At 41.7% G+C, this 576,716-nt stretch overlaps 2 protein-coding genes, 3 long non-coding RNA genes and 1 pseudogene across 15 annotated transcripts in view; 4 read left to right on the forward strand and 2 right to left on the reverse strand.

Annotated features, from left to right (window-relative positions):
- Nucleotides 1-9,114: 9,114 nt before the first annotated feature.
- FAM3D (FAM3 metabolism regulating signaling molecule D) lies at nucleotides 9,115-30,495 on the reverse strand. Of its 7 annotated transcripts, none has more exons than XM_054729629.1 (10): nucleotides 30,478-30,495; nucleotides 28,301-28,350; nucleotides 26,394-26,501; nucleotides 22,192-22,215; nucleotides 20,307-20,424; nucleotides 19,084-19,142; nucleotides 15,933-15,983; nucleotides 13,588-13,672; nucleotides 12,718-12,844; nucleotides 9,115-9,589 (listed from the first exon to the last, which is right to left on the reverse strand). In XM_054729629.1, exons 2-10 carry the CDS (start codon nucleotides 28,311-28,313, stop codon nucleotides 9,500-9,502), a joined length of 675 nt encoding a protein of 224 aa, XP_054585604.1. In that variant the 5' UTR covers nucleotides 28,314-28,350; nucleotides 30,478-30,495; the 3' UTR covers nucleotides 9,115-9,499. The 7 variants fall into 7 exon arrangements, with proteins under 7 accessions (XP_054585604.1, XP_054585605.1, XP_054585603.1 ...); XM_054729630.1 differs by lacking the exon at nucleotides 30,478-30,495 and adding an exon at nucleotides 29,566-29,647 and having other exon boundaries at nucleotides 22,192-22,212; XM_054729628.1 differs by lacking the exon at nucleotides 30,478-30,495 and adding an exon at nucleotides 29,566-29,647.
- Nucleotides 30,496-83,369: 52,874 nt separating this feature from the next.
- CFAP20DC (CFAP20 domain containing) lies at nucleotides 83,370-316,422 on the reverse strand. Of its 5 annotated transcripts, none has more exons than XM_054729890.1 (17): nucleotides 316,008-316,422; nucleotides 313,413-313,502; nucleotides 310,360-310,453; nucleotides 300,319-300,391; nucleotides 228,222-228,336; nucleotides 214,325-214,481; nucleotides 198,442-198,606; nucleotides 176,307-176,443; nucleotides 175,478-175,640; nucleotides 173,803-173,919; nucleotides 172,498-172,617; nucleotides 169,840-170,159; nucleotides 156,785-157,162; nucleotides 140,262-140,465; nucleotides 128,706-128,767; nucleotides 95,875-95,969; nucleotides 83,370-83,758 (listed from the first exon to the last, which is right to left on the reverse strand). In XM_054729890.1, the coding sequence occupies exons 1-17, from the start codon at nucleotides 316,026-316,028 to the stop codon at nucleotides 83,646-83,648; spliced, it is 2,424 nt and encodes an 807-aa protein (XP_054585865.1). In that variant the 5' UTR covers nucleotides 316,029-316,422; the 3' UTR covers nucleotides 83,370-83,645. The 5 variants fall into 5 exon arrangements, with proteins under 5 accessions (XP_054585865.1, XP_054585870.1, XP_054585869.1 ...); XM_054729891.1 differs by lacking the exon at nucleotides 83,370-83,758 and adding an exon at nucleotides 89,062-89,185; XM_054729892.1 differs by lacking the exon at nucleotides 83,370-83,758 and adding an exon at nucleotides 90,378-90,418 and having other exon boundaries at nucleotides 316,008-316,421.
- On the forward strand, nucleotides 215,646-223,644 carry LOC114233306 (uncharacterized). The gene is made up of 3 exons (XR_008558910.1): nucleotides 215,646-215,728; nucleotides 217,165-217,244; nucleotides 223,321-223,644. It is a non-coding gene; the product is annotated as an uncharacterized LOC114233306 (long non-coding RNA).
- LOC129152171 (uncharacterized) lies at nucleotides 260,212-265,702 on the forward strand. The gene is made up of 2 exons (XR_008558909.1): nucleotides 260,212-260,399; nucleotides 265,458-265,702. It is a non-coding gene; the product is annotated as an uncharacterized LOC129152171 (long non-coding RNA).
- A 4,560-nt stretch (nucleotides 316,423-320,982) lies between the features above and the next one.
- LOC129147176 (FUN14 domain-containing protein 2-like) lies at nucleotides 320,983-324,914 on the forward strand (annotated as a pseudogene).
- A 248,364-nt stretch (nucleotides 324,915-573,278) lies between these two features.
- The window catches only part of LOC129147146 (uncharacterized), an 11,398-nt gene continuing 7,960 nt past the window's right edge, over nucleotides 573,279-576,716 (forward strand). The window contains exon 1 of the long non-coding RNA XR_008554497.1: nucleotides 573,279-573,384. This is a non-coding gene — a long non-coding RNA (uncharacterized LOC129147146). The remainder of the gene's footprint in view (nucleotides 573,385-576,716) is intronic.

The raw sequence follows: 576,716 nt of genomic DNA on the forward strand, positions 1-576,716 counted from the left end.
AATGGGGAGGGGATTGGACCATATCACCAAGGGTTTTCCAGAGCTTTTATTTGATGACTCTGATTAAGCTGTACTGTGGGAAGGGGTCTGAGGAGAGTAGAGTGAGCTTTATCGGACAAGCCGGCGGGAGAATAAGTGGTTGGGTGCTGGGCATTCTGTTCCACACAGCCAGGCCTGTCACAGACATCATACCCAGCTGCTGCCTCCAGAAATCCGGAGAGAGACGGGCGTGGTAGGGGTTGGGTGGGGTGGTCCACGGGTGGGGAGCCGAGGGGGCCTGGCCTGGGCTTGCTCACAGCTCTTCTCTGCGTTGGCTCCACCCCTGACCAGCTTTTCCATCTGCCATTGGGGTGATATTAATACCCTCACGGCCCAAAGGAGCCGTGGTGAGCTCAGCGGAGGATGCAGCTGGGAGAGGATCACATTCGGGGAAAGACAACATTCACTGGGCACCAGTTTTGTTTCAGGCATGATGTCATTTAGGTTTGACAACACGCTGATGAAGGTTATTATCTTTAGCTTATTGAGGCAGAAGCTGAGGTTCAGAGAGGTGCAGCAACCTGTCCAAGGTCACAGAGGATGTGGAGGAACTGAGTAGGGCCTGCCTGACTCTAAGCCCATGTTCTCAATCACAGTGCCCTGCTTCCCCCTGGGAGGGCTTCCCCCTGAATGCAGGGGGAGGGACGGGGCCAGGGTAGGCACGGCTCTCAACCTGGGGGCTAGTTCTGACTGACTGGGGGAGCCTTGGATGCTGTGTTGGGAAGGATTCTGAGGCTGTCTAGACTTAGTGGGAAAGGGTTCCGGGATTGATTTGTGATGTCTGCCATGGTGAGGGAAGTGGGAGAGGCAGTACAGGAGACACATTTTGCTATTCCTGGGTTAGACCTTCTTAGGGTCTTTTCTAGGCCCAGGAAGCTGGTCTCCAAGGTGACCTTCTCCCCACATTCACGTTCAGCAGAGCTAGGATCTGGAGACTGAGCTCATTCCCCCGGGGGAGAGGGGGAGCAGGAAGAGTGGATGGGTTGGGGCCAGGGCTGGGACTTGGCTGGGACTTGGCTCCGGGACTCCCGTGGGGCTGAGTGCCCCACACTGACCCCTGTAGGCAGGAGTGGGCATTGTGAGGCCGGGAGTGAGTCCCAGGACATTAAGCTTTTAGGAAAGTGACACTGGCGGCTGCTGAGGGAGCAGGAGCAGGGACAGCACTAGGAGGCCCCTGGCTGTTATCTGGCCACCACCCTCATTTTGCAAATGGGGAAACTGAGGTCCAGAGACCTTCCTCCATGGGGTCCTTGATGCGTTTTACTTTAAGTTTAAAAAAATGTGGGATGCGCTAGGTTGGCAGAAAGTTTGGACTCAAGAAGAACGGGGCCAAGAGCCTGTCTCCCCCCACTCCTCCCCTCCTGCTCCCCCCTCCCTCCACTGTTCCCCAACTTTAATGTACCAGGTCGTCATGGGTTGTTTGAAGAGAGAGCCCTGTTGACTGGGGCCCTTGGGGTGTCAGGCACCATCTCATGGAGTCTCCCAGGAGGTGGGACCAGCCCCTCTTACCCCCTGGAGCTGATCCGGAGGGTTCAGTTCCTCACCACAGCAGGTGGGTGGGGGAGCTGGGACCAGGGCAGCCTGCCCACACCACTGGGCCCCTGGGAGCCGTGAGCATGAATGGGAATCCCTGGAGAGCTGACCCCGGAGGTCTGGGTCAGCCCCTCCCACACGCATCTCCAGTGCTGGCCCGGGGCGTCCACGCCCCACGTTCTCAAACCACAGCCCTGGCTGTGCTTGCCACAGACGCCCCACGGAAAGCCCAGCTTTAAAGGCGCTGGGTAATGAGCTCAAGAGCATTCTAACAACGACAGAGCACAGTGTGCACTTAGCCCACTCCGTGCCAGGCACGGTTTCCCACACGTCACATATTTTAATTCATTTCATTCTCACCGCGAGCCTCTGAGATACTGACTCCTATTTCCCCATCGTACAGAGGAGGAAGTGAGTTACAGAAAGCTCCAATAACTTGCCCACGGCCCTATATCTGGTAACAACCGGTTAGCCAACTTGCCGATAACGATCCTATTTTTTTTATCTTGCCCGCATTCACCGGTACCAACAGGCCCTGGGACATAGCGGGTGGGGGTGGGGGGGAGGGGGGCGGCACCCGTGTGCAGGGAGGCAGAGCCGCGTGTGTAAGAGCGGGGTGCTGAGGGATCGGGCAGCCCCCAGGTCAGTCCCAGCGATGGGAAGGCCAGTTACCGGCCGTGCCCTGAGCCCCAGTTTCTAGATGCAAATCTTGGCTGTGAGCTCAGGGAGGGGGCGGGTGGGCAGTGCCTGGCTGGGGCTCCGAGGAGCTGGCAGGTGGGGTGTGAGGCTCCCACCTGGCAGACCTGGTCTCCCTTCCCGTGTCCAGGGCCCCAAAGGACCTGCAGGGCTCCTACCTTCTTCCCCTGGGTCGCTCCCATGGCACGAAGTGGGCACCAGGCCTGGGTGGGCCTCGGGGGCCAGGCTGGGGGTCCTCCTGCTGGTGCTGAGCTCAGGAGCTGGGGCCCGAGGGGTTCCCTGGGCCAGGGCCCCCCGGCCTCTCGCGGCTCATGCTCCTGGGGCACAAAGGCGCCTCACAGCTGCTCCAGGGCCTGCAGCTCCTCAGACGGGCTCAGGGCGATTGGCCTTGACAGAGGCCTGGTGTCCCCAGGCGCCCACACACCCTCCTGGGGGCTCTGTGGCTCGTCACACCAGACCCCTGCCTCTCTCTCAGGAAGGAAGCTGAGGCCGCCAGGGCTGGGGAGACGCAAGCAGTCCTCTCACGCTGCAGCCGGCAGCTCGGGGCAGCGGGTGGCATCTGGGCGGCCCGGCGGGCAGGACTTGGCCTTCTTGCAGGCTGGGCACCGCTCACCCAGACGGCGGAGGCTGCGTGGGGCGCCGGGGCACGGGCTGGGCGGCTTGCGTGGGGATGTAAGGCTCAGGCCAGACAGCCCGTTAATAATAGATGGAAATCACTTGTGGCCGGGCTGGCCCAGGCAGACGCTCTGCCGGCCGAGCGCTCCATTCAGGGCAGCGGCCGGCGGGGCGGGCTGGGGCGGCCGGCGGAGCTCAGGCAGGGAAATATCTGGAGGCCAGATTCCAGGCCAGGGGACAAGTTCTCAGAGTCCCCCCTGGAAGTCCCCTCCTCCGCACTCGCCAGCCCCTTCCTTCTCGCTCGCCAACACGGGGGCGAGATCACGGCTGGAAGCCCATTGGCCGCAGCTGTTCCTCTCTGCTGTGTGGGCCAGGGCACATGACTGAACTCCGGGAGCCTCGGTCTCTTCGCCCGCGTGTGGGTCAGATCATCACACCGCACAGCGTTGCTCTGGGGGCTGGGAGGGGAGGGCGTGTGTATCAGAAGCCATCGTTTTGTCAGAGCATAAATCAGATCATGTCACTCTCTGTTTTGTAACCTTCCTCTCGGCCAAAGAGGCCTAGGGGCGGCCCCACCCCTCGGGGCTGTGAGGATGAAATGAGGCAATTCGTGGAAACCTCGGCACAGAGCCTCTGGACACCAGCAGGTCCCCACAGGAGTCAGGTGCTGCGGAGAGGATGCGGTTAGGAACAGTGGCGGCAAACCCGCTGCCCAAGGCCAGTCCAAGGTAACCCGCCCATTAAGCACAGCACTTTTCCAAGAGCTGGGCCGGTGCAGGGAGACTTGTCCTGCTTCCCTTCCTTCTGGCCCAGAGCCTGGCCCGGGGAGGTCGTGAGGACTGCGGAATGGGCGTTGGTGGGAGAGGCAAGGGTCAGGCACGGATCCGGCTCTGCCCGTGCCCCCGGGGTCACCAGGTGTTCTTGGTGCACACAGGATCTGTCACGTCTCGCTCGCCCTGCGGCCTCATTCCCGCCACCTCTCTCCCTGATGGTTCCTGGGTCATACCACTTGGCCCCTCACCGCAGGCCCTTTGCACGTGCGGTTCTCTCGGCCGTCTCTCTCCCGGGACTCCATCTTTTGAAAACTGCATAATTCTTCCCTTTCTAAGCTTCAGGCTCGATGGTCACCTCCTCAGAGAAGCGTTCCCTGACCCCCAGTGCAAAGCAGCTCCCCAAGCTTTCTGTTTATTGTTTTTTGTTTTTTTTTATAGATTTATCAGCAACCGAAATGGTATCTTCTCTGTTTCCTGTTTGTCTCCCCACCTGCAATGGCAGCTCTGCAAAGACTGGGACCTGGTCTGACTTGTTCCTCAGGTTCCCCCGGGGTCTAGAATAGTGGCTGGCACATTGCCATCACTCCGCAAACCTGTGGAATGGGTGGAAAGTGACGGAGGGTTACATAAAACAGGCGAAGCAGGTAGAGTGCCTAGCACAGCCCCGCCTCATCGCCAGTGCTCCCTGCACAGCAGTGATGAGTACTGCTGTTGTTGTTGCTGTGTGTCCCTCCACACCCGTGTCCCCTCCAGCCAAGCAAAAGCGTGGCTCCTTCCTTCTGCCCCTCCTCCTGGGTCCCACCCCTGCTGCTGCTGTTCCTTTCCTTTCTGTCCCAATCATGGCTGGGGCCCAGGCTCTGATTTCCTGGAGTAAGAAGAGCATCCCCCAAGAGGTAAAGGGCAATGACTGAACGGGCAGTCAGCCAGAGCAGTAAAAATGCCACGAGTCAACCTGAAGACCAAGCTCCTTTGGCAGCCATCCCAAAAGTATCCACCAGCTTGGCTCTTGGTGGGGTGGGAGGAGACAAAAGGAATTTCATATTTATTAACACCACCCCCCTCCCCATCTGCTTGGGAGTCCTGCTGAAATGTGACTTATGAGCTGCACGGAAAGCCTGGTTGACTGGGGGCCTCCGTTGGCTCTTGGCGAGATGGGGTTCCGAAATGCAACACTGGGCCTGACGCCGTGGGCGGGGAAAATGGGGTGGTGGTCTCGGAGCCTAGTCCAGGGCCTGGCCCAGGGTTGGTGGTGAAGGGTCCAGGACCAGGTGTTCCAGGTCCAGCTCTCCCTGTCTCACTGTGTGGCCTAAGCACAGCTCTTAGCCTCTTTTTCCCCAACTGCTCCTTCTTGACCCAGAACTTTGTAGAAGGAAGCCAGCTTGGAAAATGTGGGAGGGGTTTGCAGAGGAGTTCCAAATTCTCAAAGACACTCCCTCCCCACCTCTCCCAAAGCAGTGATGGTGGGTGTTTTGATTCTGTCTTTTTAAAAAAAAATTTGGGGTGCCATTGGTCAACATGATCATATAGGTTTCAGGTGTGGGTTTCTATGTTACGAGATCTGTATACTGCACCGTGTGCACTGAGAATGTTGATTCAGAGGTTCTGAGCAATTCAAATGTCTTCAGCGGCATTCAGAAGGAAGAGGAGGAAGGCAGGGGGAGAGAAGGAGGTGGTGGCAGGGGTCAATGCTTACCTCAGAATAGTTTTAGGGGAAGGGTTTCTGAAAAGTCTGTTTCCTGTAGTGATGGAGATCGACTGGAATGCCAATCCTTATTCTGAGGCTCCTTGGCTGTGTGACTTTGGACAAGTCACTTGACCTCTCTGAGCCTCATTTTCCTCATGTATAAAGGGGATAACAATGGCCCCCAACCCCACGGGGCTGAGGATGAAATGAAGTAATTCATGTAAAACTCAGCATAGGGAATCTTTGGACAACAGCAATTCTCCATAGAAGTCAGGTGCTGCTGTTATGGTGCTGTTAATAACAGTGATGTAAACCCCCTGCCCATTGGCAAGTCCCAGGTAACGTATCCATTAAGCACAAAACCTTTCCTAAGAGCTGGTGGGCGGGGAAACCAGGCCGCCCTTCCCTTTCTATCTTGGGCTCCCACCTAGTGGCAAAGACTGGAACTACAGCCACTGGAAAGCGCTCGCTGTGTACTAACCCTCACTGCCCATCCTCACGCCCCTGGCAGACACCAAAGGCAAGTTGACCAGGAGGGCAGGGAAATTAGCCCCACATTCGGAGACCAGGAGTAGCTTGTAGAGATCCAGATGATGACATGTCCACCCTGATGATGAGAAAATCATTCCACACGTCTTGTCCATTTCACTTCCTGAATATCCCTAGGGCTGGTCCTTTTTGTCCATCCCCATGCCATCTCCTGGTCGCTGCCACCACCCACGCCCCCTGGATGAGGCCAGCCTCCTCATTGGCCTTCCTGCCTCTACTGCCTCTACCCACAGTAGCCAGGAGGGATTTTTAAAAAATGCAAGTCTGATCACGCCGTTCCCCAGCTTAAATCTCTCAGTATCCCTGTGGCCCCTGGACTAAGTCCAAGCCCTTTTCCCAGCCCACTAGGCCTTTCAGGCTCTCATTCCTGCCACTCAGCCTTTATCACCCGCCCTCTGCCCTTCCAGGCCTTGTTCATGCTGTTCCCTTGCCTGGCACACTCCTCCTCCCCTTTGCCGGGTGAACTCCTGGGCATTCCCGAAGCTCCCTCCAGGACGCCTTCCCTGATTCTGCAGTCCTTCTCCCAGTGTGGCCCTCACCAAGCCCTGCTGCTTCCTGGTCTGCTCTCCCCTCCCCAGACCACGAGCAGGGACTGTGCCCGGGTGTCTTCACTGCAGTGTCCCCAGTGCCACCTCGTTGCTGACACACAGCAGGTGAGGAACAATGCGGAGCGAGGAAACTGGCTCAGTGATACAGACAACTCTCTACAGCCATTGTCCTGGGCTCTGACCTGCCCCAATCCTGAGCGACGGGGGGGCCCTGTGGTGCTCTGGGAACGATGTTGAGTCTGGCAGACGTTGGCCACTTTGCGTGCCCACACCAGGGGGCCCAGGGCTGGTTCTAGCATGCTGCCTCCCCGGTGGGCTCTGGTGGTGCCGCTGACGGCCTGTTGGGCTCCTTTTCCGTAGCCCACCAGGAGGATGACCACGGAGCCCTGCCCCGGGCGGGGGGGCTGGGGGGAGGGGGCGGCGCATGGCCGGCAGCCTCGGCCTCGTGTTCCCAGTGAGCAGCAGCAGGTGCCTCTCCCACCAGCTCCCCAGCAGGTGCGGCTCCCTCACTCTGAGCCTTTTCCCTGGGAGAGCTGACTTTCAGTGGCAGTTCCTGCAGGCCCGTGGTCCCGGACCCTAGCCCCGGCCCAGGCCCAGGCTCAGACCCCGCCAGGGGCCATGCCCACTGCCTCTCAGGATGGGTCCCCAGAAGCCGGCTCTGGGAAGAGGATTCTTGGGAAGAGGATTCTATTAAGGCCTGGACCTGGGGGACATGGGTAAGGGAGTGGGCAGCAGGATGGGGAAGGGAAGCAGCAAGCAAAGGGGAGCTTTCAGGCAACGTCTCGGCTTCTGTCTGAGCCCAGGAGGAACGGTGCTGTGCATAGAAGTCGATTTCATGAGGCGTTCTTGCTTGTTGTAAAGAAAAGAATTCAAACATACAGAGGTGGTTTATGGCGACAAAGGGAACTTCCTGCCATCTCCATTCCAGAGTAGGTATCTGGTCAGAAGTTTTCTATTTATTTATTTCTATTTTTTTACCACATTTGGTGATGTGGCTATTTTGTCATATTTAATGCCCACGGACCCCTGAGAAACGGATAGAATCTCCCATTTACCAGAGGGGGAGCTGGCTCAGGGAGGAGACATGACCTGCTCACGCCAGCAGGCGGCAGAGCCAGCGCTCGGAGCCGGGCCAGCTGTGGTGGGTGACTGCAGATGAGAACAGGGGAGTCAGCTGAGAGGAAAGGAGGGGCTCGGTCAGGGGTCAGCTTTCCTCAGTGAGGCCTGGGGGCCGGGAAGGAAGGTGTTGGGGTTCAGTGGGAGCCCCTTGTCAGCACCTGGTGTCCGGTGTGGGCAGGGGGCCTGGCCGCTTGGGACCACCTGGGCGGAGTGGAGCACATTTGTTTGCTTACAAAGCTGCAAGCATCATATTGGATATTGACGTGGTGTCTGCGTGAGTGGTTGGCTGGGGCAACCGCTCCACCCCTTCTAGTCCCCGAGGGCGGGAGGAGGGGTCGATGGAGCTGCCCCGGCTCCTTCCTCAGCCAAGCCTGCTCAAGCCGCCCATCAGGCTTTTAACCTTGATCTTGACCCCACTGCGCCTGCAGCCCGTGTCCTGCCCGCCATGGCCCTGTCAAAGCCTCCCACACCTGTCCTTCTCCTCCCCAGTTCCCCTCAGCACAGGTCTGTCCCCAGGACTAGGGAGCTGTGAGCCCTGACCAAGGGGCCTGGGACCCAGCTCTGTCCCCAGGGCTGGGGAGCTGTGAGCCGACCAAGGGCTGTGTGGGACCCAGCTCTGTCCCCAGGGCTGGGGGGCTGTGAGACAGACCAAGGGCTGTGTGGGACCCAGCTCTGTCCCCAGGGCTGGGGAGCTGTGAGCCCTGACCAAGGGGCGTGGGACCCAGCTCTGTCCCCAGGGCTGGGGGGCTGTGAGCCCACCCCAACGGGCTCGGGACTTCAGCTTCTGTGGGGCCACTGCTCGGGCGTTTTCGCTTCGGGGTGGGCATCTCCCCCAGCCTTGCAGCCTTCCTGCCGCACCAGCCAGAGGCCCGAGTGCCAGTGCTTTCTGCTCCCAGGACTTGGTCTGGGCCCCTGGCCCTTCTCAGAGACCCCGGGGGGACAGCACCGTGGGTCTCATCACGGCAGTGGGCGCCAGTGGCTGGGGTGGACAGTTCTGGGCCAAGCGCTGTGTGAAGCTGAGATGACCGCGGGCACTAGCAGCCCCCCAATAATGACCGAGGGGCGGGGTGCATGAGGACCCCAGCTCGCAACACTCACGGAGAGGTCTCTGGAGTGTGCCCCTGGGGTTAGCTCCGCTCGCTCACATACAGCCTTTATGGGCTCCTTCTCTTCTGTTTTCTAGAACCACTTTCTAAATAAACCTCAGGGCTGCGCCTGGGTACTTGGCGAAGACAGCGGGGACGCTCTCCCTGAGGCCTGCCTTCCAGGCCCCAGCGAGGTCCACCCCCTTCCCTGTCCTCTCCAGCCCCGACTGCAACAGCAGGTGCATGTTCTCTGCGCCCCGCCCTCGCTCTGTTCTCGGGGGTCTCACACCCTGTGCTGGGGTCCACGGCATCGCTCATGCCTACACGGAAATCCCTCTGCCATCCACCTCCTTCCTGGCTGCAGACCAGGCCCCGGAAGCTGTCACCGACCTGTCTGAAGGTGGAGCCCAAGTCACCCCAGTCTAGACCATTTCCATCTCAGGGAGAAACGCTGCACACCGAGTGGCCAGGAAGGTCATTCAACACGAGCAAAACACAATTTAATTCTGCCCGGTGCGGGCAGTCCGCCCTCTCTCCCGAGGGAAAGCACCTGTTCTCTCCGCCGACAGCGGCTCCGGAAGGACCCTCCGAGGCTGGCCACCTCCGGGCGGGACAGCTGCCTCCGCCCATCGCCCATCGGGGCTTTCGTTCCCCGGGAGGGGAAGCTGCAGAGAGTGCGGGGATCCTCAGCCCCTTGATGCTGCTCGGCCGGCCTCCTCCTCGTCCGCTGCCCGCTGCCCGCTGCCCGCTGTCCGCTGCCCGCTGTCCGCTGCCCGCTGTCCGCTGCCCGCTGTCCGCTGTCCGCTGTCCTTCAGCTCCATCCAGTCCCGCTGGCGGCCGCCAGGAGGAGCCGCAGCCCTAAAACACCTTCCGGGGCACACAGCCCTCCAGCTCCAGCAGCTCGGGCCAGCCCTCGTATTTGTTCGTGTTGGGGGTGTTCTTTAAGTACTGGAGAGGCGAGAAGAGGGAGGAACAGCGATAATGGGGGAGGCTGCGCAGAACGCACACCTGCTTTTGCCTGGAGCTTTAAAACCGAAATGCTTTCACTTACTTCGTTCTCACCACTGCCCCCTGGTGGACAGCGCCGGGTATTACTAGTCCATTTCACAGACGGGCAAACTGAGCCCCGGAGGGGATGCAACTTGCCCAAGATTTCAGAGATGGGGATCAGAGCCGGATCACTGACTGTCATGGGGTGGTGATGGGGACACCGAGAGCGGGGGTGGGGCTGCAGAGTTTAGGCCCTCTCCCAAATTCTCTATCTGCCTCTCTGGAACATCCTAAATAATAACAATAATAACAAAGAAAGCTTCCTAGCAATTATTAAATGCTTGCTCTATGCCAGGCCCGAAGTGTCTTAGGTAGTTAATCCTCCCAGTAGCCCTAAGAAGTGCATACTATTAACATCCCGTGACACAGACGGGGACAGTGAGGCACATGGGGCCAAAGGAACTGCTTATGGCCACCCTGCTGGTACGTGGTGGAACCGCTGTGTAATATTAATTCATATAATTGATACATACCCAAGGGGATACGATCAGTTAAAGATTGTGTTTAAATGCCCAGGCTTAGTTTTTAGAAGAAAAACTGTAAATGGCAAAATCTACGGCTGGAATAGTCGTGGCTAACCCTTAGGAAGAAAGAATAGAATCTAGATGCCGCTCCTCTAAAACCCGGCTCCCAGGTGTGGGATCAAATGACACGATGGCTTTCATCCATCATGGTCTTCGGTTCACTGGTGGGTGATGGGTCTCAGTCAGCTGATCATAAATTTCAGGGGAAGGCTGGCGCTGACGCTTCCTCTTTGCTGTCTCGGCCCAGTCTGGATGGGTCTAGAAGCTGTGCTTTAAGGAAGAACAGCGCCTGCCCTGCATCTTCCTAGAAAGTCCCCCCTCCTCCTGCCCCTGTACCTCCCTCAGGGATGTTCTGGGGACCCTGGCCCCTGCCTCCAGTGTTCTCCACCCAGAGGGTATAACAGAGGCTCGTCTCCTTTTCACCTCCAGCTAGTTCGTATTATTTCTTATTTTTAAAAAGTAACTTCTAATTAGGATGCATTCTCTTAGAAGCAGATGCCTATGAACCAGGCCCACGATTTCCAGACAAGGCAAAAACCTGCAGCCCCATGGTGGCCCCCTCCCTGTCCCCTCCCTGGCTCCCTCCCTGGCCTCAGCACATGGCCTCTGACTCTGCCCCGGCTCTGCCTCCGCAGCCCCTGCCCCTCCAGGCTGCTGGCCCGTGTCTCCCCCCTGCCTTCTGAAGGTCCCGCCCACAGAGCTCTCCAGGCTCAGCCAGGGCGGCCCTTCTGAAAGCAGCCAGGACAGGACATCTTTGTGGAGGCAGCACACCTGGATGAGAAATCCATCTGGCTCACCGAGACCGAGCAACCGGCTAAAGCCTCTCCAAGGCTCTGGATCCTCCTCCGTGAGACGGGACGGTAATTGTACCCACCTCATGGTGGCTCCTAAATAGGACCCTGGGGGAACTTGCTCCGGTGCCTGCACAGAGCAAGTGCTTGCTGAATGCTAGGCGTTCTCATTATCAATCTGCTCTTGTCACTCTCCCTCTTAAGCTTCCCATGGCTCCCCGCCGCCCCCAGGACAGAGTCCCCTCAGTGGCCCTGCATGTCTGACTCATTGACCTTAGCTCCCTGTCTTGGAGCTGGGCAGAGCTGAGCGTTCTCATCACCGCCGGGGAAGGCCTGGCCAGTTCCCTCAGGTTTCAGAGTTGCTCTGGGCAGGGGATGCACAGGTGGGGACCGCCTTGGACAAGGGGAGATGAAGCATTTCCCTGGGGGCCCCCCACCCTCTGTTTATCCCCCCTTCACCTCAAACTCCACCTCTGGGGGCCTCCCTGACCTCCTCTCCTTGAGCCACCCCAGGAAGTGACCGTGGATCCTTTATGGGGGACCCCTCCTGACTCCTCCCACATATTCAGGTGGGCTCCCCCGAGTCCCCTAATAGGTGCAAGTTCACCCTGTCCACAGGGAACTCAGAAGGAGCCTCAGGCTCACCTGGTCCAACCCCTCTTCCCCTTTACAGATGGGGAGACTGAGGCCTGGGAGGAGGGGCTTGGCTAAGGTGGGACCAGAAGCCAGGCATCCTGACCCCTGTGCTGGGCTCCCCTCTCCCCACCATGCAGGCTTCATCTCTACAACTATTTCTCTTTCTTCCATGCCTCACTTGCCTGGTACCCTTCTTTTCTCCTCCCCCTCCTTGTTGGTACTCAGCCATGTGCCTATGCATTTATATAATACTAGAGGACCAGTGCACGAAATTCGTGCACAGGGGGGTGGTGGTCCCTCAGCCCAGCCTGCACCCTCTCCAATCTGGGACATCTCTCTCACAATCCAGGACTGCTGGCTCCCAACTGCTCAACTGCCTGCCTTCCTGATTGCCCCTAACCCCGTGGCTGGCAAACTGCGGCTCGCGAGCCACATGTGGCTCTTTGGCCCCTTGAGTGTGGCTCTTCCACAAAATATCACATGCGGGTTCACACATACAGTGCGATTGAAACTTCATGGCCCATGTGCAGAAGTCAGTTTTCGGCTCTCAAAAGAAATTTTAATCATTGTACTATTGATATTTGGCTCTGTTGACTAATGAGTTTGCCGACCACTGCCCTAACCGCTTCTGCCTGCCAGCCTGGTCACCCCCTAACCACTCCCCTGCCAGCCTGATTGATGCCTAACTGCTCCCCTGCCAGCCTGATTGCCCCTAACTGCCCTCCCCTGCAGGCTTGATTGCCCCCAACTGCCCTCCCCTGCTGGCCATCTTGTGGTGGCCATCTTGTGTCCACATGGGGGCAGCCATCTTTGTCCACATGGGGGCAGCCATCTTGTGTGTTGGAGTGATAGTCAATTTGCATATTACTCTTTTATTAGATAGGATCCTGGCAAAGTGGTCAACACCATGAACTTCTGGGGTGAGCCAATCAGGCCACCCTGACCTCTGGGGTGGATGACAGCCAAATGGCCCTCCCCACACTACCCTGTGTGTCCTTCCCAAGCCACCCCCATCCTGTCCATCCATCCAGGCCTTGCCCCTCACTCACTGGGACGGGAGTCACCAGGAACCCACCTGCTCAAAGGGGCTTTTGTTACTGATGTCTCTGGCCCCCAAGAAGATCCAGCTGTCCCGGAAGCCCAGCTGCCCCGCGTAGGAGCTGCCCAAGTTGGAGAAGAGCTTCCGGAGTTCATCGTTCATCCTGCAGAGGACAGAGAGGACGGTCAGCTCGGCCTGGAGAAGGGGGCGGGGGGGGGGGGGGCGCACAGGCTTTGAGTCGCCAGGAGGAGCAGGGGGCGGGGCCTGGCGGGACTCCTCTCTGAAGGCGAAGGGGGGATGGGGGTGTGCGAGCTGGGAGGTGTTAGAACAGTTCGCTTCTGTTTACAAATGCAATCGGTGTTCCTTCGGAAAATATGGAACATCACAAAGTAACCAAAATTACTTACAGCCTCACCCTCTTGACACCATCATTGTAAAATTTTAGTGTATTTCCTTCATGTCCTTTCCTTCATGTATTGGGTGAATTATACCAACTCTTTTGTAACCAGCTTTCCCCCTACTTAATACTAAGGGATGAACCCCTGAAACAGGACAAAATAGTGTTGAATGCAAACTGCAATAAAAAATGAAATAAAAAATACGAAAGGATGAGTGTACTTCCATGTCCTTAACTGTTTTCTACATCACCATTTTTGATGCAGTATATCCTCCTCGGGTATATAGAAACATGTCATATGTCACCACATGCCATGGTTTCTGTAACTATGTGTCCAGTTCGTCACGGTTGTAACCAAGGCTGCAATGAACTTCCTAGAACCTCTCTATGCGCTTGTCTGCAATTTCCTTAGGAGAAGTTGCCAGACGACGGGGCTGGTGGCGAGCGAGAAAGGGCAGGGAGGGTTTGGCTCCCTCCCCCCCCCCCAGCAGGTGGGGGTTCCCACTTACTTGGTCCCCGGGTCATCGAAGGAGGCCACTAGCACCAGCATGCCCTCTGGAATTGCTTTAAGGAATTTCACCAGGAGCGTAGGATCTGGGGGAGCAAGGAGAGCAAGGTGCGGGTCACTTAGGGAAAGACCGCTGGCCATTCTCATTCCCACCTACCGCCCTGGTGACCCAGGAGTGGCCGGGCAGCTCAGGGCCCAGCGGGAGGCGGCCTCCCGGGGTGGTGCTCCCGCACTGAGGGGCGAGGGCGCCCTCGCTCAGGTGGTCTGGGCCCCGGTTATGGAATTTGCAAGTTCCCAGGCGATTCGGACGTGCAGCTGGTGGAAGGGCCCTGGGGACTTCTACTGGGGGTCGGAGGTCAGTCGACTCTCAGGAGCTCGTGGCTCTTTGCACACCCCCGACACCCCCTTCTACAGTGGCTACGAGCCTCGCTGGTCTTGCTGACTTAATTTTTAAAAATAAGTATAGTTAACATATAATGTTATATTAGTTTCACATGTACAACACCGGGATTGGACATTTATCTACCTTATGAAGTGACACCACGGGAAGTCTACTAACCACCTGTCACCGTACAAAGTTACTGCAACATTGTTGACTGTATTCCCCGAGCTGCGCATTGCACCCCGGTGACTTACTTATTTCATAACTAGAAGTCATAAACTTACTCCCTGGCACCATCTTCAGCCATCCCATCCCTCCCTCCGCTGAAAACCATCAGCTTTTCTCCGTGTCGGTGAGTCTGTTCCTGTTTTTTGTTTGTTTGTTTTTAGATTCCATACATAAGTGAAATCATACGGGATTCTTCTCTGTCTGACTTATTTCATTTAGCGTAATATCCTGTAGGTCCATCCATGTTGTCACAAATGGTAAGATTTCATTCTTTTTTTATGGCTGAGTAATATTTCAGTGTAATAATCACATCTTCTTTATCTGTTTATCTATGGATGGACATCTGGGTTGCCTCTATGTCTTGGCTATTGTAAATAATGCTGCAATGAACCTAAGGGTGCAAATGTCTTTTTGAGTTAGTGATTTGGATTTCTTCGGAGGGCACATTCACTGGACTGCAGGTCACAGAGAGAGAGAATTTAGGCTCCTACAACTCGCCAGTTTATATTAAGGAGCAGGTCCCGTCCCATTTGCATCTTTCTCACCTCCCTGCACTGTGAAGGCGCTGCATCTGACCCAGAGCAGGCCTAGGCGCGGGCTGGGCGGGGGACGAGGCGGGCATCAGCTCCCTGCTTCCTTCAAGGACTCTGATTTGTTCCTGTTGTGCTTACTTTTATGACCAAAAAAGCAATAATGTCTTTCTACTCAGGACAATGATATAATTTCCTTTTAAGATATATTTATTTAGATTAAAAAGCGGCATGATTTAAGGGAAATTCTAATGATGCAGATGGCTCTCTGGATATGGAGCAACTTGCACAGGGGCCTGGCTTTGCTCAGGGCCAGGCGGACTGTGACTTCCTGAGGGGTGGCCTGTGCACAGAGACGCTCAGGAAGCATGTCTGCGCAGAGAGAGAAGACGCTGCAGAGACAGCTGGGCGCCTCGCAGCTGTCCTTCTGGGCCCAGGAGGCCTCACCCACTAAGGACCCCTGTGGCCTTAAAATAAACACCCTCGGTTTGGCTCAGTGGATAGAGCGTCGGCCTGCGGACTCAAGGGTCCCAGGTTCGATTCCGGTCAAGGGCATGTACCTTGGTTGGGGGCACATCCCCAGTAGGGGGTGTGCAGGAGGCAGCTGATTGATGTTTCTCATCAATGTTTCTAACTCTCTATCCCTCTCCCTTCCTCTCTGTAAAAAATCAATAAAATATATTTAAAATAAATAAACACCCTCTATCTAGCAGAGCAAACTGGGCCCTATACCTCGTTCTTAGCACGTCAGTTGCACACATGCCTGGCCTCCAACTCCAGCCCCAGCATGTCTTTGCCAGAAGGTCTTCTTTGGCCTCCATATTCTTTTTTGTACCCTGGGGCAGGCCAGAGTGTGGAAGTGCGACAGAATGGGGGGTGGGAGCCCCCCAGCTCCCTTGCCCCTCTGGGATATCTCTGAGGCGTGTGTTGGACTCTGGCCCCGAGTTCCAGTTGCCTGCCGCGTTCAGTCTCTTGATAACACACTGTACCGGCTGCTTTCCCTTCCCCATCTCACTTCTCCACTGACATTGTCTGAGATCACCACGTTTCAAAGGCCGCAGGACGGCGTGAACACCCACCACGCCTCCTTCTGGTTGTCCTCTGTGGAAACAAGAGCCAGGCCCCCCAGCACCCCGATAGCTCTTTCGCCACAGGAAGGAGCTCAGCCCACCCGTGACCTCATTGCCAACAGGGGTGCCCACCTACCTCCGGAGTACATGTCGAAACTGGCCTGTCTCACCACCTTCCCCGTGGTTCCTGAGGGGTGAGAGAGCAGAACTGTTATTTGCTGTGCTGTGTCGTTCTGCCTGTCATTTGGTGGAAAATGAGTACTTTTTAGTCTAAGGTCTAAAGATCCTATCTAATAAAGATGGAATATGCAGATTGACTATAACTCTGCGACAAAGATGGCAGCACCCACAGCCAATAAGGAGGGAATATGCAAATTGATGCAACAAGGCGAGAGGTGGAAGGCAGCTCCGGCTTGGAGCGAAGGTGGTGCTGGCAGCCAGAGGGGAAGGAAGGCCTATTCTTGCACGAATCCTCGTGCATCGGGCCTCTAGGAGAATAATAATGGAACAAAACCTGTAGAAAGCATGCAGGACTAAGTAACTTCTGGGCTGATGTGAGTGGCACAACGTAATGGAGGAAGGTCTCCGGGATGGAACAGAATTCCACTGATCTGGGTCTGTGTTCTGCCTTTCCACTTCCTAATGCACCACTGAGCATTTTGACCTCTTTTTTTTTTTTTTCATCTGAACAATGGGCTTTGGGAACTAAATAAGATGTATTTAAAGTAGATAGTCCGCATACGAGATACAGTTTAGCTACAAACTAGTCATGAAAATAACCACAATTGTCATCTTTATTCCCGCCTACATCGGAGCTCTGCAATTTGAGTCCTCTGACACTTGAAGGGAAAAGGATTTGCAGGGGGGTGAACCGAACTCGGTGTCCTGAGTTCAGTAATCTCAATTGCGTGTTGTGGGTTTTGCAAAGGGTCCAAGACCTACGGAGAACCGGGAGTTCTGGAGGAAAAGTGCAGTCTCGCTCTGTGCCACTAGATGGAGGTGTTGCAGAGGGGATGGCAGCGCTACAGTCTCACCGGGGGGTCCTCCCTCCTACCACCCAATAGTAGGTCCAGGATTCCTGAAGAGAGTGGGGCTGGGCCCAGGTAGTGGAGGGTCTCCCGCTGGGTGGAGGGGGGAGGGGTGGGGGAGGGAGCTCACATTGCAGCTCCTCCCAGATTCTTCCAGCCACTGTGGTCCAAGCCCCTGGGCACTTCACCTGGCCTCTTGGAAGGGGAACATGACCCTGTTAAACTGAGACCGTGTGCATCTGCAGAATTTTTTGGAATCGGAGGGAGGAGATATAGTTTGAACAGTTCCTCAAAGTAACTGCCCCCTGAAAGGTTGCAAAGCGCCGTCTTTGACAGTCCTTGTGTGGTTCTGGCTCCCTGTACAGAGGAGGCCCTGGCCTCGCGCAGAGCTGGCATACAGTAGGTGCTGCGTACATGCTTGGAGACATTTCTAGTCTAGGGAGGTGGTTCAGGTGAGTGATGCAGACCTGGAGCCAGCCAGATCCGGGTTAAAATCTAGATGATGCTCTTGGCTGTGCAACCTGGGGCAAGTCGCCTAACCTCTCTGAGCTTCCGTTTGTCCACCTGGCAGTGGGGACACTGAGCATCGTGCCATTCTAGCGTGGCGGTGAAATAGCGAGCCCATTGTAAATGCTCACTAAATGCTAGCTTTTGGTGTTGTTGATCATTGTTTTCATCTTCGGACTTTGTGAGGTGAGGAAGGAGGCTCTGTCATCAGAGACTTTTTGAGAGGTCTTCTCGGGCAGGGGCCCAGGTGGGGGGGAGAGAAAACCAGCAGGTTCAGCCTGGTCAGCGGTGGCCGGAGCATTTTCTGCAGCCTGAAGGGGCTCTGAGACCAGTCCCAGAGGCCTGCACGCCCTCCCTCCGGGAGGGGCCGCCATCGGAGGCAATCAGGCTGCTCTCTCCTCAAGACTTTGGAGGAGACCCACCTCTTGGCCTCCTCCTCTCCCCGCCCCCACCCTTCCTCAGCTTCCAGGAAGCTGTCAGGCCACCTGTGACCCCGCTCTGGCAAGGCTCCTGGGAAACGCACCTCCAGAAGTTCCAGTCTTACCCCGTCGCTTCCTGAGTGCGGGAGTGTGGTCACATGCCACACACACTTGACCTTTCCCCTCCTGAGTGCCCACTGTGCCCTTTCCCGCCTGCCTGCCCTTTGTCTGCGGAAGTGGCTCTTAGATCCAGGGAAATGGCCCATGTTCCCCATCTAGGAGCTGAAGGCAGAGAGGGGGTCTTGGCTGGGGCCAGGCCCCCTGGTCCTTACTCGAATCCCGTAAACAAACCCCCTCCTGAAATGCGTCCCCATTTCAGGCTTGGCCTGCAACTGGCCTCCCGTTCACCGCCTGCTGGAGAGGCAGGGTCAGTGGTACTGGGGCCTCCCCTGGGTCTCCCTGCCTCCAGCCCCCCTACTTCAAGTAGGAGAGAAGTTTCTGGAATGCAGGGCTGGGCCTCATGCTCTGCTCAAAGCCTTCCCGAGGTTCCTCACTGCCCTCTGCTTCAAGCCACACTTTTTAGTGGGACGCACAGCCCCTCACCCTCTGGCCCTGCCGGCCTCTGCAGCCTCGCCACCCACCACTGCCTGGCTCCGGGGTGCAGCCAGAGAGACCCCCAGCCTCTCTCCCTCTTCGCCTCCCTGCGCCCTGCACGGTGCGGCCCCTGCCTGGGAGGAGCCTCCCCACTTTCCTCCCGGCCATCCTGCCTCCTTCAGGCCTCAGCTGACCATCACCTCCCCTCCCCGACGGCCCTGCCCCAGCTCTGTGCTTCCGGCTCCTCGGACACTCCCACACTGCGGCTGTGTGTGAACTTCATGCACACCCGTGTGAAACCAGGGACGCCCCCCCCAGCCCCCGCCCCCGGCCCGCCCCCAGCGCTCTGGGCAGGGCCTGGCCCACCACAGCTACTGCTGACGTGGCTGAATAAACGAATGAAGGTGTGCACCCAGCCATGATCTCATGTTGTCATCGTTGTCTCTTAAGGTCTCATGGTGTTGGTTTAAACCCCAGGAAGAAGCATGTCTCCTGGGACAGGCATACACACACACACACACACACACACACACACACACACACACACACACACACGGCAGGGCCCGGCCAGGCCAGGGCTGCGGCAGGACCGGGCCTTTCATACCTTCTAGGCCCGCAGGCCTCCCTGCCTGACACCACGGATGACCCAGGGCATGTGGCAGGAATTGAATGAATGCACCCAGGGCCCCCCACGTCCCCCCACAGTGGGGGCTGTCTGAGGGGTGGACCAGCAACTCACCGTTCACCAGGGCGATGTTCAGGCCTCTGCCCACGTTGTCCTTCACAGGACTCATGATCCTGAAGAAGAAAAGGAAAACAAAATGGGACAGCGGGTCCCCAGTGTGGAATGAACACTGCTCCGCCGCTCGGGACTCGGAGAGGGCCCGCGTGGGGCGAGGCAGAGCGTCAGGAAGTGCCCGGCCAGGTTCAGGCCGTGTTTCCTCCTGGACCCGGCGGAGGGCGGGGTTCTCCGAGGAGTCACTCGGGCTTGTCCGGACCAGAGCAGTCTGCTCGGAGCAAAGGGCCCAGGGTCCCCCCTCCTGTCTGCTGGTGTCCTTGGGAACACTGGCCTCCATCTCAGGCCGGTAGTTCTAGGACCACCCTCCCTCCCAGGCTTCAGCAGCCATGCGCCCTGGGGACTCTCACGGGGCAATTCGGGTGGGAAGCTCTCGCCCCCATGGGGTGCTGGCTTGGGCCCACGTGCGGACCAGCTGTGGTCCCCCCTCTTTCCACACGCCGAGGCCTGTCCTCGGTGAGGAAAGCAGAGGTGAGGACCGTGCAAGAGGGAACCCTGATGACATGGTGTGAACCCCTGGATGCCGCTGGTCCTGAAGCCACGGCCTCTGGCCTTTTAGGTACGTGAGCCACTGAGGCCCTTGCTTTGCCTCAGCAAGTGGAGCAGGTTCGGATTCCCGGCGAAACCCCTGCCTCGGGCTCCTTCCGTAGGGTGAGCTTGCCATCCCAGGGCCTTAACCACCCGGCTCTTTCTCTTGCACCTGGAAGTCCCGGCACCTCCTGGATCCAGATGTCGACACCTGGATCCTGACCTTGAATCCTCCTCAGAGGCACCTCCCTTCGTGGGAAGCCCGGCCGTGTGGCTGTCAGACAGACCCGAGTCCCAGTCCTGCCTCCACCACCAGTTAGCCCAGGGACCCTGCCTGAGCCTGGGTTTCCTCATCGTTACAAAGGGGACAGCTGCAGCCTCCCGCTGGGAGTGTGGGGGGCTGGGTGAGACGGTGCGGTGAGCACTGAGCAGGGCGCTGGTGGACCTGGAAGCTGTTAGGGTTCTTGGGACTTGGGGCTCACCCACTGGGAGTAAAAGGAAGTGTGTGGGAGGTGTGGGCTGGCCTCAGGACCTGCACCCACAGCCTCTGGGGTAGCGAACGAATGAATGGATGGATGGATGGATGGATGGATGGATGCAATAAAGGAAACGAAGCACGGGAGCCCTCTGGTACTTACATGTGGCCTTCGAAGCACATGGAGGGGCCCACGACATTGGCGGCCCCGCTGAGGATTTTAAACGCAAAGAAGTTGTCTGGGCAGGGCTTGCTGAGGCCACACTTGATCTTCACGACCTCTGGGGAGGGAACAGACCAGTCTTGGTGGCAGCAGCTGTGTGTAGGACCACCCAGAGTTCGTTTCTGGGTTTCCCGTCACAGCCCCCGCCCCAGGCCCACACACAGTGCCTCACCCAGCGCAGGCCCCTGGTCAGTGCGTGTGGAGCAGTGAGAGTGGGCAATGCCAGAGGCACCGTGACGAAGAGATTCTCTTGAGAACCTTCCTCCGGGGCCACGGCAGCCTGTGGAGCCCCCTCTCCTCCAGAGAGCCCCCCGCTGACCTCCCGGGGCCCTGGCATGGTGGGTGGGAGCATCTCTCGCCAGTGGGTTCCCTTGGGCAAGTCTTCAACCTCCTTGCACCTCAACTTCCTGATCTGTGAAATGGGATAACGATGGTGGCTTCCCCACTGGGTCCTCATGGGGATCGGTGGGTGATGCCCACCGTGGGAGCGGGCAAGGTGGGCGGCACAGGTGTGCCTGCATTTGCCATCTTCCTAGCCGACGGCCTCTGAGTGCTCGCTCAGCACCGCGATGCTGTGACTCTGTGTCTACTTCAGAAGGTGGCCCCGGAGGCGTCAGGGAGCTGGAGCGGGGTGCAGGGTGAGTGTTTGTGTCCATCCTTACAGTCTTTGCTCGGTAACCCCACAGAGCACTGGACCTCAGGCCTGTCAATCAGGTCAAGTCCCACCCCTGGCGCCGCTTTCCTGCTCGGTCAGCACCACGTAGGGTGAGAGAGGAGGGACCGGGGACCTGGGGTGTTGCCTCTTGTAAGGAGGTGTTGAAAGCGTGGGCTTTGGACCAGATGGGGAGGTTGACTCCCACTCCACCATTTGCAGTTCACCTCTCTGAGCCTCAGTTTCCTCAGCTATGAAATGGGGATAATTACAGCACCTACACAGGATTGTGGTGAGGATTGCATGAGATGTCTGTAAAGTCCTGAATACAGTGTCTGGCACACATTAGCCCTCGATCAGCATTACCATTATCGTCATCGTAGCTGCCTCTCCCTCCACTTCTTCCCACCCAGGGGGCTGGGGTCCTCGCTGTTCAGACATCTGCGTGTCCAGCATTTGGGGTGTCAGCATTCCTGCCCTCCCAGTGCTCTCTCCACTCTACTCATGTCCTTGACTCTGCAGCCAAGGTCTCCACGGGAGCCCCAGCCTTCCTGCCTCTGAGCCTTTGCATAGGCTGTTCCCGCCTCCACAAGGCACAGCCGAAGGTCACCTCCTCCCTGACGCCATCCATCCCATGGGCAGGGGGTGGCCCTCCTGGAGCCCAGAACACTTTGCCCCATTGCTCTGGGCACAATTGGCACTCCCCCCCCAACAGATAATCAGCACCCCCTTCTGGGGCCCCTGTAGTGCCTGCCATGGTGCTGGTACGGTACCTTGAAGCAGGAACCGTGAGCCAAGCTTGTGGTCATTGCCACGGTGACAATAAGCACAGCCTCCTCCTTCAGGGCTCCCAGTGGGTGGGTGGGCGTGGGGGGAGTCAAGGGGAGGCAGCAGTGCGGGGCCAGGCGCTGGGACAGGGGAGGTGGGGACAGACACGTCCAGACTGCAGGGTGGGGGGCTGGGGAAGGGGGCAGCTCAGCCATTCCTATCAGCCTGAATGGCTGGGAAGGGGCTGGCCCTGCCACAGGGCTCAGGGGATCAGAGGGCACATTGAGCGATGGGAGGAGAGAGCCGGGCAGGTTCTGGAAAGGAGATTTTTCTTGGACCTGAAAGGCTGGGGCTAGAGGCCCTGAGCATCTCACTAAGGCCAAGGGGGTGCTGGGAGATACTTACCGATCTTCTTGGAGGGTGGACCTGCTGGAGAGAAGAAGAGTCTGCTTAGTGAGAAAGGGCTCAGGGCCCTCCCTGCAGGATGGAGGCTGGCTGGGCTGGGAGTGGGAGGAGGGGACTGAGAGTGGTGCTGGCCTGGCTGAGCAGAGTCCCCTCCCATGGCAGGTGTTGAAATGAGCTGAAAGTCCCATCTTCTCAGGTTGTCCTTCCTCACTTGCCACTGATACCCCTTCTCACACACACACACACACACACACACACACACAAAACATACACATACATGCACATGCAAGCATGTATACATACACACATGCAGATGCATTAACACAGGCACACGTGTATACTCATGGACACATGCACACACACATAAGCATACACACACATATAAGCGCACACAAACACACACACAAGCATACACATACACATGTGCACACATATAAGCATACACATGCAAACACACACAGGCACACAAATACATAAACACACAAAACATATACATACATGCACACAAAACCATGTATACATATATGCACACAGGCACATGCAGATGCACTGACACAGGCACACGTGTACACTCATGGACACATGAACACACACACACACACACACACACACACACACACACACCTCATGGTTGAAAAGCAGCCGGGCTCTGTTGTGAGACCCGCGGAGCTGGAGCCCTGCTCCTGGCTGTGTGCCGGGTGTGGGTTCCCCCTGACTTCACGTGGAGGCCGCCACACCCCCTCGCAGGCTGTGGAGACCATCCAGTGAGGTCAGGCTGGGGTCCCGCCCAGCGCCTGGGGCCCTGGCCTCAGTGACGGGGCCGGAGCAGTGGCTGGTGTTGGCCAGCCAGGTCAGAGTGCCCCTTTCCTGACCCCCCGCCCCGACTGTCTGCTCCGGGCGCAAGGCCGTGGTCACTTTCTAACGTCTCGTTCACACTGAATCCCGTTGTTTCAGGGGTTCCACGGTAGGTCTCCCCCCGATACTGGCAGTGAGTCCTAGAGGACAGGGCTCCTGCAGAAATCCTAGGGGTGGGAACTCTCCTTTTTGGGGGTCCCCCACGGAAACACTTTCCATTTGTCATCAGGGGGCTGTTCACCCTGGAGTGTCCCTTCCCTCTGCGTCCAAGACTCCAGGAGTAGGCTGGGACCCAGGCGGGAGCATCCTGATATTACATTCCTTGGGACAGCCCTTCCCGGGGGTGGGGGTGGGGTAATATCGCCCGAGGGAGAGGGAAGTGTCTCCGCTTAGCGGGAAGATGAGCCTCTGGAGAGCTGGTAGCCACCAGCCTGCCTGAGAGAGAAAGCTGCCAGGGAGGCGGTTAAGTAGCAACCAGCAGAGCAGGACACGGGGACTCTGGAGGCTTTGTGAGGGCCCCTAGGGCCAGCCACGCCTGAAGCCCGCTATCCATGGACCCCCAGTCACATGACACAGACATCCCGTTACGTTGCAACCAGTTAGAGCTGGGCTCGTCAGGCCCATCGGAAAGAGCCTGCCCAGTTTGCAGGTAGACCAGGAGTTCTTAGTCTCCTGATTTCGGTGCCATGGACCTGTGGTGGTTTGGGAAAGCCGATGAATACATTTATTCCCAATTCTCTTGAGGCACTTAGCACCTCCGACCGTAACAGACTGCAAGTTACCAAATCATGAAACAAAATAGATTGGATTAGAAAGAAAACCAACTGTATATCAATATATCACAACATATTAGAAGGTAAGTGTGTATCCTAGTAATACATGTGCTTCTATATTAATGCATTATCTATAAGGTAGGGTCTGTGCAGCCGGTTAAGGATCTCTGAAGTAAATGAACGCTACCTCTTCCTGCACCAAACACTAATGTGTTTTTGTTGTTAATCCTCACCTCAGGATATTTTTTCATTAATTTTTTAGACAGAGTGGAAGGGAGGGGGAGAGAGAGAGAGAAACATTGATGTGAGACAGACACATCGATTGGTTGCCTCCCACATACGCCCCAACCAGGGCCGAGGATTGAGCCTGCAACCGAGGTACGTGCCCTTGACGGGAATTGAACCCGGGATCCTTCAGCCTGCAGGCCAACACTCTACCCACTGAGCCAAACTGGCTAGGGCAACACTAACGGGTTTTGATGGTCACTTCTCCCACTGGTCTATTTCCTGCCACTGTGAGCATTTCTCAGGACTCGGGATCATGCACTCTTGTTTTTGTATATTCTGTAATTAAGTCTATTCGTCTCCCCAGCTCAAACTGTGAGTGGGGGTTGGGGGTTGGGGGGTGGGGGTGGAGGGGCATGGTCCTCACTTCAGGGTCTGGGACCTAACAGAATAGTCACTTGATAATTTTGGTTGGAGGTATTGATTTGTCAAACCCCAGGTGGTTGAGTTCTGGGGTCTCTCCCACCTCAGGCTGGGGCTCTCTCCTCCAGAGGACACCCCTGGTCTCAACTCCTGTCAGAGCCTCCATCACCGACCTGGGCCCATCTCCTCCAAGGCCATCAGTGCAGCCCAGGCAATCTCTAGTCAATAAAAGCAGTGCCCTGGGCTGGGGACATGGCGGCCAGCATGCATCTGTATAAATCATCCTGACGGGTATAAACTGTGGTTGACAAGTGGACGAGGTGAGGGACATCTGAGACTCCACGGTGGGGAGCTTGTGTTAAGACAGGGTGCCTGGCTTCCGGCTGCTGTGAAGCTATGGGCTGGCCTGGGCCGCTATACGTTATTATGTTTGACTATGCCATTGCAGGTGGCTCTTGGTCTTCGAGGAGGACAAATTCAGAGGTATCAATCACTTCCCTTTCTCTCCTTCCTTTGATAGGATTTGGATCTGGGAGGCTTGGGTTCCCATTTCTATTCTGACATCTACAAGGGGAATTTGGAAGCTTCTGTTTTCTCAGACCACACATAAACCCACAACATGAGGTTAAGCATGAGTGCACTCCACAGTCACAACATGGATCACCCTGGGGGCCTTTGTGCAGATTAAATGAAACTATGACTGTAAAGTCACTAGCAACTATCACCTCCCATCACCCCTCATCACCCATCACCAGTCATCCATCCCTCCACCCATCCATTCACCCATCACCATTCATCCATCCCTCTACCCATTACCCATCACCATTCATCCATCCCTCCACCCATCACCCACCTATCACCTATCACCACTCATCCATCCCTCCACCCATCACCCACCCATCACCATTTATCCATCCCTCCACCCATCACCCACCTATCACCCATCACCACTCATCCATCCCTCCACCCATCACCCACCCATCACCCATCACCATTCATCCATCCCTCCGCCCATCCATTCACCCATCACCCATCACCATTCATCCATCCCTCTACCCATTACCCATCACCATTAATCCATCCCTCCACCCATCCATTCACCCATCACCATCACCATTCATCCAACCCTCCACCCATCCATTCACCCATCACCCATCACCATTCATCCATCCCTCCACCCATCACCCACCTATCACCCATCACCACTCATCCATCCCTCCACCCATCACCCACCCATCACCATTCATCCACCCCTCCACCCATCCATTCATCACCCATGTATCCATCCATTTTTCTTTCACTTAGCGAATGTTTACTGAGCATCTGCTCTGTACCAGGTGCTAGAGAGATGGGTGTGCACAAGCTAAAATCCTTGCCTTCAGGAAGCTTACACTCCAGAGGGTGAAGACAGACAACAACCAAGTGAAAAACAAATAAATGACATTGACAACAAATGCAGCTGTAGCTGGGAGGTCAGGAAAGGCATCTGAAGAGGTAACATCTGAGCAAAGACCTGAAGGCTGAGAAGGAGCTGGCCACAGGGCGATCTGCGCGAAGAGGGTCCCCGGCGGAGGAACAGCCAGCGCAGGTGGAAGCCACTCGATGCACAGACAGTTTTCTTCCCCGTCCCCTCCCTGCTTTCCTCCTCTCTGCCTTCCTTCTCGGGTCTCATCTCCAAACTAGCCCTTGACGCAGTAGGCGCATGCTTTGGCCAGGGCCTTGGGACACTTCTCTGTTCCCCATGGGCTCCAGGCTTTGGACAGGCTGGGGTGTCCTCTCTCACCTCCCACCCCACAATGGCCGGGGTGCCAAAGGCAAGCCCACAGTCTGTCATGTCTCCGGGGGCCCCAGGGATGGAGGGAGGGCGAGATCCTCGGCCCTTAGCCCTGGTCCACAGGCCTTGCCCCAGCAGTGAGCTGCACTCACCCAGCCAGCGGGGCAGACGGATGGTTTTCATGCCGATGCTCATATAGCTGCGGATAAAGATCAATGAGGTGATCAGGACAAAGATGAAGGCCAGGAAACGAAACAGTCCTGCAGAGCAAGGAGACACGGACATGAGACCACAGCACCAGACGGCATCGCAAAGCCACGTGAAGAGACGGCATGCGAGTCCTTGCCAGGTCCACACAGTGCGGCCACGTCATGAGACCCCGCGTTGTAGGTCACACCGCATCCACACTGTGGGCCAGCCCCCCGGGCACCCGAGCTGAGAGCCGTGTGAACCACGTGATGATGAGAACGGTGAGATGGTGCTGCATGATGACGGGCCACGTCCCCCCAGTGGGGCCACGGGAGAGAAAGTTAGAAACACACCTTGCTGGAGCCCCCCAGAGAGAGAAGCTCCAGGGGCGAGGCCTGGGCACCTGCCGCAGGCGGGCAGGAGGCGGGCTCTGCTGCAGGCAGCCCGGAGGTGAGCCTGCACGGCCATCAGGAGGGCCCTGGCCAGTGCGGGCAGTCACCCACCGCTGTGCGGCCTCGGACGGAGCTTGGCCTCTCTGAGTCGGAGTCCCTCAGTCACAGAGTGAATATGGTGACACCCTTGCCACTGAGCCCATGCTTGTTGGGAGAAATGTGATTGTTGTCACCGTGAGGCAGCCTCCAGGGTGGCTTGGGGGGGGTGTTTGTCCCCACATTTTCCATCAACTCCCCCCCCGAGAGCAACCACAGAGAACCACACACAGTTCTCGACAGGAACACACGGACAGAGGCGGCTCCCCTGCCTCACAGACACATGCTAACTGACCCCATCCCATCGCTGGGGACCAACCCACACATGGGATGGACCACTCTGAGCCCCTGGCCCTGCTCTTTGCTCTTCCATGAGGGCGAGAAGCGGGTTCCAATCCACCTCCCGCCCAAGGACTCTGGTGGCTGCTGCTGCTTCCAGATCCAATCCAACCACCAGGCCAGAGCCCTGCTCCTTGCCTGACCACCCCGCCCCTCCTCCTCGGCGTCCCTGCTCCTTGCCTGACCACCCCGCCCCTCCTCCTCAGCCCTGAATTCAGCTCTGTGGCCTTGCGCTGGTCCCAGGCTCCTTGGGGTGAGCGAGAAGGCCCCCTGGATACTGTGGGGTGGAGCGCAGGGGTGTAGGGGACCCTCATCCTCAAGGACACAGTGTAGCTATTGGTGGGATTTTCTCTCGGGGATCACATTACACAGCACTCGTTTTGTGCCAGGCACCGGGCCAACAGCTTTTACATGCGTTATCTCAGCTCATCCTCACAGCAACCCTGTGCTGGATCTTACTGGTTATTCCTATTTTACAGATGAGGAAACTGAGGCTCAGGGAGGTGGTCACTTGGTGAGTAAGTGATGGGGGTGGGACTTGAAGCCAGGCTAGTAAATTAGCTTTGAAACTCAACTCCCTCACGGCTGTTTTGGGATGTCAGGGAACTGTGTTCATTTCCTAGTCAGTGCCTCAGTTTCTCTATCTGTCCAAATGAGGGCATAGACTAGAAGGCAAAGTTCTCTTCATGCCCAGCTCGATGGTATGAGGATTCTGGAAGAGCTTTCCTTGAAGCAAATATTTTGTCCCTAATTTCCAATCAGGGTCAGGGCTTTCCAAGCTGAGGACTCCCCATGATCCCGGCCGCATTGGGGTCCCTGCGCCAAAGGTTTCCTAGCCCTTCAGCCTGGAGGCAGAGTCGCCTCCTCCACTCCCCAGGCTCGCCCTGGATCGGTTTCCTCCTGGAATTCTGGCCTGACCCCTTGTCACAGATACAGCCAGATGACCTCTGAGTCCAGAACAGCAGACGCTGCTGACAGAAAAAGGATTCCAAACCAACCTCGGACCCAACCTCGAGCCCTAGAATCCCCGTTCCCGGTCCTACCTGATGGTCTCATCCTGTCCCGGGAGGGGTGGCTCGGGCTCAGCGGTAGCCTGTGAGAGAAGAAAATCGAATTCAAAACCAGAGCTTGGCTCTTCCACGAGGGTGAGAAGGGGTCTGAGAGTGACAGGACTGACGGTTAGGGACCGGCACCTCTAAGTGAGGCCGCCGTCCTTTCAGATCGGTGCCTCACCATCTGCCATGTGGACAGAGCAGCGGTGTTCTTTCTCCCTCTCTGCCTTCACCTCTCCTTCACTGGGATTTGATAGTCAACATGGCTTTTTCCCGAGTAGAGATTAGAAAATAGAGTAAGGTGCAGTCTGCCAGCCACCATCTCTTAGAGAATTGATTTATTTCCCCATCCATCCATCCATCCATCCATCCATCCATCCATCCATCCACTTGTCCATCCATCCATCCATCCATCCATCCATCCATCCATCCATCCATCCATCCACCTACCCACCCATCCTCTTGTTCATCCATCCATCCATCCATCCATCCATCCATCCATCCATCCACCCACTTGTCCATCCATCCATCCATCCACTTGTCCATCCATCCATCCATCCACCTACCCACCCATCCTCTTGTTCATCCATCCATCCATCCATCCATCCATCCATCCATCCATCCATCCACCCACCCACATGTCCATCCATCCATCCATCCATCCATCCACCCACCCACCCACTTGTCCATCCATCCATCCATCCATCCATCCATCCATCCATCCATCCACCCATCCTCTTGTTCATCCATCCATCCATCCATCCATCCACCCATCCATCCATCCATCCATCCATCCATCCATCCATCCATCCATCCATCGATCCATCCATCCATCCATCCATCCATCCATCCATCCATCCATCCATCCGAGAGACATGAGCTAGCGAGCCCCATGGAAACCATCAGGGATCTTTGCTGATGTAGCAAATGAAGAGCGATCAGGGCCTGCGAATTGCAGGTGCGTTTGCACTGTACGTGCCTCATCTGCTTTAATCCTCACAGTCGGCATTTTCGGGGAGTAGCTAAGACTCGCCAGGGCTAAGCTCAGGGTTGCTCAGCTTGCAAGGGTCAGAGTCGGAATTTGGATGTGGGTGTCTGGCCATCCCATCCCCACAGGGTCCTCCCTCCAGTGATTGATTTTTGTCTCAGAGGAGAGTTGAAATAGAAGTTTCCTCCCCTTTTGAGTCCTGGGCAAGGGGAGGGTCATGCTTGGGCCCACCTCGCCCCAGGCCGACCCCCAGACGCTGGGCAGTTACCAGCGATTCGGCAGCTTTGACCCCCAGCAGGACTCTGGAGATGCTGGGCTGGAGACACTGTCCCAGGTCTGGGCCTCCCCACAGCCAGCCCAGGGCCTCTGAGGGCCTCTGACAGCAGCGACCTGCTCCTACCGCTCTTCCTGTCTCCCAACCCCCCCAGAATCTTCTTCACCCTAAGAATCTATCTCAACAGACATGGGGTCCGAAGCCCAACCGCCAAGGATCCAGATACGAGCCGAGCCAGGGACCTGGCACTGAGGCGGGTGGGCTGGATCTGTCGCTGGTATTTAAACAACAGTGACAACAAAGGCAAATCCACGTCTCCTCTTGAGAATTATATAAAACCCACCGTCCTGCTCCACCCCTCCAGGGCCTTCTAGATGAGAAAGTGGAGTGGTGGCCTGGCCCCACCCACAGAGATTTTGTACAAGTTAACTTTCTGAAATTCAAGTGACCAACGCCCCCCCCCCCCCCCCACCCCTGCCGCCATATAAAAATGTATTATCTCTTGAATGTTCTTAGGAGTGACCTATATAGTCCGGGAGCTCAGGCACCTGGATGAGGCTCAGAGGACAGTGTGTGGGGTCCCCTGTGCATGGAGGAGTGAGGATAACTGGGGTGGACAGGAGGGAAGGACAGGGGCAGGGTCAGACAGAAGGGAGAGGGATAGACAGATGAATGGATAGACATGGATGTTCCACAGGGAACATGCACAGAGACAGACTAGAAAGACAAGGACAAGGACAAGGGGAGAGGAAGATGGACAGAGAGACAGAAGAGAGACCAGGACAAGGAGGAGAACAGAGATAAAGAAAAACTATCACCTGTGTACAGAACGAGAGAGAGAGAGAGAGAGAGAGAGAGAGAGAGAGAGAGAGAGAGAGAGAAAAGCGATAGGGGCTGGGCATATACCTGGGCAGGGAGCTAGCCTCTTGCTGTCATGCGCGGGCCAAGCAGGGACTCTGGCTTCAGCGCAGGGACAGGGACGGCCTGCTGTCCCTCCTGGATGAGCCCCCACTACCCTCTCAGCACTGCAGGGCTCTCTGCTCTCCTGAGTCCCCAATGGCTCGCCCTGCCAGCTGTGGCTGCTCTGGAGTTGAAGCCCAAGGCCTGGGCTGCTGGGGGTGGGAGGGAGCCCGGCACCAGGGACAGGATCGCAGGCTGGGTGGACAAGAATGCCCTCTGCAGCCACCCAAACCCCAAACAGTTCCTTTCTTCCTCGTTCCTGCTGAGATGTCACAACCTGTTATTCAGGTTAGGGTGTTCTGGGGCCAGGGGCCAGGGAGCGATGTCCTGTCCCCCCCGTGTGGCTGCTTGGTGGGCCCAGGGTGGTGTGTGATCACCAGGGAGGTAGATGGGGTGGGAGGGTGGAAAGTAGGGGATGGGGTGGAGGGTGGGGAGTGGGAAGTTGAGAACTGTCCCGCTTCTCCCTGACTGGAGAGCCCACCGTCGGCCTCACTGTCCTTGAGCCTCTCTCTATCCTGCCCCTCCCCCTGGGCCCCTTCTGATTTCTGGCTGCAGGTCTGGCCAAGTGTATCAGCCCTTTTTTGTCCCATGGCAGGCAGGCCTTGTCTCTGCACAAGTCGAGCACGGAGGAAGTGCTTGAGTAGATTCTTGCATCGTCTTAGAAGGTTAGGCTGATTAAGCTACCAGCTAGAGAAGGAAGCTGAAGTTCAGAGAGGGCAAGTGACGTGTCTAAGGCCACACAGCCAATTATGGATTTCATTCCCGAAGCATTCTCTGAGCGCTGGTGGGATGGCAGGCTGTGAGCGAGACACTCTCCGGAGCAGCCTGGGCCTCTGCATTGCTAGGCCCTCTGTCTGAGTACTGTCTTCCGCCTCTTTGCCTGGGACACTCCTCCTCGCCCTGCAGGTCTCAGCGTAGAAGTCGCTTCCTCTGGGTTAAACGCTCACCTGTGCTCCTGGATGGGGGGACTTTCACCACAGGGTCAGGGTGCCCTGACCCTGTCCGAAGGCGCTGGGCCAAGCAAAGCATTGAGTTTTCTTGTGATTGGATCAGGAAGGAGCATGTGACCCAAGCAAGGCCAATCAGAGCTTTTCCTTGGAGGCGTTTACGGGAACTGGGGAGGGAGGCGGTTTTCTCCCGATAATGCTAAGCTAGACATCAGTACGTCTGGGGCTGCTGGCGTCCCTTTCTGGGCCGTTACACACACCACCTCCTGCTGCAGACCAGTCGGCCAGCAGATGCGAATGCCAGGGCCGAGCAGTGGGCGATCCGTGTGGTTTCCGTCCTGAGAGAATCAGGCAGCGAAAGGCCTGCGACCTTGGGGAAGAGGGTGGGCTTTGTGAGCCGGCAGACCTGAGTTGCCACTTACTAGCTGTGTGTCCTGGGGCCTTGGCTCCCTCTTCTGTACAAGGAGGGTGATGCTGTCCACCTGGTGGGAAAGGGGCGTGGGGCAGGGAGGCCACCTGTCCGGAGGGGGTTTGCTGGCCTCCGCCCGGCTCCTCCCTGCTGGCGGCCCCGCCACCTGCTGCTTGCTGCGGGTGCACCCCATGGCAGGCTCCCAACGGACGTTTGTTGTTTGTGTGCAGCCAAAATGCCACCACGGCAGCTCTCTGCCTGGTCGCTGGTGACAGTTCTTAATGGCCCTGTGGGAGCCGGAACCTGGGCTTCCTGCTGTTTCCGGAGACCTCTGTACAAAGGGCCTTTCAGCTCCACCGTGGCCTCCCGGAACCCACTGGGCGGAGAGGGCACCGAGGCCCACAGTGGACGTGCGGCAGCTGTCGTTAGAGGGAGGAGAGTGGCTTTCTGCTTGAAAAGCAGAATCATGAGGAAACACAGACAGACAAACTGGGAGCTGCTGCTTCCATCTAAGTGGCTGCTTCCTCCCCCCAGACCCCCCATTTTCTCCGAAGCTGAGCTCCGTCCAGGGGACCTGCTCATCTCACGCGCCTCCTTGGGAGATGCCATCTCGGGCCATTTCCTCCTCATCCCTGGAAATGTGTGGATTAAGTGTCGCCAAAGGCAGGGGCACTCTCTGTTTCCCCTGGCGTCTTTCTGTTGGGCGGTGTGTGAGCAGGGAGTCATGGCGAGGGAGGCCCGCATGCCTGGGAGGGGGGTGGGGACCGCAGAAGGAACAACAGGGTCTGAGGGAGAGGGACCCGGGAGGAAAGACTGAGACCGAGGTCGACAGACGGGAACAGAGCAAAGAAGAAGGAGAGACACTGAGAGACCGACAGTGACAGCCCTGTGTGTCACACACACACACACACACACACACACACACACACCCCTACACGCGTGTCAGGGCCTAGAACCAGGCATGTGTGTGACCTGCCTGGACCCAGTTTCCTCTTGCCCTGAGTTTCCCGCCTTGGGGCCCAGGCCTGTGTGCGGTATTCAAGTAACCGGAGCTGCCTCCTCCTCTGAAGGGCCCTTCGTGCGAACTCCCGTGTCCACAGCAAGCGTGTCAGACTCGAGGCCGCAGGCCGCTTCCCTCGTTTATTAAAATTCCTGAAATACTCCCCAGACTGAGACACCAGGCACTGGGGTGAGGCCTGCCTTATTTCCACTAAGTTAATCCTACAGCAGCTCAGTGAGGAGTCTGGGGAAACTGAGGCACAGAGAGGTCAGGTCTCCCGGCTGGGAGGAGGCAGAGGAAGAAAGGATCTCAGAGACAAGCCCAGGCAGAGACGGACCTGGGTGTCGCATTCTCAGCTACTCGTTCTACTCCTCCAGGCCAGGCCCCAGAGCATCCTGGGAAGGCCCAGGGCGGAGAGCTTCGTGGCTTCGGGGGCCCCTGGTCTCAGTCACGAAAGTCACCTCTGCCATTGCCCAGGAAAGCAGCGCGGACAGTGTGGGCATGACTGCACGCGGCCATGTTCTCATCAAACTGTTTACCACAACAGGTGGTGGGCAGGGATTGGTTGTGGGCTGTAGTTTGTGGACCCCAATTCCAGGTGTGGCGCCCCCAGGTGGGCGTGAGCCCTGCTGCTCCCTTTGCTGGGCGGCAGCGCCTGGGTTTGGTGGGCTGGGCTGCAGCGGTGGTGGGATTAGAGTAACGGTGGGGAACCTTTTTCTGCCAAGGGCCGTCAGGGTGTTTATTACATCATTCAAGGGCCATACAGAATTATCAGCTTAACCATTAGCCTGCTATACTTGGTCAAACATTTAATGAACTCACCCCAGTGCCTTGGCCGGGCCAGACCAAATGATTTCCCGGGCCTTAGACGGCCCTCATGCGATGTCCCCCACCCCTGGGCTAGAGAGTCCCTCATCTTCTGCCCCCCTCACTCAGGGGGAGGCTCCGCCAGGCCCCTGCTCTGCAGGACTCAGCTTCCTGCTCTGTCCTCACGTGGGTTTCCAGGGAAACTGTCCTCCCAGTTCACTGACCAGATTATCACCCGAGGGTGCTTTGCTCAGTGCCAGCCCCCAGGGCCCCCCAGGGAGGGGCAGCCCGAGCCATATTTGCACCTTTGGGTTTGCAGAGGCCGCCTCTGGCTTGAGAACTGCGTCTGTATAACATGGCAGTTAAGAGTGGGGGCTTTGGACACAATCCTGTCTCAGCCTCAGTTTCCTCGTCTGTACACGGTCACCACAATCTTTAATGCGGTGAAGGTTAAATGAGAGATTGTGCCCAAAGAATACGGTACTGAGGAAGCGCTCCTGACCGCTAAGCAAGCAGGCCCCTTGCTCTGCCCCTTGGGGCTGTGCCCTCTGCCCTTCTCCGCCCTCCCAAGGAGGCAGAAACCCCTCCAGGATGAGAGAGAAGTGTGCCCAGAGGGGAATGGGCTTCTCCAGGCTCTGCCAGAGCAGCGGGAGGAAGGGGCAGGCTGTCTGGTCCATCATGCAGCCCCTTCCCCCTAGTGTTGGGGGGATGGAATGACTGAGGCTGCTGGGCATCTTCAGTTCGTGCCTCGTTGCTGAGAGCCTGGCTGTGAAGAGGACTGATGGGACCAGGGAGGGGCTGCCTGGAGCCTCTGGTTCGCCCCTGACCCAGCAGGCCAGCTGGTGGCCTGTCTGAATCACTCCAGCAGGTCGAGCATGAGGAAGCGCACTTCAGACCCGGTGGGTGGGTTTATTCCTACCCACAGAGGCAGCTGGGTGGTGGCTGCTTGGATTAACTAAGGCCAGGTCCGGGGGAGGCACTGGGAGAGAAATCTTCCCTGGGGAGCTGGGGGATCCAGAGATCTCGGGAGAAGACAGAATCTTACTAATAATCATGATAACGATCCTACTAAGTATTATTGTTGTTAGCCTGTCCATTTTGAACCCTGTGTCCTTTCATTTAATCTTCCCAACAGTCTTGTGAGGCAGGTTATTTTATTAACTGCCCTTTACCCAGGAAGAAATTGGGCTTAGAGAGATTAAGTGACGTGCCCAGTAGAAAGTGACTCATACAAGTAGAATGCCAGTAGGCATTGCTATTCATTACCTCAGTAACCGGTTAGGTGAAGTAGGGGTGGTTGGAGCCAGGGGTGGTGGCCCCCTGTTACTTTGGTCACCGGTCCAGCATCCGTTCTCCCTTCTTCTAATGCTCGCCCTCACACCATCAGCAGGTGGGTAGGGTGGCCCCATTTCTGGCTCCAGGGGGCCAGGAGGCCCAGGCCTATCTGATGAGGACGTTCCACCTCTTGCTCACAGGGGCCTCCAGCCCCCACCCAGGCTGGCCGCTGCCCACCAGGAGCTGTGCTGGGCCTGCCAAGGTTAGACAGGGGTTGGTCTCATCTGAGGAGGAGCTGCCCAGCCCAACATGTTGGCAAACCATGGCCTCAAGCGTCCGCCACCCCAGGAAGGACCCCTTGGCTCTGTAGACTCCTAACTTTCCCTTGGATCGGAGTTGCTGGGCCTGTGTGTGCACATGGAGTTGGGCTCAGAAGGAGGCGTGTACAGGACGGCCATAGGACAGACCCCAACGGCAGCTGCTCCTCCTCAGATGAGACCAGCCCGTCTAATACTGGCTGGCCTGGCCTGAGGTGGGCGGTGGACAGCCTGTGTGGGGGCTGGCAGATGCACTAGAGCGGACAGGCAGATGGACAGACTGGAGCAAACACTGGGCAAAGCCCAACTCCTCCCCATAGCCGTGCTCGGCCTGGGAGTGGCCACCCGGCTGCTACCCCACCTCCCACCACCAGCTCCTGCCTCCTCTGCAGAGCTCTCCTCCCTCTCCTCCCTCTCCTCCCTCTCCTCCCTTCCTCCCCTCTCCCCCTCCTCCTGGAGTCTGCTGTGCGCCAAGTGCCTACCCATCCTGCTCTCCTACCCCTGCTACCACTCCCCTGCAAATGTAATCGCAGGGAAGTCTGTCCTGATTCCCGGGCTGTCTCCTCTATGGCTCCTCTCAAACCTGATTTGAAATGGCCACCTGTACACGTTGTTTTACTTCCAGGCGAGGACCATCTCTGCTTTGCTCTCCTGTCTTTTAAATCACTGAATCCTTGTTTGTCTGACATGCAGGCTGAACTGCTCATCGAAGGGGTCGTCTGGGAAGATGCGCCTGCCGCAGCGCTCTCCCGGCCATGGAGGCGGCATCAGCTGGGTCAGAGGCAGCGCTGCGGCGCACAGAGCACGGCCCGGGGAGGGAAGCTGTTTCACCTCCCAGTGCCTTGCCTTCCCACCTGCAAAGTGGGGGTAGTAATGGTGCCTTCCTCAGAGAGGTGACATGAAGGTCAAGTGTGTTATTATAGAGAGAGCACTTAGCACAGAGCCTGGCTGTTATATGCGTTTTAGTGATTATTATCCTAGATGCCAGACAGTGAGAACTGCAGGGACTAATAGGGGCTATCCAGATGGTCACTCCCATTTTACAGCTGAGAAAATTGAGTCTTAATCAAAGGAAGGGGTTAGTCTGACATTACATGGCTAGAAAACCTCTCCAGACCACGAACCTTTGTTGTAACTTTTCAGACCATTATTTTTTGAGAAAAATGAGAGTTGGGGCCAAAGAACAGCATTCCTTCTTCAAATATTTGTGTGGCTCATAGTTGAAGGTTAAGTGTGTTTTTTTAATGACCAGATGAGTGAATGAATGAAGAAATACCCAAAGGTCTCTGTGGTTAAGGAAAAAAGCCTGCCATGTGGGTTATGAGATCCCTGGCTTGCAAGCCCCACCTCATTCTTGGGCCCTTAGCTAGGCAGATGTAGCTAATAAATCACGGCACACTTTGCTCCGAGTCTGAACCCAGGCTCAACGCCTCACATCCTCATCGCTGTCCTCCACTAACTGATCAGAACTGGCCCCTCAGATAAAACCCCCTTCCTCAGTCTGACCTCAGAAATCTCTTTCACTCTGTGGTTTCCCTCCTCTGCTTTCGGCTTCCTCTCCTTATCTGCTACCCGCCCCCCCTTCATTTTCCTTCCTCTCAATAATGTGACCCAGAGGCCTTGCCCTTTGCATTCTGATAGGAACATACCTGACGGCTCAAGCTCCCGCTTCCCCGCTTCGGTGGAGAAAGAAGGCAAGAGGGTCCAGCTGGGGTCGTGGGTCCCTGAGCCAGCGACCACCACCCTGTCGGAGCGTCTGGCTTCCGGGTCTCGGAGGGGCTGGGGCCTCCCAGGCGGGCCCTGTGGGTGCAGCAGGCCCGGAGGGAGGATGAAGTGCCTCATGGATCACCTTCCGTGGCCAGCTCCTCCTGGCCCTGCCCAGGCGCTGCCCTCCTTCCAAGAGGCCTGCCATAAACTCTCCCTGCCCTCTTAAACAGCCTCACCCGGAAGGAGGAAGTTAACCTAAGGGCTCCCTGGCAGGAAATGAGTCTCTAGTCTTGCCTGGCCGAGGAGCCCCTTGGAGTGAGCCCTGGCTCGGGCCCAGGCTGAGTGGCTGCTCCCCACAGAGTCCTGGCCTTGGCAGAGGAGGTTCGGCTGGGAATTTGAGCAACTTGGGAATGATATACCACAATGTCTGCCTGAAAACACAAAACAAAACACAACAAAACACCGGCCCGCCCCCACCAAAACGAATCCCATGCAGACCACCTCCCAGACCTGGGGATGAAGTGGGGTGAAGCTGCTGTCACCTGGCTGAGGCCCTGGGGCAGGGCGGGGCTGCTGGGGGAAGGGGGAGGTGAGCCTGGGGGGAGACCCATTCAGCCAGGTGTGTGGGATGGGGCAGCACAGGAGGGTGGGAGGGACGGTGGAGAGTGAGAGTGAGCCTGGATGATGAAAAGGGGCCCTCCTGATCGGGAGTGAGGAACAGAGAGAGAGAAGTGGTCTGGTCGTTTGGGGCACTGGAGCACGTGGAGTTAGAGGTTACTGGAGGGAGGAAGAACAGAGAGGCCAGAAGGGCTAGAATTTCAGTGCAGCAGTGAATGCAGGTTTAATGCCTCTCTCCCTAGGACTCCAGGTGCATTTAGAGGGGCTCAGTGTCCCCCACTCCAGAGTCAACAGCCCCTCCCCCCCACTTGTCACTTCTCATGATTGTTTTTCCTGGGGCCCTTCCCCCTCAGGACGAGTGCTCTCCCAGGAGGCACCGGTTCCCCGGCTCCCGAGGGCCTTCCTCACTTGTTTGAGGCTGGGATGCTTCTGTACTTGGTCATTTCTACCCTGACTGCTTCCAGAGAGGATGTGTGGCCTGAAATGAATATCCAGGGGCAGGAGGTCAAGGAGCTGCTCAGAAAATAAGGACGAGTAGCTAGGAGCTGGTGGGAGGATTAGGCTCTGGGGACTGAGGTGGCCCCAGGCCTGCCTTCTGGCTGCACAGCTGGTTCCTGGGGAGGGGAGGTGGGTCCCCTGGGGGCACATCGAGGACAGGCCACGCTTTCCTGATTCCTGACTGGTTTTGGGCCTGGTTTTATGTATGCTCCCACTGCTTCCTCTCCTCCCCTCTCCTCCCCTTCCCTGCCTTTGTCTTCCCTCCCCTCTCCTGAGCCTGGACAGTTCAGCTCAGGGCTGGTGCTTCTCAGTAATCAGATCTGACCTCCACTGTCACCTCCTCAGGGAAGCCCTCCACCCCTGCTGCTTAAAGTAAATAAGCAATTGAATCAATAAGTTAAAATTCTGATACGTTCTGTGAAGGAGCCTGTGACAGCAAGTAGCAGGGGAACTTCCTTCGTCCGGCCGCTGGTCAGGGAAACCTCTCGCAGGAGGCAGCTTTGGGGCTCTGCTAGTTTCCTGTTTGTGCTGTAGCAAATGGTGGCTTTAAACAGCACAAGGGCATAGCGCACACTTCTGTGGGCCAGAGGTCTGACAGGACTCACGGGGCTAAAATCCAGGTGTTGGCAAGCCTGCATTCATTCTGGAGGCTCCGGGGAGAATGCTTCCTGGCCCTTTTCCACTTCCCAAGGCCTCCCCCATGCCTTGGCTCAAGGCCCCTCTTCCATCTTCAAGGCCAGCTGTGTGGCATCTGTATGACCTTCTTCCATGGCCACATCCTCTACCTCTCTCTTCACAGCTCTTGAGGACCCTGTGAGTACAGTGGGCCCCCTGGCTGCTCCATTCCTCACGTTCAGGAGGAATGCTGGGTGTGAGGTTTTAATGGCCACACAGGACTGTCACAGAGCACCATCCCCATGTACCCTCCTCAGCTGCCGGTGTTTTTCCTGCGTGTGCGTGCGTGCGTGCGTGCGTGCGTGTGTATGTGTGTGAGTAAATACATGGCAATGAGTTTTTACAGGCACACCTTGTGTCCTTTGTGCACCTTTATTTCCTCCCTTTTAAAAAAATGGAACTAATAAATCCAGCCTTCCTTTCCCACAGGCTTTATGAGGCAAAGTGAGAAAATGGTATCAGATGCTTTCACAACCCAGGGAAAGAGCCGTCCAAACAGAAGGCCAGGTTCTGAGCACTGCCTCTGCAAGCACCACCTGTGTGTGTGTGTGTGTGTGTGTGTGTGTGTGTGTGTGTAAGTTATACTGTTTTAATTAACCTAGTCCTACCTAATAAAAGAGTAATATGCAAATTGACCCTAACTCAGCTACACCCACCAGCCACACCCATCAGCCAATCAGAGTGAGTATGCAAATTAACCCAACCAAGATGGCTACAGCCACAGAGAAAGTAGGAAGGAGGCTTGGGTTTCCCTGGTAACAAAAGAAGCCAAGCTTTCCCCTGCCCTGGCCGGCCTAAACCTCCACTCAAGGCTACAAAGTTTCAATTATGGAAGGTGAATTAACTCCAACAGAAATGGCTGCTGGCCACGGAGTGAGCAGGAGGCTTGGCTCTGCTCCAGGCTACAAAGTTTCAATTGTAGAAGGAAAATAAATTCCAGATACCAGGGCCTCCACTTGGGTCACCAGGGGGTGTGGCTGACCTGCAAACCACCACAGGCCCCTTGCTCAGGCTGCCCCACGCCCCAAGGGAACCCCCACCCTGATCCGGGACACCAGGGCAAACAAGCTGGCCCCCACCCATACACCAGGCCTCTATCCTATCTAATACAAGAGTAATATGCAGATTGACCATCACTCCAACACACAATATAGCTGCCCCCATGTGGTGAAAGATCCTTCCCCATGTGGACACAAGATGGCCAGCAGGGGAGGGCGGTTGGGAGGCACCAGGCCTGCAAGGGAGGGCATTTGGAGGCGATCAACCCTGCAGAGGAGGGCAGTTAGGGGTGACCAGGCTGGCAGAAGAGGGAAGTTGGGGCAAACAGGCTGGCAGGGGAGCAGTTAGACATCAATCAGGCTGGCATGGGAGTGGTTAGGGGGTGATCAGGCTGGCAGGCAGGCGAGCAGTTGGGAGCCAGCAGTCCTGGATTGTGAGAGGGATGTCCGAATGCCCGTTTAGGCCCGATCCTACAGGAACGGGCCTAAACGGGCAGTCGGACATCCCTCGAGGGGTCCCAGATTGGAGAGGGTGCAGGCTGGGCTGAGAGACATCCCCCCCACCCCGTGCACGAATTTCGTACACCGGGCCTCTAGTTATTAATAACAGGAAAGGAGCAAAGGGAAGGTCAAATATTATGGGCATGTCATGTGGGCAGCTTCACCAGGAAGCTAAAACTTCAGACTCCCCAGAGGTCCCGCAAAGAGAGATGCATGTCCAGTCAAGTTGGGGGGACTTGCGAAGGTGCTTGTTGTCAGTCACACCTGGGAACAGGGCATTGGCCAGAGTAGGCGTGGCCACTGCAGGTGGACCAAGAGGTGAGGTAGTTACACCCTGAACAAAGGCGCTCGCTCTCTCGGCGCTTGGCCCTCTTGCTGCTCTTGGTGCCCCGCGGGTCTCTTGCTGCAGCGGGTGCGCTCCTCAGCTCCCCTTCCCCCGCACACAATGGACTGACGGACTGCAGCCAGCCTGGTGCTGGCCTGGCCCCGGCTGCAATATGGAAACTTGGGCAGTGACTTCGCTCCCAGCTCTATGAAGCCCCAACTCCACTTCTTCCAGGGCCGGACTAAGGGAAACGGGACTTTGGACACCCAGGGAGGTAATCCCACTCAAATGAAAATCGCTCATCCTCCTGTGCCAGTCTCAGAAAATTCATTTCCTCAAAATATCATAAGGACACCACCCCCAGCGGATACCCCGCTTCCACTGGTAACATTAACAGGCGAGAGCTTAGATGAGTGGGGGACTAGGAATAACAGCAGCCGCAGCTTTTATGGAGCAGTTACTGTGTGCCTGGGTTTCCGTGGTAACAAAAGAAGCCAAGGTTTACCTGGCGCGCTGGTAAACCAGGCACATGCCTACCTGAATTCATCCTCAAAACAACCCTCCAAGGGGTAATGAAGTACCATTATTACCTACAATGAGGAGACCGAGGCACAGAGAGGTTAAGTAATTTGCCTGTGGTGACATAGCTAGCAAGCAGGAAGCTGAGGAAGGACACACACACACACACACACACACACACACACACACACACACACACCCTCTGAGAGCTGCAGTGGGCAAGGAGGGCTCCGGAATCGTGCAGACACACCTTTCTGGGGGCTTCGGGATACACAGGGGTCCCCAGCATTTCTTGAAATAAGGCGCTTTTAAAAAATCGAGCATGTTCCCGGCAGGTAGACAAAGGAATCGAATGAGTATTTCCCCAGAGCTGGGAGGTGCTGAATTAGAAGACTTCACTCAGAGGGAAGAGCGGAGAGGAACAGGCCGTCCCTGGCACCCTGGCACGTCTGAGACAGAAGGGCAGAGCAGCATCAGCGTGAGGGCATGTGTGTGCATCTAAGTGTGGGCTCCCCTCGTATGTGAGCCTGTGTGTGCACAGGGCTCACAGATGTGTGTGTGTGTGTGTGTGTGTAGGTTGTATTTGACCTTCTGGGTGCCCAAAGACGAAAGAATTGTTTACTACTGAAATAGATGTCTACCACATCGATTTTTCTAGTTCTAATCTTTGAGAAGAGACTGGACCAGGACCTATGCAGGGATTTCTCTGTACAACCTTCAGCATCAGATCAGCAGCATTTCTCACAGCAACCACGGGCCTTGAGCACAAAAGACGCAAGGTGTGCGCTGAAGGCGGGGAGAAAGGCAGAAAGCACCACTATGCCGAGCGCCACCACAATAAACTCCCGCAATTTACGGTTCTTCCCACCCTTGTTAATTGACCAAATCCAATGTGGCCACGTGTGCCTGGCGCCTTGGTCTGCCGTGTAATAAAATCAGTGCCTCGGCATGAGAGACACGGCCAACGACAGAATGCAAATAGAGTTAGACGTTTCTTTCCAAGCATTAATAATTCATTCCTCCATTCACGCCTCTCGGGGCTCCTGCTGTTCCGCTGAACCACAGCGACGGACAAACAGTGGGAGTGTCTCCCTCCGAGGCCAGGGCTGGAGTGGGCAGCCGGGCAGAGGCTCTCGGGCTCGGAGGCCTGGGTCGCCAGGAGCCCAGCCAACCGTCCACAGTGTGTGGGGACAGGGAAACGGTGGCTGAATCAGGCCAGAAGCCTGACATGGGCCTCCCTCAGCGAAACTCAAGGTGTCTCGGGGCTGCACCCCCTTCTGCAGGCTCCAGGGAAAAACTTGTTTCCTTTTCCAGTTTCCAGAGGCCACTCCCATGTCTTGGCTGGTGGCCCCTTCCTCCTTCGTCAAGGGCAGTGGGATTGCATCTTTATGACCCTCTTCTAGGGTCGTAAAGATGCACGTCTTCCTCTGAGCCTCTGCTTCCCTCCACTTTGAGGACCCTTGTGGTTTTGAGTCCTCGCGCCCCCCTCATCCCCCCAATACTCCAGGATCATCTCCCTGCCTGAGGGCCCACTGATGAGCAAGCTGAGTCCCATTGGAGCCTAATTCCCCTTTGCCATGGAACCTAACATACTTACAGTATTTGAAGTGGGAAAATCGCTTCAAATGTTCTAAGAATGATAAAATCAATGCTTGTTTATGATAAAATATTCAGAACAGTGCAGAGCCATATGAAATAACAATTTAAATGTCCACCTTTATCTGTTCTCCAAGATGGAACCACTGTTCACACTTTTTAAGTATCCTCCTAGAATTTCCTGTGCACATACAAGCACCTATATCTATCTCTCTGGTCTCTGTCTCTGTCCCTTTCTATGCCTCTGTTTCTCTCTCTCTCTTGCCTGCTATCCAAGCTGCCATCCGTCAATCTACCCATCCAATCCAGCTGGTATGAATTGTGCTCCACACCATGGGTATGAGAAATGCCACGTTTCTTTATTTCTCTAAATCAAGTTAAATCTCACTCCAAAACTCTACTTGTCAGGGTGCAGAGAATTTCAGTACCAACCATCATTCTGGAACTCCCTTCATCCTTCCTCCTTGTCAAAAAATGGGGGAGCGAGGAGCTTAGAGATGTGGAAATGGGATCTGGCCTCTCTCCCACTTTCCCACAGATTTCTAACAGTGTCTGTGAAGGATCCCAGTTAACACAACATAAGAAACAGGCAGGCACGTGGATGGAAGACGGCAACACAGCCAGTCCCAACAGCTTGTCTCTTGGAAGTGGGATTACAGCCATTTTAATTTCCTTCTTGACACAGCCCTTCTCCCCCTCACCCCTTACATGTTCTATGGTTAACAGATATCTCTATTTTTAAAAAATATATATTTTATTGATTTTTTACAGAGAGGAAGGGAGAGGGATAAACAGCTAGAAACATCGATGAGAGAGAAATATCGATCAGCTGCCTCCTGCACACCCCCCACTGGGAATGTGCCCGCAACCAAGGTACATGCCCTTGACTGGAATCGAACCCGGGACCCTTCAGTCTTCAGGCCGATGCTCTGTCCACTGAGCCAAACTGGTCATATAATCATTACCATAAAGTTCATTATCAGTTTCCTACGTCTCCTCCGGCCTCTCATTTCAGCTGAGTGCTGGCTCCCTTGGGCCACAGTGTGGCTGCGGGCACAGGTTTAACAACGCAGACAAACCCTGGGAATGTGAACCGAGGCCGCCTGCTTTCCTAGGCACGGGGTGGGGCGCGCAGGGGGAGCTGGGGTTCCATGGTCTGGAGAGAAGAGCCTGGTGTTTACGGTCACCTCAGAGCTTTTCAACTGGAGCTCACAGCTGTCGTCCTTTCCCTCCGAGGGAGGGCTCGCCCCTTCCGGCTTCCAGGCCGCCATGCTTAGGAAGAAGAGTCGGGGCTCTGCCTCCTGAAACTGAAGTCCTCTGCTTTGGGAGCACCCCTGCCACCAACTCAGGATACATTTTCCCAGAACAGAAAGCTCACGTGGTAAACCCATTCCTACGGCTTCATTTTGGTCTCTGTCCCAGCCCAGTCTTCAACCCTTGGCTGCCTCCCTAGACACACTTGGCCACTGGGACGGTGCTTGAAATTCATTGCAGAGGCCAACCTTGACCTAAATCCATAAAGAGAGCTGAGTAAATTCGCTGACTTGGGTCCCACTTAGACTCTCTATTGAAGGATAATAGCTTGTTAGTTTTGCTAAGCCTCCAGTCCTTTGATGAGAAGTGTTCAGAGAAAATATTGATCGAGGTTTTGTCCCTATGTGCATACAATTTGTCAACATTTACTTGTGAGTCTTGCTCTCTCAGGGACCAGCAAAGTGACTGAGATTTCAGCAGATGGGTAAGCAGGACCGCATTGAATGGGTGTGCCAGTTGTCTCTTTTTTGTTCAACGTTAGTCCTTCCATTTCTCTAGATTTCACCCATCTGTTAATATTTTGGTTTACTTTCCCCCCATTTGTGTGCATCTGACAAACATCTGGATCCAGCACTAGTCTGCTTTGGACTGTCATTTGCTAGAAGCCTTGGCCTTAGCCTCCATAATTCCCGTAGCTATTAATTGTTAAAAATAACAGCCATCCCTGATACCTGCTTATCACTTTATGGTTGACACATTAGTTGCTCCTGCATTGCTCAACTTGACCCTGTGAGGCAGGAAGTGGTGAGTCCAATAATTAGCAGCATCGGTTTTGGGGTCAGAGAGACATGAGACCAAATCCCAGTTTGACTATTGACTAGCAAGCTGCTTAACTTTCTCATCAGATCTGAGTATTCTGGGAATAAACTATAGCCTACTGCCTCGAGCATGGTTGATATTCAATATACAGGGACTTGCTAGGATCATTGTTCCCATTTTACTGATAAAAGCAAAGAGAAGCTAAAGAACTTGCCCAAAGTCATACACTCCCAGTCCTGGGTTCTCTCCTCCCCACGAGGCTTCCCAGCTTCCTCTAGGATGCCAGGCACCAGGTATCTGATGCTTGAAATCCTCTCAATACTCACCAATTCATCGGGAGGGTATTATTTAATTGCATGCTTCCCAATGGGATGGAATGCAATGTATGGTGATGTATAGACTTTGCCTCTCCCAGCACCCTACTCAGTGGTTGAGCTTATCCCCATCTCCTGCCCAGCTGATGAAGACCTGCCAGGACTTGGGGGGGGGGGGTCCCACCCCTTATGCCATGATTGGAAATGGGTCCTCTTGCCTCCTGTTCTGCTCCGCCTGTCTCTGCCCACACCCACAAAGAGTAAACATTCAAAACAAATGTTTGGAATAAAATGGGTAATTTGTATGTGAAAAAACAACAGATGTTTGGCTTCAATAAAGGGTATTGGGAAAACTGGACAGCCACATGCAAAAGAATAGAACTGGATCACTATCTTACTCCGTGCACAAGAATTGACTCAAAATGGATGAATGACTTGAATAGAAGACCTGAAACCACAAAATACATAGAAGAAGCATAGGTGCTAAGCTCCTGGACATCAGTTTTAGTGGTGTTTCTGCAGATTCAACTTCAACAGCAAGGGGAACAAAAGCAAAAATGAAAAATGGGACTATATTAAACTAAAAGCTTTTGCACAGCAAAGGAAACCATCAACAAAACAAAAAGGCAGCCTACGAAATGGTAAAAGATATTTGTAAACCATACATCCAATACGGGGTTAATATCCAAAATATAAAAAGAACTCATACATTTCAACAACAAGAAAACAAACAACCCAATCAAAAAGTGGGTGGAAGATCTGAATAGACATTTTCCCAAAGAAGACACACAGATGGCCAAACAGGCACATGAAAAGATAACCAACCTCACTGATTATGAAGGAAATGCAAATCAAAATCACAACGAGGCATCACCTCACATCTGTTAGAATGGCTACCACCAAAAAGACAAGAAACAACAAGTGCTGGAGAGGATCCGGAGAAAAGGGAACACTAGTGCACTGTGGGTGGGGATTAAATTGGTGCAGCCACTGTGCAAAACAGTATGGAGGTTCCTTAAAATAGTAAGAATAAAATGGTCATATAATTCAGAAAAGATATATGTACCCTTATGTTCATTGCAGCATTATTTACAATTACCAAGATATGAAAAAATCTAAATGTCCATCATCAGACAACTGGATAAAGAAGTTGTGGTACATACACACACACACACACACACACACACACACACACACACACAATGGAATAATACTCAGTCATAAAAAAGTGAAATTCTTCCATTTGTGCATGTGCCCTGACCGGGAATCAAACCGTGACCTCCCAGTTCATAGGTTAATGCTTAACCACTGAGCCACACCGGCCATGCTGTGACACATGGATGGACCTTGAGGGTATTATGTTAAGTGAAATGAAACAGATGGAAAAAGACAAATACTGTATGATTTCACTTGTAAGTGGACTATAAAAACAAAAGCAGCCTTCCATCAGGGCAAGATCTTCAAGTGAACATCTCTTGCCATCGCCTAGCTGCCTGCACCCATCCTTCAGGGAGATGCAGGTCATTAAAGGAAACCAAACATTGGAAAAAAAATACAAGCAAAAAAATGAACAAACAACAGCAACAACAACACAAACTCACAGAGGCAGACAACAGATCAGTAGTTACCAGAGGGGACGGGGTGGAGGGAGGGTCAAGCAGGCAAAGGAGGCCAAGTGTGTGGTGACAGATGGCAACTAGACTTCTGGTGGTGAGTACAGAAATTGGAGTATAATGTTGCCCACCTGAAACTCATATAATGTTATAAAGCAACGTTACTGTGATTAAAAACCTGAAAACAAAGACCAAATATTTTAGAGGCCACATTGATAGAGCTGGATGGCTTTAGGTTATAGAGAGCAATCATTACCAAGCACATTTCCGTCCTAATTTTCTGCTAACAAACACGCCTTTTATTGCTGGGTGTATTTTCTCCACACACAACCCACCTTTATCAGAACCAGAGGTTATCTGGGTTTTCACAAGGGCTTAGCTTTCCACCTGGCTGCCTACGTGCACCTTTGCTCATGGAGCTGGAGCAGAAGGAGGTGGGAAGGACCAGCGATGTTTGGAGAAGGGGAGGATTTCATGTGGCTCTTTATAGGCTGGACTTCTGAGAAATGGGAGGCCTTAAAGGCCAGGTGCTCTGGCTGAAATCGGAGGGGTAACTTCTGGGTATGTTTGCCACCTGGAGAGGAGAGTACAATGTAGTGGCTGCTCCTGTCACCTCCTTCCTTCCTTCCCTGTGCCCCTCACCACTCAGGGACCCCACTCTGGGTTCGAGGTGCTTGACTGCAAACTCATCTTACTGTACGTTCTGGGACCTGGGCATACAATGTGGATACCCAAGCAGCCCTATGATACTCAAACTGCAGATTCAATATTGGCATTTCATGCAACCTGCTGTTGCTTCCTGTGATAAGGAGGTTGGCGCATGCTGACGAATAGGGGGGATGCTGTATTCTTGGGCTCAATGGTGCCCCACCTTTGACAACTTTATTAAAGGGTCCTTTGGTGACTCAGCCTTGGTATATTAGTTATCTATTGCTGTACAACAATTACCCCCAAAGTGAGCAGCTTAAAAAGACCATATATATCTATCTCGATTGTGTGTCCACCACAGATGATGTATTACAGAATTGTACACTTGAAACTTATACCATTTTATTAACCAATGTCATCCCAATAAACTTAATGAAAAAAAAGGACAATAAGTATTGATTATCTTTGCCTGACTGGCTTGGCTCAGTGGTTGAGCATCAATCTATGAACCAGGCAGTCACGGTTCAATACCTGGTCAGGGCACATGCCGGGGTTGCGGGCTCCATCTCCAGTGTGGGGAGTGCAGGAAGCAGCCAATCAATGATTCTCTCTCATCATTGATGTTTCTATCTCTGTCTCCCTCTCCCTTCCTCTCTGAAATAAAAAAAATTAATATATATATGCATATATACATATGTACACACACATAGATAGATAGATAGATAGATAGATAGATAGATAGATAGATAGATAATCTTTCACATTTTTTGTGGGTCAGGAATTTAGGAGAAGTTTAGATGTCTAATTCTGGCTCCTAAGTGGTTTGCTATAAACTAAATGTTTGTTGCCCTACCCGCCCCCCCCCCCCATTCATATATTAAGTCCTAATCTTCAATTTGGAGGAGGGGCCTTTGAGAGGTGATTAGTTCATGAGGTGGAGCCCTCAATAATGGGATTAATGCCCTTATAAAAGAGGCCCCAGAGAGCTCCCCTGCCCTCCCTCCCCCTATGTGGGGACACAGTGACAGAATGGCCATCGAAGAACCAGGATTGGGCTCTTACCAGAAACTGAATCTGCCAGCCCCTTTATCTTGGACTTCCCAGCCTACAGAACTGTGAGAAATAAATTCCACTGTTTATGAGCCACACTTCTGGCATATTTGTTATAGCAGCCTGAATGGGTTATGACAAGGTCATAGTCAAAATGTTGGCCGAGGCTGCTGTCATTTGAAGCTTTGATTAGGGTTGGATAATTCGATTCCAAGCCAGCTCACTCACAGCCTGGCCAACGTGGCCTGGCTGCTGGCTGGAGGTCTCAGCTCTTTGCCTTCTGGGTCTCTGTATAGAGCGGCTTGAGACCCCCCAGTACATGGCAGCTGGCTCCTCCGGAGAGTCATCTAAGAGTGGGCAAGGCAAAGCCACGTGTCTTTTATGCCTCAGCCTCAGGGGTCACATCACTTTTGCAAGATCCTAATGGTGATCCCGCTCAGCCCTATTCAGTGTGGACAAGGGCACTGAGAGGCAAAGACCACTGGGGCCACCTTGGAGGTTGGCTGCCGAGTTTGCTGCACACATTGTAACAGCAGCCCTTTATCCTACCTGCTCACCGTTTCCCCGGGAGAGTCAGTGTGGGATGACCCCTGCCCAGAGACCTTCTCCGGGGGCCCCACGGTTAGGACCTGGGGGCACGGGGGCCTCTTCTGGCACCGTCCTGTTTATCTGTGTTTCACAAAAACATTTACAGGAAAATGCAGGCGAAAAAGAACCACATTTTACCCAGCACTTTTTACGTTCTAGGCATTGTGTCGAGCAGTTTACATGCTCATGTAAATGAGCATACACGAGGCAATGTTGTTATTAAACACTCTTTTTACAAAAGAGAAAATGGAGGCACAGAGCAGTGCCACAGCCCAAAGTCCCGCAGCTGGAAAGTGGTGGGTGGGGGTTGGGCCACAGGAGTCTGTGGAGGGCCCACCTGGTACCTCCTGACACGTTTCATCACAGCCAGAGGACACAGGGCTGAGAGAGCATTCGAGATAGCGGCGAGGCAGGCTTCCATCTTACCCCAAACACAGCCCAAGTCAGGGGGCTCTTCACAGGCCCGCTACAGACGGACTTACACTCTACAAATGGACTTCTGGAAATGATTTCCTTTAAACCAGAACTCATTTTAAGAAAAATAATTTTATATCTCTTTTTTCTCTCTCTATAAAACAAGCTATAACACTCATTTCCAAAAATTGGAATGCAAACACAGAGAGAATAATTAAAAGCCACATGGTTCTTCCCTCCGGAAAAGAAAACATTTTGAACATGTTGGGGTCCAAACCCCCTCATGTGGGCGTTATTCCATATACATGCTTGAAATAAAGATGGGCAAAGGTGAGAATCTTAACCAGCACACTGCGCAGCCACCCCCTGACACGTAACTGTGCCTGTGGGTTGATGCACCATTGAAAGTGACCTTCTTTGGGCTTTGGGGTTGGGCATCATGTATTTCTAAGCACTGCTGGATTCTTAATCTCTTAAACAAATGGATTCTTCTGCCTGACCCGACCCCTTTGGCAAGGCCAAGATCACAACCCGTGAGAAAGAGGAAGAGGGGAAGGCCCAGGGAGGAAGGAGGGTTGGAGGGGCACTTTGTGGCTCAACAGAGGGGCACCTGCCTCTCCTCTGCTACAGATAGAAGCCCTCCTTACTCCTCTTGCGCTGCGGTGCTCAGCTGGGGCCCCGAGAAGCTTGGGCAGCGTCTCCCTCCTGCCCGGAAGCTCCAGGGGTGAACACGTTAAATGTGCTCCAACAGCAAGGAAGCTGGGATACCCGTCCTGGGTGACTAGGGACAGTGCATTCAATTAATAACCACCGAAGAGGGTTTGGTGATGCCCTTGGGTGGTGCACACTAGATAGGAGCCCTCCCATTCGGTCTGACTAAGATCTGTAGCGGGAGGTTAATCAAAACATCAGTTCAAGTGGGGGACTAGCTGGAGGGAGCAGAGAGCACCTTCAAGCTGCTGAGGATGTTTGGAGTGGGGTGGGCAGTTGGCACGTGCACCTGAGGTGTGAGTGAATTGGGTGGGTGGGTGCGTGTAGTCAGCGACACCCTTAAGGCGACAACAAAAAACCAAAAAAGCAGAAATGAATCTTGACCTAAACCTGACACCTTGTAAAAAAATTAACACAAAATGGATCATAGATCTAAATGTAAAACTATAAAACTTTTGGGAGAAAATAGAGAAGAAAGTCTTTGTGACTAGACTAAGGCCAAGTGATCTTGACACCAAAAGCACAATCCATAAAAGAAAATAATTTGAAAAATTGGACTTCATCAAAATGAAAACCTTTGCTCCGTGAGAGTCTCTGGTCAGGGATGAAAAGACAAGCTAAAGAATCGGAAAAAATATTTTCAAGTTACATATCTGAGAAAGGACTTGTATCCAGAATCTTACCTAATAAAAGAGAAACATGCAAATTAACCATCACTCTGCTATACCCACAGCCAATCAGAGTGAGTATGCAAATTAACCCAACAAAGCTGGAGCTTAATTTGCATATGCAGGCACAGAGTGGTGTGAAGCCTGCTATGAGGGGAAGGGGGGCGGCGGAGGGAGCTACTGGAGTGGTGCTTCAGTAAGAAGCGAGGACTTTCCGGCTCCTGGTGGCCCGGGAGCGGGGTTGCGCAGGTTCCTGGGCAGCCGGGGAGCGGGGACTTGCCAGCTCCTGGGCGGCTGGGAGTGAAGCCAGGGGCCTATTCTTGCACAAATATCATGCAATGGACCTCTAGTATATAGATAACTCTCTAAATGCAATCTACAGAAACAGTAGGAAATGGTCCTACTAAAAATGGACAAAGACTTGAACAAACATTTCACCCCATGGGGATACAGATGACAAATAGGCACATGAATATTTGTTCAACATATTAGCCATTAGTCAAATGTAAATTAAAATCATGATGAGATACCATAACACACCTATTATATTGGCTAAGATAAAAAATACTGACAATACCAAATGCTGACATGAACTCAGAGAATGTGGATCACATGTACATTCCTGGTGAAAATAAAAGGTGGTACAGCTATTCTGGAAAACAGCCTGCCAGTTTCTTGTAAAGTTAAGTATATATTTACCATGCAACCTAGCAATTACACTGCTGGGTATTTATTCCAGGGAAATGAAAACATTATGTTCACACAAAAACCTATTTCCAAATGTTCATAGCAGCTTTATTTGTAATACCCCAAAACTGGAAGTTGGCCAAATATCCTTATCCTTCAACAGGTGAATGATTAAACAAATGGCATTAAATCTGTACAACAAAATACCATTCAGCAATACAAAGAAATGAGCTGTTGATACAGCCAACGACTTGGATGACAAAATTATAGTGATGGGTGCCAGCGGCTGGGAGTGGTAGAGGGTGTGACTATAAAGAGAGAACATGAAGGAGTTTCTTTGTGGTGATGGAACAGCTGTGCATCCTGGTTGTGGGGGCGGCTGCACAAATCTATCCATGTGATAAAATTTCATAAATCCATACACCACAAAAAGTACATGTAAAAACTGATGGAATCAAACAATAGTTCAGTTAATAGTGTGCCAATGTCATTTTTTGGGTAAAATGTTAGATGTTACCATTAAGCCGTGTGAAGTATAGATGGGAACTCTGTACTGTTTTTACAGTTTCTTGGGATTATCACATTTTTTTCCCCCAAAATAAAATATGATCAAATAGACAAAACTGCAAAACAAAGCACTCTGGGTCTTCTCACTCCACGTCTGAGCTCTGCCTACCTGGCAGTGACACCCCCATCTGATGCTTCATGATTTGCCTTTGCCAGGACATATGAAATGAAAAGAGAGTAAATCGACATTTTGGATAAAACAGTGTTTCCCAAAGGGTTCTGTTAAACACTAATTCCACAGGAATTCCTATTAGGCAAGAATAACTATTCTGTGTCCAGGCAAATTTGGGAAACTCTGGGTTAACTTCCTTGCTAAAAGATTGCTTCGTAGGACATGAACATATGTTGTGGATCTCCAAGAGGGGGCTACAGAATACAGCAATTCCCTAACATTTTGTCCACAGAATCTTTCCCCCCCTCCTCTGGTTGTCCCAAAAGACTAGAGGTTCATGTGCTTAAGAAACGTTGAGCTAAAGCATTCATCAGAGAAGAGAAGAGTGAGGCATAAGGAATAGTGTTTACTCTGGAGCCAGGCCTATGGTTTCAGGCAGGGGATCTGTTAGCTTTTGCCAAGTGGTGAGTATAGTGACATAGGAGGTACGTTGGAGAAAGAGAGTCAGTACTTATTATATGGAAAGGTCTGAGTTTTATCTTTTTGATTCTCCACGTTGAGTTGAGACTTTGGAGAAGATTGTTCCTCCCCTTCCTCTTAGGGGTGAAGGCCCTGACAGTGGAGTTGGATGGAGTAGAGAACAGCTAACAACTCACCCTGGAGGCTGAGCACGAGGAGCTGGCCTTTGGGAAAGTGTGTGTGTGTGTGTGTGTGTGTGTGTGGGGCGGGGCGGGCGGGCCATGAGGAAGCAGATCCATGGGTGGGGTATTTTCTGATGACTACAGGGTCGGTCATATGGAGTGAAACTTGGGGATGGAGGAGACTGAAGAAGTCACCCCAAATCTCTATCTTTCTGTGCACTTCTTATGGATTATAACATATCTCTAGTGCATTCACTCTCTCTCATTGCAGGACACATTACCCTCAAACTTAGCAGCAGTAACATTTAAAACAGAAATGACATTGACTAGCTCCCGCAGTGTCTGTGGGTAAGTGATTCAGGAGTGACTGAAGTGGTTCTGGGTCATGGTCCCTGAAGGTGCGGTGATCATCTGGAGGTTGGTTTGGGGCTGGAGGCTATGAATCCAGCATGGCTGGCCGGTTCATGCTGCCTGCTGGCAAGAAACCTCAGTTCCTCCAGGAGGACCGCTCCTAAGGCTGCTTGAGTGTTCTCACGACATGGCAGCTGGCTTCTTCCAGAGCAAGGGACCCCAGAGAGAGCAAGGTAGAAGCTGCAATTCTTTTATGATGTGGTCTTGGAGGCCACACTCCATCATTTCAGCAATATCCCATTGGTTACACACATCAGCCCTATTCAGCCCTATTCAGTGTGGCATGAATTCCGGCACGAGAGAATCGTTGAGGGCCATCCTAAAGGCTGGTTACAAAACCCTATAAAAAAAGAAATACCGAGTGAACCTTCTTCAATAGATGGTGGAAGTTCTTAAATGGCTAAGTGCATTTCCTACAGGCTGTACCATTTTGGGGTCCCAGTTTGGTCATTCCTTCAACAGTTATTTATTGAGCACCGACTATGCGCCATCCATTTGCTTTGGACATTTGCAGAGGGAGCCCTGCTAGAGAAGCAGGTCCCAGGAGCACAGCCAGGAGCCAGACAGACAGGCTCAGGAAGAAGCACCGCCTTGGCTGGTGACCAGACCTACATACCTTGCCAGCCACCCTCATCATTTGAAGCGGGGGCCTTGAGGTGCGTACCAGACTGAACAGCACTTCTTCCCTGTTTGTTGGACAACGACTTCATTTCGCGTGCTCTGCTTAAACCATCGCCTCCCTGCTCCCTCCTCTCTTTCTGGTCATAATTCTTCCTGTTCCCATTTTACTTGCAGAGAGATGCCCTCCAAACCACACTCCCCACATGTACTAGAGCTAAGTAGTTTCCTGCTGCCTTCTCCCATATTTCTAAAAGCAAGCTCCTCTATTCCTCACACAGAGAGCCTGCCCTGATGGGGAACTTGATTAAAGCACAATTTGCCTCTTCCCTCAGGCTATTTATGTCTCAGTCAAAAGTCTTGGTTGCCAACTCTGCCCATCTTCAGCATAAAGGAATTTCTTAGAAGACATCTGAGTTCTCAGAAGTGATAGATGTCTTGAAGGTCAAGCTTAGGAAATGGGTACAAACCCACCTGGCCGGCATCGCTCAGTGTTTAAGCATCGACTTATGAACCAGGAGGTCATGGTTAAATTTCCTGTCAGGGCACATGCCTGGGTTGTAGGCTCGATCCCCAGTGGGGAGTGTGTAGGAGGCAGTCGATCAATAATTCTCTCTCATCATTGATGTTTCTCTCTCTCTCTCCTTCTCCCTTTCTTTCTAAATCAATAGATATATTAAAAATAGATTTAAAATGTGACAAATGTAGAAAAAAAGAAATGGGTACAAATCCTGGACCTTCTGCAGGGCCAGGCAGCAGGGGCGATGTGGTCAGCGGGCCGCTGTGGCCACTGTGCCAATGTTCCTTCAACTGCTCCTCCTCCTCCTGTCCTTGCTTCACAGCCTTAGGATCCCAAATCCTGGAAAATCGCATCTTTGGTTTGGTTAAAGTCAATATTGGCCTCAGGCTCTAGGAAAAAATAAGACTTGACCCATTTTGTATAAAATAAAATGAAAATTAAAAAGCCAATGTTTTTACACGCTTACTAATTCTTTCAATGGCTCTCACCTATCTGTCACCATGCCATTCACGCCGAAGCTCTCCAGTGCTCAGTGAGTAGACAATTACTTCACCGTCCTTAGGATCCACCCAAGCCTTGCATTTTTCATAAATGAGCCCTCTAAATTGGCAAACACTCTCAAGAAGTGGTTTAATTGGATGTTCTGTTAATTTACCAATAATCATCTCCTAATGCCATTTATTACAGAAAATTAGATGAATGGAGAATGAGCAGAAAAATATTGATTGCCGCCCTCTGAATTTTTAATGAGTATTTGATTTATGAATTAATTCTTCATTTCATTAATTAGAGTAGCAAGGCAGTCTCCCAAACAAGGCCACGGTGCTGAGGATTATTGTGACTTTTCTCATCAGCAATTTTAGATAACGATTCATTAAAATGAATTTCTTTCCTGGTCCATTTTTTTTATCCTGCTCTAGCAGGAGCCTTATGCTTTATGATTTTTTATGTTACTTTACTCATCCTTTGTTTTTGATCTATTTGCCCATTTTGGACAACTTTTTTCATCTTCCATAGAGGGTGGCCTGGTTGACCTCTACCATGCCCCAGGGTACTGTAAGTTCATTCAGAAGAGCATTTGGTTCTAGTTGGCTCAAAGACCCAGGCCCCTAAATATGCAAATATCTGTCCCCAAAACTTAGCCGCAGCTTGGTATGTAGCAGGGGCACAATTAATTACTTGTGGAATGATTGAGAGAATCAGTGAACACACGCTTTCTGTTTTTCAAAGATCTCCCACAACGAGTATCCTGTTCCGTCTTTTAAATCACCTCTAGAAGTGGAGAAAAGATGGCCTGGTTGACCAGAAGCTCAGGTTCTGGAGTCAGACAGAATCCTGTCTTTGCTATATACGAACTATGTGATGAGGCAGGTAGATTTACCTCTCTGGTCCTCTGTTTCTTCATCAATGAAATGGGAAGAATTAGATTCTCTGTCTCATGGAGTTTACTTTGTGGTTGCCCTCTGCAACCCCAAATTGGTTCAGATTTGAGATGGATGATGTCACAGATGCACCAAAAGGTTATAAAATATTTATTGCGGCTTAAGACTTTCTGGGGGAGGACTGGGCAGGCACCTAAGTTGGTCTTACTATGGTTAGGGGTGAGGCTGGGGTGAGAGTTTGCACACATAAGCAGGGTTTGCATGGGTTGAATTTACCCGTGGGAGGAAGTATCCGGGCTTTTATCAGCTTGCCCAGGTGTGGGGCAAAGGAAAATGGGAATAGTGGGGGCTTGAAAGCTGTCAGCAGGCAAACATTAAAGATGGAGTCTGACCGTCATAAGAAAATAGTTGCTTAAAGTACATCATAGCCCAGTGTAGGGCTAAGTGTTTAATAAGTGGATTATCAGTGAAATGATTGGTTTAATCCTTCTAAGAAACTTCTGCATTTATTAAGTCATTCTCTCTGTATATCAGTGCAAGAAATTGAGAGACCTGCTCAGAAGTTGTTCTGGCAGAAAGAAAACAGTCGACAAATGGTAGCTGCTAACCTCACTCTCACCATTGCCATCATCATCACCAGCTTTATCATCACCATCACCATTATCATCATCACCATTGCTACTGCCGCAATCAGCAGCAGCAGCAGTACCAATACCAACACCATCCCATTGTCCCAGCAGTGCCCCTTCATTGCCACCAACACCAACACCCCTTCATCCCATCGTCCCCAGCAGTGCCGTCATCATTATCGCCACCACCACCATCATCACAGGATTTCTCTTATATTACGTAGATCTACTTTCTTAGTTTGGAGAACTATGTTGCAGACTAAATGACATAACAAAAAATAAAGGTCCATCTTGCTTAAGAATAAGGAATTTGGTCTCTCATGTAGCAAGAAGTCCAAGAAGAGTAGTTCCAGGAGCTCAAAGACATCTTTAAAAACCCAGGTTCTTTGTTCTGCTCTGCTATCCTCATCGCGCTATCTAGTCCTCCTCGGTTGGTTTACAAATGTGTGTTTTGGTAGAAAAGAAGGATGTTTTTTCCATGAGTTTCTTTTTCGTCATCAAGTAAAATATTTTACAGAATTGTCTCCCCAAAATCCCCCTCCCCCTAGCAGTTTCTCCCGATTGTCCCATTGGCTAGAATAATGTCACATGGTCATGCAGAAACCCATCACTGGCAAGGGGTGTGGTTTAGCCCAACCCTGGTGTACTCCCTGAGGCTGTGGAGTGGAACTCATTCCTCTGAAGTTTACAGGGGGTGCATGTCAATCCAGCAAGGAGGAAGGGAGGAGGGACTCCGGTGGGCAGTCAGTGGAAACTGCTGCAGGGTCTGTTGACTGAGCTCCTGTGCCAGAAAGACAGAACATGGCGGGACTTGCTCCTTTGGCCAAGGTAGACAGTGATCTGTCTTCACCAAGCATCATTAGGCTGTCAGACGGAGAAACTCACTCCAGTGAGCCAAAGGGAAAAGAAAACTTGTTGGGATGATATTGGGATATATCAGAGTCTTAGAGAATGCAGGCGTGAGGGCAGGTCTGGGAACTGCATTCTAATGCTCTGCCATCAGTGCGTCAACCATCAGACATCTGGACATGGAGGAGCTGCATCCTCCCAACTTCTCTCTGTGCATCTGTTTCACTCTCCTGTCTCTGCCAACTTGCGTTGTCAGCTGCGTTCTGCCCACACCATGCCAGCCCTGGCTTTATAATGCCTTCTGTTCATAATTCCAATGGAGCTGATTGCAGGTTCTGAGGAGAGAGAATTTGATTGGTGCATCTTGAACCGATGCGGTCCACCGGTGTTCACCCCTGCTCCAATGGGCAGAGGCTGGAGGTTGGGTCATGTTGCCACCTGGTCGCTTTGCTCATCCATCAGGGGCCACTTGAGAACGTCCTCTGAGAAGGGGTCAGGGAGTTTCTCTGGAGGTGTCCGGCAGGGAGGAAATGACTGCCCGGAGGAAATGTGGGCCCTTCTCTTGTTGTGAAAGCCTAAATAAATACCTTGGAGTCTGCTCACCACAGCAGTAGCCATGCCTCAGCTGAGGGACCTGTTGGCATAGTGGTGTCTCCCTCATATGTGTAATATGTAGATAGCAAAGACCCAAGAAAGGCACTGCGGCGAAAGGAACACAGTGCTTGCGTAAACTAGCTCCTTTATGAGTATTATTCTGAGCACTCTCACAATGACAGAGTTCTCACTGATATTCTTGAAATCTTATTTTATAACCCCCTGTCATCTACTTCCTCCCAGACAGCAGATTCTCTAAACCCATAGCCCTCCACAAACACAAAACCGAAAGCCTTCTTCAGATTTCACCCTTGCCTGCCTCTGGTTAAACTGCTTCACCCTCTTTTCCTCTCAATTTTCCCTTCCCCAAACCCATAGAACCCATCTGGCTGGGCCAGGACCTCCTTGGAGGGTGGAGTCAAGAAGTGGGCTACAGCCCTGACCAGTGTGGTTCAGTAGTTAGAGTGTCAACCTGTGCACGGAAGGGTCGTGGGTCAAGGGAATGTACCTGGGTTGCAGGTTCGATCCCTGGCCCTGGTCAGGGTGCATGCAGGAGGCAACCAATCAATGTGTCTCTCTCATATCGATGTTTCTCTCTCTCCTCTGTATCTCTTCCCCCTCTCCCTTCTCTCCACTGTCTTTTCAAAGTAATGGAAAAAATATCCTCAAGCAAGGATTAACAACAACAACAACAAAAAAAGAGAAGTGGGTTGCAAAGGTTAATTTTATGTGCAAACTTGGATGACCATGGTAAGCAGATATTTGCTGAAACATTATTCTGAATGTTCCCATGAAGGTGTTTTTTGAATGAGGTTAATGTTTAAATCTGTGGACTTCGAGTGAAGCAGATTGCCCTCCATAATGTGGGTGGGCCTCATCTAATCAGTTGAAGGCACTAATAGAACAAAGGAAAAGGTATTCTGACAGCACACTGACTTTGGACTTGAACTAAAACTCCCTTAAGTATCCAGCTTGCCAGTCTACCTAGCATATTTTGGACTTATCAAACCTCCATTATTACATGATCCAATTCCTTATAATAAATCTCTCCCACTCTGTATATGTACACACATCCTATTGGTTCTACTTCTCTGGCGAACCTTGACTAGTGCATTGGACCAAGCCTGAACTCTCTTGTGTGGGCAGGGGGTGAGGAAAGTCAAGGAATACATTTACAGTTAATATTGATGACATCACAGGTGGGACGATTCTGGAAACGGCATTTTGTTTTCTGCAGCTGCAGGTCAGATTTCCTGTCCTGAGCGGATTCCTTCCTGGGGCAACATTGAACACCCTGCCAGCTGCACAGAGACGCTGTGGCCTGTCTACTCCTTGTCTCCTGACCCCATCGATAACCTCCAAGGGCCTAACCTTGGCCTTGGATCAGTGGTTCTTAATGGAGTAAATTTGTCCCCTGGGGACATTTGGCAAAGTCTGGAGACATTTTTGGTTGTCACAACTGGGAAGCAGGTGGCATGGCTGGTATCTAGTGGGCAGAGGTCAGTGATGTGGCTAAATGTCCAACAATGCACAGCACAGCCCACAGCCACCCCAACAGAGAATTATCTGGCCCAAAATGTCAATAGTGCCAAGATGGAGGAACTTGGGTCTAGACAATTCACTAACATAAAACAGGCCTTCCTTTCAACCCAACTTCCAGGAGATATTTACCGTTCCTTTCTGTTGTGCTCTCTGTCTCTCTCTCTGTCACACACACACACACACACACACACACACACACACACACACACACAGTCTTTTGCTAGTGTCACTTCATCAGTTGAGAGACTATGACAGAGACGGAAGAGACAGCATTTTATTTCACTGTATCTCTTGACCTGTAACACCCCAGTGCTCACTGCCCAGGGACTCTGGTACCCCAGCATAAAGTCTGTGAGATTTAGACATACACTCTGGGGTGCCGTAGAGAACACACAGAATATGAGGTGGCGAGGTCCTTTCCCAAAGCCCTCCTCCCCACAGAATCGCCAGGTGGCAATCCGATCAGGGGTTTTGTCCTATTAACATGGGTGTGTGACGCCACCCAGGCCCAGACTGAAGTGGAGTGGGGCAGTCAGCGCTGTGCATTCCCTTCTCTAGGTAACGGGCTTTACCCAAAATGAGCATTAAAGAGGCACCAGTGTTTCTAATGATGGTTTTATTTGCCTTGGGAAATTTGAGACATTGCCACATAATGATAACAATCATTATCTTCAGGTTTATTCTGGGGTTGATGGATTATTAGAATGCTGTGGAAAATTATTTCCAATAGATATTAAATTCCGTGTTTTTCTGAGCCTCTCTCTCTTTGCTTCTGCATTAAAGATGTGTGAATCTCAGACAAACGGCTGACAAAGGCTGTTGTGTTTTCTTTACCATTTCTGACTCTTTTCAAAATATGTACCATGTTAACTATTAGGTGGCTTTGGGGGAAAGAAATGGGATTTGGTACCCTTTCTTAATAGGAGATGCTTGGTGAGCTTTGTGAAGCTTTTTTTTGTGAGGTTCTCAAACATTAAAAATGGGCCATTTTCACAAAATTCTCAAATTCAACCAGGTAGGTTGTAATAGTTTCTGTTGCAATTTTTTTTTCTTCCATTCATGGATTGTTTATCGCTGGGCAGGCAATACTGTGTGGAGCTGATGGAACTGCTTCAGAGGGTGTTCCCCCCGGGCCAGCTCTTTCTCTCACAGTGGCTGCAGCTTCTGGGTGGCGGCTTAACGTTTTCCAAGTGGGTGCGAGGAAATACACAGCATTCTGCAATGCCTCCTCCCCTTGACCTGCTTCCTCCTGCTGCTCTCCTCCCTGAGATGTACCCACTCAGTGCTTCTGCTGCAGCCAGGGGCCTGCAGGTTAATCCCTAGGATGGAACAATCAACACTCAGTCGGTGGGTGAATGTTAACGACCATCCCCTATGGTCAGATCCAGTGTGTGACACAGACACGACAAAGACCCTGACCCAGAGAAGGTCCCCGTCCATATTCTTAGAGTCTCTGCAGCTCAAACCCTCTTTAGCCCTAGGGTGCTGGCATAAACAAAGACTGGAATGCCACATCAAATGGCAAGAATGAGAGGTCTCACCCAGTACCCAGCTTTACTGACATTGTTAAAGACACAAGTGAGGCAGGGAGAGACCAGGACCCACCAGTGGAGTCCCCAGTGAGCGTGGAAGTAGATCCTCCCTCAGTCCAGCCTTAAGACGAGACTTAACCCTTTGCACTCGCTTGCTTTTTTCTCGATTCCTTTATTCTACTTGGGATTTAATTTTTTAAATACCCCAGATTTTACAAAGCGTGGCAGTAGAATAAAAAACTGGAGTTTCTTTTCATACAAACTTATTTATTTGGATTTTTTAATATTTCAAATTATTGATACATTCAAAGAGTAATTTTAATCTCGACATCCGAGTGCAAAAGGTTAAGATGAGACCTAAGATGAGACCGTCGTTCCAGCTGACAGCTTGGTTGCAGGCTTGTGGGAGGGCTTGGGATTCCTGATCACAGGGTGTGTTGTTTTCAGCTACCAAGTGTTGGGGTACTTTGTTACACAGCAATAGATAATTTATATGATCACAGCCAAACTTCAGGTGCAAAATGCCACACGAAAGTCCAGGAACCTCTGAAGTGTACACCTAGTGGACGGGGTGTCCTTAAGAAGCGAAAACAGCATGCGTCTTGGGACCCCAGGCTGGGGTCGCAGGTGACCGTAACCGCACAGGGGTCCCGTGCCATCCGGCCACTGCCAGCGGTAGGCCTCCCCTGGTTTCTGAGACCGCCTGGCTGTTCCTTCGTAGGCTCTGGCTCTGTTCTGTGGCCAGACCATAGGAAGAGCTAGCTGACGGGCTTTCATCCTTACAAACGATGACGTGGCCGTCAATTCATCTCCCTGAGCAGCTGCGCTGTGGCCACAGAGAAAAGGTGACCTTTGCTTACCCCATAGATGTGACATGTTACTGTGTTTGGCTTTCCAGCTGGCCTGTGGGAGTCATGTCCCAAGGAGCCAAGAGGCTGTAGCCTGAACAAATGGCTCTGGGCAAACCCGTGGCCGTGATGAAGGGCAGGTCATCCAGAGGGTGGCATGCCCGGCTGGGCAGCCATCAGAGCACACACCATGCAGAGGGAGACACGGAGTCAGCTACCATAAAGCACGGGGACTACCAGCAAGGCTCCCAGGGACTGTGGGCTCACCTGCTGATGACAGCACAGGTGGGCAAGGCCTCCATTCATTTCAAACCTTTCTGGCCCTGGGGGAGGGACTCCGCACTGACAAGAGGAAGCCAGTTCCAGCTTATCCGCTGGATGCTGTCCTGTGAGTGGTAGGCAGGCCCAACCTCTTTCACATGCTCTGCATGGGCCAGGGGAGGGTCCTGTCAGAGCAGGTGAAGTTTGAACAAACTAGACACATAAACTAAAAAGGGACCTTTCAAACCATAAGGAGCAGGAGGCGCTTATGGGGAAGATCAAATGAGTTACAGGAGACAAACAGCAGCGTTTCCTTCACCATCTGGGGCACCATCACCTGCCTCAGACACCTCCTTATGCTGGGGGCCTTGGCCCAGAGCAGAAAGCCCACCCAGCCTCTCTATGTTTCCCGTTGTCCCTCAGTCACCTGGGCCTGATGGTATGGGCCCTCCGCCTTCCTGCCACATGCCAGGTCTTCCTCTCCTGGCGGTGTGGGTGCACTCTGGTCTGTTCCACTGGCTGCTCTCGGTGTGTTAAGGAAAAGCGTGTTAGTTAGAAATAGGTTGGTCTCTTCTACCAGCAAAGCCAAGCCAGTAGGCTCTGATCAGTCTCAGCATTCGTAGGATCTGGGGAGCAGCATTTAGGTGTGTGTGTGTGTGTGTGTGTGTGTGTGTATGTCCATGCGTGCATTGGCCAGAAAAGGTAGGGGATTAAAACACATGGCTTTGCTATTTGTGGTAGATCATCACTATCACTTGAGGAAAGAAGAAAGGAAGAAATTGAGACCTGTGTGCCCACATGCTTGGCTGGGACAGAGGACTCAGAGGTGTGTGGTGGGGAGAAGGGCTAGGTGGATATTTCCTTTCCTTCAGAAAGCATTCTCAGATTCCAAGGCTAGGTTAGGGGCCCCATTTTTCTTCCCCAGAGCCCTTTTTTTTTTTGACTCACATCCCCTAGGTTTGTCTGTCTATCATGTCTCCACATCTAGATGTGAGTTCTAAGATGACAGAAGTGGGATTGTATTCGCACCCCAACACAGCACCTGGTGGATAGGACACACTCAATAACTACATAAATCTATCCCAACACCTGCTTATTAAACATCTTCTCTGGGCCAAGGAGTCCATAACTGTGTGTGTGTGTGTGTGTGTGTGTGTGTGTGTGTGTGTGTGGCTGGGGGGGTTACAGAGGTCATCAAAAATAGAATTACCGACCTCATTTACAGTCAAGATGAGAAGATTGACATTAAATATTAAGAAATTATAACCCTCGTAAGGAACGTAGTGCTATGAGTGTCTATTCTGGGAATGTGACCCAGTCAGGGGCTCAGGAAAGTTTTTCACAAAGAAGTGACGGGTGAGCTGAGGTCTGAAGGCCGCGTGGGCATGAAGAAGCCGAGGAGGGGAGGGAGCAAGCAGAGAGGCCCCGAGGCAGCGGGGCCCAGGAACAAGTGCAAGCAACCCAAGCGGGTCAGTGGCCGAAGAGTGAGGGGTCGTGTGATCCAGGTGAGTCTCCTGGGCGGGGGAGGACTCTCTCACGCAGGACCTTGATGGCGAGGACACACAGTAGCTGGTTTGTTGATGGAATAAAGAAATGTTCCGAAAGTCGCCTCTCCAGGGACCTGTGTTCCTTTCTCAACACCTTCAGGGAGCCAGGGCCAAATCCCAGGGGGAGACTGCGTGTCTGGCCACCTCGCGCTGCCTGGGATTTCCTAGGATTGCTGCAGCAGCAGCTGCCGCCCCTCCTGTTCCTCTGCAGCCCGGCCCTGCCACTGGCCCCTGGAGCCTGGCAGGCTGGGCTGCCACCAGAACCCAGTGTGACTCATGAGGCTCATCCAGAAGAGCTGGTGCGGCTCTGACCGGGTTCTGTGGAACACCTGCTTCCTGGTGTTCCCTCTTGGGGAGCCCCCACCATGTGGGGAGGGCACGTGTAGGTGCTCCAGTCAATAGCCCCAGTCCCAGCCTTTGCCACCCCAGTCCAGGCACCAGGCGTGTGCATGAAGAAGCCGCCAGATGATTCCAGCTGCCAGATGCCCGGTCACCTCCGCCCGTTTCAGTCTTTCCAGCTGAGGCCCAGGCACGGCGTAGCTGAGTTAAGCCGTCCAGCCACCGCCTCTGAATTTCTGACCCACAGAGTCTGTGTGCAGAGTAAACACCATGGTTGTGGTTTTACACCACGTAGGCGTGGGGTGGTTTGCTGGGCAGTCGTGAAAACAGAACACAGGTCAAAGGGGCCGAGATAGGCCGCTTTGCCAAGGGCAGCAGGAGGGAGCTAGTCCCGGGGCTCCGAGGTCAGCCTGGACCTCAGGGGGTCTCTCACAGGACCCTAATTCTGCTGGCTGATGGGGTGGACCACCTTCGGGAAACCATCTTCAACTCAGAAGCCCCTTTCAGGCAGCGTTGAGGCAGGAGAGGGTGTTGAGCCGATAGAGCACTCGCTTAATTCTTTTTTTTTTTTTACCATTCTCCAGGTGTGGAAGTCACACGCCCGCTGTGATTGTCTGCCCGAATCCTTATTTAATTGTTATTTTCGGATCAGTTGTTTCTGAAAGATCCCTCAGCTGATACACACTGCTGGTATTTTGCCAAGAGAGATAAGCAGTCCCAGCTTGTACTGCGATTGGATTCAGTGGGAGCAAAGTGCAGCAGCTGCCTCCGTCTGCCCTGGATCCGATTCAAACTCACCTCTCACATCCTTACCTTGCCAGCTTGGGTAACCCGGAGCTGCCACGGCCGTGGCCACGTGATCAGGTTCCTAAAACCTCCAGCAGCTGTAAACCCTGAAAGACATGCTGGTGAGCGACTCCTCCGATCACCGCCAGCACCGGCCACGATCCTCTCCAGCCAAAATAGGGAAACAAAACCCGATGGTAAGCAAACGACCACTTTTGTGGTCTTTCACACGTTACGCACTGAATTGAGAATATTCAGCACAACAATAACTTCTTCCCGAGTGTTGTTGTTCTGCACATCAGGTGGTAAGACTGTAACTGTGAATGAATTGCTTATAGTAAGTTTCCCCCTTCCATGCTGTCGCAGCAGATGGACTAATAAATAGGCAACACTTTGTACCCACATTTGCAATTTCAGAGGGAAAAAGGCTCCCCCTTCACACAAGCGAAATGCACAACCATCCAATGTTATACCTTTTAATGGAGAAACTTAACTCGTAATGTACATAGCGTCCCACTTGCAGCAATTTCCCTAGTTTAACGGCAGTTAGAATGCGGAAGAACACATGAGCTGCTCTTTATGTCCCCTCTTCGCAAGAACATTGTCTTTCCTTCTTGGAAACTTTTCTGACTTTGAATTTAGGGCATATTCTTGCACCTTTATTGGCAACTAAGGGAGCATCGATGAGTCACAGTTTCTCACGCAGCCCTCTGCGCCTAGTGCATGAGACGCCTGCGTGGTAGGCAGGAGCAGGCTGTGGTGACCGCAGGTCTCTGCCCGTCATCCGCTGGGTGACCTTGGCAGACCCCATTCTGTCTCTGGCCCTCTGTTTTCACACTTGCCACATGGGGTGTAAGTGGTACAGTCCCTGTAGGGCCAGTGTGAGGACTAAATAACGTGGGTCACAATGCAGCAATGCCTGGCCCAGGGTGGCACTCAATGACTGTTGGCTTTCATGATGATTAAGGCGGCTGAGTGGGATAGAGTTTAATAAAAAACTTTTTTTTTTTTTTTCTGAGAAAGGCCAACCACCATATAAAATATACTAGTGACTACTTATGGGAGAGACAAGTCCCTTAAGCACACATTTTGTTGCCCTGGTGTATCTACCATGGAAACGGGGCACACAGTCCCTCGCTGGGCTCAGAGAGGAAGCTTAGCCATGTCTGCATTGCAGGATGCGGTGGTTTAATCCCTCTGAAAGGCCCCCTCGCTGGGGAGAGGGGGGTTGTCAGGCTGGCCTATGGGCGTCAGGAGGCTCTCCCTCCTCCCTGTCGGGCCTGCTCAAGCCAGGAGTTCCCCCAACACCTCATCTCTGGCCCAAAGGTGGTGAGGATGACCTCTTTGGGGAATGACCCCGGGAGGAGGTGGTACCAGATAACTAAAACACTGGGAGCAGCGGCGATTGGGACCTGGGGCTCGGCTCCAGTGAGCAGCCAACTGAGCTGATTTGCGGAGCCTGTGAGCACGGCTGAGGGAGTCCCAGAAAGAGCGAGGTCGCATTTTGATGGTGGAGGGAGGAGCAGAGGGGTCTCTCATGATCATCCTGGAGGGGGCTGCTGAATCATTAAACATTGGAATTATGTGACTATTTTAAAAAAATATGTTTTTTGCTGATTTGATGAGTATGTATCTACATAACCAGAAAGTAGTTAGTGAGATTAAACTGTAAAATTAGTGACTTTTATTATTCTGGCAAGTACGATAAGACCAAAATAGCATGTTTATGAAACATAAAGCATGCCGGGACCTCTTGAAGGTCTGCACCGGGAAGTGCCTTTGGCTGTCCTACTGCAGAGGTCGTTGAAAGAAGGTTCAGTCCTCACGGCAGAGAAAAAGCTGGCAAGAAGGAAGGATTCTTAAACATCGGTTGTTCCAATAGGTTTATGCCACGGACTAAAGAAGTTTGGCAGTTTTGGTGTTATTCAAGCCACTTAGTTGGGTTATAAAAACGTTTTCACATGGATGTGGATAAAAATGCCTCCCAGATGTTATTTAGGTTAAGGAAGAAATTAGGCATGATTGGGATGAAATGAAAGGGAGGTACAGACTTTTGATTACTGTTGCATTAACACAGAGCTAAGTAACTTAGAGAAATGAACGAATGGCAGCGTTCCACTGATTTTAGGCTTCCGACGTCAGAGCTTTGATAAACCTATTGGCGCCGCACGTCATAATGGAAAGAACTGACATATGATAAAGATGTTTCTGTTCCTGTGGTCTTTGCTTTCCTGGTTGTCAGTGATTTCGGTTTGTCCCTTTGTACATAATTTTTGGGAGTAAATTTTGGAAAAATGGTAAAGGCTAATGTGAGGCTCCCGGTGGTGGTATCCTCCTACAAAGAGGATTGGTAGTCGCTTGCCGTGGGCAGTGAGGATGGGGGTAGGTAACTGATCCAGCCGGCGACTGCCAAGTGAGTTTCCGTGTTTGTGAGACCTAAGCTGTCACCAGGGCACTGTCTTCGGGTCTCCAGCACGCTGGTGGTGCCGAGCGGAGCTCCTTCTTGGTAGGTTCTCTGTCTCTCTAGGAGATACGACTTCAGAAACCTCTGCTCGCATTCCCAGGTTGTCGGCAAAGGAAAAAGCAGGAATGTGGGAATTGCCCATTCTTCCTATTGTTCTGTCTTCTTGTCCCCTGAGTACTACTGTCATGTAACTCTCTGATGCCTTCAAACAGGTTTCAGTTGGTTGCTGTGGACTGAATATTTGTGTCCCCTCAAGCCCTCATCCCCAGTGTGACAGTGTTGAAGGAGGGCCCTTTGGGAGGGGATTGGGTTTAGATGAGGTCATGGGGGTGGAGTCCCCAGATGGGACTGGTGACTTCAGAAGGGCATAGAGAGTCCAGAGTGCTTGCGCGCGCCCCCCTCCCTCCCCCTCCCCGCCCCCGAATTCCCTGCCATGTGAAGATACAAGCCAGGCTGAGGGCCCTCATTGACACTGAATCTGCCAGCACCTGGTCTTCAATTCCCCAGCCCCCAGAACTGTGAGAAATAAATGTTGTCTATGTCACACAGTCAATGGTATTCTGCTATAGCAGCCTGAGTGGACTAAGACAGATTTTTTGGGGGTGGGGGTAGACTTTCCAGTTGTTCCCAATGGGAGGTTTGGTGTACACCAAATTAGTCACCATTGTTGAAAGTTATTGAAATCCCTTGGGGCCTTTGCGCAGACGAGCGTTCTGATATGTTATGTTTTAAAGGGTCGCTCTGGCTGCCGTGCTGAAATAGACTGGGGTGGGGCCTCGTGGCGCTGGAGGGAGCAGGCAGAGCAGCTGCAGGCTGTGCAATAGACAGGAGAGGAGACAGTGGCGAGAATGGTCAGCTTAGTGAGGACGAGTCAGGTTGTGGATATATGGGGGCGCAGCCTGGAGGACTTCCTGACAGTCTGAAAGTGAGGTGAGAAAAAGGGGAGAATCAACGTTCCTTCCAAGTCTTCTGTCCTCAGCAACGAGAAGGATGGATTTGCCATCAGATGAGGTGGGGAGACCGGGGCTGGAGAAAGACTGTGAGTGGAGCTGGTTTGGTGAATTCTGAATGTTTGCATTTGACAAATTAACCCTTTCAATCTTCCCAAATGGTGAATGCCATGTAATTGGGTGCTCATAAAATAATTATAGAATTTATACTTAAAAAAGTAATCCATCATCCACTGCAGGTGAGGTGGTTCATTTTGAAGATGAAGGATGGCATTCTCTTTGCTGGGGGCTGTCGAGGGCCTGTGTGTGCCTCGCCCACGAGGTGATCAGGGGTGTGCCTTGTGGTCAAGAGGCCCGTTAATGGCTCTCCTGCCTGTGCCACGCCAGTGCCTGATTCTAGAGGTTATTTGGTTATCGAAATGACAAAAGCCTGTCATATCCTGTTCTGGAGACAGCAGAGTTAGAGGCTTTTCAGGGGAAAAAACCCCAAAACTCCGACTTTAGAAAAGATAGGTTTTCGAAACTTTCTTTTCTTGGACGTGACTGTATCCCTGGTCAGTTGCGGTCTCCATCGTGTAAGTGGCAGGAGAAGGGGACAGGGGTGAAGGGCGAAGGTTGACTCCCACGATCCCAGCACCCAGCTTGGTTCTTTTTATTAGTTGTGAAGCTGAAGGCTAAATCCGTCAACACCACGTTTCTTGATATTTTCACTCCCCTGAACATGAGAGTTTCAAGATGAGAAGTGCTTCAGGTCCTGTTAAACGTACACACTGTCTGTTGTGTTATGAAATGGAGGCACATTTCAGAACAAGTGGAGGACTGATTATAAACGATCTTTTAGTGCCAACGGAAAGGTGGAAGCTGAGGATGCCAGGTTACTATAGAAACACCAGGGGAGTGGGAAGAGCATAAAGGATGTTTTAAGGAGAAGAGATTCTTAAAATGATACCTGTAAACATCTTCCCTTTACAAAATGTGCAGATAATAGGAAGGAACACTCCTAATATGCAAACATAGCAATATCTTTAAAAATGTATTTAGGTGTATGTAGTAAATTTCTCAGGGACTTAAAACTAAATTTTTTTTTTGTGGACTCTTTTTTTTTTTTTCCAGTATAAGACACAACAGATAAATAGGGAAAGTATTTTTTCAAGCTGCAACCATGGAATTCACACGTAGTCAGGAAGCAAGGTGCCATAATGAACACTTTCCTCTGTTAACAAACCCACCAAGAAGGGGGGTTGTGGCCATCACAGAGCCATTGCTGGCCAGCAGCGCTGCCCACAGGCAAGTCGGGAGATGGGAAGTCGGCCTGACCTAACAGATCCTGCGTCGTCACTCGGGAGAGCTCCTGAACCTGCCTGTGCCTCAGTTTCCTGAGTTATAAAGGGGACTAATGACTATTTCAGAGCTGTTATGAGAATTAAGTGAGAAAATGTATCCATACAGTTCAGTGCGATACCTGGCAACACAGTGAGAGCTCCATACCTGGCTGCAGAGATGACAAGAAGGATGGGGGGGAGGGGGGGGACAATGGCCAAGTCATTTCCATGCAGAGTAAAGCTTTGAGCAGAGTCACAGTCCAAAGCTCACCCTAATGAGTCGTTCGGTTAAGTGAGCACAATGGACCATTTTCACTCTGACGTGTGATCTGATGGTATTTGTCAAGTTCAGGTGGGAGAGTGCTACAGGAGAACTGCAGGAGTGCATGCTATAAACCTCCGAGTCTCGCAGATAAGCCCGAAGCATTAGCTCTGAGGCGCATGATGCAGATGCTGTTTGTGGGAGGAGGACACAGGGCCTCGCGTGGTCTGGGACGCATCCAGAGGCCCTTTCAACGCTCTCAGCACTCCAGGAAGAAACAGAACTTTCAGAGAGCATCGTGGGACATTTACTGGACACGCTGTGTCAGCGGCCGTGTACAATTTCTGTTACAGCTTGGTACTGAGACGGAAATAAAGCCTGGATGGTGTTGGAATTAATGGAAGAGTGAAGGAAGGAAGAAGAAAAACTTCGTCTCACCCTAACAGGTTTATAACACCCAACAGGGCCTAAAAGCCATGGCAAAAACATCTACTGAGGGGAACCGTGAATTCCCTTCCTCTTCTCAGTGGTTGAAGGCAGCAAACACCACAGAAAGGGATGCAAAACTCCGAGTTGATATTTCCTTTGTGGACTGTTCTGTATTTACTAGAGGCCCGGTGCATGAGATTCATACACAGGGGCTGGGGGGTGTCCCTCGGCCCGACCTGCACCCTCTCCAATCCGGGACCCCTACACCTTTTTCTTATCTAGCTAACCTCTTCACATTTGAAAAAAATTAACTGAAATACCACCTACTCTAGGAAATCCTCTTTGAACAAATCTCTTTACAATCTGTATTAAGTATTTTCATAGTATACCATTCTTTTTCTTTAGCAGCAACTTAGAGTGGATGCAATCTGCTTCTCATTCTTGCCTCTGAATTCTTTCTTGTTGCTCTTGTAATAGCGAAGCTTATCCAATTTACATTTGCCCTTCAAGGGCTTATATTTGGTTCAGTTTCTAGTTGGCTCCCTGCTTTTTTTTTTAAGCAATAAATTTGGGTTGTGATAGTAAACCTCACTTGTAATCAAGCCTGTAGGTCTCCCTATCTGAATATTTCTATAATACCTATCACTTTAGCATACCAGAGATTGTGTTCACTTATAGAAAATAACAATAAATGTCACCTGATCATTTGATCTTCTAGTAATATTTTATAGCAAGATGCATTATTCTAGTAGTTTAACTATTACAAAACTGAGGCGTACAGAAATAAATCACATTGAACAATAAAGAATGTCTCAAATACCAAAGCATAGTACACTTAGGGCCTCCCTTGTTCTGTGCCTCAAATATCATAGCATAGTACACAGTTCACATGGAACTCAGCTTCCTTTAAAATAGGAAGGGATGCCATATTCATGAAGCAGCTACTTCCACACATATTTTTTTAATTTAATTCACAGCACATACTCTTTGTACTAATTGTTGGAAAATCACCCTAGCAATTGCCTCTGTTCCTCTCTGTATTGTTGCCTTACATTCTGATGTCATTACTGTGCTTTTATCATCCACTCGCTCTAATAAGATTGTGAATTATTTAAGGCAGGGATCATGACCTGAGCGTGTGTTTCTCTGTCATGGTGCCTAGATAAATACTCAAATGTCATCCAGTCCAAATGACTGTGGTGAGAGAGGCCCATGGTTGCGGGAGACCTCTGATTTTTATTTAAGGGCCTCACTTGTTCTGCGCCTTTACAGAGGGGTGAGTAGGGGCTGAGAGAATTTGGGGAAACCCAGACAGAATTCTCCTCCTAAAAGATTTTGCTAAGCTGGGGCCCGGACCGTGGGCGGCTTCTTCGCCCGGGGCCACCAGGCATTTGTCCAATTAAAACCCGGACACGCAGCAATAACAAAGGCACTGGTCTCCTACGACTAACGCGTAGGGTCAAACCCCAGCCTGCGGGAACTCACCCCCGCGGTCAGGGCCAGGCCGATGGGTGGACCTGGGCTGGTGCTCCTGACTCTGGGGAGGGAGACTTCCCGTGACCCGGGAAACTGCTACCAACCAGAAAGTCAGAGAAGCTCAGAGGATGATTCAGAAACATGAAGGATAACGCTGGCGATTCCTTCAATCTCGGGGGTAAAAACAAACCAAAACAAACCCCTGAACTTGTACACTCATGCGCGGGGAAACGTTGCTCAAGGGAAAAGCGACTCAGACCCAGCCGGAGGGCTGCGGGCTAGAGGCCCCGGATGCCACACGTGTGAAGGAGGAGGGCTCTGCGCCAGGCCCACGCTGAGCACCGGGAGCCGGGCTGCTGGCGCTGGGGCCGCACACAGAGGTCGCAGGGGCCGGCGCCTCGAGCTGAGCCCTTCCTTCCTACGCAGCGAACATGGCGGAGCGCTCCAGGGCTCCGGGGCTGCAGTGCGCACGCTGGGGCCGGGCTGAGGCGAGCACGCTTGCCCGCCCTCTCCTCCCGCCGACCGCCTCAGGCGCCAAGGCCTCCAGGCCGCCACCAGCCCCCCGCCTGTCCCCTTCTCCTCCCTGGCACGGCGGCCCCTCACTTACCCACAGCCGGTGGGCGCTCAGGTCCATGGCAGAGGCTGGTTGGTGGAGCGGCTTTGCCCGGGACCACCGGCGGCTTCTCCTGGGCCGGCCGCAGCCGGAAGGCTGTCCAAAAGGTTGTCTGGAAGACATCCAGTCTAATTAGCATATTACCTTTTTATTAGTATAGTAAGGTGACCAGATTTTAACATTGGTAAAGCGGACACCATTGACGGGGCTGTGGGGGGGGGGGGGGGTGTTTTTAAAAAAATATATATTTTATTGATTTTTTACAGAGAGGAAGAGAGAGGGACAGAGAGTTAGAAACATCGATGAGAGAGAAACATCTATCAGCTGACTCTTGCACACCCCCTACTGGGGATGTGCCTGCAACCAAGGTACATGCCTTTGACCAGAATCGAATCTGGGACCCTTGAGTCCGCAGGCCAATGCTCTATCCACTGAGCCAAACCGGTTTCGGCCGGAGGGGCTGGGGGGCGGGGCGGGGGGGGGCGGGGGGGTTCTTGATTAAAAATTTGGTCTATATTGTAATCACTTTTGGTTTTTTTAAAAAAAGGAAATTCACTTCTTAGATCATCGTTGAATTTGCATTCTCTTTTCTTACTCATTATGTTAAAAATCTAAAAAAAATAATTTAAAATTATATAAATTATTATATACATATTGCTTAAAAACACAGTAAGTAGGTACATAATTACATGAACATATTTTATTGTTAGTTTATAAATTAAATTAATTTGATTGTTATAAAGTAACTATATTTTAAAAATTATTTTAATCCTATATTTCTTTCTAAATAATAACAATACTAACTTGTATTATTTTTCCTCTGAATTTGCTGTAACGTAAGTCGTGTCACTTTCAAGGCCGGCACTAGACTTTTTGCCGCCACTATAAAATATAAATAATACGAGTACTGTCTGCTAAATTCAAGAAAATTTATGTATTTATGAAATAAATAAATAAATTACTTACCTAAATTATCTGAACAGCTGATTTGTAATGACATCACTTGTTTAGCTTACTAGCACGCAGTACGATGTGTATCGTCTGAGAGACAGTTACAAAATGTTTTCGTCGTTGCCAATCCCCAAAAATGCCATTGTTCATTAAGTCCAAACAATGGTGGTCGAATTCTAACAACTGATCAACAATGCGAACTTTGATAAGCAGTTCTCGATAATCAGTTCTCAACAATTATTTGTTATTATTAAAGTTTAACATTATAAAATTAACAAAAATAATATAAAACTCATATCCTGGCTAAATAGCCACATGGCCGCCAAAAACCGTATATTCCCTTCCCGTTCTCCCGCCGTTCCCTAGCTTGTCGTGCATTCTTTCCAAAAATCGGGATTTTTTTAAAACGCCGCGGGATGCGGGACAAATTGTTAAAAATCGGGACTGTCCCGCCAAAAGCGGGACGTCTGGTCGGTCACCTTATAGTATAGATAACTTGTGATTATGTTCTAGGTAGAAATTTGGGAAGAAACATTTGTAGAGGATGGCTTATCTTCCTAATAGCAAATAAAGGCAAAGCTGAACATGATTATTTCCATAATTTTTAACCCAATCTTAGCCAATTATTACAAAAATTCCATTAATTTAGTCTATGGAGAAGAGAGCCAGATTACAGACAGTGTTTAAACATATAGTTTAAATACTTTTCATATGCCCCAGGATAAAATATGTATTAACAGATAAAATGAGATGAGTTAGAAAGACTGCTTGCAATAATCCGACACCACCATGAAGAGTAAAAGTTGAAACCCTGCCGGGCTGGTGTGGCTCAGTGGTTGAGCGTATACCCAGAAACCAAGAGGTGACTGGTTCAATTCCCGTCAGGGCACATGCCAGGGCTGTGGGCTTGATCCCTAGGAGAGCGTGTGCAGGAGGCAGCCAACCAATGTTTCTCTCTTATCATTGATGTTCCTATCTCTCTCTCCCTTTCCCTTCCTCTCTAAAATCAATAAAAACATTAAAGAGAAATAAAAGTAGAAACCTTCTTTAACATACACTAGCTGCTTGGCTCGGCATTGACCATTTCTGAAATCCTTGTTTTGAGGAGTTGCTGTTGATTTGGTCTTTACTCTGGAGTAAGACTCTGAAAATTCACAGTGGAGTCAATGATTTCAACCATACAGGTTAGACCTGGGTTGTTACAAATAACGAATAAATACAGCTTGAAAGAATTTCTGGAGTGTTCGTTTTCCAACTACATGGCCCTACATGTTAAATCTGTAATCAGTGTTGGCCGTATTTCCCTCAATTTTTAGGAAACTGTTAAGTTTTCTTGGCTGCTTATTGCATGAAACTGATGTTCCTATCTTACAGAGTATGGATAAAACATTTTTTAAAACTTAGTTTTATAGCAAAATCTGAAATCCTAACTTACTATAGAAACACCATTAAAACTATATTGTTTTAATCTCATCTCATGATTTACTATGTACCGCTCACACTCCGAGGAGCAATGCCATAGCCATTGTGCATCACCAGAGGCCTACCAGGCCCGGGCATAGATAGCAACCACAGCAGGAAGCATTTGCAGAGTGCTCACTGTGTGTTAGGGGCTTTTCATCGGCAGGTCACTTATCTGCATCTCGGATGTCTCTAAATCCTCGATTGTCCTTTCAAATTTAGAAAAAGAACTAACCTGGGTCTCACTCCACAAGTAGTTGTCACCCCATTTGCATTCTACACAGATCCTTGCGCGGGGCCCATGCTCCTCCCAGTCCCTCTGACTTGGTCACTGCCTTGTTGGCTTTTGATCTCTCTCCCTACATTCCCTCCTACTCTTCCCCTCTCTTTTCTGCACAGTGTCCCTCACTAGAGAGCAATTGTCTTAACTCCTTCACAGCCCCAAAGCACCTCCCATTCAAGACTGTGAACAAAACAGACTCTACAAAAGGTTTATGACTCTGAAGAGAGTGCTTTAAGCAAGGTTTTTAATTCTCAGTGGGTCTATTTAGAAATATGCTATAGATACTGAAAAACTGAAAGCCACTGCTCTATACCTTCACTCAGATGGGGAAAAATGGCATTTTTATGTGGAAGAAAAATAGGTCTGACCCACTAAGAGCTACTACCAGTATAAGTGAAGTGACTCCAATTCCGAACAGTATTTAATTTAATGATGGTAAGTCGTAAACCGTTTTGTGAACTGATGAATTCTAGTTACAGAATACATACTCAGACATGTGCACACACTCCTCTCATAGCCTAAGACAGTGGCTCCCATGATTTTCACTCATCACTTGATAAGCCATCTCCCCTTTAATAATTTAGAGTGGGACCTAGATATGTTCATTAACAAAATATAGTCTGAAACCCAGGAAGGAGCATGAGTAGTTTCGCTTGAATTGTATAAAATGCAGAATCGGGAAAGCTAAACAAAATAAAACAAGTCATGTTTTCCATTCTAGTAATCACCAACCGCATGGCTAAAGCACGTTGGGAGAACATTGCAGGGTTACCAACAGGTGAAAGCCATCAAGTGACAGTTTGTGGACTGAAACTGTCCAAGGTCCCTGCCACCTTGTGCACTCGGGAATCTGGCCCCACAGGAAGGAAGAGCAGCGGTAACACAGAAAGTGAGAATGGCTGGGGGCAGAGGTCTCAGCCTTGGCTGCTCTTAAATGTTGTGAAGCCAGAGGAGGTAGAAATCCTCAGGGCAGGACCCTGTCAGCAGCATTATGGAGTCCCAAGATGATGCAATCTGCGGCAAGCTTGAGTTTTCAGATTAGACTGAAAGTAACAATTGGCGAAACATAGGAAGGGAATCTCAAAAATTCTGAGAGAGATGCAAACAGTGATATCCCTTATGAATTAAGGTTACAGGCATTACCAGGCTGGGGATAGTGCATGTTCTGATTAGAGAAAATTAGGACAGAAATCTCTGGAATTAATTCCTTTTCTGTTTGTCTGGACTCTGAAGCACCTCATAGATTCTTATGTTTAGCTAAATGGAGCCATCACTTTTTGATAATGGCAGGTATTCTTGTGAAGTACCTGACCTGAGAGGATCACAATCTTCTGAAATAAGTGAACTTGGAGATATAAGTATATTGTCCTGACCTAGACACCTAGGTGAATTTTAGATACATTTAAATATCAAAAGTAAAAGAAAACACAAGTATTAGGGGAAAAAAAGAGATTCTGATATTAGAATTAGTCCACAATAAGATGCTATCAATTTCTTAAAAGGTTTTATTTTTATTTATTTATTTATTTATTTATTTATTTATTTATTTATTTATATTGGTTTCAGAGAGGAAGGGAGAGGGAGAAAGATAGAAACATCAATGATAAGAGAGAATCATTGATCGGCTGCTTCCTGCACGCCCCCTACTGGGAATCGAGCCTGGAATTGAACCTGGAACCCTTCAGTCCGCAGGCCGACGCTCTATCCACTGAGCCAAACAAGCCAGGGCCAGCCAGAAGCTTTTAAAAGGATTGAGGTGGCGAAAAGTTTGTCAGTTTTGAGGGTTTGAAATGTCTAAGTCACGTTTGCATATAAAAGGAAAAATGAAGGGTGAAATTTAGATTTCTTTAATTAGGATAATTTTGAGTTTAGGAAGCCATAAAGCAAAACCGGGGCTTGTTTTAATCTCATCTCATGATTTAATTACAGATTATTGAAACTCCATCATTAGTAAAAATTGTATTCAAAACGGCATATTATCAGAAATAAAGAGTAATTTCCCCTCCTGGACTTCCGGAGCCAAACACGCCTAGGTGATTGCACTTATCTCAGTTATTCAGCCCCAGGCACACCCGCCTGCCCCGTGCCTGTGGAAGCATCCTTTGCAGAAAATCAGAGGTACAGCAACCCCCCTTCACCCGCAGCTTCACTTCCTTTTACACTTCCGGTTACCTGTGGTCAACCACAGTCCAAAAATATTAAGTGGAAAATTCCAGAAGAAAATAATTCAATAAACAACTCATAAGTTTTAAATCGTGGACTGTTCTTAGTGTTGCAGTGAAATCTGGCATCATCCTGCCCGGGACTCGAACCATCCCTGCGCCCAGCGTCTCTGCACCGCGGATGCTCTCTGCGGGTTAGTCACTCAGTGTCATCTCGGGTATCAAAGCAGCCATCGTGGAATCGCAGTGCTTGTGTTCAAAGAACCCCCATTTTACTTAATAATGTCACATTCTCCTTTTATTACAGTATACTAGAGGCCCGGTGCACGAAATTCGTGCATGGAGGGGGGTTCTCCCTCAGCCCAGCCTGTACCCTCTCCAATATGAGACCCCTTGAGGGATGTCCGACTGCCCGTTTCGGGCAGTCGGACATCCCTCTCACAATCCAGGACTGCTGGCTCCCAACTGCTTGCCTGCCTGCCTTCCTGATTGGCCCTAACCGCTTCTGCCTGACAGCCTGATCACCCCCTAACCACTCCGCTGCCAGCCTGATTGATGCCTAACAGCTCCCCTGCCAGCCTGTTTGCCCCCAACTTCCCTCCTCTGCCGGCCTGGTCACTCCTAACTGCCCTCTCCTGGAGGGTTGATCACCTCCAACTGCCCTTTCTTGCAGGCCTGGTCCCTCTCAAATGCCCTCCCTTGCAGGGATGATCCCTCACAACTGCCCTCCCTTGCAGACCGGGTGCCTCCCAACTGCCCTCTCCTGCTGGCCATCTTGTGGTGGCCATCTTGTGTCCACATGGGGGCAGGATCTTTGACCACATGGGGGCAGCTATATTGTGTGTTGCAGTGATGATCAATCTGCATATTATTCTTTTATTAGATAGGATAGAGGCCTGGTACAGGGGTGGGGGCCAGCTGGTTTGCCCTGAAGGGCGTCCCGGATCAGGTGGGGTTTCCCTTGGGGTGTGGGGTGACCTGAGTGAGGGGCCTGTGGTGGTTTGCAGGCCGGCCACGCCCCCTGGTAACCCAAGGGGAGGCCCTGGTATCTGGAATTTATTTTCCTTCTACAATTGAAACTTTGTAGCCTGGAGCGGAGCCAAGCCAAGCCTGGGGCTCCCTCCGAGGCTGGCAGCCATTTCTGTTGGGATTATAATTGAAACTATGTTGCCTTAAGCAGGTGAGCCTGGCCAGAGTGTGTGGAAAGCTTTGCTTCCCCTGTTGTCGCCGGCAACCCTGGCCTGCTCTCTCAAGCTCCATTCTGCCGCCATTTGTTTGAATTTGTTTACCTTCTATAATTGAAACTTTGTAGCTTGAGTGGAGGCTTAGGCCTGGAAATGGCAGGCGGAAAGCTTGGCCTCCTCTGTTACCTAGGAAACCTTGCTCTCTGTGGCTGTAGCCATCTTGGTTTGGGTTAATTTGCATACTCTCGCTGATTGGATGGTGGGCGTGGCTTGTGGGCGTGTCGGAGGTATGGTCAATTTGCATATTTGTCTATTATTATATTAGATTGTTATAGCTGTTCTATTTTACTGTTATTGTTGTTAATCCCTTACTGTGCCTAGTGTACAAATTAAACTTTATCATAGGTACGTATGTTGAGGAAAGAAACATGGGACACACAGGGTTCAGTATTATCTGTGGTTCTAGGCACCTACTGGGGGTCTGGGCACATGTCTCCCTTGGACAAGGGGAACTGTTATAATTCCTCCTGATCCACAGGTTAAAAGATTGGCAGTACTCATTACTATTAGCAGCAAGTTTATGTGCTTAAATCTTGCCAGGTTCAGCATAAACACTGACAATGATAAGTTGAGCTGATGAAAACCAATCAATACCATTTCCCACACTTCACTTCGGTAATGTTTCGTAGGATTACAGGAGATTAACTACAGAAGAATATGTCAGCAGTGAAAATTAGTGTTATCTGTGGGCCATGTTTATTGGTTATTTAATTCTTATAAGTCAAATTAGTTTGACTTAATGTGATTTTAAATTATATTAAAACCACCCAACCCAAAGCAAAATATTCATTAAGATGTAAAGCTCCAATATTCATGAGAAATGAACTTGAACTTAGATTTATCCTTTGTCGTAAGTTAACTGTATTGCCTACAGTTATAAGTTTGTATAATTTAAAATAGGAGAAAGGACATTCTTCATCTTAGGTGACCAAGGCTTCTGACTTAAGAAGTGTTCAGCTCCAGCATACCTTGTTTTAGAGAAAAGAGGCTGAAGAGGCCTGTGAAATATCTGGGCAAAACCAAAAACAAAAGCAAAAAGCACCACCATCAAATAGCAATGGCGTACACACCGACACACGGGCACACACACACACACACACACACACACAACCAGCCTGGGAGACACGTTTTTGGGAGTTCTGGTGGAGTCAGGGTTCACCTACCCACGGCAGCATTTCTCAGAGAGAGAGTTCTGTGGGTGGACAAGCCCCTGAGAGCTCTCCCTAGAGAGGGCTCTGAGGACGAAGAAATTGGACAAGTGCTGCATCCGCCACCTCTCCTCAGAGTTCCCCTGCGTATTGGTCTATTAAAGCCACGGAGAACTTCTCCAGGGAAGACAAATGACTATTTCGGCTTCTCCAGTATTTTCCAACATGTTTGATTATGGGCTTCTTGCCCACTCCCATTAAATTGATTGACCTCGAATGGAATTTCTGTTTCTTGGAACACACTTTGGGAAATGCTGATCCTTGATGTGAAAAGCTGACAACGAAGGGAAGAAAGGATCTGCACAGAGCAAAAGGGAAGGGAATGCTGGGAACCTGAGAATGCAAATTCCGGCACGGTGTTTGGTGCCCACTGTACAGTGTCTGTGATGTCACCTTGAGTTGACATGAGGAACCATAGATTCCACTCTCCCCTCTGCAACCGGTAGACAATTCACGTCCCCATCTGAATCCCACTTTTCTCAATTGTAAGATCAGAGTTAAAGAAATGATCTTGATTGGCCGTTCTAGGCCCAATTAGATGATTCTATCTCAGCTATCATAATGGAAGAAGAGAAAATAGGATTTGCTTGACAAAAATTCTCTTTATAACTAACTTTTTTGGAATGCAAAATAAATGGTGTTTGAAGTAGAAATCCTATGATACAACCACATGTGGACAGGTGATTCTTAACGCTCATTATTCTGGTCATTTTGATTGAAAACTCAGTCACAGGGTGCAGCCTGGAATACTCTTTAGTGTTAGTGCTTGCTCTCATTAAACACTTAAAAAAACAACAGCCCAGAAACGTTCAGCAGCTAGCTCTTTGATTAAAGCCAAGGGCCAACTTTAAAATTAGTTCTTTTAATTACTTGTCCTTCAGGTTGTACGATCTACACTATTCTTGGTTATTAATCACAGTTTGCACTTCAAAAAAAAATCAAGATGTGGTTGAAATAACTGACTTAATGAAGCTAATATAAAATATGGAGAAATACAAGAGGGCAAATTATCTTGCAAAAGTGTCTATACTTTGCAAATGTCATTGTTTTCCTTTAACAGACAATTAATTAGAGAGAGGAGGTATAATTGCTAGGGAAGCTCAATCATTGATCTGATGTCACCTATGAGCTGACAGTTTCCCCCATAACTTTCATTACCTGGGCTCTGTAATTAAATATGTTGGAGATTGAAGACTTAAAGTCACCTGCAAGTTGCATCCCAAATTATATGAAACAGGAAACTAAATCAGTCCCCAAATGAACTTAAGATGTATTTCCATATTGAATCAAACTACTTTTTCAGGATCCATTTGTAATAGTCACTTTCAGACACACATTTGATTAGGAAAGTAGAAGTCTTGATAATGGAAACGGATAGCATTACAGACTCCTCCCCATGGAGACCTGTACCATCAGGCACCACTCCTGCTCTCATCATGTTGGATCTGGTCCACCTTGTGGTTCTCAACTGGGACTGCACAGTAGATTCACCAGGAGAGGTTTTTATTTATTTGTTTATTGTTATTTTAAAATATATTTTTATTGATTTCAGAGAGGAAGGGAGAGGGAGAGAGAGATGATGAGAATCATTGGTTGGCTGCTTCCTGCATGCACCCTACTGGGGATTGAGACCACAACCTGGGCATGTGCCCTAACCGGGAATCAAACCATGACCTCGTGGTTCATACGTTGATGCTCAACCACTGATCCACATGGCCGAGTCAGGGGAGGTTTTTAAATTTTCCATTGCTCAGGTTGCACCTGAGACGAATCAAATCAGACTCTCTAGGGTGGAACCGAGGCATCAGTATCCTTATAAATTTTCCAGAAGATTCTAATATGATGCAAAATGTGATAATCAGTGAAGCAGAATAGCCCAGTCAATAAATTTTCAAGTAAACTTGATGTATCATTTGGTTTGAAATTGGCAGTGTGAAGCACGCCTGCTTCTTTTCAACTCTTCTGTAGAAATCTCAACAGAAATGAACAGTCGAAGGTTCTTGTGGACATCGAACCAGACTGGGCCACTTGGAATCCCGTCTGGATTTTTGAACAGAAACTGAGAGCTAATGTTTCTGTGTGGTGGGAGGTGTGGGCTGTGGAATGGCTGAGTGTTCTGGCAGGTGGACTGAGGAGCTGAGAAATAGAGTAATTTCAGGGAGGAGGGGAGAGAGACAGAGAGAGAGAGAGAAATGGAAAGAAAGAGGAGAGAAGAGGTGGGCAAGATGAATCAGAGGTAATAATGTGTCTAGATCGCCAGGCAGACAGCTGTCATTTCTGCCTGCTTGGCACCCCTCTCCACTTTAACAGTGTCTTTTTCTCGGTCAGGGACCATACCACTCCCGTTCCATACAGGCTGGGGATAACAGACCAGTGAAGCCCACTAGCCTCTTGCTCCCTGAGCAGAGGCTCCAGGCAGAAAAAGGTGGTGCTGTCATTTTGGTGACTATCATCAGGAGAAAATGTTGGTTCCCGCTGCAGGATCCCCGGAGCTGCCCTGACTCCTGCACCTCCTGCATCTGATCATTCAACAAATCCTTGAATTCTGGGATCAAGGGTGTATGTTGCTTGCAATTCAGTTTCCTATAGTTTTCTTGTTCTAGCTCGAGTCCATTTGGAGGCTTTGTAGCATTCTTTTTTGGGGTTCATGAGACAGACTTGTATCCTTAAGATTTTTTTTTTTAGCTTAGATGTTTTTTTATATTTGTAACTACACATCTTAACTAGTACAGACTTGACTTCCCCATGTATGTGGATGTTTTGAGACTGACTAAAGCAGGAACAAGGCCTTCTAAGCCCCACTCCAGCCTTCAAGGTCATAACCAAGATAACCCAACTATTTTATCATTCTGCATGCTTTCTGAAGTCCCAGCGATGGATTTGCATTTTGTAAGTATAAAAATCTTGGAGAGAAATTCATAACAAAGCTATACTTTGTGAACAATAAGATTAAAAGCTTATCATACACAAACATGGTCCTACATAATGTATGATCCTTTGCATAGGAGCCCAAATCTACTTCTGAAGAAAGAAGCTCTTATTTCCTCTATCAAACAACATTAAATAAAATTACAGCACTGCCATCAAACCCAACTGTACACCCGTACTTCTTCATCCCCAATGGCACTCTTCTCTATTAAAAAATCTTTATTAAATAACAACATGTGCCAGCTAATATAAGAAGTACTTCCTTGAGCTCAACATCAATATGCTTGGCACGCACTTCAAGGCCACCCACTCAAACTCAGGAAGCACACAAGTTCTCCCTGCTGCATCGCAAGGTTACAGTGACGTAACCTTGACGACCAAAGAAAGCCTCCCCGATTTCTCTGGGCCCAAGCACGGAAGTGGTGAGGCGTCTGGGGTGCTCAAACGGCTGACTTCTTGTAAAATCTGGATCCGTGGAGCTAGGTTTGGATCATATTGTTAAAATTCAGAGGTAATTGGTGAAAAAAAAAAAAAAAAGCAGCAAAGCAAAGCACAGTGCTAAGCAGCTTAAGTGATTAACAATGTTGTGATCTCGGCAAACTCTGGATGAACTATAATGAAATGGAAATAGTGGGGCCAGTGCCAATAAAATGTGATCATAAAGTCTGACCAGTGCACATTTCCTTTTTTAAGCGTCTAAGAAAAGGTAAATATTACTTAGGAATATTCTGGTAAAGAAAGTGGGATACATAAAAAGGAGCAGTTTAAAAGGTAGTCTTCTGATCATCATATTTTATTTTTAATACAAATAGGTAATAAAATAAAAGGTACTCAAGTATCATTTAAAGAAGAATACATTTTCTATACACCCAGCCATCATTTACAGCTTAACACTGCAAAGTATTTGAATTAATAACTCTTAATTTTTACATAAAATTATATGAAAAAAAAATTATATGTAAGACGAGAACCAAAAATAAGAACCAATTCAACCCTAAAATCTTGCCTGTGTATTAATTCCTTCACAGTTCCAAAAAGGCACACACGTCTACAAAAAGGATGTAGTTATTCTTAACATCGAACATTATTTACAAAAGAAATTCACTTCTCTCAGTTACTTCTGATTCTGCGGGCCTGCCCGACACGCACACTGTGGTGTCCACAGAGTCAGAACTGCTGTCCTGCGCGGCCTGGGGGTGGCCATTCTTTGCCCTGGAAGGAGGGGTTACACCAACTCGTAGTATTTCCCAGTCTGGGGATCAAAGTAACAGTTCAGACATGGGTCATACAGAAGAGTCAGCACTTCCTCGTCCTCTTCCACACTCAGGTCTTCTTCACCTGTGGGAAGGGGAACCACAGACATGTTAGCTACTGGCCTCACCCCAAATTCCTAAACTGCAACATCAGAAGGGCGAGGAAACAGGAATCGCCATCTCTCCCTGGGGACTTTCTTTCCGTGGGTAGATGTTGGTGCTGATGGAGTATGAGAAGATGCAGTGCAAGGCAGGGGAGAGTTAGCAGTCACAGGCCCGCTTTGGTGGGAAGAAGGAAAACCGAGTGTGGAGAACTGGCAGGGAGAGGGCCAAAGGGCTGAGGGTTATGTCAATCAGGGTTAGGGAAACCAGTAGGATTCAAAGCAGCCGTCATAGTTGTATGCTTCTTCCGGGGCCAGAGCTGTGCAAATGCAAAAGTGTGAATTGAATGACATAATAAGAAACTCAATCCCCATTCATACAGCCTGAAAAGACTACCAAATAAGCATGAATTAGGATAAAATGTTTAGAACACACAATACAATATACAAGATGATGTATTATAGAATTGTTCATCTGAAACATACTTTTATTAACAGATCAAATTCAATAAAATTAAAAAATATTTAGAAACATAAATAGGATATATAAAGCACAGAAGGCACATGGAAAACACAATGCCAGGTGACCTGTCATTTTATTAGTGGTGGGAAGTATGTGAACTTTGCTGGGAATAGTGAGCATGACGAGGTTTTTTGTTGTTGCTGTTGTGACAGCCATTTGGATGGTTTGCATGAAGAGAATTACTACTGCCCAAGTTATTAGCAAGGTTTGCTTGATTTCCTATAAATGGCATGGAATGAGAAACCTGTTTTACTAGATGATTCCCGTGCACCTTTTTAAAAAATTTTCTTTATTGATTAAGGTATCACATATTTATCCTCATTCCCCCACTCCCATCCCAAACCCCTCCCCACTTATGCCCCCACCCCCCTGTTGTCCGTGACCACTGGTTAGGCTTATATGCGTGCATACAAGTCCTTTGGTTGATCTCTCCCCCTTCCCCCCACCCTCCCCTACCTTCCCCCTGAGGTTTGACAGTCTGATCGATGGTTCCCTGTCTCGGGGTCTGTTCCGTGCACCTTTTCTGTGCCCAATGTGTGCTATGTACTTGGGTACCTGACACCATCATCAGCAAGTGCCTTCTGGGTACTTCTGAAAATCCACGTAGCAGAAATTCAGAGGCTGGGAGGCAAGATCTTCCTGAGCTGGAGAAAACCAGAGCAGGCTCAGGTAGGAAGGACGATTAAGACAATACTCTTCTGTCTTCCTTGTCATAGGCTACTAAGAACCAAACTTTTGGGTCATGGGCTTACCAGGGGCAGTTTTGGAAGGTGGTGGGCATAGGCAGGGCTGGCATGCAATAGAGGCTCAATAAATACTGAATGTTCTTTGAAAGGGTGAATAAATAATTGTGAAACAAAGCCCATGAGCTTAAGTGTCATTGCCCAGAGCTGTGGTCGGCAAACTGCGGCTCGTGAGCCACATGCGGCTCTTTGGCCCCTTGAGTGTGGCTCTTCCACAAAATACCACGGCCTGGGCGAGTCTATTTTGAAGAAGTGGCGTTAGAAGAAGTTTAAGTTTAAAAAATTTGGCTCTCAAAAGAAATTTCAATCGTTGTACTGTTGATATTTGGCTCTGTTGACTAATGAGTTTGCCGACCACTGGCCCAGAGTCAGGGAAGGTGGTGATAACGGTGGGGCTTCATTTTACCCCCAACCCCAAAATCAGATCAAGCTGGTGCGTGGACCTCGTTGGGACAGTGACGGGGTGGACTTAAGCACCAGGAAGTGGAGCCAAGATGGTGAAGTGCGGGCCTGGAATGGCACCACAGCCATTCCTCTGCCCATCCTCCTGCTAACCATCCCAAACACTCAAGGTGATTTTTCCCTGCACCAGGCTCCGAGCTAGGTGTTGGGGACTGGGGACGTGGTGATAGGAGAACCAGGCCGTCAGGAGTGTGAAGTGACCCGGGGGTGGGTGGGGGAACACAATCAGCAGACCCTCTAGGCCCTAGAGTCTAGGGCATGTAGTCTGGCAGTCCTTCGGGTGGAGTCTAACAGAGGAATGATTGCGTCTGCCCTCTCACTAACCTCTGGCAGGGCCCTCACTGGTGTAGAAAGCAACTTCTCATGCAGGAGCTCATTTGACCCTCACTGTCCTGTGAAATAGACAGGACTTTTCATGCCCAATTTACAGATGAGGAACCAGGGTCCGCCAAGTTAAATAGCTCATCTGGGGTCACGTGGTTGGTTAGAGGCAGATTCAGGGATGAACCTGGGTTTCCAGACTCTCAGGTATTCTTTCGACCGTATTAGCTTGCTGTTTTATTAAGAAGGTGGTGTAACTCAACTCAATTGGGAGCTATTTTATTATAGGAATTTAAACATGAAAAAGAGTAAAATTGTGAAGGTGTCCTAAATTTTAAAAAATCAGGTTTGGAAACAAAAGAAATTTGATTTGTCATATTTCAAACACCACTGACAAAGATGAGAGCGTCCATGTGGGAGGCAGAGGCGAACAGCTCAGTGAGCCCCAGGGAATGTGACTTACTTACTACACCCAGAAAAGACACAGCTCAATGGAGGTGACAGCGGCTTCTGGCTTCAAGTATATAAAGGTGGCAAATGAGCGAGAAAGGAAGGTTCTGTGTGGTTCCAGGAGAAAGCAATAGGGTGGCCAGGTGAAGGTTACAAGGGGATAGATTTTGGCTCAGCAGGAGGAAGAATTTTCTAAACATCTGAGCGACCAGGGAATGGAACGTGGACCCTGGGGCAGGTGAAAGGCTCCAGTGATACCTGAGAGGCCTCTGATGAGTGTCTGTGACTCTCGGCTGCAGTGGCGTATGTCTGAGAACTGCGACAGGCTTTAGCGAACAGCCACATCACAGTGGCAGCCGACCTGAGCGCCCTGCAGTTTCTTACTGAGAACAGGAGCGCGGAGAAGCAGGCTGCTGTCCTTCACTTTCTGTTGTCACCTTAAGAGTGGTGCCCAGGGCCCTGCGTCCACCTGCTTCCGCCACGTAGCAGAGGTTGGGAATGCTTTTCAAGTGGCTGTTTTATATCGAAAAGGACCCCCGTTAGGTCACTTCTGTACATCAAAGGAGAGTGTGCACTTCGTTTACTTTCACATACTCAACCCGTCACCTCTTCCTTATTGGGGCGTCTGCAGAGAACAGAACCAAGCCAGTTTATCAATAGGAACTACTGTGTGCCCGCGACGTGTCTGAGCAGTCCAGCTGTAGATGTGACACACACACCAAACAAAAGCAGCCACTACAGGTAGACAAGGAGCTGGACTGGGAGGCACAACGGCAGAGAGGTGAAGAGCACCGCGGGGCTGCAGAAGCCACAAACCTGGGAGGGGTGGGAGCCCGCTGCCTCGGGCCCGGATCACCTTAGGCTGCTTCGGTCATTCCACCTCACCAGCCCTTTGTTTGCTCACTTGTGAAACGGGAAGAACGGTGCCTCTCTCACAGGGCGCGGTGGCAGACACTGGACACCGGGTACCAGGCATCGCACAGTGCACTCAGTAGCTGTTCAATGAGGATCATTACCGCTACTATCGCACAGTGCACTCAGTAGCTGTTCAATGAGGATCATTACCGCTACTATTAAGGATCATAACAATAAAATAAATCACGAACTAGAGGCTGTGACGTTGTTAGTAACACAAAACAGGGGCGCCGGTAAAGCTTCAAGGATGAGAAAAGGGCTCGTGGACACAGGCAGGGTGACATTTAGCCAAGGGAGTGGGACAGACCTGGTCCAAATCCCATTTCTACCACTTCCCGGCTGTGGGACATTGGGAAAGTCACTACCCTGAGCCTCACATGCGCTGTAAGGATAGTAACAGTGCCTGTGCTAGTACACGTGAGAACTAAATAAGGTAACACTCAGCACACTCAGTAAGCATTCAATAAATACTGTTAGAGTCGTCACCATGGGAAACTTAAGATATTGGAGTTAGACACGAGTGGAATATGTTCATTTATACCTTATTCCCCACCCCAAACTTTATCTTTCTGATTTTTCAAAAGGAAAAAACAGTTGGTTTGAATGAAAAATGAAGACCACAACTAGAAAATAAAAACAGTTTTTACACCAACAATCACATATTTTTCAAAAAGTAAAACTAACTTTTCCGTCAGGTGTAATGCTAAAACCACGTATCACGGATTATGAGTTAAACTAGCTCAGAGAGCTACATCGGACGGCTTTTCTTGTGTCATCAACACATCGGGGAGATTCCGACACAAAAGAGTTACAGGCTGTTTAGTTATTTAGTGCATCTGTGCCTGCACTTTCCCAAAAGATAAAGTTTTAAGCTGATGCTATTTTACTTAGAAAACAATTCTTTTTATAACCAGTCAGGAGTTTTTCAAGATGTCAGTAAGGGTTGTAATGAGCCCTGGGTCTTAGCGCCCACTTGCCAAGGGATGGAGTGGGCCCAACCCTCAGGAGGGGCCCTGCTACGCAGCGCAGACAGACGGGAGCGGTAACTGCTGCAGAAACGCGCTCGTCCCGTACACATCTCTACAGAACGCGGACCTCATGCATGATAACCATGGGATTACGGCAGGTTTTGTGGGGTTCAGTACTAAAGCCTTAAATGGATGAATTTTAAACTCTACCAACACTGGCATTCATACAAAAATTGGGTGACCTTATGTATAATTTTACATTGAAATAAGTGCTTTAAACTTACATAAAGGGTTCTGTTTTCATTACAACTTAATTTTCAAAGCCTCCAACTTACATCATTTTGCCATTGTAATCCCTACATAATGAAATTATAATATCATTAAGCAATTGCCACTGTGATATTCAGCAATGGGAAACGTTTTGAAAGGTAATTATTGTGCTTGGGTATGGGGTAATTTTCAATTATATTCTTGGATAGTGCAGAGTTTGTTTTTCCCCCAAATGTGAAATTGCTCTATTTAAAGACTGGCTGCAGAAACTCTAAAAGGACAAATTAACAAATAAAGCCATTCTCTCCTACCAGACTAAGAGCATCTGGTCAGGGATCCAAATTACATTTTTACACTTCTGCACACAATAAAGCCATTTCTAGTGAAATAAAATTGCCTTTCAGATAATAATCTATTTATAAACTTTCAGCTTCATCCACGTTGAAATTGGTTAACAGCAATAACTGGAGAAAGACCAATGGAGCCAGACGAACGCAGCATCATTACCCGGCCTCCCCTCAGAGGCCCTCCCCTCAGAGCTGAACGGGCGAGCAATCCCTCCAGGTCACCCTTTGAAAGTCAATTAATACAAGTGCTTAATTACCTATATTTAATGCGTTGTAACTGAAATAATAGAAAACCTATATGCACAAGCTAAGTCTTCAAGCTTAAAAATAAATGATGTGGCACCACTTTATCAGATTTAAAATCTCTGAATCAAGACACTGTACTTGATTTTCGATTTTCTGATGCTGCCATCTAGAATTTAAAAAAAAAAAGTTAATGCATTTTCTCTCCTATAGATCTTGAGAACAGATTGACTGTATTTTCATGTGCATACTAATACACTATTATTTAAACAATTCAATGGGGAGGGATCACCACAGGGAACAGTCAGCCTTAGGAGCAATAAAGATGACATTTTAGATAAGATTCTCCCAGAAGCAGGTACTTGCAAACTCTCCCACCAGCATATCTCACAGGAGGGCAAAATTAACTTGCACTAAAGCCTGAGGAAGTCCACTGAGAACTGCTGAAGTTTGGTTTTCAGCAGATACGTACTCTCAACGGGGAAGATTAATGATCAACAATGGAATGAGAAGAGTGAAAAGATACTTCTTCTTTTAGAAAGCTATATTGTTTTTCGGAAGGCAAATAACATGCTATGATCACAGTTCAGGTTCCATTTGGGAAATAAGTGCATCGCCCCTTTTGTAAACACCGGTGGCAGTATTTTACTTGTAAAGTGCCATTTAAAGTGACACGTTGAGGATTTAGATGATTAATTAGGAGTTAAATGCAATTTCATTCTTTCTGGGTAGTTTCCACTTGTAAATGCGCACAGTATATCAAAACATCATGTTGCGCACCTTGAACTTACACAGTGTCATCTGTCCATTCTGTCTCCACAAAGCTGGAAAACCCCCACAAAACAATCGTGTGGCTTTCGACTCTGAATGCCTTTTTGTCTCACATGAAGGAAGGTCCCTGCCTGACTATTGGGCTGGGAAGCCTCAGAGCCCATCACCTCTCAGGGGTCTGGTTTCAGGAAGGTGCTGCACTGCAGCTGGTGGAAATGCACCCAGTCCCAGCGAGGGGCGCTGGGCCACTTCCTGGGCCCCACCCTCTGGGCCCCTGTGAGGGATAAGTGGTGGGGTGTGGTTCTGGAATACGGGAGAGCGCCTCAGACACCAGCAATGTGTTCACCTCTCTGCTGGAGGGTCCCCTCCAGTGCTGGGGGTGGGGGAAGGCATCTCTTTATCTTAATGATACTGTTGATTCCCCCCCTCCCCCGCCCTTCCAGTCACTTCTACGCAGAGGAGACACCCTGGGGCCCTGCGTAGCTGCACAAGAGAAAACATCTCCGTGCTCCAAGGTTAGTCAGGGAACAAAGGGGGATACTTACCTCATAGGGGAGGGGCAGAGATTCTGGATTCAAGAATGTCATAAATACTAATGAAGCATGTCACAAGCTGAGTTGAGGTGGGGGCTCTATGGATAAGGAGAATACTAAAGAAAATACTTTTTTTTTTTTAAAAAAAAACAAAACCCAGAAAGCTTCAAGAAAAAGAACTTCCTAAATTAAAAGAAATTGCAGTGGACATTTCAGCCGTCCAGTTCTCATTGACCCAATGGGAATTCTGTGGTCCTGTCACAGCGCAGGGCTCAGGGTGTGGAGCGGCCTGGTCAGCGTCTTGCTCCACATTCTGTGGGTCGGTTGACCCAGGCTGTGACCTTAACCTCACCTGTAAGGTGGGGACACGACAGAGCCCCATAACTGGGAGTGCTGGGACTAGTGGTTGTGAGGAAATACACAGGAAAACTCCACCCCGTGCCAGCACATGGTGGGTGCTTTATTAAGGCTGACTTCTATTATTACTTTAAAAAAATAAATATACTTTTATTGATTTCAGAGAGAGAGGGAAAGAGAGAAACATCAATGATGAGAGAGAATCATTGATTGATTGCCTCCTGTATGCCCCCTACTGGGGATCCAGCCTGCAACCCGGACATGTGCTCTTACCAGGAATCGAACTGTGACCTCCTGGTTCAAAGGTCGATGCTCAACCACTGAGCCATGCTGGCCAAGCTGTTATTACTATTAATCATCAGTACTGATTTTTCTGGGAGAAGGTCTCCTTTACATCTTAAATAAATCTTCAAGATATAAGGATGATCCAGAGTAGACCAAATCCTCCTCCTGTTTCCAGGGAAGAAGACTCACTGGTCCACTCATTAAGTATTTATGGGGTGTTTACTGTATTCTAGGTGCCACTGAGGATGTACAGTTGTTTGATGAAACAGAATGCCTGGTGAGGTAACGAATACAGCGGATTTTAGGAGACTGTTGTAGACTCAGTGCCAGGTAAGTGTGAAATAATCGTATGGCACAACATGGGACTCAACACCAGGTAAGTGTGAAGGTAGTCCTCCATCAGAGCCCGAGGGGGCGACCAGATTCCCTCTCTGCTGGCTGCGAGGAGCCATGAGATTTCTCTAAGTTCCTTATTAGGAATTTAGATACTACATCTATAAAATAAGCATCTGTTGCCTGTTTATGTCTCATGTGAAATTAATAAACATTCATAAAGGAATATCCTATGTGGTTTTGCTAAGCAAAAGGTACAAGAGTGTTATTTTTATGAGACTGGCAACTCCAAGAGTCCTTCTGAATGCCTTTCTTGGTCAAGATCTGTGTCAACTGCAAGAGAGGCTGCAAGCCTGAAGACAGAGGTCATTTTTATTCTACTTTGGAGCTGGTAAGTGTGAATAATTTAAGGGTCACATCTGTAAAGAAACAAATGTCAAATACAAATTGACAACTATATTTCAAGCAAAGTCCGTTCACTTTCAAAAGGTCAGTTTGGTAGTTTTCTTGAGTGAGTTCTGAAATCTTACCCTCCCATTGTTACATTTCAGAGGAGCCTCAGGAAAAGACCTTTTTAGTAAGTGTCAGGGCTCCGTGCCCATGGCAACTGATATTCGCAAGCACACTGTGGCCCAGGAGGCGCTGGGAAGAGCCGTCCACTCCTCCATCCGAATGGCCCGAGCGCAGGCTGTTCCAGCTGGCTGGCCGGCTCGGCTGGAAGCTGGGCTGTTCACCTTAAGGTGGCTTTTATACCTTGAGACATTCTGGTCCAGAAAGACTGTGGCTTGACAAAAATGCAGTAGGGACTCAAAGGCCAGGGAAGGAGTGCCCTCACTGTTGTGGAGCCTGGGGCAAGTTTTCCAGAGTTCTGTCTTGGTCATGCCAACTTCCCCTGCTGTTAAATGCAGTTATGCCTCCCGCTGCACGGGTGCATCTCAGCCTCTTCATCTCGGATCCCTTCCTTGCTCTAAGTCCCAGTGTCCGTGTGTATGGGCCAATAATAGTATGCACCTACACCTCGTAGGCTATCCTGCGGATTAAAGTGCACACGGGGGCCTGAGTCACAGGCAGATGAAATAAACCTTAGTTATTAGTGTTGTTACCCTAGAAGTCAGAAGACGGGAGACCCCTGTTCCCTGTGAACCAGCCTTCGGAACGACTTCACTTCCCAGTGCAATGGTTCTGCTGAAAGGCACTGATGTGGAGGAAGCCTGGATCCTAATCCTCGCTTGTGTTCTAACGTTTGACCTTAGGCAAAGTCAAATTGAGGGGATGGGTTACATCAGTGTTTTGTTTTGTTTTTAAATATATATTTTTTTATTGATTTCAGAGAGGAAGGGAGAGGGAGAGACAGAAACATCAATGATGAGAGAGAATCTTCTGCACGTCCCCTACTGGGGATTGAGCCCGCAACCCGGGCATGTGCCCTAGACCGGAATCAAACCTGGGACCCTACAGTCCGCTGGCTGATGCTCTATCCACTGAGCCAAATGGGCTAGGGATACATTAGTGTTTTCAACTGGTTCATCAGAGCCCCAGGGCAGGTTTCTGAGACCCTAACTTCCCCTTTAGCCAAAGCAGTTCTGCTTTTCTCTCTTATATATTGGGATTCCACATGAAATTTCATTTGAAAGAAAGGTTTTTCACTGCTTATAAATGAAGTTTAAGAGCCGTTACATAATGTTGCCTATAACTGCTTTAATGGCTCTAAATTTAATGCTCTCATTGTTGAATTTTAGAAATATACCTAATATACTAAAAAATTAGAATTAGGGAGAAAATGGAAAGTCAGATTTCAATGAATTAGTCTACTTGGTTTTTCAAGGCTATGATAAGAAATGACCAGTTGAACATTTCTCTCCCTCTTTCCCTTCCTTTCTCCCTTCCTATATTCCTTCTAGTGAAAATTCAGAATATCTGATATACACCAGAAACAGCATAGGGTGCTCGGATCGAGGAGTGAGCAAAACTGACAAAGTCTCTGCTCTTGAAAATTCAGAGGCTACTTAGGGAAAAAAGACAACAAACAGTAAACAAGTTACAAATTGTAAAAAGGCTGTGAAGAAAGTGTACACAGCAAAGTGAGAGCGACGGATTGCCTCAGAAAGGATGGTCCAGAAAGGCCCTTAGGAAGGTGGGCTGCCAGCAAACAGCAGGCCTGGCGGTCCAAGTCCAGTGGTCTTGTCCTCCATTCACCCCCTCAGCCCCTTGGCCTTGCCCTAGAAATGGTCAGCAGTCACCTCACCCCTCAGCCACTCCCATGGAGGCAGTGTGGCCACCTGTCATTTCTGACAAGCCTGGGGGGAGATGCAGGTCCAGGGCTGAAACAGGTGACCAGAAGTCTGTTGGTTTTTTCCTTAAAGAACTAAGCTACTGAGCCCTTGAGATACTTTAATTTGCTTTTCCTATTGATTAGGAATTCTCAATAGAAGAACAATCTTTTACTTCCTGGTTTTGTGCACATTTTACAGTAAGTAATCTATTTACTTGGTTCGAAACTAAAAAACAAACAAACAAACAAAAGAATAAAAACAATGATTGGGCTCTGGGACCAAGCTGCTTGGATTCACATCCCAGCTCCGCTAATGACTGTGACCTGGGGCAGGTTATTCAGAAACTGTGCCTCGGTGTCCTTAGCTGTGAAAAACAACTACACACACACACACACACACACACACACACACACACACACACACACACACACAGTACCTTCCTCATGGTGTTGCTGTGAGGGCTAAATGTAACAACTTAGCACGTGTCTGGCACATAGTAAGTGCTAAATTAATGGTATCACGGAACAGAAACGCAGAAAGAGTCCCAGGCTGCCCACAGCCGTGCCTCCTTTCTCCTTCTGATGATGTAAACTGGATAACTGACTCCATTATTTTTCCTTGACAAGCACATACTTTATAAGAGCAGATAAAAATACTATCTCGATATATTGGTAAGTATGAACTGTTCTATGTTGTTTAAAAATAAGCCAATAGCATGTAAAGATAAAGCAAATAAGAGACACTGGTTTTTGATGGTTTTAATTAGCTACAAACCCCCCGAACATATCAGAAAAGGAGAAAGGGACCGCTGACAAAAATCTAGGGTGACAGGCAGAAGGGGTGGCAGATCTGGTTAACTTTAACCAGAACATTTTTATAAGCCTCTGAGTTTAATTTGTTCATTTGTCCTCGATGAAAGTTCTGTTTACCTTTAACGTAATTGAGCTCCTGCTGTCAAAACCTCCCTTTGCGACGGGGACTTGACAGCATCCTTTCACCTGCTTCTCATAACACACCTTGTGGGTGTCTTTGCTCAAGGACCGTGGTCTCTGTTCCTGTGTCTTATTTAGGACACTTAACATAACACATTAGTTGTTCCCTCACAGCAAGGTCTCCTCTGACAGCCAAGATTCTAGTTTTCTGTCGTAAGTAATTATAAATGTACGCCTCTAAAAAGATTCCCAATTTGAGGGGCATAATCTATTTCAGATAGTAAATCACAGAGACATCTCTATCCCTGGGGCGACCCAAATGTACAACTCAGATGTATGAGCTTTCACTCCGAATTATCCATGTCTGAAGAAAAACGGATGTTCCACTTTCTCCCTGGGACAACTAAGAACCCCACTCTCCCCTCCCCCAAACTGGCGTCTTTGTTGGAGCAATTTATATTGGTTAAAAAATTTTTTTTAACCTGATACAGAGCTTCAGTCGTCAAAATCCAACTCAGAAAACCGTCTCAGGGAGTCCTGCTCTGAGGCTGTCACTCCAGTTACGAACTTGAGATCCCCCGAGCCCCCCACCTCAAGCCCTGTTTCCACCAAACGTGCTTTTGTGTTCCTCCTCTCTACACTGCTGACAACCGTGTTCCCTACTCACAGCCAGAAACTAATGGTTCATCTTTACAGCTCTCTCCAACGAAGGGAACCCCAGGCAAAATTTCACTCCTGCTTCCTTCCAATTTCTCCATTACTAACGCTACTTGTCTTGGCTCTGTGCCAACATTTGCTTTATGTCAATATAATTGGCAATTTTTTTTAAATTAAAAAAACACACCAACAACCCCAAAATAACCTCCAAACCCCACTGTATCTTAACAACAAAAAGCACGAATCTCAGTGATACTGGAATGAGTCTGTTTCACAATAATAGGATGTGGCGGACTGTTCTAAGTGCTCATGTGCAGTCTACCTCATTGGATCTTCGTGAAAAACTTTCAGGTAAGCACTGTTATTAGTCTGACTTTACAAGTGCAGTAACCAAAATCGTGACGGTCACAGCAGGAATTGGTAGAGCTGGAATTCAAATGAAGGTCAGTTTGACACCAAAGTCATGCTCTTCCTCCTTAAACCATATTTTGTCCTGGAGTAACCTTTAGAAGAACAAGGACAATTTCTCTCTTGGTTCTTTTTAGTTGTAAAGAACCCATCACTGTATGAAACGAGGCACAGGTAACTGCTTTTGGGCGTGGGAGTCTAGGCGTTCAGGATTTAATAAAAAAAGTGGCATCTCAAAGTGACCAGTTTTCTCTATTTATAGTTAATTATTTTTATTTTTTTTATGCATAGCACTTTTCATATTCCCACCTTGAGCAGGCAAACTTCCAGAAGAATCCTGATGCTGCTCTGCTGGCTGCCGACTGGGAGGAACGATGGGTGGGCTCAGCATGTTTAACCAGTCCCTAAAAAGAAACAAAGAGCCAATGAACACACACGCCTGTAATTCCATATGCAGTTTTTACCTTTCTCTGGATTTTCAACTCCCTGGGTCTTCCTCTTTTATATTTCAGAAAGACAAGATGTTCAAAAGTTAATATTTATTTTATAAACTGGTTAATGTAGAGTCAATCACTTAACTAACTACAGAGCTCCTTGACTTACCAGGGAGTTACCTCCTGATAAACCATCATAAGGTAAAAATACTGTAAGTTGAAAATGCATTTGAACTGATGAACAAGAACAGTACCAGAAACAAGGAGGCATCGATCAGACTATCGGGCCTCAGAGGGAGGATAGGGGAGGGTGGGGGGAGGGGGGAGAGATCAACCAAAGGACTTGTGTGCATGCATATGAGCCTATCCAACGGTTAAGTTCAACAGGGGGTTGGGGCATCCGTGGGGAGGGGTGTGGGATGGGAATGGGGGGATGAGGACAAATATGTGACACCTTAATCAATAAAGAAATTAAAAAAAAATGCATTTGATACACCTAACCTACCGCATATCATAGCTTAGCCCAGCCTACCTTAAACATGCTCAGAACACTTACATTAGCCTACACTAGGGCAAAATCACCTAACACAAAGCCTGTTTTACAGTAAGGTGTTGAGTATCTCAGGTAATTTATTACGTTATTGCTTTCATATCACTGTAAAGCCAGAAAATTAAGTCGAACCATCATGAATTAGGTATTGTCTGCAGTTGTTCAATAAATACATCAACTACATAAAGAGGGCATTCTTCTCAAAAGTTTGTTATTAAACTGTAGCACAGTTTCTCTCACATAAGAACATTATTTCAATAACTCAGAAAAAGTGCAGCAGAGACAAAGCTCCTTATAACCTCAGGGTAAGAAAGCCTGACAAAGACACATGTCACATGCCACGAATGGCAACACTCTACCTGGTGACTCAAAGCAGAAGTTAGTCTTGGAGTGATCGTGCACCAGCCACAGTGGTGGGAGTCAGTCTGCATTAATTCGGGGCTCTACAGCAGCAGGGGGTGAAGGAAGGGAGAGTGAGGGAGCCGGGCCCTAGAGTGACTCACTACTTCAGTTCTCCCATTAGGCCTGGGGACAAAACCACTCCAGAGCACCTCCTACATCCCCTCTCCCTCTGCCTCCAATCTCCTTTCCCACTGGCTTGATTTTCCTTCTTCCGCCATTCTTTTCCAGTCCCCTGCTCCCTCTAGTAGACACCTGGGAGGGTGTGATGCGAGGGGTGATATGCAGAAGATGTGAGTCCCTGTGCACTCTACTTCACCCCTTCTTAGCTCGAAACTTGCTCTTGTGCTTCTTTAGAGAAGGAGCAAGCAGGGGAATGTGAAGGATTTTACATGAATTCTATTTCTTGCATTGATATAGTACCCTGTGGTTTACCTTATTCTTCTCAACAAGAGCATGTCATCCTGACTAAACAATTTTTTTCCTGTACTTCCTTTAGCCTTTATCTGTAATGGGAGATAGTCCCAACCATAACTAAGAGTAGTGGTTCTCCAGGCCAATCCTGGCTTCACCTTTCCTAATGTAAGAACTTGGCCAGATCACTTAACATTGTAAGCCTCATCTATAAAAAGGAGATAACAATACCTCAGCGTTTTGTTGTTAGGATTGAATAAAAAAATGGATGAGAAACATTTGGCATGGCTCTGGGTACAGAGTTGCACTCTATAAATTTCAGCTATTATCACCACCATCTTCATTATCAAGGAAGATCATAGTGTGACTTTACCTACAATGATAAACCAAGGTAAGAATTGGATTCTGTTGACATTAAACCAATAAAGGATGGTAGAATGATTACAAGTCTATACAGTAGAGATTTTCCTTGCAAGCCATTTACTCTTTTTGTATAAAAAGCACCTTAATGTAAAAATTATCCATTTCCTATTTGGAATATTTTAAGATACTTTAAGTAACTGCACACCTCAGCTATTACTAGATTATGGCTAGTGAAATAAGCAAGGTGAGCATGCTGTGTAATTGAATTTCATAATAACACATTAAGGACCTCAAAAAGGATTTGTCACAGACTTCCAAGCTAACGGGGCATTTTCTGATAAGCACTTTTTATTTACTAGTAGTCCATTTAATTATAGTAGACCAAAAATTCCTACATTACAGAAAATTACAAGGTCGCACACAAATTATCAGCCCAATGACCTCATTACTCAGTAAGAATGATGGAGAGCAAGGATGAACAGGAGAAAAATAATGTCCTATGATGATACCCCCAGAGACAAATTAGAAACTCCACCCAATGGCAGCAGAAGCACCTACTCACGGTCCATGGACATGGGAAAAAATGTCGGTGGGTTTGTTGTGTGACTGTTATAAAAAGCAAGGCATTCACTCCTTAGGCAAATGATTTGATTAATGTTTTTCCTTCTTAGCAGTAGCCATGAAAAGTATAGGGATCTTTAAAATAATATTTTCAAAATTATCAAAAAGTTGTAAGAGGACAAAGAATTCCTCAGTCCTTCACCCAGGTTCCCCCACTAAACATTTGCTTGTGATCTATCTGTCTATCTACCTAATTATCACCTACCACTACTTCTTTGTCTAGATGGGTTGGTACAGGATGGCCCTTGGGCAGAGCCTGTCTAGCCCACGGCCTGGTCTGTCCAATCTGAATGCCAAGAATGGCTTCTACAGCTTTACATTTTATTTTCTATTAGTTCTTCACTGTTGAAAGATTACATATGTCTCCTTTCCTCCCCATTGACCTCTCCCAGCCTGCTCCTGCCTCCCAGCACAGGCCCTCAGCCCCTGTTGTGTCCACTGGTTATGCTTATATGCATGCATACAAGTCTTTTGGTTGATCTCTAACCCCGCTTCCCTCCCCTGCCTTCCCTCTGAGGTTTGATGGTCTGTTCTGTGCTTCTATGTCTCTGGATCTATTTTTGTTCATTACGTTGTTCAGACGTTTTTACATTTTAAATGGTTGAAAAATTTTAAAATAATAATGTTTCATGACATATGATAATTACATAAAATTAAAATGTCAGTGCCCATAAATAAACTTTTATTGGAATGCAAAAATGTTCACTTGCTTATGTATCATCTGCTTCTGTGCTACAGGGACAGAGGGAAGTATTCACGATGGTCCCTGGCCTGTCACATGGCTCATGCTGATTTCTCCAATTCTAATACAACCATGTCTCATCTCTCCTCCTTCCTTATTTGCAACTCCCCTCTGACTGTGGAGACCTGGCTCCCATTATTTGCACTATTTTTACTATTTTCTGAACTATAGAACATGCCAAAAGTCACTGCAGAATTGTTAAGCAAACAAAACAAACTACCAACAGAAAACCTCTAACCTACTCTCTAGGGTTCTCTGTTGATGGTTCTTCTTCTTTTTTTTTTTTAAAAAACATATTTTATTGATTTTTTACAGAAAGGAAGAGAGAGGGATAGAGAGAAACATCGATCAGCTGCCTCCTGCACACCCCCCACTGGGGATGCGCCCACAACCAAGGTACATGCCCTTTGACCGGAATCGAACCTGGGACCTTTCAGTCCGCAGGCCGACGCTCTATCCACTGAGCCAAACCGGTTTCGGCTGGTTCTTCTTATTCTTTAGTCAAAATACTAGGTCCTAATTTACTTGGGCTAGTTATTCCCCCTGCTCCCCTTCAGTGTGGTTACACAGATGGTCCTTGATTTACGACGGGTTAGTTTACAATTTTGACTTTACAATGGCATGAAAGCAATAAGCATTCAGTAGAAATTGCACTCTGAATTTTGATCTTTTCTCGGGCTAGCAATATGCGGTATTATTTTCTCTTGTGATGCTGGGCAGTGGCAGTGAGCCGCAGCTCCCAGTCAGCCATGCGATCACAACTGATACTCTACCATGTGTACATATGTTAGATGATTTTGCCCAACTGTAGGCTATCATAAGTGTTTTGGGCACGTTTAAGGTAAGCTGGCTATGATGTTGGGTAGGTTAGGTGTATGAAATGCATTTTTGACTTAGGATCTTTTCAACTTCAGATATAACCCCATCGTAAGTCGAGGAGCATCTGCATTATTCATTTGAAATATAGAGTCATCACCTTTTGTTTGTATCACATTTTAGGTTTTTTTCTCCATCATTAATGATTTTTATTACTTGTGTTGTTGTTGAGAATGTTACACATTAACAGTTCAAAAGTCAAAACCACACAGAAAGACATATTCAGGTAAGACTTACATTTCACCCATCCTTCCAGTCTGTTCCCACCCCTCATCGCTTCCATGCCATCACACCTATTGCTCCATAGGTAATCAATTTCATTAGTTCTGGAATTTCCTTTCTATGTTTCTTTTTGCAAAAAATAGCAGACACATGTCTATTTTTTATTCATCATCCTTCCTAAATAAAAGGTGGCATACTATAATTAATTTTTTGCATTTTTATAACTTAAAACATATCCTGGAAATCACTTACACTAGTTCATAGCTTCCTCATTCTTATGGCTGCATAGTACTACACTGTGTGGGTGTGCTACCTCTTATGTCACCACTTTCCTATGTTTGGGCATGTTTTCAATATTTTACATTATTGCAAATTAACTGAAAGAATATTGCAATTAATGCTGCAATGAATAATCATGGGCATATCTATTTTTGTATATACACTGAGTGGCCAGATTATTATGATCTCTGAACGCATAATAATCTGGCAACTCAGTGTATATCCTATATAATAAAAGGCTAATAAGCAAATTGTCCCCTCGACCAGGAGTTCGACCAGCAAGCAGGCCAGCCAACTGCCCATGTCCCCTCCCCCTGGCCAGGCTGGCCGGACCCCACCCATGCACAAATTCATGCACTGGGCCTCTAATATCTATATCTATATCTATATCTATATCTATATCTATATCTATATCTATATCTATGTCATCTATATCTATATCTATACACACACACACACACACATATATACTGAGTGGCCAGATTATTATGCTGTTCAGAGATCATAATAATCTGGCCACTCAGTGTATATCTGGAGATATATCTTTAAGGTGAATTTCTAGAAGTGGGATTCCTGGAAAAAAGGTAAACATATACTTGGTTTTGTTAGACAAATTCCCTCCATCAGGATTGTTCACATCTGTGTTCCCACCAGTAATGCATGGAAGTGCTTGTTTCTTTACAGCCATGTCACAAGAACATGTCACCAAGTTTTTAATGCTTTCTAATATGAGAGACGAGAGCTGGTATCTTAAAGTAGTTTTCATTTGCACTTGTTTTTATTATGAACATCATGAGTGGGGGTGACTGTACTTTATATTACTACTTATGTATATGCATGTGGTATTTTATATCTCTGTCTATGTAAATATTTTGTCAGTTCATATCTTTTGCCTCTTTTATCATTTTTTTAAAAAAATATATTTTATTGATTTTTCACAGAGAGGAAGTGAGAGGAATAGAGAGTTAGAAACATCGATGAGAGAGAAACATCGATCAGCCGCCTCCTGCACACCCCCTATCGGGGATGTGCCCGCAACCAAGGTACATGCCCTTGACCGGAATCGAACCTGGGACCCTTCAGTCCGCAGACCGACGCTCTATCCACTGAGCCAAACCGGTCTTCGGCTTATCATTTTTTTATCTCTTTCTTTTACCTTGTAATTTGTGTTCATTTACTTTGTTCTTGTTATGCTAAAGTTAATTCCCCCCACCCTGTAGTAAGATGTATGAATCTTGTGTTTTATTGCCTCAGTATTTTGAGTCATACTATATGGTGTGTGCTTCTTCTGGTGTAAGGTGCCTCTGATATTATCTTGTAAAAATGATTGAATAATACTCTTGATAAGTGATATTTTAACTTATTATTTAGAAGATTTTATGCCATTCAAAAATTTTGATCAAAGCAACTCATTTGTTTGGCTTTTTAACTAAGAAAGCACTTACAAAGTATATTTTGAAGAAAAAAAGGTTTCCATGTTAGCTATAAAATATGAAAACTATCAGCTACACAAAGTCAACCAGGACTTTTTCTTGCAGGACTTTTGAGAGCCTTTAAGACACTGACTCTCCTGAGGGAGGACAGGGTATACAGCGCCACCCACGTGTGTGCATCTGGAACTGTTACATCTCTTGGTATCAGGAGACCACACCTTGAGAGATGCTGCATCAGGTTAGACCATTTTCTCCTGGTGACATTGTTTTTATTTTACTTTATGTATGTTTAATAATTTTTCTTTTTCAAGAGCATCCCTTTTTGGTGACTTATTAAAAAGCAGAAATGTATAGCCTAGTACCTGTATCTTACATGTTTACATTTTAATGTGATACTTAATGCTGATCCATTGCCTTGACTCCCAATTGGCTCCTTCAAACCTCCATGCCTTCCCCACAGCAAGCAGCGAACATCTAATGCGGGGGAGTTCCATCTCGGGCTCACTCATACACGCTGGTCTTGGTCGTAATTCTGAGCCATTTCCTGGGCCTGTTTCTTACCCTGACTATCCATGTCCAGAATCTGTTCTAGCTCTTTGTCCCACCATTTCCATACTTGCCTTGTCTTTGTACTTGATACTAGTACTCTGTTTCAGTTGCTTTCCTCAACCCCAACTAAAATCTCTTACCCAAGGACAGACTCCATTTACCTGGTGTGAAAGCCTCTAGCTCAAGCATGTCAAACATGCATGCGGCCCACAATGAATATTTTTGTGGCCCAGCCAATATAACGGTATGCAAGAAACGTTTTAATAAAAATTTCGTAACTTAATTTTTATAATATCCTGTTATACATAATTCTATATAATAAAAGGCTAATATGCAAATAGACTGGCTGAAAGACTGGTTGCTATGACCCACACTGACCACCAGGGGGCAGACGCTCAACGCAGGAGCTGCCCCTGGTGATTAGTGTGCTCCTATAGGGGACGCACCGCTCAGGCTCAGCCAGAAGCCTCTCCCACCTCTGTGGCAGCGCTAAGGATGTCTGATTGCTGGCTTAGGCCCACTCCCCACAAGGAATGGGCCTAAGTCGTCAGTTGGACATCCCTCGAGGGCTCCTGGACTGCGAGACTGCGAGAGGGCACAGGCTGGGCTGAAGGACCCTCCCCCACCCCTGTCGAGTGCATGAATTTCGTGCACTGGGCCTCTAGTTATTAATAATGAACTACAATGTTTGCTAATGACTGATTACTATAACCGTGTTGCATTCATTTCCCTTATGCACCTTATGTGCGCAAGTGCACCATTTCTCTTCACTAATACTAGCAGTGAATATTTTAGCAGCCTATTGCCACGTTATTAGTCTTGGACTGACTTGTTTGGTGTGCCCAAAAGGAAATATTTCACTTTCAGAGAACAAGAAAAATATGTTTATTTTCATTACTCTTACTTTCTTAAAATATATTTTTATTGATTTCAGAGAGGAAGGGAGAGGGATAGAGAAATAGAAACATCAATGATGAGAGAGAATTATTGATTGGCTGCCTCCTGCATGCCCCCTACTGGGGATGGAGTCGCAACTCAGGCATGTGCCCTTGACCAGAATCGAACCCAGAACCTTTCAGTCTGCAGGCTGACACTCTATCCACTGAGCAAAACCGGCTAGGGCTGCATTACACTTATTAATTTGTGCAGTTATTCAGTGTCTGGTAAGTTAATGTTCAAGAAAAAATATTAATTTTTATCAAAATGTCCTATTACTTTATGTTAACAATTACTCATTTATTTCAGCCCTTTGTATTCAGCATGTCTCTATTGAAATAAACCTATGTGTCTATGAAAATTGAAGCTTTATTTTTTGTGTGTGTGTCCCACATAAACTTAAACCTTGTTTATTTGGCCTGTGTTAGCCTTTGAGTTTGACACGCGTGCTCCTGCTCCTTTGGTGGATAAGCACCCTTTTCCATCAAGCTTGCTGTCTGAGCATGCTCAGTCCTTCCTCCTCCTCCTCCTTCCCTGGCCCCAGGCAGCGCTCTATCCTGCCTCTCCTCTTGAAACCTGGGGGGTGGGAGCGGGGGGGGGGGGGGGGAGGGGGAGGACTTCCTGGCGCACCTATACATGCTGAAGCCTGGCACCAGATGTGTTTTACACAAAAGTCAAGACACTGGATTCACATTAAATACCACATAGAAAAATACCATGCAGCTGAAAAAAATCATACCATCTTGTGAATTTTCACAATGGTCAGATTGACCTAATACAAAAATCTTGGCCAAAAAAAGAATCCCACACTGTTTTCATCCCACAGTAAGCATGAATTGAGTCAGAGCTGGGTCAGATATTTTATTTTTTAATAACTGGGATAATGTCTTCCATTAAGATGAACTATAGTTCCAGTTCCTTCATTTTAAAACAAAATTTTGTTTATAAGACAATTTTACTAATTATTTGACTAATGAATTTCCTATAAATACATTGTGTGTGTGTACACACATATACACATATACACAATAGATGATTTGAGCTTGACAGCTTAATCATCTCTCTACACATACGACAAATGTTCACTAAAGTCCTGTTTGTCAGGCCTGGGGATCAAAGAGCTCAGTCAGATGGAGAGAGCATCCTACCCATGGGAAAACAACACAATACGGCCATGCACAGGGCTGCTGTGGGCTGGTCAGACCATCCCTTTGTTCCCTTGGAGGAATTCCCCTGTAATAAAACTGTCTACAATATCGTATACATTTAAATATTTATTTGGGGCAGTAATTCATTGAGAAATCTAAACTATGACAATAATTACTAATATATAGCTCTCTTTACAACCCACTATCACAAGTCCTGGGTCAGAGGAGCCAGCCCAGTGCAATACTTAAATAGGAGGTCTTACATGAGGAATGTATCAATCTCTAGCAAAGACTTAATGATATTTATTTATTGTTTGGGATCAGTGCACATTTCTTATTCCCTGAAAGAAGTTTGGGTTTTAAACATACGTGGCCAGGAAACAGACAGGGGAGAATTCACAGATACTTTTAAAAAGCTGGTAAAACCTTTTCCCAGAAACATGTACATGAACCCAAATTTTACTTCCAACTCAGGAGGTCAGAGATCATCTGAAGCCCATTCATGGTCTTCTGGACGCCTGAATTAAGGACTTCTGCACCTTGGAGTAGCATGGAGGCAGTGTTTCTAGTAGAGTAAGATCCCTGCTTGGCAAAGTACTTCCGTAAAGAGCCAGACAGTAAATACATATGTTAGGCTTTCCAAGCCATAAGGTCTCTGTTGCAGCTACTCAACTCTGCTGTTGTAGTGTGAAAGCAACATAAAAAATAAGTAAGTAAATGAGCATGGCGGTGTTACAATACAATCTTACTTACAAAACATCCTGCAAAGGGTAGGATTTGGCCCCTGGCTGCAGCTGAGTGACCTCTGCCTCAGAGAAAGGAGCTGAAGAGGAAACTTGATGGCTGCTAGGAAACTTCCTGTCAATGTTCCTCTCAGCGCCTTTTGAAGCCACCTTTCTCATCATCTCTACTTCCACTTCCAAAGTCCAAGCAACTATCTTGCCTCATGTTATCTGTAGAAAAAGCTCTTAATTGATCCCCTTCTAGTCACTCATTCTGGCTTCACTTCTGTTCTCCATACTGTAGCCAAAATTCTAATCTAATTCAAATCAATCCTTTGTTTTAAACCCTCCAATATCATTTGGAAGCTATTGCACTTGGGAGAAAGACCAGAATCTGGCCTTTGAGGCTTTGCATAGAATAACCTCTCTGTATTTTTCCAACCACATCTTGCATTATTCTCCCTCTGACTCACTAGGCTCTAGTAACACTGGCCTTCTCTCAATTCCCGGGATGTGTCCTACTCCCTACCATCATGGGGCTGTTTGTCCAGGCTGTGTTCCCCTGTGTAGACCATGGTCTCCTCCCCTCTCCTCCCCTCCCGGGGCCTGGTGAAATCATACCCAACCTTCAGATTTTGGCTCAAGCATCTCTCTTGGGAAGTCTTCCCTGATGCTCCTTTGCCGTTCTAGCCAAGTTCCTTTATTACTCCTTTTAATAGAGCAACTGTGATCTTCTCTTTAGAGCTCTTGTCTCAGCTCACAGTTAATCCTCACTTGTTTGATCATCTGATGAATGCAGTCTTCCCCATTTGACTCTAACCTGCACCTAGCAGAGTGTCTGACACAAAGGAGACACTCCCTCATATTTACCAAATGCCTCTCTGTCAGTCCAGAATACTGAGTGCCACTCAGCGTTCCAAGTTTCCATAACAGTAACCACACAGCTGCTGTGACCTACTCTGTATTTGCCCTCCACCTTGCTTTCTCCACCTGCCAGGAGCATGGGATTGTTTCCTCTCATGTGTGTGGCACATACACACTTTGCGGAGAACCTGGGATACACGCCTTGTTTTCTTATAGCAAGACAGAAAAATTTAAGTTTCTGTTTCAGAAAACAGAATGCTTGTTCAAAATATATTTACTAGTATTAAAAACTAAGACAATTTATGTTTCTTTTTTAAAAAAGTTAAACATACAAAAAAGAGCTCTTAGTAGTTTTCTTTATAGGATTCATCATCCATTTGAAGTAGGAAGCGCAAACCGTAAGTTAGAAACACAAGCTATCAGCTGGGAACGCTTTTGCATATCCCTGAAGAAGGACGAGAATAGGTATTGAGATACCGATGTTTAATTGTAGTTTGTTTTCCACAGGGTGTCTCTCAGTGATGCAAGAATGATCCCCATCTAAGTGTTGGGGGCTGCTTTCTCCACATTCTCACCACGTGGTTATCTAATCTATTCTTGATAACCATCAGTAACTGTGTACTTACTACTTCCAAAGACCACATTTCATCTTCAAACAGCTCTGACTGTTAAAAGGTTTTTTCCTCATGTTGAGGCAAAATCTGTTTTCTTTTCACCTCCACCTGTTTGTCCTACTTTTACGTAACCTTGGCACTCTCAAGAAATAATTCTAATCTCTCTTCATGACACAGTAGGAGAGAGCTAAGGGACTGTCTCTCCACAACTGCTTTCTCCCCTTGTTCTTGGAACAGCTTCCTCAAACCACATGGCTTTCTGGGAGTTACCATGTTCCTACATGAGCCCACAGTGTCAGTTGATGGGTCCAGATGTGGTCATATGACCTAACCCACGCCAATCACTGTGCTTCCCTAAAACTTCTGAAACTGGATTTGAAAATCAGACAGTCCCCAATAAAGATGGAAGCCAACAGAAGTGAAACTCAGATGCCACTGGTTTCAGTATTTCCTATCACATTGAGGAAGCTAGTCTGGAGAAAGAACGAGGAAGCTTAAAGTCTAGATTCTGGGAATGAAACAATGTTGGTACCTCTGAATGAATTAGGAAATTGGGGAGAGGAAACCAGTTTGGGGTAATATGGGAATTTAGTTTAGTACATAAGGAATATGAGGTCTTGTAGTTTCTCTAAGGAAAGGTATGCTGGAAACATTTAGGGATCTATTACTGGGTCTCTTGAATATGCTGACATAGCTCCCTACCCATTGCCACCATCCTAGCCTGTACTTCCAGAATCTCTCCCTTGTTTATCCTGCAGCCAATCTGCCTTCCTCTAATCCAATCCAGAGTGAGCTTTTAGGGCAAAATCCAAAATCACTGCATTGGTTTAAAGCTTTGCAGAGTCTGGTCCTTACTATCTCTACTGAATAGTTTTGTGCCCTTCCTTCACTGTTTCTACCATACCAACCCCAGCTACAGAGGCAGACACAGCCACATCTTTAGTCCTGTTTTAAAAAAATCTCCATGTTAATACTTTGTTACTATTGCACAATAGATTTGAAGACATATGTATATACATACATATATATCCATGAGTAAAATCAATTTAACTGTTTAATTATGAAAAATTTCAAACATATGTCAAACTCTGAAATTTATACTACTCAGATTTAACAATGTTAACATTTTGCTCAAGATTCTTTTTTTTTTTAAAGATTCTTTTCTTGGTGCTAACTTTTTAATTCTTTCTTTATTTTTATTTTTTAAAATTTGTTTTACAGCCACAGTTTAGATTTAACACTACAAGTCCTCTGCTTTAACAGCTGAGCTATGAAGGGACCTTCGTTCCTTTTGTCATAATGGCCTAGTACTATAGATTTAATGTTAGTATCCTCCTCAAATTCATATGTTGAAACCTACTCCCCACTGTGATAGTGTTGGGAGGTGGGGCCCTTGGGAGGTGCTAAGGTTATAAGGGTGAAGTCCTCATATATGGATTAGTGCCCTTATAAAAGAGCCCCTAAAGAGCTTGCCCCTTCTGGCATGTGAGGTTATGGTGAGAATGCAGCTATCTAACTATGAACAACAAAGAGGAGCTCTGACCACACTATAAGCTCCATAAGGCAGACAGACAGTCTGTCTTCTTCACCTTGGGCTTGACACATATTAGATGCTCAACAAATGCTTGTTGAATGATAAATGAATTCCTATATGAAGCCACGGCTAGAAAAGAAGGACCTAGAGGTAAGAGTGAAAAGATTGGGAAGTGGATGAGTTCTCTGAGAAAGACCTGGCAGAGAGGAGGGTAGGAGAACATACTCTGAGTGCAGTGGGAGGGATAGTAGGGGCCCAAAAGGCATCTAGTGGAGAACTATATAAGAATTATTCTTCCCAGGCATTTCTTTTCTCCTCCTAAAAATGTTCCCAGAGGATGTTTGCATTCTGGTGACATCTGGAATAGGATCACATCTCTTCCACACAAATGTTGAAAAATCTATTGCATAAACAAGTGCTATATTTTCATCTCTCATCAATCCCTGTGTATTTGAAGACATGCAACAAATACTCATACAAAAAGGAAATCATGCTCTTTCTTCTTCTGGCTTCTACAAAATCACCTTTCCTGCCCACGTCTTTGTCAGAAAATCCTTAAAAGAGAGGACCCAGGTCTCCCCAAGTGCTCAATGCTCCAAGAAATCACAGAAATGAGTAACTTCCCTTACTCTATTAAATATATTTTACATGTTCTCTGCAGAACTGAATATCTTTCCTGCTTGGCAGTATTTTCCCTCAGGTTAAGAAAATATTAATGACATAGCATCCTGGACCATTTTACAGACACCAACTCATTAGACATGGTAGATAATTCAATTCTGGAGGCACAAATCCAGGTATCAGCCATCAAATTCAACTACAACATGTGAACAGTAATATCCTATCTGCTTGAGACAATCTGGAAAAAGGCCAATCCCTTCTGTGCCTTCTCAGTGGTGGTATCAGCATTGCTGCTCTACAATTTTAGGTTGAATAGATGTTTCTTGAGCCCATGCTGTGTCACAGACTTTATGCTGGATATTGAGGAGTAAGATGTGGCTCTGCTCTGAGGAATTTAGTCTTCTGGAGGCAGACTATTAAACCAGCATTTAGAAGACAGTGAAGTAAGTATGTTAGATAGAGGGAAGCCTAGAGAACCCTCACAGTTAGGGGAAGGGTTCACAGAAGGCTTTCTAGCAAAAGTTGAAAAGGTTGTTCCTGAAAGGTGAGGATGAGGCAGCAAAATAGAGAATAAAATGGGAGGATATCATAGAAGGAAGAGCATGTACCACAGTAGAAAGGGGTGGAGGTTTGGGGGTACCCATTGTGAATTGATGGGCACTCTGAGTAATATGTATTGGATGATGTGACTATGGTCAATTGCTGAAGAAGGCAGGGGTCGTTGATGGCAAACAAAGGAGTTGCTACTTTATTCTGAAGGCCCTGGGGATCTATTCATGGATTTTGATTTGCCTAGAGGAATCTTTGATTTGCATTTTAGAAAGATCACAGAGGCAGCTATAGGGGGAATAGATTGGTGGTGAGAAGGGCTAGAACGATCAGGAGTTTGTTGTATAATCTAGGCAAGGAATAATGTTATTTTGGAAACTTAATACATATGCATATGAAAATACAGATAAGGAACACAGAACTTTCCCTTTGACAAACTTCATTTCCCATTGTATCAAAATAAGGTTGTGATGTACAGAAATCCCCAGAGGAGACATCTTGTTTTTACCATGCTGTGACAGTGAAGGTCTTTAGCGATGGCAGTTTGCCTTTAAAACCTTACACTCTAATAAGGACTATTTTAGAGTCTTTCTGTGTGGCCTATATACTATCTCAGTCAAATTCAAACAGTTATTGAGGGTACAAGTGCCCAACACTGTGTTCGATATATAAGAATATTGAATAAATATAAGACATAGTCCCAAATAAGTGGGCAAAGATATGAACAGGCAGGTGAGAAAAAAAGACATGTAAATGCCTCCCCATTCCCTTCATGGAAAGATGTTTGACCATATATATATATATTTATATAAATGCAAATCAAAATAATGAGCTACACTGACATATAGCAGCTCGGCAAATGTTCTAAAGTTTCATGAAGCTCAGTGTGAGCTGGTAAGAATGTAAATCAGTGAACAATTAGGTAATATCCAACAAAATTACCAAGTAATTTCACTGCTAGACATTTACTATAAACACATACTTGCCAAGGTCACAGAGATGCCCATGAGGATGTTTATCAGAGCACTGTTTACAATAACGAAAAGCTGGAAACCACCTAAATGTCCATCAGCAAATAACTGGCTGAGTAAATTACAGTAATATCCAGCAATTAATGAAGAAGGTGTTCAATTATATGTGCAAATTCAGAAAGATGTCCAAAATTTATTCTGTAAAAATCTAAAAAGCAAGTTGTATAACAGTATAGAGACTCATCCTACTGAGTTGAAAAAAAATATACCAATAAAACACTTTCTTGTATATTCACAGAGAGTTTCTGAAGGATGCCCACGAAACTTAACTGTCATCATACCTGGGAGTAAAAATGTGGAGTGGGGGGTGGGGTGGGAAGAGTAAGACCTATTTTTCACTTTCTATTTTTCTACTCTAGTCGAATTAAAAAAAATTATTATTTTTTTTACTACTTTCTTTTTAAAGGCGGATTCTCTCTCTTCAGGAGCTTGCAATTTGATGGCATCTATAAGAGGACTCCTCGGAGACACAGTGTCAAAACATCTTTTAAAAGTGTTTTAGGTGATGGCACTTACTGGGAACAGCAGTCCCACTGGTCCCTCAACCAATGTAGGAGAGAGGAAAAAGGGGAGCCTTCCTCAGGCCAACGCCATCTGAGCTGATCCTGGCAGCCTTCCCCATTGGAAATATGAACTTCAATGATAAAGGCAGGGCGTTTTGGGTCTTTATAAAAAATGTTGGTAATGTTCCTGAAATTGTCAAGTTTATTTGCATAAACAGCCACTTTATCTAATGCGATAGATACGACTTAAAAAACAGATGGTGGCTTATTATTTGTTCTTTACACATCATTCATGAGCCTAATTATTAAAGCAACATGGTTCCTGGGCTGACCTCTGCAATGTCAGGTCTGACAAGTCAATGACATAACCTGACAAAGAAGGATTACAATGGGAAAGCTGGAAGATGCTCTACAGTAGAGAGGAGGAGAGGCTAAAAGCCCCAAGGAAGCAAACATACTGACTTTTTTCATTCTAGGAGATGCATTCATGAGAGCATGTGAAAAGAAGTTTTAATATTATGTTGTGATCTGCTGTTCAAAGGATTTCTTTTTTTAGTCGCTGGGAGATAAAGGGTCTGAGCGTCATGGAAAACTAAGCAGTGACTCACTTATCCTTTACCTTTTACTGGAGGGGACTCATTTCGGGGTGAAAATTCTCAAGAAAGTCAGTTTATCTCCTCAAAACAGAAAAAACTAATCAAGCATTGTCTGATTAATTAGAGACACTTGAAAAAACTGCTATCAAGGCCCTACAGCTGTAATCAATTTAATCAACATGCACAGAGCGAATCTGGTTTTCTTGATTAACAAAGCTGAATGTTAAACAGAGAAGTTTGACATTGTAGTGCCATTAGCTAAAGCTGCAAATTGAACACTTTCCCTAAATGTTCAAAGTCAGGTCAGGACAAAGTGAAAACTCTTTTATGAGGACCATGGGCATGAACATTCCAATTCTTCCCTTGATATTTCCAAGCAGAAGAATGAGTTTAATCTAAGTAGCAGAAACTTCAGGATGTTTCAATGAAGACAAAAAAGTGATGTGAGATTTCTCTCAGCTTATTGTCATCCAAGTTGGTTATGGAATTCATGAGGAACAGACATGCCAGACACAAAGAGATGACATTTTCTTGTTACATTTTTAAGATGTGAATGTGAAATGCCCCTATATAGTTTCTGATGAGTAAATTGAAAAGTTCAATTTGGCTTATTTTATTTGCCTGAAGTTAATTTAAATGTCAAGATGTCTAATGTAATACTGGTTTAGTAACAGTTTGTTTCTGGCTCTTAAAAAGCACATTTATAACTATAAAGTTGTAATACCATTCCCATGTATTCTTGAAATGAAGGGGAAAGAGTGAACATGGCATATTGTAGTCATTCAATAAATACTTATGGAGTGAACCATTGCAGAGTTAAAGCTTACCCACTGGTAATATATTATGGTAGCTATGATTTTGGCGGGCCAATTCCTTTCCCTCTTCTGAGAAACTAACTCTTTTCTTCTATGGGTAACCCACTTCACATTGTTTTGGATGCTAAGCCTTTCTTCACTCCCAATATGGGGGCAGGCATTAGACCCAAAGCTAGGCCAGAGTCTATTCCTGGACTTTTGCTGGGTATATAAGAAAGGTTCTGACTCATGTCCACCACAGAGTGCACATGTAAATGACATCTATTGAGTATATTCTCCCAACAGAAAGAAAAGGCTGAGAAAAGCCATATGAAGCTGTGATATTTTTCCAAGAGGTCCTTTAGAATCTCTACATTTTTATGGGAGACTTAAATATTATTCCTTTATCCAGTGGAAGGATGCGCATAGGATGAGGATTTACATTCCAAATAAGTACAGCATTACTGAAGATGCAGGGGAAACAACTATCCCTACAAATATCTGGGGTAACAATATAGCATATAATTTAAGTTGCACAGTTTTTGATATGAGATTGCAACCTTTGGGTTAAACTCTGTGCTTCTGTTTCTTCACCTGGAATATGGGGGTAACAGAATTTACCACACTGGGTTGTAGCAGGGATTAAATGAAATAATATTGCATGTGGAAACTCTCCCTATCAATGCTTGCTACAGAGATGGAACCAATAAGTAATAGATGCAGTAAAAGTAATAATGTTAGTAGTTATTATTATTTGAAATTACAGAACAAGATTCACTCTTGAGCAACCTTTATAATACCCTTTAAAGAGTTATAGGACAGCTATGTGTTAAGTGCTTTGTAACTAAGTTATTAGCAAATCAAGAGCAGAAAACTTTGCAGCCTTTTCTAACTTTAACTAGAGAATAATTGCCTTAAAATTAGAATACAAAATAAAACCTCCTTAACTGTTCTGCAGAATGATGGGATTTAATGGTGCAGAAAGAGTAGGTGGGCTAACTTAATGCTCTAATTCAGCTCTCTGTCTTTTGTAAAGAATAACTGTGGGCATCATTTTCATCATTAAGTCAGATTACCAGATGCCACACTTATGTACTGATTTCCATTTTCCTTTCAAAGTTTGGTTATTCTTTTATTATGTTCAGTAGTCAAATGAAACAATGATATGCTAAAAAGATTGCTCTGTGAGGTGAATGACAATTTAATTTTCCCCCAGCGTTGGCTGGCTGCACAAGAAAATAAAGAACTGGAGAAAGTTGACAGGATCTTTAGCTGTCTAGATTTATTTCCTATCAGTTTCAGGGTGTGTTAATTGTAACATTTCTAGTTAATGAAAAATATTGTGATAGAACACTGATGTGGGTGATAAACGGACTTCTGAACAGATATGATGGTAATATGCTATTTTTAAAACATTGGGAGGAAGTAATCAGAATTCTTTTGTTGCGTGGACCATTCTAGTGAGTAAATTGGGCCTGCCAGGGAGGGCAATAATTCTTTCCCTTGCCAAACCACCATCATCATCATAATTATTTATGGTGTTACTGCAGCTGCTATTCAAACTAAATATGGACCTTGTTCTATAGAAAGCTGACATGCTAAATTGTAAACAAGGCAGAAAGATAGACACATAAAATACCAGAAAGAGCAAACTGACTATAATAGACTAAGAATTACACTACTGATAGATTCTTTTATTCAAGTGTAGCATACATAGAAAAGCACACTAATAAATGTATCAGCTCAATTAAAGATCTTATAGTGACCATAACCAAAACTTGGGCCAAGAACAGAACCTCACTAACTCCTGCTACCAATACCACACTCCGGTTAACAACAACATATAAGTTTCAGGTGTACAACAGTAGATGGTCACTTCTAACACTACCAATCAGTTGGCTTGCTTCTGAACTTTGTATGAATGGAATGATATAATATGTATTCCTTAGTTGTTTACCTTCTTTCCACAAATACTACATTTGTAAAATTCCTCCATGTTTTTGAGTGTATATTGTATAAATATATCACAATTTACTTTTGCTTCCTACTATTGAAGGAGGCCAGGTTATTTCCAACTTAGGGCTGTCATGGCTGTGTTTATATTGGAAAGCAAAACTTTTTCCTTTCCCACTTAGGTCCGGTGACTTTTAGAGTAGACTATATTAGCAAGGTGATAATTCCCAGGTTCAGGGAATGTCATGTAGGTCAGGAATAGAGTCCTTTCGCTAACCTAGCTGACGAAATGGAAATTCTAGCTCAAAGAAATTATAAATCATGTGCTAATTCCAAGTGGTTGGAGGCCTAAAAATTAACTGACAATAGCCAGATTAGTAGGAGAAAAGACAATTTATTTACATGTGTACCTGGGAGTTGCTCAGTAACAAGTAATTCACTAAATAGCCAGATATAAGAAGTTTATATGCCAACTTAACAAAGGGGGTGGGTTTAGGTCTTCGGAGGGAAAGTATGGAAGGTTCTATTGATTTTTTTGATGCTAATGGGAATGGGCAGTCTGTATTTTCAAGAGGCCTTGCTTCAGTCAGGTAATGGAAGTGCAGATAATATTTCTTTCTGCATCTTTTATAGCTCAAACATTTTCACTGTAAAATCATATTTATATCAATTCTTGGGGTCTGAGTGAGTCCCCACAATTTATATATGCTTTTGGTTGAACATACATACATTCCAATGGTCCTATATCTAAGAGAGTAACTGTTGGGTAAAAGGATATGGTATGTTCAGCTTATGTAGATGCTACCAGAACAGTTTTGCAAAGTAGTTGTGTTAATTTACACTCTCATCAGCAATGTGTGAGAGTTCTAGTTTCTTCATATTCTCAACAAACTTACTGATATTTTATGTATCAGCCACTGTAACGGGGCATAGTGCAATCACAGTGTGCTTCATCTTCCATTCTGGGGCATGCTTTTTTACCTTCTTAAGTAGTCTTCTTTAGTCAATTCCTAATTTTAATACAGTCCAATGTATCAATATTTTCCTTTATGAATCTGAGACTTGTTTAGGAAATATTTTCCTATCTCAAGGCCATAAAGCTGTTCTTTAAAGTTTCCTTCTAGAATTGTGTTGTTCAACATGGTAGTCACCAACTATCAGTAGCTACTGAGCACATGAAATGGAATTAGTCTGAGTCAGGCTATGAATATAAACACACTGCATTTCAAGGACTTAATACCAAAAACTGTAAAGTATCTCATTCATACAATATTTTTATTTATTGATTGATTTTAGATATAGAGAGGAAGGGATATATATATATATATATATATATATATATATATATATATATAGAGTCAGTAAGAGTGAGTATGTGAGAGAGAAACTTTGATTTGTTGTTTCACTTATTTATGCCTTCATTGGTTGATTCTTTTTTTTTAATCGTTATTTTACTTTATTTATTTATTTTTTTAAGTATATTTTATTGATTTTTTACAGAGAGGAAGGGAGACGGATAGAGAGCTAGAAACATCGATGAGAGAGAAACATCGACCAGCTGCCTCCTGCACACCCCGCACTGGGGATGTGCCCGCAACCAATGTACATGCCCCGACCGGAATCGAACCTGGGACCTTTCAGTCCGCAGGCCGACGCTCTATCCACTGAGCCAAACCGGTTTCAGCTGGTTGATTCTTGTATGTGCCCTGACTGGGGATTGAACCCGAAATCTCATATTTTCTCTGGCTTTTCTGATTGCCCTCAGAGGGAAGTTCAGAGTGAAACAAATAAGTATGCCATTGCCAGAGGCAGAACTTACATTAATTAATTAAAAAATACAAAATATTTTTGCCTATCATTTAATGCTGTAGGATTTTAATTATGGTTTATGTGGGGAACTGAGTCAGGGCTATGGAGAAGGAGCAGTCCCAATCTCACTTTAGTCAAGGAAGGTTTTACAGAAGAGGGGGTGACTTTTAGAGCAGATGATATTAGCAAGGTGATAATTCCCAGGTTCAGGGAATGTCATGTAGGTCAGGAATAGAGTCCTTTGTTAACCTAGCTGACTAAATAAATGAAAATTCTAGCTCAAAGAAATTATAAATCTCGTTCTAATTACAATTGGTAGCATTGCCTGGAGTACCTTATTGAGAAGGATTTTAAGTTTACAGTGATGCTCAAAGGGCAAGAAGATTGTGATCCACTAGCAATGTCTGCATTGGACAAAGGATAGGGCATAGCTGCACGTGTGTGTAAATCATAACATTCCAGAAATCCTATGCAATGATTGAATTATCATGCATCAAGAGTGTGTTAGAATTGGACTATTTGTAAATTAAAATAATTTAGAAACATCATGTAAGAGTACCAAACATGCCATCCCCAAATTATGCTGCTTTGACCTATTATTTTTGACTGAAGATACTTCAGAAACAGTAGACACAGGGAGGGCTCTCTGACCTCCTCCTTTCTACCTAAAAGCAAGACATGAAATTTCCCATGGGGAAGGTGCCCTTTATGGTACTGGGCACAACTCAATCACCAAAGATTCTAATTAGCCCAGAGACAGCACCGAGAGGAATCTAATAAAAAAAGCTTTACTGAAACAACCCTTATCTTCCATTAGTTTCCCCCATATATGTATCCTCCCACAGTCTGCCACCCCTAAAAGCCTAAACCCAATCCCCTTTGTTGTCACTTCTCTATAAATTTATTGTTATGTGTTAAGATGCTATATAAGCTCCAAGTTCTAACCACTCCGTTGAGTTACTCATCACTGATTTTCTCCCATATATATGAGCACTGCACACATAAATAACATCTGTATGCGTTTCTTTTGTTAATGTGTCTTTTGTCAGTTACACTTTCAGCTGCAGAACCTAGGAGGATAGAGGAAAAAAAGTTTTTCTTTTCTCCCCTACAATCACATCACTTCAATTTGGCTGTTGACCAATATTAATATGGTGGAAGACCTTTAATGGAGGCCCAAAGGACTTTCTATTCAGCTATGATCTATTAAGGTTGTAATAAATGCCCAGCAGAGATAGTGACTCTGCTTTTCAAATTTATGGAAGACACTGGGCTGAGAGAGAGAACAGGTTGGATGAGAGAACTGAGATTCAGAATGCTCTTGATAGTCAAGAGAATTGGTTCAGACACCAATATTTATTCCACCAGTATTTACCAAGTCCAACTTTGTGTCAGATCCTGGCATGAAATCCAATGATGAGCAAAAACAGATTTCCTGCCCTCTTCGAGCTTACAGTGCAGAGGGAGAGACCAATATTAATCAGATAATTACACACAAATGTGTGAGTGCTGTAGAGTTAAATAATGCTATGAAAACACATGGTCAGGAACTTGAGGGTTCCCTACAGGGAGTGAAGCTTGAGAGGAAATCTAATAAAGCCAGGTATTAACCAGGCAAGGTGGAAGATAAGGAAAAGGAAAAACATTCTAGGAAGAGGGAAAAATGGGCAAAGCCCTGAGGGAAGCCATTTTGACAAGGCTCTGAGGGAGGCAGTTTTGAAAGTGTAGCTAAAGTACAAATCTGGAGAGGAAAAATGGCACAAAAGAAGGCTGATTCAGTGGGCATGCGCCAAACCACTCAAGTCTTGCAGGCCATTGAACGATTTTGTCCTTATCCTATAAGCAATGGGAAGCCATTGAATGGTCTTGATATTGGGGGTATCACAGCCAGATCTGTGTTTAGAAAAGGTTACTCTGGCTGCTCTGTGGGGAACTGGTTGTGGTGAAAAGGCACATGTGGATGCAGGAGACCACAGGAGGCTATAGCAATGGTCCTGGAGAAAGACAGTGATAGTTTCAGGTGACCAAAAGCCGAAGATAAGCCATTAGTAGGATATGGGTACTAAAAAAACAGATGTGATTTAAGCTACACTAACAGACACAGTGTCCTGGTCAATGGTCTAATGTAGTCTGAAGTGTGAGATCACCTTGTTCAATTTAGGTAACATCAATTTGATAAACTCAAAAGTGTCCAAAGGAAGGCAAGTAGGACTATGCCAGAACCTGGAATGGCAAAGTGGACTTAATGCTGGAGAAATGAGATTGAAGGAAAAAATGGAACAACCAAAAATCTATATTCAAAAGTTTCAAGGGGGATTGTGTAAAGGAGTGATGATTCAAATTACTGTTCTAGAAAGACAGCTAGGAACAAAGGGAGGGGGTATAAGGAAACCTATGTAGACTCAGTATAAGTAAGGAATGCTCAGTAATGGACTGCCTGTCTCGTGCCACACTCAGCCTGCCTCCCTGGCCAAGGTGTGTACAGGAGACTTTTGAACAGATGCTGGGTTAAATCATTTCTATGATCTCTTTAAACTCTCTAAGATTTTCTGATTCGCTCAAAGTGTGATCTTATTTGGGAGGAACTTTATTTCTCATATTCCTATTAATATCCTACCACACTACCATCACTTTCTCCCATTTAATAAAAATATATATGTCAGGCCCTGTGAAAACTCTTTACATTCATATCCTCATGTAATCCTTATAACAGCACTGTAAAGTAGATAACTGAATACAACCCCTATTTTTTAGATAACTTAATTGAGGCTTAGAAAACTAATTTCACAAGGATCTGAATGTGGCATTTTGATTCCAGAGACTGTGCTTTTAATCAGTGCACTATGTTACTTCTTACACCCCTTATTCTACTACATATCAATGAATGGCATTCTAAGCTTAACAATTTTAACCAATTTCTAAACCTTATATATTAAAGTATGTAAAATGCCTTATTTACAGTGACAAAATATAGTCAATCTCATAGCTACTATGTAAGTCAGAATAAGGCTAGCTTATGCTGGGTAACAAACAGCTTGGTAACAAACAGCCCCCAAGTTCCAGTGTTTTAAAAACAATAGAAGTTTATTTCTTGCTCATGATAAATGCATATAACTGACGAGCAGGGAACTCTGTTTGTCATAGTCATTTAAGAGACCAGGCTTATGAAACCACCACCACCTTGAATGTTCATGGTTGGTGGCAGAGGAAAAGAGAACTCTGGTAGAGGGTTTTACACCTGCAATTTAATGCTCTTGCCAAGTAACAATGTAGGCAATTTTGCTCACAGTTCATTGATTAGAACTAGTTGGACTATTTGGCTCCACCCAAACCAGGTGGACTTAGAAAAGCAGTCCAACAATGTGCTTGGAACTGAGAGTTTAGAATATTTGGTAAATCATGTTAATAACTACTGCAGACAATAAATATGCAAGGAAGCCAGAAAACACAACATTTACTATACACATTTCAGAATTTCTACCAAAAAAATATGACTACTTCTTTACATTAGCTTGTTTACTTACCCCAAGTTGAGAGTGTTAATACATTAGGAGAGGGAAAATGTGCTGAATTCTGGTAAAAGTCCTCACTGTATACGTAAAACACAATTTGAACCATAATCATGTCTGTGATTCAAGCCCTGCGCATGCCATATTAGTGTACTTATTTGCACTTGGGTTACATGCAACTGTTTAGACAGAAAATGTACTATTTTACTCCCTTACAAGTTTCATTGTACCTAATTATGTAAAGCCATCACTGGTGAGCTAAAGAAAAGATAATGTGAAACAGCTCAAGCCATATATCAGGTTTTGAATATTAACATATAGAAAAAAACCATTTACATACATTATAGAAATTTTATTCTGAAAATTCTTGGCAATGCCACTCCATCATTGTGAAATTAACCAAAACTCTATTATTCAAATCCCGATTTTATTTATATAAAAATGTAAACCTCTTAAAACTTTTGCTTTCTAATAATGTTGGTAATAACAAAATAAAACAAGTAATTCACCTTATTTCTTGCTATGAGTCAGAGTACTCAATTCAAATTTGAACTATGTTTATCCACTATCTGTGGGAAAATATAGCTGTTATTCATTAAGTACTCCATGTCTCAACTACAAAACTAAAAACCTACAATGAAAATATGAAGACAAATCAATACTATCTATGAAGCGTTTCCCTGGAAATGGTTGTTAGAAGATAATGATTTCTTCTTGTAAGTGATTTAAATGCCCAAAGAAAAAGTAAGTGTGGTATTAGTGTGCTTAAAACACAGTTAAAGTTTGTATTACATATGCTATTTTAGGAAAAACTGATTTTAAAAGCCAGTGATATTTCCTATAAGATCATTGCTGTGATGTACTTTTTTATAATTTTAAAGCTACATATTTTAATAGAGAATGGTCCAAATGTTTTTAAGGTCAAACTGAAAATATGTTGATGATTTAAAAATGCAAGCAAAGTGCTTTATTATATTATACTACCAGAATGTTATTGTGGTTTAAAAATATCATTAAATCAGCACAAACCCACACTTATCATTTCCTGCACATTTTTCACACCAAGCTGCCTTCTGACTATGAGTAATCTGTTAATCTGCTCTTCGCCTCACAATTCGTCAAAATGACAGATTCATTCCTTCTCTAATACATAATATCTTCATTTACTGTACGCCTTGCTGCATCTTTCTTTTTTGCTAGCACTGAAATTTAGAAAATCACAAGTAAATTTAGAGAATGTCACATGGGTGGCTGTTCCTGCATGTTTCCCATTTCTTCCAGGATCCCAGCAGGAGAAACTAAAAGTTCTCTGGACTCTTAATGTGAGTTAATAGTATTTCTGACATGAAGGCAATTTCGGGTTTCAGTAAAAGTGCTGTTAAAGAGGTTGGAAAAGGGAAAATGGTAAAATACAAAGTAATTGTACCCTTTACCAAGTCAAAACACTGACCATAACAGAATTTTCTTCTAATGCTACTGGGCAGTAAATAGATTGTCACCCGCCACCTCTAACGACTAGGTGGAAAGAAAAAGATATCATTTTAAAAAGAGGAAGAAAGAAGGAAAAAGACAACATCCAGTAGTTTAGGGATGACTTTACCCACGCAAAAGACAGGGCTGCATTAGCATAAACCGCCGCTTAAGGGAAGTCACACTGTGGTTTTATTTAAGCTGAGACCTTCGTTTTTATCCTGATGCTGACTGCCCTCAGGTCAGGCCAGATCTCAGCCTTCTTATTCTTTGCTATTTTGATAATACAAATGATTTTGCTGTTTAAAAATTGTTTGCTATCAATTCAACAGACGGTATTTTACTCTCCCCTCATTTCTTGCTTTGATCCTGTTGCTTGTTAGTCTATAAACTCCACAAATAAAGAGAATGAAGAACTGAAAAATATGAGAGTATGTAATATTCTAGATAGCATTCTTTCATTTTAAGTAAGAGATAAAGCACATCATCTACAAATCACCATTTGGCTTCACTTGTTACTGATCCAGGAGTTCACACATCATAAAACCAAGGTCACAATTGTTAAGCTCAAAGGTCAAAAGCAAAGACATTGTTTACAGCAAAATGAGAAGCTGCCTTCTAACCAGTCTTGTTTCAGCACACACACATATATATTTCCCATGCACACACCCAACACCCAACAGCAATTTCTTATCCCAAGCACCAAATTGCGTCTGATTTGTCTTCATCAACAGCAAGGTAGTGGAAGGCTTTTAAGAATCAATGGACAAGAAAGAGTCAATAGAACAATAATGTTAGTGTTAATTCAATCAAATCAGCTAGAGGTTGTTTGCTTTTTCAAGTCATTTGAAACAGGCTGGATGTTTGACTTGTACGGTATTTATTATACTGAGTGGGTTTTTATGTGGCAGTGAACAGCGAAACACGGAGCTGTAAACATAATATATTGCTTGAGTGAAAAATTATGTTTTAACCTTAATCAATTTCAAAAGTACTGTTTTTCATTAATAAGAGAAACAAAAGAATTACGTACGAGGAAGAAGTAAAACTAACTGCTAACAAAAGCAGAGTGTGAGGGGCAGAGGTTTGGAAGGGCTGCACCGGGGCCCCCAGCACCTTTCCTGAGACAGTCACACGCTCACTGCCTTGATGACACACAGGGGGGACTGGTCTGCAATGGGAGGCTGGGAGCTCCCTGAAGGCACACTAAAGCCATCTCTCCACGATGCTCTGCACATAGTAGGTGCTTAAGAAACACTGACTGTTGCTGAAGGTATGAACCGAAACACTTTGAATCATTTTGTGCTGTAGAGGTTCCTTGTTTGAACAGGGAAGCTATTCAGCATTTACTAAATGAAGGATGAGGTGGCGAGTCCACGGATGCGACTGGCTGCGGCCACGTAACTCTCATGATGGTCCTCCTCTCCTCAGGTTCATGTCATGCCTGCGGTCCCCCATCGCATCCCCCTCAGGTGGAATGGAGGTGAATGTTATAAACTGAACTTAGTACTTCAACTTTTTAAAGGTGGTCGTTACTCTAGAAGGGGAAGCTGAATCTTTTAATTAAAAGCTGAAACTGTAAAATGTTAGAATGGTCAATAATAGCTTTGGTAATTACTCTTTCACCGGACCCCACGCCAGAGGTAATCTGAGTTCATCATCTGGATGGACAGCAGGGACTGGGGAGGCCGGGTAACTGCGGGAGCGGAGCACTAGTCAGAAATGCTGGGACTCTTCAGGAACCATCACTTCAGACATAGAAGCCTTGGGAAGGTGGGGGAGGATGCACTCTGTTGTTCTGGATCTCTCCTGGGAATGGGTTTCACGAGTTTGTAATTCTGGAAAACGTGATAATAACTAAAATATTGATGAGTATTTCCTCAGTCCTAATGGCTTAAGTCTCTCATGGAGCGCAACTGAAGGGGACTCAGAGTGAGGCCCGAGAGACCTGGTCAGAAAGCAGGCAGACATCGCACCGGAGACACTGAGAGGGGATGCCCAGGCAGGCAGGCAGGGCCAGGATGAACAAGCAGGAAGAGAAAAGGAAAAGAATGCTGGTCAGGTTGGCAGGGGTGGCACCTAGTCCTCCAGGGTGATGGCTCGTTGGGGCTTGGGTCAGGGTGATTGGGATAGGTATGCGATCTGAGCCAACTGGCTCTGGTAGAATAAATGCCCAGAATCAGGACAGAATCAGGCAGGCCAAGTGCCAAGAGCAGAGGCAGAGGAGAAGGGATGGGGCAGGGCACCACCAGCTGCTCAACTCTGTCGGTAAACCATTGGGTCTCAGGGAACCGCTGGGTCCTGGGGAACCCAATGGGAATGGTACCCTTAAGTAGTGCAGGGCATGGTCCTAGGTTCAGAGTGGTCAGAGGTGAGAAACAGGGTGATTCCTGAGGGATTTGGTTTGTGCCAGGGGTGCCTTTAGCTTGGGTTTTCTCTGGGGCAGGGCTAGAGAAGCCATCTGAGCCTGGCATTGGCTGTAAACTGGGGAAGAAAGGGGTCCAGCTGAGTCTCTTTGTACCTGGTATTTATAAAGCCTGTTGAAAAGGTTGGACCAATGGACTGCAGACCTCTGGGAGCAGGAGGGGCATAGAATCACTTGAGTTTAAGAGGCACCAGCTCCACAGACTCAGATTATCTAAAAATCTATCTATCTATCTATCTATCTATCTATCTATCTATCTATCTATCATCTATCACCTATCACAATCAGGAAATTATTCCTTGTGCTTTGGTCCGAAGGAGAAATATTTCTTAAATTTTTTTAAAGATGATCTAAATGTAACCATTTGAAGAGAAGCAGGACTTGCAATTTCTGTATTTCATTTCATTTATTTATACCTTTCTCTCATTTGTACTGGCGGGACAGAAACGTAAGCTGTAGAGGAGAAGCCCATCAGGCTGCATCCCGACAACTGGCGAGAAAAGAAAGATGAAATCACTGTGATCAGCCCAGAGCAGGCTGGTAGGTTACCACGACAGGCCAGCTCGCCTCCGTCGGGCCGGCTGAGCCAGTGGGAACTGAGGTCAGCAGCTATTAATCATTTGTCAAAGTCTGCAGGGCTTTATCAGATAATTATAGTTATAAGTATGTTTATATCACAAAACATGTGGCAAAGCCGCAAAGGATTCAAGCCCTAACACAATCTGCACTGATATTTAAAAATACAGAAGATGATAAATCATAAAGCAAACACTTGAGAAAACCATGCCCTTCATTACTGGGCATTCCAGAATTATCTTCTATATTGTTTATTTCCATAAACATTTAGAGCCTTACAAAGCCTTCCCCCTTCCCCTCTAATTTTCCAATGAGTTGTAAAAATAGCAAGTATAATCATCATTTGAAAGATTGGTTATCGACTCCATCCATATAAACAGACTACCAGAAAGTAATCACGGCTTATTTTATAAAACCCATTTCTGAGCAAAAATATCTTGAGCCATTCTGAAGAATCTACATAAACACATACATAGATGTGCCTAAGGGACAGCTCTAAACCCCACAAACCAAGAGAAGGCATTTGAAAATAAAAGACTTCAGGCTGCACACAGCATCCATTTTCTTCCATTTGGCAGCAGGTTTACATGCTAGAAAACACTTCTCAACATGAGTGAACTGTGAAATTGTTTCCTCCTACACAACACTCCTCTAAATTGTATTAGATTGTTAGCCACTTCTGCACCTTGTCATCGAGGCTGTCAGCGCCCCAAGAGGCAATGCAGGTGGACACTGGAGGCCAGGGCCCCAGCATTTGAGGAGCTGCCTAAATGTTAGTCAGTCTGTTAGGAAAATACAGTGGGAAATATCATGCCCATGCCTAACAACGCAAGGGGCTTTGTTGAAAATCTAGACAAGCAAGAGGTTATGGTGAGGTGAACCATGAGCAGTTCAATTCCTAGACTGAAAACATTCAGGAAACGATTACCTTATGTCTCACTCTATCCAGTGTCAAGCATTGCCCAATGAGTGCAAGTGAACTCTTTTACTCAGAGGAAAACAATATATGAATATATGCAGTGTTTAAGCTATTTTCATCCTAGTCAACACTTCAAAACCCAAATTTACCTGCTTTGTGGATTGCATACTACCTTTAACTTTAATAATAAACACAAAAAACTACAAAGGTAATTACGGTGCAGAAATAAAAGCCTTTTCAGAATAAAATGTAAAGAAAAGACTTTGGGCGTATTGCTTGTCTTGTTACGTTAGTGACACTAACCGAGAGTTGACTCCGTATGTCTGTATGTATGTGGGAGAGAGTTATATAAAACTCTTAGGTCTCTGGTGGTGCAGGTATTTCACTGAAGCTGGTGTGGCATTTCACCTCCGGAAGGGCACCGCCTGCTCTCCTCTCCATGGACCGGCCTGTGCACACGCCCCAGCACCGTCACCTTTGCATTGCTGTGATCACAGCCACATGGAATCCAGGAACTCAGGCACCCCTTGCTTTTCATCCTTATTCAAAGCCTCTGTAGGCTCACCTTTCAATCCGGATTCAGGGTGGTGCTTGTTTATCCAAGAGGGTAGACTTACAGACTTCTCTTTTCATTTTAAAATAGTTTTTTCTTATTTATTATCAGTATCTTTTAACTTTAACATTTTGCATTTTAGAGTCTAAAACATGGGATACTATTTGTAAGAAATATAATAAATACAAATCTTAAGAATCATAACTTTTAATTTTGTTAAATTATGTGTATTACATGATTCAATTTATCCCATTTTATATGAAGATCTATGCTACCCTCATAATTTTATCATCTTTCTTATTTATGGCCCAATAATGCCTTTCTGCCAGTTCTCCAAGCTGCTGAATTTATGAGCCAAGAGCCAAGCCATGTAATCTTCAGGTTTCCTGAACAGCTATATAATGACGTTCCAGAAAACTGGTGGATAACCTGCTGGCAAATGGGATTAATGACATTTTATTTTTTCCTTTAGAATTTGGTTTTTAATTTTATTATGTAAAAATCTAAATTAATTTTTCCTAGATGAATGGACATTTAATTGGTTAAATAAACATACTATCTGTTTAATTAGTGAATTTTCTTATATTCTATCTTTGAGAAATGAATTTTAAATGAGAAATTTAAAGTCACATACTACCACATCTAAACATTAATTAATTCATCCAAGATTATGAAGAATATTTTCTATATAGGGCTCTCTTCAATAGTGGGCCTGGTTTTCCTATGTAAAATCTATGAGTCTCATCAAAGTCCCAGAATCTCAAGCTGGGAAAGACTCTCGAGAGCATGTAACTCAAATCCTTTCTACAACACATGAGGGTGCTCATATAATTAGGTGCGGTCGGCATAGATTGAGAGGCTTGTCTAAGATCATTTACTGTGTTAGTGGCAGAATGAGGATGAGAATTAGGGTCCGTTTCCCCTTTTATTGAAACAAAAGTTTCCACTTTTAAAAAAAAAATATTTTATTGATTTTTACAGAGAGGAAGGGAGAGGGATAGAAGGTTAGAAACATCGATGAGAGAGGAATATCGATCAGCTGCCTCCTGCACCCGCTACTGGGAATGTGCCCGCAACCAAGGTACATGCGCTTGACCGGAATCGAACCTGGGACCCTTTCAGTCCGCAGGCCGACGCTCTATCCACTGAGCCAAACCAGTTAGGGCAAGTTTCCACTTTTAACATTTCTTATTATCACTATCATTTGTTCAGACTACAAATTCTGACTTTGTTATAATTTGGACCAAACCTTCAAAGTTTACTCATATATAGAAAAAAAGTTTGTTAGTCAAATCTAGATGAGCTACATGATTACAAGGAACATATTCACATATCAAGAGATAACCGATTCTAACGATGTTAAAACACCTTTTATATATACTAAAACTACAATCTCACTTTTGAAACTACTATTATATTTATTTATGATAGTGACAGATCAAGTGTATAGACCAGGAATATTTAGAAGAGGTCACCAATAAAGAACATTTACTCTACCCATGTCATAGATATTCTGGGCCCCATTAAAATTCTGTGAACTGTGTAGGTGGTCTCCTGGCTTTTACATGGCTTCGATTTGCTGTTCATTGCTGGTCAGACCAGAAGTGGTTACTTGGCCCAAGCTATGTCAATCACATTCTCCTTCCTGAAGTAGGAACTGGATTCAGGCATAGCTTGCCAGCCTCAGCATGTATGTGTAATATGTAAACTCCAGAGCCGTCAGCCAGCCATGTGACTGGAACCAGAGAAAGCTGGTGCATAGAGAGAAGAATGAAGCAGACCCTGGGAGCAAGTTTCAGGCCCTGCTAAGGCCTGGTTACCCTTGGTCCCAGGATATAGCCTATATTCTTATTTAACAAATCCCTCTTCTTATTTAACAAATCCATGCTATCTATCTGTCTGTCTGTCTCTTTTAATATTAGCTAAGTTGTTTTTGATACGTGTAACCGATGAGTCTAGTTCAGACACTGTAATAGAGATCACACTCCGGAGTCAGAGCTATGATGCTGTCACTGGTGTTTGGCTCATTCAATGGGACGGTCCACAGTACAGGTGAAAGAGCTTGATAATGAGGTGCATTAGGATAATGAGATGCATTATAATAACTAAGACCTTGTGTGTGCAGCTCGAGATAGACTGATTTTTAATAAATTCCTAGTATACAATAAATAGTAATAAAGCAATTCTGGTTTATACAGATAAACTACCTTATTTACTAGTAGCTATTTATTAGAAAGCCATATGATACTACATATATTTCAAAACTGAAATTCAGATTTCCTTGTCCCTAATGAGCCTGAAACAATGAGACTTCTTTATATTGATAAATGACTCATATGCCAATGACATTTTTAAAAATATATATATTTTATTGATTTTTCACAGAGAGGAAGGGAGAGGGATAGAGAGCTAGAAACATCGATGAGAGAGAGACATCGACCAGCTGCCTCCTGCACACCCCCCACCGGGGGATGTGCCCGCAACCAATGTACATGCCCTTGACCGGAATCGAACCTGGGACCTTCCAGTCCGCAGGCCGACGCTCTATCCACTGAGCCAAACCGGTTTCGGCGCCAATGACATTTTTAAAATTATGAAATAATTTTGATTATGAAAATTTGAAATAAAAAAAGAGAATAACTATTTATACTTGTATAAACTATTTTGATAAATTTAAAGGTACCAAAAACCATAAAAAAGATTTATGCTTAAAATGTACTAAATATCAAATACCTATTAAATTGAAGTATCTAAGCAAGTAGAGTAACAATGACTAAATTAATACTTAAAAGAGTTTGCCAGGAACTGTGCTAATAACTTTTCACATATTAATTCATTTGATCCTCCCCAAAACACTATGAGATGACGATGCCTGAATTTGAGTTTAATGACTTGCTCAGTGTCCCACAGCTAGTAAAAGGCCAGAGTGCTATTTAAACCTAGGTAGGTTGTTAGCCAATACACCATAGTCTAGACAACAAAAGTAGACTGAACGAAGACTTAAAAAAAAAAAAAAAAGGAACTTTGGAAAGTTCTTTGGTAGTTTTGAAAAACAATTTCATGAAACCAAGAAAAAAACGCATAATATAACTAATCTTTAAACAAGGAATTTAGATTAGTAATGATTCTTACCGGGGGTTAGAAGGAGAAGGTGGATTCATTTCTTTCTGATAGTGCCGACCCTGGTTGACAGGCTGTAAGAGACAAACCATTTGTGAGCAAAAACTAATCAGTATCATACTCTTGACATATACTTTCACGGACACTCTCATTACTGTAATTTTCCTCCCAGAAACAATCTGCAAGAAGGGGCTGGCTTATTTTAAAGAAGAGTTGAAGGTTGTTTGGGAGATCAAGCTAATAACAAGGTGATGCATATGAGGAAACAGGCCATTTTAATGGCCAGCCAGTGGGCTAGATAGCATCCATGGTGCAATCAAAGTTCATGGTGGATCCTCCTCCTTTCAGAATTTTGTGCTATTAACACTGGTTGAAATTTCCAGATACAGCGAAACCAAACAAGGTATCTTTTTGTATTAATGCTGCATCGCAAGTACAGGCAATAACCCAGAGCCTGGGGGATGTAGATTATATATATTTCTATCTCATTGTTAGTAAGTTTGCAAGGAGAACATCCGTTTCCATTAATGGAATTACACATGTGGATCTTGGGTTAAGGTTGTCATTTCCCCCAAGTGTGTAATAAAACCTCAGGCATTAATCAGAGAGCTGAAAAAATGTGATGCCAATACCCAACAAAAATGTAAACTCTCAAGTTTTCCCTTCACAAGAAACCTTTAAGTTACTATTTCAAAACACAGCTAAACCACCATATCCCATGCAAGCCTTAACTTGCCTCCATCGGAACCTGGTGTTTTCATTTGTTCTATATAAGGAAAAAATTCTATTAGACCTGACACAAATTCTGTTTTTCAACATTAGCTCCAAGTATTTTTCTATGTGACTAACCACAGCATGTAATTATAATATGAAAATCATTTTTAGTGTTCTCATTTCATGATGAGTTAGAATTTGGTATACATTTTTGAATTGCATTCAAAGGGCTCCAGTTAGTTCCTTACCCAATGGGGCTGGCGTTAATGTTTTCTCCCCCATAATGTGACTCCACAGCGCTGACACCAACCAAGAAAAAGTGTGGCCAGGGTGCCTGAACATGGAGAGCACATATTGCTTATTTTAATAGATCCTAAAATATTAATGACATGCGTGATGGGAATTCTTTAGAGTAAACTGTCTTCCTCTATAAATAATGTCTTGGAAGTGTTCCTTTAATTTAAATCGAACACCCTGTATGATGATCACACTCACTTAGCCTGCCTCTCTGTGATGTATCATGAATGTAAATGTACTCAGATACTTTGGTAATTGAACCAATATCAATGCATCACCATTTCAGTGATAAGAAACAACAGCTGGGAGACCAGTGGAAGGAAAAACATGTTATAAGACGTATTTGATCTCACTAGAGAAATAAGACTTTTAGCAATTTGCAAGTGAAATTTAGTTCTAATGATTTAGGCTTTATTATTTCACAGCAAAAAAGGATTAGCACACAAAGTGCCGAACAGGTTCTCTAGACCAACTCACACTGGTGCCAAAATACTCGCAATAAAGTCTTCATTGGTATTCCAGTACTTCAGCTGTATTAGGCCTCCCGTGAATGGAACTCTGCCTATGACTTTAAGAGTCATTTCCATAACTCTCTAAGCATCACAGTCCTGATACTCAGCCAAATTTCTATTTGCTTAATTTCATACCATTGATTCTATTTACACCTGTCCCCAACCCCGTATTTCAATGCCTTCTCCCTCCTCTGGGGAATAGAAATGGCTGCAGAATCTACCTTGTTTGTGACTCAGCCACCTCTTAGCCCACATAGACTTGCCCGCCCATGTTTGCTCATGTTTATATCAAACAGATCCAATGATACAAAGAATAAAAGGGAATACAATTAATAAAAGGTTCACACTTACAATGATTTTTAAGTGTCAGAAAACAAAAAAATAACCACTGGAAACTTTTCAAAGTAATAAGGATTACAGATATGAATAGATAAAAAGGTAAATAAAAATACTCACTTAAAATAATTGCAGGCATTGTTATTTGGTCTGAATACTGGATTCTTTAACTTAATTTGTACTATTGAAAGCTAATGACCAATTGTTACTAAAAAAATTTTATTCAATAAGGAACTTAAATTTAATAATAGCATTTAGACTTATGCATGTAGCTGCTATAAAGGGACTTATAAACCTCCCTGCTAATGACTCAGTGGGGGAAGGATGCGAGTGCCATACTAAATGGTGGCCCACTTCCCTTTCTCTGAACGTCTTCTAATTTTATAATCCAACTCAGGGACAGGAAGGGATTATGGGAATGATGCAGCTAAGGAGCTCCTTCAAGATATTTCGGTTCCCATGACTTTGCTTTGATACTTTGAAAGGGCAGAGCTTTCACTTGGGTGAGGTCTTTTAGCTTCTAGGCCCAAATCAGAATGCATGAGCTTTGTGTGCTAATCCTTTTTTGCTGTGAAATAATAAAACCTACATGGTTTCTAAAGCTCTCTGACCATGGGTGGGGGGGAGTGGGAGAATATAGTGGGTTGTATGAAACCAGATGTCCCTATCCACAGGTGGAAATAGACATGTTTCTATACATATGCAGCAGTAAACCTATTTCTACTATTTCTAGGTAGGTAACATCCTTTGAAAGCACCAGTTAAAAAACTAAAATTGATTTTTTGATTTTGGAATTCAGCCATATTTAGAGAATACTATAAGAAGAAGCCAAGGAATACCAACCGATACCTACCAATAACTGTGGCAATAATGCTAATGGTGGTAACTGATATTTATTGTGCACTTACTGTGTTCAATCCTTGACAGATATTATCTCATTGGATTCGCACAGTGATTCTATGAAATGGACAGGACAAACAACTCCATCTAACAGAAGAGGAAATCCAGCCACTGGGTGTTAACCAAGGTCATGCCGGCCAGGATATAGTGGAACCATAATTGGAAACCAGGCCGTCTGGTTTCAGTTTACCCTCTAACCGCTAGAGAGTATGTACTTAGTCCAGCTGGGGCTCACCTGGAGTGGTGAATACCTAAGTTTTTAAATAACAAATATGACAATCTCAGTTCAGTTTACGTCAGGAAAAAAAAAAAAAGGGGTACTGAAGTACATTTATTTGAAATATATAAGACTACCTCCTTACCATAAATTCATTTGATTTCATTCCTATGACATATTACTCTATATTTAACATTAAAGAAACTAAGTGTTGCTACATTGCTAAATTTGGGACAAATATAAGATGTAATAGACAATACTTTGAGAATGAGGAAGGCTAATTTCATGCAGCTCAGTACTGCACTGACTCTAACACCAGTTATATCACCCTATAGGGCCATGATGTCCACTCCTCTGAGTTATCTACAGCTTAGCTCAATCAACTATTTACCTTTTTAATTCAGGATTAAAAGAAAACTCATTACACCTAAAGACAGTGGAGAAGTTAATGAATCTGCAGGTCAGAACAAATTAAGACCTATTAGATCCTGAAATGCCAATATATTAGGTATTATATATTGGACACAGAGCAGCCAGCAATCATCAGGTAAAAACTGATAAGCTGATGAGCAAAGAAATGGAACAGATCCTAGAAACTCAGGACCTCGTCCTTTTGGTGGCGCTGTTGCTATGCTCTAGTGTCAGAAAACCACCGTCACATAAAATTAACTACCACTGAGCACAAAAGAAGCTCTGCTTTTCCACGATCAAGCTGCTAGAAATTTGGGGGTGAGGGAGAGAAGTAAAGGCTAATTAAAAGAACAGGAGATAAGATAATTCTGTCATGTTAAAAGGTAAAGACAATATTTTCATGTTGCATGTAAAATCTTATGAAAATGGCAATAAAGTTGCAAGGTTAATCAAGACCATAAATAACGTGCCACCATATGCTTGTAATTTTATTAAGTGCGATTTGCCTCGTGTTCCTCCAAATATGCTCTGCAATATGCCATTTGATGGACGCATGTGATGAGTTTCTTTTCTTTTCTTTTCTTTTTTTAAATGAGCTGAGGGACTAATGTACTTGGTTACAGGAATTCCTAACTTGAAGGAATGGTGGCTTTGAGGCCCTTGCTTGCTTACAGGCTAGCATGCATGTGAGGCATGCTTTTCCAGAATCTAGGTTATAGATGGGAGAGAGAAATAATGAAATAATGAAAGAATTGATTTTTATAGTTCTGAGGGAGTTGGTCTGGATTCTAATGGTTAAGCTCATATTACAAGAACAACAGAACTTCTGCCCACTCTTACAGCCCTCAGTGGTCATAAAAAAGGGAAATGTCCTAGAAATCTTTTCTGGTCACTCAGGTGGCCCTTGGAGGAGAACAGCTCTGGGGAGCAGCAGATTATAGTCAGCCTGAGCGTCCTCTGTTAGGCACAGGACACATGCACCCGAGGCTCTCATTCAATTTTCATCATGCCGGTACGAGGAAGGCTCTTCATTATTCCCATTCTATAGGCAACTGTGCCAATAAGTGAGCCAAGGTTGGCTGATGCAGTCTATATTTTGGTCATCACATGAACCTGTCTCCATTAATAACTATCATTTTTCTTAAAAAGAAACACACACACACACACACACACACACACACACACACAATATGGTTTTATGCATTGTCAATCAAAATCCCTCACCAAAATAAAATGCACTTAGAACTCCATTGTAACCAACTCCTAGCGCCCCTCCCAAGCTTGCCTGGGGCCCAGTTTATGACTAAATCTCATGAGGGCTACTTCTGACAAAAACTCTCCAAAATTAATTACCTGTAGCTTGGTTTCCACAGAAGTTGTAAAGTATTGTTTTTATTATTATTATTTTTTTTAATGAATCTTTATTGTTCAGATTACAATTGTTTCTCCTTTTTCCCCACATATCTCCCCACCACCCAGTTCCTACCCCCCCTCTTCCCTTACCTCCTCCCGCGCTGTCCTTATCCATAGGTGTATGATTTTTGTCCAGTCTCTTCCCATACTCCCCACACAGACACCCCTTTCCCCCTGAGAATTATCAATCCACTCCCATTCTATGCCTCTGATTCTATTAAGTTCACCAGTTTATTCTGTTCCTCAGATTTTTAATTCACTTGATTTTTAGATTCACTTGTTGATATATATGTATTTGTTGTTCATAATTTTTATCTTTCTTCTTCTTTTTCCTCTTTTTAAAGAATACCTTTCAGCATTTCATATAATGCTGGTTTGGTGGTGATGAACTCCTTTAGCTTTTTCTTATCTGTGAAGCTCTTTATCTGCCCTTCAATTCTGAATGATAACTTTGCTGGGTAGAGTAGTCTTGGTTGTAGGTTCTTGCTATTCATCACTTTGAATATTTCTTGCCACTCCCGTCTGGCCTGCATGGTTTCTGTTGAGAAATTAGCTGATAATCGTATGGGAGCTCCCTTGTAGGTAACTAACTGTTTTTCTCTTGCTGCTCGTAAGATTCTCTCTTTGTCTTTTGCTCTTGGCATTTTAATTATGATGTGTCTTGGTGTGGTCCTCTTTGGATCCCTTTTGTTTGGGGTTCTGTGCGCTTCCTGGACTCGTAAGTCTATTTCTTTCATCAGGTGGGGGAAGTTTTCGTTCATTATTTCTTCAAATAGGTTTTCAGCATCTTGCTCTCTCTCTTCTTCTGGTACCCCCATAATTCTGATGTTGGTTCGCTTGAAGTTGTCCCAGAGACTTCTTACACTATCTTCAACTTTCTGAATTCTCTTCTCTTCATGCTTCTCTGGAGGAGTGTCCTTGGCCTCTTTGTATTCCAAATCTTTGAGTTGATTCTTGCAATCCTCTAGTCTGCTTTTGGGTCTCTGTATAATATTTTTTATCTCAGTCAGTGTATGTTTAATTTCTAGTTGGTCCTTTTTCATATCCTCAAGGGTCTCATTGAATTTATCGGCCTTTTCCATGAAATTCTTGAAAAACCTTATAACCGTGGTTTTGAACTCTATGTCCAGTCGCTTATTCTCCTCCATTTCTTTGGTTTGTGATCTGTTTCCTTGCCTTCTCATATTCTCTGCTTCCTTGAGTTGGTAGGGTAGTTTTGTCTACTAGGTGTCCTATTGGTTCAACGGGTCAGCCTCCCAGTTACTTGAGGTGGACACTCTTGGTGTACCCTTGTGTACTGTGTGTTCCCCAGCAGGAGCTACAGCAAGGGCTAGTTTTCTCCTCCTTTGCTTGGGCGGTTTTGGAGCAGTCTGGAGCTGTAGTTGGTTAAGCTGCCACAGAACAGGCCATTTATATGCAAAAGCCGCTGTGTGGAGCCTGGGCGGGTTTGTAGAATGTGCGGGGCGGGGCCTCAGGGCGGGGCCTCAGGGCGGGGCGGGGTCTCAGGGCGTCACTAGGCTGGGGCGTGGCCAACGGCAATGGCTGCCGTCAGCCGTCTTTGCCTTTCCCGTTTCCAAGTCCCTGCGCCCCGCGCACCAGCGCAGTAAACAATGATTGCTGGGCGCACCTCTGCAAAAAAGTCACTCTCACTTTCCGACCCGATGGCCGAGAGTCCAGCTTCTCCCCGTAGGCGTCTGGGTCCCCCGAGTGTCCCCAGAAACTGGATTTCAGAGTGATCGGGAGCTTGTCTCCCTGCGGGTTGAAGAAAAGCCGCGCACCCAGCCGCCTGCCGCCGGCCCGATTCGCGTGCCTCCGTACCTCAGCTTTTCAGTGATTGTGCTCCTTTCTCTTCTCAGCTGTAAATCTTCCACTGAGCCAGCTTTCCCGTGGTTCTGGGTGGTAGACGTTTTTGTCTTTTAGTTGTGTTTTTGAAATTGTTGTGTGAGGCAGCAGATTAGTTGTTTAACTATGCCGCCATCTTGGTTCCTCCTCCAAAGTATTGTTTTAATTGAATTTGGTTCTAAGTTAGAAACTTTGAAAAATTTGTCTGTCAAAGGCTAGGGGATTCTCAGCAGGCTTGATTTATTTAGCGCGAGATGCCCACAAAAGCCAATCTGCTACGAGAAATATGGTTACATTTAAGTACACTTTTAAATGACTAATTTATAACATCTAAACACCATTTAAACAGTACATATTACTCTGAACTGTACAGATGCTGGGGGAAGCTGAGGAATCAAAGCTTGTAGTAAACACAATAGAATTTGCTAAAGACCTCATTCTGGTTCCAGACTGCAATGTGTGTCAAGTCCTGAGATAAAGATGCTAAACTGAATGTGACCTGCCTAAATCTCCTTTTAAAATTATTGGTCATTAGGCCCTGTCCAGAGGGAGATTTTTTCCTTTATGTGTATATATAATACCCATTTATCAAATCTGGGATGTAAACTATTACCTGCCTCTTTAAGAATTTATTTAAGCAAAGAAAAGCTCATTTACTTTAAAATTTTGATAAAAACTACTATTTTAGAGTAAAAAAAATATTTAAATATTATTGATTGATTATTCAACCAATGAGTAACAACCAGGCCAGACTGAGTGTGACCTCATGCCAGGCTCTCTGCTCAGCACAGTCCTGCCTTCAGGGAGCTTACAACCAGGTGTGGGGGATGCTGGCAACAAGGGTACCTGATGTGGTCAGTGCTATCGTTGAGCCTGAAGGCAACGGGAACCCAGAGAAGAGATAATTCTGTGCATGGTGGCTGAGGGTCAGAAGCGTTTCATGCAGCAGTGACACTTGAATTGGGCCACAAAGAGTGTTTAGGAGAAGAGGGATGGAGGGTCCCCAGGCAGAAGGAAGAGGCATGAGCAAAGGCATGATTGACATGATCTGGATGAAAGGCATGGCAAGCTGCACAGTGTAGCTAGAGCATGGAGTAGTTAGTTCCGTGTGTGTTGGGTGGGAGGTGGGTGGTGAGGCTGAGATAAGCGAAAACTCATTTCAAGTCTGGTTCAAGGAAATGAAGAAACCAAGGTACAGCCACGAAGTTATCTTGTTAGAGAGACTCCACCTGACTTCCATAGATTTACTGCTGTTCCTTTTCGAACTTGGAATTCCTTTCTCTTTCTTTCTACATGGTGAGTTTGCGTTCATTCTTTTTAAAACATTTTTTATTTATTTATGTATGTATGTATGTATGTATGTATTTATGTTAATCCTCACCTGAGGATATTTTTCCCATTGATTTTTCGAGAGAGTAGAAAGGAGGGAGAGAGAGAGAGAAACATTGATGTGTGAGAGACACATTGGCTGTCTCCCGCTTGTGCCCTGAATGGGGCCAGGGATCGAACCTACAATCCAGGTACATGCCCTGGATTGGGAATTGAACCCAAGAACCTTCAGTATACGGGCCCACACATTAACCGCTGAACAACACCGACCAGGGCTGCTCTGGTTCTTGAACTCTAGTTTAACGGCACTTTCTTCTGTGAAGCATGCCTGAAACCAACACGTAGAATGAATGCTACCTCTCACTTGTTCCCAGAACTCTCTTCTATCATCACTCACTACCCTGACAGGACTCTGATTCCCTGCAGTTTGGTGAACATCTCAAGGCAGGTAAAGCTTTATTTGTATCCCCAGCATAGATCACAGCATGTGGTACCACTCAAACAAAATGTGAAATGAATTGATGTGACACAGACAAACTAGGCTGAGGTGAGAGTCACCATGGAGATATTCCTGGCTCTAGTGGAGAAAGGAAGGTATGTCTCGCATAGTGAGGCCTGGAGAAGGGCTGCAGAAGACTCTGGAGCTAAGTCTTGTGGTATAAACAGGTATAAGGTACAAGGATACGTGCAGAGTGCATTTCGGGACTCACAACTGGGACTAAAGCTAGGAGTGAAAGGTGGGGAGTAGTGAGAGATGAGATGAGAGGGGGGCAGGTCTTAGATCATCGGGGCCCTGCAGGCCAAACTAAAGAGGCAATGGGGGGTTGTGAAAAGGTTTTATGCAGGGAAGAGATAAAACAGATCTGGGCTTTAGAAAGATCACCAATTTGAATAATAATAATAAAATTACCACTAACATTAATTTATTAAGTGCTTATTATGTCTCAGATACAGTGCCAAGTGCTTTTCCAAGGTCATAGCTTGAATGTGAACCTTGGCAATATGATTTCAGAGCAGATGCTCCTATCCCTCAGGCTATGCTGCTTGGACTGGCGATACAGAGGTATTAGGAGACTGTTGAAGGAATTTGCATAAAAAATAAAGTGCCAAGGTTATGGTATAAGTAGGGAGGGTTAGGAGGTAAAAGGAAGAGATGAGACTCAGGATTTGGAGACCAAGTAGATGTGGACCCCAAAGTAGGGGGAGGGGTTTTCCAAGTTTCTGGTCTGAGTGCCAGCCTGGATGGTAGCCATCACTGAGCTACAAGAAAAGCAGGATATTACTGTGATAAATAAAGTTATGAGTTCTTTTGTTCTTTTTCACGGCCCCTGTACAACTTCTAAAGAGAAAGGTATGAGCTCTCAGAAAGACCACAATAGTTCTTGTAAATTGCTATTTAAACTCTTTATGAGCAACAAGATGCAGGAGTTCATTAAGAAATGTAATTTTCCATTTGGCGATAGTTCTGATATTGAACTTGATGCAGTAATAAACACATCTTATGAATACCAAAGGCAGGCTTTTCAATTATTTTCTCTAGCTAAAATATTTCTATTTTTCATTTGGTCAAATAGAGGGGTTATTAAGTTCATTATCAATGATGTTGTTTTTGGCCAAATACTTTTAGAGAGGAGTAGTTGTCATGCATGAGGACTTCAGTCCTTGCCAGACAGGACAGTGATGAGAACACTGTATCCAGGGCAACCGAGAGCTCAGCCTTTTCAGTCCATAAATAAGCATTCCTCAGCTTGCCCTTTGTAATGCTGGCCTCCAAGCTGCTTCATGATGGAAGGAGCTTGTTCAGGAGGCCGCTGTTCCCTTTCTTTCTTTTGGTTTAAATACCTGCCGAGGAATGTTTTATAAGAAAGTCAATGTTTCAATTCCATTGTAAATAGCATTGGCAAAAATATGCAACTTACACTGATGCTTTTAGTGCTGGCTGCAAGGGTACTGTGAGTACCAACCAGCACACAGGGTATTTTTGCTGCATGGGTAGATACTCTTTATGCTTGGACATTCAATTAATGAAAGCACAACTAAGGCAAGAGAAACCTGGAAGGTGGGAAAGGTGAGGAAAAAGAACACTAATGAAAAATGAATAGCATTTCATTCTACCACACACACACACACACACACACACACACACACACACACACACCTCCTTAGAGCCAATTTGAATTCCTCCTCCATGGACTTGTAAGTTCCCTCCAGAGCAAGAATCTCACCTGCTGCTGGATATTGGTAGCACTCATTAGATGAGTGAGTCACATGGAGAAGTCACTGGCTCATGGTGATCAGGAGCTCAGACGCAGGAGTCATGCCACACTAGTTCTGAGTCACTTTACTCAGGGGCTCCATTTTCCCATCTGGAAATGGGCTTTCCCAGCCACAGGGGACAGCAGTGAAGAGGAAGTTAGGTTAACACCTGTCAGGCCTAGTGCCGGGGCCTCTGAGATTTCTAAGATCTACAAAGATGTTGGAAACTTGGAAAAGAGCTAGCTTTAAAATTCAAAAAGAAAATTGTAAAATTAATAAATATTTAATGAAATACTTAATACAGAAGTTATCCATTGCCAACTACAGTAGAACTCAATCTTTATATATTTTAATACATCATATAAATATGAATCAAAGTTACACAATTATATATTTCCTTTCAAAAATTGCTGTTGGGTAAAACGTTTACTGTTGGATTAAAGTGTATTTTAATACGTTTGATCTGATGTTGAATGTGGCCTTATATGTAAATGTCCCTTGGACCTAGCCAGGTCTTAAAATGTCTCTAGATGCTTAATAATTATGATTATTATAAAAATGATTTATTATTCTGCTTCACAATAGTTCTTGTGCTGTACAGACTGTTTGTTGAAGCTTCTGCTTTGTATTTCCAAGTAAGTCAGAAGGTCCTGTAGGACAGTATTGTGGAGAATGGACCCAGTCAGAACACTGGGCTCTGCTCTGGGGTCCAACACTGACAGGGGTGGAAGGTGGGCCAATTTTAGTTCCTTCACCTGAAAACCAGGAAGACTTGGAGCTGCTCCGAGTCCTCTGCCGTCCTAGTGTGGATGCTGGGCCGTGTTAAAGCGCTCCACCTGTGGGAGCAGATGGGCAAACAGGAGCCCCTGAAGCATCCGCAGGCCGACCGTGCCCTCAAGCGCAGGGAAGAGTCAGTAAACATCTGTGGTTTCTACAGAAGGTTCTTTTCTGACCTTGCATCCAAGCAATCCTTAGAATATTTATAGTCTCTTCCTATTTATTCATTCATTGAACAAATATCAACCCTCCTGTGTGCCAGGGCTTGTACAAGGAGCTGGGGATGCAATGGGACATCTAGAATCTACAGCTAAATTATTCTTGTTTCTTTCAATGTGTGGTTTTATATATCAACACACAATTAGCATGCATTATTTGAGGTTAACTAAGACAACTGAGAAAAGTCAATGCCCCCACACCTGACAGACTATTTCCGAATGGGCTCTGAGTGTTGCTCATAGTGAGGATGCTTGTTGGGCCCTGGTTTTCCCAGGCAAGGAGGCTTTGTAAGGAAGGAGCTTGCTCCTTGTTAGGGCAATCAACAGACCAAAGCCCAGGACTTACAGGTGGCAGGCAGGAGTTCCAGGTGGTGGTGTCGTCACTGCTGGTACTTATGCTGACGTTACAGTTGTCCACCTGGGAGGCACTCAGGCCATGGGAAGCCCCCGTGTCCTCCAGATCATCATTCTGCTGCTGCCGTAGGCTTGCCAGCATTTGCAACTCAGATTCACTCATCTGGCTGGGCTGGTAGTTTCTCCAGTCATATTCCTGACCAAGAAAGGAAAAAGGTGACAGAACAAAGGGTCACTTCGCCTTTCTTAATTTTATAGGCTATCATCAAGTGCTCCAGCCTTACCCCTGATATGGCTCCCCAGTGACAGAGGTCATGCCCAACATGCCTTTATTGATGCCTACCCTACCTGCCTGACCTTGTCTTTTTGCTCCTGACATGACAGCCACACTGTGCTTCACTAAGATTCTCTAAAGCACTAATGTCTGCATTAGTGCCTGTTCCCATGCCAGTTGCTGGGCCCCATCTGCTGTCTAACTCCGAGGTATTTTTTAGTCCCAAATTATGTTACTACCTTGAGGAGGCCTTTTCTGACAACCACAAACTGGGTCAGCTCCTCCACTTTATGGGCTCACACAGAAGCTTAAAGTATTCATTTTTAGCATCTATCATAACTGCAGTTAGTAACTGGTCTTGGCATTCACAGGTGGTCTATGAGCTCCACAAAGACTGTCTTACTCCCACTATACTGCCCATGTCTGATGCTCAACCACTATTTGAGGACTGACCAAATAAACAAAAATTCAAAGCAGTTAAAAAAAAAGAAAAATCGCTTCCCATAAAAATGTCCACTTTATAAGACATTGATGAATTTCATCCTTGTCATTATGACCAAATACATTCAATTTACAGTAAGATTGAGCATGACTAACGCTGTCAAAAGCCATCAAATAAAATATGAACTTAAGATGGGAACATGTAGGTCTGAAAGCCAGAAAGACCTCACAGCTACAATAAACACTTTTACTGATATGGACTTTACTATATTAGTACATGAAATCAGTCAGGCACAATCTCCCCCCTCCCCCCCCCACCAGAATAGTACTACAAATCTTTAGAGGCTAATGTAAATATTATTTTACTGTACAGGGAAGAAACTGGCATATGGAATTTTTAAAACCTTTCCTTTCTCTCTGGCCTAAACCAAATTTGATAACAAATGTTAATTTCAACATTGCTAAGTGTTAGCATCATATATGAATGAGCATTGTGATTTACACCCAGGCCATGCAATCTCTAGTAGGAGAGTTCATGAGCATTTGATAGCTTTGAGATTCTTGGGACAAAATAGACATCATGAGACGATGAACAAAATTTATATTCCAACGAAAAGCACTAAAAAGAAAAAAAGGGAAATATAAATAGTTTAAATTTAAAAGAAATAGTTGGGGGAGCAATAAACACAAGAAGAGATGCTCAACATCACTGTCATTAGTGAAATTCAAGTCAACACCACAATGGATACCATTCATACCCACTAGAATTGTTATAATACAAAAGACACACAGTAACCAGTGTTGGCGAGGACACGAAAAAACTGGAATCCCCATACACTGCTGGTGGCAATGTAAGATCGTGCAGCCACATTAGAAAACAGTTTGGTGGTTCCTCAAAATGTTAAACCTGGGCCCATGGCCCAGCAATTCACTGCTAGCTATATATCCAAGAGAAGTGAAAACATGTGCTCATATAAAAACTTGTAAATGAATGTTCATAGCAGCATTATTCATGGTAGCCAAAAAGTGAAAACCCCATCATGTCATCAACTGATGAAGGAATGCTTGTTTATCCATACAATGGAATATAATTTAGATATAAAAAAATAATGATGTACCGATAAACCATGAAAACATTATACTAAGTTAAAAGGTCCTAGAGTATATAAGTCCATTTACGTGAAATGTCCAGACTGAGGAAATCCATAGAGACAGAAAGCAGATTTGTGGCTTGGGAGAGGAGAGGGATTGGAGGGTGACAGCTAATGGGTATGGGGTTTCTTTTTGGGGTGATGCTAATGTTCTGAAATTACGTTGTGGTGATGGTTACAGAATTTTATGAATATATGAAAAATTCCTGAATTGTATACTTTAAAAGGGTGAAGTTTATGGCATAAAAGTTATATTTCAATAAAAGAGCAGTCAGTAATCAGATGTGAACACAAGACCAGTCACTTGACTTTGGGCTCAACAGTGATCAAGTGAGTTGCTGTTCTTCTGCAAGAAATGGAACTAAATGTTCTCATCTGTCAAACAGGTATTAATATGTGGTATGATTAACCCATCTATTCATTTATTTATTGACTCCACAACCTGTACTGTGCCTGAGGTATACCCCAGATGCTAGGATGGAAAAACAAGAGAGAATGGGGCAGTGGATAAGCCAGAAAGATCTATTCTGGGCCCTAGTTTCACCATTTACCAGTTGTACATGATGGGGCAAATTACCTAACCTCTCTGTGCCTAGTTTCTTCACCTGCAAAATGGAACCATAGTATATACCTCATGGAATGTTTGGTAAACGAAATGAAATACTGTATATCAAATGCTTAGCATAGTACCTGACAAACTAAGGGTCTTCAAACTTATGATTTGTACTTTTATCAGCAAGTGTTTGAATATGTACTTTCCAATATGTAGGTATATATAAATTAAACACATGTACAACTATATTAAAATAGTATGTATAGTATAAAACACACATAAAATTGAAATGAAAATGGTTAGGCTTAAAAAAAGAAATGGAAATAGTTAAAACATTTTCTTCCTGAAGCCCAATGGATTGTTCCTGGCACATCTTCTAGCATGAGTACAATTCTCTTAGGAGACCACTGAGTTGGCAATCAATACATATCCTCCTGTTATTATTATTCTTTCCTCCCATTTTCTCTGTCCCCCTTCGTCCACTCATTCATCCATTCTGTGCTATGCTGGGAGCTGGGAGTATAAAAAAAGTAAGACACACATCTGTCCTCATGGAGCTCAAGTCTAGAAAGGAGGCGTAACAGTTATTCTCAAATGTACTGTGATCAACACTACAACAGCGACATGTCTAAGATGCAGCACAGCCGGACTAAGTGCTCAGGAGATTCAGAGCCTCCCAGAAGTCCACAGTGGCATTTGATAGTAATTCAATTTATTGACCAACGGAATGGGCAGCCTTCAGAGGAAGTGAACTCTCTCTACCACCCGCAGAGATGAAGCAGAGGCTGGGGAAATAATAGCTGGCTGCAATATTGCAGTAATCTGGCATGGTGAAAATGGCTTGACATGTTAATCCATTAATTTATTCCACAAATACTTACTGAGACCCTGTTATGTGCCAGGAACTGTTGGTGCTAAGTTTGCTTAGAACTCTGTATTTCTATGACTTTATGTCATACAGTAATAATGTATTCTGACAACACCCTGGAAGGGGCAGCCAAAATTGAGCTGAGCCAAAGAAGTGACTTTCTCCAGGTTCATGAGTAGAGCAACTGGTGGCAGAGACAGGTAATTAACTTAGTCCCCTGATACATTCTTGATTTGCAATCTCTTAAACCATATCTAAATCACCAGAAAGGCTAAATTATTCACTTTTTAAAGAAAGGATTGCAATAAAGTCTTCACATTAAAGTGGACTTCAGCCACAAGATGTCATCTAACTAAATTATGCAACTGCTGAGAGGCAAAGTGCTTTATGTAATTCTATCTCTGAAAGTCTCAAAATGCTATGTATAATACAATTTCATCTCAAAATATCCTTGTAAGAAAGAGGGGAGACTTTATCAATCAGATGATTCAGGAACAAGGTAATAGGCACAGGGCTATATAATTCAGCTGTGTTCAGATTCCACGCAAGCCCTTCCATCATGAAGCCATTCAAGCCTTTTGTTTCTAAAGACATTATTAGGAGCCTAAGACAGTGAAGATGCAAACACAAGTAAGATATGGCCCCTGCTCTCACAGGCCTTCCAATCTAGTAGGACAAAGCTATCAAGAAATGAGCATAAAATAAGGACACATATCTGAAGTATAGTATTAATAATAAAACAGAACCCTGATAATGGTTAAAAGGAAAACTAACTCCAGCAAAATCATAAAATACAACAAACAAAAATAACCTTTCAACTAGAGGCCCTTTGATCTCTCTTCTCAAGATTTTAAGACAGACTAGCTTAATCAATCAAACATCGACCTACAGAGTTTTGTGAGCCTCAGATAGGAACTGTGGGAGACACAAGGCTAAGTTTCCAATGGTGGCATAGAGCCGAAATGAGACATGGCCATGGGTTAATAGATCAGATGAAGAACCTCATTCTATCCTACAAGGATGGGAGTGTAATAGAATTGGGAGAAAACTGGGTCGCTATTCTCATTCTGGAGCCTGTAAAATCTCATCCTCTCCTTCTAAATCAGGTTTGCACCGTGACAGTGCCTGACACCCACGCATAGGGAACATCATGTAACAACTCTTAGTAAAAGGTCTATAAGCAATCGCTGACTATGTGAATTCTTTTAAGTTATAGCAAGACTCTAAGGGATGGTGGCTGTTAGAGTAGAATACAAAAAGCAATGTGAGAAAAGGGAAATAGTTAGTCTGCCATTCAGAAAAGAGAGAGTTCACTTATAGAATCAGTGAAGGCTTCATGAAAGAGATTTAATAAAAAATCTTATAAGACCAAATGGCTTCCACTTTGCTGCCCAAGTCTTATGAAAAATCTAAGATACCAGTTCCCAAATGGAAACTGCAAATGCCATAAATAGTAGAATGGACAGTGTGAGAGTCCACACAGTAAAACACTGTAAGCAATGAAATGAGTGATATACTGAATCTCACAAACAAGATGCTAAGTGAGAGAAACCAGACACAAGAGAGTATACATTGTGAAACTACTCTTGGGAGTCAGGGGTAGGTTGTGAGGGGACAGTGACAGAAGCGGGTGAAGAGAGGGAGGGAGCTCGATTAGGCTTCTGGGGTGCCGGTATTGTTCTCTTTCCTGATCTGGGGGATGGTCACGAGGGCTTGTTCAATTTGTGAAACTTCATCAAAGTATGTGTTTACGTCTCCATGACCAACGAGAGCACGGAAGTCTAAGACTTTCCTGAAAAGTGATTAGTTGTTTATCATTGGCACTTACTTGGGGCTGTCTCAGTGAGAAAACATGTGGCTGGGGTGTCAGTACCATTGGTAGTTTAAATCTGTATTTATTATTAAGAATTTTGATGCTTGTAATTAGAAAATTTTGGAAGTTTTTCGAACTCCCAAATGACAGCAAGAAAAGTAGAAGTCCATTTTCCAAAGCTAATTTTAAACTTTAATTGGCATTTAATTTGAAGATTAATGTCCTCTCTATTGCTCTTTACAGACAGTGTTTAATTTCTATGCTGATGTTTTAAATAACGGCTGATAGTAAATTAGTGGTCCAGGGCATCTCTTTGCCAGCTAGCGCTCCATGAAGACTTGTTCTAAATTCCTGAGCTACATACCCCACACAAGCGTTTGTCCTGATTCATTGGGGACGCAGCCCACTGACAACAAGAATGAAGAGAAGACAGAAGCCACAACATGAGCTGTAAGTGACACATCCTTGAGGACATAGCTCATTCACAATGTATGGCAGCTTGCAGCATGTGTTTCAACAGGCAAAGCGGTAAATCAAAACTAAAGACCAAGCCACGGCACAACTTGAAAAACTTTGCTAAACTTAAGGGATGGAATTTACACAGTATAAATCAGGAGTCAGACTGTTAGAAAGAACCAACTTTATGTCAATGCATATACAGGGTAGGCTTACCCAGATCCACTGCCACCTCTGAAATGTGTCTCACAAACATTTCAGCTTGAGACCTGGAGACACTTCACAATCTCTGACTCAGCCTGTACTTCACTATCGACACACACTACTCTCTTAAGAATGTCTCAGGTAGAGAATTCTTAGGTAATTAAACCCAATGGTGGCAAAATTCCTTGCAAAGAGAGTTCTTTTTATCTCATATATGTGGATCTCTCTTCTTTTTTGGGGAGCAGGGGGAGAAGAATTTTTTAAAAAGATCTTTATATTGATTTATTATATTTATATAGACTATCCTTTTAATCTGTGACCTATAAATGAATAAATATACTTCCATACATTTTGCCTTGGTAGTCAGAGAGCTAATTTCAGGAGGGATTATCTGACAAATATAGCTGAACTCTTATTAACCTAAAAGAGTTGATAAACAATTAGTAATTTCTCAGCACCTATTTTCTGAGTTCAAGGCACTCTCTGATTTTCACAATAAGCTATAGAGTGGAAGGAAGCTAGTAAAATAAAAGGGAACCGGTTTTATATTATATCCAAGGATATGCCTTCTACAAGGCGAATGTAGCCTTGTGCATAGACAAGCATAGTAGCCATTCAATAAATGATAGATTAAACTATTATTTAAAGAACCTGGAGGAAAGCAATTTCTGAGACTTCTCATAGAAATGAAAATAGCAGAGGTAAGCCAACTGACGCTCTTGAGTGGGAAGGCGATAACAATTGGGTTTGAACTGTTTGCGAATGTAAAAGCCTGCTTGTGATACAGTGATGACAGACAGACTAACACCTGTGCATGGCTTCTGCACACTGAAATACTGAAGAGCTGCACGTGGCAAGAGAAGTGATGTTACATGAACACAGAATTTAATTCGGGGGTGGGTTGACACTGCTCAGTCACTTACTAGATGTGAACAAGCTAAGGCCTCTCTGCTTCCTCGTCTGTCAGACAGGAATAAGTAAGGCCTCGCGTGCCGGGTGGAAATAGAGACTGCAGACAAAGTGAGGGGCACTTTGTAGAGGGCCTAGCACATGGCAAGTACCCCAGATCTTTAACCACCACCAAGATTCTTAACCAAAGACTTTGATCTCGATGTATTTAGGAAATACTCAGTCTAGTGTCTATTACTTAAAATGGGAAAATGGTAAGTCTGACTTGCTGCTATTTAAAATTAGGAAAAGCAAGACACCAAAGACGATGGATTTCTTCAATAAACATTTGATTAGTAGGATGCATCAGAATACTGGAGAACTGACAGTGAAATGTTAGAGTGTGTTGGCTAAATAACCAATGCATTTTCATTGATCCCTACTTCTGATAGTCTCTTAAATTTTGTCAAGTCTCTCTATCTACAATTCCTGAAACTTTTGAGAACTTGAAATTGCTTGCATACCTAGCTGCTCAGAAACGAAGACATCAAAATGTCTGGATGACATCTGTAATTCTCTATCAGTGACCAAATTTTGGACCATAATTCCATCTTAGATTATTTTAACATACTTCTACTCTAGACCATTTTGCCTTGGTCAACAACTAAATTAGACACTAGGCACAAAGAAAGTGAAAGGAAAAAAACACACCACTCAATAGCATCAGTAGGAGTTTGGATTGAAAATATTCAAAAAGAAGGCAGAAGGCCAGGAGCAAGTTCCACCTGAGAAATTTCTATGCTTAATGCCAATTCTTAATTAGTAGCACAATTGTTACTTGATTACCAAATTCTATAGCTTCAGCAATATGCCCAGCAGTACACTGACAGATGAAACTGAGATAATTACCTTGTTTTTCAGAGAAAAAAAGTGCAGTTTTGAGAAAACTTCAAATATCAGACTCTTTTCCAAAGGCTATTAATTGGTAGGAGTGTCCAATTTAATAAACAAAACATTCCTACCATGGTTAATATGGTTTATGAAATGCTACTAGTCCTGCCCAAGTTCAATTCACTCTATCAATCCCAAAGCTACCCATCTGTGGGATCCCCTATCCACGTCCCGCGTGGTCCAGGGTTCCGGTTCAGGGTTCGAGTTCTAGAGAAGGGCCGCCCACAAATGAAAAGAGACTAGAAGAAATTTAATTTGGCGATATGAGGGGCCAGGCGGTAGTCCAACTCTAGCGGGAGAAACTACCCTCTGCTCTGGCCCTGCTATCCCTTTTATTGAGGCTATGGGGAAAACACCTTAGGCAGGAAATAACAGAAATATACACAAGATAAACAGAGGTGGAGGCTGCTTCAGCCAACAATGTTTAATCTAAAGGGTGAGTGGTTAGAGCAATTTAATGTTGTTGACAGCCTTCCTGGCTTCCTGTCCACATCTCTCTATTAGTGAAACAGTAATTGGTTTCCGGCACCCATCTACAGTTGAGCTCCGGGAACATGGTTGGCACACCGAGGGTGGTCTCTATGGAATGACTGAAGAGACATCATGTCCAGCTTCTGAATATTTTTCTCTCTTCAGGGTACCCCTGAGAAAATACCAATGTGTAATCTGGCAGAACTGACCCATTAATTCACTCTGACGTTAGCATTCAATTAATTTATAAACAGAGGAAGCACACATAGTCAGCACTTACTGAACAGTACCCAGAACCAGTTCATGGAATTTTACTAAATTTGAAAAGGTTTCATTTGTGTCAGCACACCAGGTATACTGATTACTTCTAACTACTCAAATAGATAGAAGAAAATATCCTGTTGGATTATGGGCTAAGTGTTCTACATGTACTATGTCATTTAATACAACAATCCTATGGAATAAGTATCATTTTCTCCAAGTCTATAGATAAGGTAACTGAGGCTTAAAGAGGTTAAGAAATATGTCCAAGGTCACTTAAGTACGAAGAAACAAACCAGGACTCTAATCCAGGTGTGTCTGATTTGAGCTGCTGCTCTAAACCAGGAAGTCCACTGCTCTTGACTTCTTGGTTTTAAAGAATGAAAATGTAGATACACTTGACATAGAATCCTATTTGGGGAAGGCCCTGAGGGGAAAGCTGCACACCAGGTGGCCCAGAGCAGCATGAGGCCAGTGAGCACCTGGGGTGGAAGCTGCTGAAGGAGGGACAGTCACCCCTAAGAAAACCTGCACCGTTGGGCCAGGGCAATGAGCATGTGAATAATACACAGGCCAACTGGACCCAAAGCAGGTGTTTTGCAACAATGCAGTATTGTTGTAGCTAAAGCAAGTCAGGGGTCAGAAAGACATTTATGAATTCTTCAAACAATGGAGTATTGTTGGAATGACAGCTGCAAAGGCATACTTGAGTGGCAAATTCAAAGGAAGACAGATGGCTTCCCTTTGAACAAAGAGTATTATATGCCCTATAAAACACAGAACTTTATATAAGTGGAACAATGCTTTAAAAATTCTGAAATAACTTACAAATTCACTTTTCTCTAACTTTGTAGAACACCAATTGCATAGAGGAGTAAACTTTTATTACTTTTTAAAAATATGATGATAAATATGTCCTGCTCCACTACTGGGCTCAAGTTCCTCAAGAAGGCAGTGAAACTCATCCTTCTTCATTATCCAAAGTAAATTGTTTGACCTGGAGAGTATTATGCTAAGCGAAATAAGCCAGTCCGAGAAAGATAAGTATCACATGATCTCACTCGTATGTGGAATCTAATGAACAAAATAAACTGATGAACAAAATACATCCAGAGACATAGAAGCATAGAACAGACTGTCCAATCTCAGACGGAAGGCAGGTGTGGGTGGGGAGAGAGGAACCAGGGAACTTAGATGCATATATGCATAGCCCATGGACACAGACAATAGTGTGGTGGAAGCCTGGGTGGGGTGGGTGCAGGGTGGAGGGGGCCAATGGGCAAAAAAACCAACAACACAGGGAACATCTGTAATACTTTCAACAATAAAGATAAATTAAAAAACAAACAAACCACAAAGTAAAGTGCTTGATGATTAAGGGGAAAACATTATTCCATGGCCTAAGATATCTTTAAAAGTGTCCTCCTATAGTTCAGTTTTGATTTTCAAAAATGGAAATGTGAAAATTAAAGTCAAAAGTTCTATATGAATCATTTTATAATTTTTTTCCTATAAAAAGTCAGATCTTTATTCCCCCCCCCTACAGAGAATAGCTGGATTTGTAATTGGTAGCTTATTTTTTCATTATGAAAATAACCATTTTTCCATAAGCTCAAACTTTTTCTGGAGCCATAAAGCCTGTATATACATCTTTTTTGTTTGTTTGTTTAAAGATGCACATAATGACATTTGTAGGTTTAAAATGATTCACTCAAAATTGTTTGAATGCAATTATATATGTGGAAAATTTGAATTACCAGCTATCTACAATGTTGCAGTATTACCCAGAGGGCTGCACTTCTTTCTTAATTAAAAATATCTGAACTTGCCCCAACTGGTTTGGCTCAGTAGATAGAGCTTTGGCCTGCGGACTGAAGGGTCCCAGGTTCGATTCTGGTCAAGGGCATGTACCTTGGTTGCAGGCACATCCCCAGTAGGGGGTGTGCAGGAGGCAGCTGATCGATGTTTCTAGCTATCCCTCTCCTTTCCTCTCTGTAAAAAATCAATAAAATATATTTAAAAATATATTTGAACTCTATTAAAATATGAATAAAACATTGTAAGGAAGAATTTACCAAGCAGTTAGCAAATCAATTTCAGTAAGCATTCTTTAAGAATTACTAGTATCCTCCATATCAGGGGATTAGAAAGACAGTTGTCCTGTACCTTCTTCTTCTTCTTTTTTTTTTGGTAAGAGCCTTTAATTTTCCTTTATCATAAAGTTGCTTCATGCTGGCACTTTGCCGGAGCTCAGGGATGTCCACTTATAATTCCTGATTGCAGCACCTTGATGGCTAAGTGGAGGCTCAGATCTGCCTGCAGTGATCTGCAGCCCAATAAATGACATGACCATCCACCCCTCTGGTTGCTCAAGTTCCGAACCTAATGTCATCTTCGATTCTTCCTGTTTCCTCTTCCTTAAATCCTGTCAGTCCTACCTCTCAAATATGCCAGTAATCTGCCACTTCTCTTCATCTCTACTCTGAACTATCAGAGTGATGCCTCAACTGCTCTCCTTGCTTCTGTTCGTGCTCTGAGGAGACTTTTTGAATGTAATGCCATTGCTTGCTTAAAACCTTTCAAAGACTCGGAATAAAGGCCACCCTCCTCACTTTATGTGCTCTGGGCTCTGTTTACCTCTGACCTCATCCTCTTGTATTTTCTCCATGCCCATATATCCCAGTTACCATGGACCCACTTTATTCCTCAAAAATGCCATTTCAGGAGCTTTCTACTTACTGTTCCTGATGTCTAAAGCACTGTTCCCAGGTTCTTTACAGAGCTGGCTTCTTCTTAAATTACATCTCAACCCAAATGTTACCTGAGACCTAAAGTACCACCATTCTGCCCAACTCTGCCACTCTATTACATCACCCTGGTTTTCCCCCCTACACCTTTACATAGTTTACAATCATTTTATGTATTTGGTTGTTACTGTCTGTAACTCCCAACAGAGATAAGTCCCCTGAGGAGACGGGCCTTATTGTCTTGGTCAGAATATCTCTAGCACCCGGGAGAATGTCTGCCTGATAGCTGTTAACGGAAGAGGAGATGTTCTTACTTATCCCAGGAGTGGAACCAGAATAGCTGTATCCCACCACCTGGAGGTCCTTTATTTTGCAGGCCCAGCTTAGGTGGCAGAAACTGCCATGAACCCGTCAGCGCTCTACATAAAGGGACTACCGCTAGTCAACCAAGATAACTTCACACCTGCATTAATATTATTAGATGGACTTCTAGTCCCAGGATAACTCTCAAAATTTTCTTTCTGCATTAGTACATTTCCTATGAGTCATACCAGTAGAATCCTTGTAGCATGTCTGAGCTGATCATGTCTGTGTTAGAATTTAATTCTTGAGCCACACTAGTCAAAGTATTAAGTCTTAAATATCTTGAAAGAAAGAAAAGTTTTCCATTCAAATTAAATCCATTTGTAGAGGCAATTAGGTAAAAGAAAAAAGATCCAGATGGGAAAGAAAGTAGAATTATATTTGCAACAACATGATTTTATATATAGAAACTCTTAAGGAATTCTCAAAAACATGGAGAGAACTAATGTTCAGCAAGGAAGCAAGATAGAAAATCAATAGAAAAAACAACTGTATTACTACAAGCTAGCAATGAACAAGTCAAAAATAAAATTAAGAAAACAATCCAATTTACAACAGCATCAAAAAGAATAAAATACTTAATAAATTTTACAAAACAAGTGCAAGACTTGTACACTGAAAACTACTAAACATTGCTGAAAGAAATGAAAGACCCAAATAAATAAACATCCCATGAATTGGAAGGCTTACTATTAAGATGGCAATATTCCCCAAATTCCAGCTGCCTTTTTTAAAAACAGAAATTGACAAGTTGATCCTCAAGTTCATATGGAAATGCAGGGGACCCAGCCAAACAAAATCAGGAAGAATAAGGTTGGAGGAGTAATACTTCCTGATTTCAAAGCCTACTGCAAAACTGTAGTAATTAAGGCAGTGTGGTACTGCATGAGGATAGTCATATCGATACATATATAAAAGCCTAAGTGACCGTTTGACCAGTAGCTATGATGTGCACTGACCACCAGGGAACAGATGCTCAATGCACAGGCATGGAAACATGGAACAGACTGATGAATCTCAGAGGGAAGGGGAGAGCGGGAGGAGCAGGAAGAGATAAACCAAAGATCTTATATGCATACTAGAGGCCCAGCGCATGGATTCATGTACTGGTGGGGTCCCTCGGCCTGGCCTGTGGGGATGGGGCTGAAATCAGCAGTCCGACATCCCCCGAGGGGTCCCACATTGCGAGAGGGTGCAGGCCAGGCCAAGGGGCCCCACCGATGCATGATTCCGTGCACCAGGTCTCTAGCAGATCAACAAAAGAGAATTGAGAGGTCAGAAGTAACTTTGGCATGCATAGTCAACTGATTTTCAAAAAGGGTGACAACTCAATAAAAAAAAAAGTCTTTCAACTAATGGTGCTGGCACAAATGGATACCCACATGCAAAACAATGTAGCTGAACTTTCAAAATAATTAACTAATAAAAATTAACTAAAAATGGATCATAAGACTAAATTTAAGAGCTAAAATTATAAAACTCTTAGACAATAACAGAAGAAAATGTTCATGACCCTGGATTAGGCAAGGATTTTTTACATATAACATCAAAAGCACAAACAACTGAAGGGAAAAAAATAGATAAATTGGACTTCATCAAAATTAAAAACTGTTGTGCTTCAAAGGACACCATCAAGAAATGAAAAGACAACTTACAGAATGGAAAATATTTGTTTATCATATAACTGACAAGGAACTTGTATCCAAACTCTTACAAGTGAACAATAAAAAGACAATAATCTAGTTTAAAAATAGGCAAAGGATCTGAATAGGCATTTCTCCAAAGGAGATATATAAATGGCTAATAGGCACATGAAAGATGCTCAACATCTTTAGCCATCAGGGAAATGCAAGCCCCAACCACAATGACACCACTCCACAGGAAGGCTTAAATAAAAAGACAGACAGTCGGAAGTATTGTCCAGGATATGGAGAAATTGGACCCCTCCATTGTTGATGGGAATATAACATGGCACAGCCATTTTGGAAAACAGTTTGGCAGTTTCTCAAAAGTTAAATGTAAAGTGCCTGATGGACCAGCAATTTTACCCTTAGGTATATACCAAGAGTACTAAACCGCATGCCTACACAAGAACTTGCACATGAATGTTCATAGCAGCATAATTCATAACATAGTTCCAAAGTGGAAACAACCAATGTCTACCAACTAATAAATGAATAATCTAATACGGCATATCTATATAATGAATTATTATTCAGGCATAAAAAGGAAAACCTGCCACCACATGGATGAACTTGAAAAACTTAAGCTAAGTGAAAGAAGTCAGACACAAAGGCCATGCTTCCACTTACATGAAATGTCCAGAATAGGCAAAATCATAGATACAAAAAGTAGACTGGCAGTTTCCAGGAGTTTAGGGGGACTGTTAATAAGTATGAAGTTTTTTTGGGGGTGATGACATGATTTAAAATTAGATAGTGGTGATGGTGGCACAACTGTGTGAATATACTAAGAAAAGACTAAATTCTATATTGTGAGAATTAAATCTTAGTAAAGCAGTCCATAAAAACCTATGGGTTTTTGGGATCTGGGACTGAAAATCCCTCTGTGGAACTAACACACATGACACTCTTTAGAGGACACTTGTTTCCACAGATTCTTACCTGCAAACATCAAGTGGAGAGAATGTTGCTCATTAGGACCCCTTCACTATGACCTCAAATTTCCTTTTAAATGGTGTCTCTGGAAGAGCACTACACTTTCCTTGTAAACTCACTCCGAAATGGGGCAGACCACCCTAGGCCTTCAATAATTCTATATCCTATTAAACTGAAATGATCACATTCACAAATTGAGCCATAGATTGTAGTGATTTTGTGGGTTGTTAGAGATCAAACTTTATTAGTCTGAATGTTGACACTGAGGTCAAAGCTCTCTGCACAAATGGGAAGCAATGCCTTTGTGCCTCTATCCCCTCATCAGAGACAAAGCTCCTCTCCCTCTCATTCTCTGAAGCCACTGCTGTTAGGGTTTGTGGCTGTAAAATGGACTAGTACCAACTCAGAGGGCTCTTGAGCAGAGCAGACACGGGTCAGGCTTATGCTGTGAAGTTTGCAGTGCGTGGCTGTAAGAAAGCGCTCCTGAAATAATGCAAATGACTTCTGGAAACTGTCTTATCCTAAAAGCTTCTTAAACGAAGAGAATGGGAGGGCAAGTTCCTGCTCTCTCTCCAAACTTCAGCCCCTTTGCTCCCTCCCTTATTCCCTGGTATTATCAGAAAGCACTATTTTTCAGGCAGTGGACTTGCTGAGTGTCCAGGTACTTAAAGTCCATTTGTGCCCAAGTCCCCAAGCTGATTGTGATGCTCTGATTTTATCTCTACAGGAAGATTTAAAAAAATGGAAATAAGCAACCTTTGGGATATATAGGATGACAGATTCTACCTAATGGAAGGTGGAGGCAAAGAAATTAGGGAGAAAATGGAGTGGAATGCTCCTCCAAGACTTGCTCTGGTTCTGTTTTTGGCAGCCCAACTTTGTAGAATAAATCTCTAAGGTTAGTTATTGGCTGCATTCCAATCATTAGCACAGCCAAAGAAAAAATGACAGAGAGAACAAGAACATTTGTTTTAGAAATATTTTCAAAAATAAAACATGCAAAAATATTACTGACTACTTTCATCTGAAATCACCATAAAAATCCATTTTTATTAGGTTAAGTAATTTACTTTTTTTTTTTTATATTTTATTGATTTTTTACAGAGAGGGAGGGAGAGGGATAGAGAGTTAGAAACATCGATGAGAGAGAAACATCGATCAGCTGCCTCCAGCACACCCCCTACTGGGGATGTGCCCGCAACCAAGGTACATGCCCTTGACTGGAATCGAACCTGGGACCCTTCAGTCCGCAGGCCGACGCTCTATCCACTGAGCCAAACCCGTTAGGGCAATTTACTATTTTTTTACACGCACACATACAAACATGCACACAAGCATAAGAAATAAAAAGGGGAAAGTTCATTTGTTTTATTTTTGGATGTTTCTTAAAGAGAGACGATTGCTTTTATGACTTAGTGCATGTTTATGCAGAATAGGATGGTGGCCACAGCCAGTAGTTCTAGACACAGAAAATTTAGCTTCAAGTTGTGACTCTCAAACCAACTGCTGTCCTTGAAAAAACTGTGTAACTATTCCAAACTGCAGCTTCCTCATCTGAAAAAAAGGGGATGATAACAGTCTCTCCCTCTCAGGGTCATCGTGAGGATTAAATGGAATGCTTCATGGAAAAGGCTTGGTACAATGACTCCCATGTGGTAAATGTTTAAGAAATACCAGCTATTTCTATTTTATAGCTGATGATGTATATGTGTCTTACCTATGCTAGGTAATAATTAATCCACTCTAAATTGCTTAGAATATAATTGAATCAAAGCTTTACATTTTAACATATTTGGAATACTTAGGACATGACAAAGAGAAACACTCTTTAATGTTTAGAAAATGGAATATAAGTGTCATCTGTCCTGCATAGTCTCTGGTTTCTAAGTGCAGCTACGGGGGAACTGAAGGTAGAAAAGGACAACACAGGAAGAAAAAAATCAATCTGATGGACATGAAGATGGCCACCAAACTAGCCTAGGGATTTATTCAATGACATTGCTTTACTGTTAACCTTCACTCATACCATTTATTATTTGGGGAACTGCTGCAAAGTGAATAGAATAATGATGTTTTTATGGCTCCTAATGTAGATTGTTATTGAAAATCTGTCAACTTTACTGGCAAGCCTTTGGCTCAAAAATAAGATCTTCATTTATAATTTGCAAGCAGTGATGACTAAAATAATGAGAAGTAACTGGGAAATAAAAAAATAACTATTATGATAATTATCTTACTCATTAAAAACATGAGGCATTCTATTATCATTGGGATGTGCAATACTCTTTAACAGCTGCTGTTAGTGAGCTAAAACACATCTGAATAGGAAAGCAACTACATTACTGATCACCCAAATGATGAAAAATAGATACTGCTGAGAATGTGTGCAGAGTGGAACGGAACAGAACACAGCAGGATGGGCGCCCACATATGTAAACCAGGGTGGAACCACTTACTGCTACTCCAGGAATCGGTCTCAGCTTCTCCTCTGAGATTTCCTTCAGGGAGGCTTTGTTCACTGAAGCTGGCACTTGATGGGCTGGTGGGTCCTTTGCTTTGATAATGGGATCTGGAGCATTCTGAGAGGGTTCACTGCTTCTTCCAGGGGGAGAAAGGCATGGCACAGGCACCAAACTCGGTTGAAAGTTGTTTCTGTCTGTCTGCTGCACCAAGAAATTCTGGCTTTCTGATGCTTCTGCTTCTGTGTAGGCACTTTTTAGATATTCTTTACTTGTCCACCTTGTAGCCGTTCCCAGCATGCTCTCTAATGTTAACTGAGTTAACCCTGAAGGACTAGCTGTTGGACTAGGAGAATCCTGGACACTGTAGTTACCCTATACAGGGGGAACAAAGTGAAAATCATTGTGAGCTGAAACATGTGGTGAATAAATTACTGAGTACAATTTCTTAATAAGTTAATATATTCTATGAATAAGTCAAAATATATACATACTAGAGGCCCAGTGCATGAAATTCATGCACGGGGGTGGGGGTTGGTGTGTCTCTTAGCCCAGCCTGCAACCTCTCCAATCTGGGACATCCCTCTCACAATCCAGGACTGCTGGCTCCCAATTGCTCGTCTGCCTGCCTTCCTGATTGCCCCTAACCACTTCTGATTGCTAGCCTGATCACCCCCTAACCACTCCCCTGCCAGCCTGATTGATGCCTAACTGCTCCCTGCCAGCCTGATTGCCCCTAACTGCCCTCCCCTGCAGGCCTGGTCACCCCTAACTGCCCTCCCCTGCAGGCCTGGTCACCCCCAACTGCCCTTCCCTGCAGGCCCGGTCACCCCCAACTTCCCTCCTCTGCCAGCCTGGTCACCTCTAAGTGCCCTCCCCTGCAGGCTTGATCGCCACCAACTGCCCTCCCGTGCAGGCCTGGTCCCTCCCAACTGCCCTCCCCTGCTGGCCATCTTGTGGCAGCCATCTTGTGTCCACATGGGGGCAGGATCTTTGACCACATAGGGGCAGCCATCTTGTGTGTTGGAGTGATAGTCAATTTGCATATTACTCATTTATTAGATAGGATAGAGGCCTGGTGCACGGGTGGGGGCCGGCTGGTTTGCCCTGAAGGGTGTCCCGGATCAGGGTGGGGGGTTCCCTTGGGACATGGGGTGGCCTGGGCGAGGGGCCTGTGGTGGTTTTCAGGCTGGCCACGCCCCCCGGTGACCCAAGAGGAGGCCCTGGGTCTGGGATTTATTTATCTTCTATAATTGAAACTTTGTAGCCTTCAGCGGAGCCCAGGGCCGGCCAGAGCAGGCAGAAAGCTTGGCTTCCTCCATCGCCGGGGGCAACCCAAGCCTCCTGCTTGCTCTGTGGCCAGCCGCCATCTTGGTTGGGCTAATTTGCATACTCGCTCCTGATTGGCTGGTGGGCATGGCTAGTGGAGTGATGGTTAATTTGCATGTTTCTCTTTTATTAGTGTAGATATTTTATTTTATTCTGCAATAAAAAATATGAGTTCCCAGACAAGAAAAAGCTAAAGGAGTTCATCACCACCAAACCACTATTGCAGGAAATATCAAAGATTCCTCTTTGAGAAGAAGAAAAAAGATGAATAGAATGTCAATAACTATATATCAACAGTTATTTTAGATGTAAGTTGATTAAATGATCCAGCCAAAAGACATAGGGTCGTTGAATGAATAACAAAACAAGACCCTTGCATATGCTGCTTATAAGAGACTCACATCAGATCAAAAGACACACAGAGACTGGAATTAAAAAAGATGGAAAAAGATATTTCATATAAATGGGAAAGGGGCATGGGGGAAGAAAGCTGGGGTAGCAATACTTATACCAGACAAAATAGACTTTAAAACAAAGGCTATAACAAGAGACAAAGAAGGACCCAGCAACTCCACTTCTGGGTATTTATTTGAATAAACCCAAAACACTAATTCAAGAAGACACATGCATCCATATGTTCATTGCAACATTATTTACAATAGCCAAGATGTGAATGTAAGTGTCCATCAATAGATGAAAGGAAAAGGAAGAAGTGGTGCATACATACAATGGAATATAACTCAGCCACAAGGAAGAATGAAATCTTGCCATCTGCAACAACATGGATGGACCTAGAAGATAATATGCTAAGGGAATTAAGTCAGACAGAGAAAGACAAATACCATATGATTTCACTTACATGTGGAATCTAAAAAGCAACACAAACAAACAAACAAAATGGAAACAAACTCATAGACACAGAGAACATTTTGATGATTGCCAGATGGGAGAGCGGTTGGAGCAATGGGTGAAAAAAGGGAAGAGATTAAGAAGTACAAATTGATAGTTGTAAAATAGTCATGGGGATGTAAAGTACGGCATAGGAATATAATCAATAGTATTGTAATTACTATGTATGGTGTCAGATCGGTACTAGATTTATCAGAGTGATCACTTTGTAAAGTTATAGAAATGTCTAATCACTGGATCATACACCTGAAACTAACATAATATTGTATGTCAAATGTAATTGAAAAAAATAAAAATAAATAAAAATTAGGTCTTTCTGGAAAAAAAAAGAGTAACTAAAAACAGCAATGTAAAAAGATACAAATTATTTGCTAAGATGCCCTGCTATGTCTACCTCTGATCTGAGTAAGGCATATTTTTTTTAAACCACTGAGTAACAAGAGAACATTTAAAAAATAGTCACTCAAATATATTAATTCATTCCAAAGAATGTCTAAAGAATAGAGGATTCATAGAAAGTTATCTAAAATATCTAAGAATTTTATATTTCATTTCCTGACAAACTAACACCACAGGAAGAGAAAGAACTAGAATTTATGGCAATTAGCATATTTAAGCAGGAAAATGCTACTCTAAAAAAAAAGTGGGCCTACTGAAGTATTTTTGCCTTATATTATTGTAGGACAGTTTTATTGTTCAAAAGAAGCAGATAATAGAACATGTTTGGTGAAACAGTTTTCTTACATGAAAATTTCAATTACAAAAAGTGTTTTCCCTCTACAAGATATAAACCTCATTAATATAATTATTAGGAAAACTGAAAGTGAAAGCTAGGATTTTACAAATATATAGTTCTGGGATTACCCCTAGAAAAGCAAAAATTTTAATTTTTAAAATTTTAGAAAAAAAGGATTAAACATAAAATCAATGTCCATAAGGTAAATAATGGAAACAAGAAATATAGTACTATTTTTGTTAGATTTTTTTTGCTATAAAGTAAAATTAAAGAAACTAACGAAATCATTGCTGATACTTGCCATGGTAGATTTTTCCCATTTGTAGTATCTATTTAAATATATAATAAATAAATGGATGTTAAAGTGATAAACTTAGAACAAAAAATATCAGTAAAAACAGAGTACATTTTAAAGATATTACTTGATATCTGAGAATGTGTATCTTCTTAACAGTCACAAAGAATCAAACACCCAGTAATTTCCACTGTTTGGCATTTGTAAACAAAATATTTGAGTGACTGATTAAATTGTTCAGTTTCTTCCTGAATGTTTGGCCACCATACACGCTCAACACACAGGTCACTATCTAAGGTAACATTTCCCTTTTGGTAGAAGTGAAGTATGTATGTGTAAAGAAAGATGAGAGAGCCTGCTAAAGGTTGGGCACAGGACAGGAGAGGAATTTATCAAACCTTTCCATTGGAAGTGATCTACCTATCTGTGTATCTATTTATCATTGTTCTTCCTCTCTTCCTTTCTTCCTCATCATGGGCTAAAATATTGCTCCAGGCACTGCAGACACTGGGAATATAATGGTAGACCACAACTTAATCCTGGCCATCCAAGGACTTTTTCCTGAAGGCAACCAAGAGTCATAGAGTGATTTGAGGCAGAGGAATGCCACATTGGCACAAAATAGAAGGCATGGGTATGATTTTTGTGTGAATATTTTTTGTGGGATGTCTAGAATATTCTATGGAGATAGTAGAAAGGGAGACCAATTAGGAGATGATTAAATTGTTATAACCAGAAACAATGAGGTGGCTGTTAAGGAATGGTGGTGACAATGGGGAGGTTGGCTGACTTGAGGGTTCTATAGAAGGCAGAGTGTTATTCTTTGTGACTTTGGAAAGCTTACATGGAGTCTGAGATCCCTAATCATGCCATGTTGTAATTCTTATAGGAAGTAGGTGAGATTAGCAGACAACAGGGCTTTTAAGAAAGATACACTCAGCTCTTAGAACCTTCCGTAAGGAATAGCTTGCCTCTCTGTAGTAAGGAATGAAAATTGTGAAATGTCTAAGGATTTTTTATGAATATTTATTTTTCTTTTAAAATATATTTTATTGATTTTTTACAGAGAGGAAGGGAGATGGATAGAGAGTTAGAAACATCTATGAGAGAGAAACATTGATCAGCTGCCTCCTGCATACTCCCTACTGGGTATGTGCCCGAAACTAAGGTACATGCCCTTGACTGGAATTGAACCTGGGACCCTTGAGTCCATAGGCCAATGCTTTATCCACTGAGCCAAACTGGTTAGGGCATGAATATTTCTTCTTGGTACTCATTCTGGGCCTACATTTTCCTTCTCTATGCTGGCTTGCTCTTCTGATACATATATGTATTTCTTCATAAATGATAGAGAAACAAATTTTCCAGAGTCCCAGATAGAGTAAAGAAAAGATGGTGGGTGGGTGTCACTCCATGGGCTTTTTCACTTAAGGAGGGGAGACTATTTCTGCACTTACAACAGTCCTGCAGGCGATGGGCAGCCCTCTCTGCTGTCCCTGGGTGAGCTGTCCTTTACCATCAATCACTCTGTGAACTCTGAGGATATTCACAGGGTTGAAGAACCCTGCCTTCAGGCAAAATCAAACAAAAAACAAAACAAAACAAACAAACACAGAGAGTGCCAGAAACCTAAACAATGCCTGTTGCCCCAAATTACTAGGGAATCGAGTGGCGACTCTTACAATTTTTGTTTCATATAGATAAAAAAAGAATAAAAGTTACTCTTGTTTGGAGAAGGGAAACAAAGAATATCAACATTGCTGAGTCTTAGTTCTGAGAAAGTATGGGTGGAACTCAGATTTGTTTTTCTTTTGTCTTTTTAAATTCAGTCTGCCTACTAGATAGTGCTCTGTCTCCTCCAACTTTTTAAAATTTCAATTTCCTATAATTATTACAAACAATTGGCAGTAAAATTTCTGTGACCAAAAGACCATCTACATATTCATTTCCATCATATTAAAAAAATTAAAAGCATATACTGTGGATTTAAAACATACTGGACCTAAAAAATAGGCTGGCAAGTGAAGAAGGTATAATGATGACTCTTTGGGCTCAAATCTTTGGGTCATCCTGGGATTCCATTGTGTATATGACATAGGCAGAAATTAAGACCTTTTGCAATAAACATTAGTTCAATAAATATTTATTTAGACTCCTGCTCTGTGTAAGGCATTTTCTAAGTACTATGTAAAAGTCACAAGGTTCGAAGGACATGGACACTGTCCTCAAGAGAAATAAAGTCTATAGAGAGATAGATACCTACAAAGGTATTGATTTCATAAGGAAGAAGTAGAAAATGTAATTTTAAAAGCTTCAGATGTACTGTGATGAGAATTTAGAGGAATGCATGAAAAACCAGATGTTTGCTACATCATTTAAAAAACACTTAAAAAATCAATCCATTTGATAGGAAGCCTATTTCTTCCATCTGTGGTAGGTCAGAGTACAGCCTCTCTTCCTTTCAGTAGTTTACTCAGTTGTAAAATACTTCTTTTTGCTTGGCATGAGCAGTGATTATATACAGACATATTCATGAGCGTGTATATGGACATTCATCTCACATTTTGCCTAATGTGATGGGCCAAGTAGTGGAGATGTGCCAGGAAGTGGACAGATTTAGCTGTGTTCCCTGGTGAGCAGTATCTTGGTTGTATTGCATTTCCACAGTAATATGTTTCCATGCTGTTTTAAATATATGGAAAAGACAAATAACTGGAGAATCTGGACAGGATACAAAAGGCTAGCTTATGTTGGCTGCCTCAGAACTACTAAATCTGGTTTATCCCAGATTCTGAAAGGAGAATTAAGATAAATGAGAAAGGCAAGATGATATATGAGACTGATATTTTGATTTAAGTTGGGTCAGCCTCTTCTTTAGAGAGGAAATAAACGGAGAATAAAAAATAGTGCAGTATTTACTAGAAGCAGTGCACTGGTAAACCCTATTCCTTTCTTTAGTAACTAGAGGCCTGGTGCAAGAAATTCATGCAAGGGAAGGGGATCCCTCAGCCCAGCCTGCTGTACCCTCTCCAATCTGGGACCCCTCAGGGGATGTCCGATGGCCGGGTTAGGCCCGATCCCAGGATCAGGCCTAAACCAGCAGACAGACATCTCTCTTGCAATCCAGGACCGCTGGCTTCTAACTGCTTGCCTGCCTGCCTGCCTGCCTAATTGCCCCTAACCCCTCTGCCTGCCTGCCTGCCAGCCTGATTGCCCCTAACTGGCCCCCTGCTGGCCTGATCACCCCTACCTTGCCCCCCCTGCCAGCCTGATCACCCTTACCTTGCCCCCCCTGCCAGCCTGATCACCCCTACCTTGCCCCCCTGCTGGCCTGATCGCCCCTAACCACCTGTGCCTTGGCCCCCAGCCAAAGCCACAGTCTGGCCTCCCTCTGGCAACCTAGCCGATCAGAGGAAGGCGCTGCCCCCAACACACAGCTGCTGCTGCCACTGGCGGCCGCAATGACTGCCTGAGCCTCGGGCTGGCCCTGGGCAGAGGCAGCCGCCATCTGTGGCTTGCCTGAGCCTCAGGCAGCTGCTGCGGCTTTGTCTGGAAGGACGTCCGGATGGTTGTCCAGAAGATGTCTGCCCTAATTAGCATATTACCCTTTCATTAGTATAGATGCTTTTGCCGCCTTACTAAAACAGATGATATAGGTATAGATGATGTTTATTGATCTCACATATGTAACTCATTTGGGCTCTCCCATGCTTTTGGATTAATTTTTTTTTATATAACATACATTTGTTATATGCAAAAGAAGTCAGCTTACTATGATCTGATTGAAAAACAACCACTTTTTTCCCTTTGGTTTATGATTTAGCTACTGAAACCTGTACAGCAATTGCATACAATTTGTCAGAGTAGTAAAGAAATTGTCAAGCCATTTTCACATTCCAATCATCTGTTCATTTGTTTTTCAGAAGAACAAATACAAAATGCTTTTGATTTAACTTGATATATTTTTTTTAAGTCCCAAATCTCTTGAACTGTTTGTCTTCTGGGCTAAGAAGCATTTGCTTGTTAAATATTCAATCCCGCCCCAGTGCCAGGGACATCAATGGAGTTTGCCTGATTAACTGTAGCACAGCATATGCAGGCTGAGGAGAGAATGATTTCCCCAAGGAGCCAGCACTTCCTCTGTTGAACTACTTTCTTAAAAGGACATGCAGATGGGCATTTGGATAAGTTCTGGATGCACAAAACCGATTGCTCTTGCTGAGCTGCAATTTCAAAAAGATAATTTTAATGACTCTTGAGGGCCATCTACTTGGAGCAGATGGGACCCAGGCTCTTTGTATCACAACTTTAATGTTGAGTGAGTCAGGATGGAACCCTGTTTTAGGCTTTGTAAAAGTGAATGATTGTATTTATTTATATTTCAATTGATGTTTTAATTCAGTCCACCATGAATAATGTCTCATATAATGTTCTTGAAAGTTCTGTAAAAAATACATCTGCAATATTCCAAACACACTTTGATGGCAGCTTTGAATGTGTAATTGAGATCGAGTCTGCAGGGGTTTTCACTTTTGTCCAATATTTTTTACTAAATGTGTGAACTGACAGCACCTTTTACTAGCAGACAATAGAGATGATACAGGTATATATTTCCAATGTCAATCAAAGAACACAGTTATTTGCATAAATATAGCTAAAGATATTAGTTATAACAGAAAAAAATAGTATCTTCTTTGATAATAGCAAGATTAACCATTCAAGTGTATCTTAAATGTCCTTACTAAAAATCATCCCCAAGAAGTATTTCTACTTCAACTTCTTGATTTTATAGGAACCATACAAGTAATACAGTTTTCTCTGGGTAGCAAAGATAATTGATAGTGGTGTCTTATAATGCATTTTACTTGCTTATAAACAAATAAAAAGTAAATGTGGCTTTCTAACAAGCAACTAACCTGCAGCATGCTTGATATTAAAAGGGGTTGAGCAAATTATTTTTGTAAATATCTTTACCTATAGCCAATGATGCTTCACACACAAATCATAGCAGAAACTATAGGGACTGTATGGGGCGGGCAAACATCATCATGTGAATATTTGGGGAAAATGATGAGACTTCCTCACTTGTTCAAGACAAAAACATCTTTTTTCTCTAAGCTAGATTTCATGTTCTTTTAACTAGTAACACTTTAAAGACTTTATCTGCAAATTCCTATCCACACTAAATATTTATCTGCGATGTTTATCTTTTAGCAGGAGCTGTAGAATGTTGTTCTCAATGAACAAGAGTTTTGTAACCTTCTTTACCTGTCTATAACAATGAAGAGCCAAGTCGCAGGAACCGAGGGGCCTGTGACTTTTCCAGAGGAGAAAAAACCTTCAAAGAATAATAAAGGTGTAGATGTGAACAGCTTAAAAGAACTACTCACACAGCATAATATTCAATTTGCATGGTAGGTTTAGATAGTATGTATGCTGTAATTCATAATATACAGAAATAAAAATGTCAGACAATATATTCATAATAGGGTCCTTCCATATTTTCCCCAATACATAAATTGACGGTTAGAAGTCTTTAAAGGCTATGCAGAAATACAAATAAATGAAACAGTGTTCCGTGCCAGCACAGCCAGGTTCGATAAGCCTGAGAAGGGGCGGTGAAGGATTAAGAAAAGGCAGACAAGAAAAGAAAGTTGGGTCTGGGTGGAACGCTGCCCTCTCTTATGGAGAGCTAGCGCCAGCGCCAGAGACTACTAGCCGAGTCTTTATTTTATAGCCAGTTTCCAGGCTCTTGACAACATTCTCATGGGTTTCGAACCTACTCCATTACATGCACCTGATCAAGCTTTGTTTACTTGCTGCACCTCCCGCAGCCTGTATCACTCAGCCACGTGGGAGCACAGGTTTGGACCATAGGTTCAAGCTTACAACTACAGCCTTTGGCTATAATTGTGCTGGGACTTGCACGTGGCTTTGTCAGGAGAGGATCGTGCCCTCTCAGTAGTCCCAGGCTTGAACCTGTCCAAATGCTATAGCCACTCTCCACAAAACAGCTTAACTACCAAGTGCTAAAAAAAAATCTTTAAAGCAACAATACCAGTAAAGCTGAGAGGAAGGACTAAAAGAGTTTCCTCAAAAACATTAAAAATGGAATTGCTGTGACACAGCAATCTCACTTCTGGGAATATATCCTAAGAAGCCAGAAATACAAATCAGAAAGAATGTATGCACCTCTATGTTCATAGCAGCATTATTTACAAACCTAAGATCTGGAAACAGCCTAAGGTGCCCATCAGTACATGAGTAAATAAAAAAAACAAAACTGTGGTACATTTACAAAATGGAATTCTATGCAGCTATAAAAAAGAAGGATTTCTTACCCTTTGCGATATCATGGAGGGACCTGGAGATTATTATGCTAAGTGAAATAAGCCAGACAGAGAAAGACAAATATCACATGATATCACTTATTTGTGGAATATAATGAACAAAATAAACCCATGAACAAAATAGGTCCATGGAGGCATGGAACAGATTGACAGACCTCAGAGGGAAAGGGGTGGGAGAGAAGAGACAATATTAACCAGAGAACATATATGCACATATGCATAGTTCATGGATACAGACTATAGTGTGGTGAAGACCTGGGGAGGGGAAGGGACTGGGTGAAGGGGGGAAAAGGGAGAGAAAATGGAGGGATCTGTAATACTGTCAACAGTAAAAAGAAAATGGTCCTTTTAATTTGATGTTTGTAGCTTTGTACTTTAGGCCTCCAAAAGTCAGACCGAGAGAAGATCTGAAAGCTTCCTAGCTAATCTGAACACTATAAGTAGTCAGGACACATAATTCAAATATGGGTAATTTTTAGCTCAAATGTTCCAATTTGGACTGTTATACAAGACAAATTACTTGTCCTTGCAAATATCTGCTTCAGTATGTGATACACAGCCAGAGTTTGGGAAATGACAGTATTTCTAAGTAAGAAATTAAATTAGGGGAGCAATAAATACTACTATAAAGCTAACTACTTCAAGTTGCAAACCAGATGTATATACTTAGAAGCCATATTGAGAATAATGGTAAGATACAAAACAGAGACAATAGCAGGAACTCGCTTCTTTCTTTTGGAAGCCACAATAGTGTGCAAGGCACTCTGTTTTGCTAGCTATCCTGAGATAATTCATTTTACATGGTAGTCTTGATTTTACAGCTCTCCACAAACTATATTTCCATACTTTGCTTTTCCAGTAAGATGTACAACTTCAAAATTAATTGAGTATCAGGGTTATCTGTATATATGACTGCGTAAAGAATAAGAACACATACAAAAAATTCATACTTTTGAGGCTTTCACAGTAATGAAGATCCGAGATGTGAATTAATTATTTTAGAAACTTAAATTACAAAGACAATGTATCACTTAAAGCTTATTTTAATTAGCCTTTACTATCAAATGTGCTTTTCCTCTATCATAATAACATGATTTAATTTTGCCTAATTTATATGCTACCGAATCCATCTACTTTCTCTTTAAAAATACTCAATTGTCTAACAGCAAATAAAGTCTTTTAACTACAAATTATAAACAGGTTATAATAAGTGATATAATTATTACTTATTCATCTATTATTATAACATAACATGCTTTTCTTAAGTATAATTATGTTACTCTAAGGATACAACATTCTAAAATAATGCAACTAATAGTAAGGGAGCCTAAAGCAACTAAACTGATTTTTCTTCGAAGACTATATGTAAATAAACATTTTAAATTTCGAATACAATTTCTCATTGACTTATATAATTAATAAATGGGAGAAGTAATCTTACAGAAAAAGAATTTACAAAAAGAAAAAAAGCCTCAAGTGAACCAATCTGATAAAGAAGGGATCATTACAAATTCTAGAACTTGTTTAAACATTGCCTGGCATTTTGTTGTTCATATTTTTTGTATTTTAGTTTTTACTTTGTTATTGCCTCTAACAGCAAACTTCAAAGCTTGCATAATATGGCGAGGCTTCTGCCTCTCTTTCTGGCTGTCCTACTTAACAGGCTCCAACTAAAAGTAGGCCAGGGCAGGTGTTAGCAATGACATGGCCCCACCACAGACTCGAGCCATCTGCTCCTGGTCAGGGCACAGAGGTACCACATAGCTATGCCAGTCAGAGCTTAGGTAATGCATGATCAATTTCTCTTCAATTTTATGTAGTTGGTAATAAATGTTGAAGGATGCCAGGAGTACAGTAGCTTATAGCAAAAGAAAGTCATAAAGTAATAACATTAAAATATTCACAACTAATATTTATTTTCCCATGAAGTTCTATTGCTTCTTCCCAAGGCTTATCCTTATGTGGTGTTATTTAAAGGGCAATTTCCCCATAAAAATATCTCAAAGTTTGCCAGAGAGCTACCCTTTCCTACCTGCCATCATAGTGACTTTTTTGGGTTAGGTAAGAACGATGGTGCTGTGGCTATAGGAAGAAAATGGGTCTATCTGATAATTAATGAAATGGTATGAATTAATTTATCAGATTAGCTAATTAATACTGTAGGAGAATAGACTGCTGCAATGGGGGCAATACTAGATGCTGAAGACAAATGTCCATTTTACAGTTTTATAGCTTAAGGTTATTCAGGGTGAAAGGAACAAAGATGTCCATAGCAACATTTAAAGTGCTGGCATCAAATGTACTATTTTATGCATAAAAGAGTTTGTAGTAGGTTAATGTTTGATATGACTGATAGTTTCATCACACTCAGAAGCAAGGGTATTATTAAAAAATGATCTCCCCATGCACTTTGCTACAGAAACTCATTAAAAGTTGCAAAAAACCATAATTACTGACTGAACAATCTCACTATATTCTCAACTGGCTCTGAAGGTAGGAGCTATGGATTTAATCTACATCCCACTGTCCAAAGGGGATTCTTGATCAGTTATAATTATTAAAACAAAGTTTTATAAGCACACACAAGTTTTCTAATTATTTCTATAATTTCTGCATAGAAATGATTTGTATGATTTTACTAAACCATAATTTGACTGTAATCTGCTTTTTAAATACTATTTTTTCTAGAAAATATTGTCTATTACTTAAGAATAAAACTAAAGAAATTTCACAAATAAATTCATTTTATATGGGGAAGAAGGAGTTATAATATTTACTTATTCATGTTTCAGAACTATATTCAGTTTGTTTTTTAATACATTAAAAAAAACTTTTTTATGAATTTACTAATTTATAAGATATATTTATATTCTAAATAATTGCAAACAAAAACCTCCTGTAAGGCAAGTCCCAGAACTAATCCATGATTCATTATCTAAACTTTAATTGGCACAACTTTTGAAATTCTAGGACCATATGGAAAATAATGAGTCCTAATAGGTCTAAGGTGATAGGATGGCAGGGGAGCAAGGAAGCCAGAAAACCATCAATTCAGAATGCCTAGCAACTGCAACACCATTTCCCCAGAGATCCAGAACAATGTGTTCTCAATGTTTTACTGGTTTTGCTATCATAAAACTAACCCGCATATTACTTCTCATTCTGTGTGAGACAACGATTAAAGTGAAAAGACAAAAACAAACCAAAAACTGGTTTCTATAATTAAAAACGAAACTGGCTGGCTGTTAATAAAAAAGGCAGCAATTTAGAGTTACCATAACAACCTGAGGCAACTGTTGACTGACACTGCAATCTGCTGCATTTTTATAAATAGCAGTTGATTTCCCCTCTTTTATTTTAACTAGTTTTAGTGCTTATTGGAGGTAATGGAACAACTGTGCTTTAACATGATTTCACTCATCAAGCAGTGTACCTCTTGGCTGCTGTCTTCACCATAAAAATCTTCCTCCAATTGGGTCACACTGGTATCCTCTGTTAGATCCAGAATAAATGGGCACCCCTCTGGGGACATGTTCTGAGTCTTTCCATGAGGTGCTGATCGCGGTCTTGACGAAAAGGTGAAAACATCCTTTGGGACAATACAGGTCTCCTCTGCCTGCTGGTCCTGCTCACTCTCCTTGCTGGTTTCCAGCCACAGCTGTGAGTTGTGGCAGGAGTCATCACCCAGAAGAGACTGTCTGCTGGACGCCAAGTGGGGAATGTGATCATCACTGTTGGGAAATACCCATTCATCTGACGTTTGGAAGAGATGACAAAAATTAGAGTAGTGTTCCATGAATGTTATTTTAGGCAAGTAGGTTAAAATTTCCTGTTATTGAAACAGATTTATTAAATAACACATAAGCCAAGGATGGCAATTTATCCACCATCATGTAATCTGCCAAACATTTAACCCATAGATCAGTGCCTACAGCTCTGGGCAACTCACATACACTTCCTCACCATCTGAGTTGAAACACTGGCCAAGACATTTATAAGTTTGAAATAATTATCACCTGTCTTGAAGCAAGTTCTTTATAGCACAGTTTCATTAATTTGACATTCCAGAAGGGGGAAATCTTCCAAAATTAAAGGGGCTGACTTACTAATGTCTTCTTTTAACTGAAGGGCAGGGTGCTTAACAAACCTCTTTAAACAAGTGTGTGGGCATTGTCTGGCTGGATTATAAATCATGGAGGAGAGGAAACCATGAAAAAGATAACAGCATTTCCTTTCCATTCTACCGAATGAAACAGGAAACTTCACAGACTAAGCTGATTAGACTTTTCAAGTGATAGTAAATTCACAGAAATATTTGCTAATGTGATTGGTGGATTCTGCTGGTGAAAAAGACCTTTATATTTAATTTTAGGAGAGAATGTTTTGATATGAATTTTTTTTTTGCACAGCATTATTTGTTTTCTTTAAAAATACTATATACTACCACTGAGATACATTTTTTAAAATCAAAACTTTAAAAAATTATAATCTTTTCTCAACGCTGAGGTAGATTTTATAATTATGATCTAGGCAAGCTGGAAATGACAAATCTATATAATGACATAATTAAAAGCATTCCTTTGTTTAGAATGACAGCAGAAGAGTTGAGCATTTTTTCTAACTTAGTTTATTTTTCATGAAACTTACTTTTTGCTGCATTATGTCACAATGTGGACATGTTTATTTTACCCCTGATTCTTGAATCCTATTATATTTACCATCACAATAAAAATATTGTAGAGATAGCTAAGATTTGCTAACTTGAAACTTTAAAGCTTTTACTACAAAAGCACAAGCAACAAACAAAAAGACCTTTAAAAAATAACATTGGTGACACAAATAAAATTGTGTTTATCACAATTGTATTAATCGGTTTCTTAATCTAAGACTATCTTTGTATAACAGAATTTGCCTATAAAAAGGGTGATAAATGCACATTTCTTAGAGAAACTCTATAGGGACAAGGCTTTCACATTTTCAGGGACAAAGTCTAGGGAAATGGCCAAAGGCAGGCTGTATGTACTTCACCTGAGCACCTCCATGGGGATGTGAAGGCCCCGAGTCAGTGTAGCTGTGGGCAGGTGGAATGAATACATCACTGGGCTGTCCTCTTTTGGACAGCAAACCCCTTTGTATGGTGCTAAGCACATAGCAGGTGCTTTATAAACAAAGTTGGTGCTTTAATAAAGGTTGAGAAAAATTAAAAAACTCCAATGTGTTGCATTATGTTCATGGATATGTAAAAAATAATGGAGGAAAAGATACAGGAATCTTCATTATGCAATTAAACAACTTGTATGACCTATTGCCAAACATATTACTAACTGTCAAAAAGTCAAGGTAAAAGGAGTGTTTACACCGAACAAACTCTAATTATCTCACTACCACATGCTTTTTTGGAATTTGTAGTTTTACCTCAAATATTTCCATATCAATGTAATGAATAATTTGGTGTGTTTTCTTAGGAAAGTATGTAAATGACTGTGTAATCACAATATTGCAGCAAACAAGATAAATGCAAGAATGATCACCTAAACATCTAATTAGTTTTTCTACACAGTCAGATTTATGCCGAAGACACTAATTACGCCTAACATTTTAATGAAGGTTTCAACATTGCATAAATAAGACTGACAAACTACAAACAATTATAATTTATTTTCCCTTCTCCCTTGCTCAACAACAATTTGAAAAAAAAAAAAAAAAAAGAACCCCTGAAACAATTTGCCTTTGTTAAAAGTACTACACACCTGCTAGGCAAGATATGTGGATGGGCTCAATGCTCTACAACCAGCCATCTCCATCATAGAGAGGACTGAAGAAATGCAACAATTATTTTTGGGCAGGGTGACAATGTCATGTGAAAACTTCAAAGTCTTAAACTTTCATTCTGAACAGGACAAACAGTGCATTAAAACTTGAAAATAAAAATACTCTTTCATCCACAAAAGTTTGACATAAAATTGGGGTTAAAATGATAGATTTTAGCAAATGACTGCATCATGGCTTTTCAAAATGACTGGGTTTGAAATATTTAACACATTCATATCTTATTAATTATTGACAATTATGGCATAAAAAAGATGCAAACCTGATTCATCAGGAGACTGGGGAGCTGGAGTGCTGGGGCTCACCGTCCCAGCTCCTTCTTGGGACTCAGTGATGAGGACAGCTGCTTTATCTCCATTCCTGCTATTTCCTGAAGAACTGCCTTTAGTAAATAAATAGTTTCCATCATATTACTTTTGTGATATTTATAAAAATTATTTTTTGAAGAATAGTATTAATTTGGCGTACTTTACTATATGATTATTGTAAAGCAAGCTAGAAGTGACACTGCAGGTTATATGCAATTTCTTTTCAGTAGAATGTATTAAGATGAACTCAGCGGCATTTTTGTAGAGGCTCATAATATAATCCCTGAATATTTGCATGGGGACATTTTAGATTTAAGTTTTACAATATGTGATAAAAGAAATTCTAAAACCCATGTAATTTTTAAAAGGTCTTATATTTTTTCCCATTGGTTCTACATAAAATGGAATGTTTTCTTTAAATTACAATTGTTACTGAACTCCCTCCACTCTTTTAAACCAAGCTCTTTCCTTCAGGATCTTAAGAAAATGGGTAAGGCATTAATTACTGAAGAATTAATTTTTCTATCTATTATTTTGTAAAAATAACATGAAACCTAGCAGGCTGAATTATGGCCTACCCAAGAACCCTACATTTTTGAGAAATTATGCTAACAGGTGTGCACATGATACATTCTGGGCTTGATTTAGGATAAACTAATGCAGGTGTAAAGAAATCTACACATACATGCTTCAAATCCATCATTTAAAAAAAGTAACTACAATAGCCACCTATATTTGTCTAATGCTTTACTGGTTGCAAAGAGTTGAAATTTTAACCTACATTGTAGTATCAGATGGCAAGGAGTTCAAAGGGAGAGGCAGAAAAAAAAAACACCCAACCAAACAACAACAACAACAACAAAAACAATGTGAAAAGAGCTCAATGTAAAAAGAAGAGCCATAAATAAAACATGAAAAATTATGAGTTAAGCCCAATTCAGTAAAGTCTATAGGCAGGAACTTCCTCTATCAAATGTGGGCTTTAAAAAAAATAATAACTTGAAACTTATTCAGCCTTTGAGAGTAGAATCAGAAAGTCCTTTATTTCTGTGGTACTGTCTAGTTAATCCAGCAAATCTCTGTTAGGACTCTAGAGCAATTCTTTTGTAGAAAATTTGATTTCCACAATCCCTATAGAACAGACATTTAGACTTTAAATGAATTGGTTCATATTTCTTTGAAACTTACAACCTGCAGAGAGAGATTGCATTGCTCTGAATAATATACAGATATAAGATAGCATTGAATTAGTGCCATACCGCTGGGTGTCTCTGTCCTTTCTCTGTTGGTGCTTTTTAACCGTAATCTTCTCCTGTTATTATTCTTATCTGCTGATGGTTCTTGAGGGGGATGTGGATGCATAATATGCAGATTGGCTGGTACATTTTCGTATCAAAGAACAAAAAGCCAGAACAGAAAGTACTATATGGTTTGAAATAACTCAGTAAATATAATTATAGCTATAATGAGAATGTTCATGTATCATTTTGACATTATGTAAAGCTGTATAAAAACTTATTCCTTCACAGAAAATAGGTGTTTATTCTTATTCTAACATTAGGATTGTATCAGGTTTTCAAAATTACCAATACATTTTATTCATGTGACATAACCTTATAGAGAGCTACAAGTAATCTGATTAATGTTAATCATGCAATATGCTATATTAAAAATATAAAAAATGAAATTGACAGCCAATACCGAAAAATTATTGCTTCCTTTAAAAGAGAAAGCATAGTTGCCTGGTTGTGGGTTGTGGGCTTGATCCCCAGTAGGGGGAGTTCATGAGGCAGCTGATCTATGTTCCGCTCTCACATGGATGTTTCTTTTTCTCTCTCTCTCCCCTTTCCTCTCTCTCTAGAACTCAATAAAAATATTAAAAAGTTAAAAAATAGAAGGAAGCATAGTTAAGTATGATGCAATGAGAACTTAGAGGGTTGTTTCCAGAAGAATGCTAGAAGACTGATATCAAACCTAAAGAATTCTTAAGTATAATTTAATTCTATAATAATATATTCATAGCAAGCAGCATTTAATGTTTACTGAATGCTTAATTTCTTGGCACAATATGACTGAGTTTTTCTCATTAAAACCTCACAATGACCCTTTGAAGCAGCTGTTATTGACCACTACTACTATGGCCAGTAGTAATTGTATCCCCATTTTACAGATGAGGAAACTGAGGCTTACAGAGTTTAAAAAACTTGACCAAGGTCTCACAGATAGTGGTAGGTCTCACAGACAGGTGGGACTGGGACTGAATATCTATGTTATTCATTTCCTTGCTCAGTTTAATACTCCATGGAAGATATAATTTATAATAGTGTTCATTAATTTCTAAATCAAATAAAAAGAACTCAAATGTCTCCGTTTCAACTCTCACAAAGTCAGACCAGTAAGAGTAGAAAAACTGACAGGAAGTGGGTTCCGGTCTCAATTCCTTCCAATGATTACAGACTGCAAATCGCTGTCTGTACCTCTCTGTTAACTTTGAACTCTCAATCTATAAAATGAGATGAAGTCTTTTCTTCATCAACAGGGTTGTTTTAGTATTAATAAGAGAAGAACACTTTACAAATGGAAAAGATTAATTAAAAGATAAAATTAAGTTAAAAAAACTTAAAATGCACATGACATTCCTAAAATGTAGTGTTAAAAGGATGTTATATTATTTTCTTAGCAGTCATCATAAAGTAAAAACACAGGGTACTACAGGAATTTGAAATAATGAAATAAATAGAATGATAGTTTTCAGAGGATTTATATATATATATATATATATATATATATATATATGAATTCTAAACATATTTCAATATCTATGTGGTAATTGTCTGGACTTAAGATCTAGTCATAAATATAATTTCAATTTTAACAAGGACATTTCTCACTATTTTCGGTAGCTACCAATCTTTATGCATGATTCATTCTTACCACGAACAGGTACAGTCAGCTTTATTTGGCGAATATTTTCTTTATCTCCTTGCTCCTCAGACTCAGAAATCAGCAAAGCTGACATTTCTGCACTGTTAACACACCTCTCTCCTGTGGATGGCTGGCATGATCGGTTATTTTTGGACCCAATGGATCTTATTGTCTATAAGGAAAAGAAATTAACTTGCACATTTTAAAATATAGGAACTGCACTTGTTTCTAGAACCTACGTGGAAGAAATAATATTTAGAGAAATGAAGAGTGAGGAAAAAAACTAGAGGAAACGAGAAGGTTCAAAGTTGTTAGAGAGGGAACTTAGGAAAGAAAATTAGAAACAAGGAGAGAAATAATGAGATAAAAAGACAAGTCTCCTAGACATGTAAATTAAAGTGTGCTTATTTGCTACACTCCATCTTTAGGAGGTAGGAGTTGAGGTGAAAATCACTGTGATTTTCAGAAATTCAGAGGAAATTAAAAATAAAAATATAACATTTGAGAATCTGTTCAGTGTAAGGTTTCTGGTGAGGATCCAACTCTCTCCTGAAGGGGACCACAAACTGTGCTCACATATATTTTTACCTTTAAGTTTTGTGAACACATTTAATGAGAAGAATACTCAAAATTGTTAAGTATGTTGACATGACAAAAAGAAAACAGTTTTAAGGTCTTTTAAAGTCCAGAGTTTCTGTTCAAAACTTACTCAAGCCTTCTGCTCTTGGCATGTAGTCTCTCAAACCCCCTCATTCTACCGCATCCAACCCTGCACTGGAAACAACCCTTCCCTCCCTTGCCACTCACTGGAGATAAGCTCCTCAACCCTTGCTCCTACCTCACTGGATAGCCTCAGGTTATTTCTTCTGCCAGAGAGTGGAGGTGGTCCAAGAACTCTGGATCCAAAGGCGATATGACAAACATCTTGATTTTTACTGTTCCGCACACCACCTGTCCCTCTGTTAAGGAACTGATCTGTTTTGTTAAAGGAAGGTAATAACAGTAAGTTAATGAGTGTAATGGCACTTATTAAAAAGGCAGAGATAGGGGCCCAATATCAGATTAGATCTGTAGAATTAGAATCTTGGGCCCAGGGGTGTGGAGGGTGGGCAGAAATCTATAATTTTAACAAGCTCACTATCATTTGAGAACTACTACCACAAATATTTTTCCTCAAAGAAAAAGAGAAAGAAAAAGAAAAGTGGAAAACTACTAAAAAATACATCTTATTTTTCTCTTTAAGGGAATAATTTAAATAAAACGATCCAGCTCAACTGAACAAATATTTGCTTGAGTACTCGCTCAGGTATTTCCTAGAGGTTGTCAATGACACAAAATAGATAAGACATATTGCTTGCCCTCAGGGAGTCTGAAGGGAGGTGATAGTACAAGTAAACGTAACTATAACATAAGGCGGACCAGTGGGAATGAAGCATAAGTGACCTCCTGAATGGACCTCGAATGACTGAAGAGTTCAAAAATAAGAGATGTAGGGTGCCCTAGGCCAGAGAAAGTGTCTGAATGAAGGCATGGAAGAGCAAAAGGGTAGGGCATGTTTGAGGAATAATGAATTTACCAGTTTAGTTGGAAGGGTGGACTAGGGTCACATTGCAAAGAGCCTTTACATGCTAAGAGCTTACTCTAAAGTTGGTAGGCAACAGGGAATCACTGAAGGTTTGGGGGAGAAAGAGACAACTGGTATCACCTCCATAATTAGGCAGGTATGCTCACCACACCCTGCTGCCTTTTCCTTCCGGGCACACAGATAAATTATATTTCTGAGCCTTCCCTGTAGTTCCATGAACCATGTGACGGAGTTCTGATTAATGGAACGCGAGAAGTGTAAACCACTTCCTAAAACCCCCTGCATAATCCTCTGTGCTCTCTCTTCCCTCATCACTTGACAAGATGCAAAAGATTCAGTGAAAGGCTTTTCCCAGAGAAGCCACTAACTAGATGGAAGGAGCCTGGGTCTCTGAATGACCCTATGGAAGGCTGCCTAAGGAACGCTTGATTAGACCAGAACTGTGTGGTTCCTTGTGACTGTAGTTAGCCTCCACTCACCAATAAAGCAGGTGAGGGTGATGGGCCTTGCCTCAAAATACTTCCCACAACCTAAAAAACCTTCTGGTGTGCCCACTTGCAAGACAGGACCAACTGGAATATGATGTTGGCTCTGAATGAGTCCACATTCGTTCTATAGTCCTGGACATTTAAGAGCTAGTGACAAAAAAAAAAAAAAAAAAAGTACCTAACGAAATAAAAAGGGCTTCCTCACATATACATAAAAATAGAACATTACAACTGCACAAACAATATTTCCAAACAAGCAACCATGATTAAATTTCCCTCATCAGTCCATTCAGTTCTCTGTAATTGTTCCTCTGGATCTTGGGTCAGTGAACTGCTTTCAAGAAGCCATCTGCTTTCAGACTAAAGAGTCCTAGAAATCCTGACTCAGTCCACTGGTGTGGTATGAAATTTGTCTAAGCTTTGCCAGCTTGGAAGTCTGGACCCAAGAAGCTTTTCTGAAGTATCTATCAGTAGTTCAAAATATTACCATTGTAATTAATTAGGTATTAATAACAGGAAAAAAAAGAACTAAGGGAAGGCCAGACATTATAAGCATGGCCATCTGGGCAGCTTCACGAGGAAGCTGCAACTTTACTCTCCCCAGGGAACCACTGATCCATTCCCTCTGCAGACCAATCACTGAGGGAAGGGACTGGACAAAGGGGAGCTGGGCACATGTGCAATAAAGTCTGGGTGACATAGGAAATGCACCTGTCAGTCTAAACTGGGACAGAAATCATTGGTCAGAGGGGGTGGGGGCCACTACAAGCCAGTGAAAATTTGGAAATACATAATTCCCAGATAAAGCAGTTCATACGCTTGGGACTCTTGGCTCTTGCTGCCCTCTTGCAGTTGCCTGTGTTCCTAGAAGCTGAATGGCCCATGGCTATGTGGACCCCATGTCCAATGAAATGATGGACTGTAGCGGGGACCACAAGCTAAACTAGCTGATGCTGGATTAGACCGTGGAACGAAACTCTGAGCAATGGCTTTAATCCCAGCTCTGCTGAAGGCAAAATGGACTTCTTCCTTGGCGGGACAGAGGGAAATGGGACCTGGGAAATTCAGGAGTTTAATTCCACAGAAATAAAATTTTCTACAATATCTCCTCCTCCTGTACAAGTCTCAGAAAATTCCTTTTCTCCTGACATCTCAAGAAGCCTATTCCCACCAGCAACCGGTGGGGACAAGGATAGCTCCCCAAGGATAACAAAACACCTGATCCTTTCTGAAAGTGTCCCTGAACACACAAACCGTGGCGTGTAGCTTACAGCACAGCCTTTTTGCTAGCATCAGAATAAAACAGATGATCAGAATCATCTAAGGTAAGATGATTACCTTAGATCAGGTTACTGTTAACAATACCATAGAATGAATGGCAAGAGAATAGAAAAAAAAAAAAAGAGTCACTGGCTTTCTGTCTGACCTATTTCCCTGAAACATTCCTACAGACAGCTAGCTCGTCTCATTAGCCTCTGCCGTAGAGCTGCAATTTTACGTGTGGGGGAATTAAAAACCACTTTTCCAGGCAATAGCATGAAAAAAGGAATAAAAGTTGTGAAAACATGCTGTACTTAGAAAGCTCCAAATATTTTGATCTGAGTGGGAGCAAAATGTGTGTGTTTAGGGTATTTTGGGTCTGTTTTAGTGTTTGTAATAATAAAGGAAGCCGAAGAGATGGGCAAGGGCTAGATTGCGGAATCCATCTGAGAGACTTCTTCTGGACAGAAGATCTGAGGTGGATGGCTAGGTGAGAAGATAAATGATTCCAGTTTTCTTCAAATTCCCAAAGCCCTAGTAGGTAAAAGATATATTCTATTTGTCCAAATGGCAGAATCAGAAGAAATGAGTACAATTTAGGCAGTGAGTTTTCTGTCACTTGGAAGGTATTCAAGCAGATGCCTGGAAAGCTATTCTGAATACTGTAAGGCAGATTCAGATATCAGGTAAACTCCCTAATTTCTATCTCTAGTCTGTGCTCTCTTTTGAGTTTCACTCCTGTATCCAGTACCTTCTTGACCAGGGCCTCTTGGATGTCTCAGAAACACATCAAACTGAAAACTTGGTCTAATGAGTGGTACCAAAATCCATCCAGGTTGAAAAGTCAGAATCTAGGTGTCATCCTTGGCAGCTCCCTCTAACCTCTCCATATCCAATCCATGTCTACTTCTCTCCATCTTCTCCACCAGCAATGCAATCCAAGCGACCATTATCCCTCTCCTGGATGATTTCAAAGCCTCTCAAGTGATCTACTGTATCTACTCTGGCTCCCTGTCCCGTGCCTTCTCCAAAATATAGCCAGAATGGTCTTACTCAAACATAAATCTGACTGGGTCATTCACTTTCCTTACTTAAAATGTTTCAATGGCTTCCCTGCTACTCATAGAATTAAGAAAAAAAACACACCTTAAAATCACCTGCAAAAATCTGCATGTTCTATCCTCATATCCCTCATTTTCTGCTCTCTCAGCAGACGGGCATCCTCAGTTCTTCCTGCCTAGCAGAACATTTGTAGATGCTGGTCTCCGTGGCTAGAAGAGTGCTTTCCCTCTTGGCTGTTAAGTTTCTGCTCATGTATCACTTCCTCAAAATAATCTTCCCTGACGTCTCTGACTAGGGTAAAGTCCCCAGTACAGGTACTTCCATAAACTTTCCTTTGCATAACTTGTCAGAATTGCACTTTTACACGCATTTATGGGTTTCTCTGATAATGTGTGCTTCCGTAGATATAAACTCAGTGGCCTGTTTTGTCACCCCTAAATTTCTAGCACCTAGACCTGTGCCTGACACAAAGTACACAATAAAACCTTGCTGAGTAAAATGAATGAATCATTAAACGTAATGGGTCAGAATAGAAGTTGGACTGAATGACTAAATATTTCTAACTATGATTAGAGTTTCATTTTAAGAATCCAATGGAAGGTTTTATGTGTAAAACTAGGAGGAAGACTGAACAGAACTGGACAACGGCCAGGAAGTGGGGGATGAGAGAGAAGGGTCAACAGTGAGCAAGACATTGGTATTTACATAAACGGTGTGTGGCTCTCAACAGCAGCAGTGCTATGGTCAGAGTCAGAGTCTCCTATTCAGGTTATAGGAGAAATTTTGTAGTGTTAACAAATAGACATAGCTATGTGTGAATCTGTATTCCCCTTCCCCCCGCCCCCCAGTCATTTACAAATATCCATTTAGTCAACAAAACACTGTTAGTCTCTCAGGATCAATAATGGAAAGAAATGACACACAAATTACAGATCTTTTGTGACCAGTAGAACAAATCCTAACCTATTGATTTTGTTCTCAAATGTGGATTTCCCAGAAAAATGTAGCCACTGAGGGTACTGAAGGGCTGTATGGAATATGGCATAGGCCTAGATGGGAATTTCTGGTACCATAATAAGAACCGCCCCTCCTTTTTTCCCCAGTGATGGAAACCATGAGGGTGTGGGTGTATCTTTCTGTTCAAACATCTTACAGTGGCAATTTCCTTGATGTTTTTTCATATTCTTTATCTATATGCAGGTTCTCCCATTAAGTAGTTAAGTTCGAGTAGAAAGACCACTGATTTGGTACTGTATGTACTCCCATCTACTGAACCAGCATAGCACGTGGTAGACAATGGATAAATCTCACCAAAATTGAGGATAGTATCTATGACTAAAAAGAGGATTTTGGGGACGGAGTATTGAAAAAATCACATTGAAAAAGGTACAGCTGTCTTGGGATGCAATGTGCATAGTTAATACTTTATGATATGTTTGAAAGTTGCTAAGAGAGTAGATCTTAAAAGTCCTCATCACAAGAAAAAACTTTTTTGTTACTATGTTAACTAGACTTATTGTGGTGATCATTTCATAATATATGAAAATATTACACCATTATGCTGCACACCTGAAAATAATATATAATGTTTATGTGAATTATACCTTAATAAATTAAAAAAAAATCATACTGACACAGTTCCAATTATAATTACAACAAAATAAACATATCAACTAGTTCAGAGTTATTTAAAATATTAAAATTCCTAAGTACTTTGAATTTCTCAGGAATTTCTTGCTTAGTGGTAGTTACCCATTGGATATTAAAGACATATTTAAACCTGATCCTCTCTAATAAAATGGTAATATGCAAATTAACCATCACTCTGCTACAAAAGCCACGCCCACCAGCCAAGCCATGCCCACCAGCCAATCAGGGCGAGTATGCAAATTAACCCCAATCCAAGATGGCTACAGCCACAGAGAGCAAGGTTTCCCAGGTAACAGTGCAAGCCAAGCTTTCCATAGCCATTGCAGGCCTAAGCCTCCACTCAAGCTACAAAATTTCAATTATAGAAGGTAAACAAATTCAAACAAATGGCAGCAGAATGGAGTTTGAGAGAGCAGGCCAGGGTTGCCGGCGGTAACAGGGGAAGCAAAGCTTTCCGCACACCCTGGCTGGGCTCACCCGCTTAAGGCTACAAAGTTTCAATTGTAGAAGGTGAATTAACTGCCACAGAAATGGCTGCTGCCCCGGAGGGAGCAGCAGGCTTGGCTCCACTCCAGGCTACAAAGTTTCAATTGTAGAAGGAAAATAAATTCCAGATACCAGGGCCTCAGCTTGGGTTGCCAGGGGGTGTGGCCGGCCTGCAAACCACCACAGGCCCCTCGCTCAGGCCGTCCCACGCCTCAAGGGAACCCCACCCTGATCAGGGATGCCCTTCAGGGCAAACCAGCTGGCCCCCACCTATGCACCAGGCCTCTATCCTATCTAATAAAAGAGTAATATACAGATTGATCATCACTGCAACACACAATATAGCTGCCCCCATGTGGTCAAAGATCCTGCCCCTTGTGGACACAAGATGGCCACTACAAGATGGCCAGCAGGAGAGGGCAGTTGGGAGGCACCCGGCCTGCAAGGGAGGGCAGTTGAGAGGGACCAGGCTTGCAAGGGAGGGCAGTTGGAGGTGATCAACCCTGCAGGAGAGGGCAGTTAGGGGTGATCAGGCCAGCAGAGGAGGGAAGTTGGGGGCAAACAGGCTGGCAGGGGAGCAGTTAAGCATCAACCAGGCTGGCAGCAGAGTGGTTAGGGGGTGATCAGGCTGGCAGGCAGAAGTGGTTAGGGGCAATCAGGAAGGCAGGCAGGCAAGCAGTTGGGAGCCAGCAGTCCTGGATTGTGAGAGGGATGTCCAACTGCCTGTTAGGGCAGTCGGACATCCCTCCAGGAGTCCCAGATTGGAGAGGGTACAGGCTGGGCTGAGGGACAACCCCTTGCCATGCACAAATTTCATGCACCGGGCTTCTAGTATGATATAATCCCCTAAATCGCAGAAAATTACATGATTCTATATTTTTATAAGAGCATCTACTATCAGATTTCTCTAAAGAATAATATAACACTGTGTATTTAAATTTACATTTATTTTTTAACTTTTACAAATTTTAATATATTTTCCCCTCACAAAGCAAAGTATACCAATACTCCACTACTTAGTTTCTCTTTTGTTGTTCCACTTATTTATGCATTTATTGGTTGACTCTCATGTGCCCTGAGAAGAGATCGAACCTGCAGCCTTGGCATATCATGATGAAGCTCTAACTAACAGGATATAAACATGTATCATACTATGTATTTACTATAATAGGGTCCTAATTAAAATCTACAAGGAAAAGTAATTTAGACCTTTGGTTTCTAAAGTAAAAAGTAGAAGGGACAAAGTTTCTATAATGATAAAAGTCTTAAAAGAAAACTAAAAGTTAGAAATGCATACCTATTGAATTCTAAAAGGAGCACTTTTAAGAGCTGACATCAAAATGCATAACATAAGGTTAAAATCAAGATTAGATTAAAGCCATGCTCTAGGCAGTTCATTTTTTTGAGTTTGTGGAAAATGAACTTGGTGTAGGTCAGAGATGTTACCATTAATTATTTTGCTATTTTACTGAGGAGTACATGCCTTTGTAGTTAGATTATAAAACCTGAGGGTCTACTCTCTAATTGTCCTTTAGAAAAATAAACATTAACATTCATTTTTGTCTCAAGATACAATGTTGTAATTATTATAGTCATTTCTTTTTTTTTTTTTTTTTTTTTTTAATTTCTTTATTGATTAAGGTGTCACATATTTGTCCTCATCCCCCCATTCCCATCCCACCCCTCTCCCCACGCATGCCCCAATCCACTGTTGAACTTAACCGTTGGATAGGCTTATATGCATGCATACAGGTCCTTTGGTTGAACTCTCCCCCTCCCCCCACCCTCCCCCTACCCTCCCCTATCCTCCCTCTGAGGCCCGATAGTCCGATCGATGCCTCCTTGCTTCTGGTTCTGTTCTTGTTCCTCAGTCTATGTTGTTCATCATTTCCTCTAGATGAATGAGATCAAATGTCACTAGATATATACTAATAAGAACTGAATGTGAGACGAGCAATAATATTTATGCTGACAGGCAAATGAATCAATCTGTAGCGAGCTTCCCCCTGGACCAACAGTTCTTTTGAGACCCAATTTCGATGTCCAGTAGTTCCTTATGTGTACATGTCAGCACTGACCCCTCAGCTCTGGATGGTGGACAAATGGTGGTAATGGAGGTCCGACTCCCTCTGGTTTGGTCTCGGCCGAACCCAGGGGCACGGCGTCACCTGGACTAAGGGGCACGTGGCCTCACCCATACCCAAGGGGCGCGTGGTCTCACCCGGGCCTGGGACCCAGCCTCACCCGGATGGATCCAGGGGCGCACGGCCTCACCCGGACCCAGGATCTGGCTTCACCCGTACCCAGGGACGCTTGGCCTCTCCCAGACCCAGGGGCACGTGGCCTCACCCGGGCTTAGTTGCACAAGGCCTCACCTGGATCCAGGGACACATGGTCTCACCCAGACCCAGGAACGTTTGGCCACTCCCAGACCCAGGGCCACTTGGGCTCACCCGGGCCTAGGTGCACGAGGCCTCATCCGGATCCAGGGACGCATGGTCTCACCCGGACCCAGGGACGCTTGGCCTCTCCCAGACCCAGGGCCACTTGGGCTCACCCGGGCCTAGGTGCACGAGGCCGCACCCGGATCCTGGGACACATTGTCTCACCCGGACCCAGGGATGCTTGGCCTCTCCCAGACCCAGGGCCACTTGGGCTCACCCGGGCCTACGTGCACGAGGCCTCACCCGGATCCAGGGACACATGGTCTCACCCGGACCCAGGGACGCTTGGCCTCTCCCAGACCCAGGGCCACTTGGGCTCACCCGGGCCTAGGTGCACGAGGCCTCACCCGGATCCAGTGACACATGGTCTCACCCGGACCCAGGGACGCTTGGCCTCTCCCCGACCCAGGGCCACTTGGGCTCACCCGGGCCTAGGTGCACGAGGCCTCACCCGGATCCAGGGACACATGGTCTCACCCGGACCCAGGGATGCTTGGCCTCTCCCAGACCCAGGGCCACTTGGGCTCACCCGGGCCTAGGTGCACGAGGCCTCACCCGGATCCAGGGACACATGGTCTCACCCGGACCCAGGGACGCTTGGCCTCTCCCAGAACCAGGGCCACTTGGGCTCACCCGGGCCTAGGTGCACGAGGCCTCACCCGGATCCAGGGACACATGGTCTCACCCGGACCCAGGGACGCTTGGCCTCTCCCAGACCCAGGGCCACTTGGGCTCACCCGGGCCTAGGTGCACGAGGCCTCACCCGGATCCAGGGACACATGGTCTCACCCGGACCCAGGGACGCTTGGCCTCTCCCAGACCCAGGGCCACTTGGGCTCACCCGGGCCTACGTGCACGAGGCCTCACCCGGATCCAGGGACACATGGTCTCACCCGGACCCAGGGACGCTTGGCCTCTCCCCGACCCAGGGCCACTTGGGCTCACCCGGGCCTAGGTGCACGAGGCCTCACCCGGATCCAGGGACACATGGTCTCACCCGGACCCAGGGACGCTTGGCCTCTCCCAGACCCAGGGCCACTTGGGCTCACCCGGGCCTAGGTGCACGAGGCCTCACCCGGATCCAGGGACACATGGTCTCACCCGGACCCAGGGACGCTTGGCCTCTCCCAGACCCAGGGCCACTTGGGCTCACCCGGGCCTAGGTGCACGAGGCCTCACCCGGATCCAGGGACACATGGTCTCACCCGGACCCAGGGACGCTTGGCCTCTCCCCGACCCAGGGCCACTTGGGCTCACCCGGGCCTAGGTGCACGAGGCCTCACCCGGATCCAGGGACACATGGTCTCACCCTGACCCAGGGATGCTTGGCCTCTCCCAGACCCAGGGCCACTTGGGCTCACCCGGGCCTAGGTGCACGAGGCCTCACCCGGATCCTGGGACACATGGTCTCACCCGGACCCAGGGATGTTGGCCTCTCCCAGACCCAGGGCCACTTGGGCTCACCCGGGCCTAGGTGCACGAGGCCTCACCCGGATCCAGGGACACATGGTCTCACCCGGACCCAGGGACGCTTGACCTCTCCCAGACCCAGGGCCACTTGGGCTCACCCGGGCCTAGGTGCACGAGGCCTCACCCGGATCCAGGGACACATGGTCTCACCCGGACCCAGGGACGCTTGGCCTCTCCCAGACCCAGGGCCACTTGGGCTCACCCGGGCCTAGGTGCACGAGGCCTCACCCGGATCCAGGGACACATGGTCTCACCCGGACCCAGGGACGTTTGGCCTCTCCCCGACCCAGGGCCACTTGGGCTCACCCGGGCCTAGGGGCACGAGGCCTCACCCGGATCCTGGGACACATGGTCTCACCCGGACCCAGGGACGCTTGGCCTCTCCCAGACCCAGGGCCACTTGGGCTCACCCGGGCCTAGGTGCACGAGGCCTCATCTGGATTCAGGGACGCATGGTCTCACCCGGACCCATGGACGCTTGGCCTCTCCCAGACCCAGGGCCACTTGGGCTCACCCGGACCTAGATGCACGAGGCCTCACCCGGATCCAGGGACACATGATATCACCCGGACCCAGGGACGCTTGGCCTCTCCCAGACCCAGGGCCACTTGGGCTCACCCGGGCCTAGGTGCACAAGGCCTCACCCGGATCCAGGGACACATGGTCTCACCCGGACCCAGGGACGCTTGGCCTCTCCCAGACCCAGGGCCACTTGGGCTCACCCGGGCCTAGGTGCACGAGGCCTCATCCGGATCCAGGGACGCATGGTCTCGCCCGGACCCAGGGACGCTTGGCCTCTCCCAGACCCAGGGGCACGTGGCCTCACCCGGGCCTAGGTGCCCGAGGCCTCACCCGGATCCAGGGACACATGGTCTCACCCGGACCCAGGGACGCTTGGCCTCTCCCAGACCCAGGGCCACTTGGGCTCACCCGGGCCTAGGTGCACGCGGCCTCACCCGGATCCAGGGACACATGGTCTCGCCTGGACCCAGGGGTGTGTGGGCTCTCCCAGACCCAGGGGCGCTTGGCCTCGCCCGGGCACGGGATCCAGCGTCATCCGGGTCCAGGGGCACTTGGCCTCACCCGGACCCGGAGTCCGGCCTCACCTGGACCCAGGGGCATGTGGCCTCACCTAGACCCAGGGACGTGAGGCCTCACTTATACCCAGAGGCGTGTGACCACACCCGAGCCCAGAGGCGCGCAACCCCGCCCGCACCCGGGTCTCAGCGGGGCCCTGTCTTCCCGATCCCAATTCCTGCCGGTCAACCCCCCTCAGCAATTCCCCTGACCATCCTTCCGGAGCTCCAGTATGGCTGCTGCAGAACTCCTCGGGCGGCGGCTCGGCGAAGCTCCAGTGCACCCGGTGCATGGCGGTGGGCCAGTCTGGCGTCGCTGTGTCGGCCCTTGGGTCTGCATCGGTGGCCGGTCGCCGAGCATGCGCACCTGGCCGCTTCCGGGGCGTTGAGATTCTTGACGGACTCAGAGGTCAGCAAGCGCGGAGTCTCCCACCCCATGTCTCATAGGGGCTCGTCTGTCTGTGCTTGGCTGCCAGTGGAGCCGTCCCCTCAGCCGGAGACCGCCGGGGGAACTGCGGCGAGCACGTTCCAGGCCGCTGTTGTATCGCCTGAGCCATAGTTCTTTTGTGTCGCCTGAGCTGTAGTTCTTAAAGTGTGGTCTTTGGGTCACCGGCATCAGCATCATCCCACATCCCCCTCTTTTATTCTAGTTGTAGAGCATCTACTCAGCCAGCCCTATGGTGGTCTTGGATGGTGTCTGCTCTGCTCTCTTGTCGTAGTCTCAAAGTTGTTGTGGTAGGCAACAATCAGGCTTCCGCCCTATGCCTCCATCTTGGTCCTCCTTTGTATAGTTAAGTCTTGATTGTTGTTGGTGTCACTGGGGGGGCTCTCTTTGTCTATAAAGGAAGAGTTGCTGTGCAGGAGACACGTTTATGGGCCGGGTCTTGGTGCAGCAAAGCTTTGGCGCTCACTGAATATTCCCGTTGAATGTGTCCCTTATGCACGTGGTTGAAATCTGGTGTCATCTATTATAGTCATTTCTGATTGCAGGGATTTCAAAGCTTAACCAGAAAATCCGACTGAATTTTCAACTCTAATCATTGAGGGGTCATGCTCAAGACTTACATCTATTATCTAATAATCAAATCAGAATTAAACTTCTACTAGAATCCAGACTTTGAATTAGATTAATTTTATTTTACTAGATGTGCATTGGTATAAATAATGTGAAAAATACAAAAGAAAGGCTTATCGAGTAGAGCAATATTATTTTAGACAAGGTACCCTTCCTAAACCTCACCTTCTTCAGTTATAAGACTGGGAAAATAATAGCACTTAAGTAATGTATTTTTTGTTATATTACATGAAACATGCTAAATACTATACTTGATAGGGAGTAAATGCTTATAAATATGTAATAAATATCTTCCCTCTTGAATAGCATTTAATAATTTGCAAAGTCCATTCACAATCCTTTATTCTCCCAGTAGTGACTGAGGCTCACAGAGATAAAGTAATTAGTGAGTAGTAGAGCTGGGATAAACAGGCAGTGTGGTTTCACCAATGCATTCTTAACTACTGCCCTCCATTATGATGCAACTAGAGGCCCAGTGCATGATTAAATCATGCACGTGTAGGCTGTCTGTCCGCTGGTCGGGACCAGGTGTGGCCGGCAGCTCCGAAGTCCCTGGGCCCCTAGGGTGAGGCGGGGCGGGGGCATGGTCCTCCGGTGGCCAGAGCCCAGGCCGGGGTCTTGCCTTTGCCTCCTGCCCAGGAAGGCTGGGGCTGCTGCTGCCTCCTCTACCTTCCGGCTCCCTCATGAGCCCTCCCTTGGCCGGCCCGGGCTGCGCGGAAACCCGCGTCCTCTGTGGACACCGCCGCGCACTCCTGCAGCCCAACCGCCGACAGACTCCTCCCCTGGGAGCCGCGCTGCCCGCCCGCCTGTGCCGCCTCGTCAGCTGGGGCCTCCAGACGCCCGGCTGGCTGCCCCAGAGGCCCCTTCTGTGCCGCAGCACAGCCATGATGCAGACGCTGAGCTCGCGCAGACACTGAGCTCGCGCCGCCGCTGGTGATGCGAGCTCAGTGTCCTGCCAGCCCAATCACCACCCCGGCCACCCTGAGTCTCACCCCCTGTGCCTCCCACTGGCCCAATCGTGGGCGTAGCGGAGTGATGGTAATTTACATATTACCCTTTTATTATGTAGGATTTCTATTACTTTTAAGAATTAGTTTCAGGGAAGCCTTCTTCTGTTATAGGAAACTTCTATTTCTAAGCCAAATGATGGAAGTTATATGTATATGTATATTTATATGAATATGAATATGTATATGTATATATATGTATATACATGTATATGTATATGTATATGTATATGTATATGTATATATATACTAGAGGCCCGATGAACAAAATTCGTGCATGGGTAGGGTCCCTAGGCCTGGCCAGCAATCAGGGCTGATCTGTGGGGTGACCAGCAGGGCAATCAGAGGCCCCTGCTGGCACCTGCCTTGGCTGGCCTGGGGCCTGCAGACTGGGGGCAGCTCCTGCATTGAGCATCTGTCCCCTGGTGGTCAGTGCACATAATAGCGACCGGTCATTCCACTGGTAGTTCTGCTGTTAGGTCGATTTGCATATTAGCCTTTTATTATATAGGATGTATATGTATATGTATATGTATATGTATATGTATACATCTGGAGAACATTGACTATATTACACTATGTAAAGGGTTTAGTGCTTGGAACACAGTAAAAACTAAAATAAAGTTAGCTTTAATGATGAAGACAATGATGATGATGATTTGTTGCTTAATATACTTACCTGCTCAAATTATTTGGCTAGCATTTCACATCACTTAATCAACCAACTTACTGAGCTCCTGACATGTAAAGCATTGAGCTAGGAGCAGGGATACTACAATAAAGAAGACTCTGAAGTTTTTAAGCTCAAATTCCAGAATGGGAGACAGCAATAAGCAAACAAGTAAACAAGAAAATATCAGGTAATGATAAGTGCTGTGATGGAAATAAAAATAGGGTGATGTTATAGAGTGTCTTGGGAGTTATTGGAAGTCATTGATGATTCTAGTCCCATGTTCACTATTAGTAAAAATGTATGTCAGCATAATTCATATTGATATAGCATGAATTATGATATAGTATATTTCATTATTAAATAATAAACAAATTTAATATTTATTTATATACTTAAAGATTTTATTTTGCCAATAATTCTGGATCCCCTTCCCATTATGTATTTAATTAATTAATTAATTAATTTTGCCAGGTTAGTGTTAACATTTATTTAAAAATACACAAAATAGAAAATTTTTACATCCAAGTGTGATAACCTCACTTATACACTGTTCCATACTCACCTGATTTTGTTTGCATCCTTATGCAAACATTCAGAATAGATACCATATTTTCTGGCGTATAAGACGACCTTTTAACCCAGGAAAATTTTCTCAAAAGTCGGGGGTCTTATACGCCGAAAAATAACGGTAACCCACCCATCATTTGGCAATAACTCACTTTAATTCTAAATTGTAAATACTAGATTTGATTCTGTTTTTTTGCTACGGTTCATGTAAACAGTTGAGACTGATACATAAAGTAGGTTGTCTTGGTTGACTCAAGAGTGTGGAGAAGGTCTGAGTAAACAGGAGGTGGATAAAGTGCTAAAGGACTCCTGTGTAAGCAGTGGTGGCATGTGGTACCTTAAAGGGACAGTACAATCTTGACAGTTGTCACAAACCACTACCCCAATGAATCTCAGCCCTAGGAAGGACAGCAGAGCCAGCAGAGGTGGAAGTAGAGTCTCAGTTGCTTCAGAAGACAACAGAGCAAGAGGGACTGACCATCTCAAGGCCTATGGCATTGCACTGTTCAGGGGACAGAGGGGATTGCATTCAGCCAGTGCTAGGGTTACCTTCAGTTGCATCGCTCCCAGAAGAGACCATCAGAACCTTCTTTGCAGTACAATTTGAAAATCCTGGTTTATTTTGGTTATTTGGTTTTATTCTCATAATAGAGTGTATTCTGATATGGGCAGGATGATGAAAATCATGGTTTAATATTCTACTTTTCAAACTTAATACCAACAAGGTCTAAGTTATGTTTACAAGATTAAAAAAAAAACCCTCAAGGTTTTTAATATTTAAAATGCCTAGAAGCCCAATATTTCATCTTTGATGATCTATCTATCTGCTAAGACTTCTGCTAATTTCATTAAACAAACCAAATTGAATTGTTTTACTGTTAGGTTTCTATGGCCACTTTACCTTGTAAAACAACCCATTATGTATTTTAAATGCAAATATTGATATAAATAGATAAATATATTTTAATTTAATAATAATTCTTTGGATTTTCAAAAGACAGAAAAGTGTACAGAAGAAATTAGAAATGCCTCATAATTGTAGCAATATACATCTGTTGACATAATCATGAATATATTTAGAAAATTAAAATTCTCTAATAAAGATATAATATGAGAAATAAAAGTCTTATCTTTCCTCCACTGCCTCTACTAGTCCCTGTCCTAAAGGTAATTAAGTTTCTGATGTTTCCTCAAAAATGTATACATATACCAGCATCCATAAGCATTATCACTGAGATCATATAGAAACAGCATTCTTTGTCTCCATTTTTTGCTGATTGGCATGGCTTAGAGACCTTGCTAGACCATCACAAGAAGATTGGTTCATCTATACACCTGCATACATAATATCTTATTGTGTGCATGTTTAATCAATTTCCTATTATGTAGAAATAGTTTGTCTCTAGGTTTTTGTTATTATAAGCAATGCTGTAATAGACATCTATGGGAAAAATATAAAGGTTGAAATAAGTCAATCCTGCAAAATTAGCACAATTATCAAACTGACTAAAGGTATTTTCGTATTTAATATTATGTCTTACATATAAAAGTTGTTTTGACATTTGGCAGAAATACCACAGAAAAATTAAAATTGACTCTATAAATGATTTGTGCTATTACAGACACTGGATCACTATCCATACTAACTTCCTTTCACATCTAAAAATTTTTAATGAAGGAATGTGATTAATTATGCCTCATTTTTACTAAAGACAGAGAAAGAAGATATACATTTCAAATGTAAGAGGTGGATGAGTTTACTCTGAATTAGGATCAAACATTGCAACTAGAAATTGTGGCATCTCTATAACCAATAATCCTAAAACAAGGTTTACCAAAGGTCTGAGTTTAGAAAAGAAGAAATAAAAATAAAAAGAGTGTCTTGTTTTTTCCTGAAGTCAGAATCTTACTCCTTTTTTTGTTTTTAGATTCTATTTTACAGTAGATTTTGTTACTTGACTCAAATTTTACTTTCATAATGTGGAATCCAAGAAGAAATTTTAATAAGAACCTCAGTAATGCCAACAACAGTTAGATGATTATTTCCTGGTTTTTCTAGATGCATTAATTCACCTATTTGCGGTTGTGCTAGGAGATAGGGATGCTTCTTATTTAAAAGGAGCAAAAGTCCAATGAGACTGCTGCTGTGGAAAGGAGGGCGCTTGAGAGAACTGCCTCCTAATTTTTAAGTAAATTATTAGTTTTGATTTGTGCTTAGTGGACTATCACGTCTTGTCATTAGTAGCTGAATGATCAACTTCAATAACCAGACATGATTCTCTGGTTCAATGAAACTGGGGTCCCATTAATGAAAATAAGATAATCAGGTCTCACAGTCATCTGCAGACTAACACTCACTAGCTAATGTGAACCAGAAATGGAATTGACAAGTGAACAGTACAAATGTGTGGTAACACTGGCTTTATGGAAATACAATTATTTTATTAATTTTGTTAAACCCTTTTGATCAAGTTATAAGATATTGAATAAAAAGTACTCTAAAACAGAAGTTTCAGTGTTTCTTTTAAAAAAAATATTTGTATTGATTTCAGAGAGGAAGCGGGGGGGAGAGAGAGAAAGAGAGAGAAACATCAATAATGAGAATCATTGATTGGCTGCTTCCTGCACACCCCCTACTGAGGGTAGAGCCCTGACCAGGAATCAAACTGTGAACTCCTGGTTCTGAGGATGATGCTCAACCACTGAGCCACAGTGGCCAGGCTGGGCTCAATGCTTCCTTTTTTCTTGGGTAAACATGCTGGGAAGCATCCATAGGAAACCCCTACTTCTTCCTGCAGCAGCTTCATAAGGGATCTCTCAATATGTGCATTTATAATAAAATATAATTTACACAAGTACTGCACAGTCAATGACAAAAAAACAAAAAACAAAAAAACCCCAGTCAGTTCTCATGCAATTCAAATCTCAGCAGGGGGAGTTAATTTTTTTAGAAAGACACAAAAATACCTAGTTCATATAAAGAAATATCTCCTGGCTTTTATGTGATTAAAAAGTCTGTCCTTAGGCACTATTCATAAGCTACATCTTTCAGATAAAATATCTTACACAGAGAACAAAATTATTATTATATTCATCTAATTTCAAAGCCCACACATGTCAAAATTAGCAACTGAAAATTATTTATAGGTTCATGGCCTCTATTTCCCTTTTTATGCTATTGTAATTTGCACTAAGTTCCTTAAGCATCTTTATAACCATTAAAAAAAATATTTGTAGAAAGAGAGCCACAAAGTTCAATATATGTTCACGTAATCTTAGCTGCCATACATGTGCAATAAGATTTACTTAAGAGAAATAATAATAATCTCTATGATTATAAATGAATATTAAGTATAATTGGGATTCACAGGGCAGAAGAAATATGCTATTAAATTATTATTAATTTTTGTATATATGACTCAAATTATGCATTGAGAGCCCATTTATGAAATTTTCAAAATATGAACTAACATCTTATTCTACAAGTTGGGATCAAATATGGCCTATAAAAAAGTTTCTGTTTAATTTTGATTTAATGATGCAATTAATATTTATTCAATTTCCTTTTTAATCTCAGGCATCATGTATCCTTGAACTTTAAATAAAAAAGACACTTAAAATATTTGGCTATAGACTTACATTCTCTTTTAAAGACATAATTAATTCTTAAAACATTGAGATACAGAGAAGACAAATAGCATTTACAATCTCATAGAGTTATCTGATAGGCTTTACAGCTTAATCATTTCTATTACTGAAAACTATCACAGCCTATTAGATACACATAGTGTGTTTGCTTATAGAAAATACTCTTACTCATTTCATTCTGTGGCAAATCTTCCATTAAGATTGAATTTTAACCCAACGTGTTTATGGTAGCTGTCTGGGTAATAGGATCTTTTTCATCGTTTTATATCTTTTCTAAATGTCATGTAATGAAAATGGATTGTATATATCTTTCTCCCCCCACCCATCTAAAGATAGTGCACATAATAAATATGCAAATTCTCACTACTTATGCCTTCATTGTTATAAAAAATTCTGCCCAAAGTTGGTAATTGTGGAAGCAGGTGATGGAGATATGGGGGTTCATTATATATTCTCTCTAGCGTTCTGTACGTCAGTAATAGTAAAGGGCTTAACAATGTAGTGCCTGTTTACACATGGTCTTCTGCCAGGGTTTACACTGAAAAAGTTATAACATCAATCCCAATTCTTTAGAAATATAACGTTTAGGACATGTAGTGCTGATGATACATTAGAAATTCACCAGACTAAATGAACATAGGATAAATACAGAGTAAAACTGAGTCCATTTTTGCAGCTCATTCATGTCATCCTGGGTATCTCCTTTTCCTACTTCTATGTTGACCTCTCAAACTTTGGCCACTCTCCCTTCCCCACCTGTTATCTGAGAATCACAAAGTCCTGCCAGCTTTTCCCTGCAGTTCCTCTCAGGGTCATTATGTCCCACTTTCACAGACACTTGCTGCAAAGACATTTTAGTTGTAATCCTTAATCTCTGGTCTCACTTGACTTACAAATTCACATTGAATCCTGACATCAACTTCAACTTCCTAAAAATAAGTTATCATTTCTCTACTTTAGGAACACGAGGCACACTCTTCTTGTTCCCAACACAGCCGTTTTGCCCACTCAGGCTATTCCTCCTAGCAATCCCTCAGGAAACTCCTCCATGAAGTGTGCTATACCATCTCTCACATCCATAAATCTTATATTTATTTATTCACTAGAGGCCCGGTGCACGAAATTCGTGCACGGAGGGGGGTTGTCCCTCAGCCCAGCCTGTACCCTCTCCAATCTGGGACCCCTCAAGGGATGTCTGACTGCCCGTTTAGGCCCGATCTCAGGGATCGGGCCTAAACGGGCAGTCAGACATCCCTCTCACAATCCAGGACTGCTGGCTCCCAACTGCTTGCCTGCCTGCCTTCCTGATTGCCCCTAACCGCTTCTGCCTGCCAGCCTATCACCCCCTAACCACTCCCCTGCCAGCCTGTTTGCCCCCAACATCCCTCCTCTGCCGGCCTGGTCACCCCTAACTGCCCTCTCCTGCAGGGTTGATCACCTCTAACTGCCCTTCCTTGCAAACATGGTCCTTCTCAACTGCCCTCCCTTGCAGGCCGGGTGCCTCCCAACTGCCCTCTCCTGCTGGCCATCTTGTGGTGGCCATCTTGTGTCCACATGGGGGCAGGATCTTTGACCACATGGGGACAGCTATATTGTGTGTTGCAGTGATGATCAATCTGCATAGTACTCTTTTATTAGATAGGATAGAGGCCTGGTACAGGGGTGGGGGCCAGCTGATTTGCCCTGAAGGGTGTCCCTGATCAGGGTGGGGTTCCCTTGGGGCGGGGGAGGCCTGAGTGAGGGGCCTGTGGTGGTTTGCAGGCAGGACACGCCCCCTGGCAACGCAAGCAGAGGCCCTGGTATCTGGAATTTATTTTCCTTCTACAACTGAAACTTTGTAGCCTGGAGCAGAGCCAAGCCTGGGGCTCCCTCCAAGGCCCCCAGCCATTTGTGTTGGGGTTATAATTGAAACTTTGTTGCCTTAAGCGGGTGGGCCCGGCCAGAGTGTGCGGAAAGCTTTGCTTCCCCTGTTGCCGGCAGCAACCCTGGCCTACTCTCTCAAGCTCCATTCTGCCGCCATTTGTTTGAATTTGTTTACCTTCTATAATTGAAACTTTGTAGCTTGAGTGGAGGCTTAGGCCTGCAATGGCTGGCAGAAAGCTTGGCTTCCTCTGTTACCTAGGAAACCTTGCTCTCTGTGGCTGTAGCCATCTTGGTTTGGGTTAATTTTCATGCTCGCTCTGATTGGGTGGTGGGCGTGGCTTGTGGGCGTGGCTTCTGGGCGTGTCGGAGGTATGGTCAATTTGCATATTTGTCTATTATTAGATTAGATTATAAACACCTATACAATAATTACTGAATACTTTCAAAATCTACTTCCACAAGTGCCCTATTAGGACCATTTCACCCCCTCTGAATCACTCCAGTGTTTATGAGTATCATCTAAACCATACGACCTTTGTGGGGATAAGTGACTCAGTGGTTCTCAACCCTGCACATCAGAATTGCTGGGGGAGCTTAAAAAAATTCATCCCAGGCCAATTAAATCAGAATCTCTTGGAATGAAGCATAGACATTATAATAAAAATTTTTTGTATCAGTTATTTTTAAAATATCTCAGGTGATTCTAAAATACAGGAGGTTGAGAACAACTCATCTAAATAATATTAGGCTTCTTGATTTGTAGAGCACTATTCATTCATTTGGTCAATAGCTATGGTGACTACTGCAGGGGCAGAGAACTGGCATGCACTGGCATGTTTTGTTAGGCTTACAAAAAAATTTAGACTGTTGATAATATTTTAAAATTGGGAGATTTCTCATAAACATCAGGATACCATTCTTGGGGGAAAAAAGGAAGAACTGTGAGACTGGGCCTGCATTCCAGCAAGGCAGCACTTGGCCAGAACTGAACTGCAGTTTCCCCTTCTCCAGTAACAATGAGCTTCTAGTTTGCTGCAGCCCTCACCATTCCCTACAGCTCCCTCAAAGGGGCTGAGTGTTATTCCCCACCAACTGTATCATTTGCATAGTAGTTAATTTACTGCTTTAATAGTAGAGAACCACGTCTTTGATGCACTATCTCAACCCTCTTTCCTAATCCCCCTCCACTATCAATAAGGCTCACTTTTGAAGTAGAAAATGTTTCTATGTGTCAAATATCCAGGCATCCAGGTCACTATTTATTTATGTTTTCTGACTGGCCTCTTTTGTAATTTGAGTCTGCAGCGCCTGGCCAGGGGTAATCAGCAAGCACTGTGTTAGAAGCTAGGGAAATAGAAGAATGAGGAAGTCATACTTTATTGGGAAATGCAGACATATAAAAAAGTACTGCAAAAAAAAGAAAGTAAGAAAAAGAAAAGGGGGAAATCATGGAAAGAGAACAATGCTTGTTAGAGTTAGGAAAGGCTGCATAGAAGAGGTGGCCTTTGAGTTGGGTCTAGAACAGTGGTTCCCAACGTGGGGCACATACCCCACAGAGGGGCAATTTGATTTTTAAGGAGTCAATTCGAGAATGAGTTATTAACAGTGAATGTTTTGCACTTTTTATGGCTCTAGGGGCCTCATATATAGTATATAAATATATATTGTGACATATTTATGCATTTCAGTTCTTTGTTATATGTTTTGAAACTTTATTTGCTATTTTTTTCATATCATTTCATATTATAATTTTTAAACAATTTCTTAGTGATTTCTTCCTCAGTATTTTAACTGTCCTTTCGTTCTTTTATTTTTCTCTTTCATGGATGCCATGTTCTTTGGAAGCTTGTTTAGACCAAGTTAATGGCCTTGTAGGCTCCCTCCACGTGAATAGGAGTTCACTTTTTGAATAATAAGAATTATATGTCACGGGGGGCATCAGGATTTTAGAGATGCTTAGGTGGGGCATGGCCAAAAAAAGGTTGGGAGCCACTGGTCTAGAAAGATAAATGGCGAGTTTTTCCAAGCAGAAAGGCAAGCTTTGAAGCCATTTTAGGCTAACGAAACAGCAATTCCCAAATATGAACATGTGAAAGCCCACAGGTGAGAGCCCTGAGTGCTGTAGGTTTGGGATAGGGGAGGCTGGCTTTGTGTGTGTTCCCAAGGTCTTTTCACGTTGCTTTCTAAGATAGTCGGAAAGGCATTTAATTTAAAAAGTCTTTAATTAGAGTGACAGGATCATATTTCTATTATCAGAAAGAGAGTTCTTACAGCAATGTGGAGATTAACTGGGAGGCTAAGATGAATGACACAGGACCAGAACAATGAATGAAAAACAAGACAGAATAGACAGATTTAAGAGATGTTTAGGAGGTATAAATGGCAGCATGTAGGAAAAGGAGAAGAATAATTGAGGATGTTTTGATTTATTATGTAAAAAAATCCGGGAAAATTTTAGTTGCTAAAAAGAAATTTAAAATAATATTTCACTGACATGAGTCAATGCTGAGGTGTAGTATTTAACTTCAAGCTATAAAGAGTAATTGCAAGGTTGTTTTTTCCCTTTTCTTTTGGTCTAACAAATAATTATGCTTGTAATTTAGGTGCCTAAGTGCATACCTGATTCTGCTGAGCTTAGAGGATGACCTCCGAGTTTTATTAGAGTTTGGCGGAGTTTGGTCATGTTTAGCAGCTGTGTGACTTGTGGAACATCTGTCGTTAGTTGGCAGCTCCGTGGAATAATGTCTGTAGGCTCATCTGTTGGAAAAGGTACACCATATCCAGCTGGAAATAAAGACAAACATTCAATCCCCAAATGTAAGCCATTTCTGCCAAATGGACAGATCTTATAAATGAAACCAATTAAAGTAAATCATTTTAGAATATGATTTTGGATGCATTGCTCAACCTTATATCCTTGGCTTTCTCATCTGTAAAATGAGCCTGATAATTTTACTGCTTATTTTCTAGGACTGTACAAGGATTAAATGAGAGAGTATATAACATATTGGAGTAGGTTCAGAGACTTGTGCAATAAGTAAGAGTATTCACTGGAAATAGCTTACATTTGTTTTTAATACTAGAATGTACCTTGAGAGAAGAGCTACTTAGGTATACTTCATTGAAGGTTTCTGGGATTTCACTGGCTCATTTATACAAGATCAGTAAGTACAATGATGTTACTGAATAAGCACTACAGCTATTTATGAACAAATTAAATTTTTTACTTTTTATTTTGAAATAATTTTAGATCTATAGAAAAGTTATCAAAATAGTACAGAGTCCCTCTATGCCCTTTACTCAGCTTCCCCTAATGTTAACATCTTATCTTTGAATATTTTCAAAGGAAAAGTTATTATAATAATATAGTATTTTTATTATAATTTGTATTCCTAATGAGATTTGATATTGTTCATATATACTTATACGAATATGTAAATTTTAGTTTTGGTAAATTTTCTGATTATATTTTTAATCTATTTTACTATTAGAACACTTTTCTCATTTATTTGTATGACCTTTTATATAGCAAAGATATCAAGCCTTGTCATATGTAGCAAGTAGGAATTAAATTGGCCTTATCATTCAAAAAAGCAATTTTACTACATGTATCAAAAGCCTTTAAAATGTACATGCCATTTTACTCAGTAATTTCACTTTATGAATCTATTCTAAAGTAAAAAAATAAAATAAAAGACTCAGACAAAGGTCTATGTCAATATATGTTTATAATTTCTCAAAAATAAACAGCTTGGATTTCCAGTCACAAGAAATTGTATTTATGAAGATGGCTTAGTGATATGGGCAAGACTCAAGATAAAAAGTTAAATGCCCTGGCTGGATGACTCAGTTGATTGGAGTGTTATCCTGAACACTAAAAGGTTGCAGGTTTGATTCTCTCTCTCTCTCTCTCCTTTCCCCTCTTCTCTCAAATCAATAAAAATATATCCTCAGGTGAAGATTAAAAAAAAGTTAAATGAAAATTATATATATATAAAACTCTCTCAACTGTAGAAAATCAGTAAAGTGTACAAATGGCAAAAAGACAAGGAAATACACCAAAAGGTAAAGTAAGTTTTGATGGTTAGCTTAAGTATAGTTTTTATTTTATTCTTTAAATAAATCTTAAAATATAGTGCAAAAATTTGTTTGTAAATATGTGAATGTGAGTAGTAAGAAAAATTCAACCAATCATCCCTCAAAAACCATCCTATGTAAGTGTAAACACTAACCACGTTAATACAGGCAATCTGAATCTTACAGGAACGTGGTTGACAGGCAAATCAGATTTCACATTAAAAGGCTCAAATTCCCTCTGTGTCTGTCACCTTCTCTTTCTATATATCTACTCTCTCTTTGTACCCAGAACTGTTTCACTACTTATTGGATTATTATTTGAGAAAAACTCTTGGCAGTATAAAACCTTCAATAAAAGGAGAGATAAAAAACTATTGGTTTATTAATCCTATCTAATAATAGACAAATATGCAAATTGACCATACCTCCGACACACCCACAAGCCACTCCCACCATCCAATCAGAGTGAGTATGCAAATTAACCCAAACCAAGATGGCTACAGCCACAGAGAGCAAGGTTTCCTAGGTAACAGAGGAAGCCAAGCTTTCTGCCAGCCGTTGCAGGCCTAAGCCTCCACTCAAGCTACAAAGTTTCAATTATAGAAGGTAAACAAATTCAAACAAATGGTGGCAGAATGGAGCTTGAGAGGGCAGGCCAGGGTTGCCGCCAGCAACAGGGGAAGCAAAGCTTTCTGCACACCCTGGCTGGGCCCACCCGCTTAAGGCAACAAAGTTTCAATTATAACCCCAACACAAATGGCTGAATAAATTCCAGATACCAGGGCCTCCGCTTGTGTTGCCAGGGGGTGTGGCCCGCCTGCAAACCACCACAGGCCTCTCGCTCAGGCCGCCCCACGCCCCAAGGGAACCCCACCCTGATCCGGGACACCCTTCAGGGCAAACCAGCTGGCCCCCACCCCTGTACCAGGCCTCTATCCTATCTAATAAAAGAGTACTATGCAGATTGATCATCACTGCAACACACAATATAGCTGCCCCCATGTGGTCAAAGATCCTGCCCCCATGTGGACACAAGATGGCCACCACAAGATGGCCAGCAGGAGAGGGCAGTTGGGAGGCACCCTGGCCTGCAAGGGAGGGCAGTTGAGAAGGACCAGGCCTGCAAGGGAGGGCAGTTGGAGGTGATCAACCCTGCAGGAGAGGGCAGTTAGGGGTAACCAGGCCGGCAGAGGAAGGAAGTTGGGGGCAAACAGGCTGGCAGCAGAGTGGTTAGGGGGTGATCAGGCTGGCAGGCAGAAGCGGTTAGGGGCAATCAGGAAGGCAGGCAGGCAAGCAGTTGGGAGCCTGCAGTCCTAGATTGTGAGAGGGATGTCCGACTGCCCGTTGATCGGGCCTAAACGGGCAGTCGGACATCCCTTGAGGGGTCCCAGATTGGAGAGGGTACAGGCTGGGCTGAGGGACAACCCCCCTCCGTGCACGAATTTCGTGCACCGGGCCTCTAGTTTAATATAAAGACTAATCATTAAGACCATTTAATTTAGCAACTACTAACTCTCAAACTTTCTTTGAGACTTTGTAGACAATACATGAAAAGGGGCTTTAGTTTCATTTTTGTGAAACCACGCTATGCCCTGCTGGTGGTTGGATGTTCTGATAAACCTAAGTGGATGTTAACTCATCTCCCCACCACCCACCTCACCACTAACCACCCCCACCATGTTCAATTCCTAGGTCATTTTATTTTATTTTATTTTTTAGCATTTATAGATTAATTTAAAAATAAGAATTCTGAAAAAGAGCATAGATAATGCAATAGAAAACAGTGCTATACTGTGAGTAAATAGAGGGCATGGTCTGTCTGCATCCATTCATTTACTCATTCAACAAACACTTATTGAGCCTCTATTCTGTGTCAATCACTCATGTAGTGGCTGGGAATCTAGTGGTGACTCAAGGGTGATTCTGTCCTGGCATTCTTGAAGCTTACACCTAGCAGAGAATAGGAAACTAATTATAGGTAAATAAATATTTAATTATAGTTCTGTTAAGTGCTCTGAAGGAAAAGTTCAAGGTGTTATGAAAGAGGTAATGGGAAATCTACCAGTATAGGGTATCACTGAAAATCTCTGATAAAGAGACATTTAACCTGAGTCAAAGGATAAATAGAAAATGGCCTGGTGAAATGGGGTGCGAGTGGGCCATTCAGATAAAGGGAACAGAGCCTTTGAAGACTGAAGGCAAAAGAACTCTGATGCATTCTAGGAACTGAAAGAAAGACAATTCTGTCAAAGTGCTGCCAGCATGGAAGAGAATGGAGGGATAATCCCACTGTATATTTAGTGCTGCATCTGGTTCAAAGAGGATGCTCAATAAGTGGTCATGGACAAAAGCCCTTAATAACAGCTGACCCAGATGAAACACAGCTGCCAAGCCCTCTTTGGTTGTTCTTTGTCCAGCTACATCCTGAGAAGCAGTACTCCATACACATTTTATTTGGCTATCACAACTTTCTCCCTACATAGCAAATAACAAATCAGGCCGGCAATCAGATACTATGGGGCCAGGGCCTGCCTGCATTGTTCCTCCAGACAAGTTCTATCTTCTGGAATAGATTTGGTTTCCAGACTGCTTGATTAATGTCTGAAAAATGACATAGTTGAATTTAAACTGCTTTTGTTAAAATACTTTAGATTTTAACAAATTTGAAAGAACATAATGTTGGCTGGAATGGTCAGCTCAGAATGACAAAATGGTACATGAAAGGGAAGGCTATGAGAAAGCTGCCAGATTAGCTCATGCAGTATCCAAACACAACCAGATGGTGTCTTTATTTTTATTTATTTTTTTATGTCTTTGCTCCCAGTATAAGTCAATGTATCATTAGGATGTTTGAGTGACCTTGTAACCCTGTTTGCCATAAAGTCACCAGAAAATGAACCATTCTGTAGGTGTTTAATAACTTTGACGAGTATCTTAACTAGCTTTAAAAATTAAGTCATCAATTTTAATACATATATAAAGTATTTTATACATTAAAAGTCATCTCCCTTGTAAAATAGGGAGATTTATAAATCTGTTTTGGTCATGGTTTCTCCTAATTCATATAGTTTAAGTAAGGACTAATTTTATAGTAGTTCACTGTCCCATACTCAATTATATTAATCTTATTAATATGGGGATAACCTGCAGTGGCTAACACAGTGCCTTATTTATATAAAATCTCACCTCTCTAAAACACCAGGGAGAGACAAGCAGAAAACACAAAAGTCTCTAACTGCCAAAATATTTGTGTTAGTTTGTTGGGTATGTTATATCAGAATATGGTAGGCTGAGTGGCTGATAAGCAATTAATTCCTCACAGAAATTAATTTCTCAACCTCCAGAGGCTGAGAAGTCCAAGATCAAGGCACCAGCAGATTGGTGTCTGGGGAGTGTCCTATTCCTGATTCAGAGATAACCATCTTCTTGCTATACCTTCACATGGCAGATGGGGTGAGGGAGCTCTGGGGCCTCATTTATAAGGGTACTAGTCCTATTCATGAGGGCTCCACCCTCATGAGCTAATCACTGACAAAAGGCCCTCCTCCAAATACTGTCACTTTGGGGATTAAGTGTCAACATATGAATTTTAGGGGTTATAAACACTTAGTCTATGATAATATTGATACAAAGTCAGTTTACTTTTTGTTTGTTCATTCATTCACTCGCCATATAACTGTTAGATTTTTCTCTAGGCCTGGCATGGATTCAAATCCCAGCCTTTATGAAGTTTACTGTATACTGAGAAAGATATTATTATGCAGTATACTATAGGAGTTAACAGTAACAGGAGCAAGGGGTCCTGGGTTCACATTCTAACTCCACCACTTATTAGCTGTGTGGCTTTGGCAGAGTAGTTTATCTTGTTGTGTCCTACTCTCCTTATCTCTAAAACATGGATATAAAAATACTCACCTTATATGGTTATTGTGATGATTAAATGTGTTAATGTATATAAGGGGCTAAGAATAGTCCCTGTTACATAAAAAGTGTCACATAAGTGTTTATTATTAACTAGAGGCCTGATGCACGAAATTCGTGCAAGGGGCTCAGCCCTCACAGCCCCTTGTAGTCTCGGCCGGCCCTCACAGCCTGGAAGGTTGTCTGGATGGTCGTTCTGCTGTTTGGTCTAATTAGCATATTACTCTTTATTATATAGGATAACAGACAAATACTTATGTAAAATTTTTCATTACAATGTTGACAAAAATCACCACAAGTATGTGCTTTTTATAATAAACTAGTGGCCTGATGCATGAAATTCGCGCATGAAGGGGGGGAGGTTCCTTCAGCCCAGCCTGCACCCTCTCCAATCGGACATCCCCCTCGAAATCTGGGACTGCTGGCTCCTAACTGCTCACCTGACTGCCTGCCTGATCGCCCCTAACTGCCTCTGCCTGCCTGCCTGATTGCCCCTAACTGCCCTCCCCTGCTGGCCTGATCTCGCCCCCAACTGCCTCTGCCTGCCTGATCTTGCCCCCAACTGCCCTCCCCTGCTGGCCTGATCTCCTCCCTAACAGCCCTCCCCTTGCTGGCCTGGTTGCCCCCAACTGCCCTCCCCTGCTGGCCTAATCTTGCCCCCAATGGCCCCTCTCCTGCCAGTCTGATCTTGCGCCCAACTGCCCTCCTCTGCCGGCCAATTTGGTTCTGATTGGTCTCCTCCTAGGCAGCCATTGGCTCCTCACACTTCACCCAGATTTGATTCTGATTGGTTGGTTTCTATGCCAGTCAGCGTCTCTGGGGCTATCAACGGGGCCTGTTCAGAAAGGTGGGGCTGATCAGCAGCCCCAGTGGAGGCCTGGAGAGAAATGGAGGCACGGCTGCTGGCCAGACTGGGAAAAAAAGAGAGAGGCAAGTGCTGATCAAAAGCTGCCACAGAGGCAACAGATCAGTCCCTGCTTCTCTCTTCAGGCCTCTCTCTGGCCCTGATGTGCAGCCCCCTCAGCAGTCAGTGCTGGGGCACCACGCCTGCAGTGGAAGCAGTCAGCGCCTGCAGTGGAAGCAGTCAGTGGAAGCAGGCAACCCAGCACTGACTGCAGGACTGACTTCCGGTTGGTTGAGCCTCGGTCATTACCAGTTGTTAAGACCCAGGGTTTTTATATATTAGGAAGGTCTTGATATTTATAGGGATAAATAAACCTGGATTATAACCAAAACTTAGCTATCCTGAATGAATCCCTTCGAGTTTTTAAAGAACTAATTTATTGAGGAGAAATTCACATTCACATAAAATTAAGCATTTTAAAGTGAATGATTCAGTGGCATTTAGCAAACTCACAACGGTGGGCAACCACCACCTCTATATACCTCCAAAACATTTCTATCATTCCAAAGTAAAATCCCATACCCATTAATCAGCTACTGCCATGCCCTCCAGCCCTCAGTCCCTGACAACCACAAATCTGAATTCTATCTCTACAGATTTATCTACTCTGGACATTTGGTGTCTGCATGTATACCACATACCACATTGTGTTCATCCAATCATCGCTTAATAAACATTTGGGCTGTTTCCACATTCTGGCTATTATGAATAATGCTGCTATTAACATACATGTACATGTATCTGTTTACCCTTCTTTTTAGTATATACTGCGGAGTGGAATTGCAGGGTCATATAGTAATCTATGCTTATGTTTTTTAGGAACTACAGCAACTGTTTTCACAGCAAGTGAACCATTATGTGTTCCCATTAGCAATGCGCAAGGGTTCCAGTTTCTCCACACCCTTGCCAACACTTACTTTCCATTAAAAATCATTATAATCATCCCAGTGAGTGTAAAGAGGTGTCTCATTGTGGTTTTAATTTACATTTCCTTAATGACTAATGATGTTAAGCATCTTTTCATGTGTTTGTCATCCATCTGTATATCTCCTTTGGAAAAATGTTTATTCAAGTCCTTTGACCATTTTTTAATTGGGTTGTGTGTCTTTTTGTTGAATTATAAGAGTCAGTTACATATTCCAGATACCAGATTACATCAGAATATACATTCCCTGTATGTAGAACCAGAATATATATCTTATCTTGCAAATATTTTTCCCCCACTTTGTAGGCTTTTCAATTTGATAGTCTCCTTTGATGTACTAAAGTTTAACTTTTATTAAAGTCCAATTTATCTATTTAAAAATGTTTGTTGCTGTGCTTTTGGTGTCAGTCATATTTAGGAATCCTTGGCCAAATTGAAGATACTGAAGATTTAGCTCTATTTTTTTCCTATTAGTTCTTATAGAGGGGGAGGGGAGGCAAAAGTAGATTTACAGTTGTGAGTACATGAAACACAGAGTTTATTCTTGTATTATTCTTGATTAGTATTGTATTATTTGAATTACAACTGTAGACCTACTTTTGCCCACTCTTGTACTTAGGTCACTGATCCATTTTGAGTTAATTTTTACATATGGTGTGAGGTAGGGGTCCAGCCTCATTCTTTTGCATGTGGTTGTTCAACTGTCCCAGAACCACTGTTGAAGAGACTATTTTCTCCCCATTGAATGTTCTTGGCATCCTTACCAAAATCAGATGAATGGGTTCATTTCTGGGCTCAATTCTATCCCATTGGTCTATATGTCTATCCTAATTGTGCTATACTGTTTTGATTACTGTAACTCTCAGGTAAATTTTGAAATTTGAAAGTGTGAATGCTCCAACTTTGCTATTCTTTTTCAAGATTATTTTTGGCAATTTGAGTCCCTTTGAAATTCCTTATGAATTTGAAGATCAGCTTTTCCATTTCGGCAAAAAAGGCCACTGAAATTTTGAGGGAGATTGTATTGAATCTTTAGATCCCTTTTGTAATACTGACATCTTCACAAAATTGTCTTGCAATCCATGAACATAGAATGTCTTTCCATTTATATGGATTATCTTGAATTTATTGTAGCAATGATTTATAGTTTTCAGTGAAGTTTTTCACCCCCTTGGTTAAATTTATTCCTCGATATTTAGTTATTTTGGATGCTGTTATAAATAGAACTGTTGTCCTTAGAGTTTTTGAGATGTGAAGTTCTATCATAAATATTTAATAATATTTAATTATAAAATTGATATTTTAATTGAATAATTGTGTCTGGATATACAGATATTCATGACCCATATTTGTGGGATCTATCATTGGCTGCTGGGCACCTCTGCAATGCTAAGATTTTATCCCCTTTCTTGTCCTACAGTAGTTTGTTAGGAAAGGACATTTTGAGTTCAGTTCCCAAATAGGAAGGAGTGGGAATGAAGCTTTAAACTGATGAGATTGGGTCTGATGTGCACTCACCTGACCTGGAGATAAAGAGAGAGGTAGGAAAATACTCAACAATGTTAATTATTAAAAACACTAAACCATTCTAGTTATTAAGAAAAGTAAACTGTGTACTGTGGGGAAGGAAGAGTTAGTCAGAGACTTGGCCTCGAGTTCCACCTCTGTGACCTCAACAACACAAGATGCCTCATAACTAATGGGCCTGGTTTTCCTCCCATGTATAATTAAGACATTGGATTAGATGACCTCTAAGGCTCTTCTCTGCTCATTGAGTCTGTTAATGCAAGACATCAGTGATTCTAGTTTTTTCTGTGGCCTTTGAAGAGATAATTTTCTTCACATTGCTTGACACTCAATAAAAGTTTATTGAATACAGACAGTAAATGAATAATCGAATGAACAAACAATTAGCCAACCCTACTTCATTAATTCATCAAACATTTATGACAGGTTACTGATGTCAGTTTATGTGGGAGAGATAAAAATATGGAGACCCAACCCATTCCTTCAAGGGTCTCTCAGAATGAAATCATACCTTTAATTATTCTCTTTTTGCATCTCTAAACACAGAACACACATTTCCCAGTACTGATACTTTAGAAAGAATACTGAATTGGGGAGTCAGGAGACCTGTAAAGTCATCATTGCATAGCATACATCTATGTTTAATGGACAATCACTTGCTCTTTCCTGTCTTCTCTTTTCTCTCCTCTTTCTCTTACTTATCTACACATATTCTGTTTTTTTTAAAATGCAGAACAATACATGTTAGTCATTAATTCAGTCATGCAATACCTAAAAATGCCACTCCATGCCCCCTCAGGAGCCATAAAAGTAATAAACTAAGTAAAATCAGCTGCTTTACTAGTTGTCCAGCATAAGTCATTCTTCTAGGAAAGTGAAAAATGAGTTAATTGCTATTTTAAGGTTTCAGTAATTCACTTTCTATTATATCCACTGTATAAACAGAACAACAAAGGATTAGGCAGCACTTTCTAGCATGAGTGAGTTTAAAATGATAGAAGTTTATGGGGGGAAAAATGGGACATATGTAATGCTTTCAACAATAAATATTTTTTTAAATGGTAGGTGTTTAAATAAGCCAAAGGACAACACAGTACTGAGCTCAAATAAGCACTTAACACAATATTTATTTATTGAGTCCCAAAATGGAATGTAAGAAACAGGTAAAAAAGCTCCCTGTTATAAAAGTCTCAACACTGACTAACCTGTCTCTGCAGAAGAAAAGGACCCTTCCTTCAGTAAGAAAGACAAAGAGATACCCATTATTAATTGTAATACAGACACCATAAACACAGCTGGTCACCAAATCCTGGCATTCTCATTTCATGACATCTCTTGTATGTTTCCTTTTTAGTTTTCCCCTCCCTTCCCCCTCCCATGAGAGGCAGTACACTGTAGTAATTAGGAGCATAAACTCGAGTTCTACTGCCAATGCTCAAATCCTGCTTCTATTACTTCTATAGCTGTGTGACCTTGGGGACATTGTTTGACTTCTCTGTGCCTCAGCTTCCCTATTTGTAAAATGAGGGTAATAGTAACAACCACCTCATAGGGTTGTTGTGAGCATTTAATTAAGTCCAAATATATTAAGTGCTTACAACAGCCACTGCTGTCACCACCACCACCACCACCATCATCATCATCAACACTGTTATCACTTCTGCTGCCAATCTCTTTGACCAGGGACACTCACTGTACCCCATACTATGTTATCCTTTGCCCTCTTTTATCTAATTGTCCTCAGAATGAACTTTTGTAGTGTTAACTTTTTTAGTGTCTATAATTCCACAGTGAACTCTGAGGGCAGGAACTTTGCTCTTCATCTTTGTCACCCAAAGTCTGTAGCCTAGTGATGCAACATTATGTTACATCATACCTCTCACCCCTGTCATGAACCATACTGAACTCCCTGTTCTTTTGACACATCAGATCCACTCATGATGTCATGTCATTAACACATGCCCTTTGCTCCCTTCCACCTGGCTCCCACCCCATCCCAGGCTATCTCTTCTAAATCTTCTGGCATTTACTTCTATATTTATAAGTAGTAGCCTCATACTAACATTTCTGCATTTAACAGTTTTAGATAATATCTCTGACTTCCTATTTGGGGGAAAAGAAAGATTTAGCATTGTTAAATCAGCACCCCACCTTCCTTCCTTCGCCACATCCTCCAAATATGATTTTTTCATAATTCTGGGATGTTATTAGTGTTTTACATTATTAAGATTACATAAAAAAGCTGTGCTAATACACACCTATTAGAATGAAAAAATCCAAAACACTGACAATACCAAATGCAGGCAAGGATATGGAGCAACAGGAATTCTCATTCAATGTTGGTGGGAATGCAAAATGGTACAGCCACTTTTGAAGACACTGGCAGTTTCTTATGGAACTAAACATACTCTTACCATACAAACCAGCAACTGTGTTATTTGGTAATTACCCAAATGAGTTGAAATTTTATGTCCACACAAAAATCTGCACAAGAATATTTATAGCAGCTTCATTCTTAATTGCCAAAACTTGGAAGCAACCAATATGTCCTACAGTAAATGACTGGATAAATAAACTGTGGTGCATACAGACAATGGGATGGATATTATTCAGTGCTAAAATAAAACAAGCTATAAAGCCAAAAGAAACCATGCAGGAATCTTAAATGCATATTACTAAGTGAAAGAAGTCATCCTGAAGGCTACATGATGCATGGTCCCAAATATGTGACATTCTGAAAAAGGCAGAACTATGGAGAGTGTGAAAAGATCCATGGTTGCCCGACAGAAACTGAGAGGAAGGGAGGGATGAACAGGAAGAACACAGAAGACTTTAAGGACAGTGAAACTATTCTGAATGATATGATAGGGATGCATACATGTAATCACTCTACTTAAAGTTCTAATGTAAACTACGGGCTTCAGGTGATAATGATGTGTTAATGTATGCTCAACAACTGTAACAAAGGCACCAGTCTGATATGGGCGGTCATAGTTTGGGTGATTGTGCATGTATGGGCAAAAGGAGCATATTGAAACTCTCTGCACTTTCCACTCAATTTTGCTGTGAATCTAGAACTTCTTAAAAAAAATAAAGTCTGTTAAAGAAAAAGTTGTGCACATCTGAGCCACACGATAGACTATGATTCCATTTCTTTCACTGTACAGCGTTTTGTTTTCCTCAGAGTTGATCACTGCTTTGTCATTGGGTTTCTACATTCTTAACAATAATTCTTCCCAGACCCCTCATTAGCACTGTAAAATCACAACTGATTTTATTTTCCATGTTCAAACACATCATAATCTATCAGATACATTCCTTTCCTAGAGACTTTTCTTGTAAAATCTCAATTTGAATTCCTTTAACCATAACTATAGAAATTCCCTTTGCTTTTCTCCTGCATGAAATCCTCTGTTTCTTGGGTCCCCTATATGCCCTTTTCTTGATGAACTTCTTAATTTTTCTGGAGAGTATCTTCCAGGTCTTTTCTGAGAAGGCATATAAATAAATAAATTTTTGAGACCTTGCATGTCTGCAAATATCTTTTTTCTGTACTCATTTAATTGATAAACTGAAGGGGTACAGAATTCTAAGCTGAATATTATTTTTCCTTAGACTGTTGAAGGTATAGTTTCAAGGTCTTCTATCATATAATGTTACTGTATGAAGTTAGATATCATACATCATTCTTATTCCTAATCCTTTGTATGTAACTTAAATTTTAAAACAATTCTAGAAGCTACAAAGATATTCTCTTTTTACCTCCTGATCTGAAATTACACAATGATAAGTCTCTTTTGTTTTAATGAGCTAAGTCAATTTGAAAACACCTCGTCTTCAATTTTGGGAAATCTTATATTTCATCTGTTCTGTTTTCTTTAGTCTCTCATCTTGGAATCTTATTGCTCTGATGGTGGACCTCTTGGACTAACTTCTAATATTTTAAACATTTCCATCTTACTTTTAGTCATTTGGGCTTCTTTTTTATTTTATACTAGAGGCCCAGTGCACGAAATTCGTGCACAGAGGGGGTTGTCCCTCAGCCCAGTCTGTACCCTCTCCACCAGGATCGGGCCTAAACGGGCAGTTGGACATCCCTCTCTCAATCCAGGACTGCTGGCTCCCAACTGCTTGCCTGCCTGCCTTCCTGATTGCCCCTAACCGCTTCTGCCTGCCAGCCTGATCACCCCCTAACCACTCTGCTGCCAGCCTGTTTGCCCCCAACTTCCCTCCTCTGCCGGCCTGGTTACCCCTAACTGCCCTCTCCTGCAGGGTTGATCACCTCCAACTGCCCTCCATTGCAGGCCTGGTCCTTCTCAACTGCCCTCCTTTGCAGGCCGGGTGCCTCCCAACTGCCCTCTCCTGCTGGCCATCTTGTGGTGGCCATCTTGTGTCCACATGGGGGCAGGATCTTTGACCACATGGGGGCAGCTATATTGTGTGTTGCAGTGATGATCAATCTGCAGATTACTCTTTTATTAGATAGGATAGAGGCCTGGTACAGGGATGGGGGCCAGCTGGTTTGCCCTGAAAGGCATCCTGGATCAGGTGGGGGTTCCCTTGAGGTGTGGGGCAGCCTGAGCGAGGGGCCTGTGGTGGTTTGCAGGCGGGCCATGCCCCCTGGCAACGCAAGCAGAGGCCCTGGTATCTGGAATTTATTTTCCTTCTACAATTGAAACTTTGTAGCCTGGAGTGGAGCCAAGCCTGGGGCTCTGTCCCAGGCCAGTAGCCATTTGTGTTGGGGTTATAGTTGAAACTTTGTTGCCTTAAGCGGGTGGGCCCGGCCAGGGTGTGCGGAAAGCTTTGCTTCCCCTGTTGCTGGCGGCAACCCTGGCCTGCTCTCTCAAGCTCCATTCTGCCGCCATTTGTTTGAATTTGTTTACCTTCTATAATTGAAACTTTGTAGCTTGAGTGGAGGCTTAGGCCTGGCAAGGGCAGGCGGAAAGCTTGGCTTCCTCTGTTACTAGGAAACCTTGCTCTCTGTGGCTGTAGCCATCTTGGTTTGAGTTAATTTGCATGTTTGCTCTGATTGGGTGGTGGGCATGGCTTGTGGGTGTGTCGGAGGTATGGTCAATTTGCATATTTGTCTATTATTAGATAGGACTTTTGGTTCTTTGTCTCTAGAGGAGGACAATACAGTAAGAGTCTCATAATATCTGTTTCTGTCCAGTATTTACTTAAAATTTACCAGATATACCAAGAGATAAGACCAAGAGAAAAACAGTCAACAAAAACAGATCTACAGGAAAGCCAGATATTGAAATTATGAACCATGACCTTTAAAATAATTTTGGTTAATATATTTAAAAAATTAGATGAGAACATAGAAAATTTCAGCTGAGGAATGGAAACTATAAAAATAATCTAATAACACTCTAGACTCAAAAAACATAACTAAAATTAATAATGCTGAAGTATGACCCTAGCCAGTGTGGCTTAGTTGGTTGGGCATTGTCCCATGTGCCAAGGGATTGCTAGTTTGATTCCAGGTCAGGGCACATGCCTGGATTGTGGGCTTGATGCCTGATAGGGGGTGGGCAAGAGGCAGCCAATTGAATTTTTGCTCTCACATAGATGTTTCTCTCTCTCCACCTCCCTTCCTCTCTCACTCTAAAAAAATAAAAAATCAATAAGAAAATATAGAATGCTGAAGTATGTATTTATTTAGCTCCTCAATAAATACCCAAAGAAACACATACACAGATCCTCCAAGAGAAATGATTCTAGCAGCATTATTTGAAATAGCCTAAAATAAATTAATTGTGCTATATTCCACAATAGCATACTATACAGTATTGAAAATCAGCAGCAACACAGATGAATCTCATGAACACAATGTTTTCAGAAAGGATGTATACATGAAAGAATATGTATTACATGATTCCATTTATATAAAGTTGAAATTAATCTGTGATGTGAGAAGTTATAATAGAGTTACCTCTGGGAGAAAAAGGAGGGTGATTATTGGGAGGGGAGAAAAGCAGGGCTTCTAGGATGCTTGTAGTGCTATATTTTTTAAATCTGAATGGTAGTTACAAAAATGTATTCACTTTGTAATTCCTCAAGCTGAACACTTGATTTGTGAATATTTCTACATGCATATAAAAGTTATAATATAAAATATTTATGGAAGTAAAACAGGGGCTGGGTGTGTACTTGGCTGTAGCTTCTAAACCTGACTTTCTGGATCTCCTTGAGATTCTATGAACTAGCTAATTTTCTTAAATACATTCTTTTTCTTTTTCAGCTACCTAGAGAGAATTCTGTTGCTTACAACTAAAATCCATGACTAATTCAGATGGTAGGTACAACCATAAACAAAAAAATATAACCACAAAAATAAAAAATATATCTTTGTAACATTTAGCTACAGTAAAAATAAACATGTGATCCAAAGTAAAGAATGCCATATGCTACAACATGGATGAACCATGAAAACTTATGCTAAGTGAAATAAACCAATTACAGAGAAACAGTTATTATATAATTCAACTTATATGAGATATCTAAAGTAGCCAAATTCATGGAATCAAAGAGTTGCCAGGGTTGGGAGGAGGGGTAAGTTGGGAGTTATTAATCAATTAGAGGCCCAGTGCATGAAAATTTGTGCACTTAAGGGAGTCCCTCAGCCTGACCTGCGCCCTCTCGCAGTCTGGAAGCCCTTGGGGGATGTCTGCCTGCTGCGGAGGCAGGAGAGGCTCCTGCCACCGCCACTATGCTTGCCAGATGTGAGCCTGGCTCAGGGCTTCTGGCTGAGCAGCACTTCCCCTGTGGGAGCACACTGACCACCAGGGGGCAGCTCCTGCATTGAGCGTCTGCCCTCTGGTGGTCAGTGTGCATCAGAGCGACCAGTCGTTTTGCCATTTGGTCGATTTGCATATTAGCCTTTTATTATATAGGATGGGCATAGAGTTTCAGGGGAGATGAATAAGCTCTACAGGTCTGCTGTACAACATTGTACCCATAGTCAACAATTATATACTGTATACTTAAAAATTTATTAAAAGGATAGATCTCATGTTAAGTATTCTTTCCACAATAAAATAAAATTTAAAAACCGCTACCAGGGGCTTATACTCTCCAAAGACATGTCTAATGTTAAAAGCGTATTGGAGAATTTAAAAATCTTGATAGCAATTTGAACATACCATCTTTATCAGCAGTGTCTTGAGGCTTGGATTTTAAAGTGAAGATCTTCCGCAGCTTACAGTTAGCTGAGACAATAATTCCATCCAATGACTGGAAAACTGCTCCCTTGAATATTTCACTGGTAAATGCCACCAAGTCAATGCATAGGTTGCACCACTAAAATAAAGGGGAAAAATAAGTACTTTTTATAATCACACAAATGAACAGGCCATTTTGGAAAAGTCTAGAGAGTTGAAGCAATTATCTGGATCAACCAGGCCCATACCAAATTTCCCCTTTAGGTAAATATATCTCTGTTTTGGCTTCCATTTTCTTAAGAACTGCCATGACTTCTCCAAAGAAATGAACATAATCTAAAGTATCCACTGGTCATCTGACTACAGATTGCCCATCGTGAGACAAGGCTTTGACAACTCTGGGAAAGAACTTTGGATCTGTAGGCAGGATGCCAGTGGGAAGCTAATTGCCGGTGCATAAGACCACTTAAATCTTGAAAATCAGGGATAAGTAGCCAATTGCTCCTTCAAGGGGACTAATTTGAGCCCAATTAGCCACTTACATTTGCTTGGAAAAAAAAATAAAAAGCATGGATAAAATTAAAAGCTGGGTTTAAATTGTGGCCAGTGCTGTCTACTAATAACTAATTAAGCTATTGTATAGAAATAGATTCTTCTAAAGAATTTGTAATTATGCCTGGTATATGCCAGTTTTAAAAGTGCTCTTGGCAAGGGCTAATTTCTGCCTATTAAACAATTAGACCCCTCAATACTTCATCAAATTAATTCTTTAAGTGATCTGACTGAGTTAAAGAAAAGGAGAAAACAATCATTTAGTAAGAAATTAAGACTGCAGAAGAAAAGCAGGAAAAATAATTTTTGAAATTAAAACAAAAGCAGTATTTATAATTGTGCTGCTTTTAAAATAGCAGCCTCTTCCATTATTTGTTCAGAAGCACAGTTTACATAGGTTCATTTTATTAATCCATAAAATCAAAAGCTATATTCATTGATAAAGAAAATAAAATGTTATTTCTTAAGGCAAATTCTATTTAGGAATAATTTTAATATGGAGAGGTTGTTTCCATAGCAGAAAAGTAGAAGAGATTGCAACAAATTATTGATTAAATAAATGAAAATGATTTTCTTTGTAGATATCTCAAAAGAAACATTATATTTTCAGGCCATGGGTATGCTCTGGTCGTTTTGGGAAAAGGGAGTCTGGAGTAATAAAAGACAGGAGGTAGGGCTGAGTGTGATGTAATAATGAGGATGGTGAGCTCTGGGGAGGTGTAATTAGTGGGATGGTGAACTCTGGGGAGGTGTGGGAAGTAATGTGGGATGGGCCAGTGAGGCCAGGTTCTGGAGGAGCTGGAAGATCAGGAAGAGAACCTTGGGCTCCAGAAGGTAAAGTGTTAGGACAAAAGCAGAATATGACAAAGCAGAATATTGGGAAGTTTTCACTAACGATGATGCAGAGCTGTTTTAGGGTGACACAGGGGTTATGGGGGAAGGCTGAGGTAGAGTTAAGACAGACAGAGGCACAGAAAGACTCGTTTCTGTCAGTCACTTAAGCATAAAGAGGAGGGTCTGCTTAGAAGGTTAGCATAGTAAGTGGAATGTAAGGGACAAATCTGTACGCATGCCACAGGTAAAAAACACCATGCCTTGGTAACATCCAGGTTATAGGAATGAAGGCCTTCAGGTTTCCAGATATGCAGTAATAATTATTAGCATTATTATTACATTAGCAATATTATCACTGTTTGTCCTTATTCCTAGAATTATGCCCCAATTCCAATCATTCATCTGGATTACTGTCCCAGTAATTGCATTCATCCACCCTTTCCCACAGGTGCTAAGCACTTATCAGGTGCTAGACACTGGGCTTGGCTCCAGGGATGCAGCAATGAATGAGACAGTCCTTCCAGTCTGGAAAGGGGGGCAGATATTTGGAATCTATTACATATAGTTAGTATATAGGGGGCTCAAGGTAGAAGGATGGAGCGGTTCAGAAAAGGCTTCTTTTAAAGAACATTTTAAAAATTATATCGTGCTAGTATATGCATATGTAAGCATGTATATATACTAGAGGCATGGTGCATGAAATTCATGCACAGGTAGGGTCCCTAGGCCTGGCCAGCGATCAGGGCTGATCGGGGCCTTCCAGCTGCCAGCTGGGGCCTTCCTTCATTCCACGCTGCCCCCTGGTGGTCAGCACACATCATAGCAAACTCGAGCTCCCAGTTGAACTTCCGAGGGGACACTTTGCATATTAGCCTTTTATATATATCTATAATGATAAAAGCGTAATATGCTAATTAGACTGGACAGCCAAACGAGTCCTTCTGGATGACCTTCTGGATGAAGCCAGGGCTGCGAGGGCCAAGGCAGAGGCAGCTGTGTGGCTGCGAGGGCCGAGCCCCTTGCACGAATTTCGTGCATCGGGCCTCTAGTAGATATATAATTTTATACTAAATGAAGTACAGGTCATCTCTCCATTTCTCTATTCATACTGTCAAGTCTTAATTTTCTTCTATTTTTATATAACACATCTTGCTTTATTGATTTTAGGTATTATCTACTGACTTCCTATTGTGGTAGATAAGACTTAGCTCACTTACACATACTACTTCCCCCACTTTATCCTCCCTAAATAAGTATCTCATGCTTTTTCTTCCCCCCTCAAAATCCATTTTCTGTGTTTTCCTTGTGACTATGTAAATATTGTGTACAAATGAGCCAAGTGATTCTCTATGATTACCTTTTCTTACTTATACACATTTTTATATTTCTAGAGTTAACAGTTGCTGTTTTAATTATTTGCTTTATTTTCTTTGAAGCGAACTCGTCCTACATCTGGGAAATGCTTGTAGATGACTTCTCAGTTTGGTGTGAACAGTGAGTTTCCAGACCCAGGGAGGTATGCAAACATGGTGGGCATTTCCTCTCAGGGCCCTGCCTGTCTTCCTTGCTAAGATAAACTCTCCAGTTGGCTGCACCTGAACACCCCATCAGACCCCACCAGCTCTAGTTAGAAATTGGTGTCCCCCTCCTCCTGAGTCTCAGAAAACCAGGCCCTTTACCAATACATAATTTTCTTATCCATCACAGTCAAGTTGGTTTTCCCTCTGCCTGGACTCATGGTTTGTGGAAAATACTCAACCAATAATGGTATGCATGTGTGTGTGTGTGTGTGTGTGTGTGTTATTTAATATATGAAGACATGCATGATTATATACATGCCTATCAAACTTTCAAACTTTCATTTTATAATCATTCAACAAACTCCATAATGAGTGGGAACTCATAATGTATTTAGTGAATCCATCTACTAGAAGTACAGATTGAGGTAGTTCCTGAAAAACATACAAATTATATTTTTGGTTTAGCTGATATTTATAAAGGTTCTAATTTTCATAAGCTTCAACAAATAACTCATTACTCATACAAATGCTGTGGTATATTTTCTGAAGTTTTGTAAAGAGCATAAACTTTCAACTAGTAACAGGTAGATTATATGAATTACAGTTGATCTTTATAAAATATTATTTTCATTATTCTTGGTGATATCAGACATTCTTAAAACACCCGCTTTTGACTTTTTCTTGGTCTGTTATCACTTTATTTTTATGTGCAACTCTAGTCCAGCAGGGAAGAGCTCTTGATCTAAATATTTATAATCATGGGTCCTTAAAAAGATTGCACCAGAAAGACAGCAATGTGATAGATAAAAGGCAGTGCTGTTTTTTATTTATTTTTATTTTTTATTAATAAGAGAAGTTATGTTACTTACTTCCAGAATGTAATTTTTCATGAAATAATTGACTGGCAAAGGGTAAAAGAATGATTCAAAGCATGAATTTCTGTTTTTTACTGACTCATATTTTGGCAATATGGCTTTATTATACCAATGAAAGGATGGCACACTGTGAACACACACAAACACACACACACACACATGCATGCATGTGTGCACTCATACACACATACACTCAAATGCATGCTCTTGGTTGTCCCAGCACTGCTTTGATTTCTCAAGCCATTACTATACAAAAGCTCTGAAAATAACTGAATTCATTCTGCTAGGGTAGAAAGAGCCTGAGTCATAATAGGGCACAGCTCTAGCCATCATTGCCTTTTAGGAAGCAACAAACAAGAAATCACAATTTCATAACCTAGCAATCTGTTTTCATGCTCCTAAAATGATAACAAAGAACAAAGTTTTAAGATGTTTATTATGCCTTTCAAAATAAATTTTCACATGTTAGTTTTAATTTCTCAAAAGAAAATCTGCTTATAATGACTTTATTAATCTCTATCACCATCATATTGTGTTTATTAAATGTGCAAGCAGAGACTGAAATAGTAATTTTATATCCACATGGAGAAGCCATTACCTATTACTATTGTATTAAAAACAATTTCCCCAGGAGGAGCCAATCATGACAAGTCCTATATGAAGAGAGGGGAGCTGAGGAGGGGAGGTTGGGACTGCCAGCGGCAGTTCTTGGCTGAACCAAGAAAAGGCAAATTCCTGGTGGAAATATTGTCATTATACCTGTTCAGCAATTAATTCCTAATTCCCATCCGCATCAAATAAGCTATCTCTTCCTGAAATAGCAGCCCATCTTTCTCTTGCTAATCCTCAACTCACCCTTTCACTGTGCCCTCTGAAATCCTTACTACTGAAAAGTACTTATGCTCTCTGTATTGTTCTAAGGGTCCTACACATCTTACCATAACTGACACCTGGCTTTTCTCTGAGACCTTACTTCCTCTTCAACACTAGAGCTAGTTTACTTAGGAAGTCACATGTGCTTCTCCAGCCCTCTGTTTTGAGGCTGTGGGGTTGAGTGGCATTGGGAGAAGGTATGCTCGATTGCTCTTTGGAGTTTGCAGCACACATTGGCAGGTTCTTCTATCCTTTTAGCTTCATTAATCTTCCAACTACTCTCCAGTTACTCCTACCCCTTCAGACGCACCCTAACCAGCCTATATACTCATTCCTGAAAAATGCTGGGACCAGTAGCTGGTGTTGAATCACAAGATTTTTGTTTGTTTTTTGGCTCTCTTGCACTTCTCTGGCTTTTCAGATCTCTGCAGGGAGGTGGAAAATGGTTGTGTTCCCTGGGAAGGTGGGCACCTCCTGTGTGATCCATTTGCCCTGGGCCTAGGAGAACACCCCGCAGGGGAATGTAGTGGGCAATGGGGCTCCAAATTGTGAAATCCCAGTGATGTCCCTCACAGCCATATGTCGCTAATGCAGCCTCAATGTGCTGGGGTGGGGTGAACTTGGGGAACCCAGCCACCTCCTTTGTAGCTTTGCCCTCCCAGCAACGGCGACCTCGGACCTCCATGGAGTCCGCGTCATGTGCCTCCACCTAACCTGGGATTAGTTGCAGAATGCTCCCTTTGCTCAGGGAAAAAGTGTTTCCACAGTACCAGTTCTTGGATTTGCAGATAATGTGCTCTGCAACAGGACAGAATGGTGAGGGGAGGCGACCAGGCTCTGTGGCTGTTTATCTGTCTGCAATGCTGATTGTCAGACAACCATGGCTGCACCTCGGTGCTTAGTTCCTGCCCAGGTCATTGGACTTAGCTGCAGCTGATACTGTCCACTCCTGCAGGAATGCTCACTGTATCTCTCTGCTCCTCCCTGCTGAAGGGAGCGCTAGCCACAACCTAATTCCTCCCCTATCCAGGCTGAGCCCTGCAGTGAGCTCCAGGTGGCAGGGCTACATCTGTGGCTCATTTCAGCTTTTCACCCTTCTTGCCTTCCCGGCCCACCTTTAGATGTTTCAATGCGCAGATCTCTCAGACATGTTTGTGCATTGAGCCAGGGAATGCTTTGTTGAGTTATAGCTGTTCATATTGTTGAAACTTCCAAGGGAAGTTTGAGTACACTAATTCAATTCCAAGGGGATCTATCATGATGCTATTCCTAATGTTAGTCAGGACTTTAAGAAATTCTTTTATTTATTGATTTTATAGAGGGAGGAAGAGGGGGGGGGAGAGGAATATTGATTTTTGTTGTTCCATTCATTTATGCATTCATTAATTGAGCCTAGACTGAGGATTGAACCTGAAACCTTGGTGTATGGGAATGGCACTTTAACCAACTTAACCAACTGAGTTACCCAGCCAGGCAGGATTTTTTAAATGTATACCTAAATGACATTGTATCTAAATTAATCTGGCTCCTCCATTACCTTTTCATTTAATAACACTGAAGAAATTAAATACTGTTTTAAAAAATGTCTAAATCACTGGCTCTATGGAAAAAAATGATGTTTGAGGGGAATTTTTAAAAACATTATACCACACTTTCAGTTTGTAATAAAAGATACAGGATATTCCATCAGAATTATAATTCAAGAAAGTGGAACTCCTAAAGAGCAGTTTTATCTATTTAAATGACAAACATGGGTATTTGAGTGGTAAAGGTTACTAAAAGATTTTGGCATTGTAATCTATCATACCATTGTTATATCTTCTATGAATGATTCATTCCCAATGATATATCATACCTGAACTTTCTATTCAAATGGAATTAAATTTACTGTACATGAATACTTACTTTGGTGGCAAGACATTGATGTTCATCAGATACTATCACTAACAAATTGAAATTATTTTAAAGAAGTAGTAAGATTGATTTCAGTGAGTCTTGACTAAGTGGCTACATCCATTGTTTAATCTGATGATCATTAATTTTTATAACTATTCTTCACATTGAAAACCAAAGCTAAAAGTATAAATTGTTGTAATTTAAATGGTAGAGTGAATCCTTCATAATTAAGAATAACATGAGAAAGAAAAATTTTTATTAGCAAGGTTGAACATTTAATAGTAACTGGAATAGTAAGTGGACTATAAATAAGTATTTATATTGGTGTGGCTATAAGAATATTAACTTTATTTGCGGCCTCTGGCTATGTAAAGACTTTAGCTAAAGAACCAAGTCAAAGTGGACCATTTGGCAATTATCCTCTAAATCAGGGTTGCAAACTATATGCCTAGAGAGCCCAGGCATATAAGTTAAACGAGTAAAGCAGGAAGGAGCTGATGTACCTGCATTTCTTAAAGCTCTGTTAAAAGTGTACAGTTGCCCTTCAGCTCCAGCTGACTGCTTGCTCTGCAGACTTAACATTGATAACTTCTGACTTATAAATGTTAGCTGAATTGCTTTAGAAATTCTGCATTACAAAGTTTACCACTAAAATATCTATAGTTCCTAAAAAGTAGGAAAAAGTGAAGGATGTTTTGGCAAAAAGCAGAGAACTGAGGCCAATACTACATCAACACCCAGGAGGACCTTAGGGATGGTATTTTGAATGGGTGAGTGCTCTCCATCACCTTGCAGCTCTCTATAGAAATTTCTCCTAAAACATGGCTTAGCTTTAATTCAGTAAAAGCTATTGGAAACAAACTGTATTAGCAGTGGAAAGGAGAAGACCCTCTGCTGTTATAGCATCTCTTGGATTGAGAGGAAACTGAGGGGAAATGAGAATAACTTTTAGAACTGAATTTCATAATATTTATTTGAGTACTCTAGATACTTCTGGATTTACCAAATATTTAAAGAGCTTACGTAATTTCTCCAGGATAAACTCATTATTTTATCTCCTATGTCAAGAGGCACATTAAGACTTATCAATTTGCTCAACAAGCATTTATTGAGACTTTCTATGTGTCACATACTTAAAGGGACTAGAGATAAAAACCAAGTAAGACATGCCTGTAAGTCTAAAGGGGGATATAGACAAGAAGACATATGGTTAAAATATAGGGAGAAGAAATGTTGTGAAAATTATTATTTGTGAGTGGCAATAATAAGCTATACTCAAAATACCCAATCCACAGAGGGGAAATAACAAAGTGCTTCCTGGAAGAAGTAGCACCTGAAGAGCAAATAGAAGCTATAATCCATACCTAGGGCTTGGTCCGTGTCCGGCTTTGTTCCAACTTTAGGACCTCATCACTCACATATATCATCCATCCGTCCATCCATCCATTATCCATCCATCCACTTACATTATTTATTGAGTGCCTAGGAGGAACCAGCTACTGGTACAGGCACTGGTGATACAAAAGTGACAAAATGAAACTAAAACCGCTGCTCTCATGGAGCTTACTTTCTTGTGACAGCTGCAGTGGTTTTAACTGGTCCTGCAGGTCTCCAGTTTTATCTTTCCCACCCGCCCTCCAAAGTGATGTTCTATCTAAAATGCAAATCTGACCATGTGAAGCCCTGCTGCAAGCCTTTCACTGGTTCCCTATCCCCTGTAAGATACAAGTCCAGGCTTCCGGCTAGAAATACAAGGCCAGAGGGTTGCCCCTGCTTACCTCTACAACCTTACAGCTTACGTATGATTCTGATCTGTCTTCAGCAACACCAAGTTATTGGGTTTGCCTACACATCTCATGCATCTACTCTTTTTTTTATAATTTAATTTTCAATTATAGTTGACATACAATATTATATTAGTTTCAGGTGTACGACATAGTGTGTGTATATGTGTGTGTGTGTGTGTATATGTGTGTGTATATATATGTGTGTATGTATGTATATGTATGTATGTATGTGTATGTATGTATATATGTGTGTATATGTGCATGCATGTATGTATACATAGTGTGTGTATATATGTGTGTATGTGTATGTATGTATATATATATGTGTATATATATGTGTGTATGAATGTATGTATACATAGTGTGTGTGTGTGTATATGTGTGTGTGTGTTTGTGTATGCATGTACACCTTACACCCGATAAACAAAACAGAAACAAACTTAGATACTGAGAACAAATTTAAATTTATGGTTGCCAGATGGGAAGGGAGTTGGGGGGGTAGGTGAAAAAGGTGGAAAGATTAAGAAGTACAAATTACCAGTTATAAAAATATTCACAGGGATGTAAAGTAAAGCAGAGGGAATATAGTCAATAATAACGTATAATCATGCAATTACTCTTAATGCTGCCTTCTTTTCTAGGAACCCTCCCCTCACTTAAACTGGTTAACTCCTATTCCTCCAAGGCCCAGCTCAGGCATCCTTCTACAGAGGCTCTTCTCCGACCAATCCCCTGTGATTCACGGTTAACTGGTTCCTGCTCTCACAGCATGTGCCACATGACAAGGAAGAGGTCTCCTTACAGCTCATTTGCTTATATGCTTCTGATGTTGCTTCATGTCCATTCCTCACTGCTACTGCCCTAGTCCTCATTAACCCAGATTTGGATTATTGCAAATGTTCTTCTCATCTCTACTTTCTACCCCTTTCAAATCACTCCAAATATCACTATCAGATTAGTTTTCTCAAAATAAAGACCTGTGTTTTCCTCTCCAAACCAAAGGTTTAAATGGCTTCCATTTCTCTACTACAGTGGCTCTCAAAGAGTGGAACATGCACCATTTGTGAAGTGATCTTAATTGGTACACAGGAGTGGCATTAAATGACTCTGAGGACAGGAAGTGGAGAGCAGAAGAGTTCCCATCACCAATAGGGTTGTCACCTCCCGCTGGTGTGGCACCTTAGAAACCAAATGGGCTGAAGAGTGAGGCTGTGTGGACAGAGATGGCAGGCACTTGGGCCTACCACCGGTGCAACCAAACCTGGGCATCTATTCTGAGCTTCAGAAGATTCCCATCACAGGGCTATCAGTGAGAGGGAGGGCGGAAGGGGAAGAGGAGGCTGTAAGGTAGAGAAGGAATTACAGCTGGAATTTGATCTTGCTTTCCCACTCACTAGCTCAGCAACCTTAAGCAAGTTGCCTAAATCAATTTGAGCTTCAGTTTTTTTAAAGAAAAATGGCAGTCATAACCATCTGCAGCTGATCTAAGGGTTAAATGAGTTACTATAAGTAAAAAAAAAATATTGTTTTGTTTTCAGTATGTTTATTTTGATGCTTACATTTTATTTTTGTAAATTTATATTGGTTTTCCATTTGTAAGACATATAAAGTTTTCCTTTTTACTTTTTTCCAGTTTTACTGAGCTATAACTGACATCTATCACTGTAAGTTTAAGGTGTACAGCATAATGGTTTGACTTAACATATATTTTGAAATGACTAGTGCAATAAGTTTAGTTAGCATCCATCATTTCATGCAGATAAATTAAAAGAGAAAGCAAAAAAAGAAAAAAAATTTCTTTGTGATGAGAACTCTTAGGATTTATTCTTTTAACAACTTTCCTATATATCACACAGCAGCATTTATTATAGTCATCATGCTATACATTACATCCATAATACTTTCTAATCTTGTAATTGGGAAGGTTGTACCTTTCTCCAATTCCTCTCCCTTAACTTTGGTAAGAACAAATTTGCTCTATTTTTTTCTATGAATCTTGTTGTTGTTATTGTTATTTTAGATTCCACATATAAGTCAAATCATATGGTATTGGTCTTTCTCTGTCTCACATATTTCACTTAGCATAATGCCTTCAAGGTCCATCCATATTGTTACAAATAGCAGGATTGCCTCGCTTTTAAAATATATATATTTTTATCAATTTCAGAGAGGAAAGGAGGAGAGAGAGATAGAAACATCAATGATGAGAGAGAATAATTGACTGGCTGCCTTCTGCACACCTCACACTGAGGATGGAGCCCAAAACCCGGGCATGTGCCCTGACCGGGAATTGAACCGTGACCTCCTGGTTCATAGGTCAACGTTCAACCATTGAGGCAGCCGGCTGGGCAGGATTCCCTCATTTTTAATAGCTGAATAATATTCCATGTATATATAACACACAATATCTTTATCCATTCAATGGATAAAGATGATAAAGTTTGTTTCCATGTCTTGGCTATTGTAAATAATTCTGCTATGAACATGGGAATGCAAGTATCTTTTAAGTTAATATTTTCATTTCCTTTATGTATATTCCCAGAAGTGACACTGCTGGATCATATGGTAGTACTATCTTCAATTTTCTTGAGGATTCTCCATAGTGGCTGTATCAGTTTACAATCCCACAAACAGTGTAACAGAGTTCCTTTTTTTTCTACATCCTCACTAGCATTTGCTCTCTTTTTGTCTTTTTGATGATGGCCATCCTAACAGGCTTGAGGTGATATCTCATTGTGGTTTTGAGTTACATTTCCCCAGTGACTAGTGATGTTGAGCACCTTTTCATATATCTGTTGGCTTTTCATATGTCTTCTTTGAAAAATATCTGTAAAGGTATTTTGGCCATTTTTACATTGGGTTATTTGTTTTACTACAGGTTTTTCTTTTGCGGTTACCATGAGGCTTACATAAAACATCTTAAAATTATAGCACCCTTTTTAAAACTAATAACTTCAGTAGAATCCCTAAGCTTTACACTTTTACTTCTCATCCCCCTTACATTTTAGGTTATTAATGTTATAATTTACATATTTTTATACTGTGTAACTAATAACAGATTATTGTAGTGATAGTTGTTCTTACTACATTTGTTTCTGAACTTTAAACTAGAGTTTTAAAGGAATTACACACCACCATTACCCTATACAGAATCCAACTCTGACTATGTATTTACCCTTACCAGTGAGTTTAATACTGCCTTCTTATCCTATATGATAGAAGCCTAATATGCTACGTGTCCAGTCATCCGTTCAACCAATCGAAGTGTAATGATAATGATATGCTAAGGCCACTCAACTGCTTGCTATGATGTGCACTGACCACCAAGGGACAGATAGTAGACTGGTCAACCAGTCGCTATGACGTGCACTGTTCACCAAGGGGCAGACAGTAGACTGGTCGACCAGTCGCTATGACATGCACTGGTCACCAGGGGGCAGACAGCTGACCAGTTGACTAGTTGCTATGATGTGCAGTGACCACCAGGGGGCAGATGCTCTGACCGGTAGGTTAGCTTGCTGCTGGGGTCTGGCCTGTCAGGACTGAGGAAGAGGGGCTGGACATGCCCTGGAGCCCTCCCGCAGTTCCTCCCCGCATGTCCCTCCCTGGCCCCGATCTTGCACCGGTGGGGTCCCTCGGTCTGGCTTGCACCCTCTCACAATATGGGACCCCTCGGGGGGTGTTGGAGAGCTAGTTTTGGCCTGATCCCTGCAGGCCAGGCTGAGGGACCCCACTGGTGCACAAATTTGTGCACCGGGCTTCTAGTGTTTTTATGATATTAATTGGTGTCTTTTATTTCCACTCAAAGAACTCCCTTTAGCATTTCTTGTAAGATGGGTCTCATAGTAATGAATTCCCTCAGCTTTTATTTGTTTAGAAAAGTCTTTATCCCTCTTTCATTTTTTGAAGGGCAGCTTTTCTGGGTAAAGTATTCTTGGTTGACAGTTTTCTTTTTCAATATTTTGAATATGTCATCACATTCTCTTCTGGCATTAAAAACTTCTGTTGAGAAAACTGTTGAGTCTTATGAGGGGGTCTCTGGAATGTAACTTCTCTATTTTTTCTTGCTGTTTTCAAAATTCTTTTGTTGACTTCTGACAATTTAATTATGATGTGTTTCTGTGAGGCTCTACTCAGGTTCAACCTATTTCGGATCCTTTGAGCCTCTTGGAACTGGATGTTTATTTCTCGCCCCAAATTTAGTAAGTTTTCAGACATTATTGCTTTAAATACATTGTCTCTGTCCTTTTATCTTTCTCTTCTCCTTCTGGAATTCCCATAATGCAAATATTCTTTCATTGAGTTCCATAACTCCTATAGGCTTTCTTGACTCTTTTTCATTCCTTTTACTCCTCAGACTGAATAATTTCAATTATCCTATCTCCCAGGTCACTGATTTTTTTCTTCTGTAAGGTTCAATCTGCTTTTGAAGCTCTCTATTGAATGCTTCAGTTTAGTTACTGTATTTTTCAGCTGCATGATTTCTGTTTGATGTTCTTTGAGGTTTCTATTTCTTTGTTGAACGTCTCGTTTTGTTCAAACATTACCTTCTTAATTTCATTTAGTTTTCTGTCTATGTATTCTTGAAATTCATTCACTAAATATCTTTAAGATGAATATTTTGAATTCTTTATCTGAGAGTTCACAGATCGTTTTTATTTAGGATCAGTTATTAAAGCTTTATTAGTTTCCTTTGTTGGTGTCATATTTACCCAATTATTCATGAGCCTCGATTACTTACATTTGTATCTATAGGTGCTTAAAGTTGTCTTTTAAAATAAATTTAAGCCTCCCCCTCCGCCTAAAGTGAGTAGATTTAAAGGAAAATATTAAGTACATATTAGAACAGGTAGTACACAAACATGGAAGTCATGAGAGAGGTATTAAAATGACTGAAGTTTGAGAGACTAGTCAGTCATAACAGGCCCAAGTCTCTTAATCTATAATCTATTGCTTATCTATGCATACATTACCAGTATATGCTGCTTTAGCTCTCAGAGGTTATATAACAGGCATAAAATCTTCAACCTATTCCAGGCTGTTATAAGACTTATTTTTCCTAAAAACTATTTTTTAAAAATATAGCAACAATGATCAATCATTCTCTGTTCTCCAAAATATGTACTACTTTCCAGCCCCAAATTGTTCCTTTGGCTTGGAATGACTGGCTTCCCATCTCTACCTGTTGAAATCCTACAATCCTTCAAAGTCCATGCTAAATGCAAGCATGCAATCTCTTTCAATGCAACCTTTCCTCATCCTGAAATCAGATGGATTTCTCTGCCTTTTACAGTACCAATAGCACCTTCCCTTTCGACTGTGCTTCCCATTACAGTTTTGGTGATATTTCTGATATTTAAATAATTATATTCGTCTACTAGTAGATTTTAAGCATTTTCATGTGAGAAAAATAGAGTATGAATTTTATTCACCTTTATACAACCATAGTACTTAACAAAGTGCCTTATACACGGACTAGGCACATAATTAATATTTGCTGAATTAAATTTAATATTTTAAGCAAAGTTCATGTGACACTTACAATTTTACGCTTGATCATGAAGAGTGGAATTTTTGCATGGAGAGGGGTTGAGGACAGTTCTTTATGGACCGTTGATAAGTACAATCTTCTTTTGATATTCCCTAAATCAGTAATTCTGAAAAAAGAAAGAGAAAAGGAGAGAGAAAGATTTCCATCAATATAGTAACCACGTCTTTGGATAATCATCAAAATGATATAATTTATCGTATAGGCTCTTTCCAACAGGGAGATCAAACACAGAATTTAAGAATTGCCTTTTTTTCTTTCAAGAAGTAATAAAATTCCTTCCTTAAATTCAAAATGCTCACAAGCTTGAATGTATAAATTCACTCAATATGCTAATTTATTTCAGTACTTTATACTAGATTTCCAGTCTGCCAGCCTATGAAAAGAATTCAATTTGTATGAACTGAGAAACTGCTAGCCTTTAATAACCATGCTTGTTCCAGACCCTTAAGTTTGTGTTATCTTGGGACATACTGTCACCTACTAAATAAGAAAACATTATGGGTTTCTTTCCCTAAAAATGCACCTGTCATTTTATATAGGCTGTTAGTCTGCTTAGAGACAGACACAAAACACTGACTGTCGGTTTCACTTCCTAAGCACATATCTTCAAACCAGAATTATACTACACAAGTTTATTGCTCACTATTCAGGTCAACCTGCAGTGATACCAAGGACACTGAATTTGAACATCTTTAATAGATTTAGAGAACAGCCATGATCACAAAGCTTAGGTTTTCTTCAAATTGATAGCAGCTCATTTTTATGTTCTGCTTCCTTTAGGTCTCAGAGATAACACTGCAGGCTTAAAACCTCCAAACCTGTCTCAGGCTGTTATATTATAGAATTGATGCTTCCTGAAAGGCTATCTTTTTGTTGGAGTATAGTTAATTTCCCCCCTATTTTTAGCAAGCTTGTCTACATGTACCAACTGCTAATTTTCTACAATTAGCAATTCCCAAAGGAGAAAATATTTAATTCAAATATTTGTAGTGTAATTAACTATTTTTTAGTCAACATAGCCTTCTTTTCTACTTTTAAGTCAGTTTATTGGGGTGACACTGGTTAACAAAATTACACAGGTTTCAGGTGCACAATTCCACAACACATCATCTGCACACTGTATTAGGTTCACCACACCAGGTCAAGTCTCCTTCTATCATCACTTAACTCCATATACTGGCCAACACCTTCCCCAACTCCTTTTCCCTACAGCAATTAACAAACTGTTGTCCATGTCTATGAGTATTTTATTTTTTGCTCAATCCCTCCACTTCCCCCCCCACCCCCCTGCAAGACCCCAGCCTTTGGACAGCTGTTAGCCTGCCTCTATCTATGAGTCTGTCTCTATTTTGCTTGTTAGTTTTCATTTTGTTCATTAGATTCCACATATGAGTGAAATCATATGATAGTTGTCTTTTTCTGACTAGCTTATTTCACTTAGCATAATGCCCTCCAGTTCCATCCATGCTATCACAAAGGATAAGATTTCCTTTTTTTTTTTTTTTACGGCCAAGTAGTACTCCATTGTGTAAATGTGCCATAGCTTCTTTATCCACTTGGCTGTGTCCAAATTTTGGCTATTGTAAATAACATTGCAATGAACATAGGGGTGCATATATTCTTTTGAATTAGTGTCTTGGGTTTCTTCAGATAAATTCTCAGAAGTGGAACAAGTATATCATAAGGCAGTTTCATTTTTAAATTTTTGAGGTAACTCCACACTCCTTTTCACAGTGGCTGCACCAATTTGCATTACCACTAACAGTGCATAAGGGTTCCCTTTACTCCACATCCTCATTAACACTTGTTTATTGATTGATGATAGCCATTATGACAGGTGTGTGATGACACCTCATAGTGGTCTTATTTTGCAGTTCTCTGATGACTAGTGATGTTGAGAACCTTTTCATATGTCTATTGGCCATCTATATGTCTTCTTTGGAGAAGTGTCCATGTTTAAAATTTTGTCCATGTTTAAAATTTTTTAGTGTTGAGTTTGATAAGTTCTTTACAAATTTTAGATATTAACCCTTATTAGATGCATCGGTAAATATATTCTCCCATTCAGTGGGTTATCTTTTCATTTTGTTAATAATTTCCTTTGCTGTACAAAAACTTTTTAGTTTGATCTAGTACCATTTATTAATTTTTATTTTGTTTCCCATACCCAAGGAGATATAGCAGAAAAAATATTGCTATGAGAAATGTCCGAGATTTTACTGCCTATTTTCTTCTTGGATTTTTATGGTTTTAAGTTTAACATTAAGTCTTTAATAAATTTTGAGTTTATTCTTGTATATGGTGTGAGTTGGTCTAGTTTCATTTTTTTTGCACAAATATGTACAATTTCCCCAACAACATTTATTGTATGTTTTTGACTCCTTGTCAAATAGTAATTAACTATAAAGGTACAGATTTATTTCTGGGCGCTCTATTCTGTTCCATTGATCTATATGTCTGTTTTTATGTCGGTAGCAAGCTGTTTTGAATATTATAGCCTTGTACTATAGCTTGATATCAGGTAGTGTGATTCTTCCAATTTTGTTCTTCTTTCTCAAGATGGCTTTGGCTATTTGGGGTCTTTTGTGGTTCCATATAAATTTTTGAAATATTTGTTCTAGTTCTGTGAAACACACCATTGGTACCTTGATTGGAATTGCACCGAATCTATAAATGCTTTGGGTAGTATGGACATTTTAATGATGTTAATTTTTCCTATCCATGAATACGGTACATGCTTCCACTTATTTGTTTCTTCTTCAATTTCTTTCTTTAGTGTCTTCTACTTTTTCAAATACAGGTCGCTTACATCCTTGGCTAAATTTATTCCTAAAGTATTTTATTCTTTTTGAAGCAGTTGTGAATGGGATTGTTTTCTGAGTTTCCTTTTCTAATAGTTCATTATTAGTGTGTAAAAATGCAACTGATTTCTGTATATTTATTTTGTATCCTTCAATTTTACTGAATTGTTTTATAACATCTAGTAGTTTTCTGGTGGAATCTTTAGGGATCTCTATATACATATCATGTCATCTACAAATAATAACAGTTTTATTTCTTCCTTTCCAATTTGAATGCCTTTTATATTTTCTTCTTGTCTGATTGCTGTGGCTAGGACTTCCAGTACTATATTGAATAAAAGTGGTGAAAGTGGACATCTGTGGCTTGTTATTGACCTTAAGGAAAATGCTTGTAGTTTTTACCCCTTGAGTATTATGTTGGCTGTGGGTTTGTTATATATGGCTGTTATTACATTAAGGTATGTTTCCTCTATTCCGACTCTGCTGAGTTTTTATCATAATGGGGTGCTGAATTTTATCAGAAGCTTTTTCTGCATCTATTAATATGATCATATGGTTTTTATCCTTCATTTTGTTTATGTGGTGTATCATGTTTGTTATTTGTGGATAATGTAGCTATCTTGCATCCCTGAAATAAATCCCACTTGATCATGATGTATTGCTGGATCTAGTTTGCTAATATTTTGTTTGTTTGTTTTTAAAATATATTTTATTGATTTTTTACAGAGAGGAAGAGAGAGGGATAGAGAGTTAGAAACATCGATGAGAGAGAAACATCAATCAGCTGCCTCTTGCACACCCCCTACTGGGGATGTGCCCGCAACCAAGGTACATGCCCTTGACCGGAATCGAACCTGGGACCCTTGAGTCCGCAGGCCGATGCTCTACCCACTGAGCCAAACCGGTTTCGGCAAGTTTGCTAATATTTTGTTGATAATTTTAGCATCTATGTTCATCAGGGAAACTGGCCTATAACAAAGCCTTTTCTGTAGCTCTTTCTTGCCTCCCCTGCCCATGTTTCTAATCACATTATTTCATTCCTCTACGATACTCTACATATTTTTCTGTAGAAAACTATTATTAAACAATGGTAAGAATAAGCACAGTAAAAATTAGATGAGATAATTTCAGATTATGGCCATAAAGCTAAAAATTCTAACCTACCTGCACTATACAATGCCATAAATTTTAAAAAGCAATACAATATTTCAATCCACAGAGATAAGGTTTAAAATGCAAAACTACTACATTGTTTTACACTTACATGTATATAAATAAATGTTGTATAATATCTGCCATAAAGCAATGTGCTCAAAGTGGGATGTGCTTATGGGGCCTAGGGGTGCTACACAACTATTCACTGCAATGCAGGAAGAAATTAATAAAACTATCTTTCATCCCACCCTTTTAAAATATTATTTCTGTGCACATTTCATTATATAAATACTAGAGGCTCAGTGCACGGACCTCGTGCACTGGTGGGTGTGTGTGTGTGTGTGTGTCCCTCAGCCCAGCCTGCACCCTCTTCAATCTGGGACCCCTCAGAGGATGTCCGACTGCCCGTTTGTCTGACTGCTGATTGCCCCTACTGCTTCTGTCTGCCAGCCTGATCACCCCCTAACCGGTCCCCTGCTGGCCTGATTAATACCTAACTGCTCCCCTGCCAGCCTGATCACCCCCAACTGTCCTCCCCTGCCAGCCTGATCTTGCGCCCAACTGCCCTCTTCTGCCAGCCAATTTGGTTCTGATTGGTCAGTTTCTATGCCAGTCAGTGTCAAAAGCTCTGCCTCCTAGGCAGCTATTGGCTCCTCACACCTCACCCAGATTTGGTTCTGATTGGTTGGTTTCTATGCCAGTCAGCGTCTCTGGGCCTATCAACGGGGCCTGTTCAGAAAGGCGGGGCTGATCAGCAGCCCCGGTGGAGGCCTGGAGAGAAATGGAGGCACGGCTGCTGGCCAGGCCCGTAGAGAGAGAGGCAAGTGCTGATCAACAGCTGCCACAGAGGCTACAGATCAGACCCTGCTTCTCTCTTCAGGCCTCTCTCTGGGCCTGATTTGCAGCCCCTTCAGCAGTCAGTGCTGGGTCACCACGCTTGCAGCCTAACAGTCAGTGCTGGGTTGCCACAGCAACCCAGCGCTGACTGCAGGACTGACTTCCGGTTGGTCGAGCCTCCGGTCATTGTGGATGTGATGGACCCAGGGTTTTTTATATATTAGGATATTACTGTCCTATATGTAGTACAGTAATATATTTATATAATTTGAAATAAATAAATGTACCTATGTGGTTAGTATGCTCAAACATTTTAACAATACAGGGTCAAATATATTTGGAAAGCATTGTCAGAAGTAATTTTATTAGCTCTCTTCTATAAGAAGCTCTGATTATGGAATAGAAGAAAAGACTATATAGAGGTTTTGGAAAGAAAAAGGGGGAAAAAGTTTGTTTGATGCATCAAACAAAAACTTTAGTTGCATCAACCAAAAACTCATTTGAGACAGTTTTATAAAAGGTTTACTTTACTTGCAGGAATAAAATTATATAATTTTTATTTGAATTAGGTAAGGATCAAACTCCAAACAGAGAAACATTTGGGTATATACCATTTTCTCAATATACAAAACAGTAAGAACATTCATTCATTCATTCCTTCATCCATTCACATGTTCAACAAATACCCATTGAACCAGGCAACAACCTGGGAATACACTGCAGAATAAAATAGTAAAAAGAAAGGCAAGGCCCCTACCCTCTTGGAGCTTCTATTCTAGTGGAAAAGGCAGGTGGAGAAGTATAAAGAGACAACATAAATGCAAGTATCGTAAGGGCAATGAAGAACACATATAAGAGACTAAGCTAGAAAAGATGAAGAAATGACCTACTTCAGACAGGAAAGCCAGCAGGGGTAGCACCTAGAAGGCAAGGGAGGGACATGAAGTAGAAAGGGTAGGCAGGAGCCGAGGCATGCAGGGTTGTTATGCCAAGGTAAGGGGTTTATAAATTTACTAGGGGCCCAGTGCACAAATGTGTGCACCTTGAAAGGAACTGTGGGCTGCAAAGCTGTGGTGGGCACAGGGGCAGGTCTTGGCCCATCCTCTGTGCCCCTGCTTGGCCTCTCCCACCACTGCCCCTGTTCCCATCTGCTGGCAGCCCTGCTCCTGCTGCCGCCGCTCCCACGTGCTGACAGCGCTGGTCCTGCTCACACCCACTGACGGCACAGAGCAATTGGGGTCGGCACCGTCAGTGGGTACACGTGGCAGCTGCCAGCCCTGATTGCCCCTCAGGAGCAGGGGGAGGTGGAGAAGCCCTCAGGGGCGATTGGTGCTGATGGCGCTGAGCAATTGGGACAGGCGCCGGGCACCGGGAGCAGGTGCAAGTGGTGGCTCCAGCGCTGGCTTCAGGTGTGAGCGGGGCTGGCGCCAGCAGTGGGTGCAAGCACTGGGCTAGACCATGGTGCACAGGAGTAAAGAATTTTCAGTAACCACCAGAGGCTCGCCCTGATGACAGCAACCAGTACCCTGCCTTGATCTGGCAGCCCAGCTCACCTGTTCCACCATCCTGCTGCAGCTGATGCCTGCCATGTTCTGCACTCTGCTGCCTGCTGCCGATGCCCACCAAGTCCGCATGCGCCCCCTGGTGGTCAGCGCATGTCATAATGACTGGTTGTTCGGCTGTTTCTCCCTTTGGTCTATTTGCATATTAGGGATATATACATACATGCGCGCGCGCGCGCGCACACACACACACACACACACACACACACACTCTAGAGGTCCGGTGCACAAAATTTGTGCATGGGGGGGGGTCCCTCAGCCCGGCCTGCACCCTCTCGCAATCCAGGATCCCTCTCACAATCCGGGACCACTGGCTCCTAAATGCTCACCTGCCTGCCTGCCTGATAGCCCCTAACCACTCTGCCTGCCTGCCTCATCACCCCTAACCACTCTGCCTGATTGCCTCTAACTGCTTGCCTGCCTGCCTGATCGCCCCTAACTGCCTCTGCCTTGGCCCCCGCCGTGGCAGCTTCGTCTGGAATGACGTCCAGAAGGTCGTTTGGCTGTCCAATCTAATTAGCACATTACACTTTTATTATTATAGATTGTTCACAATAGGAAGCTGTTAGAGTCAACATTCTACTCAGTATGATGAATGGATATGACAAAAATAATTATGTTCTCTTTTATTTCTTTACTAGAGGCCCAGTGCATGAAATTCGTGCACAGATAGGGTCCCTAGGCCTGGCCAGCAATCAGAACTGGCTGGGCCTCCCTCCCCAGCTGCTGGATGCTGGCCAGGGCCTTTCTTCATTCCATGATGCCTGCTGGTGGTCAGCGCATGTCAGAGTAAGCGATCGGTCTCCTGGTCAAACTCCCGCAGGGACAATTTGGATATTAGGCTTTTATATATATAGATTGGGATAAAATTTGTGTAATTGAAATGCATAGATTTCTGTGTAAAATCTTTAAAAAAAATTTTTTTATTTAGCTTCATTCTTGAGAGTATTATAGGATGTCCCCGATTTTTCCCCTTTGGCCCTCCCCTTCACCCCCGTCCCATTTCTTCCCCACCCCAGGCCTTCACCACACTAATATCTGTGTCCCATGGATTATGCATATATGCATATAAATTCTTTGTTTAATCTCCTGTATTTTGATAAATGTATGCACATATGTAATTACCACTCCAATCAAAATATAGAACATTTCCATCACCTTAGAAAGTTGCTTCCTGTCCCCTTGTTGTCAATCCTTACTCCTGATTTCTATCATCATGGGTAAGTTTTATCTGTCCTTCAACTTCTTATAAATGTAATAGTAGACTATATTATTTTGTGACTAGCTTCTTACACTTATCACATTATGTTTTTGAGATTCATCCATATTGTAGCATGTACCAATAGTTCTTTTTTTTTTTTTTTTAAATTGCTGAGTCTTGTCTGGCTGTGTAACAATTCATTTATCTATTTTCCTATTGATGGACATTTGTTTCCAATACTGGTTTCTTATGAAAACCTGTAAGAACATACTTGTAGAGTCTTCTTATGGATGTGTATTTTCATTCTCTTGATAAATAGGAATGGGCTTACTGGGTCATTGGGAAAGATACATGTATAACTTTATAGACACAGTTCTCCAAAGTGATTGTAGTGGTTACACATCCTCACCAACTCTTGTTGCCATCAGACTTTACTGTTAGCCAATTCTAGTGGGTATGAAATGAATATCATTGTGATTTTATTTTCATTTCTCTTATGAATAAAGACATTGAACACTTTTACATGTATTTACTGGTTCATCTTGTGAAGAATCTGTTAAGTTTTTTACTCAATTTTTATTGGGTTGTTTTCTTATTATAACTGTAAGAGTTTTTTATATATTTTGGATACATATCCTTTGTCATATACTAGTATATGTATTGTGAATATTTTATTGCCTATTATATTAATAGTATGTATTTTTAATATTTTATTTGGAAATGTCTGATTTAGGGAAAAGTATCAAGAATACTACAGAGAAACTCATGTATGATTTATCTAGTTTCGCTTATTGCTTAATGATGTCTTTTGATTAGCAGACATTTTTAATTTTCATGAAATCCAGTTTATCATTATTTATATAGTTGTGCCTCCTATGTCCCCAAAAATCCTTGCCTATCCAAAAGTTGCAAAAATACTTTCCTATTTCTTTCCAGATTTTTATAGTTTTAGTTTTTATAGTTAGTCTATGATCCATCTTTAATCAATTTGTGTACTATGTGAGGTAGTTTTGTGTGTGGGTCTATTTCTTTCTGTATGTTTAACCAGTCATCGCAGCACGATTGTTAGAGACTTCCCTTTCCTCATTGAAATGCATTGGTACTTTGTTAAAAATCAATTGACTATACATACATACTAGTATGTGTGGATCTATTTCTGGACTGTACTGATCCATTTGTTTTACTTATCCATTTGTTCATTCTTATACCAATGTCACATTGTGTTGATTACTATAGATTTATAGTAAGTCTTAAATTAAAACTAGTTAAAAAAAACTCAAGTTGTTTTTTTTTTTCCCCAAGGTTTGTTTGGCTCTCGCTTTTCCATATAGATTTTAGGACACTATCATTTTCTATTAAAAAAAAAAAAAAGGTGTTGAGAGTTTAACTCAGATCGTGCTGAACTTAGAGATCAATTTGGGAGGAACAATATTGAGTTTCCCAATCAATTTACATGATATATCTCTCCATTTATTTAGTCCTTGTTTAATTTCTTTCACAATGCTTTACAGTTTTCAATTTAGAAGTTTTGCACATCTTTTGTTAAATTTATTCCTAAGTATGTTGTTTTCTGACATGATGAAAAAGCATTTGAAAATACCAATTACCAGCCAAATGTTACTAATATATAGAAATACCATTGATTTTTATATACAGACCTCGTTTCATGTGACCTTGCTTAATTCACTCCTGAATACTAACAGTTGTTTTGCAGGTTCCTAAAGATTTTCTACATAAATAACCATGTCTTCAGTGAATAGACTTTTACGTCTGTTTTTCCCAATCTTTATACCTTTTCTTTCTTTTTCTCACATTACTGCGCTGGCTAGGATCTCCAACATATACTAAATAGAAGTGGTGAGAGTACAAAACCTTGCCTTGTTCCTGGTAATAGGGGGAAAGTGTTCAGTATGTTTCTATTAAATATTATGTTAGATGAAAGTTTCCTTTATCAAATTGAAGATGTTCTCTTCTATTTCTAGTTTTTTGTAAGTTTTTTTTTTTCTAAATCAGAAAAGGGTGTGATATTTTGTCAAATGATTTTTCTGCCCTAATTGAGATGATCCTATTGTTTTTCTCCTTTATTCTGTCCATATGATTTATTTTCATATGTGAAACCAGCCTTGTACTAGTATTCTTGACAGAAGTTTCAATTGTGCTAGCATTTTTTTTGAGGATGTTTATAGCAATGTTCATGGGGGACATTGGTCTGTAATTTTCTTGTGCTGTCTATGTCAGCCAACACCTGAGGGTGGCTGAAGGCCAGACCAGGGTGAGGGGATGCCTGGGTGGGAGTCTGCAGCCCCTGCTCTCCAGTCACTTGTTACCTCAGAGAAGTGCCATCCCATAGCTTCACCCAGCGGGTGTGCACCAGTTCCAGGAATCCAAACCTGAACACAGGAGGTAGAAGGGGGGACCTGGACATTTTGTATAATGGGTTCCCGGGACTTGGGGATTTCAGGATCATAGCAGGGTCTGCAGGGGGTCCGAGTTGGGTGCAGTCACCTTATCTGGGCCAGGGCTTCTTGGATGGGATTGGCCACAGCCACTTGCCCTCAGAACCTACATGTGCCCAGAGGAGGGCCCAGGGGAGAGTGACGTGCACCACTGATCATGGACTTTAGTGTTTTCTACCACCTGGAGCTGAGAAAAATAATTTTTTTCACACACCCCCAAAAGCTAGTTCCATAAAGTGATTTGGAAAGTGTTTATTGGAAAATTTGTTTACAATGGTGCTAGTTATTTTTTAAATGTTAACAGAATTCATTCAAGTCTAAAATTTTCTTTGGGGGAAGATTTTGGTTACACATTAAATTCTTTAATAGATTATAGGGCTATTCAAATTTCTAATTTTTCTTATTTCAGTTTTGGTAAATTGTGATTTTCATTAAAACTGTTGAGTTTATTGCCATAAAGTTATATTTTCCCCTTTATTATCTTTTTAACATCAATAGGATCTGTAGGGGCATCCTCTCTCTCTCATTCCTGACATTGATAATTTGTATCTTTTTAAAATAATCATTCCTGCTATGGTTTATAAAGTTGTTCTTTTTAAAGAAACAACTGCTGGCTTTGTAAAACTTCTCTATTGTTTTTTTTTTTTAAGATTTAAAAAATTGATTTTGGAGAGAGGGAGGCAGAAAGGGCGAGAGAAAGAGAGAAACAATGTGAGAGAGAAACATTAATCTGTTGCCTCCGCACATGCCCTGACTGAGAATTGAGCTCATAACCTTTTTTTTTTTTTCCTTTTGGTGTATGATACCCCAAACAACTGAGCCACCTGGGGCCAGAGCAAAATTTCTCTAGTCTTTGTTTTCAACTTTGTTGATTCTGATTTTATTTTTATTATTTATTTCCTTCTACTTATTTTGGTTTAATTCATTCCCCAACCTCTCCACCAGCTTCTTAGGATAAAAAGTTAGATCATTAATTTTAAACATTTCTCTTAAAAGTATAACACTTCTCTTAGCATTATGTTACCTGCATCCCACAAATTCTAATATGTTGCATGTTTTTCAGCTTGAAATATTTTCTAATTTCCCATATGATTTCTTTTTTGGATCTTGGAATACTTAGAAGTGTGCTGTTTAATTTCCAAAGAGTATAGTCTTTTCTATATATTGCATTGCTATTGATTTTTAATTTAATTCCATTGTGGTCAAAGAACATACTTTGTAAAGTTTCTTCTTTGAAAAACAATGTAACATGACACTGTATGACTCAGCATATGACTAGTGAGTGGCTTATATGCGCTTGAATTTCTTTGATGCTAATATTTTAAAACATTAAAATCTATTTTCCCTTAAATCTACTCAATACTGATTTTTCATCTATTGACCTTTAGTACAATCTATCATGTTTCTGGGCAATTTAGCACCTGTATCACAATTTCCTTTTATGACATCAGTCTGGATAATTTTAAATATCCACATGGAGAATAAAATTTAATCTAAATATAAACTCTTCCATGTATGAACAGTCTCACTTTGTAGCCCATCATTACTAAGAATTGCTCGACTTTATGGTCTCCTATTTAGCTTTTCCTCCTGATCCATTAATTCATTCAACCAACATTCAGTCAATGCCTTAGTAGTGCAATACAGAGATATGGAAGTAGCTAAGGCATGAAAATTATTACCCAGTATGATTTCCAGTAGAGGGAAAAATAACCATTCTTTAGCTGCTTTTAGCATATTCTATAGACATTATCTTAAGTCTCAGAACAATCCTTCTTTGCAGGTAGTATGCTTATTCTCTATTTTGCACATGGGGAAACTGCACTTTCGGGGCATGGGTCCCTTGAAAATGTCACACAAACTATAAATGTAACAGCTCCCTTTGGGTGAGTGATACTTCTCTTAGGTACTGCTCTCTTAGGTACAGGCATACCTCGGAGATAGTGCAGGTTCAGCTCTAGACCACCGTCGTAAAGTAAATATTTTGATAAAGTGAGTCACACAATTTTTATTTATTTTTTTGGTTTCCAAGTGCATATATAAGGTATGGTTACATAATACTGTAATCTAGTGAGCACAACAGCATTATGTCTAAAAAAAGTTCATATTTTACTTAAAAAGTACTTTTTTGCTGAAAAATGCTAACTATTATCTAAGCCTTCAGAGAGTTGTAATCTTTTTGCTGGTGGTGGGTCTTGCCTTCAACTTGTAAAAAAAAAAAAAAAAATGCAATATCTGTGAAGCCAAATGACCTGAAGTGCAATAAAACAAGGAATGCTTGCATTGCTCAGAGAAGTCATCTGTTAAATCTGGGCCAAAGTGTATTTAGAAAGTGCTGGAGAGCTGCAGTGGTAGTCCTGGATCTCTTTGTGCTCACGTGTGCTTCATTACTGGCTGAGATCTCTGATTCTTGTGAGTCTGTGTGACAATCCAACCCTTTGAGCTATTTCCTGTTCCTGGTTATGTTGTGCAGCCTCTTTAGGAAGCAAATCCTCAAAAGCAGAGTCTGAGAAAAGGACATAGGTATGAGGAGCTTGTTGGAGGAGGGGATTCTATGAAGCAGGAATGAGGTAGAAGGGAGAAGGAGACAACAAAAGAAGAAAAGCTAAGATTAAGGACACACTGTCGATGACACTACTGTAGGCCTCCATTCCACCAGGACGTCTGGAGACATGTGCAGACATCTCTCAGAATTGTCCACCTGAGGAGTGGGACGGGGGAGTATATTCCTACTGACTCCCAATGCCCAGTGGTTAAGGGCTGCCTCTGGGGGCCTTAACATCCCAGTATTCCTGGTGGCACTATGGGACGCTATCCAAGCAAGCTTACATCAAACTGTCCAATGAATCTACAACTGAAATCAGAGGACGACCCAGAGGATCTGACATGGAACAGTGGAATGAGCTACCACAATAACAATACCATCATGCTCACTGCTATTTAAACATATTCCATCCTTTTGTATTTTTTGTGCCTTTGCTTCGGCATTTCTCTTAGAGATCCCTTTCTGTCATTATGCCTACTGAAATTATATTCATCCATCACAGCTTGGGTTAAAATGCTACCTCCTCCTTGAAAACAACTCAGATTTACAAATTGAAAATAATCACATTCTGTTCTGACTTATTGCAGCATGTTTTTGACCTCTAATATTGATTTTTTTCATTTCCCCTTGGTGTTCTAGGTCAGTAACTGCAATAAACTTTATGGGTCATAATCTGATGCAAATATGCAAATCTTTTCCTTTGTTCTCATGGGTGAATAACATGCAGTTCCATAAAGTTCACTTTTACCACTTCCTAGTAACATTCTGATTGAGTTTAAAAGGGTTACTAGAATTTGGTATTTCAAAGTTCATTTTAGAGTTTAAAAGTTTCTCATTCTAAATTTCACAAAAAAGTCTGACTGTCCTGAAAGACTTACAATCTTGTAAAGTTCCTGGTTTGCACATGCACAGGTACAAGAGAGGTGACATTTCTGCAATTTAGGGGAAGAACTTATTACAAATTTATCATCAGTTTTGTCATGTTCAGTTGACTGTAGTTTTCAAGTACTGCTATTTGTTTGGTGTAAGGTTAAATTGTTGTTATGACATTATCAACACGTGTGGAAATATGCTATGATGATTAAGAGCAATACTTTTGAAGCCAGATTTTCTGGGTTCAAATTCTGGCTTCACCATTGCTTAGCTGTGTGACACTGGGCCTACTTAACCTTTTGTGTCTTAGTTTCTTCAGTAAACTGTGAAACATAATAGTACTCTAGGATTGTTGTGAGTACCACATAAGTGTATGCGGACTGTTTAGTGAACTGTGTGTTTTTGGCCTTTAATTTTCTAATAACTAAAATTTGAGTGGCTCATAAATGACTACATAATCCTCTATCAGTGCCCAACCTCCATACTGAAAAGTGTGAATGGGTGGGGTTGCAGGCTGACATCTTTCCTCCTGATGCAGTGAGTCTTGGTAAACATGAATGGGCATCACTGCAGGCTGTTGTCTGCAATCTGTCTCGTCTAGCTTGTAAGCTTCCTGAAAGCTGAGACCACATTCTGGTTATCACAAGACTCTCACACAGTTAGAGCTTTATAGTTAATTGGGAAATATCTGCTGACCTGCCCTTATTGAAGCCCTACTGGAGTGATACATTTGATCATCTATATATTGAACACCTACTTGATGCCAAACATGAGAGGAGATACTGGGATATCACAACGAATAAAGCAAATCCCTGCTCTCATTAAGCATGTAACGTGGGAAAATAGCAATAAGCAAGTTAAGTACACATGTGATATGTCAGCCCTCAATAATGCCTATGGAAAAACAACAATACAAAGTACAGTAAGTGATAGAGAGAGGTGGGGTGGAAAGTTTTTTTGTTTTTTTTTTTAAAGAAAATGTAGTTAGAAAAGCCCTCCAGAGAAGGTGACATTTGAGCAAAGAGTTGAATGAAGCGAAGGTTGGAACCAAGCAGATATCTGGAGGAAGAGGATTCCAGATAGAATACTCCTGGGGACTGTGTGAAAATTCAAAATAAAGATCTGTTCCTCTCTATAGTGGATCTTTTAATATAATTCAACCAATACTAAGAGAGGTGGGCCCCCTGAGCTGTAAGGCTCACAGTGAGTGTGTGGCATGTCTCTGCCCTCATGGAGGCCAGGTTTTGGTGTGCACAAAACAGTTCTCAGTTAATCTCACCATTATGGCTTTGATCACTCATCCAACTTAGGACAGAGGTATCAGGACTAAGCCACTCATATGGTGATGAGGATTTATTCTACTGTCTTTGCAAAAATAAATATGCAAACCTTCCCTTCCTCATAATTAGGAAGAGTTGGTTTTGGAGGGAAAATAAAATTGTATGCTAAGCTTAAATGGTTCTAAAAGCAAGCTGAATTGCTACTTTAAAAAAAATTAAAATTAGTCATTCATGAGAGAGAATATATAAATATATGCGTGACTACTTAAAAGCTTCATTATGCATATGTCTTTTTTGGGGACAATTTAGTTGCTGGAAGGAAGGCTGCTTGTAAAACAGCTCTTCACTTGTATTATAGGCTTGATTTTCACCATCTAAAATCTCCCGTGACCTAACAAAGCAGAAAAGACAAGCAACACTGGAATCGTTACTCCTGCACTTAAAGATACTTAAAAAACAACAACAACATATGAGTTCATACATTTTTATATCTCCAAGTGAGCATTTATAACTAGGGGTCAGCAATGTGATAGAAAAAGTAATAAGACCATATTGAGAAAAAATGGGGTAGTCAACAGGAAAATCAACCTCATTTATTATAATATTCTAGAGATCAGCAGGTGTATAATTCTCACAGCTATGGTCATTAACGACATTCATTCCAAACTTAATATCTACATTTGCAAACCATTTGAAAGTAAAATTACTTTTCAATTCAATTTTCAATTCACTTTTCTATCTTCATCTTTGATTGACAATTTTTCACAATGGCAACCTCAGTAAGTATTTGAGTAAATGGTGACAACCTCCCATGAGTACAGATAACCTCATCTGTTCAGATTACCCATTTACTTTTCTTCTGTATGTACAATCATTTACAAACACTTGTGAATGTTCATTTCAGGTTAGAATGAACTTGCAAAACTGATGTTAGACTTCTAATGGTTTAATTCATTAACTAGAATCATTTGTCCCTAAAGCCAAAATGGTATTTTTCTTATCATAACCTAAAAAAACCCCACAAATTTGAATGCACATTTTCAGCGATGCTACCAAATAACTGTCAGTATAATTACAAGGAAGAGTGAATTTACAAAGTAGTATATTTAAATACATGCAATGATGTTTAGGTGTATAGCTACTATGGCTGTGTACTGAAATTTAAAATCATATATGTAAAAGAGATTCCATGCATAAGGTCTCCCTTCCACATTCGTTCCTATGCTTCACAATCACCAAAGAAAATTTTATTCCTTTAGTTTTTCCTGGATCTCTTTGGCTGAAGTTTAAATCCATTTAATATTCTTTTATTCTTAATAAAGAGTATTAGTAATTCTGAACCTAAGATGCTTTCAGATACTTATTAAAACACAATGTAGCCCTTTAAAAATATTTAACATTCATTACAATGCATATTTCACAAATGCTTTTAAATTAATACCTGGTGCTTTGGAATCTTCCCTGAATACCGTCTGATTCCCTTTCTAAAAACAGCTTTAATGAGGTATAATTTACATTCCATAAATACCATTTTAGTGTACACTTGAATATTTAAGGAGTTATGCGAAAATCACCAAAATTCAGTTGGTGAACATTCCATTCCCATCACCCCCCCGCAAAAATCCCTTGTGGCTGTTTGCAATCAATCATACTCTTACCCCAACCCCAACCTATCACTAATCTGGTTTTAATCTCTAAATATTTTCTTTTTCTGGATATAAATGGAATAAAAATACAAAGTCTTTTGCATCTGACTTCTTGCACTTAGCATAATGTTTTTGGGGTTCATCCATATTGTAGCACATATTACTTTTTACTACGGAATAGTATCCCAATAGATGGATATGCGGCATTTTGTTTATCCATTTTACCATCTGAGCTGTAAACTGTCTCCAGGTTTGGCCAATCTAAATAATGGTACTAAGAACACTCATGCTCAGCTGTGTGTGTGGACATAATGTTTGCATGTTTCTTAGGTACATACCCAGGAAGACACGACATAGTGGTGAGTATGAGGTATTATCTCATTGTGGCTTCAATTTGCATTTTGCAAATGACAAATTATGTTGAGATTATCATTAAGCCATTTGTCCATCTTCTTTTATGATATGCTTATTCAAATCTTTTACCAAGATTTTAATTGTGTGATACATTTTCTTATTAATGAACAGGAAGAATTCATTTTATATTTTGGATACAAGAACTTTATCATACTAGTATATATTATTTGCAAATATTTTCACCAGGCTGTGACTTGCCTTCATTTACTTAATGGTGTGTTTTGACATGAAAAACCTTTAATTTTTATGAAGTCAAATTTATCCTTTTTGTTGTCTTATCTACAAGTGTGTTGCCTAATCCATCAGGGTCATAAAGATTTCCTTCTATTTTCTCAATTTCTTCACCTATAAATGGGGGACAATAACATCTATTCATTCATTGTGTTGAGAAAATGATCATGAAAATACTTTAGAAACTGTGAAGTGCTTTATAAATATAGGGTATTACTCTTCCAGATGTTTGCTTTTAATGGATTTGTTATCTCTAATTAATTGGGTTTTCTCTTTCTTCAAGATCATCTGTTTTCAAGCAACACTTGCCTCTCTCAGTTTGGGTATAAATTGCTTACTTTAAAAGATAACAAATCTCTAACATAGAATGGAGAATTCAAATTAAGGAACTCTCACAACTAACACACTCTCCTAACCCTCCCAAAATACACGTTCCCATAAATTGCCAGTGAATTCACCTGCCTTTTAGGAAATACTATACCAGGCACTGTGCTCTTTTGTTTATACACAGGGTTAGAGTATTGCTTTTTCCAGTTAATTGACTATTCTGTTCAACTGAATAACACCATCATAAATGATCACTTTCTGAGACCATAATGAATAAGATGTACCACAAAAAGTATATATTTTTAAAAATCAGTTAAAATGCTCAAGTATCAATATAAAATACTACTGATTATTGGAGTTTCCCAATTACTTAAAGTCTGAAAACTTTTTAAAAAATTTGCTGTAAGTTGTGTCAGTGAAAATTTGACAGTATCCAACACTGGGGAAATCCGTCAGATGTCCTTAAACACCTCCAACATGCACTCTTTAGATTTTCTCTCCCCCTCACCTCTGCTCACCTAAATGTATCACTATAGCTGTAGACAGTTCTGACTCCTTAAGTATTATTTTCTATTTTATTTTTACATGAAAATCTCACATATCTTTAAATGCAGGAGATTTCACAAGTACATAAAGATACACTTACATGGATATTCATTATAACATCAATAGAAAAACCAAGAAACAGGAAAACTGTGAGGTCCATCAGAAGGGTCTATCTAGAGATAAGTATCCTATGCTATAAACATGCAATGATACATATGGCAGCTATTCAAAAGAAGGAGGCATATTAATATGTAGTTATATGGAAAGATTCCCAAGATGGATAAAGTAGTAAGCCCCACTGTCACCACACCAAACAAATTTTCAAACAGTATGAATAGTATAATTCTATTTGTGGGAAAAAGGATTGTAATATCATATACACATACACACTCCTACACACACAATCTCTGTAGGGATTCACAAACTGTTAAAAGCAGTTACCTTTGGAGAATGACTCCAAATTTTCTTATTATGTGCATGGATTGCTTTTATTATGTAATATAATTTATAAATAGAAGGATTTAAGCCTATAAGTACAAAGGAGTGATTAGCGGTTAACTATTTGAAATAAAATATTCTACACAAACAACAATACACAGAAAAGAATGTTTAAAACATTATTTACTTCAGGGAACCTCAAAAAAGACATTATGCGACATTTTTCCAGTACCTCAAGGGAACTATAGCTAGGGTCATTCTGCTAGGCCGATAGTCATGTGGAGAATCAATAGACTATCCTTCGAGGTTAAGAGCACCACAATTTACTTATAGTGGCTTACTGAGTGCTAAGTTCAATGGAAGTGGACATTTTGTCAATAACATTCTAATGGATGCTACAGACGACAGTTCAATGCTGTAACACACAATCTGGAAGTCCATATGATAAAATCTTTAAGTCTCCGGAGCCAGAGGATGATCCTTTGTAGAGGACCGAAAGAACACCAAGAAATATATCATTGCAGGTCCTGATGATTGTTCTGAAGTAAACGGCAAATGGATTCGGTTATTATGGATTGCATTACTGGTAACAGATTGGTGCCATTTTCATACATTCTTTAATTTTTTTAATTCTGGTAAATGAAGGTGAAAGTAGAAAGCTTTCCTTCAATTGAATTAGGCTGGGAGCTTATCAATGTAAACACATTTCCCAATTAAGTTAGACAATATGCAGAATTCACCACCTGAATAATCCTGTTGGTTAGAAATAAGAGCTTGAGATGAGGAGGCAAATTAACTCATTTAGTTCTATAGTCAATTCACAGGTTTCCAGCACAAGGGTAAAGTGGCCACATGAGCTGTATTTGTGCCAACTGTCAAAGCAGAAAAAAGGCAGTGTTCCTAGAAGGCACAGAACTATTGCTCTTTAAAAATATATCAAGCTTATATTATGGGGAGAAGTATACTAATACTTAGCATTTTCACATTTGATTTCTGAAGCATTCATTATTTTCATTCTTCTCTCCTCTAAAGCTGGATTTATATATTATTAAAGCAATATTTTGGGAAGAATTAAAATGTGCCTTCTAATAGCTCCAAAGACTTTTTTCTACTATTTTTAAACAGTTTTCCACTGTTTTTAAACTGTTTTCCTGCCTTCTCTTTTCTACTGTTTTTAAACATTCTTTTCCTGGGGATTATTTGCACTCCCAACTCTGATTTTAAATGTTATCTTTATGTTGACAGTTCAATCTACTTACTTGAATCTTTTCCTGGATATAGTAGATATTTTCTATGAAACCCATCAAGGCAAGAGCCCTAAGTCCCAATCGTCACCATTTCCCAGTGGCTCAAACCAGAAATCTAAGAGTCACTCTTAATTCATATATCCTCTTTGCACTTTATGTTGAATTCACTCATTTATCCATGTCTATACTACCACGATGGCCCAAGCATCACCTTTTCTTACCTGCACAGCCTTCCAGCTGGTCTCACTGCTCCCATTCTTTACTCCTCCCTTCCCCCAGTCAATATTCTCAAGAGCAGCCTGAGTGAACATCTTAAATGGGGATCATATTTCAGTGACTTCAAGCTGTTCCAATAAGATAATCTAAATTCCTAGCTTACCAGGTCTCTAAATTACCCTGCCTCACTCACCAGGCTTTATAGTCAGGGATGTAAAAGGAAACAGAATTCAATCCACATGCTACAAATGTAAAGACTGTCATGAAATAACTCCTTATGGAGGTGTGGGGGTTGAGGAAAGGAACAAAGGAAATAATAACAAAAATTACAACACTGGGCAGCCATTACCATTCCTAGGTTTACAGCGGGGAGGACTGGAGCCAGAGCAACTAGATATTTACAGGAAGGACTATTGGCAGAAAGAAAGGGAATACACCGACTTCTCTCTTCCTGCCCTCTGATCTGCTGGCACTTCCCATTGGCTGGGAAGCTTTTAGGTCAAAGAAGTCTGAGAAGGCAGTGCATGGATCAGGAGTGGGGGAAGAGGGATTAATCAACACACACAGCACTCTCATTCATGTCACTGTACCTCTTCCTTACTGCTCTGTTCCACACTTGGTGTGTTCTTGTAACAGGAATTTGCACAGGCCTTTTCTTTCTGTGGGTGTCCTCTTCCTTTTACTCTTCAAATGGCTATTCATCCTCCTTAATTTAAATACCCTTATCACACTATCTAGGAGTATGTATCTCCTTGGTTAATCCTTTGTCTGTTTCCTTCAGAATACTCACCAAAAGTTTAAGTATTTTATTTACTTGTTTTTTTTTCTGCCCTCTCCTCCAGAATATGAGGACAGTGGCAATATGTCTAGCAGATTGCTGGCACACAGGAAGTGCTCAGTAAATATTAATTGAATGAATATTGGACAAATATATAGCAAAATCATGAAGACTGTGCCTAGACACAATATATTCACAGAAACATCTGCATAAATTCTGAACAGAATTAGCATTTAAGAAAACCCACTTAACCTTTATTTTTTTATATGGCATGTTTTAGGTTAAAATAAAGTCTTTATGTAAAGTAAAAATCCACATTGACAGATGTTCCATTCCTTGTTTACTTAAAAGGGGAATGTCTATTATTGCACCAATGGTCTAAAAGAGAATAATTGAATCATTTAAAAGCAAGGTTTATGCTCATTTCTCTTACTGCTGTTTCTATAGCAATAGCATAAATTCACCCATTTTTCTGTGATGTTCATAGTACTAAAATATTAATCATTTCAACATATTTTTTCTTTTAACTGAAGAAAAGGAACAAAGGAACATAGAGTAGCTTTGAATATAGGGACATCTGATTGTAGGTAAGATTTTTTATATGTGGTAAGATGACAACTGCGAAGTACAATCTAGAGTGGTGACGACACTTCCACACGATTGTAGATTTAAAAATCCAGGCACTTCTCTAGCCTCCTCTGAGAGGAGCATCAGCTGATCCCAGATTTCAGAGGATGGCAAGGACCCACACTTCTTTTGCAGAAACAGTCTGCAAAAAGCAGCCATTGACGTCACATATACACCATGCTATTTGTTAGAGGAACTGCATTTATCATGGGCAATCTCCACCTAAGATTCATTCAACAAGGTGCACCTCATCATCTAAGCAGTGAACAGAGATTAAAAGTAATTTTGAGTGTTGGCAGGAGAGGAGAAGCCAGGAAATACCCTAATTCTAGAAGGAGGTAAAAGTAGGAAAGGAAACAGAGCTCATCAAGAAAGAGCTGAGGGCTAAACAGTGGATGAGAAAGAATGTGGCCACGAGCAGACCCAATGGCAGCATCGCCCTGTGAGGGAGCAAGAACAGCAGCAGCAGAGAGCTGTCATGTGATTAGGATCATTAATTTAGTCACCAGAACAACTGGAGTGACCACAGGCCACGGGTGTGGCCGACTTGGCTTGAAATCCTGGTTCTAACACTTCTTGTCTGTGAAACCTGAGCAAGTAATTTGTGAGGACATTAGTTTCTTCATCGATAAAATGTGGCTAATGCCTAACCTGCAAGGCTCTTGTGAAAACAGAAGGCTAGCCTCTTTAATATTCCTATTCCCAACCAAACTCTTGCTGTCCTTTATTTGACACTTAAATTGGACCAAAATACCTAAACAATTCGTCTTAGTTAGAAACTCCCATGTGGGTGTATGAAGGCTGAGGATTGGAATTAAATGAGGTACAACAATTGAAGCAAATGTTTTCCATAAGAAACAGCAATCATTAAACACAGAGTAACTTCTGAAAGAAAATACCAGCCATCCTAGCGAACACTGGGGTAAGCCCCGACAGCAGCCAAGAAACCAGGGTGCTCATAGTTTGTATATTGGCCTTGTGGGTGTCCTGTGTCACCAACGGCACTTCCTGAAAACAAACACCCAGGGCTTACATGGTGATGTGGCAGGGCTTAGATATAAAAATTGTGGACACAGGTTAGTCCTTATAGCCTCTTGTCTGATATCTGGGTGGTAAAGGCAAAAAAGGGATGTGGGGTGAAAAGTGGCAGCAGATCTGAACACCAGCGAAGACAGTGTGAAACCAGCTCCACTTGGCAAGGAGGAGCTGCCCCGTGCTGTGCTTCACCTTGTTGTTTCTCTCCACTCCACCATGGAGCCAACGCCAGAAATCCGCATAAGAGCCTGAAAGAAGTGTGAGAAGGTGGATGCAAGGAGAGGAGAGTGACCTGTCACCAAAAGCAATTTTGCCCGGGGAAACCCCAGCCCCCTCTTCTAGGAACCGAGGGAGGAAAAGCATGGGTGCTCCTTTCCTAGAGTGAGTGGGATCCAAGAGGAGAGTCTGGAGATGTCTGCACAGCTAACTCTTTGTTCTGGGGTACATCAGGGAGATACCACCTCCACCCACAAAAAACCCACGCAGCAGCTTCATCAGCATCCTCACATTCACCCACTCCCCTGCATTCCAATATCCTCTTGCCCCTGACCTTCATACTTCCCATCTTCTTTCTAAGCTTCAGAAGCCATGGCTTTACCCTGTTTCTATTTTCTCAGGCTGCAAATCTCAATTAAAGCAATCTACTTGTCTCATAGTTGATAACTCTCCAAATGTACAAGTGTTAATTAAGAAAAGTCTTACTTTGTTAAAGCAATATAGGGGACTTGCTAGCACTTCTAATGCAGGTGGTCCAAAGACAACATTTTGAAAAACATGGCTAACTTCACTGGGAAATCACCCCTCTGGCTTTTAGTTCTCTTTAATTCCTTCCTCTTCTTGGCTAAGTTCAGAAATAGCCACTCTAATCCCAGGCTCTGGAGTATTCTTGGTATATTCTTCAAGCCCAACTTTAATGAGGGTTCTCTGTTATCTCAGTGGTTGTAGTTGAGGCTATGATTCACTAGAAACTTTAACTTCAGGGCTATGGTTCTAGAAGTTACCTTCAACTAGGTAGAGCATGACCAAAGGCCTTATTTCTTTGGAGCCAGAGACAGGACCCGATGATATGATCAGTCAAATAAGGAGAATTACAAAACCTGCAATTCGAGTGAAGGGGGAGCATTGTGGGAGTTAAGAGAGCAGGCTTTACAGTCAAACTGCCAGGACACATCATGGTTCTCCTATTTATTAGCTGTAGGTAGTACCCTGGGCAACTTAGGGCTCCCTCCTCTTAACCTAGGAATACAAGTAGGCTCCCTACATTGTAGAATTGCTATGAGGATTAAAGGTGATAATGTATGTAAAGTGCTTGGCATAGTCTAAATAGGCCATCTATGTGCTTTATGTTATTCACTAGAGTTTTTTCATATTCCAGGATTTTGAGGTTATAACAAGTATCCAAATGCTAGAGCAAATCAAAACTCCTGAGAAATAAGCCACCCTATTAATACCCTTTGCAGAAAAGACAAGATTGAAATTCAGATTCTGAACTTCCATAACAGAATGTCAACTCTACTTCCAGTCTGGTGTCTACAGTATATTGATCCCACCTTAAGCAGCAGAACTGAATTTCAGCACTTTAGGCACTTGTCAGAAAATTCAACTACGAACTGACTGAATCTAGCACTTGCCAAAGGCTTGTTGAGGTGTCTGGTATTCTGAACCATATTATATTTCCTCCCTAGAGAAATCATGAAGCTGAGATTTAATATTTTGTCCTCAGTTTTTTTTTCTTTCTTTATGGAGAATCAATTTAAGAAAAATCCATTTGAAGAAAAACTTTTGTCTTTCACAAAAGTCATATCCTGGATGGCAAATAGATTTCATCTTAAGTTCTGACAGCAAATGACTGGGAGTGATTGTCTGGAGTGTTCTATTAAGAAATATGATCCATTACCTTTGTCTGCCATGAACATCAGCAAGGACATTTTTAGGACTATAGGGCAATATAATCCTTAAGGGCCATTTGTAAGCTTCCCCCACACAGGAGGACAAAGACTAGGAAAAAGTTGCTGGACACGAGGAATCAGGCCATATAAGGAATTGAAACTATCCCAAAGACACCTGGTCGTGCACATCTGCATTCCATCCACATTCCAAGCCCACCAACTCAGCCCCCAGACCCACTGAGGACAAGAGCTTCCTGCTAGTGATTGCATAGAAGGATGAAACTCCATCACTGACCCAATGTCCCCTTGGCTTAGTGCTGTGCAGCCTTTCCCTTGGACTATACCATCTTCCATCCCCTCTACTTAAATAAATTCCAGTTTTCTTTATCCATTGTCTGAGATGGTTATTTAGCCTGCCCAAGTACCACCATGTTAATCTTTCAGACATGTGGTTCTTTTGTGATATACTTACCCATGCTACCATTACCATAGCTGAAAGCATGGGACATTATACAACAGGCTGTGCCTTACTTAAGGACCTGCTACATGTATACATCCCTTCTTAAATTCAATGCCACAGGACTCTCACCCATGAGCCTTTGTATCTACGGTTACTCCCTTGGTTAAGTTGCCCTCCTTCCACAATCAAGTAGCCCTCAGAACTTGAAGATAAGGTTATCCTAAAAGCTACTAAAATCGATTCACAAAAAATAAGATTAGAAGACAGGGTGTTTCTCAAAACAAGGCAAGGTAATCTAGTGGAAGCTAAATAATATGAATGAAACTTAAGCCCGATTAGTGGTATTAAGAATATGTAAATGAAAGAAGTTTCAAGCAGAAAAAGGAAAGCCAGAGGGAGGAAAATCGTTTGAAGAAAACTGTTCTGACCCTGGGCCATTAAGCTAATGAAGGTATTTCAGACAGCTCACAATGACAAGTCATTGCAGTTTGTTTAAAGAATTCTTTGCTAGAACCATTTTAGTGACATTAACTTGTTTAAGTAGCCATCTGTGGAACGGTGCAGCAACTGGGTGGGTTTATGGACCAGTCTGGTACTTCCATTAAAATAGCTACACCTGCCACATGGAAACTGTTCGCAACTTTCCTTCGCCAATCATAAATCTGGTTAATCCCACCTTGCTTGTCATTTTAATTTTCTATAGATTACTTGAACCAGAAGGAATGTGGGTGCACTAAACTATTTCCAATTTAACAAAGAATTTTTTTTTTAAAGTAAAACAGCTACATTCAATTTAGACAACAGTTTTAGAACTTATGGCTCAGTTTTAAATCTTTTCTATTTGAAAGATTTACACGACAAAACCAGAGCAAAACATCACAATGGGTAAGCAATACAGGAGATTGTCTATTATTATTCTACTCAAAAATTTGTTTACTGGAAATAAGTTTAATAACAATCACCATAACACACCAAAAGAGAAGTTATTGCTTATAAATATCAGGAGTGATAGTAACAAAAAATAAACACTTATATAGGGTTTACTCTGTTCCAGGCACTGTTCTAAGTTCTTTACATATATTGTTTCATCTTCAAACATTCCCATGAGATGTGTCTTATTATTCCCACTTTAAAGATGAAGAAACTGAGGCATGGAGACAGTAACTGGCCTAGGATTACATAGCTGGTGAGTGTCAGAACCAGGATTCAAATCCAGCCAGTCTGGCTCTAGCATCTGTCCTCTAAGGAAACCATTGGAGCAGCAGTCGCCAACCAGTGGTCCGCAGACCATTGGTGGTCTGTGAGGTCTGAAAGGTTGGCGACCGCTGCTCTAAACCACTAGACTATATACTCTCTTCACCTTTGACCCAGAAATTCTAATTTAGCCTATGTGTAAGGCATGCTTTCACGGGTAGGCTTGAGCTACTTCTGAACCTCACAATTGCCTCAGTGTTCCCATGGTTACTATCATTGGTGTTTAAGGAAAAAATGGAAAGAATGCTTATGAATTTGGTTGGGAAGGAAATGAAGAATCCAGGTGGCAGGAGAAGTTGGTGATAGTATTCCATCCTGCTTATTATAATCGGTTCTTCTTTACTTAAGCAAAACCTTTCTTTTGGAAAGCTCAGAAGAACTTCTGCAATAACCAAGCAATAACTGTTACTGGCTTCCTATTTCTTCAATTTATAGTGACACTATATTTGTCAGACATCCCTGAGTGATCACTGTGAATTAGCTTAGTGATGAGAGTACAGCTTCTGAATGAGTTTCTGATAAACTTCACCATAGAGTGTGGAAAAAATTATTACTCTTGCCGCCCAGCCCCACAAACCACATGTTGATGAACAGAAAGTGCAGGGGGGTGTGTGTGTGTGTGTGTGCAGAATCATCACACTAAAAAGATAGAAGTAGACACAGAGATGCCAAATCCTTTTTCAACTTTAGAGTGGCTGGCCTTGCAAGATTTAATTAGTTTACAGTTGAGAAGTAATTTGAAGCTTCAGATTATAGTTATTTAGAGACTCTTGAATTGCTCATCATTTCACTTTTTACAACATGAGGCAAAAAAATAATTAAAATAAAAAACATTCTCTACGGAGTGTAGGAAATGGGCTTGGGAGCCAGATAGCTCTGGGTTACAGCTCCATAGGTGTGACGCTGGGCTGTTCATAAACTTCTGAGCCTGTTTTCTCATCTATGAATCATCATTTAGCTTATGGAGTTGTGAGAATTAAAGCAAAAGGCCAGTATAGTGTCATTGCTCAATAAATCTTGGTATCTTTATCACCCTTCCTGTTCTCTGTTTATACTAACCCCCAGATTTTCTCTTAGCAGTCCCCACTGCTGAAACCCACTTCGTCCTCTTCACCTCTGTCCATCATCACTGGCTTGCCTGGCTGCAACAGCCTCCTATCTTGACTCCTAGTTTTCCTCTCAGCAACTTAACACATCTTTAAAAAGAGAGTCACCAATGTTATCTTCCTAATTTACAAAATGATGAATCCCTTGCCTATAGAATAAAGTCCAAAAATCTTTACCTATGTCTCCAGATTCATCTGCCACCACTTCTTCACTCACTCCGAATTCTCTAGCCCAGTGGTCGGCAAACTCATTAGTCAACATAGCCAAATATCAACAGTACAACGATTGAAATTTCTTTTGAGAGCCACATTTTTTAAACTTAAACTTCTTCTAACGCCACTTCTTCAAAACAGACTCACCCAGGCCATGGTATTTTGTGAAAGAGCCACACTCAAGGGGCCAAAGAGCCGTATGTGGCTCACGCGCCGAGGTTTGCCGACCACTGCTCTAGCCTCTAGCCAATAAATAATATTAGTAGTATATTAATAGTATGCTTTACAAATGTTTTGCTCTTGAATTAAAATGCCTTCTTTATCTATTGTGAGTTTTCACTTGTTCTTTAAGACTTTATAGAAACATCATCTACTCTATCAACACATCTCTAACACTAAAAATAAGAACTGCATTTTATTTAAAGGCTCCATAGCAATTGCATATACTTCTACCAGTATTTCTTGCATTGCATTCATTTGTTCCATTTCAGTCTCTTCAATAGACTATAACTCCTTAAAAAAGAAATTACATCTTATTCATATTTGTATCTCCAAATCTCTAGGACTGTTTCTGGAATCTTACATAGTGAATATTGAACAGATATTAAAGAAGAGAATGTTTCAGCAGCTTTTCCCAACCAGTTCATTCTCATCCCTGATTCAGCCTATCAGCTATAAGCCATTATTATTTCTACCTTTTAGTTAACCATTATTTTTCCTTTATTAGAAAGTAAGGAATTCCATCAATGTGGTGGATTGAGATAATGAGTATGCTCTGCCTGCTACAAACTACAGAGACAGTCTGAAAAATTTAAGAAAAATGAAGTTTAAATGATAAAACTGTATATTGATCAGTTGTCAGAATAAAGAGGGAATAAAAGCCACTACTGCTGAGCTATGTGTTGATGCCAAACTATGTATGTGTATGGGGGGAAAAATTTGACCTAAATATATACTTAAGGATCAGAGCCTAATATATGTATGTGCATGTGTTTGTGTGTGTGTGTGTGTGTGTGTGTGTGTGTGTGTGTGTGAATGCATGAATGAGCAGAACAACAAATAGATGTTTTTTTCTTTCTCTAGAAATCAATAAAAATTTTAAAAAAGAAAAAGGAACCAAATAGAATTCTTGAAATTAAAGACTTTTTTTTTTCATTAAAAAAACCACAACAACACCAGAGATAGGCAAAACACCATATAAGATACAGCTAAGGAATAAGTGATCTGAGGAAATTACCAAAAATGGAGAGATAAAGGAAGAAACAAGGAGATGAATGGGTACTACTGGAGTTACAGCTTTCTAAGATGCTTGTTTTCTAAGGGGATACACTCTTTATTTTCAACTTTGTTAAAGTAAATATGAATGTTATAAAAGGTAACCACTAAAAGAACAGGAATGGAACATATAACATCCAAGCAAGCCAAGGTTAATATCAAGTGCTATGTATAAAAATTTTATATGCATCTAAATGTATAGCCTTAAATTGTCTGTTTAAAAAGTAAGGTTAATCTTCTTGAGTTAAATATTTCACTCAAAACATTAAAAAATAACATACTCACAAAATTAGAAAGAAGTTAAAAATTAAGAGTATAATCAAAATAGAAACTTTAGAGTATCAACTAAAGCAAAAATATAATTCTTTGAAGAGACCAATGACATACAAAATTTCATGAAAGACTAATAAAGTATACGATATCAGAAATAAAAATATTAAATATTAAACAGATACAGTAGAGAACACAAAACTATTTATATCTCTATATATAATATCTACATAAGCTCATATTTATAACTATGGTATAAAATATGAAACAAAGTGTCACTTCTCTAGAATAATATAATTATTAAAAATGACTCCAGAAAAAAAATAAAACCTAAAAATACCTATAACCATTAAACAATTGGTATCAATCGTCAAAGTCAACCCACCAAAAAGCACCAGGTCTAGATGTCTTATAGTCAAATTTTATCAAACTCAGTATAGACTGAGATGACACAAAGAGTAAAAGCTTCCCAACTTAATTTATCAAATATAACTTGTTAATAAAATCATACAAGGCTGAAAATAAAAGTATATGTTAATCTAATTAACAAGCATATATCTAAAAGTCTTAAATAAAGACTAGAAAACTGAATTTAGCAATATGTAAAAGTATCATATATGATGATCAACAGTGGTTATCTCAAGAACTTAGGGACCCAGAATGATACATTCTTCCATAATCACCAGGGCACTGAGATGGGAATATGGTGACTGGTACACTAATTTCTAAAGCTTTCTCTTAAAGTGACAATGTCACTTCTGCTCATCTTTACTGGCTAAAGCAAGTCATATGGCCAACCTAAGGGATGGGAAAGTGAAATTGTACTATATGTCTGGAGGAAAACTGAAATATTTGGAAACAATCCCAATGACTCTCCTTGGTGTACTGTGAAATATCTATTTAGTCTTTGTTCTTGGTTCCTGACAGAGCTCCTAAACCCTTGGAATTTCCTGAGTAACAGAAGTGATAAGAGTATTTTTGCTGTTATTTATAACACACACCTTTCAATCTTACCTGATTTTATTCTAATAAGGTAACTCTTGGTGGACCTCTAGATACTTCAAGATGGAAACTGGTTGTCAGAGGAATCAACCAGGTGATGAAAAGGTTGGGATTTTCAGCCACCAATGGCCAATGATTTAATCAAATGTGCCCACTTAATGAAACTTTCGTAATAACTCCTAAACAACGAGGTTCAGAGAACTTCTGAGTTGGTGAACACATCAAGGTGTGCCTTCAGAGGGCTTGGAAGTTCTGCATCCCATTACTTCATACCTTGCCCTATGCATCTATTCCATTGGGCTATTCCTGAGTTGTATCCTTTATAATAAACCAGTAAGATCATAGCACTTTCCTGAGTTCTGTGATTCGTTTCAGCAATTACTGAATCTCAAGAGCGGTCATGGAAACCTCAAGTTTATAGCTGGTTGGTTAGAATTATGGCTAGCCTGGGCACACTAATGCAGTTAGTGTCAGAAGTTGGGACAGTCTTATAGGACTGAGCCTTTACCCTAACTCAGTGAGTTAGTAATAGAGCTAAATTCAGTTGTTGAGCAACCTGCTAATGTTGAGGAATCTGAGACTATCACATTTTTCACACACACAAACACAAATAAAAAGCTTGAAAGATTATTATTATACACTAGAGTTGAGAACCATTGTATTCCCTTATTTACTATTATATTCTGTATGTTCAGTTGGTCCTAAAAAAAATATAAATGTATAATATTGAGTCTTCATTACTTCTAAACTTTTTCTACCTCCAGTCTTTTCCTAATTCATTACTTGTTATTTTAAAAGTACTTTCCATTTTAGAAAGATATTATTTTACAAATAGCCTAAAGAAAAAATAATAATTTGCCAAGAGAACATCAATACCTATAGTTCTAAATTTTTATGACATCTTCTACCCTGAATTGTACTACACTTTTCAGACTATAATCATTCATAAAATATTTACATTCTGTGCTTTTTATAAAAACAACTGTTTCTAACTTAAATAACAAAAGATGAAATTAGTGTATTACATTTTAACAAGACTCAATATAAAATTAATGATAAAGTACACAAATAAAGGAAAATCATGGATAAAAGATCAGTGACCATTTTAGAGTTTTTCATCACCCAAATCAATCAAAAATTAAAATTTATATCATGTTTATTTTTTGTTTTTATAGATTTACTACTAATAAAGTTGAGATTAGTTTTAACAAATCTAGTTGATAATGTATAAGACACACAGAATCCAGTTCATTCTACCAAAATTGGCACTAGATCTGCAATATTAATAGTAGCACATCTTATGTAAAGAAAGGAAATATATAGAATTCAGATAGCAAAGAAGCCAAAGTACTGAGTAAGAACATGCTGTTTTCAGAATTTTTACTAATGATGATTACACTTTTAATTCTTCCTAGAATTTCACTAGATAAAGCATTACTTACTGTTAATCTAATTAACAAGCATATATCTAAAAGTATGCAAAGAGGACAACTGCAAGTAGCTCATGACCAAGTTTTCAAGATTCATTAATGAACTTTCCTAGATAGTTCTCACTGTAGTCAAGGAAGATAAAATTTTATAAGATAAATCTCTGTTCCATAACAAATCTATAAAAATTAACATAAATAAAGAAATGTTTGATTTGCATATACTACTTTCAATAAAATAAATCAAAATTTAGTGTACACCTCATAAGATTATCACTTTTCAATACTGGATGTAAATTCATATTCATAGCATATATGAAGTTTTCAAATAACAGTAGGCTTTTTAAACAAAATTTTTTAACATAAATACCATATATGGCTTCATTGGGGGGCAAGAATAAAAAAATGAGCCATTTTATTAATTCACTATTAGCAAAGCATAAGGCAAGGTGTGTGGGATATAACAGATGGAAATAATTATGACCTTTGAGAAAGGTGTTAGTCAAGAATTTCAAAATGATCTAATCCTGTGGGTAATATATTAAAAATTATAATAAATGAAAGTAATTTGTATCAAGAAAAACTCTCAATGGAATTAAATGCCTGAGTTGTGCCTGCAATGTACTGATGGATAGCAAGTAATAAAGTCAGGAGCTCATGGAATACACTTGTGCTCTGAAAATGCCTTGGGAACTCAAATGCAGCCCTGATCAGCTCTTGGAGAGGTCCTGGGAAAATGTGGTAGTTGATGAAGAAATTAACAATCCCAAAGAGGTAGAAATGGCATAGTAAATGAAAATAGAAATGGCTTTTTTTTTTTTTGGGGTGGGGGGAGGCAGTCATTTCTATATTCTTCCACTGCATGTTATAAACAGCTAGAGAAAAGACATAGTATCTACCACTACTGATGAGTTCTTTGATGTGCCTGGTAAGAGATACAGCACAGAGTAAACAACAGCCTCCCCACCTGCTGAAATGTTCCTTCCCGGCTCTTCTTGTCTTTTGGGTCTGAGTTCAAATGCTACTTCCATAGAGGTGCCTATTCCGACCACTTTTCCGTAAGTAGATTTTTCGGTGTACCTTCTTATTGCTCTATTTACTCCATAACACAACTTAATTTTTTATTCTTCCTTTAAACGTGCTTTTCTTTTTTTTTTTTTTTCTTCACTTTTTTTCTTTTTTTCTTTTTTTTTTTTTAATTTCTTTATTGATTAAGGTGTCACATATTTGTCCTCATCCCCCCATTCCCATCCCACCCCTCTCCCCACGCATGCCCCAATCCCCTGTTGAACTTAACCGTTGGATAGGCTTATATGCATGCATACAGGTCCTTTGGTTGAACTCTCCCCCTCCCCCCCCCCTCCCCCTACCCTCCCGTATCCTCCCTCTGAGGCCCGATAGTCCGATCGATGCCTCCTTGCTTCTGGTTCTGTTCTTGTTCCTCAGTCTATGTTGTTCATCATTTCCTCTAGATGAACGAGATCAAATGTCACTAGATATATACTAATAAGAACTGAATGTGAGACGAGCAATAATATTTATGCTGACAGGCAAATGAATCAATCTGTAGCGAGCTTCCCCCTGGACCAACAGTTCTTTTGAGACCCAATTTCGATGTCCAGTAGTTCCTTATGTGTACATGTCAGCACTGACCCCTCAGCTCTGGATGGTGGACAAATGGTGGTAATGGAGGTCTGACTCCCTCTGGTTTGGTCTCGGCCGATCCCAGGGGCACGGCGTCACCTGGACTAAGGGGCACGTGGCCTCACCCATATCCAAGGGGCGCGTGGTCTCACCCGGGCCTGGGACCCAGCCTCACCCGGATGGATCCAGGGGCGCACGGCCTCACCCGGACCCAGGATCTGGCTTCACCCGTACCCAAGGACACTTGGCCTCTCCCAGACCCAGGGGCACGTGGCCTCACCCGGGCTTAGTTGCACAAGGCCTCACCTGGATCCAGGGACACATGGTCTCTCCCGGACCCAGGGACGCTTGGCCTCTCCCAGACCCAGGGCCACTTGGGCTCACCCGGGCCTAGGTGCACGAGGCCTCATCCGGATCCAGGGACGCATGGTCTCACCCGGACCCAGGGACGCTTGGCCTCTCCCAGACCCAGGGGCACGTGGCCTCACCCGGGCCTAGGTTCACGAGGCCTCACTCGGATCCAGGGACACATGGTCACACCCAGACCCAGGAACGTTTGGCCACTCCCAGACCCAGGGCCACTTGGGCTCACCCGGGCCTAGGTGCACGAGGCCTCATCCGGATCCAGGGACACATGGTCTCACCCGGACCCAGGGACGCTTGGCCTCTCCCAGACCCAGGGCCTCTTGGGCTCACCCGGGCCTAGGTGCACGAGGCCTCACCCGGATCCAGGGACACATGGTCTCACCCGGACCCAGGGACGCTTGGCCTCTCCCAGACCCAGGGCCACTTGGGCTCACCCGGGCCTAGGTGCACGAGGCCTCACCCGGATCCAGGGACACATGGTCTCACCCGGACCCAGGGACGCTTGGCCTCTCCCAGACCCAGGGCCACTTGGGCTCACCCGGGCCTAGGTGCACGAGGCCTCACCCAGATCCAGGGACACATGGTCTCACCTGGACCCAGGGACGCTTGGCCTCTCCCAGACCCAGGGCCACTTGGGCTCACCCGGGCCTAGGTGCACGAGGCCTCACCCGGATCCAGGGACGCATGGTCTCGCCCGGACCCAGGGACGCTTGGCCTCTCCCAGACCCAGGGGCACGTGGCCTCACCCGGGCCTAGGTGCACGAGGCCTCACCCGGATCCAGGGACACATGGTCTCACCCGCACCCAGGGACGCTTGGCCTCTCCCAGACCCAGGGCCACTTGGGCTCACCCGGGCCTAGGTGCACGCAGCCTCACCCGGATCCAGGGACATATGGTCTCGCCTGGACCCAGGGGTGTGTGGGCTCTCCCAGACCCAGGGGCGCTTGGCCTCGCCCGGGCATGGGGTCTAGCGTCATCCGGGTCCAGGGGCACTTGGCCTCACCCGGACCCGGAGTCCGGCCTCACCTGGACCCAGGGGCATGTGGCCTCACCTAGACCCAGGGACGTGAGGCCTCACTTATACCCAGAGGCGTGTGACCACACCCGAGTCCAGAGGCGCGCAACCCCGCCCGCACCCGGGTCTCAGCGGGGCCCCGTCTTCCCGATCCCAATTCCTGCCGGTCAATCCCCCCTCAGCAATTCCCCTGGCCATCCTTCCAGAGCTCCAGTATGGCTGCTGCAGAACTCGTCGGGCGGCGGCTCGGCGAAGTTCCGGTGCACCCGGTGCATGGCGGTGGGCCAGTCTGGCGTCGCTGCGTCGGCCCTTGGGTCTGCATAGGTGGCCGGTCGCCGAGCATGCGCACCTGGCCGCTTCCGGGGCGTTGAGATTCTTGACGGACTCAGAGGTCAGCAAGCGCGGAGTCTCCCACCCCATGTCTCATAGGGGCTCGTCTGTCCGTGCTTGGCTGCCAGTGGAGCCGTCCCCTCAGCCTGAGACCGCCGGGGGAACTGCGCCGAGCACGTTCCAGGCCGCTGTTGTATCGCCTGAGCCATAGTTCTTTTGTGTCGCCTGAGCTGTAGTTCTTAAAGTGTGGTCTTTGGGTCACCGGCATCAGCATCATCCCACATACCCCTCTTTTATTCTAGTTGTAGAGCATCTACTCAGCCAGCCCTATGGTGGTCTTGGATGGTGTCTGCTCTGCTCTCTTGTCGTAGTCTCAAAGTTGTTGTGGTAGGCAATCAGGCTTCCGCCCTATGCCTCCATCTTGGTCCTCCTTTGTATAGTTAAGTCTTGATTGTTGTTGGTGTCACTGGGGGGGCTCTCTTTGTCTATAAAGGAAGAGTTGCTGTGCAGGAGACACGTTTATGGGCCGGGTCTTGGTGCAGCAAAGCTTTGGCGCTCACTGAATATTCCCGTTGAATGTGTCCCTTATGCACGTGGTTGAAATCTGGTGTCATCTCCCACAGACCACTAGATGCCCTCGTTTCTGGGTCTCCAATGGGGTGTAGATCAGCTACTGCCTTAGGCACTCAGCAAGGATTACAGCAAAAACTGTAGTTTCTTCCTCCTGTCTGAGTGGCCCTGGAGCAGTCCGACTAGAACAGCAGATCATCTGGTCCGCTGCCAGAGGGCAGGCCACCCACATGCATAAGCCGTTGCTTGGGGCGCAGGTGTGCCTGCAAGACTTGCGGGGCAGGTCTTCAAAACATACGGGGTGGGTCCCAGGGCAGGGCGGGGTCTCAGGGCGCCAACAGGCCATGGTGCGGCGAGCCTCGATGGCTGTGAGTCTGGTCCTTCTGCCTTCCATGTATCTAAGTCCCCTTGTTCCGCACTCCAGCGCAGCAAACACTGATTGCTGGGCGCACCTCTGCAAGAGTCCCGCCTCTCCCCGCAGGCATCTGGGTCTCCCGGGGTTCGCCAGAAGATGGGTTTCAGGGTGATGGAGAGCTAATCTCCCTTAGGTTTGGAACAAAAGCCCCTTTCCCCCGCCACCAGCCAGACCCATGCGCCTCCACACCTCATCCCCTCCGATTTCGCTGGGTGCGAGGCAACAGAACAGCCTTTAACCTCCGCCGCCATCTTTTTCAAACTTCTCAATTTGTACTTCTTAATCCCTTCATTTCAGTCAACTCTACTGAAGTCTAGCGCCGCCGGGAGGTGCACGGAAAGGGCGCCCGGGCCTCCGTCCGGTGCGCGGTGCGCGCGTCCCGCGGAACCAGGCGCGCGAGGGCTGCGCGGCTGGGACGGGCACTGGGCGGCCGCCGAGCTCCAGGCACCGCCATCACCGTGTTCCGGACGTCGCCGCCGCGGCGTGCCCCCAATTTATACTTTTTAATCCCTTGAATTCAGTCAACTCTACTGAAGTCTAGCGCCGCCGGGAGGTGCACGGAAAGGGCGCCCGGGCCTCCGTCCGGTGCGCGGTGCGCGCGTCCCGCGGAACCAGGCGCGCGAGGGCTGCGCGGCTGGGACGGGCGCTGGGCGGCCGCCGAGCTCCAGGCACCGCCATCACCGTGTTCCGGACGTCGCCGCCGCGGCGTCCCCCCAATTTATACTTTTTAATCCCTTGAATTCAGTCAACTCTACTGAAGTCTAGCGCCGCCGGGAGGTGCACGGAGAGGGCGCCCGGGCCTCCGTCCGGTGTGCGGGGCGCGCGGCCCGCGGGACCAGGCGCGCGGGGGCTGCGCGGCGGGGACGGGTGCTGGGAGGCCGCCGGGCTCCGGGCGCCGCCGCTGCGGCGGCGTCCCCAGCGTCCCGGGCCGGGCGGCCTGCGGGGGCGGCGGAGTTGCAAAAGTGAGTGAGTTTCCCAGGGTTTCGCCCGGAATGGGGTTCAGTGCAATCGGAGCCGGTGCTCAGCGCACTCCGGAGCCTTTATCTCCTTCCTGCCAGTGAACTCCGGCCAGGTCATCAGCCGCCCCCTCCTCTCCGGTTCCATCCTCCCCGCAGGCGCGTGTGCTCGTGTCTCCGCCCGTTTCTCCATACCTCAGGCTTTTACGGCTTCCCCGACTGTCCCCGTGGCCTTCTCCTTCCCCCCAGCTGTGGGCATTTCAGTCCGCCAGCTCTCCTGTGGTTCTGGACGATGTCCGTTCTGACCTCTAGTTGTATTTTTGAAATTGTTGTGCCCGGCTGCAGGTTAGGTGTTTAACCTATGCCGCCATCTTGGTTTCCCCTAAACGTGCTTTTCTTTCCTGCCTCCCTATAAACTTCTGCCTTGATCATTAAAAATATTCTCAGCACTTAGAACTGTACTTGGTACATAATGGGCACTAATAAATATTTATCAAATGAAAAATGAACAAAAACATTAAATATGTTTTCTAGGTACACAATCACAAACAAAAGATTGAATAAGTATCTTTTCACAGGAAGGCATTTATAATGTTTTCTATACCTTTTGTTCTACACTGTAAAAAGTCCAATTGTTCCCCACACATCTTCAACAATTTATAGTTATTTCCGTAAGAAATGAATACTCATCAGTTCTGCCAGAAGAAATATTAGTAGTTATTAACGAAGAGAACTCCCCATTGATGATAGCATATCACTAATGCAGAATTATTAATGATATTTCATTATGGATAACTCAAAGGACTCACATTTGTTTTAGTCTCTACAGCATCAAGCATGCAGACAAATGTTTTGCAGGCTAAGTAAAATAGTTCAAGCTAAGGAACCGACGATAACATCTTTGTAATCAAGAAAACAGATATATACATCTCCAGCCAGATTTCTTCAGCTGTGACTTCCAACAGAAGCTCAGTGACAAACTGCTTACCACCTAGGAACCGGATGATGCCCTCTAAAGGTTGAATATGAAAAGGCTTGTTCAATAAACATTCAATATTCAATATTCTTTAATGTTTGAGTCATTCCTTCATATTGAATGCATGAATCACACTCCCCCAGAATAATACCCTTGACTTAGATAGGCTATATTTGCTTAAAATATAAGCTTTATAAATAAATTAGCTTTCAAAACAAGTATTCTAGGTAAGTTGGCAAAATATTGAAGTTTCAGGTAGGTTCAACATTCAACTTGGCTGATTTAGTAACAATATGACTGCTGCTAAACATGAATTAAGCAAACTGTTAAGTTAGTAAGTTTTAAGGGACTAAGTATTTTGTTCACACAATGCTTATGGCAACCCTATGAGATGGGTTAGTATTGTTATCCCAAGAGGTTAAAAGATGTCCCTGGGGTTGGCTAAGCCAGTATTCAAACCCAGGCAGTCTGGTTCCTGGGTATGTGTGGCACTAATGTATCCAGTGCTACTTCAAGGTGCTAGCCTGAAAGCAGATTGTTATTGGTTCATGATCAAAATTACAAGTATTCAGAAACTTATATAGCAACTTGACATTGCTATGACATTCAAGTAAGTGATCACTGGACTCATCTCATTGGGCATAGACCAGTTTAGGGGTTGTCAAAGACACATAAATAGCCCTAAGTATGCAGCGGGACTATGTACAGTTAGTTGAACAACATATTGGTCTAAGACAAACAGAAGATTAAAATCAAAGAAACCAAAAAAACAAAACAAAACAAAACAAAAAAACAACATCTGATACTTCAGATAATTTAAGAAATTCTGATCTATACCAACATCATTAAATTCTAAAAGGATTTTCCCATCTCAGATGGGAAAAGAACATTGGAGGTGTTGTCACTTTTTGCCTGCCTCCATCAGACAATAAATATAAAAATAATTTTGGATTTGTTCAAGTTTGCTATTATAAATTTAGCACATATTTTAATGACAATCCTATGTAATAAAAGCCTAATATGCTAAGTGTCCGACATTCGTTTGACCATTCTACCAGTCACTATGATGCACACTGACCACCAGGGGGAAGACGGTCCAATAGGTAGGTTAGTTTGCTGCTGGGGTCCAGCTGATTGGGACTGGGTGATATGGGCCAGGCACACCCTGGAGCCCTCCCTCGGTCCCTTGTTGGCCCCGATCGTGCACCGATGGGGTCCCTTGTCTGGTCTGCGCCCTCTCGCAATCTGGGCCCCTCAAGGTATGTCAGAGAGCCGATTCCAGCCCAATCCCCGCAGGCCAGGCCAAATTTGTGCACTGGGCCTCTAGTGTTATATAAAAGCATTTCAATATGAAATATGTAAAAAATTTGTTACCCTTACTGCATGAAAATATAGTGCTTAGTCACTTAAAGTATGTAAAAAATATCTATATAAATATCCACCCAGAACTTTTATGTTTTTGGTTCTACCCCCAAAAAGAAAGCCTTTTTACAAGAGGCTAAATACAATAAAAAAAAACATTTAATTTACATTTTTATTTTGTAAGACACACACTTAATGCCCCTCAAAATCAATTTTCCAGAATCTAACTCCTTATATTTTGTCTTTAAAGTGATTTAAATCAGATTAGAAATTATAAGGAAGAAAATTTTGGGGAACAATTTTCCATTTGATTGAAGAAATCAAAATATATCTAAGTGGTATCACATGTGTCTACCAATATGGAAAAAAAATGAGACAGTCCATATATATTGATTTTCACCATAAATGATGCACATCCCTTTAAAGACATCTTTTTAATGGAACTCTTCCTAAAATGCAGCATAAACTTATTTGTAAAAGAGCATTCTAGACATGATTCAGAAAACTTCTGCTAAGATGTGTAAACCCTGAAGAGACCCAGCGCAGTGTGATTAACTGAAATACAGAAAGCTGTTTACTCCTAATTCTGGCTCAAGAATGCTGCTGGACTTCTGGGATCTCTCTGCAGTTAGCTTCATGGGGAATTTCTATCTTTCCATTAAAAAAAAAAAATCTGTTTTCCTAAATTACTACAAAGAGAGAAAACTTCAGAGAAGAAACACACATACACATATGTGCATACATACATGCACACATGCACCAGCTGACTTTGCACATTGAGTTTACTTTACACATAATTTTAAGTCAAAAGGCTTTGCCTTTTCTCAAAGCATCTAGTGCTATCCTGGCTCAGCCCTTTTCCCTGCCTGCTTCTAAGATTCATTACAGATGGCTAAGGCTAGAAGTATGAAGGCTGGATAAGTGGGGCATTACTTGATCTTCTATCATTCTGATAAGAATTCTATGAGGCAGAGAAAAGGCATATGCCATTATCCTCCTTTTTAAAATGGAGAAACTGAAGCGCACAAAGAAAGTTAAGCAACTTGCCCAAGGCACCGAGCAAATTAGTGTCAGAGAATTCAAGTCTTTAAACCCATACTCCCTCTTCTCATCAGATACTGCCTTCCTTCCCTCTTCTCCAATCTTTTTCATGCATATTTTATTCAGGTTGAATATTTATCTAAATTTTTTTATCTAAATATTTATCTAAATTGTGCTGTAAGTGTATGTATTTCCAGACACCTCAACCAAATCATTTATACTAATAATAGACACATATGTAAATTGACCGACCCTCAGTGACGCCCACAGCCAATCAGGAGTGAGTATGCAAATTAACCCAACAAAGCTGGCGGGCCTGAGGGCAGTGCGCAAGGGGGTGGGGCGCCTGTCGCATCGCTAGGGCGACGTGGCGGGCATCCCCAGGACCCCACCCACTCCGAGCCTGGGGCCAGCGTGCGTGCACGCTGGCGCCGAGTGGCCAGGGTCCTGGAGACACCACTGGAGTGTCCGGTCCTGTCAGCCTGGCCTGGGGGTGGCTGGAGTCCTCAGTCCTTTTGGTTTGTGCAGCCCCTGGACCGGAAGTGGAAACCAAACGTGCAGGGAGCACCAGGAATGCTGGAAATTGTAGTTCTGGTGGCAGACGTATTGCAGAATCTCCTAGACCAGTGGTTCTCAACCTTTCTAATGCCGTGACCCTTTAATATAGTTCCTCATGTTGTGGTGACCCCAAACCATAAAATTATTTTCATTGCTACTTCATAACTGTAATTTTGCTACTGTTAATGAATCATAATGTAAATATCTGTGTTTTCCGATGGTCTTAGGCTCTACAGCAGCGGTTCTCAACCTGTGGGTCGAGACCCACAGGTTGAGAACCGCTAGCAGGGTCACCTAAGACCATTGGAAAACACAGATATTTACATTATGATTCATTAACAGTAGCAAAATTACAGTTATGAAGTAGCAACAATAATAATTTTATGGTTGGGGGTCACCACAACACGAGGAACTGTATTAAAGGGTCACGGCATTAGAAAGGTTGAGAACCACTGTCCTAGACACTTGAGCAAAGTAAGCCTGGAGCAAGTTACTGTTGCGGGTGGAGGATGGAGGATGGAGGGAAAGCAAAGGTGAGAGACATAAGTAAAGTCACAGTGTCGAGGAAAAATTAAAAGGAAGATATCCTGCAACTTCTAGGAAATTTCCACCAATGGAGCAAAGAAAAAAAAAAAAGACCTCTATTATTCTGAGAGCACCAAACCAAACTGGGTTGGGGTCTCAGACAATTCACTCATTTGATTGCAAAGACAGACACAAACTCTCGGATTGGAGAGGGCTCATCTGAGGGCTCCCAGATTGGAGAGGGTGCAGGTCGGGCTGAGGGACCCACCCCCCATGCACGAATTTCATGCCCTGGGCCCCTAGTCCTATATAATAAAGAGCTAATATGCTAATTAGACAAAATAGCAGAATGACTGTCTGGATGACCTTCCGGGCGAAGCCATGGCTGCGAGGGCCAGTCGGGGCTGCGAGGGCCGAACCCCTTGCATGAATTTTGTGCATCGGGCCTCTAGTCAAATTATAATTTCCTATTATGTTTTCTTTGAAATGTCAGCTTTTACAATGATATCCATAAATCTTTCAAACATGAAATTGGTAAGAAGAGGAAAGAAAGAATGATTGGAAGCAAGAAATAAGAATAGTTTCAATGACTTTGCTGGGTGAAGAACCAAAAGAAAAAAAAAAATGAAAACAAAAAAATCCTGGGGTAGGGGAAGCCAGGTTCTTTTTAACCTACAGTGTTTTGCCTCTTTGCCTCTTCATGCAGTAGGTGGAGCTATGGTACTGTTCCTTAGGATTACAGGACCACTATCAGTGAAAAAATAATCCAATTCATTCCTAGGATATCCATTTTCTTTTGCATTTTCAAATGGTCCTTTTCTGTTTTTGAAACATTTTCCTCCATGCCCTGAGAACCTTCAGGCTGCACTACCTGCATCCCTTTTTGCTGGGATGACAGAGGGTTACCACCTTCATTGCACATCCTCAGGATGCCATTTAGAGAAGATACCAGGAGATACAGCTGCACAAAGCAACCTGTCTTCCTCTGACCCATCACTCAAAGGTTTCCTGTGCAATCTATACAATCTACTTTTTAGCTAGAAAACAGGATTCTCCTGCAACTGAAAAATTTCCAGAACAACCACTAGCATATGACTTTTAAGTTTTCAATTATAATGCAGCAGAAATTACTGTTAACCTTTCATAGAAATATACTACTTGTAGAAATTAAAAAGAGAATAAAATAAATTTTATTTAAAAATAAGGAATTAAAATCCCAAACTAGGCTAAGAAATTAATTTTGAGTATGAAAAAATCCATCCTCAAGGAATCAAAGAAGTTCACCTTTACATAGGAGGCACTGTGTCTAATAGTACTGTGATGGCTAATTTTATTGTTAACTTGACTGGGCCAAGGACTGTCCAGATATTTGGTTAAACATCATTCTGGGTGTGTCTATGAGGGTGTTTATGGATGAGATTAACATTTGAATCTGTAGACCCAGTAAAGCAGATTGCCCTCCCCAATTTGGGTGGACCTCCTCCAGTCTGTTGAAGGCCTGAAGAGAACAAAAGGCACAGGAAGGGAAAATTCATTCTCTCTGCCTGACGATCTTCAAGCTGGGACACCGGTCTTCTGCCTTTGGACTCGGACTCTGACTGCAACTCTGACTGGAGCCTACACCATCCCCTGGTTCTCAAGATTTGGGGCTCAGACTAGAATCACACCATGGGCTCTCCTGGCCTCCAGCTTGCTGACTGCATCTGGTGGGACTTCTCAGCCTCCCTGATGTATGAGCCAAGTCCTTATAATAAATCTCTTTTTATATATAACTAGAGGCCCGGTGCATGAAATTCATGCATGGATAGGGTCCCTAGGCCTGGCCAGCGATCAGGGCCAATCTGTCGGGTGACCAGCAGGGCGATCAGGAGGCTCCTGCTGGCACCCAGCGCCACCTGCTTGCTGGCCCCGCCCCAGCCACCACTGCTGGTCGCCTTCCTCTGCAGGGCAACTGGCGGGGTGATCTGGGGGCTCCTGCAGGCACCTGCCTTGGCTGGCCTGGGGCCCGCAGGCTGGGGGCAGCTCCTGCATTGAGTGTCTACCCCCTGGTGGTCAGTGTGTGTCATAGTGACCAGTCATTCCGCCATTTGGTCTATTTACATATTAGGCTTTTATTATATAGGATATAATATGTAATATATAAAATATTGTAATGCTATATAATATGTATTATTAGTTCCATTTTTCTGGAGAAACCAGACTAACAGAATGATGAATTTCATGTTAAATTGCTTTGGTATAAATGAAACTAAAAAAAAAGTATTTTTTGAGCGTGTATGTGTTGTTTTCCTTTTTATTGAATTTATTGGGGTGAAACTGGTTAACAAAATTATACAGGTTTCAGGTGCACAATTCCACCACACATCATCTGTACACTATATTGTGTGTTCACCACCCTAAGTCAAGTCTCCTTCCATCACCATTTATCCTTTATCCTCTTCTACCTTCTGCTCTCCCTCCTCCCCACACCCTAAATTCCTGCTGGTAATCACCGCACTATTGTCTGTGCCCATGAGTTTTTTTCTCAAAAAAAAAAAAAAAAAAAAAAGAAAGAAAGAAAAGTACTAACATAATATTAATTCCTTTCTAGGTAACAACACCATACTTGAATTTTTTGGTAAACAACAGGCACGGTTTCTAAACATATTTACATAAAAAAAATCTCGCCTGTATTAACTATGCTTAGTTTTATGTTTTATAAATAAATGCTAACATAATGAGAAAAAAAATGAGGCTATCATTCTGTCTTCCTGCTACCTGGAAAATCCCATTTTAGACTTCACACAATGGCCCATACGGCTGCCTTTATCTACGCACTACTGAAAAAATCGTCACAGTTTTTACCCCCACAAATGGCTGTGATTTACTCTATCCATAACTTTGAAGATACAGAAAGACTATAAATAAGTATAACATATATATAAGGTGTGATAAACAGGGGACTTCAAATCTATAAAATTCATTAAGTAAGAAATTTATTTACCTTAATAAGACACCTTAAGAAGAAAGATTTTTCAGGCAAAAATATGTAACAAATCTACTGACTATATATATAACCTAGGCTAGGGAAACAAAAGGTGTGGTCTGTGAACTGTTTGTTACTGTCTATAAAGAAGAGAAGCAGCCAGAGCCTGGATGTAAATCAGCTTTATCACCAAGCATACTTTTTTTTTTTCCCTAACAAGAGCTTTTCAAAGAAGTGAGTGTTGATTTACATCATGACATAAGTTCCTCATCTCACTGAAGATGGCCACTTCGAGTAGCATTGTTCTACTAGTGGTCGGCAAACTGCGGCTCACGAGCCACCGCAGTTTGCCGCTCTGTTGACTAATGAGTTTGCCGACCACTGTTCTAGGCAATTCTACGTGCTTTGATATGTGTTACTTGTTATTTATAATACCTAATATTTATGAAATTATTATGTGCCCACTTACACTAACATTTAATCCTCACAATAACCCTGTGAAATAAGTACTATTATTATCCCCACCCTACAGATGAGAGAGCTGAAGCTCAAAGTTTTCACAAACAGTAAGTAGTGAGGCAGGACATAAACCAGGCAATCTGGCTCTATCTAGAGCACACACTTACCACTTCACCCACTGTTCTCTCCCTAAATTGGAATCCTCCATTCAGTGATGCAGGCATAACATCCCTGTTTTAGAACAGAGGCAGTGCTCCTAGACAGGTGCTGCCCAAAGACAGGGACTGTTCCTAATTCATCTCTGGGTATTCTCTCTGGCAGCCTTAATGATGTCCCCAAGCTCACAGGCATTGCAGGGAAATGCAGAAGGGTCATGAAACATGCTCTCCACCTTCGTGAAGCTCATCTCACCATGGAAGAAATATGACCAATAAGTGAACCAAGTATGAGGTGGAAGGGCTGCCCTGCCCTGAGCCTGGAGGACTAAAATGAGGGCCAATAAGTTCTCTTAAAGATATACTCTAAACCCCTAGCCTTTAAGGTGAACAGGTCTAACCTCGTAGGATTACAAATGCCTTATTTCACCTTTTGCCCTTCCTTACACAGCAAGAACCAATAGGTAACTTTCTCAATAACAATGCCTGGTGGCCTATCTGTGGGGAGAGGGCATGGTGGCCTCAGCAAGGAATTAGACAAGTATGATCCCACAGAAAGCAAGGTCAAGGATGGTATATAAATTCAGCTCTCCTGTGGACTCCTCTAGTATTTTTATGGTTTCCCATCTTATGTTTAAGTCCTGTATCCATTTTGAGTTTATTTTTGTGTATGGCGTTAGTTGTTGATCTAGCTTCATTTTTTTTGCATGTATCTGTCCAATTTTCCCAACACCATTTATTGAAGAGACTGTCTTTATTCCATTGTATGTTCATGCCTCCTTTGTCAAATATTAATTGAGCATAGTGGTTTGGGTCAATATCTGGATTCTCTATTCTGTTCCATTGATCTATATGTCTGTTCTTGTGCCAGTACCAGGCTGTTTTGAGAATAGTGGCTTTGTAATACAGCTTGAAATCTGGTATTGAGATCCCTCCTACTTTATTCTTCTTTCTCAGGATTGCTGTGGCTATTCGGGTTTTTTTTTTATTCCAGATGAATTTTTGGAGAGTTCCTTCAAGGTCTGTGAAATATGCCGTTAGTATTTTAGTGGGGAGTGCATTGAATCTATAGATTGCTTTGGGTAGTATGGACATTTTAATGATGTTGATTCTACCAATCCATGAACATGGTATGTTCTTCCATCTGTTTACGTCTTCCTCAATCTCTTTTTTCAGTGTCCTGTAGTTTTCCGCATATAGGTCTTTTACCTCCTTAGTTAAGTTTATTCCTAGGTATCTTAATTTTTTTGGTGCGATGGTAAATGGGATTGCCTTTTTAGTCTCTCTTTCTGTAAGTTCACTATTGGTGTATAGAAAGGCCATAGATTTCTTGGCGTTGTAGAACATTATGCTAAGTGAAATAAGCCAGTCAATGAAAGAAAAATACCACATGATCTCACTCATTTATGGATAATAAAGAACATTATAAACTGATGAACAAAAAGATAGATACAGATACAGTAAAGCATCAAACAGACTGTCAAATTACAGGGGGAAGGTTAGGGAGAGGTGGGGGAGGTAAGAGATCAACTGAAGGACTTGTATGCATGCATATAAGCATAACCAATGGACACAAAATTCTGGGAGATGAGGGCATGTATGGGTGTGGGGTAGGGGGGACAATGATAAGATATGTACACATATAATACCTAAATAAAAAAAAGTAAAGAAAAAAAATTTTTTTTCAAAATAAATAAATAAATAAATAAATTCAGCTCTCCTCACATGATGACCCATACAGCTGGGGCAGAGTCCAGAAGGCACCAACTGAGTTGGAACTTCAATGAAATGTAATGTATGAAAAATACCATCATTTTGAACTAAAATTGAGGGCACTGACTAGAAACTCAGCTATAAAAGGACATCACCCATTAAGAAAGTTGTAAAGTTGATGACGAAAAAACAGAGAAATCTGGATTTAAATTAAAGAATGAAAAGAACTCACCTCGTTTCTTAATTCCAAGAGGCTTAAAAAATTAAATCTTAAAGAAATAAGAGTTAGAAAAAAAGAGTAAATTCAAAGGGCTGAAGCCTGCTGAGTAGAAACAGAAGAAAGGAAAGGAGACCCAGAAAACTTAAATCACTGTTAAAATAATTAACACAGCACGATAAATTATAATGGATGTACTGAATCTGGACACTTTCTACTCAAAGATTCTTTAATATTACTGTAAAAACACAGGGCCCAGAATATTGCCTCTACATGACCATCAGATGGACAGAAAGGCACACCACAAGAGAAAAAGGGTGTAACCTGGTGCTTTAAGGGTTTGGCCTTTGAAGGAGAAAGTCTTTTCTAATCTCTCAAGTGCAGAGAAGCAGCCAGGCAATATTTGAGACGAGGGGCCTCGGGAGGACGGGGAAGCACCTGACCTTACTATCTCCTCTCACAGGAGTCAGAGGTTCCCCAGGCTTCTGCCAATCAGTGTGGCTGGAGGGGAAGAAAGGATTCCAAAGCAGAGAACTGTCTAAATACAAAGTTAACTACTAAATAAGACTAACTTCTGGCATTAAAAAATACCCGCAGTGTACTGAAATGCCATGTGATTGGCCACCATCTTAACCATTTGTCTAGGAGGGAGAATAACGAAGTTAAGAGTGCATGGATTGTCAGAACCTGACAGAATTAAGCTGGAGTTCCAGTTCTGTTAACCTAATATTCAGAAGATATTCTTAGGACCTCAGTTTCTTCATCTACAAAGAGTATAAATACCTCCTTATTCCTGAGTGGCTGAGAATATGCTAAAATGAGCATCTCTCTCTCTCTATGCTAAAATGAGCATCTCTCTCTCTCTCTCTCTCTCTCTCTCTCTCTCTCTCTCTCTCACACACACACACACACACACACACACACACACACACACTCACACACACACGTTCTGAATAAAGATCAGCTTCCCACCCCAGAGGTCACATCTCCAATTTCCATACAAAAGTCACTGAGAAAAATTAATGTTTCCTAACAATGTACTTTACATATAACTAAAATGGCTTTAAGCAAGAAAAGCTGGTGGAAGTATTTTTGTTAAATGTGAAATAATTCACTCATTCATTCAATAAATTTTATTGAGCAACTATCATGTGTTAGGCATTGTTGACTGTTAATTAAACTCTCATTAAAAATGCTAAAAACATAATTAGTAATTTATGTATTAAGGTCATTGATGATCCTACAATTTTGATTATAAGAAATACTGATGTGTATCCTGGACACCACCATAAGGAAAAAAAGATGATACAGTTACTTACAAATTAATACCACAGAAAGAACTACTGAATTTTATATTCTATTATTCCTACTCTCAGCCACAAATCTGATATGCTTGGTGTGATCAGGTGTTGTGAAGGATGCCAAATCAATATTCTTGGGATTGTTATTAATTGGGATTGGTTCTATTTTTCTTTACCTTTCTCCCTTACCCAAGAGGCTGGGCTGTTCCTTAAAGTTTACATGAAAAAGAGTGCTTATGACCTTATTACAACAAGAACTAATATTTGTACAGCTTAAAAAGCATTTTCTTATCAAAATTAATACATTAAGTAGGCATTTTCTCCTTTTACACAAAAAGAAACTGGGGCTCTTAGAAAATAAAATCACTTGCACAAGGTCTTGGTTACTGACAAAGCTATAAGACATCCAGGATCACTGAAGGAAAATCCTGTGTTCTTTCTTGTGGTTATATGATGAATCAAAAGACCTATTTTATAAGCACTTCAAAAGTTACCAGAGTTCAGAGGGGGCAAAAAATGCACTGATCACTCACACTAAAAATGTAGTACAAAGAGAGGTTTAAGAATAATGAAATCTATAATAATAAAAGCGTAATATGCAAATCGACCGAACGACTGGACAGCAGAATGACTGTCCGGACGACCACGCTATGACACGCACTGGCGCCAGGCCAGCCAAGGCGATGGCGATGCGATTGGTGGGGGGTCCCACCATCACCACACCATTGCCCTGCAGAGGGAGGCCCAGGCCACCCACTGTGGGGCAATCGATGTGGGGAGGCTCCATGATCGATTGCCCCAAAGAGGGAGGTCCAAGTTACCAGGCTGGAGGTACTGCGGTGGGTGCGCGGGGCCTCCTTCTACGAAGCCATTGATTGCAGAGCCCCACGATTGATCGCCCCACAGAGGGAGGCCCAGGCCACCCGGCCAGCAGCCACAGAGGGAGGCCCAGGCCACCTGGCTGGCTGTGCTGTGGCAGGTGGGTGGGGCCTCCCTCTGTGGGGCAATCAATCTGGGGGTGCCGTGATCAATTGCCCCACAGAGGGAGGCCCTGGCCAGCCAAGCAGTCGCACTCCACGCCTCTCACCCACAGAGGGAGGTGACGGGTGGCGGGGGGCCGGGGGAGGGCAGTGCCACACAGATGGCAAGCAGTGGCAGCAGTGGGGGTAGGGCCAGCTGCCAGCAACCGGGGGAAGGAAAGCCCCCATAGGCCCTGATCGCCAGCCAGGCCTAGGGGTCCTACCTGAGGGGTCCCGGATTCCAAGAGGGCACAGGCCGGGCTGAGGGACACCTCCTCCCGTGCATGAATTTTATGCACCAGGCCTCTAGTACTATAGATAAGATTCTCATCACCTGAAAGTAAATATTCATTTATGAATTGTAACAACCCACTTTGCTTTCTCTCTCTCTCTCTCTCTCTCTCTCTCTCTCTCTCTTCTCTCTCTCTCTCTCTCTCTCTCTCTCTCCAGCAGAGAGAATGGGTAGACATGGGAAACCAGGTATCACCATTCTACAGAAGTTCTGAATAGGAGAGACGGAAGTGAAGATTTGCTGCATAGATCTATTAGTCAGAAACTTGTTGATATTTACAGGTATTAAGTAATCTAATCTATTTAAGAGATGAAGACATAGAATTAATACTTAGAAAGTTAGATATCTTTTAGAATAGCCAGCTATTGACTGCTTTTATAGTTGGGTTATATTTATAGAACTATTCTTTGCTTTCTTTTTTTTTTAAATTACTTTATTGATTAAGGTATCACATATTTGTCATCAACCCCCTCCCCCCGTTCCCTTCCCAAACCCCCCCACACGCATGCCCCCCTCCCCCTGTTGTCCGTGATCACTGGTTATGCCAAAACAATCCACAGGTATCCCCATAAAAGATCCAAGTTAAGAATATCAGAGACACAGTGTTTGTGATGGTAATGAGTCTAGGCACAGACAGATGAAACTCATTTTACTGGGCAAAGTCTGAAAACATCTGCTTCTATTTTGCAGACATGATATGAAAATGGAGCAATCAATGTATGTAAGTGAAAGGCTATGCCTGATGATGGTGAAATTGGTCAATCCTAATTTCACCACTGTACAGCATTTCAGGAAAGTTGTGAAACTAACCTCAGGATGAAAGCACAGGAGCCTATAATTAAAACAAAATATAGTTCAATGAAGGTTTTCTAATTTCCTTTTCATTGCCCCCAATGACTAAGGGCTCTTTTCAAACTTGCTTATATTTAAGCTAAAAGAGAAGGGGCTCTCTTAACAGACCCACTATGTTCTCTTAGTGAAATGTATCTACTGGGGAAGGCAGATTCATGTGTACAGTCTTTCAACCCTCTCTCAGCTGCATAAGAATTGGCCTTGGGCCTGGAACACTTCCTTACCAAGAAATAATGAGTCCTCACAGCCTGTGCTGAACTTGACACATTGTACAGGAATATCTTCCTGTTTTAGACTCAGTGTGTGCTCTTCTTCACTGGGCTTAAGTGTGTGTGTCATATGGTACTTGGCCAACCTCACTACTATATCTGTCTCCTGCTGGGAGAGGATAGCATCCTTCTGCTACAGTACAAAGGGATACGTCCAGGCCAACTGCCCAGAATGGTTTCAAGCACAGCTGCCCAGGCAAGCCCAGCCAAGATCAGCCGACTTCAACCCACCTCACAGATGCTCAAAAAACAATACATAATACTTTTAAGCCATAGAATCTTGGAGCAGTTTCTTTGGAAAAAAAAAAAAAGGCTCACCAATACAAAGGCATTTTACACAACACTATGGTCTGTGGTAAATACCACTCTCTTGAGAGACTATAACAAACTAAAATGTATCACGTATGAATTTTGCTCTCATAACGTTCAAATTTTGCTTTCATGTAATTTGTAAACGAATTAAACTTCAGGATGGTATTCAGTCACTTTACATCACTTTAGCCACTGTAGATAAACTCAACGGATATGAAATAATACTGATAAGACCATGTTTAACATACTACCACTCTTTTCTGTCATAGAACTATCTATCATTAGCTTTTATTTCAATGTACTAATGTAATTAAATGCTTTCATCATCTGATTCTTAATCTTCTTTGTGGTCTTTAGAGACTACATTATTTGTGAACAAATAAAATTTAAACATTGATTAGTCTCATTTCTAGATTTGATGAAGCCTGAAAAACAATATGAATTAGTAAATCCTCATTTGCAAAATAACATAGACACACTGAAATAGGTAAAACAAATGTGGTTCTCAGTAAAAAGAATCTCTTACTTCCTTAGGAAAGCTGAAACTTGTGACAGGTATAGGAAAATACCTTTTGGTAATTTGGGGATGTACAGAAAGGGAAATGATACCCAAGACACCATATTTTAAAATATCCCTACATTACACACACACACACACACACACACACACACACACACACACACACACCAGGAATGGATGGATGGATGGATGGATGGATGGATGGATGGATGGAAGGGAAGAGAGAGAGGAGGTTAGGATACAGAAAGTGGCAAAGTACTTTTACTCTCATCCCAACAACCCAAACAAACCTGATAAACTACAAAATCTTCGTTTTTAAAAACCTATTAGAGAGCTGCGGATGCAAAAAGACCTAAATGAACTAAATTCCAGAGTGAATGAGCCCTTCATAGCAAAGGGGAGACCCAGGGCTGTTCTTATTCTGCAGGGCAGAAGGAAGATAAAGAGTGGGCTATGGATGGGGTTAAGAAAACAGTCTGACTTTTCACAGCTGCATGTTGGCTGATCGAGGGCTCAGAGTTCTGAGAGGCCTCACCCAAAGCAAGCCTGTCCTCGCCACCTTTTCCCAGGAGTCTTCACCAGGTCCTAGGGGTGGTATACGGAATGCAGAGCGTGGGACTGGAAAGTAGAGAGAAATTCATCTAAGCACTCTGGGATTTCAGCTACCACAGGCTAGGGGTAACCAGGAGAGGGGAGAGACCTTTCCAAAAAATTCAAGGCATTTACAGACTGTCAGGCAGCAGCGGGAAAAAGATCTCCTAAAGCACAAAAGGCCACAGGCAAGACTGAGAACAGAGAACTCTCCAGTGGACTAAAGATCTGGCATCTAGGCTACAGCCAAGCCAGACCTCTCAGAATCAAAAGGTGTGTGTCCCTCCATGCATCATATTAATAGTTTAGGCAAAAAAACAAGTAAAGAACAAAGTGACAAATGACATAGGGATAAAGAAAAAGTTAGCTCTATTCCTTTTAAAAAGTCTGTTCCTTTTAAAAAGCTTTCCTAAGTGGTACTATCAAGAAAATCCCACTTGCATTTCATTGGCCAGAACTAGGACATATGACCATCTCCAGCTACAAGGGAGTCTAGGAAGGTGTGTCTCTTTAGCTGGGCTCAATGCTACTCTCACTAGAATTCTGCTAAAGGAAGAAGAGAAAAATGGATAAGCAATGAGCAGTGTTTGGCACAAAAAGAAACATAAAACATTGCCCAACTTTTCTGTTAGGTTGCACTCCAACTACTAAGAGACACATGCTACTAAATACCTTGCATGCCTATAAAGTGGACAATTTTCTCTTTGGTAAGCAGTTCATATGTGTTAGTAAAAATATAGGCTTCGATACATCTTCTACTTGAAAGGATGTTCCTGGCATAATATAATTTGGGGAGTAAACTTAAAACACAGATAGCAATTTTGGAACTTTACCTAAATCCATTACATACCAAATGGCTCCTAGGAGTCACTACAAATGGTTGGCATTTTATCTATTGCGTATATCGACACCAGTGAAAGCAGGCACACTTGTTACAAATCCAAGTAGCGGAAGAACAAACACCTGCACATGTTCAATATTCTAGATGCTTACCAGGAATGGTAGGATAAACCAGTTGCTACTTTCCTTCCTGCCCAAATATTTTCTAAATATTAAGCTATTTGTTATTGCAAAGAGGTAACAAAATTCACAGAACTAAGCATTTACAATTGGCTACTATATTTATGACAGATGGCTACATTTATAATTATTAACAGTCTTGCTACTGCTGAATATAAAACCCCAAAAAGCTACATAAATTACATGCTCAGTTGCCTTACTTCTAATTTCACTTAAGGGATCAAGAATTAATTTGATCTAACTATTTTAAATATTTGCCAACAGTATGAATTCAATGACGTATGAAAGGATAATACTAAATTCACTGTCTCCTACTTCTTGCCACTAAACAATATATCAGCTTGCTTTTCTACTGAAATAGCATAAAACAGATAGGACAGCTAATTTAAACAGTTGTTTGCACATTCAATATTTATAACCCGAATCTTGCATGACTGACTGGAAGCAGTGAGTTAGAAGGTTTAGCTCAGCTGCTGCCTGGAGTGATGGATGGCCTCGAAGAATTTCTTGTTCACTGACCAGATCAATCACATAACAGAATAATAAAAAAAATAAGATCAGCCTTAAACTAAATTCCCAACATTTCCATCTGTATGCAAAACTGTTGCAGGAAATGTATCATAAAATATAATGTGAAGCTACTTAAAAATAATAAAAATCCACCAGAGAGGCTGTAGAATGCAAATAAAAAAAGATAGGGTGACTGGATGATATTCTACATTTTAACTGAATATTAACTGAAACTTTATTATATCTATAATCCAAAAGTGTTGTCAATTTATAGTGATATTTTGATTGAGCTCAGACTCACATGTAAAAGGGTTTACAAATCATTGAAAGGGTTGCAATTTTTTTGACAGTATTTGCAGCTGAATTTTATTGAATCAAACTAAAAGGTAGTGTTGTAGCAATTATAAACTGCTGTTTTTAATTATCCCAATGTCTGTCCTAAAAAATGAGTCTGTTAAGAAGTGAACAAACATCTTGTGTTTCAAATTACAGTAATTCTCTCATTAGTGGTTAACCCCCAAACATCTGCACTAATGAGGGAAGGCAGTAGTACTGCATATGTACCACAGCTGGTGAGGCCTGCTTAATGTGTGATGAACAGGTTCGACTGGTTTGTGAGAGTCCACTGTGAGCATCTCTTCCCAGTTCCTCATTCAGTGATGTCAGGCCGGTAGCTTGAAAGTGGCCATTACACCACAGAAATTAGCAAATGCTAAAAATCAGGGCTCCTCAATATCTACCCTGCACCCCACAGCTAACTACACTACATTCACTAGCACAGGACAGTGGGAGATCATGCCTGGGGTTAGGGAGGGGATGAGCTGGGAGGCTGAGGGGACTGAGAGCTGAAGAGCATAAGGTCGAGGTCTTCCTCAAACCCTGGATAAAGTTAACATCCTTGGGTGTCTAAGGATGTGTGTGGGTAGCAGCCAGGACTATAGAAATGACATTTACCACTTCCTCAGGCCTTCTTCACCTTCTCATCTTGAGTAAGTTTATCCTTACCAGGAAAAGTGGGAGGAAAAAAGAGAGCAGCTGGTGGAGAATTACAAGAAATGAGAAGGAGAAGGAAGAAGGAAAAAGAAAGGAAGAAGTAGAAGACAAAGGGCAAGAATAAAGAAAGGGGAAGAGGAAAGAGAAGGCAAAGAGAAGCCAGGGAAAGAGGAGGTGGGAGAGGAAGATAGAGAAGAAACCAGGTGGAGGGAAAGGGGAGGAAAAAAGGACAAGTAAGAGAAGAAGAAAGTGGATGGAGGTGGGGAAGGAAGAGGGGACTTCTGCACATAGGCAGAAAAATGTCCAAGAAATGCTGGAGATAGGGTGGTCTCTTGGGGCTAAACTGGAGGCTCTGGAGCTGGGGATAGTAACCTTTCGGTTGTTGAAGTCTCTTCTACTCTTTAGAGGCCAGAGGTTAGGGGTCTTTTTTGAAGCACTGGGTGAGGCGACTTGGCCATGTCTCCACATTCGAGCAGTACCAATGTGTGCAGCTGAAACAAACGCCAGAAGCCCCCGGTTCTGGCCACCTGTGCGTTTTCAGGAATCCCCAAAGCAGTGGCTTTCAAACTTCAGTGCCAGTATCACACAGAGGACTAGTTAAAATGGGAGCTGATGGGCCCTGCCCCCACCTTCTCTTCCTGCACTTCAGGAGAGGGGCCCTGGAATTTCCAGTTCTAACAAATCCCCAGATTGTTGATGCTGCTGGTGTAAAACACCGCCTTAGTAAAATAAAAAACTTCCCGGAAATTATTACAACCCAAACCTTAAGATTGTATTAGTGAGCATCTTAGCAAGAATTCAATGACAGAAACAGGCTAACAATGAGGGGCAGGAGTCCTGGACAGAAGAAAGGCATCACAGGCCATTTTTTTCCTGATTGTGGCTGTGGCAAAACTGTTTCTCTAGTAACCAACGCTGGAGTCTGAATCACGCCCTGAAGTCCCTGAACCTTCAGGGCTAGCTCTTCTGAAACTACTTATATATGAATGAGCACAACTGAACTGAACAGGAATGTATGCCTGACCCTAACTCAAACATATTATCTCGCTAGGTACTTTGAAATTGCCTGGTGGAGCTGGAAATGAAGCAGAAGCAGAAAAAGCTGAGATGAAAGAGTGTGCACTTAAGGTTTTCTAGTGCTGGCTTCCACACCCAGCTGGGCTACTGTCCTTGGGCTTCCCATGACACCCAACATCCGTGCACCTGATGGCCACACTGTGTTTTCATTCACTTAGGTTGATTTGGTTAACTAAAATCAGTCCAAATCAGTAGCCCGACGCCACAACCTTAACAACTTTACTACTGAAAATGAGCTGGTGTGCGTTTGGGCACACGCGATATGTACTGCCAATTCTTTAACCTTCCTTAGTAGCCTCTGCCAAGCTGGTGAGAAAACAAAGGACCCTTATACTCATTTCTTCTTGTTGGGTGTTGAAAATGTTTTACACATACATCATTCTTAACATTTAAAACATATCGGATAAAAATAGTAATAGCTATTACTACTTATCTGTTACCAGGAATTTTAGTTTCTCAATGTCAAAAGTTAACAGAAAGCCCAACTCAAGCTAGCTCACTTAATACATGGAAACTATGGAAGTAGCATAGACTTCAGGGTCGAATAACTTAGCTCAAAACAGTCATCAATGACCCAATTCCTTTCTTCTATTTCTCCCCTTCTGCCAGCTGGGTCAGCTTTATCCTCAGGGTCACAGGACGGGCGCCATATGGATGCAAAAGCTTTAGTGCAGCATCCCAAACACTCTGATTGGGCCAGAGTAGCTCAGATTCCCACTCTTAAAAGAATAAATGTGGCTAAATGGCTTGTGCTGGTTGACCTATCAATCAAAGCCCACACCAGAAACTACGTTGTGATCAGTTTTACTAGAAGTACACAGGCACCATTAGGCAGGAGGAGGTAATTTTAGGAAGAGAAAAATGCCGTAAAATATGCTAGGCAGAGAACAAATGTCTACTACACTTGTTTCTTACATGTGTAATTAGTAAATAATTTTACAATCCACTCTATTTTGCAACCATTATAGTAAAAATTGGTTTAGGACAGAATTATCATGCTAAACTAGTAAATAAAAACTTGATGAAACCAAAATATTGACACAATCAAAGCATGTTCCCCAGAAATAACTTATTAATTTTAAAGAGAAAAATAGTAACTTAACCTGGCAGGTATCACCTCAACCAAGTGATCAAAGTTAACATCACCTATAAGAGAACATACTGACTTCATGTGCCTCCTGATAAAATGCAATGAGGACACAACATCTCTTTCATACTATTTCTGCCAAAAACATAGAACCTGAATCTAATAAGGAAAATATCAGACAAACTCAATCAAGGGGCATTCTATAAAACAATATGAAAGGCATAGAAAGGCCGAGAAACTATTCCAAATTAATAGAGACTAAAGACACATGAAAACTAAATGCAAAATGTAATCTTAGACCAAAAACTTAATTGCTACAAAGGATAGTAGATCTATACTATAGATAATAGTGTTGTTTCAATGTTGAATGTCCTGATTTTAAAAATTGTACCATGGCTATGTAACGGAGTGTTTTTGTTCTTAGTAGATACACACTAAAGTATTTAGTAAAGGGGTATGAAGTCTGCAACTTATTCTCATAGTTTGGGGGGTGGGGATGTATATGTACACACCCACATATGTATACATAGAGGAAAAAAAAGTAAAAGCAAATGTGCCAGAGTATTAACTACTGAATTTGGGTAAATGACAGTTCTTTGTGCTATTTTTGCAACTTTTAAGTTTGAAATTATTTCAAAATAAAAAGGTAAATCTATTTAAGAAGTAATTTTAGATCGCAGTTCCCAAAACATTTATCAAAGCACAAGACATCACTGTTTTGCACTGTGTGCCACGTTTCATCAGGGCAAAAAAAGCTAATAATAAATCATCAAGTTTTAACTTATTTATTAGAAACTTAGTTGATTATTCTTGTAGAAGATCATTTGTCTCGGTCAAATTCTGTTGTTTCCTTTTGAAAATAGAGCCAAATTACATTTCCCAGGCTCCAATGCTGTAATGGACAGTATATGAGTTCTGGCCAGAGGAATGTGATCTCAAATATCCTCCCATGTGGTTCTCAGGGCTTTCTGTTGTCTTGTTTGCTGAACAGATGCACAAATCCAGCACAGGCCTCCAAGGCTTAGATGGAAGATTGAAGGAGCATGGGTATCTACCACTGATTTGCAATGAATTGTGCTACGTATAAGAAATGAACATTTACTGTGTTAAGCCCCTGAGATTTGGGGATTATCTCTTACAGCAGGTTAGCCTGACTAAATAAAGTTACCTAACTTATAAAGTAGGTTAACAGAAAGTGACACTCTGGGAAAATGCACTCAGTGAGGATGCCATGTATTTGCTTCAGATATACTTTAGAATAGCAGTTCTCAAAGTGTGGTAAGGACCCTTAGTTTTCAAAGGGTGGTTTGGGACTCTAAAGGGTTTCCAAGACCCTTTAAAGGGCTCTGAGGTCAAAACAATTTTCAGAACAAAAGTAAGATATTATTTATCATTTTCACCCCATTCTCTCACAAGTATACAGTGGAATTTTCCAGAGGTGACATGATATATTATATCACAAGAGATTGGATATGAAGGCAGATACTAAAGAGATTTGCAACAATGTAAAAACAATGGCACTCTTTGCCATTTTTTTCTTTTGTTTTGGAAAATAAAGATATTTTATGCTATAGTTATTTAGAGTTATTATGCTAACATGTAATGGGATTACTATTTCAAAATAATAAATATCTTTTAAATTAGTTTTAATTTTTAATATGGTAACTACTGACAGATACAACCCACATACACTAAAGATCTTTGGGGCCTTCGATACATTTTAAGAGTATAAAAGGGTCCTGAGACCAAAAAATTTGAGAAATGCTTTTGTACAAGAAAGAAAGCATAAGCACACCCAGGAGTCACAACTTTTTATATAAAATAAGCCCATATTGTCGAAATACATGATAGGGTAGTGAGGGTATTAATTCAATAGTGTAGTGTCTAGGACATAGTAGGTGCTCAATACATAATTGTTAAATTAATAAATTATACAATGGTGATGATTTACACATTTAAGAGTGCTGTGATAACTGAGATAATGTGGATGTGTTGGTATATGTTACCAGTGTTCACAATCATTTACTACCCTCTTTTGTGTAGAAGGTTTATACATCCCTGTCCCATTGACTATAGGCTTAGTCATATGACTTGCATTGGCCAACGGATGTAAGTAGAGTGACATATACCACACATATCTGAGGAGAAACTTTAAATTCAATTGTGTGGTTCTGCTCACACTCTTATTCTGCCCTTGCCTGAAGAATAGCATGTCCCTGATAGGGCATGTATGTTCGATCCAGGTTCTGGAATGAGATGACACAGAACCGACATATAGTCTACCTATAGATAAAGCAGAGCTACAGTTCACCTTCAGCTCTCAAGTAATGTGAGACAAAAATATATGAAATTCGTGTAAGCCACTTTAGCAACCCTGGCAAATACAGTATAGAACGAGCCTAACATGTTGTAGATGTTCAATAAACGCAACTAGTCAGTTATTATTTAGCCAGAAAAGTACTGAAGAACTGTGGCTTAGTTCTTGAGTGACTGCACAAAGCAGAGCCTACCCTGATTAAAGACAGTTTATACAGTACCATTGAGAAAACCTTAGGATTTCAGGTAAATTAAATGTAAAAACTAGGACAAGAGTGGTATCAAAGTAAATCAGACTATAATAATAAATGTGGCTACTATGTACCCCTGAATGCCAGTAGAGGAGCTCAGAAATATCTGTAAAGGTCCTGGGCAGGTGACAAGTCTCCATACTCAAAGAGCAGTGCAGTGGGTTATCAGTCCCTCTGCCTGCCTTGCCTATACCCTCTTCTCTGGGAATCTGCCCCAGCTTACCTCTGAAACCGAAACCAAAGACAGCGATACTAAGCCAAGGACCAATCTTGATTACTCTTTCAATTTTTTTGAACTAGACTATATACACAATGAACCTAATCAGATAGTGATGGGTATTGGAGGTCTAAGACCATAGAGGAATGTGGCAGCCATATTTGCCCACATGCACAATGACAAGCAATCAAAGAAAGCCGATCTACAGGATCAAACAGAATAATGGAGCAGACTTGCAAACAGAATGAGAGGGAGTAGATGCCAGAGAGAGAAGCTGCTGTATCAACTTCTGCAGTTGGGTTCCATAAGATCTCACGTTCTTCCAATACATACCTTTTCACTTAGCATAATTTAAATAGATTTCAATCCCTAACAAACAAACAATCCTTAAAAGAAGAAGTAGCTTTGTTTTACTTAACTAATCCTGACCCCCAAATTTTAACTTATTTCTGGTAATTATTAGAGGGCAGGGGTAGTCGTGGAGAATAGAAATCTGGATTATGGGAATAGAATTAACTTTCTGCAACTGAAAGTCCAAAGCACTTACAGAAATAATTTCACTTTAAAAAGTGTCGGAAACCATGATTATAAAATCATACTGCATCTTGATCTTTTTTCAGCTCAAACAGTAAAAGCAGCAAAGATATCAAGAAAAGATGCTAAAGGTCACGAGCCCTGGATTTTGCCCCTAAGAATCAGTGTGTTCTGAAAAATGTCACATCCCTTTTCTGGGTCTTGGGTTTTTTTCTATAAAAAACAGGGAACTAGATAAGATTTGTCGATTCTCTATAATAACAGAGAGTTGAGTGGCTAAAACATTTTAAAAGTTTATGCTAATACATCAATTTCTAAAATATAGTGAATTTATACACTTATTACAAATCACTGTGTTTATGGCATATCAATATCATATATGATTTTAAATAATGCTAAGGTATATTTTCTTTTCCAATTTAAAAATCAATGGCATTTAACCTTAAAAAAGAGAATGGTAATACCTATGTACTAGGTGTACTGGTTAATAATGTGGATTTTGTAATCAAAGAAAACACGATAATTTCAAGAGAAACATCAAAAGTGCTTTATTCAAAGTAATGTCCATCGCTAGCTACACATTTCCCCCGTCTTTCAGGTAACTTGCCGATACTGTCCCAATAGAACTTTTCTTGTTTTGAGGCAAACCATTCAGAGAACCAATTTTCCACTTCTTCATATGTTTTGAAGTGCTGCTCAGATAGTGTGTGTGCCATCAATTGGAAGGAGCAAGGTCTGGTGAATACGGTGGGTGGGTTAATACTTCCCAGGCAAGATCTTTTAACGTGTCTTTAACTGGTTTTGAAGTGTGTGTTGGGGTATGTTACCAGTGTTCACAATCACTTACTACCCTCTTTTGTGTAGGAGGTTTAGACATCCCTGTCCCATTGACTATAGGCAAAACTACTTTGCTGTGTCTTCTGGCCCATTCTGGTCATTTCACGATCAAAGCGTGGTTCAAATTGATTATTTGTTGTCAGTAGTGATCAGTATTAATGGTTTCACCTGGTTTTATAAGCTCATAATACACCACACCTTCCTGATCCCACCAAATGCAGAGCACTGTCTTCTTTACGAAGAGATTTGGCCTTGCAGTATATGTTGATGGTTGACCTGGATCAACCTATGATTTTGTGCATTTGGAATTCTCAAAATAAATCCACTTTTCATTGCCAGTCACAATTCGATGCAAAAAAGACTTTCTTTCGTGCCGTTGAAGCAACATTTTACTGATGACTTTTCGTTTTTCCATTTGTCTTTCGTTCAGTTGATGTGGCACCCATTTTCCTTCCTTCGTTGTTTGGTGAGCAACGTTTAATCTTTCTGCAAGTTGTTTTTGAGTTGGACATGCATCTTCATCCAATAATACTTGTAATAGTTGGTCTTCAAACTTTTTGGTTGACCTGGATGTTCTTTGTCTTTCACATCAAAATCATCACTTTTAAAACGTTTAAACCAGGGTTCACAAGTATCTTGAGATGAACCATGTTCACCATAAGCTTCCCAAAGTATTCAGCAGCACTTTTCCTCAAAATAAAGTAATGAATTAAAACTTCCCACAAATGCTCTTTTTTTTTTTGGCACGAAATTAAGACATTTTTAAGCGTAAAAATATCTATGATGTTAACACCTTCAGAAAATTTGACAGGAAGTTTTGAAGCTTGTTGTCAATACAACAAAACAGCATACATATCAAATCGTATATATATATATCAACATATGTGTAACTCCATCTATTGAAAAAAATCCGATTAACTGGTACACCTAGTAACGGCTGTTCCTATTTACTACCAACAAATGCAACCAACATCCAACTAGACTGAGAATTTCAGATCACTGATATAGTTTCAAACAGTTTATTGTAATAGCTGTTAAGTATGAAAGAGATAAAATGTAAGATCACTAATAAGCTCCAAAAAAAGGGGCAGAGTACTTGGTTTTAATTAAAGTTCTTGGTGAGTTCTAGTATGGGCTTATAATCAGCTTTCATTTAAGAGCTGAGGGTGGTGTTTCTTAGCTTTAGTCCAGTCTTGAGAACATTCCCTTGCATATACCTTCCCATCACCATTGTGAGAAATTAACGAGACTTTATTTCTCCTCACCTAAGTTCTGCCTCTCCTTGTCCTCTGAAATAGATACCATCCTGCCATAAGGTGTGGCTAAGAGAAATGCACTTTATACTCAGCAGGGCAAATAAAAGGTTAACTTAGGGCTCAGACACTAGTTTTCCAGGAACTATGGATTGAGAAAAGAAAAGCTGGATACTGTCCTAATCCTGTTCACCTCCTCTTTGCTCATTCTTGTTTCTTGTCCTATCTTTTTCTAAACAAAGAACCACTCTGACAATATATCAACATATTTCAGTACAATACAAGTATTCTTGAGGACCCTCCATGCACACAGGATTCTTCTAAGTGCTGTGAGGATTACAATGATGAATAAGACATCCTTACTTTCAAAGTAATCATGTAAACAAGTATGGGAACACTGAGGAGAATCCTACAGCAACTAGAGGACATGGGGAGGATTAGTAAGCATATGCTTTTGAGTTTGACCTTAGGGAATGATTAGGATTTCAAAAGGTGGAAAGATGAGATTAGCCTGGATAAAAACTAAAGCCAAAGGCTTAAAAGCCTGCAAGCAGCCAGGGTATCTATGGCAAGGGGTTGGAGTGAAATAAGAAATGGAGGGAGAGGTGTCAGATCACATCCAGAAAAGCCTATGGTGCCCAGTGAACAACAACTTTGTGGGACATTTGGATGAAGAAGCTTGGGTTGCAGCAAATCTGATGTGTGTTTTTTTTCCTATGGACCTAGGCTGCCTAAGACTAAAACCTAAAACTGATGCTGATGATTTCAAAAGTGAAAAGGTGTTAAGAGTTCCTGGCAACAGAGAACTTAAATGCAGTTGAAGTCTGCAATGCCTGCTTTATTTCATTATGTATTATTACCCAGTTTTTAAAAGAAGGTTGAACCATATCAGAGAATTTCAACCTTTTGAGGGAGCAATAATATCCTCTGTTCATATAAAACACATAAAGGTGTTCATCCTCAAATGCATATAAGATCGAAAAAAGGGAGGAGGGGCTGTTCTGTTTAAAGTAACAGAAGTGACTCAGGACTGTATAAAAACCAATGGATTAGATAATCATAAACGTTCTTTCTAGCTAGCTTCAAAACTTCATTACTATGAATAGAAATTCTAAATGTGAATATCACCAAGTTACCAATTTTAAACCACCCATATCTTGACTTCTTCCTGCAAAAGAAGTACACTATACCACAAACTGAAACTAACTTCCAGGAGTCTTAACAATGCAAGGAATTAGAAACTGCTGAAAGAAGGAAATGAACATTTATAGATCGGGTGGTCTGTGCCAGCTGCTAGGTTGTGTCTCTGTAAACAACCTGAAGTCCAATTAACTCTGCTGCTGCATAGTGTAACATCTGGGTAATGTCTTTTAGCGTTTGGAGTTTAGAAATTCAAAAGTCAATGACAGCCTCATCAGGGTCCAAATGCACGGGCCTCTGAAGATCTCCTGGTCTAGTTAGTGTAAAGAGATGGTTGTGGAGATACATAAATAACAGACCACCCTATACAATAAAAGCCTAATATGCAAATCGACCCAACGGTGGGATGATTGGCGGAATGACCGGTCGCTGTGATGTGCACTGACCAGCAGGGGGCAGACGCTCAATGCAGGAGCTGCCCCTATCCCACAGGCCCCAGGCCAGCCAATGTGGGTGCCAGAAGGGGGCCCCCCGATCGCCCCACCAGTCGCCCCACAGATCGGCCCTGATCGCTGGCCAGGGCTAGGTACCTTACCCATGCATGAATTTCATGACCAGGCCTCTAGCTATGGATAAATGTCATTAACAGACTTATGTATAAATGTGACTATAAGATATATTTGTGATTTACTACATATATTTCATTCCACCAAAGTTATTCCTGTGTGTTCAAATAAAGGTTCTATATTTGTACATCCAAGTATGAAATTCCACAATTTATGAAAAAAATTACAAAAATCAGGAATGTTAGAGATACCAGTCCTTCCCATAGGAGCTTCTCCTTATATTTATGACTGGCCAATGTAATCAAAGCTAAATGACTGCACAAAGCTCCATGGTATATTGTAATAGCTAGCTAGCAATTCTTCCTCAATATTAAATAGTTCTATAATGTTCCATTAATGAAAATGTCCTAAATGATTATAAATTTTATAATGGGGATTATTTAGGTCCCATAACATACATATTGTAATCTATTTTGTAGATGTTAAAAATTATTCTTATTTTGTATACTTAAAATAATTAACTGCCAGAATAAAAATAACTTACAGTGAGAGGGGAGAAGAACCAAACCAGAGGAAACATTTCTCCTGACAATAAAAAGTGAGCTTGATATCAATGGCATCAAAGAAACATATCCTCCCAACTCTGCCATAGCAAAGAAGGGAGAGCATTTGGAAGATGGGATTGGCTGTGAGGTATCTTCAATCCCTGTTAGTGAAGAACATGGGCAATGGGAGACACACAGGCCTGTTTTTTGTGGTCTACTACACTGGAGGCCCGATGGACAAAATTCGTGCAAGAGTAGGCCTTCCTTCCTCCGGCTTCCCTCACAGCCCCAGCTTTGTCCTGAAGGTCATTCGGTCTAATTAGCATATTACATTTTTATTATTATAGTTCATTGGAAGTCTATCTGCTTTATCTATTTTGCCAGGTCCTGTTTCTTCACAGATGAACATTCCTCTCTATCTGAGGTTCCACCCTTGGCCTGGTCACCTATAACTCCCTTCATACCAGGACTATGAGGCCAGTAATTCCTATAGTTGTCTTTTAAATAAGTTGTTAGCATTCATACCCAAACAATGCACCTCCTTCCAGACAGAGACCCTGCAGGCTCCCAAGGAAAAGCTGTTTTACCATCTCTCTTCAGGGATGAGTACCATGAATATTTCACAGGGAAAGAGATATGCTTAAATTGTCTCAAAATGTTTCAGAAGCACAATTTAAAAATTAAATATCCCTGCATTCCTATCTATATTTAGGAATGTAAAAATTAATATTTACTAATATTTATTAATATTAATAATAGTAACTACTTGGCATTATCCCATTTAACCCTCGTAATTATTCAGTAATAAATAGGTATAAATACCATCCCTGTTACACAGAGGAACCTGTGACACACAGAAGGTTCATCAACTTGCCAGGGTCTTCAAGCTAACACATGGCAGAGCCAATTACTCCCAGGCTTACCGCCCAACCCATCACAGGACCCTGACTTGATAATGTATAAGGCAATCATTGAACTGCACAGTGATTAACAAATGCATGGCCTTTTTTTACAATTTTACAGAGTAAGAACACTTTCAAATATTTCTGTATGTGCAATTTTTCTTTTGCTAGCATTTTATTTTAGCTCTCAATATGTATTAAGGTTATTTAAAGAATTTTTAAAAAATAATTTAGAAAAGTAAAATAAACAAACTAAAAACAAGGAAGAAAAGATTTCTCAAAGAACATTTATTTAATAAAGAATATTGTATCTGGTTTATATATGACCACATGTGTTATCTAAAACTTCCACATAAAACCTATTTTAAGGCATGCAAATTTAATATATTATGAAAGTCAGTATGCAAAGCATATAAAGTGCTTTTTACTAATGCATGTAACAAAATATACTGATTATGCAAGAACATTAATTGGATATAATTAAAATACTGAGATTTAAATACTGATGATTTTAAAAAGAAAAAATAGAAGTTGGAATTAGCCATGAAATGCATTCAAAATGCTAATGAAACTTGCAGTGTCATTATCACTTTAGTATACAATATTTCTAGCTTAAAAAAGAGCAACCACTGGCCACTTTCGCTTAGCTCTATACACAGTTTAGAAATGTATTCACTCAGTGGCAAATGATTTCATTGGGTAATATAATGCATTGCACTTAAATAACACTTTTAAAAAAAATAAATAATTTAAGAGCTACATAACAACCACTATTTTCTTCAAAGGAAGGCATCAAAATGAAAAAGAAAGATAAATTTTCCACAGGAAGAGCTGTGCTTGGTTAAATGTACACAACCTCAAAAGCTCTCACCAAAGTCATTCTGACCTAAAGATATCAAATTGAGGTGTTCTCTCAACTCTGGTAGCTAGCTTAAAAGTGGCTGAAGGAGACTGGTGATATGTGAAAAGAATGGGTTGGCAGCTGTGAGGCCATATTCACTTTACTTGGTTTAAAGTTTCAAAGGAGTCTACTATCTCCAACATCACTGAAGAAAGGACAGTAGAAGCAGAATTCAATAGGATAGAAGAATCTGAAACTTCTATTAAGTTTCTCTCCTGACTTCTTTGTCTAACTCACTAGTATCAATACAGAAAAGGTGATGTAAGAGTAACTTTCATTAAATTACCTTAATACTAAAATTTACTTTTGTAAGATAGCTATGTTTCAATTTTCTATTTTATGGAAATGGGGAAAAAAAGCTCTGAGAAATCCACATAAATCTAAACCTCCTAAAATTTCTTAGACAGAACCTAATATCACCAATTAACTCTGGCAATTAAAATTTAAAAAACAAAAAAGGTCACATTACCATTTACTGAAGAGGCAACTGAGACAGAATTTAAGTATCTGCCCCAAAGGCATATTACTAGGGGACAGAGCATAAGGATGAAACAAAAACTGGAATAAGCATCATAAATCCTAGATTGAATTCTAGGTTAAAATCATTACACTCTACTCAGATGTACTTCAAATTCAAAATATTGCAATAAAGAGATCACAAAGAATCAGTTAAAATTTGTAAGGACTAGTGACCCTTTTAGGGGGTCTCTCTTTTTTTTAAAAGAATTTCCTTTATCAGATTGCAAATGCAAGTAGTACTCCAAACAGCTAAGGGTTCAACATATGAACCCTTTCGGTAAAAATATTCCCTAGGATCCACAGGCGAGGGCTCCCAACCTCTCCAAATAACACATGATGCCCACCACTGGCTTTCATAGTGTGTTCATCCCATATGTCAAAAAAGCACTGGTTGAGCTGAGTAAAAATGAGAAAAATAATGTCAATTCTCTTAGAGGCATTAACATTACAAATCTCATAATTCACCAAGATCAGGACAAAATAAGGATAGAAAAAAGGAATTAATGCAGATCAACAATATTCAGTAAAATGAATACAATTCCTGTCAAAAACTGTAATAGACCAAAGTCCCTTAGTATGATTGGCACTATCAAATTTAGCAAAATGGATTTCTATTTCAAGATGCAGTTGGTTCCTTTCCAAGAGCTCTGGTTCATGGAGCTCCTCCCATGCACCAGATGTCTGCCTCCAGGCTCTGTAACACCCATCAACCCACACAGGGGAGCTGCGGCTCCCACGGCCATGATGCTGCAGTACGGAAGGGACCACGAAATGGAAGAATTCTTAAAAAGTTGTTGTTTATTGAATCATTTAACTTCAGGTCAAACAGTGAGACACGGGTATACTAAAATACTTTGGAAATGAAAATTGCAACTAATACTAAGAAATAAGCAAATCAAAACATAGGTTTTATTTGTATAAAGCAGGGAGGGGATTTTCTTTTGTATGCTGACACCAAGAGAGAGAAGTCTGAGGGAATTCTGTTACTGCACTGCTACAGATATTAAGTGTTAGAACAGTGCTCCCTTTGCTCTACATGCACAATGTAATGGTTACTAAGCTCTGAAAGCACCTTACCCACAGGTGCAAGATTCTGAATACTACACTTTTTAGATGTTAAAGAAAAGAAAGATCTCGGTATGAACAAAAATAAAGAACCAACAGAGAAGAAGTAAAGTTGATTTTTAGCTTCCATTTAAAAAAGAAAGTGTAATATGAGTATTGCCACATCTGAGATGCAAAGTACTAAAACAAAAAAGATTTGGGTAAAATTCTTCCTTTAATTCTCAGGCACTTTTCTCTGAAAAGGGTAAAGACAGAAACAGGAACATCTCAGGATGAAAGACCTTTCCTTCCTGGAACTCTAGTGATAATACTATATTATGAGGAGGCCCTAAAAAAGATGCAGAAGGCTTAGCAATTTCATCTCATACCAAAACTCAAATAAACTATATTTACTAGATATGTACCTACGTATAGCGGTATAGAGCACAGGTTCTAGATTTAGACTACATTATCACTTTGTAGCCTTTTGGCTAAGTTAAAGTATTCTATAGATTTAGACTACAAGTTTGAATTCTGGCTCTAAGAGCTAGTGAGTAGGTCTATAATCTGTAGCAGATTCCTTAACATTTCTGGACTTCAGTTTCCTCAATGGTAAAACAGAGGCAATAATTAACATTACTATACAGGCTTGTTTTAAAGATTAATTGAAATAAACAATTAAAGTACTTAGAGCAAAGGCCAGTATCTAGTAAATGCTTAACAAATGTTAGCCACGGTTAAGGTGAGTTAAATAATTTGCCCCAAGTCCTACAGAGATAAAGAAGGATTTGACATTGGATCTGTCTAGTTTCAAGCCCATGCGCTTACTTCTACCCAATGCCGCACATGTTCCCCATAGGTCTTGCTCTTATGTCATCATAACATTTATCAAGATGTATTTAAATAGGCTTTCAACTGATCTTTCACCCTAAGAGTAAACTATACTGGGTCCTATTTATCTATTTCTGTCTATTAGTCCCCTCCAGCCCACTCATCCAAATTTGAGAGCTTCTGGGCGAGGCATTGTTAGGTGCTGAAATATCATGATAGGTAGACAGACAGGGTCCCAGTCCTCACGGAACTCAAAGTCTACTATAAAAGACAGATAATCAAGTAAAAACATAATTACAAACTGGTATTGTCATAATAAAGGAAAAGAGCAGGGTGTTAGAAAAGAGCATTAAGAGATGGAACTCATTTAGTTAAAGGAAATCAAGTAAGATCTCTCTCTGAAGAAGGGACACAAAGCTGTGATGAGAAGGCTGAATAAGAGTAGGCAAGGCAAAGAAATGGGGATTTTAAAAAAATCATCGTTGGAGAACATGCTTAGAGAAAGGAAGGGGGAGAGAGAGAGAGTGTGAGAAACATTGATCACATGTGCCCTGAACGGAGATGATCCCAAAACCCAGGTCCATGCCCTGACAATGCTCCAACCAACTGAGCCACTCCAGCTGGGCAAAGAAATGGGGATTTAAATCACTTGTGCATGGGACCTAAGAAGAGACCTCACCGGAAGGGTGTGAGAAAGGGAAAGCCAGTGTGGCTGGAAAGGAGCCAACATGGCTGCAAATGGTGACTGCAGGGCAGAGTGGTATGAGATAAGAAGGGAGAGGTGAGCTACCAGAGCTCATAGGAGTATCAAGGATTTGGGAGTTTATTTTCAGTACAATGGGATACAGCTGCTTTGGTGATTACAGAGGATCACTCTAGCTGCAATGTGGAGACTAGATTGGAAAAGGACAAGAGAAGAATCTGGGAAACTCACTGGGATTCTCTTACAGCAGATCAAGAGAGATGTGACGGTGGTGTAGGACCAGGAGAGTGGCAGTAAGGGAGGTGGAATATACAGATTCAAAGTAGATTGACTCCCCCATGTCTCACACATTGCCTGACAATAACAGGAACTCAATCATTTGTTGCCTGACTGATTCCTCAAGCAGAGCTATTGCTGGTTCTGAGGCATCTGCTAACCCACAGATGCATGACCTCACCCTGAGCAGTTTAGTCATCCAGTGCACATGAGACCCACAGGAAGATGTTGGAGAAATTATTATTGAGTTAATAAGCCAGCTGGCAAGACTCCACTTATGAAAACCTCTTGATGTGTGAATTTTTCTTTGTAAAACAAAATGCTTCCCCCACTCTGACAATGGAAAATTTTAGAAGCCAGCTATCTTTTTGCTGTGTGACTTTTTAAGCTTGTGGGAGGAATGTATTATTTAAAATAGCCTGGGGTATGCTGTCAGAAATACAGTAAAATACTAAAGGTGCTGCAAGTAAGTCCTTTCTTGTAAGAGGAAAAAAAGCTATAGTTAGACAAACTATACTCATTCTACGTCCTTCCTTGTAAAAACATGTTCTCTATGTCATTACTTCCTAAAACAGCAAAATATTTTTATTACCTATTAGCAACAAATGCAAATGCAAAGTTAATATATTTTCTTGTAATCTGATAAATTCACAATGTCAGAACAGAGAATGTCTTCCCTATGTTATTTAATAATTTTGACCTTGTATCTATATTTCTCCTTAATCCTTAATCCCAATACCTCTGAAAATGTTTGGCCATCTTTACACAAGCCAACAGCATTAATAACAGGGTAACAAAGGAGTAGTCAGGCTTACTTACAGCTGCTCTCTTGCTAGGACTAAGACAAACCTAAGATACTTATCAATTTCTTAGAAATTAAAGCTTTATTATTATTAAACTAGAAGCCCGATGCACGAAGATTCGTGCTAGAATGGGCCTTCCTTTCCCTGGCTGCTGGCACCGCCTTTCCACTCTGGCCCTGCCTTCCCATGCTGCCCAGAGGCCCTGAGAGACCGGAGTGGGGTGGAATGCCTGTGTTGTCGCCATGATAGCTCAGCACCTGTGTATGCAAATTAACCGCCATCTTTGGTGGGTTAATTTGCATACTCACTCTGATTGGCTGGTGGCGTAGCAGAGGTACGGTCAATTTACATGTTTGTCTATTATTAGGTAAGTTTAGTTAAAACAATATATTACTTAGGCTAGAGTGGTACATTCAAATGCTTGGGGACACAAATAAAGCTTAGTTTGTTATTAAAAAAAGAGTGCTCATCAGCAAAAACTTCAGCCAAATGTCTTGCATACCTTTTATCAAAAGGCCACCTACCCACCAGTGCCCCCGCCACTGCTTCTGAAGAATCTCAAAGTATAAGTGGTAGAGATCAGGAGAATAAGAGGGGTTGAACGGGACTGCCATGCAAGAAACTTAATAGGCTTAAAAATAGTCAGCGTGGGGGGTGGCTCAGTGGTTGAGCATTGACCTATGAACCAGGAGGTCTCGTTTCGATTCCCAGTCAGGGCACATGTCCGGGTTGCAGGCTCAATCCCCAGTGTAGGGTGTTCAGGAGATAGCTAATCAATGATTCTCATCATTGATGTTTCTATCTCTCTCTCCTTCTCCCTTCCTCTCTGAAATCAATAAAAATATATTAAAATATATATATTTATAATTCGCCTTCTTCCATTTGGTAGGAAGCCATTTCCCCTACACTAAAAATAAAGCTTTATATGGTACTCTCTTGTACAAGAAGTATGTGTTTAGAGTCTTAAAAATGTTCTTTCTACAGAACCAGAAAAGGATTCTTAAGAGCATCAAATAATGTTTTGGTCCTATCACTGTAAGAACTATTTTAAAGAATCTTAGTAACCAAGACAAACGATGATAGAAAACCTTAGAAATTCACTGAAGTTTAAAGTTGAACAAAACAAAGGTACAAATTGTTCCATCTATCCTTTACCACTCAAGAAAACAAGATTGTATATTACTAGCTAAAATTCACATTTTAGCAACATCTGTAAAAATTGTTAATATTCTAATTCACATAAAGAGAAAAGAATTACCTCAAATTTATCTTATTTTCATTTTATTAAAGAAGCTCCTCCCTTCTCTTAGTTTGTACCAGTGTTTCTAGTACAAAATTACCTTCATTATTAGGAAAGCCACTTATTCCAGCAACGAAAATAAAAGCCTAAGCTCAGACCTTGGACAGCTATTAATTACAAAAGAAAAAATTTAGAAAATAGCATACTTTAAATGCAATGCTATAATGAAAATATACAAATTTATGGGAAGTAGCAAAAGTAGATTTATAGCGGTGAGTACATGAAACAGAGTTTATTCTTATAGTATTAGTTATTATTATATTATTTTCCATATGAGCTGTAAACCTATTTGCCCCACCCTGTATTAATTAAATCTTACATAATATTCAACTCTATGTGAGTGTACAAATCAAATATCTTCATTCTCGAATTATCTCAGACAACAGATAGCATAACTGAGAAACAGTTGTATATTCTCATTTTTGCTAAATAATCTGTTTATTTATAGAAAGGTCATTTAAAATGAATACATCCCAAGCCATCTATAAACTGGTATAAACAGAAGGGACCAACATTTCTAAACTGAGCAACATTAAAACAAGGTATTTCAATCAATCAAATTTAAATCAAACATAGTTTTAAATAGGAGACAGCATAGAACATAACATCGCCATCCCCCATTTGAACCAAAATCTCAAAATTTTGGATTATTTATTTCTTCAAGTTATAGGTTGCTTATTACCAAATTCATAATCCTTTGATATTTTCTTAAAACAGATTAAATTTGCTTCCTTCCCCCAGGGAAATGCCAGACTACAGTGATATCTAAGAAATATGATTAGATTAGTTTAATTACTTCATGTCAACTTGATAAGTCACTGCTCTTTAATGCAAAAACTGCCACTTGTAATTAATGACTGTTCGTATTGCTTTAATTGATCAAATGTCTCATACATATAAAACATTGAAAGAAGTTCTGTATATCTTACAGCAATTCAGTGGAGAAGTCTTGTCCCAGGGGTATGTAAATCTGAAGTACTAGAAACCTCTGGATCAGTCCAACTAGAATGAGAGGGGGAAAAGATACATTCACATGTCCAAACCATTTATATGTGCATATAAACAAACAATCGAAGGCCACCAACAAGCTCAAGCTTTTATTATTTCAATAATATAAAGAACTGCAATAGCACTGCCCATGTGTTACAACCTCATTATTAAAGCAAAACACTGATGAAAATCAAATCAAACTCTAACAACAAATGTCTTTTAATGTCCCATCTATAGGCATGGTAAAATTTTTATGAAAATTTAAAAAATAATTTTTATTTACTATTTCTAATAGCTTAGGAGAGAATGTACACATATAACTGCATTCAATAGAGACATATAAAACTGAACTATAGATTCCCATCAAGGCATTCATAAAAACTTGGAGCAATTATTTTTATTCACTGACAGTTTTAAGTGTACTAAACAACTCAATAAAAAAAAAAATAGACCAAGAAAAGCAATTCTCACTGAAGGTTTGATGAGCCATATCTAGTTTATATAGTTTTAAACATGGTTTCTACATTGAGATGGATGGAGAAACATATTTTCATTTATAATACCTTTTGTAAATTTAACACAGTTTTAATTAATCTAATGCTCACAAATTAAGAACTGATAACTTTTATTCCCCACCACTGGTTTCATTTTTATTAACAAACTAGAGGCCCAGGTGCACAAAATTTGTGCATGGGGGGGGGGTGTCCCTCAGCCCAGCCTGCACCCTCTCCAATCTGGGACCCCTTGAGGGATGTCCAACAGCCCATTTAGGCTCGATCCTGGTGGAATCGGGACTACATGGGCAGTTGGACATCCCGCTCACAATCCAGGACTGCTGGTTCCCAACTGCTCGCCTGCCTGCCTGCTTGAATGCCCCTAACCACTTCTGCCTGCCAGCCTGATCACGCCCTAACCACTCTGCTGCCAGCCTGATTGATGCCTAATTGCTCCCCTGCCAGCCTGTTTGTCCCTAACTGCCCTCTCCTGCCAGCCTGTTTGCCCCTAACTGCCCTCCCCTGTTGGCCTGGTCCCCCCTAACTGTCCTCCCCTGCTGGCCCGGTCACCCGTAACTGCCCTCCCCTGCAGGCCTGTTCACCCCTAACTGCCCTCCCCTGCAGGCCTGGTACCTCCAACTGCCCTTTCCTGCAAGCCTGGTCCCCCCAACTGCCTTCCCCTGCAGACCTGGTTTCCCCCTAACTGCCCTCCCTTGCTGGCCTGGGTCCCCCCTAACTGCCCTCCCTTGCAGGCCTGGTCTCTCCCAACTGTCCTCCCCTGCTGGCCATGTTGTGGAGGCCATCTTGTGTCCACATGAGGGCAGCCATCTTTGACCACATGGGGGCAGCCATCTTGTGTGTTGGAGTGATGGTCAATTTGCATATTACTCTTTTATTAGATAGGATATTTGGAGAAATAACAATCACTTTTGGTAGGTGAAGTCTATAACTGCTTCAAAATCGATTAATTTCATATTACCTCTTCAGATTCATTCACTTAATTCCTTTCCTCTTAGGTTTTGAACTTCTGCTTAATCTCTCAATTATGATGCACTTAATGGATGTTTTAGTATCACTATTTCTCAAAACATAACTTTTAGAAACTTTTTTCCTGATGTGGTACTTTGGGTAGATATGGAAATGTTTTGATTTATCTGACCTTTCTTACAAATCTCACAGTACAGGCTTATGCATGGATAAAAGAAGGCAACTGGTGTAAAATGCATGTTATTTTCTATTTATTCTAACTTAGTAGGCTTAACAAATTTAAGTATTTTAAAGTAGTAATACATGTTTATATAGTCTATATAAAGACCTTCTGGGTTATAATGCCAGAGAAGCTGTTTAACAACATTTCAGAACAATCTGAAATTTAGTTTCTAAAAAATAAATGTGCCCAGTATTTTTAAATCAAACAAATAGGATAATTTTTGCTTAAAACACTAAGTGGCCAGGTGGCTCAGTTGGTTAGAGCATCGACCTGCACACCAAATGGTTGTGGGTTCGATTCCCAGTCAGGGCCCATACGGGAGGCAACTGATCAATGCTTCTCTCTCACATTGATCTTTCTCTTTCTCTCTCTCCCCTTCCTCTCTCTCTAAAAATCAATAAAAACATATCCTCAGGTGAGGATTAAAACAAACAAACAAACAAACAAACAAACAACAAAAACACTAAACATATAAACTGCACCAGAGACCTATTTGTAGAGTAAGCAATATAAAAAAAATAGGGAATTTCAGGCTCTGACCTTAGAAAATTCGTCAGGAACCAGATTCTACCATATTTATGGGAAAAACCAGTAAGGCAACCAGGGCCCTGGACTACAAAACCAAAATAAGATGCCAAAATGAGGCCAACTTAAATAAATCATTGTTAATCAATCTCTCTCTTGCATATTCCCCTGATTGGCCCTTGAGTATTTTTCCACTGGACAAGGTCTCTGTAAATAGAGCTGAGGGAGCACCAGGATTAACGAAATGCAATCTTTACAAAAGGTCCCTAATAATATGTCACAAATCTCACTGAGTCAGCACTGTTCTCTTCAAACACAAAGAGCTACACATATAGGGCATTTTTGTATGAACATTTTTAGAAGTGAAAGACACCTGCCCTCAAAAAAAGAAACTTTTATAATGCAACTTTCTCACATATAGAGAAGCCCTAGTTTCCAAAAGTCTCCACTTCTAAGATTAAAAGAAGTATGACACTACTATATGGTGATGATCTAACAAAGAAAAAAGTACTTTAATAACGTTTGACATACACTGATCCTGTGTGTTAGAAAAGCTATATAAATTCTATAGTAATATTTTTTTCTAGTGGCCTAGTAAATTCAAATGGACTCTTCATGTCTACATTATATTTAAAATCACTGTAAGTAATGCTGAATGTGGAACTGCTTTTTTGACTATGGCTGTCTATCAGTCCAAATATAGGGATTATGTGTGCTAAGAGCTGCCGAGTCAAAAAATGCCCGTTATGCACATAAAATTCATAAAAATGTAGTCCTTTTATTGAAATATGCAGTTTTCTACAGTTTTATAATCTACTAGAGGCCTGGGGTACAAAATTCGTGCATTCGGGGGGAAGGAGGGTCCCTCAGTCTGGCCTGTGCCCTCTTGTAGTCCAGGAGCCCTCAGGGGATGTCTGACTGATGGCTTAGGCCTCTCCCCCCCGGCCCCCGGGGAGAGGGCCTAAGCCGTCAGTCGGACATCCTAAGTGAGGCCATGGAGGTGGGAGAGGCTCCCACCACTGCTGCTGCACTCGTCAGCCATGAGCCCAACTTCAGGGGTCAGCTCCTGCGTTGAGCGTCTGCCCCCTGGTGGTCAGTGTGCATCAGAGCAACTGGTCATTCTGCTGTTCGGTCAATTTGCATATTAGCCTTTTATTATATAGGACTCGTGGCCCGGTGCACGAAATTTGTGCACGGGCGGGGGGGCGCTCCCTCAGCCCAGCCTGCACCCTCTCCAATTGGGGACCCCTCAGGGGATGTCTGACTGCTGGTTTAGGCCCAGTTGGACATCCTCTCTCACAATCTGGGACTGCTGGCTCCTAACTGCTCACTTGCCTGCCTGCCTGATTGCCCCTAACTGCCTCTGCCTGCCTGCCTGATTGCCCCTAACTGCTCTCCCCTGCCGGCCTGATCTCACCCCAAAGGCCCTCCCCTGCCGGCCTCATCTCGCCCCCAACTGCCTTCCCCTGCTGGCCTGATCTCACCCCCAACAGCTCTCCCCTGCCGGCCTGATTGCCCCTAAATACCTCTGCCTGCCTGATCGCCCCTAACTGCTCTCCCCTGCAGTCCTGCTCTCGCCCCCAACTGCCCTTCCCTGCCGGCCTGATCTCGCCCCCAACTGCCCTTCCCTGCTGGCCTGATCTCGCCCCCAATGGCCCTCCCCTGCCAGCCTGATATCACTCCCAACTGCCCTCTCTGCCTCGGCCCCCACCACCATGGCTTTGTCCGGAAGGAAGTTGGAAGTCTGAAAGATGGCTGGTTGACCCGGTCTAATTAGCATATCTCCCTTTTATTAGTACAGATAGATTATATAGGATAGGATTGCTTAAATTGGGGGGGGGGGGCCTTTTTCAGCAGGAGGATATGCTCTTAGCAGACATAATCCCTATATTTGGACTGATAGACAGCCATATGAACTGCTGCTGCCAAGTCATGGCAGCTCGGCAGCTCTTAGCAGACATAATCCCTATATTTGGACTGATAGACAGCCATATGCCAAACCGGTCATTAAAAAATTGAACCGCTTTCTTACACCTTACATCAAACAGCTGTTGCCCTTAAAACCCCTCCTCAGCCACTACCTTAGGTTCTGCCTTTGCAGTTCACTCAGATTAGGTTCTGATTGGTTGGTTTCTATGCCAGTCAGTGTCAAAAGCTCCACCTCCTAGGCAGCCATTGGCTCCTCACAGTTCACCCAGATTTGGCTCTGATTGGTCATTTTCTATGCCAGTCATCGTCTCTGCGCTATCTCCGGGCCTGATCAGAGAGGCAGAGCTGATCAGCAGCCCCTGCGGAGGCCCGGAGAGAAACAGAGGCGCAGTTGCTGGTGAAGCCCAGAAAGAAAGAGAGAGGCAATGGCTGATCAATAGCTGCCATGGAAGCTGCAGATCAGACTCTGCCTCTCTCTCCCTAGGCCTCTCTCCAAGCCTGATCCACAGCCCCCTCAGCAGTCAGTGCTGGGTCGCCACGCCCGCAGCAGCAGCAATCAGCAGCAATCAGACTGTAGAATTGACTTCCAGTCGGTTGAGCCTTTGGTTGTTTTGGACGTGCCTGGGTTTTTATGTATTAGGATTCTTGCCTGAGACAAACTACCTCTATTTTTAAGGGGTCAGGTCCTTTTTTCTTTTGAATATTTTAGAAACAAATTTAACTGGTAAAATATCATTAGATGTTTAAACACTGGTGTTCTAGTTGTTTCCTTATAGAAAACTAGAGGCCTGATGCATGAAATTCATGCAAGAGTAGGCCTTCCTTACCCTGGCTGCTGACACCAGCTTCCCTCTGGCACCTGGGACCCAGGTTTCCCTCTGGCCACTGGCAGGCACCTGGGACCTGGGCTTCCCTCGCAGCCCCGGCTTTGTCTGGGAGGTCGTCTGGAATTAGCATATTACGCTTTTATTATAGATGATAGCTGTACACTTCATATACAAGGAGTTGGGACTAGTCATACTTTAGGAGTAACCTGAAAAAAAATCATGCTGAAACTATTTACTGGTTCCAATCACAGCCTTGGCATAAACAGCACTGACTTGTACCTCTCCACTTCAATAAAGATGACAGGAAACACTTATGCCTTTATTGTGGGTTATTCCACATACCTTGGGCAAATGAAAAAACCTGTCTGGGCCCTTTTACTTTACATGTGTAAAACTGGGTCAATAATTTAGAATTATAAATTATAGGCTTATTTATATGGATTAAATTAATTCTACTCAATAAAGGTTTATTGAACATTTACTATGTGTGAGACAGTGCTGAAGTTTTTGTAGTGGGTAAGATAGACAAGGTATCTGACCCTTTAGAATTTATTGTCTAGTTCCATGAAGGAGGAGGTCAGGGTGCTGCGAAAGCATATAATCATGGGTCCTTAGAGGGAAAGGGACAATGAGCGAACATTTTCTTGAAGAAATGACATTGGAATTCAGCTAGGAACACATTTTACAGGGAGAGGGAATATTCTATCATATGATGAAAAAGGTGAATTTAAAGGCCTAACAGGCAGATAGGAAAGTCAGCAGGTGAAAAGTAGCAGGAGATAGCCTGGCAAATAGCTATGAACTCAATCATTCAGGGCCTTGAAGGCCATGTGAAAGGTATAGGTCATCCTAAAATCAATGGGAAGCCACTCGTATATTCACTAATTTATTCAACAAAGTTACTGGATGTCTACTGTGGTGCCAGGCACTGTTTTAGGTGAACAAAATAGACTAAATTTCTGTGCTGGTGGCAGTTACTTTCTGGTAATGGTGAGAAAAATAAATAAATAGCATGTTAAATGGTAGTAAGAGCTATTGGAAGAAGCAGAGTATGGTAAAAACGATCAAAAGTGCAGGAAGGATCTAAAGCACAGGTCAGGGTTAAGGCCTGAAGAAGGGGAATCTGGGAAAATGAAGCTCTAGACCAGAGAATCAGGAAGAAAACTAGTAGTGGGCATCCTGGAAGATGAATGAAGAAAATATATCAAGGAAGAGGGTGTCAACCTGGTCAAATTCTGCTGAGATGATAAGCAAAATGAGGGCTGAGAACTGGCCAATGGATTCAGGAATACAGAGATCACTAGTGACTCTGACAAGAGCACTATCAGTAGAGTGATAAGGTCAGTGCCATTGAAAGGTTTTAAACAGAGGAATTCATGAGATTTATTTTAAAAAGAATATCAAAGTAAGGGCAGGGGAAGGTTTGGGGAGCAGCTCATAAATATGACTTCACCCTCCAGAGCAGCTGATACTTGGGTTAACACAGGGCTTCAGGGATGCTGGTCCCATACATGCCACTGGGCTCAGACACCACAGGCAGAGAAAAAAATGGTTTCAAAGCTGAGCCTCACACAGAAAGTCCCAGTCCAATAGGGGCATCCTATATAATAAAATCCTAATATGCAAATCAACCGAATGATGGAATGACTGGTAGAACGACTGGTCGCTATGATGCGCACTGACTACCAGTGGGCAGATGCTCAACACAGGAGCTGCCCCCAGCCGACAGGCCTCAGGCCAGCCAAGGTGGGTGCCCCACCCGTTGCCCCGCAGAAGGAGGCGACCGGCAGTGGTGGTGGGGCCAAGGCAGGTGCCAGTGGGGGGGGGGGCCCTCCCTGATTGCCCCGCTGTTTGCCCCACAAATTGGCCTGATCACCAGCCAGGCCTAAGGACTCTATCCATGCACAAATTTTGTGCATCGGGCCCCTAGTCTATATAACAAGTACCAGGGTGAAGAGCAGGGTGGACTTACTTATTTATCTGGCTAATAATTTACTCAAGTCTCCTTATCAAGGGAAGCTGGTTACATTTAGAAATTATAACCTAAACTAGTGACCTGGTGCATGGATTCGTGCACATTGAAAGGAAATTAATTAGAAGGTGGCTGGTGGGACAGGACTGGGCAAGACAGGATGGACACGCCCTGTAGCCAACTTCCTGTGGTCCCTTCCTGGCTGGACACCCCACTCTGCGGAGTGAGCGGGGTCCCTCTGGCAGGTGGGGTCCTTCGGCCTGACTTGCAGGGATCAGGCTGAAACTGGCTCTCCAACATTCCCTGAGGGGTCCCTGAATGTGAGAGCTCCCTCCTCTCTGGTTCCAGGGGGCATCACCCGAGAGCTGCTGCTGCCAAGTCATGGCAGCTCGGCAGCTCCTGGGTTGAGTGTCTGCCCCCTGGTGGTCAGTGTTCATCATACCTACCCTCCAGTCAGATGGTCAGATGGTCGCTTAGCCTTTTATATATATAGATTGTTATAGTTTTTTTATGTGACAAATTTAACATACTTATTAAACACCAATTTTATACAATACACTAAATAGGGGTATAAAATAGATGATGCAAGATTCCTACACTGGAGAAGTGCACAATCTAATAATTGATATCACTTTATTTGATAAGTAAAAATAAAACAAAACAAAACCAAAAAAAACGTTGACATATTGAGAGATACTCAAGTGTAATTCAGAAATAGTACTATTTAAAATGAAAACTTAAACATACTTAATTTCATTATTAAACTTTCTTCAGAAGCACCTAATATAGTAGGAAACATATAATGGGGTATCTAATTTCAAATCTGTATAAATAAAGTGAATGTTTACTCTTAAAATAGAAATACATAATGGTAACTGAACTAAATTTAGAAATAGTAATTGAAAGCCAATTCTCTATTCAAGGCATGCCTTTTAATTTAAATTTAACTATAACAACTTCACACAGAAGGTCATTTTATACAAGCAAGAGTAAGTATAAAGTTGTTATAAAAAATTACAAATAATCTTAAAGGCATTAGTACAAAAATTAAAAATAATTAATCTTACGGACTGTATAAACTGTTTCATTTGTTACAGTGTTGCACATCCTATAGAAGAGCCAGATTAATTTTTAATTACAGGGCATTGTACAAAAAACACATTAAAAGATTCTTCCATTTCTTCCAATTAGAACTATCATCTTTCCATTTAAAAAGCAATTATAACAAGTTAAAAATTCCTAAAAAAATTTTTTTAGATAAAAGTAGGAAAAGAAAGGGGGTAGAGGGATTAAGAAAAAACTAAAAAAGAAAAAAAACGTAGGAAAGGGAACTTGTCTTTAGACACTGAACCTTTAGTAGAGGAGAAATTTTCAGAGCCAACTGAGAAAGGTTACAAGGAGTGGTTTGATTTTGTCAGTAATATGATTATGTACATTGATGCTGAGGGCATCACATGGAAGTATAGGCCAACAATAAGAAAAACAACAACAAAAGAACACTGGATCACATTAAGTCATGTTTCTGCAAATCAAATGTATCTCTCTCACAAAGACAATATCCTTAAAAAAGATGGAACATGTCTCATGTAAGAATAACTTACAGTTTCAGACACATTTCCCTGGCTCATCTTAGTTTATCTCATTTATATGTATAAACTTTTGTAAAAATGAAAAAAACTCTTATTTAAAAAAAAGGAACCGTGAGGAAATCATGATTTATAAAATTATAGTAAATTAATAAAATTTATTTTAACAATGATTATTCCTTCTCTTCGAGGTTCTGCTTTTTATTTTATTTTAGGAAGAAACACTGGCAAACCATTTTAAAGTTAATCATCTTCCATCTATAATCTATGGCTTGGCTTATATCTCAGAAATCTAAAATATGCATGTAGTAGCTTGAAATGGTAGATAAAGCACAGAGTCTATGAAAATAAATTATGAATATAAAAAATAACTGGCTACTTATATTTACTAAATTACCTAAAATCTATGGTTAAAACATAGGACAAAGTTGATGAGAATTTGATTAATCATTTTGAAAAATTCTGTTTCTTAAATCACATCAGTTTACTAAAAAAGCAGAGCCTCAGATTTTAACCCATTTTGCCATTAACTGGGCTTCTGATCCTAAATGTAGGTGATCTCTCAGGGTTTCTTCTGCTTTAGAATGCTGACTCTAATTTCCAAAGTAAGAAAGAATTGAAATCTACTCCTTGAGCTTTTGTTAAAGCACATGTTAATATCTATATTTATTAGATATTAATATTTTTAAAGTATATAAGTTGATATGTCACTAAATAGTGCCTTCTATTATATTTTACATAATTGTTTTCTAACAAATTAATTTCCTATAATTTAGAAACTCCTGAGTTTATTTCAAAGCTTAGTCTTAACTACCTGATTTCTTGATAAGGAACCAACCTCAGTGTGCTTATCTATAGAAGAGCTACAGTGAGGATTAAAAGAGTTAAATGTGAAATGCTTAGGAAGTCATAGGCACATAATAAATGCTCAATAAATACCATTACTATTACAACTAATGGTTATTAAGTAATTTTTAAATCTTAAAAATACTGGTAGCCCTGGCCGGTTTGGCTCAGTGGATAGAGCGTCGGCCTGTGGACTGAAAGGCCCCAGGTTCGATTCCGGTCAAGGGCATGTACCTTGGTTGCGGGCACATCCCCAGTAGGAGGTGTGCAGGAGGCAGCTGATTGATGTTTCTCTCCCATCGATGTTTCTAACTCTCTATTCCTTTCCCTTTCTCTCTGTAAAAAAATCAATAAAATATATTTAAAAAAAATACTGGTAGATTTCTAGTAAACAGTGAAGCAGAATATTAAAACAACAACAACAAATAAACACACACACCTGGCATAAGGTTACTTTCTAAATTAAAAAAAAAATCCTATCACTTCATGTCAACAGATGCCAGTAAGAGTCAAATTAATGTATGTGTACGACATTTAAAGGCATAATTTCAAGCATCAAATGTTAAGTTTCAAGATTAAAAACTTACTTACGGATTTGCTTATTCTCCTTTGGTAACTGAATTTTGTTTGTCTGGCTGCTGCCTTCCAGGACAAACACAAAACTTTTCACTTCTTTATCAAACTCCTATAGAACAAAAATGAAAACAATGGTAATTGAAAAGTATTTTGTTTGGTTTCTATTATAAAATTGGAGCTGAAAACTCACAGGAAACAAGTCCCAGATTCAAATGACTTAAAAGTAGACTTAGGCCTTGATACTCTCACCCTAAGACTTGCTGCGAACTGGAATACAGAAGCCACACTAAGCCACTTGGCAAATTCTCTATTAGATCAAGTAGGCACTCTTCCTTCAAATGATAAAAAGTTCTCCAAGTTTAAGGATTCTCAAGTAACTAATTTTGAGTTTCCGGAGTCTATTTCTCTTCCTCTCCTTCAATCTGTGTGTTTCTGTCTAGCAGCACAAGCTGATATCATGTCCTGTTCCAGTATAATAAATCATCTAACCTATGTTGCATCCAGTCTGAAAGCTCCTTGCATGGCTCATACAGAATTAATCATTGCCTTTAAAAAAAACAAAACAAACTAGTGCTCCAACTTGAAGTTCCATATCATTTACTTAAAATCAGTACAAATACTAGTGCTACAGTTAATGAAAGTGACCTAAAAAACTAAGTTTGGAGAAACAGAAAAACAAACAAACACAAAAACATGAATCAAAGTGGTAATGTAAATGGTTATATTTTTATGGACCAAATTCCCAATCTTTGAGTATAAAAGATCTTTTTCACATTAAAATATTTCACAGGTCCTCCCACTCTCCCATTTTGTATTAAGAAATGCATTGTATCTAATAGCTACTAAGAATTAAGTAACATTTTAATAAATTTATATTATACCCATCACAATAGCATCTCCTACGTATTTGTAGGGGTTTTTAAATCTTTATTTTTTAAATAAATCTTTATGTTGAAAGTATTACATATGTTCTCCCTTTGCCCCTCATTGACCCCTTCTAGCCCACCCCAGCCCCTCACCCCAGGCCTTCACCACCCTATTGTCTGTGTCCACGGGTTATATATCTACTAATATGCATACAAGTTCTTTATTTGATCTCTTCCCACCCACCCACCTCCGCCTTCCCTCTGAGATTCATTAGTCTGTTCCATGCTTCTATGTCTCTGGATCTATTTTGTTCATTAGTTTATTTTGTTCATTAGATTCCACATATGAATGAGATCATGTGATACTTGTCTTTCTCCTATATATTTGAAATGAATTTACATACATCTAGTGTATTATTTATTCCACAAGTTGAACATATACGTAAAGCCTTTCATCAGTTCACCAAAATCTTCAACGTGGTCCATAAGTCCTTGCGTAGTCTGATCTCTGCCCAGTTTCTCCAACCCCATCTCCTACCTTGCACTCTCTCCTGTCTGCATCCTAGCCTTAGTAGCCTTCTTGCAGTTTCTTAAAAATCTAAGCTCTCTTCTGACACAGGACTTTGTGCATGCTTTTCCCTTTGCCTGAAATACTCTGCTTTCCACCAGTCCCACCCAGTGTCTAGTTAGCTCTTAGAGATCAAATGTCATTTCCTTGGGAAGGCTTTCTTAATTTCCCTGCTATATACCCTCACAGCATCATTTATCTCATTCCTAGTAAGAGCTGTATAATTGTAAGCAAGTTGCTTACCCTCTCCATGCCTCAGTCTATAAAAGGGGCATAAATGTAACTATCTCACAAGGCTAGTGTACAGATTACATATGTAATGTACTTGATGCTATGCTTGGTGAACATGTTGTAAGCACTCAATTAATAATAGTTTTAAAAAGATACCCATAGAACTGAGTCCTTATAAAGGCATTTCTCTCTCCAGTATATAGGAGAGAAGAGAAAAAGAAGATAGGGATGGATATAGGTTTTTACATCTAGTGGCAGCAAGCTGAGGTAGTTTCTACCTGATGGCATTGGTTTTTCCAGTGAAATGGGGTGTGGTCTGGTGAGTGAGTGAGGAGGACCTACCTGGGTGTGGACTGGGGATGGGGATAGGGAGTTGGTGGCTGGCAACCTGAAGAAAATTGAGAAAATTATTTTAAAGACTAAGAGAATTTGCTGGGATATTCAGGATAAATTTATAGCATCATCAATCTAAGAGGCTGTAGATATTTTCTCCAAAGGTACCGAGAAGCCGGATGCAGACAGATAACTGGGAATTCAGAAAGGGTCAGCGTCTGCTAGGCAGGCATGATGAAAGGACAAGAAGCAAGGGCATTCAAGGTCTTGACCAGGCTGTGATTGAAATCATGGACTATAGATTCTGGGCTAGAGAGAAAAGGAAGTGAAGACAGAGAAAATATAGAAATAAAACTAAACACTGGGGAAAGTAGAATGTCCTAAAAGTCTCAATTAGGTTGAAGAACAAATATAGTGGGAATAACGGGGCAAGCAGCCTTAAGAACTGAAATTGGGGCCAGAAGGCATGTCGTGATATCCCACTTAGTAAGTTTCAGAGTCCCTGCAGTTTATGGTGATGAGGTACAGGGCATGGCAGAGGGCATGCACACCAAAGTAGAGTGGGATAGGTAATTAGAAATGAAGAATTCAAGAAAATGAGTCCCTTGCCAGGAAGCTCAGTGGGTTAGTGTGTCATCCCCATATATCAAGGTTACAGGTTTGATCCCCAGTCAGAGCACATACAAGAATCAATCAATTGAATGCAAAAATAAGTGGATCAACAAACTGATGTTTCTTTTTCTCTCTCTCTAAAAAGCAACCAATAAGTAAAAACTTAAAATAATAAGAAACTGAGAAGCTAAGGGTTTGGAGAGATTTTCCTCACAGATACTGAAGTCACCTGAAACGGCAGGACTTGGTGTTCAGAGAAGGGCTGTGAGCTGCATGCCTAAATCTTAACCAAGTGGGGAGTACTGTCTGGGAGGACTGCAGCCCACAATGTCATGAAAAGATTTTGGAGTGAATGAACAGTAAAAACAGTTCTAAAATCTGATTGAGCCCTTTTTGTTATAAACAGTCACTCTCAATTTCTTTCCAAGTTTTAGGTGGCTCTAATTTCTCACACTTACTTTCCAAATCACAGATGGACTTCCAAGGATCTTCCACTTTGCTCCAGGATTTTTTCCCTGAGCACTAAAGATTTCAACAAATGCACCTCCCTAGAAAACAAAAATGAAGTATTTACATTAAAGTGAAAGACAATGCTAAGGAGAAGATACCATCCATCACATAGCCTACAACCACTGTTCAGTCTTCTGTCAGGTAAGTAGATCTGGGAGAAAACATGATCCTACTCTATACCTAGATTGTATCTAGCAACAGCAGTTCTGATTTGAGTCACCTCTGATCAATAGAAATTTTAAGAAATTTTTTAAAGCAGGATAAACATTAAATGAATTGTGCCATACAACCTTATGATATCTTAGTGTAAGGTTCATTTATTTGACATGTATAGATCGTGCTTACAAAACATGCTATTCAACCCAGACTAATAAATTCTGATAATTATCTTTTTAGTCATACTGGCCTGAGCTCCAATATCAGCTTTGCCATTTATTAACTACCTGACCTTGGAGTTATTTAACTTCTTGATTCTTCACCTGTAAAATGGATTGTTGGATTACACAGGATAGTAAATATAAACCATCAAGCACAATACCTTGCACATAGCAAAGCTCAATAGTGCCAGCAATAACTGTTCAAAAAAGGGCATGTTAATAATTTAGTCTCGTCGATAAAAAAGTTTGGGAGGGAGTGAGGAAAAGAATGATTCTTATTTTGAGCATTCCTCTAACTCTTTTCATACAGGGTGGGCAAAAGTAGGTTTATAGTTGTTCATATGGAAAATAATACAAAATTAATATAATACAAAAGTAAATGATTTTGTATACTCACAACTATAAACCTACTTTTGCCCTACCCCATATATTTAATACAAATTAATTTAGAGATTTATAAAATCTGTACAAGCCCCTGGCCAGGAGCTCAGTTGGTTAATGTTGTCCAGATATGCCAAGGTTGTGGGTTTGATTCTTCGTCAGGGCACACACAAGAATCAACCAATGAAAGCATGAATGGGTTGAGCAACGAGTCAATGTTTCTCTCACTCTCTCCCCTTCTCTCTATAAAAAAAAAATCAATAAAAAATTTTTTCTTAATCTGTACAAGGAAAATAGAGAACCTTATCTGTAGATATGCTGTGTTCCCTACAGTATACCTGAAAACATGGAAGGACATGCTTATGTAAAAACACCACACACATTACTGAATTTCCATGTCCTTTAATTATGAAGGAGAGGAATTAAACAAGATGATTATCTCTTAAGAAGAGTTTATTACAAGAAACTGAGAATCTGAAATAAAGACTAAATATGGTTTTCTTTTATTGACTCTGAATAATAAGCAGCATATGAGCAAATCTGATTTTTGTAAAGAATCTCCAACTTTTAATTTTTCTCAATACTATATTTTTGTTTTTGAGTTTTAACACATAATCACTTAAGACATTTAATTTCTCCTTCCTTAGGCATTTTATGTGCAAACTGTGTGTGGATAGAATTACTATAGCTTCTGGAGACAGGTCATATTTCACTATGAATTTTAAATGAGGCAGCTTTTACTTATTTATTTTAAGAAAAATCCTTATACCTTGGTGAGATAGAAAAAACTGCCACTCCCCGTTTCTTTTTCTCCTGTTTGCCAAGTTTCCCACAGGAGTATGCTTTTTTTTTTTTTTTTAACAATGTATTTTACCTATATTAAGTGAAACTCTCTAAAATCATTCTAATAATTGGAGTAAAAGAAAACGGCAAAATACTCTCGCGGCACTCATAAGAAGGCAGGTAGTGTTTGCTGAAAAGGCAGAAGCAACAAAGAGTTGGAGACCAGTGGAGGGCTGTGGAATGGAAAACATTGTAAATAGTGAGTGCGACCTCTGGTAGAGGTCGGGAGGGGAGGGCTGGAGATGAGGGAGAAGGAAAAGCAGGGAGGGAGAAGCCAGTGAAGTGAGGAAAGCAGGTCAGGCATTGAGATACTCGAGGATCCTCAAGGTGACTGAGGAAGACCCAGAACCAGTTTCTCCTCTGTTATCTTTGGACCACTTGCATCGGCATGAACTGGGCGTGTGTGTGTGTGTGTGATCTGGGGTGAGGGTCAGGGACCCTGCAGTGTTTACAAGTTCTCCCTAAGTGATCCTTCTATGCCCCAGTGTTTAAGAGAAACTGAACCCATTTTGGAGAGAATAGCCTATGGCCAAAGCTTATTTTCTTTCTTGGTGTAAGCCATTCACGGGCGCATTCATTCATTCACTCTCTTCTACATAGCTCGCTACACAGTGTGCATCCGTAGTGAGTGCCCAAGGCGCATTTATGGGCCCGGATTCGGGAGTCTGGTTGGGGTTTAAGATCTGTATTTTAATTAGAATCTCTGGGGTTCCATACATCTTGAATAGCACTGCGCTGGAGACTTGAACAAAGTCAGATCCTGCGTCCAGACGTTAGTTGCTTTCTTTTTGCATCAAGACCACTCATCCATTAATTTCTTCTTACCCCGAAAAAAGACTGCATAATGGGAGGCTGGGGAAGCTCTGCCCTCATCCCAACCGGCGCTACCTCACCCAAGAGGAGAAAGCTGTATCGACAGGTTGGAGACAGTTTGGGGGTTACCTGATACTCATTTTTGAACATTCCCGCAGGGGGGCCAGGGCTTGGGGGACACGGAGTTCAGGGCTTCCAGCGAGCAGCGCGACCCAGACGGCTGAAAGTCGGCGGCAGGGAAGGGCTTCGCGGTTGGCCCCTGAGTCGGCCAGGGTCTCCCCGGCCGCAGGTCAGCTCCACCTCGGGCCCCCGACCCGCACCATCGCGGCCCCGCCTCCGGGGAGCCCGAGGTGGGAGGGCACAGCTGCCTGGGCGGACCCTGGGAGTGATTGTGTGCGTAACCTACGTGACGGGGCGCCTGCGAGCTACAGACAACCGCCCACTTGCCGGGAGAGGGAGGCGCGCTCCGCGGGCGCTCCGCCCGGTTGCCGCCGGGTCCGACCGGAAAAGGGCGCTGAGCGGCGCCAACACCCCGGCCGCGCCCATTGGCTCTCAGCAGGCGCCTGCGCGTTGCGCTGTATGGGCTTCTAGCCAACGGGCACGTGAGGCTACGTAGTGACGTAAGCGTTACCCAGGCAACTGAGGGAGTCTCTGAGACTTTGTGGACCGCCCTGTCTGTGACGTACGCCCTTCTTAGGTCGTGCCCTGTGTCTGCGAAAAAGCTTAAACTCAGCCGGGCCCTTCTGGAAGCCTGTCGAAACTTCGGCTCTGGCTCTCTTCCTTGTAAACACTGATAACTGGTAGGTTGCTGAAGGAAAAAGTCATGGAATCATGGAACCCCCCACGTGGCCTTTGGTTCGAAGGTTCCCAAACTTGGGATTCCGTGAGGCAATAATAGGATTTGGTAGCCCCTTCCATTGTTTTAGAAGGCCCACGGAAGTGGGAGTGTTTATTCAAGATGAGCACGTGTTAAAAAGACAAGGTGGTTTTTTTTGGTGTGTTTTTTGTTTTTTTTTCTCAAAAAAAAAAATTACATTATTAAGCCAGGCTTTCTAAGTTTAACTCTTTGGTTACTTCATTTAGTTTAGTTTCTGTGTCAGAACTGCTTTTACAAAGTAGACATTCTTGTCAGTTTTTGGCCAAGGAACTGTGCCTCAGAAAGGTAAGATAGCTTGTCCAAGGACACATGGCCAGGGAGTAATGGAGTTAGTGTGGAACTCATTTCTGATGCTGTAGGCAAGGTTGAGTTAGGTCAGTGGCGTAGGGTTAATAATAATCAGCTATCACTCATGGAGCCTCTACAGGCGTAGTTCACAGGTTCACAACCCTCTGAGGTAAAGGTTAGTTGAGAAGATTGAGGTTCTCAACCTTTCAGTTGAGAATATTGAGGTTCAGAGTTGATTCGGAATTTACTCGAGGATGCAATGTTGACTTTACGTTATGGCTTAGTCTGATATTCTGATTCATCCAAAAGTCTCAAATATGTGTTGTTCCTACAAGGTGCCAAGCACCGTGGGTCATGAACAGAGTGCAAAAATGCTATCTGGACTTGCTCCTTAGCAGGACTAAGAGAGCAGCCAAGGAACAAACTTACTTGAACACTTCCTCGAATACTAGATGCGGACAAGATAGAGGTACAATATCTAGAATCCAGACTTCCTGATTGCTAGAGCTCGAACCTACAGTTTTTGGCAAGGCTCTGTGCTGGGGGTTTTAGGAATTATGGTGAATACACATACTCTCTGTCTTATAAAACTTGTTATCTAATGGAGGGATATCTATTCATTTAACAGCTAATTCTTAGGAATGCAATATATTCTAGACACTATGCTAAGAGCTAGGGGCATAGAGAAGGCCCCCATCTTCTTGGAGCTTACATATTAATAGGGTAAGACACAATAACAAGTGAATAAACAAGTAATTACAACTTGGGATAATGCCATGAATCCAGTGATAGGAAATAACAGTGGAAGGGTGTTAGTTTCTTGTGATTGTTGTAACGAATTTCCACAAAGTGGGTGGCTTAAAACAACAGAAATTCACAGTTCTGGAAACCAGAAGTCCAAAATGAAGGTGTGAGCAGGGCGGCACTCCTTTTAGAGGCTTTAGAGGAGAATTTGCTCTTTGCCTCTTCCAGCATCTGGTAGCTGTTGGCCTTCCTCGACTTGTGGCTGCATCTCTCCAATCTCTGCCTCAGTGGTCACACTGCCTGTTTGTTTTCTGTGTATGTCTTCTCCTCTGTGTGTCTTTTATAAGGACAGTTGTGATGGCATTTAGGGTCCACTTGGGTAATTTAAGGCAATCTCCTTAGTGCAGGATCTTTAACTTAGTCACATCTGCAAAAACACTTTTTTTCAAAAAGGAAACATTCACATGTTCCAGGGAATAGATGTAGATATCATTGGGAGGGTTGTGGGAGGAGGATGTGTCATTTCTTGGCCTGACCCAAACGTTGACTTGCACTATAATAGAAATCAGCTTTTGATAAATGCTGTAAGAGGCAAACAATACAGTGAGAGTACAGGAGAATCTAGGAAACAACTTAAGGCTTTTAACAATCTACTTGGGTCCCTGAAATGATATTTTGACACCAGAGCTGAAGAGAAACCTACAACTTTATCCTATATTATTTTCTTTCTACCCCTTACCATTATCTGAATCTTATTTATCATCTGTCTTCAGCTATTAGAAGATAAATTCCATGAGGGTAAGGACTTCTTCTGTGTTCATCATTATATCTCATCTCCTACCCTAATGTGTGGTACATAGTAGGAATGTTATAACAAATTGGTTGATTGAATTAAAGACACCTTGTCCTTTCAAACTCACCATCCAAAACAAAACTTCTCCCAACCTGGGCCTTTTCCATTCTTCCCATTTTTATGAATACAATAGTGTCTCCTCTTCCTCACTCTGCATGGTAGGCAGTTTCTAAAACGGCCTCCAATGAGCTCCATCGTCTGGTATGCATGCCTCTGTGTAATCTCCCCTGTATGTGGACTGGACCTAGTGATACTTCTAATGAATACAAAATGGCAAGAGTCCTGAGATGTCACTTCTAAAACTGATTTTCTTGCTTGCCTTCTTTCACCCACTTTTTCTGATTTCCCTCCCCTTCTCTGTCCTCACTCAGAAGGAAGCAAGTTGATGTGTTGTGAGTAGCCCCCTAGAGAGGTTCATGTAGCAAGGAAGTAATGTTCCTTGAGGACTTGAGGCCTGTCAACAGCCACATTAGTAGGCTTGAAAGTATATCCTTTCCTAACCGTGCCTTGAAGTGACTGCATTCCTGGTCAACACCTTGACTATAGTCTTAGGATAATCAGTGCCTGAGTCAGAGGCACTCAACTAAATTGTACCCTGATTCCTGACCCACAGAAATTATATTCATTGTAAGCTGGTAAGGTGTTTTTTTCCCCCTGGATATTAAACACATTTTATTTATTTACATATTCATTCATTTATGTTTAATCACACCAGCAATACAAACTCATTAAAATGCAGATATTATGGATAATAAGCTGATAAGTTTTAAGGTATTTTTTTAACACAACAATAGGTAACTAATACACTTCCCGTACACAATTCATCACCCAAACCTATTCATTTTATCCAAATATTTCAAAAATCGATCTACCTTTTCTCCACTGTAGTTTATACAGGCATCACTTGGAGGTATTGTGGTTTTGGTTCCAGATCACCACAATAAAGTGATACTTGCTTATGGAGAGTCTTGCCTTCAATTTGTAAAAAATGCAATATTTGTGAAGTGTAATGAAAGCTATGCCTGTACTCTGATTTTCCTATGATTTCTCTTTCCTGAACTAATTTAATAGCCTCCTAATTCACACACCCACTTTGGCCCTCTTCAAATCTATTGCAGTCATAGTCATCTTTATAGAACACAAATTTAATCATATTAGTCTTTTGCTTCTAACCTTTTCATGATTATAGAGCCTGTCTTTCTCTCTAGTTTCTTTGTACATTATTCAGTCCCCTTCATTTCAGTCTCATTGAATTTTCTTTTAGTTCCTTGTGTCTAACATGTTCGCTTTCACTGTAGGGCCTTTGTGCTGTTCTGCATGGATTACTTTTGCTTCCTTCTTTTTTTGGTTAAGACCTACTTGTCCTATAGAGTTTAGATCAAGGGTCCCTTTCTCAAGGATGCCTTCTTTGATCTCTCTGACTTGACCAGACCCCCCCTACTTATAGGTTTTCATAGCATCTTAATACTTAGCATTATTGAAATAATAATGGAAATTTTATATGTATTTGTAATGTTGGCCATCTCTATTGTGCTTGGTATACTAGTTCAACCTTGTACCTGCTATAACAAAATAGTAACTGAGTGAATGATTGAGGGAGAAGATGAAGGATGAATAAAGTCTTAAAAGACAGCCATAGACTTTGGTGTTGAGAAAACAAGAAGAAAGCAATTGAAAATACATTAAGGTAAAAGGTGAATTAATCACTTTAATTTATTGATAGAAAAACTAGTTACAGAGTTGCAATGATTAATCACAGTATAGCAGTAAGTTTCATTACTCAGGTGTTTTTATTTTTAATCACCTGTTTATTCAATTAAAGGCTGAAATGATCCAGTAACATTTACTTTAAACTACTTATTTCTTTGAGAGAAAATAATTGTCTAAGGCCCAGTTGTCCAAGGGTTAGGTCGTTCCCTACCCTCATAACTCCTTACAAGTTTAGGACACATAGTTGGATTTTTATTCAAGAGTATGGGATAAGGGCCTATTTAGGCAATGGACAATTCTAAAGGCTGTCCAGTTCAGATCAAAATTGTTTTGTCTATGGTGAAAACTACCATTAACACTAACAGTGGTGGCTATACAGCAAAATAAGAAAGTGCACTATTTTAACAATATGAATTCAAAGCCAGAGATAGAAAGAGATCCAATGTTATTATATCAAACTAGAGGCCTGGTGCACAGATTCATGCACAGGTGGGGTCCCTCGGCATGGCCTGTGGGGACTGAGCCAAAACCAGCAGTCCAGCGCCACCTGGCGCTCCTGCCTGCCACTCCTGCTCATCCTGGCTCTGCTGCGCCTGCCATGGGCTCGCTCCTGCCATGGGCTCGCGCCTGCCATGGGCTCGCTCCCAGTCAGACGTGATGGAGAGAGGCTTGCGCTGCTGCAGCAGCACTCACCAGCCATAAGCCCTGCTTCTGGCGCCTGTCGTGAGGTGGGTGAGGGGAGCCAGGATGTGATTGGCCCTCCAGGCAGGCAGTGGGATGCCCTTGACTGCCTGGTATCCGCTTCTGTCCTGCTAATGTTCACGCAGGTTGTTGGAGTCACCTGGCAGCCGTTTTTATATTGTTTCTTCCTTGCGGAGCATCTAGGGAGGGGAAGCGGCCACAGTGCCCGAGGCTGACTTCCAGGAGACTGGCAGCGCTGTCAGGTTTGTGCCAGCGATGCCAGTCCGTTGGTGCCTGGCCCGTTCTCTGGAGATTGGACCTGTAGGACTACTGAGGGAGTGAGTGGCTGCTACCAGGCTGGTAAGCCACCAGGACGGCTGAGCAGCACTCGCGCTGTGGGAGCACACTGACCACCAGGGGGCAGCTCCTGCGTTGAGGGTCTGCCCCCTGGTGGTCAGTGCGCATCAGAGCGACTGGTCTTTTGGTAGTTCTGTCAGTTAGGCTTTTATATAGAGAGATGCTTTTGTTGATTTGGATGAATAAAAGTTATGACTTCAAGAATGGCTATTAGAATTCAGTACCCTATCCTCCCCCAAACAAAGACCAGCCCAAACAACTTTGCTTAAGCCAAGTTATTTATGTACATTATAAGTGGCAGTAAAACAGTTTCTCTAATTACTACAATATTTAAAGAAGTCAGTACATTTAGTAATTACATTAAATTGCTTAACTTAATTTGACAACATTAAGAATTAGTCACTTTACAAGCTTTAAAGTGCTTGTCTTTGTTCTACAAAGGAAGTAAATTGGTGATGTATTAATATTATAAAAGGATACTGGATGGTATTTAAAATGGAATAGACTAGAAACAATTTTTAAAAGATGGAGCCTTTGTATGCCAAGGTAGTCATTCAAGTAGATGATATTATAAATTTGACAAAGTAGTTTTCTTTTGAACTAGCAATGTACAGTGTTCACCACAATATAATTATAATTTATGTTTTGGCTGCAGATTATAATCTAATCATTTAGCATAATAGGAAGAAAAAAATGTTGGTTTGATCAAAATTTGTTTTGCTATACAATAATCAAAATGTTCAATACTTGGAGGATCATTTTATTATTTTTTTCACATGATGGAATAACTTTATAAATGGCAATAATGTCACCTTGATAGAATAATTGTAAAACTGTGCCTATTTAATAGTTTTAAGCAATTAAAGTTATTAATTATTTTAAATTGAGAAAAATTAATGATATCTGAGTCATCCATTTGACTTCTGATTTGAGAGTAGTGATGTCTTTTTTTTTTTAAAGAAGATCTGTTATAGGGAAAGTTTTTGATATTGTTTTTTGTATTTTCTTCTTGAATGCTTCATTTACTTTTTTCCTCTTGTCTATGAGATTCTACAGAGACTTATTCCTGCCTGTAATTTTAGATAACCAAATACTTCAAAATTTATTTATAAACTTGAAATTTCCAAAGTCAGCTATTACTTGAGGGTTTTCTCAACAGAAAAATGCTATTCCAGTATTTGAATATTGAGGTATGAATACTTTTGCAAATATAAGTTTTGTACTGCATCCACTTAGTTTTAGAAAAATGAACATCTTTGAAGAGATTTAGTGAAGTGAGTTGATATATTTTTTTAAAAAAATATATTTTATTGATTTTTCACAGAGAGGAAGGGAGAGGGATAGAGAGCTAGAAACATCGATGAGAGAGAGACATCGACCAGCTGCCTCCTGCACACCCCCCACCGGGGGATGTGCCCGCAACCAATGTACATGCCCTTGACCGGAATCGAACCTGGGACCTTTCAGTCCGCAGACCGACGCTCTATCCACTGAGCCAAACCGGTTTCGGCAAGTTGATATTTAATACCAATTTGTTTTTAAATGCTTTTCTTTTGTCAAAAAAGTTAATTATGATCTAAGCAAGTTTTCTTAACATAACTTTCTCTAACCTAAAGATTGTACTGATTTGTGATAAGAAAGCTATAGAAAACTGGGTATCCACATGCAAAAGAATAAAATTGGACCCTTAACTTACACTACATAAAAAGTTAACTCAAAATGGATCTAAGACCAAAACATAAACTTAAAACTATAAAACTTTATGATAAAAACATATAGGAAAAACTCATGACATTGGATTTGACAATGATTTCTTGGATATGACACAGAAAGTATAGGCAACAAAAGTAAAAGAAGAGAGAAATTAGACTAGATCAAAATTTATTAAAACTTCTGTGCATCAAAAGACTCAATCAACAGAGTAAAAAGGCAATATATGCAATGGGAAAAATATAGGGTGGGGCAAAAGTAGGTTTACAGTTGTTCATATGGAAAAAAATACAATAATTAGTAAGTAATTATTTAAATAATGAAAGAATAAACTCTTGTTTTATGTACTCACAATCTATAAACCTACTTTTGTCTCACCATGTATTTGCCAATCACATATCTTGATAACATATATTTAGAATATACAGAGAACTTTTACAACTCAACAACAGCAACAAAAACAATTACCCTTATTTTAAAAATGGGCAAAGGACTTGAATAGACATTTCTCCAAAGAAAATTACAAATGGCCAATAAGCACACAAAAAGTTGGACATCAGGAATATGCAAATCAAAATCTCAGTGAAGTATTATCTCGCACCCAATAAGATGGCTATTATCAAAAAGAGAAAATAACAAGTGTTGGTGAAGATGTGGATAAATTCAAACTTTTGTGCACTGTGGGTGGCAATGTAAAATGGTTTAGCAGTAATGAAAAACAGTACAGCAGTTGCACAAAAAAATTAATATACAATGACCACTTTGGGGTATACCAGTATATCCAAAGAGTTGAAAGGAGGGTCTCAAAGAGGTATTTGTACATCCATGTTCTTAACAGCATTATTTACAATAGCCAAAAGGTGGAAACAACCTAAGTGTCCATGGATGGATGAATGAGAAAACAAGGTGTGGCATATACAAACAATGAAGTAGTATTCATTTTTAAAAAGGAAGGAAATTCTGACACATTCTACAAAGTGGATGAAACGAGGGTGACCACAGACCATGGTGAGCCCAGCCCGCCCTTACCCTACGGAGTGGTCGGCAAACTCATTAGTCAACAGAGCCAAAAATCAGCAGTACAACGATTGAAATTTCTTTTTGAGAGCCAAATTTTTTAAACTTAAACTTCTTCTAACGCCACTTCTTCAAAATAGACTCGCCCAGGCCGTGGTATTTTGTGGAAGAGCCACACTCAAGGGGCCAAAGAGCCATATGTGGCTCAGGAGCCGCAGTTTGCCGACCATGGCCCTAGGGCCTTGGGAATGGAAATATCAGACCCACCTGCGGAAGCCACATTGCTAGGAGACAGCTCGCCACTCCCTGTTCTACAGTGCCTAGCCTCTGTGTGTGTCATCAAGAGAAAAGCTTGCTGAAGTGTCCGCATCCACTCTAGGACATTTTGAGTCACTGGACCTTGCAGAATTTGTTAAAAAGCAGCCATGGTGGCACAAGCTGTTTAGGCAGGAATAGGGACCCTCAGCTGAAAAGTAGAGCATGGCAACCCAGCTGTTATTGGAGGTGTCACTGGGTGGTGCATAGGTTTCATATTCCAGAAGGTTGGAAAGTTGGCTGCAACAGCTGTCGGAAGACTTTTTTTCTCCTTCAGCTTGCAGACCATACTGGGTACATCAAAGTTGACTGGCAACAAGTAGAGAAAGACATGAAGAAAGCCAAGGAACAGCTGAAGATCTGTAAGAGCAACCACCTATCTGCAGAGGTGAAACGCACAGCTGAGGAGATGCTGTCATTTGTGAAGAACAGTCTAGTGATAGATGGATTTTTCAGAGGCTTTCTGCTTGGCATGGCATCCTAAAAAAAGAAAAGGATGAACTATGAGGACATTGTGTTAAATTAAATAAGCCAAACACACACACACCACCACACACACACACACACACACAACATACTGTATGATTCCACATAGATGAGGTATCCAGAGCAGTCAAAACCATAGATTAAAAAAAATAGAAATGGCAGTGGACAGGGAATAGGTAGGAGAGGAAGAAATGGGAATTTGTTGTTTAATCGATATAGAGTTTCCGTTTCATAAGATGAAAAGGTTCTTCTGGCCGAAACCGGTTTGGCTCAGTGGATAGAGCGTCGGCCTGCGGACTCAAGGGTCCCAGGTTCGATTCCGGTCAAGGGCATGTACCTTGGTTGCGGGCACATCCCCAGTGGGGGGTGTGCAAGAGGCAGCTGATCGATGTTTCTAACTCTCTATCCCTCTCTCTTCCTCTCTGTAAAAAATCAATAAAATATATTTAAAACAAAAAAAGAAAAGGTTCTTCTGGAGATTGTGCAACAATGTAAATTTCTTAACACTACTGAACCATACACTTAAAAATGTTTAAGATGGCAAATTTTATGTGTTTTTTACCACAATTTTTTAAAGTTTTATGGGAGGTGGGTCTCTAATTAGTAAAAAAAAAAAAAAAAAGTCTAAAAAGGCTCCTTAGAAATAGTTTGAGAAACACTGGTATGCGGTAATACTGTATGTGTGTGTGTGTTTTAGTTGAACTATTTAAAGATAAGATGCAGGCATCATGACACTTTACTGCTAAATACATGGCATGATAGCATATATCTCCTAAGAACAAGGATAATTACCTACATACCATTATATACCATAACACTACATGTATACCATACCTTCCTATCATTACCACACTCAAGAAATTTAATATTGAACAAAAATGTATTCTGACACAGTCTATATTCAGTTATTTATAATTCTAATAATTTTATTTTTCTATACAGGATCAATCAAGGTTCATATTTCAAATTTCGTTGTAACACCTTTTACTCTCCTATAGTCTAAAATAATTGGTTGTTTATTTTTAACCTCACCCAAGGATGTGTATTGATTTTTAGAGAGGAAAGGAGAGAGAGAGAGAAACATTGATCAGTTTGTTGTCCATTCATGCCCAGACCAGGGATCAAACCCACAACCCATGTATGTGCCCCAACTGGGAATTGAACCCACAGCCTTCTGGTGTACAGGATGACACTCCAACTAATTGAGCCACCTGGCCAGAGCTTTTTATTTTTAAAGACATTGACATTTTGGAGAATTCAGGCCATTTGTTTTATAGAATACTCCTCAATATGGATTTGTCTGATTGTTTCCTCATGACCCAATTAAACATTTAGGGCAAAAATATCACGTAAGTGATGTAATGCATCTATTTTGGAGATACATAATATGAGTTTGCCCTATTATTTTGATGTTGAGATTAATTACTTGGTTAAAGTTGTGAGTAAAGTTTTATTAACATTTTAAATTTGTTTTTAAGGCATACATTTGTTTTTAATTTGCTTTTAACGCTTAGTTTAGAAAACTTGAAAAATGCAAAAGAAAATAAACTCACTATAATTTCACCATATAATAGTAGAAATAACCATTGTTAGTGTTTTTTGTATATATCCTTAAGCAATTTTCAATTATGGACCATCTAGTTAATCCAATTTTGCTATCTAAAAATTTTGCTATTGTAAATAACCTAGTAGTGAATGAACATCATTTCCCCCTCCAAATCTTTGCTCTATTTTTTAAATTATTTCTGTAGGATTTCTAAAAGTCAATTGTTTGAATAAAAGACTAAGTTTTCAATTATTGTTTCATATATCCTGATATTATGTTCTGTCTGAGATTTTATTTGGTTATATAGTACTCAAAAATTCCTTATCAAATATAAACACTGCTGTTTCAATAGAATAAGCAAATTACTTCAAGGACCCAGTAGAGACTGATTGGCTATCCCCTTTCCATGCAGGTAGTAGAAAAGGCTTTAATGGCTTGACTGAGGCTATGGTAAGGTTTTTTTGAAGTCAGGTATCCACAGGTAATCCAATCAGCTGAGGGTAGGGCAAAGAGGTGATAGTACAGAATTATAGGACCTGAACACAGCTGTCAGGGAATAGATTTTCTAAAGGTATGATATAGCGGGAAGAAATATTTGTCATTTCTAGTATATTTAACACTGCATTAAAAAAAAAACTCCGCTCTTCCTCAACGTGTTTGTTTTTATATTTGACATGTAACATTCATTAACGTGTCATTCCCCCAATGGTTTCTCCCTCAGTTCAGGTGAAAATAATTTCTGTGATTACCTCCACTCTACCCTCCATTATGGAGTTAGAGTAATCTTTCTGACATATTCTTGTTCTTGTCCCTTCACTGCCTAATGCCCTTCAGTGATGTCTTATTGCTGCTAAGACAAAGGCTTGGCTCACAAGCCCTATTTGGTGATTGGTTGGATGTGAGAGATAAGGGAAAGATCAAGTCACAGTTTATGGCTCAGGTAACTGGGTGAATGGTGGGGCTATTCATGAGGAAGAGCAGATTATGAGTTAAATTTAGATGGATTAAATTTGAGTTGCTTGTGGGACATGCAATTGGAGTTATTGAATAGGCAGCTGGGTGTATGGTTCTATAGCCAGGATGGAGATTTGGTTAGAGATATAGAATTGGGAGTTATCAAAATATGGGTGGTAATTAAGGACTGAGAATAGTGAGGAAGAGAAACTAGAGATATTGTAAAGTAAGAAGAAAAGGCTTGGGCAAATATGGCATGTAAGAGATGGGTAAAGGATCAAAAGGGAACACTCAAAAAAGTAAGAGAAAGAGCACATGTATTTAGTAATTTTTATACCAATGATGTAAAGAGTCTTTCAAGAAAAAGATAGGTCAGCAAATGTCTGTCTTTCTAAGATGTCAAGATAAAGCTTGAAAAGCAACTCAGAGATCAACAGTGTTCTCTGAAAGATTACTTTTGTAGAACTGGTCACAGAGAAGCCATATTCCAGTAGATTGAGGAATGATTGGCAAGTAAGAAAGCAGTGACAGCAAATGAAGACAACATTCAAGAAAATTGATAGTGAAAGGGAACAGGAAAACTCCAATAGCTGGAGTGTTCGGCAGTTTACAGAGAGTTTTTAATTATTATTTGATCCTAAGGGGAGACACTTGGATTTTAAAGATACATATAAGAGGAAGAATAATTACTGAAAGGGAAGAAGTGAATGAGATTTAGAACATGGATGGAAGGATTATGCTTAGACAGGAGGAGGAGTATATGATTCATTTTAATGAAAAACATTGTATAATTCATAGGTAAACTAGCCTGTGGACTCTTATTACATTTTCCTGTGGGATTATTTGAAATTTAATTAGATATTCTTGAATAAAATCTTAGTATGCAGGTTCTTTCAAAGGCTAAAATCATAATATACTTCCTCCCCCCCCCCCACACACAAATAGGAGCAAAAGCAAAATAAAATCTTTTGTATCAGAGCTTTAAATTAATGTGGTTTGAGTGAGAGGTCCCAGGTTCTATTCTGGTGAGAGGCACGTGCCCAGATTGTAGGCTCGATCTCCCGTGGGGGGCGTGTGAGGGGTGGCCGATCAGTGGTTCTCTTTCATCGTTGATGTTTCTGTCTCTCCCTCTACCTTTCTCTCTGAAATATATATATATATATATTTGTAAATGTGGATATGAGCATGTGAGGAGAGTATAGAGTAAAAGATAAGCCATTTATACATAATATACCAGTATTGAAACTTATTCACTCAAAGCAAAATAATATCCTTTTGGCTACTCTGTTATCCAATGGTTTTATTTTATAATAGAGGCTCAGCGCATGAAATTGTGCACAGGTAGGGTCCTTAGGCCTAGCCTGCAATCAGGGCCATCTTCCACCTGCTCTCCAGTCCCAAGTCCCGCTCCGCTCCACTGCCTCCACCCACCCAAGTTCCCCATTGGCCTGGCAATCGATCTGAGCCTCAGGCAGTGGGGAAGGACCAAGAGGTGGTCAGTGCACCTCATTGCAACTGGTCAATCGGTCGTTCTGATCATTATGCTGTTATGGTCACTGGCTTTTTATTATATAGGATATCTAAAATTACAAAGCAGGATTGTTTTTAAAATATAATTCAGATCCCTAGAAGTTTGAGTGATGCTATGATACATTTTCTGGGGTGCGTGGTTGGAAATACACAAGCATCAGTACTGTCCTCTAAGATCTTTGGTGTGTTCCCAGTCCTAGAATTTCTCTGTTGGCCTGACAAGTTGCTAAAGATATTTTTCAAATGGATAATCATGAATAATGCACTCTTCTAAATTAAAATTAATTATAGCAATATTTAGATAATGAAGTGGTTCTATTTAAAATAGAGCAAAAATTCAATCTCTGTGTAATATTGCATAGGGAATCGGCTACTTTCTAATTATGGGATTAAAATTAAGTTACTTAATACTTTTTTTAGCTTTTTAATTTTCTCTCTCCACTTCTTACCCCATTTGTTAATCTATTTGTTTAGCTTGTTAGGGCTTTTTTGAATCATTGTATACTTAACAATAATATTTCTTACTAATTCCTTCATGCTAAAATGTAGACATGGGCAAATCTGTAGCAGTAGGAAGTAAATTGGTGGTTGTCTAGGATTGGGAGTGGGGACAGGGAGTGACTGCGAATGGGAATAATGTTTCTTTTGGGAGTAACACAAATGTTCTAAAATTAGATTGTGGAGAATTTACAGTCAAGATGGCAGTGTAGGTGAATGTAGTACTCCCCTCCTCTCACAACCATGTCAAAATTACAACTAAACTGCAGAACAGTCATTCAGAACTACCAGAAATCTGGTTGACTGGAAGTCCTATAATTAGGAAATTAAAGAAGAAGCTACATTGAGACTGGTAGGAGGAATGGAGATTCAGAACAGGCTAGTCCAACACCCACGTGTAGTGGATAAAATTTGAGAGGAATATCTCAGCTGTGGAGGTCACCCCTGAGGAGCAAGGGGTCCCAGCCCCACACCAGGCTCCTGAGCCCAGGGTTCCAGTGCCAGAAGGAGAAGTCCTCATAACTTCTAGCTGTAAAAACCAGTGGGAATTGAGGCTGAGGAAAATAGAGATCTGCTGGAGTCCCAGGCAGTACCTTTTAAAGGGCCTGTGCATAGACTCACTCCCTCTGAGCTCCAGCACTGGGGCAGCAGCTTAAAAAGCAGCAGAGATATAGGAGGAGGAACTGAATTGTCCAGCATCAGGGCAAGAGGTGGGGTAGGGAGTGGGGAAGGCTGGGTGGCTTTTTCCCAGACCGAAGTGCTGACTGAGGTCATTGTTCCTTTGATGAGCCCTGCCCTCACAGAGCCAGCATATCTCTGGCACCATATCTCTGAGATCTATCAACCTGGCTAACTCTGTTCACCCTGCCCTGGTGATCCCCTGAGGCCCCACCCCATCCATCATTTGGGGGCACCCGAGCTGTTTCGAGTGGCTCTTCCATGTGAATGGCCAGTCTTGGCTCATGCTTCAGGTTCTCCTTAAGTCTTTCAAATAAGCAGCGTTTGGCCCCATAGATCTCACTAAGTGGCCCAGGCCCAGCACTAGCAGCAGCCAGCCTTGGTTTGCAGCTTGGCCTCACCTGGGCAACTCCAAGCCCAACACAAGGAGCAATCATCTGAAGATCACTTTGTAGTCATGCTGGGTGGCCCTGGACAGGACACAGATGGCAGCGGAACACAGAGTCAGCACACCCAGTGGACAGCTTCAGACCATGGCCAAAGCATCACCACCCACCTACCTCCATAAGCAACACACTCAAGGGGAAGATTCAGGGGGCACCAGAGCCCTGCTGAAGTAAGTCCTGCTCCCTGGGATGGGCCCCTGCACAACTGATCCTCCACAGTGGCCAGAGGTCCATGGTTGGTGGTCTCAGCCAGTCCTTACAGCTCATCAGCCTGGAGGTAAATCCCTATTATTGACATGCCAGCAGCAATCAGAGCTTAATTACAAGAAGAGGGTATACACAGCCTACATGGGGTGGGTGGGGGTGGCACACCTCAAGGGCCCAGCCAGGGTAACTGGGGAGGTTGCGCCACTGGCCTTATAGAATGCCTACTACATTAGCCCACTCTACCAAGCCTGAGAGATGTAGCAGCTCTACCTACTACATAGAAACAAAATGAGACAAAGAAACATGTCCCAAATGAAAGGACAGAACAAAACTCCAGAAAAAGAACTAAGCAAAATGGAGACAAGCAAACTACTAGATGCAGACTTCAGAACACTGGTTATAAGGATGCTGAATGAACTTAGAACCTTCACAGCATTAGAAAGAACCAGGGAAAAATGAAGGATACACTAACTAAAATGAATAATTTATAGGGAATCAACAGTAGAATAGATGAAGCTGAGAACCACATCAGAGGTTTGGAATATAAGGAAGCAAAAAACAACCAATTTGAACAGTAAAAAGAAAAAAGAATCCAAAAAAATGAGGATAATTATAAGGAGCCTCTGGGACAACTTCACACATACCAAAATTCTCATCATGGCAGTGCCAGAAAGAGAAGAGAGCAAGAAATTGAAAATCTGCTTGAAGAAATAACAGAAAACTTCCCTAACTTGGTGAAAGAAAAAGATATACAAGTTCAGGAAGTGCAGAGAGTTCCAAACAAGATGAACTCAAAGAGGCCCAAACCAAGATACATGATAATTAAAATGCAAAAGGTTAAAGACAAAGAGAAAATCTTAAAAGTAGCAAGAAAAAAGCAGTTTGTTATAGGGAGCTCTATATGACTATCAGCTGATTTCTCAACAGAAACTTTGCAGGCTAGAAAGGGTTGGCAAAAAATATTCAAAGTGATAAAAAGCAAGGACCTACAACCAAGATAACTCTATCCAGCAAAGCTATCATTTAGAATGAAAGGACAGATAAAGAACTTCACAGATAAGAAAAATCTAAAGGAGTTCATCACCATTAAGCCAGTATTATAAGAAACATTAAAGGGTCTTCTTTAAGAATTAAAAAAAGATAACAGTATGAACAATAAAATGGCAATAAATACATATCTATCAACAATTGAATCTAAACAAAATTAATGAACAAGCAGAACAGAAACAAATTTATAGATACAGAGTACATTTTGACATTTGCCAGATGGGAGGGGGTTTGGAGAATGGGTGACAAACTTGAAGGGATTAAGAAATACAAGTTGTCCCTAACCAGTTTGGCTCGGTGGATAGAGCGTCGGCCTGCGGACTGAAGGGTCCCAGGTTCGATTCCGGTCAAGGACATGTACCTTGGTTGTGGGCACATCCCCAGTAGGAGGTGTGCAGGAGGCAGCTGATCAATGTTTCTCTCTCATTGATGTTTTTATCTCTCTATCCCTCGCCCTTCCTCTCTGTAAAAAATAAATAAAATATATTTTTAAAAAAAGAAGTACAAATTGGTCATTACAGACTAGTCATGGGGATGTAAAGTACAACATAGGGAATATAGTCAATAATATTCTAATAACTACATATGGTGTCAGATGGGTGTGAAATTTATTGGGATGACCACTTAGTAAGTAATGTAATGTTTATTCACTGGGGTGTACACCTGAAACTAATAATGCATGTCAACTACAAGTGAAAAATAGTTAAAAATGATAAATGCTCTAATAAAAATATTTTAAAATGTAAATATGCAAAAGGACTTTAGCAGCTTTGTTTTCTGTTTATTAACTTGTTTAGGACATTGTTCTTTAGTTTGCCAGTAAACAATCTGTTTATAAACAACTAGAGGCCCAGTGCAAGAAATTTGTGCATGGGTAGGCCTGGCCAGCAATCAGGGCCAATCAGATTCCCCGTCTCCCCACCTCCCTTCCCCCTCCTTCCCTTGCTCCCTCAGCGCCCTGCCACTGCCGCTGGTCACCTGCCATATTCCGTGCCACCCCCTGGTGGTCAGCGCACATCATAGCAAGCGATCGAACTCCTGGTCTCCTGGTCAAAATCCTAAGGGGGCACTTTGCATATTAGCCTTTTACATATATAGATAGAACTCGTTTTGGAATTATGATTTTCTGTAAAACTAACATATAATCTTAGATAAACTTTTGAATTTATAGGAACATCAAGGTATTGTCATGAATAGTGTTAGTCTAATAAAATACAAAATTTACACATTTTAATTTCTTTTTCAGGTTAGAACATACCAACAAATATGCTGTTACTGTTCTAACAAACCACTTCTTTTTGTTGCCATATTCAACTAAAATGAAGATTGTTATAGGTAACCTGTCTCCTCATTTTGCTTCAAATAATGCTGAGAACTGAATGACTTTAATTTAGAAGATTCTTTGGTGTATAAAAAGTATTCAATTTATGATATTAAAAACCATTTCTATATAAGAAACCCCAAGGATACATTTTGGCCTTTTATCTATAACAAATTATTTTAATTTAGGAATATTTATGCAAATATGAATAAGTATAGTATACAGGGCTTGTGCATTATAATGTAAATTTTAAAGTTGTATTGGGAACTGCAAGTTCTCTAGTTAAATATTGGAATAATGGCATCATTTATTCAGATGGTAAAACATTATAAATATTTAAGTAGGAAAGATGATACCAATTTATATTGATTTAGATAGGCAGATAAAAGTTGCACCAGGCCTTGTCTTAAAAGAAGTCTTTTCCTAACTTTTTAGACTTCGGAATTAAATGTAATTAAGGAAACAGTGTTCCTTTGTATATTATGGCCTCTTTAGATGTATTTGAAGAATCAGAAGGGCAGAAACACTAGTAAAATACCGTAGTCATCTTTCTTGTCAGCTAAGGCCATCTGTGCTGCCATAACAAAACAGTCGCAAAATCACAGAAGCTTAAAACAACAAAAGTTTATTTCCTGGTCTTGTAGTATTTCTTTTGTTTGTTCGTTATTAAATTTATTGGGGTGAATTGGTTAATAAAATTATTTAGGTTTCAAATGTATGGTTCTATGATACATCATCTGTATATTGCATTGTGTGTCCATCTGAAGAGGACACTGGAGAATATGCCTTTCCTGGATGCTGTCCACCTTCCTCAGTGTGCCAATGAATCAGCTACCTCAGGTGGCTGCCCTATCTCTGGACTTCTTATATGAAGTAATAAATTTTATTTTTATTTAAGCCATTGAGACTTAGGTTTCTCTTACGTAGAGAAAATATCCTAATTTATAAAAATCTAGTATCAATTTCTTTGATAATATGAATAGAATAATGACAAAGAAGTTTCTTAGGCTGGACTACAACTGCATCAAGGTGAATATTAAGATAATCTAAAATGGAAACTGCTTCTGAAATTCTTTTCGATATTATAAATATGAAAAGATTATTTAAAGACTTAACCATAAAAAACAAATGGATATAGTATTACCATTGTAACATCATAACCTGGTATTTTATTATTTAAGACTCATGATATTATGATGGTGCAAAGATCACTCAATAGGAAAGAATAATCTTTTAAACAAATGGTGCTGGGACTACTGGATATCCACATGCAAAAGAATGAAGTTGCACCCTTATATCACACTATTTTTGTAGTACATTCAAAGATTAACTTACAATGGATCAAAGACCTAATTTTAATAGCTAAATCTACAAAATTTTAAGAAGAAATCGTATGTGTAAGTCATCATGACCTTGAATTAAACAGTGGTTAGTTAGCCCTATCACTAAAATCACATCCACAATGTAAAAAAGTACATAATTAGACCATCAAATCAAAAGAAAAAAAGTGCTTCAAAGGACATAACCAAGAAAAAGAAAAGACAAAAGAGTGGGGAAAAATATTTGCAAATCATTTATATGATAAGGTGCTTATGTCAAGAATATATATAATACTATTATGAATCAATAATAAAAGACAACCCAATTTGAAAGGGAGCAAAAGATCAGAATAGACATGTCTTCAGTCTTCAGGTTGACACTCTATCCACTGAGCCAAGCCGGAGAGGGCCAGAATAGACATGTCTTCAAATAAGATATACAAATGGCCAATATGCATATGAAAAGAAGTTCACCTTCATTAGCCATCAGAGAAAAATCAAACCTATAGTGATATACTATTTCACACGCACTGAGATGGCTATAATAAAAAAGATAAATGTTGGTGAGGACATGGAGAGATTGGAACGTTCACAATAGCTGGTGGAAATGTAAAATAATGTAGCAACTTTGAAAAATAGTTTGGAGTTCCTCTAGAGATTAAATATGACCACTCCTAGATATACTCCCAAGAGAAATGAAAGAGTATGTCTGCACAAAAACTTGTACATGAGTGTTCAAAGCAGTAGCATTCTTATAACCAAGAAGTGTAAATAAATCAAATGTCCAATAATTGGTTAAAGGATAAATATGATACATCTATATAATAGATTATTCAGTCATAAAAAGCAAAGAAGTGTTGACACATGCTACAACATGGATGAACCTCAAAAATATTATGCTATGTGAAAGAAGCCAGACACAAAAGACCACATATTATATGATATCTAAGGTATACAAATCTATAGAGACAAAATTTAGGTTATTGATTAGGGCCTGGGGATAAAGGGAAATGAGGAATGACTGCTAATGGGCACCTGGTTTCCTTTGGAAGATGATGAAAATATTCTGGAATTAGTGGGGATGGTTGCACAATTCTGTGAATATACTGAAAACCACAGGATTATATATTTTAAAAGGTAGATTTTGTGATATATGAATTGCATACCTATTAAAAAATGCAAAACTGTAAACAAGCTGAAAAAATTTAGTTGTATTTCTATGCATTGACAAATCAGAAAACAAAATATTTTTCTATTCAAAAAGCATCAAAATGGTTAAAATACTTTTGGAATAAGTTTAACAAAAGAAGTATAAAACACTGAATATTTAGAAACTTCGTTGATAGCAATTAAAGAGGATCTAAGTAAATGGAGGGGCATTCCATGTTTGTAGATTAGAAGATTCAATATTATTATGATGGAAATTCTCTACTAATTGAGCTATAGAGATTCAATGCAATACCTATCAAAATCCAGTGTGGTATTTTTTGCATAAATTGAAAAGCTAACCCTAAATTTATATGGAAATGCAAAACACCTACAATAGCCAAAACAATTTTGAAAAAGACAAGTTGGAGGACTTTCACTTTTCCATATCAGAACTTACTATACATATATAGTTATCAAGACTGTGTTATGGCATAAGGATAGACATGGATAAATGAAACACAATTGAAAGTCTGAAATAAACTTTTACATTTATAGTTGATTGGTATTTTATAAATATGCCAAGGAAATTCATTGTGAAAAGTATAATGTTTTCAACAAATGGTATTGGAACAATTACATACCCACATGCAAAAATATGAATTTTCTTATTTCATGCCATACATAAAAATCATAGTCTTAAATGTAAGCTAAGAAAATAAAACTCATCCTATATAATAAAGAGGTAATATGCAAATTAACCCTCACAAGATGGCTGCCTACGACCAGGCCAGCAGGGGTGGTTAGTGAGGGACAACCAAACAACTGAACAAGCAGGCTGTGTGGGGTGACCAGGCCGGCAGGAGGGTTAGTGGGGGACGACCAAACGACTGAACAAGCAGGCTGCATGGGGCAACCAGGTTGGCAGGGGTTAGTGGGGGACGACCAAATGACTGAACAAGCAGGCTACACGGGGCAACCAGACCAGCAGGGGGGGCAGTTGAAAGTGATTAGGCTGACGGGGGCGCAGTGAGGGGCAACTAGGCTGGCGGGGGGGGGGCAGTTGGGGGTGACCAGGCCAGCAGGGGGGGGCAGTTGGGGGCAACCAGGCTGGCAGAGGGGGCAGTTAGGGGTGACCAGGCCAGCAGAGGCGGGACAGTTGGGGGTGACCAGGCTGGCGGAGGGGGCAGTTAGGGGTGACCAGGCCGGCAGAGGGGGGGCAGTTGGGGGCGACCAGGCTGGCAGGGGGGGCAGTAAGAGGCAACCAGGCCGGCAGGGGGGGGGCAGTTAGGGGCAACCAGGCCAGCAGGGGGGGGCAGTTAGGGGTGATCAGGCTGGCATGCAGAGGCAGTGAGGGGCGATCAGGCCAGCAGCAGGGGGCAGTTATGGGCGACCAGGCAGGCAGGCAGGCGAGCGATTAGGAGCCAGTGGTCCAGGATTGTGTGAGGGATGTCCAACTGCCAGTTTAGGTGATCCCCAGGATCGGGCCTAAAATGGCAGTCGGACATCCCCCGAGGGGTCCTGGATTGGAGACGGTGCAGACTGGGATGAGGAGACACCCCCCCCTCCTGTGCACTAATTTCATGCACCGGGCCTCTAGTAGAATAAATAAAAGAGAACATCTTTGAGACATTGGGTTAGATAAAGGTTTTTTTAGCTATTAGCAACACCAAAAGCACAACCCATAAAAGAAAAAAATTGATAAATTGAACTTCAGCAAAAATTAAAACTTTTGCATTTCAAGGTCGCCATTAAGAAAATGAAAATATAAGCAATAGTCTAGGAGTAAACATATCTGATGAAGATCTTTCATTTAGAATTTACTAAGAACCCTTAAAACACAACAGTAATAGAAATAATCAAAATAAGCTATAGATATGAACAGACATTTCACTAAAGAATATATAGGAATGACTATTGAGGAAATGCAATAGCCATTAAGGAAATGCAAATTAAAACTGCATGAGATTTCATAGTTTTGTATCCGGTAGAATGGATATAATAAGTAAAATAATAACAAATATTTGTGAGGGTATAGAGAAATGGGGATGCTCACTTTATGTTGCTTGGGGGAACACAATATGCTGTAGTCCTTTAAAAAGTTTGAAAGTTGTTGTTTTTTTACAGTTAAACATGAAATTATCATATAAACCAGCAGATCCACTCCTCGGTATCTACTTAAGAGAAATGAAAACATAAATCCACACAAAAACTTGTATGTGAATGTTCATGGCAGCATTATTTATAATAGCCAAGAATTGGAAACAACTGTAACATTTTATTTAATAGACAAAATATGATATACCCATATAATTGAATATTGTTCAGCAATAAAAATAATATACTATGTATTTTCATGTTCTATATCATGGAAACCTCAAAAACATAATGCAAAGTTTAAAAAGCACATATTGTACGTTTGTGAATACATATTGTATGATTTTCTTTTTATAATATGTCCAGAAAATGCAAACTTATAGCGGTAGAAAATAGATTAGTGATTGTCTAGGTCTGAGAGGGGGAATCTGGATTAACTGTAAATAGGTATGAGAGATCTTATTAGGGAGCTCAAAATGTTCTAAAACTGATTTATGCTGGTTTGCACCACCTGTTAAATTTGATAAAAATCATTTAAATTCTACACCTAAAATGGGTGAATTTTATGATATAGTTTACATGTATCAATAAGGCTGATTTTTTAAAACATACATGATAATGTGTCAAAACACAGCAACAAGATGAAGACAACAATGGAAAGTAGTATCTTGGGTTTTGCTACCCATTTAGAAGGATCACAACAATCACAGCAATAAGATGAAACCAAACTGACTAAAAAGAATTTCTTGTTTGTTGTTTTATTTGTCTCTCTCTCTTTTTTTTTTTTTTTGGCCAGTCCTCATAGGATATTTTTCCCATTAATTTTTAGAGAGAGTGGAAGGGAGGAGGCGGGGAGAGAAATGTCAATGTGAGAAATACACATAGATTGGTTGCCTCCTGCACACACCCAGAACCTGTGATCCTTTGGTGTGTAGGCTGATGCTCTATATACTGAGCACACCATCCAGGGCTATTTCTGTCTTTTGTAGCCAGATTTCATGGTGACCAGAGCCTCTGTCATTTAGGAACCTAAATATGCACAGAGACTGATGTTGTCTAAATTTATTAAAAAATGAAAGTCACAGAAAAAAAAGGTACAAGGGAATCTTTTTATCTTCCAAGTTTCACCAACTGCTACCATTTCTGTCTCTTTAGGTCTTCATTTTGTGGATTCCTTTATAATGCACATAGTTTCATGTGGTTGCTGTTGACTCTAAATTGTCTCTAAGATCATTTTCCAAAACCCAGATACTGCCCCACAAGCTAGGATTTGTGTGTTCTCTGAAATGAAATATTTTTCTCTGAAGTAAGCTTATGCAGATAAATATTTTTTTAAACAAAGCATTGTAGTGCTAAGATTAATAATACTCTATTTTGTATTTGAAAGTTGCTAAGAGTAGGTCTTAAAAGTTCTCATCACAAAAGAAAACAACAGATTTTTTTTGTAACTATAAGCTGACAGATGTTAACTAAACTTTTTGTGGTTAAAAAAACTGATTTCAGAGAGAGGACGGGAGAGGGAAAGAGAGATAGAAATATCAGTGAGAGAGAAACATCAAACAGCTGCCTATTGCACGCCCCCTACTGGGGATCCATCTGGGAACCCCTGCATGTACCCTGACTGGGATTCTATCTGGTGACCACCTGGTGCATGGGATGAGGCTCAACCAACCAAGCCACACTGATGGGGCTTTGGTGATTATTAAAGTATACATATATTGAATTATTATGTTGTATACTTGAAACTAATATGCTTTCTGTCAATTACAACTTAGTTTTTAAAAATTCAAAATATGTGATAAATGACAAGAGGATAAAAACAGGGTTACAGGCAAATAAACTCAGACATTCACAGAAATCAAACTCAAATAAACTCAAAGACGTTCACAGAAATTAAAACAAACAAACAAATGAAAACAAGCATTGTGTTTCTCAAGAGAAAGTTAATTTGGATGGCTCATCAGATAGTTTATAATAGCTAATACTCCTATTAAGGTCTGCTTGGTCTCATTTACTTATTCATGGACCTAGGCATGCATTCAGCAAATATTTATTGAGCACATGTTCTTACCTAGAACTAAGCTAGATGCTAAAAATATATCAGTGAACTCCACATGAGAAAAGAATATAATAAACAGGGAAACAAACAGGGTAATTTCACAAGATTGGGGTGATATGAGTAAAAGTGGCTAAAGGATCTACTTACTATAGACAGGCGGGTCAGAGAAGCCTCTCTGGAGAGGTGACAGGTGAGCTAAGATTTGAAAGATGAGAAGAAAACAGCCATGTAAGACCTGTGGAAAGAGCATTTCAGGCCCAGAGAATATAAAAGACCTGTAGGAGGGATTGTGCCTGCAGTATTTCTGAGAATATAGAAGCCAGTGTGTTTGGAATGTGATGATGCATATTATATATTTTATAGGTCATAGTAAGAAGTATGCATTTTAGTCTAATTGTAGCAGAAAGACACTAAGGTTTTTAAGGAGGGTGGTAATATAATGTGATTTATATTCTATACAGATAAGTTTGGCTATTAAGTGGAAAATGCAATGGAGATGGAGATAGATGCATAGTTAAGGCAGAAAGACCAACTGAAAGGTTTTTGCAACAGTCAAGAAGAGCGATGGTGTGATATCTTGGATTGTGATAGTAGCAATAGAAATGGAAAAAGTGAGTAGATTTGAGTAGATTTTACCCCACCTTCGGTTGATCTCTTATCTCCCCCACCTCTCTCTAACATTCCCGCTGTAACTCTCTACTTTTTAAGAGTTAATAGTGCTTTTTAATGAGTTACAGGCATGGGATAGAGAAATAAGATAAAGCAGACTGTAAATATTTGATCTCAAGAACTAGAAGGATGGCTGTATCATTTACTGAGATGGAGAAGACTGGAGGAGAAACAAGTTTGTGGGGGGGAAATCAAAAGTTTTTCTGTTTTGAATGGGTCAAATTTATGATACTGTTCATCATCCTAGTAAGCAGTTGTATATTTAAATCTGGAGCTCAGAGGAAAGGTCACATGATTGGACACATATACCTGAGGGTTACTAGAATGTAGATGGCATTTAAATCCACAATTTTAATCCCTGGGTGAGATTACCTAGGGAAGAGGAAAGAGCTCAGCTTTGAATTCTGGGGCTTGCCAACCTTTAATAGATAGCAGAGGAAAGAAAGGAGGCCTAGTGAAGAGGGTTGAATGGAGGCTATCTCTGACCAAATACTCTGTTGTTACTGGGCACCACCTGTTTGTTGCAGGCACCACCATGCAAAGCCATGTTGGAGCCTGAGGCAAAAGGAAAAGTATGTATCTCCATGTATAAAAAAATAGCTTCTTATATTTTGAACTAAGTGGAAAAATTTATTAAAAGACCTATAGTATAAAACTTGACTATATATAAAGCCCCATGCTGCTTAGTTAGTTTGCATATATTAGTGATTGTCAACTTATAAATCTGCCTAGTGGGAAGATTTGATGGGCAAGTGACCCAGAACAGAGGAATGCTTGGATATGACTATTCCCATTGCACAATAACAGAGGGCTATAAAATAAACAAAAAACAGCCTGTCTTCATTTCACACTTGATTACTTTCTTCATCATGGATCTTTTAGCATTAACTTTGATTCTTTTTAAAGATTGCATTACAATATTATTTATCTTGATTACTGGGGTTTTTGGCACCCCTTGATATGTTGTGACTGCAGAGTACCTCCTTTGCCTCACCCCAACCCTCTTTTTAAAGAGAAGCTGGGAATCAAGATTTTTATGTGAATCTCACATTTTAAATACGTTGGCTAATTCAAAAAATTAAAAAATATAATATTGGCCAAACAAAGTATTAGGAGTTGTATCATAAAAGCATCCTAGTTTCATAGAGAGCTTGTGGAACTGGCCATCAGAAGACTTTGGTTCTAGTCTTAGTTTTGACCTAACCACATGACACTTTCTGTAATTTTCCTGGGCCTCATTTTTCACATTATTAAAAGTACAGGTGGATGACCCAGTGTCAGGCACAAAAATAAAAATTTTATGGAATACTAGTGTTGATTAAGTCAAACGGATCTGAAGTATGAATGTTAGATTGAATCATATGAAATTATTGATAATTGATTCTTTTGGATCTACAAAAACATTAATTTCATGTGGTTCAACTTATAGTTTTGTTGCACATTGAGCTTGAGAGTATGATGAACCAGACAGTGTTGTGCCAAACCTTATTAGACCTGAGTCAGAAGGGAAAAAGTATTCCCCTATGTTGTACTTCAAGATCAGGAATTGTTGATCAGAAACCTGTAGCCAGAGGACAAGGGCACCAATGAGGCAGGATAATGACTTGTTTTTTTTCTGCCTTAGCAGCAGCAAATTTTATCTGAGCTCTTGTGCTCAGGGCTTCTCACCTAGGTACTCATTCTCTGTACAGACCTCCAAGTGGCTCATATCTGAATCCATTTAATTTTCTAACTTGCACCTGAGTGATTTATATGTATGAAGACCTTAAGCCTTCGTTGTTTGCAAAATAATACAACTTTGAAATTAACAGCTCAAGTTCAAGGTGAAAAGAAATGAATGAGTCTCTATCAACACTTGTACATTCATTTTTACCCAGAACAGTTTTGCATTAATCAAGCAAGCATAAAATGTAGCAATGCACCAACCTTTTCCCATTTGAGTGCAACTACTCATGCATACCAAGTGTAGGGTACTTACAGCGATTATGCCATTAGTTTAAATTAGGCTTTGTAGTAATCCACATTGTAGTTTTTCCTACTCCCTTAGGCAATTAATTTTGAGCTACAGCTAATGCATGCAGTTCAGATATACATTGATTTCAGGCTGGATTACTTGTTGTCAAATTCAATTCAGTTCTTTAGTTCATAAGGAATGTGAGAATCCTATAGCATTTGTATTAGTACAATATTTTGTGCTTAAACTGTAGCATATGTTTATAAAAAAGTAGAATCTCTTCATATACATAAGGATGCTAGAGGGTTTTTTAATTCAAGAAGCATAATACATGTTCAATATATATTTATTGAATGAATAAAATATACTGATTATTTACTATATGTTTGATGCGGTGATATCAAAATACAAATGACCCTGCTCTGGCAGGAAAGTATGGGCATATTGGGGTATCTGAGTGAGTTGTAGCGCAGCAAGCATCAGTGGTAATTTTTCATCTTGGCAGTTTTACAAAGTGGTTTAAGTCCTTTATCCTGGAATTAGTCTTAAACCTAGTCCTCCTAGTCCTAATCATTAGTCCTCTTAGCAATTCTATGAGCCTCCCAATATATCTTTAATGAACTGTTTCTTTTGATTAACTGGCTAAAGTTAGTTACTGTTGCTTGCAACTAAAAGCCCTGACTGACTGACTGACTGACTCAAAGAACTCCTAGTACAAGGAAGGTGCCCTTTTTGTAGATAGGATAGTTTTGCAGTGAACCTGAGGAGTGTATACCTAAGGAGTAATCAGGACAGAGAGTTTTGAAATAATTGGGGCACAAAAGGTTTTCCGGTGAGGCCTTCTAAAGGATATGAGTCCACTTCCATAGGCCACATATTGTGGCATTCAAGTCCATCAACCCTGTTGTCTGTGGAAACATTTAATGGGTTGGCAAACTAACTTTTATTTACTTCACTAACATCATTATATGGAATTTTAAAAATGATGTACCCGATTCATCAACAGCTCTTAAATTATGTTTATCTATTGGCTATGCTAGTGAAGTCTGTAACACCTTAGATAGATTTAGAGAGATTTTAGTGAGAAATGTTCCAAGATACATCTCCATGAATTGATTATAACAGCAGGTTATTTGTAAAATTTATTTACATGGTACAATTCATTCCTCAACCTTGCCAGATAAATCTGCTATTGCTGTAGTTGCTAGATACCTGATTCATTCATTTTGGTCTAAATTCAGTAGTAAATTTTTGCTAGTAGCCATATATAAACTTTTCATGGATGGTCAGTTCATCTAATAGAGAAGAAACGGATTCCTGACTTCATTGAGATAATTTACTTTCTTTACATGTAAAGATAAAAATGAATTAAGAAACATTTGACAAAAGTATTTGTAAAAATAACTATAATTTATTTGAATATTAATTTTTTATAGTATTTTCATATAGTATAGCTTCAAAATGCTTATATTTTAAGAATCCACTAAAACTGTTACTATCCAAACTAAATCTTTGGAGATGTCAAAATTCCAATATCTCCTGATTAATAAATATTAAGCATTGATAGGATATCAGATCTGGCCAACTTCTGGTCAAGAATGTTGTGGAAAAAAATCTCATCATTGGATAGCAGGTTCATTGGACTAAATGAGTGACTTTTAAGCTCCTTCAAATCTTGAAATTCTGTGAGCATCTATGATGTACAGTTAGAGTTACCAAATTAGAACTCATAATTTAACAAACATTTTTTATATTTGTGACTTTCATTCCATATCAAGTTTTTAAAACTCTATAAAATTTTAGTAATATAATTATTCCTTATAGAAATTGCCTTTATTAAAAGAATAGAGTCAGATGAACTGTAAGTTCCACCAAATTATCTAGTCCATTACAGATTCCTAGTTAAATATCAAACAAAAACAACTTTTCATAACCTAGTTAAATATCAAACACTGTATTTTTAAACAAAAACAACTTTTTCATAAAATACTTACAATTTTTTATTTCATTTAAATTATATATATTTACTAAAAGTTTGATGCTGTGATATCAGAATGCTTGCTCTGATATATATAGTGTCCCCCAAAAAAGTATACACACTTTAACAGCGGATAGCACAATTTTGAAAATGAAATGTATTTTAATAAACACTGCCTTTATAATTATTCAAAGTGTGTGTATACTTTTTTGGGGGACACCCTATATTTATGAATGTTCTAGCTCTAAAATATCTCTCAAATCCATCTGTTTTCTGCATCTTTCTTTTAATATCTCCTAATTCAAATACCTGTCCTGTCTCACCTGGGCTTCTGCTGTAATGTCTATTGCTCTCCTTGCTTCCACTTTTGCCCCTTCAAGCCATTCTCTAGACAGCAGCCAGAATGAGCTTTTAAAACTTTCAATCATATATCATCCCTTTCCTTAAACACTTTCTGTGACTTATTTCTGCCCTTAGTACAAAATCCTAGTTATATAATTTGGCCAACAAAGCCCTCCAAGTTTTCACATGTGCCTACATCTCCCAACTTCATCTCTATCCCTCATCTCTTTTTTCCTCTCTGCAATTTTTCTGGTTACAATATTGAGTTATAATTTACATCTCATACAATTCAGCCCTCTAAAGTATACAATTCAATGGGCTTTATTATATTCAGAGAATTATGCAACCTTCACTACAATCAATTTTAGAAAATTTTCATCGCTCCAAAAGGAAACTCTGTACCCTTTAGCGATCACCTTCAATTTTCCCCAACACTCTCAGCCCTAAGAAATCACTAATCAACTTTCTGTCTCCACAGATTTGCCTCTTCTGGATCTTTTATATAAGTGGAATTGAATGACACAATATATAATTTTTGTGACTGACTTCTCTCACTTAGCATAATGTTGCCAAGATTCATCCATATTATAGCATATTTCAGTACTTCATTCCTCTTTATTGCTGAATAAAATTCCATTGTGTAGATGTGTCACATGTTATGAATCCATTCACCAGTTGTTAGATATTTGAGTTGTCTCTACTTTTTGACTATTATGGATAATGCTGCTGAGAGTATTCATGTACAACTATTTGTGTGGACATATGTAGTATTTTCATTTCTCTTCTATGTATATCTAGGATTAGAATTACTGGATCCTATGGCAATTCTACAGTTAATCTTTCAAGGAATTGCCAAATTGTTTTCCAAAGCAGCTGCACCATTTTATATTCCAACCATCTGTGTATGGGTTCCAATTTCTCCACATCCTTGCCAACATTGTCACTACCTGTCTTTTTTATTATAGCCATTCTAGTGGGAAATGCTTTCTTATTGTGGGTTTAATTTGTATTTCTCTGATGGCTAATGTTGTTGAACATATTTTTATGTGCTTATTGGCCATTTGCATATCTTCTTAGGAGAAATGTCAATTAAGAACCTTTGCCCATTTAAAAAATTGGATTGTCTTTTTATTAATCTTAAAAGTTCTTTATATGTTCTAGATACAATTCATTACCAGATAAAATTTGCAAATATTTTCTCCCATTCTGTGGATTGTCTTTTTCCTTTCTTGAGGAAAGAATATTCATAATTTTGAATATCTATCTATCTATCTATCTATCTATCTATCTATTAATTGTGGCTTGTGCTTTTGGTGTCATATCTCAAAAATCATTATCCAATACAAGATTGTGAAGATTTAAGCCTATGTTTTCTTCTAAGAGTTTTATTCTTTAGCTCTTACATTTAGGTGTTTGATCCATTAAGAGTTAATATTTGCATATGTTATGAGGAAAGGGTTCAAATTCATTCTTTTGCATGTGGATATCCAGTTATCCCAGCACCATTTCCATTAATCTGTAAGTATATTCTTATGTCATTACTACATTATCTTGATTACTAGTCATTGTAGAATCTTTTTAAATTGGGAAGTGTTGGAGAGAAACCAAGATGTCGGCATAGGTAAACACCTAATCTGCAGCCTCGCACAACAATTTCAAAAATACAACTAAAAGTCAAAACGGACATCATCCAGAACCACAGGAAAGCTGGCTGACTGAAACGCCCACAACTAGAAGGAAAGAGAAAACCACAAGGAAAATCAGAGGAGCCGTAAAAGCCTGAGGTATGGAGACACAGGCGGAGACACGGGCGCGCGTGGGTGCGTGCGGGGAGGATGGAGCTGGAGAGGACGGGGTGGCTGAGTGCCTGGCCGGCGTTCTCTAGCGGGAAGGAGAGAAAAGCTCCAGATTGCGTTGAACCCCAGCTCCGACTGCACTGAACCCCAGTTCTGGGCGAGACCCTGGGGAGCCAGGCTCATACTGGGGGAATCTGGGCTGTAAGGCAGAAATTCAGGGGAGCGGCGAAAGGCAGTGGTCTGGAGGCGCGCACATGAATGCATGCAGAGGACCGACTGTTGACTGTGCTGCTGAATTGCCTTAGCGGGAAGGAGACAAAAGCTCCGGAATGCGCTGAGCCCCAGTTCCGACTGCACTGAAACCCAGTTCTGGGCGAGAATCTGGGAATCCAGATTCATTAGGAGAGAGACTAGACTGTTTGGCAGCGGGCGAAACTCCAGGGCGCCTTTCTCTCAAAGGTGCTTGCAGGGCGTACAGAGGGACACTGAGGGACACTGAGACCCAGGAACCTCATAGGGTGGGGCTGACGGGAAGCCAAGGCTATAGGCTCCACCCTAAAACTCTGCCCCATCCAAGCTGAGCACAGAGGCTTTTACAATTTTGCAAGTCTAGTTGAATAAGGCTATCTCCCGGTGTAGACACAGCTGATCCTCACAGCCAATTGGCCTGGAGATCAAATCCTCCCAGTGTACCAACAGCAATCAAGGCTTAACAACACCAAGACTTTGCACTCAGCCCACAAAGGGGGGTACCAAGAGCGACCACCTAGAGTGATTGGGGAAGCTGAGCTACCGGACCCTATAGGTCACTGACCACACAAAGCCACTCCATCAACACAGGGAGGCAGCCAAAATGTGGAGATACCGAAGCAGGTCACGAATAGAAGAGATGGAGGAAAGTAAACTAATGGACAACACAGTGTTCAGAACCACATTTATAAGGTTACTCAAGAATCTTCTAAAAACCTCTGATAAACTTGAAGAGACCTTCAAGGACCTTAATGAGAATACCAAAAAAATAGAAAAGGACCAGTCAGAAATTATGCATACACTGTCTGAAATAAAGAATATACAGAAACTCAACTGTAGATCACCGTACCCCAAGAGCCAAACCAAAGATCTGGAACATGAGGAAGCAAAAAACACCCAACGAGAGGCGGAAAGTAAGAAGAATCCAAAAGTGTGAGGATAGTGTAAGGAGCCTCTGGGACGGCTTTAAGTATACCAACATCCGAATTTTTGGGGTGCCAGAAGAAGAGAGAGAGCAAGATACTGAAAACCTATTTGAAGAAATAATGACAGAAAACTTCTCCCACCTGGTGAAAGAAATAGACTTACAAGTCCAGGAAGCACACAGAACCCCAAACAAGAGGAATCCAAAGAGGACCACACCAAGACACATCATAATTAAAATGCCAAGGGCAAAAGACAAAGAGAGAATCTTGAAAGCAGCAAGAGAAAAATAGTTAGTTACCTACAAGGGAGTACCCATACGACTGTCAGCTGATTTCTCAACAGAAACTATGCAGACCAGACAGGAGTGGCAAGAAATATTCAAAGTGATGAACAGCAAGAACCTATAACCAAGATTACTCTACCCAGCAAAGCTATCATTCAGAATTGAAGGTCAGACGAAGAGCTTCACAGACAAGAAAAAGCTAAAGGAGTTCATCACCACCAAACCAGGATTACATGAAATGCTGAAGGGTATTCTTTAAGAAGAGGAAGAAGAAAAAAAAAAGGTAAAGGTAAAAATTATGAACAACAAAAAGACATCAAATACATACCTACCAACAAGTGAATCTAAAAATCAAGTGAATAAAAAAATCTGAAGAACAGAATGGACTGGTGAATATAATAGAATCAGGGACATAGAAAGGGAGGCGACAGACAATTCTCAGGGGGAAGGGGAAGAGATTCTGAGGGGTGCAGGAAGAGATTGGACAAAAATCTTACACCTATGGATGAAGACAGTGGCGGGGGGGTAAGGGTATGGGGTGGGGTGGGGAATCAGGTGGAGGGGAGCTATGGGGGGGGGAAGAGGAACATCTGTAATAATCTAAACAATAAAGATTTATTATAAAAAAAAATTGGGAAGTGTTAGTCCTCCTACTTTGTTCTTCTTTTTCAAGATTGTGTGTTCTGGTTCCCTTGCATTTCCGTAAGAATTGTGAGATCAATTTGTCAATTTCTGCAAAAAATGGCAGCTAACATTTTAATAGAAATTGCCTTGTATCTGTTCATAAATTCTTAACAATACTAAGTCTTCCAATAATTCTTGTAACATGTGATATCTTCCCTTTTATTTATATGTTCTTTAATTTTTTCAGTAATGTTTTTTAGGCTTTAGTATACAGGTTTTGTACATTTTTGTTAAATTTATTCCTAAAGATTATTTCTTTTGATGCTTTAGAAATGAATATTTTAATTAATTTTATTTTCAGATTGCTTATTGAAAGTATATAGAAATATAATTGATTTTTGTATGTTGATTTTATATTCTGCAGCTTTCCTGTGCCCATTTATTAGCTCTAATGGTGTTTTTGGATGATTTTTTGTGGACACCTTAGGTTTTTCTATGTACAAGATTATGTCATCTTCATATAGAGATCACTTTACTTCTTCTTTTTCGATCTGGATGCCATTTAGTTTTTCTTGCCTAAAAATCTATGTTTGATGAAAGTGGTAAGAACCAATATCCTTGTCTTGCTCCAGGTTTTAAGGGGGAAGCTTTCAGGTTTTTACTTTACTGATTTATTTTGGTGGAAGTTACACTCAGTTTTATTACAGCACTTAACATACAGCACTGCATAGGTATCCTATCTAATAATAGAGTAACATGTAAATTACCATTACTCCGCTATGCCCATGATTGGGCGGCGGGAGGCTGGGGGACGGGACTCGGGGTGGCCTATCAGGCCATTGAGAGGCACGGATCCACTGCCACTGACGGGCTACCCTGCTGTTGAGAGGCGCAGGGGGCGGGACTCCCGCCCCCTGTGCCTCTCAACGGCCAGATCCGCGGCCGCTGAGGGGCCCTGCCGCGGACACCCAGCTGCGCCTCTCAACCGCAGGGTAGCCAGGTGTCCGCGGCAGCCCCCCTCAGTGGCAGCCCCCCTCAGTGGCAACCCCCCCTCTCAACAGCAGGGTAGCCACCCCCAGCAGCTGCGAACCATCAAAAGTGGGGGAGCTGGGTGCCTGTCTGCTCCGGCACCAGGCCTTTCAGCCAAGCCGGAGGCTTCTGAAAGCCACCAGCCGAGCCTGAGGCTTCTGAAAGGCCTGGTGCACCAGCGGACAGGCATCCAGCTCCACCACGAAAAGCGAAAGCGTGTAGGGGACCCTACACATGCATGATTCAATCATGCACTGGGCCTCTAGTATAGAATAATAATGTGACTAATATATTATAAAATGATCACTACAATAAGTTTAGTTAACATCCATCACCTCATATAGGTACAAAAAACAATATTTCAACATTAAGTGTGATGTTAGCTATGGATTTCAACCCCTAAATTTCTTATGCACCAACCACCCACAGTTTCCAGAACTTCCCAAACTTTTCCACCTCATGGCCTTTGTAAGCCTGGTTCTTCTTATGTTTGGCTTCTTCTCATTCTTTAAATTTCAAAAAAGCCTTTCCTAACTACCCCAGCTAAAATGGACTTTCTCCTCCATTAAGTTTTCCCTAGAAGAACATCCTATTTTTGTTGTAGTAATCCCAATCTGTGGTTATTTTGTATATTTATTTGCTTGTTTATTTTATGTCTCTTCATGTTTCTTGAAGACCATCTTGGTTGTATCTCTAGTTAGTGTCCAGAACAATAAGTACTCAATATATTATGTGGAATGAATGGTGTATAAATAAGTACTTACCATGTATTCATGTGTCTTTGAGGTCATGTGATAAATTTGAAAGACCTCTTTTAGCCATAGCAGCCATTTTAGAAACTACCCAGTTGTTTCATGATGGAACTATTTTTTAAAATGTTTCTAGAATTCTTCTTTTGGAATAGGCTTTATAGCCTGTGGCATTTTCTTTGCATCATATAAATTCTTAAAAAAAAATATGAGTTGTGTAAAATGAAATCTGAATCTGTACTATGATACATAAATACCTGATGATATGAAACAGCAGTGGATTGGCAGTTACATTTTAAATCTCCAAAGTCTACAGAGAGCCACCCGTAGCATGCTCACTAAGAGAGCAGTCATGTTATTTTTTTCACTAGCATTTTGGAAAACTCAGTGTATGCTTCTGGAGTTAAAACACTTAGGAATGTGAAAAAAAAGAAAACCTGCAGATAGTTCTTATCTAAGATTCACTTTGTAGTGTTGTATCATAAATCAGCGAATGAGATACAAGACGCCTTAATGAGCCAATTGATTAGGAGTCATTTATTGCGCCCGGCTCAGAGGGAGATGTCTTTTCCAAATCTATGAGCACCACATACAGGAAGTTTCCCATATTTATACTTTTCAAGCCTCTTTGTTTGCAGTTACTACAAAGAGCTCTGTGTGAGTTATTGTTACAGACAGTTGTAACCTTGAATACATAATGAGTTAGTATTTGGCATAAGAATATGGGCATTATTATCAGTATTGGTCTATTACATTGAATGGCTAGCTTGCAAGGTCAGACAGTTAAGTTTATCTTTTTCTATTATTTGAACTAAAAACAAAGTCATTTTATAGAATAAGAGACTGTCTTAAAGTGACAGAGTTTATTTACAATGACAGAGTTTACAGTGACAGAGTTTACAGGTCTAGGGACTATCTAACAATAGCAGAGAATTCAAACAGCAGTTTTATACAAGATGGAGGTTACTATGCTTCAGTAGATTGTTTTTTGTTAGCCTGTAAATATGCAAGAAGCAATCCCAGATGGCCTTTTAATTGAGACCTCTAGTTCTCTCCTGGCCGCAACAGCTACAGCTCTAGGACTCTGGTAGGTTATTTGATCTCCAAGCTTCAGCTTCTCTCTTGTAAAATCATTCACTTTTAGGGACTTTTAAGAATTAGATGAGATAATGCAACTGCAATGCAATGTGCTAGGTACATTGTACATAGTAGTCTGTCAATAAATGATGGTTGCTGTTATCAGTATACTGATAATCACCTCTTTAGCCCAACCTCCATCTTACAGCTGATGAAACGAAGAGACTCAGTGATTTGCCAAGAATAAGGACTGTTATTAAAAAGCTGAAATTCAAAACTGGATCTGTACATTTCTATTTCATCATGCAGAACAACTCTCAGTTTGCAAAGCCTAACACCTGGGAGGGACAGGCTCATTTCATGGCTATAAATAGACAGAAAAGAATGTGGCATGTATACTTTCCCAATGAAGAGTGAACAGAAGGACCTTTTTAGTCCTTTGGCTGCAAGTCAGAATCCTTTTGTGCAAATTGAATTTATTTTGTTATTGCTTCAGGATAAAATAGATTCCATTACCATTCTCCATCACTGTTTTTCCATTTTCCCTGCTCTGAGTATATTCCATCTCTTAGAATTAAACTGGGGGAACTTGAGTTGATCACAATAGCCATTGGGAAGTCATAGAAAGAAATAAAAATAACCTTCACTGATGCAAAAGAAGAAGTAAAAAAAACAACCTTGGGGTAGCATTAACATTTTAATTTGAAAAATTTTCATAAGATTAGACTAGAAAGTCTTTGTGACCATGTATAGTACAGTACATGTATGACCCTTTTAATGATTTATTTCACTGGCCTTCAGGAAAAATCTTATCGATAAGAAAGAATAGGTTGAAAAATACTTTGAGGGAAATTTGAATTTTTAACGTTTAAATATATTCTAGTAGGTGTTTTTTAAAACTATTGCTTAAATAATTTATTAGAATCTGTCCTTTGGGAAATGACTCCACAAAACAAATTAGCAAGAAGTTCTGATTTTTGCTTTTTTCATTATAATTATTCTGCATTTTCATAGACTGAGCCAGGGTTGTACCACTTAACACTTTCAACAGAGATGAGGATATGGGGGTGGAAACTTAACCCAGCCCCTTGCAACCTCCCCAAGTATTCCAGAGAATGGGGCACCTTTTATCTTTATACAATAGTTCCACCTTTTCACCAAGTCCTATGGCCAAGGAGCTACTTTCATCCTTGAAGGACACCTTCTCTAACTTGTCCAAAAAACCCTGTGTGGGCTAGTATGGCTCTGACATAGGCATTATAACCATACTAAAAAATGGCATGGTAATGCAATCAGAAATTAGCTTACATAGCAAAATCTTTTTTGCAAGAATAAGCAAACACTCCAAGTCTTGATCACACAAGTTCATAACAGAAAATTAACTCTGTGTGAAAACTTCCAAAGGTTCAATTACTAGTTAACTCACTTCATTCATGCATGCATCTATTCATTCAATACATATAATAAAAGAATAATGCCATCGTTGATCTAGTAGATAAGGAATTTCAGAGATCGTTCCATAAACAGTGAAAGAAACTTAACTCATTGCTATTATAAGCTATCACTGTTTGATTACATGCATATTATTGTGATCACTAATTAATTTATAACACTACACATTTAGCATGATTGTTAAAAAACGTTCCTGTTTTCTGAATAGGCCCTAAGAATAAACTAGCATTTTTCACAACCATATGATTAGCCTCTGGCCCCACTGTTTTCTGTTTACCCTTTGAAGAAAACCCCCGCTGAATGTTTGCCATTCTAGCCATTATTAAGTTCTCAGAATGTGTTCTTTTGGTTGGCTGCCTGAACTCATTAGGCTTCCATACCTAGCTCAGGAAGCATTAGCCAGTAGGTTTATTTTAATATAAACAATGTTACTGAATGTGTTCTGTTGTATTACTTTTTCTGGAGTCTTTATCTCTGTATGAGTTATCTTTTTATTTCCCCTATGCCCACAACGGAAGCCTTTCAGAGCTTTTTAATGAGCAGCCAAATCTTTTCAAGATCACAGCTCTGACTTCCATGGGCGCCCCCTTTGAAATCATAGGAGTTAGTGCTTTATGTATTAATCATGTCAGTACAGTTCTTCACAGATTAATTAATCTATCCAGTGAAAACATTCCAAACAAATCAAGCTTCCTTTTTCTTCCTTTTACTTAAAAGTGATTTTTGGGCACTGCTGAGAAAGATTCCCTACCTTTGTGATAATAGGGTGATACTGATATGGGGCTGGTCACCTTTTGTGGAAGTCTTTAAAGATTAACCAGGTTCTCTAACTCTCAGTGCTTAACAGGGTTACTAATGTAGGTTATTGAAATATTTTGGATTCACAATACTTATTTCCCCTTCTCCAGATAACTGTATCCCCATTTTTCTTTATGCTTATGAGGTAGTATTGTTTTGACACCCATCTAGGTTTGAGCAGTACCATAGACACCCATCTATGTCTGAGCCAATTAGTGTATCACATTTTCTGGTTGTAGTGACTTGTTCAGAAAAGGTCATGTGATCATTGGATCATTGGAGACAACAGGACACATGAATCCTTGGTTGGGTGGGAATGCTGGGACAAGAACTCTCACTCTTTTCTACTGGATATGAATGAGGAAAGCTATAGCCCTGTGACCTCCAGGCAGCTGTCTTGAGACTACCATGAGAGAATCTCTGAGATTGGTGACTATGCTACATTGAACACTACCCAGATTTTATTTGGCCCAGTTAGTTTTGCTTTTTAACAGATTAGTTTACTTATTCATGATGCTGATTCAAACTTAATTCTCTGGGAATGGAACTGACATTAGATATAAAGCACTTTAAGCTTTTCAAAAGTCAAGCACTAAAAAAAATTATAATGCTGTTTTATTGTAGTTGTTCTTCAGTTGTTTATTTAAGCACTCAAATATTGCCAGTCTTAGAAGAAGGTTTTTTTTTTCTTTCATTTTTTTAACATAATATTATTCACTCAAGTTTCAGATTTGGTTCCTAGAACACATTTATCATCATTTTATTATCTATCTGTCTGTTTTTCTATCTAATCTACTATCTGTTTTTCACTTATCTATCATCAAACATTTTAATTTTAATTGTATTTGTCAGACTGATGAATCCAGTGAGACACTTGTAAAGTTAAAGTTTCTTTTTTTAAAAACTTTGCGATGAATATTACTAGTAATGCAGAGTTGAGTTGTTTTCCTGGTTGTGATGAATGGTGTCTACTCTGTGTGCCTTTGCCATTCTCCTTTGTTGCATGGCTCTCTGTTTGCAGTTGTGATTCATTCTGCCATGGTTGTGAGCTGGCACTTAACCACAATAAATAAAGCATGGATTGAATTAGACGATATTTAAAGCTATTATATAAGAGTCCACTTGTCAGTACTTTAAAAAATTTTCCATCCCATTTTTGACCCTCGTTTTTCCTAATATTAAATTTAGAGTGGTAAACATCATTATTTTTTTCAAATTATCATAGTGACTATTTTCTAAATGATCTGATTGAGATAATTTATGTAAAAACACCTATTGCTAGTTTGAACACTTTACACCCACTCAACAAACTTGTGTCTTTTGTTTTTAAATTTCCTTTTCCTTCTTAACTGCCCACCCCTACCGTTTTGACCTAATGTTTAGAGTACTTTGTAGAAAAACTTCACTCTGGGTAGGGGGTGGGAAAAATTGGAAAGATGAGCAGAGAGCTTGATCATTCACTAGGTTCCAAACATGTCAGTCATTTCTATTGTGCAAAGCAGCTTAGCACTTGTAGCTTTCCTAAGACCATTTATAAACCTGTTTGTGGGAGCTGCAAACTCTGAAGTGGGAAATAGCCTAGATCTGACATGGATAATGGAATGGAGCTGATGATACTGCTGACAGATTTCAAGGATGATGGCTTTTCTAATCAGGATCAGTGGTCCACAGAATAGTTGGATCAGATAATTACCAAATGCAGTGAACACTTTTTAATTCTTATTTGACCTTCAGACAGGATCAAGTCAAATAAATGTTAGGTTCTAAGGCAGAGATGATAACCTGGTACCTGCCCTTACTCTACAATGTTGTGCCAAATGACTTCTTCACCTTTCTATAAAACTTCCTTCTCTGTTGATCCTCATGCGGTCCAGCTCTGACTCTCATTACTCCTGCTATCTTTAAATAACATACTAGTCTCATAGCTACTCATTCTTACTCATTCAAGCTTTTCTCTTAAATTTTTTATTTTGAAAGCATTCATAATTATAAACTATTGTAATCAAGTATATAGAGTTCCCATATACCCTTCAGCCAGCTCTGCTGACGTTTACCTCTTATCTAACTAACCTTGGCACATTTATCCAAACTGGAAAATTAGCATTGGTACAACACAATTAACTAAACAACAGATTTTATTTGGACTTTGCCAGTTTTTCCACTAATGTTTTTTTTCCCCTCTAAGATCCAATCCAGTCCTACATTGCATTTAGTTGTCATGTCCCCTTAGTCTCCTCCAATCTATTTTTCCTTGTTTCAGTCTTTCTTGTTTCTCATGACTTTGACACTTTTGAAGATTACTGGTTGGATGTTTTGTAGAAGGTCCCTCAATTTGTGTTTGTGTGATGTTTCTCATGATTAAACTGCAGATATGGATTTGAGGGAGATTACCATAGAAGTGAAGAGCCCCTCCCATTGTGGTAAGCAGTTAGAGAGACATGAGCAGAGGAAGGATGAAGGGACAGGTACAGAAGGTCAGCAGGGCGGAAAGCCCTGATGCCCATTAAAAGACAGTTGTAGGGGGGACTTCATCCCCAGGGTGACCTTTCCTTCCCTAGCATATCCCTGGTCAGGTTGTTTGGATCCCCTGACCTTTCTTCCTTAGAGATAATATCTAGGCCTCAGTTGTATTTCAGCTCCAGGCCCAGAAAAGCAGCAAAACCAGACGACAAGTGACACCACTGCTGACCTCAGGACCAGATGCATTATATAATATTATCCCCTTGTCTGGGTGTTGACCAATCAGTGGAGACCTAGACCCTGAAAGGACACATCTAGAAAGCTCGTGAATATTCTGTTAAGTTCTTCCCCTGGGACCTCCCCTAAAATCTCCACCTTTAAAACCCTTAGGACAGAGAACCCCAATGTGCTCTACTTCCCAGGAGCACGCCCGCCCCTTCCTCTTCCCACTGCCCTTTTCCCCAGGCACATCAACTTCACCTTCCTCACTTCTAAGCTCCAAGGGCCCTTTCTTTGCCACTATATATTTTTTCTTTAGCCCATTTCTTCCATGAATTACTTCTACCTCTGTGATTTTTTAAGTAAATGCTCTGTTATAGTTTGAGTTTTGGCTCTGAATTCTTTCCTAGCCAGAACTCAAGTACCGAGGTTGCTGAACCTAGGTTGGGTCTAACCCCACTGGCCTAACACCTGTTACCTGTTCCTTCTGCCCCAACACCATCACGTCACATAAGGGGATACATGATGGCATCACGACTTCATGCTGACAATGTACATCTTTATCACTTGGTTAAGGTGGTACTTGATGGATTTCTCTACTGTAAACTTACTATTTTTCCCCCCTTTCATACTCTTTTGATTAAAGTTGAGTCACTAAATCTAGTCAACACTTAAGGGAAGAATTAAGCTCCACCTCCTGGAAGGAGGAATACTGAAAAAATTTTGGACATACATTAAAATCACCACAGTAATAAATAAATATGTTGGGGAATATAATTTGAGGCCCTGTAGGTATTGTGTTTCTCCTTAATGTGATCACTGTGATGATTTTCTGTTTTCCACATTTCTTCTACATTTATTATTGAAAATTATTCTATATGGAATATTTGTCCCTTCTTCCCTATTTATTTAATCACTCATTTATATCTGTGTAAACTCATGCTTATTTATCTTATTTTTGTGCTGTAATCTAATACTATTTTTGTTTCTCTTGTTCAAAAAGCTTTGGCCATTGGAAAATTTTCAGGTTGGTTTTTATGTCCTTATGACATCCCTCTTCTCTGTCTTTTCTTTTTAAACCCTTCACTTTGGGATTCATCAGAAATTTTCTGCTCACTTCGGTGACCTATCAACTCCCATGATCCTTGTTACCATCAACTTCAGCCACCTACTCCAGTGGTCAAGCCCTGAATCATACCATCATCTGGAATTACTCTACTTTAAATATTAAGTTTGTGTCATTATTTCAGGTCTCATTATTTTTTTCTCAATAAGTATTCTTTCATCTCATAAGAGCTTCCAATCTCTTCACTTTTTTTGTTTTCTCCCAGTCCATAAATCTTAGAGTTTAGCCAGCACTTCATCCAGTTGATGGTGAAACCACACAACTTTATTAGGCTCTTGGCAGTGTTTTTGGCAAGTGTTTTTTTTTTTTTTTTTGTGTGTGTAGAATCAGCCCTCTCTCCTACACTCCTACTCTCAAAGGAATCACTCTACACCATTTTTACTCCCACCTCTCCTCAGCTGATGAGCTTATTTGTTGCTGCACAGAGACAATAGAAAAAATCAGAAAGAACACCCTCAACTTCAGCCAACAAAATTATCCTACTCTTCCTTTTTTTTTTTTCTTTTTTGATCCTCTAATGAAAGATGCAGTCCTCCTTTCACTTTGGGCTCTGAATCCCATCCTTTCCATCTTTTATAACTTCCTTGGCTTCTTTTTAAAAAAATATATATTTTTATTGATTCAGAGAGTAAGGGAGAAGGAGAAAGAGATAGAAACATCAATGATGAGACAGAATCATTGATCAGCTGCCTCATGCATGCCCCCTACTGGGGATGGAGCCCACAACCTTGGCATGTGCCCTTGACCAGAATCAACCCAGGACCCTTCAATCTGCAGGCCAATGCTCTATCCACCGAACGAACCAGCTAGGGCTTCCTTGGCTTCTTAATTATCCCTCTTTCTCTTGTATGTATCTCCAGATTCTTTCCTTCTCTTGCTGGCTCCTTTACTTGACTATGTAAATAAAGTAAAATGAAGCCCTCCTTCATTCAGTGCATGTTACTCCCAGTACTTTTTGTTGTTGTTGTTGTTCTTAATCCTCATCTGAGGATATTTTTCCATTGATTTTTATTTTATTTTATTTTTTAATATATTTTATTGATTTTTTACAGAGAGGAAGGGAGAGGGATAGAGAGTTAGAAACATCGATGAGAGAGAAACATTGATCAGCTGCCTCCTGCACACCTCCTACTGGGGATGTGCCCACAACCAAGGTACATGCCCTTGACCAGAATCGAACCTGGGACCTTTCAGTCCGCAGGCCGATGCTCTATCCACTGAGCCAAACCGGTTAGGGCTTTCCATTGATTTAAAAAAATTTTTTTTATTGATTTCAGAGAGGAAGGGAGAGGGAGAGAGAGATAGAAACATCCATGATGAGAGGGAATCATGGATCAGCTGCCTCCTGCACGCCTCACACTGGGGATCGAGCCCACAACCCAGGCATGTGCCCTGACTGGGAATTGAACTGTGACCTCCTGGTTCATAGGTCAATGCTCAACCACTGAGCCATACTGGCTGAGCTCCATTGATTTTTAGAGAGAGTGGAGGAGACACACAGAGAGAAACATTGATGTGAGAGAGACACATCTATTGGTTGCCTCGGCATGTGCCCTGACCAGAGCTGGAGATCAAGCTTGCATCTCCTGTGTGTGGGAGGGGGTGGAGGGTTTTGTTTTCTGCAAAACCTATAGTTATCTCCACGACTTAAAAATCTGTATCTCCAGCCTACAAGTCTCTCTTGAGCCTCAACTCCAGATATAGATCTTATCCTGAGATCCGACCACTTGTGTGTTCCTTAGGTATTTCAGACTTACACATCTAAAACTAAATTCACATCTTCATCCCTAAGCTGGACCTCCTCTTTGTTTCCTCTCTTGATGAATGGTACTACTGTGCCCCTGCAGCTAAAACCGGAATCCTGCGAGTCTTTTTTGACTCTATTATTTCTCTTGTTTCCAGAAGTATTATTTTGTTTTTTATTTTTGCCTAGAATAATTTTGTCTGTGTTTTACCTTTTTTCAATTTGCTGAACTAATTCCTCACACCTCTTAACCACCTCTCTATCCTCATTTAGTTTAGTGCTCCAGGTCACCCTGCATTTAGTAAAAGCATTTAGCACTCCATATACTTTGTTTACTTGCCTGTATCTCCATTAAGGAGGGGTGATTGAATGAATTCCTTTGATTTTTTAAAATTAGCCATAACTACTCTTTTACTGCTCTTAATTTTAATATTTTTCTAGGCAAAAAGTGATATAGAACAGGTTTCATTTCAGAAAATTATTTCAGATACATTCCCCATGGAAACATTATTACAAAGGTTGTTGGGTTCTCAGATAACTCAGTATCTTAACTAATTCATAATATGGCTCAAATCAGCTTATAATTCTTATAATTCCCCTAGCAATTTTCCTTTGTCTGACCATTGCTCGATGGAATCCCGTTTTTTCTACCTGCCCCTTCCCTATTTACCTTCCATTTTCTTCTTCCATAGTATCTCAGCCAAACAATGGTTTAAATAGGCTTCTATGAGTTTGTATGGGACCTCTTTGCAACATTGATTGTCAGGGAAATGGCAAATTACAGTTCTTAGCAAGAAGAAAATCTGTTGGCACAAATAATGTTCATGCCCCTAGTTCAGTGATGGGCAACCTTTTGAGCTTGGTGTGTCAAACTTCGCCAAAAAACTGAGTATAACTCGGGTAGTGTGTCACTTTGAGGAAAAAACATTATTTCGCGAATGTTTCATCCTCTGGAGCAGCAAATGTTTCATCCTTGGCATGTGGCCACCTTAGCGGCCGCGTGTCATCAGAAATGGCTACGCGTGTCAGTGCTGACATGCGTGTCATAGGTTCGCCATCCCTGCCTAGTTGAATCTACGTTAATAGATTATTCCTTTCTTTTTTTTGAACAGTTAATTATTTTTATTTTTAATATTTTTTGTTTTTTTTTTCCATTTTTTAATTAAGGTATTCTATGTGTACGTATCTTACCATGGCCCCCCCACCCAACTCCCATACATGCCCTCACCCCCCAGAGTTTTGCATCCATTGGTCATGCTAATATGCATGCATACAAGTCCTTCGGTTGATCTCTTATCTCCCCTACCTCTCCCTAACATTCCCGCTGTAATTTGACAGTCTGTTTGATGCTTTACTGTCTCTGTATCTGTCTTTTTGTTCATCAGTTTATAATGTTCTTTATTATCCATAAATGAGTGAGATCATGTGGTATTTTTTTTTCATTGGCTGGCTTATTTCACTTAGCATAATGTTCTCCAGTTCCATCCAGGTTGCTGCAAATGATAAGAATTCCTTCTTTTTTTATGGCAGCATAGTATTCCATTGTGTAGATGTACCACAATTTTCTGATCCAGTCAATCTGCTGATGGGCACCTAGGCTGTTTCCAAATCTTAGCTATTGTAAATTGTGCTGCTATGAACATAGGGGTGCATATATCCTTTCTGATTGGTGTTTCTAGTTTCTTAAGATATATTCCTAGGAGTGGGATTACTGGGTCAAATGGGAGTTCCATTTTCAGTTTTTTGAGGAAACTCCATACTGTTCTCCACAGTGGCTGCACCAGTCTGCATTCCCACCAGCAGTGCAGGAGGGTTCTTTTTTCTCCACATCCTTGCCAACACTTGTCGTTTGTTGATAATAGCCATTCTGAGAGGTGTGAGATGGTACCGCATTGTCGTTTTGATTTGCATTTCTCTGATAATTAGTGACTTTGAGCATGTTTTCATGTGTCTCTTGGCCTTCCTTCTGTCTTTTTTTGAAAAGATTCTATTTAGGTCCGTTGCCCATTTTTTTATTGGATCATTTATCTTCCTATTATTAAATTGAATAAGTTGCCGGTAGATGTTGGAGATTAAACCTTTATCAGTGATAACATTTGCAAATGTTCTCCCATACAGTGGGCTTTCTTGTTGTTTTGTTGATGGTTTCTTTTGCTGTGAAAAAGCTTTTTATTTTGATGTAGTCTCATGTGTTTATTTTCTCTTTAGCTTCACTGATACTGCCCTCGGAGCAGTATCAGTGAAGTTCTTTTGGCATATGTCTGAGATTTTGCTGCCTGTGGATTCCTCCAGTATTTTTATGGTTTCCCATCTTATGTTTAAGCCCTGTATTCATTTTGAGTTTATTTTTGTGTATGGTGTATGTTGGTGATCTAGTTTCATTTTTTTGCATGTATCTGTCCAATTTTCCCAACACCATTTATTGAAGAGACTATCTTGGCTCCATTGTATGTTCATGCCTCCTTTGTCACATATTAATTGAGCATAGTGGTTTGGGTCGATATCTGTATTCTCTATTCTATTCTAATGGTCTATATGTCTGTTCTTGTGCCAGTACCAGGCTGTTTTGAGAACAGTGGCTTTGTAATACAGCTTGAAATCTGGTATTGAGATCCCTCCTACTTTATTTTTCTTTCTCAGGATTGCTGTGGCTATTCGGGGTCTTTTTTTATTCCAGATGAATTTTTGGAGACTTCTTTCTAGGTCTGTGAAATATGCAGTTGGTATTTTAATGGGGAGTGCATTGAATCTGTAGATTGCTTTGGGTAGTATGGACATTTAATGATGTTGATGCTACCAATCCATGAACATGGTATGTTCTTCCATCCGTTTATGTCTTCCTCTATCTCTTTTTTCAGTGTCCTGTAGTTTTCCGCATATAGGTCTTTTACCTCCTTGGTTAAGTTTATTCCTAGGTATCTTAATTTTTTTGGTGCGATGGTAAATGGGATTGCTTTTTTAGTCTCTCTTTCTGTAAGTTCACTATTGGTGTATAGCAGTGATGGGCAACCTTTTGAGCTTGGTGTGTCAAACTTCGCCAAAAAACTGAGCATAACTTGGGTAGTGTGTCACTTTGGGGAAAAAACATTATTTTGTGATATTTATAGTTTAAATAACATAAATGTATAATTGTTATATATAATTGTATTTAATAAACAAAAAACTAAATATTTAACTTACCTGCTTAGTGACTTCTTTGTTCATCAGTCAGTCGGTTTCTTTTGTTGGTCTTGATATTATTTAGCTTGTGTGGGGTGCCGTGAACTAAGATAAGTGAGGGGGAGGGGGAATTCTTTAACTAACCTGCCTATTAGTGACTGTTTTGTTGCTGAATTTCATTGGCTAAATCTTTAATTGAAGGTTGGTATTTTGTACATTTCAGGCCCAAGCAAGCGCTACTAACTTCATCTGTCAATCTGTTTCTTTTGTTGGTTTTGATATTATTTAACACTGAGAATAAGGCCTCACAAAAGTATGTAGAGGGAAAAATTGTGAGTAAAGCTATTGCTATATTTTTCAGGGTGCTAAAAGTGTCTGGTATGCTTAAAGCATAGCCCTAGGCATTATAGGGAGATATAAGACTCTAAATTTGATTTAGCCATGCCAAACACATACTCACAAAATAATCCTAAAGGAATACCGGGGCAATGGTTTATTAACTATAAGCCCATAAATTGAATATGTAGTAAGTGTTGAGGTTAGAATCTAGGAGTGGTTAGAATGAGGAAAAGTTCATTTGTTCAACAAATTCTAGAAAAGACTTATTGAGTTGCCTGCTTTGTGCCAGGCACTGGTGCTGAGTTAGATGGTAAGGATACCAAAGTAAATCTATACATCACTTTCCTTGAGATCTTAAGAGGAAGACAGCATGTAAAAATAACATGGGCAAACTGCTGTGGGAATACAAAGAAAACTCCCAGGAGAGGTGAAGCTTTCAGAGGTGTGAAAAGAAACCCTGTGCCTACCTTTCTAAACAAAGCTGCTGCTTGCAGTGTTTGCTTCCTGGTTACCTTGTATAGAAATGACTCGTCATGCCAAACTGTCCCAATCAGTCACTCCTTCAACAAACTGACCATTTAGAATTCAGCAAAGTAACAAAGCTGAACTTTGCAAACTTTATGTCAGTTTTTAGGATACTGATTAAATAATAGCATGAAGAGGTGCTTTGAAATTCAGTTTGTATAGATTGTTTGAGCAAATGGGGTGATATATTGAACAAATATTTGGATGTGTGGTGAAGTAGCACAGGCACAGCTAAGTGGGGCTGGGTGGAAGTGGGAAGAAGAAGCACATTACTAACAAAAGATTCTTCATGACTTCTTACAGTAGACAAATCTGTTAACAGCTTTTCTCACTCCATCATGCCTATCTTCAGGCATCATCATCCTGAAATATGATACACCATCATGGCTTTAATAGAAATATAATGTAAGCTACAATATTGTAAATTTCCTAGTAGTCACATTTAAAAAAAGATAAAAAGAATATTAAGTTTAGCGATAATTTGATTTTATTTACTAACCCAATATAACCAAAATATTATTTCAACATGTAATCCTATCTAATTAAAGAGTAATATGCAAATCGACCATCACACCAAGACACAAGATGGCCACCCCCATGTGGTCAAAGATGGCTGCCCCCATGTGGACACAAGATGGCTGCCACAAGATGGCCACCACAAGATAGCCTGCTGGGGAGGCCAGTTGTGGGAAGTTAGGGGTGACCAGGCCAGCAAGGGAGGGCAGTTGCGGGGGACCCAGGCCTGCAGGGGAGGACAGTTGGGGGAGACCCAGGCCTGCAGGGGAGGGCAGTTGGGGGGGACCAGGCCTGCAGGGGAGGGCAGTTGTGGGCAATGAGGCCAGCAGGGAGGGCGGTTAGGGGTGACCGGGCCAGCAGAGGAGGGCAGTTGGGAAGGACCAGGCCTGCAGGGGAGGGCAGTTGCAGGGGACCAGGCCTGCAGGGGAGGGCTGTTGGGAGCCAGCAGTCCTGGATTGTGAGAGGGATGTCTGGCTGCCCATTTAGGCCCAATCCCAGAGGGGTTCCAGATTGGAGAAGGTGCAGGCTGGGCTGAGGGACACCCCCCTGCCATGCACGAATTTTGTGTACCGGGCCTCTAGTCAATATAGAAATTATTATTGAGATATTTTACTTTTTTGCCAGTATTCTAAAATCTGTTGTGCATTTAACACTTAGCATCTCAGCCAGGACTAGTCACATTGCAAGAACTCAATAGCCACATGGGGCTAGTGGCAAACATATTGGGCATTGCAGCTCTCTCTCTTTCCTACTCACTTGCTCTTTCATTTTCTTATATTAATATTTTAAGAGTCTTCACAGAAGATGATTCTTCAATATACTGTGGGGACCTCATCTATTCCCATGTTCTATGGTGCTCAGAAATGCTCTTAAATGTACCAGTAGCCAAAATTACCTAAGTCAACATTTGACCATTCTCATCTTACACTGTTGTGGATGAAAAAGGTTCTATTTAGAGTAACCTCAGAGGGTGATCATAAATTCCTAACTGGGCAGGTCATGGAGGATAGTCACACCCCAGGCATGTAACTTTTTTTGTAAAAGGCTTATCTTTGCCTGAAACAAGCCCTGTCCATTGTTTCTGAGCATCTAGGTTAACACACTTTTGAAATGACCCGTTTCACACACCCCTTTCTAAAGTGTGACCACACTAAAAAGAGCAAATAATCCTAACCATCCTGTAATCTGATCCCTGCCTTGCTTTCTCCCACCTGCATGTAACCCCTCCCTAATCTCAAATGCAAAGAAGAAACTGCAAATTGTTATTCTTTGAAGCATTTATTTTAGACTGTTGAAATCTTTAAAAAAAAAATCTCTCTCTCTCTCTCTCTCTCTCTCTCTCTCTCTATTATATATCTATATATATATATATCTATATATAATTATTTAATATTTCTGGAAACACTGTTATATCCCAACACCTATGTACTAGGTAGGGCTGAAAGGACTGGGGGACTCCGGCGGGGCTGAGGGAACTGGGCGCCGCCATCTTTGTGACAGTGTGATGGTCAATTTGCATATTCTATCTTTATTATATAGAATATATGTATTTATATAGGATGTGTGACTTTATTTTTTTATTGTCTAAAGTTTTACACATGTCTCCTTTTTTCCCACTTGACGCCTCTCCCTCCCCCCACCAGCCATTCCCACCCTGGATAAGCCCCCACTGCCCCAGTGTCTGTCTCCATTGGTTATGCTAATATGCATGCATACAAGTCCTTTGGTTCCTCTCTAACCCTCCCCTCCCCTGCCATTTGTCTCTGGATCTATTCTTGTTTATCAAATTATGTTGATCATTATATCCCACACATGAGATCATGTGATATTTATCTTTCTCTGATTGGCTTCTTTTGCTTAGCATAATGCTCTCCAATTCCATCCATGCTGTTGCAAATGGTAAAAGTTCCTTCTTTTTTATAGGTGTAGATGTATCAATATAGTTTATTGATTTTTTACAGAGAGGAAGGGGGAGGAATAGAGAGTTAGAAACATCGATGAGAGAGAAACATAGATCAGCTGCCTCCTGCATGCCCCCTACTGGGGATGTGCCCACAACCAAGGTACATGCCCTTGACCAGAATTGAACCTGGGACCCTTCAATCCACAGGCCGATGCTCTATCCACTGAGCCAAACCGGTTAGGGCAGTCAGTTGAGATCTTGCTTCCAGGCATATTCTCTGTTTGGCCTAAATAAATTTTTGTAAAAGTTGTGTACAGGTTTGGATGTTTCTAACATCAATGCTGTTATTATGCAATAGTTACTGAATTTCTTATGTAGTAGGTGTTATGTTAAGTTTTGGGATATAATAGTGGTTCCAGAAATATTAAATAAGTAAATTAAATACATAATTATAGCACATGTTAGGATGGAGAAGTGCAGAGAGAGCTTTGAGGATTTGTAACAGGAGAAGCTCTCTTAGTCTGGTGGACTGGGAGACTTCCCACAAGAAATTGACCATTGATCTGAAATCAGAGTGATGCCTATGAGGGAGCTCTGAGGCAAAAAAAGACTTGTGGACTTTCAAGGAACTAACAAGAGGATGGTGGGGTTCACATGGAAAGAACAAAGACAAGAGTGGTTTAAGCTAAGGTTGGGGAGGTAGGCAGAGGCCAGAAAACAGAAGGCCTTTAGGTGACATTAGGGTCCAGAATTCTCCAGGAACAAAGAGAAGCCACTGTATGTTTTTAATTAACAGAGGGACGTTATTGGATTTGGTATTAGAATATCACTCTGCTGTAGATTGGAGAGTAGAGTTGAAGGAAAAAGGGTAAATGTGGGCAGAAATCTCAGGAGGCGGTTTTGTAACCCAAGTAAGAGGATTAAGGCAGTGGCTACCTTAGGCCCTAAACTGATGACTTTGAGACATATTTAGTTGATAAATCTGCTCGGATGTGGGCACCAATTGCATGCTGAGGGAGAGTGGCAAGAGCATGCGCAGAAGAGTCCAGGCTGACTCCCAGCTTTTCTGACTTGCCTAATTAAGTGGATGTGCATCCTTATAAGCATTCTTTAAGTTCTCCTCCGGCATGCTGAAAATCTCAGAGTGAAGTATCCATCATCTAAAGTAGAATTTACAGTGTTCATTTGCCCACCATGTTCTCTTTTTCTTTTTGCTAGAATAAGAAATTTGTAATTATTTGGTGCTAATGATTGGATAACATAAAGAAAAAAATAAACTGTGAACTTCTGTTCTTATTTCTTAAGCTTTACTTACTGAATAATCAGGGTAGTCACTGAACGATTTTACTGCTTTGAGCATCATTATCTTTTTTTTCTTATAAATTATACAATCATTGCACTGACACAGTATTATTGCCATAATACTGTCATGAGTAGAGGTTGATGACAGACTTTGCAGAGGAATGCTAAGGAAAAACAATAAAGGAAATAACTTGTCTGACCCTGAACTTTCCTAAAAACCAATTAAGAAACCACAACAATAAAACTTGTATTTGTTTTACAATTGGTTTACACAGATTTGTAATCATTCTTAGCTAATCATTAAAAGACTACACTTTTAATTGCTATCCTTTTTAAAATTAGTTATTAAACAGTTCATTTATTTCCTATTCTAAATCCAGGTGACATAAAAAATTCAAACTGTTAGATAATTCAAAATAGTTGGATATTGGCAATCATGTTCACTCATTCATGGGGTAATTATTAAGCTCCTAGATGCTTAACAAAATAGATAACACTTGAGAAGTTTAAAATAAAGTGGTGGAGGCATAAATTAATAAACACATAAATAAATATATAATTAATACCAGTAGTGATAAATGCTGTTTAGAAAAAGGAAAGTTATAGATAAACTGCTATAGAGCAACAGTGGAGGCTATGTAGATATTAGGAAAGACTGTAAGGGAAGGTGTAAACAATGTCCTGAAGGGAGGAGTGAGTTGGGCAAATATCTGGGGGAAGACTCTTCCAGGCACAGAGAAGTAAGCACAAATATTCTGAGGGGGTTGTGTGCATCTTGGAGGAACAATAAGGAAGCCAATGATGCTGAACTCCTGTGAGGAGGGAACAATAGAGGAAATGCGGTCAAAGAGGGAATGAAGGGCCACGTTATGAAGAGTCTTAAGGTCAAATAAAGATTTTGGATTTTATTCTAAAGATAATGGGGAAGCCGAAACCGGTTTGGCTTAGTGGATAGAGTGTCAGCCTGCAGATTGAAAGGTCCCAGGTTCGATTCCGGTCAAGGGCATTTACCTCGGTTGCGGGCACATCCCCAGTAGGGGGTGTGCAGGAGGCAGCTGATCGATGTTTCTCTCTCATTGATGTTTCTAACTTTCTATCCCTCTCCCTTCCTCTCTGTGAAAAATCAATAAAATGTATTTTAAAAAAAAGATAATGGGGAGCCATTGGATCATTTTGAAGAAGGGACAGATTTGAATTTAAGTGTAGGGTGTATGAGAAAGAGGAAAATCAGGCATGATTCCTAGGTATTTGGCCTAAGCTGTTGGATGCCTGGTGATGCCATTTATTAAACTGGGGGAAACTAGAGAGGAATGAATTTAGAGGACAAATAAAAATAGTTCAGGTTAGGACATGTTAAATTTGAAATGCCTATTAGAAATTCAAGTGGAGATGTTGAATAGACATATATAGAAATTTAAAGGCTGCAGATATACATTTGAAATGAACACCCAGAATTTAAAGTAGCTGTTGAAATTCCGGTTTATGGATCCCAGTAGGTTTTTTCTGTAGCCACTGCCCCCATTATATTTGTCTCCCCCCTTACCCTATTTTACACCAACTTTGACCTGTGGAGGGGCAGAGAACATGCTTCTTTTAGGAGGAGAGTAGTCTTTAGATGATGATGCGCAGAAAATGGGAACAGTTTACTCATCTATAGGCATTTGTTGAAAAATTACTGTGTGCAAAACCATAGCATAGTGAGCAAAAGCAAACTGAGTTCTTGCCCTCACTGAATTTGCACTCTGGTGCACAATAGAGCATAGGGGCTTAAATCAGATATTAATCAACTAATCATGGAAACTTAACATTGTAATGGCAGCATGCAATGGAACAGAGATGCATGTTGCCATAGTACTTATAATAGGGAAGTTGTCTTGGTATGGAGGTGAAGGAAGGCTTCCTGGTGGTATGATTATGAGTTGTTACGTGAAGGGTGAGTGGGAGTTAACTAGGCAAAGAGTAATCCATTGAGGGGGAACAGCATAAACAATGGCCCTGTGGGAGGAGGGAGGATGTAAAAAAGACTAGTGTGGCAGAAGCTCAAAGTGTGAGGGATAGCATTGTGTATGATGAAGGCTGAGAACATGTAGCAAACAGATAATGGCTTATAGACCACAAGGTTTGAGAAAAATCATTGTGTTTAGGGTGTGGAGAGTGGATTGAGGTTGGGAGTGGGGATAGAGGGAAAGAACATGCAGGAGGATTAGGAAGACCTGAAGCTCCCCAGATAGGAGGCTATTGCAGCAGTCTAGGTGAGAGATGAGGGTGGTTTGGACATAGTGGTACAGAACTGGAGTAAGTTCGGCTGCCCGGGGGGAGCTGAGTAGGTGTGGGAGCCTCAAAGACAGGCTCAAAGACAGACACCGACACCAAGAAGCAGTACAGTTGGGTCGTTAAGACTTCAGGCTTTGGAATCAGACATAATAGATTGGAAACACAGCTCTTCTACCTACAGCTCTGACTTTAGACAAGTTTCTGTAAATTGGGGATAATAGTACCTACATCACAGATTACTATAGGGATTAAATTAGATATGTTTGACAAAATGCTGAGTCAACATTCAATCATTACAGTATTGTCACTCTGGAATTTAGCAATCACCTCCAAAAAACGGTGTCGGGGGGGCGGGGGGGGGGAAACAGTTTCTATTTTGGTTGGAATTCTTTAGAGAAAACAATCCATAAATACACAAATTTACTGAGCATACACTTTCTGCAATCACTTGCAAGAACAATATATGTTGATTATTGATTGTAGTTTTGATTTTGAGCTATGCTTTCACAGAAAATAGGCCCTATGTAAAGATATTGACATGTATATGAAATTTGTGATCATAACATCTGTGAGCAACGTGTTTAAAATTTTTTTCTTTATTTTATATAAAAATCAAGGCATAAACACAAAGACAAACTGTGGAAAGATTCCTTTTAAACACAATTACTTGCTATGATTTTCTAAACTTCATTAGTTACTTACTATTAAAGTTTATCCGAGTTAATTAATGTCCTGTGATTCACAAATCAATTATTTTACAATGAAGCATAAAATTAGTTTAAGAGAGTCATATATAGGCAGGACATGGTGTATTGGCTTCTCTTCAGACGTGTGGATCAAATGAGAATGTGTGACAAGAAAAAAATACAGATGACATGTTAGGTAGTGGGTAACTAATTGTGCTTTTAGCATAAGAGCAAAAAATGCCTGGCTGGAATTTTAAAAAGCATGCATTAGCATTTTTGCTTTAAACTTCCAGTGATTCCTTAAACATAAAGTTATTCTTCAAATGTGATTCAATGCAAGGACATTCTTATTTTAAACAATTAAATGAAATAATATATGTTTTGTGCCCAGCCCAGTGGCTGGCATCTAGTATTGGTAGAATAAATAGTCTTCCTTTCTCTTCCTGTCAGGTGCCTTCTGCAACACATGACCTTATTTAAGTTACTTAATTATAGGTTTTGCCAAAGGAACACTTCTTTTATTATTATTATTCCCTTTTTGAGCCATATGTATAATTCATTGCAGATAACTTGGAAAACACAGAAAACCTCAGAAAGGTCTCCCCCAGAGAAAATTACTTTTAATATTTAGGTATATGTCCTTTTAACACTCTTTTTTCTAGATTATTCAATTTGGAATTAATAACTGTGGGTTTCAGATAGCCTATTTCATATACCGCACAATAAGGAGACTTAGCCAGCTAGGGTCTTTTAATTGCCAAATTGCCTATCTGTCCATATATTTTTCATTTGTCCATATATTTTTTAAAATATATTTTATTGATTTTTTACAGAGAGGAAGGGAGAGGGAGAGAGAGTTAGAAACATCAATGAGAGAGAAACATCAATCAGCTGCCTCCTGCACACCCCCTACTGGGGATGTGCCGGCAACCAAGGTACATGCCCTTGACCGGAATCGAACCTGGGACCCTTGCGTCCGCAGACTGATGCTCTATCCACTGAGCAAAACTGGTTAGGGCGTCCAAATATTTTTTAAGAAACCTTATTTTTCAAAATAGTTTTAGATTTGCAGAAACATGACAAAGATAATACAGAGAATTTCCATGTACCATGTGTCCTGTTCCTCTATTATTAATATCTTACATAAGTATGGTATGTTTATTACAGTTAAGAGACTAATATTGACATATTATTAATAATGAAATCTCATACTTTACTCAGATTTTCTTATCTTTTACCTGTTCCAGAGTCCCATCCAGGATACTGCATTATATTTAGTTGTCATCTACAACATTAGGTCATTCCAAATTAGGTTTATTTATTCCATGACACACTGAACCTGTATCCAAGGGAGAGTTATTTCTAAATAAGCCAGAAAAACTAAGAATAACAACTTGGTACATTAGTTTTTATATAAAAGTCTAGTTTAGCCAGTCTTTCCTATTTATTTATTATTTTATCATTTTTGACATTAATAATTTGTGTCCTCTTTTTTTTTCTTAGTCTGTTTCGAGGTTTATCAATTAATCTTTTCAAAGAACCAGGTTTTGGTTTGATTGATTCTATTGATTTCCCATTTTCAATTTCATTAATTTCTGCTCTAATTCTTATTATTTCTTTTCTTCAGCTTACTTTGGATTTAATTTACTCTTCTTTTTCTAGTTTCCTTATGTGGAAGTTTAGATTATTAATTTTAGACCGTCCCTTTTTCTAATATGTGCCGTCAATGCTATAAATTTCTCTCTAAGCATTGCTTTTGCTGCATCTCATAAATTTTTATGAGTTGCAGTTTCATTTTCAATTAGATAAAAATATCTTAAAATTTCTCTTGAGATTTCTTCTTTACCCATGTGTTACCAAGAAGTGTGTTGTTTGAAAGGAAAAGAAGTGTGTTGTTTAATCTCCACATATTTTGGAATTTTCCATTTATTTCTGTTATTGTTCATATAAACTTTAAAATTAGTTCATCAGTTTCTTTTAAAAGTCTACTGGGATTTTGATGTGATTGAGCTCAATCTATAGATAAGTTTGGGGAGAATTGACACCTATTAATATTGAGTCAATCCATGAGCATAGCACATATCTCTATTAACTTTTGTTATTTTCTACAGCATTATTTGTAGTTTTCAAAGTGCAAATCTTGCAGATATTTTATTAATTTTACCCCTATTTTTTAATGCTTTTTTGATGCTTTGGTTATTAGTACTGTTTCTTAAATTTTACTTTCCAATTGTGTATTACTATCCTGACCCACTCTTTTCACTGAGTGAAGGAAAACTTATTTCACCCAAAAATGAGTACCAAAAAAGGATTTCAGTTAGTACAAGATAAAAAAAAAAAAAACCACTATAGTGAGCAGGATAACATTCTCATACATAAGAAGGCAATATTTGGGATGTATTTACACTATAAAATGAATTATTATTTATCTGAAATTTAATTGAGCATCTCGTATTTTATCTGGCAACCCTTACGACACTATTCTTTTACATTTTGTTGATATACTAACCAATGTATTTAGACAAATAAAACAATTAGAAGCATAAGAATTTGGAAAAAAGTATCTTTATTTTTAGATGGTATTATTTTATATCCAGAGAGCCCAAGCAAGAATCGGTGGAAAAACTAATACAAGTCATAAGAGAACTTAATAAAATAGTAGATTATAAATCAGCAATAGTCTTATTCTATAGAGAAAGAAACTGTTTAGAAGATGCAGTGGAAGAGAGGACTTTTTAAATTATAGCCAAAATAACTAGGCACAAAGTTAAGGAGAAATATCTAAAACATATATTAAGGAAAACTATAAAACAGTCCCAAAAGACACAAAAATAAACCTGAATACATGGAAAAATGTACCCATGTACTTGATAGAATCAGGAAACATAAGAAAGATGTCAGTTTTTCCCTAAATTAATTTGTAAATTTAACAGAATCCTCATAAAACTATTGGGTTTTTATTCTAGAGATAGAAAAGTTGATTATAAAGTTTATTTAAGTAAATAAATAACCATTATAGAAAGTCACTGTCAAAAAGAGCAATGGGGGTGAGATAGACCTACTATGTATTAAAACATAATTATAACAGTGTAATCATGGTGCCTGAATATACAGACACACTAACAAAACAGAAAGCAAACCCCACAAGTAAACCTAATTGCATTTGGGAACACTATATGTTTGTCATATACATTATAAAGTAAACATCCAAATCAGTGGGAAATTATGAATTTTTAATATTGGGATAAAGTGAATAGTCATATGGAAATATATAAAATTGAATATTTTCCTCATATTGAATTTCAAGATAAATTTCAAGTAGATTAAAGATTTAAATGTTTAAAAAAAGAAATCATATGAGTAGTAGGAGAAATTCTCATGAAATTCAGAAGGGAAAAGAGTCTTTAAAGTGATAAAATGAACTTTGGCATAGGAAAAACAAAATAAATATTTTTACCATATATAAAAAAACAAAGGCCTCCCCCCCAGTCAAGCTAAATAAAATGGTGTCAGACTTTGTAACAGTCAAAAGGGCAGCCCTGGCCGGTGGCTCGGTTGGAGTTTTGTTCCATGGTCGGGGCACAACTGATGGATGTTTCTCTGTTTCTCTGTCTGTGTGTCTTTTTCTGTCTCTCTCTCTCTTCCCCCACCCCCTTCCTCTCTCAAAAAATCAGTAAAAAAGCATATCCTTGGGTGAAGATTTAAAAAAAGGGCACATTTAAATCACTGTTCTTTCCTTTTATCCTATGTCCCCCAGTCATTTGAAGCTCTTCATTTAGAAATTGTGTTTCTGCTTAAGTGTGGTATGGAATCGTGAATCTCAGAATTGTTAGTGGTACTGGATTGTGGCTGAGTTCTGCCTGCAGTGAAGCTCTGGCTCTGTTCAAATGGTCCTGGAAAGTTACAGCTCCCCAACCCCGCCCCCGTCCCCCCCCCCCCGGGGGGGGCTTTCTAAGAGGGAATGTGGATTTTCCTGCCTCACCATGACTTCCAAGCAGAAAGTTTTCTTGGAAGCTGGGTGTCTCTTTCTTATCAATGGCGTGCTGGATGGCTGGATTAGATTTCTGTTTCTGTTCATTGAACTTGCTGCTCAGCTCTCGGAGGAGGCAAAGATGAGAAGAGATCTGTTGAGGGAGGCTTTCAGCAGATGTATAAGAGCCAGCATTTCTCTTCTCTGGAGCGTGTTGTGTTTAAAGGCTACTCTTTCTTTGGGGGCGTCTTTCAGGTTCTGGCTTTTTCAGGCAAAGCAAGAGACCCTACTTGTTTCACTTTCAATCAGTTCTGAAGCCTCAAAGACCAAAATTGTCTCTTCAGATCCACGCACACATCAAAGAGAGGTGTGGAAAAGAAATTGCTGCACATCTGCCAGGGGCTGTGGAACTCTAAGCCATCTCTTGCTTTCGTATTTCTGTGTCTTAGGAATTGTTGCTAACATTCAAATAAGTAAAAATAAAATGTTTTGGCATATACCTTGGAGAATACAGTTGATTTTTCACTGTAATAGCTCTAACAGTCACTGTGGCGGGCTGTACTACTATAAATTGACTAGTTCACTTCTCCTATATAAGGGAGAATTATGCTCTCTCCACTCCTAAAGTCACATGCGGCCATGGGAGTTGACTTTGGCCAGTGAAGTGTGGTGAATGTATTTAATTTCCAGGCTTCAATTGCTACCTCTCTCTTCTTTAGACTATTGAAAACCATGTCTTTTTTTTATAAATAGTTTTTAAAAAAATATATTTTATTGATTTTTTTCTTTTATAGAGAGGAAGGGAGAGGGATAGAGAGTTAGAAACATCAATGAGGGAGAAACATAGATCAGCTGCCTCCTGCGCGCCCCCCACTGGGGATGTGCCAGCAACCAAAGTACATGCCCTTGATCAGATTCCAAGCTGGGACCCTTCAGTCCGCAGGCCGATGCTCTATCTACTGAGCCAAACCGGTTAGGGCGAAAACTATGTCTTCTTGAAACATTTAAAGATAAAGCACCCAAGTTGTCAGTATGATTACTTGTTCCTTTTATTAACTTGACCTGAATTTATTATCCATTTATATATGTACCTCAATTTATTTAATAAAGTTTTTTTGAAAAGAAAACAGGTATAAGCAATTGCTTCATATACCCAAAGGAAGTGTAAGGGAATTCTTTTTTGTATATCAAATATATCACTATGCGTATTTCCACATTTTTATAAATTGACTGCAAAACAGCACAGCAGATCTTCTTTTCTTAGCTATTACTAGCTTTGTTTTCTAGTTGTTGGCGATTTAACTCATCAAAAAATGCTATTGAGCACCTGTCACATTCAAGGTACTACACCAAGACCTGGGTGCATATGTGTAGCATAGCTGTAGCTGTAGCTGTATTTTTTGTGTTAGTTTGCTGCTCTGGATTGAATGTATCCCCCCAAAATCAGTATGTTGGAGCACTAACCTCCAATGTCACAATATGTGGAGGTAGAGCTTTTAGGTGGTAAAGTTAAAAGTCGTCAAAAGGGTGGGGTTATAACCTTATAGGACTGGTGGCTTTATAAAAAGAGAAAGTACCTCTTCTCCACCTCTCCACATGCTTACACTGAAGAGAAGTCATGTGTGCATACAGTGAGAAGGAAGCAAGCTGGGAAGTCTGCAGGCTCGGAGAGGGTGCTCACTGCAACCCCACCATACTTGCACCTTGAGCTCCAGTTGCCAGCCTCCAGAACTGTGAGGAAATAAATTTCTGGTGTTTAAGCCATGTAGTCTATGATGTTTTGTTATGAGCTGACCAAAACATTTGCCAAATCCAGGAATTTTATAACTAGAATATCTGTGAACCTTGTAAGAAGTGAATCAAGGGCAATAAGTTAACAGAACTAAACTTTAGATGGCTGACTATAAACTTGTGAAATTTGTCATATTAAAGAAAAAATGTCTAAAGAGATACATTTACAAATGTCAGATTCATGATGACATATTAAGGGAAACCAGAATTCCAACCTTTTAAAGATAAAATGGGGAAGAATAACAAAACCACCAATGTGATCAGCTCCTTTTTGAGTGTCCTTAGACAATTTATCTCACAGTATGTTCCAAAACTACCTGTCAGACCATGTGGGTGTGCCGGTTAGATATCCAGACCCCAGGACTGTATTGCAGTTACAGTCAACCTCTCTGAGGTGAAGTCTTGGGATCTTCATTTTAAGTATGGTCTCTAAGTGATCTTTCGCACACCAAGTCTGAGATCGTCTAGTTTGGGCATCGTGGGGGCTATATAATGAATATTAGTCTTTGTCCCACAATGAGATTCCTACTGATATATGAAATAAAGGCAAACCAAGATATAATGTGCTCAAGTGTATGATGTAGAGTAAAAGTACAATTTTTTTAAGAGACCAACAAAGAATAGAAAGTAACTACTAGAGATCTGTTCCCAGCACTCTGAGAACTTAGAGCAGTGGTTCTCAACCTTTCTAATGCCACGACCCTTTAATACAGTTCCGATGGTCTTAGGCGACCCTGCTAGCGGTTCTCAACCTGTGGGTCAATCGGAAAACACAGATATTTACATTATGATTCATTAACAGTAGCAAAATTACAGTTATGAAGTAGCAACGAAAATAATTTTATGGTTTGGGGTCACCACAACATGAGGAACTGTATTAAAGGGTCGTGGCATTAGAAAGGTTGAGAACCACTGATAGAGGGAGGAATAGAACAGTGGACCAGAGGAATCTGGAGTAGAGAAAACTCAGAAAGGAACATGAGCATCACTTAAAGAGTGAAGATGCTCTCTCCCTTCAGAAATTTTAGAAAAAGACAACAAAGGAATAAAACAGAGATTTTATTTCACAAGGACAGAGTGCACAGAGAGGGGAATAGGAATGGATGAACAATTTGGGGAAGACTAAACAGATGAGGAGATAGGATTGGTTAGACTAGAAATATGTTGATTCACCCTGGATACCCTCTGAAGGCTCAGCTCTTGGAAGCACCAAGAGTTACAGAAGATGGGGGTGAAATACATGTAGGGATAAAAAGGAAAGGCACCTAAGTGGTTGGACACTGCTCTCCTGCCTTTAAAGAGCAATAGGTTGGTTCTCTCGAGGATTTGAACTGGAGGCGGCTTGCAGTCAGTGGCATTAAGCAGAGCAGGGAATCACCAAGGCAAGGACTGGAACAGGGGTAAGTCAATTTACTGAGCAATGGGAGGCTCAGTACTCTCTCCCGCCTCCCCACATCTCAGCAGTCTGGCAGCCAGATCTATTCCTTCAGGCCCTCTGCCTCCAACCTGGTGTCTAAGTAGCACTGACTTATCAAATCCAAGAATTGATGCTAAAAAACATTGGAGCAATGCTTTCAAAATTGTAAGAGTATGTGTTTAGCTTCTTAATCTATTAAGAGCTTAATCATGTAGGATAAATGGTAGAACAAAGATATTTTTAGATATGCAAGTACCCAAAACATTCACCTTCTTAGGAAGCAACTAGAGTATGTACTTAGGAAGCAACTAGAGTATGTACTTTAACCAAAATAGGGGAGGAAAACAAGAATAGAAAGAAACTGAGTCCAGGAAAGAGTTTTGAATACAGAGGAATTGCAAAAGGAAAGTCAGCATGGGATTACACAACCAGGACATAATTAGGCCTACAGTGCTGCTGACACAGACTGAAACACAGGAACTAAGGGACGGGGAGTGAAGAGAGAACCATCTGAACTCAGATCTTATGAGGTTTTGAAATATGTGTGCATTCAGTAACCTTCAAAGAGTCTGTTACCGGAGCTTCGTTCTTCCATTTTCTTTTTACTTTGCTTGGCCCTCTATAAAATAAATGTTTTTATACTTACATTTTCATCTGTTTATAGTTTTCATTTTCAGTATAAGAAGATATCTTTCTTTTTGGAATGATGTAATCAAACATTATCAGTAATTGAGGTAATTAGCACATAGTTTTGTTATTATCATTTGAGTCATTTCTCATGTGACCTAACTGAAGTGTAATGAAAGCTAACATTTATATGCAGAAATCTAAGTGATTTTGTTAGCTTTTTAAAATTAGATACTTCAGAAGCTTATTACATTATTCTCAAGATTATTCACTAACTTAGTAAATTGCAAGGACTGATTTCCCATTTTTATGTGGAAAAAACCAGTAACCACATTTACAGAGAAGAATTTGTACTAGGCAATGCCTTAAAATAATGCCTTGAAATGTATTTATTTACATCTCAAATATGACTTCTTTTAAAATGTTCAAAGTCTCATTTCCACAGCTGCAAGTAAGTGACTTTTTAGGGTAATGTTTCATTTGGCTGTATTATGTTAATAATCAGCTAGATGATGTATATCTTTTTCATCTCTGTGTATCCATGAATTATTCAGAAGTGTTCTCTTACAAATGCAGAGTAGAGGAATTCAGTTCCTTTTCCCCAAAAGGGTCAGACATGCTTAATTTTGAAGAGAGAGAAAAGTAGATTCTTTCCTTTCTTTTTTAATCCTTTTACATTTATCAAAGTGAACGGTTAAAAATTATCCAAATAACCAATAATAAAAATATGCACAAGTAAACCATAATGTACCTATTTGACATTTGACAAATGATGCAGCCATAAAAAAAACTAGTGGTTGGGAAGACAACACAGCTATATGGAAAACTTTATATATATAAAAGGCTAAGTGTTTGTCTTTCCCTCCAACCGGTAGCTATGATGTGCAATGACCACCAGGGGGCAGATGCTCAAAGCAGGAGCTGCCATGACACATACTGGCCATTTAAAAATAAATGGCACTACGGACCTGGCGCTGACAAACCAACACTCGGCTTCCTCCATATGGGACACAGGCCCCACCACCACCCCTGAGTGACACCCCACTAAATCACAGCCAATGCTGCCAAGACCCTATAGCGCAAAATGTGTCCCACAGCCCAGCCCAGCCTGGAAACGGTCACTGTGGGTGCCGGGTAATGACGTCATGTAGCAATGCCTGGCTTCCTCTCCTTTGTGACTAGCCTCCTTGCAGTTTCTTCAGCCCAGGAAGCTGACTTGCTTTATAGCCAGGTGCAAACATTTTACAGTTCAACCAAATGTTTGTGAAGCATTTTTCTGTGTCTCATCTCATTTGATCCTCACAGAAGTCCTGGAGTAGGTAGATAGGAGACTCAGTAGAATCCTATTTTCTTTTCATTAGCAAGACAACAGAGATTTAGAATGTTTAGAAACTTGACCTGACTGAAAAGAAGTAAGAAATGGTGGAACTTGAAAATTACTTCAGATTTTCTCACTGCGCAGAATATAGTCAAACACTGCTGCAGTTAAATATTTTACCCTTTGTTCTCCTTGCGTGATCTACAATAATAATCTGCTTTGTGTTGATATTTACTGCTGTGTTGCTGACAATTACCTAAAAGAGAAGTTGGGATGCTTCACTGGACTGGAAAAAATTTAGCTAAGTCAGAAAGCAGGTCTAATTAAGCAAGTTTATTTATATATAAAAAAAGCTAACTTGACTCGTGCATGTGCGATACATATAAAGCTCTTGGTGCCAATTGCATGTGTGTGTTTCAATCTGTCATTGTCAATCGTGAATTTGATTGACACTTCTATTATAGAGAAAGGGCAAATAGTGATATTAAAATATTTCTTCTAATTAATTTCCTTTCAATGTGAACAAATCCATGCACCATGACACTAGTGTTTATATAAAAAAATAACTGAGAAAAACTTGATATGAAAATGTGAGCACATCATAATTGCAATTAAAAATGTCATAAGAAAATTTTCCAGAAGAAAATACAATAAAATAGAAATGACAGTCATGTTAATATAGTAGGATTATAGGTAATTTGTTTCTTCTCCATATTTTGCAATTAAAAAATATTTTTATAATGAGAGAAAGCAAAACAAGCACACCTTTTTTGAAAGACTGATGTTTGCTAGAAATTGGGCTGTATGTTAAGGGTATAAAGATGAAAAGATATGCTTCGTGAATATAAGATATCTCAAGTTTTCCCTGGTGTTACTAAAATGTATAGCATTAATATAAATTTCATTGAGATCTTAGTAAGGAAAATGTCATTAATTAAATACCTAGTAAGTGCTTTTCATGTGTACCTGGCCCAATCCATTTAACAATCATATTAGGAAGATGATTCTCTTTTTGCAGACAGGAAACTAAGTCTCAGAGAGGCTATGCTTAATAAGAGATTGAGATTGATTAGAAGTTCATTCATAGTCATGTAACAATTTATTAAGCACCAACTTTGTACCAAGAATTGTTCTAGAATAGGGATACCGGAATGAGTAAAACAAAGACCTTACCCTCATGGAGCTTATATTATTGTGTGAGGAGATAAAAACAAATGACAAATGATGTATTGGAAATGGAAAACTGCTTTAGAAAAAAAAATTAACTAGAAAAAGGGCCTGGCTAACAATGCAGAGTATTGCAATTTTGAATAGGATGATCAGGGAAGGCCCGGCTGCGAAAGCAATGTTTGAACAGAGACCTGAAGGAATTGAGGGAATTGTTCACATTCCAGGCAGAGAGAACAGTAAGTCTATAAGCTTTGAGAGGAAAGCATGCCTAGAAGAACAGCAAGGAGACCAGCCTGGCTGGAGCTCCTGCAGCAATGGGGAGAGTGGAGCAACAGGAGATAAAGACAGCAGGGAGCCAGAGACTTTGGGTTTGTAGGACATTGTCAAGACAGGAAACCAATGGAGGGTTTTAAGCAGAGATGCTGTTCATCTGACTTAGTTTTCAATGGATTGTTTATTCTGGCTGCCCATTGCAGGAAAGCCTGTAGGAGAACCAGGGTGGAGGCAGGAGACCTGATAGGAGGTTACTGCAATGAGAGATAAGCAGGATAGGAGTGGAGGACTATGAAGAACTTTGAGGCCTGATGTTTTATCCTATTACCTACTTGCAAGTTATCAAATTAGCTATTTATTGCATGCTGGCAGAAAATCTGAGACTTATGGATCAGAGACAAAAGACTTTCTTTCTCATACCATAGTAGTCAGTATGAGCTTCGTGTTTGACTTATCCCCCTTGTTCCTCAAGTCTCATAGGGTAATGCCGAGTGGCTCAAGTGGACCCTGTGTACACAGTGAGTTTGTGTCACAGCCAAGGGACCCCCAACTTAGGAAACTCCTATCTTTTATAATCCTACTAGGGGCCCAGTGTACGAATTCATGAACCTTTAAAGGAGATGTGGCCCTAGCCAGTTTGGCTCAGTGGATAGTGTCGGCCTGCAGACTGAAGGGTCCCAGGTTTGATTCTGGCCAAAAGCACATGCCCAGGTTGTGGGCTCGATACCCAGTAGGGGGCGTGCAGGAGGCAGCCTATCAATGATTCTCTCTCATCATTGATGTTTCTCTCTCTCACTCTCTTTCTCTGAAATCAATAAGGAAATGTTTTTTGTTTTTTTAAATTAATAGAAAGGAGCTGTGGGCCACGAGGCCACAGTGAGCACAGGGGCTGGTCTCGGCCCATCTTCCACGCCCCTGCCTAGCTCCTTCCGCCTTGGCCCCAAGTTTTCTGTCTGCTGGCAGCCCCACACCCGCTGCCCCTGCTCCCACACATTGAAGGCACCAGCCCCGCTCACACCTGCTGACAGCGATTGGGGCGGGTGCCAGCAGCAGGTGGGAGCCACAGCTGCTGCCCCGATTGCCCCTCAGAAACAGGGGGAGGTAGAGAAGCCCTCAGGGACTGCCGATAGGGGCTGGCAGCTGCTCGATTGGGACCAGCGCCTGGCGCCAGTAGTGGGTGCGAGTGGCAGCTCCATTGCTGGTTGAGGGTGCGAGCAGGGCTGCCACCAGCAGTGTGTGCGAGCAGTGGCTCCGGTGCCAGCAGCAGGTACAAGTGGGGCCAGTGTCGGCAGTGGGTGCGAGAGGTGGCTGCGGCACCGATTGCCCCTCAGGAGCAGGGGGAGGTGAAGAAGCCCTCAGGGTTGTTCGGGACCAGCAGCCACCGCTCACACCCACTGACGGTGCTGAGCAATCAGGGCCCGTGCTGGGCACAGGCAGCGAATTCGAGCGGCAGCTTCAGTACCAGCAGCAGGTGCAAGCAGGGCCGGTGCTGGCAGCAGGTGCGAGTTTTGGGCAGGACTGTGGCACACGGGAGCAAAGAATTTTTAGTAATCACCAGAGGCTTACCCTGATGACAGTGACTGGTGCCCCACCTTGGTCTGATGTCCACGCTCACCTGCTCCACCATCCCACCACAGCTGATGCCCACCATGTTCCGCACTCTGCTGCCTGTTGCTGATGCCTGCCATGTTCTGCGCCCACCCCCTGGTGGTCAGCGCACATCATAGCAACTGGTTGTTTGGTTGTTCCGCCGTTCGGTCTATTTGCATATAAGCCTTTTATTACATACTAGAGGCCCATTGCACAAAGATTCCTGCAATAGATCTTCCTTCCCCTGGCTGCAGGCACCAGTTTTCCTTCGGCACCCGGGCCCCGGGCCGCAGAGGAGCCAAGCCTTCAGCCTTCAGCAGAGCCAAGCCTTCAGCCTTCAGTCTTCAGTCTTCACTCAGGCAGAGCCTTCAGTCTTCACTCCATGCCTGCGTATGCAAATTAACCCACAATTTTGTTGGGTTAATTTGCTTACTCACTCCTGATTGGCTGGTGGGTGTCGCAGAGGTATGGTCAATTTGTATCTTTCTCTTTTATTAGTGTAGAGGATATAATAAAAGGCTAATATGCTGAGTGTTTGACCATTAGTTTGACAGTTCAACCAGTTGCTATGACATGCACTGACCACCAGGGGGCAGATGCTCCGACTGGTAGGTTAGTTTGCTGCTGGGGTCCCATGTTCAGGACTGGGCAAGATGAGCTGGACACGCCCTGGAGCCCTCCCGTAGTCCCTCCCTGGCCCCGATTGTGCACCGGTGGGGTCCCTCGGCCTGGCCTATGCCTTCTCACAATCTGGGATCCCTTGGGGGATGTTAGAGAGCCAGTTTTGGCCCGATCCTCGCAGGCCAGGCTGAGCACCGGGCCTCTAGTGGACTATAAGCAAATGCCTAACTTTTACTCTTTTGCACAGTGACACTATTTTTACTATATTGGGTGATAAACAAACCTGCCTCTTACTTTAGAGGGGACTCTATCACTATCTTCTAAGTCTGTTTGCTACAAAAACCTCCTTGAGAAGATAGTGCAAAACAAAAACTTTTTGTGTTTTCCCTTATGAAATGGGCAGAAATTTAAAAGACCTATGGAAGACTGCCTCCCAATAAGGATAGTTCTTTCCATAGGATTAAACCAGTTAAAATAATTAGAATTCAGGAGAACCCACCCTCTCCTGATTTATGAATCATGCTGTAACCACAGCTAGCACAGCATAACACACAATACAGCCATCATGCAGTCTTCACAAGAGCAGTCTCAGGTCATAAATGCTTCGTAAAGAGTCTCTGTCTATACACAATATCTCCTACAGTTCACAAAAATGAAAATCAATATCGTATAGCTGGCTTCATTTGGCTTTCTAACTTTGATTACTATTCTGTCATTTAAACTATTTTTAATAAAGGGATACTGGGGTCCCAGTCTCCTTTAGAGGGAAGAAAGGTTTGAAGTCATCTTGATGTTACTGATAATTTAAATAATCCTAAACAGTCCACATTGTAATGAAGCAAGAATACTGCCATGTGTAAAATAGATTTTATTTTCTGAACACTGAGCAGTTTATTCCACATTCTTCATGTAACCCTGTGTACTGTTACACTGTGTACTGGAGAGGAGGGCATGTATACAGCCCACTGCTAGAAACAAGTGCAATCTATGAGTAGCTGACTGCAAACATCTCAGAGTACAGAGCATGATGCTAAACATTTTCAACTGTTCTCATTGTGCTCTTTTAGCTTATCAGTCAGCTTTAGGCCTATCTCCCCTAGTCATTGTCATGTCCTCTCTTCTTTTATGACTCCTCCCCCTCCCCATGTTGGTCAAAAACTGTGGAAACCACTGTCCCTGGGTCCATTCTGGAAGGCGAGAAGGAATCTAAGATGGAATCTCACAGCCCTCCATGGAATTTGGCTTAAACTTTTTAGATTCTTTGGAGTGGATCTGGTGTATAAAACCAGACTCTCTGGTATTAATAGCACAACCTCATAGCACAACTTTGATATAACTATGTAAAAAAAGACATCCCCACCCCCAAAGAGGGTGCCTGAGGAAGAAACAGTAGGTGCAGGGGGCAGAGAAGCTGCCTGTGTCACATGTGACCTGCCAGAGTTCTTTGCAGTATTTATTCCAAGGTGAACCTTTCATAGCCGTTTACCTCACTAGAAACATGTCTGTACCAAAAAATGCCTTCTAGGTTCTCACAAGGTAATCACCATTCCAGCCTCACAAAGATATTTGATGGGCAATGATAATCAAGCTATCTGTACAGTCAATAAAAATGGCTCATGCACTTGTCTTTTCCAAGTTTCTTCGTAATGTGTGTAAAATAAATTAGTAATCCATAGTGCTACTCAATAGATGGTAAGAAAACTTATTTATTCTTAGGAGCAGCTATTTGTGGTTGGAAAGGCTTGTTTAGAATTGTAGTTGCACTGAAGCATCATTGTTAACTTGACAGCAGAAGTAACTGTCAAGTAAGCTTCCCTCCCTCTGCCCAGCTCTCCAGGAGCCCCTCTCTGCACTTGAGTGGGGTTCTGAGTGGCTCCTTCTCATCTCATGTAAGAGATAAACCACACACTAAGCCGGATTCAAGGCTTCATTCTCTCAGGTTTGATCCATCAATACATTGTAAAATGTATTGGTGATGCTGTTTAAGCCTTAGCATCTTGCTGCATTTAAACTAACTTTTGTAAAATAAAAGTTGTGTGTCTAAATTGTCTAAATATGTATTTGTGAATGTTTTGGATTTTCCAGATTTTTTCCTGAAAATGGCATTTTAAAGTTATAGCATGGCTAAGAATTTGTACCCATTTCTCTTGTAATTATCTTAATTACACTAGATATAATTGTTGCTTTTCAAAGAGAGCCAACTAGGTTTTATATCAAGCTTTTACTCTAGGAACTAAAGAACTTCTCCCTTTGTAAACTATATAAAAGGATGCTATATATTAGGTACTAAGAAAAATCGTTGTTTTTCCCCCCAAAGTGCCAAAGAGTTTCTTTTACCTCCTGGCATCCTCTTAAGCTCATTACTGCTTCAACATTTGAACTTGTCAGACCTCTCAAAACTCATCTAGCTACATTTCATCATTTTTGGACACATCTTAAGGTTTTCTAAAGCTCCTTTGAATTTTCTATAAAAACCCATTCTTTGAGACCCAGAAAGCTTCTTTAAATCTAATTTTCTCAGCAGATTTTTATTAAGCAATCAATAAAAGGATGACCACACTTTAAATAGAATATCGGTTTGTATTGCAATTTTATTAAAATTTTTATTTATTGCCAACTTTGTTTCTGTTAGAACTTCTTTTTCCTGTCCTAAGTCTATGGGGGATGCTAACCTTCCTCAGTATCTCATTAGAAACAACGAGCCGAAGGCCTGGGGGAGCCAGCATTCCATCAGTGCCGGATGCTACTGAGACATCGAGTTAGATTTATTCAAATGATTGAATGGGCCACTCCTCTACTGCCTTCTTTTATTTTCTCTTCTTTGCCCACCTTTGGAGACTTCCTCCCCTTGGAACTTTTTTTTCATGTAACTTTTAGATTTTCTGAGTACAATCCTGTGACTTACTGGTACTGTCCTTGTACACGGAAGATGAAGGAAAGGTTGTTTGTTTTTTTAATGTTTATTGATTTTAGGAAGGGATAAGGACAAAGAGGTAAAAACATCAATGATGAGAAACGTCAGTGACATCGATTGGTTGCCCCCTGATTGTCCCTACTGGGGATCAAGCCCACAACCCCAAGCATGTGCCCTGACCGGGAATCAAACCAGTGACCTCTTGTTTCATGGGTTAATGCTCAACCACTGAGCCACACCGACTGGCAAGATTGGTTTGAAATGTGCTTGTTCAAGTGTCTCCAAACTGAACCTTCATCCTGAGGACTCCAGGCCGACTAGGCCCAATAATCATTGTTAGAACAGAATCCAACATATTCTGTACAGCCTACAGACAACATTTCGTGTTCAAAGGACCATTGCTGGGTTCCTGCCTTTCTGTGGAGACGCCAGAGCTTTTCATGTTGCACATTTCCCGTGGCCTAGATCTTGGCTATTGTAAAGAAGGCTGCTTTGAACATAGGGGTGCATATATTCTTTCTGATTAGTGTTTCAGGGTACTTAAGACATATTCCCAGAAGTGGGGTCACTGGGAAAAACAGCAGTTCCATTTTTAATATTTTGAGGAAAACCCATACTGTTTTCCACAGTGATCACACCTAAGTATTGAGGTCTTTAACAACCTCTCACCCCTCTGAATCATTCCACCAGAGTCTCATATACCCCATGGCTCCTGGATCCTTAGGCTAGTTTCAGACGCTATAGTGTACTCTTTTCTTTGACATTATGGGGATGGTTTCAGTGGAATGTGAATGCCTCACTTTGATGGTTTAGATTGCAGTCCAAGGGCAAGTTGAAGTAATTGTATAATCAGCTAGAGCACTGCTAATAAGACATGACTCTGAAAGTATGGATGTTGCTGCACACCTTGCTGACGTTTTTGTTATCAATATTGCTTTCAGGGTTTATATTGATAATATTGTTTTTAAAAATTCCCTTCGTTTCTCAATTACAAATATAATAAGACTTATGGTTAAGCTAGCAAATGATACACAGCTATGTGTGCACATGTGTGTGTATGTGTGTGTGTTGTCCAAGGTATAAGCATAGATGCATTTTTGTTGTTGTTATTTAAATAGAATAATTCTGCATGCTATTTGCTCTTTTTGGTTAATATCATGGATTTTTTTGCAAGTCACTAGTTATAGTATTAATATTATCTTTCTCATTTTTATACATTTATCAACACAAATATTTTAATTTTATATAAGTGAGATCATAACACTTCCTGTAGGAGATTACCTTTTCATTTTATTTTAACTTATATTATCATCATCATCATTAATTTTAATTTTTATAATGCTTTATAGATTACAAACTCTTCTCACATACACCATCTCATTTATTCTTAAAAACTCTGTGACATGTTACTATGAACTCTATTGTAGTTGATCAGGATGCTTAGAGAAGTTGATGCTTTCCTTCCATTGTAAAGCTAATAAAGGAAGAGTCTTACTCATGCCTTAGAGAGCACTTAATCTGATAATGTTGAAAATGTTTAAGGGGAGTTAGGAAAGTCACACTGAAAGTCGTTTGGCATTCCCTTAACCATATAAAAAATTGTGAATATAATTTTTTTAAAATTTCATCTATATGTCTCTTAACAGCATAGCCATCACCTTATCTACCATATCAGCTTGTTTTGCTCTGACTGTTGTATAGACTAGTAAATTCTATGAGAATTTCTCTCCCTTAATTCTTAAAACAGTTTCTTAACTATTCAACTGAAGCATTGTTCCATTTAAAATGTATTTCCACATCCTATTATTTGCTCCTTAACTCATTGTATCTACATTTTCTCTGGCTGAGGTTAATTTGCTGTACATTAGTCCCAAAGCCTGAATGATTCATCTGAATCCAAGTACATTACCTCTCATTGTGTCTTGCTTTTCACAATTTAATGTGACCTGTAAACTTGCTTTCTATGCATCCTCCAAATTAATAGTAGGAAAAAGTAAATAAACTTTTAAAGATGAAAACAAAGCTTGCCCTTGGCCTCTTGGGAATATAAATATTGGTCTGAGAAATGTCTTGGCTATTGCCTGATATATCTCAAGAGGCACTTTCCTTTTCCTATTTTATTTGTGAACAGTAATATAAAAAGGATTAATTATAATGCTTAGTTTAAGCATCAACCATGGAACTCCAGCCGAATGAAAATAGGAACTTTTGGGCAAAGATGTTGGTAATTAATAAAAAAGCAGATGCTTACAGAGTGTTGGTAATATAGTAGAAATACAGTGGGTTGTGTTGACTGAGAGATTTAGGTTGGAATGCCTGCTTTGATAGTGACTAGCTCTTTGACCTTGGAGAGGCTGATTAATTTCTCTCAGCCTATGTTTCTTCAATTGTAAAATAAGGATGATGCTCATAGATTTGTTGGGAGCATTAAATGATACAATGTGCCAATTACCACTAGGTGTTTGGCATTTAAGAAATCTTCAGTGCATGGTAAGTTGAACCACATGTAATTAATTATTCATTTCAACTGCCTTTTTACCTACAAAATAGCTATTGTATACCTACTATCCTTAAAACCTAATATACCTGTTTTATCTAATATAACTAAATAGCTAAAAGTTAACAACCTTTAAAATCAGGTTCTAATATAAGTATTTCAGTTTGTTATTTTCTATTTTGTCACTTTTCCTGACAATAAACTCATTTTTCCCATTTTTTAAAGATACTTCAATTCTTTCTGTTAAATATCTAATAGGTTAATAACTATTAAACTATATCATCATAGTACTTTATGAAAGTTAAAATATCTCTCTCCCATGACCTTATTCAAGCATGTATTCAGACTTTGATAATATGATCTATGGTTTAACTGCACAGTTTATTATGGACTTAAATTAAGATTTTATGGCATTCAGTTAGCAAATTAGGGTCAGATAGTTTCAAGAATTTTTTTGAGTCTTTCACTTTCTTAGACACTTTGAAGCTGGACCTAAGGACTTAGTGTTTTTAATTTTTTGTTTTAATCCTCATCCAAGGACATTTTTCATTGATTTTTAGGGAGAAGGGAGGAAGGAACAGAGCAAGGGGGCGGGGGAGAGAGAGACATTGACATCAATCGGTTGCCTCCTTCATGTGCCTCGGCTGGGGATTGAACCCACAACCTAGGTAAGTGCCCTGACTGGGAATTGAACTGAGACCTATCACTGTATGAGACAATACTCCTCTCAACTGAACCACACCAATCAGGAGGGCGGGAGATAGTGTTTTTTAAAATATTTCTGAGCTTTAAACTGGATTTGAGTGATTAGTTTCACTTGTTCATATTTGAGGATAGTGCTGGAATCCTTTGAGAATTAATAACTTTTGGTTGCTTACTATAACCAAAGCATTTCTGATAGAATACTATTCTTGTTGTCCAGGAGTATACAATCATTTTCTATAATGGACCAGGTGCCGTTTTAAGCACAGGCAATAGAGGTAAACAAGACTGATGTCTTGGCCTTGATGAACTAAGATTCTAGTTGGAAAGAAACAGAAGTCAACATATAAGTAAATACGTAAACAAGAATTTCACACACTGTAACTGCCACACGAAGATAATACAAGGTAAGGTGGCATGAAAGGAAGGACTCTCTCATTGAAACCTGAGTAAGATGAAACTGGCATGTGCTGATCAGGAGCGAGTGTTCCAAAGCATTAGAAAAACTATCCAATGCATGAGGAAAAAACAAGAATGCTTGGGCATGGGGATAAGATGAGTGTACAAATGACTCTCACCAAAGACAAACATAGGAGCAAGAACTGTACATTTGGAAGCTACTTGCTACAAGTGAAAAGTGAGGAACTGAGAAAATACATTTGGATAGTGTCTCTTAAGGTACCACGTACTCCAGGTTAATGAATTCTTGTTCAACATTATACAAGTGCACTGAAAGAGAAAGAGGTTGTGTTTCCCTAAAGGGGAAGACTGATACACTTATTGATGTGAAAATAGTTTCTATACAATATATACCTCTCATTTAAATTCATTTCAACTGGAAATGAAAGGCCTGAGTTTCAGGATTGACTCTTCAGGATTTAGGTCTATCATGTCAGTCAAGCTGCGTTTTGTCTTGCTGCTGCTAAGCAGGAAACGGCATGCCTGGAAGTAAAGGGCCTATGGAAAAGTCCTTGAAATTGTCAGAACTCTCTATTTTCTTCTAAATTGGTGTATTATAAGATCTTCAAATTTTGGTACCAGCATTTCTGAAAATGAAGCCAGTACTTTAAGCACTTTTTTTTTTTCATTCTTGCTCTTCCACTAATAAAAGACATGTGTTTTAACTAGGTTAATATTTTTCCTGGATCTCCAGTTATAGTACATCTTCGTTTTAGACTTGAATAGCTTACATTTTCATTTCCTGAATTATCTGAGCCGGGGGAAAAAAGCAGAGTTATGCAGTTCATCCAGATTCTCAAGTCTTTTTAAAGAAACTTTTCCCCTAACAGAGGAAAGAAAGCAGGATTTGGAGTCTGTACAAACATCGTCAGCAAACTTTATAATGTGTCAAGTTTGGAATATAATGAACTTATCACAGTAGTAATTATCTCTCTAGATTCTTTGAGCAGAGAGAAGTTTTAACACCAAAACTGAATACAAACTAAAAGCACCCTCACCATTATTCCATCTTCTACTCACCTAGGAGAAACAAATACTCTGAAAAAAAATGAATAGCCTTCCTACTGTAATGCATCAAAGCATTATTATCTTGTTTTCTATTCTAGATTTTTTATTCTCAACATTAGAATTTCTCAGCAAGGTAGCAGAATAATTGGCGTTAGTAAGGATTGAAAATATTAGATGCTGCAGTCAACGATTGTTTGTCTCCACCGAAGCTATCTTGGCTAGGTAGGTCATTTGGTATTCCCAAAGAAATCCAGTTAGCCAAACATATTTTCCTTAGAACTCATAAAAAACAAAGAAAGGGCATACCCAAAATCAACATATCTATGACTTAGTGATGACTGTGGTTACGACATAGAGCAGACTTTTATCAGAAAGTTGGAAGTCTGATGCAAACAGGCAAATTACGTTTTGTTTCCTGGTGCTGACTAGGAAGTACAGGAGGTCACAGAAAATGAAGGCATGGGTATGGACCCGAACCTATAAAAGCAATTTATTATCAGGAACATGAGAAATGATTGAGAATTATGCAAAATATCTAGGCCTGGTGGATAGAGTTTGGAAGAGAAGTTATTTATTGTGAAACTGATTTAATTTTATTTTTAAATCAATCAAAATAATAAAAAGAGGTGTAGTAGAAAGTCTCATTTCTACCTTCCATAAATTTTAAATGTCTGATGTTTCTTGGCCATGATTTGGTTATGTTCTAATTGGGTTTGAAAAGTTAAACTAATATATTCTAAAGTAAAGAAGAATTATAGTCATCCAAAGACCATAAAGAAATTAGAGTTCAACACAAAATGATCCAGAGAGAAAAGGTAATGACATTAGGGCTCGGAAAAATAATGGCATTAAAAGACATGAATATAGATAAAAATCCCAAAAGGTTGTATTTGTTTTTAGTCTCCTTTTTATTGTTATTGACTACTAATAATTTGGGAGTTCATTTAAGCATCAAGATGTAAGAATCTAAGTGTTTTCTATCTTTAAAATATTGAGGACCCAAAACTTTTAAAAACTAATAGGTATTTTTTAGTTTTAAATATATAGAAAAACTGAGCAGAAAATGCAGATAATTTTTATATATATCCTTTCTCCACAAGCCCCCCTTTCCACATACAATGTTTTCTATTGTTATTATCTTGCATTAGTGTGGTACATTTGTCACAATTGATGAGCCAATATTGATACATTATTATTAATTAACTCCATAGTCTACATTAGAATTTGTGTTGTATGTTCTATGGGTTTTGATAAATGTATAATGACATGTTTACCACTTATTCAATATTACTTAAAAATGGTAGTTCATTAATGTACTTTTTCCTTGCTTGAGTTATAATTTTTCTTTGTTTACTAGCTTTTTTTTTTTAATCCTCACTCGAGGATATGTATATTGATTTTAGAGAGAGAAGAAGGGAAAGAGAGAGAAACATCAATGTAAAAAACACTGATTGGTTGCCTCCCATATGTGCCCCAACTGGGGATCGAACCCGCAACCTAGGTATGTACCCTGACCAGGAACCAGACCTGCAGCCTTTTGGTGTCTGGGATGATGCTCCAACCAACTGAGTCACCCAGCCAGGGTCTTTGTTTACTAGCTTTGATTTTCCATTATAAATATTGCCTTTACATATATTGTATTATAAATATTCCAATATCAATAACTTACCAAACTGTGTATTAAAATTTCTATATTACTCCCAAATTTATAGTTTAATGTTCTTTCTTTCTGACTGTTGGCTCCAACATCCCAGGAATTTAGTGTGAAGGTCTCAGTTGTCCCCTATGTCAAGAGTTACTGGAGCACCCAACTGAACAGGAAATAAGGCCAACTTTTTTTCAAGTGTGGTCCTAAAGAAATAAAGTTCTGGGCTCAAAGGCAAGCTATAGAGACAATAAAAAGATCAGTGGTTGCCAGTGTGGAGTGATAAGTAGGTGGAGCATAGGGGATATTTAGGGCTGTGAAACCATTCTGAATGATACTGTAATGGTTGCCTCTGAAAATGGTGAATGAGATAAAAGGAAAGAAACAAATGAGAAGTGCCTTGCTTGGACTAACAAAAAATGTATTCTTCAACAAGCCTGACTGCTAATGAATAGAAATCACTGGAATAAATTTACTGATAGCACACCATCCTCAGTAACCCAGTGGTCTCATGTCTTAGACTCGTTTCTACCCAGGGCATACTTAGCTCATGCTTCCTCCTTCAGATCCCAGGTACCCATCAGGAAATCTACCACACATCCTCCTAATTGATTCTAGGGTTTTAAACTTGTTCCCTCCCAATACAGTCTCTACAAATAAGCCACATAATTTTTTTTTCTTTAAACGTAAGTCTATCATGTTTCATCCAGTTGGTTATAATTAAAGTAAAATCTATAGTCATCTTGGCAAATGTGGTTCTTTGTTACCTGCAGGACCTTTCCTCTCCTATTTTGCTTACCTCCACCTTTCTTCCAGAGTCATGCTCCCCTTTGCTCACCGTTCACGAATTGGAGCCTCTTTTCTGTTTCCATAAAAGATGAAGTTTTTTCCCCGTCTCAGAGCTTGCCCCTGTCTTGTTCCCTGTGACTGGGGTGCTCTCTTCAGTCTCTTCACATCGTCAGCACCTTCTTGTTCTTTATATATCCCTTAAATGTAGCTTTCTCGGGTTGGTGTTTCCTGATCATTTTATTCAAGGACTTTCTTCTCTTAATTAAGATCCATTATACATCACCTCTTCCCATGTTTATGCTCTGTATTAGTTTCCTTTGCTGTTACAACAAATTACCACAAACTAGATGGCTCAAAACAACATAAATTTATTCTCTTACAATTCTGAAGGCTGTAAGTCCAAAATCAAGGTGTTGGCCAAGCCACACTCCTTCTGGAGGCTTCAGGGAGGAATCTGCTCTTTGCCTCTTCCAGTTTCTGGTTGCTCTCTGCATTCCTCGGCCACATCACTGCAACCTCTTTCTCTATGGTCACATTGCCCCTTCTCTGCTGTCTCTATTTTCTCCTTCTCCATTCTTTTTTAAAGAGACTTGTGATGACATTTAACACTCACCCTGGGAATCCAGGGTAATCTCCTTAACTCAATATATTTTTAAATCACATCTGTAAAGATCTTTTCCTCAAATAATATAACACTTATAGGTTCTAGGCATTAGGACTTGATATACTAGCATTTGGCCGTTGTTCAATCTACTGCATACTCTATAATGGCTTCCTGATTATCAGATTCAAAAGACTTTCATTATATGAAGTAAATTGTATATATTTTTTCATAACCTGCTTATTGTCAGTTTCCTTTAGATCAGCATTATCCAATAATGAGACCCATTAAAATTTTCTAGTACCCATAGTAAAAAAATGAAAAGAAACGTGAAATTGACATATACTTTATTTAACTCAGTATACACAAAGCATTATCATTTCAACATCAATTGATATAAAATTATTACTAAACATATATTCAGGATAAATCCAAAATTATTACTAAATATATATTATATATATAAAATATATATTTATTTATGGAATGAATATGTTATTATATGAGTAAAAGGAGACCAGCAAAATGTCATGCCAAGTTATATCACAATTCCCTTAACATCAAAATCCTATATAATAAAAGGGTAACATGCAAATTGACCCTAATGGCTGAATGACTGGTCGCTATGATGCGCACTGACCACCAGGGGGCAGACACTCAATGCACGAGCTGCTCCCTGGTGGTCAGTGCACTCCCACAGCGGGAGCTTCACTCAGCCACAAGCCGGGCTGATGGCTGCCAGTGCAGTGGAGGTGGCGGGAACCTCTCCCGCCTCCTCGGCAGCACTAAGGATGTCAAACTATGGCTGAGGGCTCCAGGGTTGTCAGATATCCCCTGAGGGCTCCTGGGCTGCCAGGGGGGAGTGGGCCTAAACCAGCAGGTGGACACCCCTGAGGGGTCCAGGACTGTGAGAGGGCGCAGGCCGGGCTAAAGGACCTCCCCTCCCCCCACCGCCAAGTGTATGAGGTTTTTGTGCACTGGGCCTCTAGTAGATACATACTTAGAGTCACATCTATCTGAACTTAACTGTGAGGAGAAAGTTAAATATTAGTTATTATGCAACTTCTCTAAGTAGCTCTAAACCAACTCACATTTTTCCTTGCACTATTTCTCTGGATGACAAATTTTACAAACTTGTATTCCATAAGAATATTTTATTTAAATTTTAGAGTGTTAGTGAATGTTTAATATTCAGGGATTTGGCAAATGGATCTTAATACATATTTATTGTAATAGTTTTCTTAGTTATGGTGAATTCTATTAACCAAAATTGCTGAGGAATTCATCCTCTTAAATATTTATTGTCACATAATATTTTAGATTAGAGCACTGGGGAAATAACACAGCAGCTCATAGAGAAATTAGAACACTAATGAAATTCAATCTATCATAGTTTATACATCATTTTGAACTAACTCACATTAGACAAAGCATACATATTCTCTTAAAATATTAAAAGTTATTGAGGGCAAAATTTTGTTTAATATTAAAATATAAGACCTCTTTAATAACTGGAAAGAATCCTCAGAAGCGGAAGGAAAATTCTATGTCAATCTAAACATTTCAGGACAACCAATTTTATTAATTTAAAACAACTTTCAGAGCTAAGGATCCAAGCAAATGAGCCATTTTCTTTAAAAATTCTGACTCATCTTGGGAGCATTAAAATTAATAGAACTTATGATCTTGAGTTCTACTCATTTGTGAATATGTTTTTAGTAAGTACACATAATTGGAGTTGGGATCTGACAGTCCCTCATATATATAACCATCATGAATACACATAGAGTTTTACATCATCAATATTTCAATGGGTTTGATTTATAATTTTATAAAATGAACACACCCGTGAGATGAACTAATGGAGAAAACATATCTTATTGCAGACAATCGGGATGTACTATTCTCATAAAACATTAGGATTAAACAGTAGAATTAAACATATTAAGACAATGTTTTAGCCCTAAGGCTGAATCTTTCCTATAGAACTCAGGGGCAAGGAAGGTGACAGCAGGGTGCAGTGGAGGAAAGGAGAGTTGGGTCAGGCAAGTCTTATCATTGCAATTTGCAAGGATCTCATGGGTGAGTGGGTCAGTACTTCATTTCTGAGAGGCAAATTTTTAATATTAATTATCAACAAATCTTTCTCTAGGTATGCTTATTTTGCTTTCTCTCAAAGTTTACTTTTCCCAGTTTGTCTACTATAGTTTCTGATACCCTTTTTCCTGGAGGCTCAGATTCTGAGCCAGTTCTGATGAAGTTAGGAGGGATATTCCACACCTGAACCCTCTGGTTAATTTATTTGAATTTGGTTGTGTTCCCACAGAATTGTTTATCATTGCACCTAAGGTGGAGCTCAGAATGTTAGACAAGGTCATACAACTTGGCACTTACCTTCGTAGCCCTGCCAAGTTCTCTGGTCCCCACTGGAACTCTGATACTCTCTTTGACAGACCCCTATTCCTGGAGGTGCATATTATCTTTTAATTAAGACAAAAGACAGACAGCAACAACAAAAACCAAGATTTAACTGTGCTGGTTTTTTGTTTGTAACAGTGGTTTCTATTAAGATAATATTACTAGAATGAGCCTTTAATAATTTATAAGAGCCATATCTAATAACTTAAAAATGTTGACATCAAAGGGTGAGAAATAGGTAGTGACTGCTTTAAAAATTATATAAATTTCTGAATAGTAAGCTTAAAATGTAATATCATATATTTTGAAGTTAAGACAATATCTAAGCATGCTTTTAAGAATTAAGTGTTTTATGAAAATTTTTTACTAAAAGAATTTTAGGTATTTTTAGTGTTTACTTATGTAATCAAAGATTTAAAAGCTATAAGAACTATATAATGTTTAACCCTGAAAACTTCTGAGAAAATGTAAAAAAAAAAAAAAAAGGCCAACCAAATATTAAAGGAAAGATCAGATACACGAAGACTCAAAAAATAATAATACTGAAGAGAAACATCTATGAAGAAAGGATGACTGGGAACAAGAAAACTCCATGGGAGTAAAATAGAAAAACACATATAAACCATCATAAGCCTAGGACCGGCCCGAGGCACAGGCAAGCCAGCAGGGGGGGGGGGGGGGGGGGGGGGCAATTGGGGGCAATCAGGCCAGCAAGGCAGGGCAATTGGCGATCAGGCCAGCAGGGGGAGCAGGTGGGGGTGAGCAGGCCAGCAGGGGGGAAGTTGGAGGTGAGCAAGGCCATTGGGGGGGCCGTTGGGGGCAAGCAGACTGGCAGGGGGGCAATTGAGGGTGATCAGGCCAGCAGGGAGGGCAATTGGGGGCAAGGAGGCCAGCTGGGGGGTGCAGTTGGGGGTGAGCAGGCCAGCAGGCCAAGTGGTTAGTGGTGATCAGGCAGGCAGGCAGGTGAGCAGTTAGGAGCCAGCAGTCCCAGATTGCGAGAGGGATGTCCGACTACCAGTTTAGGCCTGATCCCTAAACTGGCAGTCAGACATCCGCCAAAGGGTCCCAAATTGGAGAGGGTGCAGGCCGGGCTGAGGGACACCCTCCTCCCCTTGCATGAATTTCATGTACCGGGCCACTAGTATAGGATAATAAAAGCCTAATATGCTAAGTGTCCGGCTGTCTGGTCATTCGCTCAAAGCATAACATGCTAATGATATGCTAAGACTGCTCAACCGCTTGCTATGATGTGCACTGTCCACCAGGGGGCAGACAGTTGACTAGTCAACCAGTCGCTATGACGTGCACTAACCATCAGAGGGCAGACACTCTGACTGGTAGGTTAGCTTCCTGCTAGGTTTGGCTGATCAGGACTGAGCGAGATGGGCCAGACACGCCCTGGAGCCCTCCCATGGTCCCTCCCTGGCTGGCCAACCTCCCACATCCCTTCCTAGTCCTGATCGTGCACTGGTGGTGTCCCTTGGCTTGGTCTGCGCTCTCTTGCAATCTAGGCTGAGGGACCCCCTCTCCCCCAAGTGCATGAATTTCGTGCACCAGGTCTCTAGTATAGGATAATATGACATACTAGTGGCCCAGCCCACGACATTGCGCAGTAGGCTGCCCGCCGCTTCTGTAGGAGCCAGCGGGAGCTGCGCCGCTTCCTTGGGAGGGAGGCGGGGGGGAGCCGCGCTGCTAACGTGGAGGCGGGAGCGAGCCGCCGGTGCCCACAGGAGCTGGGTGGAGAGGGACAGAGAGGTGCTCCATGCATCTCCTGGTGACAGGTTGTGCACACAGCCCCACCCACCGCACATGTCTCGTCGTGCATGCAGCCCTACCCACCCGCGCACACGCCTGCTGTGCATGCAGCCTCCTGCTGGTCATTCTTTATCCGTGAGGGCATGACAACAATTTGCATATTTGCCTTTTATTATATAGGATTATGAAATTTACTTTATTATAATAAATATGTGAGCCCTGAAATAAACTTAGATTATTGTTGCATATTATATTTACCTGAATACAAAAATACCTTCATATTTAAAAGTACATGCCAAAACCGGTTTGGCTCAGTGGATAGAGCGTCAGCCTGTGGACTGAAAGGTCCTGGGTTCGATTCCGGTCAAGGGCATGTACCTTGGTTGTGGGCACATCCCCAGTAGGGGGTGTGCAGGAGGCAGCTGATCGATGTTTCTCTGTCATTGATGTTTCTAACTCTCTATCTCTCCCCCTCCCCCTTCCTCTCTGTAAAACATCAATAAAATATATTTTAAAAAATAAATAGATAAAAGTACATAGTTTCTCATATCTTTAGCTGTTTCAGTGTTATTCAGGTTGGTATAGGACCATTTATGTCTCTGGGACAAACTTTGGACTTTGTTTATAACTTTAAAAACACTTGAGTGTGGACAATTGAAAAGTTTGATTATTGGACTCAGATGCTGGAAGAATTACCTTGGCCACTGGCTTGGTTGGTTGGAGTGTTGTCCATGTACCAAAAGGTTCTGGGTTCAATGCCTGGTCGGGGCTCATATGGGAGGCAACTGATCTCTTACATCAAAGTTTCTCTCTCTCTCTCTCTTCCTTCCCCTCTCTCTAATAATCAAATAAAACATGTCCTAAGGTGAGGATTTTTTAAAAAAGATACTGGAAGAATTAGGTATTTAATTATTCTAGCAATAAACTTTATGAATATGTAACTAAATTCACATTTTATTAATTATTAGAATCTGCAAGAATAATAAATATGTAAGGTTGGCTTAATTTTCATAAATTCCATCTCACCTTTGATTGCAAGATATGAATGTTTTATAATTATGAAACTCATAGAAGCCAGTTGAATTTGTGTATCACGTCTTTTTCCATACCTTTATCTAAGCTACCTCACAAAGTTAGACCTCCTTAAAAGATGACATCTGCAGAAAGTAGGTTCAAATTGAGCAGACTTCTTTTGACACTGTTCATTGGGCTGTTGACTTTTAGACTTGGACTAGGGGCTTAATCACAAGGAACCTGTAATTATTGGAATCGAGAGTCTAGGTCAGTGGTTGGCAAACTCATTAGTCAACAGAGCGGCAAACCGCGGCTCGCGAGCCGAGCCGCAGTTTGCCGACCACTGGACTAACCCTACAACAATTGGATCTGTTTTATTAGCTCTCTGATTCCTTCACATTTCCTGATCAGCTCATTTCGCTCCCCTCTACCCTATATCAATAAGGCAATGGCTAAGACAAAGAGTAATACTTGTGTTCTTATAGATTCATCTGTTATAACTAAATGAATTCCCAAGCTAACAATTTAGAATCAGTGTGCAGAGTGCAAAATTTGTAAGACTCTCAAATACACTTAACTTTTATTTATTTTAAAATTGTATGGAACAGACTTATTTTAAGAGGAGTAAAAAGGATTCTGTAAAATCAAATATGTAACAATGGGATTTTAGGGTTCCCAAAAGCCTGGAGCTCATGAGTATTGGCAATTTAAGCAGCAAATCTATCCAATAGCACAGTGTTTAAGATCTCTTCATTTCCTGGTTCATAGGTCGATGTTCAACCACTGAGCCATGCTGACAGGGCTCAATTGTTTTAATATGTGTCTTAAATAATTATCAAAGATAGACTGTCAGTTGCAATATAAAATTTAACCAAAAAGAAGTTTAAATGACATGTGTATTCTGTTTTTCAGAATTCATCAGAACCCTCCAAAGGAAAATGCTTCAGAATATGTTCAATTTATGGTTGTAATCTGAGTGATGCATACTTGAAAGGGGTGGGAAGGACTGATGTTAAATACCTAATCATAAAATATGAATGACTGGTTGAGAAAATAGGTAGAACACAATCTATTTTCTTCAGCTCTCAAGCTAAGTTAAAAAGAAATTTGAATTCATCTCCCACATCTGATTTTATAAGCCTTATGAAACCATTTCTCAATTTGGCACTGTTAGCAGCCTGATTAAAGGCCACAGTGTTTGCCCAACCAGATCCAATGAATTGAAAATCAGAGTGAATGAGTGTTAAGATAGCAACATATGGGCAGAGCTGCATTACAGAAATCACACCAGCAAATAACAGAGTTGCTATACTAAAAAATACTTGGAATGATACAGATTTATTCATTACAATGATGGGGGTTGGTTTTATCTAGATTAGTTGATAAAAGGCAGATTTAAGGAAGTAGTAAAATTTTAATTCAATGAAATAGAATGGCAAAACTTATTGAACTGAATCTTTTTCATAATAGATGCAACGTTAGGTTTACTAGTAAATAATACAATGCGTGCTATTCATGAATGGATACCTTATTGATAGCTTCTATAATTCTACAGGGTGCTAAAACATTACACAATTGTACAATACAAATGGGTATTGATTAGAGAATAACTTCAATCAAATTTATGCCACTCTATGAGAATATAGAAAGCATGCATTTTTCAAGAATGACTTGAAGACCAAGAATTATTTGAAAGGCTGTGGCACCAACCATTGCAACAATTAATTTTCTGTCTGCTCATTAGTTATTTTCAGCTGAATCTTTGACCAAATAGAAGATGATCTTTTTCTTTTATGCAGAAGACTTAAAGAAGAAAGTCAAATAAGAATACATATGTGAAACCAGCTCTCCGACATCCCCCAAGGTGTCCTGGATTGCAAGAGGGCGGTTCTCTGGTAATGCACCCCAGAATCAGGCTCCCTCCTCTCTAGTTCCTGGTGCATCACCTGAGAACCACAGCTGCCAAGTCACCGAAGCTCAGCAGATCCTGCGTTGAGCATCTGCCCCATGGTGGTCAGTGCACATCATAGCTACCAGTTAGAACGTCTGCCCCCTGGTGGTCATTGCACGTCATAACTACTGTTCGGACAGTCGAACAGTCAGACGGTCACTTACGCTTTTATACACACACACACACACACACACACACACACACACACACACTATTTACTATAATATACATCCCTATGACTGTTTTTTATAAATGGCAGTTAGTACTCTTAATCCCTTCCCCCTTTTCACCCATCCTCCAACACCCCTCCCATTTGGAAACCATCAATTTGTTTCTATATCTATGAGTTTGTTTCTGTTTTATTTGCTTGTTTTAGATTCCATGGATAAGTGAAATCATGTGGTATTTGTCTTTCTCTGTCTGACTTATTTGACTTAGCATAATACCCTCTAAGTTCATCTATGTTGTCGCAAATGGCATGATTTCATTCTTTTTATGGCTAAGTAATATTCCATTGTATATACTAGTATGTACTGCCTCTTCTTTATCCATTTGTCTATTGATTATCACTTAAGTTGCTTCCATATTTTGGCTATTGTAAATAAGGCTGTGATAAATACAGGTGTTCATATATCTTTTCATACTGTTTTGGATTTCTTTGGATAAATACCCAGAAATGAAATTACTGGGTCATATGGCAGTTCTATCTTTTAATTTTTTTCAGAACCTCTATGCTGTTTTCCATAGTGAGTGTACCAATTTATAGTCTCACAAACAGTACATAAAGGTTCCGTTTTCACCACAGCCTCATCAATACTTGTTTGTTGATTTATTGATGATAGTCATTTTGACAGATGTGAGGTGATATCTTATTGTGGTTTTATTTTTTATTTCCCTGATGATTGGTGATGCTGAGCATCTTTTCATATGTCTGTTGTCCATCTGTATGTCCTTTCCATTTGTATATCCTAATGAATTGTCTATTCAAATACCTTGCCAATATAAAAATTTTTATTGATGATTTTCTTATTTAGTTTTAAGAGTTTTTAAGTACTATGTATACAACTTCTTTATCAGATATATGATTTGGGTCTTGTCTTTCATTCTCTTAGTGCTTTTTTAAGATAGGTTTTTAATATTTACGAGGTTTAATTTATCGATTTTTTTCTTTTATATAATGTCTACTTCAAGGTCATGAAGATTTACTTCTATGTTTTTTGTAGAAATTGACTTGTTTTCTGTTTTACATTTAGGTCTATTATCCATTTTGAGTTAAATTTTATATATGGTGTGAAGTATGGGACAGAGTTCTCCTTTCTTCCCTTTGATATCCAATTTGATAGCACCATGTGTTGAAAATTATTATTTTTGTAAAGAGAGTGGAAGGAAGGGAGGAGGGGGAAGGAAAGAGAGAGAAACATCAACGTGAGAGAGACACACCCACTGGTTGCCTTCCGCATGCACCCCTACAAGAGCTGGGGAACCTGCAACAGGATTATATGCCCTTGACATGAAATTGAACCTGTGACCCTTCAGTCCATGGGCCAATACTCTAATGACTGAGAAAACTGGCCAGGGATGAAAAGACCTATATTCTGGAAACTGTAAAACATTGATGAAAGAAACTGAACTGGAAGAATGTATCATGCTCATAGGTTGGAAGAATTAAATTAGTTAAAACATCCAGACTACCTAAATCAATCTACAGATTCAATGAAATCCCTATTAATATATCAATGGTATTTACTAGAGAACTATAATAAATAATCTTAATATTTACATGAAACTGCAAAAGACCCCAAGTAGCTCAGAAAATCTTGAGAAAGAAGAAAATACTGAAGGTGCTGCATGCCCTAATTTCCAACTATACCACAAAGCTATAGTAATCAAAATAGTATGGTACTGGCACATAAACAGACACATAGATAAAAGGAACAGGATAGAAAGCCCAGAAATATAGTCACACTTATAATCTATGAATATACAATGGGTAAATGATGTTGATAAAACTGGACAAATAAATGCAAAAAAAAAAATTGGACCAGTTTCTTACACAATATACAAAAATAAACTCAAAATGGACTAAAGACTTAAATGTAAGGGTTGAATCTATAAAATTCCCAGAAGAAAAAAATAAGCAGTAAACTTTTTGACATCAGTCTTAACAATATTATTTTTTCACTATTTCTCCTCAGGTAATGACAACAAAAGCAAAAATAAACAAATGGGATTATATCAAACTAAAAAGCTTTTGCACAGGAGAGGAAACCATCAAAAAAGCAAAAAGACAGCCTACTGAATGAGAGAAGGTATTTGCAAATGATATATTCAATAAAGGATCAATATCCAAAATATATCAAGAACTCATTTAATATCAAAAACTAAAAAATTCAATTAAAAAAATGGGATCAGGCCTAAGCCGTCCGTCAGACATCCCCTGAGGGCTCCCGGACTGCGAGAGGATGCAGGCCGGACTGAGGGACTCCTCCTCCCCCCACCAAGTGCATGAATTTCATGCACCAAGCCTCTAGTTTGTAGATAATTCTTAAGGCTATGAACCAGAGCAAGCCCTCCTCTCTTGTTAAAGTGAAAACTTTGTCAGTTGCCTTTCAGCAACAGGGTTTTAATATTTCTCCTAGTTTGAGTCCTATCCCAGAAACTGCAGAAAATTACATGAGTGAAATCCCATGTACTCCAATTCAAAACACATAACCTTATGTAACCAAAAAGAAACCAGAAGAGGAGAAAAAAAGCTGCCTAGTACTGTGCCAGCCAGCACATGTGGCATTCCATTCCATGTACAAAGCCTCACTCACCTCTCACCTGAAACTTCAAACCTCAGAGTTTCTACTGTTTAGATACCCAGTTTATCGGGTATTTTTTACTAGAAATATCCATGCATTTATTTGTACATAAAAAACACTCTTCTTCAAAGACTTCATTTTTACTTAGCAATGTATCTTGTAGATTTTTCTTCTTTAAGGCTCCATGCATTGCAGTTGGAAGCAAATTTGTACCCTGGGGGCTGATTTCCAGCCAGTGCAGCACTGTCATGGGCTGTGAGAGCTGGGGGAAAGGACATCTTTGTCTAATTGTTTTACACAGGAAGTGGAGGAAGTCTGCCTTTTGGCAATAGGTCCATCACCAGACACTGCTCCTAACTCACAGGAGGACACTCTGGTGGCAGTAGCTTGTTTTGCATGTTCCAAAATACACTCAATGGGCCTTGTGTTGATAGACACTTTTTTTGGTCAGGTGAACAGCCTTGTGATATTTTATTTATTTTTAATTCCTTATTGTTTAAAGTATTACATATGTCTCCTTTTCCCCCAATTAACCTCTCCCGGCAGTTCCCACCCCTAGCACCTGCCCTCACCCCCCTATTGTCTGTGTCCATGGGTTATGCTTATATGCATACATACAAGTCCTTTGGTGGCTCTCTTATCTCCCTCCCCTTCCTGCCTTGTGATATGTTTAATGCTGAGTGACATAGATTAACATGTGTTGCCTTTGCCAACATGGCCTAAGTTAATTTCCTGGTTTTAGCAGGCTACAGTTTGGTCACATGGTGTTTCTTCTTTAGTATTTCAGATTTCCTCTGGCCTCTTACTCAGTTTACAGGTCTAAGATCAATTCCCTTCACTTCAGAGCTGCCCTTACATTTGGCAGTGGCACAGGAAACTGTGCCCGCACCAACACATGTTTCTCCATATGCCTCAAACAGAAAAATTAATAAAAGGAGATGGGAGCGGAGAAAGCATGACATGTGCAACAGGGATGCTTTTGAAAGGAAGCTGCATTTATTGGCAAGGTGATGGAGACAAGGAAAAAAGAAGTGCTGCCATCTGTATCTGCTTTCTGAAGTGAAGCTGGAAAGAACTCACAAACTCCACTGGACAGAACAGTCAAGGCAATGGAATCCGTCTGTTCTCCCCGAAGGAAGAACACATCAAATGCTTGGGAAATTGCAGCTAAATTAAATGTCAAAATACTTTCAACCAAATTGCCTGGCTGCTCTGCTTTAACTGGTGTCATCCGCATTTTCATCCTTTCTTCATGACTGCTGTTCCCTACATCAGACGAAAGAGCACAGAACTCCCAGAGGCAGATCCTTGTTGCTGACTTCACTGTGCATTTCTTGTAGCATGTCCAACTGTTTTTCAATGTGGCTACTCAATTTTATATTCCCATCAGCAATGCACAAAGGTTTCTATTTCCTCACATCCTTGTGTGGCACACACAACTTTCGACACCACTGAAAAAATGGTTCTTTCCCATTCCTTTGCTTTAATTACTAGTATATGATACTTAGATCCCCTAACCAATTGTTCTATGGAACTGTCTAGTTTCCCCTCAAAGTCCTTTATTCAGAAATAGATAATGTACATACAGTGTCTATCAAAGAGATTAATAAATAAATATTCAAAATGTCATTTTCCTTCCCCATCTTTAGTTTCTTTCTTTTTCCTTCCCTCTTTCTTGACATCATTACCATCTCTCTTGTAGTGAGCATCCATGCCCATATGACAGTGATTATGAAATAGTTAAATTAAAACTCCTGGGCTACTGCAATAAATGACATGGATTTCTTCTTTTGTGGCTAATGAAGGACATGTTTCAACTTAGATTCCACTTGGCAGTTACTCTTTGTAAAGAAGTAAGTGAGCAAACGTCACATTATCACAAGTCAAGGAACAAAGGTGCAAAACCCACATGCTGATGGGAGTGGCAAGGGACTTACAGCCAGGACAGGGGAGGGGGAGAGAGAGGACCTGCCCTGGCTCATAAATAGAAGGTGATGACAGAGGATGATGACTCCAACTAGTACTTGGCAGGCTACGTTGGAATAAAGCCACACTTACTGAAATCCACCAATTGACACATCTTCTGCACCTAAGAGATTGAGTCATTTCTGCAAGAGGAATAAATTCCCTGGCAATGGAAAGCAGAGTGGGTCAGAGCAGCCTGTGACATGGGAGAGAAGCAGCAGGACTTAAGCACAACAATCAACAACAATGAAGGCAATTCTGAGATTTGGAGTTTCAGGTGACAGACTTTGTACATGGAATGGAATGCGACGTGTTGCCTGGGACACTTTTAGGAAGATTTTTTTTCCTCCTCCTCCCCTTCCCCCTTTTTTCTTTTTGGTTATTTGAGGTTTGCATGTTTTGAACTGAAGTACATGAAATCTCCATTGGTGTAATTTCCCCCGGTTTCTGGGCTAGGACTCAAACCAGGAGAAATGTTAAAAACCCTCAAGAAGGAATCTGGCTATTTTCTGCTAAAGGGCAATGGACAAGAAGTTTCAAATGTAATTAACAAGAACTGAAGGCTTGTTGTAGTAATCACATTAAAAAAGTTTTAAAACAACATGTTTTAATAATATTTTTAATTTAACACAGTATCTATAATATTATTTCAATGTGTAGTCAATATAAAATTATTAATGAGATAGTTTATTACTTCTTAAGTTGTTTAAAAAATACTTACTTTTCAAAATCTGGTGTGTGCTTTACACTGCATCTCAGCTTGGACTAGCCACATTTGAAGTGGTCCCGAGGCACCTGTGGTGCTTGGCTGCTGTATTGGACACTGCAGGTCTAAGTTAAGAAGAGGCTAGAAAAAGCATGAGATGAATTGCTTTGCATTCAAATGTGTATAAGACTTTAAAGTATCCTGGAAGGTGATGGTGGTGGTGGTTTGGAAAAGGGAGAACTGGTAAGGGGAGTGTGGAAAGTGGATCTGAAGAGAAGAGGTGCAGTAGAATGAGCCTGCAGAGGAAAGTCCTGGAGTGTGTGTAGACATCGTTTTAATTTGTTTAATGTGATGTACTGAAGCATTTCCCCCTCTAAAGCTCTCCTCCATTGTTACTTTGAACATTAGTAAGATTGCTATACACATTGTCTATTATAAGTCGTATTTGGGGGAAATCCAAGAAAACTGGCTGTTTCACCGTGGGTACGATGGAGTCATAGTAGCACAGGCTGAGGCAGAACTCAGTCCGAAAGCACCAGGTTCTGAAGATGAGAGTGGGAAGAGGCGCTGGGTGTTAATCATACCTGCAGTGGGGGCTTGGACCATTTAAATGTAAGGTTAAAGAACAGGGTCAACTCCTACCCCACACTCCAATTTCTATCCTCAAAGCTAAAAGATTTAAAAGTTCCCAGCAGCCCAGTTATATTCAGAGAGAAGAGTCTTTAAGTAGGAGAAGTATCACAACTTCAACACAATTAAATATTTGCTCTTTCTCTACTGTATTACCAGATACTTTGCCAGGTGCTAGCATGAATAAGAGGAATATAAATATGACCCAAATCCACAATATATCCTATCTAATAAAAGAGTAATATGCAAATTGACTGTCACTCCAACACACAAGATGGCCGCCCCCATGTGGTCAAAGATCGCTGCCCCATGTGGACACAAGATGGCCGCCACAAGATGGACGACAGGGGAGGGCAGTTGAGGGCGATCAGGCCAGCAAGGGAGGGCAGTTGGGGGGGACCAGGCCTGCAAGGGAGAGTAGTTGGGGGCAATCAGGCCTGCAGGGGAGGGCAGTTAGGGGTGACTGGGATGGCAGAGGAGGGCAGTTAGGGGCAACCAGGCCTGCAGGGGAGGGCAGTTGGGGGGGACCAGGCCTGCAGAGGAGGGCAGTTGGGGGCAACCAGGCCTGCAGGGGAGGACAGTTAGGGGCAACCAGGTCGGCAGGGGAGGGCAGTTAGGGGTGACTAGGCTGGCAGGGAAGGGCAATTAGGGGCAATCAGGCCGGCAGGAGAGCAGTTAGGCGTCGATCAGGCTGGCAGGGGAGTGGTTAGGGGGTGATCAGGTTGGCAGGCAGAAGCAGTTAGTGGCAATCAGGCAGGCAGGCAGGCGAGCGGTTGGGAGCCAGCAGTCCTGGATTGTGAGAGGGATGTCCTGATGGGATCGGGCCTAAACAGGCAGTCGGACATCCCTCAAGGGGTCCCAGGTTGGAGAGGGTGCAGGCTGGGCTGAGCGACATCCCCCACCCCTCCCATGCACGAATTTCGTGCACCAGGCCTCTAGTAATATTATAAGAGAAAGATATACTAAGTGCAATATAAATTATCCTGAAACTGCAATAAGTTTGATAATCAAGTGTAATTTTAATAACTTTTATTAAACTGTAAATAAAAGCCTGTATTCATGTGCTTTTAAGACTATTTAAGTGCATTGTATTTTAATTTAAAAGCTAATTCTAGTGTACCCATTGTTTCATTTTACAATGAGAGGCTTGGTCAGACTCTGCTCTTTTGAGTGTTCTCTGAATTAGGATCCTTTGAAATATCTTTTCTTATCCCGGTCATTTATTTTTCCTTCAAACTTTTGATCATGTTTTATTTGAGAATGTTTCTTTTTATTTTTCCTTGTGGACTTAACCTTTACATTTACATTTGCTTCTGGAAAGTACATAGAGGTGTTTTAGTGGAATTGGAATCTGGATTAGAAAAAATAAATGCCATATTAGGAAATGAAAGATGTCAGGGCATTGAGTTGGGTAATTGGGTGACTCTTTGCTTTTCTGTGGTGCCTGATCAGTGTGGGTTAGGTTGTCCCTAACAAGAAAAACCAAAGTGGAAATAAAAAGGAAGGAAATACATGCACACACACACACACACACACACACACACGATCTCAATGAAAGGAAAATGTGCAAAGAGAAATTATTTCCCAAAGAAATCAAGCTAAAAGCTCAATTTATTTTACTGGTAACATTGTTCTTTGATAAGATATCTCTACCAGAGAAAGGATGTTAATAAATAGCATTAGCTATTCTGATTTGAAGTTTGTATTAAATATTTGCTCATTTATAAGTAAAATTTTGTGTGGTTTCATTTGCCAGATTCTGGTATGGTGAATCAAAGTGCTTACAGACTTTTCTTCTCTCTGGATAGTTTAGAGCCTTGAAAATTACTTGTATTAGAGAGAGGGAACGGAGGGGGAGAGAAAGAAATAGAATGAACCTTGCTGATTGGCAAACTGGTCGACAAGCAGAATGGGAAGATAAGTCTTCAGTCTCTTTGGTCTATTCTGTACATCCACAGCTGGCTTTGGGGGATAAATTCTCTGAGGTGGAATAGGTCGCCCTGTTGTTCTTTCTGCTTAAATTCTTTCTTCTAACTGAGAGATTATGAGAAAAAGTCAGCCTTATCTTTTCTGCTGGTCTGTTCAGATGGTCCCTTCAGTGAATTGTAGCTAGATTTTTAAAAGCCTGTTTTCATGTGAGTTTTTTATACCTTTTCTGTACTAAGGCAGCCATCTGCAATGACCCAGACTGAGCCAGCAAGAAAGGGTGCAAATGCTTGAGGCTAGGTCACTTCCCTAAGGCCATATATGTTATCTTTTTTGGGTACTTCTTGAGAACTCTGTAAGAAGAAGGAATGAAGGAAGGTCTGTTCACCTTTTATCTTAATAAAGTATCAAACCAGAAAAAAAGAAAGCTCCAGAGAGAAACAGAAAGATCACAGTGCTTTGTTTCGAATAACAAAACCCATGCTCAAAAAAAAAGAATAAAAATATTTCTGGAGGCATATTGTGCCCACCAGGCATTTCATTATAATTATGGAAAAGTCATACCAGGCCACTGGAATGACTAGAACTACAGGTATATTGGCTTTCCTTATTGATGAATTTTATTTTTTTGAAATAGGTTTGGTATGTACGTGTGTGTGATATAATAAATAGTGATCTGACAATGAACTGTTTATGCAAATTATTGGAGTTGAAGAGATAGCAAATTTGCCTCAAAAGATAAAAGCTAAATAAATAAAACTCATTAAAAGAACAAATGAGATATTATTTCTTAGACTATCAACTTGTATGAGGTAGGAATATGTTTGTTAAGAATAGGCAAAAGGACTTTTCAAGCTTCATTTGTAGCACAAAGCGGGGGCAGACCTGCTTGAGACAGTTAATATACAGTTTAACAAGTAAAAGAGAAAAGACAGTGTCTCCCACCTTTGCTTTTGCTTCCCTTTCTCTCTCTCTCCTCTCTCTCTCTCTCTCTCTCTCTCTCTCTCTCTCCCCCCCCCTTTCTCTCTCTCTTCATGAAGAAGAATGTTCTAACACAAAGGACTATAGTAGAAGGCAGTAAAAAATAATTAAAGTCCAAGAGAGATTTGTAGTAGGGCACTTGGGCCTTATAAGAGCTTACATCGAAAGTCCTATTTCATGACCCTGATCAAAGAACTGTAGTTGTAGTTGGTAATCTTTGAGAAATCATGGAGTGTGGGAGAGCTTCCAGAATCCTGAAGAGGGGCTAGTATTTCAGTTTTCAAAAGGAGAGGATAAAAAAATAACAGTTTGGTAATCAGCTTGACCTGGATCTGAAGTAATTCAAAATGCCATTTGTCAATAATTGGGGTGGGGAAGGGGGGGGGGTGATAACTCATTCTTAACATAAATTGTTCAATTCAGCCAAATTAGTATTTTTTTCTTTTGCTTATTCATTAGACTAGTTGATTAAAGAAATTCCATAGACAGAGAGCCTCATCATTTGGGGCTTCATGTGATGGTCAACTTTTCAGAAACGCAATTCCTAAACTCCTGGCCTAAAGCAGCTACCCAGGTAATAGCCATCAAATGTCACCTTTTTGTTGTCAAGACAATGGTTGATATATAAAATTATAATGCAATGATTTTGTTTATTGTCTGACTCCTTTCCCACTAGAATGCAAATTCTTCGAGGTTGAGAATCATGTGTCTTGACCTTCATTGCCTTCCTAACATCTTAAACATGCTCTAGCAGTAAGTACTCAGTAAATGCTCATTGAATCAATGAGCATTGCTTAAATACATTTTTTGGGGGGTGAAAATTCTTTCCAAAATATTAACATGTGGTATGGTGATTATTTTGGCAAGGCATTTGACCAAGTTGTCCATTATTTCCTTGATGATGAAAGGGAGAAATTTATTGGATGGTTTTATAGCTGCCAATCATTACAGGCACTTTAGGCCAAGTAGAGTTAGTGAGAATTTGCAAGGCAGACCAGGGACAGAGTCTGGCTTCTGATTCTATTCATATCTTCCTTTGGATTCTATCTGTGACCACATGAAGCATATCTAACTGACATTACAAGTTAAGTGCATAGGCTGGTCCCAGAAGAACCCTTCATCCTCTCCAATTAAATTTCACTTTATTATGCTTGTGTGTCATGCTAATCCTACCTTTATGTAACATTTATTTCATTCTGCATTGTTTCATTATTATTTATTTTAATATAGTTTATCATTTTGAATAGACTTAGAATTCAGAAGGTAAGATATACAGTGAAAAGCCTTCCTTCCACTGCCATTGTCCACCAGCCACCCATTTCCACAGACCTTAAGAAACCAGTGTTCTTAGTTTCTTTGTATCCTTCTAGAGATATTTTAGTATGTATACGAACACACACATATGTGTTAATACATATCATCTATCCATCTATCATCCTCTCCTTTTTACATAAATTTAGCAAACTACATATACAGTTCTGTACCTTTATCTTTCATTAAATATTTTAGAGACCCCTTCATATTTGTACTTCAAGGAGGCTTCATTTCTCTTTTAGGGATGCATAGTATTCCATTCTTGGGCAGTATCACAATTTCTTTCACCTGTCTTGTAATGATGGACTCGGGCTTTCTATCTGCCGCAACCTTTTGCAGCAAGGATTCAGAATCTGGAGAAGGGGCCATGTGCAAATGGACATACTAGATAAGAAATATAAATTTGGAAGGCATTGGGGGAACCAGGTGGAGGCCCTTCTCTATAAGAATGGCTCCCTGAATCTCTGGACCCATAGCTTTTTATTTACTAGAATACACATTTGCCCTTTAGCAAAGCAAACAGACATTTCAATGGTAAGGTTTGGTAAACAATAAAGGATTATCAGGTTAGGGGATTGTCTTCAGCCATTCAGCCAGCAGCATGTAATAATACATATTTTCAGCCCTTGCTGAATGTCAAAGTCCATCAGCCTTCTGACAGACCTCTCGCATTTATATGTTAACTTCTTTTTGGTCTTTGCCTCCAGCATCTATCTTTTACTATTACAAACAATACTTTTGTGGATAACCTTGTATGTTTTGTCATTTCACTTATGAGCAAGTGTGTATTTATCTTCAGGGGGAAAATTACTAGAGGTGGAATTCCTGAGTCAATGAGAAACGCAATTGTAATTTTGATTGATGTTCTGAATTTCTCATCAAAGAGGTGGTGCCAATTCATCATACTCACTGTCCCCTCACTTCCTGCCAACAGAGTCACTGTAGTTTCAAATGACATCTCTCCTATTATGAAGAAGGTTGATCATCTTTTCTGTGTTTAAGAGACTCTTGTATTCCTTTGCTTGTCTATTTATATGCTTTGTTCATTTTCTGTTGGCTTATTAGTATTAACTTATTTTTCAGAGTTCTTAATAGCTTCAGGAAATTAGCTTTTGAGGAGTGATATGGAATGCATTTTTGTCTTCATACAGTTTGTCCATTTCATTTTTGAAATTCTTTATTCTTCATGTTTCATCTTTCTGTCATTATTGTAAAAGGGGTTATAATTAGATTTTATATACGTGAGTTGCTTACTATACTACTAGTATATAAGCCAGAGGTTTTCAAATTATAGCTCTCAGACCAAATACTGTCTGCCTCCTGTTTTGTAAGTGAAGTTTTATTGGAAAACAGTCATACCTCTTTGTTTATATGTTGCTATGACTGCTTTTGTGCTCCAGTAGCAAAGTTGAGTATTTGCAGTGGAGACCACCATGGCCCACAAAACCTAAAACATTTACTGTCTGGACCATTACAGAAAAAATTTGCTAACCCCAGCTGTAAGGTCCTTATTTGAGGGCTTATTCAGTTCTTTAACTACACAACTCTTTGTAAATAGCACATAACCAGTGCTATTTAGAATAGTACATAGTCAGTTTCTTGAATTAAATAATCAAGCCAAAAGAACTTACTGGCCATTTGATGAAACATGACCTCCTGAGAATGGCGTTCATTTTACAAATATTTATTGGTATCTACTATCCGTCTGGGTGCTTTGGATATAGTGATTAACAAACTACATAAAAATTCCTATCTTTAAAAAGGTGCTGGACATTGCTAAACAATTCTGGTTTCAATTCGAAACAAGAATTACAGTTCAACCTAGTACTGTTGTCTAAATAATCACTGTTAATCAACTCTGCCATGTCCAATTTGAAATTACCACCCAGACACAGCCTGGCAACAAGACCTCACTTCCTCAGCTTCTCCACAGTGTTGCTTCTTTACACTTTTATTTATTTATTCCTATTTGGTAAGCATTTGCCACAAAGGAGAAAAACCAAGTCTGCAAGGAAAGAATTACACCTATTTCAGTTTCAATTACAAGAGTTAGCACAGAGAAAGATCAAAAGTGGGTATTAACAAAGTAATTGATTCTTTCCTCTCACTGTGGGGAATGGCTACCACTGGTGAATCATTAAGATAGTTTCGGCCCTGTTTAGTTTCTGCCAGAAGCAAAATCCACATTCACCATGTTAACAAAAAAAAGTCCATGTGGTCTTTACCAAAATGTCTTCAACAGAGTTCTGTCCCTGGGCCATATAGCTACTGGGTTCATGTTGGGGAAATGTGTGCTAGAAGTCCCGAGCTGAAATTCTGTTGACCTGGAAGTGTGAGATTGATGTCTTTTGAGGAGAGATTCTCATACTCTGAAATGGGTTGAATGACAGAAAGCTCATTCGAGGCTTATGACACTATGGCTCCCCACCTAGCTATCTCCTGGATGCCTTTATAACAAGGGCCTCCGAATATAATAAATGGTAACATTTGTCACAAAAGTAACTCCTACCTCAAATGCATTCTGGAATTTATCATTTCCCAGTATGTAGGTCTTGTGAGCGGTATACTCTTTTATCAAAACTATGACTTATCAACTGCTAATTCTGTACCATTCATCACTGGACATCTCTCTGCACCACCACCCAAATGGGCAAGCCCATTTGCAGCTATATATGTTGAAAATGAATCATTTTCATAAGTTTGTGTTGGCGGCACATGAACATATTTTTAGTGAGTGTGTATCCAGGGAGGAACTGCTGGGTCATTGGGTATGCCAACCACACAGTCTATGTGAGTTCCAGCTGTTTTATATCCTTACCAACACTTTGCCATTGGCTTATGATGGGATCTCATTGTGGTTTTAACTTAACTGATATTTTCCTTGTAACTAATGATGTTTACCTTCTTTTAAAAAGTTCACTGGCCAGTAGGATATCCTTTTTTGTGAAGAATCTTTAGTTCTTACTACATTTGCAAATGTGAAGTGATGGTTTTAGGTGCTTCTTTATTTAGAATTGCCATATTTTCCTGGTGCATTTTCCCTTTTATCATTACAAGAATTCCTTCCCATTTCTAGTAATGTTATTTTACCTTAAAGTTGGTTCTGTCTGTTATCAGTAAGGCTAAGCCAATTTGTTTTAATTAGCCTTTATATGATTTTGTATGGTGCATCCTTTTCTGTCTTTGTACTTTCCAGGCTTTCTGGGTCTTTATAGTTAAGATGTGTCTCGTGTAAGCTGATATAATTAAGGTGTTTTAAATCAATCTGAAAATATTTGTTTTTGTTTTAATCCTCACCCAAGGATATTTTTCCATTGATTTTCTTAGAGAGTGGAAGAGAGAGGGAAAGACAGAAACAGCGACGTGCGAGAGACACATCGATTGGTTGCCTCCTGCACATGCCCAGAGCCAGACCGTGGCCCGGGCTGTGGAGGAGCCTACAACCAATGTACTGTATGTGCCTTTGACCAGAATGGAACCTGGGACCCCTCGGTCCACAGCAACACTCAATCTATTGAGCCAAACTGGCTAGGGCAAATATTTGTCTTTTATTTGGAATATACGTATAGCTGTTTACAATTGATGAAATTACTGATACATTTTAATTTAAATCTACCATCTCACTATTTGTTTTCGCTTTGTCCCACTCATTTTCTCCTTTGTTTTCCTTTCTTGTTTTCATTTGTATTACTTTTTTCTTTTGTGTTATTTTTTATGTTCACTTTCTCCACTATTAGCTCTTTCTTATTGTTTTTGTAGTAGTTATCCTAGAAATTGAAATATGCATATTTGACATTTAAATTTAATATAATTTAGTATATTTGTAACTTCCTGGACAATGCTGTAACTTTATTTATTTATTTATTTTGTAACTTTAGATGTCTTAATATCATTTATCCCCTCCTGCCTTTTTAAAATATTATTGCTAATATATAGGGCTGGGCAAAAGTAGGTTTACAGTTGTTCATATGAAAATAATACAATAAATAATAATATAAAAATAAACTTTCACATACTCACTACTGTAAACCTAGTTTTGCCCACCCCATATTTGACTCTTGCTAATGTATTAATTCTGGACATATATAAGTCCTATAGGTATGTTTTTTTTTTTCTATAGGATTTTTTGTTATCATTTTATACAGATACTATTAATTTAGATGTATCTATATACTACTTTCCAATCTTAATTTCTTCCTTTATCTTCTTGCTTCAAAATGTGATTTCCTTCTGCTAATGCCTTTATTTATTTATTTTAAATATATGTTTTATTGATTTCAGAGAGGAAGGGAGAGGGAGAGAGAGATAGAAACATCAATGATGAGAATCATTGATTGGCTGCCTCCTACATGCCCCCTACTGGGCATCAAGTCCGAAACCCAGGCATGTGTACTTGACTGGAATCGAACCCTGGACCCTTCAGTCCACTGGCCAGTTCTCTATCCACTGAGCCAAACCAGCTAGAGCTGATAATGCCTTTTAGAGCACATCTGCTCCTAACAAATTCTCTCAGCTTTTTTTTTTTTTTTTTTGTCTATAAATTTAATACTTTATTTCACTTCATTTTTAAAAAACAATTTGACTGGGATTAGAATTTTAAGTGTGATAAATTTTTCCCCCTGGCATTTTGAAGATATAATTCCATTATCTTTGGTTCCTATTTTAGTCTTACTGTTGATCCTCCAGAAGTAACGTGACTTTTTCCTCATTGTTTTTAAGTTTTTCTCTGTCACTGACTTTTAGCAGTTTTACCATATTGTATCCAGGTATAATTTTCTCTGTATTTATCCTGCTTCAGGTTTGTAGCACTTTTGAGTCCAGGGCTTATTATTTTCTCCCATTTTTAAAAAGACTTCTCAGACATTATCTTTTCAAAGATTGCTTTTGCTTTATTCTGTCTCTCTTCTTCTTTGGGACTCTCATTATACATATTCAACTTTATCCCCATATGGCATTCTTTTTCATATTTTGCCCTCTCGGTGTTCTTTTGTTGTATATTTTTTCTAGGGATTTATCTTTTAGTTGATTTGTTATCTTTTTGAGCTGGGTTTATTTTGCTTTTAACCTACTCATTGTTTTACGTATTGATTTTGTTGTTGTTTGTTTTTAGTTTTATAATTTGACTTTTTATTTACAGTTTTTAGATCTTTGCTGAAAATTCTCCATTTTCCATTTATTATTTTAAAGACATACTTAGTTGTCTTAAAACCCCTATATTAAAATTCTAATATTTGTATCTTTTGTGGGTCTATTTATACTGTCTTTTATAATTTTGATCTTTAGCTAATTTTTGTCATGCTTTGATAAAAATTAAACTTATAGTTGAAATAACTTGAGTTTCTGGTTCATAGTTTGTTTCAGAGAGGACTTTTGTTTGTTTCTAGCATGAAGGTAGCCTAGGAGCATGTCAATTTAATCCTTTCATGGGTGGAACAGATTCATAGCTGGGCTTCAGTTTCTGTGAAAGCTCTTCTATTTAAAATTTACACTCTTTTTAAATATTTTAAAAATATTTTATTAAATGTATCAGGTGACATTGGTTAATAAAATTATAGAGATTTTAAATGTACAATTCTATAATAAATCATTTGTATATTACATTGTGGGTTCACCACCCCAAGTCATGTCTCCTTTCGTTATGTATTTGACGAAATTTACTCTCTTCTTTCTCCCCCCTTTCCCTCTGGTAACCATCATACTATTGTCTGTGTCTCTTAGTTTTTGTTTATCTTGTTTGTTTGTTTGTTAATTTCAGTTTCATATCCCTCATATGAGTAAAATCATATGGTTCTTGAATTTTTCTGTCTGACATATTTCATTTAGCATAATATTCTCAAGACCCATCCATGTTTTCACAAATGGCAATATTTCTTCTTTCTTATTGTTGAATGGTATTTCATTGTATGTATGTAGCACATCTTCTTTATTCAGTCATATAATGAAGGACACTTTGGTTGTTTCCATGTCTTTGGGTAATGCTACAATGAGCATAGTGGTACATATACCTTTATGAATAAATGTTTTCAAAATTTGGGGGTCGATACCCAAAAGAGGGGTTGCTGGGTCATATGGTAAATCTAGTCTTAATTTTTTGAGGAATCTGTTTTCCATTTACAGAGCCTTTCATCCTAGAACACCAGATATATATTCTTCTCTAGGGCACATGAAACATTCTTAACGATAAAACATATACTGGGACACAAAACTAGCCTCAATAAATTTAAGCAGATTGAAATCATACCAAGCATATTCTCCGACCATAATGTTTTGAAATTGGAAGTCAGTGGCGACAAGAAACAGGAAAAAAACACAAATATGTACAGATTAAACAATGTGCTCCTAAAGAATGACTGGGTCAAAGAAGAAATAACAGGAGAGATCAAAAGATACATAGAGAAAATGACAATGACAATGCGATATATCAAAACTTTTGGGATGCTACAAAAGTGGTAATAAAGGAAGTTTATATCATTACATGCCTATGTCAATAAATAAGAAAAATCCTAAACTAACAGCTTAACATTACATCTTAAAAAACTAGAAAAAGAACAAATGAAGCTGTGAGTCAGCAGAAGGAATGAAATAAAAATTAGAGCAGAATTCAATGAAATAGAGCACAAAAAGACAATAGAAAAACTTAATTAAAAAAAGAGCTTGTTCTTTGAAGTGATTAATAAAATTAACAAGCCTCTGGCTAGACTCAGTAAAGAAAAAAAGAGAAAAGACTCAAATAAATAAAATCAGGAATGAAATGGAAGTTATAGTGGACTAGAGGTCCATTGCACGAAATTCGTGCACTCGAGGGGTCCCTCAGCCTGGCCTGAGACCTCCTGCAGTCTGGAAGCCCTGGGAGTGGGCCTAAACCATCAATCGGACATCCTTAGTGCTGCCCTGAGGCAGGAGAGGCTCCCACCATTGCCACTGTGCTCGCCAGCCTTGAGCCGGGCTTCTGGCTGAGCGGTGCTCCCCCTGTGGGAGCACACTGACCACCAGGGGGCAGCTTCTGCATTGAGTGTCTGCCCCCTGGTGGTCAGTGTGCATCATAGTGACCGGTTGTTCCACTGTTTGGTCAATTTGCATATTAGCCTTTTATTATATAGGATACCACAGAAATACAAAGGATCATACAAAAATACAATGAAAGTCTATATGCCACCAAATTCAATGACCTAGAAGAAACGGACAAGTTCTTAGAAATATATAACCTTCCTAAACTGAATCATGAAGAACTGAAAAATCTAAGCAGTAAGGAAATTGAAGCAATTATTAAAAACCTCCCAAACAGTAAAATTCCAGACTCAGATGGCTTCACTAGTGAATTCCACCAAACATTCAAAAAAGATCTAATGCCTCTCCTCAAAATCTTCCAAAAAATTGAAGAAATATCAATGCTTCCTAATACATTTTTTGAGGCTAATATTAATACCCTGATACCAAAACACACAAACACTCTCACACACATCTCACACACACACAACTACAGACCAATATTGCTGATAAATACAGATGTAAAACTCCTAAACAAGTTATTAGCAAATTGAATACAACTCTACATTAAAAAGATAATAAATACATCATGATCAAATGGAATTTGTTCTAGGGGCTCAAGGATGATTCAACACACACAAATCAATGTAATACACCACATTAACAAAATAAAGGAAAAGTCATGTGATCATATCAATAGATGCAGAAAAGGAATTTGACAAGATACAACATCCATTTTTTTATGATTGAAACAACTCAATAAAATTGTTATAAAAGTAAAGTATCTCAATATAATAAAGGCCACATATGATAAACCCTCAGATAATATCATACTCAGTGGTGAAAAACTGAAAGATTTCCCTCCAAGATCAGGAACAAGATAAGGATGTCCACCCTTAGCCCTGCTATTAAACATGTACTAGAAGTTCTAATCATAGCAACTGGCAGGATAAATAAATAAATAAAAGGCATCCAAATTGGAAATGAGGAAGTAAAAGTGTCACTTTTTGCAGATAACATGATTTTTATAGAAAAAACCTTAAGAACTCCACCAAAAACTATTAGAAACAATATGTAAATACAGTAAAATTGTAGGATACAAAAACAATGTACAAAAATTCATTGTGTTCCTAAATACTAACAATGAAATTTCAGAAAAATAAAAAAAAAATACATTTTGCATTTGCAACAAAATGAACAAAATGCCTAGGAATTATCTTAACAAAGGATTGTAGAATTCATTCTCTTAAATTATAGCACTTCAGGATACCAGCTCAAAGCCTAGAATGTTTACCTGGGCCTCTCCTCCTGGGTGAACTCTGAACCTCAAATTTCCCCCCAGCCTTGTGAGGCTGTGGTAAATTCCTTTCAGCTCCACAGCCTGTCGCATGCTATTTTCTGTTCAATTTTTCTGTCTCTCATTTGTTTCTTGAGAATTCACAAATGCCTCAATGGGAAAGGTGGTGCCCAATGCCAGCTCACCTCTCTGGATTTCTTTTCTTTTTATGATCTTGGCCCTTCAAATCCTCACTGTCTTGGTAGCTCTCTGATGCCTTCAAATAGATGTTTGTTCGTTTTGATTTTCTCTATCTTTTAAAAAATATTTTTCTATTGATTTCAGAGAGGAAGCAAGAGGGAGAGAAAGATAGAAACATCAATGATGAGACAGAATCATTGATCGGTTGCCTCCTACATGCCCCCCACTGGGGATGGAGCCCACAATCCAGACATGTGCCCTGACCAGGAATTGAACCTCAACCTCCTGGTTCTTAGGCTGATACTTAACCACAGAGCAACACTGACCAGGCAATTTTCTCTATCTTTTATAGTGGTTCATGGCAGTAAGATTCATTTCAAATAAATTAGTTTTTGGAAGGGAAAAATCAGTACCACTTGGATTTATATGTTTTTTCACTTCTGTTATTTTCCTATATTTTTATCTCTCTTTGATACTGATACTGTTGTAATTAGCTAGTTATTAATAACTAGAGGCCCCGTGCATGGATTTGTGCACCAGTGGGGCCCCTTGGCCAGGCCTGTGGGGATCGGGCTGAAACCAGCTCTCCGACATCTCCTGAGGGGGCCTGGATTGCGAGAGGGCACAGGCCAGGTCGAGGGACAACATGGGTGCATGATAGGGGACGGGGACTGGAATTGAACTTGGGACCCTTGGGTCTGCAGGCCAATGTTCTAGCCACTGAGCAAAACTGGCTAGGGTGAAAATAATATTCTTTTGATATTGCATATTTTGCTTAGAAGAAGCATTCTTTTCTATCTATAGATATTTAAATCCGGTTTGTGGTGAGAGGTGTCTTAGCTTTTATTGGGGCTTGAAAATTTCTAATATGTAATCCACGCGTGTTGGGTACTTGTGGATCAGGCACAGTGCCAAGGCTTTCATGTGCATCAATTCATTCTGTCCTCCCAGCAACCCGCTGAGGTCAGACTTATTATCACCTTAATTTTGAGACAGGAAAGATTCATTTCAGAGAGGTTCATTAATTTGCCGAACTCACACTATTAGTAGGTGACGGAACAAGTACTTGGGCCTGTGTGATGTAGTGGGTTGTACAGTGACTGTGTATGGAATCAGAAAGACCAGGCTTAACCTTCTGGGGTTATCACTGATTAAGGTTCTGTGAGTCACCGCATTCCCACTTAGTGATGATGACACTCAAGTAACAATGTGTAGAGAAAATCAAATAATGTATGTTGAATGCACGTGGTAAACAGTAGGCACTAAGTGAATTCGAGCCCTTTCTTGCTTTCTGCATGACAATAAACGTTTGAAAAGGACTTTCAAGTTTACAAAACACTTTCAAGAATAGGTTATTTAACAATTCTGAAAGATGGTCTGGGCCCGTGGTTGGCAAACTGCGGCTTGCGAGCCACATGTGGCTCTCTGGCCCCTTGAGTGTGGCTCTTCCACAAAATACCACGGCCTGGGCGAGTCTATTTTGAAGAAGTAGCGTTAGAGGAAGTTTAAGTTTAAAAAATTCGGCTCTCAAAAGAAATTTCAATCGTTGTACTGTTGATATTTGGCTCTGTTGACTAATGAGTTTGCCGACCACTGGTCTGGGCAAGTAGAAATGTGGAAACCACATATCAGAGAAGTGAAGTAACTTGCCTCTAATTACAAAATTAATATGTAGAATAGTTAAGCTTTGCTGATTGCACTGTACCTAGATTAACGCCAGAAATATTCCTGAAAATTGAGTTCTTATAAATTAGTTACTATTTCAAATGCACCAGAGGAATTTGCCTTTTAAAGGATCCCTGCAGTGAATACTTTTGTGAAGTCAAGAATAATTCTGGAAATTAAATTCTATTCCACTAATTTATCTATGTTATAAATTTGGCTTTTAATGTTTCTTAAACTTGGTTGTGTCTGATGTTGACTTTTCCAACCTTAAAATGTCTTCCTGTTGATAAGATATTGTTACTTCACTTCTAGAATCTAATTAATGTTGATAGTACTCTAAAAGGGAGAGCAAATGTCAAAATCCAGTAGGGTTAATTCTTTGAATGTCTTTTAAAAGTAAAGAAAAAATATAAACTCAGTGAAACTATGGTAGCAGAATTAAATTATCTTGAGACCGTTTTCTTCAAATGTCTGATTCATTTGAACATTGTACTGTTTTGTTCAAGAGATACATTCGGGTTATAGCTATGTCCTCAACAGGCGCTACAATGATCGGATGCACTAGCTCAGCTGGCCTCGGCGCATAGGTAAAGTGGTCTTCTGGTCAGGCAAGTGTTCTGGGAGGTTTCTTGAATTTCATAAGAAGATGCGAACTCTCACCTCCTGCATCCAGTTGACTGGAGGACTTATCTTACAGGCTTCTGGCAAAGGACATACACTCAAATCCCCTTTGTCCTATCCTTATCAAGTTCAGCTTCTTAACTATATTTATTTACACTTAAGAGTGTCTTAAAGGATCTTTGCTCCATCCATTTATCAAGATCTGTAGCTTCCAGTTTTTCTCCTCAGACACGAGCCGAGGAAAGGATTCATGGTGCAACACACCTGTGTTGCTGAGGGTGCTCAGTGTGCGTGTCCATGGCACAGCTCTGAGGTACCCGTCCTGCAGTGCTGGCTGGAACTCCACTCCTTTCTCTGCCACTCACTGCAGCCATCCAGTGTATTGCAGACACCGGCATTAAAATCATTGCACCTAAACTTACAATTTTATACTTCGATAATTCTGGTCCTGCAGGCCTACGTTGATTTGACTTTTCATCAAGTCACTCTCACTGAATTACTCTTTGGAATTGGACTATATGCCTGTGTTGAGAAATGTTAAAGCAAAAATCATGGGAAATTCACTATGTAGTTAAGGGATGTTCAGCCGTTATTAACAATTACATTGCAAAAAGATACAATAAAATGAATTACATTAAAATGACCAGTAAAATATTTAAAACTCATTGCTTTGTAATTATTTGACATTTTATAATTTATATATGCTCTTGAGGCTAGACCTCTGTTAAATCTGTATGAAGGAACAACTATGGTAGATGTGCTGTTATTGTCTATCACTTCTCAACTCCAAGTTCAGAGACTATATCAGATGTAGTAGCTTGAATTTGGCCATGGTTGAAGTATTTACACCGTAGTGCCTCAAAGCAGCGCCCCCTTCCTCAAGCCAGTTTTGTGAAACATCTAACAGCTGACTCCCAGTGCTATTAAAGATACAGCATTACAGGTCCTGTGAGAATCTGTGGGAGAGGGTCCTCTTAGTCTTAGAACAAGTAAGAATATCCTCTTCAGGCACATATTTATTTTTAAAAATCCTCATCCGAGAATATGTTTTTATTGACTTTTAGGGAGATAGGAAGGGAGAAAGAGAGAGAAAAACATTGATTGTTTGCCTCCCCTACATACGCCAACTGGGGATCTAACCTAAAACCTAGGTATGTGCCCTGACCAGGAACCGAACCCACAACCTTTTGGTGTATGGAATGACACTCCAACCAACTGGGCCACCTGGCCAGGGTCAAGCACATGCTTATTTTTATTTTTAGAATTCTGTGGTTATTGTTAGCAATATGTTCCTTCTTTGCTTTGCTTAGGTAACTTGGAGCCAAATGTTCTGCACCTTTCTAAAAAAGAAAAATGTGTACCAGCATTCATTTTGTTTTCCTACTGTTGTTTTGACTTAGTCTTCCTCCATTCTTCTTTCTTTCTCTTCCTTCCTTCCCTCCCTCCCTCCCTCCCTCCCTCCCTCCCTCCCTCCCTCCCTCCCTCCCTCTCTCTCTCTCTCTCTCTCTCTCTCTCTCTCTCTCTCTCTTTTTCTTTCTTTCTTTCTTTCTTTCTTTCTTTCTTTCTTTCTTTCTTTCTTTCTTCTTTATTTCTTTCCTTTTTTCCTTCCTCCTTGCTCCCTTCCTTTTCTCCTTTCTCCCTCTCTCTTTATTTTTCTCTCTTTTCCCTCTCTTTCTTTTGTTCTATATTGTATATTCTTTTGTTCTATATTGTATATTCTTTTGTTCTACATTCTTTTGTCCATTGCATATATGGACTTATATTAGCTATTTATAAACATTTTAAAAATGATGTGGGGTTATAAAATAAATAGCATACTTCTCTGCATGCACATATTCTTAGGTATACTTGATTACTAATTAAACCTACCTTATTAGTAGGTTTTAGCTTGGTGTAATATTTTAAAATCTTTTTCTATGTTAATATGAAAAAAATAATGAAGTTGAAATATAATTTAGATCAGCATATAAGTTTTATTTACTAAGGGACCATGAGAAATATCTTAGGGAAGAGAAGAATTCACTTATTATTCAGTTATTATAATAAATGTCTCCCCTCTTCTAGAATATACAGTAAGTTCCAAGAGGTCAAAATGTATCTCAAGTGTTTAGTACTGCACCTGACATATAACAGGCATTAGTATTTTTCAATGAATTGTAATAAAAATGCATAATTAATAAAATTTCTAATGCTCAATTGTTATGAATATATTTGACTTTTACTGATGATATTATACACACATATATACACAGGTTTAAGAACTTGCATTTTGCACTTAGCACTTTCATTGGGATCTGTTTCTGTAGATTGTAATTTTTCAATTGAGTATTCATTGCTAATGGCATTTTTCTTTAGTTCTCTATAGAAATATGGTCACAGGCCATAAAAAGAAGCAATATGGCATCTTCTACCCACATGGAAAGAGCAATTATCCTGAACTAAGCCTAATGTTTAATACCTCTGCACCTCTCTGATGGTTCTCCTGAATCGTTCACTATAATTTGGTTGCGTTATTTTTTTTGTATTGAGAATGAAGAGGGAGTAACATTTATTGAGCATCTACTCTGTGATAAGTGCTTACTATGTATTTAATTCCTTTTAAGCCATTACTCCCGAAACAATCCAGTGAAGAAGGTACTGTTAGTATCTCCATTTTAATAGCCCAGGTAACCGGAGCTCAAAGAGACGACACAACTTTTCCGTTATTGTAGCTCTCAGTGATGGGGACTGGCTCTGAAGCCAAAGCAGCCTCTCTGCCACACTGAACTCAACTGCAGGTCATGCTCACGGCCTCCCATCCATCAGCCCGTTGCCTCCGCCTTGCCCTCATCTTTCTCCCTTGCACACTGCTGTACACCCATTCCTTTATTCAGCTCTTTGACAGGGGTGCCTAGCTAAGCAGTTTGGTATTCATGAAGCGGTTTTTGCCACTGAGGTTTTTGAGGAGGGGGCGGGTTATCAGGGGACAGAGAAAAAGATGCATTATCGACACAGGGGGCTAGACATATGAGAGTAGGCAGGTGATAGGAGCCTGCTTGGCAAACCAAGCGCCCCTTGAATATCTATGTCCTAAGCCCTGGGACCTGTGCATATGTTACCTTAGAAAGGGCAAAGGGCCTTTCTAGATGTGATTAGTGTTAAGAACCTTAACCACAGAGAGAATATCCGGGTTTATCCAGTTAGGCCCAAATTAATCACTTGAATCCTCCAAAGCAGACAACTTCCATGGCTGTGGTCAGAGGGCCATGTGACTGCAGAAGAATGACCAGAGATGCAATGTTGCTGGCTTTAAAGCTCAAGGGGGGAAGGGGGCAGGTGCCAAAGGAGACGGGCAGCCTCTGAAAGGCAAGGAGCGGGATTCTTCTCCAGCGTCTCCAGAAAGGATGGCAGCCTCTGACATCTTTGATTTTAGTCCAGTGGAGTCATGTCTGGCCAAATTATAAGATACTACATTTGTATTGTTTTAATTCACTAAGCTTGTGGTAATTTGTTACAGCAGCTGAAGAAAACTAATACAAGGAGACGTTTAGAACATAGAGAGCAATGGAAATTTCCCCTTCTGGTCCTTTCCAACACACCGGATTTCAGCTTTCTTGCCCAGTTCTCCAGGTTCTGGGTGGCCTGCCCCTGTTGCATTTCTCAGTGCTGTCCCCTCCTAACTCAGCTCTGGTAGGACCATTCCCCTCTCTGCTCCATGAACCCGCTATGCTGTTTCCGATCTGCACACGAGGTTCCCTTCCCAGGAAGTTACCTCATTCTTCCACTGCTCATCTTGATGACCTCTGCCCTCTTCAATCCCCGTCTTTTCTTTTTTTTTTTTTTTTTTTGAGGTTTAACTGATTTTATTTTATTTTTTAATTTCTTTATTGATTAAGATGTTACATATGTGTCCTTATTCCCCCATTACCCCCTCATCCCCCTCACTCATGCCCTCACCCCCCTGTTGTCTGTGTCCATTGGTTAGGCTTATATGCATGCATACAAGTCCTTTGGTTGATCTCTCCCCCTTACCCCCACCCTCCCCTACCTTCCCTCTGAGGTTTGACAGTCTGATCGACGTTTCTCTGTCTCTGGATCTGTTTTTGTTCATCAGTTTATGTTGTTCATTATATTCCATAAATGAGTGAGATCATGTGATATTTATCTTTCTCTGACTGGCTTATTTCACTTAGCATAATGCTCTCCAGTTCCATCCATGCTGTTGCAAATGGTAAGAACTCCTTCTTTTTTACCGCAGCGTAGTATTCAATTGTGTAGATGTACCACAGTTTTTTAATCCACTCTTCTGCTGATGGGCACTTAGGCTGTTTCCAAATCTTAGCTATGGTGAATTGTGCTGCTATGAACATAGGGGTGCATATGTCTTTTCTAATTGGTGTTTCTAGTTTCTTGGGATATATTCCTAGAAGTGGGATCACTGGGTCAAATGGGAGTTCCATTTTTAGTTTTTTGAGGAAACTCCATACTGTTCTTCACAGTGGCTGCACCAGTCTGCATTCCCACCAGCAGTGCACGAGGGTTCCTTTTTCTCCTCATCCTCACCAGCACTTGTCGTTTGTTGATTTGTTGATGATAGCCATTCTGACAGGTGTGAGATGGTATCTCATTGTCGTTTTGATTTGCATCTCTCGGATGATTAGTGACTTTGAGCATGTTTTCATATGCCTCTTGGCCTTCTTTCTGTCTTCTTTTGAAAAGTATCTATTTAGGTCCGTTGCCCATTTTTTGATTGGGTTGTTTATCTTCCTTTTGTTAAGTTGTGTGAGTTCCCTGTAAATGTTGGAGATTAAACCCTTATCGGTGATAACATTGGCAAATATGTTCTCCCATGCAGTGGGCTTTCTTGTTGTTTTGTTGATGGTTTCTTTTGCTGTGAAAAAGCTTTTTATTTTGTTGTAGTCCCATTTGTTTATTTTCTCTTTAGTTTCCATTGCCCTAGGAGCGGTATTGGTGAAGAAATTGCTTCGGCATATGTCTGAGATTTTGCTGCCTGTGGATTCCTCTAGTATTTTTATGGCTTCCCGTCTTATGTTTAAGTCTTGTATCCATTTAGAGTTTATTTTTGTGTATGGTGTAAGTTGGTGGTCTAGTTTCATTTTTTTTGCATGTATCTGTCCAATTTTCCCAACGCCATTTATTGAAGAGACTGTCTTGACTCCATTGTATATTCTTACCTCCTTTGTCGAATATTAATTGAGCATAGTGGCTTGGGTCGATTTCTGAGTTCTCTAGTCTATTCCATTGATCTATATGTCTGTTCTTGTGCCAGTACCAGGCTGTTTTGAGAACAGTGGCTTTGTAATACAGCTTAGTATCTGGTATCACGATCCCACCTACTTTGTTCTTCTTTCTCAGGATTGCTGCAGCTATTCGGGGTCGTTTTTTATTCCAGATGAATTTTTGGAAAGTTCGTTCTACGTCTGTGAAATATGCCATTGGTATTTTAATGGCAATCCCTGTCTTTTCTATCAGCTCCAGCATTGATGCAGGAGATACGATTAATACTCCCTCATATTTGTACACATATCTGTGCTACACTTGACCACATTTTCTTAGTTTTAACATATCATATACTATTTTGTATTGGTTGCTACTTTTAAAAAATGCCACACATTATTCTACAATCTATTACAAAATATTGTTTAGTGAAAAGACCATGTGCTTAGATTTCTGACTTAGTAAGTTTCTAGCTGTGCATCCTTGGCAAGATATTTAACCTCTCTGAACCTCAGTTTCCTTATCTGTAAAATAGAGGTGATAATATCTACCCCAAAGAATTTTTGTAAGGATTACAGCATTTTAGGGCTGTTAGTTCCTATGCTCCTGGAGGGCAAAGACAGTACCTTGTCATCCTTTCTCATGCTATCATCACCCACCACAGTGAACTCAGTGTGTTGTCAAACGTTTTCATCTTGTTACAGATTTTGCCATTATTTCTGTACTTACACATCTTGCCACTAAGTTTTCATGCAGTGCTATATAATGGCTGTCTTAAAAGTCTTAGCTTATTGTATCGTCTGTTTAACTTCTGACAAGCCTCTAGGTTAATTTTACAAAATATTTACTGAGCCAGACCTCCTCCAGATAAATCCCCTCCACCTGTCCATGACTACTTCTCGTGGATTCTCCTCAAGTACCACATTTGATATCATTTCCTGATCACAACTCTATAACTCCATAAAGCTGACCTGCTCTTTCCTGATGCTCTCTTTCAGCTTTCATTTGACATGGACACTGTTTTGAGTTTATTGTCCATGCATCCAGGTGTTTCTGTGATAAGCAGGGTGTGTTATAAAAATGAGTACTTTCACTGCCTGCATTCTCAAGATTTGGGGATGCAGGTTATCTCTCCCAGAAACCTGCTTTGCTTTTTATGGTTCTTAGTTCCATCTCTGTTTCAAGAAACATTAATCCTTGGTTGCTATCTTTTGCTACATTTCTCAGTTTAAAAAATGTTTTTATTGATTTCAGAGAGAGGGAGAGACAGAAACTTGAATGAGAGAGACTCATTGATCAGCTGCCTCTCGCTCTGACAGGAAATCAAACTGTGACCTCCTGGTTCATGGGTTAATGCTCAACCACTGAGCCACACCAGCCGGGCTACATTTTTCACTTTTAAATGTTTCTTCTGTTGCCATGACAATTCCAGTGAGCACAGGCTTTCATTTCTTCAGGAAGTCTCTGCTCTTCCCTCTTTTCTGATTACATCCTGCTGCTATTCCTATAAAGTCTGGATCTTTTGTTGGTGAACTTTGCTTCTTACCATTGTACTGTGATAAATTTTTTATGCTAGCATTACAGTGTCAGATATCGGCTTGGCTTTAAGTTGCTGGAAGAAATCGTTATAGGCAATATAATCTATTGCTAAAAATTGAATCTCAAAGGTGTCTTAGGAAACCTTTGTGTGTGTGTGTGTGTGTGTGTGTGTGTGTGTGTGTGTGTGTGTGTGTGTAGATTTTAGGAGAAATGTGTTTTCCTGCTTTCATTGATTTCCTGTGGCTGGGGTGATTTTTGCAGAGTTTCAGACTAACACCTATTTTTGGAAAACAGTATTCATGAATCTTTGAGATTATTTTTAACTGTAGAATGTCTAATGACTCTTTCTCTCTCTATAAGGTCAATGTAGTGATTTTTAACTGGTGTGTCTGGGAAGTAGTGTATAACAGGCTCCTTATGTCTGGGAAGTAGTGAATAACAGGCTCCTTATAGGAATGTTCCCAAACTTGGGTCAATGTGTAAAATTTATTTTTGCTAACACTGAGTCATTCTGTGATGCTTTTCAGATGTTGTCTGACAGATGAATCATTTCCTAAGCAGATTATGTAATGCACTATATATTGGGATATGGCTTGTGGCAAATATGTATTTAGAAATACAGCATAATGTCAACCTGATGCTCCAGAAAGAGTTTCTACCACCTGAGACATTAGTTCTTAGCCTTCTAAATTCTAAGAGGTTGTGGTTGAGGCAGAAAACAGTTCTTAAAGACGTCAGAGTGCTGCACAAGGTGACCAAGGGGAGTAAGGTAACCATGGATACCTTTATAAAGGAGCAAAACATGGTTATATTGGGATAAATGCTTTGTGTATATTACTGACTTTATATGATATTTTGAGTCTCTTGATACTTTCAAATATATAAACAAAAGGGCTAATATGTGAAGACATACTCTGAACGTACCAAGTTTTAATATGAGCATATCTAAGGGAAGTAAGGCTTACATGGTATATTTTTATTTGGGTTTGGGAGATAGTAGACTTTGGCTTTGTCAATTACTCTCCAGGAACTTGTGTCCTGAAACCCTTTAACTTTTTGAAAAGAGGTTGCAACATGCCTATAGTTATTTTAAAAAACGGGATTAAGACTTTCTGAAACACTTTCCTTTTTCTTAGGAGATGCTCAGTGGCTTCCCTTGGTGCCCTCACTGATTGTAGAAGTGGACAGGTGGCTGGAAGCAGCCTTTCTTATACAAAGCTGCTTATGAACTACCTTTCACTCAATGCTCCATCAGAGCAAGTGTGCAAAGTTTTTAAACAGTACTTTCCGATGGCCTTCACTTGATAACAACTGGTTCTTCACAGATCAAATTCCATTGATCATAAACTCCATGAGGATGTTAATGAAACTGTACAACTTTGTAACAAGAAAGGATAAGCATTTTCATACTTGCTTTTCCACACTTTGGGCTTCCTTCATTGAAGCTCCCAGAGCTATTGCACTTGTGACAAAATACAATTGGTGTTTGAATGTTGCTGAAGGACAGAGTTTCAGAAATTTGCTTGATAAGTTTATTCAACAACTCTTTAGTAAGCATTATCACATTCCAGGTCTCACTGGAAAGCTTCAAGAATGTCAGGGGATGAGCAACAGATACCCATCTAGATAATAAGTAAATGCAGCACTGGAGGTCTTTACAATTTTCTTTGCCACCATATTTACTTAATTCAGACTGGCAAAACTTCCTTTACAGAAATTAGTTTTGTGTCTGAAAACCTCTTGCACTTGTCACTTTTAAAAAGTCTGCAAGTGAAGTCATTGCTGTAAATCCTCTCACCAGATGAGGAAACCAGGAACTCTTTTTGAGATTATACCCAAAGAACTAGAGGAGGCGGTGACTAGACTTTGATCTGAATGGTAGTTTTATATTTTGACCAGAAGGGTGCACTGTTGTATCTTATTTATTTCTTGAGGGAGGAAAAACACACCAGTGTTCTTTCCAACCAACTTAATTTATATATCCTTGTAACTTGCTTTTTCTTTTGAATTTCATTAGCATTCTAGTTATAATTCTTGACTTTCCAGGTTTTTTTTTTAGCCCTTTCTTGGTTCCAGTGAGTGAATAGGAAGTTCACAGAGAAGAAGGGTACTAGCATGCTTAACACCCACAAGGCAATATTTTCCCTCTCCTGGTTTTCTCTCTTCTGAGAGAGGAATGTATCACCTTTGTTACAGATGGGCCAGGTTTGGCGTAGACATCTCCAGATGCAGAGATCTGGAATGTTCCCAACCTTAACATCTGGGGTTCAGCTGGCTCATATCCAACTTTCTTGCCTTCTTTCCTGGCCTAAGGTTATTTATTATTGGGGGGTTAATTACTCCCTGGTTCTGAGGAGAAAGACATAGTCATCCTCTAGATGTCATTTAGGTTCCCCAAATTGGTACTGTTGAGATACTAGACTTTGATAGGAAAACATGTGGATGTGTTATCCTTCCTAACCAGTGGTTTTAAAAAACACAACACAACACAATGTCAATAAAAAGAATCCTTTATTCTGAGAGCTTATTGCTAATGATGTTAATGAATTAATTTAGGTAGATCATGCAAAATATAGCAAGACATACATGAAAAGTTTTTTCTGAAACTTCTTTTACGATAAATTTTTGCTCATATTTGCATAGATAAGGAAATACACATTTGATGTCAAATTTCTCAAGCACAGTAGACTGCTGGTAGTATATTTCTAGTCCTTTGTTAACATCTCATAGTTCTTCCAAGAATTTTTCAAGTACACACTGTCATTATTATTAACTAATAACATCTGAGCATATGAAGATATTACCTTTTAAATAAGCACAAAGGAAAGGTAGTATCAAGCCACAGAGGTAATGTATGAATGGGCCCATAATCTTACCCATGTTTAAAATGTAAAGAAACAGATTAGAAGAAAATATATCTCAATGAACATTGTAGTTGCCTTTGGGTGGTAGAGTTATGGGAGGTTTCTTCCTAGTTTTGATGCTTCTGTAGTGTTCAAGTTATCTCTCTGAGAATATGTTACATTTATAGTTAAAAAAGAGGGGAAAAAGTTACTGTCCTGAACAAACTGAAATAGTCAAAGCAATTTAGTAGGAATCGTCTCAACATCATCTTGTTACAAATACCAGATTTTAACACTCAAAGGCAAAAGTTTTAAAATGTAAGTGGTCGTAAGTATTTATGGATTTGACATTTAAAAATCAGCTTAAACCCAACAATATCTAATTTCTAGGGGGTAGTTTGCTATGCACATGTGAATATTGATTTGATACCTAGAGTTATCATTTTCATAGTAGCCTCCATCTGTATTCAGTATTCTGTAACCATAGCTAAAGGGCTGGCACCATCTGACTATAATTCAATAGAATAGCTGTCATTCTTTATTTTTCATCTGAGGATTGGCCAGCTCCTGGACTAAATAACCCAATCAACTGATGACCTTGCATCCTGTAAACACAACTCAAGTAACTGAAAATATTTGAATCTATTAATGATCCACCAGAGTGTCTTTAACACTCTTGCTTCAGTTTCAGTTTCTGATACTTAGTTTTGTAGGGTGAGTGTAGATTTGAGCCTCTGCAGCTAGACTGCGGTCACCCCTATAATTGGGATGGTTGTTACCAGGTGGGTGGTAGAAGTTTTTTCACCCATGTGGATCCACTAACTAAGCTGCTCTCAGTTGGGATTAGGGTGAGGTGAGTAAGGCATTTGTCTCATTCTAGTCCCCACTTTAGGATAAAACTGGGAATAATTCATCTGTAAGTGTTTTTCTTTCCCATGAAATTATTCTAGTTAATAAATTGTGCTTTTATTTAAATACCAGGCTAACTTGTAAAAACAACTCATCTAACCTGGAAGCTGACTTTTACAACATTTGGCAATTGAGCACACAGACAGTTACACATGGTGTTACAGTCCCAAAGGTTTCCAAGGGTCACTTAATTACCTGTGACCTCAGTTATATTTTGCTCTATAGATAAGGTGACCAGATCGTCCCACTTTTGGCGGGACAAAACCGATTTTTAACAATTTTTCCCGCGTCCCACGGCGTTTTAAAAAAGTCCCTTTCCAAAAATAGGGACTTTTTAAAAATGCCTTGGGACGCGGGGCAAATTGTTAAAAATCGGTTTTGTCCCGCCAAAAGTGGGACGATCTGGTCACCTTACTATAGAAGTAACTCTTCATGCTCTATTTAGGTTATTTGGCACATGGACTTATATACATAACTTGAATATTTTTAAGACTTTTATATGCATCAGTGAGCCAGGGACTGGTATTTGTGTTCTGTTGAAATATAGCCATGGAATTTGAGTCAAAGGAGTAAAAATTCAAAATGATGGAATGTGCGTTAAAGGCATCATAGTCTTTACTATATTACCACATTATATTTCCTATAAAACTCCAATATGTCATGAATATATGTATAAGTAACTGGAAAGTAATTATTCACTTTTTAGCTCTAACATATGAGGAATGTGAAACTCTCCCGTCCTTGGCAGTATTTCTCTCCATCTCTTTGTGGGAGGTGGGGGTGGAATGGGCATACAGACTCTCCAGTGGACTGTGTTTGGGTTAAAAAAAAGCATGCACTTGTTGAACCCCCGTTGAAACCCTTGCTGTTGAGTATTAAGCTGCCTCATCTATAATAAATACTTTTTATAAGTTGTCTGTACTTAGCTTATCCTTAGTAGATAGCAAGCAAAGAAACTGTACTTGCTTATTTCCTGCTTCACAAAGACTATGAGATGGTTATCTTAGTCATCTTTCTAGCCTTATAGCATTAGCACCAAACCTTGTACATAATTGATGCTCACTGAGCATTTTATCTAATTTATTTAGTTTTTAAATCCTCACCTGATGAAGCAGCCAACTAGGACTTAGTCCTTTTTAAAATAAAATACTGTTTTCACAATTCTCCCCCTGATATAAGACTCTAATAAGGACAGCCTAAAAATAAAATAAATTAGACTCAAGTGACTTATGTTGTATGTGCATTGTTCTGTGATTTCAGTCACACAAAAAAAGTTTCTGGGCACAAATGTTTCCTTTTTCCTGGAGTATGAATTTAAGCTTCTGAAAGGTTGTAAAATTCTTAAATAATTTGTATCTATTTTTATCCTCTGAACATTTTGAAAAATTCATCTAAGCATAAAAAGAACCAAATAATTTTAAGATAGTTTAAAAATTGTCTTCCATAAAAAAACTAGTGAATTATTTCTCTCACACATTCTCTTTCTGTCACACACAAATACACCACACACACTGCGAATGCATAAATGGGATCACATGCTATATTTTAAGAATACAGTATTTTATGGTTGGCTTTTAAAATTATATATATTGTTTGACTTCCTTTTCCTCACTCTCCAACTCCCTTGTCATACACCACCATTCTTTATTAACAACCTGGTATATATCCTCTTACGTTATCCTCAGTAGTCATGTCGTCATGAACAAAAATGATTTCTAGGTCACTATTTGATAATAATGGGATTATCCTACCTAATAATAGACAAATATGCAAATTGACCATACCTCCGACACACCCACAAGCCATGCCCACAAGCCACGCCCACCATCCAATCAGAGCGAGCATGCAAATTAACCCAAACCAATATGGCTACAGCCACAGAGAGCAAGGTTTCCTAGGTAACAGAGGAAGCCAAGCTTTCCACCTGCCCTTGCCAGGCCTAAGCCTCCACTCAAGCTACAAAGTTTCAATTATAGAAGGTAAACAAATTCAAACAAATGGCGGCAGAATGGAGCTTGAGAGAGCAGGCCAGGGTTGCCACCGGCAACAGGGGAAGCAAAGCTTTCTGCACACCCTGGCCAGGCCCACCCGCTTAAGGCAACAAAGTTTCAATTATAACCCCAACAGAAATGGCTGCCGGCCTCGGAGGGAGCCCCAGGCGTGGCTCCGCTCCAGGCTACAAAGTTTCAATTGTAGAAGGAAAATAAATTCCAGATACCAGGGCCTCCGCTTGCATTGCCAGGGGGCGTGGCTGGCCTGCAAACCACCACAGGCCCCTTGCTCGGGCCGCCCCATGCCCCAAGGGAACCCCCACCTGATCCGGGACACCCTTCAGGGCAAACCAGCTAGCCCCCACCCCTGTACCAGGCCTCTATCCTATCTAATAAAAGAGTAATGTGCAGATTGATTATCACTGCAACACACAATATAGCTGCCCCCATGTGGTCAAAGATCCTGCCCCCATGTGGACACAAGATGACCACCACAAGATGGCCAGCAGGAGAGGGCAGTTGGGAGGCACCCGGCCTGCAAGGGAGGGCAGTTGAGAAGGACCAGGCCTGCAAGCGAGGGAAGTTGGAGGTGATCAACCCTGCAGGAGAGGGCAGTTAGGGGTGACCAGGCCGGCAGAGGAGGGAATTTGGGGGCAAACAGGCTGGCAGCAGAGTGGTTAGGGGGTGATCACGCTGGCAGGCAGAAGCGGTTAGGGGCAATCAGGAAGGCAGGCAGGCAAGCAGTTGGGAGCCAGTAGTCCTGGATTGTGAGAGGGATGTCCGACTGCCCGTTTAGGCCTGATCCCAGTGGGATCGGGCCTAAACGGGCAGTCGGACATCCCTTGAGGGGTCCCATATTGGTGAGGGTACAGGCTGGGCTGAGGGACAACCCCCCTCCATGCACAAATTTCGTGCACCGGGCCTCTAGTATTATATGATACTTTCTGTATCTTTTAAAAATTAGTTTAACAGTACTTGTGGATATTTCTCTAAGTGTATTGGTTCAGCTTGAATTTATTCTTTTGAATACAGACATAATAGTTCCTAGTGTAACCTGCCCAGAGTTTAACTTCTTATTATTGAAGGGCACACTTCCCTTATAGTATTTTACTACGTCAAATAGTGATATTATAAACATTCCTGTGAATACTTTTTTGTGTATCAGTGCTTTTATTAGGTGAGATTCTAAGGTAAAGGATTGCTAGGGAAAAGGTTATAGGTATTTTAGTTTTAATAAATGTCTGACTGTTTCCAAAAAGGCTATGCCAATTTATATTTTTACCAGAAGTGTAGAAATACATTCATTTTTCTCTTATCCCCACAAGGAATAAGTGTTATTATTCTTTAACTTTTGCTTTCTATTAGTTAGAAAATACTATTTTACTGATTATTGTTTTTTCCTTACTTTAAAAAAAAAATATATATATATATATAATTTTATATAATTTTTACAGAGAGGAAGGGAGAAGGATAGAGAGTTAGAAACATCGATGAGAGAGAAACATCGATCAGCTGCCTCCTGCACACACTCTACTGGGGATGTGCCCGCAACCAAGGTACATGACCTTGACTGGAATTGAACCTGGGACCCTTCAGTCCACAGGCCGACGCTCTATCCACTGAGCCAAACCAGTCTGGGCAAGTTGAGCATCTTTCTATATGGTTGTGGCCATTTAGATTTGCTTATAAATTATCCTCCCATATTTCTTGCCCATTTTTCTATTGGGAAATTTAACATTGCCTGTTAATTTAAAAAAGATATTTATTTATTATAGATATTAACCCTCCATCTCTCATTTCTATTGTAAATATATTCTTAAATATATCTATCTTTTGTGGCTTTTATTTAAGGTATCTTTTTCCATACAAATGTTTAACAGTTATCTATAGTGTGAATTCATCTATTCTTTTATTATCTCTGGGTCTTTGTTATAAAGGTATTCCACACCCTCTAGATTATACATGTGGTCTCCTAGATTTATTGTTTTACTTTTTATATTTTAGTTTTTATCTAAGATTTATTTTTGTTTAAGTTGCAAGAGAAAGAGGCCACTTATATTGTCTTTCAGATGAATAGCCAATTTGGTCTGCACTATTTAAACCATCTATCATTTCTTAGCTGAATTGAAATAAAAATTTTGATATATATTTAATCCTCATTTTTAGAGAAATCTGGTTGTAGATTCTCTATTTATTACACTGATCTCCAAGTGAATATTTCAATGTTGTTATGATATTATTTTGATTACAGTAGAATTAAAGTAAGTTCTAATATCTGGTAAGACCTATCATCTCTTCTTCTTCATGTTTTTCTTAGATCTTTTAGAGCTTTTTTTCTTCATGTATTTGCTTTATATTACTCTTAATTCCTTTTGGTTTGTTTTTCCATCCTAAACTTATCTTAAAATAGAATCTATTTAATACATTTAATTCTTATAAGCCCCTCACCTCAGTTTTAATTGCATTAAATTTTATATTAATTTTTGTAGTCTTTTGGTAATTTTTAAGTCTTCCCAATCCAGAACATCACATTTCTTTCCATTTATTCACAAGTGTGACTTTTTATATTTATACAGTATCTATATTTTCGCTATATTCTTTTATTAATTTTAGTAATAGCTTACTAGCATCTCATGGGTTTACATGGCATATAATCATACTAAAGGCCCAGTGCAGGAATTCGTGCATGGGTGGGGTCCAGCCAACCTGCGCCGATAGGGGTTGGGGGGGTTAATTGGGGGGAGGCCGGTGGGGGGGGGCTGGCAGATAGGAGGAACCATGGGCAGTTGGCCGGCTGGCCCCGCCCCCTGGATGAACTCCTGGTCAAGGGGACAATTTGCATATTAGTCTTTTATTATATAGGATAACCAGTGAAACCGATATTATTTCTCTTTTCCAATATTTATACCTACTATTTTAATTTCTTGTGGTATTGTACTTGTATTTTCTCATGCTTCCAAGTTACTATTAAATACTAAAGATTATCTCTTTCAGCCTGAAATGTTTCTGTTAAGAAATCAGCTGACAATTTTATGAGAGCTGCCTTGTAGGTAACTAACTGTCTTTCTCTTGATGCTTTTAAGATTCATTCTTTTTTAAAATAGCTATTCTTTTTGTAAATCAAGTGTTTTTTATTATCTTTAAGGTTTTTATATATTTTTTATTGGTTTCAGAGAGGAAGGGAAAGGATAGAGAGAGATAGAACCATCAATGATGAGAGAGAATCATTGATCGGCTGCCTCCTACATGTCCCCCCCTCCCCCCACCACACACACACTAGAGACCAAGCCCACAACCAGGGCATGTGCCCTTGACCAGAATCAAACCCAGGACCCTTCAGTCTGCAGGCTCTATCCACTGAGCCAAACGGGCTAGGGCAGTGGTCGGCAAACCATGGCACGCAAGACACATGCGGCTCTTTGGCCCCTTGAGTGTGGCTCTTCCACAAAATAACCAAAGTGCTGGCCTGGGTGAGTCTATTTTGAAGAAGTGGCGTTAGAAGTTTAAGTTTAAAAAATTTGGCTCTCAAAAGAAATTTCAGTCGTTGTACTGTTGATATTTGGCTCTGTTGACTAATGAGTTTGCCGACCACTGGGCTAGGGCAAGATTCATTCTTTGTCTTTAATCTTTGCCATTTCAATTATGATATGTTTTGGTATGAACCTCTTTTGTTTCACCTATTTGGTAGTTTCTATGCTTCCTGGACTTGTGTGTTTTGTTTTTTTTGTTCACCAGGTTAGAGAAATTTTCAGTCATTATTTCTTCAAATAGGTCTTTTTTGTTGTTGCTTTTATCCTCACTCTAGGACATGTTTTTATTTATTTGAAAGAGAGAGGAAAGAAAGGGAGAGAGAAAAATAGAGGGGGAGAGAGAGAGAGGGGGGGAGAGAGAGAGAGAGAGAGAGAGAGAGAGAGAGAGAGAGAGAGAGAGAGAGAGGAGATAGAAACATTGATCAGTTGGTTTCTGTACACATCTCGACCAGGGATCAAACCCACAACCTGGGTATGTGCCCTGACCGGGAATTGAACCTGCAACCTTTTTGTGTCTGGGACAACATTCCAACCAACTAAACCACACCGTCTAGGGCTCAAATAGGTTCTTGATCCATTTATTGCTCTCTTATCCTTCTGGTAGCTATGATGTGGATGTTGTTATGCTTCATGTTGTCCCAAAGGCCCCTTAATCTATCCTTATTTTTTTTTTAACCCCCACCCCTTTTCTTCTCTGATTGGTTGATTTCTTCTCCTTTGTCTTCAATATCACTAATTCAGTTTTCTGCTTCATCCAACCTACTGTTTATTCCTTCTAATGTATTCTTAATTTCAGATATTGTATTCTTTATTTCCGAATGGTTCTTTTTCATGGCTTCTATGTCCCTCATGCTGTTGTAGTTCCTTGGGCATCCTTATAATCATTGTTTTTTACCCATTGTTTTTCACTCTAGCTGTTAAATTGCTTGCCTCCATTTCATTTAGCTTCCCTCCCCCTGGAGATTTCTCCTATTTGTTTTTTTTCATTTAGGGCATGTTTCTTCATCTCCCTATTTTGGCTGCCTCTTTTTGTTTGTTTCTATGTATTAAGTAGATTTGCTATGTCTCTTAGTCTTGGTAGGGTAGCCTTTTGTAGTAGGTATCCTGTGGAAGTCAGTGGTGCAATCTACTTGATCATTTGAGCTGGGTCTTCTAGGAATGTCCCTTGTGTGGGTTATGTGAGCCCTCCTGTTGTAATTGAATTTTGATTGCTATTGGCATATTTGCGCATAAGGTCAACTCTCAGGCTAGATGACTGTAGGATCAACTTTGACCACAGTGTACAAGCTGCTGTGTAAGTGCTGACCACACTAAGGGGAATTTGCCTCATCAGGGTCTGGTACCTCCCATGATTCCCCTTTGGATATGCTGCTTATAAAGCTAATTGACTTCTGTTCTGATGTCTAAAGCTGGCACTGGATGTGTTGGTTCTGGGGCCTCTTGAAAGATACTCTGGTTCAGTTCAATATCAGACACTACCTGTAACTTGGGCAATCTGTTTTGGAGCTACAAAGCGATCCACAGTTTGCCACTGCCCCTGCTGTGCCTGGGTGTGGTGGGAAGATCCAAGCTCTGCACAAATGCCACTTCCATTTGCGGGCAGGTCAGCAAAAGGCCCAAACCACCCCTAGATCCAACTCTGCCTGCCTCTACTTGTCAGCTTCCTATTGGGCTCAGTCACTGAAGGAGCCTCTGGCTGTACTCCTCAGCAGGGCGTAAGTTTCACAGGGTGGGGGGAGGAGTTCAGAGGATGGGGCAATTGCTTTTTCCCAGGCTGATGTTTCATGAAGGTGAGTGCTCCACCCAAAAATTATGGCATCAATCTTGATGTGGATTCTTCTGTAAATCCTTGGTTATAAGACTTCTCTTCAGCTAGTCTTCAGTTGGCTATTCAAGATTATAGTTCTATTATTTAGTTGTAAATCCAGTTTGGTCCTGGGAGGAGGTGAGTGTAGCTTCCACCTACTCCTCTGCAATCTTGGATATTGTGACAGGATTTTTTTTTAATTATAAGAATTTAGCTCTGTCATATTTAGTATTATGACTATATAGTTGATGTTATATCTTTCATGCATTTATTTGTTTATTCAGGAAACATGTTAAGTGCCAGCTATGTGACATTGTGCTAGGGATTTAACAATAAGCAGAACAGATGAAATCAGAAACTCATGACATTTACATTGTAGTTAGGGTTAAAGATAGTAAATATAATAAATCATTAAAATATTGAGTATACTGTATTAGAAGATAATAAAAGGTATGCAGAGAAATAGAGGAAGGTTATGAGCTATATTAGGGAGGTTATAATTTTAAATAAGGTGGACAGAGTGGGTTACACTTAAAAAGAGATGTATGAGGAAAGAATTGAAGGAGATAAGGAAGTTAGCCAAGTGGATTTCTGAAAGGATGGTTTGCTAGGCAGAAGAAATGACCATTGCATAAGATTTTAGTGTGTCTCACATGTTCAAGTTACACATCAAGAAAGCTAGCATGATGAATTTGATATAGAAAGAGGTAAAAGAAAGACAATAAATCAGAGATAAGTTTGATAATAATTTAAAAGACGTACTCTAAGTGAACTGGAAAGCCATTGGTGATTTTTACAAGAATTTTATTTAATCACATTTGTAGATATATACATTTATAAACAATGAAATGTACATTGATGAGTTTTAACCCATTTATATATCTGTATAAATGATGCCATTATCATGATAAAGAAATTGTTTTTTACCTAGAAAGTTTCCTGTGCTTTCTTAGTCAATAACCAGCTCTCATCTTTGGCCACCACAGTAATTAGATTATTTTTGTCTTTTTTAGATTTTCACTTAAATGAAATCAATCATACAGTTTGGTGTCTGGCTTCTTTTTTGCTCAGCATAATGTTTTGGAGATTCACCCATATTATTGTGTTCATCAGTAGTTTGTTCCTTTTCTGTTGCTGAATAATATTCTATAGTATGAGTATACCTCAATGATGAATGTTTGACTTTTTTCTGTTTTTTGACTCTTATAAATAAAGCTTTCACAAAGATCCATATGCAAGTCTTTATGTGGGCATCTGTTTTCATTTTTCTTTGATAAATATATAGTAGTAGAATGTCTGGGTCATACAGTAAGGGAAATTTAAACTTTATAAGAAAGTGCCAAATTATTTTCCAAAGAGGCTGAATTATTTTGCATTCTTACCAGCAATGTTGAGGAGTTCCCTTTGCTTCATATCTTCATCAACACATGATACCGTCAGGCTTTTATATTTTAGTCATTCTAATGCAGGCGTCCTCAAACTATGGCCCGCGGGCCACATGTGGGTGTTTTTGCCGTTTTGTTTTTTTACTTCAAAATAAGATATGTGCAGTGTGCATAGGAATTTGTTCATAGTTTTTTTTAAACTATAGTCCAGCCCTCCAACGGTCTGAGTGACAGTGAACTGGCCCCCTGTTTAAAAAGTTTGAGGACCCCTGTTCTAATAGATGTGGAGTAGTATCCCATAATAATTTGCATTGCCTTGATAACTCCTAATGTTGAGCTCCTCCTCATGTGCTTATTACCTATCAGTATATCTTCTCTTGTGGAGGTTCTGTTCAAATTTTTTTAAAAATCATTTTACTGGTTTATTTGGCTTCCTTTTATTGAATTGTAAGAATCCTTCATTTATAATGTACTGTACAAAAAATCTGGATACAAGTTCTTTTTTGGGATGAGTATGCATGTCTATATATACATATGCTAATGTATAGTCAACTATAGTCAATGTCAACAAATAAAATAATATGTAATCTTAATATGTCAAGTTTTTAAAATGCTAACACCTGTTTGGAGTTAGTATTTTTTTTTTAATTAATAATTTCTGGTTCAAGACTATAGCTTTTATGAGGCACAACACTATGATGCTTAAATTGCAAATAGAGAATTACTATAAAACATTTATGTCTATATATTTTATAACTCACTGTGCAGAAGCATTATTGAAAATTCTTTAATTTCAAATTATATCATTAACTAGAGGCCTGGTGCATAAAATTCATGCATGGGGATGAGGGCATGACCTGCACCCTCAGCCTAGCCTGCACCCTCTCCAATCCAGGACCCCATGGGGGTTGTCCGACAGCCGGTTTAGGGCCGATCCCTAAACCGGCAGTTGGACATCCCTCTCGCAATCCAGCACCACTAGCTCCTAACTGCTTGCCTGTCTGTCTGCCTGATTGCCCCTAACCACCTCTGCCTGCCAGCCTCCCCTGCCAGCCTGATCACCCCTAACCGCTGCCGTCCTGCTGTGAGGGTCCTGGGTGCGGGTATCTGGCTCCCTCTTCCCTCCTGTCAGAGTCTGGGGCACGCCATGGGACCCAGAGTCAAGTCCCTGCCCACCGCATGTGCCTCAAAATCGTGCAAGACCCAGACCCGGCCAGCCCTACCCCCATTGGGCGAGACTCAGACCTGGCCGACCCCACCCCAGTCAAGCCCTGCGGGCGCATCACATCCCTGACTAGTGTCAGGCAGGGTAGCAGCCTCCTGCTGATACGTCGTTAGGGCGTGAGGGCATGATGACCATTGCATATTAGACTTTTATTATTATAGATTCTCCACTGAGTACAAACTGAAAAGTTTAGTTTTACTTGGCACATATCTTTCCATTCCCTATTTACAGGCTGAAAACACATAGTATGATGAACACATTACACTTGTAGTTATTACATATCACATCACAGTTCAGATTGGGTGTTAACAGTTCCTCTCTCAGTTCTTCAGCTCAGTTGATCTAGAATTGCCCTGATGATCTACCTAGTAAAGATCTTCTGAATTTTCACCAAGATGAAGCTATATGTCAGAGGATTAAAAAGATGCATTTACCATTTTAGCTTCTTGGGGGCAATAGAAAGCTCTATTTTTCCAACAGTTATTTAATTTCATCATAATATCTCCTTTACCTGTAGGAAGAACAACAGTGCATTTCTATGTGCTCAGCTCAGCCTGCCAGCTGAGCCCTCCTGTGTTCTTCCTCCTCCACTCCCCTCTGCCTGTGCTGCTTAGAACACAAATACCAGAAAGCAACCTTTTGATCTTCTGTGAATTAGTAAATATTTTAATAGCCAGGATATTGTTGAAAATTAAAAGTGTAGTGAAGTTTTAAATATAAATCGGATGCATCCCTAGGATTTAACTGCAGACCTTCTAAGAAATTATATTTTTACTCCCAGCAAATTACCTAGGAGGGAAAAATGACAAGAGTAATCTATTTTTTTCACAGCTGGTCGGTTGGCCAGAGTTTCTCATCAAGGAGTACATGCTGTTTGCTCCCCAGATGGACAGCCTGGATGAGCTACAAATCCACAGAGCCTGGGACACAAGGTGGAAATTATACTGCCAGTGCTTTTAATCTTGCACAGCTCTGCACACTTGAAATTGAAAGTGGCCCATTTCCAAGTGAACATCTATTGGGACAATATCCTATATCTTGTCAGAATGAGTTCATTAAATCCTCAGCTGGAATTAGACCAAAAACTTATAATAATTACCAGAAACTTATTAAAAAGTTGAAGTCCTAGACTGTGACAGTGAAAACACTTAGGCAACATTAACAGTAATTGAAATATCTGAGGTTTTTTTTTTTTTTCTTCAATCAGTTCTTGTTGATGGCTAAGCAGAGAACACCCAAATGAGAAGGTGTGAAACCGAAACACCCAGCCACTAAGGGGTAATTGTCTTTTGTTTTATTACAAAAATGTAGTGTTAGAGCAATGGTGGACTGCCCACTCAGGAGCCAAGGTACCTGCCAAACTGCTGCCCATGGCTCCCATGATAAGCTGGGATCTCACCACTGTGTTCACCATCAGAGCAGCAGCTGGCTCTGCCTCTCCTGATATCGTGGGTCCCCTTCCTCTCGCGTCTACATTCCACTTTCAAAATTCACCGCTTTCCCTAGTAAGTTCTGAGCAATAAGAACAAGAGTATTAACCAGTTTTGAAACTTGGCCTAGCAAATATTTTACTAGTTAAAGTAGGGCTTCATTTTGAAAGTAGAGACTAAGTAAATAATATTTTTTTTGTGCTACAATCCCAGGGATAACTCTACTTTCAATTTTTCCCCAGATAGGGATGTTCATAAAAGGAACTTGGTCAAGTTAGGAGACTTCCCTAGCCTGTTTTTCCAGTTTCTTTTTTCAGTAGTTTTTGCATTGAGCAAGCAGTACACCTGATCATGTTCGGCTTTTTATTTCTGTATTCCTGCGGATCATTCTTAGGCAGCCTCAGTTTTGTTTTTTAATTTAACTTTATTGTTGAAAGTATTACATGTCCCCTTTGTATTTTTTGGCATCCACCCCCTCCACCTGTACCCACCCCTCCCAGGCCTTTACCACACTATTGTCTGTGTCCATGGGCTATGCATATATGCATATAAATTCCCAGGTTAATCTCTCCCCAACCACCTCCTCTATCCCCGTTTTACCTCTGAAATTCGTCAGTCTGTTCCATGCTTCTATGTCTCTGGATCTATTTTGTTCATCAGTTTATTTTGTTCATTAGATTCCACATATGTGTGAGATCATGTGATACTTATATTTCTCTGACTGGCTTATTTCACTTAGCATAATTCTCTCGAGGTCCATCCATGCTGTTGCAAATGGCGAGTTCCTTCTTTATTACCACCACGTAGTAAATGTATCACAGCTTTTTTATCCACTCATGTGCTGATGGGCACTTGGGCTGTTTCCAGATCTTAGTTATTGTGACTTGCGCTGCTATGATTATAGGGTTGCATATATTCTTTCTGATTGGTGTTTTGGGTTTCTTAGGATATACTCCTTAAAGTGGGATCACTGGGTCAAATGGCAGTTCCATTTTTTGAGGAAACTCCACACTGTTTTCCACAGATGCTGCACTAGTCTGTATTCCCACTAGCAGTGTGCTGGAGTTCCCTTTTCTCTACCTCCTCGCCAACATTTGTCATTTGTTGATTTGCTGATGATAGCTACTCTGACAAGTGTGAGGTAATACCTCATTGTCGCTTTAATTTTCATCTCTTGGATAATTAGCGACTTTGAGCATTTTTTCATATGTGTCTTGGCCTTCTGTATGTCCACTTTGGAGAAGTGTCTATTTAGGTCCTTTGCCCATTTGAAAAAAATATATTTTTTTATTGATTTCACATAGGAAATAGAGAGAAACATCAGTTATGAGAGAGAATCATTGATTGGCTGTCTCCTGCATGCCCCATACTGGGGATCAAGCCGGCAACCCGGGCATGTGCTCTGACCAGGAATCAAACCATAACCTCCTGGTTCATAGGTCGACACTCAACCAATGAGCCATGCCAGCCAGGCTGCCCATTTTTTAATTGGATTGTTTGTTTTCCTTTTGTTAAGTTGTATGAGTTCCTTATATATTTTGGAAATTAACCCCTTATCAGATGTATCATTGGCAAATAGTATGTTCTCCCATGCAGTGGGCTTTCTTTTCATTTTGTTAATGGTTTCTTTTGCTGTGCAGAAGCTTTTTATTTTGATATAGTCCCATTTGCTTATCCTCAGTTTCCTTTGCCCTAGAGATGTATCGGTAAACATATCTGAGTTTTGTTTTGTTTTGACTTTTATCACTCAGGACTACTTGAAAAGACAATTTGGACTCTTGAGGAACAGTAGAGAAAGAAAATCTCAAATGTTGGATTCATTGGAGGGCAGACCATTCTCAATGACAAGTCTGATTTACAGAACATATCTAATGAATGTAACTATATCCTTTTTTACAGAAATTCCGATGCTCAACCAAGTGATGCAAGAAGAAGAACAAACCTCTGCTGGAATACCGGGTTGGGTTGTGAATAACAGATGACAAGAGAATAAGTAAGAAATGTAGTGACCTAGATTTCAAGGATGGTAAGAGGTTCAAAACCATACTGCCTGCACAAGGGTCAAAAGAGATAACTTGGGGGAGTCCTCACAAGGGGGACATTATTGTGCATGCTGCTGAGGGCAGAGGTGTGACCCATGGGTGAAAGGAAGGGACACTAAGGGAGACTGTTGTCTCAGAACGAGGAAAAATGAGCTGTCAGAGATTGTAGTGCATCCATTTCTGTGGAGGTGTCCAGGGAAGGTCTGGGCCATCAGTTGAATTACTGTGGAGGAGACTTACTCATGTCTGAATGACTGAAGCAGGTAACTCTAGGTCCCTTCCAATTTGAATGTTCTATGCTTTTATATGAGTAGATTTATTTCTTTAAGAGGTCAGACATTTGTAATTAACATCATTCAAACAAATGCCAACACTCTGAAGGAAAAATCCTTTTTTTCCTAAATATTTTACAGACTACTATTATGATCTTCTTCACAACCTTTTACCTCTTAGATATTATGATGTAAATACTATGATACTCTAGTTGAATTTAAATTTATAATGAATTCTAAGGTAAGTAAATACAAGGAATTTGCTTTTGAAATGAGAAAATAAATCATGGCAAAGTTGATAGTAATTATCAACCACTTTAAATAATTTCTGAAGAATAGGATCATATTTTAAAGGGTAGGAAGCATATTTAGAATGGATTCAGGATTCCCTATGCAATATTTGTATTCTAAATAGTCTATGTTGTGAGAAAATAGTTATAGTGTCACTAGATTTTCCATTACTTAAATTGGCTCCTGATATGAGCTGACTTTAAGCTCTAGAACAGAATTGGAATCTTTACCCTTTAGGTAATAAATCATTCTTAGATTATTAAGTGATAGCCCTAGTAAAAGGGTACTACAGGGCCCTCTAATGGGTTCTTGTTCAGATACCAATGTGATACGCAATGAGAGAGCATTGAGTGACAACACAGGACATCGTTGACTCTCTTTTCATTCAAACCAATAGCTGTGATGCACTTCCCTGCACAGTAAACTAGTGTGCCCTGGCCTGGCTGTGCTTGGGAAGAGATTAAACCTAAGAGAATTAGAGACTGAAAATGGAAAACATCTTAATCCTGCCTCCCAGAGTAGGGGGCCTCCAGAAGGGAGGAGGCCCATGAAGCAGAGAAAATGACAGCAATGTGGACAAGAGAATTCAGGGATAGCAAGATAAGCCATGCTTACTAGTCACCATTTCATTTATACTCTGCTGCTGTTGTCCTCCTGTCAGCCACTGTGACATCTTGTTTGGTTTTTGCTTGTATCGTTTAAGACCCCTAGGTAATAACTGCTTCTCCTTGTTCCTTAAGTGATGAAATAACAAAATAATGGCATTTGGTATTCAGTTCTATTGCTTTCTGCATAATTATTCCAGGCTGTGTTTGGCCCTTGACCCAATTTCCTTCCCCAAGCTCTCAGACAGGACCAGGAATAGAAGGGCTTCCTCTCTGCCTCCATGCCAGGGGCCCTGCCTCATGGCCTGGGTCAGTAGGGGTGAACTTCGACTTGCCTTGACTCAAGTGCTGTTGGAATTTGTTTTATTTCCTAGAGCAGGTCTTTGGGGAGCCTCACTTCCCCTGAAAACAAGTGCTGGGAAAATAGTCTGAGAGCAGATTTAAAGATTCAGAGGCTGGCAAGGGTCAGGCCTAAGCTAACCTGCAAAGGTGGGCATGCAGTCAGTCTCCAGTACTGCCCTCCCTGTGCAGTCCCCTTCTCCTGTGGCTGACTCTATGGCTCCTAACTTTCTCTCCTTCCCTGCCAATCCCCACTCACTAATGAAAACCATTTTCCATTCCCAACGAAGGGCCTTCGGGGGCGGAGTGGGGGCGCACCCACTTGGCTTTATCTGCACTTCCACATTTCCCTCCTCTTTCCTCCTTTGAAATCTGACTTTGCTTTGCTCATAATTTGAGTGCCTATTTGGGGATCACAAAGGACAGTGAATCTTCTTCCTGGAAAACACAGTGGCCTCCATTGATCTTAAGATCATTCTATACAAATGGATTAAGTAGTGTATTAGTTTCCTATGCTGCTGTAACAAATTACCACAAACTTAATGGTCTGAAACAATACAGATCTATTCTCAGAGTTCTGGAGGTCAGAAATCCCAAATCAAGGTGTTGGCAGGGCTGAGATCCTTCTGGGGGCTTCAGGAGAGAATTTGTTTCCTTCCCTTTTAGCTTCTAGAAACCACCTGCATTGCTTGATTTGGGACCCCTTCCTTGTGGAATTACAATCTCTTCTTTCTGTCCTCACATCTCCTATTGTCCACTCTGATCTGCTATCTCCTCTTCAAGGAACTTAATCTATACTAGTATATATATAAAACCCTAATACACAATAGACCGAACAGTGGAACAACTGAGCAACCGGTCACTATGAGGTCACTATGATGTGTGCTGACCACCAGGGGGCACGTGTGGAACATGGCAGGTGTTGGTTGCGGCATGGTGGAACAGGTGAACAGAGGCACCAGACCAAGGCGGGGCACTGGTTGCTGTCATCGGGGTGTGCCTCTGGTGGTTACTGAGAATTCTTTGTTCCCCGCACCACGGTCCCGCCCAGGGCTCACACCCACTGCCGGCTCCAGAGCTACCGCTCACACCCACAGCCGGCGTCCAGCATCGGTCCCAATCCCTTGGCACCGTCAGTGGGTGTGAGCAGCAACTGCCAGCCCTGATTGCCCCTGAGGGCTTCTCCAACTCCCTCTGTTACTGAGGGGTGATCTGGGCAGCAGCTGCCACTCGCACCTGCCACTGGTGCAGGCCCCAATCGCTCCATGCTGTCAGCACGTGGGAGTGGCAGCGACAGGAGCAGGGCTGCTGGCAGACAGGAGACAGGGGGACTGTGGTGGGAGGGACTGGGTGGGGGCACGGAGGATTGGACAAGACTTGCCCCTGTGCCCACTGTAGCCTTGCAGCCCACAGTTCCTTTCAAGGTGCATCAATTTGTGCACTGCGCCCTTAGTAATTGTATAAGTCCCACCTGGGTAATCCAGGATAATATCCATAAGTTAATCATACCCTTTTGCTGTTGTTCACATATTCACTGGTTCCAGGGTTGGGATGAGAACATCTTTGGGTGGCCTTATTTACCCTGCTACTAGTAATATTCAGTGTAGATGCTTCTTTAGCTCAGTGTTTTTCAAAACAGCAATATTATAGACCCCTTTTGAAAGGATTAAAATTTTATAGACTACCTCTGTGTTGACATATGTTTATTAAAATTTTGCATAAATATGTATAAACATTAAACTGCTTATAAATGCCTCATATTTATACAAATTTATAAATTAAATAAAAACAATCTAAAGAGAATAACATTCAAATTAAGTACATTAATTTAATGTGGCAGATGATGCGATTTCACTGAAAATGGAATTTCTGAGAAAATTTGAGTAAAGTGTGACTCTTGGGGTTAAATTCCTTCTGAGTTTAACAGGCTTGTACTATCTGTTGTGTGATGACTCAATCCTTCCTTCTTTTCCGTTTCAAACTCTGTTTATAGAGGCTTTTGCCTATCTTGAATACTTGCTAATTTTGCTTCTATTCCTTTTCCATTTGCCTTAGACAATGAAAATATTACTACTGGGTCCCAGTAAAAATTCTGGCTCTGAATTTGCACAGCAGTACTTGACTAGACAATGGTCTTCCAGGAGATCCAGAATATGCTTTTTTTTTAAAAAAGAAAACTATTTTCTTTCTTTTTAAAAATGTTATTATTGACTTTAATATGTTTTTATTGATTTTAGAGAGAGAGGAAGGGAGAGGGAGAGATAGAAACATCAATGATGAGAGGTAATCATCTATTGGCTGCCTCCCTGCATGCCCCCTACTGGGGATTGAGACAGCAACCTGGACACGTATCCTGACAGGGAATCGAACTGGTGACCTGATTCATGGGTCGATGCTCATCCACTGAGCCACACCGGCCGGGTGAAAACTATTTTTGAATTGAAAAACCAATTATAATTTCTTAGAGAGAATTCATGTGAGTGACTTTGTCTTGAATCTGACTGTAATGGTGGAAAATCAGGTAGTGTAGGAAGTGTTTCTCATTAAGAATATTCTTCTGAGTTATTTATATACTACTTAGGTTTTAACCTTTTCATCTTTGTGAAATACACTAAATCTTTTTAGAGGGGTACTTTACAAGACTGTCCTTTCAGTAGTCTGTGACTATATACTTGATAGGAAAAACAATTGTTTAGGAAGGAGAGAGCAAGAGGCAGATAAAGTGAGAGTGATGGGGAGGGTGATGAGTGAATGAGAGACTATAAATATGTACTAGTCTATGAAAACCTGATTTAAATTACACTAAGGAGTTTGGCTATTGGGTTACATAATTATCCTGGGAAAGATAAAATTTAAGTGTATTCATAGTCTGGAGAAGGCATAGACTCCCACTCCTAGCTGTAGCTTTCTCTGTAGTCTGACCCTCAAATCTATTATTTCCTTGATTTCTCCTCTGTTACCAAAGGTTGTAGGATGTTATTTCAGAAAATCCTCTTGTTGGCTGAGCTCCATGCTGTTCTGAAAACATCAGTCACCACCTTGTGTGCTTACTTCTGTGAAAATTCGGTTCTGCAGAGGGGTCAGTGAAGGCGATTAAAATTCTGGGGATGGTGAGATATTCCCATTCCCATTCAAGTCCTGCTGAGATTCACAGGCTTCTAATTTTTGTTTTGAAAAAAAAAAAAAAGACAAATTTAACATTTCTACATTTTTACTGATCAGTTTTTCTTCTTCCTTTGATTATCCATAAAGGCCACAGCTGTCATTCACACTAGAAATAATTTTTATGTTTTCTTTGTGAAACAAAGCAATTACTTTGATAATGAAAGAAAGAAATCCTGGAAAAAATAGTCAGCAAGGTATAGACAACTTTTTCCCTTTTGCATTTGGAGTTAGCAGCTAATACATACTCTAAATTACTACCTATGTAAGAGTTATCGAAAGTCATAGCACTTCAAAATCTGGTATGCTATGCAGAATTGCCTGAATTCACTTTCAACTCTTGATAGACTGTAGCATTTGTTGTTTAGAACTTGTTTGTCTTAATCATTACCATGCAACAACTGGAATATCTTGCTTGAGTACAATGGGTACAAAATTAATATTTAGTCAATGAATGAATAAGTGAATAATGCTAACAAGCTGTTTTTTAAACCTAAATTTAGTGGAGATTGCTTTGATGCCATCATATGATTTTGTTATAAGTAAATTCTAGGAGAAACCAAGGGAGGATTGGAAAGAGATGGAATGGATGAGAGTTTGGTGGAGGAGGAGTTGGTATGCCTCTTTGGTCTATGTTTGGTGACTTTTTTTTTGAAAGCACAGAAAATAATAACATGACAAACATTGTATTCACCACCAGAAATCATTACTTTGAACATTTTCTTTTATTTTAAAATATATGTTATTGATTTTTTACAGAGAGGAAGGGAGAGGGATAGAGAGTTAGAAACATCGATGAGAAACATTGATCAGCTGCCTCCTGCACACACCCTACTGGGGATGTGCCTGCAACCAAGGTACATGCCCTTGACCGGAATCGAACCTGGGACCCTTCAGTCCACAGTCTGACACTCTATCCACTGAGCCAAACCGGCTAGGCCAGGGCTGAACATTTTCTTTTCATATTTGAAAGAAAGTGTGTGTGTATGGGGGGGGCGGTATCCTCATCCTTACTGGTTGCTTATGAGAGTGGAATTCTTGCAATATCCTGAGAAAAAGAGTTTTCTGAGACTTGCACAGAGTATTAAATATAGGAGAAAGCTTTATTTCCATGGAATTAAATCTCTGAGTTTCCAAGATTCCATTTCTCTTTGTCCTACCATAGAAGAAGTGTAGTTTTGGCTTCAGCAGAGCTAGAATCAGTCAGTGTCCAAAGTTTCCTTTCCATATTGGAGCCAAGTCCAGTCCAGCATCAGGCTAGCTTAGCCTGTGTTTTCCCAGTTGTAGCTCATTAGTCCATTGAGTGTGGGGTCCACATAGCTGTGGGCCATACAAGCCAATGCAAGGAGTCCAAGAGCAAGCCACAAGCCGAGTCACAAGAACAACCAGAGCAACAAGTGAGAACCTGTTTGTTTAGGGGATTATGTATTCCCAAATTTCCATGGGCTTGCATTGGTTCCACCTATTCTGGCCAATCCATAGTTCCCCAGGCTTGATTGACAGGCAAGTACCTTCCCTAGTTACCTGAACTTAACTTCGCATGTATCTATCTCCCCTTTGTTGGACCCCTTCCCCCAGTGATTCTGCAGGGAATGGGCTGGTAGTTCCCTGGGGAGTCTGAAATCACAGCTTTCCCATGAAGCTGCCCAAATGACATCCTATAAAGTTTGGCTTCCTTTGCTCATTTCCTATTATTAATAACTAGCTAATTACAATGGTATCAGTTTAATTCAGTCCAGCATCAGTCTAGCTTAACTTGTGTTCTCAGCTGCAGTCCATTGTATGTGGGGTCCACATGGCCATGGGCCATGCAGCTGCTTAAGGCCACATGGCAGGTGAGCACACAGGGCAAGTGCAGGTCCTAGAGCAAGAGAGTATAAGAGCAAACACGCATAAGAGAGAGGGAACTCTTTGGGGATTTTACTCTTCCAAAATTTCACATGCTTCTGATGGGTCCACCTCCTAGCCAATGATCTTTTATCCAGGCAAGACTGATAGGCAACCACCTTCACTATGTCACCCTAACTTCAATTCGTATATGCCCACCTCCCTCTTTGTTCAATCCCTTCTCCCTGTGATCTTCAGGGAATGAACCTGAAGATCACAGGGAGATCTTCAGGTTCCTTGGGGAGTATAGCTTCCTGGTGAAGCTGCTCAGATGACCATGCTTATAATATCTGGTTTCCCCTTTGCTTTCTTCCTGTTATTAATGTTAATAACTAGCTCATCATGATGATAATAATAGGATGGTCTGAAATGAAAACTTCCTAACTAAAAGTGAGTCACGGTGGGTAGTCATGTTCTAGGCCAATGTGATATCTTCCCTGACTAAGGTTATATCTTACCTTAACTGAGCCTGTCTGTTGTCTTTTTGCATCTACGATAACATACCTTTGGAATGTCAGAGTAATCCCTTTTTTCCCAGGTCCCTCAAGGCACAGTCTCTCACCAGAATAGGAGACCACAGAACCTGTCATTGTTATCTTGTTTTCCTGCATACCATCTTCAATAAATATTGTAAATATTAACTATCCTGTGCCCATCAATGTAAAAGAAGTATTGTCTAATCATTTAACTTTTTATCCAATCTCAGAGATTTCTCTGCTTTGCTTTTTCCTGCCTCCCTAATCTACCACCAATGAATTTCATGTACCCCCTTATGCCTCCTCTTTTGATTCTGATATATAAAAGAATGTGCAAAACTGCCATTCTCTGGAGCATTTTCTCTCAATCCATTGAGATTTTGCTTCCCAGCAATAATTCTTTACCAGGTTTGGACGTTTCTTACGTTGACAGATACATAAATCCTTCCAGTATACTTTTTATGCTACACACACACACACACACACACACACACACACACACACACGATATAAAGATATAATGTTATTTTTTAGTATATATTTTCAACTTACATAAATGTTAGCATAGGTTTGATTCACAGAGGGCCTATGATTCCTCCTTTTGTTTTTCCTATTTTTAGTTCTGAGCTAGTTTTCTGTGTTTTTTTTTGTTTGTTTGTTTGTTTGTGTATCTATGTATCTTACCTCCTATAAGACAGGACATCATATTTCTTAGGACCTAGTACTATCTTAAAATATTTTCTTTTTCTACTTATAAATATAATGCAGAATCATTCAGAAAACTTAGAAAATATAAACAATGCACAAACTGTGGGGTGAGGGGAGTGTACTAGTATTTCAAACTCATTGCTAGCTAAAACCAGTCATTATTAACATTTTGATTTACATCACTTGCTCAAGCCCACATCTCATACCACCTCATTTTTACCTAGAAAGTCTACTCAAGATTTGTCTACACTCCATCCCCAGTCCTCTTCTCCCTTCCTCTCTTCAATCCTCTTCAGCCAGGGTTTCTTCTCTACCAGTCCAACCTGGGTCCTCACATCCAATGATCAGTCTTTCTCCTTCCTACCTGCCTGATCAGGAGCATGTGACTCCCCAAACCTGGGAGACCTCCTTGACAAGTCTCTCTCCCACTCCACATCCTTCATCAAACCATGTCAATTCCATCTGCAAATATGCCCAAAATCTGACCCTTCTCAGCCCCCGTACCCCCACCAAGCACGATAATCGCTGACCAGACTTATTGCAATAACTCCTAACTGTTCTGCTTTTACTCCCTTTCCAGCACATTTTCAACAAGCAGCCAGAGTGACTCTTTTCATCTAAAAACAGATCATATCACACATTTATTCAAAACCCTCCCATGGCTTCCCATCTCACTTCAGGAAAACCTTAAATGATCATATATGGCATATACGTATATGCCACATAGCCTGCCATGATCTGGCAACTTGCAAGGTCCCTCACTGGAACCTCAGCTGTCACTTCCTCTTGCTTACTTTGTTCTTTCACTCTTTGCTGTCCCTTGAATATACTGAGTACTCTCCTACCCATCAAAGCCTTTGACACTCTGGTCATGTGAATATACATACGTCTGTTTCTCACGCTCTCTCTCTTCCATTCTATAGAATAACACTGCAAGTAGAGCAGGCAAGTTGGCAGGCCTAGAGTTCCCCTGCTGGCACTTAAGCTTCTGATAGCATCTCTGGACCTTTGCTTCCCTCATTTTATAAACTTCACACGGCCACCTAAATGTTGGTAGTTATTGTCTGGATTTCACGTTGTGCATTTGAGTCAAACAGGTCATAAGCCTCTTGTTTCTTTTCTTATTCCAAACCATCATCCAGTATTATTGAGTATTGGATTTTAATACTTCTAATGGGACAAGCATCATGGCCTGAATCTATCTGTGACTTTCCCCCCTTAGGAGATTTTGTCTGATCATTTAGGAATATAGCTTATTTTGTTTTGCTAATTTTATGCAGACCCCTAACTATCACTTAATCTTCAGCACCTCTCAAGTCAATTGATCAGAGGTAATTTAGATAAAGCATCTGTTTTCTCTTCCTGCCCAGTGATCAATAAGTGACTGTTCAGGAATAATTAAGTGTCCTCACTTTCTAGTCTGCACTAAGTATGGGGTGTCTCATTTATTGGAGCACAAATTTGGGAAATGTTTTCCTTAGGAGGATAAGCTCCTTAAAGCGTGAGCCTGAGGATAAAGGAGTGACTCATCAACTTCAGGCAGTGTCCCTTTCCATCTTCCAGAGAAAGAGCCTTTGTATTTTCTTATCACTAACAGTGTAAGGAGATACAAGTTCTTTTGATTTATTCATCCATATTGGCTATTTGAGACTCAAAATGCAAAAACTCTCACGGAATTAAATGTGTTACAGATTACATTTATCTGTAAAACATACTCTATTTAACTAGCATATATGATAGACATATGGAAATGCTTTCTCTTCCTAGTGTTTTTCATAGCCTGTAAAGGTCTGCACACTCTGTCATTTCACCCTTGCAGCCTGAGCATTTCATTGGAGAGGAAGCTATTAGAAAGGTCAGTGTTTTGTCCATTGTCACACAGTTAGTGTGAAGCCAGAATTCAAATCTCAAACCACTGACTCAATTCTTATTACAAAGTCTGGATGCGTGGCATTGTGTGGTGTTCTTTGCCCTCCTGCATATTAGAATCACCTGGGAGCTTATTAAAAATACAGGTTCCTGGGCTCACCCCTCCCAGGGATTCTGTCATTGGGTCTGCTGCAGGGCCAGGAATCATTATTTTCCAAAAGTTCCCCAGGTGATTGTAATGTGCAGTCAGAGAGCTTGCCCCTGCAGTCTCCCTCCCGGGCAGAGATGAAACAATAGGCAATTAGCCTCTAATCAAGAAAAGAAGCAATTAAGCTCAAAAAATAGAAAAGAATGATGACTTTATTTTGCTGTCCCTCCATGTCTGTTAGAGAAAATCAGGGGAGTTTAAAAGTCATTGCAGAGGGATTAAGCTTTTTATTCAGAATTATTGGATGGCAGAAGCTCATAGCTATGGTATGACCCCGTCAGGGAAGAAAGTTGCCCCTTCCTAACAGGAGATGAGTCCTTTAACAGCATTGTGCGAATCTATTACCTTATGGTTACCTTATCTTGATCTGCCACCTTTTGATGATGCAGAAGAATGTTAATCAAGGTTGGCTCCTTTTTCTTTTTTGATTCATCAAAAAGAGTTGACCCCAGAAGTCAAGCTCCACATTTTGTTTTAAAGTTTTGAATTTGGCTATTCTGTATGTCCTTTATGTCTTGTCTGGAATGGGCTCGGCACACCTCCAAGCCTCCACCTGTTTGGCTGCTTTTCATGTTCTGCTCTCAGAAGAGCGATGGAATTCTCTGTTGGATGCACATCAGCATTGTTGAATCTTGAGAGGGCTTCTCTGGACTCACTTGTGCCTATTCAGGGGGTCTGCTTCATGGGTATTTTTTACCCAGTGCAAACATTTGACGACTTATGTCTTGCTTCTGCTGCACAATTCTAGCCCTATGTTGTTGGTCTCTATTCATGTGTGCTACTCTTGTGTAACTGCCTATATTTTAAACTAGAGGCCCGATGCACGAAATTCAAGCAAGAATAGGCCTTCTTTCCCCCAGCTGCTGGCACCAGCTTCTCTCTGGCACCCGAGACCTGGGCTTTCCTCGCAGCCCCGGCTTCATCCGGGAGGTCATCTGGAAGGACATCCAGTCTAATTAGCATATTCCACTTTTATTATTATAGATAATTGGCTTTGAGCAGGTGAGAGGCACCCGGGCAAAACTAAATCCCCCCTGCCTTGTTGGAGTCACAGGGCTTCTGCTCATGAGCTGCACAGTTTGAGCCAAGATACTTAATCTCCCTGAGCCTCAGTTTCCTCATTGGTTGGAGGTTTAAATAAATTTATGTTAAGTGCCTGGCACATCATGGGTACTCAATCTGTGTTAGTCTGTTTTCCTAGATTTGCTATTCTATTTTTCAAAATCTATTAATTGCATAGCTAAATCTCTCTGTGTTACCTTCTCCCTCAATAAGTAGGTATGGCTACTCAATAATGCCTTTTACTTGGCTCTGTATATTCAGTCCAAAGGCGTCCAGAGTGTGGAAAGTACTTAAACGTGCAAGTTACCTGGGAAGGGAAGTAGTATTTATTCATGTCAATGCCCTTAGCCCCCAAAATAAATAAAAACATAATACACACACGTGCATACACACTTACAAAGTGCTCAGGGCACTGTGCTGCAGGGGCTTGTCTCACAAAACCTTCGCCAGGTAGTGTTAATATTCTAACCTCACAGATTTGGATTTCAGACTCAGACTTGTGTTGTCCATGTGGACACACAGCTGGTAATTAGTAAAGCTGAATCCCAACCCTGATTGGTCTGATCCAAAGTCTGTTGCTCTTTGGTAAGCATCTTCTGGCATTTAGATAGGGCATCTATTTGGAAGATGGTAAAAAGATTCTTAAACAACAATGCCCAAGTCATTACCTGCTTTTCACAAGCCCCAACCTTCGCATTTGGCTAGGGGGGAGGGACATTTGTGGGTGCTGGTGATTCTGTTGTGTATCTGTGGCTGTCTTGGTGTGTCTGCAGAATGAATGTGGCTATAATAATCAGTTCACAAAACTCCTCACAATATCTAAGTGGTAAAACCCAACATGTTGGGAAGCTCTAGATAGTTTTTAAATAAAATGCTTCTCATAGGAGTTGAATATCAACAAAACATCTGTGTGCCTAATCAAGGAGGGATAAGGCCATACTTAGTCAACAGGAAGATTCCCTGTAGAAAGACAGTCACTAAAAGAAGTGCCGTGTGATTTATTTGCTATCACTCAATTTCCATCTGTCTCATAAAATGGATTGTGTACACATTGCACTCCAGGCACCCAGCCAGGGCAGAAACACACCACAGAGCACAAAACTTTCCCCTCTCCTGGGCTGTTGAGGACATGCTCTGCAAAGAGCCAGGCATGGCCAGGGTGGTCTTTGAGGAAATGCCTTGGTTCACCCCACTGACACCTCCAACTTTGGGGAGTTGGCTGAATCCAGGGCCTTTAAACAAGGCTCCATAGCAATAATGGGAGCCAGGTGGGTTTTGAACATTCTGTTTTTCCCAGAGATTCCTTAATTCATATTTGTAGACACTAGATGATAATTTTGCCAGTTCAGGCAAGATGCTGTTCATAGTTGCTTATATTTCCTTTTAAATGGAGAATGGGTTGGACACAGGCTCTCTTGCTGTCATATGTCAGAGAGAATCAGGTGAAACTGGAACTCTGTCATTCTGTAAACAGAGTGTAGGAACTGCTTATGGCCAAGTAAAAACCAATGTGATCCTATAAAACCAAACCAGCTGAGTAAGAACCAGAGAACTTTTAGAGCCTTCTGAAAATTAAGAGCTATTTTGGGCTGAATGCTGCCTTCTTTTTACTTTTCCCAGGTAGCAGAAATCTCACCTATTTTGTTTCTAAAGCTTTCTTTGTTTAGATTACTGTAACATCATCAATAGGTTTTAAGAAACTATTTCTGTAGTTCCCTCCTTTTGCACTTCTTTTTTTGTTTTTGTTAGGCAAACCTAAAGGGCCATCTCCATAGCACGTTTGTTGTGGTGAAGAGGAAAGAGAAGTCAGCCCAAGGGCATCCTCGGATGGGCCCCAGCTTCTCTCACCAGAGCCAACAATCCTGTGAGCAAGCCATGCTCTGCTCTGTGTGGCTTCACTGCTACTTAACTACTTGAGACTCAATTCCCTCACCCATGAAATGGAGGTAATATACGTATCTTTCGGATTTCTCTTGAGGAATGGCATAAAAATACATAAAATCATGTTCTTAATTAACTCCCATATGCTGAGTAGACAGGGTTTAATAAATATTACATCTGGATCTGAATGTCAAAGCCTGTTGCTGGAATTGGAGAGGAGGAAAGCTCTTTGCAGTTGAATATGTGCTGGGAGAGGAGACCTCTCCTCTGAGATGAATTACTTAGATCTCTCTTGGAGCCCATTCTTCAAGAGCGGAGATCCAGGCTGGGTGCTGGGTGCTGGGGAAGGCGATGAACAAAAGAACCCCAGCCTCCACAGTGCTTATGGTCTAGTTGGGGAGAGGGACATTCAAATAAATACATCACAACCCAGGTGTGAAGGGCAGCAACTGAATTGCATACAAGGTAGAGAGATAGCATAGAACAAGGTAAGTAAGGATCATGGATTGAGTCAGACTGCTCCCTGTTTTCATAGATGAAGTCTATTGGGACACTTCTATGCTCAGTGACCTTAAAATGGCAGGGATAAGTATAGTCAGTTCTGCTTTAATATGGTACGTGCTCCTAAAAATCACCATGCTATGTAAGACTGTGCAATAAAGTCCACAGGGCATAAACGAAAAATGGCATGGGGGACAACACTCAAAAAATGGGTCAGTGAGCCCTAACCGGTGGATAGAGCGTTGGCCTGCGGACCGAAAGGTCCCAGGTTCGATTTTAGTCAAGGGTATGTACATTGGTTGTGGGCACATCCCCAGTAGGAGGTATGCAGGAGGCAGCTGATTGATGTTTCTCATTGATGTTTCTAACTCTATATCCCTCTCCCTTCTTCTCTGTAAAAAATCAATAAAAATATATTTTAAAAAAATAAAATAAATGGGTCAGTGACACATAAAAAATGGGTAGAAACCTGATATAGATGACAATCCAATTTTACACATGTTAAATGGTGAAGAAACATATAATGCTGCAATAAATATGGCAGTTTGCCCTGGAAAAGACCTAATGTTTGCCAGAAGGGCTTCAGCTTATGAGCTATTGTGAAGTGGAGAAGAAGACTTAGCTGAAATCTGGTGGGAAGCAATGGCCCTGGGTGGATGGTGTGGTCACAGCACCTGTGTGACTTGAGATAGATGGTGGATGCTTGAGCTGTGTACGTGTGTGCATTTTGTGTATTCGTTTGCATTTTGTTTCGGCTGCAGGGAGTTTTCTGCCTCCAGCTAGTGTTTCTGATAGAGAAAATAGCACATAAACAAAAGTGAAACTCGGGTTATGCTCATACTGCTCTTTAATATGTTAATCACATTGAAAAAAATTCACATTTTTGAAATCAGTGTTATAGACTAACTGATTGTTGTTGCGATAGAGACCATATGGCCCACAAATCCTAAAAGATATACCATCTGGACAATGTCAGCTGACCACCGGTACAGAAGAAGGAGGGTTAACTGAGGGGTCAGGAAGGCTCCCAGGGGGTATCATGTCTGTGCTTAGGAGGACTAAGAGGGGGAGTTTGACCAGGAGACACAAGGAACAGGAACATTGTGCCATTTTTATGATTATTCCCTCTCTCATTCTATATCTACATTCCCTCATCCCCAACTCCTTTCCCAAGAGCACATCTTGAACCAAGATACAGTATATCAAATCGGTCATCTGATTTAGGAGCACTTAAAGTCACATTTGCCCCCAAAACACTTCTCCCAGCAGCCTGCATCTGGAAAAGGCTTGGGCCCTGAGCAATCCCTTGTGGAAGAAACAGATGGATAACCACAGTGGCCCAGCAGTGTCATTATCATGATGTTACAAAGTCTTCCCCTTTACCGCCCACCATGTGAGGTCCAGCTCCTTTCCTGGGGTCTGGCCTCATCAGATCTTTATAGTCCCACTTCCCAGAACCACTTTGAACTGCTCTCTATTTCCCACTGAGAGTTACAAGCCTGAGTGAAGATCCACAAATACTTTCAAAGTGATGGGCTGGTTCCCAGATTAGCTAGATTATCATGGTGTAATTGAAATGATTGACTTAGGAATAAAAACAAAGACAGGTCAATCAGAAAGAGGTGGGTTAGTGGCTATGAAGAAAAGAAAAAGGAGAGAGGGCATTTTGGTCCTCTGTATTTACCAGAGGAAATATCAGTGCATCTGACACCTTAGACTCATGTCAGGAACCAATCACATTAGATAACTCTCCTTGGTCTGCTTTTATGTTCAGTCATCAACTTCTTTTATTATTATTTGCTTTCAGGGAAACTATATAGTTGCCATTCTGCTGTGATTACTCTAATTCAAGTTACTGTTCATATGAAACAATATATTGACCACCTGTTGTTACACATCAGGCTAAGTGCAGTTAATATGAGTCTTTCCTGAGTGTCAACTCCACTCTCAGACTTTTGAATAAATCGTTTTTCTGGGTCTGCAAAATGGAAGACTAGATTGGGCTCCAGCAAATATATCAATCATGTTCATTCGCTATGAGCCTCTCCATTGCTTACGATGCCTTCCCATCATGTTTGCGTTTTGAGTCAAGACTAATAAATGTGACTTTTATGATTGCCTTTCCCCCCACTCCCAGCCATGCTGCCTCTCTGGCCTATGAAGCTCCATAGCACGTTATCTATACAAACCAGTCTGAGAAGCTCATAACATTTTATCTCATATTATAGTTACTTGCCCATGGGTCTTCTTCTTGCCTAAGAGGAGAAAGATTCTTATTTTGTGTGTATGCCCCATTGCACCTACCACAGTGAAGTGCTTAATGAACTAGAAGTCTCATGAGAACATTGATAAGCATAGCAATTATGAAATTGTGTGTGTGTGTGTGTGTGTGTGTGTGTGTGTGTGTGTGTGGTGAGAGGTTGCATCTGGAGCAAAGGGATTTTGCTGAGGGAGGTTAGATCCAGTCATAATGTCATAGGGGAAGGAGGAAAAGCTGGATAGAATGAGAGCCTGGGTCCCTGGAGTAAGAGCTACTATTGTAGACACTGTTCTGAGCACTTTGGACACACTATCTCCCTTTCCCTATTTAAAAAAAATAAATTTATTGGGCTCCAGTGGTTAATAAAATTATACTGGTTTCAAGTATACAATTCTATGATATGTCATCTGTATATTGCACTGTGCTTTTACCATCCAAAGTCAAATCTACTTCTGTTAAAATATATTTGACCCCCTTTACCCTTTATTATCCCCAATACCACCCTTTCCCTCTGGTGACCACCACTATTATCTGTATCTATGAATTTTTGTTTGTTTGTCTCTGTTCATTTGTTGCTTTTAGTTTTATATCCCACGTATGAGTAAAATCATATTGTTCTTTACTCTTGCTATCTGGCTTATTTCACTTAGCATAATATTCTCAAGATTCATCCAAAATGGATCAAAGACCTAAATATAAGACTCAAAACAATAATTACGTAGAAGAGAACATAAGTACTAAACTTGTGGATCTTGGTTTTAGAGAGGATTTTATGAATTTGACCTCAAAGGCAAAGGAAGCAAAAGCAAAAATAAATGAATGGGACTATATCAAACTAAAAGTCTCCTGCAAAGCAAAAGAAACAAAACAAAAAGGCAACCAATGGACTGGGGGAAGATATTTGCAAACACCTTCGACAAGGGGTTAATATTCAAAATACATTAAAAAATAAAAAAACTCATACAACTCAACACTAAACAAACAATCCAATTTTTAAAAATGGCCAGGAGACCTGAACAGACACTTCTCCCAAGACATACAAATGGACAACCGACATATGAAAAGATACTCAATTTCACTAACTATTAGGAAAGTGTACATCAATGTGATACAACCTCACACCTGTTAGAATGGCTATTATCAATAAGACAAGTAATAACAAGGGTTGGAGAGGTTGTGGAGAAAAAGAAACTCATTCACTGCTGGTGGGACTGTAAACTGGTACAGTCACAATGGAAAACAGTATGGAGGTTCTTCAAAAATTAAGAGTAGAGTTACCATATAACCCAACAACCCCTCTTCTGGATATCTACCCGAAAATTTTGAAAACATTTATTTGCAAAGACACACATCCCTTGCCTTCTCAATGATTCTTTGATGCAGGTGAGGTTACTCTCCCACTTTTACAGCTGAGGAAACTGAGGTTCAGAGAGATTAAAGAATTTTCTTAACATCAAATAACGAGTAGATAAGCTGGCTCTGTGCTCTTTTCTCTTGACCCATCACATGAGAGCTTCCTGACACTCTTGGCCTTGGACCAGCTCCATATAAAAGGAGGGTGGTTTAACTAATACCAGTCAATGAATCAGTGGCAGAAGAATAGAAAGGAAAAGGCCCCTGGGCTTTGGACTCCATGCTTAGGGCATTATTAATGGGTCACTGTCCTACAGAATGACCTTTGATGCTGAGCTGCACCTGCATGCCATTCTTCTCCAGCCCTTACTTCTGTGGAAAAGACAACCTTTGTGCAGGCCCCAGGACTGGTGGGGCTGTCTTTGGAAATAGATCCTGGACAGTAATGTCTATGAGTGGGTTAACTTTCAAAGTAATGAGCTCCTTGTCCATAGAAATATCCATTCATGGTGACCAAGCCCAGGTGACAGGAATGCTTGGCAGGAAGAGCTTGTGGGTGGGAGAGGGTAAACAATATGATCTCTTTTTCAAATGATTTGAAAAATCTAAGAGCCTTTGATTTGTCTGCAGGCAAGCTGGTCCTATTTAGCTGCTACTGGTTCTCTAGGTGATTGCGGAGCGGGGGGAGGGAAGCCACTAATCAGCTATCCTTTCTCCTTCAGTGTTCTTATTTGCAACCACGGATAAACTACTTGTCTTATTTTTTAAAAATATATTTTTGTTGATTTCACAGAGGAAGGTAGAAGGGAGAGAGATAGAAACATAAATGATGAGAGGGAATCATTGATCAGCTGCCTCCTGCATGCCCCACACTGGGGATCGAGCACACAACCCGGGCATGTGCCCTGAATCGAACCGTGACCTCCTGGTTCATAGATCAATGCTCAACCACTGAGCCACACTTGCCTGGCCAAACTGCTTTTCTTATTTGACAAGACAACTTTAGAGGAGAAAATCAGATTATAGGTGTGACTGTGTTTTGAAAAAAAATTGGTTACAAGGCAACATGGCATATTCTGCTTCCTTATAGAGAGGGCCACCCCTACAGCATGACTTGAAGGTCATTCAATATCAAAACGGTGTAGGGTTCCAGTGGACATACCATTCACATTATTTAGAACCCCCCCTTTTAAAAATGATTATGGTAGATCAAATAATGCCCCCGAAGATGTCTACATCCTAATTCCTGACACCTTTGAATATGTTACCTCACATGGCAATAGAGATTTTACAGATGTGATTAAGTTAATAATCTTGAGAGGGGGAGGTGATTTTGGATTATATGGGTGGCCCAGTGTATTCACAAGGCATCTCATAAGAGGGAGATGGGACAAAGGAAGCTGAGATTGGAGTGATGCGCTGAAGGTGGAGGAAAGGGCCATGAGCCAAGGAGCGCAGGTGGCTGCTGGAAGCTGGAAAACACAAGGAAACAGATTCTCCCCTGAAGCCTCCAGCAGAAGCACAATGCTGCCAACACTTTGCTTTAGGTTTCTGACCTCCAGATCTGTAAAAGAATAGATCTGTGTTGTTCAACCTCTATGTGTGTGGTCATTTGTTACAGCAGCAATAGGAAACTGATATAATGTCCCTCCCCTCCTCCTTTCTCCTTGTCCTTCCATCCTTCCTTCCTTTACACCTTCTCTCTGTTCCTCTCTTCTTTTTCTCTCTTTTTCTTTCTTCTCTTCTCCCCTTTCTCTCTTTCTCAGCCCCTTCCTGCCATCCTTTTCTCCCTTCTCTTCCCACTCCCTCCCCTTTACCCTTCCTTTTTTAGAGTAAACAAACCAGTGGTAGTTAGAAAAAGACCTAATGATTTAATAGTGATGGGTTTTTGGTTTATGGGACTTTTAAGTTTTCAGCTGATTATTATGAGCTTTGGTGAAGAGATTAATCCAGTTACAGTGATTTGTTTCCTTGTCTTGACTTCATAAAATCACAGGGATACAATAATATAGTTATACATCCCCTGGGCCTGGAAATGCCCAGCAATTACAAGTGATTCACGAGAACAGCTTAACTTATAAGGGATTGTATTGTGCTCCATAGTAAGCAGTCATTTATTAAGTTTTAAAAATGCCTTTAGAAAGGATATAATGGGCTCATCAATTAGAAGTATGTTTGTAAAAAAACTCAGGGGCTGTCAGTGCTAATTCTTCTTCTGCCAGACTCTCCTTTTCAAAGCTGCCCACTTGTGTGTGACTGAAATGCGTGCCCTCCTTCCCTCATGTTTGCTGGTGATGGCGTTGCCACCTGAGCAGAGCTGTGTAGGCCTCACTCCGTGCCAAGTGCGGTTCAGATGGCCAGGCCTCACGGGGCCGAGGGACCGTGGTTCTCCTTCGCAGGCTGGCCATCCATCATCTGATTAGAGTGAGGTTACTGCACTGACGTGTCCTGGCGAATGCGCCTGAAGCCAGTGGAGATGAGCTGGGTCTCCTCAGGCAGTTGGGTTGCTGTCCACGTTACTGATGCTCAGCCCCAACACTAACAGATGGCCGAGCGTGACCTTCCAGGGGAACTCAGCACTTCTGTGGCCACTGGTGCTTCCAACACACAACTTCTAAAAGTTCTTTTCCTTTGCGGTGGCCTTCGCCTTCATAGCGAGAGTAGGAGAGGTTGTTTTCCCCTCTTCTCTTTGCAGGACAAAGCAAGAAGCGTACGCCCCAAGCTTACTTCCTTGGAACACGCAACCCCTTCTTTCCTTTCCCCGAAGTCCTTGCTTCTTACTTCCCGGGACAGACAAGGGCTGTCCACCGCCCGCCCCATTGTGTGCCTCTTGCCACCCATTTGCTCCTGCCTCCTCTTTTCTTTCCTTGTATGCTTCAGGGAGGCAAGTCTGCCTCTCCTCGGATAGTCTGTCAGCCTTCTGCACCCTGTGGTTTCCGAGGGACCTCGGTCCCTGTCTGCTGCCTGGCCAGATAGCTCTTTCCAGTCTTTTCCAGTAAAAAGACTCAGTAATTACTGGTTGATTTCTGTCTCTCCATTCATATGCAAATGTGTTCATTTCCCTACCCTATTTCTTCTTAAGTTCTTGTAGTCTGGCACCTATCCCCCTTATTCCATTGAAAACTATAGGCAGTCCCTCTCTAACTTCATGGACAAATTCTCTGCTCTTTCCTGAGCTATTCTTCTTGGTTCACACTATATTGGACTGTTGATTACCCCCACAATACACACACACACACACACACACACACACACACACACCGTTTAAAACTCATTTTCACCTAGTTTCTAGGCTCTCTGTCTTCAAAATCCTCCATACACTCAACTCTGTTTCTTTTTCCCCTCTAAATGGTTATAATTTATCTTGTATTATCAATGACTACTACAATTGATTTTATGCTAGCCACCCCATTCTACCTCACCAGGCACCAATACATACACCCCATGTAACTCATCCTGGTTCCTGCAGGCAGGGTGCTTATTTTTATCTTTCTGACTTTGCTTTTATATTTATAGTAGGGGCCCAGTGCATGAATTCGTGCACCTTGAAAGGAACTGTGGCCCCCGAGGCTGCAGTGGGCACAGGGGCAGGTCTCAGCCCATCCTCTGTGCCCCCATCTGGCCCCTCCCGCCGTGACCCCATCCCCTGTCTGCAGGCAGCCCCGCTCTTGCCACTGCCACTCCCATGCACTGATGGGGCCAGCCCTGCTCGCACCCGTTGACAGTGCGGAGCAATTGGAGCTGGTGCCAGCAGCAGGTGCAAGCAGCAGCTGCTGTCCCAATCACCCCTCAGGAGCAGGGGGAGGTGGAGAAGGCCTCAGGGGCGATCAGGGCCAGCAGCCGCCTCCCGCACCTGCTGACAGCGCTGAGCAATGGGGACTGACCCCGGGTGCTGGCAGCAAGTACGAGCACCCAGCAGGACCACGGCGTGCAGGAGCAAAGAATTTTCAGTAACCACCAGAGGCTCACCCTGATGACAGCGACCAGTGCCCCGCCTTGGTCTGGCGCCCCTGCTCACCTGCTCCATCATCCCGCCCTGGCCGATGCCCACCATGTTCCACCCTCTGCTGCCTGCTGCCGATGCCTGCCATGTTCTGCGCGCATCCCCTGGTGGTCAGCACATGTCATAGCGATGGGTTGTTTGGTTGTTCCGCCGTTCGGTCTATTTGCATATTAAGGTTTTATATAGAGAGATATTCATTCAGAAATAGTCTCTGAGCACCAGCTATGTGTACTGGACACTGTACTAGTTGGGGTACAATGGTAAGTAAAGCAGATGGATTACTGCCATCATGGTGTTTAGAGTCTGGTGTGGAAAACCAGTATTAAACAAATAACCACACAAATAAGGGTCAAATATATGACCATGGTAAGGGGTTTGTAGGATAGGAACATGAATTCCAAGAGAATAACATGGGCAGGGCAGGGAAGGTGGAGCAAATAATTAAACTAATAGGGAGGTCAGAGGAAGGGAAACAAGTTGAAATCTGAAATTTTGTTCAATGTTAATTACACTTGGGGTGAGTGAAGAGTTTCCTGAGCAGCAGAAACAGCATGTACAAAGGCCCTGTCGTGCAAGAGATCAAGCAACTTGGTATAAGAAAAGGCTAGAGGAGAGCAGACCTGAGCATGCAGGGTTTGCAGCACATAATGAGAGGTTTTAAAGGGAGTAAGGTGGGGGGCCATGGTCAGACTTGTCTTTTGAAAAGACCCTCTTCATTTAGTCTGCGTTCACAGAGCCAATTCTCTTTCACTAAGCACACATTTTTGAGAACTGCCAGGGAAGAGCATCGGCTGGACCAGTTATCGTGAATTCCAAGTCTGTGGAGAGTTTTCCGATGAAGATGCATAAGGCCCCAGGGAACCGGTTTAACAGATGCTGTCAGCAAGGCAAGAGAGGGGAGAAGAGCTTCAGTTTAGCCAGATTCCTCTGGGGACCTCTGTTAGACTTGGCTTCTCTGGCTGAGTTACAGCACCCTGATCTGATTTTCAGGAACAGCTGGGACCCAGAGGAAGAGATGGTGCTAGCGGTGTGCAGGTTGTTGTGGGTAATTTGAGGTAAAAAAGGAAAAGTGGCTCACCTAATTGCATTCTAAATTGCAGCCAGGGCTCGATCCCTTTCTTAGAAGCACTTGGTACACTCAAGAAGAAAAGTCTTTTCTGGAGTGGGGAACAGTGGGGGGCAGGAAGGGTGGATGCACATACACTCACATCCCCTTACTCAGGGAATTATGTGGAATTATATTTGCAAGCGCAGATTTGAGTAGCTTGCTCAATTATTTTCACTGTGTGTATGCTAATGGTAATAAACTTGGAAAACTGAAACACATGAGTCTACAGTAATTGTTTTTTAGATAGTGTAATAATTCACGATAATTGCTTGCAAAGCATTTTCCCCCTCCTTGTCTACAGGGGTAAATACATTAAAGCCGAGTTGTTGTATACTATTTTACAATCTATTAGCATAATAACCCATTGTAAAATAAACCCTGGGGCTGAGGAAAAGTGTGTGATGTTGGTCCATTAGACACCTTTGTCTTATATACAAGCAGCTAATGACACTGTTTATGGGCATCATCTTAGCTTGGTATATGCTTGTTACCAGCTAATAGATCCAGAGCATGAGATGCTGTTTGATAAAAGTTATCCAACACTAACAATCCACCATGGCTCTAGCCTCTTGCTTGAAAATTGCTTTTAGCCCCATGTGAATGGGAAAGTCATCGTGATAAATTGAGCTGCAAGCCAAGTTATAACCAGTGTTCACAGAATGTAATCAAATTAGATCTAAAGCCTTTAACTTCATCATTAGCATGTATTATTTCTTCCTCAAACCTTGTATCTAAATAGCATATTAGGAATAGGTAATTTTTTCCCTTTTATACATTTATTAGGTATCTGGGGTTAAATTTAGAGCTCTGTTATGATACACATCTGCTTATTCTTAAATTATAATGGCTTTAATGATACCTGAAGAATTAGAAAAGTAATTGGTTAAAAGTAAAAGTTAATTAGGTTATTCCTAAACTAAGGGAATTCATGGCAAATAAGATATCATTATGTTTATCCAAGCACTGTTGTAGCCTGAGAGTTGTATAATTAGCTAAATTATACAGAGGGAAATTAGACACTCATTATTTACTTTTCTTGGACATTTTGTGGGATTGTACAAAAAATTTCAGTTCACACATGAGATTAATTCTTCTCGAGGTTTGCATCTGGTTTATCACAAGTCAAGAATTTCTGAATAAATGCTCTTTTCTTATTCCCAGTTTGCAATAAGAAATCCATGGCTTTGCAACTAGAAATTAGTGATTGTTGTGGAGAACAGAGGGCACATGGGCGGTACAGAGGCAGAGCAGAGGATTCTATTACTGCTGGGGGTACAGACAGCCCCTGGTTCTATGGCCAGATGGACTGGTCTGAGTCTCAGGGCAGGGTCTGGTCTAGAGGCTCCTTCCCCTTTTAGTCCTTCTTCTTTCCATCTCAAACAGGATCTGCTGCTGGGATTGGCTAATCCAGTTCCCAAGAAGCTGGTAGCTCAGTGGTTCTCAACCCTGGCTGCCCATCAGAATCACACAAAAGCATATCTGCAATTAAAAATTATAGATGCTTTTCCCCCACTACCCTCCCCACCATTCCAATTTAATGTGTGACCAGAGTTGCACTCACTGTAGGAGCTCTAACACGGGTGGAAGATAAGAGCATCAGGGGCCTGCTGTCCCACTCTAGGCTGCAGAGCCAAGCAGCATGCTTTCATTGGGCATAGATTCACCTTCTGGAAGCTGCTGGTGCTGAACAAACTTGACACACTACATGAAGCAATGATGTCATTCTTGGTGCAAGGTGTTACTTTATAGGAACCATGGGTAGAGAATTTTCTCATTCCTTTGACAAATAGTTAATGGACCCTTACTTGCTGGGTGCCAGGCACTCTTGTAGAGTATAGGCATGTAATGGTAAATAAAACAGGCAATTTGGGGGAATCGAGTAGGGGAAATGAAAAAAAAAGAGAAATGAAGGGAAATCATACAAGATAGCAAGTTGTTTCCCAAGAAGGAAACGCATGAAACCAAGATAAAGAATGGCCATTTCAAGTCTCACAGAGACTGGCTTGCAGCGTCGGAGCCTGGCTGTTGGGAGAGGCTCTGGTAGACGCCAAGGCAGTCCAAGGCACTCGTTCTCGATAGCCAGGGCAGGATCCTATTTCTCTCCTCTTGCCATTTCATTTGTTATAGTTAAATGCTTATCCTGTCTATGACTCAAGGACATTGGTATAATGTGCTTCCTATGGAACTGACCCCGCGCCACACCCACCTGCTCTCCTCCTTAGCTATTGGTGGTCTGCATGCCTGAGGTTTCCCATGTCTCCATCTGCTCACTGGTAGATTGCCTTTCAATTCTGTCCACAGAGAGCAGCCACCTGAAAAAGACTCTGGAATTATAAAATTCCTTCTCCTTCTTGTTATTTCTCTGTGCTCAGCCACCATCAGAGCTGAGTCCCCTAGAATCAGCTTTCTTTTTTCCAAGGATCCCCTGGGGCACCGGCTATACCTGGAGGTAGAATAATGACATTCTCAATGACCTCCTTCCCCCTCCTGCAAGGAAAGCCCTCCCTGCCCGATTGTTGGCACTGCTTCATTCTCTGCCACACTGAATAAATATCTTTAGAATGGGAGTAGTTTGTGAGTCCTTGGCCTGGTTTATTGTGGAGAGCGGCTACAGTGTTTGGACAGGTTCAAGCCTCAGACTAATGAGAGGGCACAGTCCTCTCATTGCCACGTGCAAGTCCCAGCTTGGAGGGCAGAGCCCTCCCAGCATAATTATAGCCAACAGCTATAGTTGTAAGCTTGAACCTATGGTCTGAACATGTGTCCCCATGTGCCTGAGTGATGTGTCTTGATAAAGTTCAGGTGCATGTAACTGAGTAGGATCGAAACCCACAAGAATGTTGTAAACATCTTGACCACGCCCTTACTTTGCCTCACGGAAACTGGCTATAAAATAAAGACACGGCTTGTAGTGCGTGGCGCTGTCTCTCTCCATCAGAGAGGGCAGCATCCCACCAAGACCCAGCTTTCATTCTCTTCTCTGTCTTTTTTCAATCCTTCACTGCCCCCACTTGGGCTCACGGAACCTGGCTGAGCTGGCGCGGCGCATAAGATGCCCAGTGTGGGGCTGAGTATGCCATGGCCGTGCAAGCCCGCCACAGTTTATAATACATCTTCTATTCAGATATGCTGCTACTGTTTATCCCTTGACAAAATAAATATTAAAGTTGTGTTTGAACCTCACATTACATTTATATTTGTGTTATTACAATTTTATTTCTGTCAAGTGATAATTTACTTTTCAGACATAACGCAGAAATAAGAGCACATAGTCAAATAAAAGTAGTTGTTTTTCTCTTGATTGTCTCCCAAAGATGTTACTCTGGACTTACTCCTTTCTCACACACAATCTATGTAATAAATATTGAGGAGATGAATATGAAATTCTTGGTTCTCACAGTGTATCCAGGTGAGCTGTTTCTGTTAATGAAATTTTTCCATTTCTTGAGACCCAGACAGACTGGAGCAGTGGGTCCTTTGTCATCTGCCATTTGGGGGTGTCCAGTTAGTCCCAGAGACCCAAAATTGGTAAGAACATGACTTTGAGGTTATATTTACAGTTGTGGGAATGGTAATTGCAGCATCCATACATTTTTTTATTAGTTGCTCTTACATGGGGTGACTAAAGGTAGAGTACAGCCTTGGTCATGGAACAGTCTTGTGTCCAAAACTATGACCTAATCTGGCCATTACACTATTCTTTCATACTGTGCTACAGTTTATAATAGTAATAGTAATAATTGTGGTGACTATGCCTTATTAGTTTTGAAATCATGATTGTAGAAATGGTGAGGAGAAATATAATTAACAAATTGCAAGCAGGCTTCTATCCCTAAAAATGAACACTACTCTTTAACTTTGGGAGAATCTAGTGATATAACTTTGGAAATTGCAGTATTGTAATCCAAAATGTAGGTCTCGCTAAGAGTTGACTTTCAAGGTTTGTTTGTTTTTTCCTATTTAAATCAAGTGATTTAATCAGGATAATGCTAAAAGAAGTAATACTTCTTGACTTTAGTAAGCTATTTGGCAATCTTTCATGGATAATATTATTATCATTTTTTAAATCTTTATCGTTTAAAGTATTACATATGTCCCCCTTTTCCCCCCTATTAACCTCTTCTAGCCTGCCCCTGCCCCATGCCCCAGGCCTTCACCACCCTATCATCTGTGTCTATGGGTTATGCATACATGCATACAAGTTCTTTGGTTGATCTCTTCTCACCCACTCACTCTCCCTCACCTTCCCTCTGTGGTTCCATGCTTCTATGTCTCCTGATCTATGTTATCAGTTTATTTTGTTCAGTAGATTCCACATATGAGTGAGATCATGTGATACTTATCATTCTCTGACTGGCTTATTTCACTTAGCATAATACTCCCCAGGTCCATCATGGATAATATTATTAAGAATGAGAATTATTATAGTTACCATATAGTGGATGCAAAGGTACTCTAGTGAGCACTCCATGCACACTACTTTATTTCATCCTCATAGCAAGTCTATGGGGTAGGTACTATTATACCCATTTTACAGATGAGAAAACCAATGTTTAGAGAAAGTAAGTCACATGTTCAAAGTCATCTCCGTGACTCAGCAGTGGAACTGAGATTTAAAAGCAGATCTGTCTCAGACCCAAGCTGACATTTTTACTCATATATTTTATTCTCTACAAAGAAGACCTTTATAAATGTGGAAAGTAAAATTAATATGAATTTTCAGCTGTTTGATCAACTATACATGAATAATAGTGAGGTAGCAGGAGTCCTAGGTTTCAGTTTTGGTTTAATCACTTATTCTTTTGTGTCCCCAACTTCACAATTTTGGGTCTTAATAGCCTCATCTGAAAAAATAGGGCTATTAGGTGCCTCAAATGAGATGAGAGGAAAGCATTTTGTAATTTAAAGACTCTCTGTGTATGCCTCAAATTCTGTCCTTGGTTCTGTCTTACTCAACATTTTCATTATCTTGAAGACATGTAGGCCATAATTATAAAATTTGTATACATATTAAAACTAATTAGATTTGTGGATAACACAAGCCTAAGAAGGATCATTTGTTGGGTGAGGTAACCAGGACACAACATTGGTATCTGTAGACTGAACTCAGAGATCAAGTCATTAAGATGAAATTTAAATACTTGAGAAAGTTATATAAAGGACAATGGTATTTAGTTCATTCCAAACTAATGCCTAACATGGACTGAGCCAGGTGCTATTTTCAGCTCTTTACATATGTTATCATATAACTAGAGGCCAGATACACGAAGATTCGTGCAAGAATGGGCCTTCTTGCCCCTGGCTGCTGGCACTGCCTTCCCTCAGGCCAGAGTCACCTTTTCGTTCTGGCCTAGAGCCGCCTTTCCGCCTTCCCACACTGCCCAGGGGCCCGGAGCAGCTGGGGCGGTGCGAACGCCCCTGGCCGCCCAGCGCCTGGCCGCCCAGCACCATCTTTGTTTGGTTAATTTGCATACTCACTTCTGATAGGCTGATGGGTGTTGCGAAGGTACGGTCAATTTGCATCTTACTCTTTTATTAGTGTAGATAGTGTAGATTCCCATAGCAAACTGTTTAGAATAGGCACTATGTATAGTATCCCTTTACAGGTAAAGAAACCGAGTCACAAAGAGATATTTTCCTAAAGCCTAGTACATGGAGGAGACAGCATATGGGCCCAGGAAATCTAGGCTCTTGAACACTACATTACAGTACATTGTTAAAAAAGTTAACACAGCTTTTAGCCACGTCAATAGAAATACTGCATCTAGGTGAGAATTAGTAAGAGTCTTAGCCAACATCTTCTGGGATATTCCACAAATTTTATATGATTACTAGAGGCCCATTGCACGAAAATTCGTGCAATAGACCTTCCTTCACCTGGCTGCCAGCACCAGTTTTCCTGCCGGGACCAGTTTTCCTCTCAGCGATCACAATGGGAGCTGCCGCTGCCCTGCCCCGCCCCGCCGGCCGCCCGGGTCCCTCTCAGCGATGGCCCCTGCCCCGTGCTGCCGGTCACTCGGGTCCCTCTCAGCGATCGCCCCCGCCCTGCGCTGCCGGCCACCTGGGTCCCTCTCAGCGATCACCCCCGCCCTGCGCCGCCGGCCACCTGGGTCCTGCTCAGCGATCGCGATCGGAACGGCGGCAGCCCCCGCACCAGCCGCCGCCTAGGTCCCTCAGTGATGGGGGTTGGGGCAGCGCGTGGGGGCTGCCATCTTTGCTGGGTTAATTTGCATAACACCCTGATTGGCTGTGGTCGTAGCGAAGGTACAGTCAATTAGCATATTACTCTTTTATTAGGTAGGATATCCATACATGAAGGGGTCTTGACAAACCATACAGCATGCAGAAAAGGGCTAACAGGATAATGTCACGTAAAGGGATATTCAGGGGAACATGAAAATGAGCTTGAGAAGAGGAGATTTGATGGGGGCAGCCATCTTCCAGTGTTTGCCATATGGGAGCTAGAATTGAACTCTTCTGTGAACTCTAGAAAGCAGACCTGAGCATATGGATGGACATTAGTGGGAGGCAGTTTCTGTGTAGAAGTCAGTCCTGTCTGAAGATGAAATCTGCCCACTAGTAGAATGAGCCTCTGCTAAAAAGCGGGCATCCAGCCACAGAAAATTCAAGACAAGGACGCTTGAGTAGCCTTGCATCAGGAAAGCTAAGCTGTTAGGGGGTTTGTGCACCAGCCGCAGTACCCATAGGGTGATCTTTGTCCTTTCGGGCCTCAAGATTCTGCCGCTGGTGCGGAATTCATCAGGTATATACACTGAGTGGCCAGATTATTATGATCTCTGAACACATAATAATCTGGCCACTCAGTGTATATCCTATATAATAAAAGTCTAATATGCAAATTGTCCCCTCGACCAGGAGTTTGACCAGCAGGCAGGCCGGCGAACCGCCCATGTCCCCTCCCCCTGGCCAGGCTGGCCGGACCCCACCCATGCACGAATTCATGCACCGGGCCTCTAATATATATACATATATATACATACACACACACACACACACACACACACACACACACACACACACTGAGTGGCCAGATTATTATGCGTTCAGAGATCATAATAATCTGGCCACTCAGTGTATGTGCCTCATGCTTTATCCTTAAACATAGACTTTTTTCTTTGAAGTAATTCCAGGATTAATAATGAACTGGTCTTAAACTTTGTGAGTTTCCTTGATGATCAGCCCTATTGATTAGGGGAAGGGTGAACACCCGACTAAGCTGACTCAACCGGGTTCTCTCTTTTTGAATTTGGAACTGGTATTTCTTGAGCTGGATGGTCATTTCCATGCTGTTAGCAGGGAAACTGAAAACACTGATTGGCAAGGAAAAAAAATGAAGCAGATACACAATAGGATGCAGAAATAAGAATGCACATGATCTGAGAAAGGGAAAGAGAGAAATCGAGCAATGACCAGGTTGATTATTCCGGTTCCTACTGGCTTGCAAATGCTAGGTTCCAGTTCCCTAAGCCGGGGCTGAATTGCGGCATCTGGGCTCCTGGACACACCGTTCCATGCTCCCAGTTAGTTTCCATTATTTTGCTCAAACCAGTCTGACTAGGTTTCTGTAATTTGCCACCCAAAGTACTTTAACTTTAGATGATTCTTTTTAAGTAGGGTGATTCTTCTTTCTTTGAATCAAAAACTTACTTTCACTGTCTTAGATTGGCCAGTTAATAGTGGCAAGGTATTACAGTTACACATTTTCTCTCAAGATATAATGGTTATAATTAAGCGATTCAAAATTCCTTATTGCAGAAGGGCCAGGGCTATCCAAATGTCAGACTCAATTATAAAGTGAACAGAACTAAAATGCCACAGGATGTAACCATTCATAATTTATGAGGAGTGGGATCAGATCAGTCCATAAAATGAGCTGGAATGATTTTTTCATGGTTTTATATGTTTTTATTAAAAGATATATCTCAGTAACAGGGAAACACTGAATATTAATAACATCGCAAAAGAGTGAAGCATTCTTACCGTATCCCTGGGATCCCATGGTTTTGATTGTGTACCAGGGGGAATGTCATTAGTTGAGGCACTGCTTTACTAACCTTTGGGAATCTGAGCCATGAATATTTTAGGTGTGACGTTGGTTCTCAGGAGGCTCCTGTGCTGCTGTTTTGCCGTTGCAGAAATCTCCTGTGTTTTCTAGGAGAGACTCCCTCTGCGTGTGGACAGTAAGGGAAATCCTCATGGGCTTCTGGAACAGACTCCTGCCTGCCCAAAATAAATCCAAACTGGAGATTGTTTGCTCTGGGTCTATGTGACAGAAACATTTGCAATCATGTCACTGAAAATGTTTGTTTTGCTGGGTCTACATGGCAAATAGGATACAGATCAGTGAGCAAAGAAATGACTTGCTGAGTAGGCTGGACATCGTTGATGAAATGTGTGCTGGAAGCATGTACCACGAGTCTTGCTTCTGCACCCTATCTAGGGGTTGCCACGCTGGTTGACAGCATTTCCAGCCTCAGCATTTACGAGAAACAAGATGAAGTATTTGTCATCATTAAGGCGCTAGATTGTTTTCTAGGAGTGTTAAACCTTCTGACCATATTATAACTCATGGAGTTTGACCCACATCCCTCTTGAAGTTTGGATCAGAGGGCGGGCGGCCATCCTTTACTTTTATGGAATAGATATGTGCCAGGGAGCTGCTAGTGAAGTACATTGTGTGAAGTAAATCCCATTTCCCCATTGATTTATTGTATAAAATTAGAGATGGGTCCTCTGAAAAGAAATCCACTAAATGCTTGGCGAGGAGGCAATTGAGGGGGCCTCCACTGCAGTTTCATGTGAATTCCTGCAAACACCATCTTTCCGAATGCCTGCAGGAGATAGTAGTTCACCCTTAGTGCCTTTATTTTCTTCTATGCAATTTTGCCACGTCAGGGCTTCTCCCCGCCGACGTTGGAAATCTCTGTACTCCTTGTCCTACAGGATTTCCATCCACACTAGCACCTCATTATGCTATTTCCATGCTTCTATCTCCTCTTTCTACTTTAATTTGAGTATTTATATCATTTAGCCAAACTGGACCATGATATCAGACACCAGTTCAAATCTCCAAAACATCATAGTTGTAATGAGATGATGGATGTTGGGAATCTCAGTGGTAGGTATATGGGCCTAGAAGATATGGTTTTAAAATCAAGGAGCAATACAGGAGAATTATCCCTAAGAGACACCATTATAATTGACTAGAAACATTTCCCAGATCAGAGCTGTGCATATTCATAAGACAAATGAGTTAAATAACAGCACCTCCAAATTATAGAACACCATGTTTACTTTTCAGCACACTGGTTTGGGTATAGGTAAACATGAATTATTAATTACCCTGGATTAGTGAGTTTATCTTTCTTTTGTGGTTGGTTGGGGAGGGAGGGAGGGGGAACTTGGCCTGTGGACATCTATGCTTGAAGCCTCCATTGGTAAGTAGCAGCATGCACAGCATTCCTCTGCCTGGGAGGGAAAGTGGATATTTTGAGGTCAGGAAAAATAACTTCTGATGTTAACTAGATTCCTCAGAGCTATAACAATACCTACATTTGGTTTGTTTTTCTGAATTTTAATAAGTGGCATTGGGGTTTGTTCGATTTCGCTGTTTTCAAGTTGTATTATATGCATCCAGAGAGAATGATAAAATTTCAATAGTTACAGAAGCTTAGCATTTCACACATTTAATTCAACTCATTATAGTATACCTCCCTACTACATGGATCCAGTTCCACTGTGTATCATGTCATGTCCTATTTGGGCTTAATGAGGTACAGTGCACTCCTCTCCCGGCAGTGTAGAAAGCCTCTGCTACAGTTGTCATCTGTCCCACTGACATCCTGTGATAAAGAGGCCTGTGACACCAAATTGGGCTGACTTTAACAACAACCACTGCTTACAGTTATTCAGTACTCACCATGTGCCAGACACTGTGCCAAATGCTTTACTTGCATTACCCCCATCAGTTCTCTAGCAAACTTATCGCCCTGCCTCACATGGGGGAACAAAGCTCAACATGCAAGTTAACTTGCTCTAGCTCACACAGTGAGTGGTAAGTAGCTGAGCCAGAGCTTGAAACCAAATTAGTCCCTGCCAGGGCCCATACCTATAATCCCTTTTCTCAACTGCTTCTTTCTCCGGTTGCCATTTAATACCAAGGCTATCTAATCATGTCACATTGAAATGGGTACAATGCAAACTGTTTAAATAAACCATTTGATCAAGAAGTTTGTTTGATCCCTGGTGGGGGACGGGCAGGGGGCGGCCGGTTGGTGGTTCTCTGTCATCATTGATGTTTCTGTCTCTCTCTTCCTTTCTAAAATTAATAAAAATGTATTTTTTTAAAAGAAGTTTTCTGAAGGAGTGGTAATGGAGTACGGACCTTAGCCAGGGAGAAGTTTCTGTGCTTCAAGACTCAAAAACATGGGAGATTTTTTTTTTCATAATACACTTGTCATGTACCATTGACCTAAGAGAAGACAATAGCAACCCAGAAGGGCACTTTCATTTCTAAGGTATTCTAAAAATAACCGATATGATTAATAGCTGTGTCTGCGGCGAGCAGAAGTCCGCATTATGGCTGAGGACAGGGATGCAGCTCTCACCCTCACTTCCCAGGTGTTTCTCAAACTGGTCTACTTACTTGGATCGCCCACTTATTTTGACTTTTTCATTTAACCTTTATGCATCCCTGGGATTTAACTTATTCAGGGTGTATAACCTCAACTCATGAGATGTTTTTGCCCAAAGCAAGATGGAGACAACCATTTCTCTCAGAAATAAATCTTGGGGACCGCAGTATTGCAGGTTAGAGTACTTACAAGTCTTTGAGATAAACACTCAATCAGAATATGGCAATGAAGGTCAGCCCCAGGCCCAGGGGCCCTGTTCTATCATTACATCGCTCAGTGATCTGGTTCAGAGGATGGAGAGCCCTGAAGGTGGTGACCAGGGGCCTCCAAGAGATGTTTAGGCAGTATTAACTCAGGGCAGTTAAACTACCCATCAGTTCAAGGCAGGAAAAATGGAAACTGAATTAATTGATCTGTTCACTCAGAAGACTACTGCTGGTTCCTACAAGAAGTTTTTTCCTTAGAGAAAACAAACTCTATTCTCAATATTGAGACAAGAACTCATCTACCTGAGACATAATAACCATCTTTCTTAGAGGGTGACAAACAGAATTTGTTTACCCAAACTGTTTTGATTACAGTTGGTAAATATTGTCCAAGCATAACAGTTTTAAAAATGTGGGTAGAAGAGTTCAAGTATAGTATTGTAGACAATACCAACACTACTAATAATAGCCACAGATTCCTCCCACCCCCTACTAATGCACCTTTGCAAAGTTGACGATTGCTCCTCCTGTCAAGAGGTAGAGTCACTGTCTCTACCCACTTGAATCTGACTTGCCTTGTGGCTTTCTTAGACTTGTAGGATGTGGCAGAATTGATGCCATAAGAGTTCTAGTGTAGGCTCCAGGAGATCTTGAAGTTAATCTCACACTTTTGCTGTCCTGAGATATCCATGTGAAAAAGGCTAGTCTAGGCTCCTTGAGGATGAGAGACCATGTGGAGCAGAGACATTCCAGCGTTGGCTCCATAAAGCTACCAGCCTGCCCACAGCCTATTCAGGTGAGCAAGGTCACCTGGAATGTCCAGCTCCAGTTGACTCACCAGCTGCCTATAAAATCACTCAATTGGATCCACAGACTTATGAATAATAATAAAATTGTTTTTATTGAAAGTCTTTAATTTGGGTATGCTTTTATGCAGCAATAGATAATGGCTATACATAGTGTCATTCTAATACATACATACACACTTTAAAAAGGGAAATGTATCTCTTGGTGGTGAGATTATGATAATTTTATTTTTTATGTATTTATATATTTTCTTATAATCCTGTATTACTTTAATGATCAAACTAATAATAAATGATATTGAATATACTACTACTTTTCATAAGATGACCATTGCAAACAACTGATGGGCAACTCAATCACTTTCCTTAGGGAGTCCTTAGCAGTATTGTTCCATTTATCCATTGTTGTTTGACAAATTACCCCACAACTTAGTGGCAGAAAACAACTATTTTATTATGTTCAAGATTTTGTTGATCATGAATTTGGCCCGGGCATAGTGAAGGTGGCTTATCTCTGCCTCTTGATAGCTGGGTCTCAGCTGGGGTACTTACATGGCAGGAGGTGATTGAGATAGCTCAGCTGGGGTCATATGCCCAGGGCCTGTTTCTAGCTGAAGGCTGGCTTCCTTGATTCTTTTACATGATGTGTCTAGTGGAGCTGGAATGTTCAAGAGGGCTTCTTCAGTCACATATCTGGTGCCTGGGCGCTGGGCTGAGTAAGACAGCTAGGAGGTTGGACAGGCATATCTCTCTCTCTCTCTCTCTCTCTCTCTCTCTCTCTCTCTCTCTCTCTCTCTCTCTCTCTTCAAAAGCCCCTCAACTCTTTTCTATATTCAAACTTAAGCAATAAGGCAGTGTCAAAGTTGTCAGATTGCTTGTTTGATGGTTTCCTGTATCCAGGGTAAACATTCTAAGAGATGGAAGCTGCAAGGCTTCTTATAACTGAGTCTTGGAAGACCCAGAATACCACTTCTGAAGCATTTATTTGGTTGAGAAAGCCACTAACGCTCATGCAGATTCAAGGTTATGAAGATTACTACTCAATGGGGTAGCAGCAAAAAATGTATCTACTACAATTCACCTTATGGCCACAAATTATTTACATATTTTCCATATGAAAGATATGTATACTCACCCTTTTCCAAGGACTTCCCCTCTCAAATGACATCCTATTGCAGCATTGGCTGTCAAGGATCTCTTTATTGAAACCTGATCTGGGTGTGGATGAGTGTCCTTGGATATGAATCTTTGAGCTCAGCTCCTTGAGTACAAATTCTTCTTGATCTGAAGACCCACAAACTATAGAAACAAACTGTTTATACCTACACACACTTAACATACAATGGCGAGAAAGGCATAGTGTAGCCACAATAGACACTTCCATCCCAAAAGGAGAATGGGGGGCAGGTAGCGGTCAGTCATCCATAACAGCTTTGAAATCCAGACAGGCACATACCATCAATTCTCTTTCCTGGGAGCAGGGAATGTTGTGGAATAACTTTTTGTGTCCTTCAAAATTGATATGTTGAAGTACTAAACCCCAAAGTGGTGGCATTGGCAGGAGGTGACTAGGTCATGAGGGTAGATCCTTCAGGAATGGCATTAGTTTTCCTATAAAAGAGACCCCAGAGAGCTCCCTCACCCCTTCTACCACATGGGCACCTGTCAAGTAATCATCCCAGAGGAGTGCCCTGACTTCACCATGCTGGCACTCTGATCTCTGACTTTTAGCCTCCCAAATGGTAAGAAATAAATTTCTGTTGTTTATAAGCCACCCAATCTAGGGTAGTTTGATATAGCTGCCTGAACTGACTAAGACAGGGGATATTCCTTGAGTGGGATGCGGTGTTGTTTCCTAGGAATAATTCCTGCTCTAGGGATTCTTCCCATTGTATCAGCAGAATGGAAAGAATCAGGCCTCCCTGGGTATGAATCCCTACTCTGTATTTGCTAGCTTATGTGACTCTGTACAAATTATTGCATTTCTTGAACCTTAGGTTCATCACCTATAAGAAGCATATCTAATACAATAGTATTGTGGAGATTAAATGAGCTACTACCATATGTACTTAGCATTTAACAACTGTGAGTTTTCATCTCTCTGTGGTGTAATGTTAAACAGTGTCAAAATTATCACAGGCCTCTAGAAGACCACGAGTATTCCCCCAAACAGAGGCTATTATGAGGTAATCTACTCAGTTATTGAGCAGTGAATTGGGGCATGTCTCACTGAACTGTTGAATAATAGGCTTTTATTGCAGAATGGAAATTTCAAGAAAATCTCATTAGCTCAGTTAAAAAAAAAAAAGAATACTGAAGCCTTTTGTAATTATTATGCCTGAGGTTATTTGCTGAATGCTGTTCTTCCGCCTCTTAGTTTGTTTCATGGTCTACAGAGTTCAGTACAGGTTTATCCTCTCATCTACCATAAGGAAGCTGTTATGAACAGAATTCTAAGCACAGAGAATGGCACCACAATTTGACCTGACCTGGCTAACATGTTTGACCCTGCCATCTGGCTCAGAGTTGAGCAGTTGTTCAAAAGTTTTTATAGTCTCAAGTGGTTGGCTGAGATCTTAGAAGTTACCTACCACACGCAATGATGGGAGGACATAGTATTTAACTACAATTGAGTGGGGGGAAAGAAGCATACTAGTTAGTGTAGCTCCATGGCCTTGTAACACAGCTCTACTTAAAAAGGCAACAAGATGTTGTGGTCTCAAGAATAACGTTTGGATCAATCTATAGGTGATTTAAATAAATTCAATTGCACATATAAGTAAATGCTCATGGATAACAAGGGAAATCAAGAACTTGAAAAGCATATTCCAAGTTGATTGCTGACTTGTTTTACTGTAACATACCTTTCTGCTTCTTCTTCTGGAACTGTACTCAGTGAGACACAGGTAGTCAGCACGTGCAGCAGGCAATGCCTGTGTTCTGTCCATGGGTCCTTGCTCCATTACTGCATCATCCCTGGTCCTTGCACCATCTCATGTACTCTGGCTCCCCTCTGTTTTTACTTCCAACACCCAGCAGCAGCAGCTTTTTCTGGGCTTCCCATAGGCTGCTGCTGCCTACTTTGCTGCTGTGCTCCTAGAGTGAAAGTGCCTGGGAATGTACATCCCCTTGGGCACAGCCCCTCAGCAATGGCTGGTGCCCTAAGGACAATGCTGAGGACCAACCTCCACTATGTCAGACCCCCTGCAGGATTAGGCCAAACTCCTCTGTGGGAGTTTGCTTCATATCCCATCTCTGCTTGGCCTCCTTTTATTCACAGTCCGACTTCCTCTGCCCCTACTCATTTTTTTCTAGGGAGAACAATCTAATACATTGTTTTCACATAAATTATCATCTCAGGGTCTGCTTCTGAAGAACCAACACTACAGATCGCATGGAATATGTCAAAATTACCTTTGAAAATCCATAATATTTCCCATAAGTACAAACAACATGACCTATATACAACCTAAAAAGTAGGTTTTGCACACCAAACTTTGGAAACCACTAAAATATACTAATCAAGGAGTAAAATAAAACTCTATATGGAGATATCTGGATCCTTAAGATAGCTTGCAAATCTCAGATAGTAAATGGAGATGCATGGAGAATTTAGAGGTTCTGCTAAACTACATGGTTTATTTCATTACTAGAGGCCCAGTGCACAAAACTCCTGCACAGGTAGGGTCCCTAGCGGCTGCCAGCTGCCAGCCAGGGTCTCCCTTCCTGGCTGCCGGCTGCCTGCTGGGGCCTTCCTTCATTCCGCGCCGCCCCCTGGTGGTCAGTGCACATCATAGTGAGCGATCAAACTCCAATAGGTTGAACTCTCAAGAGGACACTTTGCATATTAGGCATATATATATATATATATATATATATATATATATATATGTTTTAATATTAAGCCTCTATAATTTGAATGCATTTTAACAGATTTTCTTGTTATTATTGCTGAGAAGATTAAACAAGATTTTAAGGGGAATTCAGGTTTTAAAATCAGCAGGGAATTTAAATGCATGTGCAATGATGAAATTAACCTATATCTTTTAAGATTCATTTATTCACCATATATATACTGAGCAAGTTCTATGTGTTGTGTATTATTAATATTATTCTAAAAGCTGGGAATATGGCAGTACATAAAAACCCAGATAAATCTCTGCCTTCATGAAGTTTACGTTCTAGTGGGAGGAGAGATAACAAAAAAAAGTTATTCTATAATATGTCTGATGGAGAGAAACTCTATGGAGAAAAATAAACCAGGTTAAGGTGGGTAGGGAGTGCTGCTTTATTTGGGGAGTCAGGGTAGGCCTCACTGATAAAGTGACCTTTGAACAGAGACCTAAACAAAGCGAGGAGACTAGTCATGCTGGAATCTGGTGAAGGATCACTCCAGGTAGATGGAGCAGCGTGGTGGCCACAGGTCTCTGCCAGAGGAACACAGGTGACTACAGCCCATCGGCCACTCTCTGGACTCACCACCACATTCACATGGATGCCACACTTCCCCTGAGCCTCTCCCAGCAAGTAGCTGAGCAAAGTGTGGTACTAATAGGTGTACCAGTTAATAATGTGGATTTTTTTCAATAGATGGAGTTACACATATATTGATATATATGTGATTTGATATGTATGCTATCTTGTTGTGTTGACAGCAAGCTTCAAAACTTCATATGTCAAATTTGCTGAAGGTGTTAACATCAGATATTTTTACGCTCTAAAATGTCGAATTTTGTGCCAAAAAAAGAGCATTTGTGGGAAGTTTTAATTCATTACTTTATTTTGAAGAAAAAGTTATTGTATCCTTCAGGAAACTTATGGTGAACATACTCCAACTCAAGATACTTGTGAATGCTGGTTTAAATGCTTTAAAAGTGATGATTTCGATGTAAAAGACAAAGAACGTCCAGGTCAACTGAAAAAGTTTGAAGACCAATAATTACAAACATTATTGGATGAAGATGCATGTCAGTCTCAAAAACAACTTGCAGAAACAATTTACGATCATTTACAAGCAATGGGAAAGATTTTAAAGGAAGGAAAATGGGTGCCACATCAACTGAACGAAAGACAAATGGAAAACCGAAAAGCCATAAGTAAAATGTTGCTTCAACGGCACTACACAAAGTCTCTTTTGCATCTAATTGTGACTGGCAATGAAAAGTGGATTTATTTTGAGAATCCCAAAGGCACAAAATCATGGGTTGATCCAGGTCAACCATCAACATCGACTGCAAGGCCAAATCGCTTCTGAAAGAAGACAGTGCTCTGCGTTTGGTGGAATCAGAAAGGTGTGGTGTGTTATGAGCTTCTAAAACCAGGTGAAACCATTAATACTGATCGCTACCAACAACAAATAATTAATTTGAACCACGTGTTGATTGTAAAACGACCAGAGTGTGCCAGAAGACATGGCAAAGTAATTTTGCTTCATGATAATGTACCATCACACACTTCAAAACCAGTTCAAGACACATTAAAAGATCTTGCCTGGGAAGTATTAACCCACTTACTGTATTCACCAGACCTTGCTCCTTCAGATTACCACTTGTTCCAATGGTTCCAGAAGGCAGGCACATGCACTTTCTGAGCAGCACTTCAAAACGTACAAAGAAGTGGAAAAATGGGTCTCTGAATGGTTTGCCTCAAAACAAGAACAGTTCTATTGGGACGGTATCCATAAATTACCTGAAAGGTGGGGGAAATGTGTAGGTAGTGATGAACATTACATTGAATAAAGCACTTTTGATGTTTCTCTTGAAATTATCCCATTTTCTTTGATTACAAAATCCACATTATTAACCGGTGCACCTGGTAATTCAGGACTATCCCATGCGATGGGGACACCTCTGCAGGCACCTGTGGCTCAAAAACAACCTCTTTGCCTGCTGGAAGCATCCTTAGGAGTGCACTGCAGTCTGAAAGTTTCCTGCCCCTCTTCCTCACAGGTGTCAGACCGGCATTGTGGCCCAAGGCCTTTCCATCTCCTCCTCCTCCATCCCATTAATCCTCCCCCACATTTCCCCTCAATATATCTCTTGCTCTTCTAATCCCTTGTCATCTGCTACTTAGATGGCCCAAACGAACACACACAGTGAATACAGAGGACCAAGGCAGGAACGGCTGGCGTGGCTGAGGAACATCAAGGTCAGCATGGCAGGAACTGAGTTGATTAGGGAGAGTGGGGGGGGGGGTGCGGAAAAAGGACCTGACAGGCATCTTAAGGATCCAGAGCTTTGCTCTGTGTGAGACAGGAGCACCTTTGGAGGATTTTGAGCAGTGGGGAACGCGAGCTAACATTTTAAAAGGACCCTGGTCATTGCTGCATTGAGAACAGATCATAGCAGGAAAGGGAAGAAGCAGGGAGAAGTGTGGAAGCCACTGCAGAATCTGGATGAGAGACGACAGTGTTTGAAGGAGGTGGTACTGGGGGAGACAGTGAGCAGTGGATTAATTCTGAGTATTTCTGAAGATAGAACTAACAGGATTTGCTGATGGTTTGGGCATGAGATGTGGGAAGAAGAGGAGCCAAAAACAACACCAAGATTTTTGGCCTGTGCAAATGGAATTCACATTTACTAGTAATGAGATAGGGGAGACTGGATATTTTGAAATATCATTTCATTTAAATGGGTTTCTCCTGCCTGTTCACTGCCAATGGTGTTTTGTTGATATTTCTATTTCATTACAAGTCATACTCTTCATACAGTGATTGCTACCGCTACTCTTGCTGCCTATCCATGAATGCCTACTCCCCAAACTATTATCCATATATATATAATAGAGGAATATGCAAATTGTCCATTACAGCATCATGTCATGACCGGATCAGCAGGCTGTGTCCCCCCTCTGCTCAGGCAGCTGCAAGGCTCGGGGTAGGTTAGGATATGATAGGAGGGCATTAGAAAGAAGAGGGAGAGGAAGGCAGGCCTGCATACAGACAGGTCAAGAGAAGAAACAGAAATACAGAAAGGGAACAAGAAAAAGACGCAGGAATGGAAAAGGGAAGGAAACGCGGAGCTGCATGCGGGAGGGGGTGGCGACCATGGGGGATGGGTGGGGAGAGCTGGTGTGCCCAGTGAGGGGCAGGGTGCAGACGACGCAGGAGGAGGTCGGTGGCAGCAGTTGGCGGGGAGGCGCCCATGGGTCCGGGATGGAGTGGAGGACAGTCCAAGGCCCTCTGGGTGGAGGCGCTCCTGCTTCGTGGCAGCAGCACCCAGGCCACACGGGCCTTGGCCACCCTTGCTGGGCCAGGCGTCCCAGGCAGGGAATGGGAGCAGGACAGCGGCAGGGAGGCCGGGGGAGGGGAGACGGCGAACACCTGTACAGGGCTGAGTCCTGGGCTTGGGGTTAACTCCCCCCTCCCCAATGGAAGCTTTAAGAAGGGAAGGAGGGAGGGAATAACTTTATAAAGGAGTCAGTGGAGAGCAGAGTTAAGGAAAGAGAATGTATGAGTGAACTGTAAGAGCTATAATGAAAATCAAGTATAGTCTGGGGACAGATTTTAAAAGTAGGAGTCAGAAAAGAAAAAAGATAAATGATAGTGAATAATTAGGCAGGTAGATAGATATTAAAACAGTGGAAGTAAGTAGAGAAGAATGTATGGGAAAGGTAGATGAGAGAGAAAGAGGGAGGGAAGAAAAGTTTAAAGGGGAGCCAGTAGAGCTTAAAAGGAGAATGGGAAAAAGGAAGAAATAGAGGGAGCAAAGCAGGTTTGAGGGAGGAAGTAAAGAAAAAAATTAAGGTGGGAAGGAAGGAAAAGGGGAGGGAGGGCAGGGGTGAAGATAAAGGAAAGAAGGAATGTGGGGAGAGAGGGAGGGTAGGAGAAAGATGGGAAGAAGAATGATGAACAGAAGTAGGAAATAAGGAGGAAAGAAAAGTCTATAAATGATGAGTCAATAGGAAAAAGTGTTACATAAAGGAGAGAGAAAAATTGTATGAGAGGGAGAAGCCAATAAGGAAGTCAAATACAATTGTGTGTGAAGGGGATAATTGAAAAAAAAAAAAAAGTTAATAGGAGCGACCAGGCCAGCAGGGGAGGGCAGTTAGGGGTGACCAGGCTGGCAGGGGAGGGCAGTTATGGGGATCAGGCCAGCAGGGCAGGGCAGTTAGGGGGATCAGGCAGGCAGGTGAGCAGTTAGGAGCCAGAGGTCCTGGATTGCGAGAGGGATGTCCAACTGCCAGCCTGCATCCTCTCCAATCTGAGACATCCGTCTCATAATCCAGGACTGCTGGTTCCCAACTGCTCACCTGCCTGCCTTCCTGATTGCCCCTAACTGCTTCTGCCTGCCAGCCTGATCACCCCCTAACCACTCCCCTGCCAACCTGATTGATGCCTAACTGCTCCCCTGCCAGCCCGATTGTCCCTAACTGCTCTCCCCTGCAGGCCAGGGTCCCCCCCAACTGCCCTTCCCTGCAGGCCCGGTTGCTCCCAACTTCCTTCCTCTGCCAGCCTGGTCACCCCTAACTGCCCTCCCCTGCAGTCCTGGTCACCCCCAACTTCCCTCCTCTGCCAGCCTGTTCACCCCTATCTGCCCTCTCCTGCAGGCATGGTAACCCCTAACTGCCCTTCCCTGCAGGCCTGGTTGCCCCAACTTCCCTCCTCTGCCAGCCTGGTCAACCCTAACTGCCCTCCCCTGCAGGCTTGTTTGCCCCCAACTGCCCTCCCTTGCAGGCCTGGTCCCCCCAGCAACTCTCCTCTGCAGGCCTGGGTCCCCCCCAACTGCCCTTCCCTGCAGGCCTGGTCACCCCCAACTTCCCTCTCCTGCAGGCCTGGTCCTCCCAGCTTCCCTCCCCTGCAGACCTGGTCCCCCGCAACTTCCCTTCCCTGCAGGCTCAGTTGCCCCCAACTTCCTTCTTCTGCAGGCCTGATCACCCCTAACTGCCCTCCCCTGCAGGCTTGATCGCCCCCAACTGCCCTCCCTTGCAGTCCTGGTTCCTCCCAACTGCCCTCCCCTGCTGGTCATCTTGTGGCAGCCATCTTGTGTCCATATGGGGCAGCCATCTTTGACCACATGGGGGCAGCCATCTTGTGTGTTGGAATGACAGTCAATTTGCATATTACTCTTTTATTAGATAAGATTACACTTTAATTGGTTAAATGGCCACCTGGATGACCAGACACTTAGCATATTCGGCTTTTATTATATAGGATATTCATTGGCCTGACACTATCCAATGCCTTCCTTGCTTGTCCTTTGCCTATGGTCCTTGGGTTCCACATCCCTGGTGTTTCTGGTGCTGCTGCCCCAGAAACTTCAATGAGAAGAACCTGTCTGAAACCTAGGATCCCATAACCTCATTTCTGATGTGAGTCATGATACTCATGTTCTGGTGTGAGAGAGATTTAGACACATTCAATTCTTCACTTATGTGTTCTCTTTCTAATATCTGATGGGCTCCCTTCCTGCCAACTGAGTTACTTGAGGACACTTAATGTTATTTGACATATATGAATTATATGAGCAGGTTGGGTTTCCACCACAAAAGAAAAGCCAGAAAAGCAAAAAATTGACTAAATGCTGAAACACATTTTCCTCTCCATTCACAATCTTTTATATAAATGTGAAAGTTAATTCCTAATTATTTGGCAACAACAAAGTGCATTAGCAAAGATTCACCTTCAAAATGGCCAGCACTTTTAGACGCTCTCCAGCGAATAACACTGGACTATGGGCATCTGATCAGAATAAATTGCAGCAGATGGGAGTCCTGCAAATGTTAAGATGTCTTTAGTTTTACAGACGAATAGATGCTAAGGTTCAGCAGCTCTGTGTTATTATTAGTAAGCTACTTGAATCTTGAGGGAGGCAGCCCAGCAAACCATTGCAACCTTTATAAATTAAATGAGAATTAGTGATTGTACTGAGAAGAAGGATGCAGAATAAAAATAACAAACAATTCTATATAATAAAAGCCTAATATGCTAAGTGTCCAGTCATCCAGGCGGCCATTCAACCAATCAAAGGGTAATATGCTAATTATATGCTAAGGCCGCTCAACTGCTTGCTATGATGTGCACTGTCCACTAGGGGGCAGACACTCTGACTGGTAGGTTAGCTTGCTGCTGGGATCTGGACAATTGGGACTGAGCAAGACAGGCCAAACATGCCCTGGAGCCCTCTTGCAGTTCCTCCCCAGCTGGCCAACCTCCCGTGTCCCTCCCCACCCCAATCATGCACCAGTGGGGTCCCTCAGCCTGGCCTGTGCCCTCTCACAATCTAGGACCCCTCAGGGGATGTTGGAGAGCCGGTCTGGGCCCAATCCTGCAGGCCAGGCCAAGGGACCCCACTGGTGCATGAATTTGTGCACCAGACCTCTAGTTAACATATAAAAACTTGCTTTGCCTGAGAAGTAAAATAATATATATCATATTTTCTCTATATAATAATCCATCAATGGACATTTATGTTGTTTCTATGTCTTCGCTATTATAAGTAATGCTGCAATGAACATATAAAACATAAGAATATTTATATATTTATAAATATATAAAAATATATTTTTTAAAATTAATGTTTTAATTTTCTTTGGATAAATAACCAGAAGTAGAATTGCTAAATAATATAGTAGTTTTATTTTAAATTTTTTTGGGTAACCTCCACACTGTTTTCCATAGTGGCTACACCAATGACAGTCCCATCAACAGTGCAAAAGCGTTCTCTTTTCTCCACATTCTTGCCAACTCTTGTTATTTTTTGTCTTTTTGATAATAGCAATGCTAACAGGTATGAACTGATATCTCATTATAGTTTTGATTTGCAAGAGAGAGAGAGAGAGAGAGAGAGAGAGAGAGAGATTTGAGGGAGAAATATCAATGTTGATCAGTTGCCTCCTGCTGGGATCGAACTCCAAACCTGGGTATGTGTTCTGACTGGAAATTGAACCGCCATATTTTGGTGTACAAGACAATAATCCAGTTAACTGAACTACACTGGCCAGGGCTGTTGACACCTTTTCATGTACTTTTTGGCCATCTAGCTATATGTCTTCTTTGGAAAAAAGTCTATTTCAAATCGTTTGCCCATTTTTTAAAAAATTGAATTGTTTGTGTTGTTTTGTTGTGTTTTTTTTGGTTTTGTTTTGTTTTTTGTTTTTGCTATTGAGTTTTATGTGGTTTCTTTTTTTAAAAAACTATATTTTATTGCTTTTTTACAGAGAGGAAGGAAGGGAGAGGAATGGAGAGTTAGAAACATTGATCAGCTGCCTCCTGCACACCCCCTACTGGGGATGTGCCCACAACCAAGGTACATGCCCTTGACCGGAATCGAACCTGGGACCTTTAAGTCCGCAGGCTGCCGCTCTATCCACTGAGCCAAACTGGTTAGGGCTGTGGTTTCTTTTTATATTTTGGATATTAATACTTTATCAAATAAATGATTTGCAAATATGTTTTCTTCTTCTGTAAGTTGCCTTTTGTTAATGGTTTCCTTTGCTGTGCAAAAGGTTTTAATTTGATGTAGTCCCACTTGTTTATTTTTTCTTGTGTTGTCTTTGCTTTTGGTATAAAATCCAAAATATCATCACCAAGACCAGTCAAAAAATTTACTGCCAATGTTTTCCTCTAGGAGTTTTATGGTGTTAGGTCTCACATTTAAGTATTTAATCTATTTTTAGTTATTTTTTGTGTATCATTTAAAATGGTGGTCTAGTTTCATTCTTTTGCATGTGGCTGCCCAATTTTTCTCAATACTGTTTATTGAAGAGATTTTCCTTTCCCCATTGCACATTCTTGGCTGCTTTGTCATAAATTAATTGATGATATATTCGAGGGTTTATTTCTACATTCTCTATTTTGTTCCATTGCTCTATGTGTCTGTTTTTAATGCCCAACCATACTCTTTTGATTACTATAACTTTGGGATATAGTTTGAAATCTGAGCATTGTGTCTCCCGATTTGTTTTTCTTTCTCAAGATTGCTTTGGCTATTCAGAGTCTTTTGTGGCTCTATACAAATTTTAAGATTATTTGTTCTATTTTTGTGAAAAATGGAATTCAATAAGGATTGCAGTGAATCTGTAGATTGCTTTGGGTGGTATGGACATTTAAATAACATTAATTCTTCCAATCCTTAAGCATGGAGTACGTTTCCATTTATTTGTGCCTTCTTTAATTTCTTTTATCATTGTCTTATAATTTTCAGTGTATAGATCTTTCACCTTGCTGGTTAAATTTATTCCTATATATTTTATTATTTTTTATGCAGTTATAGATGGGATTGTTTTCTTTATCTTTCTTATGGTTTGTTATTAGTGTATAGAATACAACAGATTTTTGTATATTGATTTTATATCCTATAACTGCTAAATTATTTTTTATTAGTTTTAACAGGTTTTCTTTGGGGGGGGGAGACTTATTAGGATTTCTATATATAATATGCCATCTGAAAATAGTGATAGTTTTACTTCTTCTTTTCTAATCTGGATTCCTTTTATTTATTTCTCTTACCTAATGGCTCTGGCTAGAACTTCCAATACTATGTTAAATAAAAGTGTCAAGAATAGTTATCCTTGTCCAGTGCTTGATCTTAGAGGAAAGGCTTTCAGCTTTTAACCATTGAATATGATGTTGGCTGTGGGATTGTTATATATGGGCTTTATTATGTTGAGGTATATTTCCCCTATACCAACTTTGTTGAGAGATTTTATCATGAATAGATGTTAAATTTTGTCAAATGCTTTTTCGGCAGCTATTAAGATGATCATACAATTTTATTCTTCATTTTGTTGATGTAGTATATCACACTGATTGATTTACAGATATTGAACTATCCTTGCATCCATCCCTGGAGTAAATTCACTTGATCATGATGTGTAATCCTTTCAAAGTATTGTTTAATTCAGTATGCTAATATATTGTCGAAGATTTTTGCTGGCATCATTTATTATGTGCCCTCCATGTATTAAGTATTAAGTTAGGATGCTAAGAAAAAGGTGGTAAGTCCTAGTACTAGTGCATCACTTGCTCATCATTCCCCTGGCAAACATGACTAATCAACCACAACATTAATTCCATTGCTCTGGTCATGGCCTCTGAGTCTTTTTCAGCACAGATATAGATTCTCACTATTGGCAGAGACTAAATAGAGGCTATTGCAGTAAAATAAGGTAACAAAGAGAACTAGAATGAAGTTGAAAGAGTGGGAATAGAAAAAATGAATTAATTTGAAAGATTAAAGAGGTAATCTTTAATTAGACATTATCAATAAATAAATGTTGGCTGGGTATAGAAGTTGCTTGGGGCAAAATTAAGAATGACAATGAGGTTTCTAGCTTGCTCATTCAAATGGATAATAACACTAGTTATTGAGGTTTAGAAGGAGAAAGAGCATTTGTAGGGATAAAAATAAGCTCAGTTTTTAATACTGTGAATTTTAGGTTCCTCTCAGCCATTCAAATAGAGATTAAGTTATTGCATATTTGGGTCTTTAATTCAGATGCATGGTCATTAGTTGGGGGTATTGGTATTCCATTATTGGGTTACAGCAGCATTCAGAGTATATGTTGGTGGATGCTGGGAATGGGGCAAGGCCAAAGGGCTATTGGTTGAGAGCACTGGCTGAGTTTGAATCCTGTTTTTACCACTCTGATGGTGTGGCCCTCAGAAGGTCGGTCACTCCTCTGTACTTCTGTTTCCTCATCTATAAAATGGGAAGGAGAATATTGACTCTCCTTCCTGTGAGGGCAGGAAACAAGTGCCTGGAGAAAAATATGTCTGTATTTAAAGCAAACTTGTAAGAAAAAACACACACCCCTTCACCTTTATGTACAACAGCATAGTTGAGAATCTAAGGTAACTTCTTGGCAATGAACTGAGCTTCCAGAGTGCTCAGGGAATTGACAGCTGTCCAGAGGATTTGAGTTATGGCTTGGATTATGGGAAACAGTGACGAGAGGGGCAGAGGGTTGGGATGTAGCAATAAGGGACAGTTGGACTACTCGGCCTTGGAATTTCAGATGGAAGTCTGAAGAGGGATGTTGGGCTGTAGCGTGTTTGCCAGGTGCCATTCTATAGAACTAGTAATGACCAGCGTGCTTGGGCTGTAGGGGCTTCTGAGTGGAGGTTTATTAAAGCAAACATTGGTGAGTGTTCTGAACAGCCAGAAGATGCCCTGGGGAACCAGCTCATTTGAGCATATATGGCAGATTCCAATGTTGAAACTGTTTGAAAACTCCCTCTGCTCTTGGAATTTGTTCTAAAACACTTGATTCTGCCTGTCTCTTAAACCTCATTTTATTTTACTTTGGGTTGGGGGTGCTCTCAAGAAATACACTGGTAAGGAGGCAAGGACATCAGGATGTAGCAGAGAAAGAAGCAGAGATGTGCAGGGAGGTTGCAGCTGAGGTTTCAGCCAGCCCTATGTGGACTCTAGAGCTGGCATGGCCCTTGGAGTGTTTCAGTGGAGGCCGGGAGCTGGGTCTTTGTATACCAGCATTAGCCAGTCATTGATTGCTGGCTGCTCCCTGGGAGTTGGCATAAACTTAGGTGAAGTAGTTTCCTAAGGCTGAGGGCCTATCGCAGTGAGAGATGCTGCTGGAAGCCTTCCTTAGCTGGCTTCCCCAGGAAATGAGAAATAGGGTGTTGGCCTTCGAGAGCAGCCCTAGGGCACCACAGTATCCACTGTACCCTCCTTCAAAGGTCTCCTCTTAGAACCATCCAGGTGGCCCTAGTTCCTTTAAAGCAGCGGTCGCCAACCTTTCGGACCTCACAGACCACCGGTTGGCAACCGCTGCTTTAGAGTGCAGTACTGTAGGGGCAGATAGGGGTGAAAAAGAGAAAGAGAACCAGACAGGGACCATAGGAGAAGGCTTTAGTCTTACTTTACATCCTTTACAGCTTTGCCCAGGGACACTCACAAGAGGTAAGGCCATAAACATCACAGGGAACTGAGGCTGGTATAACAAATGTGGAAATCACCTCACAGGCCATGGGGGAAGGGAAAGACCTTTGTGCATTCTATGCCATTCTCTCTATGGTCAACTGCACATCTACACATCATCTTTAATGCCTACAAGGTCATCATCCCATTTGGCAGCACTACTGTAGCACAAAGAAATTGATCTACATACCGCGTGGATGCTAATAACGAGGAGAATGAGCTTTTGGTAATTATCAAAGAATTAAGGGACTAATTATGACAAAACTGTCTCCTTTAGAGAAGTTACCCTTACAGAAGAGAGTGAATTCTTCCATTAGGAGTATTTTTTTTAAGATAAGAACTTGGTTACATAATAAATTAAAGGTAATATAGGAAAATTTAAAAGTCTGAGAGGCTAAAACAATGGCAGGTCTGTTCTAATATATGGAGTACTGGGATGCCTTATTAAAAAAGTACCATCTGTGCTGCACCAGGGGTTTAAAATTAACATCTACTCACCTGTTTGGAACGTGCTTTTGTGACTGATCATGTCTCCAGCAGGTTAGTTTACTTTTTCTTAGCACCAAAAATGTGCATCTTCCACCAGAGGGATCTAAAGATCTCCTTTTAGGGGCAATTATTTGAATTATTTCCCTAAGACCCCAGAGAATTGTTGATTCCATAGCCACCAGGAGGCAACTTTGATACTTTCAAAGCCAAAAGTAAGACTCATGGAAAACTACTCCTTCATTCATTGGGACATTTTCTAAATGATGACAATTCTCTTATTCCCTGGAAGAGAATAAAGGAATGTGGAAAATGTGTCAGAAAGAAATTTTAGATATATCCCTCTTCATTAAAGTGTGAATTTCACTCTAAATGTGCTCATTTCCTAAGTTGTAAATTATAGTCAGAAAAAAAAGAAATAGAACCTGGCCATTCCCAAGTTTATGAAATCACGTGGTCTTTCCTGATGAAAATTCCCTGCTCAACAGCCAATTTGCTGCTAATGATAATAAGGTCATCCAAGTGCACAGCTGTTGGGTTTCGGTGGAACACATAACGACTGATTAAAATTACCCAGCCACACCATGGAAGTGGGCTATTATGCTGGTTGGAGAACTGTGTATAGAATGAAGCCTTAGGCATTGATGGGAGGTGGTCAGTCAGCCTGCCACTAATTAGCAGGGGAAACCTCTCCTGTTTTGAATAATTTATATCTGCATCCAAAGTAGGTAATAGAAGGTGTATGATAATGAGGAAGCATTACTGCTCACCAGGAGGCCTTTCCAAAAACAATTTACTAGCACAAGAAGGTTGGGTTTGAACACAGTTTGCCCTATGACAGAGCTAAACTTAAATAACTGTCTTTTCTGATGACATTGTTTAATATGCAACTGAAACTAGTTAATCTACTAACCAAGGTATAAGGAGAATGTAGTGCTTTTGTGTCTTTGGTGGGCAAACAGTATCAGATTTTTGTTTTGTTTTGTTTATTCTATACTTTGAGAGAAAAAGATATATACCTTTGACTTAGGTCCTAGACCATTCTTCTTTGTGTATTTGGCTTAAATAGTTGAGAAAGCCATTCCAGTAAGTGCCATTTTATTAAATGGGGGAAATGTAGATTGATTCCATTCATATAAATAATACATTCTCAGAACATATAAAATATTTCTTCAGCTGCATTAATGCACATTTGCATTTCTCTTTAACATGAAACAGCTGTTGTATTTTTCATTTTATGGCGTTTTAAAGAGAAGGAAAGGATCGGGAACCAACATGAATCACATGTCCCCACCACGTTTCATTGAAGACATTATCACATTAATTCCCATTGCTCCCGGGTCTGATGGAGAACAGGAACTTACTTCATTTTTAAAACCCTGAAAGTTAACATAGAAACTTTAATGTAAGCATTTAAATTATCAACTTGGAATGAGAAAGTGAGTCGGCTCTGATATGCATCAGCTTAACGCACCAGTCTGGGCTCAGAGCTGGAAAGGTACAGAATTTACTTACATAAATCAAATCATCCCCACGAAAGGCAGCCGTGTAAATCCCCGTTTCCCACTTGGCATTCTCATTTGGATGGAAGAATTGATTCTCCTAGAAATGGGATAAGCTCCTTCTACTCCTTTTGCTAACATGGTTTCTTTACAGTTATGCAAACTAAATTTCAGTCATCTTCCTTATCATGGCCTTGGGAACTAAAAATCTGACTGGTTAAATATGGTGATGTTTTCCATTATAGTTTGATGACATGTATAACAATAACCAAGCCTAGGTTTCTTTTCTGACATGCCTGAGCTGAAATTCAGATTAATTTTTAGTTTCTCTAGTCTCGTGACTTCATATTTTCAGTAGGATTCTGAGCACACTCTAAGGAGACACTTTTGTCCTGCTGTCTGCCTCCTTTATTACATGATTCTGTACTTTGGCACTAGTGAAAAACAAAACAAACCAAGCCAAACAAAAAAAATTGCATTTTAGAGTTGAATATGTGTAGGGCAAAATATTGACTCTGCTTCTAGTCTGCTTTGTAGATTTTGGCAAGTTAAGTGAACACTCTGAGCTTTAGGATCTCTGTTAAGTGAGAATACTAATTGTTTTACCACCTAAGATTGTTAGGGGGGTAAAGAAGATAATATGAATAAAAATACCCACCAAGGGACCCAGAACTCTGTAGAGCTCACAGTGGGTGGTCTTCTCTTCCCCTTTCTCCTCCCCTTCCTTTCACTTTCTAGCTCAAAGGGACAGGGGCTGGGCAGTGGTCAGGACTCTTTCAGCTGCAGGCTTAGAGCATCTTCCACAGTTTGTAAAGTGTCACGAGAAAGCCTCCTGCAGAGGACACAGGTCCCTGCAACTGTGTCCCTGACAACAGCCCCAGACTCAGCATGACACATCATTTCTTGAAGGTAAATCTTAAAAGGCAACCTGGAGGCAGGGAGAATCCCAAAGTTCTCTAGTGATATTTGAGAGGAGGCACTGTCCCACCCTTGGGGTAGAATCTCTGAGTGCCACTCCTGGGACCTGGAAAGCTCTTTGACTGGAAGCTAAATAAGGCAGCAGGAATCTACCAGGCTAGGGTGTGGCCATGGTCAAACCAGAGTACTCATAGTTAATAGAATCAAGAATGTTTGCCAGGATTCAATGTCTGGAGGTGTAATGTCCTATCCTTATGAAGGACTCTGCACTGCAGGGAGAACTCCCTGTTTAATCACTTTGCTTTTTACCACTCTTACGCAGTGAGTATTACTAGTATTTGCCTAGTTTTAAAAATATGGAAAGAGGAGCTCATTGAGACAAAACCAGTACCCAAACCGCAGTCTTTCTGCACTGGGAGGTGTGGTACACAGTAACTGCGTGGGTGGGCTCTATAATCAGACGCCTCAGCTCAAATCCCAGCCCTGGCACTTTCTTGCTGAGTGTACTTATGCACGTTATTTAACTTGCCTGAATTTCAATTTCTTCATGTGAAAAATGGGAATAACTTTATAGAACTAATTAAATAAAATAATTAAATAAAATAATTAAAAGATTATTATAAAATAATGAGCTTAAATAAAATAATGAGCTAAGAATCTTTTCTCTCAAACTCCATTTCTCCTCCTTCTTGCCGAACTCATAAACCTTCTCTGCCAGCCTTTCTCATTTCAACAAAGGGTACCCCATCCACACCTAGGTTGTTCAGGGCAATACTTAGGTGTCCCCTTCATTCCTTCTTTTCCCCATTGTCCTCCCCACCCTCTAGTTCATCCCACTGTATCTGGGATCTGCCTCCAAAATACTTCATGGATCTGTCCACTTAGTCTCCATTTATGCTTTCAAACAATGTGGTCCCTAACTGGGCACTGCAACAGCCGTCCCCACATTACAGCTAACATTTTCAAAAATGGAAATTACAGCTATGATTTTCAGAAATGGAAATCATATCATGTGACTCTAGTGCTTAAGATCTTTCAATGGCACCCTAGCTGGTTTGGCTCAGTGGATAGAGCAGCAGCCTGTGGATTGAAGGGTCCTGGGTTCGATTCCGGTCAAGGGCACATGCTAGGTTGCTGGCTCGTTCCCCAGTAAGGGGCGTGCAGGAGGCAGCTGATCAATGATTCTCTCTCATCGTTGATGTTTCTATCTAGCTCTCCCTCTCCCTTCCTCTCTGAAATCACTAAAAATATATATTAAAAAAAAAAAAAAAAAAGATCTTCCAGCGTCTTCCTGAGTACATAGACTCAAATCCAAACAAACTCCTTGCATGGCTGAATGTATCTCATACTGCTTCTGCTCGTTTCCCCCACATCTATCTCACTGGCCATCTCTGAGCTTTTGACCATATTTTCTTCATCCTTTGGGTTTTAGAATCTAAACGCAAAGCTCAACATATGACCCACCTCAGGGAGGCCTTTGAGCTCCCTATCTAAAGTAGATCCCTGTCCCAGTCACTCTCTATCATATTATTGCTCTCTACCTTTTTTTTTAATTGATTTTTTTAGAAAGACAGAGAAACATTGATGTGAGAAGAAAAAAAAAACATCGATCAGTTGCCTCCTGTACGTGCCCCAACAGGAGATTGAACCACAACCTAGGTAGGTGCCCAATCAACCAGTGACACTTTCATGCACGGGGTGATGCTCAACCAACTGGCCAGGACACCCTCCACCTTTTAAAAAAAATTACTATCAAAAGAATTACTATATTGGAATGTCTAAAAAATATTTACTATATATTTATTTTACTAAACTTTTTATTTTAAACTACTGCACTTAACACTATCCTAAGTTATTTCTTTGTGTGCTTATTTGATGGTTTGTTTTTATTTGTGTCAGTCCACTAGAACATATTCCAGAGGGTCAGGGGCTTGCCTTCATCATCATTGAACAGTGCTGGGGAAGAGTAGGCACCAATAGATGTTTGTTGAATGAATGAATGCAAGAAAGTAAAGCAGCAGTAAATACTCAACAAATGCTATATTTTGTTTCCTCTACTGAAAGCAGAGGCTGAAAGTGGTCTTACAATCAAACAACAAATAATGTAGTGGCTAAATTTGGAGTGAGATTGGCTAGGGGTCAGCTTTTCCTCCATCAGCCTCAGTTACTTTGTTTGTTAAGTGGGAATAATGATAGTTCATGCCTCGTGGAGTTGTGAGAATGGAAAATAAAAGTTACAAAGTGCTTGATACCAAGATTGCTGTAGTAAACTCTAAATGGACATTTCTATTATCATTGAGACCTTGACAGTTTGGTTCAATGGGATTTTTATTGATTCACAAGTATTTTCTTGTTCTCTTCCTTGTTAGTTGAACTTGATCAACCTGAGAATCAGGCTCGGATTGGTTAAGGACTTCAGGGTAGGGACAACTGCAAGACAAGGGAACAACTAGTTAATAGTTCTTAGTTTTCTTTCATAACTTTTTGGTGATGCACATCATTTATGGTTTGTTCATCTTTCACAAATAAATCTCAGCTGAATCAGATTGGTTGAACTTCAATCATATAAGATAATAAAAGTATAGTATGCAAATTGTCCCCTCAACTGGGAGTTGCCCGGGAGTTCGACCAGGGGCTGGGGCCAGCTGGGGGAAGGGAAGGAGGCCCTTGGCTGGCAGTGGCAGCAGGCAGCTGAGGGAAGGGAGGGAGTACCTGGTCAGCAGCCCCTAGGGACCCTACCAGTGCACAATTTGGTGTACTGGGCCTCTAGTATAAGATACTGATCATTGTGGGTGGAAATGATTTGACTGAAAAATATGGCTGATTCAAGCCTGGCTGGGTGGCTCAGTTGATTGGAGTGTCGTCCCATATACCAAAAAGGTTGCAGGTTCAATTCCTTGTCAGGGTACATACCTAGATTGTGGGTTCAATCCCCTGTCAGGGTGTATATGGGAGAAAATGGATGGATGTTACTCTCTCACATCAATGTTTCTCTCTCTCCTCCTTCCTCTTTCTCTAAAATCAATAAAAACATGTCCTCATATGAGGATTAAAAACGTACATATGTTTGCTTCTATGTTTAGGTATAAAAAAGATTTGAAGTATGGCGAGTTTGTGTGATTTGTTCCAGGTTATCCTGTACGTGTATGGTAGTAAATGGTTGTGAACCCATGGACCCATGGAGTTGTCGTAGATCAGAAGGCAAATGTCCTTAATATTCCCTACCTCAGTCCTGAAGTCTCTTATTCCTGGACTGATGGTTATGGTTCTTGTTCTTTGTTTTTGCTCTATTTGATGCTGATTAGTGAAACTTTGAGTAGTTATCTTGAAAGTTATGTCCTTTATGTGTTAGCCAAATTTATGGCAGTCCCCTATTGTTAGAAAGAAGGAACTAAAGACCTCAAAGATAAAAGCTCTAACTCGTATTACATGAATTCTTTTGAAAAATAATGTTTCTTTTAGGATTGTGCTATTCCAAACATTCCAGATGAATATACGCTCAACTTTTTCTGACTGTTCACAGAGCCTTCTTTGTTCCTTTATGGAACTTGTTACTTTCTACCTTGATTGGCTGTATCAGAGTGATTGTTTTCAAATGCTGATATGTAGAGCTCAAGGGGTCCCTAGGCATGACTCAAGGTCCCACAGTGCTGGAGCAGGAGTCACTAAATCAGCTGCAATCCATATATTTGGTCTTCTACTTCAACCAGAAGAGCTACATTTTTGTTTGTTTTACCTGGTGGAGTTCTGTGTGAGATTACTTTTGCTAAAAATTTGAAAATCACTGCTCTCTTTACTCCTGTTATATTTTCTTCTCAGACCCCTTGCGGTCAGGATTTATTTGTGATTCATTTTTTCATCTTCACACTACCTGGCCCAGTGTGTTGCTATAGTAGACACTCAAATATTTCTAGTTGGTGCAATGAAAGAGTTAAGCCTCAGGGACTATGGCCTAGTGCAGTTCCATTCCATAGACTCTACAGTATAATTACTGAAACTTGTTTGCAATTAGATCCCTGGCCAATCAGGGATTGGATGGTTTTCCCAACCTTGTCACTGTCAGTATTAGCACACATGTAGTTTAGGGCATTTTCTGCTCCATAAATTACTTTCTCTTTTCGCTCTCTAACAATTATTTGGGTTTTGATTTACAGTTTGGTTTACCTTTTCTGATCTGCTTACACCTCTTAACAACCTTCCATTCATCTAGTTCTCCCTTCAGGGAATTAACTAGATTGGCCAATTAGCACTTCCTTTTTAAATAAACAGATAAATATTCTGCTCAAGTATGGAGGACACCTTGCAGTGATGAGATAAATCAGAACTTCCCTATGGATTTTTTTTTTTAACCTAGAAAGAGTGCATCACTTGAAGCATTACATCAATAATAATAATAACGCAAACACATATACATATTTCTTGGTTTCTCTCCACTGGGAGCTTTGATTTCTCCTTGGAGTCAAGGACAGTGGGATCACATGAGATTTCTCAGTTTGCTTGGAGGTTAGATGGGCTGTATTGTTTAATAATTGTAACATATGATGGATGTTAGTGCAAAATGGGTTCATCCAAAATATATACTATTTGATATCTTTACCCACACCTTCCCCATATGATCACTAGAATTATCGTACATTCTAAAAGAGACTTTATCATCTTTTCACATCCCAGGTGGTTCTGACCTCTTTGCTAATTAGCTATTCAAATAAAATTGGGTGGTAATTCTAAGAATGCTTGATTGATATATTTGTGTTAATTTATTCTACAGAATGAGTATCACATTTTACTCCTTAGCTCTTTTATTTATAGAGTTGCTCACTGTCTCTTAATGAATTATTGGTTTTGCTGAAACCTTAAATTGTCTTTGTTTAACTGAGGGACAATAATCAAGTTGGCTTTTGATGCACTGGTAATTTATAGCTGTGCAGGTGATGGTTCCAGCATCAATCTGTAATGTGCTTTTTCAAGACTATTTCCAAAGTAATATTTCAATTTATTTTTCACTAAGGCATTCAATTTGCATTTAAAAAGCAGTCAATATAGGTTAATAAAATGATGTCAACTGAACACTAATGAGCTCTTTCGCTTGTATAACACTGCCCTTATCACTATGAATTGTCTTAGACTGACATCCCACCATCCTAGGTGCTAGCCAAAAGGACATGTGAATGCCTACCAATGCCATATACCCAGAGATGCTAAATATGGGTGCATTGAATGGCTGTTGGTCTATTTATTCTGTCTATGCCAATCTAACTGGGTATGTGGGAGACAAAACTGAATAGCACATAATATACAAGGTGTCCCCCCAAATGTAGACAATAGCTGTTAAATGAAAATAAAATGTATTTTAATAAACAGTGCCTTTATAATTATATTCAAAGTGTGTGTACATATTTTGAGATACCCTGTAATTCAGGACCAAGTGCTTACCTTCATGCTCCCATTTAATCCACAGGACAATCTACAGGGGTGTCATATCCCAACTATATGGCTGAGAATACCAAGCCTCAGAGATGTTATCTGAAATAGACCAACCACAATCCAGAACAGTTGACTTCCAAACATAGCCTCCCATTTCACTCCAAGAAATGACATAGTTAGATGCTATTCCTGTTGAACCCAACATGTTGACTAAAAGTCTCGTAGATGATAAGCGGAAATCAAGCTACATTTATTCAAGATATGAGGAAATCTTTATAGTGCTGAGGGACTATGGTCTTCTGAGAAGCCTGGAAAACAATAAACTAGCCTAAAAATACAAAAAGCTGGTAGAGCAATGACTCCAAATTCAGACTGTTTCAAGGTGGTGCAGGGTCTAAGAGGGTAGGAAGCAGCAGGCATGAGAGGAAAGGATGGGGTCCCCTCCATGATGTGATTTCAGTCTTGCCAACAAACACCTGCTAAAATGATCTCCCCTATCACCTTCATCTGATAGTCCTCATTTAGAGATTTACCACTTGGTCTAAGAAATGCTATTTTACTATCATCAATGGCCATCAATTTCTTTCACCTCAACTTTAAAAATATACAGGATGTTCCCCAAAAATGTATACACCTAATGCCTGTAGATTTCATTACATTTGAAAATGAAATGTATTTTAATAAACACTACCTTTATAGTTATCCCAAGTTTGTACACAGTTTGGGGGGGACACCCTGTATTAATATATTAATGACAAATGAATATCAGTTCTCAATCCTTCCTCAAAATGATTGTAGCCCCAGGGTCTTATTGGCTACCCCAATGTAATTAATACATGAAATACTTAAAATGTGGACAAATAGAAACATAGTGATAATTGAGACCCCAATGATAGAACACCTCTTCCCTTTGTCACCCAACTGGTCCCTCCCTTCTCCTGCTATCCTCCCTCATTAGATGGGTATGTCTGCCTCTGTGCTGGGTAAGCATGAGCACACTCAGTGCCAGGGCTCCTCTGACAGCCGAGGAAGTCCCTGCTGCAGCCTGTGGTGCTCCCTCCTCTATAGCACTTGTCTTACTTTTCTTTCAGGAACTCGTCATGTCCTGTCTTGTGACACCTATTCTTGTGTTATTAACTTTTCAAGTGTTTATACCTTATCTCTGAAACTAATTTATGAGCTTCTAGCCACTTATTGAAACACAGTTTCTAGCCACTTATTCAAACACAGTTTTGAGCACCTAATAGGTGTTAAGCACTGGAGAAGTAGAGGGGTCAGGATAAACAAGGTCCCAGTCCCCAGTTGGCAGACGGGTGTGGAAGATGGACAGATAATCAACAATGATCAGTGTGGCATGTTACTACAGGGGACAGGAAGGGGACGACAGGAGCTCAGGCATCTTTATGCAGTCCATAGTGCCTTGGATTTAGTAGGTGCTCTGTAAATATTAATTATAATGTTTATAATTTTACCCTTGGAAACTTGGCACAGTTGAAAAGGCAGTGGATGGTGTCTCTCGACTTGAGGTCAGGCTTCATCAGAGATTAGATCATGGAGACTGATGGACATCTCCCTGCTCCTCATTCAGCGTCCACAGCACTGCCCTCACCAGGCCTATCCCAGGTGCGACTACCCTAATAACAGCTTAACCCAAGGACTCAAAGCTTAATATACTTGAGAATCTGTTCATGTACTGAGAGACCCTGTTTACTTTGCTGCCCACTTCTCTTTGTTTACTTTGCTGCCCACTTCTCTTTGTTGTCTTCTTTGCTAGTGTTGATTTTAAGGCGGTAGGCCTTAATTGCTCATGCTTAAATGTATTTCAGGAACCAGAGAAACAAAGGCAAACTATTTTTTCTGTTTCTTCTCGATTGCACTGATATTCTGATTATCTTGTGAAGGATTGAGGGGGAGGTCGTGGTACCCTCACAGGACCTACAGATGGGCAAGTTTTCAGGCCATGATACTCAGGATAGCAAGTCTTTTATTTACGGTGCTTATTACATATGCATGCAGTTCTCAGAGACGTCCCTTAGTACCCTGGCTCCTTCCCCTTCAAGTCCCAGAACATTTTCTGCATACAGCCAAGGACAGTATGCCTTCTAACTCCCCTCAAACCACAAAGCTTTCTCCAGGAGCTGCTGACGAGGGTGCAGGAGAGGAGAGTTATGTTACTCTGATCTTTTGCTCCTGACAGCCTTCCTTATGTATGATGAAATAAAAATAGCATAAACCATGATTCGCTATTAAGCCTGGAAGAGGAAGGACACCAAGATTCATAAATTAATGTTAAATATATTTTCCAGAGGGATGGCAGGATTAGGGAGAGCTCACTCAAATGATCACTGAAGAATCACATTATTCAATTTTCAGTGACAATATTAGAAAAAAGATTAAAAATACTTTATAGAATCATGAATGTAGCATTTGTTAAAGTAACTTTTTCCCCAATGCCTTTTTTAAAAAATCACATGGTCTCATAATCACCTGAACTTCTTGACATACTAATTAACTCTGATTTAAGACAGCCATTATTTTTAGAGTTAAGCTTAGTGAACATTGTCTAATATTATTATGTGACCATTAATATGACTAGGGAAAAATGAGATAAGAAGAAGAAGAACGCAGTAATTAAGATGAGTAATTTGGTAACAACGTTGAACTAAAGCAGGTTGGTGAGTCTTCAGCCTGTGGTAATGTACATTATTGGGTGAACTTATTTTTCAGACTAAATACTCTACTTATCCCCAAGCTCCTCTGTTAGATTTTTGTTTTTATAGCTATTGGCAAGTGGAGTGGCAGACTTTAGAATGAGCCCTGGGAAGTTATCACTCTGCAAATTCAGGACCTTTGACCTCTGAGTGTTTTATGAAACTATATCTAGGGGCTTTACTAATAAGTAACAAAGAGGAAGATTCAGAATGCGTTCAATGGGGGAGGAAAATTTTGCAAAATACAATAGAATACACGGTAAAATGTCCTTTTTTTGTTCTTGAAAGAGTGAGCTACCATCAGAGCCAGGTCCACATTACCAGAGGTCAGCGAAATCATGAACATTTGTTATGACTGAAATCAACATTTCTCTTTCACTCAATGAGGAGTGCATTTCTTGTGATGAAGACATCCTATGCAAAAGAAGAAATGAAATAAATAATCTGGATATTTTACCTAAGTGGTTCTGCCATGTGGATATAAAATCATACATTCAATAAATGTGTTTATGCATTCTATAAGAGCTTATTATGACTTAGGCACCATTCTATATGCTGGAGATTCACCGAAGAATTAGACAGACAAAATCTTTGCTCTATAGGAGCCTACATTCTAATGAGAGAGATCCCAGAAAATAAGTCAATTAACATATGAATAAACAATAAAATATCAGATTGCAATAAGTGCTATGAAGCAAAAAGACGATGTCATAGAGAGCATCTAAAACAGTGGGGACTGTTTTAGATAGAGATGTCAGGGAAAGCAGGTCTGAGGAGGTGAGTGAGCAGGCTATAGCGGAAAGGCCAGAGAGTTGAAGCCCAGTGTGTGAGGGGTAGTGGCATAAGCTAAGATCTCAGGCAGCAGGAGCAGATACTGTAGGGCCGTGGTCGGCAAACTGCGGCTTGCGAGCTACATGCGGCTCTTTGGCCCCTTGAGTGTGGCTCTTCCACAAAATACCACGGCCTGAGCGAGTCTATTTTGAAGAAGTGGCATTAGAAGAAGTTTAAGTTTAAAAAATTTAGCTCTCAAAAGAAATTTCAATCGTTGTACTGTTGATATTTGGCTCTGTTGACTAATGAGTTTGCCAACCACTGTGTAGGACATTCTTGGCCATTTTTAAGGAGTTAGCTCAAGTATAATAAATGGGAGGTTGTTAGTGGGGCTTGATCAGAGGATGGCATGATCTGACATGAATATTTAAAGACTGTTTGCTAGGGAAGAACTAGTTAAGAGGCTATCGTTACAGCCTGGACTGAAGTAGTGGGTGGGAATGGCGACACAGTGGGTGGATTCAGAACATACTTGAGTTTTAAAAATGTTTATTTTTAAATTTATCAATTACAGGTTACATTTAATATTATTCTGTACTAGAGGCCCGGTGCATGAAATTCATGCACAGGGGGAGGGGGTCCCCTCAGCCCAGTCTGCACCCTCTCCAATCCGGGACTGCTGGCTCCTAACTGCTCACCTGCCTGCCTGCCTGCCTGATTACCCCTAACTGCCCCCCCGCCAGCCTGATCACCCCTAATCGCCTCTGCCTGCTAGCCTGATTGCTTCTAACTGCTCCCCCGCTGGCCTGGTCACCTCAAACTGCCCCCCCTGCCGGCCTGGTCGCCCCTAACTGCCCCTGCCTGCCGGCCTGGTTGCCCCTCACTGCCCGCCTCTGCCAGCCTTGTTGTCCCTCACTGCCCCCCTGCCAGCCTGGTCACCCCCAACTGCCCCCACCCCGCCTGCCTGGTCAACCCAAACTGTCCCCACCCCGCCTGCCTGGTCGCCCCCAAATTCCCCCCCTGCTGGCCTGGTTGCCCCTCACTGCCCCCCTCTGCTGGCCTGGTCACCCCTCACTGTCCCCCTCTGCTGGTTTGGTCGTCCCTCGCTAACCCCCCTGCTAGCCTTGTCACCCCACGCAGCCTGCTGTTCACTTGTTACTGTGAGGGCGTCGTGACCAATTTGCATATTACCCTTTTATTAGTATACATTAGCTTTAGACATACAATATAGTGGTTAGATAATCATTTACTTTCCAGAGTGATCCCCACCTGGCCCCATATATAGTTATTATGATATTATTGACTATAGTCCCTATGCTATAATTTACATTTTGGTGATTGTTCTGTAGCTACCAATTTGCATGTCTTAATCCCTTCAGCTTTTTCACCCAGTTCCCAAACCCCCTCCCTCAGTCAACTGTCAGTCTGTTCTCTGTATCTAGAGTCTGTTTTTATTTTGTTTATTTGTTATTTAGATCCCACATATAAGTGAAGTCATATCATATTTGTCTTTCCATGTCTGATTTATTTCACTTAGATCAATACACTCTAGGTTCACCCATGCTGTTGCAAAAGGTAAGATTTCATTCTTTTTTATGGCAGAATATTATTCCATTGTGTATATGTACCAAAGCTTTTTTACCCACTTGTCTATTAATGGTTATCTGGGTTGTTTCCATATCTTGGTTATCCTCTCTAATAAAGTGGTAACATGCAAATTAACCATCACTCTGCTACATAAGCCATGCCCACCAGCCAAGCCACGCCCACCGGCCAATCAGTGCGAGTATGCAAATTAACCCCAATCCAAGATGGCTACAGCCAGAGAGAGCAAGGTTTCCCAGGTAACAGAGTAAGCCAAGCTTTCCATAGCCATTGCAGGCCTAAGCCTCCACTCAAGCTACAAAGTTTCAATTATAGAAGGTAAACAAATTCAAACAAATGGCGGCAGAATGGAGCTTGAGAGAGCAGGCCAGGGTTGCCGGCGGCAACGGGGGAAGCAAAGCTTTCCACACACCCTGGCTGGGCTCACCCACTTAAGGCTACAAAGTTTCAATTGTAGAAGGTGAATTAACTGCCACAGAAATGGCTGCCGCTCCGGAGGGAGCAGCAGGCTTGGCTCCGCTCCAGGCTACAAAGTTTCAATTGTAGAAGGAAAATAAATTCCAGATACCAGGGCCTCCCCTTGGGTTGCCAGGGTGTGTGGCCGGCCTGCAAACCACCACAGGCCCCTCGCTCAGGCCGCCCCACACCCCAAGGGAACCCCCACCCTTATCTGTGACACCCTTCAGGGCAAACCAGCTGGCCCCCACCTGTGCACCAGGCCTCTATCCTATCTAATAAAAGAGTAATATACAGATTGATCATCACTGCAACACACAATATAGCTGCCCCCATGTGGTCAAAGATCCTGCCCCCATGTGGACACAAGATGGCCACCACAAGATGGCCAGCAGGGGAGGGCAGTTGGGAGGCACCCGGCCTGCAAGGGAGGGCAGTTGTGAGGGACCAGGCCTGCAAGGGAGGGCAGTTGAGAGGGACCAGGCTTGCAAGGGAGGGCAGTTGGAGGTGATCAACCCTGCAGGAGAGGGCAGTTAGGGGTGACCAGGCTGGCAGAGGAGGGAAGTTGGGGGCAAACAGGCTGGCAGGGGAGCAGTTAAGCATCAACCAGGCTGGCAGCGGAGTGGTTAGGGGGTGATCAGATTGGCAGGCAGAAGCGGTTAGGGGCAATCAGGAAGGCAGGCAGGCAAGCAGTTGGGAGCCAGCAGTCCTGGATTGTGAGAGGGATGTCCGACTAAACGGGCAGTTGGACATCCCTCCAGGAGTCCCATATTGGAGAGGGTACAGGCTGGGCTGAGGGACAACCCCCCGCCGTGCACGAATTTCGTGCACCGGGCTTCTAGTTATAAATAATGCTGTAGTGAACATAGGGGTGCCTATATTCTTTGAGTTGTGTTTTGGGTTTCTTTGGATATATTCAAACAAGTGGAGTTGCTGGGTCACAAGGCAGTTTATTTTTAATTTTTTGAGGAAAGTCCATACTGTTTTCCATAGTGGCTGCACCAATCTACATTCCCACCAACAGTGTACTAAGGTTCCCTTTTCTCTACATCCTGGCCAACACTTGTTTGTGAATTTATTGATGATAATCATTCTGACATGTGTGAAGTGGTATCTCATTGTGGTTTTGATTTGCATTTCTTTGATGCTTAGTGACATTGAACATCTTTTCATATGTTTATTGGCCATCTGTATGTCATCTTTAGAGAAGTATCTATTCAGGTCTTCTGTCCACTTTTTAATTGAGTTGGTTGTTTTTCTGATGTTAGGTTGTCTAAGTTCTTTATAAGAGAACATACTTTAGGTACTAGTATAAAGTTAATAACTCCTGTTGATGAAGTAGATGTCAGGTGAGAGAAGTTAAGGGTAACTCTTGAGCAACAGGGTAAAGGGTGTGTTGCCTGTTACTGAGATGAAGGAAGGCAAGAGGGAGGGTTCTAGGGGAGAGGATAGCAGGTGGGAATCACGTATTCTATGTTAAACATGTTAAATTGAAAACACTTATTAGACATCTAGTCCCTTGTGCAGTTTTTTTAAAATACCGGTTCTCAGACCTACCTTTGTCACTTAGAAATATATTTGGTTTCGGGTAAGAAAATAACCCAGTAGAAGTGGCTGAAGAAAATAGGGGCTGACTTTCTTCACATAAAGCCTGTACAGAGACTTGTGCCACAGAGAAGATGCTCAGCTGTGTCATCAAAGCCCCAAGTTCTTCATGGTTCTCTAGTATGCTATCCTTAAGGCTATAAGATAGTGGCTTGGCTCCAGACTTCAATGTCCACATTTAAATAATTTTGTAAGAAGAAGTGAGAAGATTGGTGGCAGAAACTTTATTTTTAATCAAGAATGCAAAAGTTTTCTTAGGAGCTCTCACCAGAGACTTACACTTATTTTCATTGTCCAGAAATGTGTCAGCTGGCCACCCTTAGCTGCAAGGGAACTTGGAAAATAGAATATTTAGCTAGGCACATTAGCACTGCACAAAATTGGGTTAGGTTAGCAAGAGAGAAGGGGCACTTGGCATTCTATTTATAAATGTACTAGAGGCCCGGTGCACGAAATTCGTGCACGGAGGGGGGTTCTCCCTCAGCCCAGCCTGTACCCTCTCCAATATGAGACCCAGTGGGATCGGGCCTAAACGGGCAGTCGGACATCCCTCTCACAATCCAGGACTGCTGGCTCCCAACTGCTTGCCTGCCTGCCTTCCTGATTGGCCCTAACCGCTTCTGCCTGCCAGCCTGATCACCCCCTAACCACTCGGCTGCCAGCCTGATTGATGCCTAACAGCTCCCCTGCCAGCCTGTTTGCCCCCAACTTCCCTCCTCTGCCGGCCTGGTCACTCCTAACTGCCCTCTCCTGGAGGGTTGATCACCTCCAACTGCCCTTTCTTGCAGGCCTGGTCCCTCTCAAATGCCCTCCCTTGCAGGGATGATCCCTCACAACAGCCCTCCCTTGCAGACCGGGTGCCTCCCAACTGCCCTCTCCTGCTGGCCATCTTGTGGTGGCCATCTTGTGTCCACATGGGGGCAGGATCTTTGACCACATGGGGGCAGCTATATTGTGTGTTGCAGTGATGATCAATCTGCATATTATTCTTTTATTAGATAGGATAGAGGCCTGGTACAGGGGTGGGGGCCAGCTGGTTTGCCCTGAAGGGTGTCCCGGATCAGGTGGGGTTTCCCTTGGGGTGTGGGGTGGCCTGAGTGAGGGGCCTGTGGTGGTTTGCAGGCCGGCCACGCCCCCTGGCAACCCAAGGGGAGGCCCTGGTATCTGGAATTTATTTTCCTTCTACAATTGAAACTTTGTAGCCTGGAGCGGAGCCAAGCCAAGCCTGGGGCTCCCTCCGAGGCTGCAGCCATTGTGTTGGGATTATAATTGAAACTATGTTGCCTTAAGCAGGTGAGCCTGGCCAGAGTGTGTGGAAAGCTTTGCTTCCCCTGTTGCCGGCGGCAACCCTGGCCTGCTCTCTCAAGCTCCATTCTGCCGCCATTTGTTTGAATTTGTTTACCTTCTATAATTGAAACTTTGTAGCTTGAGTGGAGGCTTAGGCCTGGAAATGGCAGGCGGAAAGCTTGGCCTCCTCTGTTACCTAGGAAACCTTGCTCTCTGTGGCTGTAGCCATCTTGGTTTGGGTTAATTTGCATACTCTCTCTGATTGGATGGTGTGCGTGGCTTGTGGGCGTGGCTTGTGGGTGTGTCGGAGGTATGGTCAATTTGCATATTTGTCTATTATTAGATTAGATATCAATGTCTGTCACTCCAAGATATTTCCATTGAGAAGGTGTGGGGAAGGAGAAAGCAGGGAGGCTGATGGTGCCCCTCATTCTAATGAAAGCTAGGATTGTAGGACAGCTGGTCTGTAGACAACAAGGAATGGGCTGTGTAGGGCTTCCTGTTCCTCCTCAATGCTTAAAAGAATGCCTCTATGTCACCATTTACCTCATGACCAATTAACGGGACAGCAGGTGCAGACCACTGTCTTCTGAGGGTGTCCTTCAGGCACCTCTCTACGGAATAAATTAGCTTCTTATTTCAGAAGCTACTTGGTTAATTGTAAACACTTCATTTTCTAAAATATCACAATTTCTCTTATTTGGGGGATCCCATGGATTCCTGGAATCAGGATGGTTTTTGTGGCTTTCTTCAGCTGTCGGGTGAAATCATTGTTTCTGTGTCCCGCCCCTCCAATTCTATTCCACATCAGGCTCACTCTGCCATGCTCATCACATAGGTCAGAACAAGAGTGGACGGCAGGTCCAGTCATCTTGAGTTTGGGTATAATGCAATGTCACTACCATTATGGAAATTATCATTAATTATTAACAGGAACATCTTTGACATGATGCATTGTCTACATTATTACTGCCAAGAATGGAAAGATGATTAATGGATGCCCCTTGGATGGAGTACAGCAAAGCACAATGTAGTAAAGGAAGCTCAGAAATTTAGAAAAGAAGCACAGAGTATTCAATACCGTGCTCTCTCTCTTTTTCTTTTTAAATATACATATATACACATGCTCTAAAAGGTGAAAAGTCAGTTATTTACCATGTTGGGAAACAAATATAATACTTTCTTAAATTCTGGGCAACAAAACATTTTAGATTTCTTCATTGATTTCAGCTACTAATTCTTTGAGCCTTGGCTATAGGGTCTGCTCAGGACAAAGTTAATTTTTGGAGCTATCCACTTCCATTTTGTGCTTTCCTACATTCTTTTAGGGAAATCTTTCCTATGTGCCTACGTCTTCTCTAGGAGCATGCTATGCCCTTGAACTTTCCCAACTAGCATTCCCAGCCATCAGAAAAAGAACTCTAGAAGTATGCAGTGTAGAGTTGGTGCAGAGGCTTAATCCTGTATCAAAGCTATCTTCCTTCTAGATTCTGCTTCATCCTCCTTAGCTTATTGGCTGCTGCTTCATGGTGATAATATAGTTGCTATAGCTCCAAGCATCCCATGCACATTCAAAATGGAAAATGAGGGAAAGGGTGGTGCCAGCAGCATCTGTTTTCTTTTTATTAGTGAAGACTTCCCCGTAAATCCCGAAACTATAAGGAAAGCTGGAAAATAAAGTATTTGCTTTAGCAAAGCAAGAGTTCTGGAAGCTAGCACAAAGGAGGGAATAGACTGATGTCTCCATTTACAGCTGGGTGATGGCTGCATCGATGACCATGAGTTATAGGTGACAAAAGCTTCCACCACTTGGATAGCAAGTGAGCCTCCATGCACGATGGTGGGAACACTAGGCCTGAAGGCAGGTGGTAAGGGATGTGGGTCCTTTCAAGCCAGACTGTAACTTCTGCTGTCTGTAAGACTGGGGCTGCCTCCATGACTTCACTTTCTGTGATCTTCAGAAATAAATAGCAGCTCTGGTTCGGGTTCTTGGGAGTATCTATCACCCTGAGAAAGCCAGGGGAGACATCTCATCCCAGAGTCCATCTCTTTTCAGGGTGAAATATTTGTTCTTAGCTGGAGGCCATGCAATTAACAATATTTCATCATAAAATGTCAAAAGGATGTTAATATAAGCATCTGGGTTAAGATAAAAATAAAAATTGCCTCTACATTCAGAACAACCCCAGCATTCTTTCCTCATAGGCTAATGGCTATTTATTTCTATCCTTTCACCTCCTCACACTGATTTTTAAAACTGGTGTTATCTGTGCGAAGCTGTATCTGATTATTAAAATCATCATAGATTTTCTAGCTGCTTTTCCCTGTTTAAAAAAACTGTGGCATAATTTATAGACAGTGAAGTCCTTGGATCTGAAGTATATCGTTCAATCAGTTTTAATGAATGTATATCAAGGCATAGAACATTTATGCCACCCCAGAAACTTCCCTCATGACCTTTCCCCTTTCTTCTTCCTTCCCTCCCTCAGCAGAAATCACCATTAATCTATTTTTTTTCGCTAAAAGTTCGTTTTGCCTATTTTAGAATTTCTTACAAATGAAATCATTCAAAATGTCCTTTTGTTTGTTTGGTTTCTTTCACTCAGCATAATATTTTTGAGATTGATCCATGTAGTTACATGGGTCTGTAGATTATTCATTTTTATTGCTTAATAAAATTGTCTGATTATATCACAATTTATGTACCCAATATCCTGATAATGCACATTTGGTTGTGTCCAGTTTTGGGCTATTATGAATAAAGCTGCTATAAATATTTGTGTACAAGGCTTATTGTGGACAAATATTTTAATTTCTCTTGGATAAAATTCTAAAAATGGAATTGCTGTGTTATAGGGTATTGTATATCTAAATTTTGGAAGGGGGTAAGGGAGGGAATGTAAGATGTCTGTAATACTATCAACAATAAAAATATTTTAAAAATAGAAATTGACAGTTTTCCAAAGTTGTATATTTTATACTCTTCCAGTTGCTCCATATCCATTTTAATATTTGATATTATTAGTCTTTTTATTTTATGGTGGGTGGATTTTGGTATCTTATGGCTTTAATTTGTATTGCACTGATGATCAATAATGTTAAGTATATTTTCACCTGCCTATTGACTATTTGTATATCTTTTATAAAGTGTACAAATATTTTTGCTTGACTTTTATTAGGTTGTCTTTTTATTATTGAGTTGCGAGAGTTATTTATATATTCTGGATACAAATCTTTTGTCAGATACATGCATTTGAATATTTTTTCTTAGCCTGTGGTTTGTCTGTTCATTTCCTTTACAGTGCTTTTGATAAGCAGAGACTTTTAATTTGAATTAAATCCAAGTTATCAAGCTTTTCTTTTATGGTTTTTGCTTTCTGTTTCTTCTCTAAGAAATGTTGCTCACCTCAAGGTCACAGAGATATTCCCTTACTTCTTCTAATAACTCTGGTTTTAAGTCTATATATATTATTTATCTTGAATTGATTTTTCTGTCTTTGTTGTAAGGTAAGGGTCCAGCTGTCTTTTCTTTACTCAGATATGCAATATGGTAATACTTGAAAAATTTGGTAAGCTTTCAAAACCAGACATAGTCTTGATTTCCAGCCCACTCTGCTGTGGCTAGTGGGATGGAGAATGCATATAGACAATGCATGTAGTGACTAAGAGCATGGTTTGAAACTACAAATCTTCCTGTTACTAACTATGTCATATTTACAAGTTAATTATCTCTCTTTGTTTTTTCATTTATAAAATAGAAATAGTATTGGGTCACCAGATTAATGTGAATTTTTTATATGTAAAAACTAATATTATGGAGTGAATATGAAGATGAAAAGAATTTGTATATGTAAAGTGCTTGAAAGAGTATCTTAAAAAGACATAATATTAGCTACAATATGTAACAATGATATAACCTAACTCAGTTTCCTTCCTTGATTCTTCTTACCCCAGACTGTTCATTCATTGAGTGCTTACTATGGGAAGACCCTGTGTCAGGCATTGGGGACAGCACAGTGAACAGATGTGGTCCCTGCTCTCCTGCAGCTCTCATGCAGTAGAGTAGGGGAGAAAGACATTAATCAAATATCATGAATGGATTAAAGGAAGTGCATAGAGTGTTGGATGTTCTAAAAGTCAAAGGCCCCATCCTCTTCTAGGAGCCAGGGAAAGCCTTTTTTCAGGTAGGCCGGTATGGGAAGTCTAGCTGATGACAAGCTCATTAAGGGTACAATCTACGTATACATATTTCCGCCAACCCCCTCCCCCCGCCCCCCGCACCTAACATCAATCTGAGAGATCATTGAAAATCTAAAAATCATTTAAGGGGAAAAGATAGAAAGCAGTGCCTACCAAATGAATGTTTCCTAAAATAAATGATTGAATGAAGTAATGAAAAAAACATATATTTGGTGTACCTAAAACACACCTAAATGCCTTGGCACCATACTTAGGCAGCATCAAGGTAGGGTGGCTCTCTCAGATGTCAATCCTGAGTTTCCCGTTCGTTCAATATATATATTGAGAAACTATTGTGTGCCTAAGATGCTGCTGAATCCCCTCTCCTCTTACAGGAGTCAGGAGGGCTGCCCTGGTCAGAGATTCATGAAGCTAGAGTGGGCATGGGGAGGTAAAGGTAGAGGAAGGGTCTCATATCTGAGGTGAACCCTTCTGAAATCAGGAGGATGGGGAGGGATGCAAGCCAGAGGAGGGCACCCAGATAGTTCTCTACATCGAAGAGGAGAATTGGAGCAAAGGAGCCAACAGCAGGCATGTTGAGTCATTGCAAGTTCATCCTATTCCCCTCTCTTCATTGTGGTGTGAGATATTTATCTGGAAGGACCACTTGTGTCTGCAGGTCATCATCCAGTGTTGGAGAAAATGCAGAATAAATGTGGGAGCACTGTGAAAAGCCACTTAGTAGATTGTTCTCTAACATTGCCTAGAGAAGGTGGCACTCGAGCTGAATCTTAAAGTGTCCTAGGAGTTGCCTGGGTGAAAATAGGTGCAAAGAATAGAGGGAATGCTTGGCAGAAATGTGAAAGAACATGGCCTATTGCCTCTCTAGTTACTTGTACTGAACTGGACATCTACGAATGCCAGCATCTCTGAATTTAGCTGAGCTACTTTGCATTTTTGGTCTGCACCACCTCTTGGGATAATGGATTTCGATAAAGTTTCCATTCATTATGAAAGACATACTTCCTTTTATTTGTTTTAAATGTCTTTAAGTGTTTCCTAGTTTAATATTCCCTTCCTGTTGCTACTTTTCCTTCTTTAACCTAAATTGAGACCCAAGCTTCCTGAAGAAGTATCTAAAATGTATTATTGTACACACTGACGAATCTGTATATATTTATTGGAATACATTTATTGAAGCAGAGAATGAAAATATCAGCTTTCTTAAGGAGGAAGTAGTAAATAGTTTTTTGGTTTTTAAAAAAAATATATTTTATTGATTTTTTTACAGAGAGGAAGAGAGAGGGAGAGAGAGTTAGAAACATCGATGAGAGAGAAACATCGATCAGCTGCCTCTTGCACACCCCCTACTGGGGATGTGCCCGCAACCAAGGTACATGCCCTTGACCGGAATCGAACCTGGGACCCTTGAGTCCACAGGGCGACGCTCTATCCACTGAACCAAACCGGTTTCGGCCAGTAGTAAATAGTTTTACTTGAATTACATTTACGTTGTAAAGTTTTATCCAAATTTTTTATAAATTTCAAACCTACAAAAACAACAGTCAATTGTATATTTTTCTTGGAAAATAATCAGTCATCAAAGGATTAAGACAAGAGAAAGGATCTGCTTTATATTTAAATATTAAAATAGATCTGTTTCAAACTTTGTCATTCCAGAAATAATGGTGAAAATCAAAATTACCATGAAGCTTACATGGGATTTTGAGTTAACCAGGCAAACTAATTAAGCAAAATTATCCTAATTTGTTTATTATGTTAATGATCTGAATTAATTTATAGTAATTTAGCATGTATTACTAAAGATTTATTATGTTTCCTACTAAATGACTTAAGAGCTATAAATCCCATGGTTAAATGTAATTAGTGGAGACATATTTATCGAAAGGGATAATTACATCTGATAAAAGTTCTTCAGTTAGGCTTAATTAAAACAGATTATTCCCCCATAAATGAAAAGTAAATATGGTAATTACTGGGTAGATTTTCATAGCAAAAATGAGTAGCTCAGCATTTAAAAATTCTAAAAGGGGTGGGAAAACAAACTATGTAACTGATTACTTCCCAATAAAGTATGATTAATAATCCCTGGGAAACAGGCATTTTCCAGGAGTAAACATTTTGCTACTAAATTACTAAAAGGGGAATTCTGCTCAGGAAAATCTATCATTAACTCAGTTCTAAAGTGGACCGTGGCTATTTTTGAACATAATGAATAGTTTTTAAGGAAATTTATTTATTTTTCCCTGAGAAGATGATCTCTAGCTCAGTTAAATATCAGTGTTAGGGAGAAAAATGACTGTTAATCACTCTGAAAATAAAATTTTCCATAATAGCCTGGGCTGGGCATGGTTATACCTGCACAGAATGTACAAGACCTGGAGCTCAGAACATGTTCAGGACATATGAGTGCATATGGAGAGACTACATTATAAACTTATATTTCAGTTATATGTGTGCATGTGTATTAATGTGCAAAGTTATATATGGGACATATTTTAGATTAGTTTTTTATGTTTAATCAGTATTTTTTCAATAGCAGCATTAATACTGAAAAATTCCACTTTACCTTTTTAAAGTACTTTTAGTGCATTATTAGTTCATTAGATCATTTTATACCCCAGAAAGGCAGATGAAGCAGAGGTTATTGGCCGTAGAGAGGCCAGGTTCAAGGTCATACAGTTAATTAGTGGATGAGTTAGGACCTGAATTGATATTTTGACCCTTAGTGCAACATTCTTTCTCCAACCTCATTAACGTATAGAAGAGTTCATGACCAAGGCAAGAAGATGGAGTTGGCTACATGCTACTGTAAGTACAAACCGGTACATAGAAATCCATCTCTATGGTTTTAGTGTTAAAACAAATGGTAAAACAAACAAGCTTTTTAGAGAAGATTAGCCGGATGACCATCTATAAGCCAAATGCATGCATGGGTCTGCATGTGGTCAGTTTTCAGAAACATGAATACAGATAGGCCACCATCTCCCATTACCTGCCACTTGGGAGAGCTGAAACTAGACCCTGGCCATTCTGATATTCTACTACTAGGCTCTTTCCATATTTAAATATGTGCCTTTCTCTGGAGACCTCAAAGTTTTATCACAGACAGTATTGCATTTCTCCTTACAATATCCTTTGCATTCCACAGAGCCCAGGTGATTTATCAAAGTCAGTAGCTATGGCACATATGCGCTCTGTTCTCCCAGAATTACAGAGATGCCTGAGCACAGGAGCCGGGAGAGACCTGTGCAGCCAGAGCTTTTTAAGAAAGACCTCAAGCAGAGGCTCTGCTTTTGTGTGCACCTTCTTGAAAGGGCTTTTTGTTCTCCTCCCTCCTCCAGGAATAATTGAAATAATATTTTTAAAGGTATACTGAATGCCACACATTAGGCAGTTCCATTTTAATCAACACCCACATTAGTTTCAGAGGCCCACTTAATTTATATTGTTGAAAGTTGTTGAGTTGTATTGGTCAAATGCAACTGAAGGACATTTCAAACATTTTCCACTAAATATAGCTTACGTATCATTACAACAGACCCTAAAGGCTACCTAGATTCTTTGGACATATCGGGAATTGATTATTTCGTTTGTGGTGCCACTATATGAGCCACACTGTGACTTTCAGGTCGCTTTTTTTTTTTTTTTAAATATAGTGACATTGGCTATATTTGTTGAAATAATAATTGAATCCTTAAGATTTTTAATTATGTGCATAAAAGTGCTATCAAATCAGTCTCTAAGTTTCAGGTGCAAATTCAGTGCATGTGAGTGAGATAAACATCTTTATGGCCAAAATTTTCTTTTGGAAAATTGAAAATTCAATGAAAATACTTTAACTAATGGTGAATATTTGAGAGCAGTGCTCTGCAGGGGGAAGGCCCACTAAGTGCTTTGGTGGGCATACAGAACTTTTAGCTGAGCAGAGTGCTCCAACCCCCTTGCCTGGGCCTGTGCACCAGGGTTCCATGCTTCCCATAAAAATCTAACTTTATTCATGTAAAAAAGACAATTGTTAAACAACCACAAAATCTCCTTCTGGGTGGCGTAATTGCATCATGGTTAAGTGTATGAAGTATGGAGTCTGCCTGGGTGCAAATACGGCTTTGCCGGGTATCAGCTCTCTGTTCTTGACGAAAGTTCCTGAACTCTCTGTATCTTGTTTTCCCCTCTGCAAATTGGGGGTAATATTGGTGTCTACTCCACAGGTTGAGCAATTTTAGGTTTCATCATTACTAATCCAAGTAGATTCAGGATTGGATTTATTTGCATTTGACTGATGTTTGTATGCCCCCGCAAGATTTTGTGTTGAGAAGTACATGTATACTTTGTGGCTTTGAGTTCATATGATTTATGTTAAATGATGTGAAGAGGTTGATTCAGGAATTAGGCTAATTTTGGCTCCAGATTGAGCATCCAAATGGCATTCATTATCCTTTACATTATCCTGTTATCTGTGCTGCTTTCATTAATCTGTTACGTTATTCTGTTTTACTTGTGGCTTTCATTTTGTGGGTGGGTGGAGTAGGATGTGCCCGTGGTAATTTAGTGGTAGGAATGATTATTAACAGAAGAAATCTGTGTTCACCAAAAGCTGTCATGTGCTGGGTGCCCAAACCAGAGCCCCATTTTAAAAAATCAGTTTTGCTGTCCTGTTTCATATTCAGGGTTTGTTTTACTGTATTTTGATTCTGAATTCCAAACGATCAATGTCGATACCTCAAAATAAGTAAATAAATTGTCTACTCTACTTTTTCATAGAAGATAAATCAGTTTCTCAAGTCTTTTTCTTTGCATTTGCTCATTGACTTTGTCATCATTAGTTTTTGCTATTTCTAGAACATGGTTTTCAGCCTAATGGTACATCAACTTCTCAGCTGTTGTCTATAACATTTTAATATCATCTCCAGTTTGACTAAGTCAGTCACTGGTTAAAATTAGAAATTTCATGTGTGAGTTCTTGAGAGGCAGAAATCTACTTTCTTCTCCTTTAATCATTAACTCTTTCCCATAACTGTATTTACATTCCAAACACTAAGTAAACCCATCCTCCCAGGAAAAAAGAAACCCTACCTCTTCCAGGGAAAATGCCCAGTACATCTACAGGTTAAGAAACTGATTCACTATTCATGAATTTTAAAATGCATTATGCATTAATTTATTTATCTTCTTAAAGTTCAGCTTTTCTCTCTGGGATGCTTTCTCCCCAATCTAATTTCTTTAAAACAAAATCCAAATACATAGAGTGTGATTGAATGCCAGTTATTAGGAAAGTCTGACCTCTTGATGTTTTTATTTTTTTAGGGTGAATGTGAGGAGCATGTGTATATTTTTCCTCTATACTTTCCTCTAAACCAAATACTTCCACTTTAAATATGAAATTACAGCAGTAACTTTCTCTACTGTTAACAGTAGAGTACACGAAGGGAAAGAATGTGCAGTTTGTTAAAAGTACTTCCAACTGTTTTATTGCCTCCCAGTCCAAGATAATTGCATATAAAGAAATTCATTTGAATTATTGACATTAATTCACTAACTAGAACTTTAAATAATAATTTCATGAAAAGGAAAATTCAGTGAAGTCCTAGAAATAAACAAGATTTAACAACTTATTAGAACTGTTTCTACATTATTATAAATCAAAACCACATTTCTGTAATTTTGGCAGCAACAATTTTCTTTTTATAGAGTATGGAGTTAAAATATCATGTACAAGATGGGGCTTAGTAACTACATATTTTAGTTCTTATTAAAACAACTACATGGACACATTGCCCCCCCCCCCCAGCTTGTTTCTGTTCTTTATATGGTCTATTTCCAGAACTTGTAAACTGACTCCATATGAAACCTTATCATAACATTCATTCCAGAGGAGAGTCTGTGGTCATTTTGTGATTCATTTATTCAGCAAGTATTTATTCATGCGCCTGCTAGGCTAGGCACTGCTCCGTGCTGGGACACAGTGCTAGTGAGACCTGATTCCAGCCCTGTGGGGCACACTTGATAGGAGGGCAAGACAAATAAAAAACTATGCATAAAGCCAGCTTAGCTGGTGCTCAGCTCTGTGGAAAGTGAAGCAAGTAACTGAGAAAGGTGGGGTGGGGGGAGGCTGCGGAGGGTGTTCCCAGCCTTGAGGTGGGGGTCAGCTTGGTGTGTTTGAGGACTAGAGAGAAAGCGACTTCCTGTGGCTGCTGCACAGTGAGACAGGACAGTGGCAGGAGACATTGTAGGAAGATCCAGGCAGGGTGGGGAGTGCAGCTCAGGTAGGCCCTAGTCATGAATCTGGGTTTTATGGTGAGTTTTGAGCCTGTGATTGACTGGTGATCTGATGGGTCTTTTAAGATCATTCTGGCTTTCAGGTGAGAAACTGGCTCGATGGGGAGGAGAAATGAGAGCAGGGAGTATAAGATGGCCGCTGAACAGGGGCCTTTTTGCTGGGATTGTCGCAACTACTACCAAGAAGTTTCCTTTATAGACAGAGCAGGGCCTGTGGGGAGAGGTCTGGGAAGCTGAGTTCTAGACTAATTCTGCCTCATGTTCCCTCTGACCTTGGGCTTCAGAATATTGGGCCATTTGTTTGCTGCCAGTTCTAATAACTCAAAATGTCTATTCTCTGGACCTCAAGAAATTTTCCCAAGGATGCACTTCCTGCCCAGCTTTGGAACAGGAGGGATCTTCGCTCTGCTGGTGATTTTAGTAGGTCAGTTGTGATGCCTCAGAGTCAAGCGGGGGCAGCAGAGAGCCAGGGTGGGGAGCAGAAGAGGGCCACTGAGCAAGGCCAGAGAACATGCCCACTAGTTAGCCCCAGAGCCAGGTGGCAGAGAAGGTGGAGGAGTGGGGGGAACCCATGGACTTTAAGAGCTGGGCTATCCGGAGGAAAACCATGTCAGAGGAGATGCATAAATTGTCCCCTTTGTCAAGTCTAGGAATCTCAGAGGTGGAGACAGGCTCAGAGGAGTTGAGACTGAAGTAGGGTCACCCCAGTGGCCAAGAACAGGGAGCCAGTAAGAATCACAGTCCCTCCACAGAGTTTCATCTTCAGTGAGAGTGCTTTGGGCTCCTGGTCTGACTTCATTTCATAGTAAAGGCATTGTCCAAAAGAACTGGTAAATGTTTGGAATCTAGAACCTGAGCAAGGGCCACTTAGCCACTGAGTAAGCATTATCCTCACCCTAAGATGGGCAGGAGGTGGTGCTGAATCAGGCCTGTTTTACTGTTAGTCCTGCCTTGATGATGTGCCTCAGTTCTCAGAAAGGAGCCCTCTCCCCCACTTAGCCTAGTGACTTTCTCCCAGGCAGAAATGGTGTCTTGGTTCATTTCTCAACCTCAAAGCCTATGCGTGATTTCTGGCACATGACAGTGCTAATTGCACGAATGATTATGCTTAATGTAACTGAGTTCCAGTTTTTACTGCAGCTACTAAAGCAGGGGTGTGTTTCATTCACGTGTATCAGTCCTATCATGAAACTGTCTGGAACACTCTCTTCTTCAAGATCCAGTTCCTGCCCAGGTCTGAACCATCTTCCTGCCTAGGCCCCCTTCAGTAAGTGAATCTCAGTGACAGTTTCCTGGATATCTCTGACTGCCTGACATCCCTTCCCTTCCCTTCCCTTCCCTTCCCTTCCCTTCCCTTCCCTTCCCTTCCCTTCATCCCTCCTCAACCCCTCCCTGACCAGAAGACCTCTGTGACACTCTCCCTTCTGACTCCATCAGGAGCATTTCAAGTACCTGGAAGGCTCTATGAGTCTCTTTGTCCCCTATATCTGCAAAATTCTGACCTGACTAACAGTTAACCCAGTCCCTGTCCATCAAGTCCATTCTAATGGGACACAGTCTAAAATAGTCAATTCAGTAATGGAGTCACAACTTTTAAACTGACATTTTTATTCAGGCTCCCATAGTGAAGTGACCCTATAAATTAACAATTTTCTTCAGCCCACATCCACTACCCAAGATAGTTGAGTTGTATTTATTCTCAACATTAAGAGATTGCTTCAAATAGAGGCATAAGAATTCACAACTGGGCTCTATTCTATGACCTATAGTTATGGTGCAGAAAAGAATTTCATATAAAGAAGTTCCAAGGCCTATTTTCAGAACAGGTCAATGCATACAATTTCAAGACATTCGTTTTTGAGACTAGGAAGAGCATAGGAAATAAAGAACAAGGCAGAGAGAATTCCCACCGAAGGTGCTCTTTTGAACTGACCCGAGAAAATATTTAATGTGTTGAATTACAGTGGAAGGACCAGGCAGGAAAGCAATAAATTGCCAGTGCAATGGAAAACCAGGTAGCTGTCTGAGCATCCAGAAGAAGATCTAATTCAGTTTAGCAAGCTAATGGAATGGTTAAGAGCTTGAGCTCTGCAGACTGACTCTGAGTTCTTGTCCCTGCGAGGTGCTAGAAGTGTGACCATGGACAGCTCATTGAATCTCTTTGTGCTCAATTTCCTTGATAATATAATTGGGATGATATTAGTACCTCACTTACAGGATTGAAGATTAAATGAGTCAGCCAGTCAGTCATTGCAAATGCTTAAGCACAGAGAGTGGCACAGCAAATGGCAGCCTTGGTTACTGTTATCATTATAATAGTTACTCTCACCATCTTCAGTGCCACTCTAGACCATGCCACAATCATCTATCACCTGGAATACGGTATTTGTTGGATGTTAATACTACAATAGGCTCCTCATTGGTCACTCAGCATTTGCCTCTGCCTCAATGTAAATCCTTTCTTCTTAGCGTGGCCAGAGTGGCCTTTTATAAAAGTAGATCTGATCATGTCACTTGCAGTTGAAAACCCTTCTGTGGTTGCCCATAACTCTAGGATCAAGGTCACAGTCCTTCACCAAGTGACATTATTATTTAAAGGACTCGATCTATACTTGACTTCACAATCTCAATGAACTAATTGTGTGATCACTTCATGTTAATCTGTCTATGATCTCTGTAATGTAGTGGGGAGTTTTCTGTCCCATCTCTAGTGCCTCACACAGGGCCTGTCACTTGGTGGGGGCTCGGTAAATATTTGTTGAGATACTCATGAAGTATAAAGAAGATGTATTGAATAAATGAATGTCACTAAATATAAAGAGAGTGTAAGAGACAACTTTGATATGTTATAGAAATTTCCCTTATGGTTGTGTCTCACACAGTTTTGATGTAAACTCTTCTCTTAATTCTCTTTAAATGTCATAAGTGGGGTGGAATGTAGAGAAAAGACAGAAATCTATCAGAAGGAAAGAACAGTCACAGGATCAAATCAAACTATTGAAAAAAGCAGCAAGTAGTTCCATCTTAACATTTAAAGAATATGGTTTTGAGATCTAGTGTTAGAGGGTGTTTTCTTTTTTTTGCAAATTTTCTAATGTATTTTGAATTTCCAAGTCTTCCAGTGATGTTTTATGGTGAAGACATTTTCTTTTATTTCCTACATATTTTTAAAGCTTTATAGTCTACATAATTATACCCATAGTATAACTGCATGCCCAGCATAATAGGGGAAGCAGCTAAACCAAATTATCTTTCTTACCACATTAAGAACCAGCACCCTCTTCCTAGAGATTATATAAATTTCTCAATTTTGTCTTTTATTTATATGTTAAATTTTTGCCTAATAAATAAGTGGTATCCACTAATTCATTTGTTCAACAATAATTTACTAATTGCCTAATGGGTCAACTACTGGGTTAGGTTGGGCTATATTCACATTTAAGGTGCAAAGCAGATCTTAATGGGTGACCCATACTTGCTGGTGACTTTTTAAATAACTCTTTTTATTGCTGTAAATTCAAAATGTGCAAGAACTTCGAACCTCTCTGTTCTCTCTTAATATTTTAAAGCTTAAATGGAGCACAATAATCAGTGTGTGTGTGTGTTTGTGAGTGTGAGTGTGTGTTGGAATGGGGTTGGGAGAGATTTAAAAAAATGTCAGTTCCTTCTTTGAACTGGAAATATTTATTAGGCATGCTGCTTAGCAGTATCACTGGGGACCACACTGTCCAGAGCAGCATCAAGTACAGATGTTTCCTTTCCCCTTGAATAATTCCCTAAGAGAAAGAGCTGACTCAGTTTCTTCCAGCAATAATCCTTTGGACACAGATATGCTGAAATCCAAGATTTTGTAAGTTTGGAGAGAGTGGGCAAATGAATTGCTCTTACCTTCAGTTCTTTAGAAAACCCTCAAGGGCATAGTACAGACCTCTGGTCCAGAAGAAATGATGTTTAAGTCCATCCTGGTAGTGCCAAGCTGTCTCTGTACTACGCCCACAGCGTGGCTCATGGTGACCAAAGGTGGTGCTGAGCTGAGTTATCCTCCTGCTGGTGAGAGGGATTCCTGTTTTACACCTGGCAGAAGTTGTCAAATTTCCCTCTCCCCAAACCCCCTCATCTTATGCCTCCATACCACTTAAACAATGGTAGAATTTCGCTGAAACATTGTTTGACGAGCAGCCATAGATAAGGGCATCTTGTGGGGAGTACTGTGGCATGAGGAAGTCCAGGAAGCTATTTTTCAGCGAGTGAAGCTGTGGATGTGGATTAGTCCACCTGTGTTCCAACTCACCAACACACCAAGTGCTGGCAAAGGGCAGAGCTTGGTGGTTGAGTTTTTCACATCCCCAAGAATATCCTGTGGAACCTATTAATATCCTGATCATCAGGGGCATCATCCTTCCACCCTCTTCCCCAAGATACAGCTTTACCAGGTCAGGGCTGGGGACCAGGACTTTGGTGAGCAAGCATCTCAGGGAATAGTAATTAATCCTAGTATGGGGAGTGAGGTATTGCCTAAAAGTATTTTATTTTATTATACATGTTTTTATAGAATAATGTGTATATTGTATATGAAATACTTCCCTCTTTGCTTTGGCTGCCAGGAAGTTGATAAGACTAATGGGATACCACCTAGTCACTTTTTATTTTGATGCTGTCTCATTTAAGTTAATGTGAGACAGGATAGCAGAGTAGTTAATAATATGGACTCTAGAAACAGACCCCAGCATCAAATATTGGCATCACTGCTACATAGCCTCAGGCATGTCGTACTCCTTCTGTGCCTCAGTTTTCAAATTACTACAAGAGAACTACTAGTCTAAGATCATATAACCCGTGTCAAAATTAAATGCAGTATTACTATATGTAAAGTGGTTAGAATAGTGTCTGGCACATAGTTATCACCCATGTATTTATATTTATTCCACATGTATATTATAAGCCGTGGGATAGAAAAAAGGGAAGCCAGGAAGGGTTACCACATGCCTGAGTTCTCACTTCAAGTGAAGTTCCTGGAATTCAAACCCTGTCTGTCTGAATCTAAATCTTTTGACCATTTCAAAAGATCACAGTATTTCCTGTTCCGTCAAAGATAAAGCTGTAATATTTCTATTTCCACTCTCTCAGTAAGGTTTTTGATATCCCCTTTCCATTGTTTGTTTGTTCCATTATCTTATACATCTCTTATGCTAGGCTGCTTCAGATATTTTTAAAATAAGCAGGGAATAATGTTCAAATAAAATAAATACATCAAAGCAAATATTCAGCAAGTGTGTCAGTAAGTGGCCATGTAAGTGCAATATGATTGACAATAACAGTTGTATCATTGGGTTTGCGACCTGGTATTTTTGGAGAAGCTACTGTCTAAGGAGAACTAAGAATAGCAGTTGCTGAGTAAATCCACTATTGTCTGTTTCTATTGTACTGGATTTACCAGCAAAATTCCACAAATTATGACACCCCGATATAAATCCAAAGAATAAGAGGCTGTATTTTTCTTGAAGGTCTGCTGCAAAAATTGGAGGCAGAAACTCTGGTTTGGCAGACTAGATAATTGGTTAGAACTTGGATATTGATTGAGTCTAGTTCCTGCAGAGATTTTGCCCTCTTACAAAGTAAGAAAAGTAGGTCAAAGCAGATAGCTTTTCTGGAATGCATAACAAGCTGCTAAGAAGTTGGAGCTAAAATGATTTAGTGAAGACCATGCTAAGAACCAGCTTACCAATTCATGAGTGCATGGAATGTCTAGTTTTGTATCATCATCTCTGTTATCTTTAACCTGTTATCTTTAATCCTAAGGATAAAATAATCTCCAGCTCTTTTGGTCTTTGTCATGAAGCTCACAGTTTTCCCTTCCTTGCGGGGTCCTCACCTTTTCTTCTTTTCTGGACAGTAGCTGGTTGTTTCCTGCTGCTTCAAATCTCAGGGAGCACTTTTATGAGACGTCGGAGCTGAAGTGCACTTTCTGGGATTCTCTGAGCCTGCACCAGGGGAGTGTGGCTTCCATCAGGACCCTAGGAAATGTGGGTAACTAGAATCACCACAGAAAGTTGATGTGCAGCAAGCTGTGGCCGCAACCTTTAGCCCCAGCCTTTCAGCCTCTGCACTGCTGACCAACAGGGATCTGCAAACATTCTGGCAGCTGGTACAAGTATCTCATCCCAGGCAGGAGCTTTCCAATAGTCTGTAGAGCTGTCTTTTCTAATTTGGGGAACAGCTCCTTCTTCCATGGTTGCTACAAGCCAAGCCCTAGCAGAAGCTTCTTAGTCTAAAACAAATGCACATGATGTGGAACAAGTAGGGATTATTTTTGCGGTGCCACGTGGAGCACAGGTCTTCCCAAAACATCACTTTCAGACCTGAGGACCCCTGCCTTTGCCAGCCAACTGTTTAAAAAGAGCTGTTATATGGGATACACCAGAATCTTCCTGTTTGCTCCACGGAAAGACTCTTCCTTATTTCTCCTTGAAGCAGTTTCCTGGAAGTTCTTGAATGCTCTGGAAAAACCATCTTCCCTTTCAGTATGGCAGAAGGAGTGTTTCTAGGAGACCCTTAAAAAGTTGGAAACAACCTACACTATAAATAATGAGGAAATGATTTTATGTTACAGTTATATGTTAGGTAGTATAATATTATGTCAACAAAGCAGAGAAGAAAATAATAGAGCACACTCTTCATTTTCCAAGAAGCCTGGAAGAAATCAATAAAAACGTATATAGCACTTATGTGTGCTGGGTATATGATGCTCAGTCCTTTCCACACATTATCTCATTTAGTACTTGAAACAAAGCCTATACGAAAAGTGATATTATTAACTTTATTCTGCAGATTAGGAAACTGAGGCTTAAAGGGATTAGGCAATTTTCCTAGAATCACTGTGTTGGTTAGTTCCTGCTAATAAAATACATATAGCATATAAAAAGACATATTTATTGTTTGTCATAATCTTTTGGCTTGGCTGCAAGTCTTCTGGACCAGGACTATGTGGTTTGGACTGGATGGTCAGGATGGCTTCACTTCCATCTCTGGGCCTTCATGGGATGATAGCACAACTGGGCCTCTCTCCATGTGGTCACTCATCCTCCAGGGCTACCCCAGGCTTGCTCACATGGTACTGGAGGAGTTCCCAGTAGCAAGAGAGGCTATACCAAACAGCTAAGCACTTTTTCAAGCCTCTGCTGGTGTCAAGTTCCCTAATGTCCCAATGGTCAAAATAATCTAAGCCAGGCCAAATCCTATTGCAAGCGGTGGAGAAATAGATGTCCCTTTTGATTGGCAGAGTGGCATAGTAACATTGCAAGAGGACATGCATATAGAGATGGGAAGAATTTGTGGCCATTTGTAATCTAGCTACTCACAGCATCAATAGGTGGCCACGGTGGTATTAGAATCTAAGTAGTCTCATTGCCAAGCCATGTTATATTACTGAAACATGTTATAATCATCTTCATGCTTTGGGGTTTCAGTTTATATAATGAGCGTGAATTACTCTGATAATTAATGTAACTAAAAAATACTGTGAATGCATTTAGACACTCTAGGCACTTTAAATAAAGGCAGATACTGCCGCCACCCACTCTAACCTCCTGTCAGCACATCTGGTTTGCCAACCACAGAGTTGACTGCAGTTGCTATGATTTATGGCACGATACCCATGTAAATCCCCCAGAAATGGCAGAGAAGCAGCACTTTGATTCCCACCCAAGTTGCTACATGAGTCAAACCCATGCCATCTGAGCAGCTCTCTATTGTGTAATTGTCCTGTCACCACAGGGATGCCAAGAAATAGCCGATGAACCTGAAAGGTTGCAGCTAATTGCCTCCTGCATTCATTAAGCTTTATGTTTATACATTGCCTTATGTTGATTCTTCAAGTTAAAGTGCTCTGTAAATAGAAATGGTGAGTTCATATCTTTATTTATTCCTTCTTCAAATGTTTATTGATTGCCTGGAACTGGGCTAGGAACTTGGGAAGCACTAGTGAACAAAATATACCTAAGCCCTGACCTCACAGAGCCTCCATTCTAATGAGGAAAACAGACAAGTAACAAGTCAACAGATGATAGATAAGACAACTGCATAGACGTCAAGGGTGGGGAACATATAAGACCCATGAAATCATTTGGTCTGGTCCTGCCAAGGCATTAGGGGTGAGTTAGTTAAATGTTTGAACAAATATAGTAGGCTAACTTTTAAGTTGATAATTTTGTATGGCCCTGGAATGATGTGTTATGGTTATCCAGATGGCCCTTGGCACAAAAAAGGTTCCCCAACCCAGGAGCTGAATGTGATGAGGTGGAGGGTCCGCTATTATGGATTGAGCAGTCAGGGATGGCCTCTGTAAAGAGAAAATCAGAGCAAAAACCAGAAGGATGAGAATGATCTGGTCCCATGAAGAGTGGGGGACATTTTAGAGAGAGGATAAAGCAAATGCAAGGGCCCAGAAGCAGGTGAGGGCTTGCTTGCCATGTTGGAGACACAGAAAGGAGGCATTGTGCTTCTCTCCCTCTCCCTTCTCTGCCATTCCCTGCCTCAGTTGGTCCAATGGCTCTGTAAGAAAACAGAGGACCAAATCAAGCAAAGTTAATACAAATATGGCAGATGAAGTACCATGAGAAATGCAACATACCGTTCAAAATAGTATTTCTTCACATCTTTTATTATTTGTGCCATCAAAATCAGTATTGATGAGAAGGGTATCATTTCTTGATTAAAAATCTAATACCAAAGTGTGATTCTAATATAGTAGCATGTGCAGTGGGAGCCAATTTTGACTAAATGGTACTGAATATATGTGTATGTGACTGTTACTCAGCAATTGTCTACAGTAAAATGATGTGCTATGAATACTTAAATTTGGAAATGGAAACAAAGTATAAAAATTATAGCTTGATTTTTTTGTCTTACAAAGCATTAGGATGAATTGAAAGACAATTTCTTGATATAAAATTTTCCTCAAAGTCTATTTTTATTGCCTTCCTGCTTCTTCCAAAATTATTCTATACTTTGTCAGGGAAGGGATTGTTTGCTTGACCACACCTTTTAAACATTTGTGCTGTTTTACTTTACTTTAGGTTTATAAAATGCCATTGATACCACCATATTTAGTGAGTATTACTCCATGTCCAGCCCTGGGTAGGTGTCAGGAGTACAAGACAAATAGGACAAAATGTGTATCCTATTGGAAATGCCACTACGTGCCTCTGAGAGCAAGCTTTCCAGTGACAGACAACTTAAAATTTGCTAGCCCCTAAAATGATCCAACACTATAGGACTAGTTCCTACAGAAGTTTATCCCTCAGTTTACATGGTAAATGGAGAAATATGATTTACAACCTTCCCTCAGAGACACACACAAAAACAAATGCAAAAGTGATAGACCCTGACATGGATGGTGGTGGTCAATTAGCAAGAGATCCAGGGTTTGTTTCAGATAAATGGGAGGAGTTAAATGCCAGGGGCTCTGCCAACTTTTCATATACTAATCACTCTGTATATGTGTGTGTATGTGTGTGTGTGTGTTTCTCAATACAATTTCTACCTTTGCTAGGGATACTGCCAACAATAAAAAAGGTAGCTGGGAAAAAGTGCATGCTTGAATGCAAGTAGACTGAATAATACTTCTTTGTCTTAAAAATGTTGCTGCTATTCCTGTTTATATTTACTTGAGAAAATGTCTTGCTTTAGTGGGTTCAATATTAAGAGGCACTGTGAAAAATCCACAATATATTCACAAGGTCAGTCAGCAAAAGACAAAATAAACTAGCTTCAAAAGTGTTTTTTACTCAATAAAGTTTGGTCAAACTTTATTATTGCAGTCAAATGCTCAGTGGTTGCTAGGTGTGTAATTTCTATAATTTCACTTCTAAATGGGAAACCTCTAATTGTGGGAGAATCATAAAATCATGGTGAAGAAAAACTACAGATGTTGTACAGTGAGAGAGAGGATATTTCTTGATAAAAATACTGGTTATAAACTTCAAAATGTTGTGTTGAGTGAAAGAAGTACATATTATATGATAAATTATATGAAGTTCAGGAAGAGGCAAAATTTGTTACTGCAGATAGCAATTAAGGAATAACTGGAAAGCGACATGATGAAACTTTCTGGGATGATGGCAATGCTGTATACTTTGTTTTGGGTGGTGGGTACACTTTAGATCCATGTATTTTAATGTATGCAAATTAATCTTAATTAAAAATGAATAAGCCCTACCTGGTTTGGCTCAGTGGATACAGCGTCGGCCTGCGAACTGAAGGGTTCTGGGTTCAATTCCAGTCAAGGGCACATGCCTAGGTTTCGGGCTTGATCCCGAGTAGGGGGCATGCAGGAGGCAGCCAACCAATGATTCTCATCATTGATGTTTCTGACTCTCTCTCCCTTTCCTTTCCTCTCTGAAATCAATAAAAATATATATTTTTAAAAAATGAATAAAACTGAACACTCAGATTTGTGCACTTTAATGTATGTAAATTATATCTCAATTAAAAAAATGAATAAAATTGCATATACTCACAGATATCTGTTAAATATAGTTAGATTCAAACATTGTTATTTTTTCTGAATTGACTGTCGTGCAAATATATTGATCAATTCTGGTTTAAATATTTCTTTTTTTGACCTATTTGTCAAATGACAATTTGATTAAATAAGGAGGAAAACCTGCATATTCTCACAGACTTTCTCATTGTAACTGGTATTGGTAAACTGTGGTTTATATCCTAGGGCCTAATGACTGTATTTTGTTTAGGCAGGATAAATTTAAAACTCTCTAAGTCTTAGTTTTTTTCATCATTATGATAGAGATGGTTAAACTTTCCTGAACAAATGAAACAAGATACATTCCAATCCCGCTTTTCAAAGTGTCATCTGCAGACTGGTAGTTTCAGCATCACTCAGGAGTGTGTTAGAAATGCAAAAAACCCAGGCCCCACCCTGGACCTATTGAATCAGAAGCTGTGTTTTAATAAAATGCCCAGGTAATTTGTATGTATGCTAAATTTTTAGAAGCACTGTCTTAAAATACATTGTAAATTATAAAGTGAGATACAAAGATTAGAAACTGTCATTAATATAGTTACTGTCATGGAAACACATCCAGCATTTTGTGTATGTGTTTTCACGTTTTTGCCAGGCTGTTGGGCTCAAACCACTCTGCCACCATTGGGGGTGTCATCTGCGTGAAATGTGGCTGCTTTATTGCTGCTGGTGGAGGGGCCTCATGAGTGAGAATGGAATGCTCTCCTAGGACCAGCCAACAACCATATACAATTTCACGTGGAATGAGAGTGGCCTAAAGTCTATGTGAACGCAACACGTACTGTCAGAACACTGACATTTTCTGTGGATTCCAAAAGCAGTGAGAGATTTCTACCCTAGAAATTGATTTTCTCCCCTGCTACCCCCCAATCTGTTTCTAGCCAACCTCAGTAAAAGGAGCTTCCATTCACCCGGTTACTCAAGCCAGCAACCAGGTTATCATGATTCTCCTCTTTCCTGAGTCCCACCTCTACCCAATCCATCATTAAGTCCCATCAAGCACACCTCCAAATTCTATCTTCAGTCTTCCTGGCTCCTCCATTCTTCACTACCACCCGCCAGCCCTTACTTGGACTACTGCCCCCTAGTGGCTCCCAGCTTCCACTGTGCACCCTTTGATTATTCTCCACAGCACCCAGAAGACAGATCACATTACTCTTCTGATGAAAAGCTCCCACTTGTTCCCCTTAAACTGAGAATAAGTGCCAGACTCAACACACCTAGGACAATCCACAAGGTCTTGCCAAAACCGGTCCCTGAATATCTCAGCCCCTCTTCCCCAGCCACACTGGCCGTCAAGGCCTCAAGCATGCCTTGCAAATGCCGCTGTTTTGCCTAGACAGTTCTCCCCTTGGAATTCTTAGTCCTTCGAGTCTCAGTGAATCCCTCACCTCCTCAGAGGTGTCCTCCTGAGTGCTCTACCTGAAGTGGCTCCTCTGTCAGTCTCCATCTCAGCTCCCTGTTTCTTCCCCTGTTGGCACTCAGTTACAAGTTGCAGCCTTCTGCACATTTGTCTGTTTTTCTTTTCTCTGCCCCTTTAGAATAGTAGAGCTCATGTCTCTATTATTCACTGTTGTGTCCTCAGTGCCTAGCACAGGATAGGTACCTATCAGATACTGGTTATGACTGACTGATTACCTGAATGAATGAAGAAATGGGTTTATTACTTTGCATAGGTCAATTATGTGATGCTGTTTGGAACTGTGTGATGCTCTTTGGAATTGTGTGATGCTGTTTGGAATTATGTGATACTGTTTGGAATTTATCTTCGGCTGAAGTAAAAAGACCACCTCGTAATTCTAAGCTCATTACCCTCACACCAGATTGCTGAATGCATTGTTAAAATTCTTTAAAAAGCACTCTAGAAAAAGAAACAGAATTTGTTTCTGCAGAGTTTATTTTCTTTGTATCCCTGCTCCCATGACCAGGGTGGTTCCCTGGTAGTGGTTCCATCAGTCTCTGGTCCCTGGACTGCTGCTGTTGGAAACTGTAGGAAAAGCAAGCACCACATCACCTTTAATTAGCAGGAGAGGAGCCTGCCTGATATACACAGATAACGCCTTGGAAATAAGAAACAGAAAAATGGGAGGCAGGACCAGGCTCATGGGAAAGAACTAGGGAATGAAAAAGAGTAATTATCCTGTTTAACATAATGTTGTTAATCTGTATTGCCCATTATCATCTAGAGTGCCTTGTCTATTGAAGTATGCGGGCTGGAGAGCTGCTCTTTGCTCCAGCATTGTAGCTAAAGGAAGGGACTGGCTCCCCATCCATCATAATAATTAGTTTGTCATAATTTTCTGCCCTTCTTGGCTCTGCAGTAAAAAGATAGAAGAGGCATTTAAAGTTACTCAGGAATTGTTCCCCGAATTTCCTCTCTGTTCTTTATGGGAACAGATAGCTGTATTTCTGCCCTATTTACTTTATGGTTAGCCTGTGATAATGAAGTATATTTCATCTGGAAGTGTATAGCTTTAATTTTCATGTTCTACTTTCAAACATCTTGCTGTTTCATTTTGTTTCAGCTGTACAATCTATAAAGAGAGCCCAGCTTCTTTCTGAACTCACCCATCACCCACAAGCGTTCCTTCTAGCTTCAAGACCAACGTTGTGACTTCATGAGCTGACTAACTGGCACCCGTCCTATAGTCCTTTAGAGTCTGCAAAGTGCTGTCCTTGTTTTATCCCTTCTCACAAGAGCCCTGAGATGTAGAAAAAGCAGGGGTTACCCACCTGCTCCTTTTATAGAATGAGGAGCAGAAAGATCAACTGACTTGCCCAGGGCCATGCTGCTAGAGCAAGGAGGAGCTAGAACCTGACTCCAGGTGTTCTAATTGTTAATTCTGGCTATTCCCTATTACTATAGCAATATCTCCTTCTGGGGTTTACTTCTGTTGAAATGGAGATGGAGCAATTTTCAGTTATTCTTTCATTCCTTCAATATTGTGACTAGGATAAGTTTTCCTTCTTGTAGTGGAAAAGGAAAAGGGTGTTTGTACAAAAATGTGGTGTTTAAAAGGGATTTTTATGGCCTAGGGCAGAGATTCTCAAAAGTGTAGTCCCCAGACTAGCAGCAGCAGCATTAGCAACAGGAAGCTTGTTAGAAATGTAAATTACCAGGCCCTACTGATTAGAAACCCTGGGATGGCCCAGCAATCTATAATGCAATCTATAATGTAAGAAGCACCTGGGTAATTCCAATGTTTGAGAACCCTCAGGTCTAGGGAGAGGATGGGGAAATGTAGAGGATAATAGAGAAGCAAGAAATGGCATTGTGCCCTATGGGGAGGAACAAATATTTTTTCTGTCATCTTAGGTTCAGAATCTGGGGCTATGTACATTAATGCTTAAAACTTTACTTGATGTTAATATTTAATTTGGGGGCATCACAGGGGTTTCACAGAAAAAGAAGTGAAAAGCCAAAGAAGCAGATAGGCCTGTGAGCTTATATACCATTTTAACAAAGAGCCATAAATTTGTGGGAAGTGACAAAACAAAGGAAAAGAGTTTGGGCTTCTAGGGGCAGTAAATTGTGGGAAAGTAAAAATACAGGGAGGGATGTAATGGAAGACAGGAATTCAGTAAGATTTATTTATGTAGAATCAAGTCAATGCTGTCTCCAGTAACATGAGTTGTCTCTTACTCGTGGTATGGAAGAGGGGAGAGGACACACTTTCACAAAGGGAAACGAATACCATGTTTTTATGAGGAAAGGGAGAGCTTTCTGCATCTGTTATTTCTTAACTAGTGTCCCAGTGCACAGATTCGTGCACATTGAAAGGAAATTAATTAGAATAAATGTTTTAATATTGCTATTCGCCTCTTGCTAATGCAAAGAAAATAGGATTCTATCAAGTCTCCTATCTACCTACTCCAGGACGTCTGTGCAGATCGAATGAGATGAGGCATGGGAAGACACTTCACAAACATTTGGTTAAACTGTAAAATGTTTGCACCTGATTATAAAGTAAGTCGGGTTCCTGGGCTGAAGAAATTCCAAGGAGGTTAGTCGCTAGGAAGAAGAAGCTGGGCATTGCTACATGACGTCATTACCTGGTGCCCACAGCCACCATTTCTGGGCTGGGCTGGGCTGTGGGCCGCATTTTGCGCCATGGGGTCTTTGCAGCATTGATTTGGTGGGGTGTTGCTCCGGGGTGGTGGTGGGGCCTGTGTCCCACTTGGTGGAAGCTGAGTGTTGGTTTGTCAATGCCAGGTCCACGGTGCCATTTATTTTTAAATGGCCAGTGCACGTCATGGCAGCTCCTGTGTCGAGCATCTGCCCCCTGGTGGTCAGTGTGTGTCATAGCTACCAGTCAGATGGATGGACACAGCCTTTTATATATATACTAGCTTTCCCGTTGCAGGAAAATTCCTGCAATGGGATTTCCTGCTGCACTCTACCCCGCCTCCGTTCGTTCCTCCCTTGCCGCCCGCCTCGCCTTCTCCTCCGGCCCGCCAGCGTTTCCCTTCGCCCCCGGCCCCGCCTCCGCCCCGCCCTTGCCGCCCGCCTCGCCTTCTCCTCCGGCCCGCCCGCGTTTCCCTTCGCCCCCGGCCCCGCCTCCGCCCCGCCCTTGTCGCCGGCCCCGCCTTCTCCTCCAGCCCGCCTTCGTTTCCCTTTGCCCCCGGCCCCGCCTCCGCCCCGCCCTTGCCGCCGGCCCCGCCTTCTCCTCCAGCCCGCCTTCGTTTCCCTTCGCCCACTGCCCTGACTTCGCTCCTCCCTTCTCCTCCCTCCGCCCCCCTGGCTTGCTTGCTTCTTCGAAGCTTTACTCCCCTTTGCAGCTCTTGGCTTCTTTCGACACTGTTTTGATATGCAAATTAGCCGCCATCTTTGTTGGGGCAATTTGCATACTCGTCCTGATTGGTTGGTGGGCGTGGCTTGGCTGGTGGGCGTGGCTTAGGTGTAGCGAAGGTGCGGTCAATTTGCATATTTGTCTATTATTAGATTAGATAGATTACCTTCCATCCAAAATAATCCTCATGCCAAAGTGTCATATTTGGGGGTGGTATATTTTGATCCCCTTTAACACAAGGGCACAGCCACTGGAGCCAGACTGCTAAGTTTCTATCATAGTCTTGCCACTTCATTCACCCACAGAGTATTTACTGAGCATTTACTATGGGCCAGGCACTGTGCAGATGCTAGCGAAACAAGGAAAAGAATAAAGATCTCTGTCCTCATGGACCTGACATTGTGCCTTAAGCCAGTTGACTGAGTGATTAACAATCAATATGTCCCTCGTTTCCTGGCTTGTAATGGGAGCCCACTAGCAGTACCTAGCTTCCAGGGATCTTGTAAGGATGAAATATAAAACCAGTGCCCAGCACATGGTCAGAGCTCTGCAAGTGCCCCTCTTCCTGGTCACACACACTCCGTCGCCAAATGCTATTGACAAGCTGATGATATCATCTCTTGGCAACTGTCCTAAACTAGGACCATAAGGCCCCCAAAAAATTTCCCAGAGGCCTGAGATGGATGACATAGACATCACCGAGATGCTTAACGCAGATGCTCAAAATATTCAATTTAGAAGTGTCCTGAGAACTCTCAGACTCAGATAGTAGGTACTTCTTTGTGAATTATCCAGATTTTGTCATGATATCAAGTATCACTATGGCAACATTGACCCAAATAAACCGGGAATAAATATGTTCCTAGCACTGTTTCTGAGTCTTCTCACCTGACATAAGTAAAGGACTCAAAGATGCGGAATTTATAGAGTGATTTCAGGCAGCACAGGAATTAATTAAAGATGCCCTAGATTTTTATTTATTTTTGACTTCTTGAAAAATTAGAAGGAAGGAAAGACCGAACAAAGGGAAGGGAAAAGGAGAAGTAGAAAGGAAGAGGAGGGGAAGGGAGAGAGGGGGAGAAGATCTGAACCTACATTGCCAATTCCAAGGTCACTTATCCAACCTGCTGCCTGAGGAAGAGAATATAAGATTCTCCCACCCCCACCCATTGTCTGTCAGTGGGTGTGGGTGGCCCAACTTGCTTTTGTGTGGAGCAAGAGGTCGCAGGGGGGTGTACTATGTCTGGAATGAGGCTCCACCTCTGTAATGATGATTGAAGATCCTCTCCTCATCTCTGTCCTCTTCTCTCCATGGGACTTGTGCCTTTACCAGGGGGACTTTGCCCTATGAACCCGTGACCCACATACAGCAGCACATCTGTATCTTCCTCTAGACTTTGCACCTTTGGGGGTTTCTGGGCCGTGTGCTAGGCACCATATTATTTCCCACAGTGCTTAGTGCTTTATACTTAGTAGGGATCATGATGTTTGTTTAATATGGTAAAACTGTTTACTGAGAACTGTCCAATTTCTTGGAAGAAATAGACCCATTAGAATGTGTACTCTATTGGACCCATTAAAATTCATACTCAATTGGGTTATAGGGGACATAACGATTTGTTCTTTTAATCCCTTCTTAATGATGAGACAACACTGAGCTAAAATTTAGTGGAGCTTTTTCTTTTGTTTTATGTGTTTTTTCTTCCCTATCCCACTCAGCTGTGCCATATTCCAATAAGAACAAAGCTCCAGAGGAACCTTTCATATTTCAGATATAAATTTAAAGAAGTCAGACTCAATTGCTCAGGTAATTAAATTTGCAGTAGTCTCTTTGGAGATATTTATGAACTCATTTTCACACTTCTGCATTTTCCTTTTCTTCTAGTTGAGCAAGAGCAAACATAAAGTGACAACCACATTACTTTACGTGGAGTTATTTATAGACCAAGATGATTGGTTTCCTGATAATCAATTAATAAGGCAATTTTCCTGAGATGAAGACTCTGGCCCCTTGGTTTATTCTGCTCACATGTTGCATTATGTATTGTCTTAATCTCACATGATTAGACCCACTGCCCCATTGAGTTTGGCCGATACACAGGTTGCCCCATGTAGACCCACTGCCCAATTGAGTTTGGCCGATACACAGGTTGCAATTTGGGGGTTTCCTTTGCAGCTTGTAGCTAAAAGCCATGGATTTAGACATGTGGCCTATTACTTCACCATTTGAAAAATAGAAGCCACACAAAAAGATGAGGCCATCAAAATTTCCATTGCCTGAAAACCAAAGACTACAAAGACTCTAAGTTCCAGGACAAGCTTTGATCCAATTGTGAGATATTCAAGCCAGTTTCTCCAATAATGACATTGAATACTACATTGCATTCTAAAAGTCATAGCCTGTTTATCACATCTGAAGCTTCCAGTAAGCATCTCTGTGAGTATGTGCCAGGAAGTTTGCTAAAATCTTTATTGCCTTTTATTATGTAATCCAAACAATGCCTTGTGAGGCAAGTTATTATCTCCATTTTATAAATGTAGGAACTGGGGCTTAGAAAATAATGTTCCCTAGGTTGGACATGGCCAATAGCAGAGACTAATCTCAAGTCCAGATCCTCTGATTATTAAGCTAGTGTTTTTACCAAATCACTTTTATTTCACAAACAAAAAGAATCTGAGATGAAAAGCACAGGATAGTGCTAGAAATAGTAGAAAATGAAAAGCAATCATAATCTATAAATTAGAGTTTGACATTAAGAAATATGTAAAACAATAGACTTTGAGACTCAGCTTCTTTTCAAAGACATTTAATATGGATCTCAAAGAACAACCAAGACAAATTTAAAGAACAAAGAAGGAACTTCCCCTATCGTGTAGGAAAACACATTCTAGAACTATAGCAATTGGAAAAGTATAGCATTGACAAATGGACTAGAACAGAGCATCAAGCAATATACCAATAAATAAATGGAAATATTGTGTATGGGAAAGTTGGCATTTACAACAGATATGGAAAAGATGGGCTGATTATTTGCCAAGTGATGTGGGAATATTGACTGTCTGGGAAGAAAAAAGTCCCTATTTTCCATTATTTATAGAAATGTTAATTAAACGTCTAAACACATTAAATTTATGTATTAGAAATCATGAGATCACCCAGGGCATTTCTGTGAGGACTCATATTTGAGCTGTGAAGTTGAAAATGTATTTGCTAATAAGAAATAACTGTTGACTCATCAGACATAATCACATTAATACCCTGTGCGTTGTATGCAAGAAGGTGCTGCCAACTACACAAGGAATGTACATATATTAGCACATCTTCCACTTGATTATCCCTTTGATAATCAGAGGATTATGCTTTGGAGAGGGCTGAAAGACTTTGTGATAGAAGAAAGCAAAGCTAAGCTCCCTTAACTCCCCACCCATCCCACCCAAGACTAGGCTAGGTGGCCCTACTGTGGGCTCCCATAGCAGCTGGTATTTCCTGACTTGATTATTATTTCTGTTGACTGTTCTGTGCTTCCTGCTAAACTTTAATTTCCTAAAGAATTGAGGCTCTGTCTGCTTTGCTCACCATTGGGCTTATCCCAATGCTTGGCCCATCCTGGTGCCCAACAATGCTTTGTGGAATGTATAACTAAGCACATTGTTGGCCTCATGAACAGGAATAACAAAGGTTGGTTAGGAAAAAAGGTAAATGTGTGTAATAAGGAGATTGGCAGGCCTCTGAGCATTCTAGGCCAGATGGGAAACGCGTGCATTTATGATTTCTGAGGAGGTCCAGACAAATCAAGAAAAAGCATTGGGATGCACTATTCTTGGTCAGGATGGTGGCCTAGAGGCATATGTCAGAAACAGCATAATAGCTACTCCTTTTCTGAATCCTCACATCATGCCAGACACTGTTTTAAGCACTTTATGTGTATGATTGCATTTGTTCTTTACAGCAACCTTAAGAAATGAATACTGTTGTTATCATAATTTTTCATATTAGCAAACTGAGGGTTAGAGAGGATAAGTATAGTAACATTTGCAAGGTCACTCAGCAGAGTTGGAAGTCAAAGTCTAGCCTGTTTGACTCCTAAGGTCTCCCAACTGACCGAGTCTAGTAGAAGGGATACTGTTTAGGGAGAAGAAGCTCTTGCATCCCCAGCTCAATATCCTGGTTCTTCTGCCCTTTCCTACTCTCTTTACTAAGATGGCCAACAAAACAACTCAGAGAACAGCAACTCAAACAAAATCCAGTCCTTGGAGACCTCAACCCTCCCTCTAAGTGAGAAGTAATTTCTGCTGCTCTTATCCAGAGCCCTTCCTGATGGTGCATGCTTCCAGTCTGCAAAGGATGCCTGTGAGACAGACACCACACCAGCAAACACTTCTGAGGAGAGCTCAAAAGTAGCCCGCTCCTTATGACCACAATGAGCTCACCCTGACCCGGTGAAATGCTTCAGCAGCCTGTAGCTGCCTTCTCAGTCTTTTGCACAGGGCCAAACTTTAGACTTAACTGCAAATTAGTAGTGGCTGTTAATCAACTGGGTCACTGTAATTGGTGATCTGCAATTTTAATTAACCATGACTGATGGCCTCATTCTATAGGAAGTTAGTGGTGTTAACCTGGACAATAATTAACTCAGCTTCTGCTAATTGTATCTGTTTCCTAAATGAATGATAGGAACCAGTCTAATATACCTTAGTTTTCTTTTCTGTGTTAAGAAATAGTTGAAAGTTTTCAAAAAAACCAAAACTGAAAAAAGTGAACAATATTCTTTATTTAAATTGTCCATTTCCACCTTTACTTAAGGTGAAAAGGCACAAGACAAAGGGCAAAAAATAACTCTTTTAATAAATGTTAAGATTTGGATAATGATTCTAAGATAAGGAGTTAAAGTTCTTAATTGGAGGAAGTGATAGAAAATCTATCAGCTGCCTGGAGAATGAAAATAAACTACTTAAATTAGCTTTGTATGGCCTATTGGTATTTTAATCCTGGAAAACCCCAACTAAAGAGGCTAATTTTAAAAGAGAAGAGCACCAATGTAGGTTTATGATTCACATGAAAATACTTATAAAGGAACGTAATATACATGTTAACTAAATCCTAAGAAATGATCAGTCTGGGCAGAAGGTAAAATTGGTACAATGGATGCATTTGTCTTTATGACCTACACTCAAATAAGATAGCATTGACCTGCTAAATACAGAAATAGTGATGCTAATTCCATCAGACAGTGCTTTGCCACAGTTTCACCTCTAACATACACAGGTAGTTCAGTTCCCCAAGGTGAAGGTAGTTGCCACTGCATGGTGTCTTTTCAGAGAACAGGTTTTTCAGAAGGAATTTGGGGGTCAGAAAGGGCAGGGCCTCTCCCTTGCTCAAGAACAATCTCACTTAGGGAGGTGAAAGAAAGCTTCTCTTCAAGAAGGTTTAGAGATCTCTATCTAGATTGTAGGAGAGGTTGGTTGGGAAAGGAGAACCCTAGCCTCAGGTGCCTACTTAGATTAATCTTGGTAATGAGTTGAGGATCTAGAAACTGATTCCCTTAAACTCTTCTTCATGTTCACCTGCCTTGCAACCCCACCCAGGGACATGTTTCAGTTTTGAGTCACTCTTGTTGGTTTTTGAGGCTGAGTAAGGTCTGCCTCTGGTAAAACCCCATGAGATGGAGGAAATGCTGAATGATTAGCTGAGCCAGTGTGGTTTAGCCTAGTTAATACCTTTTGTCTATGGAATCCGATAACCTTGGCCCAAATCCTGGCTCACAATGGTGTGTGACTGCAGAAAAAATTACTCAACCTTCCTGAACCTCAACTGTTAGAGGAGGATGTTATCTAGACTTTCCTCAGAGCACTCATGTGAGGATAAAATGAAATAATGTGAATATGTTTCTGCATTGAACCTTCTAGCACTCAGTTGATGACTTATAAATTGGCAAGGATGATGCAGAACTCAACTCAGAGAAGTGAGTGGCAAAATGATTGACACAGGATCCCAATGTCTTTTACTAAGAAGTTCAACTTTCTCTGTAAGGTCTGTGGTTGCAGGGAATTGACCTCCTTAAGAAGGCACTCAGAGATCCAGCTCAATCACCATTAGAGTTTTGGACACACTTTGAAGTGCTGAATAGTTTGAGACTTTTAGGTTACATAATGGACGGCATGTGACCATAACAAGTGAAAGAACATGAAAGAGTTTCTACAAAACACCCCTCTTCTCCTCCTAATCTATTATCAAGGTACATCTTTTTTTTCTATCAGTTACATTGTAAATAAAGAGAAGAGCTAATCACTATGTAAATAAATAATGATATTAAAAGTTAAGTAATTTTAATGGTACTAAATAGTTAATCATGAAAAAATTAAACTGAAAGTCGTGTAGTTCCTGTAGTCTCTCCTCAAATATCAGACAGCATCAGTCTTTTTATGTATTGATAAGCTGATAAGCACATCCATAAAATAAAGGCTCTGTAGCTTTCCAGAGCTTCTCATAGCTAGAACACATTATATGCAGGTTATGTCAGTAAGTCAGTTCAGCCTAGTTTGGTAGCTCATAACTGTCCAGGCTGTTGTATTTACTGAGCCATGCACTACCCTCTTTTCAAGCATGCATTAGAAAATTACTTGTGAGACTATTTCTCTTCTGGGCACAATCAAGTGCTTTGGAATGAACTCCATAACTGCAGATTCAACATAGCATTAGGCTTGGAAATGCTATCAAAAATATTGCTTTAATGATGGCTTGAAGTTGCCTGGAGTCCCATGACTTTCCTTATAGTAATTCAGCCAGATAATTTATCAGTGAGTGTTTGTGAGGGCCAAAAAACAAGGCCCGATTTAGGGGACAGCAAAAAGCTCAAGGTTAGGTGACTCAACACCCTCTAAATGAGTTGACTTCTCTGGAGGGAAGCCGCTGACCTCACCCTGGAACCAGTACAGTCTTCACAGTGAGAAAACAGGCTGGAAGGTCAGGACTGGCTTTCTGGTGGGTGGTATAATGTCTTTTCAGGGATTTCCAGTTATTCCTCTTTATTGCCAACTTTTATACAAACCTTTAAGGAGTTATAATAGTTATAGGTGATATTTCAATAGATATGTGTATATTTATTATGATGTACTGTATAATAGAACAAATATAATTAGTGTACTAGTGCTATTATATAATAGGTATTATTGTATAGGACAAGGCTAAGTAAAGAAAATTTGCTGATTTAGTTGAAATAGAGAAAAACAATCATAGTATGGGAATGCATGGACATGATAAATACCATGAAGATGGGACATCAATTACTGAGTTTGAGACAATATTGAGGCCCAGAGAAGGGGATGGAACTGTCTTGCCAGGTCAGACAGCAAGTGAGAGGCCGCACTGGCACTTACTCATGTCCTCTTACTCCCATGCTCTTCCTGGTCTTTCGACTGTAGCAGGGAATTCTTCCTTCTTTGACTGGTCATGTCTGCACTTCAGGTTTGAGTTCATTTGAAGAGTTTAATTTAGTGAGGTGTTAGAATTTATCAGTGAAGACATTTGGGCCTTCACTTTTCTTTGTGTGACAATTTTAAATCATGGAATCAATTTCCTTTATAGATTTAGGGTTATTCAATTTTTAATTTCTTCTTGTCTTAGCATTGGTAATTTGCATCTTTTGATGATTTTTGTCCATTGAATTGATTGGCATATAATGTTTATATATAATTTTCTCTTATCCTTTTAATTTTCATGGAATCTGTAGTGATGCTCCTACTTTGATTCCTCAAGATTGTGTTGGCTATCCAGGGTCTTTTGGGGTTCCATACAAATTTTAAGATTGTTTGTCCTATGTCTGTGAAAAATGCCATTGAAATTTTGATGGGGATTGCATTTAATCTGTAGATTGCTTCAGAGAGTATGGACATTTAAATAACATTAATTATTTAAAACCATACTCATGAAATATCTTTCCATTTATGTGTCTTCTTTAATTTCTTTAATTAATGTTGTATAGTTTTCAGTGCACAAATATATCACCTCTATATTTTATTCTTCTTGATGTAATTGTAAATGAGATTTTCTTAATTTCTCTTTCTTGAAATTAAGTTGGTTATTAGTGTCTAGGAATGACTTTTATATATTGATTTTGTATTCTGCAACTTTACTGAGTTAGTTTATTAGTTCTAACAGTTTTTTTGGGTGGAGTATTTAGAGATTTCTCTATATATTATTGTGTCATCTGAAAATAGTGACAGTTTTATTTCTTCCTTTCCAAGTTGATTGACTTTTATTTCTTTTTCTTGTCTAATTGTTCTGGCTAGGACTTCTAATACTATGTGGAATAGAAGTGGTGTGAGTGGAATCCTTAACTTTACATGATGTTAGGGCAAATTCTTTCAGATTTTCATTATTGAACATGATGTTAGCAATGGTCTTGTCATATATAGCCTTTATTATGTTGAGGTATGTTCTTCTATACCCACTTCTATACCACATAAAAGGATGATTAATTTTGCAAATGCTTTTTCTGTAAATATTGAGATTATATGATTTTTATCCTTCATTTTGTATTACATTAACTTATTTGTGGATATTGAATTATCCTTGCATCCCTAGAATAAGTCCCCTTTTATTATGGCATATAAAGTTGAATTTAACAGATGAAAAATCAAAGATGTTGTGTAACTTTGGGTAAAAACAGCTGCAATTTTTAAATGATAACTCTAAGTTTTAAAAATATGAAAAACCTTAAGAGTTTGAAGTAATTAGTTCTTAATTACATATATCAAACTTAGCATTTATAGAATCTTTAGCCTAAAAGCTGAGGAGGTTGGAAATACCTCTACTTCTTTCCATCTTGCTCCTCCACTGATTGTTTTATATTTTTACTTATACATCATTAAAGTGTATAACATTGCTTTCTTCTCTGTAACCCCAGTTCATGATAGTGATATATCTTAGTCCTATGTTGAATTGGACTTAATTCTGACTGGTATTTTATCACAACATGTCTGTTTTTTTAGTTCTTCATTTTAAGTTATTATTTATTTGGCTAGATGTATCACCAATCTTCCTTTCCCCACTAAAGACTCAGAGCAGAGTATTCTGAATCCTTAAGGCTTGTGAGTTTCTCTCTTTAGCCTTGTACTTGCAGGAAATTTGTCTGAATGTAAACTTTCTACATATCACTCGATTTCCTTTTATCATCTAAAGTTACTATGGAGAAGTCTGAAAGAAGTCTAGTATTTCCCTTTTGTACATGAACTACTTTTTGGCCTATATATCCCTAGAATCATTTCTGTATATCTGTGAAGTTTGATAGCTTTATCGAGATATTTCTTGCTATGTTTTCTTTCGTATTACTTTTTCCTGAGTTACAGTGTGTTCTTTTGGCTGTAGATTCAAATCTTTATTTCGGGAAAATATTCTTGCCCATTGGAAATTGTCCCTTTGGAATTTCTTTCAAAAGACTTCTTGGAGCCTGGCAGTGAGCAGAGATCAGAAGGTCTTGGGAGACTGTCAGTGGAGTCTTCAAAGGAAGAAAGGAAACACTTGGAAGCTTTATAAAAGGGAACCACATATTCCATTAGGAAAACTGCTTAGGCTATTGCCTGTAATAAATGGAAAATAGAAAATGTACCTAGTTAACTTATGTATTTGTCTAAGGGCATTTTCAGATAGAATTTTAAAAAGTGCCAACTTATCCTTTCATTTATATATGATAAAGTACAGTTACAGAGAGAAGGACTAAAGGAACTGTTTCATTTTATAACAGAATTAGAGGAAGTATCTTCAAACCAGAATTTGCTCATTTCAAAAATAAAACTATTTTTTATTTTAATATTCTTAGCCAGGGAAAATTTCTCAAAATACTAAGTGGACTAATATAAAATACAGACTATTGCCTGTGAAATGTGGCTTTGTGGTCAAGAATCTATGAGATTCTTTGTTAAGACATTAGAAAGATAAGAGGTAGTACCTTGTAGACCCTTTCTCTTCAAGGAAAAAAAAGACTCAGTATTTTTCTGAGTGTGACTTGTAGACCCTCCACCTAGACAATAGGATTTAAAAATATATATTTTTATTGATTTCAGAGAGGAAGGGATAGGGAGAGAGATAGAAACATCAATTATGAGAGAGAATCATTGATTGGCTGCCTCCTGCACACCCCACATTGGGAATCGAGCCCGCAACCCGGCCATGTGCCCTTGATTGGAATCGAACCCAGGATCCTTCAGTTCACAGGCCAACACTCTATTCACTGAGCCAAACCAGCCAGGGCAGACAACAGGATTTTTAAAACTCTTGAATCTCAGAGCACTCTGACTCAACCTAAAGTAGAGAGCAATTTTGTGAATGTTGCTCTTGTCTAATGGAATGAATTTTAATTTGATGGCTAGGAATTCCACAACGTTTTTTTATAGAAATTATATCACCATTATATAATTTGTCTCTTTAGTTCATGCACCTTCATATCAATAGCTGCACTTGAGGTGCCTCATCCACATCTGGAACTGATTTAAATGACAATATCCTGGACTTTAAATTTAGATCTGATGTTGTAATGAATATCGCTCACAGCAATAGACTATTACTTAAGTGTCTCTTAATGAGCCATGCCTTCCAGTAGTTGTGCCCTAGTGTAGTTTCTTCTCCATGATTTTGGCTGACAGTCAGTCAGTTTAGTCAGTAAAATATATTGGAAGTTACACAGGGTCAGGTCTGGGCACCTTCCACTTGTGTACTCATAGAAGTCTAATTGCCATAAGACTGTCTGCCATGCTTAAACAAGTCAGAGAGATACTGCAACTTAAACTAGTCAGAGAGATACCACATGGAAGAGAACCATGGGCCCAGGAAACAACCCCAGCTGAGCTCTCAGCACCTCAGCACCCAGTGGCCAACCATCTGAGAACTTGTCAGTGGATTCACCAGCATTAGTTGAGCCTCGCTGCTGATGTTATGTGGGATAGAGATTAACAGTCTTTCCCAAGTCCTGTCCAAATTGCAGATTTGTGAGAACATACATTTTAAGCTACTGACTTTCAAGACTCTTTGTTATACAGCATTAGATAATTGAAGCATCTTAACTTTCTTCTTTGAGTAGACGTCATGTTGGTGGAAATTTCTTTGAGAGGCCAATTCCTCTTTATATATTTCTTGGTGTATATTTTTTCCCTTCATCCTCTTCACAACCTCCCCACTAAATATTTATACACTAGAGGCCTTGTGCAAGAAATTCGTGCACGGGGGAGGGGGGTGTTCCTCAGCCTGGCCTGTGCCTTCTCGCAGTCTGGGAGCCCTTGCAAGATGCCTGAGGGCAGAGGCAGGAGAGACTCCCACCAACACCACTGCGCTCACCAGCTGTGAGCCCGGCTTTTGACTGAGCAGTGCTCCCCTGTGGGAGCACACTGACCACCAGGGGGCAGCTCCTGCATTAAGCGTCTACCCCCTGGTGGTCAGTGCATGTCATAGCTACTAGTCATTCCGCTCTTGGCTGAAACCAGCTCTCCGACATCCCCTGAGGGGTCCCAGATTGCAAGAGGGCACAGGCCAGGCTGAGTAACCCCACTGGGGCATGATTGAGGTCGGGGAGGGACAGGGGAGATTGGCCAGCCAGGGAGGGGCCACAGGAAAGGTCCAGAGAGTGTTCGGTCCATTGTACTCAGTCCTGATCAGCTGGACCCCAGCAGCAAGCTAACCTACCAGTTGGAGCGTCTACCTCCTGGTGGTCAGTGCACATCATAGTGATTGGTCGACTGGTTGACTGTCTGCTTCCTGGTGGTCATTGCAGATCATAGCCAGCGGTTGAGTGGCCTTAGCATATCATTAGCATATTACTCTTTGATTGGTTGAATGGCTGAACAGATGACCAGACACTTAACATATTAAGCATTTATTATATAGGATTTTTTTCATGTTGAGTTCTTTCCAGTTATTACTAATAATCAAATAATTCAACAATGTAATTGAGTAAATTAGAAATTCATATAAAACCAAGTATTTGCTTAAACATAAGAATGTGTGGTAATGAATGGAGATGGATAATTATAGCCCCTTTGATTCGGGTTTCACCACTAAGCTTCCTCTGCCCAGCGATGATGTCTCTCTTTGGGTTTCACTGTTTTTACTATACTGGGGCTCAGAGTACAAAATTTTTTGTTTGTAATCCAGTGGCTAATGTTGTTTCTCCCCTGTTTACCCCACATCATCTCCAGCAGTTCTTTCAGCAATAAGTAGAGAGACCATGGAATTTATTGTTAAATGACCATTCACTCCATAGTGAAAGGAGGTGCTATTTGTAACTGAATTTGGATAGAAGGTACAAAGCAGACACACCAGGTCCTCAAATCACCTTGTTTCTAAGCCTGGGTTGTCAACAATAAAAATGTCATGTACCTTTTTGAGCTCTACCGGCTGAGCCCTCCTTCTCTGTAGAAGGATGGGACTCTTCAGGGACTGCCCCACTTCTGTGGCCTGCCTGTGTCCCTAGATCTCATTGTTTCTATCAGTGAATTCTTATTGACCTTTCAGACCTGGGTCATTAGCATATTGAGGGAATGCTCTCTCCTGCCTAATTTCTCTGGAGGTTATGTGTAGCCCTCATGCTTTTCATATTTGGGGCCAGGTTTCAAAGCATATCCTAGAGTTTGTGGTTTGTGGTTCATGGCCTGTGGTTTTGAATTTTGTATATATATATATATTTATATATATATTATATTTTTTTTTTTTTGAATTTTGTATATTTACCTTTATCATTACTGTAAGGCTATACTTCCCTTCCATTTTCATTTTTTAAAGTTGTTTTGGATGGGTTTAGAGGGAGAAAAGTGGAATCAAAATGTCTTCACTCTCTTATCTCTAACTGAAAGACCACTGTTTTGACATGGAGATATAACCTTGATATAGAGTCAAACACACAAAAGCAAATTACAGTACTTTGCATTAAAAATATACTTTATATTCATAACATATTACTAAGAGTACTTATCTCAGTGATAACTGAAGTTATTTTATGGAATGGAGAGGATGTATATAATTCTGAAATTTTTATAATGGGCTTGAATTACTTTGCTAAGTTAGTAAAGAAATCAATGAAGATAATTCCATTTTGGAGAAAAACAAAAAAAAACAGGTCTCTGTGGTCCTTGTTGCATCATGGGATTGAGGATCCAAGCCACTAACAAGGCATCCTGCGGTTAAGCATGAAATGCCCTTTTATTCTGACCTGATAGCCTTTCATCAAAATGTTCCCATTGCAGACCTTTCAGGGAATTATCTTCCTAGCTGGAGCAAATGTAAGAGTTGCCGGGAGGGAGCACTGTGATCCCCAAGGTTAGAGGCTACTAGGATAGGATGGAATTAACCACGGTAACAACAAAAAGACAGTGCTATTTGTATGGGATGGTTGATGGCCTGTTGTCTGGGCTTCTGGGTCTGCAGTTGGCCCATCCCCTGACTTATTTATTTCCCTAGCTTGCATTACCTTTCCCCTGCCCATTGTCCGCTGCTTCCTCAGAGTCCTAGGATGCAGCATTAACATTCCAGCAATGGTGGTATATCCCTTACCATATCCAGGGTGGAGGAGACAAGCAATAAATAACAGTGATAAGCCTGTGCCGCCAGGGCTTCCTTGGAGGGCTTTACTGCGCACACCAAGAAACGGATTCATGAAACTTAGTTTGGTGGAGTGGAAAGTAAAGCACATAAAAGAAATCGACTGGTCCACACGGCTGTCATACTCATGTCAGAAATCTAGATGAGAGAGGTAAGCATCAGCCGCCTGAAAAGACCTTGCAGGGGAGAGCAGGGCTGCTCTAGTGTGTCAGGCAGCTGACAAGGGAGCGGAGCTTGACAAGTCATTTTGATGCTGCGCTGGGAAACTCTTTGGAAATAAACACATTGTTCTGAAAGGCCAAAAAAATCCAAATCAACATAGAGAGATGAGCTAAGGGAATGAGTGAACACAAGTTAATGAGGGATGGTGCCCATCCCTGCCCTCTCTCCTGATTGTAACCTGGACCCCAGCAAGTACAGATGTTTGGTGTTGACAGGCTGAGCTGTGCAGCTTGGAAACATGGCAGACCTGAGATAAGACCCAGCTCACCGACTTGCCACTTGGATTTAGTATCGTGGGCAAACAGCTTCTCTTCTCTGCTCATAGAGAAATTTTCAGCTGGTTCTGCTCAGTGGCACTGATGCTGAGTTTGGGTTTCTTTGCTTGTAATGTAGATATAAGATATGCTCCCCATAAAGTTGTTTTGAGGATTAAGTGAGATAGCACCTGTAAAGTGCTAATCCACAGAAAGTGTTCAGTAAATGCTAGTTGCCCTTTCTCTGGAATCTGCCATCTCTTCCTGAGCTCTCTAGAGTGGAGCACTCAGACTTGCCCTGACTTCCTCCTCCTCCGGTTTCTCCTTTTCCTCCTCCTCCTTTCCAGTTCTGTAAGGATGGGGAAGCCCTGAGCCAGCTGGCAGATATATTGGGCTCCCGCTCAGGTAAAGCAGAGAGAATCCTTGATGTATTTGGCCTGCAGCCAAGGAAGCAAGCTGCATTGGAGTGCCTGGTTTCCATTACTGAGCTGGCCATATTTTATCTTCCCTTAAGTGGCAGCCGGATCCCTCCAGGTCAGGTCAATGCAGAGTCTGAATGCAGGAGAGAATCAGGCACTAACAGTGGTCATAGGTGCTTATTTCTCCTGCAGCTGTGCTGTCTAAAAGTGGCACACACATCTTCTAACCTGGGCCTGGGAGGTGCCGTTCTCCTTTTGTGATGGCCTTTGCCTCCCGGCCTGTTTCCAGTCAGGCCACTCTGTGCTACTGCCAGGTGTGTTCTGTTGCACAGCTTTCATTCTGGTGCCCGTCTTCTCAAAGCCTTCATTAACTCCTCATTGCCCATGAAATAAATCACAAACTCCTTACCTTAGCACCCAGCTCAAATGCTTTATCTGTGCACCCTCTAGCAGCTAGAGCAGGCGTCCTCAAACTACGGCCCGCGGGCCACATGCGGGTGTTTTTGCCGTTTTGTTTTTTTACTTCAAAATAAGATATGTGCAGTGTACATAGGAATTTGTTCATAGTTTTTTTTAAACTATAGTCCGGCCCTCCAACGGTCTAAGGGACAGTGAACTGGCCCCCTGTTTAAAAAGTTTGAGGACCCCTGAGCTAGAGTCTAGCTAGGGGCAACCTTGCCTTTCTCCAGATTCCTTTGGCTTTCTCTGAACAGAGGCTGTCTGGTGCTTAGATTCTCCCCTCTGCAGTACAGGCTTAAAATTCAATAAGATACTATTTAACATTCAAGCAATGTCGTAGAAGAATGTTTAATAACATCTAAACAATGTAGGCTCTTGGAGGTAAGAATTATACTCACTTTTCCTCAGTGTCTAACACACATCAGGCAGCTAGATGAATGGATTTGAAGGCAGGTGTGTGTGTGTGTGTATACATCTCTCTCTCTCTCTCTCTCTCTCTCTCTCTCTCTCTATATATATATATATATATATATATATATATATACACATATATATATATGTGTGTATATATATATATATATATATATATATATATATCCTATCTAATAAAAGAGTAATATGCAAATTGACCATCACTCCAACACACAAGATGGCTGCCCCCATGTGGTCAAAGATGGCTGCCCCTATGTGGATACAGGATGGCCACCACAAGATGGCCAGCAGGGGAGGGCAATTGGGAGAGACCAAGCCTGCAAGGGAGGGCAGTTGTGGGTGATCAGGACAGCAGGGGAAGGCAGTTGGGAGGGACCAGGCCTGCAAGGGAGGGCAGTTGGAGGCAATCAAGCTTGCAGGGGAGGGCAGTTAGGGGGACCAGGCCGGCAGAGGAGGGAAGTTGTGGGGGACCAGGCCTGTAGGGGAGGGCAGTTAGGGGTGACCAGGCCTTCAGAGAAGGGCAGTTTGGGGGGACCCAGGCCTACAGGGGAGAGCAGTTGGGGGTAACCAGTCCTGCAGGGGAGGGCAGTTGGGGGGGACCAGGCCTATAGGGGAGGCCAGTTAGGGGTGACCAGGCCTGCAGGGGAAGGCAGTTAGGGGCAATCAAGCTGGCAGGGGAGCAGTTAGGCATCAATCAGGCTGGCAGGGGAGTGGTTAGGGGGTGATCAGGCTGGCAGGCAGAAGTGGTTAGGGGCAATTAGGAAGACAGGCAGGTGAGCAGTTGGGAGCTAGCAGTCCTGGATTGTGAGAGGGGTGTCCCTAGAGGGGTCCCAGATTGGAGAGAGAGTGCAGGCTGGGCTGAGGGACACACACCCCGTGCACGAATTTTGTGCACCGGGCCTCTAGTGTGTGTGTGTGTGTGTGTGTGTGTGTGTGTGTGTGTGTGTGTGTGTGTGTATCTGCTGTTGATGCATTATTTGATACACTGGGATGGCAAATTCCTGCCATAAAGGCCTTCGTGGTCCTATTGGTGCATGTGGTGAAATGCTTCTCATGTGCCAACCCCAACCAGCAGGTGCCTGCCTGGGAAAGTAAGTTGAGAAGGATCTAAAGTTGTGTCTTGTGCCAGTAGGATGGAGTACTGTGATTGATCAATGATGTCTCCTATTACCACTGTATCAGAATTGATAGAAAGGTAGAAACGTTATGTCATGTCATATCTAATGTTCCCATATTGGTAGAAAGTTGGAATAAAGGGGTGCATATAGTTGTGATGAAAGCCAACTGTCCTAATATTGTAATCATATCAACATATGGAGAATTTATGGAAATAGCACCAGGCCTAACTTTCACTTTGCCCTCTTCCACTTGGGAGCTAGTAGCAAATTACTTAATGTCCATTTCTCCACACGTTCAAGGAGTTACTAACACCCATTTTGCCTACCTCACAGCCAAAGAAGAAGGTAATTTTCCTGGTACTAAGGAATATAATTTATTTAATATATATATTAAATTCATAAATAATTATTAAATCTTATTTTGAGAGCCCTCCATGTTCTTTAAATTAAAAAATCAGAAAAGTAAAAAGAAACCCACTAATTTTTCTTGAACAGAGACAATCACTAGTAATAGCTTACTTCATATCCTTCCAGATCCTTTTAATGAGATTTACAGTATTTAATACCATTAAGACCCTTTTGAGACTTATTTTCCTTTATCAGCATAGAATTGTTTTTAGATGTTATTAAACATTCTTCTATGACATTGCTTGAATATTAAATAGTGTCTTACTGAATTTTAATAGTGTGATGGCCAGTGTGAAATACAACACAAATTCAGATGAGTACCAAGGGATATCCTAGAAATTATCTGACAAATTTAAAAAATTGTTGTCTTGTGGGTATTCAGGTAGCCTTTTCTCTATAATCCAGGAATCTTTATGACAATGATAATGTCAGATGTGTTGATTTGTAATGGAGGTCAGTATATTGGATTTGACGGGTCTCAAAGGACAAATAAAATAGAAACTGAATCTTCCTCAGGCAGTGTTTATATGGTCATTGGATGTTAAAGTTGGTTTTGCAAATATGTTCCTACAGTGAAAAGGAGGATGAGTTCATTTTTGAAAAGTTGCAATCAACAAGAAACAAAGAGATGATTTTGAATTCAGATTTTGGTAGGGCTCATTATGCCTCTTTTGTTAAAAAAAAAAAAGTCAAAGAAAATTAGCAGAAACAGTAAATTTAGAAAAGTACAACAAGCACTGCGCTTGCTTCTGCTGACTTAAAAGAACTACTCCTTCCTTGAATATAGGATCTTTTTGGTCTGGAATACAAGGCTGAGATTTCTGAAAACATTAGGAAGATGAGAAACATTTCCAACATAGGATCTTGTAGTATTACTGTAAGATGTATATCACTCTATGTGGTCAGCTCCATAGGACATATTTTTTCAAAGATTTTTTAGAATTTTAAGGACTTGTGACTGTAGTTTGGTGTAGTTAAAAACACAGCTTTGGAGTTGTGAAAGACCTGGCTTAAATCCCATGTCTGCCATTTACCACTTGCATGCTCTTGAGCAAACTACCCAACCTCCTTTAGCTCCAGTTCACTTGCAAAATGGAGATGACAACCTATGTTACAGGATAGTTTTGAGAGTTAAAGGAATTCATGTCTTTAAACTTATTGGCATAGTGTAGGTACTCAGGAAGTGTTGATCCCCTCCTCAGTAGAACGTGGTAATAGGTCATGGAAATAGATAAGTTGGCTCACCCTCCTCAGGAACTGAAAACTGAGTCAACAGAAATTTTGTATTTTCTTGTCTAAATAATTTATTAAAACACACATAAAAGCATTGATAAGTACATTCTGTAAGAAGGTTTTTAAAAAATAGACAATTGATGAAAGCAAGAGTGAAAGAAAAAAACTTCATAGACATTTAAAGATATCTTTGGTTCTATTCCAGTATTTTCTCAAATTATTAGTTTGTTTTATCTTAATTATAATCCCTTCGTCTTTTGGCCTAGGGGCTTCCAGATTGTCCATGTCCAATCATCCCAATGCTTATCTACTTTTGGGTGTCACTGATCAGTTTTAACATGAAGCCATTTGGGATCAATGCTTTCTGACTAGGGAATGCTGTACTTAACTCTCTTACCATGTGCGGGCAGACAGGTGAGGATAGACACAACCCTTTGCTGTGAGTATTACATACTTAATTTAATACCCAGCCCTGTATTTTTTTTTAACCCAATTGGCAAGGGAATGGCTAATGAGGACATAGGAAGCGCCTCAGTTCTACATTACTTATTCCCTGTGGTTACTCTTCAACCTACTAAAAAAATTCCTAAAAAGAATAACCTTTTCTCTTACAGATCACAATTATATCTCAATCCAAATGAAATTATTTTAAAAAGTGACATTAGAGTATGCACAGTTTCTCTTCGATGCGATTTCCAATACTAATATGTTGTTAGATTCTATGTGCTGTAAAGCTATATGGAAATGAACTAAGTATCCATCTAGTTCATCATATGTATACTACTCTGTCCTTTAAGGCCCAAGAAATATTGACTCTTTTAAAATATTAAACACTTTTCATTGGATCAATGTCAGCTGCTTAAACTTCAAGCAAAAGTCAGAGTGCTAAAAATGGGCCCAACATTTAAAATCCATTTTAATTGCCCTTGAGTGGCCACAGGAGTGGAACTCAGGTATTGAGCTCTTATTAAATGAAATCTAGCCGCTTTCTCAATCTAGCCTGGGAACTCACCTCAGTCCTTGGGGCCACCTGCCAAAATGGACTCTTTCCACTAAGAAACTTAAATTACATTAAAAAATTGAAGTTCTAGAAAATCTCCTTTGCTCTACCAAAGCAATAGAAGAAAATAAAACAGCAAAAGAAAGAATATCATGAAATAGTGAGAATGTTCATGAAAACTAGTCACCTAAGGACATTAAACCAAGGAAATCAGAATGGTGAGCCCAAGCTTTGGACAAGGGAACACTGAGGAGCCTCGGTGGCTTTCCCAGCTATTTAGAGCCTGCGCCAGCCAGGTGGTGTGCCTGCTGTCAAGTTGCCTCATGCTGCTTGTCCTGCAGAGAGCTTTGATTGGCATTGAAGTCTTCTGACAGGCACTTGTCACCATCACAATACAGGATAATTGTGTTCTGGAAGAAGTATTTGATTGGCTGCTTCAGTGGTTATAGTATTGACTAGTGACCAGGTGCACGGATTCATGCTCATTGAAAGGAAATTAATTAGAAGGTGGCCGGTGGGGCAGGACTGGGCAAGACAGGCCGGGACATGCCCTGGAGCCAACCTCCCCCGGTTTCTCCCCAGCCGGCTGCACCTGGGGCAGCGCTGCGGCAGAGTAGTGGGGTCCCTCCGGCAGGTGGGGTTCCTCAGCCTGGCCTGTGGGGATCAGGCCAAAATTGGCTTTCCGACATCCCCTGAGGGGTCCCAGAGTGTGAGAGTGCACTCTGCAAAGTTGCTGTGGTACAGGGTGTGGAATGCAAATGCAAGTGTGCAGTAAACCAGATTCGTGCCCGACAGTGCCCCGGCAACAACATAACCCATGGCCGAAGGTGGAATGGTGAGGCCTTGTGAGGAATCAGGCTCCTTCCTCTCTGGTTTCAGGGTGCGACACCCAAGAACCACTGCTGCCAAGTCACTGCAGCTCAGCAGCTCCTGTGTTGAGCGTCTGCCCCCTGGTAGTGAATGCACTTCATAGTGAGTGGTTGGATGGTGGGAGGGACACTTAGCATATAGCCTTTATATATATGTATATCTCATGTCACATTTGTTACATCTGTATTAGCATCCCAGGGAAAATAATACAGTTGTTATTTCTCATCTCTATATTTTTCAGCATAAAAATTAGATGGTTTCATGGTTGTGTGTTTATTTTTCTTTACCAGGCCACGTAGTTACCCGATAATTAACTAGACAATGGACCTAGGAAAGAAACAAAGCACTTGATTTTTTTTTGACACCTGCAGTATATGTAAGAAATTCATGAGAGAACAAGGAGAGGAGGCGTTTCAAGAAATTGCTGTAAACATGGTTAAGCAACTTCTCTGTGATTTAAAATCATAAAGGAATAATTGGATGGAGATGGCACCTGATTCTCCAGGAATTTTTCTGACAATTCTGAGAGCTGAGAAGAGCCTCTGCATGAATCTCAGAGGAATTCTGTAATTTTTCCCCCTCTTCTCTCTTAAGCTCTATGGGTTCCTGGCCAAGCCCCAGGACCAGGAGCTGGGAGAGAAGCTAGGCTCTAGGCTCACTCTCAAGATGAAGCAAATGCCAGGCATGCTGAAACTCCTGTCTGAAATCTCCAGGGAAGTTAAAAAACTTCAGGCTGTCTACTGCACAACAATTCTGAATTAACCATTCCAGGGTAGCTTCTGACCACTCTGCAGCCCATTTCTCTTATGGCTGGTGGAGAAACTCAGTTCCAGCCCATGTACATTTTTTGGGGAAGGTACATGAAGGTTTCCTTGGGGGAGAGGGAGTCACATTTCAACTGGAGAGTTAAAACCATGCACAGCGTGAAAAAAGAACTGTGTCCACAGGAGAAATGTCTTCATTAGTTCTTGACTAAAATATTGACATTTCAATTGGATGTTGGTGGTAATTACTTTGCTGGACCACTATGAAATGTCCAGGTAGGCCAGTACTTAAAACATCTATCCCAAATGCTTCAGTATAACTGACAAAAATGGGGGGCTTGAAATTTGGAGGAAAGTAAAAAATGCCAGAGAACAGAGGCAATGATGGTAGAGCTCCTGTTCGCCTTGGTGCCATTGTTCCCTCTTTGGCTTCTTAACAACAATATGGAATGGCTGCCAGTCATGTAGTCCATTGGGTATGGAAGGGCTTCCCATACACAGGCCACTTGATCCTGATAGTTACCCCCCTTCATAGGTGTCAATTTACAGATAAGGAATCAGAAGGTCAGGAGGCTCTGTACTTTGCCCAAGGGAGCTCCTTTTTTTAAAAAATATTTTATTGATTTTTTTACAGAGAGGAAGGGAAAGGGATAAAGAGTTAGAAACATCAATGAGAGAGAAACATCAATCAGCTGCCTCCTGCATATCCCCTACTGGGGATGAGCCCGCAACCAAGGTACATGCCCTTGACTGGAATTGAACCTGGGACCCTTCAGTCCTCAGGCCAATGCTCCATTCACTGAGCCAAACCGGCTAGGACCCAAGGGAGCTCCTTTTGTGGGAGGTCATGCAAATACTAATGCCTGATTTGTGAGCACCCTTCCTGGAATCTTCATTCATTCTGAGTGTATACATCAGTATCTCCTGTGGAGTTTTAAAAAATGCAGACTCCTGGGTTTTACCCTAACACCTCCAGGTAAGAGTCTGGGAAACCCTGGCTTTTGCTTGTTTGTATACTTAGCTCTCCTGAAATTTGTGAGTTACAGTCCTTGAGAGGCATGCCACAGTCCCAGAGGAGTGGGCCATGCCTGGTGATGGGCTACCAGTGAAGGGAGGGCTAGGGCATCGCAGGGCAGCCTCCAGCTGGTGCTTGGAGGAGGGTGGCCAGTGCACACCACACATAGTCAGCTCTATCACCTCACTACAAACAAGGACACTCAGAGCCCCTCTTCCTTACTTTCCGTGGGTTTATCTTTTTAAAGCTTACCTCACCCCCACTGCTTCTAGTCGATTTTCTACAGTGTTGATACTCCAACATGTTTGTGAAATGACCACATAAATGCTTCATCCTTGCCACAGCATAAAACTCAGTCTGGCCATTAGGTGCTGGTAAGGGGTAGAGCTTGGGGAAATGACTGAAAAGGTTTGCTGTCCGGATGGTGGGGATCTGGAGCTCATGGGAGAAGGGAAAGGAGCAGCATGTTCTGAATGCCTTGGGACCCATGAGGCCTTTTCATGAGTCATTATTATTTCCTTTATTACTTCTTGTAACTTCCCTTTGAAGTAACTTCCTTGACACACACTGAGCAGATGAGCAACTGGGCCTCAGAGAATTTAAGCATCCTGCCATGAGCCTAGACCCGAAAGGCCAGAATCTCAGCCTGTCTATCTGATGTAAAGCCTGCGCCCTTATACTTTACCTGGCAGCTCCTGATTAGAGCATGGTCCTGGTCTCGCGCTGCACTCTCCAGTAGAAATATAAGGCGAGCTGCAGATGTGAGTCTTTGTGTCACTTTAAATTTCCTAGTTCCCACACTTAAAAAAAATAAACAGTTGAAATAAATTTTAGTAATTATTTTGCCTAATATATAGAAAATAACATTTTAACATCCAATAAAAAATTCTCAATGAGATATTTTACATTCTTTTCTTCATACTAATTTTTCAAAATCTGATGTGTACTTTGCACCTACAACACATCTCAGTTAGGACTAGCCAGGGTTCAGGTGCTCAGGCGCCACATGTGCAGGTGTAGGCAAGCAGTAGTTCATCATGGTGATTTATTGATGTGGATAACACAGTCCTGGGAAACCAGGAGGAAGTGATACTCTGAAGGGTAACCAGGTCAGGCACCTTGGCATGCAGGGCACGTATCCATTCATTTTACATATGAGAGAGTATCTACTATGGACCAGGCACTACTGTTCTAGGCCCTAAGGTACAGAGATCAAATGCTTTCACTAATAGAATCTACATTCTAAGAGGTGACATAGACAATCTATAATAATAAAAGCATAATATGCTAATTAGACCGGACGTCCTTCTAGAAAACCTTCCAGACATCCTTCCAGACAACCTTCCAGATGAAGCCAGGGCTGTGAGGGAAGCCCAGGTCCTGGGTACCAGAGGGAAGCCAGTGCCAGCAGCCGGGGGAAGGAAGGCCTACTCTTGCACATATTTTGTGCTTCAGGCCCCTATTAAACAAATAAACACATAATATAGGTGATTTGAAGAAAAATGCAGCCAGCAAGCAGATGAAGAGTGGTAGAGACTATTTCTGATGAGGTAATGAGGGAAAGGTTTTCTTGAGGAAAGACATTTGAGCAGGGGCTGAAGCCAGGCGAAGGAAAGCCTGGAGTGTAATCAGCAGAGGGAATCTGAGCTGGAGGCGTGGTGAACCTGTTCTGAGAATGGAGTGGTGAGGCCAGTGCCTGTGAGAGTGGGGGCAGTGGGAAGTGAGGCCTGGGAGTTAGCCTGGAGTGCTCAGTGAGGCCTCGGGGTGTGCTAGGACTTCCCAAGTGTGGTGTTTTAAGTCAGTGGGTTCTCGGATATCCACATACTTCTCTAAAGGATATTCTGGCTGTGGTGTGGAGAACAGACTGCAGGTGCCAGGGGGCAATGGCAGGCTGCTATTGCAGGTGATGAGTAGAGCTGAGAGGAATACATCTAACTCTTCTGGCATGGGGGGGGGGGAGCAAACACTGACCAGAGCCACTCTCAGAGCACTGGTGCACTGAGCACTATTTTATTCATTGCATGGGGCACAGCAGGGAGGCAGCTTGGTCACTGTACACTGAGTGCACTGCCCACCAGCGGAAAGAGACGTTTTCCACCCTATCATGAGCTCTTGGGGAGGAAGGACGGCTCCCCAAGGGAGCAATATGAGGGCTCCCAAATCCAGGGCGAGAGAGGGTGGGGAGGCTCCCAGAGGCAGTGGCAGTTGCAGAGAGCCTCCTTGTGCTGAGATGGGGCTGACGGGGTGGCATTTGTAAGCAGTAAGGATACGCTTTGCTGGAGACTTGCTGGCAGTATCAAGGTAGCTTGAATGCAGAGCTGTATTTTCAAATAATTGTCTATAGTTAGTTGGCAAGTTTAAATGATGATAAAGCCTCATCAATATTTATGACCTAAATTTGGTAGAATGAAAAGCTGGAGTATATGATAATTTTTAAAAATTTACATTTATACAATTCTTTTGTGTAATCTGGTATATAATACCTGATTATCATAATTTTACCTAAATAATGAATAAACTAGATGGGGAAAATTCAAACCTTTCACATTAGACACAATAGTAATTCTTTTACAGTAGCAATCACAGCTAACTTCTTAAGTTCTGCATGCTTCTTTTACAAAAGTACATTTTGTAGATATAGTTAATTTTTAAATGTCTGCATTAATGAGAGGAAAAAACAGCATAAGTAATTCCCCGAACCAAAGCTTGAAACCCATCTCCACTGGGCTATGTGATCAAGTCTGCCCTGGGCAATGCCTGGCATTTGCTTTTCTAGTGATGCTCTTCATGGGATAATATTAACATGAGCTTGATCCCTGAAAAACATGGCTGACATAAATCAAGGAAGATAATACAGCAGGGATAGGGAAGTCTGGTTGGGATGGTCATTTTTCCAGTGACAGTAGATATGTAGATAACTCATTAGCTCATCCTCCTATCTAATAAAGAGGGAATATGCTAATTGACCCTCATGCAGTCGCAAAGATGGAGGCGCCCAAGGCAATAAGGAGGGAATATGCTAATTGACTGCCCCGCCCTCAAAGTTGGTTGCACCCACAGCCAATAAGGAGGGAATATGCTTATTGACTGCCATGCCCTCAAGGTTGGCAGCACCCAGTCCCCTCAGCCCCCCAGCTGCCCAGGGCCAGCCCAAGGCACAGGCAAGCCTCGGATGGTGGCTGCCCAACCACCCAGGGCTGGCCTGAGGCACAGGCAAGCCTTGACTGGCAGCTGCCCAGCTTCCAAGGGCCGCCTGAGGCTCAGGTAACCAGGGCCGGCTGAGGCTTGTGCTGCCGGCAGTGGCAGCAGCAGATGTGTGATGGGGCATTGCCTTCCCCTGATCACCGGGTTGCCTCCTGCCCCTGAGGGCTGAGGGATCCCCCCTCCAGTGCATGAATTTTTATGCACCTGGCCTCTAGTATGTCATAAATTGAAAAGAAGAAATTTCCTCCCTCCCTCCCTTTCTCTTTCCCTCCCTCCTTTCCTCCTTTCCTTCCTTCCTTCTTCCCTTTCCCTTTTTCTTCCCTTCCTCCTTTTTTCCCTTTCTCCCTCCCTTCCTCTCTTCTCTAATCTAAATTTGTTTATTTTATATTCAGAAATGTTCAGTGTCAACCTTGGGGAAGCATCTGACAAGCTCACCTCCACGGGAACTGAAGTACTTCAGCCCATTTGTAGCCTAAACCTGCTAAGAACATGGTCATAAACTTGAAGGGAATATGCTGTGCATATGTTGATGCCATGCTGTGCATATATCGGTACCCAATACAATATTTTTTGGAAAATTTCAAAGAATTCAGCAAGCATCTTCAGTTGTGCAAGGGCATTTGCAGCAGTTGTGGCTGTCATCATAATAAAGATTACAAATGATCTCCCTGCTGCTTGGGGTACATCTTCCAGGATCAGGCATTAAGCCAAAGATGGCAGGAATGCATTCAGAGCCTCACTTTATGAATTTACTTTGCTTATTGCATTTCTTTTCTTGGAAATGTAATTGCTTTGGAATCACTGGGATCATGGGGAAAAGCACACCATCGAGAGAGTAAGCTGTAGAGTGGGGAAAGGTGATGGAGTCAATTTAAGTTTGACAGAAAGCTTGTGGTTTGTGATTCACAACTTCTAGGTAACTGCTTTAACCTTTGCAAAGCCAGAGAAATATTTTTACCCATTTTTATTGTTATTGCTTCTCAACACAGACAAAAGGGCACACATAATGTGTTACCAGAATTTTGACGGTAGTTTGGAACAATATGCCATCTCAAAAAAAAAATAATCCACTTATTACATAAATGTAAGTACTTTGATTTTGGTGTGGAAAAAATTTAAAGAGAGGAATCAGAACAATAAAACAATATATCAAGGGTAAATGGACATCAGATTAAGCCAAACCTCTTGTTCATTTCACAAGAGCAATCTTAAGTCTCCATTTAGCACATTCAAAAGTTAGCATATTATTTTCAGTAATTGTACAAGATGCCATGTATTAGAAATAAAAAATGCAAAGCATTTTTGGATATGTACTCAAACTTTTGAGAGTAAGAGCATGTGCACACACTCGCACGCACACGCATACACTGGAACTCTGATCTCTCATTCTTTGGGTACCAATTCACATGCAAAAATGTAGACTTAGTTGGCTTTTACCACTAGACTTCTTGGATTGCAAATAACCAAATGAACTTTGACTAATTTAACCAAGCAGAAATTTTTTTGGAAGGAATGGGGCTGCTTACAGAATTGGTGGGAGGCTGAGAAGCAGGCTTGGAGATTGAATGAGCCAGGACTGCTCTGGTTTTCAGGAATTACTTAGTAGCATCAGTGCTGGGGCTCACTGGATGAGCCCCAACCATTTTCATCCTGTGCCTTTCTTGGTTGAAATGGAGATTCCTAGAAGAGCACAAGCATCGAATTGGCCTATGTACTCACATGCTCACCTTTAGAAGAGAAGAGAGCACTTCCATCTACTGTCCCACAAGCCTGTATCCAATGGTGGGGGCAGGTGTTGGGCAGCCAAACACAGCAAGCAAACAGTCCAGGACATGAGGGTGAATAAATGTCACTCCTTGGGGAAAGGTTCCTAGCCTTGAGTGACCATCTCTTCTTAGACCCTTTCCAAAGAGGAGCACAGCTTGGTGCGATGGAATGAGCTCCTGGGTGGGTGTATGAAGATCTGAATTTCATACTGCTGCGTTTTGTGACTTTGCCACTCTCTTGTCCTCTTTGTGACCTAGTTCCCTTATCATGCCTATCTCACAAAGTTATTACAGACAATAAGGACAATGTACGTTAATGTATGTGAAAGGAGTTTCTAAAACTGGAAAGTGGTTTCTGAATGTTCCTGTGAGTAAGATAATCCTCTGTTGGTACTGCCCGAGGCCAAAGAGACACAGAGGCCTGGGAGCGTGTTTGAGATCCTGAGTACCCTGGGCACTATAGTCCCCCCTTATTTGGGTTTCACTTTCAGTGGCTTCAGTTACTGGAGATCAACTACAGTCTAAAAATATTAATTGGAAAATACCAAAAAAAAATCGTAAGTTTCAAATTGTGCGCCATTCTGAATTACATGATGTAACCTTGCACCATCCCTCTCCATCCTTTCTGGGATGTGAGCTATGTCCACGTAAACACACTGTATATGCTACCTGCCTGTTAGTCACTTAGTAGTTATGAGACCAGCTGTCACAGTGTCACAGTGCTTGTGTTCAAGTCACCCTTTACTTACTAATGTCCCAAGTGCAAGAGTAGTGATGTTGGCAATTCAGACATGACAAACAGAAGCCATAAGTGTGTCCTTTAAGCACAAGGTGAGTGCTCTATAATAAGATATTGAGAGAGAGACCACTTTCACCTAACTTTTATTATAGTACTAGAGGCCCAGTGCACAAATTTGTGCATGGGTGGGGTCCCTAGGCCTGGCCAGTGATCAGGGCTGATCGGGGCTGTCTCACCCAGTCCCATTCGGGGCCAGGCTGATTGGGACCTGCCAGCTGGTGGGGAGGGATGGGGAGAGGGACTGAGGGAGGTTGGCTGGCAGTGGGGAGGTATCAGGGGAGGTTGGCCAGCCATGGAAGGTTGGCTGTGGGAGCGCACTGACCACCAGGAGGAATCTCCTATGTTGAGTGTCTGCCCCCTTGTGGTCAGTGTGCATCATAGCGACTAGTCAACCAGTCATTCTGGTCATTTGGTTGTTTGGTCATGACAGTCACTTAGGCTTTTATATATATAGATATTGTTACAATTGCTTTATTTTATTATTAGTTATTGTTATTAATCTTTCACTGCACCCAATTTATCAACTAAACTTGATAATAGGTAGGTAGGTATGTATAGGAAAAATATAGTAGATAGAGATTTTAGTACTATCTGAGGTTCAGGGTATCCACTGGGATAATGGAATGTAACCCTGTGGATAAGGGCAGGGCTGCTATTCTAAGATCAGTGTCACTGTGTGAATGTGTGGCCTTGAGAGATTATATAGGTTTAATGATTTTATTTATTTATTTATTTATTTATTTAATTTTAAATATATTTTATTGATTTTTTACAGAGAGGAAGAGAGAGGGATAGAGAGTTAGAAACATCAATCAGCTGTCTCCTACACACCACCCACTGGGGATGTGCCCGCAACCAAGGTACATGCCCTTGACCAGAATCGAACCTGGGACACTTCAGTCCGCAGGCCGACGCTCTATCCACTGAGCCAAACCGGTTTCGGCATAGGTTTAATGATTTTAAATTAAGTCTACTTTCTTCCAGACTTGGGCTATACGTTTTAAAGCAAAGTTTTAATCATCTTCATTCTAGAACAATCTATTCTAGTCCGCTGGTGTGGTTCAGTGCTTGAGTATCAACCCCATGTACCAGGAGATCCCCAATTCAGTTCCTAGTCTGGGCACGAGCCCGGGTTGAGGGCTCAATCCCCAGCAAGGGGTGGGCAGGAGGCAGCTGATTGATGTAGATGCATTGATGTTTCTATTTCTCCCTTACCCTTTCTCTCTCTCTAAAATCAATGTCATATTTAAAAAAATAGAACAATCTATTCCATGTTACTGGTTTCCAGCACTCCTGCCTTCAAGCATCTGTCTGGATTTGGGGTTCTTAAATGATAAATGAAAAACATAGAGTGGCCGTACTTTATTTGAGCAATATGTTCCTGGAGTCCTTGCATGACTCAAAATTCCACTATTTTGAGACTAATTCTAACAGTAGATAGAAGGGAGATTGGTTTATCAGCTGAAATGATCATCCCCATGTGCCCCAGAATAGATTCAGTCCACAGTTCACTTGCCTCCTTCAGATCTGAGATTAAATTATGTGACTGTCGACAGACTTTTAACTTAGGGGTTGGAGTTCCATTATTTCAAAATTTGCACGTATCTTATGATACATAAACTCACAGAATTAAATCTGCATGTGATGCGGTAGCTCTGTAATTTGTTCCAGCGTTCTAATGTCTACACCAAGCATGTCAAACTCAAAGGCTGACATGGGCCAAATAAACAAGGTTTAAGTTTATGTGGGCTGGAAAAAAACAAAAGCTTCAATTTTCATAAAAACATAGGTTTATTTTGATAGAGACATGCTGAATACAGAGGGCTGAAATAAATGAGTAATCATACCTAATAAAATGGTAATATTCAAATTACCATCACTCTGCTATGCCCATTATTGGGCCGGCTGGAGGTGCGGGGGGCGGGACTCAGGGTGGCCGATTGGCTGGCGGTAGGAGCGGGGGGCGGGGACTCGCGAGTCCCCGACCCCTGCTCCTCCCGCTGGCTTAAACTGCCGGCGCTGCTTAGGCGGGCGCTGTGGAAGACGCTGGTGGCGGAACTCGGGGTGGCCGATTGCGTGGCTGCTGGCACCAGTTTTCCGCCAGCAGCAGTTTTCCTCTGGCCACCCGCCCGATCGGAGCGCCTCCCGATCGGAGTTCTTCTCGGGGTGGCCGATCGTGCTGGCGGGAGGAAAAGTCTATTGCACGAAACTTCGTGCAACGGGCTCCTAGTCATTAACATAAAATAATAGAACATTTTAATAAAAATTAATATTTTTATTGAACATTAACTTACCAGACACTGAATAACTGTACAAATTAATAAGTGTAACATAAATACACCTATTTTTCTTCTTATCTGAAAGCGAAATATTTCCTGTTGCACACACCAAACAAGTCAGTACAAGACTAATGATGTGGCCATCGGCTGCTAAAATGTTCACTGCTTGTATTAGTGGAGAGAAATGGTGTACTGGCACATAAGGGAAATGAATGCAACACGATCATTGTAATCAGTCCTTAGCGAACATTGTAGTTTGTTATTAATAATTATGTATAACAGGATATTGTAAAAATTAAGTTACAAAATTTTTATTAAAATGTTTCTTACATACCGTTATATTGGCTGGGCCGCAAAAATATTTGTTGTGTGCTGCATAAGGCCCTCTGGCCACGAGTTTGACATGCTTGGTCTACACCTACTAGAATGCCCCAGTGCTGTACTTGATGTAACCCAGTAACAAAGCCATTGTCAAATGTACCCTAATTAGCAAATACAAAGAGGAGCCCAGTAAAGCTAGGGCACTTCAGTGTGTATGTCTCTTGATCCTCCTATGGAAATTTTGGTTTTAGTACACCTGGATGCTTGTGTCTGATGACAGTGTCTGGCTTTCACCTAGGACAACCTTTGTGAATAGAATAGAGGGTTTTTCTTTCTATTGCCAGGTCAATTTCTCAGTGCTGAAATGACTTCTCTGCTTTTGCTGAGGGGTGAGTGATACAAGTCCAGCAAGTAGACTTAATCCCATCAAGAGATATTTGCTTGGTTAGTTTCAAAGAAGGCTTTGTACTAAGGTAGGCATCACCAAAGGGCTGGTGAGAAAAACAGCAGAACCACATGTAAGAATTTGGGCCACCCACCATAAACTTTGGAAATCCTCATGTGCACATTTGCCATTTAGCAGGTGAGACAACAAAGGTCCCAGGAAGTCTACTCACAGGCCCAAAGGCATACAGCTGTAAAGTGATGAGACTGGACCTGCTGCAGAGCGGAGTTCTCATCCAGAAACAACCCACTTCCTTCTTTGAAGGCAAGACTTTTTAGCTATTTTGTAACTTCTGAAATCTCTCCTTTTGTGTTCTCTCCAACTTTCTTTCCCTACCATATCTTTTTATGTTATTTTCTAAAAATAATTCTCAGTGCTATACCCACAAAATTAATCTTTTTTGAGGAATGATTATAAAAAAACAAAGCTGCAGGCCTTTGAGTAAAGTATAGGAAATTAATAAATTAAAAAAAAGAAGTGGTTATAGAAATAAACTAAAATTAACCAAGGAAGGACAATAGGAGAATTCTTGGATAAACATACAGCTTTCAGATAGAATGCTCTCTAGTGTGGAGTCACGTGAGCAAGGCATAGATGAATTATGGAACCATTTTCTAGATTCCCCTGACCATATCTGTGGTTCTGTGCTTTTGCTATGTGTGTGGGCTCCAGTGTGACCTCAACTAATATTGCACTGAGAAGTTAATAAATGAAGCTATTACCTCTTCTTTATTTGATCATTCAGGACATTGCATACCTAGTTCTTATCACTTTCTAAAAGTGACCATCTCTTACAATGGTCTGGAGGCTCAAAGTCTATGAAGTACTTTCTGCCTCTCTGGTTCCTCTCCATACTCACAGTAGCCCTCTGGCTTAGACACAATAAATGTTGTTCCCTTTTTTGGATAAGTAGCTTGAGCTGCAGGGTACTGTGCTGCTTGCTAGGTGCAGGAGAGCTAGGATCCATCTCAGGTCACTTGATTGTTCTCTCCTCTTTCCCTTTGCTCACACAGCTGCTCCCTGGGAGCACTCCTCAGATGTTGTCCACTTCTTCCTATATCATGAGTCTTGCACATCCACAAAGAAATGTGATCTTCAGTAGGTTTTTAGCTGCTACCCTCACAGGCAGAATCTGCTCTTTCCCTAATGGCATAATTTTTCATGTCTCAGTTTTGTTCTCCTACTCAAGCCCAGTGTCCAAACAGTGATTCATTTAAATCTAGACCTCAGGCATGGTCAGTCGGATGGTACTACCTTGCCATTGTGCACCAACCTCTTTCAACTTAACTCACCACCTAGAAAAACAGCTTTGTACCTGCCTCCTCACCAGAACCAACCACCAATAACACACAGAGACCCTGTTGTAATTAAGTATTGATTTCATGTAATGTGTGTACACAGAGGAAGCTCATCTCATTTGTGGACTGCTGTTATCTGTCAGTAGAACAAAATGTGTGATTATCAGTGGATATCCTATGGCTCTCTATGGCGAACTGTAACCTCTAATCCATCTAATTGTAGTGACATTCCGGTACGCCATTCCAGAGTTGGACCATTTGTCTTAACATGGCCTCTGCTGCTCTTGGCCTGATTTTGTCTCCAGAAATAGCTGCACTGATTCTTCATTGCAACTCCTTCTTACTTCCAATTTGGCCCTGCCAGAATGGAGACTGGCAAAGTCCATATACTATAATGTAACATGGCTGTTACTTCAAATAAATGGAGCACCAGGAATTATTTGTTTTCTGCTTTCTTTGTAATGGTCACACCTCCTAGCATTCTTCTGGTAACCTTGCTATTCCCAGAAGAACAGGAAAACAAATTTAGGATGGAAACAAAGTTCACATTCTTAACACCGTCAGGAAATGCTGGTAGGTTCTTGAGTCCCGAAGCACCTTTATGCAGCATTTATGGCCCTGGGCTCAACTGAGATTGCTCAGCTTCGTAGATCTGATGAGATAGATACTCTGAGGGGAGAACCCCTCTTGCCCACCACAGGAGTGAGAGCCCTTAGGAACTGGGACTTGCATCTCTCTTAATTGTGTGATTTCTCTTTCCACTTGACAGTTTCATCTCTACTGAGCCACTGGCTTTCTTGATTCAGAACTTTTTCCCAACAGTGGAATGGACATTTCTAAATAAAGATATGAGCTGTTTGCGTAGGTGTCTTTGCTTGCTTGGAGTTTTCCCGCATGGGGCGGGAGGTTGAATGGACTAGCCTATGTAGGTGGTAGCTTTGCCTTCTGTGCTTGCTCAGATTATTGGCCTGGGGCATCAGGAGATGAACCAATTAAAGTCTTGTTTCTAGGGCACATACTCCTTTAACACAGATATTTTATTTCGTACCTACTGCTATCTAGAGTTACTCCTATTAAGTATCTTTTCCCCTGCTGCCATATAAAGGGATTAAAAATAACCTTGTAGAAAAACTGGTGTGAGAGGGGAAAGTTTCCAATCCTGTGCACCATGGCGGGTCATGTGTTTGGACCTCGCACTGACATCTTCAAGCTCCATGTTAAGCATCACTTTATCTCAGCCCTTTCACCTGGATGAGTTGAGTCCTAAGCTGGGGAATAGCAAGTAAATGCCCATCACACTGTAGAGATGTCAACTGCATCTTAAATATGTCACTCAGGAATCTGGTGAATGAAGCAGAAACAAGAGTGTAAACTAATGTAATCTTCCCTAAATGTACTCTGCTCAAACATTTAGCAGGGTCTTTAAGGACCCATATCAACAATAATATGCACAAATCATAAATGTTTCTTTCAGTACTTTTAGGTTGGGAATGGAGGGTCAGTGGGGGAGAAATATAGAATTTGGGGTCAGAGGGATCTGGCTTCTAATTTCCCAGCTCTTTGATACTGAACAATAAAGCACTCATCCCCTCAGAGCGTCAGTGTTCTCATCTGTGTAACGTGAGCATAACAGAATCTTGCAGGTCATTAAGACTGAGTAGGCAGCACTCATCCAGTTATCCAGCCCAGTGCGTGACATATAGGAGACACTGTAGCATCCTGACACCACACTGCCTGGTCCACTGGATGAATGCCATCAGAGCTCATAACAACTCCAACTGTACAGACCTTTTCCAAAGTCTAGTTTTATTTCTTTCATAGTCTTTTGAGCTACCTACAGAGTGTTTGTAATACTATGCCTGGACCACACCTGGGCTATTGGAAAATGTCCTGAGTGATTCAAAGAGGCCCATCCAGAGGTGAGTGATGAGTTAATAAAAAATCATCTGGGCAACTGCTAAGTCTGGGCAGATTCTAGGGCCCCATCCCATAGAATCCAATTCAGTGGGTTTGAATGAGGGTTCATGAAATCTGCATGATTAATGTGCTCCTTAGATGATGATAATGTTTTTGGACCACATTTCAAGAAATATTGCCAGAAGAACCACTGGTGATCTGTGATTATCATCTGGGAAAGGACCACTCCTGGGGGACAGGACAACAGCCTTCCAATTGACAGATATATGATATAGATATGATACAATTTGTCCTAGAGCCCCAGGGCCAAAAACAGAACCTGATGGGAAGAAATCTCAGGGAAGAAAATTTCAGCTTAATATAGTTAAGTGTTTTCTAAGAATTAAAGCTATCTATGGGTGGAATATACTGCCTCAGGGATGGAATTCTTCAGCTCAGGAAGAATCCAAGTCTGTTTGAGTGGCTTCTGGGAATTTTACATAGAAATTAGCTCATATGCTTATTTCCTATGGCACTTCATGACCTTATTGCCATTGATTACCTCTGGGTTCAGTGCCTTCACTTTCATGGTGTTTATTAAGCATTCACTTGGTGCCTGACTCTGGAAAGATGAAGCATCAACGTGCTGCATGAATCTAGGCAGAGGTGTGATCCTAGCAGGTGTTGTCAGGAAAGAGGAAGCTGGGCCTCCATTTCAATGTGGGAGGAGGTGAGAGGCATATGTGACACTGAGAGGTGAGGGTGGGATCGCCCACTGCGTGGAAGGGTAATAAGTAGGCTGGTTTTGCTTTGAGAAGAAAGGTTCTATCATACAGCATTGCCCAGGATAATTAGCAAAAACTTTCATTGTCTTCCAAATGGGCATTAACTTTTCTCCCTTTGTTCTCAGAGATAGGAAATTCCAGTTGTCTCTTAGAAATAAATGGATTGCTCAACACTTGCTTTTGTTGGCTCCACACGCATCTTTCTTGCTTCTTTAAATTTGTGGACACCATTAATAAGATGTCCCTTCTTCCTATCCCCCCCTTTAAAAACAAAACAAAGAACCTCTCAGCTATAGTTGTCTTCCTCAAAAGGAAGAGGAGAAAGGTCATCAGTAGCAAATGGCAGTAGCCTTGAAGCAGCAAGAGCAGCTTCATGGTTGGAAGGGGGTGGGGATGGGGGAAGGCGGCCTGTGCACCTCCTGGTGGCAGATGTTCCTTCCTAATTTTCTACAACTGAATGTTGTTTGAGGTCAAGCAGGAGGCACTAAAAGTTTTTCTCCTTCCAGGTTTTCAAAATAATAACACCACATTCTAAAGTCTAGACTCAGTTTTTGTTTTAAAGCTGGAAGCTGGCTACTCACACCAAGATGGCTTTAGAGGTGTTTAGCGTCTGGGCATCCAGGTGTCATTGGTTAACAGCTTACCTGGGCCAGTTATTGGGCCTACAGAGTTTTGTAATGAGCTGACCTTAGAAATTCTGTTTAGCCACAAGTGCAGCTTTATGTGAAATTGTGGCTCAGTTTGATTGTTCGTTGTTGCGCCTCCTTTTTCTACCTCCTTGATAGTTGCTATTTACTTGGTACTTTAAATGTTTTTCTCTTATTGACATACTAGAGGCCCGGTGCACAAAATTCGTGCATGGGAGGGGGGGGTTGTCCCTCAGGTCAGCCTGCACCCTCTCCAATCTGGGACCCCTCAAGGGATGTCCGACTGCCCGTTTAGGCCCTATCCCACTGGTCGGGCCTAAATGGGCAGTCGGACATCCCTCTCATAATCCAGGACTGCTGGCTCCCAACTACTCGTCTGCCTGCCTTCCTGATTGCCCCTAACCGCTTCTGCCTGCCAGCCTGATCACCCCCTAACCACTCCTCTGCCAGCCTGATTGATGCCTAACTGCTCCCCTGCCAGCGTGTTTGCCCCTAACTGCCCTCTCCTGCAGGCCTGGTCCCCCCAACTGCTCTCCCCTGCTGGCCATCTTGTGGCGGCCATCTTGTGTCCACATGGGGGCAGGATCTTTGACCACATGGGGGCAGCCATCTTGTGTGTTGGAGTGATGGTCAATATGCATATTACTCTTTTATTAGATAGGATAGAGGCCTGGTGCATGGGTGGGGGCCAGCTGGTTTGCCCTGAAGGGTATCCTGGATCAGGGTGGGGGTTCCCTTGGGGTGTAGGGAGGACTGGGTGAAGGCCCTTGGTGGTTTTCAGGCCGGCCATGCCCCCTGGCGACCCAAGCAGAGGCCCTGGTATCTGGGACTTATGTATCTTCTACAATTGAAACTTTGTAGCCTGGAGTGGAGGCCTAGGTCAGCCAGGGCTGCAGAAGCTTTGCTCCTCCATTGCCGGGGACAACCCTTGCCTCCTGCTCTTTCCAGCTCAGTGGCTGCCACCATTTCTGTTTGGATTTGTTTACCTTCTATAATTGAAACTTTGTAGCCTTGAGTGGAGGCTTAGGTCAGCAACAATAGGCAGAAAGCTTGGCTGCCTTTGTTACTGGGGAAACCCAAGCCTCCCTCCTGCTCTCTGTGGCTGTAGCCATCTTGGTTGGATTTATTTGCATATTTGCTCCTGATTGGCTGGTGGGCGTGGCTTGTGGGTGTAGCAGAGTTAGGGCCAATTTGCATATTACTCTTTTATTAGGTAGGATAGATCTATTCACAAAACAATGTTATAAAGATACCTTGATCGATAAAATGTTCAGAGTTTCTTAAAATCCTAACAGAGTGAAACTCTGAATGGCCTAGTTTGGGAAGCTGCCATCAGCAGTGGACTTTGCTGAATAGTACTCTGTGTGTTTAATAGTAAAGTTTTCTTTTTTTGTGTGTAAACTATTTCTTGTGGAACCATTTTCTGTGTTGCTGAGGTTACAAAAAATATTATTTTCCTGTCAATGTTGGTGTTTTTCAGATCCCCACTTTTATATAGACGGGTTTTTGGAAACTGAGGTAGTATCTACATCAGAAAAACACCTTATCCTGGGTGACCTGGACAGAACAATGCAATTTAGACGGAGGAAATGGTATGTATTACATTTTATAAGAGCCAGCTTCCAATAATAACCATCTGACCCTTGTGATCCTATGTTTTCAATTTTCCTTTAAAAGACCACAACAAGCAATGCTGCCAAAGCATCATTTTCTGTTCGCTGATTTGTGAGTTGTTGGGCAGATTTTCAGTGTTAGAAGACGCAAACATCAAACATTCACTTTTTTCTTAGAGTAACTTTTCATGCAACTGCTTCATGCACAGGCTAACCTGCAGGGCTGTATTTGAAAAGAAAGTTAATGATTGCAGGGAAATACGGGCATAATTTTAACCTTTTTTGTAAGTTTTGTTTTGTTTTGGTCTTTTTGACTTGGGTATGAGCTCAGTGTCTGCTAATTAAAAGAATAAACACAGCAGTCCATTGCTAACACCGAAACACATTACTGAGTGCCTACCTTATGCATATCCCTTTGCTGGACTCTATTTTGGGGCAACTTATACAACATATCCTATTTAAAAGACTGCTTCATAAAATAGTACTTTGGAAATTGCTGGTGGGAGGTAGGTGAGATGTTCAGTGTATCTTCCTCAACTGTCAGGTGGGTTATCAACCTCAGGATGTCTGTGTATGAAGATGATTAATTTAAAAAATCATTTCTTGGAAATACCCTGTATCTTTGTACAATTAGGGAAAGAAATCCAGATAACATGAGTGTTACTTGGCTTGGTAAAAATGTTGAACCAAATCCTGGTCTCAATGCCTGCTTCCCCTTCCTTTCCTCTTCTTTCTAAATCAAAGAGGAGTTTAACATCAGCATGGTTGTTGTATTAGTTAGTATGGTTGCATGACAAGTTACCGCCAATCTTAGTTGACTAACATTTATTATCTCCCAGCTTCTGGGGGTCAGGAATTCAGGAGTGGTTTAGCTAAGTAGTTCTGGCACAGGGTCTTGAATGAGGTTGTGGGTAGCAGGTCAGTAGGGCTGCAGTGATCTGAAGGCGTGGTCAGGATGGGAAGATCCACTTTCAGGATGGCTCACTCACTTGACTCTCAGCAGGAGGCCTCAGTTCCTTTCTATGTGAGCCTTTCCACAGTGTCCTTAGGACATGCAGCTGGCTTTCTCTAGATCCAGTGATCAAAGAGACAATGAGAGAGAGAGAGAAAGAGAGAGAGAGAGAGAGAGAGAGAGAGAGAGAGAGAGAGAGAGAGAACAAACAGGAAACTACAGTGCCTTTTATTAATTAGTTTTCAAAGTCACATAACTGTCACTTCCTCTTTATTCTATTTGTCATAAGTGAGTCCCTAAGCCCAGCCCACATTCGAGGTGAGGAGAATTAGACTCTACCTCTTGAGGGAGGAGTATACACATTAAAGTTAGCCCAGTTGTACTTGACAGTTAAAGTTTCCAAACATTGTGTCTTCAAAAGAGGTCTCAATGGCAGTGGTGTCTTTTCTCTCTTATCATTAAAGTGCAGAGTCCCTTGCTTTAGATTAGAACTATTGTGGTATATTGTCAGCCATTTGCACAAATCTCTGCTTCTAACTATTTTCCTATTGCTATTTGAGCTGATTTTGTCTTAGCCACTGGAGAACCAATGTGCTGAAACATTTTCCTCCACTCAAATAGAGCAGTTCCCTGTGGTTTTAAAACGTCCCATCATCATATTTTCATTATCATGAGGATGGTATCCTGGAAGAGCAAGGATAAGTGGACTGACATTTACTTTAGGGATTGAGGCCAGAGAGGCACATCTCTCTAATTTTGTGGTTCTCGATGATAAGACAAATGTAAACAAATCACAAGTTCATAATCAAAGTTTAGAAAAGAGCATTAGCATATATTGGAGTAGAAGGTAGGATAGTAATGAGGACATTTGTTTATATTTATCTCTTGAGAAACTCTAAGTGTTTCTAAGGTAATAACTTAGGGACCTGTTAGTGAGAAAGGTAATGGTCTGGAAAATTACCATTTTTAGTACACGTATCTATGAATATAATATATAATCCACTATCAAAATACCAAACAATTCTTCCAAATCTTCCTCTTGTTATCCTTTCATAATTATATCTCCTCTCATTCTTAACTCATTTAATATCTGATCTTTTTCCATAACCATAGTTTTGTCTTTTTAAGAGTGTCATAATATATAATCTTTTGAGACTAAATTCTTTCATTCAGCACAAAGCTTTTGAGATGTATTCAAGGTGATGTGAGCATTAGTAGTTAATTTATTTTTATTGCTAAGTAGTATTCTATTGTATGGATATACCACAGTTTCTTTATATATTTGCCTGCTGAAGGCTATCTGAGTTGTTTCTAGCTTTTGGCAATTATAAGTAAAGCCACTATACACTTTTATATACAAGGGTTTGAGTAAACATAAATTTTCATTTCTTTATGGTAAATTTGTAGGAGTGGGATTAGTGGGTAACATGGCAATGGAATATATAATTTTATAAAAAACTGTTTTCTAGAGTGACTTTACCATTTTGCATTCTCACTAGCAATGTTTCACTTGACTACCAAAACTTGAGATTATCATAATTTTTACTTTAATAATTCTGTTAAATGTGTAGTGGTATCTTATTATAGTTTTTAAAATATATTTTTATTGATTTCAGAGATTAAGGGAGAGGGAGAGAGAGAAATATCAATGATGAGAGAATCATTAATTGGCTGCCTCCTACATGCCCCCTACTGGGGATCGATCCCACAACCTGGGCATGTACCCTTGACCGGAATTGAACCCAGGACCCTTCAGTCCCCAGGCCATTGCTCTATCCACTGAGCTAAACCAGCTAGGGCTCATTATAGTTTTAATTTGCATTTTTCTAATGGCTAATGATACTGAACATCTTTGTATGTATTGTCCTCTGTATATCCTTTTTGATAAAGTGTCTGTTCAAGTCTTCTATTTATTCGTAATTGGGCTATTTTATTACTATTAAGTTCTGTCAGCTTTTCATAGCATTCTTTTATTGTCATGTCTAAGAACTCTTTGCCTAAATCCAGGTCCTGAATGTTTCCCCCTATGCTTTCTTCTAAAAGTTTTATACTTTACATGTACAGCTATGATCCATTATAGTTAAATTTTGCATAATGTGTGAGATTTAGATTGCTAATTATCTATCTATCTATCTATCTATCTATCTATCTATCTATCTATTTATCTATCATATGATGTCCAATTGTTCCAACACAATTATAAATATGGTAAATATTTACCAATTACGGTTGTTGAGAAAACTAACCTTTCTCTGTGCACCTTTGTAAAAATCAACTGGTCATACTTTTGTTGATCTATTTTCTGTATTCTGTTGAGTTGAGATTTTTATGGTTCTTCATAAATGTTGAGTAATATTGT

The sequence above is a fragment of the Eptesicus fuscus genome, chromosome 18, assembly GCF_027574615.1.
Source record: "Eptesicus fuscus isolate TK198812 chromosome 18, DD_ASM_mEF_20220401, whole genome shotgun sequence".
In the NCBI taxonomy this organism is placed as follows: domain Eukaryota; kingdom Metazoa; phylum Chordata; class Mammalia; order Chiroptera; family Vespertilionidae; genus Eptesicus; species Eptesicus fuscus.

Excerpts from the sequence above, each read along its gene's own strand:
- FAM3D (XM_054729626.1), bottom strand. Across the intron at positions 15,984-19,083 it reads GAACATCGCCCTGGTGAACG|GAACCACGGGGAAGGTGGTG; the intron begins GTGAGTTGCTGG and ends CTCACCCCTCAG. Across the intron at positions 12,845-13,587 it reads TTCGATGACCCGGGGACCAA|GATGAACGATGAACTCCGGA; the intron begins GTAAGTGGGAAC and ends TGTCCTCTGCAG.
- CFAP20DC (XM_054729890.1), bottom strand. The coding sequence starts at position 316,028 with ATGTTCAAAAATGAGTATCAG. Across the intron at positions 300,392-310,359 it reads AAAGGAGAATAAGCAAATCC|TTGGACTGATCCAGAGGTTT; the intron begins GTAAGTAAGTTT and ends CTCTCATTCTAG. Across the intron at positions 214,482-228,221 it reads TCATGATCAAGCGTAAAATT|TGGTGCAACCTATGCATTGA; the intron begins GTAAGTGTCACA and ends CCTTTATTTTAG.